We start from the raw sequence: 516,323 nt of genomic DNA, 5'->3' as shown, positions 1-516,323 counted from the left end.
TAGCCAATCCTGCCGGCCTCAGGTAGGAGAAAACCCACAAGAGGAAGAGGAAGCCCGGCACACTAGCAATTTACTTGACTGTACGGGCTGCCGCCATCTTAGGCATTCGGGCCTGCTTCTCCTTAAATTAGTTCCTCCAGGGCCTTAGTGTGTCCGTAATCGAGCCTCCAGAGTGCCCCTGCAGCTTTGGTGGGTTCAGGGAAGTAAAGAGTCCCTTTCGAGCATTAGATGGTGATCGAAGGCCAGGATGATTAACAGGATTTAATGTCGGACTGTTGGAGCCACCAAGAAACGCAGCTACACGGCCATGTTGTTGGCCACGCCCCCTCTTCGCTTTATTATTAACCTGCAGAAACCTGTCAATGGTGGGTAGTTCATCGCACAGCCAAATTCCAAACAAATAAACTCACATGATGTTGTAATTTCATTAAACACTTCTAAACATAACATTTTGTTAAACCATAGATATTCCATGATTGTATCCATAGGCTGTGAGACTGCTTTTCTTCCAAATCTATATCGCTTAACCAGCTGGATTCCTTATTTACTGCTGATGACAAAGTTGCATAACTGTTCCCTTGTCCATTTACCTTCCCGTATTCTTCCATGCAATCATTCTTAGTGCTCCTTTTTTTTTGCTGTTCTCCACGTGTCTATTATTCATATTCCCTTGTTTTTTTAAATTTTACTTCGTTTTACCCCAAACCAGAAATGTAGTTTTGAAGACGGAATTACAGCCAAGTCCTGTAATGGCTGCCAGCAACCTTTTTCTCATGTTCCTGGCAGCCAATGATAGTGCTCGCTCCTGCGGAAGTCCCCTCCTCGAGCCTCATTAGGCCCTGGGGACACCAGATGATGTGGGCCACAGGGCCTAATAATGCTCAGAGAGGGTTGCTGTACTCCATCCTTCCTTGTTTAATTGTATTTGGGGTTTTAGGAATAAATGTGTAAACTATGAATGGCACGTAGGATCCAATAAAATAGAGAAAGTAAATAAATATAAATATTTAGGTGTATGGTTAGAGAAGAGATTATCGTGGAAAGAACATATTGAATCACTTAAAGTTAGAGCTTTGCCCTCAGTAAGTGAGCTTAAAAAATTAGGAAGACCTGTGCTAACTGCCTATGTGGCTATGATTCACACACAATTTCACTATAGTGCAGAACTGTTAAGTCTAAGTGGTAAACAGGATTGGGAGCGTTGAATGGCGATTTAGATTCTGATTGAATTTCCCAAATTATGCCCTTATATAGGTACAATTCGCATTGCTCGTATATAAGCATAGAAATCTAGTCCATATTTAGCCATAGCCCATGCTACCCAAATATAGGCATGGCTACTTCCATCCGTTCACCAAAATGTCACAACAATTTCTTGGAAAGCCAGACTGTCTTTTTTTGATAATCGAGTTTATTGGTATTTTGAAACAGATCACAAAAACAATGGCAGCACAATCCTTCATGATAACGAGGTGATTTACATTGGAAGGAAGGACGACCGAGATTCTTATAGCACACTAGAAATGAGTAGAGCACCAGCAGGCAAACAGTTTTACAGGACACGTTCGTGTCCCTCAGGGCACCAAGTTGAACCATTTGCCCCATAACTTACCGAAAAGTTCGGGACGGCCCCGGGCCTCAAAGAGGGGCTCCTCCTGAGTTCCGCACCAGTCCACACCCCATCTCCATTTCCGCACAGAGGGTGGCATGGCCTGAGCCTTTAGTGCCACGATGTCGCACTTTGCACCGCAACAGCCGTTCCGTGGAAGCGCTTTTCAGCCCTGAAGCCATTGAGGCCGTCAAACACCCCCAGGATAAGACGTAACGGGTCATGGGGAACCTCCCAACCTAGGGTCTGTGTGAGATCTTGCTCCACCCCCGCCCAGAATGGTGCAAGCTCGGGAACTGCCATATCATGAGATAGAAGTCTGCAGGAGCGTGGTTGCATCGCGCGCAGGATGGGGATGGTCGCATGCGGGCACTGTAGAGGCGCTCAGGGGTGAGGTATGCCATGTGGAGGTAGTAGAGTTGGACTAGACGCAGCTTGGAGGAGGTTGTCAGGGTCTTGGGAGCCATAAGGGCATCTCTCCAATCTGCATTCTCCAGGGGGCCCAACCACCCCTCCCAGTGGGTACGCAGCAGGTCTAGGGAAGCAGGGCCATTATTTACCAGGGAGCAGTAAATCCGCGACAACCCCCCTCTACCTAAGTTCCCCATCATCACTTGAGCTGCCAGAGGACTGAATTCCGGAAGGGATGTGGGAGACAGAATGTGTGTTTGGAGGGCATGCCGTAGCTGTAGGTACTTGTAAAATTGGAAGGAGTGGAGGGAATGACGATGTAGGTCTGCAAAAGAACTAATGTGGTCCCCTACCCAGACGTCCCCCAGCAGCGAAATTCCAAAAAGGTCCTATCGGCGGAAGTTCTCAAGGGACGAGACCTCCTCCAGCCAAGCACCACTCCACAGAGGCGTCTGTCTGGTAAGCTTCCTATTCCACTTCGTGTGGAGTAGGGCTGAGTGTCAGGCCATAAGTACCGCCTGTGTGATGGGTGGAAGGGCTTGCGGCACAGGGGTCCCATAAAGGAAGGCTTGGAGCTGCGGGAAATCCATGGCCTGTAGTTCCACCCGGTACGCTGGATCGGACCAGCCACCCGGGAACCAGTCATGGATCACAATGAGTTTAGTGGCCAAGTAATATAGGTGGAGATTACTTACCCCCATTCCCCCTTCATAAGGAGGTATGCGGCAGTGCGCCAGAGACAATCTCGACCTTCCACCTCCCCACAGGAACCGGGTAAGGGCACTGTCCATATCTCGGAACCAACCCCCAGGGAGATGAAGGGAGACATTTTGTAAAATGTATAGAAAACGTGGTAGGACCATCATTTTAAAAAGAGCGCTCCTGCCAAGGGGATTGAGGGGGAGGGACTGCCATTTCTTGTGGTCTGCCTTGGCCTTAGAGACCAGGGGCATGATGTTCAGGGCCCATTCGAGTTCTGAAAGAAGGGCGACCCACACCCCCAAGTACTTAAACGATTGCCTGCGCAGGGGGATGGTCGTCTGCCAATCGAAACACACCCAGGAGGGATGCAAGGGAACCAAAGTGGACTTAGCCGGATTGAGCCGGAGACCGGAGACCCGTTCAAAGGCTAGAAGTGTGTCCAAGCATCTTGGGCCTGAGCTCTCTGGGTCTGCAAGGAAGAGGAGGATGTCAGCGGCATAAAAGGCGATCTTATCGGTCTGGTATGGGTCCCACACCCATCCTCATGTAAGAGAGTCCTGACGGACGAGGGAGGCCAGGGGTTCCATTGCTAAGGCAAATAAAAGTGGCGAGAGAGGACAGCCCACCCGAGTGCCTCTCCGAATGGGAAACTTCTCCGAGAGCACGCCGGTAATAAGGACCCTTGCCGTGGGATTGGAGTATAGGACTTGGATAAGGCGCCGAAACGGGGAGCCGAAACCCATCCATTCCAACACATCCCCAAAGTAGTTCCAGTCCATTGTATTGAATGCCTTTTCGAAATCCACTAAAAGCAGAGCGAGATACGGGGTGAGGTGGTGGCAGTGCGCCAGGGCAAGGTGGAGCTGACGGATGCAGTGCCGGGTGCCCCGGGCCGGCATAAAGCCACACTGATCCGGGTGAACCAGATCTTGTACATGCGGGCGGATTCGTTGGGCCACGATGGTGGCGAACATTTTTATCTCTGTGTTTATAAGGGAGATGGGGCGGTAGTCTACACAGGCAAGGGAGGACAGCTGCGTTTTTGGCAGGACCACTATCGTGGCCGTGTCAGTCTCGGGTGGGAAGGACCCCGTGTCTACTACCTGTTTAAACAGCTCCAGCAAATGCAGGACCAGAGTGTCACTGTAGGTTGCATAATATTCCTGGGGGTACCCGTCGGGCCCGGACGTTTTGCCGGAGCGCGACAGTGTAATGGCCCCGTGTATTTCCTCTTGAGTGAGGGGAAGATCAAGCGTCTCCGAGACCACTTGTGGAAGGCATGGCCGGCGGGTCCCAGTTTCAGATAGCAAGTCAGCCAAAGTGGACGCAGGAGGGCGGGCCGCATAGAGGGCAGCGCATTTGTCCGCCAAAGTTTGGGCAATGGCATGGGAGGTGGCGTGATGAGTCCCAGTCACATCACGAATCTCAGGGATAATGCGGTTGGCTTTGGGGTAGGACACTAAGTTGTGAAGTAGTTTACCGTTTTTATCGGCCTAGCCATACACGCATGCCACAGAGGAACGCCAGAGCATTTTAGCGGCCTCCAGTGAGAACTGGCAGATCTCTTCCCGGATCAGTTTAAGCCGGCATTCAGAGTCATCGCCGTCCACGCCCACCAGTGCCCCCTCCAACTGCGCCGCCTGGGCCTCTAACTGTGTGAGCCAAGTGGTCCGCTCCGCGCGTTTCGCGTGAACCAAACCTCTAGCCACCCCTCACATGGTGGCCTTGCCGGCCTCCCATAATGTCCCGGATGTAGAGACCGAGCCTGCATTTGTTTAAAAATAATGCCTTAGCTCCTGCCCGAGGGACTCAACAAACTCCGTGTCTTGCAGGAACCAGGCGTTCATCCGCCACGCCGTACGGGTACCAGTTTGGGGGTTCCCAATACGGAGGGAGATGGGGGAATGATCCGAGATGCGTCTGGCAAAACGGAGGCCCCAGACATCAGCTGACAATCTGGGACAGGTAGTAGAAATAGGTCTATGCGAGAGTGAGAATGATGGCCCGCCGATGTATGGGTACATTATTTTATGCGGGGATTCCAGTCCTTGCACGCGTCGCACAGACCCATGGCAGAGGACCAGTCGGTCAAGCGCTTGGCCAAGGCAATGCGGGCTGCTGAGGGAGCACCTGATGCATCGTGTGAGGGTTGCAGAACAGCGTTGAAGTCCCCACCAACAACAGTCAGACCGTGTGTAAAGGAGGAGACCACTAGTGTAAGACAGCAAAGGGTCGCGGCCATGTTAGCGGGGGGTATGTAAGTGCACAGGAGGTTAACTGGATGTCACTCGATCTTACCCACTAGGGCCACGTACCGGCCCTGCGAGTCCGTCTTGATCTGTACCAGGGTAAAGGGGAGGCCCATCCGAAGCAATATGGCTACCCCCCCTGGGAACTCCGTGTAAAACCTGAATGCCATACCTTGTCAAACCCTTACCGGGCGAGGAAGTTGCCTTGGGTGCCCATAAGGTGTGTCTCTTGTAGAAACAAGATATCTGGCGAGTGTCGCTGAGCGCTCCAAAGACAGCAGTGTGTTTTATGCGGTCTAGGAGGCCATTGCGTTCCACCAGAGGATGTGGAGAGGTCTATGCAAGGTGGACGTCATTGGGATGGGAAGAGCGTGGGGGAGGCAGTGTAGGCCGAGATCGGCCCGGGTCCCAAGAGAAGCATTGTTTCCTGTCCGGTGTCTTTGGGCAAAAATCATGCAGTATGGTGAATCTCCTATCATCGTAAGTGGCATATATGCCTGAGGTGCTACCAAGAAAAACAATAAACAGCTTCCCGTAGGCGGCTAAAAACAACAAACAATCGGGAGACAATGGTCTACCCACCCTCCCTCGCCCCCAACTCCCCCCGCCCTACACTTCTGAAAACGAAGCATCTGTCGCCCTGAAAAGGAAAACATTCAAAACAACAACCCCTTAGTGAGTTGGAGTGCTAAGCTAAAACGGTTAGCTAAACCTGAACGTGGCAGAGAAGGACCCCCATCCATAGAGCCAGATAAAGATGTGTCAACAGCTGTTAATTACGTTTGAGCTAATCTGAGGCCAGAAAAACATGTAAGTACATGAGTTGGAAGAGGAAACAGAGCACCGAGCCCCGGTCGCAGTGAAGCTGAGTTGCACCTGCTATATTGGTTGGTCGGCATTCGTGCGTACAGGTGCCTTATAGGGAACAAGGTGAAGAGTACGTGTTTGTACCCCAGTTCAAACCCCCCCATCATCTCCGGATCTATGAAGCACAGGGCTCCTAGACAGGTCTGAGTCAGAGAGGGAGGGGCGCAAAGCCCTGGAGGTATCTGGGACACGGCTCAAATTGATCAGAGAGTTAATAGGGCTGGAAGTGGCGGACCTCTGAGTTGAAGCATGTGAAGAAGGGCGCGGAGGCGGCACACCCGGAGAACGGGACGCCTCCCCCCAACGGTCCTTTTTCTTCCAGGACCTGGACCGCCGTCGTTGAAATTTAGGTAGGGCCGGGAGGGGCTGTGGGGGGGCCTGCTGGGTCGGGGAGTGGGGGTCGGCTGCTTCAGGAGGGAACGGTCTTCCGTGAGCCAGGTCCATGCCGCCTGAAGGTTATCGAAGAAGAATGTTTTGTCTTGAAAGACCACCCCGAGCTGAGCCGGGAAGAGAAGTCCGTATCTAAGATCCAGGTTGCGGAGCTTCTGCTTGACCTCGTCGTAAGTTTGATGCTGTGCCTGAACCTCCCTGGTGTCGTTCGGAAAGACCAAAATGTTACTGTTCTGGAACATCAGAGGGCCCTGGGCCCTGGCCTCCCGGAGGATGGCATCTCTGTCCCGGAAATTGAGAACCCTCAGGATGATGGGTCTGGCAGGAGCCCCGGGGGGAGGCCTGGATGCCAGGGAGCGATGCGCCCGCTCAACGGCAAACCAGGGCAAAAGGGACTCCTTGGGCATCCATGAGCGCACCCATTCCTCCACGAACGTGTCCGTGTGACCCCTCTCTGCGCCTTCGGGAAAGTCTATTAGGCGCAGGTTATTCCTTTGTGATCTGTTTCCGGCATCCTCTGCCCGCCGGTGGAGTTCCGAGGTCTGGGTCTGGAGTCGGGCCACCTGCGTTTTGAACTGGCCAATGTCGTCCTCCGCCGTGGAGATGCAGGATTCCGCCTCCATGATTCGTGCCATAGCGTTGCGCAGGTCTTGGCGGATCAGAGCTACATCCACCCTCATCTCGCCGATCTTGGTCTCAATGGAAGCCTGCGAGGTGCCCATCGCCTGGAGAATGGTGGAGAGATCATCCCCTGCAGCGGCTGGGGCCTTGGAAGCCCCACCTCCAGAATCCCGGTCTGTCGTGGTGAATCGGTCCATTGTGGTTTGGGCTGGAGTGGCAGGGTTCTGATGGGTGTGGTTCCGCCCCATCGCCCCAAGGAAGGATTCGGCCTCTGCTCAAGCAGGGGGGGAACACAGCGGTCCCGCAGAGGGGATGGGGCCCCCGGACAACCAGGCCGCCACTACTCAGGTCCGGGCACCCAGGTCCACCCCCGAGCCCTCCAGGAAGAGGGACGCTGCGCCTCAGGGTCGGCGGTGGGTCCACCCAGGGCACTCCAAGGAAAGGCAGTATGCACAGCCACAAGCGGCAGACCGGCGATAGGGGGCCCCCACCCGTCCCGGGCCCGGCCGCCCTGCCAGCAACAGGAAGCAGCTGCGTCTTTGGAGGGCAGGCGGAGGGGTGGGCCGCGTCCAACGCCACCTGCCACCGGAAGGTCCGTGGCGCGCAAGGGGGGCGGTTCAGAGGGTCAGGCCAGAACTGTGGGTGCGAGGCAGGAACACAGCAAGGGCTGGGGGGGGCGGGGGCAACCAGGCCGGTTCATACAATGAGGGTGGTCCGAGGGAACAAGCCCAGAGCCCTGGCGAGACTTATGAAGGCTGAGCGGGGCGGAGGCACCAGGCCGCCTTCAACCTGCCACCCGACAAGATGGCCGAACCCCCAACCCGGTTCCACCCACCGACACAGCACCGCCCCCATGTCCACAGCGGACAGAAAGGACGACCCGAGGGGACAGGCCCAGAGCCTGGCGAGGAAGGAGTCAGAAGAGAGATGAAGGCTGCGGGGGTCGGGGCCACCAGGCCGCCTCCCGCCCGCCACCCGACAAGATGGCCGGTCCCCGGCCAGCTGCAAGGCCCCACCAAAGGACCCCGAGTCGCAGACCCACCACACCTCAGTCAGTTCCAATGGCCCAGGTACAGCGCCCCCGTCAGGTCTAGGGGGCGCCCGTCACCACCTCAATAAGCACAGTCACAGGGGGAGGAGGTGTGCACAAGGGGGCCCGATGACAGCCCCGGCCTCCGCACCGCCGCCCAACCACGGCGGCCGAGATCCAGCCACATCACGGCCCCCGTGGAGCCGGCAGACTAAGTGCGCGGCGCCTCCTCTCCGCCTCCCACGGCGACAGCTGCACCCGCGCCGAGGTCTCACCTTATTTGTATGTTGGGGGCAAGCGAAGGGCCCCAGGTGCCGCCCCCGCCCCGCCACAGGCTTGGCCGGGCCGCTCGATATTGTCAGCCGGTCCGGGGTCAAGGCCGCCGCAGGTCTGCCATTTCGTGGCGCCGAGGCCGCCGGTGGAAGAGGCGCCTCCTTGCGCCGCCAGAGCACCGATCCGGATACAGAGGGGACCCGAGCTGAGTCGGCCACCTCAGGAGGCCCTGCGGACAGCCAGGAGAGGTGAGTTGCGGCTGTTGACGGTGGATGAGAGGCGGATGATGGATGGGGGTCCCAGAGCACTCTTAGAGTGCGTCCACTATCTTGACGCCTCAAGCCACGTCCCCTGAAAACCAGGCTCTTAAGCAGAAGGGACTTCCCCTAGCCTGGATATTGATTTCTCCAAGAACCAATTAATTATGCATGGACATCTATTCCTTCAAGGTATAAATATACCTTCACTTGCTATGGCAAAGCACAGTGTGGTTCTGTACAGTTCGACTACTTACTTGCCCAACGCAGCTCGCTACAGCAAGTGCCGAAGGAAGCAGACTCTCCAGCTGACGCACTGATCGGAAGCTGTCCTCCTCTGTCGAGATTCCAGCTCCAGTGTTTCTGACTCCCCTTGCGGGGTGTTGGGAAATCGAGTCCGAGACAGAGATACCAAACCTCCTTCATTCTAAGGTATGGAGCTGATTAGAACCTAGAGAAACCTTTGGCAATTCTTGGCAAAACTAAACCTATGCTAAAGACCACACTTACTTCTTCCCTCGTACTAGACCTAGGTTAGGTACTTTGGGGTAGGCGTATTTTAGAAGCACCGTTGAGTATTTTAGCCTGTGTTATTTATGTATGTATTTTATATGTCATAGCACTAGACAATGCTATTACAGTATTATTTTATATTACTGTTTACGCTGTACGCATTATACTTTGCATTCTGTCTAACGATTGTAGCAGTTCACCTCTCTTGCATGAGAAAGAAGACTGTTCAATATACCCCTTTTATTGAAACGCCCCTCTCTCTATTTTCTCTGCAACTCTGTAGAAACGAATCATGCACGATTAACTGAATAAAATAGTTATCTGTTGTTTCCATGACTCTTAAGATCTTGTTCCAGTCCTAGGGAAACAAAGTTGTCATGTTTTTGCTGTTGTCAGAAACTAATCCCTTCTTGTATATTCGAGAAAGTTTCTAGTGACCTCTGAGCTAGCTGGCACTCACAATTAAGTTTAGTATACTCGATAGCGACATACTGACCTCAGTCCTATGTCATATCCATTGGGTATATTATTCCAATGCGCAGAGCCTATTGGGACTATAGGAACTACACTACATGGCACCCAACGTTTTGTAAGGCACTAATTTAACGCTAGATACTGGAGTAACTCAGTTGTGCTATTCTCAGAGACCCCTTTTCCCATAATACTCCAATAGACGTCTGGAGTCGGTAAAAGGATAATATCCGCCGTAGCTGAGTAGGACGAAAAATCCTATGTATTAGCTTTTTGGTTTGTTCAATGTTGAAGGATACAGTGTTCCAAAATATTGTGCACCTTATCTTTGTTTCCTTGAAACTTGCTTTGCAAACTTTCAGTCAACAAAATGTCGAATAACGGCAACAACACCAAGAACGGTGGAGCTGCGGCTGATCCAGCCGATCCAGCTCTTAACTTTTCAGGTTTCCAAGAAACCGACGAGGATGCTATATGCATACCTCTAAATTTAAGGAAAGCCATCACTATAAAACTTATAAAACATGGCCTATCATCGAGAGGTGGTAGGGTAGTTTTTGTGATAGAGGTACATGAATATCACCAGACAGAGGTATTCTATTCATGGATACTCTTCCCTGAAGCAAATCCAGTAACACATGTGTTTCACTTCTACAAAGAAGATGAACCACCAGAGGAATACATTCCTTTTGAGGATTTTTAAATTCCACTCACATACCAAGAACATGAGCTCTGGTTTAAAGGCGCCCTAAAACATTTAAATCACATTACCAGGCTCGGTCCACTAGGTAGACCAGGAGCAACATGGCCGGTCTTAGCCAGCTGTACACCACATCCTGGCATTAATAAAATGTCAGATGTAGAATTACGAGCTCAACTCAAAGAGTTGATAAAAATCTATAGACAATTGGTTCAATATGTCATGCGGACTCTTACAGTCCAATCTGCAATAATGATTCCACAACATACCCCTCACCAGGGGAATACACTAAAAATTACACCACAGACTTTACACTCAGTCATTGGTAAATTACCTGCAAAACGGGAACAAATTCCATTCTGGATAGCTCACTTGGGGTACAGTCTTTGCTGCAATCTACACTAAAACACATGGTGTTCCCTCTATGGCGGTAATACCTAACGTCCTAAAACAGATTCAAAATGAATACAGGGCAGAGCCTGCTTTAAATTTGGGTATGAAACTACTGATAGATTTCAAACAGGTCTTGACAATAATATTAGCTACTATTAAAGGTGAAGCAGCATCTGTGGGGTTCCGCCAAAAATTAAGGGAATTTGATGTAACTGAGCAACCACAAGAACTGACCAGAATAATTGAAACATCCTATGAAGAATTAGGTAGAGACAGCTTGGGTGGTAAACCAGTAAAACCCCAACTGTCTGTAAGTCCTGAAAAGGTCTTTACCAAAAACACTCCCACCGCTTCTAAAAAGAAGTGGGAAAATAGCAAACGAACTTCTAAAGAGAAGCGTTCTCATTCCAGGGGTAGGTCTCCTCAAAAGGAGAGCCCTCTGAAAGGAGGTATAACCTCAGGAATAGGGATAATTTGAGAAAACCTGATAGATATCAAGATACTAATACACGTTCCTCTCGTATCTTTCAGACTTCGTCACAGAAATCGGAAAGAAGAGGACGGTCAGAAAACAAGGAAGAACACATGAAGTCCAAAGAGGATCAACACGTTCAGAAAAACAAGAAACCTCAATTCACCAAAAAGAAGGTAGCAGGTCTAAAAATCAAAAATGCCGAGAATCTTGAGGACACAACTCAAGAACGGGGAATGGGCTCAGACAATGTTGGACAGCGCAGCAGAAGTCACCATAGCTCGCAAGAATTTGAAGGATCCTCTGGAGACAGTGGACTTGAATGAATTCATCCAAGTTGAAACTGCAGATACCAGGGTTAGTTCTCCACATAAGTTATATGAAGTAACACTCCGGATGGAGGGAGACATACCAAGAAAAGTGAGAGCACTCTTTTGGGAGCGGCTTTCTAAGGGTTATGACATTCTTCTAGCTGAACAAGACTGGCCACCACAATTTGTTTGGGAGTGCCCACATGGCGAAGACATCATTATGCCAGCCTTCTCTAACCACATTCCAATTCATTTAAAATATACTTATGCCAGGAAATGGGCAGTTGCCGAGGCTCCTACATTATACAAAAATCATGTAGGATGGATGAGGATTCTTCTCACCATAAAATCTAGTTGAAAAATCAACCAACTGCACAAAGGCAGTACCCAGTTAAGCAAAAAGCTAAAAAACAGGTCAGGGAGATCTTAGATCACCTTGAATACCAAGGGGTGATTGAAACATGCACATCGTCAATGAACAATCCTTTGTTTCCTGTCTCCAAATCAGAAAATATATATCGTCCAGTATTGGATTACAGACATCTAAACTATTGTTGCAAAACTTTTGCAGTACAAAATGCACACAGTGCAGCATTAATGAATAACATTGTGCGTAAAAAATATAAAACCACATTAGATATTTCTAACGGTTTCTTCTGTCAAAACATTGCACCAGAAAGTGGGTATTTGACCGCTTTCTCAATCATGGGGACACAGCGTCACTTCTGTTGTCTCCCTCAGGGATTCAAGAATAGTCCTGGTTTATTCTCAGCAAGGGTAACAGAGTTACTACAAACTTATGATGATGAGGCATTGTCATATGTCGATGACATCTATCTGACAGACGATGACTTAGGTAGGCACTTGAACAGGGTGAATACCATTATATTGAGCTTCGCCTCTGAAGGGTACAAATTCAATTTTAAGAAATCATGAATTGCCCACCTCAACGTCCGTTTTCTAGGATATGAATTATCAAGTGAAGGCAAAAGCCTGGCAGCCAACTTTTTTGAAAAGTGTGCGCTGTTCCAACCTCCAAAAACGCTGAAAAACTTACAGTCAAATCTAAGGTTTCCTGAACTTCGGAAGAACATATATTCTAAATTACGCAGAAATGGTTAAACCTCTCTACGAATTAATCAAACCTGATTTTAAAACAGTTAATTGGACACAAAAACACACATAAATTTTGCGTTCACTGCAAACAGACATGTTAGAAACAAAACATTTTTAAACACGCGTAAACGTATGCAATTTAGTGATCCGGAATAATTCCAGGACAATGCGGATTCACGTACTTAACTTTTAATGAAGGTGAAAAAGTACCAATAGCTTACAAATCACATTTGTACACACAAGCAGAAATGAAATTCACTTCTACAGAAAAAATTCTGACAGCTGTTCATACTGCTGTAGCAAAAGAGAGGGCCCTCGCACTGGGAAAGAGCATTATGGTTGTCACACCTGTACCTGCCTTAGAGGCAGTAACGAAAGTGAGCTTTCGAATGCTAAAGTTTTACATCCGAGATGGATACAATGGGTTAATTCTCTTGCTGCGACAGATGTTGAATACGTTTTTGATCCTTGTGGGAGCGCAGGCTTGATAAACAGGCGTGGAGGCTGCAATAAGGGTTTAGAAATGGGTTTATTGATAGAAAGGGGAAGTGGAAAGGGTTGAGAAGTTTGGGTTTCTTCTTCTTCTGATGTTTCCTGGGATGAGCCGGAGGAACTTGAGGCTTGCAAAGTTGTTTTCTTGCCCTCTGGTTCTTCTGGTCCGGGATGGTTTTTCCGGAGGCTCATAGAAGGATAGAAACAAACAATATAGGGGAACCGTCAGAATGGAGTTCTTTTATACATATATTGATTCTTATTCCTTCACCACACCGTTGTGACTTTTCAGGGATAATCAAGGTACAGGATGGTACTGAGTTTTCCTATCTTGACACAGGAACGTGGGGACGGTGAACTTAAGTGCCTAGGGAAGAGAGAATCGTGTGTATTTGCTAGTACATTCTATCTCAAGTATTCTGGGCGACTTAGTACATTACACAGACTCCACTTGTCCCGTTGTGCTCTGCCCTCCCGCTATGTCTCCTTCCGCCCCCCTCCCTCTGTATCCCCGAGCCGGTTACACTCACCGACCCCGCCGTAACTCTCCTCCGAGTTACGGCCGCCTTCCAGCCTCCTCCGGACACCAACAGTCCTCCGACCAGCTTTTCTCTCCGTCTTCCGGATTTTCGGAGTCCTCCAAGTCGGGTCCCGCGTCTTCACCACCGGGTCCCGCGTCTTCTCTCTTCTGCTCCGTCATGTGACCTCCTCCTCCTTCCGCGTCTACTCTCGCCTCTGTTTCCTGACCCCGCGCTCTTCTCATTGGCTCGCGTTTCTCCCTTCCGGGGTATGGGGTTTGGATTTCCGGGTCACACTGGTGACCGGCATCCTCCTGTGGAAACACGGGAGACGAACATGGGTGTTGTAGTCCCCTTAAGCTTTGCTGACACCATGGGCGTACCTGCATATTCCGGGTGAGTGCGGAATCTTCCTCACAATCCTTATTTGAAAACAAGCATTTTTACAATACGAACAAGAATGTCCTCTGCCTACTGGAATTCTGCCTCTAGAGCAATATGAATGTATAATTTATACTGACGGATCAACTCAACCCGCTACGGGGGGGAAACAAGCCTATAGTGCGGCATGCGCGATCGTTAAAGGTCATTGGCGTGATGGCAAATTCAGACCTATGGTCGCTAAAACTCGATCTCTAGGAGATTGTACAGCTCAGCGAGCTGAATTATAAGCCTTCAAGATGGCGCTTGAGAATACGGACCGCAAATTCCCCACACTCATAGTGTGCGATTCGTATTATTGCGTTCAATCTTACAATGAATTCTTGCAAAACTGGAATCAAAACGGTTACAAAGAAGCAAAAGATGACACAATCAAGCATAAAATGCTTTGGGAACAAGTAGTCCAGTTAAGACAAGGACTACAAAACACTCGCTGAGACATCAACGTGATGGCGTTCGTGTTGAAGGGAATTCATTGGCTGATGAAGCCGTGAAGGCAGCGGTGCAAACGTCTTCCCTAGCTGGAATCACTCATACAAAAATTAAAATAGACTGTGAAATAATGCTAGCTGTCAATGCGATAAGCAAAGGCAGCGGTGCAGCGTTACCTAATAAGTTTCCACTCAAATACTCATCCATAATTGATGCAAACTCTGTTCCTTTTGCTCGAATCCCTGGAGTGGGGGATAGAGTAATTCCAAACAGGAAACGTAGAGTAGCTTTGATATACGAAGCACATTTGGGAGAGGGTCTGATACAGCAAGGGATCTCTAAAAGTATATTAACTGTAAAAGAGATGTACTGGTGGCCAGGAATGAATGCTCACATTCATATGTTTGTCGTTGACTGCATAGACTGCAATATAGATCGCAGCACAGAATGCCGCCAGATACCTGACTATAGAATAGCCAGCCCAGTACAGATACCATTGTTAGATAGCATTAGACTAACTGCACGCAGACGTCCCTATGGACAAATACAATCCCACAAATATTGTGACAAGATTCATTTGGATGTGGCCTCAGCGCTCGGCTGACGCTCGAACTGTTATAAAAAATTTGCGAGTCTTTATCGGCACATATGCTGTTGGCAGGCTACATTCTGATCAGGGTCCTGCGTTTAGCTCTCGAGCATATAAGGAGGCCATGGCCAAATTCGGCGTTGCATTGCGGTACTCTAGTCCATTCCATCCTGAGGGAAATTCGGTAGTGGAGAGAAAAAAACGGGACATAAAGCAATCTATAACAGCTAGGGTATTAGGCTCGGGTGACGGATGGGTCAAACATCTAATAGGTGTCCAACGTAGTCTTAACAATCTGCCAAGAAGTTCTCTAGGCAGTATCACTCCATATGAAGTCCTTTTTGGGACCAGAATGTTAGTAGCGGCCCTCGATTGTCAGACTTCAGTGGTAGACCAAAAACCTTTTGATATCAAAGAACGTTTGGCTGTTTTACAGGACTTAAATGAAATAAGAACGAAACGAAGTAACGTGCACTGAAGAGAACCCGACCGTCCCAGCAAGGCCTGTCTGGATCCCAAAACTTGGTGATCTGGTCAGAGAAAAGATCGCGGAAAACAAGGAATTTGGGCCTTCTTACAGACAACCAGTACCTGTCCTAGCAATCCACGGATCAAGAACAGTATTACTGCTGCCCTTTGCTGGTAAAAAGGGTAAAAGGTTTGTGTCAATCGACCTGGTCAAAACACATCATGTGGCTGATCATAAGCAGTAGGCCAAGTGGACTCTGCCAATGTAGCAGACACCCTAATCTGGCTACTATCCAAGAGGTTCAAACTGAGAGACTCATCACCTTTGAAGAATCTGCAGTTCGAAATGAAGGACTAAGCAACAAAGCTATGGAACTTGTACCTCTTGAAACCCAAATAATAGTTTGTCAAGAAACGCCTGTCTACAATGAAGTAGTAGCTGACTACACAAATGTAACAAGTGATCCTGTGGTTCCAGCGATTTCAACGAATCCTGATGCAATCCCAACAATTGACAGAAGTGCCTCTGGCTACTTCATTAACTTTGATACGTTTTCCGAGGATCCCAACGAGCCTGAAACGACGCCAGCGAAAATAACTTTGAAAGAACAAGCAATGGACCTTTTTCATCATGTGGAAAAGACTTATCTGGTTTCACCATGGACTGAACTTTGGATTGTGTTGGGTGTGCTTTTTCTTCTAATTTAGTTGACTCTAGTAATAACTTTGGGGATGCTGATAAACGGAAGATATGTCAAAATGGACACAGCAATTAAGAACATCAACTTACTCCTAAAGCCACACAAATCATCTTATTGTGAACAAAGAGACTTGTCATCAGTGAACATCACAGCCGTTCTTATACAAGGGGATATAGCTTAGGACAGAACTGATTATGACATTTTTGGCCCGTCGGAGCTGTTGAAGATTCCACACTTGTTCAAGATTTCATTAAGTGACTTTGTTTCATCAAGTACCTTTTCTGATGATTGGGACTTTGATATTGCTAATAATACGATGTCAGACTTAGAAATGTCTGCAGTATTTACTAATCATTAATATTTAGAAGGTTAATTGTACCATGAACAAATGTATTGTTATAATCATTATGGTCATAATTTCTGTGTAACCAATGGGAACATTGTCCTACGCCACCAAAGGGTAGCTCAAAAACATTTGCAAGAAAATTTCCGTACTTATCAGGGTTCAATGTATCCAATCCGGAATCATTTTACTTTAGAAATGTAAAGAAAACAGGCATGAAAAGTATGTTGGCAAATATCAAACAAATTTATTCTGCAGCCTTTTCTGCTCAACTGTCTCAACTAGGTTTCGACTTTTGGAAAAGGGTAGCTCAAAAACATTTCCAAGAAAATTTCCGTACTTTCGAATTACTTTTGTGAAGATGTGATGATGATCAACTGGTTTTAATGTGCCGTGGCAGTTACCCCTGAAGAAGGGCTCTGGTAGCCTGAAATGCATTAGGTTTCAAATAAATTCTGCCTGGTCGAATTATGCATTTGTTCGTGTTTTAGTATGAGGTCCGGATGGGCACAACTTTAACATGGCAAGCTTTTGGAAATACAAAAAACAGAAAGGGAGGTAGAGTAAATACAGGAGGATTCTTACTCCACAGACTAATTTACATAAACAAAAAGAATCCTACTGGGGTCAGGGTGAAGTGTCCACTTTTATTTTAGCGTGAATTCAAACTCCGTCATCTGTTGGTTAAGTTCATCTAACCTGATTTTAAGGTCAGCAGGGGATATGTAGGTGCTCAATTGTACCTCAATTTTTTGGATCTCTATCTTGAGTTCTCCTGGCAGCTGTCTTAACTATCAGGACCAGCCAGTCTCTTGTGCAGTGCCAGGAGATGAGTGACATTTCCTTTTTAAACTGCAGGTCGGTTTGAAATATGAATGGTTCGTTTTTAACAATTAGGCCTGGTGGGCCCATCTTGTTCCTTAGGTACTCCGTCATGAGCAGTCCATGTAGGGCTGCTTTCACCTGGTTACGTCTCAAATTGACTATTTCGTTCCAGTCTGTGATGTTTGGACCGGTCTCTGGATTACTCAGGCCTTCAAAGGGATTGATGGCCGTTAGAATTTCATCAATTTCATCTTGCCCAAACGTGAGGCCATGTTCGTCCTCCATGTTAGCTAAACCGCTGGCTTCTTAAAACCTAGGATGTTAGAAATAAAAAAAATTCCATTACACTCACGAGCCAGGTACTTTTTAACCTTTTCACCACGTCCCACCACTCACATAATTGTACCCCCACACACATGCACCACACATAGCCAAACTATTAAGTGCTCCCACGTAGTCGTAGGTCGTAGCACGCCGCATCCCGATAGAGGGGTGCGAAGACCCCGATGATGAAGCATGACACCAAGGGGCCTTTTGGTGTGTGAGGGGTATTTTACAAAACATTAAGTGCTCCCACACCACTGTGGTGGACACTTCACCCTGACCCCAGTAGGATTCTTTTTGTTTATGTAAGCTTTTGGAAATTACATATATTCCTGCGTGTGGATAGTAAAGGTGGCTCTACAAAGTGTTGACTTAAAAAATGGATTTAAACAAAGGATTACATGGATTAGAAGAAGAAAGATGATGATAAAAATGAATCTCTAGATTAGCGTAACTAAGCAGTGCGACCGGCAATGGGGTGAGATGATGCCCCACATTAAGACTTTTTTTTATTAATACCATGCAGCTTTTTTTATTGCAGGAAAGGGGGGCTTTGTGTCTCCCCTCCCGAACCTAATTAGGCTCTGGCGACCCAACCCCAAGGGCTGTTATTTTTTAATTAAAAGGGAGAAGTGGCCACATGGACCCCTCCCCGAGCCTTGTTAGGCCTTGGGGACCACACTCCCAGGGCTGTTTTTTTTCCCAAGGGCGTGTAGCACCCCATCTCTTAGCCTTTAAAAGGCCCGGTGGACCCCATCCTCCAGGGCCATATCTTTTAAATGGGAGGGAGCCACATGCCTCCCTACCTGAGCCTCATTAGGCCCTGGGGAACCTATGCCCAGGCCAGTGTTTTTATTTAAGGAGAGGGGGCTCGTATCCCCCTCCCTGAGCCTCATTGGGCACTGGGAACCCCAGGGCCCAATGTATTTTCAAGGGGAGGGGGCCAAGTTGCCCCCCACCGAGCCGTATTAGGTTCTGGGTAACCCATTCCCCAGGGAATTTTTTTAAGAGGGGAGTGGGGCCTCAGGGTCTCCCCTCCCAAGCCATTAAATGCCCTGGTAAACCCACTCCCGGGGCCAAAACAAACAAAAAAGGGGAGGGGCAGCGCAGCCCCCGTCTCTGAGGACCCTATCCTTCAGGGCCATCTATCTTTTGAAGGGGAGGGGGCCACTTGGCCCTCCCCCTGAGCCTCATTAGGCCCTGGGGACCCCATTCTCCAGGGCCATTTTTCTTTGTTACCAAAGAGGAGTGGAACCAAGTAGCTGCCCTCCCTGAGCCCTATTAGGCTATGGGGACCCTATCCCCCAGCGCAATTATTTTTAAAGGGGTGTCACTCGGCCCCACTCCCTGAGCCTTTAAAAGACCCTGGGGACCCAATCCTCCAGGGCAGTGTTTTTTTAAGGGTAGTGAGTCCACTTGGCCTACCTCTGAGAGCCTCATTTGGGAACCCCATCCCCCAGGGCCCTATGTATTTTCAAGGGGAGGAGGCCAAATGCCCCTCCTGAACCTTATTAGTCCTTGAGACCCCATTCCCAGGGCTTTTTTTTAAGCGGAGAGGGCCATGGGATCCCACTCCTCAAGCCATGGTAGGCCTTATTAGGCCTTGGGGACCCCCATCCCTAAGGCCTTTTTTTAAATAGGGGAGGTGGCCACGGGCCCCCCTCCCCAAGGCGTGGTAGGCACCAGGGAGTAAAAAGGGGAGGGAGCAGGGCGACCCCCTTGCTGAGTCTCTTTTGGCTCTGGGGACTGTACCACTAGGGCCTTTTTTTTAAATTAAAGCCACATGACCCCCCTTCATGAGCTTTACTAGGCCCTGGGGACCCAATAGCCTTTTTCTATTAAAGGGAAGATGGGGGCCGCTGGCCCCCCTCTCCGCTCTTTGTCTTTCTCTCTTCTTCTCTCTCACACTGTTTCACTGTTTCTCTCTCACAGTTTCTCTCTCACAGTTTCTCCCTTTCTCTCTCACAGTTTCTCTCTTTCTCGCTCTCTCACTCTTTCTCTCTCTCTCAGTCTTTCTCTCTGTCTTCCTCTCACTCTATTTCTTTCTCTCTCTCACTCTTTCTCTCTCTCTCTCCTTTGATGGGCGCATGACGCACAATCTTATCTTGCTTTTTGTCTTGCAGGCTGTGATTCACAGATTGTCGACCCCCCGACGCTGGCCTCCAGCCACGTGGCGATGACTTAAGTTCCACTGAGTTAGTGCCACCAGAGCTGAGCGGGTGTGCAGCCTGGATGATGAGTGACCTCGACACACCATCCTGGCAATCAAGACCCGATATGAATTGTGAGCTCGGCTGGACCACGTGTACGCCACGGCTGAGGAGGTTGCTTCCGCACGTGGTGGGCCCTCTTAGACACAAGCTGGTGGCGGAAGGTGAGCAGAGAGGGTTGTTTGCGTAGCCGTGTGCAGTCACCTCTGGGTGGTGGGAGTGGATGGTTTGCAGCAGCCTGGTTGCGCAGGAGCGTTCAGACACCTCTGGGCAGTGGGAGTCGATGGGGTGCAGCAGCCTGGGTGTGCAAGGGCGGGCAGACACCTCTGGGCGGCAGGAATGGATGAGGTGCAGCAGCCTGGGTGCGCAGGGGCGGGACAGGTGTTTAGGCGTGTTCAGTTGTATGTACTCTGCAATTACTGATTCTATACTATGTTTCAGATGAGTGAGCTTGAGGGCTGCACTATATCCGGGCACGTGGTTGGAGACACACCAGTAGCGGAAAGGTGAGCTGTGAGGGTTTTGTCCACAATGTCGGCACTCACTCTCCCTCCCCAACTCTTCTTTTCTCTCTCTCTCTCACACTCTTTCTCTCTCTCTTCCTCTCTCTCACCCTCTTTCTCTTCCTCTCTCTCATGTAAATCCATAGATGACTTTGATTCTCATTTGTTCAACCTCACATGCATTTTTTTTATTATAATTGTGCAACATCAGCCGATTTGTTACGTTCCAGATTTTGGAAGGTTGCTGTCACATGTTTGTCGGGGGGGGTCAGTGGTGGATGGCGGACAAGGGACTGGTGGCGAGGGGTGTCGGGGCACTGTTGGGTGTCTGAGCTGCATGATCGTTGGCTCCATTGCATCTGTTGTCCTTCAGGTGTGGCTGTGGGCTGGGCTCCCTTTCATATTGCAGGTTGTACTCTGACTTTACACCAGGTCAGAGCATGTGTAAACTTCCTGGTGCTAACGCACCTTATCGCCTGTTTTGTATTCTCTTCGCCGCTCTTGCTGGTGGTTGAGAAAGTTGTGTAGTGGTGTGTTCGCTGCTTTTTGCACGGAAACACCTACTCTGCATCTCATTAGCGATATTTGCCGGGGTCATTCATGACGAGGCTGCTATTGCTCGTAAACTGGTGATATGGGCTGTTTGCACCAGCTTGTGAATGGTGCGTTAAATTTATCACCATTTTAGCTGCGATAAAGTGCTGTTAACTCGGCGATGTGTCCTTGAGAATATGCTCCTCGGTGTTTGAAAGACCTGAGAAGTACTCGAATGCTGCACACCCAGCGCGTTCACACTAGGGGGGCGTGCTGAGAGCCGCGCACCCTTCGTATTCACATTCAGCACATAATGGTCCAGCACACTAATTGTAATTATACCTCAATTTTTAAACAGTAATAGCAGTTATATACAGTGCTTATTCCAAACAGATGATAACAATACAGTGGAGATGTTTGTAGGACATTCTTTATTTCTTCATTTTTTCCTCCAATAAAAAGACCGTAGCCAACGCGTTTCTTCTTTCACGGACTTCTTCAGGGCAGAAGATGTAACTGTTTTTAATCTTTAACGAATATTTTCAATATCTCCCCAATGGGATCCAGGTTGATTCCAGATTGCCTTTTGAGTATTTCTTTCTTTTATATTCAGGATAGCTGCGGTATAAAGACTCTTGCACTGGAAGATCAGTTCTGATTAATGGTCATCTTTCCCCAATGCATTCAGAAACAGATTTGGGCCGGCTCCATGGCGCGGCGTCCTTCGTGGTCGAGAGCAGCTATCCTGAATATAAAAGATAGAAATACTCAAAAGGCAATCTGGAATCGACCTGGATCCCATTGGGGAGATATTTAAAATATTCGTTAAAGATTAAAAACAGTTACATCTTCTGCCCTGAAGAAGTCCGTGAAAGACGAAACGCGTTGGCTACGACTACGGTCTTTTTATTGGAAGAAAAAATGAAGGAATAAAGAATGTACTACAAACAACTCCACTGTATTTTTATCATCTGTTTGGAAAAAGCACTGTATATAACTGCTATCACTGTTTAAAAATTGAGGTATAATTACAATTAGTGTGCTGGACCATTGTGTGCTGTATTTGGAAAGGAGCAATGTTCTGTCTTAGGAGATTTAGGGGCTTTTGAATCTCCGGTCCGCTGCACCTAAAATTTATACAAAGGAAGTACTAACGATAGGTGCAATTGTGCTTGACCCCATTCCCCGCACTTCTTTGTAACCCTTCGTCTTCACACCAGGCTGCCGCGCTGAGAGCCGCGCACCCTTCGTGTTCACACTAGAGGGCCGCTCTAGGGTTGCCACTTCAAACTTTTTTGAAAAATAAAAAGCGTTCACTTTATTTAATTTTCATTCGCTCCGGGGACCCCATCCCCCGAGGCATGCCCACATCTACATATATATTTTTTTTTTTCAAAGGGGAGGGGGGCCGCGTGGCCCCCCTCCCAGGCCACTTCTAGCCCCGGGGACCCCATCCCCCGGGACCTGGCCTCTCTGCTGGGGACCGTGGGGGGAGACCCAATACCCCCACAGTCCCACCGGCTCCCCGCCTCCTGCGGGAGCCGGCATTCCTTTTGGGCAACAGGAGCTGCTAACATGCAGCTTCCCTTGCCCAAAAGCAATTCTTCTTTCCTTTATTGAAGCAAGAGGAGGTTTTCCTCCTCTTGCTTCAACAAAGCAAACCAGGGTTTGCTATCACAAGGTGGAAGCAATGCTCCCACCCTGTCATAGCAAACGGCAATGTCCCGGGGTGGACACCCCGGCACATTGCAGGACCCGGCCCTGGATGGTGATGGTCCCCAGGGCCATCAAGCGTTCCAGGAGGAGGCCGCGTGGCCCCCTCCCTTTATTTTCAAAGCCCCGGGGTGGCTGCGGGAGGGCCGCGTCGATATTTTTCTTTTTTTATTTTCTCAGCCACTACTGAACAGATTTGAACCATTTTCTGAACCAAGAGCTACCTTTTTGCCAATGTTGGTGTAATTCCGTTCAGCAGTTTGGGCTCTAGCCTTGGCTAAAGTTCCTATGGGAATTTTTTTTTTTTACTTGTATTTCTCAAATTTCTCAGCAGCTACTGAACGGATTTACACCATCTAAAACAAGCATTTACAATGCAATGGTTTCGCCTTTGAAAAAGTTAGAGCTATTGGCATTGTAAATGACAAAATTTGTATTTATGTGTTGGTTTTGAAAACAGATAAATAAATGGCATTGTCATTTACATTGCCATTAGCTTAATCTCTGCAGTCACTCTGCAGTCACTCTGTACTCCCTAGTCACTCTGCACTCCCTAGCACTCCCTAGTCACTCTGCACTCCCTAGCATTCTGCAGTCACTCTGCACTCCCTAGTCACTCTGCATTCCCTAGCACTCTGCAGTCACTCTGCACTCTCTAGCATTCTGCAGTCTCTGCCTCTCCTTCCGCCCGAGTCCCGGCGCCCAAGCAGGTTTGTGCACTCTTATGCAAGTCAATCAAAGGCAGGGTTCCCAAGTGACGTCACCGATCATAGCAACTGCAAACACTGAGTTTGGAGGCACAAATTTACACAACGATGCAATCTCACGAGTGGCTCTGTGCTTCAGCGGGCCTCCCATGTTACAATAAGACACATTCTGGGAGTTGTAGTCCTCGTTTAACATCAAATGATCTACAGTAATTAAAACACTCCAAAACAATAATTTCTAAAAGAAAACTCCAGGACTGGAAAATAAAGGGCTTGTGATATGGGGTCATATGGTAACGTTAGCCAGGGATCAATAGCTCAAACTCATGTAAATGCGAGACATATTGCATTGCAAATGCTTGTTGTTTTTGCATCTCAATACCTGGCATTAGTTTGTGGGAGGCCTAATGGTTGGAGATTCATGGCCAGCCTGTGGTGGGGTGGGCCTGTGGTTAGCAGCGATACTACAGGTTAAACCACTTGGATGCTATGGCATGTCCCTGGAGTCCATGTAAATTCCATTGAAATGAATGGGAACTCCATGACGAGTTACCCTTGTCATTAGCATCCAAGTGGTTAACCTTGGCATCTTACTATTGACTATATATTGGAACATTGTGGGGATGTTTGAGATTTGATTCATGGCAGGGGCCAGAGGATAGGCGCATAGCGGCTGTTTCTGACCCTCTAAGTAGCTGGTAGCACCATCTTGTGGCCCCTGGGGGTGAGAGTAGTGCGGTCTGCACCAGGGAACCAAGCTATAGCCCTGCTGCCAAGGCTCATCTCTCTGAAGGGTGCAAGGGGTCCTTCAGGAGATACCTCTGGCATGCTTATTTCGATTTACATCTGAGCGGCCTTGCTCCTCCCTCGAGGGAGTTGGTTAGGCAAGATTTTGGGAGGCCTTCACAATCACGTGCAGGCCCTGAAATGGATGAGAGGTGCAAGGAGCATCTGAAGAGGAGCCAGACAATGAGATTTCAAACGTATTAGGCATTGACGCTAGTCAGGAACTGCACACGCCTAGCTGTCTCTGTAAGGAACATTCCAAAATGGTGTCATTAATAAATACGTTGTGAAGTTATTTATGAGTGCGTTTTATTCCACTGTATAATGTGCAAAATAATATGGCATCAGATATTTAACCTCAAAGTTGTGGTCTCAGCTCCTTCTGTTGATTGTCCTTGCTCAGGGTCCCCTCTTGTGCGTAATGGTTCACCCCACATGGAGACACATCTGGTAGGAGCGGGCCACGTGGCAACGGCGGGGCAGAATAGTAATGGCGGGCGGGCGTAGGGGTAAAAGCTCCTCCTTTTATTCAAGAGGGTAGAGCCCAACTAAAAGGTGGCTTTCTGGGGAATGTGGGGCAAGAGTTAGGCAACCTCCCTTCATTTTGACCCACTGCCTCCTTCCTGCCTGCACTCGCCTCAGGAGCTCTTCAGCCGGGAGCAACAGGGACCTGTGTGATATTCGGAAAGAGGAAAGCGCAGCATTTATCTATTTTGCACTTTCCCAATATCATGTCTTCTTTTCCAAGCAGTTTCTGATGGATTGAACGAGAACTGCAGAGAATGAAAAAATCTATCTTTTACCTGCCCTGGACTGGATCAGAAGAGAAATGGGCAGAGACAGCTGCGGCTAAAGCTCGCACCAGCCTCCCAGTCCATATCAGTTTAGACTCTCATACCTCGTGACCCCCACCCACCCCCGGCAGAGCTTGTTTCCTCGGGATTAGCTAGGGCTAATTGCCCCTCAGGCATTTAGCACCTCGTCTGTGGGAAGTGAGACGCGGCTGCTACAAGAGGGGTTGGGCCGATGGTGGAGGGGGTAGAGAGTGCAGCAGAGGCAACCACGCAGGTGTGCCGCCCCCCCCCCCATCACTCCAGCCATTCTCACTTTTAGGTCCCCCCCGGACCTCAGCGATCTTTATTTTTCTCAGCTATCTGTGTCGCTATGTATTCATCTATATGCACCCACTCACCCACCTATTTCTCAATCTGGCTTGATTTTTTCCTAAGTATCGCATCTGCAATAATACCGAAATAAAATGCAGAAAAAAAGAAAATGCACATAATTGTATTTAAAAAATCATGCAACCCCCACTCATGTGGTTTGTGCGGTTGGAGACAGACCCTGTTAACACGCTCATATGCAAATGTGGCCATTCAAACACGCTCTCTCAGGCGGGGGTCGCCGTGTTCCTTGACTCATGCATTAGTGCTACTGATGGCGACGTTAATGAAGAGATGATCGCTAATTACAGGCTGAGAAACCAGCACCTCCTCGGATCTCCATCCAAACCCAACAGAGAAGCGTGCCCATCCTTCACTGGTGCCTTTAGCTCCTTGAGGGGCCTGTGGAGGTGGCGAGGCGCTGGGGCCTCTACTTGGCCAGGGTTGAGTCCCTGCCGCTGCTGGACTAGAGGGACGAAGGAGGGAAGCAGATTTTAGTCCCTATTAAAAAGGACACTAGAAGGCTTGCAGAACAGCGAAACCTCCATGTTGGACAGCTGTAAAATCGTGTTGACAAGTTGTCATAGAACTTCTGGGAGAGGAGGGGGAGGGGTTGAGGCGTCCGTATTAAATACACAGAACAGCAAAGGCGACCACTCAGAGGCGGGAGTGGTGCATGGAGGGGACAGGGCTACACTCACACAGGGTTGGGGGTGAGGTAAACAGACAGAACATAGGGAAGATTTGGACGTCTACACAGGACATGGTCGTGTTAGGTAGATTATTCATGTGTAGAATGAGCACTTACTAGGCAACTCGCTCTCCGTCTCTTTCCACAGACAATCCACAGCTGTCTCTCACCCACTCTCATTACCTCTCTTCACCACACACTTCCATTCTGGCATATAGACACTATCACAAGCAGACACCCTCTCTGTTTAACACACACGCTCTCCCAACCCCAAGCCACCATTTCTCTCTCAAAGAAACTATCGGTTTCACACACACTTCGCATTTTACAAACTATTCCACACAGTAAATCCCTCCCTTACACACACAGTTATAACTTTGTTTTTCTGTCAGACAGACACATTGCTTCTTCCACTCTCTCTATCAAGAATAGACTGCTGGTCACTCTCACATTCTTGCTGTCTCTTTTTCTGTCTCTCTCAAAATCTATCTCTCACGCACATGGCCAGCCTCTGTTCCTTCAGACACACACGCTCCAGTAGTGTCAGTTGCGCACCTTGTGCTCTGCGCACCCCTCCCACAGATCACGCTCTCGGGCTAGAGGACTTAGGAGGAGAGGGGTGCAGCCTGCCTGCCGCCCCACCAGGGAATGAGGGCAGCATATCCTTCCCGCAGTTGGGCTACCCGCAGTACCTGAGCGCCTGCCCAGGAGCAGTCTACGCGACAGGGGAGTGCCAGGGACTCCTGGCTGCAGCCGCCACCGCAGCATCGGGAGCCCGGGCGGGTGGAGGCAGCGAGCTGGGAGCCAGCAGCCCGGCTGCCCTCACCGCCTCGGTGCTGGGCATGTACAACGCTCACGTGCCCTACAGGGCCGCCCCCAACTACAGCGCCTTCCTGCCTTACACCACCAAGCTGGCGCTCTTCTCGCAGATGGTAAGTGTGGGCACGGGGGCAAAGGAACGGCAGAGAGTGCCGGGAAGGCAGAGGGAAGGGAGAGGAATCCCGACTACAAAGGGAACGGGCTGAGAAGGAACGAAAAGAGCCGGGGAGTAGGAAACACACCTGGGAGTGCCTTCACCTCAATTTCATGCTCTGCTCTGACTTATTCAAAAGGCGGCGGGTGTGGCATAGAGGTGCGGGCCGGCCGGCTTTCAAGCTGCGCTGCCAAAAACGTGCCTTTTGTCTCCCAGTGCAGCGTCTGGCGCAGGACGAGCGGCAGTCGAAGGAAGGTGTACGGGCTGCATTTTGGGGAGCACAGCTGTCGTCAGAGGCTGTGGTATGTGCATGCGTGTGGAATACAATGAGCCTGTACAGCCATCGCAAAACCGAAAGAGATCTCTTTTTAAAACAGTGCTAGACTGCTCTCCGTGAACGAATATCGAGTTGGGGAGGGGGCGGGAACGGGCACACAGGGAGGGGGGCAGAACGGACACACGGACAGCGGGAGGGGGGGCGGGAAGAAAAGAATAAAAAAAACACTCACCTGGACTTCTTCCGCGGGCCGTGGTCGGCATGAAATGACAAATACAAACAAATTTTTTTTAAAAACGAAACTCCGCCCACCGCCGCGATGACGACATCGCAGAGGCGGAGAGCGAAAAAATCGCGGGAACACCCCCAAATCTGGTCCGGCCTTGACGGACAGATCCGGCTCCCGATGGCTAGCCTCCATTTATGGAGCTAGCCAATGGGAGCCGGGGGACGTTCCTGAAGCCCATATTGTAAACAATAGATTTCGCCTGCACCGAAAAGCTGCCCAGAGCGCAGCCTTCGGCAGGCGAAACCTAAAAAGGTCGCTTTCTGAACCAAGCGCTACCTTTTTGCCAAATTTGGTGTAATTCCGTTCAGCAGTTTGGGCTCTAGCCTTGGCTAAAGTTTCCTATGGGAATTTTTTTTTTTTTACTTGTATTTCTCCAATTTCTCAGCAGCTACTGAACGGATTTACACCATTTAAAAAAAGGTCGCTTTCTGAACCAAGCGCTACCTTTTTGCCAAATTTGGTGTAATTCCGTTCAGCAGTTCAGGCTGTAGCCTTGGCTAAAGTTTCATATGGAAATTAACATGTTGACCGTCAGTAGGATATATATATATATATATATATATATATATATATATATATATAGGGATGGGATGGGGTGGGGGGTTCAATGAGGAACCCTTAGCAAAGTTTTCACTTTGTTTTCAAAAATCATATCAGTGGTTTTGACAGCCAATTTTAAGCACCTTTATGCCAAACAGAATAGTTTAGGGACACTGCACACATAACACATAAACACAAATGGATTTAAGGAGCACTGACAAGACCCAATAAGCCTCTCTGACAGAAAAGTCTGCAGCTAGCACTGTGTTTTTTTGGCTGGACTGCTGCAGGGGTCACAAGTCGTTCTGCTACATTCTTCTGCCTAAAGCCATTTCACTCGCGAATAATTCCCCCAATGGAAGTATTTAGCCATGTGGCACTTTATCCTGGGTGCTGCAATATCAAATGTTTGCAGATTTAGGTGTCTGAAAAATATCTACAAACAGTAGATATTGCAGCGCCCAGGATAAAGTGCTGCACGGCTAAATACTTATAAGGTCCCAAAGGCGAGACCAATTGCATTGCAAATGCTTGTTTGTTAAGAGTGGGCGCTGGCACATGGAACCACTGCCTGCCCACACCAAAAAGCTTAATGTTTTGCGACCGCATTTCGGTCGCAAAACATTCTTACATACCACTGCGAGTCGCTATTAGGAAGAGATGCTCTAAACATGCCTCTTCCTAAAACCCAATTGCAAACCTATGTAGCAATTCGGTAATAGGTCACTGAATCATAAAATAGGGTTTGTAAAGACTTTTTTGCAGTCGCAAACGACCTGATTCATTTGCGAGCTCAACAGAGCTACTTACATGTGTATTATGTCCAGTCCAGCTAGCACGCTTTCAAAATGAGCCATCGCCTTATTTGATGACATGTAGCGAAGAGAAACAGTGTAGCAGAGAAAGAAACTGACACGCTCTAGAAGCAGTGACTGAAAATCAAATGGGCGTTTTTAACCGCTGGCAAGTTCTGGATTGGTATTTATTTTATCGTCTAAATTGAAATTTTAGCGCGGGTATAAAGTTACACGATTAGGAACACTTTTACTAGATATAAACGCGGTGACTTATTTCGTTCATTATATGAGAATGCTTCTACGAATTTAAGAGTTGTGAATCAGCCCAGGTTAAGTAAAACATTATGAACTCTGGGGTTGCTGCTACAGTCACGAGCATCGCTCCCAGCCCCAAGCGAGCACGAATTCGTCTCTTTGGATTACTCTTTTAAAGATGGCCACCCGCGCTGACAAGGTACTTCCGAGGAGCGCTCGGTTCCGACGTTGAAAACAGCCCGGGTGGGAACGTGGTGCGCAGACTTAACAGTTCCGGTTGGAAAAGCTTCGGTTGAGACGGTTCTGTGATGAGATGCGACCGCTCGCTGCGCTCAGGAACCTCAGCCGAACCCTACGAGTCGTGCTCGGCTGCGGAAGAGCAGAACCGCGCCACCTCCATCTTCCGTGTGGTCAGCGAGGACCCGGTAGGGCAAGAATCCGGAGCGCCTTGTTTGTAGCACACAGCTTGGAAATAACAATGCATTAATGGCCCATGTTGCGACTGCAGCTTCACGCCTGCATAGTTATTCATGGTCGGCACAGCCAAGAATGTTCTCCTTCCTGAAATGACACTTTCCGCTTGTTGGTTGTGTTTTTCAAGCCAACTGCATGTTGCATTATGGGAGTCGTAGTTTTACTTGAACATTGTAATTATGGGTTTAAAAATCCCAACAGGCAAAGTGGTGTTGGCTAAAAAGACATGATCGGTAGCATTTCTCGTACGTGGTTTGGATATTGTCACCAGTTTGTCTCCATCCGGAAAAGATGCTGCACTCGCTTAGATCTTGACCTTTCGAGATCTTTAGGGCTCATTGACGTCAACAGCCTCTTCTGACATAAGTTATACTCTTAGTGCTGTGGATGGAAGGAATCATTTAGGCGGCCATGACATACACACTGTATTTATTTGTACTAAATATAGTGTATGGTTGGCTGTATCGTGCGATGATCACTTGACACATCTGAATGTACTTGTTACATTAATTATCTCGATTGGATAAATGTTTTGAGGGTTACGTTAGGACGTGCAGTTAGGTGGCCAGTCCATCAAAAAGGTGTCTGCTGTCAACTCCAAGTTGTAGACACATCGAATTAGCACATGTGGGTTTAATGGCAGGATGAACGGGTGTCATTTACAAGTTGAGTGGGTGACGTTCTGATTCCTTGTACAGGTGTGGCTTTGGGGATGGAGTATCTCGATGTGGCAGGGTGATGTGCTGTGCTGGAGTCTGGCACAGGTGTATTATGTTAATGGACACCGACAGAGTAAACAATCCACTGTGATACATCCGGGCACATCCCATACCTAAACACTCTCCTTACTAGTGGGAAGAGAAGCAAATGCCCTCAACATTGCAGAAGAATGCTGGAAATGTAGACGTGTAAAACTAAAGAAATGTACAGAGTGTAAGAATAAGGGTGGGAGTGAGTGAGATGCATGTGCCAGGAGTAGAGGGAAGTTATGGAAAACTGTGGTTCTCTGTGGACTCAGTCTGGAAAACAGTAGTAAATATGGTGGCTATCTGATTCATCCACTAACGTTCAGATTGTCACTCATGCAAACAACCATAGCCAACAGTGGCATAAACAATGCTTTCCCTAAAACGACTTTGTGTAAGATACTTATTTATTCATTGACAATCATAGAGTGCTCATGAAAGGTGATCACACAGTGCAGCAAATGTGATATAGTGACAGGTGTGCATGTTAACAAAACAAAAAACTCTAAACTGGGGGTATACCACATTTGCATAATTAGCTTTTTCGTAATTGCGTATAAATAGGGAATCATTTCAAGTAATTACTCAAAATGCAGATTTTCCCTTATGCACAATATTTTAGCGCAAAATGTATGTTTTTGCTGCAAGGATGGACTTGAATGAGTTTGCTGTAAAGTTTTACTGCAAATGGCGCGTTTCATGGTAAGTGTTACCCCAACTTGCACCATTTGGTGTAAAGTTTTAATGTGAAGGGTACACGAGTACGCAAAGTGGCATAATGGTTTAATTTCAGGAATGCTCCATAACAAGATAATACAAAATTATGCGAATTTCACAATGTAATCTAAATTTTGGCAAGCCTACTTTAAACTCAAGAAAGTTAATAGACAGATTTGGGCATTTGAATCTGTGTTTCGGTCAGTGGTGTTTCTACCATTTTACAAGTTCAGAAGTAATCATTAGTACAGTGAACAATTTGAGAGTACTCTTAAGAGAGAACCAGAAGGCCCCAAGTGAGGGTTACCTATGATCGCCAGTACTCATTGAATTGGAGTGATCCTATATAGAGCAATTATCCAACAGGGTGGCTTTAGAGTTGTGTTTTAAAGGCAGGTTGTGTGGGTGGAGAATTCCAGAGTCGAACACCTGCATAAGACTTGTTCTGTGGTGAATAAAGGATGAAGCCTTAATCAAAAGAATCCAGGAAAATCTCATGCAATTAGGAAAAATACATTCAAGTCAATTAATTGGAGATGGAGTTGGGAGAAGCCATATATTCCCATGTAGATTCAATCTGCTGGTACCAGACTTTTTCCAGAGCATTATGAATCAACCACATTAGAGTGCATAAGAGTCTAGTAGAGAGTCTGGAAAACAAGGATACACCATATCACATGGAAAACAGGAAAAACATGTCTTAGTAGTTAAACGCCAGGCATCCTCAAGATTCGTAGTTGTGGGGGTTGCATCTAAGCAGGGATCCTGTAAGGACAAGAAAAGGCAGGCCTCCCGTACAAGAGATTAGGGTAGGAAGGGTAGTTTGATATGCAAAGAAGACACAGCCAACTCGGGAAAGGTAAATGGAACTAATAGGAGAGTCAGATGAAAACAGAAGCGAAAAGTGCTAATCATACCACAAGGTACCTAACAAAGAACTTTTCACTTTGGGGCCTGGCTACCGCCAGTTGAGAATAGTTGAGTCATGTGAAGGACCTTATTCAGTGAGTAAGGAAGATCGTAATCTGGACTTCTAACTTTAGCCAGAGGCAGTGTAGACCCCCCCCCCCAATTAGCAACAAAGTACATTTGTTGGTTCAAATACTCCTAGACAATAGTTGTATACAGTGCTTGAAATGGAAACATAGAAGTGCAGGTAGTCTGTACCAGAGTACCTGCTTGTTTCTGAGAAGTGTTGGTACTCTCTAATTAAAAGTATTACATTTCTCTTGAGAAGTGCTGGTACTCTTTCTCTCAAAATTAAAAAGTGCTGGTACTCCGTACTGGACAGTACCGGCCCATTTAAAGCACTGCATGTATACATCTTACGGTGTAAAATGCATTGCTTCTGTTTTATAACGCCTTCATGCCTGGGTTTTTTCTAATACATTGTCTTTTTTCTTGGATTCTACTGTCAGCCAATTCATAGACCTTGTCCTTATGCCAGGCTTGCAGCAACCTCTTTTCCTTGCCATGCCTTAAGTCCCATGCTTGCCAAGCTCCTCTGCACCGGGGATTGTGAGGGTCTGGCTGAGTCTATGGTTGGGGAAAGGCACTGAAAATATGCATGTTCAAGTTGTGGCCCTTTACTACTAAAATATAGCCGTGGCCACGGGGATTCTATGTTTCTGCAACCTCTGTGTTTTCCGCACCCTCTGTGTTTTCCGCACAGTCATGGATGTGCAGAATTTGCTATATGCTCTGTTATCTGCTACATAATTTACATATTTCTACAAAAAAACAAAGTTTCTAGCTCAAGCAATCAAAAGTTACTAAATAAAAAGGCCAACCTGTGTAGTTCTTGGCAGTGGATGGTCCTTAGGTCAAAGGGAAATCCCTGGGTATGCACTATAGCTACTACTTGCTATATTGCTATATAGGTTCTAACCATTCATACGGCCATTCATTCTAGCATTCTAACACGGGCAGAATACTCCAGCGAAAGGGAACACTAGGTAAAGAGTTCCACACTAAAAAGTGAACGTTCACAATCTGTTTATTTTCAATAAGTTAAAAGCCTCTGGTTACACAAAATTACACAAAATTTTCGGTTAAGAATTCAAAGATAATTCTTTGAACAGGTACAGTAAAATAAATCACAGTTCATTACACAAGGAAAACAATATCACAGTCAATAAAATTATACAGCACAGGAAAAAAATAATCATTACTAGTCCAATACATATACAAATAAATTCTATTCGCAAACCCCCTAACACTGTGGCCTTAAGATACTCCTGCCACTTTTCTAGATCCACTGGCCCTTTCTTGGATATTGGTGGTGAAGTATACAGTATTAAAGATACAGTAACATCTGCTACTCCCTTGGCCTTGTTTGGATTTTAGTAACAATTGCGTCGACGCGTTTCGGTGTTATACTTCTCGATGTTGTAACACCTTCATCAGAACTTGCCGTCTCTTTGGGGTCACCGGCTTGTAGATATATATTTAAAAGTCTCTGTGGGGATATACAGAGAAAGAAACAATATCAATCTTCTGGGGGCATATTGCAACATACCTCTTATTCGGCATCTTGGTTCTTGTCCCCCCTTCCCAGCAATCAAACGTAATGCACACTCTCGTGGTAAGTGCATCAAGTATATGGCTGATCAGACAGTAGCATTCTCATTCTCTTTAAGGACCAGTTCTTTTTATTTAGAGTTCATATTACAACCATCCTGTCGGCCCTCTAATATTCAGGTAACTTTTGTAGTTTTAAGCTTTGCCCTCCGTTTCTTTTTAGTGTGGAAGCAGAGAAGCAGCTGCAAGGGGCATGCAATCACCCTCGTATTCATTATATCACTCACACATCAGCCATTTTTAGCTGCCACTAGTCATGGTGTCACTCTTACCCCATTATTCCTGTGGCCAAACCCCTGGGGAGAAAACAGCCGTCCGTGAACCTTCTCTGGACTGATACTGTAGGTTTTTTTTGGTTTACCTGTGGGGTGAAAATTAAGTTTCATTGATATCTCATGATCACTATATTGGGATTCATGGAGGCATCCCTCCTTGTCTCTATTTACCTCGGGGGTGATGCCACTTCTCCTAGTAAGTAAGTCTATCTTCTGTATAATGGTCGGGTTGGTCTCCTCTTTACATCGGATCCCTTTTAAAATTTGGCGGATATCTGTACCAGCAAAAATTTTTTTTTCCATAGTTAGCTATTGTCCCTGTGCAGTTCTCTGCCTGTTTTTTATGGACAGAACCCTTTGCTTCTTACCTTTGTGTAAGTTAAAAAGTTCTCATGAACGGGCATATAAGGATTCTTCTCTTTCACTCGGGACTGGATATGTCCTGTAAGCAAGGAAGGATACTCTCAATTTGAGGTCTTCCAAAGTTCTAATTCAAATCTATTTCTATTTAATGCCACTGATTGGTTCTATTCTTGGTATCTCTTTCTTTGATGTGAACCTCCAGTCCTATTTGCTTGTTGTAAGTCCCTCTTAGGTGTTACAGGTCTTATGGCTGAGCTAGTTCGCACTATGTGGAGACCAACCCGACCATTATACAGAAGAAAGACTTACTTACTAGGAGAAGTGGCATCACCCCCGAGGTAAATAGAGACAAGGAGGGATGACTCCATGAATCCCAATATAGTGATCATGAGATATCAATGAAACTTAATTTTCACCCCACAGGTAAACCAAAAAAAACCTACAGTATCAGTCCAGAGAAGGTTCACGGACGGCTGTTTTCTCCCCAGGGGTTTGGCCACAGGAATAATGGGGTAAGAGTGACACCATGACTAGTGGCAGCTAAAAATGGCTGATGTGTGAGTGATATAATGAATACGAGGGTGATTGCATGCCCCTTGCAGCCGCTTCTCTGCTTCCACACTAAAAAGAAACGGAGGGCAAAGCTTAAAACTACAAAAGTTACCTGAATATTAGAGGGCCGACAGGATGGTTGTAATATGAACTCTAAATAAAAAGAACTGGTCCTTAAAGAGAATGAGAATGCTACTGTCTGATCAGCCATATACTTGATGCACTTACCACGAGAGTGTGCTTTACGTTTGATTGCTGGGAAGGGGGGACAAGAACCAAGATGCCGAATAAGAGGTATGTTGCAATATGCCCCCAGAAGATTGATATTGTTTCTTTCTCTGTATATCCCCACAGAGACTTTTAAATATATATCTACAAGCCGGTGACCCCAAAGAGACGGCAAGTTCTGATGAAGGTGTTACAACATCGAGAAGTATAACACCGAAACGCGTCGACGCAATTGTTACTAAAATCCAAACAAGGCCAAGGGAGTAGCAGATGTTACTGTATCTTTAATACTGTATACTTCACCACCAATATCCAAGAAAGGGCCAGTGGATCTAGAAAAGTGGCAGGAGTATCTTAAGGCCACAGTGTTAGGGGGTTTGTGAATAGAATTTATTTGTATATGTATTGGACTAGTAATGATTATTTTTTTCCTGTGCTGTATTATTTTATTGACTGTGATATTGTTTTCCTTGTGTAATGAACTGTGATTTATTTTACTGTACCTGTTCAAAGAATTATCTTTGAATTTTTAACCGAAAATTTTGTGTAATTTTGTGTAACCAGAGGCTTTTAACTTATTGAAAATAAACAGATTGTGAACGTTCACTTTTTAGTGTGGAACTCTTTACCTAGTGTTCCCTTTCGCTGGAGTATTCTGCCCGTGTTAGAATGCTAGAATGAATGGCCGTATGAATGGTTAGAACCTATATAGCAAGTAGTAGCTATAGTGCATACCCAGGGATTTCCCTTTGACCTAGTTGTCTTTGTACCCTGTTCCCTGGTGACAGTGGGGTACTCTCTCTCTTATTTACTTGAAAGAACAGCCTTGTGCTGGAGAGTTAGGTTTTTGTGTAGACCCACAAGAGTGGATGGTCCTTTGCAACGGTTAACAAATCACCTTTTAGTTGTTGATTGTTCTATTCATCTGTCAAGTGCCTCAAATGCATAGATTTAGATCTCTAAACATCTCTTACATCAAAACGAGCTCTGTCATCCGAATGTCTTCGTACTAGAATACTTGTAATTTTAGGTAAAAACTCCAAATACCTAGGCCCTGATAATGATGGTCAAGGCAGTCTTCATTCAGGGGCAAATCTAGTTTGAATATATGTTCATAGACCTTTTGTTAGGATAACATGGCAAAAGATCACACATGCTCACCACAATTTTGCCACTTGATGTGATCCATTTACAGGCATGCATATAATGTCGTACCAGATTACTAGGTGACTTGGCCCCGGAGGTCTCTGAGCGCTTCTCAATAAAGCTAGAACTTATCAATAACACATAGAAAATATACATGTGCATTAACAGCGGAGTGATTTCCGGGTTAGCCTCTCCTTGGAGGTAGAGCGCTTCATGTGTATTCATAGCCAAACCAAGCAATGAAAAGCAGGTGGTACATTACCACATGAGGATCATAAATTGTTCATGTAGGTTGAGGTTGGTAAGCGATTTGGAGGGAGCATGAGGAGGTAGGAGCGGTTTAGGCGAGCTTTAGTTCAAATAGAAGAGCTTTGAGGTCTTTTTTAAAGTGACATGACCTGTGGTCAGGTACAGACTATGCAGGTGGAAGTTCCAGATTCTTGTGTAACTTCCAAAGAAGGATGCTTATCCGGTCTTGAATCGAAGAGTTACATTTCTTTGGAGAGTCGAGAAGAAATTCAGTTTTTGCTAGGTTTAGTTTGAGGTGGTTGATTGCCATCCAAGCTTGAATTCTATTCAGAGAGTTGGATAGGAGCATGAAGTCTTCCGGGCATGAGACCATCTGATAGATTTGGTGCCGTCGGCGTGTAGGTGGAAGAGGGCCGCTGAGTTCCTGAGGATCGTGCAGAGGGGTTTGAGGTAGAGGTTGAAAATGGTTTGGGAGAGAAACAAACTTTAGGGGACCCTTTGTTGCAGGCTGACTGGATCTGAGAAAGCATTTCAAATGTTTCTATTTGTAAGTGGTCTGCTAATTATGGGGTAAACCACTTAAGGACGACACCATCAATGCCCATTCAATGCTTCATGGTGTCTAACAATGCTGGGTAGTTGACTGCGTCAAATGCAGTGGAGAGGGCGAGGAGCACCAGTAGACTGGAGTTACTCACTCCGAGGATACAGAGGGCCTCACCACACTCTTCAGTCTTGGCTCTGACGGAATTCGGATTGAAGGGAGTCAAGGAGGTTGTTGTCCTGGATTTGGTAAGACAGTTGGGAGGCTTTGCAACTTCCACCTTGCTTAGGAGAGACCGGGTAGAAAGTGGGCAGAAGTTGTTAAAATAGTCAGAGTTCTGTGATTTATTTATTTATTTATTTACTTATTTTTTTGTCCTCATACGCCACTTCCCACCTCTTCGTATCTTGTGGCGCCCTTGGGTGGTTTTCAAACTCAACTATGAGGGGTTGTTTCCTACTGCTTACACTGCAAACCTGTAGGCTTAAGAGGGGTGGGAGGTGTCACAGCCGTACCTGATGCAGGAAAGCATATAGGCTACATTAACCTCCAAGAGCATCCGAAGTGACTTAATCATCGGACCTTGTTGTTCTCACAACATTAGACTCAAAAGTAATTTGACTCCCGTTTCCCTCACCCATAGTGATTTAAGAATAGATTCCAAAACTGGTGCTTCCTGTTGTTTTGCCCAGCCATATCCAACTTAGCTATAGCTCTCATGGCTCTAATCCACATTAAATCTGTCGGAGGCTCTAATGATATCCATAGTTTACATATTTCTCTTCGAGCGATGAAAATGGCGTAGAAAAACAGCTTAGAATTATCATCAAGGCCCTTACCTTGTATGTCCAGTCTGCCCGAGATGATCTGTTCAGGGCTTACCGTGATATTTAGTTCCAACATTTTTGATAGCATTATACTTACAGCTGCCCAAAAATCTTGAATCTCTGGGCATGTCACAAACATATGAATGTCATCTTCATTTGGACTTTTGCACTTTGGGCATAACACCATGCCCCCTTCTTGGAATTTAGCAAGCCTCTTTGGGGTCCAGTATGCCCTGTGGAGAGTGAACAAGTGATTCCTCCTTAAGTTTGCAGGTTTTACCACTTTGTAAAGAATCAACATATCTACTTGCCATTGTTCTTCTGTTGCGATCCTCGGCAAGCGCTCTCCCCACAGGAACTCTGGAAGTAGGAAAGGGCCATCCTCCATTTCGACTATTTCCCAGTACCACGTTGCCACTTCTTTTTTCATCCGAGAGTTTAAAACCAACTTCTCTTCGAACTCGTTGTGTCATCCAATTAACTTTCCCTTACCTACTACCCAGCTTTGTATCTGCAGGTACTTAAATTTTGCAAAGTTACGACCCCAAAGTTGCTCGCAAACCGCCCACGGTATCAGGACTCCTTCACAAAACAACTCACCCCAGACCTGTGGGCCTTCTGTTTTCAAAGCCCTAGCTAAAGCATCTTCCGTCCAACTTGGAGCCCCGGGGCCACCCAGATTGGTGCAGCCACGCTAAAATAAGGAATTTTTGTCACTCGCCTGATACGATACCACACTGTGGCTTGGTCTCTTAAAACCTTCAGTCTAACTTTTTTGAAGTATTTTGGATCTGCGAATTTATATAAGAAACCCCGCGTGTGGCATTTTTCTACTCTCAACATGGCAGCAAAGAGGTCCCCTATTGATGATTTATTGGGAGTTCCAAGAAGCATTCTACAATTCTTAAGCAAAAAAGCCCAAGAATAGAATTGAAAGTCTGGGGCTGCTAAACCTCCCTTGGCATATTTTCTCCGAATTTTTTTCCAGGATAACCGTGACCCCTTGGAGCCCCATATGAATCAACCAATTTCGCTCTGTAGCTTAGCTAGGCCTTCTTTCTCAAAGATAAGGGGAACAGAATCAAATAAAAAGGTCAACTTAGGAAGCACCATCATTTTAACTAGATTTACCCGGCCAATCATAGTTAGTGGTATTGAACTCCAATTTCTCAGTAGTACTGTAATACCTTTTCTTGCTTTGGCCAAATTTACTAATGTTAACTGTTTTATATCTTCAGTGATTTGTAACCCCAAGTATCTGATCTGTTTTTTTGAGATTCCAGGCTCCACCGCCATATTCCAAGCCATAATTTCAGTTTTGTCCGAGTTTAATCGATATCCTGAAACTTCTCCAAACTTCTTTGTAATGCTTTCAATTTCAACCAGTGATTTTGTCAGATTCGATGTTAAAACTACAATATCGTCCGCATATAGCCCTATCTTCCTTGACCACCCTTGAAACCTGAAAGCAGGAATATTCTCTGACCCTCTTATTTTGCAGGCCAGTGGTTCAATATAAAGGTCAAAAAGAAGCGAGGACAGGGGGCATCCCTGCCTGGTTCCTCGCGTAATCCTGATAGATTTTGTGAGAACTCCATTAACCAAGACCTTAGAGTTTGGCGTATGATATAATTGTGAGATCGCTTGAAGAAAATTTTCCCCTAGCTGAAGATGTTTTAGTAAGATTTTCAGAAACTCCCAGTTTACACGGTCGAAAGCTTTGGCAGCATCCAGAGCCACCACCGCCAGGGGAAGCTTTTGCTCAACAGCAACATCTATACTGCCTATCAGGGAAAACGTTAGTTCATTTAGGTGTCTACCTTTCACAAATCCTTTTTGATCTTCGTGGATAAAATACGGAATCACTTTGCCCAGCCTATCTGCCAGAATCTTGGCAAACAATTTGTAATCGCAATTTAAGAGTGAAATGGGTCTATATGAATCCATGTATTTCGGAGATTTACCAGGTTTAGGTATGATGATTATGTTTGCCTGGTCCCATGATGTCGGAATCTTCGTATTTCCAAAAAACACCTCATTTAACAGCCTTGTTAGTAATGGTGCCAGCCCTTGCATCAAACTCTTATAGACTTCTACAGGAAGGCCATCAGGGCCAGGTGCTTTGCCTTTTTTTGCCTTCCTAATACCTTCCTCTACCTCTTCCTGCCTGATCTCTCTATTCAGAACTCTTCGGTGTTCTTCTGTAGAGGGCTTTAGAACTCTGACCCACTCCTCCATCTCCTGCTTGTCTGGATGTAACTCTTCACTATACACGTCCACAAAATAGTTATAAAATGCTTCCACAATCTCATTTGTGTTTGAGGCTAATTTTTCTTCTGCGCCAACCGTAATCTCTTTTATCCTATTTCTAACCTGATCTTTCCTAACCTTCCATGCTAGCAGTTTGCCTGAGTTTTCCCCGTATTCGAAGTGTTCCTGCCTAGAAGCCTCCCATCTCTCTTTCACCCTTTTGTTAATCACGACAGTCAGTTGTTCCTTTAACGCTTCCAGCTCTTGAAGAGTCTCCTCCACAGGAGCTCCCCCAGAATTAATAATCATGTTTTCATATTTTCGAATATCCTGTTCCAAACTCCGTACCTCCTGATAGTATGCCCTCCTTCTCTTAGCCCCCAGGGTTCCCAGTCGGCCTCGAAGGAAGGCCTTAGTGGCCTCCCAAACAATATCTAATCTGGTTGATCCTATGTTGTGTTCGATAAACACCTCAAGCTCCTGTTGAAGGGACTGCATCGCTTCTAGATCATACAAAACTGTACGGTCTAGCCTCCAGACTGAATCCACAACACAGGACCCAATTTCCAGTTCTAGGGAGACCGCTGAGTGGTCAGACAAATGAACCCCTACGTGTATAACCTCTTTCACATTGTCGATTAATCTTGCATCTAATAAAAAGAAGTCTATTCTAGATCTATGACTATATTTTTTGTTATAGTATGTGTATCCAAGCCCAGACCCTGCCAGCCTCCTCCAAATATCGCAAAGCCCAAACTGCTCTATTATATTTTTAACACTGACCGCCATTTTACAATTTCCCAGAGCTCTGCTGCTCGCGGATCTATCAAGCTTGGCATCAAGTACGGTATTAAAGTCCCCTGCAAGAACTATGTAGCCTGAAAGCCCAGTCATCTCTTGTGTTAATTCTAGCAGCGGGGTGGCATCGTCCTGATTAGGGCCATAATATCCAATGATATTGTATAATGATCCCACTATCTTTAAAGTCACAATCAACCACCGGCCTTTCTCATCTGCTATACTACTCTCTACCTGGCAATCTAACCCGCTTCTAATTATCACCAGTATTCCTCTAGTAACCCTTGTTTGTGGTGAACTATAAAAATACCTTATCCACCGAAGTCGACCCAGGAATTGTTTACACTCCTCCTCAGTTAAATGAGACTCTTGAAGGATCATTATATTAGCTGGGGTATCTCTTAAGTACTTCAGAATCTTATCTCTTCTTGCTTTTACCCTTAAACCATTGACATTCCATGACAGCCATCTCACTATTTGTGTTTTCCCCCTCATACTCTTACCCTCCACCATCATATACTGGTCTCCAAGTTCTTACCATCAAGGTGGTCCCTAGCACATGAGAACATTTTAGTTTTTCACCCCCCCTTCTACCTATCCCACCCCCCCCACATCTATGCCCTAGCCGTCTCCCCTCTCCCCTTCCCCCCCCCCCTCCCTGGGAAAACCCTTCCATCTTCCTAAGGCCCAAACCTAGGCCCTTTGAGTGCCGGTCACCAACAGACGTGCTACCTTAACTTGTATACATAACCCATTTTTTTTTGTTTTATTCTATTTACAGATTTACCAGTTACTCAGGTTGTAGGTTCGAACTGCATCAATTAACTATGCACCACCGCCTTGGCAGTAATCCAGAAAGTTATCCACATCATCAACAAATCTAAAGGAGTACATTTTGTTATTCCACATAACTTTTAAGAAAGCTGGGAATTTTAGCTGTACTGTCGCCCCCAATTTCCTTAGGGGTTCAATTCGCTTCCCCAGCTCCCACTGCCTATTTGCAGTGACTACCGAGAAGTCGGATCTGATCTCAATTTTTACTTCCCCCACCATAAGAGAGCCCTTCTTCAATGCCATGGCAAGGATCTTTTCTTTTAGACTATATGTGAGAAAGTTAATCAAGACCCTTCTGGGCTTGGTCCGATTTGGCTTCAGTCTGAAGGGATCGCGATGAATCCTCTGTATGTCAGCAGCAATCTCCTCTTCAGACTTCTATCTGCAGCTCAGATTTTAATAAATGGACTACAAAACCTTTTAAATCCTCTCCCTCTTTTCCCTCTGGAAGCTTCAAAACTTTCAGGTTGTTTCTTCGCTGCATGTTTTCCAACCTCTCTAACCGCTCCTCGTAGGCTCTTTCTCTGCTTTTAACCTCCTCAAGCTCCTTACAATTATCCTCCACTGCCACCTGCATCTCCTTGACCTCCTGTTCAAGTTTTCCTGTCCGTGTATTTAACTCATCAAACTTAACCTCCAGTAAGCCCACTGCCTCCCTGATTCCATCCTGCTTGCTCTTAGATTCCTCAAACCCTCGATGCACATCTAAATCTAATTTTCTCAAAAGGGCAATTACCATACTATCAGAGTGTAACACTCCATCTCCTACAGCGGCACCCTCCTCTTCAACCCCATCAATCTCTCTCCCATTCTGATTGACTCTTCCTTCCTTATAATTTCCTGATTCTATCGGGCTTTTAAGTGGACCCCCTTCTGTTAGAGATTCTGACAAACTGCCAACCTCGGGCTCCATCTCTCCTGCTTCTGCATCCGCAGCCTCCTCCACCTCCAAAATATTGTAGCGATTTGGGCTCAAATGCTCTGCCCAGTCCTCAGTTGTTGACTCTCCTTGCTTGCATCCTCTAGCAAGAACCAATGTCTTAGGAACAGGTTTAAAATAAGAATTTAGGGATGGATTAATAGAGATTTTTTTCCCCAGGGACTCCTGACCTGTTTGTTTGCGATTTTAAATTCAGCTTGAAGGACGTTTTACTCTTCTGCTGTGTATTATGAGGGGCCCAACCCCCCCTACAGGCTTCCCTGTGCTCCTCAAAGCGTAACCTGAACTACATTTTTGTGGGCTCTTTCCTTTCTCCTTCGGCCGAGTGTCCTGCACCTTAGAATTTTTTTTTAACCCCCCAGCTGAATCCTGTGGTAGATTTACAATTGTTTGTAAACGGCTCCCCTCCTGTGCTGTCCCTCTCCCCACAGCCCCAGCAGAGAGCTGAAGCCTTGCAGCTGCCCGTCTACCTCTACCTCTCTCTAGAGCTGCACAACTCTAGCGTTCAAAACCCTTCGGCGAGGGAACCTTCGACAATCGAGCAGCACCTTTCTCAGCCCCCTTCTCATCTGTTTCCACTGCCACTAGTGCAGTGCAGGTTGTACTGCCGGCTTCCGCGTTCTCCATAGACCGCCGCCGTGAACACCACTCGCCAGCCGTTACTCCTCCTCCTCTTGCTCCTCTCACAGCCCCGCAGCGTCGCTATACTGCTATTACTGCCCACAACCTTCGCACCTTCGCACCTTCACACGCATTAACTTACGCGAGTTAGCGTTTTTAATAACCGCTGCAGTCCATCGTCTTTACTTGGTAATCCGCCGCTACTCTCGTCTTTCACCCGCTGTAGCACGCCGCCTAAGACCGGCACTCCCGACCAGTCTCTCTAGCTAGCCGCCATGTTCTCCCTCGTGATTTATTTATTTTAAAGAGAGGAGAAATTTGACCCCTTTACTAGACAGTCTGAGAACTGGCCCTGAACCAGAATGAGTTAACCAGGTTTGTCCAATTGTGGAGAAGCAGTGTAGCAAGGGATTTCCTGATGAAGCCTGGAATGGCGTCACAAAGACGGTTAGAGGGTTTCACCTTGGATAGAGTTGGTAGTAGATCTGCCCCTGAGATGGGGGAGAAAGAGGACCATGGCTACAGTGCCTTGCAAGGCAGCTGCTTCAAGGGAGATGTCAATGTATTTTACATTTGTTTAAGAACTCTGCAAACTTATTGCATAGGATCTTAGATGACTTAAATGGGGGATTAGAGTTGGGTTTCTGGCTTGATTAATTACCTCAAATAGATGTTTCTGTCTGTTCTTGGCAGTATCCAGGAAGAAATGACATGTGATGCCTTAGCTTTAAAGATGTGGCTTTTCTGGTTTTGGGTGGCAGTGTAAAGCTTTGTTAGACTTAATGGTGTAGGTGCTTGTCGCCAATCTTTCTCCAACTTTGATACTTTTCCTTTCTTCGTAGTGGGCTTTGGGTAACCAGGGGCAAGAAGGTTTGGGTCTACTGTGTTTGCTCTTGATGGTAGCAAATTCCCGGGTTAATGCAGGAGTTGAAATTGTCTGCGCCTCACTGATGCTGAGTTGAGGGACTGTCTAGGAGAGATTTGATAGGGCTAGGTTAGCCATGGTTTCAGTATTGATGTTACTGGTGTCTCTGAACCACATTTTGTCTTTCCTCAGTTGTACAAGTGTTTTCTTGTTTGAGAAAGACACTGTGAAGGGAGTCTACAGATGATCAGACAAATCAACAGGGATGGTGTCACTGGTAGGTAGGTGAAGGGTTCTGGAGACAGTCTGGTCAAGAGTGGCTCTTTTGCAGTCATGGGTTACTGGCATTGTTGGGGGAGGTCATTGTCTTCTAAAAAAGCAGCACAGTTGTCCAGTAGCTTATTTCCTTCGGAACTGTGGTGGAGGTTGAAGTCACAGTGAAAGATTATATTGTCAGAGCTGTTTAATTGTGCTGTATAGAATTCTATGCGCTCTTCGATGAAGGTGTTGGTTAGCAGGGGGAGAGCGGAGAGTAGGTAGTCAATCACGTTCAACCTGAGGTTAGATGTAGCATGTGTGATAATTTCCAGTGATGAACACTTGAAGGACTGAAAGCTGACATTGGGGAGTGGCCTGCAGCTCAGAGTGTTTCTGTGTATGACCGCTAGGCCTCCATTTGGTTTGCCTGCATGGTCACTTTTCAGATTGGAGTGGGATGGGCACCAGAAGCAGAAGGACACTGTAGTATCACTTAACCAGGTTTTGCTGAGGACCAGGATGTAAATGTTGTGGTCGATGATAGTTTCGGAGATCTCAAGGCAGTGTTTGAGTGCAGAGCGGCAGTTGTACGCCATGGAAGTTAGGGAAGAACCTGGGAGTTTATGCTCCGTTTGATTGGGAGGACAGATGGTAATATGGATCAGGTTAGGGGTTAAGTTGCTATTTAGGGTATGTGAGGAATGGATCTCTCGTACAGTCCGAGATAATGTTAGGGCTAGGAAAGTCTTTGTGTTTCTCTGGGAGTCTGAGTGTCGGAGGCAATGCACTTTTCATAGCTTTTTTTTTACAAGATTGAGTATTCCATTCTCTTTGAGTGGGGAGTATGTCCATTTGAGTCGATGGGTAAAGATTATTGTGTTTTGAGAAGGTCTCTTTAACTTTGCTAGATGTGGTGGGTAGTATTTGTGAGTTGCTGAAATGAGAGAAGGCATGGGTAAGGAAGTATATTTTCTTTGTGAGATAAGATACAGTACAGTTCTGCAGAGAAATGGTCCCAGCAATATACAGGGGAGGGCTGAGGCTTATGTTCTAGGCACTGGGATGGGGTTGTTGTTCCGAAGATTCAGTTGCGAGTGGGGTGGAGTGGGCAGAAGTAAAGAGTTAAGGTGAGAAGGTTTTGGAAAGTGGTTGCTCCTATTAGATGTGATGCTGAGGGGGGAAGAGTTAATGGCCTGCGTAGTTGTCAGCAAGCAAATTATTGGAGGAGATGTTTTTGGTTGTAAGCATAAAGTGTGCCTCTGGCTCTTAAGGGAATGCACAACATCCATAGTGATGCCAGTTTTCCTCGTAGTGTGCTCGGTATAGGTGCCAACCTCACATATCACATTCTGCAGAAAAACCTTGAGCACACAGCGGGTCTCTTCATAAATTAGGTTGGAGATGTGCTTGACTCCTCCATGGCATGCTAAGCAGCGAATGGAACGTTTGGCGATGCCCTGGATGTTGTCCCGAAGCACCTCCCTGTTCCTTTTGGCGCCGTTTTCCGAAACCCTTTCCTCCTTTGCCACGTCCAGACATGGTCTTGTCTTGTTCAGAGCAGAACTAAGAAGTTGTGGAGAGGGAGTTGAGGGAAAGAGGGTGTTTTTTGCATGACAGGTGGGAGGGTGTGCATAGTCTTGTTGAAGGTCATGGGTGTAGGGGTAGGTGTCTGGGTCCTGTTGGGGTGTTTGGCGGGTGGTTGAATGAGGGCCGGAGTAGGAGGGTGTATGAGGGCAGAGGAACTATGGGAGGAGTTGGAAGAAGGTTTGTTGGATGGAGGAGAAATCAGAGGTGCGAAGCATTGAATGTTGGGTGGAGTTTGGGTAGGGTAAGAGAACAGATGGATTGGATTGTGTGTTAACTAGGAGGGGTTTGAGAGTGGGAAAGATATTGTCAACCAAGGCCAGGATCTAATTGTTTGCTTGGAATATGATTTTCTCATTATCAAAGATTGAAGTTACGAGGTTACTGGGTAGGCCAAGGGGGAGGTAATTTAAAATCTTTCATCCAAAGGGTATGGTGAAGAGTGAGGGGGCTTGAAACCTATTTTCCTATTTTGTAAGGAGATGTACCATAGGTCTGTGTTTTGTGCGAAGAGGAGGAAGTCTTCATTACACATGCAGTGGTATTGGGCTGCCAAAAGGGATTCATGGAAGTCTCTCAAGAGTTTGTATTTCAAAATTTTCTTCGAGTATTTAGAGAGGTTAGGAGGGTATGTAATCTTGATAGCATTGACACTTGATTTTAGAAAAGCGGTTCGCTAGTGATGCCGCATCGGACATTTTCATTGCCATGATTATAGGGAGTGTTGATTCGGATGGATCAAAAAAACACTTTAAAAAGTGATCCACGGCTGCCTGAATGACCCGAGTGATAGTTAAAGTAAACACAAATGGAAAGGTAATTTAAACAAGCATTTGCAATGCAATAGGTCTCGCATTATTAAAGTTCGAGCGAATGTTTGAGCTATTGGTGTGACATTATTATTAGCAATGCCAATAGCTCAAACTTTAATAATGCGAGACCTATTGCATTGCAAATGCTTGTTAGAGAGAGTAGGCTGAAAACGGTGGGAGGTATCTTTTTATGTTTTGCAAAGCAGGGATAGTTAGCAGCTGTTTTAAGAAAGCAATTTAATTAACAGGCATGTAATTGGTTTTAAAATTTTCATTTTATGTATGTTCTTACTACCTCTTCTGTAATTCTCTGCTAAGGATCACTGTGATTCTGTGCGCTGGGTTGAAGGAAAATTGTAGTCCTTCTTCTATTTTTGGGAAATGCACCGGTTTTTGGCTTTAAAATTCTGGTCACCCTAAACATGTACCATGTTACACAGGATGTATGACGTTACAACGCATACTTTTACAACGCCTACCTTTACATCGCAAGTTTTACAACGCATACCTTTACAACGCATAGTGTTTTTAGGCGCTGGATAGTGAATAGTTCAATTTACTATTCCAACTCCAGTTCCCGTGGATAGTAGGGAAGGTGTTGGATAGTACATTAAACCTATTCCCTATCCTAGAGCGCCCCCCAGCGCTATGCGGTGTAATAGTTTGCGTTGTAAAAGTTGCGTCGTAATGGTAGTGCGTTGTAAAAGTTGCGTTGTAAAGGATGTTCCCCTGTTACACATCATGTTTAAAAACTATTAATTCCCACAATAACGCTTCTTCACTGTATCACAAATCCTTGCCTGTGTGTCTTATGTAGCCCAGTATTCCAAGTGCCAGTGCTTTCATGAGCTACCTAAGGCCACATCCACGCATGGCGAGTGCGCAAATAAGGGCATCAGCGACTTTGCTGCATGTCCTAGGGAGAACACAAAAACATGCAATGGATTATGACATTGCAAAGCTTCCACACCTGAGCTGAAAACCTTCTTAGTCCATGGGTTTCCAGCTCAGCAGCTTTACCAGGGTGTGAACTCTACACCAGGTGCCCATTGGAGCATGCTTATACAGTGGGAAGCTAAGGTGACTCTGTCTGGCCGTCTTCCATGGGTGTGTAAACCAGATCTTCCTGATTCAAAGATAACCCTCATATCGGCAGCTCAAGACAGTCGCGTAACTAGATCTTTTGCCACCTGTGGCGGTCCCTGCATTCGCCGCCCTAGGCGGCCGCATGTAAGAGTGCGGGTGCTGGCGATTCCTGCTTTTGCCACGCCGCGCCGGCAGCAGGTAAGATCAGAGGAGAGGCCACCACCCCCAAAACTTGTGCTGCTCTGCCTCCCCCTTGCTGCACCACTGCAGCAATGACCTCCTTTCTGGGAATGTTACTACTAAGGGGTGGCGTAACTCTCATAATTTGCTGTAGTGTAATTATGCAAAATGACATGAGATTACATGGAATTACGCGAGGAGTAACCCTGGATTTAGCTCTATTTTCTTTGCTCAAAAGTGCACCCCTGCATCCAAAATGGAACCGAGGCTGTATTTATGCTAAGAAAATAGCGCTAAATGCAGTAGAACACGAAAAGTAGCAGCCAGCAGCCCCCCACACTCTCTTCCTGTGCTCTTGCAGTGGGCATGTGTGCCCCAATTACTCTAAATTAGGCCAGCGGGCATAATTGTGAACTTTTCTGCGATTGCGAGTCACAAAAGTAATGCGAAATTACCGAAATGACTCGGCTTTATTAAATTGTTGCTCAGGTCTAGTTATTACTCAAAATGAACCAATTTATTAGCATATCCGTATTATAGAGGCTTCATTGCTTTTTTATTTCGTGTGATAGCGTCACTCAAAGAGCTGCAGACGAAGCACTAAAAAGTCGTCACTTTTAAGTGCACTAAAAATGCTGAAATGTCACACATAAGCAAACTGAAAACATGGATATATGATGGGGTGACAGTGCCGGTGCTGCGCTGTTGTGTGCCCCAAATGCCAAGCACCAAAGGGTGGGGGATCCTTGCTATCTGTGAAAAAAGCAGGTCTGGTGTGCAACATCTCGGCCTCCGTGAGAGCAGGTTGGGTGTTTGCTTTGAAGTAGAAATGAGCAGCGATCCTGGGGCTAAAACAAAGCCCCTTAGTTAGTTATGCATGATGGTCCTGAGTGTAGAAATTACGGCCCATCCACTATTTTAAACAGGGGCGGTGGCGGGGATTTCGGTGGCGGCGCTCTTTGTAATACAGAATAAATGTGGCGCCTACAAGTAGGCGCGAAAATGGCGGGTTTGAACGTATTTAGACATTAGCAGTTTTGAATAACTTTCGTAAGCAGGCGTTTTGGCGCCCACTTTAACCTTCTGCATATCTTCCCTCTCCCACTGACGGCCATTATCCCGCTGTCCCACAAGGTTCATGTTCCTGCAGATATGGGTGGGGCGGGGCGCGGGGAACTTGTACATACTCAGTTAGGATTTGCGCGCTCAAAACTGGGCAGACAATCGGAAATAGTACATGGCTCCTAAAAAGTGAACAAGAAAAAAGAAGCTTTTTAGTGTGTTTTTCCTGTATTCTTGGCTCTAAACTCCGACTCAGTACAGCCAGGGCGTGGTGGCGTGGCCCCTGGCAACTCTACACCTTACATCTCATGCAAATAAGAACCAATGCGTGTTTACATATGCTGTCACCACTGCCTCTGGTGCCGAAAGAGGATTGGAGAAGGGAAAGTGAGTTAATCCATGGGAAATTCATCCTATTGTACTCACAGCTGCAACCCTGGAAATGCTGGCACTCGGGCATCGAGGTTCCGGCGTGATGGCTCGGAGTAATGTGGCTTCTCGATGGCGCAGCACTTTGAAATTTATGGCCGTGTTGATAAACTCCGCCATAACAAGCAACAAAAACAGCAATAACGTGTGGAATTTGGAAAGGATCTCAAATGGGGATGTTTGTCCCTCAGAGCCAGAGCTACTTCATTTCAGATATCTGACAGACACAATATACCCCTAACTTCCATTATTGGCCCAAACTCAAAAGAGGCAGCTCTGGCAGACCTGCTCACCCAAATCTTATCTGAAGGAAAGTACCAGGTTATGCAATCTTTCTTTTCCTTTGTGTATGTAAAGCGCTCTGATACCTATGGGTCTAGCTAGCGCGATATAAAACTTCATAAATAAAACATAAATAAATGCATATAAATAAATACCAGGCTGGTTTCTGCATGGCTGGCCCTCATCTATGCACACACTTCCCACCTGGACGCACACAAAGTGAGGGGTGGAATGCCTACTGTGATCCAGACGTTGGAAGACGTGATTTTTTCAAGTGGACTGACCATTTATTTCATTTGCAGTGTTTCATTCAGTGGTGCTACGAATTCGATACATTTTGCTTCTGGGCAGCGTTTCCGGGACCGGCAAAGAGGCGCATTATCGGTTACATTCAAGGACCTTCACCCGGGCCGCTTCCTCGCTCGCACTGACAGACACGTGCTCTTGGTCAGGAAGTTAAACAAAACCGACATCTCCTCCATGAATTTAGTTACTTTGGGCAACCTGTATCATAAAAGTGAATCTGCCTGACCCCAGGCGACAGCGTCTTCTGCAATCCAGCATAATGCAGTGCTTTAATGCCGATTGCGGATGCCAGGGAGTTCAGCCTAGAATAGCTAATTAATATAACACCTTCCTTAGCGCATTAGTGATGCAGAAGTCCCTCCTCTCTTTCAGAAATTCTAGTTGGACCAGGAGGCGGTTCTAACAGAGAGGCAGGCTAAGGGAGAAACTACCGAGAAAGACAAGCACGAATAGAAACCTGTGGTGCGCGCGCGCCACAGAGGAGCCGACGCTGTAATCGAAACCAGTGGTGCGCCGGGGGTTCTGTGTGTATGTGTGTGTGTGTGTGCGCGCGGGGGCGGGGGGGAGGTTCTCTGTGTGTGTGTGTGTGTGTGTGTGTGCGTGTGTGTATGCGCGGCGGCGGTGGGGGGTCTATGTGTGTGCGTGTGTGTATGCTCGGCGGGGGGGGTTCTGTATGTGTGTGTGTGTGAGTGTGTGTATGCGCGGCGGGGGGGTCTGTATGTGTGTTGTGCATGTGTTGTGAAGAGCCTGCCAGAATCGGAGCGCGTGTTCACGAGCGCGACCTGATCCGATTCCGGCAGGCTGCGTGCGCGTGCAAGTCTCTTGTCTCCAAGTCTCGCTACTCCTTGAAAGCTGAAACAATCGCAATAGTCTCGCTTTGCGACAGCAGGGGCTTCGCCCCTGCAATCGCAGGCGCGAGACCTAAAAATGAAACAAGGTACTATTTAAGTATTATGTCTGGCTCTTTGCAGAATGTTAAAACAAGAACATAAGTCTGGAATTAGTGTCGGAGAAAAGTGGCAGCCCTATGTGAAAGGGATGCAGAGGGGTTAAGGGTGTTGTGAAAGCTATTGTAGTAATTTGTGGCAAGATAGCATTAGGTCTTTTTCAGGTTGCTAACTGTTTAGCTCGACCTAAAAAGTGGTACACTGGGACATGTCAAGGGCGGGGCGTACAAGGTTTATTTTAGAAAGTAACTCTGGCTTCCAGTCCTTTTTGAAAGTTCCATATCGAGTCATTCTTCTGTGTTTACATTGCACACTGTTTACAGTCTTTTTTGTTTCCAGCTCCCTCTGTGTTTGCAGTCCTTCTTCTGTGTTTACAATCCTTCTTCTGTGTTTACAATACACACTGTTTATCTACGTCAAAAAAGCCAGACATTAAGTGACAAAGTGTTAACTGCCTCCCAAACATAAATGGCAGAAAGGGTTGGGTGATTGCCAGGTCAACGCCAGAGTCTATATGTTGTAAATAGACTGTGCAAGGTAGTAAAGGTTGAGCCACAATAGGCGTAGTGGTTTGATATGTTATTGCCTTGCTTGCAAGTATTTGTAGTTCAAACAGCTGTCTCGTTTGCTTTAGGTGATTAAAAAATTTCATGTAAAGTGAACCACAGTATTCATACCAAGAAAAGATGCCAATATTTACAACTTCTCTTCGCTTATCCTTTGCTGTTGTTTCCTTTCTTAGGTAAAATCATGCAAAATGGAAGCAGGAAAAAAACTGTGGTAAATATTTGTCTTTATTTCTTATGACATATTCATTATCTTCTGCTTTCATGCTAAGGGCCCCTTTTCATACCAGCTAGATTTAGGTATTGAGATGCCAGGCCACCAGAATTAATGTTTGTGTCAGGTTTTCTCAACCATAAATATAGGTATTCTAAGATATTCATCCTAGAACGGGAAACAACACGTGAACCTGGTTGCTGGCCAAAAACTGCTCGTGGACCCTTGATTTCGACTGAATAATGCTTCCTTTTCTGGCCCCATTTACCACCTGCATGGAGCAGGGAAAGGCTGCAACTGTGCTGAACTGGTTCTGACAGCCACTGCCCGAACCCACATTTAGTTTGACCAGATGTTTTTCTGCCCAGTAAATTTTGAGCAGGGTTTCTGCATCCGTAAACTCAGATGTTTGAACATTAGGCTACTAGTGGACAGAGCACCCCCCATAGGGCGGCACGACGCTTAGGACCTAGGACCACCGTGGCCCGGGCCCTGCCTCGATCCGGCGACATGCCTGCCAATTACTACTTCCTGGGCGTCAGAAAATGCAGTCGGGCTGGATGCACGTCACTTCCGCCCGTAGTGGCCAGGGGGGGGGGGGTTATATAGGTGCCCCTTCCCCTGACCTCTGCCTTTTCCGGGAGTAGAGCATCGCGGCAGCAGCGGCTGGAACAAGTCAATTTTCCCACACACCCAATCCTATGTTTAGGTGGCCGGATCTCGAATCCTAAATTCACCCCTGGTCAGCAGAGGGTTCCTCCAAAGCAGACTCCCCAGAACATCACCAAGGGTAGGGTCCAGCAGTCCTGAGCCAACCAGAGGATGTAGCTTGGGGGCTACAGATCACTGGGGTGGGCAGGGGGCTGCAGGGGGCTGCAGCTCCCTCCCACCTCATCGCAGCCTCTCAGTGTTTGGGCCTGTGCCCTGGTATGAGTACATGGGTTCAGTGAGGTAGAACCGCCCCCCACTGGTGCAGGTGGTTACACCTGTGTGGTCCAATGGTGTTTGGGATTGCAAAAGGTCTCTGGTGTTGGTGTTCGTGAGGCCATATACTGCACCGTTTATTGTGTAGGGTTTTTCCTTCCCATGAGGGCTTAATTCTTCATGATATGTTGGTGTTATTTGACCTTAAGTATGTTCCTTACATGAATGTGTATTTAAACAAGAGTATGTTTTGAAATGGCCATAATAAAAATGTTCCACCAAATTAATGATCCACATGAGTTCTGTTGGTGCCTCATTCTGGGGCACGGGCCAGACTGGGGGTATTCAGGTCTTATGGCTGCATGGGAGTCATAAACCGTGAGGTAATACCTTTCCTGTCGGCTTGCAGTCAGAGTGTATGTGTGTAAAAACAAATTATGCATTGTGCTGCAGTAAATGTGGTATACAAAAGTGCCTTTTTTGCATGATCACCCCCATTTTTAGGTCTCGCCTAGCGATGTAGCGCATGCACAGCTCGCGTAAGCAAGCTGTATTGTTGCCGACTCGCTTAGCGAAGTGGGACAGTAGAGGTGCACGAGCTTTGAGAAGATATTGAAGACATGAGTTGTGAACGCGCGCTTTTGGAGACATGAGCTGTGAACATGTACGGCGACGTTAGCAGTGTCTCTTTTCGCAGCTCCCCCGCGCTTTCACTTTCGCGGGCGAGGGCGCCTGTACAGCCCATGTGCACGCTCACGGCTTGTTGTTACCGCCCTTGCACCTTTTTCAGCTGGCCCATCGGGACAAGTGCACACCACCTTGGTTTCATCATGTTTGGTGGGTGTGCTTGTATTGTGTTTACGGTCTCTGCATTCTGGTAGAGGCAACTCCTTCCTTCAATTCCCCCCCACCTAAAAGCAAACTTCTCAAAGTAGCGCTCGCCATTCTGCTTCTCGTAGCATCCAGACAAAGCGTTCTGCACACTCCTCTAGCTCTCTGCCCCTCCCCACTCTCCCGCTGCCCTCATTCGCGGACCTCATTCTGGCCTCCACGTCCGAACTGTTGACTATTTAAATCCCAACAGATGTAATGTTATAAACCCCCACGAGCCACTCCGCGAACTGCTAATCAGCTCTGCGCGCACAGTCTTGGTGCGCGACGGCTGATTAGCGTTTTGGGCACCCGGCTCGGGCCTCCCTAGACAATGCGGCTGTAAAGGCAACCAATGCAGCAGAGCGGGACCTCCATAATGGTATTTTCCCCGCTTGGCTTACTGACCTGGGAGTTGGGCAGGGCACACGTCAACACAGTGAGACGGCAGCAGGCCGCTCGCCTCACTCTTTCTCCTACGGTGCTGCCTGCAAGCCGACCCCCCGCTGGCAACAGTGCCACTCGATCTGCTTGGGGATGCAGGAGAACTGACTAGCCCCAACGGACTCCTTGACCTCGGGTGGTCCTCACGGGCAACGGTGAACTACTTAGCTGCTGGAGGCAGAGCACTCTCCCTCTGGGTTTCCGTGGAGGCCAGGCCCTTGCAGGGCCCTCGTTGCTACGGCAACCCTCAGGCCGCTCTGAGGCTTCATCAAAGACAGGCCCCCACAACGGAGGCTTCAACAGTGCAGCCGGCATTTTCTCCTTCCGGACAGCGCTCCTTGCTAGCCTGGGGCCACTTAGGCAGAAAATGGTGCGTCCTTGGCAGCCTCCTGGGGCGTTCAGCAAACGCTACCTTTAGCCCACAGTGTGAAAAGCTTTATTCCTGCTGTGATGTCACCGACCGCACTCTGCTTTGTGTGCATACATAGCTATCCTTGCTACTGCCCAACTGCTCCTGCGACCGCGCTTGTTTTAAATGGCTTTGCTCACCGACGTTGCTTCTGTCCTTTAACACAAATGCAGCATTTCCTTTAAACAAAGGGTGCATCCGTCGCTGCTTCTGCTATCCCCCACACACAAATAACAGCGAGTGATAACACCAAGTGTCTCCATGTGTGTAGCCAGAAATCTCCAAACAAAAAAGCCTAAAAAATGGGCAAAAAGGAATGCTTATTTATTTATTTATTTATTTATTTAGTATTTTATAAAGCGCGTAGCTACCTCCGACGGAGGTGTCCCGGCGCTGAAAACATTAATCTCAGAAGGGTCGGGGGGGAAGAGGAGGAGGGTTTAGATCTGGGAGAAAAGCCAGGTCTTTAGTTTTTTTCTGAAGGAGGGTTCTGAAGTCATGAATCTCAACTCTGTGGGTAGCTGGTTCCAGAGTTTAGAAGTGACCACTGCGAGAGCCCTTCCTCCTGTACGTGCAAGACAAAACCGAGGAGATATCATTAGGCGTAGGTGATTGAATCTGAGGTTACGTTGTGACTGTGAGAACCTCATTCTGCGACGGAGATATGTCGGGCCTCGGTCATTAAGGGCTCTGAAAGGCAAGGTCAAGGCTTTAAATTGGATCCGTAGTTTAATTGGGAGCCAATGGAGTTTGATAAGGTGGGGAGAGATGGAGTGACGGAAAGGGATATTGTTGATTAACCTGGCCGCAGCGGTCTGAACTCTCTGTAGCTGGTGAATGAGATAAGATGGGGCACCTACATATAGGCTATTCGCATAGTCTAGGTGGGAAGTTATTAGGGCATGGACAACTGTTTTCCGGGAGTCTGGCGGTAGGTAGGGAGTGATTTTTTTTAACATGCGTAACTTCCCGAAGCAAGCGGAGGTGACCTTGCTGATTTTGGCTTTACAGGAGAGGGAGGTGTCAAATTGAAATCCTAGGTTTCGGGCAGTTAGGACAGGCACTGGGGGAGGGTATAGTTCGGTGGGCCACCAGATATTAGGAGGTGGGGGAGATTTCTGATTAAAAAATAAGACTTCTGTCTTATCAGTGTTGAGTTTTAAATTGTTCTCAGACATCCATGAGGCGATCTTTAGCATGCAATGGCGAAAGTTGTCAAAGGTTTTTTCAGCGTGGTCTTTGAAGGAGAACACCAGCTGGGTGTCGTCGGCATAGAAAGTCACTTTGATGCCACATGATTCGACAATCTTTGCCAATGGTTTGAGATACACGTTGAAGAGAAGCGGGCTTAGGGCAGAGCCCTGTGGGACACCCCAAGTCAGTGGCTTTTTAGCAGAGAGAAAGGATCCTAGCATCACTTGTTGAGTTCTGTTTTTTTAGAAATGATTTTATCCACAGAAGGGGAGGTCCGCTGATCCCTATCTCTTGTAAGCGAGTTATTAGTTTGTCGTGCGAGATGGTATCGAATGCAGCGGACAGGTCGAGGAGGACCAACATGGCCTCCTCTCCCCTATCCGTGCATTCTCTAATTGATTCGGAAACTTCTAGTAGTGCTGACTCAGTACTAAAGTCCGGTCTGAAGCCAGACTGGGTGTCATGAAACAAGCAGTTAGATTCCAGGTAGCTTGATAATTGTAATTGGACAGCTTTCTCTAGTACTTTAGCGGGTTTGGGCAGAAGTGAAATCGGACGGTAATTATCAAGACAGAGAGGGTCTATGCCTACTTTTTTTGGGATTGGGATAAGTAATGCATGTTTCCAGGCAGCAGGGACAACACTGGTAGATAAAGAGGAGTTCCAGATTTCAAGTAGGGAGTTATTGATTAGGGGGGCAATATCATTCAGGATTAAGGCTGGGGCAGGGTCTAGAGGTGAGCCTGATTTACAATCCAGAAATAATTTCGTAGCTTGTTCCTTGGTAAGAGTTTGAAAGGCTGTAAAGGCAGGGTTATGGTTAGTGTCGGGGACTTCATTACTGACGATGCCGCTTTGACGGATAGTTGCTGCGATCTTAATGATTTTCTCTTCAAAGAAATTTGATAGATTCTCGCACAGTGTTTGAGACATGGGAACTGGGGCAGCAAGTGCTTTGGGCTGAGTGAAGTCTTTCACTATATTGAAGAGGGTCTTGGAGGAGTTCTTTGCTTTGGCAATGGTGTCAGAGAAATAGGTGCTCATGTAATGGTGTTTAAGTTTACGAAACTCTTTAAGGCCTTGTCTGTAGAGGGCCTTGGCTGCAGGGTCATAGTTCAGTCTCCAAAGTCGCTCTAACTTTTTACACTTACTTCTATGAGCCCTGAGTTCTTGTGTGAACCATGGAGCAGAAGGTTTTTGTCTGTGGGAGGTGAGCAGACGCATAGGGGCGATTTTTTTCTATTGCAGAAGTAAGGTCATTGTTCAGTGTGCATACTGCTGCGTCCAGGTCGTCGGGAAGTGGGTTGAGCCTGTTGAGATAAGTTTGCTCTAAGGCAGTTAGAGAGAGTTTATGCCAGTTTCTGCCTTGAGTTCTTATGGTGGGTTCTTGTTTTTTGATTTGAGATAAGGAAATCTCAAAAGGTATGAAATAATGATCAGACCATGTGAGGGGTAAAAGGGGGAGGATTTTAAGATTCTCATGGTTTGAGAATATGAGGTCGAGAGTGTGCCCAGCGGTATGAGTGGGGCCTGTTACCTTTTGTGATAGATTTAGGTTTTGCATAGATTCCAGGAGTTGGGCAGCGCGGTTGCAGCTGCTAACATCCACATGGTGATTAAAATCTCCCAATACCATAAAGTCGGGGTGTTTAAGGGATAGATCTGCTGTCACTGCCAGTAGCTCTTGAGTGGCAGCTTGGGGGGAGTTAGGGGGAACGTAGGTCAAGATCCCGGAGGAGACGGCAGTGTTGGAATCTAGGATAGAGAAATATAAAGCTTCAATAGCTTTGATATTAGTAATTTTTCTGGTGATAATTTTTAGGTGATTCCTTAGGATTACCCCTATTCCTCCTCCTGATTTGGAGCCTTCGCGGCTAAGACCGGTAAATGTATAACCCGTAGGAATAGCTAGGGCAATGTCAGGGTTGGAGGAGACTTTGATCCAGGTCTCCGTTAGGAATACTATGTCCCAGGGTGAAGAGGACAGTAGAAGCCAGATGTCATTGGCGTGGCCGGGTAGTGAGCGGCAGTTCACTAGCCCCAGGGAGTAGGTTTTCTTGGGGGGGGATTGATGTTGACGGGTTTGTGAGGGCGAGCCCAGACGGGGAGAAGCGAGAAAGAGCAGTTAGGGCATTTGTGTGAGAAGGGGATGGGTAAGGGTAGGCAGCCAGGCAAAGGTGACGGGCGGGATGCCTTACCTATGTCCAGGAGTTGTGATCTGGTCCAAGTTAGTCTCTGGGCAGTAGGAGAACTAACAGCATGACGGGCCCTAGGCACGGAGCTGGCGCGGACGGGCGCAGACGGGCTTGCCTTAGGCGCGCCTTTGGCGCGCAAACTGCGCTCGTCCGCTGCGCGGCCGGGAAAGGCACATATTTGAGGTGTTAGGGGGTGTGGCCTCGAGAAGCCGAGCAAATGGCGGCAAGCCTGAATGGCGATCCACGTCAGCGCTAGAGTCCGCTGGGCGTGAGAGTGCAAAGGAGCAGCAGGTAGGCTTTAAAAACACAAAATACAGTCAATGTTTAAAATAGTTAAGGAAACACACAAGCACTTCTCCCGGCTTCCGCCTCAGGAGATTCACAGTCTTCTGGTCGCGCTCGCTGTCAGCGCGCCTAAAGTAGTCTGTGGGGGGGGCGTGGCTAGGGAGGTGGGCGTGGCCTCGAGAAGCCGAGCAAATGGCGGCAAGCCTGAATGGCGACCCACGTCAGCGCTAGAGTCCGCTGGGCGTGAGAGTGCAAAGGAGCAGCAGGTAGGCTTTAAAAACACAAAATACAGTCAATGTTTAAAATAGTTAAGGAAACACACAAGCACTTCTCCCGGCTTCCGCCTCAGGAGATTCACAGTCTTCTGGTCGCGCTCGCTGTCAGCGCGCCTAAAGTAGTCTGTGGGGGGGGGCGTGGCCTAGGGAGGTGGGCGTGGCCTCGAGAAGCCGAGCAAATGGCGGCAAGCCTGAATGGCGATCCACGTCAGCGCTAGAGTCCGCTGGGCGTGAGAGTGCAAAGGAGCAGCAGGTATGCTTTAAAAACACAAAATACAGTCAATGTTTAAAATAGTTAAGGAAACACACAAGCACTTCTCCCGGCTTCCGCCTCAGGAGATTCGCAGTCTTCTGGTCGCGCTCGCTGTCAGCGCGCCTAAAGTAGTCTGTGGGGGGGCGTGGCCTAGGGAGGTGGGCGTGGCCTCGAGAAGCCGAGCAAATGGCGGCAAGCCTGAATGGCGATCCACGTCAGCGCTAGAGTCCGCTGGGCGTGAGAGTGCAAAGGAGCAGCAGGTAGGCTTTAAAAACACAAAATACAGTCAATGTTTAAAATAGTTAAGGAAACACACAAGCAGTTCTCCCGGCTTCCGCCTCAGGAGATTCACAGTCTTCAGTGCTTGCTTTATAAGCCTTTATCTCGGTTTCCCTTCTTCTGCCTTTGGAAACCGATAACGTTTCCGTAAAGTGTACAGGTTTCAAGTTTAGATCACATGCTGCAGTGTAAACAAACTCAGTGCATGAAACATCAACCAATAGTAACAGGGTTACAGCTCGTTTCCCTATGCCTCTGTCTGTTTTCTTCGTGTCAACAGTTGTCCAGAAGCGAGTTTTTGTTGTGTAACAGGCACTATAAGTACGTTTCATTACAATCAGGTTCTTGTGTGTTAATGTGAAGAGGGTGTGGGTTGGTTTTGAGTGGGACCCTCATGTTGCTGTTTTGATTGTGGCTCAAGGATACAAACATTGGTCTTCCTGTTAACAAGAGCCCTCCTTTTTGCGTGATGTTGAATTGCCTATGCCAGGAAATCTTGCCACTGTCGTAACGAGCGCACGCACCGCTGCTGTCATCAGTAAGTGTGTATCAGTTGTGAGTCAGCACTCGAAGATCGCAAGTTGCCAGGCATCATTAGCACATGCAAACGCTTTTATCTCTATTCTAGTTGTTGCGGGAATGTAAACTATCTTTTTTTTGCTGGGAAAAGCCATAACATCTGGTTGTAAACGTCCATTTCGTAATGGTAATAAATGCACAACAACATGGTCCAGAATGCTCAGGGAAACAGTCCTGGTGAAACGAACACACACCTGACGTGACGACTTGAGATCTGTGATCAGGCGTTGCCTGCATTTTTCACTGTTATTCAGGAAGTGCTCCACTTTATCACCGTGTTTATTAATACATTCATCTAAACGTTCAAATGGGTAGCAGCACACTTTCAACATGCCCCCTCACCACACACACACTCACAGAAAATGACTTCACTGAATGGGAGATTTTATTGTAAGCAGAATAGGGAATAATTGCCCCTAAGGCTTTGTAGTCGCACCAGAAATGGAGCTTTTTGGGCATGCACACAGATAAATATAAACAAATCCGGCTCAAACTGTAATGCTGTTGTTGGCAGCTTTTTATGGTTTAAATCTTTTATTCGTTTCATAGAATTTCCCAGAGAGTAACAAACAAGACCCTCAGCTCCCTTGGCAACATACGAATGAGACATATGAGTCGCAATAACTGACATCACCTGCAGGTAATAAGCATGGAGCGGGTCAACAAATGTAGCAATAGCAAAGACAAAAAGAAAGGACCCCCAACCAACCCTCAACCCTGAGTCCCACCCATCCCACCCACCCCTCGTCCACTGAAAAAGAATAATAAGGAAAGGAAGGGAAGTGGGGGGAAGACAATCCACTGATCAGCAGCGTCGTTTACGACTCTTTGCAGAGCTGTCCTCTGGTATCTGCGATCTGAAAGAGACACGTTAGTATTAGATTCCTTAACTTAGAATATCCCCAGGCGTCAGACTGGATCCGGAAACTTTTGCGTAGCAGTACCCTTGCGCGTCGGTAGGCGTCGTCTGCGGCTCCGCGTCGGCGTCGTGGGCGCCGTGATGACGTCGTCGGAGTACTTAGACGCCGCCTCCGCGTGCTGACGTCAGTTCTTCTTTTTTCCGCGCCAGCAAGCGCAGATCTGGAAAAAGCAGTAACCCGTAGTCAATTTTTGACTAACTTTTTTGATCATTTTTGATCATTTCTCGAAGTCTTACGACTCCGATCGGTGCTGTAGGGATGCCTGGCTTTAAACACTGCGAGGATTGCGACCGCACGATGTCGGTCACGGATCCTCACCACCTGTGTCTAACTTGTCTAGGCGTCGACCACGACGACAAGACCTGCTCCGACTGCCGGGCCCTCTCTTCGAAAGCCAGGTGGGAGCGGTCCCACAGGCGACTCGGACTCCGGCAGTCGGTCCCGCGCCGCGAGAGGTCTCGGTCCCATGGGAGGTCGAGGGACAGGTCGCGGGCTCGGAGCCACCACAGTTCCAAGATTAGGCTGCACTCCTCCGGGTCGAAGTCGTCGTCAGGTAAGAAGCACAAGAAGTCCAAGAGGCGTCATCGCTCTTCGGACTCCCCCCGACGCTCGCGCGATGCGGCCGGGGGTTCGGGTGACACCACCCACGCGGCTCCGTCAGAGTCGCGGGCGCCGCGTCCAGCTCCACACCCTCTGGTCCCTGGGCAAGATGCGACGCCGGAGGAGATCGAGCGCTTCCACATGGCCATGAGGAAACTCTCTCCTCCGACGGGCTCCACGGCGCCTCCGGGCCCACCGGACCCGTCTGGGGCTTCTAGCGGGTCGGGGGCTTTGGCCCCGACGCCGTCGGGTGCTTCGGCCCCAACGCCGCCGACGCCATCGGGCCCGGCGCCGCAGGGACCCACAATCCCAACACCGCCGGCGCCTTCGGGCCCGGCGCCGCGGGACCCCGCTAGCCCTTCCTCGGGATCTGGGTCGTCGCCGGTGGACCTTACGACCTCCCCGGCGTCGGACCATCAGGTGTCGCCTCCGGCGGCGCCGTCCCCGATACCCCCTTCGTTCCTGTTCCGACGTCGGGACGGCCCCGATGGGCGTCGCTCCCGACGCCGCTTGGGGAGTTTAACTTCTATGAACAGGCCCCATTGATTGCGAACCCTGAGTATCAGGAGATGGGTGATGAAGGGGATTGGGAGGGGTCTGAGGACCCTCTGACCCGAGAGTGTCAGTCTTATGAGGACTGGGCAGGAGACCTTGGGGAGGCCAGTGGCCTGGACACCTCTCCAGACACTGGTTTTGTCTCCCCTCCTACCGTGGCTTCGGAGGAGGGGGCAACATACAGTGTGGTGTTGATGAGGGCTGCCAAAGCCTTGAGTCTTGAGCTCCCCGTCGCGGCCGTGAGGACTAATCTCCTCACTGAGGTCCTTAAACCGCAGTCAAGCTCTGCCGAGCCTCTGCTGCCCTTTAATGAGGCCTTGACCGACGTTCTTCTGGGCACTTGGTCCAAGCCCGCTACGGGTTCGCCCGTAGATAGGAACGTGGCGAGACGCCACCGCCCAGCCCCGGGCGACCCATGTTTCCTGTCCACCCACCCCACCCCCGAGAGCCTGGTCATCCAGGCCTCCAATTCCCAGACCGCATTCCCGTCGGCGCCGCCGGACAGGGAATCCAAGAGGTACGAGCAGTACGGTAAAAAGATCTTCTCGTCCCTTAGTCTGGGACTGCGGTCTTCCAACACCGCATGCCTCTTGGGCCGCTACACCCACTCTCTGTGGGATACGGTTGCTGAACTGCTGCCAGAGTGTCCGTTGGAGGTACGGGCCAAACTCGACCAAGCCCTTGTGGAGGGCCGAGATGCAGCCAAATATTCTATCCGGTGTGGGCTGGATACCACCGACTCACTAGGTAGAGCGATGGCAACGACGGTGGCGGTCAGACGCCACGCCTGGTTGAGGTCCGCCAACTTTTTCGGCCGATGTCCAAAACACACTGATGGACATGCCGTTTGATGGCCGTCGCCTCTTTGGCGACAAGGCAGACCATGCGCTTGAGCGCTTTAAGGACTCCAGGGCTACGGCCAAGTCCTTGGGCCTCTCGGCCCCGCGCCAGCAATCGACTGCCTTTCACTCTTTCGTGGCCACGGAAGGGGTGTACCCACACGTGCTGCCAGCCACGCTCCGCAAGGTAATACCCAACGCGGTGGCGGCCGTGGGAAGCGCTGTCCCGGCGGTCGGGGTCAACGGCGAGGTCAGTCCACACCTTCCCCCGCAGCATCCGCCTCTAAATCCTCCTAGTCCATACTTTCAGGCCCATGTGACGCCAGTGGGGGGCAGGGTTCGCCATCACCACCTCCACTGGCGCACTGTCACTTCGGACAGGTGGGTGCTGCAAATCGTCCGAATGGTCTACTTCCTCCCCTTCGAGGCGACTCCTCCAGCCATGCCACCGTTGACCACCGTGTATTGGTGGATCATTTGCGACTTTTGCAGGAGAAAGTTACGGCCCTCTTGGCCAAGGGGGCCATCGAGCGCGTTCCTGGGCCAGAAGTAGGGTGTGGTTGCTACTCCCACTACTTTCTGGTACCCAAGAAGGGCAAAGGGGGCCTACGCCCTATCATGGACCTAAGGAACGTCAACAGCTTCCTCCGGAAGGAGAAGTTCAAAATGCTGACACTGGCTCAGGTCCTAGCTGCCCTGGACCCAGGCGACTGGATGGTAGCTTTGGACTTGCAGGACGCTTATTTCCACATCCCCGTCCTGCCGGCCCACCGGCGCTACCTGCGGTTCACGGTTGGCCACGAGCACTTTCAGTATACCGTGCTCCCCTTCGGCCTTACCAGCGCCCCACGGGTGTTCACAAAGGTGATGGCGGTGGTCGCAGCTCATCTGCGCAGGTTAGGGGTTTCAGTCTTCCCCTACCTCGACGACTGGTTGTTGAAGGCGGGCTCGCCTCAGACAGTCGTCAGCCACCTCCAGACTACGGCAGATCTCCTGCACCGGCTGGGGTTCTCCATCAATGTGCCGAAGTCACACCTGTGTCCCTCTCAGAAGCTCCTTTTCATCGGAGCGGTTTCGGGTTTATCCACCCGAACAGTGGGTCCGGGATATTCAGGCTCTGATTCCCATCTTTCAGCCATTATCCCGGGTCTCGGTCAGGTTGACGCTGCGGCTTCTGGGGCTGATGGCCTCCTGCATCCTACTGGTGCATCACGCCAGGTGGCGGATGCGGGCTCTGCAGTGGGACCTGAAGTTTCAGTGGGCCCAGCATCAGGGTAACCTGTCCGACCACGTCCTGATCTCGGAGGGCACTGCGAGACAGCTGCAGTGGTGGCTCACGGACCGCGATTGGGTCAGCGGCAGATCCCTCTCCCTTCCCCAACCGGTGCACGTAGTTGTGACGGACGCGTCCCTCCAGGGCTGGGGAGGCCACATTATTTTTTCTCCCTAATTGGTCCCATCGAGAAAGTTCTTTGCTTCTGAATTAGATGGGACCTCTTCATGTAGATTTACTTAGTTTATGTAGTGTTGCCATGCAAGCATGATTGCTCCAACAGTTAAGCACATGCTGCTGACACCTATTGTATCTTAAAGGTCACAGGTTCGAAATTCAGCTCTTAACTCTGCCTTTTATCCTTCAGTAGTTGATACAATAACTAGCAGTACAGTCTAGAATCTTCTGTAATTCCAATGCTGTTCAGTAAAAATGATGCTGTTGGGCATTGTTAGTATACTTGGTTTAATTAATTTCTATGCTGAAAACCAAGACAGAAATGTCTTGGGGGGGGGGAGGGGGGGTGTGCTTGAGAGCCCACAGGAAGATGGCCGCGCTGTAGTGCAGCTCCGCCAGCCCTGAGCTCAATATCCGCAAGGAATCCTGTAATCTGGCGACCTTACTAGATAAATTGTATAGAAAACAGCTGCTGAGAGGTAGTACGACCGCTGGTAAGAGAAAGTTCCTAAGCAAAAAGGAAACTACAGCTATAAAACTGCTGTGACTGAGATAACAAGCTGAAGGCCACGCGAGACAAAACGCGGAGGCCGGGGCGAATGACTGAGGCCCTGCAAGTGGAGGTGGGGGGCGAGTGCTTGCACCCGGTGCCCGGCGGCTGGAATATAGCCTCTGGAGGTGGGTCTGGTGATCGGCCGATCTCGTGGGGCTCTAGATGGCACGCCCTGGAAGGCTGTCTTCCCTGATGGCTGGTGTTGGTAAACAGCGGGACAGAGATGGCGTGGCCTGAAGGGGCCTGAGGCACGCACACTCTACACTATAGGAGCGAGTTGGTGGCACGTGCTGCCATGGAGAAACTGCCACTGAAGCTTTACGAAAGCGGCGGTGGTGTGTTTGCGGGCCTCGGATGGGCGCCGGAGCAAGGGTGACCAGGCGTCCCGGATTTACCAGGACGGTCCCCGTTTTTCACCAGCTGCCTGGGCAGATTTCGAGAAATGTAGCTCATGTATCGGTTTTTGGAGAGGGTCGACTAAAAACGGGGGAGGTTTTTTTATGTTTTACAAAGCAGGGATAGTTAGCAGTTGTTCCAAGAAAGCAATTTATTTCACAGGCAAGATACTGGGTTTAAAAATTGCATCTTATATATTTTCTTACTGCCTGTTTTGTATTTCTCTGCAGAGGAGTGCTGTCATTCTGTGCGCTCGCTTGACGTAAAATTATAGTCCTTCTACTTTTGTGAAATGTCCAGTTTTCTTGCATAACATTCTGGTTGCCCTAACCGGAGCTGCCCTTAACTGAACCGGAGAGCGGAGTCCAGCACATAAGAGCACTTGTGGGCAGTAGGAGCTACGAAGAAACGCGGCGAGTGCGGGCGCAGTAAGGGAGTAGGTCTGGGAGAATGACTCCGCGCCCACACAGAGCCATGCAAAATAAAGCATGTGTCACTGTGGGCCAGTCCGGACTGCCCCCGTAGGGAGACCCTGGGTGCCTAATATGTGGCACGCAATCCCAGTCTCGAAGCCCTTTGACTGATGTAGTCAATGCATCTCGAGAGGGCCGAGGGGGCAAAGAGAAGCGCAGACGATTGGAATATTGAAGCGGCAGGACTGCGCTGAGGGTTTCCTCATACAAAGGGACTGTAATATATCAGTATTCAGGACGGACATGCTAAACAACCTACTAGCTGTGGTACATAATATGTTGGAGCACAAATAAAGCAGTAACAACAAGAATAATGCAATAATTACAAAAAAGAGACGGATGTACCACACTCCACAGAGGGTGAATACTCTGCTTGTGATGCAACAGAGTTTGCAGTCAATTGATGGCCAAATTGATCGCCTCAAACTGCGAATGGATAATTTAACAGCAAAACTTGAGCAGTATGCAACCAAATTGACATGGCAGAACAAAAGATCTCCACTTCCTAGGATACCACACAAGCTCTGAATAAGAAATGTCTCAACATGGAAAAAGTACTTGCCTTAATCCAAGCAAAGAATGAAGATATAGAAGGCCTCTCTAGAAGAAACTATCTTTGTATCATGGGGATTCCTGAAACAACAAATACTGGGAAACTGGAGCTATACATTCAGCACACGTGCAGCTTAAAACCTGGCTGTTCACCCAGGCTCGTGCATAACTCTGCCACCTCCATAGCATCTGTTAGTCAGCGCCATGAAACCTCTGGGTGTACGAGTGCTATATAAAACCTCGTTAACATAACATAACATGTGGGCAAATATCTTCGGCGCTGAGGCCCTGTCACAGATGCTGGTTGTAGAATGCGCTCACTGATCTTTAGGTATCATGATGCAATGAGAGGAGAGATGAATATAAGGATAGTAGTCGACTGGTTGTGGTGAGAAGCCTAAGAGGCCGATATGGGTATAAAAATTGATGTGCACTCCATGTAAGGTAAAGCATGTTAAAATGTATCTATCATTGATTAATAATTCATAACAGGAACAAAGAACTAATTGAGGTTTCTCAGTACTCATCCAAAAAGGTTTAATAGATTAGGCACAACTAAATCTCACAGCCACGCCTGTCCATCTGGTGGCTACTGTGACTGCAGCTGCCCCCCTGAGGAAATACCCCAGGCTAATTCATGGATTTTCAGACCACTGAGTAGCAGTGCTATGTTATTGGGTTCGTATAGTTAGCAGTGGCTATGTTGCATATAGGGGGTCTTTTGGCATGATTGGCGTGCTGAAGTGGGTGATGTGTGTGGTGTTAGAATTGTTAGATAATTGCTATAACGTAACATACTGCAGAATAAGATGCTACACACCCTATGGGTAGCAATAGAGACATGGGCCTATGCACTTCACTGGTACACTAATGAATATAAGATGCTGCACACCCTTTGGGAACAATAGCGACATGGGCATATGAACTTCACTGGAACATTAATGAATAGCTCCCAGCGGCTGGAGCCAATCTCAATGATCACCTGGAACGCCTGGGTTTGAATGACCCCAGCAAAACACGACAAGTACCAGCCTATCTAGATAGACACAATATAAAGGCAGCTCTCCTGCAAGAAACCCATTTGACCAAGGTAACAGAGAACACCATGGGAGCGAGATGGGCTGGGGTGAGGCTGTCCTCCTCATATTCACGTATTCCAGAGGAGTAGTCCACAGCCAGGGGTCTTCAACCTTTTCTGTATTGAGAGCTACTCATGTTCAATGAAACGCATTGACAGCTACTAATATTATTAGTGCTATATAATTTCAATTATTTTTATGTATCATATTTCAACCTAGCAAAAACTTTCTAATTTAATAAGCTGGGCTGCACACAGGTAAGCTACTCTGAGGTAGCTGGAGAGCTACAGTAGCTCACAAGCTACTGGTTGAGATGATCAAGGCAGATATACAATCCTACAAGGTGCAACCTATGACTCCCTGATTACGCTGGTGAATACCTATGACCCCAACATGGATGACCCACACTTATATACAACTGTATGGAATAGATTGCGATCCCTTCCTCAGACGGAGATCGTTTGGTGTGGGGTCTGAACGTGACGCTGGATGCAGCATACGGCAGGTCATCGCAATCACCCAGTCACAGCAGGCAGGCGGCAAAGGTGCTGTTGGATGGTATCGAAGAGTTTGGTATGGAAGAGATCCAAATGGTGGACGTGTGGTGGCTACGTAACCCAAGTACAGGAGAGGGCACTTTAATGTCGTCGATGCATGCCACTTGGTCCTGACTAGATTACTGTCTGGTGACCGGCGGGGCTAGAAATTGGACGATAAAGGTCAAATACCTTGCAATGACTTGCTCACACCATAAACCAGTTAAGCTGGTCATAGACGTCCCCACACACGTGCCCATACAGTATATATAGAAATTCAAAGCCACAACCTTGTTGTATCAAATATATAAAGAAACTATTCGGAAAGCTATAGAGGAATACTTTAAGATAAATAAAGTCTCGGTGGAAGGAGAAGATGCCCTGTGGGAAGCTTTAGGGCGACAATCGGGGTAATATGCATTAGCACGAATGCGGGTATTTTAAAAGATATTCGCATGAAACTGCAGAAACTAGAAATGGCACTAAAACAGCTAGAAACCGAGTATGAACGTCAGACTGGGCAGAAACCATGGCCAACATTAGGGACCACCTCTCACAGTAAATGCACATGACAGTGCGAGGGCTGTGTTACATAGCTCGTTGTTACGTGGCAAGGGCATACAGGGAGGATAGCAAGTTGCACCTGGACAGGAGACCATGTACCGTAGTAAAAGTTACTAATAGAAGAGGAGATGATTACTATGATGTACAGGGACTATTGAGAGCATTCTCTGACGATTATTGCTCCCTTAATGATTCCCGCGAAACGGCTACAGCAACAGAAATTGCAGAATATCTGGACGAAATTGCCATTGTGTGGCTTTCAAAGGGGCAAAAAGAATACCTGGTGCAACCCATAGCTATAGAAGTACGGGAAGCCATATGATCATTACCTAACTGGAAGGCACCAGGGCCAAATGGGCTAACCAGTGAATTTTATATGAAGTCCTGGTGACACCTTAACTCTTGGCCATGTATGAAGAGGCATATACTAAACAGACTCTATCGCTGAAGCTACGGGAAGCCATGATAGTAGCGCACCTGAAGCCGGAAAAACAGCCCGAGAGATGTGACTCGTACCGCCCACTCTCGCTTAGAAACACTGACTCTAAGATCTTAGTGAAAATTTTAGCCACTAGACTGCAGCCCTTACTGCCAAATATAATATTACCAGTCTGGCTTTATTCCAACACATTCCACCATGCATAATTTGCATACAATATTTGCACTCCAACACATGTTGATCCCTGACTTGGATACTGCATCGGTATTACTTGATGCTGCCAAAGCCTTTAAATCTAGAGAGTGGGAGTATCCGTTCACTATAGGAGGGCGTATGGGAATGTCGTCTACCTTTATAAAATGGGTGAGACTCTTATACACAGAGCCAGTGGTGAGAGTCATAATAAACAGGCACACAACGGAGCAGTTACCTATACACTGGTACGAGTCAGGGGTACCCTCTTTCCCCAATTCTGTTCACGGTAGCCCTAGAACCGCTTTTATGTGTGATAAGATAAAAACTTGAACCAGCTGCGCTAAAATTCCAGCAACTCCCCATAGGCATTTCATTAATTGCAGACAATATGGTCCTATATGTACGTCGCCCCACGGTACATCTATTGCCCGTTTTCAGAGAATATATTTGGTTTGAGAGAGATTCCGGCCTCCGTATCAACTGGGGAAAATCCATAATACTTCCGCTGACCACTTCTACTAGCCCCAACAACTTGGATTATCCCCTGGAATGGAGCACTGAACCAGTGAAGTACCTAAGAATGGATACGTAGAGACCCTGAGGTCGTAGTAAGGGAAAACTATGGTACGGCAATAACAAAACTATAAGATCAAATAGAAAGGTGGATCAATATACTGTTATCACCGGTGGATAGAGTAGCCATCATGAAAATGATAGTATTACCTAGGTTTCTCTCCCTATTTAGTAACATCCCCATAGTGCAACCTAACTGCTTCTTTAAAACATTGAGGACTCGCATGATTAGATTAGCATGGGTGGGTAAAGAACACAGAATAGAATGGGACACTATGCCGCTACCATATACCAGGGAGGCTTCAATGCACCAGACTTTAATTTATACTATTTATGCGCCCAAGATCGGTATGCACATTATTGGTTTCACCCTCTTGCTTATACACCACATTTGGCAGTGGAAATGGAAGATGCATACCCAATGCCACTGATAAATATTCTCCTGCACCAGCACAAAGACATACCACCCACAGAGAGAAACAAGATACATTGTACAACGGCGGCATGGAATGCCGTGGGTGCTAGAGGATGTAACCTCCCCTTGTGTGCCCAGGCAATGCCACTGTGACATCACCCAGCTAAATCAGTGACTCAGGAAGAAGGGGGCCTTACTCTACTTAAATGGGTGGGCATTGTGAAGATGGGCAATGCATACCCATAGGGACATTTCATGGATGCGGCAGACATGACCCATATTCGCAAGGAAATACCTTGATTTAAATTTACATATTACCGTCTTCGTGCTACAATTAAAACATTAGACCCATCATTTCCAGAGGCGCCCCCCACGTTGACCGCCCTGCAGACACTGATCACTGACCTCACGAGAAGACATATAGTCACAACACTATACAATGCAATGCAGGCAGAAGACGCACCGCGCAAGAAAAAGGCGCTTGAGAGATGGAACCATGTATTAGAGATGCCATTGGCACAAGAGGAATGGGAATTCTGATGTACCCGGACAGGGATGCTGACCCCCAATGGTAGCTTGTGCATTATACATTTCAAATATTTACAACACATGTACTACACACCTGCTAGGTGGCACAGATATGGGCTGCGGGAGGACACGTGGTGTACAAGATGTGGAGGGTCTGATGCAGATTTTCTGCATCTAGCATGTACCTGCTTTCCGATTCAGGAATTCTGGGGATAAAGTGACTTATGACCCTTCGATCTATAACGATGTGCCCTGTTGAATGTACTCTACGAGTGTGTTTGCAGGGATTAATTACAATGGTAAGTACCCAACAGCGGAAATGTACGGCAGTGGCACTGCTGTTGGCCAAGAGGAGAGTAGCCATTCACTGGGGGAAACACTCAAAACCCTTGCATAGACAATGGATGCTCAACATGATATATTGCAGGGATACCTCTTCCCTATGAAAGTAAAATTCTGTATTTTTTAAAATACATGCACATATTCTCTTCATATTTCTTTACTTGCCAAAGATTAGCAGCAAAGAAAAACGAGCATAGCTGAAAGTAAAGCAAATCAGAGTTTCTTTGAGGCACAGCAGGGCATGCTGCTGTGCAACATTTCCCCAAAAATGTACAAAGCCAACAGATCTCGCATAGGTGAAACTTAGTGGCTTTGTCAATGCTTGTTTTTGGGTTGATGCTGCTGTTTTTGTGACTCTATGCGTGGACTTAGCTAACCAGACTCCAACACATGTCCTCATTTGCATACAAACTTCTGGGATCTTGTTGAAGGTTATTTTTTATTTGCTTGCTTCAGTTACTGTTCATGTTGAAATGTTTCCTAGTGTGAGCGCCTAGAATGGGCCCCCAGTGCCTGTGTAGGTACTTACACTGTCCATACAATGGTATAAGTGTTCTGAGGCAGCAGGTACCATAGCAAAAACTTAGTATGTAAATGTACTACATGTCAAAATTAAATATTCATGCCAGACCATCGAACAAATGCATAAAACTCCTTGGCTGTCTCTGAAGAGTTTATCGAGGCTGTTATTCTTGCATAACACTCCAGACGCGCAAAGTATGGCTTCTGCCAAAGAGCCTGGGGCTACTTTGACCTCTCTTATGCGAGACAAGGAGGCAACTTGTATGGAGAAATCGTCAGATTTTACAGAACAGGAAGTTCTGAAAATTCAGTTATCCTGCTAGTGTGAAGATAGAATGCCTTGGTTTCAAAAGTATTACTATACCTGCATTAATGAGGGTTTTTGTTCCATATTGGCCCAGTGAAAAAGTACTGGCTGCATTACAGCTCTTTTTTTCTCTCTACGTTAAGCCATCCTGCACATCAGCCCATGCTGCTGTGCAACATGTCTAAAAAACATTGGCAAAACCTGTAGATTACGCATAAGCGAAACCTATTGGCTTTGTCATTGCTTGTTTTTGGGCTGAAGCTGCTGTTTTTTCGTTTTTGTTTTTCTCTGTGCGTGGGCTCTGTTAACCAGCCTCCAGGACATGTGCTGTGGCCCTCTAAAACATGTTGAAATGAGCTATACTCCCATATTTAATTTACCTATACGTCACTAATATATGGTACAAAGTGTTTTGAGGGCCTGTAAGTTAAATGTCGCTAGTGGACTCCAGTACCCATTGTGCCCACCCACTACAGTGATAGTTCAAACATAACTGCATGCATCACACTTTAGCCTGTCTGTGCGCTTTCGAAATTGCTAATGGGACCAGTCAAAATAACCTCTTTTGACAGACATAATCCCTCCTTTTAAATATTACTAATTCCCTCTAAGTAAGCCTTAAGGTCCATAAGGGAGGCTGCATGGTATTTAAAGCAATGGTATGTAAAGGTTTTTTTGTGTTGTAATTTTTTATTAAACTTTTGCATAACTTTCATCAAGAGAACAATAACTTAAACTATAGTTTACAATAGATAGATACATTTGTTGGAAAGAATAAATACAATTTACGTTTCTTGACAACTAACAATAGTATATAAATATATAAATTATTAATTCAGTAATGAACCTAGAAGGAAAGGAAAAGAGGAGGAGAAAAGAAAGAAGGAAAGGGAGGTAATATAAGAAAATCCAAGCGCAAATGGATATATAAATATCAATAGTAATAACAAGATCCAGACTGACATATAAAAGGATTTAAAAGCAGTAGTTTAAGATTGATAAAAAGTGTAATGTAAAATACTTGTAAAGAATCATTTTAGAAGATTAAGAAATGGAAAGCCATAACATGAATGTGAATAGATGTGTCTGATGGATGTTGATATAGTAAGTGATAATCTAAGTATAATTTAGGTGCATAATTACCATTCTACAAAATGCATGGATTAACCTAAAGGGGAGGAGGGGAAGAAAAGGTTAAATAAAGTTGAATATTGCAGCCCCAATGGTATAATGTTACGGATCCAGGGGGGGAAGGGTAGAAGTAAAGATTAATATGAAGAGAATGGTGATATAAAAATAAATAATAATATATTTAGAGAAGGTATCGGCTAAAAACATATATACTAAACACTTCAAAAGTAGTGGAGAATAATAGATATGATATCTGTAAGGAATTATTTACTAGTTGTCAATAAAATCACTGATTAATTTGAGTTGTACCCTGTAAATATTAATTAGTATTATTGCCTGGACCTAAAAAGGGTGACCATACTTGAAGAAACAAATCAGTCTGGTCCTGTATATTGTATATAATACGTTCATAAGAAGGTGTTTGAATCATGGTAACTAACCAGTTTTCCTGTGACGATGGGTTAGGTGATTTCCATTGCCGCAATATACATATTTTTGCTGTAGCTAAAGCTCTGTGTAAAAGTCGGCGCTGAGATTTAGAGCGTGTTTGTGATTGACGTTTATCATGCAAAAGAATGGTAGCTTGTGAGAGCGGAGGTTTCAAAGGCATTGTGGAATGTAAAGTTCTACTCACATAATTCCAGAAAAATTGTATCATTGGGCATTCACAAAGGATGTGAGATATGTCACAAGCATTACTATCACATCTCCAGCAATTAGCGTGGGAAGCCAAGCCAGCTCTATGTATTTTCGTTGGTGACCAATGGCAATCATGAAGGATTTTGAACAGACAAAATTTCAATCGTGCTTCACGTGCACCCTTATTTAGATCCTCAAGAATCCCTGTCCATTCATCATTCGTATATGAAATTGATATTTTGGTTTGCCATCTAATACGCAACTCCTGCAAGAGAGGATGTGAGAAAAGGTGGGATGTGAGTGTTTGGTATAGACCAGGCGTAACTCCTTTACTCTTCCTCTAGGTATGAAGATATGTTACTACTGGTGATGCCTGTGGCAACCAGGGTTGTGGCCCTGAGTTGATTCTCCACAAGGACTGTCAAAGCTGCGTATATTTTGCAGAATGTATGTTGGACTAATCAAATTCCTCTTGTAATTGTACAAATGTCTTAAGTTCCCCATCAGAGAGGACTTGATCTAGGGTATGAATACCTGCTGCTTTCCAGAGAGTCCTAGATATTGGTTGTCTATTAATATGTATGCTCGCATTGTCCCATAATGGAGCCTTTCTATGGAGACGGGGATGTGAACCCAATAATCTATGTGCTCGTTGCCAGGACCCACGCATGGCTGATAAGATTGGATTTATGATGTCATTATGATGAGTCCCTGTCCCATATAAGACGGAAAGGCCTGTTTCTGTTGATGAGAGATATATTTCTAGATGCACCCAATGTGGTACGTCAGAGTTTTTTAAAATCATGTAAGTCATTTGAGATAGCTGTAAAGCTAGGGCATAATGTTCCACTGAAGGTAAACTCATTCCTCCATAAGAAAGGTGGGCTTTTAATTTAAGGGCTGAAAGACGAGGTTTAGCTGAGTTCCATACAAAGGATTTTATTTTCGAATCTATAGAGCGTAATGTGATTAGAGGGATCTGAACGGGGAGCATACCAAGAACGTATAGAAAACGTGGGAGAGTAACTATTTTTATGGCTTGTACACTGCCCCACATTGATAGTCCCAATACTTTCCATTTTTCAAAGTTACGCTGCATTTGGATAATGAGGGGATTTAGGTTGTCCATAGTCATCCCTTCCAGACCTTTATTCACTAATATGCCTAAATATTTGAGGCACGAGGATTGCCAATGGAAGGGAAATCCATGTATTGCCGCTTTTGTAGTCCCATCTGAAATGGTTAGGGCTTCACTTTGGTCACAGTTAATTTTGTACCCAGAAAAAGAGGAGAAATTATAATATGAAGTATTGACAGTAAAGAATTAGGCAAATCCGGAATTGTAAGTAGGATGTCCGCCGCGTACAAATAGATTTTTGATTCTCGTATCGGAAGAGTGATACCTGTGATATTGGTAGGTTGGCGTATTGTGGCCGCCAAAGGTTCCATAGCTAGAAGGAAAAGAAGTGGGGAAAGGGGACATCCTTGACGAGTGCCTCTGCGGATTGGAAATGGTTCTGACATAAAGCCCCGCAATTTACCTGAGCAGTAGGATTATCGTATAGCAAGCGTATCTTGGTTATGAATTGGTCACCTAGCCCGTATTTTTGCAACACTTAAAAAAGATATTCCCATTCAATACTGTCAAATGCCTTTTCCGCATCAAGTGACAAGGCTAATGCATCGTTCTGAAGACTTTTGGCATACCAAGTGTGTGGGCTAATGTGCGAAGATGGTTCCTAGAAAAACGTCCTGGAAGAAATCCGACTTCTTATGATGGATCAAAGAGGATAGAACTCTACGTAAGCGAGATGCTAGAATGCTAGCTAAAATTTAGATATCACAATTCAATAGTGATATGGGTCGATAACTGCCACAAAGTAAAGGGTCTCTCCCAGGTTTGGGTAATACAGCAATGATAGCTTTATTAGATATGGGACTTAAAGAAGCCTCATGTTCTGCTTCCTGGAACGCAGAGTAAAGGGAATCAATCACTTCTGTACTTGCCCATCAATAAAATTCTGCAGGGAAGCCATCTTCGCCCGGTGCCTTAGGATAGGGTAAATTAGTTATTGTGTGTGAGATCTCTTCCTTGGTAATTTCTCCCTGTAGTATATCTCTATCTTCATCGGATAGGCAGGGTAAGTTTGCTTGTGTAAGGAAAGTATCTAATTTATCACCTTCAGCTTGATTTTCAGCAGTGTAGAGAGATTTATAGAACAATGCAAATTTGTTAACAATGTCTTGAGGTCTAGTTAAAGTAGTGCCTGCTGCTGATTTTATAGCTGGAATACCCATGGCAGCTTCTCTTTGTCGTAACTGTGCTGGTATTTAAAGGTTTAATGTTAAGCATGTCCTTACAGTGACAAGATACCCCCCCCCCCCCCCCCCCAAAAAAAGTTTTTTCTCACAGTTGTAGGGTTAGCTTTTTCATAAGAAATCATTGGGAAATAATATTACATTCAATAATTTTATCTCCACCGAGTGTGATGTTTATTCGTGGACTTTAAAATATATTTTTAGAAGCCCAATTTACTGGTAAAGTCAGATTTGTATTGCATAATTTGAAAGCCACCTAGATATATGTGAACCTGTTTTCTAGGGGTGAGTACATGTGTGTATGTATGTGTGTGTGTATATATATATGTCATCATTTAAAAAAAAATCACTAATATTTTATATCGCATGCATATTTAATTAATTCACACGATGCATTTTTTATTTTTTTTGAAAATTTTTTATTAATAGGAAGGAATAGTGGTTAATCAGTTTCACACAATTTGATGGTATTCGTTACAGTTTGTACATTTCACTTTTTCGTATGTGACAAGAAACCGCATTGAAGCAAGGACTGTGTTACAGTTAACCTTAGGAGACTTGTAGATACAGTAATCAATGGTCCTTTTGCTTGTAGTGTATTCCTCCATTTCCCCTCGGATACGATTCAATGAAAACATTACTTTTTTATAGTACAGAATAACAAACTTCCCATTCCCCCCCCCCCCCAACCATGTGTCATCATAGCCAGTGTGTCTCCACCCTCATCCCGTATCAGCATATGTCTTAGATTGCACGTCGTAACATAGCCAGGTCAGAGCCAATAATGTCGCCTTGTGTTGTCACTGAGGCAACTACTCCTTAGCCGGTCAGCTACTCCTCCTCCCCCTCCGAGTCAAGGTCATCTCCCTCTGGTAGGGGGTCACAGATTTCACCTCTGTATACATTCCACGCCGCCCATACTTTGTTCCATTTGCGGGGCGCTGCACGTAGCACGTATACTGACCCTTTCTGTCACCATTAGGATGTCCATGTTCTTAGCCCATCTATTGGCGGTGGGCAGGTCTGGTGCGCCCCACTTCTGCGCTATATCCCGCTTAGCCACTGTCATAGCCAGAGTCGCCCATATCAGTTCGTATCTATTCAGGTCATTGGGGTCCCAGATGTTCAAAAGGCACCTACGCGGTTCAGGCAGTATAGAGAGTTTAAGGGCTTGGGAGATCGAGCGCAGTATTTGACTCCAGAATTCACGTATTTGTGGGCATTCCCATAGTGTGTGCAGCAGTGTCCCCTCCTCCCCGCAGCCTCTCAAACAAAAGGGATGTGGTGCTCTCTGTATTTTATGTAATAGCGTCCTTGTATAGTAGATGCGGTGCAGGATTTTAAGTTGCACCAGTCTGAGTTTACTTGAGATTCCAACCTCCTTCGGGGAGGCCAACGCCTCATTCCATTCAAATTCATCTGTCCCACCTAGTTCCCCCTCCCATTTCTCTTTTAGTTTCAGCGTTGGGTCTTTGAGATTATTGATCAGTTTTTTATACGTAAGGGAGGTAGCGCTTTGGACCATGAATTCTGTTAGCAGTCTATCTTCTAACGGGGAGGAGTCTGGTAGAGTGGTGCCTGCAGGAATCGCCTGTAGTAATGCGTGTCTGATTTGAACATATCGGAATGTTTCTGTGGGTGCAAGGTTATACTGCTGTTGCAGGTGTGTAAATGGTACTACCGTGCCATTGTCCCAGAGGTCCCCTACCGTAGAAATGCCTATGGAGTCCCACCGCTCAAATCCCTTACAGCCTCTGAGGTTCCCCAATGTCTTTGTGTCCCATAACGGTGTCATATTGGTGATTCGACCCACCCATCCCAGTCGGGCCTGTGCCATGTGCCACAGGGCCGCCGTATGTTTGGTCGGGCCAAGTAGGGTTTTAAGTTGTGACTTGTTATAGAGCACAGACAGCATGCAGTCCGTTCCTAGTTGTGACCAATCTGCCCGGTAGGCAGGGTCCTCTTTCGGGGCGTGGATCCAGTAGTTTTTAACTTTCAGTTGGGCCGCCCAGTAATATAGTTGAATGTTGGGGAGCGCTATTCCTCCCTCGTACCAGCTTTTAACCAACTTATCGTAAGCTATACGTGCCGGACCAGTATTCCAGAGCAAGGTATTGACCAGTGCCACGATCTGCTTGAAGTACCGTGGCGGCACCAGGTGTGGAGTGTTCTCTAGAACATAGAGGAGTCTCGGGAGGGCCATCATCTTATATAATGCTGCCCTACCCAGTAGGGTCAGGGGCAGGGCCGCCCAATGCCTAACGTCCGCCCGCAGGCGATCTATGGGTGGCTTCAAATTGCTGGCAAAAAAGTCTGCTTCTTTACTTGTGAGGACAATACCTAAGTATTTGAAGGAGGCCGTCGTCGTAAGTAGAGGACAGCTCTCCTGCAATTTCGGCGCCGGGCCATGTAATGTATATATGGTAGATTTCGACCAATTTAGGGTGTAACCCGATGTGTGCCCGTGAGTGTTACAGAGGTCTAGTAGGGCCGGGATGCCTGCCTCAGGTGCGGTCATATAGATGAGCATGTCGTCCGCGTATAATGAGACTTTGTCCTCCCACCCCTCCTCCCACCTAATGCCTGCGAATAAGGGCGTAGACCTGATCTGAATTGCCAGGGGCTCAAGCACCAGTGCGAAGAGCAAGGGGGACAAGGGGCAACCCTGTCTAGTTCCCCTGCCTAGTAGGAACCTCGGTGATATGTGGCCATTGGCTACTACCTGCGCGACGGGCTTCGCGTAAAGCAGCCGTATCCACGCCATATATTTCGGCCCAAATCCCATACGTTCTAGTACCATGAAGAGGTATTCCCACTCCACAAGGTCGAATGCCATTTTAGCGTCGAGAGAGAGAATCACAGCCTGCTCTGTGAGGAGGTGCGCACGGGCCATCACACCATGGACTCTTCGGAGATTCATTGCAGTGCTCCGGTGGGGCATAAAGCCCGACTGGTCAGGGTGGATCAAGGTGCTGAGGTGGGGCATCAAGCGGGGGGCTAGAAGTTTAGCCAATATCTTGGCCTCAGCATTCAGTAACGATATTGGGCGATATGAGGTACACTCAGTCGGGGGTTTCCCCGGTTTGGGTATCGCTACAATCGTGGCCGTGCGTTGATCCAGCGGCAGTTCTGCTCTATCCCTGCTTTCTAAATACATGGCCAGTAATGGGGCACTGAGGTCTGGAGCCATGGACTTGTACCACTCTATCGGTATCCCATTCGGCCCTAGTGCTTTACCAGACTGTAACGCCTGGATCGCCAGCTGGATTTCTTCCTCCGTCGGGCCTACTTCTAGGGTATCCCTATCTTCTGGTGTAATACTGGGGACGGCAATATCTGCTAATGTTGCCGCTGCCATCTGCTGTGTGACCCTTCGTTCTGGTGTGTATATTGTTTGAAAATGTCGTGCCAATGCGCAAACAATGTCTTCTGGGTGCGTCAGTGTCCGCCCGTCCTCCGTGTGCATTCTCAGAATACCCTTCGCTCCATGCCCCCTCTTATCAAGCCATGCCAGCATGCGACCCGCTTTGTCTCCCACGTCGTATATTCTATATTTAGTGTTCGCGATGTATCCCTTTTCTGTCGTTTTAAGGTGAGCTAGGTATTGTTGCTGCCGAACCATGAGGGTGTGTGCCGTGGACGGGGAGGGGTCTGCCATGTGTGCAGTGTTGGCCGTGTTGAGTGCAAGTTCCAATTCTGTGAGTTCTTTTCGGGAATCCCGTTTGTGGCCCGTGATAGTTGCAATGGCCGCCCCCCTGAGGACTGTCTTGTACGCCTCCCACAGGGTGGATGGTGACACCACCGTGCCTGTATTTTCAGCAAAATACTGCGTTGTCACAAGTTTAAGTTTTTTCCGAATCTTGGGGATTTTCAAAAAGTTGGGGTAAATCGGGTAGATCCGTGCGCAACTTTTCCCCCCGGTGGTAAGCGACAGGACAATAGGAGAATGATCGGATATACCCCTGGGCAGTATGTCTACTTTGTCCACCATGTCTAGTCCCAACCCCAGTGCCATGAAATAGTCTATACGGGATAAGCTATTATGTACAGCTGAGTAATGGGTGTATTGAGTGGCCTCGGTATGCAGTTGGCGCCAGATGTCTACAAGACCCAGGGCTTCTACAAAATCCGATAGAGGTGCAGTACCTCGTGGTCGGGTCCTAGAGGGAAAGGTGTCCTTAAGTGGATCCATGATTGCATTAAAGTCCCCCCCAACAATCGTGTCGCCGTCTGGGAGGTCGAGGAGGAACTTGCCTAGTGCAGGCAGGGCCACAGAGTGTAGTGCTGGGGGGATATAAACCGATATCACATTCAGAGATCTGCCCTCCCATTGCCCATGGACTGCAGCAAATCGACCCTGGTCGTCCGCCACACGGCGTGTTATAATAAAGGGGGATGACTTTTTCACCAGTATACCCGTACCCCTGGAGCCCGCAGTGAATTCTGCGTGTACCGCCATTGTGTAGCCACGCCTATCAAGTGCCTTGCAGGTGGTCCCTGTGAGGTGGGTTTCTTGTAGGAGCACCAAATCTGGACCGTGCCGTTTTATGGCCTGTAGGACCAAGCCTCTTTTAATTTTGTCACCTAGGCCTCTGACATTCCACGTTAGCATGCGCAGTGGGGGTACCCCTCTAGTTACCGGGGAGCCCTCAGCGGGCGTGTGATTAAGGGGCCTGGCCATGAAGTCGGTGAGAGAGCATTGCACACAACGTGCCCCTTGGACTAGCGCATGTGTCGGTTCGTGTTATGCTGTGTAGGAGACATACAAATGTCAGGGTGGCAAGACAATGCAAGCGCTGAATGATGACTATAAACAAAAACATGAGTTCTAACAAGAAAACTTCAGTCCCATCCCCCCTCCCTGCTACCCTGCTCCACGGACCAACCCCCGCCCGTTTCCCCAACTGTGCAGAGTGCTTTAGTCCTTCCCTAAACATCTTACTTGCTTGTGGGGTTGGTGAGTCCCCCTCGGACACTGCCTGTGCCCACCTTACTCAGCCGCGTCAGATCCACGGCGTCAGCGGCACACTCAGTCTCATATCAATACATTTCGGCTTTAACCCGGAGCCAAATGTCCAGAGTCCAGCGGGTCCCTCTCCAGATCTGATTCCGTTTCATCCGCGCCTTCCTGACGGGGCGATTGGGAGGTCGGACTGTGCGTCGCCTTTGTAGTACGATGTTGCGGCCGGTCTCGATGCGGGCGGCGGTGCTGTCCCGCCGGTCTCCAGCCCTCCAGCCACTCCTGTGCCACCTCCGGCGTGTCAAAAAACCAGGTTTTCCCCTCGGCCACAATTCTCAGTTTAGCGGGGAATAGCATAGAGTATGGTAGTTCCCTGTCCCGTAGTGCTTTCTTGACCTCCGTGAAGGATTTACGGCGCCTGGCCACCTCGGCCGTGTAGTCAGGGAAGAAGGCCAAAGTTGCATTTTGGATCCGCACCGGCGGTGTGTTCCTCGCTGCCTGTAGGATCGCATCCCTGTCCCTAAAATTGAAGAGCCGGGCTAGCACAGGTCTTGGTGCTGCTCCCGTCTTGGGCGGGCCCCCCGGGACTCTGTGTGCCCTCTCCACCGAGAAGAAGTGGGACAGGCCTTTGGGCTGCAGCTTGTTTTTAATGAGATCTTCCACATAGAGGTCCATGGCCCCCTTCCCCTCCGTCTCCGGAAGCCCAAGGATGCGCACGTTGTTGCGTCGCGAACGCCCTTCCTGGTCGTCCAGCTTGTCGTGCAGGAGCTTGGTTACTTTCTGCATTTTCTCCATGGCCACTTGGAGTTCCGAGGTGTCTTCCACAAGTGACTTCGTGACCACCTCTACTTGCGACACCCTCTCCGCCATTTTGTGAAAGTCCGCTCGCAGCAAGGAGACTTCAGAGGAGATGGCGCCCACTGTAGTTTTTACCTCTGAGAGTGTTTTCATGATGTCTTCCAGCGTTACTTTTGTCGTTCCTTCTGTGTCATGGGTATGGGTATGGCCAGTGGAGGATCGCCCTGTATGTTGCTGTTGCCCTTGTTGTCCGTAGGCAAATTTGTCCAATTTGGCCTGCGTGGATCCACTCCGAAGGCCTTTACCCGCCATGGTGCTGGGGCTCGCGAAAGTCGGAGTCTTGCCCAGCTTATTCGCAGTCTGCGCCACGTCTGATTCCGCCGACTATAGGTACCAGCCAGGGAGTAGTAGGTCGATGGGCGTCGTACAGAGTTTCGCCCTTCGTTGTCTGTGCAGGTCTCACTGGTCGTTGCGGGGATGTAGGATAGGCGCGGCGGTGGCTGTGCTGGTTCCTGGTGATTCGCTGTACACCGCGTCCTGAGGCCCGCGCTCTCGCCCCGCGATATTTTCACCTTGTGTTGGAACGGCCCCCGCAGCCTCCAAGTATGTTCTGCCGTGCTGGTCCACCACCCTCGGGCACACCGGATGGCGCAGGTTCCGAACCCGGGCAGCCGCCTCCCTACAGGCCAGGCAAGCCTCAGTGTACCGGGTCAATGTCTTCACCAGGTCAGGGCTGCTGCCGTCTTCAGGTAGTATGCGGGCCCTGAGGCTCCCCCTCGAGCTCCGCATGTAACTACAGTATGGCGCCGTCCCCCGGGGGCACCGATGTCCCTCACCCCAGTTCGGAGCCGGCAGGACCGTCCACTGCGGCCCCACTGTCAAGCGGGGCCCAAAGCCCGCCTCAGTCGTCGTCCGCAGCCTGCCAGGCCCCCGGGGGGGGGGGGAGGGTCGAGATTCCAGCGCTGTTCAGCGCGGCCAAGGCTGGATTCGCTCTTTCTAGTGTGCTGCGCTGGCCCCACGGGATGAATTAGCAGAGTGTGTGTCACCAGACGACGCCACCAGGCGTTTCAGACCGGTTGTGCGCTGGTAGGCGGGTACCGGGATGTGTCCCCCCCTCTCGGCCGGCTCGGCTGCACTTCCGCCGGGGCCTGGGTGTTACGCAAGGCCGGTGCTGCTCCTCCGGCGGTAGGCCCAGACTCGCCACTTGGTGTACGTCAGGCTCCGGACCTCTGATTGTCCCGAAAGTCAGACCGGTGACACCGCTTCAGCCCCGGATCCGAACGCCGCCGCTTCAGGCGGGCGGGGTAGCGGATAATTGCGTCGGATTTGCTGTGAGGCTACAGTGCCCTCAGGAGCCCACACGCTAAGCGGCCGCCATGCTCGGCTGCTAGCCACGCCCCCTGCCACGATGCATTTTTTAATAATTATAAAAATGTTCAATAAAGTTTTAATGAAAACATGTCTATGACTTTCTTTTTACTAAGTTTTTATTATTACATTTTGTGGTTGAAAAACTTTTTAAATTAAACAAGCATGCCTCTGAGTCTTTCTTTTAATACTTTTTGGTCCAGAAAATGAAATCATAAAAAGAACCACAAGAGGACCTTGAACTCCAGCTGAAGAGCATAGAGCTTCAGCTAGGAGTGCTTTTATGAGTTTGCTATGTTCAACTGCAGTCATTGATTTAATGACCCAGGAAACTTACAGTTTTTTTTTATGGTGTTGGAGACTACTGGACTCCCTATAGCCCTTAACAACATAAAAAATAAAGTTTTGTTGCTGATCCCCCCCCCATTCTAGGGGCACTACTAAGCTTAATAAAATATAAAATGTAAGGCCCTTGCAGGACATTATGGGGCGCTCCTTCTAAGGTGTAGGGAATAATAAACGAGCGGCTACCGATGCTCATTTATTATTCACTTTAAACATTTTTTTTACTATGGTTGTCCCGATGCCCACCCGGGAAACACTCTACTTTCTTTTAATCAGGGGAGGTGGCTGCGCTGTCCCCCTTTCCAATTCACAAGTGGCCCCAGGGACCCCATCACCCAGGGCCTTTAAAAAACATAAAGGTAATTGGGAGCTGAGAGGCCCACCTTTGCAAACCTTAAGGGCCCCGGGAACCCCATTCAACAGGGCTAATTGAGCCATGGTGGGTGTCCACCCGTGGCACCCAAAATAATTACGCAGGTGCTGGTGGGAGGCGGCAGTTTGTTTTTGCTCCTGCCCACTGGGAGCAGCTGTTTTTAATTGCTCTAGCCGGTTGGGAACAAAGTGGGGCTCCCTGCCCAGGCGAGTGTGTGCTGCGCCCTCACTCTCCCGGGCAGCGAACTACTGTGTCTGGGGGTGGGCTCCCCCGCACACTGTGTATCTTGCCCTGAGGTTTGGGGTCTCTGGGGCATATAACAGTCCGCGGTCTGGGATTGCGCGGCCCTCTTCCCTTTTTACAATATTTGGTCCCAGAGTATGGGGTCCTTCCCTTTATAATAACTTTTGGCTCTGGCATGGGGATACATGGTCCTGCCTAGCTTGGGGAAGGGGTCCTACTCACGCCCCTTCCCCATATTTAATAAATTGCTATAAGGAACACGCCAAAGGGTGTGTTTAAAAAAAAAAAAAATATATATATATATATATCACAATCCAGCAGTATTGAGACTTAAACATTTCTGGGACCACCCCCAAAAAGACTAGAGGGGCATGGTATCCTAACTTGCCCCCTTATATCAATTTTAAAAACTATTCAGGACCGGGGACTAAGTCCCCGGAGTCCTGTAATGTCTTCTGCAACATTTTCCAAGTTGTTGCGCCCTGCTAATCAGAGCACTACTCCTACAGGAGCTAGATGGCCCAAGGGGGGGGGGGCGGAAGCCCCATTGGGCCAATCGGAACAATCTATTTTTAAAAATTTGGTTTGATGAACTCTCGAGAGAGTCCCTCTAACCCAACAATCCAGATATACAAATATTTTTTAGACTTATTGTCTCCAAAACTACTGAACGGACTATCCCCAAATCATTAAAAAAGGATGCTTTCTGGACCAAGATCTAACTTCCTGTCAAGTTTGGTGCAAAACTGTTCAGCGGTTTTGCGGTAATGCTTCTTAAAAAAGTATGTGGAAAATGAATGGTAGTTTGCGTTTTGGGACCCCCCTTTTTCTCAACCTCCCTTTTGATCGATAACTCTAAAACGTTCTTTGGACAAACTAGGAAAAAAGAGAACGTTTTTGGAGTGTTTTGTCGAGATTCGTCATATACACACGCACATATACACTTTGATGGTCTTGTGTCCAACCATGCATGAAGTATTGTAACACCACAGGACCGGAGTAGGGACTACTGTGTTTCATACTGTTATTTTTTTCATTTGTCATACTTTCTTGGTTTCACACCATATTAAATTAGACGTTTGTTAAAATCCAAGGCTCTTTTTAATGATTGAAGATGTATTTAAACTCCAAACATTCTCCCAGCATATTGCTACAGAATGAATAATGACTTGGCACTGACAAAGTTCTCTACATCTTCCTTTTTTCTTGAGGTTCAGTCATCTCTCATCTCAATGGTTTCTGCACATCTTCGCAACCAGATAATTTATATCCATATTCACACTACAGACTCTTGGGGGTCGATTCCGATTCGGGAAAAAACGCTCCGAATAGCGGTTCGGAGTGTTTTTCCCATACAATTCGTACCCTGCAACGTCACGCGTACGTACGTCGAAGTAAGATTCGTGCCAGGAGCCGGACTCAGTACGAATTGTACAGAGACCGTGGACTCTAATCCCCGTACGAGTCTCCGTCGGAATCCGCTGTACCCAACATCTGTACGGCTCGCGGCTGGTTTATACGACCCAGCAAGTACGATACGTGTCGGGTACGCACCGTTCGACCCTTTTTTTACGGGAGATGAAAACAGCCGTAAAAGCAGAGTTCGCGCCGAAACAGGTACGGAATGGCTGCCCACCCCGGGTATGGTGCATACCCCCATGATCGTAGGGGTACTCCCCGTACACCCAGCGTACATGGGGTACGGTGCGTACCCCCCCATGATCGCAGGGGTACGCACCGTACCCCATGTATGCTGGGTGTACGGGGCGTACCCCTGCGATCATGGGGGTACGCACCGTACCCCATGTATGCTGGGTGTACGGGGCGTACTCCTGCGATCATGGGGGGTACGCACCGTACGGTGTGTATGTGATTGTGCGCTTTTCCATACGAATCGCCCTTACCTGACGTGGACCGTACGGATCGCGTCCTGATGTCCCGGTCCGGATCGTACTCGTCGGGTCGTACGGCATGTGTACGAGTCGTACGGAGAGGGCTCCGGATACGATTCGTACAGACGTTTTTTTTACCGGATCGGAATCGACCCTTTGGTAGCTTCTTTCCAGGCTTAGTGCAGTTCAGTCTCTATTTGGTATGTAGGTCCTTCATGAGTACTGCAGCTTGAGGGTTTCATATGATCTGAAAATGTCTGGCTTCTTGGTTCAATTAGTACTTTTGCCAAACTCCTGTGATGGAAGCTCACAATGCAGCCGTCTGTTCAGATTTACGAAACATTAGCCTGTCTTAGTAAAAATAAAACTGTGGCAGCCTCACAGCTGAAGGTATCTGTTAGCTTGAAGAGCTCCAGACCTCAATCTTCTGAAGGGTAGTCATGAAAAGCTATGCACCTTATTAACTTTGATACTTTTAGTCCCGATAGCCCTTTGTATTTCAAGTTGTCTTTGCCATTCTCTGGGTCTGTATCCATAAATCTATGTTGCCTGTATAAGGGAGCTTGTGTTTGCTGAATTATATGAATTATTGCAGGGTGGAGACTGCACAGAATAGCTGCATACACAGTATTTATGCCCTCTTGTTTCCTATTTGAAAGCTGAGCATATATAGCATGGTCACTAGTCTATTTTTGCCAACTCCGTATCTACATAAGTTGATATTGTGAAGAAGTCTGTTTTCTATTCCATATATGATAAACGTTTTCTTTTCTGTCAACAGATTTGCATCGAGGGAAATATTGCAAGTGGAAAGACAACCTGCCTTGAATATTTTTCTAAAACTCCAAATATTGAGGTAATAAATGCAAAGTGTTTTTGTTTTGTGCATTCACAAATGCATGTCGACAAATGTGTTGTATTTCTGACATTCCTAAAAACCCACTTCTAATAGTAGTTAAGTCACCTATGTGTAGTGTTGAAGCCCAAACGAGCTATATATGTATAATGTGTAGACTTGAGGAATGCCATTCATGAAGTTAGCATGTATCTGCAGTAACAAGATTTGGGGCCAGATGCACGACCCTTGTAAATTGCTCCTCGCAATTTGCGCTCAATTGCGAGTCGCAAATTGTGATGCGCAATTTACAATGTACTACAGTGTCGGAGACACTGATTGCGATTCCCAATGGGGTAGCAAAATGGGAGACTCATGAATATTAATGAGCCACTCGCAATTTGTGACTCTATTGGGAATGGCTGGCCCTCCCTGGGATGGCGGCGTGCTGGGCTCAGCAAACCACCATGTCTGGACCTGATTTTCAATGAAGCAGTTTTTTTTTTTAAATGCAGCCCGTTTTCCTTAAAGGAAAATGGAATGCATTAAAAAAAAAACAAAAAAACGAAACGTTTTAGTTTCGTTTTTTAAGGGCAGGCATTGTTCCCTGTGACCTCTGCCTGCCCCTAAAAATATTATCCCCATGCACTTGCAAAGGGGAAGGGTCCCCTGGGGACCCGTTCCCTTTTGCGAGTGCATTACCACCCTCTTGAAGAGGGTGGTAATTTGCGAGTGTTTAACATTCATACATGGCGTTGGGGTCGCTATTAGGAATGGAACGCCCCTTCCTAATAGCGACACGCAATTCCTAAATAGTGAGTTGCAAATAAATTGCGAATCGCTATTTAGGAATTGTACATGGCCCTGTGACATTTTGCATGCGCAAACTTGTCACAAACCCATTTGCGCATGCAAAATAAGGTTGTACATTTGGCCCCTAAAGTGCTAATTAACTGTATATATTGGAGAAGACTTTATTATTTGAAAAATCAAACTTTAAAAAGAAATACCCATACTTTTATTTACTGTTTAAGGAAAGGAAGGGACAATCTGGATATTTGTTGCAGTACCGCTGAAGTAGTAGTATAGCGTAGAGGAAAAGGACGTCTTTTGTCCAGCACCTTTTCAGTTGTTGCAGTTCTTAAATGGTGATCCATTTGTTTGTGTAGCACATTTAAAAATTTAGCACAACATAGAGGAAGACTAAGGGCAACCATTTTTGTGTTCCTCCTTCACATATGGCTCTTTGGTTAGAGCTAGACATGGTTTTTACCCCCTGGCAAGGTTGGAGCTCTGCCTCGAGGGCTCTTAAACCCATGTGAGATATCTGGACTCAATTTAATTGATTTGTCACTCTGTGATATTTAGTTTTGTCATATGCAGAACGCAATATTTCTGTCTTTTTTGTCAGGAAATACTTCTTCTCTTTATCTTCTGGGAGTTAATATTTACTAACGTCCATTAAATGTTATATTTATATATATATATTAGATCAGCTACACCAAGGTGGCATTCGTGCACTTTCCTTGAAGCCAAAGTAAAGTTGTATTAGATTGAAGCTTGGAACAATGAAGTAGATGACATTAGGGAGGGTGAAACCTTGTAAATTAAAGAGCATTCATAATGCATTTGTTTCTGTTTGGTTTATTCCTAAAATAATTTGGTTCTCATCCAAACAGAAGAGTCTTCAAATCCTTTGTTGAAGACTAGAAGAGAGGTTTGGGTTCTGAAGTCAGAATGAGGGTGCTCTTGAGTGATGTTGCTGATCCATAGAGTATCTGAATATGGGTTTTGGTGAGTCAAATATCAGGATTTCTAGGAGAATCGAGCCCTTGTTGTAAGTCCTCTTTGGCCTCCTAAAATAGTGGGGAGACAGGCCCTAAGAAATCTATTTGCCCACTCGCTATGCTGAGTCAGATTTGACCATGGCAAGCTATTCTTCGGGTCTACTGGCCTGGCCTGGTCTGGCAAGCTCGAGCTAGCAAAGAACAGGCGTTGTGTTCATTCAGAAAGTGAATGAGCAACAAAATGCCTTTAAATCTTGTTTTTATCTTCTCACGTTTTCTATGGATGCAAACGCAGAGGCCAATTGCCTGTTTATGTGTTCTAACAAATTGCTGCTTATTTTATCCTGGAGATTTGTGTTTACTTTTCTTTCTCTGACTGCAATGTTAGAAGACTTTGTAAAGTGAACTGACTGACAATTGTGCGGGGCACACGACATTTAAATGGCTTGTAAATAAACTGTATACATATTTCAGACTATATTTCAGTTACAGATAGGGAACCACTTTTTGTAGTTTGGACAATGCTAATAGACAACTAAGTGGCAAGTCAGCGGTCATGTGTACCCTTTATGTGAGCTAGATGTTTATTATACATAGAGCAAAGTATAGTTTATCAAATGAAACCAAAGGTTTTTATACAGCAGACAAGCTAAGCTCACATATTTGGAAGGTGTTCTCACTGGTGATAATGTAGAAAACGGTGACTCTGTAAAATAAAATATTTGCTTAGGATCACACAATGTGAGACATGTTTTTGGGTCCAATAATTAATGTTATGTTGAGCTGATTATTCAGGTCACTAGATCTGCAGGTTTTCTAACATTTTTCTGATTTTTCGAGGCGTGAAGGTTAGTTGTACAGGGAGGATTACTAAGATGACTTGCTTTGTAAGCCACACATGCATCCAACCTTGAATGTAGGATTCTCTCTAAGCGTAACCAATGCTGGTCTCGTGGAATAAGTAAGATATTACTGTGGATGTTAGAAGTCTAGATGTGGAGATCTGAGCTGCTTTCAGAAATGCTAGCTAGGACTCTCGGTTTCCAGGTGAGTGAGCGGAGAGTAGGTGTTCATACTTTTTTTTTGTGAGTGTAGGTTATAATTAGCAGTCTTAGCAATGTTTTGTACACATTGCCATGGCTGCCTGTTGTTTTAGATAATATAATTCAGTGACTGAGCAGACATATTAGGACAATTTTCTGTATTGTTCAGTGACAGTAAATTATATTTGAAGATCAAAGGGAAATAAAAGACCCTCTTTTGTTGTTGGTTGTTACATGTCAAATATTTGCATTATTCTTGGAGACACCTGCAACCAGGCGTAAGGATCAGGTTGGCTCTCTGTCAGGAGTCCAGATCTCCCTTGTTATTGAGCATAGTACATATCTTTTCACACGAGTCACTCAAATCCTCCCTCAACTCCTCATCTGTACCTACCTCTCACAATGGACCTATTCCACAATCAGACGCTCTCTTGCATTTCATTACTAAACCTTAGTAGATGGCGTAGCAGGTTGTAGCTAGTGAATCCTTATGTGTCTCTTTTGTGGAAGTAATGAGAGAGACACAAATTTGTAACTGTTTTTTGTTGTTTTCAGTTTAAGGTGTTGACCTATAGTATAATGTTGTAGGGAGATGTCAACTGTTGCTTGTACTGTTCTCTGCCGGTTACTCAACACATGCTGCCAGTAACGGATTACAGGTGAGCGAGGCATTATCATATGTAGGAGGATGGCCCTGCCTCCCTGACATCTTAGGCGAGCCATCAATCTAAGTGGGTAATTTTTGGGTAATACCAGTACACTAAATATATTGTCTTAATATCTGTCAGTATTTGCCACTGATTTGTTAAAGGGAAACATGTTTTTCTAGTTGGTGTTTGTCAGTAGTATTCTCACACACTGTTCTCATTTTGTCTTTGTAGGTCATGGTAGAATGCTCAGTTGTCACTTAGTGCTCAGTGTGAAAGAAAATCCCTCCCAAGTAGTTTTGCAGTTTTCGTTAATCTAAAGTGTGCAAACGACTGCCTATCTTGTATTCTAACTCTTATTTAACCTTCTAAGAGGCCCAAAACCCATTGCCATTATATATGTTTCCCATTTCCTTGCAACCACCTTCACCCACCAGGCGACAAACACAGGTGGTGATATTGCAGGAGGTCATAGAAGCCAAACTCCGCCTTAAAGGAAGCTTGCCTCAGAGTTCTCTTTACTACTCTCACATCAACAACATCAATGAGCTCATTTGTGGGGTACGCTGTCTGTGTTTTCTAGGATTCATAAATATTATTTACTTAACAACAGACAGCCACTGCTGTTCTTGTTCAGGAAGTCTTCTAGCTCCAAGTGCTGAAGCTTGTTACACTAACTAGGTTGAGGTGGGTGAAACTGTACTAAAGCCACAACCACAGTCCTCGCCGGGGTGAAATCACTAAATTAACCTGTGGTAGCTTGGCACAAAAGCAGTCAGGCTTAACTTTGAGTCAATGCCTAAAGTACTTCTGCGTGTTGCGGCAACAAATGATGGACGGAATGCAGAATGAATCAAAACATCCACCCCCAGTCAAGAGATCTGAGTTAAATCCATCGTTCTTTTGCTCACCACGCCACCCTAGTTTGAATCCAACCATATGCAAATCAGTCTTGACTCACTCCTTATGGGAACAGTCCAGCACGAACTGCCAAGCCTGGTCCTCCCTAGACCGGAAACCAGCATCCTGGGACCTGTTTCAGGGTAACTCCCCATATCAGCCAGGCTAGCTTGAATCTTTTGGCACTGTGAGCAAGAGACCCATGTCTGTTTGACATTGTTTAGCATTCTGACCATCTTTTGTTCTTTTTTGCATTAAAGTATTTATGCAGCACACAAATAGCAATAAAGTGAAAGCACAACACTAGAATAATCTCACACCAATTTAGATGAATAGATTACATCTTAATAAATAAAAGGAGACCACAAATACAAAAATCCAATCAGTAGAACCGTAGATGCAATTTCAAAAGTTTAGGTAGGTATAGCACTTAAAAAGCACACAGCGCCACTCGCTGCCATCTGGTCGTGCTAGATCGGGGGGGAAGTCACAAGTTCAGGTCGACCGCGATGGAGTGCTGGTCGAGTACAGTGACCAGGGGAGTCCCGCTGAAAAAGTTGCCTTAACAAAGTCTGGCGCGAAGAGTCCAATTCGTGGTGGAGGAGGCCATGAGGAGCAGGGAGAGCGTCGCAGATGATCATCGCTGTAGCTCGAAGACCAGGGCGGGCATTGCGGATGTTCGTTGCTGTAGCACCTAAGATCCTGTCCCCCGTCGTGGACGGTCCTTGCTGGTGCTTCATGTTGGCGGCCATCGTGGTCTGTTGATGCTCTTCTGGGAAGTGAAGGTCTCTCGTTGCTGGTGGTCGCTCTAGCGCAAAGAGACGTGTTCAGCAGAGCTTTGCGTTGTGAAGATAGGAGTGCACTCTAATGCCAACCAAATGACCATGACTTGGGGAGCCACCTCTTTGGGATCAGGGACTCAATCGCTGGAATAGGCTAACAGGGTCCAGGCAGGCCAGTTGCAGGTCCAGGTGTAACAGCTGGGCAGTTACAGGGAAGCTGCTGAAGCTTGTTGTGTCCCTGTAGCTGAGAGCAGGAAGTAAACCAACTGACCCTTGGAGTCATTTTGCCTGGGATGAGAAAGTATGGCAGGCCTTAGCAGCAGGGCAGTCCTCTGGCAGCGAGGCAGTCCTTCTTCTGTAGTGTCCACAGATCCAGGAGTGTACTGAACAGTGAATCTGATGTTCCAACATTTTATACCTGGTATCAGCTTTGAAGTGGCGAAACGTCTTGACTTCTCCCCACATCTGTTTCTTGATATTTTCTATGTTCCCCTCTCTGGGGTGACAAAAGGCTATTGTGAACTTCTTACTGAGTGCAGGAGGCAGTCCTTCTTGAAATGCCAGTGTGGTAGATGATACCTCCTTCCCCACCCATCCTGTCAGGAGTACTCTTCCTGCTAATACCCAAGTCCCCTTTGTGACACTGGGAGTAATACACAGAGGCCAGCTGCCAACTACACCTAGTCATGTGATCCAGGACACTTGCTGCAGACACCAAATGGTTAGAACAAGAAAATGCCAACTTGAAACAAGTAGCATTTTCTGAATTGTGACTTGAAATTTGACTTTAGCATCAAAGATGATTTTTAATGACAATTCTTTAGGGAGACCAAACATGATAGTTCAACCTGTTTCCAAGCAAAAAATGATAATGTATTAAATGTAATAGCGTAACCCAATGTTATCCTGGACGAGAGGTAGTCCTATTTGTAGTGAAAAACTCATTTTAAGTGTTACATGTCCTGGTAGTGGAAAACTCTCAAAGTACATTCCCAACTTTTTTAATGTAATGCACATTGCCTATGGGCTGTTTTGGGTGACTAGTATGTATTAAAAAGAAAGTTTTTTTGCCAGCTCAAATTGGTAGTTCAAAACTGCATGCAGGCTGCAATGGCAGGCCCAAGGCAACATTTGAGGGGCTACTTAAGTGGGTAGCACAATAAGTGCTGCAGGCTCCATAGTAGCATTTAATTTTACAGGGTACATGTAGTAATACTTTTCTAGGGACGCACAATTAAATTAAATATGGCAATTGAATGTAAGCCACATTGACCATGTTTAAAGGAGTGATCAAAAGCACTTTAGCACCGGTTAGCTGTGGTAACCTGCACAGAGACCAACAGAAACAAATTTCAGCAAAATGGTAGGGCTGAAGGCAAAATGTTCGGGAGAAGGCCACCCTAAGGCTGTCGGGTCTAACAGGAAGGGCAAGGCCTTCTGAGCAGGAACCAGTGTAGAGAAGGGAGGTCAACATAGGATCTAGGTCCTGAAATAATAATGTGTGCCTCAAACGCATCACTCCCTGAAAATCATAAAGCCATCTCAATTGCAACAGTCTTTACCAGTGTCACTCATCCTATCAACTATACCTGGAGTCATGCTAAAAACGTGATCGAGTGACATGCCCTCCAGGACTTTATCAACCTTAAGATCTATAGCCTTTCTATGAGTATGGTTAAAGATGATTCTCAAATAAGTACCTTAAATTGCTAAGTCATAAGCAGTTGAGGTAGTGAGCACTAAATTATATGAGGCAATGCCCCGAAGGGGAATTATCAAAATTTTGACCAGTTGGTACGGAGCCCATATATATTCCTGAATTAATCTAAAAGTCTAATCCTATGTGGTACAGCCACTACTAGATCTCCCAAATGAACTAAAGGGTCATCTATGTACAGTGAAACTATTTGCACCATGACTCCTCTTCATATTCCGTAATCCGTTAATTCAGATCTTATCATGCCCTCCCACCATAGCAGTTAGCAGTGGGGAGAGTGGACAGCCCAGTTTCATTTCTTGGCTAGATTCCTAACTCTCAGAAATCTGTCCGCCCTTCCTGACCCTTGCACTTAGACAGAACTGTGATAGTGTAATCCGGCTCATAATATATGGTCCAAAACCAAGAGCCTCAAGCATCTGGAATAGGTACTCTCATCCTACTCTCACAAAGGCTTTCATATCAAGCAAGGTCACTGCATAGTCCATATCTTGCATTAAAAAAAATCTTACATGTACAAGTTTGTGTATGTTGCTAACCATATTTCAGCTGGGAACGAACCCTGTCTGGTTTTGTGGAATCATCGTCAGTCGGTATCTCTTTAAATAGTCTTTTTGTAGTGGCTTTGCTGAGAATGTTTATGTCTATGTTGATCATGGATATTTGTCTATATGATTTAACCTTTGTGGTTCTTCTCCGGTTTAGGCAATAATACAAAAAACTATCATTGCTTCTCTGTGAAGTCCAGTAGAGTGACAATCTCTGAGGCCTCCATGCGAACTTCGAGTAGCTTACCTAGAAATAAAACTAAAATCACTTTATAACATTCAGTCAATACCCCATCTGTATGTGGCTGTTTCCCATTTTGCATATCTGTGAGGGCTGCCAGTAACTCAGCCCTTGTGTGGTGCTCCTCCAGAGCTTCCATAGGTCCAAGGGTGGTCGCAACACTCCATGCGCCCAACGATTGAGGCAATATCTGGGGCCTCTGTATTGTAATTCAGTAGTTTTAGATGAGACCTAAACACCTTGTTGTTATTTACCTGGGTAGTTTCCATTTGAACATTTTCGTCAGTTATTTCCTTCCTTTTGTGAGTCTCTTTTCCCTAGCATTTTCCATGATCAATCTCGTTCCCTGTTATGTTTCTGTCAGCAGGAAATTTGAGTTCTTATCCATTCTAGAGTAAAGGTCCCTCAGTTTGCGCTTATGTTTACTTCTCCATGTGGCTCTCAAAGCTTCAAACTTAGGGGCTGATTACGATGGCGGGCGGAGTTACATCCTGCCACCACCGTATCAGAAACAGGACTGCCTGACATGGTGTTGGAGGTCAAGTAAAGAGGCATTACAATGAGTCTACCACCACGCTGGTCACAATGCCTATGTTTTGCATTTCGGCGGGCACTGCTGGTTGCAGCACCTGCCGCAATGTAAAATAGGGACCCCTGATATATCCCTGCACTACGTGGCAGGCTCCATGCGGTGCCTGCCACATTGTGCATGGATATATAGGGGAGCACTATAGGTGCCTCCCAGTGCCCATGTACCAGCCCATGGGGTAAGGGGGGGGCCTGCCATGGGCCCCCAAGTCCGGTTCCATCAGCCGTTTCACGGCGGGTTGACCCCACAGAACGACCAGCAGAAAGAGATATTGTAATCCCACAGCGAAGCCTGACAGGCACCGCTGCCGTTCTGGGGATGAAGAGCAGTCTGCCAGGCAATTAGAATCATTCTCACTGTCGGGCCCGTGACAGTCGATCATTCCAACCGCTACACCTCTGCCTGCCAATGTAATATGGTAGGCGGTAAACTTGGTTACGATGGCGGGGAGACCGCCACTGACAGCCTGTCAATGATGGTCTTCCCACCATCGTAATCAGGTCCTTAGTTTCAAGCCTCATGATGTCCAGACTCAATTGGTCACCTTCTCCATACATTTTACCAGTGCAGGCCGTCTACTGATAATTGAGACCCTGCTTGACAATGAAAGTGGCACTAAAAGAACATTATGGTGTGTCTGACCATGGTCCAAAACACATAATTTCGTCCCTTAGTCACCAGGTGGGGGCTTCAACGTCTATGTTTAATATAGATAATAACAAGCAGCAAATGATCAGAAAATATTTGCCCCAAATAGCGCACATCCTTGTATCCATTAACAACTCGCAACTGATTAAAAAAAATAAAATTAATTCAAACTGCTGTATGATCCATAGGGTAGGACTAAAACTAATATGCCAGGCTATTTGGAGATCAATGTGAACATTCAGAATCTGAATTAAGCCTGTCTTCAGATCCTGCCATGGGAAAAAAAATATCTTTCACTCCCAAAAGATGACATTAAAATCCCCTGCCCAAGATCACTCTGGTGTCTAGAAAAGGTGTCATCATATCTGTAAACTTATGGAACTTTAAATTGACTACATTTGATACATATACATTTAAGAACGCAATTCCTGACCGTCTAATGCACTGCTAACATTTATACATCTGCCTTCTGGGTCCTGCTGTACTGATGTGGCTCTAAATTGAATCACATTACAACTCCCTTAACGCACACTGTATCCCGTGATCTAAGGCATTAAGATGTGTCTCCTGTAAGAAGGCAATACCTATCATATGGTGCCTGTGAAATGACAAGACTCTCTCTCTTAGGGGGGGGGGCGTGGCTAAACCGGCCAAGATGACGGACGGGCTTCCCTAGAGCTCCGGTCGGGGGCCCGCCACACCATAGATGATAACTGCCACCACACACCTGAGACACCCCACGCTCGCGTGACAGACCCCCTGAGATCACCCTGGGAGCCTCGGGACGAGGCGGGGGGCCGTGGAGTACTCACGCGGACCGGAGCCGATCGCCGCCGGATCTCGCCTAACATGGCGGCGCCTAGGGGCTAACATCGGAGGTTCCGAGCAACTGATGCGGACCTCCCGTTCATGGGATCCAACACACTTTGCGCACCCCAGAGGACATCCTGTACGCCCGGAGGGCGCTGCCACCCAGGCGCCAGGCACAGCGGTGACATCAGAAGAGGTCCCTAGACAAGGACGCGATTCCCCGGCCCGCCGAGAACCCCCGGCGGCCCTGTGAGCCACGCACAATTGCCGCTCCTGAGCGACCAGGATTCGTATAAGTGCGACCCCTGACAGGGTGAGTGCGTGCGGGTGCCTTCACGGCCCCCTAGAACTGGTATTGGCAACTGGTGCAGTGACGGGCAGAGGTCCCCGCAGATTCCCCGATCCAAGATGGCGCCACCCGAGCGGCCCTGCGAGGGGGCCGAGCAGTGAGGCCCCTGCGACCCGCCGCGGCCTGCCTGGGCCCCCGCGACTAGCATCCTGAACCTACACCGACACACTGTCACAAAGGGACCCCACGGCTGCGGCAGGTACCTAAACGCGACAGCCCATGCGCTCCACAATCGATGAACCTCACGATCCATTGCATGGACTGGACTGGGCCTCACGACGATCCGCAGAGAGCAACTGACTCGACGTCGCCGCCCCCTGAGAGGCGGAACAGCGAACGGAGGTGAGCGACAGTGAGAGAGAACATACCGGAGGCCTCCCCAACCCCCGGTCACCCCGGCAACGCGGCAGAAAGGCGGAGAGCCTCCCTGACCCCCAGTGAGTGGACGCCACAGACTCCCCACTGCCCGGCAACGACCGGCCCACCCGGTCAGGAAGGAATACACGGTGTGAACCTTGGGGGCCTAGTCCGGCCGACGTTGTCGCTTCTCTAGCGGGCCGCGGCTGCGACAGGGGCCTAGGAGCGGCGGCCCATGCACCCCGTGGTCGGTGAGCCCCACACTCCACTGCCTGGACCGGGCCCTGCGGCGCCCTGATGCGACCTGCTGGGTGCTACTGACCTGACGCAATCACCCCCCTGAGCAGCGAAGCGGTGGGAAGAGGCGAACGACGGTGGAGGACCGCACCAGAGACCCCCCCGGCCCCCGGCCAGCCCGACAACGCTGCAGAAAGGTAGGGAATACGAGGTGAAGTGAGAATGCACCGAGTGCCTCCCTGACCCCCAACGAGTGGATGCCATAGTATCCTCGCAGCCCGACGACGACCGACCCACCCGGTCGGACAGGACTACACGAGGAGAGCCTTGGGAGCTTCGACCGACCGACATTTCTGGCAGACCACGTCGGACCGACAGGTCATCCAAGCCACCCATGGGACGTTCACAGAGAACGGTGACCACGACTCCGGCGCCAGCCCAAAGACGATCACCCTCCCCGGGCCCCTCACGCGGCTCGAAGTCCGGAGGGCCGCTACAAGAGTCAGACATGTCCACAAAGCTTGACAAAGTTCTAGCGGCCATCGAACACTCCCGGGTGTCCATGGAAACCAAATTCGGGGAATTGGCTTCTGACATTACCCTGTTACGGGATGACCATAAAAAATTGGCGGACAAGGTGAGACAAGAGAGTCACACGCTACATGAACTGAAACCTCAGGTCCAGATCAACCAAAAAGCCATCAAAGAATTGCAAGAGAAGGTCAACTTCCTGGAACGCAAAGCAGACGATTTGGAAGGACGCTCCCGCCGGAGTAACGTACGCCTGATCAACTTACCGGAAGGAGTGGAGGGGGGAGACCCAATTCGCTACATTGAGACATGGATGAAAACATTCACCCGGGCCCAAGACCTCACGCCTTTTTTCTCTGTAGAAAGAGCGCACAGGGTTCCGACCGGACGACTTCAGGCTGGCTGCCCACCCAGACCATTCCTGCTAAAGCTTCTGCACTATCAAGACAGGGACACGATTTACAATTTACGAGCGGCCAGGCAAGCGAAAGTCCTCGGAGTTGAAGACAAAAATGTGATGGTGTTCCCGGACTATTCCCAAGCAGTGCAACGCCAACGCGCCACGTTCCAGGCGGTGAAGCAAACCCTATGTCAACACAAGATACAATATGCCCTCCTTTTCCCAGCCCGCCTCAAAATTATCCATGAGGACTCAACACATTTCTTCACGGACCCAGCGGAGGCGAGACACTGGTTAGATCATCGTAATCAGCCCCGGTCCGACCTTGAGGATACACCGTCGGATTCCGCATCTAACAAACGGCGGCGATTACGATCCAAGAAAGTCACTCTCAAACAGATGAATCGACCGCCGAAGCCCAGCACCAAACGTGTCCCGGACCTGGAACAAATGATTGCGGACCGACGGAGGGCCATACAGGCGGCAGCGGAGATCCGGCAACCAGACACCGAAAGAGAGGAGGATCGAGGCCCTCATATCTTCACATCCGAAGACGAAGGCCAGAGCGATGCCCGCACCTCCAGGGACGGCTCGGCTTCTCCCCCACTGGTGACTCCGCAGACGGCGGACACGCTCATCTGAAGACTGCTGACACGGGCGGCGGTAAGACCGCAATGCCAGACCATGATCGCCGGCGAGGGACGGCGGGAAACCACACTTAAGGTACTGGTGGCAACAGGTGCACAGGTAGAGACACGGTGCGGTGGGCAGCCCAGACCTGGGCCCACGGCACCACCGTCACGCCACCCCCTTACACCAAACGAACTAGAGACAGTACGAGATGTACAGTTTGGACTTATTGTGCCTCGCAATAGGCCCCTTTAGTTGGGACTGTTTCCCAAATGTTGTTTTCATGTTACATCCCTTCCCATTTTACCCTGACACCCACATGAGAGAGGACATTATGTCGCTATGGAAGCATGTCTGGAGGGAGGTTATACGGGCGGAGGAGGCTCGGGTTACGGACGATTGGTGGTGGGAAGACCGACCAACACAACTGACAACCCCTCATGACGAAATCCCCTAATACAGATGTTACCTTTATCACACTTAACGTCAGAGGGATGCACACGGCAAGCAAGCGTTATGCAGTTTACGCTTATCTAAAGAGACAACAGGCCCACATAGCTCTTTTACAAGAGACACACTTGACGACGACGGAAGCTGGTAGATTACAGAAAAAGTGGAGGGGCATTGTCTGTGCCACGGGGTACTCAGCATTCGCAAGGGGCACACTGATTTGGGTCAGACCGGGAGTCCCCTTTCGCGAACAGGCCAGGGTGGTGGATAGGGAGGGACGCTATGTGCTGCTAGAAGGACTACTAGATAGACAGCCTATCCTGATAGGTAGTATCTATGCCCCCAACGTGGAGCAGGACGTCTTTTGGTCTCACCTCACGAACACGCTGGCTCACCACACACACACCCCTTGGCTGCTGGGAGGAGATTACAACTGTGTGTTGGACACGACCCTCGACCGATCCCGCCCCCCACCGCCGCACTCACCACTTCACATACAGATGGAGCTATTCAGTACATGGGTACAACACTGGACACTGACTGACACGTGGAGAGCACTGAACCCCACAACAAAACTGTACTCATTCCACTCCATCCCGCACGACCTTCGTGTGCGTCTTGATAGGTTCCTGTGCTCACCTACCATACATGCCAAAGCTCGACACACAGACTACCTTGGCAGAGTACTTTCAGACCACGACGCTCATATCCTGGCCCTCAGGTGGAAACCGCCCCACCCTCCAGTACCGACATGGAAGCTCCCTCGGGAGTGCCTAACGGACCAGGTATTCACACATGACCACGGGGAACACCTGCAGGAACACTTCCGGCTCAACACAGGGTCAGCGTCCTCCGGCCTCATAGAGTGGGATGCACACAAAGTGACGGCAAGGGGCCACTGTATACAGCAAGTGCTAGGAGTACGAATGGTCCTTGAACGCGCATTACATACTGCAGAGCGCGCGCTGGCGACCCTGTTGCAAGCGGACGACCGCGGCGAGGTGACCCAACTGCGAATAGCAGAAGCCAAGACGACATACGCTGAAACACTGAGGGACCTGCGTAAATATAACTTCAGAAAATACGCCAACAGGGTACACCGGGAGGGCAATAGGGGAGGCACACTCTTAGCCTGGTTAGCCAGACAGGATCCCGACCTGAAACCTATCACGGAAATTACAGACCAATCCGGTCGGCTCCAGACCTCCCAGATCGCGATCATGCAAGTTTTCCACACATATTACTCGCACATATATCAGACTCCATGTCAGGGGGGTCCTCGTACGATGACTGACTTCTTCCTCCCGTTATCCATCCCCCAGATCCCACCAACAGTCCGAAAAGACCTAGACCGGAAGATAACACAAACCGAGATTAAAGCAGCGATAGGAGCGCTTGCCAGGAACAAGGCCCCAGGCATCGACGGCTTCCCCCTCGAATATTACCACACATTCTCAGCCCACCTCGCCCCACGCTTGACAGCCATGTTTGAAGACGCGCTCAAGGTGGGAGTCCTCCCACGTTCCCTTAGAGAATCGCTAATAGTCTCGTTCCTGAAACCACACAGGGACCCCAGGCTCCCGTCGTCTTACAGACCGATCACACTGCTCAACTCAGACTGCAAAATCCTTGGTAAAATGTTAGCGATGAGATATGCCCAGGTCGTACCCCAACTGGTCCATCCCGACCAAAATGGGTTTGTGCCAAACCGCAACACTTCTCACAACCTCCGTAGGCTATTCCACGTCCAGGACATAACACGTGAACAGTTCCCGAACGCAGCTTGCCTCATTTTAGACCTCGAGAAGGCATTTGATACTCTCCTGTGGCCGTATCTGTTTGAGGTCCTCGCGAGAAACGATTTTGGCCCACGGCTGACCGCGTGCACCAGGCTCCTCTACTCGCAACTCAAGTCCAGGGTCCGGATAGGTACCTACATTTCCCCGGATTTCACTGTGGACAGAGGGACTAGACAAGGATGCCCGCTGTCACCCCTCTTGTTCGCCCTGGCGGTTGAACCCCTGGCGATACGCCTACGACGAGAGGGCGAGGGCTGGGGCATTCCTCTGGCGCACACGTGGCACTGTGTGTCTCTGTACGCAGATGACCTCTTAATCTATGTTAGGGACGCCACGAGTGACCTGACATGCATCTGGAAAACGCTGGAGGAGTTCGCGGACGTGTCGGGCCTCAAGGTCAACTGGGAGAAATCCTCCATATACCCACTGAGCCCCCATGTGGCCCCCTTCGAAGCCCGAGTGGGCGTCCAATCACTAGCATGGAATGCTGATGTCCCCCGGTACCTGGGAGTCCGGTTATATCACACCCCGGAGGACTTGTATGCAGGAAATCACCGCAAAACTCTAGCTGGCCTACGATCAGCGTTCAGCTTCTGGAAGACGCTCCCATTGGCGCCAATAGGCCGAGTGGCCCTGGCAAAAATGGTTATGGTCCCCCGACTGCTGTGTAACTTTGCGAACCTCCCAGTAGTCCCACCACGGTCGTTCTTCGGAGAACTAAACACTCTCCTGCTAGAACTGATATGGGGAGGAGGCCGTCGACGAGTGGCGCTATCCACGCTCTACCTGCCCACCACAGAGGGGGGACTGGGTGCGCCGGCCTTTGAAGCATACTTCCTAGCAGCCCAACTCCAGTGGCTATCCTACTGGATGGCGGGGCGTCACACGGGGGAAACCATTACAGCTAATGGTCCCATGTCGCAGGCCGCGATCGTCCGACTTCTACTGCCGGGCACTAAACCCTTACGGACTCGGCCCATGAAAGTGTCCATTGCCCGCGCCTGCATGATGCGCATCCACCGCATGTCCAAAACGCAGCCACCATATTCGCCCCTGCTGCCGCTGGTGGGCTTTCCTCGTAAGGAGTCATATTACTCCCCGGGCACACTTCGAGTCTGGACAGAATTGTCAGTCACGGAGATCGAATCCTTTTTCGAAGACGGACAGTTAAAAACGTTTGCGCAGATGATGGACCAATATGACCTCCCCCCCGGACAGTTCTTGCTCCATAGGCAATTACTGGACAGCAGCCGCACACACTGGAACCCAGATACCGGTGAACCCACGACTCATCCGGTGATTCACACGATCATGCACATGGGTGTAGGGAGACACCTGGTAACATGGCTCTACAGAGCGGTGCGCTCGCTACTCCTCCCATCTCTTCAATCTCTCCGCCAGAAATGGGAGACGGACTTCGGCAGAGTGGTCCACGATGGAGAGTGGAGCTCAGCCCTGGAATTTCCGAAAAAAGTCTCCAGGAACGCTAGGTTCCGCAATATACAATTCAACATCCTCCACAGAGCCTATCTCACACCGGGCCGCCTCCAGCGGTTCTTTCCGGACACCCACTTCGAATGTCCTCGCTGTCGAACCCCGGGAGCGGATTTCAGACATATGTTCTGGGATTGCCCCACCCTCCGCCGTTTCTGGGACACAGTCCACCGAACCCTAGAGGAGGTTACGGCCATTGCAACCATGTACACGTGGGAGGCGTGCGCACTCGGAATTTTCCGTAGACGGAAAACCGAGAAAACACAACACCGGTTCTTATCACTAGCCATCCTCCTGGCGAAACGAGGAATCGCCATGCACTGGAGAGCCCCCACGGGACCACCAGTGGCAGCGTGGATTGGCGCGGTAAATAAATGGGGCAAGGCAGAGGAGGAGATACTCCGGGAGGAGGAGGTACGTGGGCATCGCAAACATCCCATATCCATGGAGTGGACTCAGCTACTATATAACTTCACACAGGCGACACGCCCTCAGGAGTCGCCCACCGCCTCACAATCCCAAGCACGACCGGCCACACCAACCCCCACACCTCCATGAATATATCACACATACTACACGAACATCATGAGTGGCCACACCCCGCAGCCCCCCAACACCCGAACACATACCAACCAGGCCCGTCACATACGTACGCCAGACGACCAAGAAGCACTGCCACCGTGATCCGATAAGGAGACCCAGACCCCTCCCTCCCTCCTTTCCCGAACTTTCTCCCACATCCCATGTTATTCAGTTCACCCCTCAGTTCCTGGGTAGGTTGGGAAGCTCAACATAGACAGGGTGCTTCCCTTGCATATGACTCACTGGCCAGACCCACAGATAACGACGCCACGATACCACATGTCATCGCGGATCAAACCCACACAATCGACGCCTCCAGCGCCACCCCCATAGTGACAGTCGTATCACGAGGTCACCCCCTCACTGATACCGAATGACAGAAGTACATGAACGGAGGGATACACACACTCTGGTGCAAGGACATGTGGTTCGCGCTACTGAGCGCACGGTTACTGGCGGTCGACGGACGACAGACCCCGAACTGAGAAGGACCGCAGAGCGACTATTTCTAAAACTACTTTTTTATGATCCCTTTTTGCAATGCTCTTCTACCTTTTTGATTATCGTCATATTGTATATGTAATGCAACCTAAAACCCAATAAACAAATTTAAACAAAAAAAAAGACTCTCTCTCTTAGCCTAATCATTAAGGACATTCCAAGTAATTGTCTCCACTGTGTTATCCATTTCTCAGTTTTACGTTTGAGGAGTGGCCCATTTGTTTTCCAGATAACCTCGACTGTCTTCCACCTAACATTTACCACCATGCACTACTTTACCATGCTGATTGCCTGAGCGGCTGTGTACTAAGCATTACTAAATTGATTACACTGTCCCTCCTATGTTTATAGAGCTTAATAGATATATAGGAATATCTAAAAAAAGATAGCATCCTGTGCATCAACACCTTATATAACCTTATTTTAGGAGTGAACAGTCCACAACTGCAAGTCACGTTCTACCTTTTGAACCCTCTCACTGTCTCCGTTCAAGACTGAAAGTAAAACCCAACAATAATAGAACAATCTATAAGAACCACAAGACATTGGTAAGTATTTACACCACTGTTGCCGCATCACAGTATGCGAGAGTCTCAACTGCATCTATGCCCATTATAGCAAGGTCCAATAGTCTGGACCAAAAGGCATTACTTCATTCGACTTCAGTCATCTATGCCCACATTGGGATACCAATAGACAGATTGTAATTGATTAACATTGCAGGATTATTCCTTGTGGTATGATTCTTTATGGTAATCCTGCGCACCTCGGGTGTTTCTGCTGAGATCACTTGCTGGCATATTTCACTTCTCGCTCCCAGGATTCATGCTCTTAACCGCTGCTGGGGACAGTATCATCTTGCCTAGTCGAGCCGCAGAAGAGTAGGCGAATCAGCTTCCCTATTTCTCCCCACCTCAACAGCCAGTGGAAGACTCCAGCTGCGCTCCGTTGCACACCTCTGCCATGAGCATCCCTCGCATCTCACTGGTCGGAACTGGCTGCCATGAAATTACTGTGTCTTGTCTACATCCTTTAACCAACATTCTGGTCCTTTAGCCCGCATCCCAGGTTGTAATTGAGGCAGATCTGAGTGGAATCCCATGCTTCACGTAATCCCAAGTGTTAAAAATATGGATGGTCCACTAGTTATAAAAAAAAATTAGTATTACTTTTTTTACAATGCAAACCTGTCCAGAGGGCATTAGAGCACTTTACAAGAGAACCAGTTTACATTACACATTATATCCTTTTTTGGCACAAGGAAATTAAGTGACTCAGAATCGCAGGATTTTGAGCAAAGGCCAGGATTTGAAGCTAGTTCCCCATATTCTTAAAGTCAGGATGCTGTGGCCACTAGGTCACATCTCTTCCCCCTCATTCTCTCTCCCATTTTACCTGGGCAGTGGGAGGGCAGAGGAAACTGGTTTTATGTGCGCATTGCCTTCTTGTTGGCTGCGCCACTAGTAATAGGATGGATTAAAATTCATGCCTAGTAACTTTGCTCTAGGCAAGAAGCCTTCTACATTGATTTTGTTGCTAAGTAATGGGTCAAATTTATTTTTGTATCTAGCCATAATGTGTAGGAACTCAGCATGACTGTATGTTCTGCTATTACATTATGATCATTTTATTTCAATGTTGTAGGTTATTACAGAACCGGTGACTCGGTGGAGAAATGTTCACGGACACAATCTTCTGGTAAGTGCTACAAGCTTCAATATTAATTGCACTGGGGGGTGTGGCCTGGGATGCATGGCATTAACAACCACAGGAACTGTCCAAAACCCCGAACCCGGGACAGTCAACTAATACATCTAACAATAGGTTCAGGGGAACAACACATCGAAAAATGAGAACTGAAAGAATATTCTTGAAAAGTGAATGAAGAAGCCCTATAAACAATACTGCAAATTTCAAAAACAATATTTAATATTTATTGTACATAAACTATTTGTTTAAAAAGACAGTTAGGCTCAAGACAGAAAAAAGTTGGTAAACATAAAAAAAATGTAAGACAAAAAACCAGACATGTGGCAACAAAACCATTACATATTGGGGTGAAGGAACAACATAAACATAAATATAGTGTCCTTAATGCAATTTAGGCCACAGAGAAGCGTCAACGGCGTTTCGACCACTAGTTAATTATGCGGTCATCTTCAGGACTGATACTTTGCTTGAGTGTCTTATATCTGTGTAATAAAAAACGTTTTTTGAGAACTTATTTCTTGTTGTTTACATATATTCCAATAATTGCAGGCTTCTTCAAAAGAGAAAGGCTTTTGGAGTCATAAAAGTAGATGTAATAAAATTAAAAAGAGGAAACACCGGTGAGAGATCAGATAGAAAAATGAAAACCTACACCAGAAAGACCAAAAAATGACTTAGACCAACCACCAAGATTGCTAAAAAACAGGGCGGCATCACCTGTTAAAAAACGATGAGACCAATTATAAATTTATGGTCATCCGTAGAAACTTTAGGCAACTAAAAAGTAGAACACACAATTAGTCCTACTGTCATGGGCAAAATAGAAATTTACATTTAAGCCCAAAATTCTTGTAGCGAGTGTAGCGAGTGGAAACACACCACGTTTATGAAAGTTTTTGGAAATTGGAACAGTGGCATCATATTAGCAGCCAACTGGGCGCTCAATGATTTGTCTGAAAAGAAAACGTAAATCACCATTTTATCCCAAAAACTAATTACAATTTAAATGCAAAGAACATCGATAGCTCACTGAAGAGCATCACGATGTGTTCGCTGTTGTTAGATCAAGCAAATTAAATCCTTTATTAAATAGGTAATTACAGCGACCACGAGCCAATTACCAACTAGACAGGGACATTTCATAATTCCTGCCACACAGACATAAAAAGTGTTCTTGCAATAGTGCATATTATGGGGGAGACTCCTAAATCAAACTTTCCTGAATTCAAGTTTCCAGGGCACACTGTATCCAAATTGCGTGCTGATTTTATACTAGGGACGACGTAATAGGTTATATCGCCCTTATCTTATATTTAATGAGGGTAGCAGGAGCTTTTCCAAGTTCAAAGAGGCACATTGTTTCTAAGTCGCGTTCTAATTTTGTTGCACTAGGAGCTCGCTCTCACCTCACGTGAGCAAGGGAAAAAACTACTGTCCGAAATGGAACGATAAATAACAGAACCATGTCAAAAAAGGGGAGAGGGTATGTTACGAGTTAACCCAACATTTGGACCTTCACATAATAGTTACCAAAAAGAGGCCATGCTCAAGCAAAGATTACTCATTGTGAGGTAGATGCCTGTGGTGTCATAGAACTAATCATGCAACGCATATGCTTACCGGCAATGTGAGATATCAGAAAGTCAAAACGTCCTGCGTCTGTGCGAAGACTGCGATAAACGCGCCAACACAGGAAGCCGTAACTAAATGCCTCTAGTTCCGGACAACAAAAACGGACTAGCCGGTCAGTCCAAAAAGCAAAAAGACCGGCCGCCATCTTGTGTTAAACAAAGGGTTCAGGCAGATCAGGTCGATTATCCCTTTCAAGGTTTGCCCGGCGTTAGCCGCTTCTCACCCAACTCACAATTTATCAAATAAAGAGGCAGGCGCTGGAGACTGGAAGGCAGGAAACAGGAGTTTATTCCGACGGAGCAGAACACGTCAAATCAGACAACAGGGTATCTTCTCGAGGTGCTCTAACCGCATCTCTGAGGCCTGGCCTCTTATACACAGTTTTATGGCTTTATTACATTTGTGACATCCGTGGTATTGCTTTGAAGTACGGAAAAGGCATCTTTGGAATCCCCGGTTCAGGCCCGTTCCCACACATATCTACAGTAGGTGTCCCCACCCCTAATCTCAGCATAATGGCTATCGCGCAGCTGGACATTCCGCTGGGAACAGGAATGCGGGTGATCGGTCGGATCTAAGGGTGTGAGGGCCTTGATTAATCCCCGCTCCTTTGAAGTGAGGCGAGGTCCTACTGTTGGGGCAATAAACTGCATCTGTTGGGCTAAGTGATGGCCTGGGATCAGGCCGGACAATTGGGCAAGGAGGAAGGGGTTATCAAAGGGTCTGTTCTAAGGGTGGGATGAAAGAGCGAGGGGGCAGGGGTTTCAGCACGGGATGTGGCTCTGAGACAGGGTCGTGTTTAGGGGTGCGTTTATGGCCCAAGCAGGAGAGACCGGGGGCTGTCAGGGCGCGGGGGGGGGGATACTTGCGAGGCTGGGGAGTGAGGGGGAGAGAGACGCGCAGGCTATTGGCAGTGGGCAGAGAGGTCATGACACACAAAATAGCTGCTGTCTATGTTCGCGATGGGGCCTAAAAAGGGGGCAAGATGGCGTGGCCACTGTTTCGTGAATTTCGCTTACTTTCAACAGTGGCGAGGGTGAACATAAATGAACGCCGCTTATGTATATATACATTGTCATTTTCCACAGTCGCCGCTTTTTAACATAAGTCACTTCATTTCTGCGTTTATCATAACTAACAGGGTGTACATATAGTCGTGTGTGGTCAGTGAGATAGCGTTTGTCAGTACTGGCGGATTGCATATAACTATGTGTAGCCGATGCGACATACGAGGTGGAATACATATGAATTTACATTTGTCGTGTTTAAAAGTGACCGATGAAATATTTTGAAGGCAACAAAAGGGGTTGAGGGAGGGATTTAGTCCAATACAAGCAATTAGTCAGAAAGGGGGGGGGGGGGTGTAGAAAGTTCAGAAAAAAAGGGGGGTCTTCGCCACAGTGTCTTTTTAGTAGTGAGCCATCACTGGTAGGCTCTGGTAGTTCGTTTTCTTCCGTTGGCGCTGTTGAGCACCGGCGGTGGAGCTATAGGTCCAGCTCGGATCCTTCTTTACACGTCGCAGGGTGTGATCTGTCCTCTGCTGTTAGACCACAGTCCTGTTTCTTAACTAATCTTTTTAAGGGTGCCTCATGCTGGGCACCTGCATTTCTTTCTCCTTCCGCGGCAAACCCTACTCTACCTAAATGCTGTTCTTCTTCTCTGAGTCAAAATCCACGTGAAAAGAAACAGGGGGGGGTTGGTCGGAGAATTGAGGGAAGAGAGGGCGGAGTAGGACCAGATCTTCGAGACAAACCAAGGGAGCAAAGGGTGATGAGCAGGCAGGTCCATCAATCGGGCTCAAAGGGGCGGGGACTTCTGGCACGCGTGGATCAACAAGCAGAGGGCTTCAGGGCAGCCCTCCATCCTTTCATTTTCCGCGTTTGAGAGTGGTGCCTCGTCCCGCGACCCGTTGCTCTGCGGCTCCACCTTAGGTCGAGGTCACACGTGCCTCATGATCTGCGGCCAGGTTGTGCGTCACGTCCGGTCCCTCTCCTCCGGAAACTGTGTATCTTTGAATGAGTACAAAACATGTTTTAGAGAATTGGCAGGAGAGGACATTTATACATTTCAATTCTGCCCCAAATCTAAGCAGTTGGGGGTACGTTCATCGGTCACGGTCAGAAGTTATCACTGTGGAGCATGTATACAGGCATGTCTACTGAGTTTGTACTAATTCTATTTGGCGTTCATTCATGACGTATAGGGAGAGAGGTCAGACTCCTATCAACTGTGTATTCCTTCAAACTCGAAATCGGATCCTACGATAGAGACTTGTCTCTCTAACCCAAGCCCTGGCAGTCTTCCATCATCATGAGAGAGAGGTAGGGGCTAAACATTCTTTTCTCGGGGAGCAACAGTTAGTCAGGGTCATCAGTTATACTTCGGGATATGGAGCTGGGGTCAATCGGGAGGAACGGGGACGTTTTGGACATCCGTACTTGGGTGCAGGGAGGTGGGGCAATCTGGGCATTGGAGATTGTGTTTCTAACGAGCTGAGAACAGAAGGCCATTGACATATAGTCCTCCTATAAAAGGCCAGATTAGGGGACATCAGTCGTCTTACCTGTCCTTTCCTTCATAGCCAATTCAAGTTCCATCATTTTACAGAAAGGAGAGGTAGTAATATGGCAAATTACAATTGTTTTAGTTTCTGTCAATTTGCCAAACACTTTTGTGTTTGAATACCAATTAGGCTCGTGCCGGCGGGGCACGACGTTACCACACAAAGGAAGAGGGAATAGGGGGACCCTCGGAGGGAGAGTCGTCCACATTTTAAATGACCTATTCGGTACACGTACGACATGGAGAGAGAGAGAAAGAGAGAGAGAGAGAGAGAGAGAGAGAGAGAGAGAGAGAGACGTGTACAATAATAGGCCATTTAGTGCGCACACAACACAAAACAGTAGGGGTCAGGTTATATAGGAACACAGACTGAGGGACGACGTAAATCCATACACTACGTACACATGAATTCGGGCGGGTAGTACATGTATTATATACAAAAACCCAAGACAAAACATAGAACGGTACTTGGCCAAAAAGAGATTTCCTCCTGCATGCTGCGCATCCTTAGTATCCTATTTAATTCACCTGGCTGCCTTTTGCTGTTGGCCTTGGTTGCAAATACTTACACCTTTGTCAATTGTTCGGGAACTAACCTGGTCGGGCTAATACTCACGGTGGGATCTTCGAATCGTTTTTAGCGAATGGGTATTCAGGCTGAGGCAACGGAGGGTGTCAGTCGGGAGAGCAATGGGCAGCTTTGAGTTTCACGTCTATGAGGGTGCAAGAAGGAGGTGGTAAATCTTAAACATCGACAATATTCCTAGTTTTCCAGGAGGAGGGTACTTGGGTAAACCTCACCCCGGAATATTCCTGAACCTTCCCCTATTTAGTTACCGTATGAATCTACTCTTAGGTGCACGTCATTCTTGGTTGCATTATCTGGGGTGCCGGTTTGAGTCATATTTTTGTCATACTGCAATAACCCACCAAGTTTCTGCTTCAGGCCACCCTTCCAGTCGCTGGGTTCAGAGAGAGAGACAGCCGTTTCTAAGTAAGGGAGTGTTATATTTTTGTTTGTTCGTCGTGTATAGGCATCATGTTCAGACCCCTTTTTCCCCATTCCATCGGCCGTTCGATCATCACTCAAGTCATACATAAAACATCTTTCTTATCAAGACAAACGTGTGCGACGTGTATCCAGTCGAGTTATACACATCCGGGCATACACGCGTGCATTCATATCACACAAATTCGTCACGTTCTCAGGGGCAGTCTCCATAGATATTATATAATTTTTCCCCCGCGGAACCATGGCGTGTTGCTTAGGTCTTCTCCATTCTTTAATCGATGTCCCGATGTGACCTGTAGAAAGAAGGGGAAAAGAAGGGGTGGGGGCAGCGTTTTAAAACACATCCGCGCGCATAAACCCGAAAAGGCTTTTACTTACCACATATTCGACCTATCTCCGCGGGATGCAGTCCCTTTCATCTCGGCGTTTTAAGCCCAGAGGGGCTGGTAGTGCGGGAGAGATAATCATTGATGGACTGTATATTGTATAGATCGCCCACGTGTGGTATTGCGGATCATGTGTAGGGGAAGGTCAAAACAAAAGGGTAGTCAGTGTAAAGTGGGGGTGAACTCGTGCTCTCCTTCGAGGAGGAGGGATGGTCTACAGTGGTACAGGGTCTTTTTTGTTCATCAGGCACGGAAACTAGAGGGGCTAGGTGGCATTCCTTCGGAGTGGCTTAGGGGCATCTGAAACAACTTCCCTGATATATGTGGCATATAAAGTAAAGGCTAAATACCGGGACCTTTATCGATTGCTTTACGTTGCACAAAAGTAAAAACACCCGCAACAGACCTGGACCATTCACATTTGCAATATTTCTGTGTACTCTGCTTTTTAACCTTTAAGTAATCGAATTGCTTTATTTCACCTGTATTTTTACGTATATCGGAAACAATGGCCATTTATTTCGAAACTTACCAATCCAAGTGCTACAACTATGTTTGCTTTTCACAAAGACTTTTATTAAAAGAAATGTTGCCGTACACATGCGGGCCTACAACCACGTGGGCCGGCCACGGTGCAGACTGGAACTGTACATGAGGGCATATTTATTTGAGGAAAACGTAACGGAGTCGGTGGTCGTTGATTACATAAAGGTACGATAAGTGCAATAAAATCATATCGAAAATTCATTGTGGGCAAGTACCATAAGTGTCGAAATTCGAACTTTCATCAATACTGTAATCAATGACGCGTCAGAACTTAACATAAATTCATTGTCCGAATGTTCAATCAATACCCATCCCCTCCCGCCATGCGCTTCAAAAAAACTGCATACATATCTCATGATATCAAGGCTGAACATCCGGAACACAACAGGGAGTTGCGAGTTTCGTTTGTACCGGCGCCATTTTGGGTGGGGTCAGGCAGGTCCATGTATAGTCAAAATGTCTTCACCAACTCATGGTTGGACCAGAGCCTCTTTCGGCAGTCCAAAAGTTTCGTTAAAGGGCAACAGAAGGGACCGGTGACATGAACCATCAATCAAAAAAAAAAAGGGGGGGGCAACAATCTTTCCTACCGGGTCATACTGGTGTTCCACCGGAACTGATCAAATCGGTAGTCTGCACTATTTTTGGTCATTCAAACTGAGGCTGGCGTCAGCATGAGGGCGCCAACGTCTCGTGGCTACGTCTTGGTCGTTCTGTGGACAATCATGGCAGTCATTCCCCATCGGGGGCCTGGGGCCCCTGCAGTTCTCATAGAATCTTCAAGGCTGAGGAGAACGCTTCTGGACGGGGGCCCATTTTCTGGTTGGTAGGCGACCAGGCCATCTTTTCACACCAGGCCCATTCCTGCAGAGTCGACCACCATTTTTAGGAGTTCTGCAGCTACCGGCAGTCACTGGGTCGCAAGAGCAGACGGACTCCAGCCTGTCGGGCGGAACGTTGTTGCACCGCCACAGTGGACGAGACCCTGCTGGGTGAGTGGAGCGTCGCTGCACTGCAAGAGTGGACGAACCCTTGTCGGGTGAGTGGAGCGTTGGCGGTGCAGCTGAGGGGCCTCCACCTGGGGAGGCGGGAGAGGCTCGTCCGCGCCGCCTCTTCCTCCCAGTGCACCCCACGCCGTCTCGCTGACATTCGTTATGGCTGGACCAGGCGATGAAAAAGAGGGGGGGGGTCGGAGGCATAAGCAAGACATCCTCCCCCCCGTGGCCTGCAAGGTGCCGGGAGAAGAAGGGAATGGGAGGACCAGTACATTCCGGGCCGGGCCATTCACCCCACGACTTCTCCGGCCGATGGCGGCCAGCTGCTCTTTGCCACGGCCACAGGAGCGGGTCCCCCGGTCAGCCAACCGCGGGGCTCGTCGAGCGGAACGCTGATACATCCTGGGGGCAGGCCTCGGCGCGTGGTGTCGCCTCCGGGCTATTTGCGCAATGGTCCTCCACCCCAGGCCGCCACCGACGCTACCTCGCCAGCTGATGGCTTTTGTAGACTTTCTAACGCCCAAAAACCTACTAAAAAGTAGCCCAAAGTAGCCCAACATTGCTACTTTGAGGAAGGAGGGACAGGAACGGCGTCAAGCAGACGGCGAAATGCATTGTGGGTATGTTGTTGCAGCCGTTTGCCATGTAAATAGTTGCTTAATATATATAGTTGTACAATAAAACGTTTTAACATGTCACTTTGCTGGAGTGTTGTATATTTATAATATTTGCGTAGGGTTTGTCGTTATTTGGGCGGGGTGGGCAGTGGAGCTGGGCTGTCTTGCAGTCATCATGGCGTTGAGTTCCGCTCTTCTCACTAGTTTCATATTTCTCCTGAGGGGTTGTTCCTAATGTTTTTATTTTATTAGGGGTGTCCTCCGGTGGAGCCAGATGATCTACCTCTAATAAATGGTCTGGGCTGAACCAACTACTGAACAATGGGGGGGAAGATAGGCATGACGGGTTACAACGGGGACAAAAGTCTGCACTACCTATCCTTCACTACTTTGCGGAGACTAGATAGAATATTTCTATTCTACAGTATTCGCAAATAGGGAATACCCAAAGAGAGAACCAATTCCAAACAGTCAGTGTTCGGACAAGCAATCAATCAATCAAATGAGGAATAAAATAGGCGCAACGGGTTACAACGGGGGCAAAAGCCTGCGCTACCTACCCTTCACTATCTGCAAAGAGAGAGATCTTCCTGTTCCTCCCTGTTTGTAGGCAGAGAAGATCCTTTCAGAGAACCAATTCCGAACGATTAATGTCCGGTCAAACAATCAATCAATGAGGGATAAAAATAGGCACGACGGATTACAACGGCGGCAAAAGCCTGCGTTACCTATCCTTCACTATCTGCAAAGACTAAACAGAGTATTGCGACTCTGTGCTTGTTTGCAAATAGAGAATGATCCAAAGAGAACCAATTCCAAAACAATAAATGCTTGGATAACAATCAATCAAAGGGAGAGGGAAGTAGGCGCGACGGGTTACAACGGGGGCAAAAGCCTGCGCTACCCACCCTTCACTATCTGCAAAGGGAGAATACTCCTATCCTTCCCCGTTTGTAGACAGAGAATCTCTCAGGACAAAACAATCAAATGCGTAATACTAGTATTTTCCAATGACAATCAAACAATCAATTCGCAATTTGTCGTGTTACACGACCTTACCCGGACCGTATGGACAGTTTCTCGTCTTCCGCTTCCAGCGCCCGATTGTCCTCGTAATTGTTGTGGCACTCCTGATGGTTCCCAGTCAGGACCGTAGATCACTCGAGAGAGGTCTGTTCGGAACCAGTGAAGTTCGGATGATCGGCTGCCAGACAAGGGTCTATCGGGGAGGAGCTCTTCCCGATCGTTGCAGTCGTTCACTCTGTCGTTGGGACCTCTCCCACTGGATCCACGTGTCGCTGATGGGCCCCACGTTTGGGACGCCAATTGTTAAACAAAGGGTTCAGGCAGATCAGGTCGATTATCCCTTTCAAGGTTTGCCCGGCGTTAGCCGCTTCTCACCCAACTCACAATTTATCAAATAAAGAGGCAGGCGCTGGAGACTGGAAGGCAGGAAACAGGAGTTTATTCCGACGGAGCAGAACACGTCAAATCAGACAACAGGGTATCTTCTCGAGGTGCTCTGGCCTCTTATACACAGTTTTATGGCTTTATTACATTTGTGACATCCGTGGTATTGCTTTGAAGTACGGAAAAGGCATCTTTGGAATCCCCGGTTCAGGCCCGTTCCCACACATATCTACAGTAGGAGTCCCCACCCCTAATCTCAGCATGATGGCTATCGCGCAGCTGGACATTCCGCTGGGAACAGGAATGCGGGTGATCGGTCGGATCTAAGGGTGTGAGGGCATTGATTAATCCCCGCTCCTTTGAAGTGAGGCGAGGTCCTACTGTTGGGGCAATAAACTGCATCTGTTGGGCTAAGTGATGGCCTGGGACCAGGCCGGACAATTGGGCAAGGAGGAAGGGGTTATCAAAGGGTCTGTTCTAAGGGTGGGATGAAAGAGCGAGGGGGCAGGGGTTTCAGCACGGGATGTGGCTCTGAGACAGGGTCGTGTTTAGGGGTGCGTTTATGGCCCAAGCAGGAGAGACCGGGGCCTGTCAGGGCGCGGGGGGGATACTTGCGAGGCTGGGGAGTGAGGGGGAGAGAGACGCGCAGGCTATTGGCAGTGGGCAGAGAGGTCATGACACACAAAATGGCTGCTGTCTATGTTCGCGATGGGGCCTAAAAAGGGGGCAAGATGGCGTGGCCACTGTTTCGTGAATTTCGCTTACTTTCAACAGTGGCGAGGGTGAACATAAATGAACACCGCTTATGTATATATACATTGTCATTTTCCACACTTGGAGGGGTAAGTTTAAGGAGAAATCGTAGGTGACCAACATTCGAACATTCACATGTTATGTTCGTAAGTTTCCACACTAAGGCCGTGCTCAAACAAAAATGACTTATTATAGCCTGTGGTGCCAAATGAATAATCATTCAACATATACGCTTACCGGCAGTGAGAAATCTTAAAAAATCAAAAAGTCCCGCGTCTGTATGAAGACCGCGATAGACGCGCCAACATGGGAACTGGAACACAATGCCTCTAGTTACAGGCATCAAAAAGGCCAGCCGCCATCATGGAAGGGTAAGTTTGAGAGGGAATCGTAGATAAAGAAAGACTTAGATCGAATTTAAAGGCAAGAATGATTAAAAAGACAAGGAAAGTAAAAAAAATAAGAATGTCCATTCTCCCTTTGAAAAAACAAATTCCAAATCACAAAGTTCTAGACAATGCTGTAGTACTTAATGTAAGAAGGATAGTTAACAATCATGATTTCAAAATGGACAGTTTTGTACTCAAAAAAATGCTGACTAGATGTGACAATTAGGTTATAATTGTTAGTATTCTGACACAGTAATTTCAAAATTGAATGATAAAAAACCCAACAGTTTCATATCATGAGTTCGCCATTACAGAATCATCACAAAATGCCAACAAGTTCGAAATCAGACGTTTACATATGTTATCGGTGTACCAATGGTTTCAGATCATAAGTCAACAATTATATAACAGATGTTAAACTTTTAAAACCTATATCAGCAGTAATAAATATTACAGGTAATCTAAATATGTAACAGAATGACATTCCTCAATGGAATTCAGTCCCTTATTGACACTGTCACAACGTAATATCCAGCGGCATTCGTTTTTATTCAGAACATTAGCAATACTGCCTCCTCTTGGAGATACATGTACAACTTCAATCACTTTTTTTATTGTTTTTTCCTACAGTTTTAGTTGGGCTCGTTGTACAGTATCCAATATACAGAAGAATGCGTTCATGCACAATACAGTACTATTGGTGCCTGTTACGCATGTAGCAGTACATTTGTCAACCATTAGAAGCATCCTGTCTACCCTGCAGCCCACTTTTCATTCTTACAGGAGCTATTTGACTTTTCTCAGGTCTCCAAAACATTGCTGACCTTCACAGAGCTGTGGCTTAGTCTGATGACTGCTTGTTTTCATCATGTGACTTTCTCTCTTTCCTATGGTTCCATTGCAGTCCAACCGTTCCAAATGCCCTTCTTGACCTTTAGTGAGTTACCCTACGTGTTGCCACAGTTTAAGTGCTAACTGCAATTGTAATATTTTTCCTCATTGTGCAACTTAATTTATCCTAGGTAGTGTAATCTTGATTAATTCCTCTGACCAATCCTTCACACAGATCTTCAATGTTTGGTAGGCCATCCATGCCATTAGTTGTGAGCACACTAACTCCCTATAGCCGTCACAGATGATAGGCGCCAATTGAATGTGAACCTGAAGACCACAGTATCTTTGAGATAATATAAAGAAAATCAGAGAAAGATTCACAATGTGATAGATTACTACCTGGAGGTCTATGAAAATCTAAATTATTTTAAAATAACACTAGTGCATGTTTTGATTGTATACAGAAAATGGAAAGTATATGCATATTTACACAGTAACGCAAAGGGCATTATTGTGTATAGATACTGTGTATAATAACCATTCAGCAACATTTAACACAAAAAGAAATCTAGAATAAATGTGTGTTTTCCAAATAAACATTTAGTTGAATATGTTTTGTTTGTGATGGCTCTATTGTGATTTTTGAAGTATAAAAATATTTATGAGTTATGGCATTGTTAAAGAACAGAGTAGGCAGGTTGTTTTGTTGTTACTTGTTCATTTTCCCTGCTTCTGCCACTCTACATTCTAGTAGTCAGGGGCCTTTTATCTTTCCTAGACCGTCACGGATGGAGACATTGCTCATCCTTAGCACAGGTCACCAGTTCTTCAGACGGTAAGCAAAATCACAGTGAAGCTTCAATGGACTCAGGAGTGAAGAAGTAAACTTTGTCCTCTTCAAGTGAACCCTGAAGGTTTATCATCATCAATATTCTTTATTCGATTTTAGTCAAACAAATCATAAAAGCACACAGATACTATCTTCAGAAAAATAAAACCACATATCATATCATACATATAAATGAAACTCCCCAGATAAAAATCAAGAAACATAAAAGCAGATAGTTGGACAATCTAAAAATTGAAGGTACAATATTGCTGGTCGGACTTGAATAAAATCTGATCTAAAAACAAAGGACGAATATACTAAACAAGTAGTCTGGAAAATGTTGAACATATAAAAACAATATGCAAAGTGTCAAACGTAGCAGCATGATCACAGAAACAACTCAGATTGCGTGTGCCAGCCCGCTAATAACGGAGGGAACAAGTTAAGGCAAAAATAGGTCAAAAGGCGCCTACGGTGAACTGGCATATCAAGCAATAAGTACGGTTCAATAGGATTTGTTGATTTAATCATTACATAATGCATAAAAGATTTCTTAGACCATGCATTTTGCACCCACTTTTCCTGAGCTTTGTCTAAAAAGGCGTTCTTAGCCTCTGCCTTATTGATTGATTCTGGGTTGTTGAATAACTCGGTGTTATACTGCTGCTGCTCAGCCTGAGTGTATGTGTGAATGGAATGTCTGTTAGTGTCAGTTGGAGATGGGCTGAGCAGCAGCGAGGCTACTCCTGGTGGGGCTCTCTCCTATGTAACTCCTTACCTTAATAAACCTACATGGAAAACTACCTGAATTGGACCTTCCTCATTTTACTACACTCCGGTGTGCCAAGGTTATTGAAGGTACACTTAACATAGTATATCATGGGTAAATGAAGCCCATGATCCAGCGCAAGGCAATCTCTTAGGATCCTTCTATTGAGTTCTAATTCCTCCCTGATCCAAATTGAAAGTCATAATATTACCGGGCAGACTTGGATAAAAAAATAACGGAAATATAGCCAACCCCCAATTCCTTATGTACAATCTCTAACATGACAGTTTGTGGAAACCTCAGGACCTTTCTTAGCAATTTATTTTCCGCCACCTGAATAAGCTCGCAATCCTTGTATCCCCAGATTTCATAGCCAAAACTTGTTGTTGAAATGCACTTTGTTTTTATAAAGATCAATAATTGATCTAATGTGGGGTTGGCCAAGCTGCTTTGAGAACTCCTTTAAACTATTAAATACTCTGTTAACAGACTGAGCCTGGACATTGAGTAAGAATTGCCAATTCAACTTAGTCTCTTCTAATAAGCCTAGATATCAAAATGTGTCTACCCTGCCGAATTCATTAGCTTTGTGTATGTAAGTTTTGGAGTTAGTATGAATGAATGAATTAATGATATTTTATTGTTTGGTTACTAAACACCATTACATAAAACCAAAATACAAAAATAGCCGCATTACAAAAGTTAAAATCAAGAAAATTTCAAAGATCAGTTTATCTAGTTGCTCCATGGGCCCTGATGATGCATCGGAAAAGGTTCAAAGGCCGGCAGGAGACTCTGTAATCAGACCAGTAGAAGTCATCAACATTGCCCGTGCTTGAAAGATGATCTTTCCAAAGACCGCCATATGCTTTACCGTGGACAGGGTATAAAGATAGATGATACCCTCCTTTGCAGTACGTAACCCCGATTGTCTTAGTAATGGCCTAAGATAAAGATTGCGGGCTAAACGCAGGGCCGGGCAACAAAAGAAGAGGTGGGCCAAGGACTTACGTTTGTACATGCAAAGCCTACATCACCGAGTACCTGAGCTGACCTGACCGCAAGGATATAGTTCTTTGAGGGGCAATGGATGTAGTCTGTAAGCCAAGATCTTATGGAGGGCAACACGGCCCACGGCCTGCGTGAGATGGTGTTTAGAGGTATGCAGGATCTGCGGGAAACACAGGGTCTCATGCAAGTCTTTTCTTCCAAGCGACTCCAAATCCAGTTCCCGTGACCTCGCACGCACTTGTTTTTTAATCGCATTTTTAATGGCAGGATATTTGACGTATTCGGGATTCCATGAATCCATGGCGAGATTGAGTTGAACCTTAGCCACTTCAAGGTTGGCCGACCAGGGATTCCCTGGCTCTCTGAAGGTACCTTTCAAGACTGCCTTCAGTGTGTTCTCCTGTGCCGCCGTTGTTAAAAAATAGTATTTGCTTAAGGCGGCCAGCTCTTCCAGGTTTTGCTGGTTGAGTGAGAATTCCAGGCGAATGAGTGTGTTTCTAGTGCACCTTGGCAGCTGAAAAAGTTTCTTATATGCACTACAATGGATTTTTTCTAATTCATTGCTCAGTTTGCCCGGAAATGCCTGTAGAGCATAGATGAGTGCCGGCATAAGCTTGGCTTTGAGTACTCTGTTGATGGCTGTGGTGGAAGGGCTGTATAAGGAGGCTTGCAGCTTGCAAATGGCATAAGTGATGGATTTGCCTTTAGCCTGAATTGTCTTAAGGTGGGCACTTGCGCGCCCTGATTCCTGAAAGCAAATGCCCAAATAGGTTTACCGCTGCGTGCTTTCCAGCAGGAGATTGCCTAGCCTCCATTTTAAAGATTTTTTCCTTGGGTAATGACCAAAAATAATTACTTTAGACTTATTAGGGTTTGCTACAAGCCTGTTTTTATCGTTGTATGCGGCAAGTGCCGTCAATGCCTTTTGTAGCCCCATTCTCGTGTGGTCCTGAAGGACCAGGTCATCCGTATATTGCATAAAATGAATTTTGGACCCACCAATCTTAGGAGTAGCCAAGGCAGCCCCGGTCAAGGCTTTCTCCATATCCGCTGTATGTAAATTGAATAATAATGGGGCAAACACACACCCTTGTTTTAGGCCTTTGTCTGTATTGATCTTAGCAGATGCGTGGTCCCTCGAGAGTTTAATTCGCACCCATGTTTTTTGGTAAAGGGACTGTATCGCTCTTAACAGAACCGGATTGATGTTCCATTGGACCAGCTTGTGCCACAGAATTGCGCGGTCTACCCCATCAAACGCCGCCGAATAGTCGATAAAGCAGGCGAAGAGGGGAAGACTTTTGCGTGTCCGTGCGCGGTGCGCCAGGAAAGAAAGTGCGATGATATTATCGACTGTGGCAGACCCAGGTCTAAATCCAGTTTGGCAGAATGGTAAGATTCCTTCAGCACTCGACCAGTCTGCGAGGTCCCTCAAGATGGCACTAGCGTAAGCTTTTTCCCTCAATATCCAGCAAGGCAATCATGCGGTAGTTGGAAGGTTCAGTTTTTGGGCCTTTTTTGTGGATGGGCTGTAGGAGCGAGCCTCTCCATGAATCTGGCACGTCCCCCTGGAGCCAGCATTCAGAGTACAAGTGGGTCAGATTTTTAGACCAAAACTCGATGTTTGCCTTGAATAGGTGTCCAGGGAGACCATTAAAGCCTGGAGCGGCGTTTTGTCTGATATTTTTTATAATGTTGGTAACAAGCAATTTTTCCGGTGGTGCCATCTTTTTGATCAACGGGTCTAGGTTGTCTCCAGCAATTGGTGTTTCATTTTGCATGTGAGCAGGGCCGTCATTAGTATAGAGTGCTTTTACATGGGCGACCCAAGTGGAGGCTTCAAGGGAGTTTTCTCTGTGGTTTGGGCCTCGACCCAGGTTGCATATATACTTCCAAAACTCCTGAGATTTTCCCGGGCTCAGCAAGTCGAAAATTCTTAACCATTGTGAATCGCAATGGGCACGTTTTGCTGCCCAAACCTTCTTTGCGTGGCTTTTTTTGGCTTCTTGTAATTGAGTCTTGTGTAAACTTGTCCCGGTTTTGCGGAAGAGTTTGCGTTGCTTATTTAGTTTTTTGGCGCTTGTTTTAATTTCAATATTGTGGCCATATGTAGGTACAGGACGCCCGTGCGATATGCTGTTCAAGCTCCCGCGGAGGATCGCCGCCAAGGTCTCTGTTGTAGCATTCCAAGTTTCTATGGCGCCCTTTTTCTGTGCGCTCGGTGGCCAACCTGCCCAGCTGTTGAATCCGGTGATTGCGGTCTGTTCCCATTTGATCCTTCTGGGCAGCTTTATTAGTTCTTCTCCATTGGCTACTCCGATGAGGTCGAGCTTATTGCGATGGTCCACTGTGATGTTCAGAGTGACGGTTAGAGCAGCGTGGTCACTATCACCACGTGGATGGACTAAGAAGTTTGACATTAAAAGTTGGAGTTTGCCACTTAGGATTATGTAGTCTACCGTAGTTTGGTTATTAAACGTGGGACCGACAGTCAGCCCAGGGCTGTTCTTTAGTAGGACTGAATGCGCCGTCGCCAGGTTATAGGATTTAAATAGGTCATTCAGAGCGTTAGAGGCCCCGGCCTGGGGCCTACGTGTGGTTGAAACCCCAATGTTATGGGTGTTAAAATCACCAAGAATAATGCATTCAAGGCCCGCGAATTGAAGCAGTAAACGCTCGATGTGGCGTATCAGCGTGGCCGTGTTAGATGTTGACCCGTGGGGGTTATGATAAAGATTAATTAGTAAAAGTGAGAAGTTACTGTTTGTCAAGCGACAGCCTTTCAGGATGCCTGCCTGGAAAGTGTCCGGCAGGTTAGGTATTTCTGCAAATTCCAAACTAAGTGAGTGTTTTATGTAGACGCATATCCCACCCGAGGGTCTACCGAAAATGTTGAACTTTTTTGCGGGTTTTCCATACTCCGCGTATCCTTTCAACGAGAGAGGATGGGTTTGCCAAGTTTCTTGTGTACAAATTATGTCTGCCTCCTCCATAAATGACACCGCAGTTTGCATGAGAAGCAGCCTCCTGAGCCCAGCAACATTCCAAGATATGATTTTCAAACTCATCGAAGACCATTCCTTTTCTGGGGGCTTTAAGTGCGTGTTGGTCGTGCCTCGATAGGAGTGGCCCCTGGCATTGAGGCGAGGACCATTAGGTCTTGGAATTTAAGGCCAGCGGCAGCCAGGACCAGTCCTTATTCACGGGTCCCAGTGTTGCGCATGTGCGTGTGCAATGGATTGGATTCGTAGTAATCTTTATAGGAGTTCTGATGGGTTGACCAGTGTTTGTGCCGCCTTTGGACCCCTGGAGAGTAGGTCCCATTTTTGACGCATAGGTGCGGAGCGCATGTAAACATGGAAGCTCTCCAGCTGGTTGTGCCGTGTTTCCCATCTTGGTATTTGCCGACTGTGTTTTTAATATGAGAGGATATTTTTGTGAGCGCTTGGGTTTTATCTTTATACCCCAGCTTTCCAGTAGCTTATGCTGGCTTTTCAAGACCTCTGCCAATACCGGGCTCGTGAAGGTTAGCTCCTTGGTTTCGTTTTTCTCTTCCGCGTCTGGCGGTAGGAAAGAGATGGTTTCAATGTCAGTGGATTTTATTCCCTCCAGCCCTGGGATATTTGCACAGAGTTTCAGGAGATTACTACGATTGAGAATATCCCACCTCCCCTGCGAGGCGTATTCTGGATACAGCATAATTTCCCGGTCCTGGGGTTGGGCATGATTTGAATAACCAGCGGAGTCCACGGCCTGACCGCCTGTTTGTGATGACCGTGAATAGCCAGATGAGAGGGCACTTACCTGCCCTTTTGACCCCGTGGCTCGTTGGGAGGCAATCATTTGTGGAAAGCTAGGGGGGTGATTATTAAATTAAATGTTTTCAATACCCTTGGTATCTAAGACGGCCCGTTGCACCTGATGCGCGCCATGCGTCATCAAAGTTAATGGGACAGTGACCAAAGAATGATTTAAGCGAGCGTCATACTCAATGGTGCAAGTTTGAGTCGCTTCCGCAGCGTTTTGGCCTTGAGGATCACTTACAAGGCATGTAGTTGGTGCTGTTGGAACTGGCCGGGGCACTACCGGGGAGGCAACCAGCCCTGGTTTTATTACTGTGTCAGGCAGATAAAGGACTTCATGTTTTGGTTCTAAGATTTCTGATGTTATGGGGGTTGCAACTGGTTCAGTCATTTCCGGTGTCTCTGTGTGGCCTTGCTTCTGATGGCCGGGACGTAGCCATTTCCTTATAGATTTATTTTTGTTCGCCTTGTTCAATTTTTTAAATTTTTTCTTATTTTTTCTCTATAGATTCTTTTGGAAGTCTAGGCTGGCCGATGTGTGAATCTGCTCCCGAGCATGAGTTTTTGTTATGATCGGTGAGGCCTCTACGGAGTTTGCGTTGTTCGTCGATGGGGGCTCCACCCTGACAAATTTATTTTCATTTTTTTCCTTACAGATTTCTGTGCTGTCTAGTGAAGAGATGTTTATGCCTTCTTTTTTTGACGAATCAGGCACGGGTGCCTTTACTTTTAATTCCTTATTCTTGCCAGCTTCTATTTTGAGGTCCTCAATTAGTGTAGACATAATGTGCGGAAGTTGTTCTAGATTTTTCAAAATAGGACCGCAACTACATGGTTCAGGCTTAAAATTTGTGCTATCCTGTGCTCTGCGGATCAAGGAGTTCAAGTGATCCAATTTAGCATCGACCCCAGAAATTAAATTTGCCACTGTTTGTAATATGTTTATCTGGCCATCAAGCTTATCGGCGTGCATGATTGCAGCTCCAGTCATGGAAATAAGAGTCTCGTTGATCAATGTTAGATGGTCTACAAACACTGGGGGGCTATCCCCCCTTTTGCATGTTGTGGGTGGTGACTGAGACATTTTGTCTTGATCCAGGGAGCTGCAGCTCAGCAGGATCGGAGACTGGGTGTGCCGGGCCGATGATACTATGGTTGCTCCACCTTCGTCAGGGCCTTTGCTGCTACCAGACGCGTCAAGTATATGCTCTCCGTTTGCTGATGCACTGCGGCGTGGGTATGGGCTGTTATGATCATCATTCATTAAGGCCCCGTTTGGGGGCAAATCTAGTTGAAGATTTTCTAAAGCTTGGGGGGGCGGAGTTGTTGTTCTATTGTGCACGAGCCTAAATACTTCCCTGTCAGCTGGCTCGAACTTGAGCAGGTCATCCCCCTGAAACGTGGTTATTGTTGGTGATAGGGGTATCCCTGGGGCCTGCGCCGCGATAAAGCTCGAGCTCTGGCCCTGGCCGTCCTCAGAAGATTTAGTAGACGAGGTACAGCTCTGGGGCCTCAAAGATGCAGCGAAACTTATTACCAGAGGGTACAAGAAAGTTCTTATGTCTCTATTTCCTGGAGGCCCAGTGCTGGCTACAATAGCGCCTGGGCGTGGGGTTTGGTAGGCTCGATTATGACACTTCCCCACTTCCCCTGCTTGCGGCAATGCATTGTTCAATGGCTCTGTCGGTGCCGGGCACACCGTCAGTAAGCCTGGGAGCGTTGGAGTGGCTCCTGTGGCTCCAGATGAATCCAAGAGGGCCCCCTCCAAAAGAACTGGCCCATGGTAGAGCACCCCCACTCCAGGGGGGTAGAAGAGTTTTGCCTTCCGTCTTCTGGCAGATCTATGGGGGCGAGGCTTTGCCTGTGTCTGGGCCTGCAGTAAGGTCGAATTTCTAGTCCTCATTATTTCGCCTTTCTCCTTCCTCCTTTCTCCTGTGATTTCCCATTAAAATCCAGCTGCGTTTGCGTTCTGGGATGGTCGGGACCGTGGAGCTGAGGGCAATAATCCCGCACTCCCCTTGAAGTGAACCCAAAGGTAGACCGGCTCTCTATACACCTTCAATTCGTAGTCCTCCTACACTCTGATTCACTTAAGGTTAGAGTCTTTTTTCTCAATAGGTGTGTGGTCCAGGTGGTCAAACTCAACAGTGTCGGTGGCGGCGTTGTTATCACAGCGCTCAATGCTCAATGCTCCACACAGCGCTCACGCCTGCCTACCTCACATTTGTACTTTGGCACCAAAGGCAGTGGGCGATGGGCGATTACACAAGGGTCCAAGGTGTGACAGCACCCCCCCCCCTGCTAGCAGGCGTTGTTATCACAGCGCTTAGAACAGCGCTCACACCTGCCAGCAGCACCTGCGCCGTGGTCCTCGGAGCTTAGTCCTTTATCCTGAGCCTGTTTGTATTTTCGTGGGGGGTATTCAGAAAGTGTTTTGTTTTTTACGAAGAGGCAGCTAATCCTAACTCAGTGCCTTGCTCGGAGCTTGGAACGCACAGATACACGAACGGGTGCTCTCACCTTCCGCCTGCCAGCAATCCGCAGCAGCCCGCACTCCCACCTGCTCACCTGCTTACCGTGTCGTCATGTCGCTTTGTCGATGGAAGGCCAGGCCAGGCCAGACTACACATCCAGCCGCACTCAGGCCAGCTGTCAGCCAGCCAGCCAGCCAGCGGACGGAAGAGCAGGCGAATGAAGTAGCGGGAGTGGCGGTAATAGTGGCGGAAATAGCGGCTGTTTTCGGGCAATTTTCAGGCTCTCTCAGACGCAGATGCCGCGTGGTTCTTAGGCTCCTTAAGCTTATTAACGGGTTTGTGGTCGCGATCGCAGATGCTGTTGAAAAGCCGAGACAGCAATCACCGTGACCTCCTTGCTGCAGTGAAAATGGCTGTCTGGCGTTCTGGCGTCCTCGAACAGGACACGAGCTCCCTCTCTTTTGGAGTTAGTACTACCAGGGCCAAGTACCATAGTGTGAGGTTTAGTGAAATTGACTGTCAAACCCAAGTCATCCATAAATAAAATAAATAGAGCTCTTCTTCACTGTGATATACTTATTAATTAACAAGTTGATGGTTACGGTTTTGTTTGATCGATCCCCGACGAGGTCTGAATCCATATTGGATATCTGACAGTTATTTATTATCTTCTGCTCACTCTGACAGCCTCTTCAGCAGGATGCGCCCTAAGAATTTTAACTTCCACATCGATTGAATATATTGGCCTGTAACAGGCTGGGTCGGCTCTGTTCCTTTTTTTGAATACCGGTATAATTACTGACTTTTACCATGAGGGGGGAATATGACTACGAACGTCAAGTGTTGTGTAATAATAGGGACCAAAGATCAACATGAGATTTTTATAGGTTTCCTGGTTTGTCATACAGGCCCGGGGCTTTTCCGGAGGGCAATGCCAGTATATCGTCCTCAACGTCCTCCCAACTACAGAGGATTACCTTCCTCCTACGATGATGAACGTAGGAGGAAGTTACCATTTCCTCTTTATAGATAATCTCAAAATTATCTGGGGGGGGGGGGAGAATAGTGAGAGCCAATTTGGGCTGAGCATCTGAATGGAAAAGGGGCGTTTCACCACCTCCCAGAATGTTCTGCTACCTCTAAGTCAGAGGTCTTCAAACTTTTGTAGGTTGAGCCCCCCCAGCTGAATTTGTTTAGATGTTGGGCCCCCCCTCACCTGACAGAAATTTCTAGAATGTGGTACACTACATAATCGACCACCACGCGCATGTCGCGGGCCTAATCCGGCAAATAATGTTGAACACAATAAGAGTGTTTAGTAAACTGCAGGTTTGTGAGTGGGTGTGGTGAAATGACAGAGGTTTATTTCACTGCACAAAACACCATTTTTCAAGATAAAATGTGTGCAAATTATTTTTACTAGGATGCTTTGTTTTACACATGACATAGATTAGTAATAACACAACCAACGTAAATGTGAAGGGTGTGCTGGTTTTTAGCCACAGAGACTGTCAATCTGTCGATGGATTTTAGCTACTGCCATCCTCCGGTTGTGCTCCACATCCAGTCTTGAACGGTACTTAGTCTTTAATACCGCAAGTGCTGAGAACCCAATCTCACATAAATAGGACAAGCTGAAACGTAAGGGAGTTCTGATAGCAGTTTCTCTCAAAGCTGAATATTCTGCAGACCTTTTCAACCAAAACAGTGATTGTAAAGGAGACCGTGTTATCAGATTTTTCGAGCACTCCCTAGCTCAGAGTTGGTACACGAGAAACAATTCTTCTCTAGAAACCATTAACAAACGTTTTGCGCAGCATTATAATGGGATAATTGCCCACCAACCAGTTACGAATCCGAAGACAAAGGTAAAAGTCCACAGAGAGGGTGTTGAGCGAACACCTAATTGAGAATTCCTTAGTGGTACGATAGGTTGCTTGCCTGAAGCAGGGGGGGTTTAGGACAAGTCAGGTTTATGTTAAAATAGAACTGATAATAAATTAATGATGTTGTCTATTTTACTTCAGAGCAATGTTATCTGACAGAATTTTTGGTGGCTGGAACATGTTAGGTATTTTAGTTGCCCTGGGCCAATACTATTTTGGGGGCCCCTGTTCAGAACAGCTTTGAGATTGAATGATTCATTTTCAGCTCTGCCATACCCTCTTTAGCCAGGCTACTAACAGTGCACAGGCGCTAAGGTTGAAATTCTAAGTGTTTACATCTAATATTCAGAGACAGCGATGTCTGTTTTTACTGTTGTAACAAAGCAGCAGCCCACTAATTTTACAGCGAATAATATCTGTGATATCGTCCATTTTTTCATATATGAGGACCCTTTTTGATCTAAAATAAACTTTTTTATGGTTGTTGCATGAAACAAAAACATTTCTCAGCAAATAATAATCGGCTCTCTCACATCAATCTCATTGAAAAGAAATGAAACAAAATGGTATTTTCAAGAATTTTGTTTAGGAATTATTCCAGGCCATCAGGGCAAAAACAGAGCTGCCTCTATCAGGGGGCCCCCTGAAAGGCTGGATTGGAGTGCATGTAAATGTGTCCGTTTGTAATTTAGGACGGAAACCTTGATGGGGCACGACATGCACATACTTGTGTACAGGGGCGCAACTAAACCCGAACTTCGGGTGGGGGCTAACGCTCCCAGCCAGGTCTGGCCCTAGCACTGGTCGCACAAAGTGCAAAGGTTTGTTTTGGCGCCCCCTCCCCCATTTCCTCCTCCTCTATGAATTTCCTCACTACCCCTCACCAACAATGCACCTCATCTCTCTATGGCACCTTTCGGGCAAACATTTTGTTTTTTTATAGCACTACTCATGGTTTACTCACACTCAGTTCTTTGATCTGCATGGTACATTAAGCCTCTGCACTGTGTGGGTGGCAGAAGTGCCCATGTGAGTGCCCGCTGAGCCATGCGAATGTTTGAGAGTAGGGGAACAGGAGTGACTGCAGGGTGCGTGAGGTGACCATATGAATTTGGGTGCGGATGTAAGTGCAGAGTGGGACGAATGAATTTATGGTTAGTGATGCTCTTATTTGAGGGACATTGCAGATTGAGCAGTAAGGGGGACAGGTGAGTGAAGTGTCACATGAGTGCAGGGTGAGTAGTGTGCTTGTGTGACTGCAGGGTGAGGAACAGGGTGAACAGTGCAAGTGCATTGTGAGTGCAGAGTGATCACTGTGAGTACAGGGTAAGCGGGTGAATGGTGTGAGTGCATCCGGATCAGTGTGAGGGCATTGTGATAGCTTTGAGTGCAGGATGAGCATGAAACTGAAGGGCGAGAATGAGGAGCGAGTTGTCTGACTGCAAGGTGCATTCCCAGACAGTTGAAGTAATTCAGCAGGGTATTGACGGCAGTGTAGGATTTCAGATATAAGTTAAACTATTGCTGTTATGGCTCAGGGTGGATGAAATAGATGTGCTGATCTTGCAACAAACTTACAGTCTTGTGATTAGGGTTGCCAGCTCATTATTTTGATGTCCTAGGCAGTAAAAAAATACAAAATAAACAGTCACCTAAAGCTGTATGGTCAGCACTTGTCTCTGCATACTTTGAACAGCAAATATAAATAGAAGCACTTTTAATTGTGTTCTAGGGCTGCCTGAATGATCCATGACTGATAATAAAATGTAACAAAGACAGAAAAGTCACATTACAAATGTATACATACTTCTTTATTTATAAGCATATTTAGTGTCAAGACAAGCAATTTCCAGGCTGTTTAAACAACACATGGCTGGCTGGCATTTTTCGTTTGGCAACTTGAAGCCCTGTGGACATTGCGTGCCTGCCTGTGTAAATTTAAAAGAAACTTTGTCTCCTTTCTGCTAAAACCTAACCCTCCCAGGATGGGGTTAAACTCATAGAGCTGAAATGCTTCAGTTGCTGTGGGAGGCAGGATGTCTCTGCTAAAACTGAAAGCAAGTAACAGACAGTCATTTCATCTGCAGTGGGAGGCAAAGAGTCTCTTCTTCTATGAAATCGAAGTATGTTCCTTTTGCTTTCGGTTTTAGCAGGAGACTCCCTGCCTCCCACTGCAGCTAAAATGTTTCAATTAACCCCCTCCTGTGACAGTTAACTCAGCTCTTTGCGAGACAAAAGCATGGGCACATCGTGCCTTATCTATTTCCCCTTCCACCCTCTGTTACCGGAGCTTGCCAATAAAAAAAAGACTTGCGACATGGGGCAGTTCAAGACTAACAAAGAAAGGTAAGATCCTCGTGTGGAGTGCGCGCCCTCCTGAGTTGGTGTCGCACCCCCCTGGGGGGGGGCGCCCCACAGATTGAAGAACTCTGCTCTAAGTGAACAAGCTGCCAGTAGGTCCTCCCAGGCCTCCCTTTTAAGCACATCTTTACGTGCCCTACAGGTGGCTGTGTACATGCACCTGGCCTCCGTCACTGCTGTTGTACATATCGGTTTCTGATGAAAGGCCACCAACATGGCCGTATGTGACTTAATGCACATTTTATCAAACCACTTAGGTCCTGAAAAGGCTGACTGGATGTTTGTAGCAATATGCTCAAAATAGATTACAATCATTGCTCTCAGACTGTAAACTGATTTCAAAATGTGTGTGGAAAGATATTACCAAATTTTTTAGGAAGTCATCAGAGATTATTTGAGCACATCTTAATCTGCGGCCCTGAACCATTGGGGCAAGTAGCCCCTTATGCAATTGTGACTGTTTAATAACTTATGCGTCTATTCTGAACTCAGCACATATTGGGTTATGAACGCTATAGGTACTTCGCATGGTTTTAAACTCAATAAGGGAACCAAATAGACAAGCAGATACAATAATATAATTAATTGTGGTGCTGCGGCCTTTGCCCTTTAAAGTAGGTACTTGGCTGTCCGTAAAAATCTCCTCTCTGGATAACAAATTAATAAGATTAAATTTGGCGAGTGCATCATTTATATACTCCACCTGCTGGGAATGACTAAAATACACCTGTTTAGAAGCAGGACATGGATCTTTCGTCCCTGCAATCGTGCCACATGACTTACAAGGGTGCAAGTTAAAATATCCTGAAAATTTGGATAGACATAGGTTTAAATTAAGACAATGTATATGTTTCTAAAAGTTTCCTATCTCTGTCACAGGGGTATCATGATGAAACTGAATTGTAAACAATTACTAACAGCTTAAGAGTTATCAAAAATTAACACACTTAAAATATCCTGTGAATCCAAAGAAACAATCTCCATGTCACAACCTAGACACAGTGTGACGAAGGTCACAAGACCCCCCTTCCGTCTTTCTTGAGGTGAGGGCTTGGCATTCACAGAGAAAGTGGCAAATTCGTCCATACTCCAATCACCACTAGAATTCCAGGTCTCTTGTAGGCAGATTACTTCATTTGAGTGCAATATTGACATTTCTTGCTCATCATTTAGAAAACGCCTCACTCCAGCAACATTCCAACCCTGGATAGCGAGTAGATAGATACCTGGGCGGTGGACAACCCTTTGTCCCCCCTGAGGGCACGTCCAGGCGGGCTATGTGTCAATCTTGCTCCTCTAGATGTGCTAATGGTGCAAATCTGTTACTTAGCTGCAAGTCCTTGCAGGGCCCTTTACCTGACACAGTGGGGCACCCATTCAATAAAGGTTGACTAGCTGGGACCTCCACCAGGTGCCTCACGCTCTGCGGAGGGTAAAAAAAGCCCAGAGGATAAAGTAGAATGTCAGCCCTCTGATTTGGAATGGAACAGTCACCTCTCCGGTTAACTCTCCCAATAAAGAGAATTAGCCATCATTCATTTTATACACCAGTGTTAGATTTGGGGGTCTCTGGTTGGCACAGGTAAGTACTTGTAACAAGCAGGGACCCTCTCCACTAGTCAGGGCAAGGGACTTACTCTTTAAAATAACCCCTGCTCACCCTCTAGGTTGCGTGGCACAAGCAGACAAGGCTAATCCTCAGAGCCTTATTGGTTCAGCATTTATGACCATATACAGTAACTCCAGAATACACCACAAATGGACACCAGTCCAGTTTGTATTTAAAAAAAATAGGTACTTTATATATAGATTTAATCAGATTTACTACAAGACCAAAATAACGTTTCAAATCAAGCCACCATATTATTCAGAAAAGCGTTATCGTTAAAAAGTGTACTTCTTGAGTCCTGTTCGACTCGGTCTCTTGGTTCAGTGCGTTTGGCAATGAGAAATGCACAAAAAGAGTCAACCGTGCGCAGCGGACGCATCTGTCCGGTGCGTACAGGGATGGGGTTCGAGTCGATCACAGTACCTTAGCTGCAGGGTTCGTCGTGCACAGTGCGGAAAAAGCGAAGGCGATGCACGCTGCTTTGTTGGCCTGGAACGGTGCGAGCTCCGGCTCGTGGGCGTCGGTAGTCCGAGGTGTAGATCGAGGAGCTGGCTTTGATGCAGGCAGACGGTGCGGAGTGCGGGGTGTTCGCTTGTTATGCGGCATACGAGCCGTACCTTTCGTTGGGGCTGCGGACGAGATGCAGGCCGGGCGACACGGAGCAGCCTGTTCGAGGCGTACGGGCAGGCTCCTTGGTGCGGCGCGGTCCCAGAAATCAGGAGCGTGGTGCGGGACGACTGGTACGCTTCGTGCGTACGGGCCTTACATGCCTCGCGCTGTGCCTCCGATCTCACTTCTAGCGGTGGGGGCGGCGAAGCGTTCAGTGCGGCTCGACAGGGAGGAGGAGGCAGGGTGCGGGCGGCCCAAGCAGGACGAGATGGACACGGCTCAGGCAGAGCGGAGTCACCCGTGGCGGGGCGGCCAGGCACAGGCTGCACGATAGATGGGGGTGAGGCGCCCTTGGGATCGCGGCTTCCAGCGGCACAGAAGATCGAGCAAACGTCCAGGAGCTCTTCAGGAAAGGCAGGAGAGAGTCCAATGATCCTGGGACTCTGGTCAGAGGGCAAGCTCAGTTCCAAGCCCTTGGAGATAGTTTGAATGCACAAATAGCCAAAGTCTCTTTCAGTCCTTCTCTCCTTTCTCAGCAAGGCACCCACTGCAGGCCAGTCCCCCAGGTCAGGGACAGTACTCCTCCTCACAGCTTCTTCCAGGACCTTCTAGTCGGGCAGAGGTTCTTCCTGGTCAAACAGGATCTGATTTCTTAGGAGCAGGGCTCCCACATTTATACAGCAAATCTTTTGTTCTTGTAGGCCAGGGGGGCCTTTGCCTAATCCAGTCCAGTTCCTGAGCACTTTGTTTTGACAACCCTATTCAGAGTCAAGCGGCACTCCTCCCACCCATCCTGGTGTAATCTCTCTATTCACCACCTGGCAGCCCCGACTGTCTCCTGGAATTCCCCAGCCCTGTCACTCACACAAACCAGACAGCAGATACACATAAGAGCAGAGGCGGGCTGAAATGGTTAGGCAAGCAAACACCAGCTTTCTAACAGTGGTGTTTGCAAACACAGGATATTAAAATAAACTTTACTAAAATATGTATTTTATTATGCTGAGTTCAGGCATACCAAACTTGACTTTCTATCATGTTCCCTGAGCCTGCTGGGATTATAGAGTGTAATAATTCCAGCAGCCCCTTCTGGCCTATGAGAACAGGTAGCTTTCCAATAGTGAAAAAACAAAAATGGCTGTAATTCACTATTAGGACATGCCACACACATCAGGGCTTGTCCTACCTTATGCTTACAATGCACCCTGCCCTTGGGCCTAACATAGGGGTGACTCACATGAAGTAAAGGGGAGTTTTAGGGGCTGGCAAGTGTGTGCACTTGCCCAGCCAGCATGACAGTACCAGAATGCACACAGGTTCTGCAATGGCAGACCCTAGACACATTTTACCAGGCTGCTTCTGTGGGTGGGACAACCAGTGCTGCAAGCCCACTAGCAGCATTTGGAGTTACAAGCCCTGGCACTCCTGGTGCACTTTACTGGGGTCTGACAGTAAACCAAATAAGCCAATCATGGAAACCAATCAACATATACACTTTGTATAGGGAGCACTTGCACTGTGGCACTGGATGGCAGTGGCACAGTGCCCTGAGCAGCTAACACCAGCAAAACACATGAGGCACATCAGCAAAGAGTGGAAGGGAGACTCACGCCAAAGTGCCAGGTCTAACAACCAGTTGTTGAAATATAGAGTTAAATGATAAGCAAATGTGAGAATAATGGAAACCGCAAGATCCCATCCCTTTTCTCCACCCTTAATGAGTTCATGGTTTTGCCTCAGTTATAGTCCTGTTTTCTCTATATTATTTTGATGGCATATCACACAGTATTATTTATTATTCGGGGGTGTTAAAGAATTGGGATTACCGTCTTGTTAAATATTCTCATAAAATGCAGCTTAATTCATTTTTATTTCATGTCGTCTAGGGGTTAATGTATCAAGATTCTTCACGATGGGGCATAACCTTACAGACCTATGTCCAGCTTACAATGTTAGATATGCATACAAGGCCCATGGTAAGTACCGTCCTTTAATACTTAAATGACATTGTTTTGCTTTTGCGTAGTTCTTCATTAACTTGACTTCAATGTTATGAGTCTATAGAAGAAAGGGTTAGGCCTGAGCAAAGGATAATTTCCAAAAACATGACCGAGTCAAGCTTTCAATCCTGTACCACCAGGAAATTCTGAATAAACAAAATTAGTTCTTGGTGTTCCTGGCCTGGGCCAATATATGTTTCTTTTGGATCATCTCTGAAGACCATTCTCAGGAAACGGTGCCAGATTTAACTATGTGGAGGCCCCTAGGCAGTCACAATTTCAGCCCCCCCTTCTCAAATTATCTACAATACGTTTTTCATTTTACCAACCAACAATTTTAATAAACCAATTTTATTACAAAGAACTAAGCATTTTTTTAAAATTTTAGTAAACCAAAAAAAATTTAATTATTCACTTTCCTCAATTTATTTGTGATTAAATCTTTCAGGATATCTTTGAAGTCTACCTTTTACAAGACGTCTTATTCGGTGGCCATAATGGCAAAGGAGTTCAAACCAAGATAGTCATTCTGTTGCGGTAGAAATTAGACGGTAAAGTTAATCAAACATCATTATAATTCAGAAAAGCTAACTTAGTAACGCAGACTTCGGGTATTTATACTCTTCCGCGTTCTCGAAGCCTCTACTCACAAATATTCTTCTAGGGTCTTGAGTCTGACTCGGCTCGAACTCTAAACTCACTAAATCACAGAAAGCTTTGTTTCTGGAGGTTTCTCGTGCACGCGCTCTAGTGGGATAACCTTGAACTAAGTAGTGTGCACGTCGGCCGCTAAATGGAGATGACCATCACTACTGTACATTAAACATACGTAGTTTACATCTGATTTTTTTACAAAAAGACCGCTCCCAGAGGATGAGCTTTTGAGAGATAAACTGTTATGTGAATCTGACGTCTCTGGTTTATGTACTTTAAGTTGTTAATGGGTACATTACATTAATACAGTATTTTCTCTATAGAGTCTTTTAATGTTAAGTTTTCGTTTCTTTGAGTTGATTATTTTCTATCTTTTGGAAACAATTTAAGAAAGCTTGATTGTAATTTTCTTTCAAGATCAGATCAATATTATTTTGATCCATTGTCGCAGAGCCTCTAAAATGAGCGGGCCCATAGGTCGGTGCCTACTTTGCCTATTTGGTAATGCGGAACTGTCAGGAAAAGATAATTCTGAAATTGCACCACATTAAAGTTTATAGTGTTATGTTAATAACTTTTATATAGTGCGCAAATACCACTGGTCTCTTGGGGCTTATCTGAGCATTACAATACCAGTTACTGCCATGCTTGTTTACATAAGTGAGTTTGCAGTTGTTTCTGAAAGGGAAGAAGCTTGCCTTCTTTCCTCAGACTGTCCAGTAACCCATTACAGAACTGAGGTATCCGGACTGAGAATGCCCGGTCACCCACGGTTGCCTTGTTGAAAGGTCAGTAAAAATGCTCCGAAGGAACGTAAACATTGGCCGGGCACATAGTAATCTAGACGTTCCTTAATATAAGCTGGCACTGTACCAAACAATGTCTTATGTGCAATACATGGCCCCTAAACATGGCCCTCTGTTTGACTGGCAACCAATGCAATTTTTGCAGCAGTGGTGTGGCATGCGCCCATCTTGGTTGTTTCAGCAGCAGCCTCGCTGCATCATTCTGTGGAAAAGTAATTGTCTGCGCTGGAACAGTGACCATAAACCACTGCCATAAGAGAGTAGGGAAACATGGGGGGTCAGTGGGATTGCTGCAGATTTGATATGACCCTTTTGTATAATGTTAGGTATAATCTGGAACATTTCGTTTATCACAGCAGGATATCACTGAGAAATGTTGAAAATATGAAGAACAAGTTGTGTTTTGCTCAGACCAACCTGCGATCAAGGTGTCAAGCTTCAGACTTAATTTAACTTTTGCAAGACTGTCAAACAACATGTTACAGTCTTTGAATTTACCACTGATATTTTGTATTAAATACACATGAGCTTTGAAGTTGGTAACCTGTCGCTGAAAGATAGTGCCTGAATTCTACATTAGGCCAGCATTTTTAAGTTTGGAGTGTTTGCTGGAAGACTTTCCATGTTGCGCCCCCATAATCTGCAGCAGACCTCCTTCAAAGCTGAACTCAGTTATATGTTCCTGGTATGATATCAATGGTGTAATACTGTGTCTGATGATTTTGAACTCTACGGATTGTCTTTGCACCAAGTCCAGTTGTTTACTTCCCGCAAACATTCGGATAGAAAAATAGTGATTTTCCTGCGTCTGACTTAAACATTGATGGTAGCTCTCGTTTTTGTCCAAATAATATTCCATTGCAAACAAGTTGTAGCACAACCTACAGAGAGGTTACTATCAGAACTGTAGAGGATCCTGTTTTTGAAAAGCAACTTTATTTTGGTGAAGGGAGCAGCACCCAATACCAATATATTAAGAGTAGACATATTGGTTATGAGATTAGACTGTGGTATCGCTAGAATTGAAATATCCCCCTCCACCATGGATTGCCACTTCCACAATGACTTTCACTTTAGATATCAAAAGGCCATGAAAAAAAATTAAAAGCTTTATAGTTTTGTCCTGTTTTTGCTGTGCACTTCAAGTGCATTTGTTTTCTCAGTGGCTCTACTGATGAGTCTAATCACCCTTCCACCGTACTTATGGGTATATTTAGCCCCTTGGGTGCTCATGACGGAACAATGCTGTCATGAGTCACGGATGGCGTGTGCTCATGATGGCGTGGTTCCGTCATGGCGCTGCCGCTCCGCCTACTCGGCACTAATTCCCCGCCTGCACGGGCGAACTAATGAGCGAGCGGGGTCATGACGGAACCACGCTGCCATGAGCACACGCCGTCCGTGATTCATGACGGTGTGGTTCCGTCATGAGCACCGCAGCGCTGCGCTCACCCCTAGCCCCCCCACCCCGTGGCGGAATTCGCGGCGCAGGGAAGGGGTTACTTACTGTCTAGACCAACACATTTGCACAGCTTACAAGGGTATATCTCTCCCTGACTACCAGCACTTTCTGCCTTCACGTTTGCACAGCACTGACATTTTCATCAATTTTTCCTCTTTTGGAGGAATATTGGTGGTGGGCCATTCTGTGTTTTTGCTGTCAGGACTCACAGTACGCTGCCCGTGAGTGTCTTTAAAAATGTGATGCCTATTGATTATTTTTTCTAATTTATTTTTTTGTATGCTTCATCCACAAGTACCATCTCCAATGCCTAATAGCCTCTGCTATATGTCTTTTTACATTTTCTAGAGAGTGGCCTGAAGTACAGAACACTTTATTCCAACGATCTCTCTATGATAGTGTATGGGCAGACTTATAGTGGACCTGTGATGTATTACTAACTGCGGCTATCCACTGATGCTGTCAAAGCAGAAAGCCCAGATTCCTCTGATGCCGTGTACTCCAGTTTTTGAGATGGTTTTCAAGGAGAAGAAACCATCTGGTCCTGTCTAAAGAGGTATCAAGACTCCTGGTCAGAGAGCATTACTGGCTGTAAGCAGAGAGACATGCCTCTTGTGCTGCTCTGCTTGCAATGTGTGTAGAGGAATCTGTTGGAAATCAGAGATCAAATTCCCATCTTTGCTTCTTCTGACGGTCTGTATGACAATCCCATTGTTCCTGCTTGAAAGTCAAACCAGCCTCAATGCCCTGATCTTCACCTGCTTTGAGTCATATGGATCAAGACTAATCTCCTAGGAAATGTAAGACTTTGCCTTCCCACCTTTAGGAGAAAGCTTTTCTGTGAAACATTACCCAATACAAAAAACAAATGAGAGAGCTAGGACTGGTTGTGGGCCGTCCTTGTCCCTGAATAAATGTTAACAAAAACAACTAGGATGGACCTGTCTAGCAGATTGTCCGTCACTGCAGTGTCCAGCCCCGCAGGGGTTTGTTAGAAGAACCCTCACACACCAACCTAGTTGGTGTCATGCTTCATCATCGGGTTCCCAGCTGAGTAGCCGAATGCCACTCAGCTGTGCTGCGACACCTGATTACAGTGGAGCTGATTTTTTTTGTGAAAGTGTGATGAAGTGGTGTATTAAAAATATCTCTGGGACTCTAACTGATGATGTACTTTATCCCCAGCGGCCCAGGAAATAATAAAAACAAGTGGATAACTAAATGAGACTACTTAAATGAGTCTCAGTTATCTGTTAGGTCGACATGTTTCAGCCCATGTAAAACAGTGCCGGGCTTTCTTCAGGACCTTACTCACAGTGAATTAAAAATGTGGTATAGGTGAAAAAGTGAAAGTGAGTGGCAAAAGGTAATGACGCCACGGGTATGTGCTTTTCAAGCAACACACACGCTAAGCTGTGCTAACTTATGCTGTGTGGACTGACCGTATTTCGCGTCCACCTTTTGGTAATTTACCTGTAAAGGAATTTAACAAAACAATACAACATTTAACATATAAATTCCAATAGAGTCACTCAATGGCGGTATGGTGGTGATTTAAAAGAACACACAGTGTCTTTCATACGTGTAAACCATTCATTCACAAGACATGCATGCGAAAAAATGATTTTTTGTGAAGGAAATACATGCTTGTGACAGGGCTAGACATAGCGCATCCATCGTGGTTCCTATGGCGTTGGAAAAACGCATCACGGCTACATCATAACAGGCCAGGAGTTATCGAATTTGCACTCGGAGGTGTAATAATGATGGAGCGTTATACGTGAAATAACTTTATTGATACATTTAGTGAAGAGCGTGGCCCAAAAGTAATCTAGTGGCCTGTGAAATGTATCCTATTCAGGAAAGAAATGTATAAAAATATATTTACATTGGTTACGAAAATACAACGTAAATCAGGTCCCGGGGCCGGGAGACCCTTAGCCTCACTATCCGCTTGTGGGAGATAAGGGTTAGCCATGTTGGGCTATTGTCTTCGTAAAAGGAAGAAGGATCACGAAATCTGACGGAGCGTGTCCTGCGCGCACAACTAGTTTTGCACTTACTTGTGTCGAAGGGCTCACCCTTCTGAAAACCTATTCTGGACTCCGCAGGACCTGGTTGGTGCTTGGGCGGGCTACTGCTATTTTGTTAAATAGTAGGATAGCGCGCGTAAATTGCCAGTCATTTGGGTGTCACCCGCGTGGTGAAGGTGGTGCCCGGGCACTAGACTGCTAAATTGTCAAGCGTGACAGGCTGCGCACGCGTTGTGCTTGGAAAGGATTGTGGATACTGCTAGCGCATCGCCTACTTAGTGACGTTGGCGTCCTAACCCTAGAATGCTAGCTTTTTACGCGTGAGGGAGCCGTGGGACAAGCGCGCGTGCGCTGTATGTGTCAGAAGGAAGAGAAGCTAATGACAACTGTATAGCCATTGTATAGCAAGTCTGTCAATAGTGATATTTCGGAGCGTGATGTCAATGCGTGATGTCAATGCATGAGGGCCTCCTATGTGTTATAATTAGTGGCTGCTCCAAAATTAGTATTGTGACACACAGTTTTGCTGATAAAACTGTGGCATTTGTTTAGAGCAAGGTAGACAACAAGTGTGTCATGGCTGCGGGTTTTCCACTAGTAAAGATAACCGCAGACTTGTTGATTTGGGATTAGCAAATGTTTGAAGTAAGCTAGACACTATCGGCTACTCGCTGTTATTTCAAATATATTTGTGTAGGCGCTGTTTAAAGTTAAGGGTATTATGTCAAACAGTTGGTTTTTAGATGACAAGCTGCAATGGCTTTAGGTTATTTCTTGTTCAGCAGTACCTCACATCTTAGTGTTTGGTGTTAAGCCACACCCCTACTTAAATGGCCTTAAGCTATATCCTGCTCTGTATCATTTATTCAGACTGTTCCACGGAATGTTATCGTTTAACCCATGCAGATGGGTGGATAACCGGTATATCCATCCTTGTTCTTTCTCCAACAATTGTTGTTGAGTAGGTGTGTTGTCCAAGTGCTCAATGATGGTCCATTCCATGTCATTCGCGGTGTGACCCATTTCTAGGAAATGGTTTGTCATTCAAGTGGTATTTCTTTTGCACCGAATATTGCGTCTGTGTTTGCATACACTTGTTTTCTACCTTTCGACTGGTCATACCGACATAACTTAATTTGCATGGGCACGTGATTAGATATTTTGCATTGGCAGTTTTGCAATTTGTATCTCTCTGTATTTCCCACACTTTGCCTGGTTCTAAATTTAGGTTTAAAGTATTTTATTGGTGCAACACAAAAGAACAAACATACAAGCGTATGAGGTATTAGGTCACTGCAGCTAGGGCCACGTTCTCGGCGTTGCGTCTTCAAAAGGATATTCCAACCGCTGACTAGTCCGCAGCGACATCTAAGAGCAATTAACGTTGCTATAATAGAACAACTTTCTCCTCCCGAACTCCCCCCCCAACCCCAACACCCAGATCCCCCTCCCCCCCCCTCCCCTTCGTCCAGTGCACAGGTCCGTCCCCTGCCGTCCACCCAGTCCACTTTTAGCAAAAGAGACCAATCTTTTGTCTATTCAAGTGGTCGATTCGGCAGGTGCCGTGAGCCTCAAGAGGCGGAGGTATTTGGGGCAGGTGAGTTCCCTGAATTCAGTGACCAGCAAGGACTGAAACGGCTGCCAGAGATCGTCGAATTACTCTATATCCCCCGCCACTGTGAGCGACAGTTTCTCCATGCCCAGTATATGCCACAGTCTATGGAGCCAGCCCGTGATAGAGGGGAGTGTGGTAGTGCGCCAATGTAGCAAAATGTTTTGAACAGCTGAGCCTAATGCTATAGCTATCTGTCTGCCTCTGCGAGATTTGAGTGGATACATCAATCTGTTTGGGAGTCCCAACAGGATGTATGCTGGGAAGCGCGGCAGTTCAGTGTCGAAATGGGAGTCTACCTCATCTAGCACTTCCTTCCAATAAGATTCCAGCAGTGGGCAGTCCCATAGTATGTGTGTCAGTGTGCCCACTTGCTTGCATCCCCTCCAGCAGCCGCCGTCCTTACTCCGATCCATTTCATGTACCCGTTCTGGCGTATAGTACCAATAGGTAGAGACCTTTGTCAGTGTTTCAGTGAGTCCCATGTGGTATGCCGAGTGCCTTGCCCTGTAAGATATCTGCTCCCATTCTTTATGGCTTAACGTCCTGCCCAACTCCCGTTCCCAACGTTCCCTCCCAGGATTGTAAAGGTGAGAAGAAGGTGGTTGCAATAGTTTTATAGTCGTCTGTAATCAATTTCGTATCTGTCTTGCGCGTCATGAGCCTCCTCTCATACGGGAGGAGCTGCCTGTCGGCAGCTTCCCGTACCTGCGGGTGTAATGCCCAGTGGCGAACCTGAATGTAGCGGAGTCTTTCATGCTCTGGAAATGAGTGTACCTGTCGGAAATGTGGAAAGGGGATGACCCCTTCTGGGCCATACAAATGGCACAGGGCCCGACACCCGGCCGCTCGCCAGTGGGTAAAGGCCCCCCTCTCCATCCCCGGAGTAAAGTCCGGGTTGTCCACCAGCGGCGTAAGTGGGAACGTGGTAAGATTGTGAACGATGTTGGTGGCATCCCAGACCCGCAGGGGCACCCTGGTGACGAAGGAGGCGTATAAATTCGCTGGGCGGTGAGGGCGCGCAGAAACGGCACCTCCTGCAGTGGACGGCCCGCCACCGCCTGGTCCTGGAAAAGCCAGTGCTTATCCGATTCCCACCGACTCCATTCTACGAGATAACGCAACTGTGCCGCTTGGAAATATTTGTGGAGATCCGGGATCCCAAGTCCTCCAGCTTCAGGGGCCAACATAGAAAGCGCCCTTCGCATTCTGGGTTTCCTGCCCTGCCAAATAAAACGCGAGAGGTCTGCCTGTGTCTGTTGGATCCACCCAGTGGGCGGTTGAAGCGGTAAAGCCTGAACAGGTACAGAACTTGGGGCAAGATCGTCATTTTTACCGCCGCTATTCTGCCCAACCTGGTTCTAAATTTAGAGATCTAGCTGGTTGTGTCAAATGGCACACGCTGCAGTCACCGCAGGGGGAATGGCCTGTAATCTTTGGTAAGCCCCATGCATTTTGTATTGTGTTAGTTTGTTTTACAAGTTGTGGTGGTCTGGTCGATACTAGTTTATCTTTTAGGCTCCTCCCCTTTCGGTAAGAGAATAGGGGCTTCTCGTATTGTTGGTTGCCTGAGTTAAGTATTTTCCAATGTTTTAGACAATGCTTGACACTTTATTGGACACGACTTGAATGTGGTTACACAGGTCAATGGAATGGATTGTTCCTTGGGTACTTTTTGTTCGAGAAGGGAATCTCTGTTTTGATTGCGTGCCCTTTTCTTTGCTTTTTCGATGATTCTTTTTGGATATCCTCTATCCTCTAGTTTATGTGACCATGTATCTGCCTGTTTTTTGAAATCCTGGAGATTACTACAGTTCCTCCGTAGTCGCAGGTATTGCCCCTATGGCAGGTTCTCTCTCAGAGGGCGAATGTGAAAGCTGGTATAGTGCAGGAAAGAGTTCTTCGCAGTTGTCTTAAAGTGTGTCCTTGTGTCCAGTTTTTTGTGTGTTTCCACTTGCACTCAATGTTCAGTAACTCGAAGTGTAGCAGCAGAGAAGAAGGACAAAACCAAGAAGACAGTGAATTAAATAACTTGGTGATTAACATTTCTGATGTACATCTTGACAAAGTAATGATGGGATACCTTACAGAAGGGGATGACATTTGTTCCTACTACGGAGACAGACAAATTAGAAATGGAAATAGGTCTCTATAAACCAATGAGAAAATTGCGCTTACGACACTTTTTTGATAACATCATAACAGTGAAAGGAACAACCAAAGAGGATCGGTTATTGGGTTTATCACCTCAGAGTACCTATGTGGCACCAGTATCCCACAAATCTTTGGATACATTTGAAAATCTCATAAAAATGGAGATATCGAAATTAAATTTTGATAAAAAATCAAGACAACCAAATCTTACACGGAAACAGATGGCTGCTCTTCGAAATATTGCTTTGAACCCTAAAATAATATGTCAGAAAGCTGACAAAGGAGGAGCGATCGTGATTATGAATACTTCACATTATGAACATGAAGTAGAACTTCACCAAGCTGATGATTCAGTGTATCTTCTCTTGGAGACTAATCCCCCTGTGCAATTTTCAGAATATCTCGAACGAATAGTCAATAAAGCACATCTTAATGGAACGATAAACGATAGGACGAAGAAATTTCTAACTACATGTCATCCAAAAAGTCTAGTGATTCACATGCTGCCGAAAATTCATCAAGACTTAAAGAAACCACCGTTTCGACCAATTGTTTCAACTGTGGGCAGCATTCACCAACCAATTGGACAACTTCTTGATAAACACCTACAACCTCATGTAATGAGAATGAAGACGTATGTTAAGGATAGGACCCATTTTTTTGAAAAATTAGTTCAGGTGCAAATATCACCGGAAGAGCATATAATTCTATGCAGTATGGATGTAAAATCCTTATATACATCCGTTCCTCATCAGGATGGAATTGGGGCAATTGAACAAGCAATACTCTATACAAACATAGAAGAAGACTTCAAAGTCTTTCTCATGCAGCTATTGTATTTCACCCTCTACCACAGCTATTTCAAGTGGAAAGACAGATATTATTTACAACAAACGGGCACTGCCATGGGAAATTCGGCAGCGCTGGTATATGCTAACATCTTCATGGAGCACTTTGAGGAAAAATATATTTTGAATTGCGAACCATGGAAAACGCAGACAAAACTCATATTAAGATACATAGATGATATGTTTATCATATGGACTGGTACAGAATTAGGATTAATGGCAGCCATCATGGAACTAAACACGAGAGATGAACGTATACAGTTCACATATGAGATGAATGATAAAAAAATCACGTTCTTGGACGTGGAAATTCAAAGAATAGGCTCTGATTTTCACACTGATATTTATCGTAAATCAACTGATCGTAACAATTTGTTACACCATAGCAGCTTTCACCAAGAGTCTCTGAAGAAACATCTCCCTTATTCTCAGATGATCAGAGTAAAGAGAATAGTATCAGTACCTGAACGAGCTAATATGAGGATAAACGAAATGGAAATCAGATTCAGAGAAAGAGGCTACCCACAACACATTCTAGAAGACGCAAAAACACGTTGTTCCCAAAAGGAGAGGAAAGACCTCCTAAAGAAAACAACAAAAGACAAAACATCAAGAGTGGTAGTAGTGTCCAAATTCTCTACTAAAAGTAAAGTATTCAAAAATATCATAAGGAGACATTGGATGATACTAGCACAGGAACCTGATTTAAACAATGCATTTCATGAGATGCCCTTATTTGCTTACTAGAGAGCTAGGAACCTTGGAAGTTTACTGAAACCAGCAGAATCAGTGACAAAAGAAATATATCAAGGGACATTACCCTGTTATAACTGTAGCCATTGTAATAACATTATCAGGGGGAACTTTGTGACACATCCTAGCAAGGGTTATAAAATCAAATTGCGACTAACAGCCAGCCACGTGTGATTCCTCGAACGTCATCTACTTACTAAAATGCCCCTGCGGTCAGGGGTACGTTGGTAAGACAGAAAGGAAAATAAAAATCAGACTCAATGAACATAAATCTAACATCCGCACTCAGTCTTTGAAATCCATGGTTGCTACACACTTTCGGGAAGCCAGACATAACATCAGCCAAATAAGATTTATCATATTGGAAATAGTGCAGAAAAAGGAGGGTGTTTACAACAATAAAAAACTCTTACAACGAGAAAACTATGGATTTTCAGATTGGAAACTCTGAAACCAACAGGAATGAATGACCGGGTGGAATACAATTGCTATCTATAAAGATTTAATTGACATTTTAGTTTCATATCATTGCAAATGTTTGAAAACGGCATTAGTTCATTTTTATAATTTACATTCACTAATGGCAACCCAGTCCTAAAGACTGGAATCTATCTACATATTTATCTGAATCAAAAATTTACAATTATTAACTGAGTTTTTTTACCATGATGAATAACTTTATTGTTCTCTCGAATTGTCTTGTTGAAACGTACTCGCTTCATATTCTCTGATTTGATGTCGATCCTCAAATACGTAACATAACTGCATCCATCATCTAACTATTTCCAATTATTTTTACTTACATCTCCCGCATGACTAATTCTAACACTGTTTTTCTATACTTTTGCACCTCACTTTTTCTTTATCCACATATTTTAAGATGGCCGCCGCCTGTCTTTAGATTCATCAGTCCTACCTCTTTGTTTAGTCATATCCATAATACTACGGCATTTAGTGGCACACAAGTTTCAGGAGCACAGAGCACGATCTTTGGAATAGATGCGGGCCCTTTTGAAGTTCGTTTACGTAAGTGAAACCACTAAATGATCTTTCTTGGGAAAATTAAAAGTGAGATCTCGCGCTCATGATCTCTTTACGCTTTTTTAATACCCTTGTTTAATACGTTCTTTTAATACTCTGTAGATTAAGCCATAGACCGCTTGTAACATCTTCATTAACGTGGTCCTTTAAACCATTTGGCTTTCACTTTTTTCTAACTCACAGTCACGAGTTTTTTCTGATACGAGTATTAGTTAACTTCGTTACTCTTTCTTATAATTGAACGTTCACCTTTGAGATATCATTGTAGATCATTAGAAACACATTTTGGTGACTTATTCCATTCTTATTGGGGAATATAAGGTATTCTTTTGAAAACAACACTGGATTAGTACAATGCTTGGATCGCTATTTACGTTTTGTTGGCTTATGAAATGTATAACTTGGGAGTTATTTCCATATCCTCATGTACAACATATTTGATTTACAGAATCCAGTCCCTGATGAAGGCTTTTTTTGAGCCGAAATGCATTGGACGACGCTTTAGGATTAAATAATGGATTTGTAATTGTGATGAATTTGCAACTCACCATGAATTAAGGTTGATACCTAATGGTTGAATAAAAACTTTGAAAAAGTTTATCTTTGAGAATCTGAACAAGAGATTATTTGGAATCTTATCTATACTACTATTATAAAGAGAGAACTGCGTCCTTTGAGCCAGGTAAACTCGAAAAGTACACCACCAATCGCAACACCCAATACAGCGTTGGAAAGGGGAGGTCCAGTAGATGGACATAGGCTACATAAAAAAAATATATATATACGTTATTCAAAAAATGTACAAAAAAAACGTAGTCCCTTCGAAGTAGCGCCGGCTGTGTGCGCTAACCACATACGTGCTGACATCATCATCGGAGGACGGGAGCGCGAGGAGGAGCGGCGGACAACAGCGCGGGGAGGAGCGGAGAACTTAGCCACACTGGAGCGGCCTGAGGTACGTGAACCGCGGGGAGGAGCGGTGAAGTAAGGAGGACTGCACTGCAGCGGCGGCGGACAACAGCACAGGGAGGAGCGGAGAACTTAGCCACACTGGAGCGGCCTGAGGTACGTGAACCGCGGGGAGGAGCGGTGAAGTAAGGCGGACTGGAGCGGGATGACAGGTAAACTTTAGCGCTGCAGCGGGGCGTGTATACTGGCTTTGTTCGTTTGCAGCGTCGGATGCGTGGCCACAGTGTTAGGGAGCAGGGCGTGTGCGGATGATTGGGGCACTGAAGGTGGCGGTAACCTTGGGCTGAGGAGGTGGTTGGGGGCCTGGGTTTCGGCGACTGGGAGCAAGCCTGATTGCCCCCGGACAAAGTGGGAATGGAAGTGAGCCTGGGGTTAAGCAGAGTTAAGAATAAGTACCAGCGCCCAAAACTCTGCTTAGAAGTACGGGACCAGTGCAATTACATGTCGGCGGGTGGAATACCAGCAAGCCTGATTGCCCCCGGACAACGTGGGAATGGAAGTGAGCCTGGGGTTAAACAGATTTAAGAATAAGTACCAGCGCCCAAAACTCTGCTTAAAAGTACGGGACCAGTGCTTACATGTCAGCGGGTGGAATACCAGCAAGCCTGATTGCCCCCGGACAACGTCGGGGCGGGCTGCTAGTAACCCAATAAAGGGACATTTTGCTGTGACTAGGGGACGTCACCCAATTTAGGGGCAAGCTGCTTACTTGTGTCTAGTTTGCCATTCGTATGGGAGATGTCTAAATCTAGGAATGTGATTGTTTGCCGGCTTTTTGTGTAGGTGAATTTAAGGTTGGGATCTTGACCATTTATCCACATAACAAAAGAGTCCAGAGATTCTTCGGTGCCATGCCAGATTAGGAGAACATCATCAATGTATCTCTTATAGAATAGTATGTTGGTAATGGGTGGGTTTTCAGGGTTAAATAAATGTGTCATTTCAAAGTTGTGGACATACAATCCTGCCACACTTGGGGTAAAAGTGCTGCCCATAGATGCACCATAGGTTTGCAGGTATAGTTGGCCCTCAAATTCAAAGTAATTTTCTTTTAATGCTAGACTTGCACATGCCAAGATAAAAGATTTTGGTGTTTTATGTTCCCAAATGATGGTAGTTAGGGAGGCTTCTAGTATATTGAGCGAGTCATCTTGCAGTAGGCTAGTGTACAAACTTTCTATGTCCAGGCTTACTAGAAAATACGTATTTGGATCGAAAGTGAGATCCTTGATTTGCCACAGAAGATCTTTGGTGTCTTTTAGGTAGGTGGTAGTAGCCTGTACAATAGATTTGTAGGTAGAAGTCACAAAATGTGGATAGGGGTTCTAGAACAGATGGTGTTTTGTTTTTGTGTATTTTTGGTATGGTTTAGAAATAGGGGATTTTCCCTGATGAACTGGTAAGAAACTGGGCCTCCTTCTTGCTGATGTGCCCGTTGTCTTCTGCTTCCTTCACCATCTCTTGAATTTCTGTCTTCAATCTTTCGGTCGGATTGTTTTTTGCAAGGGTAGGTAATTACGTCTGTACGCTTGACAATTTAGCAGTCTAGTGCCCGGGCGCCACCTTCACCACACGGGAGACGCCCAAACGATAGGTAATTTACCCGCGCTATCCTGCTATTTAACAACATACCAGTACCCCGTTCAAGCACCAGCCAGGATCTGCAGAGTCCAGAATAGGTTTTCAGACGGGTGAGCCCTTCAACGCAAGTAAATGCAAAACTAGTTGTGCGTGCAGGACGCGCTCCGTCAGATTTCATGATCCTTCTTCTTTTTACGAAGACGCTAGCCCAACATGGCTAACCCTTATCTCCCACAAACAGATAGTGAGGCTAACGGTCTCCCGCCCCCCCGGGACCTGATTTACGTTGTATTTTTGTAACCAATCCATACTAATATTATAAAGAGAGAGCCCAAACCTTTGAGGCGGGTAATCTCCGTAACCACAGCACCTATCACAACACCCAATACAGCGTTGGAAAGGGCAGTTGCAGCAGAAGGACATAGGCTATGCAGACGGCCACCATATATATATATATATATATATATATATATATATATGTATTTTTTTTTTGCAGAGTTTTATATAGCGCAAACTTGACCCGAACTGAATCAGGTATCAGAGCGCTTTACATAGCACCAGTTACGTTACATGAGGACACACATTCATTTTTGTTAGGCACGGGGAGATTAAGTTATTTGCTCAGAATCACAGTATGTTTGGCGTCGTTACCAGGACTCGAACCCAGATCCGAGGTCGAGCGCCTTAGCCCAACTCCTCTATACATTTTAAAAGGTAAAAGAACCGTGCCAGCAAAGTAGTCCCTTGTGGGCGTGTCTGCGTTGTGCTGTGGGCGTGGGCTGGGAGCGTGACTAACGCTGGGGCCGTGAGGTACGGCCATCACATCGTGGGCTGTGGACGTGTGCTGGGGGCTTGACAACCGCTGGGGGCGTGACAAATGCTGGGTCGAGTGTCCGCCCTTCATGCCATATGAGTCGTACATACAAGCGCCAATTACGTTGCTGCGCAGCATCAAGGGGCACGCTGGGGGCATGAGAAACGCTGGGGGCGTGTGTCCGGCCTTCATGCCATGTGAACGCAATTGCGCCGCATCAAGGGGCATGCTGGGGGCGTGAGAAACGCTGGGGCGTGTGCTACGTTCCGTCCTTCATGCCATGTGGGTCGTACATTAATCAGAAGATCGTTTGCTCTGGCCAAGTGCTGGGGGCGTGACAAACGCGTTCACCTGGAGGCCTGGTAAGTAACGTTACTGCAGCCTCTCCTGCCGCTGTTACTGAACTCTCTCATTCAACAAAATTACACGCGCCTGCTACCATCAACCAGGGCTCTAGCCGGGCTCAGGCGGCAGATCAGTACACTAATTACACGCGCCTGATAACATCAACCAGGGCTGCAGCTGGGCCTCAAGCGGGGGAACACGCTCCTGCTAACTTCAAACAGGCCTGCATCTGGGGGAACACGCAAATGAGCGTGTCTGCGGGGACAACTACTGCAGCCTCTCCTACTCGCTGTCACTCAACTCTCTCATTAAACGGATTTACCCGCGGCTGATAACTCTCTCATTCAACGACATTACACGCGCCTGCTAACATCAACCAGGGCTTCTCCGTCCCTATTCTAATGAAACAAAAAATGTTGTCTACCGCAAGATTTTAAAATAAATTGCCCTTGCCAAATACACACATTACACACATTCTATTTCATACCCGGACAACGTCGGGATGGGCTACTATGTAAATATATTTGTATACATTTCTTTCCTGAATAGGATAAATTTCAAGGGCCACTAGATTACTTTTGGGCCACGCTCTTCAATAAATATATCAATAAAGTTATTTCACGTATAACGCTCCATCATCACTACACCTCGGAGTGCAAATTCGTTAACTCTTGGCCAGTTATGATGTGGCCGTTATGCGTTTTTCCAACGCCACAGGAACCACGATGGATGCGCTATATCTAGCCCTGTCACAAGCATGTATTTCCTTCACAAAAAATCATTTTTTGGCATGCATGTCTTGTGAATTAATGGTTTACACGTATGAAAGACACTGCGTGTTCTTTTAAATCACCACCATACCGCCATTGAGTGACTATATTGGAATTAATATGTTAAATGTTGTATTGTTACTGGAGATCGCTCCCCCTTTCTCTACCTGGCAGAGCTGCCCTATTTAAAATGCTTGCACTCCCCCGGTTCCTCTATGCCCTACAAAACTGTCCGTTCCCCATATCAGACTCCTACTTTAACTTAATCGAAGGAGACCTCCGCCTCCTTCTATGGGACGGCGGCTCCCCCCGCATTGCCCTCATCTCTCTCACGCAGGGATGGTATGACGGGGGCATCGCCCTCCCGAATATCCGTCTCTATTATTGGGCAACCCAACTGGTCGCCACCAATTCGTGGATCTACGGCACGCCCACAAACCCTGCCTTCCATTTGGAGAAATACCAGACGAGCTGTGGCGGATACCTCGAAGCTCTCTACGGCAAACACTCCCGTACTCGTTATATTGGCCCAATGTTCCACACACTGTCAATATGGCGCCGCGCAAACAAGAGACTCGGATGGGCCAACACCCTCACATTATCTACCCCACTTTGGACCTCGTACAGGCTGGGCACCCTCTGTCATTGTAGTGGCTTCGATAAATGGGACACAATAGGCATATCCACTATTGGCGACATACTCCACAAAGGCAGGCTACTAACATTCAAAGAACTTCAAAACACGTACAATCTGGCAAACTCTGAGACCTTCCGATACCTTCAAATTAAACACGCCATCCTCACCAACATCCCAGATCTCGCCTCCCTCCCACAGTCCTCGCCCCTTGAGGACACACTCCTGTCCGAGCCCCTTCAAGCTAAAGCGATCTCTTACACATACCGCAAATTGTGCAACAACATGCCAAATTCTTTCCATCTCCTGCGGGATAAATGGCAGACTGACGTTGGCAATCTGGAAGATGCAGAGTTGCAGTCGGCACTGATGTCCCCACGCGAATCAGCCATCAATCATAGATATCGCTTGATACAGTTAAAAATACTACACAGGACTTACATGTCAGGCCCCCTCTTAGCTAAAATCGGCCGTCGCCCATCTGACCTTTGCCTCCGTCACTGTGGCTCAACGGGCACTTTCTATCATATCCTGTGGGAATGCCCTGTAGTCCACGACCTCTGGCACCGAGCTGTCCTGAAAATGACTGATGCCCTGGGGAAACCGGTCCCTCTGACTCCCAAATGCGCGCTTCTTAATATATGGGACCCCACAGACCTCACAGTGATAGAACAGCGCTGGGCGGACCTGAGCTTCCTCCTCATAAAGTGTGAGATAGCTATGCATTGGGGTTCGCCACATAAACCGCTCCTGATTAGGTGGGTAGCTGCAATGGATGTGTGCATGCTGTCGGAAAAATCAGTTTACAAAACCAGGGGTTGCCCAGGGGTCTGGGATAAGAAGTGGGGTCGATGGAATGCATATAGGGGCGATTTATGTACTTCCCCGATGGCGGATATGGCTATGACCAGGCAGGTCATCACTCGGTGAGTGTGGATACGATTACTGTCATGCCATGAGTGCTCTGTGGCAAAGAATGCTGACTGCAATTGTTCACATAGATGTTTCCTCTGCTTTACTTAGTTAGGTTTGTTTACAATGAAAATTCCATTGACCTATAGATTGTCCGATACGCAGCTCTGGCTGTTTTATGCACACCTTGCTAACGCGCCGCCGAGCCCCCGGGATGTCGGCTGAATGGCTGTGTTGTTCTGAGACTCTCGCTATGTGCCCTTATGTACCGCAGCCGGCCCACGGGGTTGTAGGCTCTATGCTGTGTCAATTTGAAATATGCATTAAAGGTCTTGGGGGAAAAAAAAAAAAAAAAAAAAAAAGTATTGTTTTTTCTCGTTAAATTCCTTTACAGGTAAATTACCAAAGGTGGGCGCAAAATACGGTCAGTCCACACAGCATAAGTTAGCACACCTTAGCGTATGTGCTGCTTGAAATGCACATACACGTGGCGTCATTACCTTTTGCCACTCACTTTCACTTTTTCACCTACACCACATTTTTAATTCACTGAGAATAAGGTCCTGAAGAAAACCCGGCACTGTTTAACATGGGCTGAAACATGTTGACCTAACAGATAACTGAGACTCAATTAAATAATCTCATGTAGTTATCCACTTGTTTTTATTATATCCTGGGTCGCTGGGAATAAAGTACATCATCAGTCGGAGTCCCAGAGATATATATATATTTTTATTTTTTTTTGGGTTAAAAACTTTTATTGAGCAATCAGAGAAGAGTTACAAAGATGGGCCTACAACCACACGGGCTGGCCGCTAACAGCAAAGCACAACGTAAGAAGCATACGATCTCTCCCGTGGTCAGACATAAGTCAAACTCCAACTGGTACTCAAATTATCGGATAGGACACAACAAGTTTCCCTTTTATACATATAAAAACAACGAACTACAAAAAGGCGAATGCATACTAATCAAAGTCAGCCCAGAAGGCGGAGGGGAAGCTAACAATCAGGAACACAAAAGCACAATCAATGGGACTTGGCAAGGTGGGGGGGGGGGACCGCGGGGAGGATAGGAAAATCACAGAACAGCATGAGAGATTTCGGGAACATCAGCCTAGGGAGACAGGGTAACATCGGGTGCGTCAACAAAGGGAGGAGTACAAATATTCCCACGATAGTCGTTCCACTGACCCCAAATCTTCGTCCACGCCCTGGGCCTGCCCCTAGCTACATAGACGGTCTTCTCGCGGAACATGGACCAATCCATGTTATCCTCCCACACCGAAGCATCGGGAGGTTTAGAGGCGCCCCAGAGTTGCGCAATGTCCCGCTTTGCGACCATGTATCCCAAGGTCGCCCATCTAGTTTGGGCCACAGAATAGTCGGTGGGTTCCCACACGTTCAACAGACACCGTCGGGCCTCAGGCCGCAGGGCAATTCCAGTTTCAGCAGTCATCACCGCAAGCACATCAGTCCAGTAGGCCGCCACCGCAGGGCACTCCCAAATAATATGCAGAAATGTAGCACTCATCCCACAACCACGTTTGCATAACCCATCCGGGGAAAAACCCATCACTACCAGACGCGGACCAGTTACATACACCCGGTGGAGGATCTTAAGCTGCACCAAGCGGAGACGGGCCGGGATGGCGACCTCTTTCGGAGAAGAGAGTGCCGATTGCCAATCTTCGTCATCCAAGTCCAGCCCGTCACCGACCCAAACCTCGCTAAGTCGGACCAGTAAGTCAGCGCGATTATTAATCAGTTTCTTGTAAATCAGGGAGATAGTGCTATCGGGAAGGTGGCCATCCAGTATGCGATCCTCGAGGGGGGAGGACTCGGGCAGGGTCACACCAGGAGTCAGAACAGAGGCCAGAGCATGTCGGACCTGCAGATATCGAAAGAATTCTCTATCACTCAAGTCATATTCGGCCTGAAGGGCCTCGAAGGACTTCACTTCACCTTTTACACTGACATCACCCACTTTACATATTCCAATCATATCCCAGCGGTCAAAGCCCTTAGTAGACCAGAGACATCCCAAACGTTCGGAAGCATAAAGCGGAGTAGCCATTGTCAGTCGATTCTCCCATCCCAGACTCACATTCGCGGTGCGCCACACACTGACTGCGATCCTGGACGGGCCCGTAAGATGGCGCCCGGCCGATCTGGAATAAAGCGCTCTATTAAAATCCCCTCCCGGCAGCTGGAGTCTATCCATCTCGAAGGCCGGATCCCGACCCGGGGAATACATTGCATGATTAATGGCAGACAGCTGGGTAGCCCAATAATATCTTTTGATATCAGGGAGCGCCATGCCCCCGTCATACCAAGGGATGGTAAGTTTCGCAAGGGCAATACGCGGGCGCCCGTCCCAAATCAGTTGCCTTTGGAGACTCTCAATCTCTCGAAAATAGGTTGCGGGAATGTCGTCATAGGAATTCTGAAGGGCGTATAAGAATCGTGGCAAAGACATCATTTTAAAAAGGGCCGCCCTGCCCAGAGGAGACAGGGGTAGCTTACGCCAGCGGGCCACATCCAGTCGCAGTCTATGAAGTGGGGGGAGGAGATTACGCTCGAACCGCAGTGAAGAATCCAGTGTAATAAAAATCCCCAAATATTTGAAGCCAGACTGGACAACCTGAATAGGAAATCTATCCGGCAATGGGGGCAGAACACCCGAGAGAACATACACACAGGACTTAGCCCAATTAATAACTAGACCAGAGTTAACGCCAAACGAAGTGAGAACGTCAAATAAGACGTTTAAAGATTTGCGTGGGGAAGTAAGGTAGAGAAGAATGTCATCCGCGTAAAGCGAGACGCGGTCCTCAAAATCTGGTGACCAACGGATCCCTTTGAGAGAAGGTTCCCATCGAAGCCACGCAGCTAACGGCTCCAAGGCAAGCGCAAAAAGCAACGGAGACAAGGGGCACCCCTGTCGGGTCCCCCTACCAAGACAAAAGGGGACAGAAACTCGACCATTAACCACAACCTGTGCCAAGGGCTCGGCATATAACAATTTCACCCAACCAATAAACCCAGGGCCGAAACCAAATTTCTCAAGAGCCGCCCAAAGATAGGGCCATTCTACCTTATCAAAGGCCATCGAGGCATCCAGCGAAGCCAAAATGGCTGGCTCCGTCAGAAGCCCCGCCCTCGCAATGGCTCCGTGGAGACGACGTAGGTTAAGAGCCGTGTTGCGATGCGGGATAAATCCGGATTGATCCGGATGAATCAAGCTGTTGATAACCGTCAGGAGGCGGGTAGCCAGGAGCTTAGCCAGAACCTTGGGTTCGACATTCAACAGGGAAATGGGCCTATAAGACGAACAGAGGTCCCGGGGCTTACCTTCTTTGGGAATAACAACGATCGTAGCCAGACGCTGATCATATGGGAGAATACCCCGATCCCGGGACTCCAAAAACATGGTACGAAGATAGGGCGCCATCTTATCAGGACGTAGCTTGTACAACTCAATTGGCAATCCATTCGGGCCCAAAGCCTTGCCCGAACGGAGTGAGCGAATGGCAGTCGCTATCTCGTCCGTAGAGAAAGGGGACTCCAAAGAGACTCGGTCTAAATCGGAGACACAGGGCAGAGCAATATCGCGCAACAAGAGGCGAGAGTCATCAACATCACGTTCAGACACAGGGGAATAAACCACACGAAAATAGTCCGCAAAACATTCCACAATCCCAACCGGGTCAGTCACTCTCACACCATTCAAAGTCTGAATCACTGGTACCACACGATTCGCCCCCTCCTTCTTGTCCAACCACGCCAGCAATTTACCCGCTTTGTCCCCCACATCATACAAACGACCCTGTTGTTCCCGAAACATCATTTTAGCCGCGTCCGTAACCAGAGACCTATAAGCAAATTGTTTCAGACCCAGGGCGTGGAGTTTACCAGGAGTAACATTCGACTCCAGGTCAGCCTCTATCTCAACAATTTCCCTCTCAAGGTCCACCACCTCCCGATTCCTCGCCTTCTTGGATTCAGAAATAAGGGAAAGGGCCTGCCCACGGATCACTGTCTTAAATGCCTCCCATAGGGACACCGCAGAGGAGACAGACCCCTCGTTGTCTAGAAAGTAATTGTCCAACGACTTGATCAAGAGACCACGGGTCTCGGGGGAGGTGAGGTACCATGGATGATAGGGGCCACCCGGCCCGCCGCCTCCACCCCCATCTCAAAACATAGCCAGAGCGGAGAATGGTCCGAGATGCCCCGGGGGAGGTGTCTAATCTCCCGAACAGCCGGCGACTGCGCCGCAGGCATCAGGAAATAATCCAGTCTAGACAGACTCCCATGGGCCCCGGAATGGAAAGTGTATTGAAGCTGAGTAGGGTGCATGAGTCTCCAACAATCCACCAAACCAAAAGTATCCAGAAACCCACCCAGCCATTGTTGGGCCGAAGGAGTGTCCCTAGGGGGGTGACGATCATGTAGACCGGAGAACACAGAATTAAAGTCCCCTGCTATGAAGAGAGTACTATCAGGGAGGCTCAACAACACTCGACCCAAATCGGAAAAGGTAGAGGTCTGTAGACCGGGGGGCACATAAACGGCAAACAGGGAAAGGGTCCGACCCTCATAGCGTCCCACGAGGACGACGTAACGCCCTCGATCATCAAGGATCACATCATCAATTGCGAGGGGGAGGGAAGCCCGAACAAGGATACCCACCCCCCTGGAACCGGTGGTAAACCCCGAATGTGCGACGAGGCGATAGCCCCACCTATTCAGTGCACGACATGTATTGCCCACCAGATGGGTCTCCTGTAGAAAAACAATATCAGGAGACAAACGTCGTAGACATCGCAACACCACACCCCGCTTTATACGATCCCCCAGACCATTGACAGTCCACGAAATAAACCTCAACCCGCTACCCCCCATCCCACACGGTAATGCCGAAACCCCCCCCAATGAGCATGACACAGAAAACATCATTAGCAAAATAAAATCGCCTTGTGAAAACAAAACATAAACTTCAAACTTCCCAGCAACCCACCCCCCAACGAACAAGAAAACACCCCCCACCCTGCACCCCTGCAAAAAGCTAAAGAGCCACCCCAACATGCAGTGTGCCTGTCGCCCAAGAACCCCCATTCTACAAAAAGACCCCGGAGGAGGAAAGGCCCTGTCCCACCCGCCACCCCGATCAAGACAAATAACGAGGAGAACACACAGAAAATAGAGGCACTTAGGCATAAAATCCCAGAAGAAGTTACGCTGCAAGGAAACCCGGGCATAGACAAGTAGTTCAGCTCTCTATACCACCCTCAGCACCACCCGGGTGTTCAGCAGGCTCAGTCCCAGGAGGTCGGTCCGGCAGAGAGTCTAGCCAGTCATTCACTGACTCAGGCCGATCAAAGAAAAAGGTCCGGTCATTGTTCTCAACTCGCAGCCTGGTCGGAAAAAGCAGAGCGTTGCGAAGTCCCATGTCCCGGAGACGCTTCTTGACTCCACGGAAGCCCATACGCTGTTTCTGCACCAATTGAGAAAAGTCCGGGTAGAAGTTCACCGTGGCATTCTCAAAGGCCACCGGGCCCTTCACACGCGATGCCTGCAGGATAGCGTCCCGGTCCCTATAGTGAAAGAGTTTCGCAACAATAGGCCTCGGCAGGGCGCCCGGCTTGCCCTGGCCTCCCGGAACACGATGGGCATGTTCCACTGCGAAGAATTTACTCAACCCAGACGGAGAGAGGTAGTTCTGTATCAGGTCCTCGACCAGGAGATCAACAGAATGCGTGTCCGGATTTTCCGGAACGCCAACCACACGCACGTTACAACGACGTGCCCTGTTTTCAAAGTCCTCCAAGCGCTGGGTCACGAAATCGTTCACCCTTCGGAGATTGCCAATCTCCGTCTGTATCTCCGAGACGTCGTCCGTGAGGCTGGATGACTTGATATCCAATGACTTCACCTTCTCATTGGTTTTAGATAGGTCGGCCCGAATCAAGTTCACATCAATGGCCACGGTGTCGATTTTGTGGGCCAAAGCTTCATACTGTTGGCCTATTGTGTCCTTCATGCCAGAAATGGCGCCCATGATGTCCTGCAAGGACGGCTCCGTCGACGAGTCCACAGGGTGGTCAACTGCACTCGGGCCAGGCAAGGCGGCTCCAGGGGACCCCTTCGAATGGGTGTACTGGTCCATAACGTTAGACTGGACCGGGCCCCCACGCAGGGGCGTTTTGGTCTTTCGTGTCTCTCGGTCCCCTCTGCCCGCCATGCTGGAGACAGCGTCACCAGGGACACACTCAACCCGATGGGATCGGCCGCAGGAGAGTAGGGCGCCGAGACCAAAAGGGCAGCGACGAGGGTACCACTAGGTGTGAACCAGCCCGGAAGGACAATAAGCTAGCCAAAGGCACAACAGCAGTCTCGTGCGCTGGACCCAGCAAGGGCCAGACTCCACTGCCAGATGTCTCAGTCTGAGGCAGAAACGAAACCGAAACTTAAGAGGGGGACCCACGAGTCGAATCCCCCTGCCGCTGTTGTTCAACTCAGAGTCCGCCACAGTGCCTCACCCAGACCCGGGCGCACCTCGAGGGCGGACCCCGAAAGTTTGAGTCGTCGTATCTTCGGCGCCCCATGTCCAAATCAAATTCCAAAAACCACAGGGAGATCAGCCCGGTGTCCTCTATACAAATCCTCGTGAAGAATCAGGATATGTTCAGGATATCATGCCGGGAGTGGCGGGGGTCCGGAGAGCGCTGTGCTCACGCGGCCATCACGGATGCCCGCCAAGCTCCTCCTCCCCCAGAGATATTTTTGATACACCACTTCATCACACTTTCACAAAAAACCAGCTCCACTGTAATCAGGTGTCGCAGCACAGCTGAGTGGCATTCGGCTACTCAGCTGGGAACCCAATGATAAAGCATGACACCAACTAGGTTGGTGTGTGAGGGTTTTTGTAACAAACCCCTGCGGTGCTGGACACTACAGGGTCAGACAATCTGCTAGACAGGTCCGTCCTAGTTGTTTTTGTAAACATTACCCAATGCCAAGTCTTTGGAAGAGGTTCCACGTACCTTTCTTTACCCTCTAATCCACTTGACATCTGGCTTACGGATGTGTTGGGTACCTCTGGGGCTCATCCCCATGCCTTCATTAGGGAGTAGGGGTCCCAGATCTGAGATCTGCGGTCTGTCTGCCAAAGGACTACTTGAACAGGTCACAGGAAATCTAAAATTAGACCAGTTTTACTGTACAGGTGTCTCTAAAAGTACTTAGTAGCAAGTTTAAGACTCTGCTGTCAAAGCGCCTTTGCTTAGCCTGTACCTCATTCAGTGAAATCTTGTGTTGTTGCCGCAGTGAGCTGAGGCATATGAATTGCTTCAGCTGCCTGTACAACTCCTGACAGAGATTACAAGTTCCCAGGCACAGTGTGCAGTAACATCTACATAAAGGACCATGCACAGTCAGATAAACTCTGACACCTTCTTGATTACCTGCACCCCCAGATGTGGAAAAAATGACAATGTTTAAGGACATACATTCCTCTCTATCTCAAAGGAGGAGATTGAAGCAACATACTACCTATATGCCTGATCATGCACATACTGCAACAGATGATATGGCTTTGTGGGCCTCTGTTGTTATATATGCTTGGCTTCACCAATTATTGCTGACTGGGCTGTTTGTGGCCTTTGGGAATTAAAGTGCCGCCAAAGAACGTATCTGCAGTCCATCTAGTAATTTCTTAAGCCCCACCAATGCTTCTTCTGCAAGTGAGGCTGTTGCAAACAATTTTCCAACATATCATTTAAGGCACTTCTAAATACACGAAGGGCTTCTTCTCCGAAGGCTTCAGTTCGGATCAAATGAAGACAAATGCTACCTCCCCCAAGTTAATAAGGGAACATGCCTCCCTGATTAATGAGTCTAGGGGTCTGATTCACAATGGTAAACCTAAACTTTTGTGTACGTTTACTATTTTTTTGCTATTTACAAACTACCAGCTAATAGTAAGTTTACAGCAGCGGAGACTCCGCAGTTGGGTCGGAGAACTCCGCACATAAAAAGATGGGCATGTCCTATTTTTTTATGTGCAGAGTTTTCCACCTGACTGCAGAGGCTCCACAATCATACACTTAAATTAACTTGTAGTTTGTAAATAGCAAAGAAAATAGCAAAATTACACAAAAGTGTAAGTTTACTGTTGTGAATTAGGCCTTAAGTATTCTTGCTGACCTATAATGGCATTTCCTTAGGCGGATTCGGAAGGTACTTGACTTTCTTCTAAGCAAGCCATTCTCCCATTTGTGCCTACCGCCACCTGGTGCTACTTAAAATTCAGAAACTGCTGAATGTTCTGAAACTCATTCCACTGGAGTAGACTGAGCCCAAACGCTTGCTACTGAATGAGATTGGGCACAGTTGCTAATCTTCTTCTTTGTGGTGGAAAGTGAGCTATCAAACACTCCATGCCATCCTGGACCCTTGTGTCTTTACCCTCTTCTTGGCCAGTGAGATGCTCATGGTGGTCTCTCTGTTGTCCCAACTCTCCAGCCGGAGGACTGCCTATGGATCCTAACTCTCAAAATAGCCTATTTTTAAATCCCAACCTGACCTTGTCACTTGAGTTTTTTCTAGTTTATCACAAAATCATCCACTAGAAGATTCTGCATTTGGACTGAGTTCAGTTCAATGTTTATTTTGTTGATCATAGGATGGTTGCTTTCCTGTGTTTTCAGGATGCACATATATGCCTTTATTACCATGGCTAGCAGGCTCTTCTACTCACAGTCCTGGTTACTGCACCTTTGGGTGACAGTGTTTTTCTCTAATATTATAAGTCTGTCTGTTGATCTAGATAGCTCTTCTTTAGCATCTGATCCAAGGATTTATTTCAGTGAGCTTCTACTGGATACAGGTTGTGAAAGTGTTCCTGGGCTAGGAGCTACTCCTGGCCATTTGCAATCATTGACTTTTGTCAGCCGAGCTCTGTCTGCCATGATCAGAGTATACCAGGGGCCACAGCAGACAATAAGCGCATTTTCATTGATTGCGCCGGGCACACCTTTAAAAAGCTGTGCCCGGCGCAAACAATGAAAATGTGCCCGGCGCAAACAATGAAAATGTGCCCTATTGCGATGAATGCACACTCGGGTGAAAAGCGGAGCAGCTGCTTTACAGCCGCTCCGTGTGTTCACAATGCAGGTAGCAACCCACCTGCAATTTGATGGGGGATTAACAAGATGGATTTTTCAAACAACCTTGAAGCTAAACAGCTGCAGCTTACTGAGGACCCTAATGTGGCTGCAGCAAACTTCACAGAATTAATCAATAAGGCAGTTACTAAGCTGGCACTATTAAAATGCATACAAACCTATAGAAATAGACCCACTACACCATGGTTGTTCCCCATTTTTAAGAGAATTGAAACAAAAATGCCGTAGGCCAGAGAACGTTTGGAGAACAAATTATTGTGAAGTGGAAAGGGGTTGATGTAAAGAATGTATGCAGAGGTATAAAAACATATTACTGTGGAGAAAACTAGTTATTATATGGAGAAAAAAAAAATAATTTGGCCAAATTCTTCGAGGGAGATTTCTAAAAACATTTAGGCACTTTCTTGCGCTAATCCTCCTAATGCTCTTCTTCTCAGCCAGACGTAATGTGATCAGCTGGCGGACTTTTTCTAGAAGAAAGTGGAGGCAGTATATGGTGAATTTGATTCCACTCGATCAGCTAGGTTGCCCTCTTGAGTCACAATGACAGTGAGCTCCGAAATTTTCCCCCTTTGTCAACTGTCTAAGTGCTTGACTTAATCGGTCACCCTAAATCAGGAGCCCCCACACACCCCTCACAGCCCAAAGTACTACATGATATAGCTGATAAGATAACCTTGGTTCTCACTACTTCGATAAACACCATTATCAATGTAGGTACTTTCCCCACAGAATGGAAAAAAGCCTCAATTGTTCCTTTGTTGGAAAACCCCCAATCCTAAAGGAGAGAAAAATGATCTGCCCATTTTGCATCTACCATTCCCAGTTAAGGTCCTTGTTGGACTTGGCCCTTTTTTCAGGGTCATTCCTGAACTTTTTGCCTTCCTCCTAGTCTTTTTTCTGACATGGTGTTGGTGGTTTTAGGACTCTTGGTACTTTATCACTGCTGTCCAGTGTAAAGTGCTTGTGCTCTCTATGGTAAAACCTGGTAAGATTGGTCTACACCTGTTTGACGTATTTAATTTACCTATCAGTCCCCAATATTGTGGTATCTCATTTACCCGGGGCCAGTAAATTAAATGCTACTGGTGGGCTTGTAGTGCTGATTGCGTCACCCACCAAAGTAGCCTTTCAAACCTGTCTCAGGCTCTCTGCCATTGCAGGGCCTGCGCGCGCAGTTTAATGCCGCTGTGACGTGGCGCATAAAGTGGTTGCCACGTCTGCGACTCCCCATTTACTACAATCAATCACCCCTAAGGTAGGCCCTGGCTAGCCCTATGGGCAGGGTGCAATGTAGGTAAAAGCTAGGACATGTGCCATAACTGTGTGGCATCTCCTGGTAGTGACAAACAGCCATTTTGGTTTCTCACTACTGCGAGACTGCCCTCTCATAGGAATGCATTGGGGATTCCCTGATATGTGTGCTAGTGGTAATTCCTGTTCTGAGAGGAGTAGTGTGATCAAATTTGGTATGTTTGGAATAGTGGTAATAAATGCTGCTTAATGGTGTGCGCAGATTTATTGTCACTATTTTAGAAATGCCACTTTTAGAAGTTGGCATTTCTGTGTGCTATGTGTCTTTGTGCCTGCCTGATGTGTATTGCATGTCTGGCTCTGTAGTGACAGGGGCTGGAGAAGTGCTGTGGCTCCAGAGGGGCTGGGTGAGTCAGCACTAGGCTGAATAGGCAGATCTGCATTTGGAGTAGTGGGAGGAGTCGCCCCCGACCCTGAATAGGTCTGTGCCTGCCATGTACAATGTTGGCTGTGCCCCCCTGTGGTGTGTCTGGGGCCAGAGCCTAACCTAACAGTAAGGGTGTTTGAGCACTGTATAGAAATGTTGGAGTGCCCCCCGGAACTGGTTTGGACCGGGCGCAGACCCTGGAACAAAGACAAATGTGGTATAAGTATTGGGGCTGTGACCCCATGTTGGTTGGACCTGCTTGGAGCTGAAGGACTGCTGGGTGTGAGGAGGAACCGCCGTGGGATCCAGCTGCTGTCTCCTGGGGTTCCCTACGTGCTCGGCCAGTTCTGCCCCTTGGGACTTTGGGCCTGGTAGTTTGCCCTGGCTGAGAAGAAGTACCAGAGCAGGGTTGGCACTGTGTTGTTGCCATCCTATCTTTGCAAAGCAGCGCGGGGTGAGTGCTGGAGGTTCTAGCACCATGCCCTGGAGTACGGAGGGCGCTGAGGGTTGCATTTCCCCGGTGTGACAGTTAATTCAGGAGAGAGGAGTGCTACCACCGCAGATGCGCTCTCCCTCTCTGGTCCCGCTACCACCATTAGAAGAGTGGCCTTTAAGGCTCTCTGCTTGGGGCATAAAGCACTGCATGGGTTTGCACCAGAGTACCTGCAAAGAAAATTTGTGTGGTACACCCCTAACAGACTGTTGCGATCCGCAGCCTCCAAATCAGTCATTGTTCCATAAATCAAGAAAGCTTTGTGGGGTGGCAGAAGCTTTGTTCTCTCTACCTGCCAATTGTGGAATAGACTGCCTAGAGACCTTTAATGTTAGTCTAATAAGACAAGCTTTCGGAAACAACTGAAATCCTGGCTGTTTTCTTTCTTTTTAGTCTTTTCCTCCTATGTTTTTTTTAGCTTTCAGTTTAGGAAAATGATAAATGCTAGCGCCAAGATGTCCAAGGGCATTCGTGCGCTCTAAAAATTTTAAATCAAATTAAAAGATTGGTGAAAGAAACCCTTCTTCAGATTCTGACACTTCTTGGATTATGATATTGATTGTCTACAAAGTCTATTTTGTGATTTGAGAGATCAAGTATATACCTTTATGTGAATATATAAATCCAACAACAGAAAATAATTCCAAGACTTTAGAGTCTGTTCTTATTGTTGTGCATTAAGGGTCGGGTACTGCATAATCTACAACCGTACAAACAGCAGTAAAGAATGTGAACTTGAGACTTACGCAGATACATGGACATCATTATGTGATTGGAGCACACAAAATTTGATTTATGCAATCTGATGAAGCTCCGCCCTTCCTTTACCTTATTCTCCGAGACTACAGAACACAGACTGTGCTAGTTGTTGAGGAGTGTATTGTTTCGATAAGGCATATACACAGTTTAGTTGCATGTCTTTAATACAGTTAATGACAAAACAGCAACTGTTTTGTAACTTTCCATGGTTCCAGTGTTTCAAAATAATTTGCCAATCACTATAACATTCTGACACTGCAATATTTTTACAATTATTGAACTGCCCCTATGTCGTTATCCTCTTTTATGTCACTATTGCTTTGCCGCTTTAAAAAAAACTGATTCACCTGTGAATTTTCACAATTCCATTTACTAACTCTGTGACAGGCAATGACACTGGTATGGATAAATCTCAGTTTTATATCAAAGAGGTTTACTTTTAGCAATTGTCCTTCAGTAAGTAGGCATGCATTCCTGTAAATTGTTTTACAGGTACATTAGAGCATAAGGAAATTACACCTGCCCTCTGCATAGTGAAACAGAGGGACTTGGCTTTTGCTCTTTTATTGGAATTTAGTGACAAAACCGCCACATTTCTTTATTTTACTCTGTCTCCGATAAATGTATGTTGACTGTACTATATGACTGGGTTATTCGCTGATTGGCCTTGTTATATTGTCTTAAATTCAATCCGTTGATTCTTCTGCACCCTTAACAAGGTAATATAATTTTTTTTTTTACAATCAGATTCTCCTTTGGTGCACAGTTTTCCATTCTAAATTAATTGTTCACTTTGTTTGATGGTCACTTCTTGATTAATCTCTGACATAGATTTCTTCGAAAGGGCTGTTTGGCCCCTCTCCTGATAAACACTCCGCTTACTAAATCAGGTTGCCAAAATGTATATGACAACTCCGGTAAGGTTCAGGTCAGCGTGAAATAGTTTTGTCGAAACGTCTTCAGAACTTAAATTTGTATTCTCCTGTTTCTCTTGGTTGTACCAGTGCGAATGCCCAATAGCACTCTTAGTTGTGCCAATGCAAATAACCAAATCCACCTTTATGTGTAAAGTTGTACAAAATATACTATCCAGGTGGCTTTTTTAAGTCCAGTCTTAAAACATTGTTTTTGCTTTCCAGATGTTGCCAGTTAGAATGATGGAGAGATCGATTCTGAGTGCTAAATATATCTTTGTAGAAAATCTATATCGAAGGTAAATATGCTATGTGTATCACATTATATAAGTGTGTTGAAATAGGATCTTTCCATCAATAATGTGCTGAAAGACCTTTATCCTGTGAAATATAAATCCCTAGGCAATTATAGAGTATAAGTATATAATACATATACTCAATTATATAAAAACAAACAGTTCTCTTCAACTGATCACATAAAATACACAGACTTAAAACGTGGCAGAAAAAGGTTTTTGTCTTTGACGCACGTTTTGACGTAATCTGTGCCTTCGTCAGGAAATGTCACACATTGTGATCGGTTGAAGAGAACGGTTTGTTTTTATATAATTGAGTATATGTATTTATATGCTTACTACTTTCAAAAAATAGTATGAAGAGTTTTTTTATTAATTGATCTCAAGATTGTAATAAACTATATATGTAACTACCACAAATTAAAATTTAACATTTTTCTCTGTTGATTGTTACACTGAATTCACAAATAATGTGTATCTAATGGATGTATATATTTAGAGATTTATAACATTAGTAACTCTATAATTGCCTAGGGATTTATATTTCACTGTATTAGTGCCCTGCCCTAGGAATTGCTGTATTAATTCGACAGGGGGTCCTTGTTATTTTCACCTGAAATACCTTTATCACATGAGTTCTAATATCTCGGAGAGGATTTAGTATTGTTGCCGATTATTCCAATGAGAATTCTTGTAATAGGCAGAGCACAGTTTACTTGCATTTTATGTTCTATGGAAGTCCATTACAGTAAGATAGTAGTTTGGATCATTATTTCTATTCTCGAGCTGCTCTTTTCATACAAGGGCTAAAATGAATGAATGGATGAATATAGAACTTATAAAGCGCAAACTTAGCCCATGGGCATCAAAGCTCTGCGGATAGAGATCATGATCAGGGGTGTACATAGATAGAGGGGTTACAGATGCGTATTGGTAAAGAGCTAGGTCTTCAAGGCCTTCTGAAATGAGGAATGCGTTTCCAGACTCGAAATTAAGAGAGGAAGGGAGTTCCACAAATTAGCCGCAACCAGCGAGAAGGACCTTCCCCCCCCTCCGCCATCTAGATTTCATGAATCTAGGCACAATCACCAGATTCTTGCTGGAAGATCTTAACTACTTGCCAGGGACTATCTCCGAACCAGTTTTTTAATTCCTTACGGATCCCATGTTGTAGAAGGCCCTGTGCATTAAACACAGGGCTTTAAACACAATTCTCCGACCCAAAGGAAGCCAGTGAAGGCTCCTGATGGTTGCTGCAACAGAGTGGAATTTAGGAAAAGGTCCATCACCAGCCTTGCAGCAGCATTCTGCACAAGTGGAGTCCGTGTAGGAGACCCTAATTTATCCCTACATAAAGGACATTGCAGGAGTCCAATCTGGACAACACAACGGCCACCACTGCCTGTTTCCGCGTGGAGAGAGAGAGAGAAATTAACAAATCTTTCTGAGGGTTCTTATCATTCCGAAGTTAGTGGAGACTGTTCTATTTATTTGGGGGCCCAAGGAGAGGGAGGTATCCACTATGATGCCTAGATTTTTGGCACTGAGGCCAGGACGCAGGCAAGATCCAAGCGTATCTGGCCACCAGTCCCTGAACCACATCTCCTGATTGTTCCGAAAATTACAATCTCAGTTTTATCCCCATTGAGTCTTAAATAATTCTCTGCCATCCATGCATCTACCGCCTGCATGCAGCTTTTAAAATTTGCTGCCGAAGCTTCAACACTCTCAATTATGGTAGTCATGATTTGAGTGTCATCAGCATAGGATAACACTTCTAGGCCAAAATATCTTACAACCTTAGCAAGCGGTGCTACATAGAGGTTAAAAAGGGTGGGACTCAATGAGGATCCCTGGGGAACTCCGCAGAACAACCGTTTCGGAGCAGAAAGGAATTGACCCATCTTAACTCTTTGAGCCCGTTCCATAAGGAAAGATGTAAGCAAGTTGAGGGCAGAGCCCTCAATCCCAATTTCCTGGAGCCTCTCAGCCAATCTAAGGGGAGAGATGGTATTGAAGGCTGCCGTTAGGTCCAGAAAGATCAGTAAGGTGGTGTGACCTGCATCGACCTGTTGTCGACTGTTGTTAAAAAAAAAAAAAAAAAGGTTAAAGCCATCTCAGTACTGTGCTCACTTCTGAACCCATAATGCGAGCCATCTAGCAACTGATGATCCTCCAAATAGGTGCTAAGATGGAGGTTCAGGTGTTTCTCCAAGATTTTAGCTGGGAAATGCAACAGGGAGATAGGCCAATAGTTCTTTAGTTCCGCCGGATCCAGAGAGGGCTTCTTTAAGATAGGTTTAACCACTGCCGTTTTCCAGGCGGTGGGATACTGGCCAGAAGTATCCCAACATTACATTACCAGCCAGTTTATCCCTGTCTAGTGAAATTCTTTCTACTTATTAATATCCAAAAAGAGAAATAAATATTTCTAAAAACAAAATTGAGGATATGGTGGAAATTAGACCATAATAAAAGAGATGGGGAATGGAATCGAACTAGAGCTGCAGTAGGGCATATATGCTACGAAATAAGTAACAGTAGTGCTACTAATATGTAGTAGAGGTTCTAGTGAATAGGTTGGGATAAATGTATTGGGAGCAGGCTTGGGATAGAAATAGTAGGGTATATGTAGGAGTAGAGGGATTTGGGAAGGTATAGAGGTTCTTAAATATAAGTAGCGGTAGGGGTACTAGATTTGTTTGTGGGGTGGAGAACATCATCCAGATGATCCCAATGAAATTCTATTGGGTTGAATGCACAAAATCAGAAAAACAATCTACTTTTCTAGCAATTTGAGAAATGTAACAAAAAACGCAACAATGGAGAATTAAAAAAGAAAGAAGACTTGCACAGTGTAAACGGGGCAGTTGTTATGGTATGGAGGAACAGGTGCTAGGTGAAAGTGGGGGCCAGTAGACCTTTGGTAGGGGTGAATCCTCTAAGGTATGGGTAGAAGTAGAGGTTCTTGTCAGTAAGTAGGGTTAAATGTATTAGGGAAAAGGGGTGGTTAGAGATTTTAGGGCATATGCTTATAGGTTCCATTGTGTGTATATATAGGCCTGTGGAAAATTGTGGTATTGGTAGTAGTTATTAGGGTACATGCATGTGAAGAGGTTGGTACATAAGTACATGGTGTTGGACCTGGGGTCTCCAAGTCACATAGGGTAGCCTGGCACCGAGTGGTCAGTCCTAAACTAGAGGTCAAAAGTGTTAAGCTTGCGTCACACCCTCACAGTAATGTAGCGCACATCCATTAAAAAATAACGACACTACACCAATTTAGAAAAATACGGCTGTTTTATAAAATTCTCTTTGTGATCTCTCTCTTAGTGTCTCAGCAGTATTTCTGTTTCAGCGCAAAATTAGCTCCACCTGTAATTATTGTCAATAGGATAATTCTTAGCAATATCTTTGTTTCAGCGCAAATTAGCTCCACATATAATTATTGACAATAGGATAATTCTTAGCAATATCTTTGTTTCAGCGCAAATTAGCTCCACATATAATTATTGACAATAGGATAATTCTTAGCAATATCTTTGTTTCACAGACCTAGCAGTCTGACAACTTAGATCTCACTTACAGTTCGACTTAGGCTTATTCATTAACCATCTTCTTTCATTACCAAATTGAACCTAAGGTTACAGGTACCAGTCCCTTGAATAGTGCTGCAAAACCAGGCCTAGAGGAAATGGTGCTCTGATAATCCCTCAACCAGGATATCCCCTCTGTCCCCCACCAGCCCTCTTAGTTCACACTGACCAGAATGACATTACAAGCTTTCACAGTTCCATTCATTGGTTTAAAAGGTTTAGCGTTATAACAGTAACCCTGTTCTCCTTAGGCTGCAAGTTGGCCTTCACCCTGGGTTATGCTTTCCTGCAGGCAGCCTTTCCATGTGTGACTGACCAGTTATGTTGTCGCACACGGCATGAGATTAGTTCCTTCAATTACACGATGGTGGAAAAAGAGATTGTTCCAAGCCCGTCAGCTGTAAGCAAGGGAAGCCGGCTCTTCAGTCAAACTTGAGAGATTCACCCCTCCCTCCACTATGCCGAAGTCGGGTATGAGGCCCTCTCTGACTTGGGCCCCGCTCTCCACTCCCCGATCTTACCGCGTAGGTGAGGGCTTGTCCCGGTCCCACACTTTCTCTTGCCACCTCGTTCCACTCGTAACTCCGCTCCGTGTCGTCTCCGGCTTTAGCGCTGCGGGACGCATAGCAGCTGATGGGGGTCGGAGCTTCGCCGAGTCCTCTTCACCGCTTCCTGCTCCGTGTCCCGCCCTCCGCGCATTCGTCAGAGGGGAGGGTGGGGATCGACGCCGGCCGGCCTCCTTCAGGTTCACGCCTCTTTCTCTTCCGGGAACCCGCTCGCCTGCCTCACTGTTCCCTGCAATACGGTCTGCCGCACTCGCTACTCCACGAAGCTCAGGCAGACCCTCTCGACTGACTTTTCTCCTCAGGGGCCCAGGGAAACTGCGTCAGTGGAAAGATGACGAAGTTGCCATGCACCGGCGCCACCGGGTAGGTCTTTTTCCTATGACCAGGAAGTCGATTAGGAAGGGAGTGAGGGGGTTCTTAACACCGCAGTTTCTCAGCGAGACTTCCCGGCGGGTCACTCAAAAGGAGGAGGGAGAAACAATGACAGGATAATCTTCCCTAATCAGTTAACTCCGTTTTTAAAGACGATGGCTCTACAGCTGTTAGGAACCTAGAATGTCAAAGTGCTGTCAGGGCTCAGTCAGAAGTTAGGGGGCTATGTCAGTAGGGCAGCTGAACCTAGGGACAGTCTACCTCTTAACTTTGCGCTGGCCTCCCTACACTAATGCCTCACTCCTTACAAGGTTCTCTCAGGCTCTCTGGTCGCTCTACAAAATGGCTGTCCTGTCCCTGGCCTTTTTATAGGCTAGCCTCAGGACACTAGAATCAGCTGGAAGGTTCTAGAGTCTCCCTATGTTGTCCTATGGCCCCTTCCCTGTGGTGAACAGTTATGGCAGTTACTGGCCACCATTTTGTGTAGCCAAACTTGCCCTAGAAAAAGGAGGGATTTCTAGGCCTATGAGGAACCATAGGGTCAAGGAGTACCTAACCCCCAGGTCAACACCTTAAAAATTCCAGTGGACATCAAAAATGAAGGGAATTGAGGGGCAAAAAGGGGACAAAAATAAATAAATCAAAGGAGGGACCACCCAAAGGGCTGACAGGTCTAACACGCGTCCCCCCCCAGCTGAAAGTGGGGAGAGCTACCCAACCCCTTGGGAGTTCTCATCACTAAGGCGGAAATACCTAGAGAGACCGTCTGCATTGGCGTGGTCCACTCCAGGCCGATGTTCCACCCTGAAGTCCATTCCCTGTAGGGAGATGGACCATCTCAACAGCTTGGAATTCTCACCCTTCATTTGCATCAGCCAACAAAGGGGTCGATGGTCGGTCTGAACCAGGAAGTGCGAGCCGAACAGGTATGGCCGCAACTTCTTCACAGCCCATACCACTGCAAAAGCTTCCCGCTCTCTTGCACTCCACTTCTGTTCCCGGGGAAGCAGTCTCCTAGACAAGAAGACAACAGGTTGATCCAGACCCTCTTCATTGAGTTGCGATAACACTGCCCCAATGCCATGCTCTGATGCGTCTGTCTGGACAATGAATTCCTTGGAGAAATCCGGGGCCCTCAGGACCGGTGCTGCACACATTGCTTGTTTCAGCTTCTCAAAGGCTTGCTGACAAGCCTCCGTCCAGACTACCCGTCGAGGTTGCTTCTTGGATGTGAGCTCAGTGAGGGGCGCCACAATAGTGCCATACCCCTTCACAAAGCGACGGTAGTAACCTGTGAGGCCCAGGAAAGCTCAGACCTCAGTTTGGGTCTTGGGGGGCTCCCAGGCCATGATTGCCTCAATCTTTGCCTGAAGGGGCTGCACCGCTCCCGTGCCCACCAAGTGGCCCAGGTACACAACCGACCCCTGCCCGATCTGACATTTACTGGCCTTGATTGTCAAGCCAGCCTGTTTCAGGGCCTGGAGAACAGCTTGTAAGTGACACAAATGATCCTCCCAACTGCTACTGAAGACAGCAATGTCATCCAGATAAGCAGCGGAGAAAGCCTCCATTCCGGAGAGGACCTAGTTCACCAGCCGCTGAAAAGTGGCAGGGGCGTTCTTGGGCCCAAAGGGCATCACACAGAACTGGTAGTGGCCCTCAGGTGTGGAGAAGGCTGACCTTTCCTTTGCTCCATCTGTAAGGGAGATCTGCCAGTACCCTGTAGTAAGGTCAAAGGTACTCAAGTATTGGGCAGCTCCCAGCCGGTCAATAAGTTCATCCGCCCTAGGGATCGGATGTGCATCAGTCTTGGTCACTTGAGTTTAGTCCCCGGTAATCCACACAGAACCTCAGCTCTGGAGTGGTGCCCGGTGGGGCAGCTTTTGGTACCAGAACCACCGGACTGGACCAGGGGCTACTGGAAGGTTCAATGACTCCTAGCTCCAGCATCTTTGTAACTTCACTGTGGATGCTGGCCTTCACCTTGTCTGACAGCCGGTAGGTCTTTGACTTCACTGGTGGGCTGTCTCCTGTGTCCACATCATGGGTACACAGGTGGGTCCTTCCCGGGACAAGGGAGAACAACGAGGAGTACTGCTCCAAGACCTGGCGGCAGTCCTCTCGCTGCTCAGGAGTTAGGGATGGGGAGAGAATCACTCCCTCCACCGACCCATCCTTTTCCTGAGACGAAAAGAGATCAGGGAGAGGCTCGCTTTCCGCTTCCTCTGCTCCATCAGTCACCATCATCAAGATGACCTCGGGCCTCTCATGGTGGGGTTTGAGGCGATTGGCATGCAGCACCCGTAGGGGCTGTCGAGGGGTCTTAAGATCCACCAGGTTGGTGGCCTTACCCTTCTTCTCCATCACCTCAAAGGGGCCTGTCCAGCGATCCTGGAGGGCACTTAGCTCTCCAGGTTCCATCACCCACACTTTCTGGCCAGGCTCCAACTCCACGGAGTGAGCGTTGTGGTCATACCACTCTTTCATCACTGCTTGGCTGGCTTCCAAGTTGTCTGAAGCTTGCTTCCACAACTTAGCCATTTGGCTCCGGAAGGCCAGCATGTAGCTCACCACATCCTGGGGAAGCTTCCTGGGAGACTTTTCCCATCCATCTTTCACCAGGCTGGGAGGTCCACGCACAGGGTGCCCATACAGAAGCTCGAAGGGGCTGAAGCCCACTACCTTCTGTGGCACTTCCCTGTAGGAAAACAACAAACAGGGTAGGAGGACGTCCCATTTCCTCCGCAGGCTCTCAGGCAGACTTCTTATCATGATTTTCAAGGTCTTGTTGAACCTTTCCACCAGACCATTGGTCTGGGGGTGATAAGGAGTGGTAAACCGGTAGGTAACTCCACACTCCTTCCACATAGCCCGCATGTAAGCTGACATGAAGTTGGTCCCCCTGTCGGACACAACTTCCTTGGGGAAACCCACTCTGGTAAAGATCCCCATCAGGGCCCTAGCCACTGTAGGTGCAGTAATGGTCCTCAGAGGAATTGCCTCAGGGTACCGTGTGGCGTGATCCACCAAAACCAGGATAAACCTGTGAACAGCTGTAGTTGGTGGATCCAATGGCCCCACAATGTCGATGCCCACCATTTCAAAGGGGGTGCTAACGACAGGAAGTGGTTCCAGGGGAGCTTTCAGCTTCACCCCTGTCTTCCCACTGGCTTGGCAGGATACACATGTCCGACAGTTTGTGTCGGATGCCACTTTCATCTGAGGCCAGTAGAAGTGGGGGACAAGCCGGGCAAAGGTCTTGTCCTGTCCCAAGTGTCCTGCCAAGGGTATCTCATGAGCCAATTCTAAAAGAAAGGCTCGGTAACGTTGAGGGAAACCAAGGCCCGTGATGAACCGTGCACGGGTGCCTTAGGTTCACTGTAGAGGAGTCCATCCTCCCAGTAAATATGGTAACTCCCAGTAACGTTCCCTGCTGCCTGGGCTTCGGCCTGTCGCCTCAGTCCCTCAAGGGTAGGGCACTCCTTCTGGCCCTTGCAAAACTCCTCCCTGGTAGGACCTCCTTCCACATGCCACTCAGCAGGGATAGGTAAGTTCTCCAGGGAGACAACTTCCCCCTCCACGGACTCCTGGTCCACCACCGCAGGTGGCCTATCTGTCTCATGGGGCGTGGAAGCCGAGGCAGGCTTCTCCTGTCCTCGGTTCTTTCCCTTTTTGGCAGCTGGCTGTGCCTTTGTCCCAGGCTCCAGCCCAAGCAAACTCCCCCTCCGGGTAGTTGCAGACCTTGTGCTAGCACAGGCCCAGTCAGGTGTACCCAGCATCTCAGAATGAGTCCGGTATTCCACCTCCTTCCAAGCATTGTGCTCCATGTCATTCCCCAACAGACAATCGACTGGCACGGCGGGGCTTACGGCAACTCGAAGTGAACCTGCAACCCCTTCCCACTCAAATGGAACCTCGGCCACAGGGTAGTGGCCCAATCTGCCGTCAGCCATCGCAGCGGGGTGGAGTACATGTGGAATCACCTGCTCTGGAGACACCAGTTGACTCCTTACCATAGTCATACTGGCTCCTGTGTCTCTCAGAGCCTCCCCTCTTTGGCCATTGATGGTGACCCACTGCCCATACTTTACAGTATTTGAGGGCACCTGGATCTTAGGAACCATCTCCCGATCTCCCAGGGACACTAAGGTGACACCCGCCCACTCACCCCTTTATCTAAGGGTAACTCCTCCCCGAGCACTACACTAGCTACTCCCGGGGCTTTTCCTCCAATGGGAGGGGGTGGTCTCTTTGGGTACTTGACATCTCCCTTATAATGTCCAACACCACCACACTCAAAGCAGTGGACAACCTTTGGCTGCTGACTTTGGCCAGGATGAGGGTTTCTGGGCGGGTTAGCCTTAGGGGTGAATCCTGTTCCCTTTCCCTGGAAACTGTTTTGGGGGCCTTTTGAGGACTCCTTCTTTTTATCTCCCCCCTCTTTCTTCTGGGGGCGCCCTGTCCGGTCCTTTGGGAATCCCCTCCAGTCCCCTTTGAGGACACCCGGGTACTTGCCCAGATGTCCGCCTCCTCAGCAAGCTTCCGGGGGTTGGTCAGCTTGCTGTCCACCAGGTGTTGACGCAGCTCGGGAAAACATTTCTCGAGTAGGTGCTCCTTGAGAATAAGGTCATACAACCCCTCATAGTCCCTCACCTCGCTGCCTTGTACCCAACCCTCTAATGCCTTCTTTGCGTAGTCCAAGAAATCCACCCAATTCTGTGTGCCTAGTTTGTGACTACCCCTAAACTTCTGTCGGTATTTCTCTGGAGTCAGTCCAAACTTTCTTATTAGCGCCACTTTCACGGTGGGGTAGTGGGTCTGCTCTCCCTGCTCTAGGGCCAAAAGTGTATCCCTTCCTGCAGGAGGCATGTATTTATACAAGCCACCCCCCCAGTGTTTCTCTAGTATCCCATGGGCTCTTAAGGAGACCTCATAGGCGGCCAGCCACTTAGCCATGTCATCCCCTGCGCTGTAGCTGGCGACTACGTCCTTGGGTAGATATGGTCTGGGTTCCCTGGTCACATCCTTAGATTCGCTGCCACCATTTGGAGAACTGTGAGTCCCTGCCTGTAGGGCCTTGAGATCTAACTCTCTGAGTTTCAACTCGTGAGCCATCCTCTGCTCCTCCCTTTCCTTTTCCAACATGGCTAACTCCCACTTTAGTTGTCTTTTCTCCCTCCTGTCCGCTAGTTCGGCTTCAGTCAAGCTTCTCGCGGAGACACTGCTGCCCTCTCTTGAGAGTGTTCTGGGACCTGTCAGTAAGTTCTCCCTCTCAGATTGGTACAACACATCTACCCCGATGACAGTGTCCCTGTCTGCCTCCTCCTCCTCCTTCCCATCTGGGTGAGCTGCCACCCATGCCCTCAAGCTGGTTTGAAGTTCCCCCTTCTTAGCACCACGCTTGAAGAACACTCCAATATTTTGACTAAATTCTCGGAGTTGAGCCACAGTATAGGTCTCTAACTCCTCCAGAGCGAATTCCATTTTTGCCAAAGAAAGTCAGGGACAGCCACTTGGAAGGAATTAATTAAGAGGATAATTAGAAGCTACCTCCACCCACCACCAGGAGTAAATTTGGAAAAACAAAAATATAATTAGGGAGTCCGCCAGGAGAAAACTCCAGGTGTAGGTCTATGGAGTACACTAGGTTACTATAGAGTGGACGCAAGCACAGTTCTCATCCCACCGCTGGACACCAATTACGTTGGACCTGGGGTCTCCAAGTCACATAGGGTAGCCTGGCACCGAGTGGTCAGACCTAAACTAGAGATCAAAAGTGTTAAGCTTGCGTCACACCCTCACAGTAATGTAGCGCCCATCCATTCAAAAATAACGACACTACACCAATTTAGAAAAATACGTCTGTTTTATAAAATTCTCTTTGTGATCTCTCTCTTAGTTTCTCAGCAGTATTTCTGTTTCAGCGCAAAATTAGCTCCACATGTAATTATTGACAATAGGATCATTCTTAGCAATATCTTTGTTTCAGCGCAAATTAGCTCCACATATAATTATTGACAATAGGATCATTCTTAGCAATATCTTTGTTTCAGCGCAAATTAGCTCCACATATAATTATTGACAATAGGATAATTCTTAGCAATATCTTTGTTTCACAGACCTAGCAGTCTGACAACTTAGATCTCACTTACAGTTCGACTTAGGCTTATTCATTAACCATCTTCTTTCATTACCAAATTGAGCCTAAGGTTACAGGTACCAGTCCCTTGAATAGTGCTGCAAAACCAGGCCTAGAGAAAATGGTGCTCTGACAATCCCTCAACCAGGATATCCCCTCTGTCCCCGACCAGCCCTCTTAGTTCACACTGACCAGAATGACATTACAAGCTTTCACAGTTCCATTCATTGGTTTAAAAGGTTTAGCGTTATAACAGTAACCCTGTTCTCCTTAGGCTGCAAGTTGGCCTTCACCCTGGGTTATGCTTTCCTGCAGGCAGCCTTTCCATGTGTGACTGACCAGTTATGTTGTCGCACACGGCATGAGATTAGTTCCTTCAATTACACGATGGTGGAAAAAGAGATTGTTCCAAGCCTGTCAGCTGTAAGCAAGGGAAGGCGGCTCTTCAGTCAAACTTGAGAGTTTCACCCCTCCCTCCACTATGCCGTAGTCGGGTATGAGGCCCTCTCTGACTTGGGCCCCGCTCTCCTCTCCCCGATCTTACCGCGTAGGTGGGGGCTTGTCCCGGTCCCACTCTTTCTCTTGCCACCTCGTTCCACTCGTAACTCCGCTCCGTGTTGTCTCCGGCTTTAGCACTGCGGGACGCACAGCAGCTGATGGGGGTCGGAGCTTCACTGAGTCCTCCTCACCGCTTCCTGCTCCGTGTCTCGCCCTCCTCGCGTTCGTCAGAGGGGAGGGTGGGGATCGACGCTGGCCGGCCTCCTTCAGGTTCACGCCTCTTTCTCTTCCGGGAACCCGCTCGCCTGCCTCACTGTTCCCTGCAATACGGTCTGCCGCACTCGCTACTCCACGAAGCTCAGGCAGACCCTCTCGACTGACCTTTCTCCTCAGGGGCCCAGGGAAACAGCGTCAGTGGAAAGATGACAAAGTTGCCATGCACCGGCGCCACCGGGTAGGTCTTTTTCCTATGACCAGGAAGTCGATTAGGAAGGGAGTGAGGGGGTTCTTAACACCGCAGTTTCTCAGCGAGTCTTCCCAGCGGGGTCACTCAAAAGGAGGAGGGAGAAACAATGACAGGATAATCTTCCCTAATCAGTTAACTCCGTTTTTAAAGCCGATGGCTCTACAGCTGTTAGGAACCTAGAATGTCAAAGTGCTGTCAGGGCTCAGTCAGAAGTTAGGGGGCTACGTCAGTAGGGCAGCTGAACCTAGGGACAGTCTACCTCTTAACTTTGCGCTGGCCTCCCTACACTAATGCCTCACTCCTTACAAGGTTCTCTCAGGCTCTCTGGTCGCTCTACAAAATGGCTGTCCTGTCCCTGGCCTTTTTATAGGCTAGCCTCAGGACACTAGAACCAGCTGGAAGGTTCTAGAGTCTCCCTATGTTGTCCTATGGCCCCTTCCCTGTGGTGAACAGTTATGGCAGTTACTGGCCACCATTTTGTGTAGCCAAACTTGCCCTAGAAAAAGGAGGGATTTCTAGACCTATGAGGAACCATAGGGTCAAGGAGTACCTAACCCCCAGGTCAACACCTTAAAAATTCCAGTGGACATCAAAAATGAAGGGAATTGAGGGGCAAAAAGGGGACAAAAATAAATAAATCAAAGGAGGGACCACCCAAAGGGCTGACAGGTCTAACACATGGGTTTAGCTGGTTGTGAAGAAAAATAAAGGCTAGTTGAGGTAGAAGAAAGTCATGGGTATGAGATGAATGAGCAAGAGAATTAAAAAGGAGTAGGGGAAATGCATGTCACAAACCAGACAAACCTTGCAGATGGAGAGAAGAGATAAGGGAAACCAAGGTCTTCCTTCTCTTAATAGGGAAATTGGGGATCTATGTGATCCTTGGGAAAAGTGCTGCAGGAATTTCTTTCAACGTGAAAGACTTTCACCAAGGCAGATTTGACATTTTGGGAATGCCATTCATGTTTGAAAAATAAGACGAAGCATTTTTGTGGTAATGATTCACATCATGGTAAATGGCATCTAGAAATTTGCTTGAATGTCATAATTATTATTTTAATTCAGTTGAAAGTTAAGTACAGAACAGGATCAGAATATAAGTTCCGGAACAAACTTACTGATAGGAATACCCTACTACACTTCAGCAGTTGGCTTTCAGGTAGTATGTTATGCTTGCTTTGGTTAAGTCCTTAAAATACAGGAAATTATTTCAAGCACTTAGACTACGAACGAAATGCAGGAGAAACCGCAGAATTCAGAATAAACCCAAAAAGATGCCTTTGTATCTGTATAAGGAGGCCCTTCTGATCCAGACAAAGGAACAAACTAAGTGTCCGGCTTAGGTACTTCTATATAGTGCTGATGTAAATTAATTACTTACATAAATATATTAATACCAACTGGCATGTGTCCAATACTGCTGCCATCATTATTCAGAAACTTTGCTATAATGAAAATAGATATATACACCATTGATTGGTAAAATCCTTCCTAGGACATGAAGCATTTGATTTAGTATCATTAACAGTTGGTGGCTCCCACACACAAATTTTCATCATAAATGTAAACAATATGTAGCTGTTTCTTTTGGCCATTAGAATGTAAAGATTCAACCCAGCAAAGGTGTAGTAGCAGATGCGGAATATAACTAGTTCTATATGTGACAGCTTCATGTATGCTTTCAGTGTTCTTATACCAGGTTTTGTGTTGGAATGATAAGTCATAAGGTTTGCATCAGAATCTTGCCAACCATTGTCAAATTTGTTGACAAAAGTGCATTTATTTTTGATTAACGAATTCACAGAAGGCCTTTAAAACTCAGATTGATTGGCACACCTTGTTTGGTTTCCTAACATTGTGCCATTTATTTAGCTGCTTCTGCAATCTCCGCTTCTTTATGAAAGAAGGGCTACTTCTTTTTTGCTCGAACATTAGGGGACGTGCACCATTATGTGTATTTTTAATAACATTATTGTGACCATTACGGACATCCTTTCATAGGTAAGCCAACATTGTATCTAACACGAGTAATGAGATATAGAATAAGAGAAGTGTTCCTTTTATGTATTGTGGAAATATAACCCCAGGTGGGCACACCGGTGCAGGGTCACCCTCTTGTCCACGGGGCAAAGACTACCAAAAAAGAGATCAGCACTGGAGTGAAGTAAAACAATACAATGTTTATTAAACACGCATGAGTGGGACCACGTCAGAGCAACACTCTAGAGCGTTGTGGGAGGAGGTACACATAATACAAAAACCATCACCCTTATATATTGTTTGTTGCAGTGGAATAGCATTAGCAGGAAAACTGGAAGAAACTAGTTTAAGCGCAGCAATAGCTGCAGGCAGGTAGGAGCAGATTAGTGACCAGGTGGTCAGGAAATAAGGTGGGGGAGTAGGGAATGTTTATGGTGGCAATAAGCATTCTTTCCATAACATCTGGGATAGGTGCACCAATAGTTGCAGCTCCCAGCACGTACATCAGATAGGCTAGGTCAGATAAGTCAGTTTGATAGTTATGAACCCAGGCAGGGTGAAAAGGTGAACAGCAGAGAACAAAATGGAAACAACAGAAACAAAATGGATGCAACAGACCGAGTGGCTGCCGCTTATGCTAACATAGAAAATACACTTTTTCGAGGCATATGAGCTGCAGATTGCACACTATGCATCGATTGCCACATAGTGTTGGGCCCGGATGTTTGCAGTTTGTTTTGTTGTAAAAAAGTCTTTGGAAGTCACGGGATAGGTGACTCCTCCTTTGGATGATACTGCGCATGGTCATCGGCTCCATCCCCAGATTGTTTTTTTCCGCCAGCGGGCTCGGATGTGTTTCCAGCGCTCCGTGTTGAAACCGAATTCCTTCGGCGCGCAATCCTCACCAACTTTCAGAAAATAAGTTTAGAACGCTTTTCCACTCAATGCTATTCTTCAAGGTCGAATACTTCGATTCCGGTCGTCGTCGACGGCCTTCGGGCCTAACTAGGCCTCAACTCCAGCTCATGGAAAGGACGCCATTCAAGAAGTGTCCTCAATGTGGGTCGAAGTTTCCCCACACCGACCTTCACGAGGTGTGTAACCTCTGCCTTTCTCCGGAGCACGAGGCAAAGGACTTGTTCAGCTTGTGCCTCTTTCCGCTTCAAAAAGACTATTTCGGGACCGAAGAGCAACGAGAACAATGGCTCGATCTTCAACTTCCATTCCGGACTACATCTTTGAGGAAGGCGTCAATGTCCCAGAACAACAAGACGTCGACAGCGGTTCAGAACAGGAAGATGATTTGGATGTCGAGGACATCACTCCAGCGCAGCGGGTCGTAAGTAAGACCGTCGACCCCGACCCTTCCTGGACACCCCCAAAGAAGGCCCCGGTTACACCCTCGGGCTCGGGTGCACACCGACACTTCGCTTCTACTGCCCCACCTTCGGGCCCGGCTAAGAAGCCAATTAAGCCTTCAGGCGACTCAGGCTCGAGTCAGCCTTCGCATGGTGCCGGCGCCAACTTACCGGCACCGAAAAAGACCGACACCGGCTACGCCGACGTCCAAACCATCGGCGCCAAAACCCACAACTCCTTCGGCACTGAAACCCAGGTCGGAACCAAGCAAAGCTACGGATTCCAAAAAACCACTGGAACCGAAAAAAAACATTGGATCCAAAGAAACAATCGGATCCAAAAACAACACCCGACCCGAAAAAACCTTCGGAACCGAAAAAACCTTCTGGACCGAAAAAACCTTCGGAGACGAGAGACTCCTGCTTCCCCGTCAAAGGACATTGTCAAAAACCCAAAGCAAGCCACTTCGGTGCCGAAACCTTCTCCAGCACCTAAAGATCGGCCTCCGGCAGAAGACTTACCTTATCCAGACCCTGCTCAAAAGACTCTGGCTAGAGACCCAATCACTGGACAGTTGATTTTGGCCTCAAAGAAGCGACCACTGGACAAACCAGCTCCAACTCCGCATGCAAAGAAGAAGGACATGGCTACCTCGCCTTTAAGACTGCCTTCCCCTTCTCCTCCACCTATGCCATCACCACATGCTCCCATACCACATCATTCCCCAGCATCCTCTATAGACTAGGGATGATAGCTCTGAGGATATGGGGGGTAACATGCCTGATCCAGCCACACCTACAAGATCACCTGACCCATGGGATGATTATACCACTCCAGATGTCCCAAATGTCCCTCAGGATGACTTATACCCCTCAAGGCCTTCCCCACCAGAAGACACTATAGGGTTTAACAAATTGATACACAGGGCTGCTAAATATCACGGGGTAGACATACATACAGACCCTGTAGACAAAGACTTCCTGATGGATACATTTGATAACGCACAAAGGTCTACATCCATTTTACCAATGCTTAAGGGAGTAATTAAACACGCTTCTGAAGTCTTCAAAGACCCAGTCAGAACTCGAATCATTAACCCTCGTATAGAGAAGAAATATAAAGCCGCCCCTTCAGACCCAGCATATATTAAAGGGCCAGTACCACTAGACTTACTTGTAGTTTCCAACGCACGCAAGAGAGCAAACTCGCAAACATCAGGTGATGCTGCCCCACCAGATAAAGAGTCTAAGTTACTGGATGCATCAGGGAAGAGAACTGCGTCTCAAGCAGCAAACATGTGGCATATCGCCAACACACAGGCATTGCTAGCCAGATATGATAGAGCACATTATGACGAGTTAGAGTCACTAATAAGACACCTCCCTGACAAGTACAAGGATAGAGCACACAAACTCATCCAAGAGGGTAAAAACATTACAAGCACCTCCATCAGGTGTGCCCTTGACGCAGTGGATACTGCGTCTAGAGTAGTTAACACCAGCGTCTTACTACGCAGACACGCATGGCTACGTATATCAGGATTCAAACCTGAGGTACAAAGTGCCATTCTTAATCAACCTTTTGATGAGCAACACCTATTTGGACCCAATGTGGATGTATCTCTGAAAAAATGAAGAAAGATAGAGACACCGCCAAATCTATGGGAGCCCTGCAGTCGCAGGCTCCCAGGCGTTCTTTTCATCGCTCATCCTACAGAGGTGCCACCAGAGGATATTCCTCAGACACAGCTTCTGCCTCATACACAGCCCCCACACAATCCACTTACGGCAAGGGCTACCAAAGGGGTGGGCACAGGGGTAACTATAACAAGGGCAGAGGTAAAAATAACAACTCCCACTCTGCCTCTGCCCAATGACTCCCTTCCCCTTCCCCCGTCCCATTCCACTCCTGTCGGGGGAAGACTCCAACAATACCTGCCAGCCTGGGAAAACATCACATCAGACAGGTGGGTGTTACAAATTATTCAATCAGGTTACTGTCTGGAACTAAAATCTACCCCCCAAAACATACCACCCAAGCAGCGTCCAATGTCACAGGAACATTTAACATTGCTCAGACAAGAGGTAATATCCCTCCTGCAGAAAAATGCAATAGAAATAGTTCCAGAGCACCAGAAAAACAAAGGAGTATACTCACTATATTTCCTAATACCAAAAAAGGACGGATCTCTAAGACCCATCCTAGACCTCAGACCTCTAAACGTTTACATTCAGTCGGACCATTTCCATATGGTCACACTTCTACAGGTCCTTCCACTACTGGTACTAAACGACTTCCTCGCCACTCTAGAACTCAAGGACGCCTACTTCCATATTCCCATCCACGCAGCGCACAGAAAATATCTCAGATTTGTGCTAGACGGGCAGCACTACCAGTTCAAAGTGCTCCCATTCGGAGTCACAACAGCACCAAGGGTGTTTACCAAATGCCTAGCAGTAGTAGCAGCACACTTAAGAAGACAGCATATTCATGTCTTCCCATATCTGGACGACTGGCTCATAAAAGCCAGCTCATACAGCCAGTGTGTACAACACACTCACGCTACCATTCAACTGCTTCACGACTTGAGATTCACAGTAAATCACACCAAGTCGCATCTACAACCCTCACACATGCAACAGTATCTCGGCGCTACAATAAACACCCAACTAACACTAGCGTATCCCTCTCCAGCAAGGATAACAAGCGTACAAACTCTCCTAACAAAATTCAAGCCGCAAAACTCGCTACCAGCTCGAGTGTTCATGCAGCTTATAGGAATGATGGCATCTTGCATATTTGTAGTACCTCACGCAAGATTGCAAATGCGTCCACTTCAAGAGTGCCTAGCACGCCAATGGAACCAGGCTCATGGTCAACTGACAGACCTAGTGTTGGTAGACGGTCGGACTCATCGTTCTCTGCAATGGTGGAACACCAAAAACCTTTCCAAAGGGCGACCGTTTCTAAAGCCATTTCCTCAAATAGTCATGACAGCGGACGCATCGCTCTCCGGCTGGGGAGCCCACCTCCTGCATCACACCATGCAAGGCAGGTGGACGCCGCAACAAAAGCTACTCCACATCAACCACCTAGAGTTACTAGCTGTGTTTCTAGCCCTAAAAGCTTTTCAAACTCAAGTGTCAGGCAAAGCTGTCTTAGTCCGCACAGACAATATGACAGCTATATACTACATAAACAAACAAGGAGGGACACACTCTTCAGCTCTCTCAGTTAGCACAGCAGATATGGAGATGGGCTATACCACTAAAGATCTTCCTATTAGCCCAACACGTCCCAGGAGTACAAAACACTATGGCAGATCTGCTAAGTCGACAAACTCAGCAAATCCACGAATGGGAACTTCATCCACAAGTTCTTCATCCGTTCTTTCAAAGGTGGGGACAACCTCAAATAGACCTCTTTGCCACCCACGAAAACGCAAAATGCCCAAACTTTGCCGCCAGATACCCACACCCATTGTCCAAAGGCAATGCGACATGAATGAACTGGTCAAAACTATTTGCGTACACTTTTCCTCCTCTCCCAGTACTTCCATTAGTGGTACGCAAACTACAACAACATTCCCTAACGCTCATCCTAATCGCTCCAACTTGGGCCAGACAACCTTGGTACACCACGCTGTTACAAATGTCTGTAGTACCACACCAAAAACTAAACCTATCTCCACGCCTATTAACGCAGAACCATGGAGAGATCAGACACCCGGACCCAGCTCAGCTCAACCTAGCGATCTGGCTCCTGAGGTCATAGAGTTTGGTTACCTCAACCTTCCCCCAAAATGTATGAACGTTATCAAAGAAGCTAGATGCCGCACCACTAGAGCATGTTACGCTGCTAAGTGGAAAAGGTTTGTCATATACTACCAGAAGAACCAAATTAATCCTTTAGACGTGTCTATTCAACACATCATATTTATTGCACCTTCAAAAGTGTAACTTAGCCTACACGTCTATCAGGTTACATCTTCCGGCCATTGCGGCATACTTGCAAAATAGGCAACATCTATCTCTTTTTAAAGTGCCAGCTATTAAAGCTTTCATGGAAGGACTCAAAAGAATAATTCCTCCCAAAACACCACCTGAACCAGTGTGGAATCTAAATGTGGTTCTCACAAGGTTAATGGGATCTCCCTTTGAACCATTACATAAATGCGAATTGCAATTTCTAACCTGGAAAGTAGCTTTCCTAGTAGCCAATTAAGTCTCTCAGAAGGGTTAGTGAACTACAAGCTTTTACCATTCAGGAACCCTTTCTGCAAATGCATCATACCAAAGTGGTTCTTCGTACTAATCCAAAAGTAATTTCCTCTTTTCATCTAAGTCAATCTATTGAGCTGGCCGTATTTTTCTCGAAGCCTCAAACAGTCGCAGAAAAAGCTCTACACACTTTATATGTCAAGAGAGCATTACTGTACTACATTGAAAGGACACAAACTTTTCGTAAGACAAAACAACTTTTTGTGTCTTTCTCACCGCCACATAAAGGCAATCCCATTTCAAAGTCAGGGATCGCTAGGTGGATTGTTAAATGTATACAAATATGTTATCAAAAAGCCAAACGCACATTAACAATCTCACCAAACGCCCATTCTACCAGGAAGATAGGGGCTTCAATGGCATTCTTAGGGAACAGTCACCTAGATGCCATATGCAAAGCAGATACATGGTCTACACCGCACACATTCACAAAGCATTACTGTGTAGATGTGCAAACTAAACAACAAGCCACTGTGGGCCAGGCTGTACTAAAAACTTTGTTTCAAGAAACTGCAACGGATACTGGTGGTCGCCGCTAGGTGTGGGAACTGCTATGTAATCTATGCATAGTGTGCAATCTGCAGCTCATATGCCTCGAACGGAAAATGCTACTTACCAGTTTGCATCTGTTATTGGCATGTAGAGCTGCAGAGTTGCACACGCCCACCCGCCTCCCCGGTTACCTTTATCTGTTCCAGTATTATCTTAATTAGATACATATCACATGGACATCACTATCTCTTATACAGCTCCATCACTTCCCTAATGGCCAAAAACAATCTGGGGATGGAGCCGATGACCATGCGCAGTATCATCCAAAGGAGGAGTCACCTATCCCGTGACTTCCAAAGACTTTTCTACAACAAAACAAACTGCAAACATCCGGGCCCAACACTAGGTGGCAATCTATGCATAGTGTGCAACTCTGCAGCTCTACATGCCAAGAACAGATGCATACTGGTAAGTAGCATTTTCCTTCCATAGCATGTGCTTGAGTCTTTGGGCTGGATCAGGATTCACATGATCAATCCCATGATGTACATATTTACATAAAAATCAAAGCCAGCTGCAAATTATATCTGCTGAGATTAATGGTCAATTGGATTACCACCGAATGGGTAGGTAAAGCAATTGTGCAATACTGTGAAAATTGCCTCCAAATGTTAGGAAAAAAAATACTACAGGCAGAACACATTTCTAAAAAATATCGTTGGTGATGAAAATATATTTCTAGGTGATACAAATATTGATTATTAAACAAAAATAATTCAGGAGCAAAGAGAGTCCTTGTACCTTAAATCTCTTCCTTGTCATTGCCAGGTTGTTTAGTGACCATAAATTACTAAAACGTGTGTGTTCCAGAGTAAACCCGGTTCCTGGGCTCAGATTGTGAAAATGAGAGCCTTTTATCACTTATGTACTGGGTCTTTACATTATTGTTGGACCCAAAGCTTGGCCCCAGTTACACCCCTTAAGCATTTGACACTTAGGGAAGTGAAGTTGAGCTTTGCAATGCTTACAGTGGGAGGTAGAGAATCAAAACTCAATACGAACTGGGGAGAGTAGTATTGACATGTACTATTTACTGATGCTGCCATATATGTTGGGTATCTTGGGACCAATGTATAGTTATCTAATATACGGTGTCACGACCCTGTTGTGTTCGATTATTTTTTTCTTTCTGTTTATGACACTCAAAAACAAAAAAAGGATTTCTTTAAAAAAAAGAGACTCCGAACTCAGTGAGGCTTATAGCTGTGGTGAATAAATCATTGTCCAGCCAGTGCTATTACCCGAGAAGAAAAGGTTCAAGACGCATAGATAAATACTCCACGTGCAGTACAACAGCTAAGATAACGTACCTGGTAATTCATTGGGACCTTAAAGCTGTCTGATTTTTACTCCCTGGTCCCTTGCAAGTATATGGGTGTAAAAGTCACATTCCGGAGGATCCACTGGTATATTTCCCTTTTACATTCCCCAGGCAGAGGTTCTATGCTTGGCAGTGTTTACAAACAAATTACGCCTTATAGCAACTCCTGTGTCAGAGAGACTTGTGTTCTATACAATAGTCTTGGTTGTTCACAGTGCCTCAGTGAAATTGATGGGGGGCGCTCCCTGAGATGCAGCATCGGCTGCAGGCTTTAGGCACTGCTCGTGTTCGGGAAACATCCTTTACAACGAAACTTTTACCACGCAGTGCTGTTACAACGCAAGTATTACAACGAAAACCTTTACAACGCATTACACTGGGGGGCGCTCTAGGATAGGGAATAGTTTTAATTTACTATCCAACACCTTCCCTAGTGTCCATGGGGACTGGAGTTGGAATAGTAAATTAAACTTTTCACTATCCAGCACCCCTGAGTGTAATGCGTTGTAAAGGTTTGCGTTGTAAGACTTGCGTTGTAACAGCATGCGTGGTAAAAGCATGCGTTGTAACGTCATACATCCCTCGTGTTCATGTGCATGCGCGCACTTTGCCTGACTAATAGGGCAGGGTCCTCCTTGGCCACGGATGACTGTACAATGTGGATAACAGCTAACTTAGAATGAGAGGGCACACAGCCAAGCACAAAATAACTAATAATCACTGCTAAAAGGATAGGGGTAACTTAACTCTTGATAGGTAAGAAGTTTAAAGTCGCAACCATCATTTCGAGACCCAGAGAAATCTGTAAATATAAGAGGATCAAGTATATATATAAAAACAGATCACAAAGGGACCACATCCTTTATAGCTCGGGGGGGGGGAGGGGGGGAGGTCATACTTTGAAGTATTTCTGTAGGATTATTTTCAGCATTACTCATATCTGACTAGTACTGTTTTTTGTTGCTCAGATCAGATGGGTTTCTCATCTGCCTCAAGTATTTAATTTTACAGTGATCAGAGTAGTCTTTTCTTTTCATTTATTTAAAGTGCTCCTTAAGTTACTGACTGGAGTCAACCATTTTCACTGAGGAATTTTATTTTAATAGAGGAGGAGCTCACAAGGACGTGTTCATTTAAACCTATGGATAGTGTAGGATTATAGTGATGTAAATTTTCCTTCTCAAAAGCAGGCTTTGGCTGCGGTGATATAGTAGAGCATGCGTCAGCCGCAGCTCCTGAGAACTTCTCTCCTTACTAAAGAAAGTAATGTTAAAAACTAACTTGTGTTACTCATACCAGCTTTACCTGTAGGTCGGATTAAGCTGAGGCAAAGGAAACAGTTTTTTAAGGTTACCTAACTTAATGAAGGGGGCGTGGCCACGATGGCGGCCGAGATGGACGCACTGTAGCGAGCTCTGCACAGCCCCAACAACATCCTGCAGATAGTTCACCCTCCCACAGCTCTTCACACCCCAGAAGACGGACACCTGATGCTCCGACCCTCCTGGTGGGCTCTGGGCCTGATCCAGTGAAGCGTGGACGCGATGCACGCTGCTGCACAGAGACTGTGCACACCGTATCATGTAGGCCGCTGCAGACTGGGCCCAAGCGGCGAACTATACCCTGCGATGGAGAGCCACCAGGACAGAGTGAGACAGTAAGTCTATAAGCACAGAGGTTAGGCGAGATCGGTCAAGCTGACCCCTCTAGCCTCCCTCCCTCTGACCCCCGCAAGAACTGGTTTCATGCCAGATCAGAGCTGCTCAGTGGGCGTATCAACACCGCTGCCTCCTGGTCCTGGTACATGGATTACCAGCTTGCGAGAGTCAAGGTAGAAGTCAATGGCAAGACAACTATTGTCAGTTTAGTGGTAAGAGAAAACCGGTCTTTAGATGTCTTGATTGCACCTGGTTTAGTGCCAGGATCTGAAGCCTACATGTCTTGGACCACATCAGCTGTGTTAGCCAGAGCACGAGTTGGATGCCATTCCCAGGAAGAGACTGTGGCTATACCAGATTTTAGGGGACCAGGGATTGGTGGTAAGAGGATCAGAGCAGATTCTGAGACGGTACCGACTGTGGCATGCGGGCCCAGCTCCAGAGAGAAGTATGAGGTACTTGAAGAAGACTATATATTGGAATCTGGGTTACTGACAAAACTCCAAAATGTGGTAACTGCCGGATGGTCTACTTAATAAAAACTCCATCAAGCGCAAGATGATTGCTGCTCACTTGTGGGGCTTCAGGAGGAAGCCCAGAAACAGGCCTGTAAGGAAGTGGTTTGAAGGTGTTATGTTTGGTGGGAGGATTGATTACTCTGCAGAGACCATGAGAATCATGAGCCAGGAGCTAGCAGGCGAGGAACTCCCTTGTAACACTGGCCCATGGAGTTCTCCTAAAAGGACACTTTGGCATTAGAAAGACCCAGGGCAAGTTGGACTCTTTGTTTTACTGGGCACGGATGTACCAGGACACAGTTTATGGTTAGAATGGGTAAGCTAAAGGGGTGACAGAGTCCTGGCGAATTACCACGTCCTAGAGAGCAGGGCACAATCAAAAAAACATGTTAACTACTGAACGTGCAGGATCCTAACAGCCCAAGTCTATCTTTTCTTTTTACTTTGTGCTTGAAAGGCAAAAATAAAGAATCTTGGCCACCCAACACACAGTTGTAACCTCAGTGGCGTCCCTATTCATGGTGAAAATACACACCTTAACAGAGGAAACTGTAAAACTCGAAATATGACTTGGTGGAGTGGGAAATCTCACGCACAAATAATACCAGCCCAAAAGAGCTTGTGATGGGCCCACTCGCAGGCCTGGTTGCAGGCGAGGAGGGACCCTTACGTGAAGGATTCCTCCTGGTGTCCGTGGTTGCTCACTTTACGTTTTTATTAGAAATACAAACAAGTAATCGAGTACAACTACACCATAATAGGTGCCATCGCACTGAGAGGATAAATACATTCTGTGTCTCCAGGAGAGAACCACAGTACCAACTATACTTACTGCCTATTATCAATCAATGCACCTAGATATTTCTAGCAAGACACCTGCTGCAGGATCTTCCAGTGTTGGCATTACACACACTTTATGGAAGAGTGTTTAGATGTGGTTCTAAACCAGTTGTCTATTAAGGGGGGATTTATCGAAAGCTTGTTTAGGTCTTCTTTTGCTCATTGTGCTCTGGCTCAGGGTGATCTTGATAGTTCTTTTGGTGTGGAACTCAGAATGAAGTCTATTGACTTTATTTCGGTAGGCACTGCTAGTACTCTTATCACGTGTTCTCTCTTCTTAGCATACTTTGTAGTAATGTAGGTCACTCCAACATTCCATGCAGTACACAGCACATTCACACTGGCTGAGCAGGTGGTGAGAATGGCAGAATATTAACATGAACAGGATACTACATACTTGTCTCATGGTTTGGAATGCTGGTGCCTGTGCTTTCTGATGTGCTACTGAGAAGTGTCTTTCCCTGCTTTTTTACGGATGAACCGATGACTCCTCATAAGTTTTTTTTAAAGACCGAACTTTCTGTTTTTTTTGTTGTTTTGGGATTAGGTTCTAGTTTGACTGCATCTCCATGAAGTGGAACTGTTCCATCAATCAACCAAATGCTCTGTCCTGTCGGCAGCTTCGGTTTTGTAGGTTTTTGTATATCCGTCCCAAGTTGTTCAGGCTGATGCTCTCAGACACTCTACGCGCCCTGTAGTGATCGCCTCCATCCTATCTAATTTATCATTTGAACCTCTCTGGGAAGTTTTAAATGCTGTGGACCTTTCCTAATATCAATACCAAAAACATGTCCTAGATTTCTCTGAGAATTAACCAGGGCACCTTCATTACTCACTTCAAGGCTGTCCTCGCCCATCTACCAAACGATGGCCCTGATCTACATCACAGCAGATGACCCACTGTTCCGCCATGGGGACGGAGTAAATTACTCCGTCCCTATGAGAGAGGAGTTGCCGCCTAATTTACACAAAGCTGACGGTCATTTATAAAAGCATTGCCAAGAACCGCCTTTACCGCCTTCCTGTCACTGCACTTTACTCTGATCTATGGGGCTTTGTCAGCAGGATGCAGCCTTTTAGCACAGATGCTGTACAAATAGAAAATCCCATAACCTGATTTTCTTTTTAAAAAGCAATGCTCTCGTCACCATGATATTCCTCACCATGGGAAGCATTATTGTAATATTACTATCCCTGAAAGACAGTTTATTTATTTTTATTTATTTTAAGAGTTTTATATAGCGCTGGCTAGACCCGGAGGTATCGGAGTGCTTTACATGAGGTTCCACAAAATTACAAGATTACATCAGTTCCAATTTACATCAGTTGCTAGACAAACAATTACAAGAGCCTAGAAGACGAGATAAGTGAAGTGTAGAGGAAAAGGGGGTAAGGGTAAAGGGGTGGGAGGGAGATACGGCAGAAAGACGGAGGAAAGTCTGCCCAAAGTCCGGCTGGGTAGGTGACGGTCGAGGGGGAAATCCCAAAACCCATCTCCTCTATAGCTATCAAGTAGCTCCACCGGGCATTGGCCAAATAGCTAGGTCTCAATGGGAAAACATTTAAAGAACCTGGAGGGCAAAATAAATGGAGCGTATGGGGAGGGGCAGGGAAGGTGAGAAAGGGAGGATAGGGGAAGAGACAACAAGGAAAGACGAAATGAAGTCTGTCTAAAGGCCGACTGGGTAGGTGACGACCAAGGGAGGGAGTCCACGGCCCATCTTCCCTATAGCTAAACCAGGTAGCTCCATCGGGCATCAGACAAAATAGTTCAGTCTCAATACATTGAGAGAGGAGAGAAGGAGAGACATAATAGAGGGAGGATGCGGGAAGAGACGACCGGAGAGACGAAAGGAAGTCTGGCTAAAGACCGACTGGGTAGGTGACGTCCAAGGAGGGAATCCCCGACCTGTCTCCCCTATAGCTAAACCAGGTAGCTCCATCGGGCATCAGACAAAATAGCTAGGTCTCAAATGACGAGGGAAAATTCACAGATAAGCAGGGTGGGGACTACGGGCCAGGACAGAAGAGGGCAGAGGACAGTAGCAGGAAAGTAGAGAGGAGTAGAGCGGGGAAGAGGGAGATACGGCGAAGAGATGAAGGAAAGTCTGTCCAAAGTCCGGCTGGGTAGGTGACGGCCGAGGGGGAAGTCCACAGCCCATCTCCTCCATAGCTATCAAGGTAGCTGCACCGGGCATCGGCCAAACTGCTAGGTCTCAGCGGTCGGCGGCAAGTTTGCAGATTCAATGTCTTGATGGGTGAGCCGGATAGGGGATATGCTTGAGGACTGGTTGATGACCAATAGTAGTAGCACAACGTGGTAGAAGACCACTATGGGTCCGAGGGGGTCGCTGGTGTCTTGAGGAGGCGCGGGTATTTGGTAGGTTTTCCGGTGTGGTTTCTAGTCCCGTTGCGTTCTGTGAAAACTTTGGTTTCCCCATTATGCTGCGTGGAGCTGGTGTCACCTGATGGTCCAGTGTAGTGCACTGCCTGTTGTCTGTGCGGTTCCCCAGCTCAGAAAATCATGTGTGGCCTCCCCCTCAGTAGTCACTTCCGGTCAAGCGTAGTCCACACCCCACTTCCCCGTGGGTACTCAATGCGTGGGTGATGGATTGCGCCTCAGGAACTCAGTCCATCTGGCAGGCGCTGGGAGGCCTCACTCCAAAGATATCAGTGGGGAGGGAGGTTGCATCAAGCTGCGTGCAGACCGGCGCTATTTCAAATAGGTGCCGCAGCAGTGCGGGTGTTCAGTGCATGCGGTTGCACGTCATCCTGCGTATTTTTACAATATTGTGCCCCACTCTCAGTCTGTATGGTGTCCCTAGCGTGTCGCGGGATATGGAAGTTATTGCCAATTTGCGTTGGCATACTCGCTGCACTGCAGGGGTTCAACAGCTCTCAGTGCGGCTGTGATGGCCAGCGTTATAATGAAGAATAGAAGGGAGAGTGGGGGTGAGGGGGAGTGCATGTCCTGCATTGCAACAAGCGTCTCAATAAAGTTTTACTTATCTCCGCACAGCCCTTTGCTTTTCCTTTTACCCGGGCGCGCGGGGTCGCACCACAGGGCACACAAACGACTATCGGCGATGAGGCACAAAGGTGAAGCCCCGCAGTTATCATCCGTGAAAGTTCTACTTTCCCTTGCGCACACTCACTTCTCGCACAAATAGCATTCAGGATCTTGCCTGCGTGTGATTTCTCCGATGTTCGGTCAGGGAACACTGGCGGAGTCCATCTTCGTTCGCATTGCAGCTTCCGTGTCCCCAATCATCAAAGTTGTTTTTTTGGCTAATAATAGCGCAATAACTTAGTCCATCGCAGCACTCTTCGTTGGCCCCAGGCTCCTCCAGCAGCACCTCACGGCAATTAGCAATCTGATCCCCAGTACGGTAAAGCAATGTCGCCGGGGCAGATCGGAAAATCAGGCTGGCACACGATTGAGCGTCTCGGCAGCAGTGGGGCGGGGTGTTCTCCCTGCGATGCCCAAACGTCACCAAAGCAGGCTAGAGACTCACCCCGCGGAACATGTGACTTCGGGGCACGGATCCCGCTCGGAGAACTCAGGTCCATTCCTCAGACCAAGGCGTTACACGGGGGGGATGGTGTGCTATGTCTCGCGACCGCAGGCGAAGCTCTCACCTTTGCTCCCGCTGGTCTACAGTGACTCACTATCGCTGATTCTTTCAACCCAGACCCCAGACGCCGGGTCGGAAATATCACCGGCTATACGGACTGTTACCCCATTAGCGCTTAAAGCCCTGAAGAGTCACAGGCTCCTTGCCCGCTTGATGAAACACGTGTCGGCTGGTCATTTGCTTTTGAAGTTACCTTTCAACAAAGGAAGGTCAAATACAATCCTTTGAAGAACAAAAAGACTTTCTATCGTGTCCACTTTGTTTCATTTACTACCTATTGTGTTCTCTTGATTAAGCATGATACATGTATACACCTCGCTTAACGTGTGCACAGGATTCTTGTCATAATTACCGAGTGGGCCCTGGCCACTCTCTGCAGAGGTTTCGGGGTCTCCTCTGACCTTGCTGCACCGCCTTCATTATTGTTGTTTTTTAACTAACACACACCGCTACCAGTTAAGGCGCCACACTTCCAGTACACGTCAAAACCCTCCACAGAACCCGCATAGTCATTAAAGGTCTGATTTATAAGTGACAACTAAATTAAATCTGAACAAAACTGAATCCTCTCATACTATGCTCTGACCTAAAACGTTACATAGCAACGCTGTGGCAGACCATTTTCGTGAGGTTTTTTGTGCATTGAGACAATACACATTTGACAAAAAGCTGAACCTGCATATTCACATTACAATTGTGGTAAAATACTCCCTGCACCAGACAAGACCATTCAAATCCACTGCATGACCTTGTTGAGATCTTGTGACAGTCAGAAGTAACAGGGCCACTATTGTTACTAGAAGGTCATTTAACACTAGGCGACCCTGGACCACAGTATTGATGGAGTCTAATTGATTGTCAACACATTCAGTTTGGCACTCGACCCTCAAAACAGTGAGGATGAGCAATTGAAGGCTTACTTAAGGAGGTAGAACATCTGTAGACGTCAATAAATTCGTCAGTTCTTTACTTTTGAAAAGGGAAGGACTTTTGTGCTCACAAACCATATAAAACACACAACGGTGGAATATGCAACGAAAACAGACGTTTCTAGCGCTTATCCAAAGCTACAGTGTCTTTTCAGAATGTTGTCCGACAAATATTGTGTCCTAAATAAATGTCATCTACAAAACTATCGCGCCTTTGGAGTTCATTATTTTAATTTTTTTTATTTATTAAGTTTTCTATAGCGCGAAATTGATCCCGAAGGATATCAGAGCGCTTTACAATTTGAGGCAAAGGTAACAAATCAGAACATTAGATCTGTACTTATTTATTTCATCATAAATCTGCATCCAATTGATCTTATTTACACGGAGAAGGATACTTAGGGCAGGATATTAATGTCGGATGATTTTTCTGTGTACAATATTCTGACATAGACCATTGAGTGAGACGCAGTATTTGTATGGCTCTCGTATGCACTCTCTCAAATGCCTAAACACTGTTAAATGTCTGCAAATCTGGGGTTAAGTCTGCTCTCACCAAATTTGCAGTGTTGACATATGTGTATGTTTAACACTAAGGCTACCTCCAATGCGGACACTTGAGAGAAACTCATTTTTAAATCTTTTCGTAACACACCGTATTAGCTGCTGACTCATTTGCGCTACCAGACACCAGCAGTCCTAGTCATCTTTTGCTAGAAACGGCATCAAAAAAGAACTGTAAAACCCCTATTTTTGGTTCGCGTTTGCATTTGGCGAATCGATGGATGTGCTGGATTCCGAGGCTCACCACTAGATGGCAGTAAAGTACCGCGTAAGTAGCATTGATGAGGCGTAGTTTTTATTGCCGTTCTCGTCCATTTGTCTGTGCCAGCTACTGAACGTTAGCATGAGTTAGCCGCAGATGCAAGGCATAATAAAAAGCATTCGGAGATGCTGGGAATCATAAAGTACTTGAGGATGGCTTCCTTTATCACAGGCTTCAAGACCTGCCTTCTGCAGGGGAGCTGATTTGCGCTTGTGTTTCTCTTACGTTTGCTTCAGTTTGTGACTGCCTTCTTTCGCCACTGTGCTTCAGGTACCAAGACAAAGAGAGCATTCGCCACACTTCTAGGGATATTAATGTTTGTTTTATTAATTATTTTGTGCTTTAAGCAGGTCTTCTTCCAGGTAAATAGTCTCATTCTGTAATTAAACCGGAAGTGTTTATTTGTAAGCCAATTAGATCTGTGCTGCAAGTGGGCTCATGCCTGGTATCCTGATAAGAAAGACACCAGTTACCAGAAATGAAAGAGAATCACACTGGGTTATTCTCTGTAAATGAGAGACCGAAAAAGCAAATCACATGGATTGAATTAAAATTGTAAATTTTAAACATAATGTACTTTGTGGAGACATCCGTGGACACAGCAAAAGAGGTGTTAGCAGTCACCATAAGGGTCTGATGATGACATCTCTAGGCATCAAGCGAATAGCCTGAAATATAATGAATTATGCCCTGTACTACATCACTGCATCCTTTGACCTTGAGCACATACATGATCTACTTTGTATTTCATCTTCTCATGCTTGGCCTTGAACCTTTTCTTGATAATGTACTTTTGATATCCTTATACATGAGTCTACAATCTAAGATGGCTGCCACTTTTTCCATAATGGGGGATGTATATCCGCTCACCTGATCATATAATATCCTTTCAATAACATGAATGTGTGTCAGGTATATCTTTAACCACTAGACTGCTGTGCAATAACAGTCCGCCGTGTTTGTAAATAGGATCCAAATCATGTCGTGTGTGCACACATTTTGTGTCTTGATTTTAAGGACCCCGTGCCCTCAGAAATATGTCCAAACTGTACATTTTGTCACAACAAAGTGAATAACCCTATGCTTCTAAATTTTTCACGCATATAATATTTTTCATTGTACTTGTTACTGATGTTCCGCTTGTTTCTAACGCTCAGGTAGGGGAACGGAACCCAGGAAGATGGTGATTTGTTAAGATCACACAGTGTGTTAAAAATGTGGCAGCCAGGATTAGAATACTCTGTTCTGATTTCAAAATGGCAAAAGTGGACACCTGGAAATAGCTGTAGGGAAAAAATAAACATTTTATGAAACACTGAGAAAAAGAGAGAAGAAAGGAAGATGCTGGAGAGATGATGTGGAAGATTGAATGATGCCGGGGAAGGATACTCTCTTTTTATAGTGCACTAAATAACAGTTTTCACAGCTGCTACTTTTCGTCAAATCTCCTATCAGTCCACTAAGATGGCGGTGCTTCTGTGCTATGTTCAGTTTGTTTTTATGAGGTCTTCTTTGGTGTGATTTGCCATCCTTGTTTCCCGTCAGTTCGAATGCAAATTGTCAATGTTCAACATGCTTTACAATGTGTCTTGTAGCTGACGGGCGCCTTCCTTTTCATTCAGTTGAGTGATAAAGGTTAGGTTTGGTATGGGATGACTATTACACAGCTCGGAGAGGTGAAAGGACAATTAGTAGACTGCCAACCCCACGGTTAATGTCATGTGACCTACCTACAGGGCATCAATAGTTTTTCCAGATCAGCCCTGCTCTCTTTGCCTGAAACCATGGCCAATCTCCCTTCGACAACATGCCAGACTCAAGCCAGTAGAACTCACCTGTCGCTTCCCTCTCTGTGCAGCCCGTCACCATCCACCTCATCTGCAGACTTCAGAGAGTCCGCTCATCAAGATCTCCAACCTCAGTCAACTAATCCAACAAAATCTTCCTAGAGCAGTGCTTCCCAAACTTTTTAGATCGTTGACCTACTTTTTGGAACGACAAACGTTTGCGACTCACCTGCTAGTGGGTCGCGACCTACAGTTTGATAAACACTGCCCGAGAGTCAACATTGCAACCAGCACAATAAAGGAATCCTTCCGCTGACCTCAGGAAATCTATCTCGTTTCCAAATTGCATCAGCGGCAAAAACCTCAACCTTCATTCATCACTTCTTCCGTACTGGGCAGACCGCACTGTCAGACCCATCAGAGTCCTTCAAACCAGAACCTTTTTGTCATGGCCAGCTAAAGCCTTCCAAGTAGCAACTGCTTCTTTAAGATCTACTCTGTCAGCACTTTGTAGCAAGAATGGATTATGATGGCTGCTACACTAAACCCACTGCTGATGTGAGCTATTCTCCTGACTCTCTCAATTGCATATTCCAAACCAATATAGGCCCACATGTCCCCTTTAAGACCTGCTTATAGAAAACAAGGTCTTATGGCCTCAGAAGCTCTCTCATACGCAACCATACCATACCGCAACATGAAAAAAATGGTAACAATCACAGCTCCAGGAGTGTTTCAAAGTGCTGAATTCTCTTAGCACAGCATTCAGAACTCTTCTCAGAAGACAATACAGCTAACTAAACCAGCATTATCAACACAGTGATCAGTAGCAGGAGAACAAACTTAAAAGCCATTGCGCATTGTGTCGCCCCATACCTGAATTTCCTCTAGAATTTTCCTTAAAAAAACTGAAACACAGTCAACAGGTTGTTTAAAGAAAAAGTATGCAAGATCAAGAAGCATGTTGGTCACATGGGAGCAACAACTCTGGTCCACCTTATACCACCTTGAATGACACCCACTTCTAGGCGCTTTACCACTCTCACCATTCGCAACTCCTGTAAGGCTGAATCTTGTGAAGACCACATCATCCCACCTTCAATTATGAAATAAAGCGGTAGTGAAGCCCTTAAGCCCTTGGTCAATATCACCAAAGTCTCCCTCACTCAAAGCAGATTCCCCCGACTAAATCAACAAATCGGGGGTTTATAGAGTCCGCTACTCACGCGTGAGGGTCTCAAGGCGCTGGGGGGAGGGGAGGGGGTCGCTCTGGATCAGTGGAAAAGCCAGGTCTTGAGGTCTTTCCTGAACGTGTGCGGGGTCGGGGAGCATCTGATGTTCACAGGGAGCTTGTTCCAGGTCTTGGCTGCGATGTAGGAGAAAGCTCTCCCACCTGTTCTGCATCTGCGGATGCAGGGGACCTCTGCCAAGGCGAGGTCGTTCCTCTTGGGTACGTGCAAGGAGACTCTCTCGTTGAGGTATTTGGGTCCGATGTTGTTGAGGGATTTGTAGGTGTAGATGAGGAGCTTGAAAGTGACCTTCTTCTCGACGGGGAGCCAGTGGAGGTCTCGTAGGTGTTGGGTCATGTGCTTGTGGCGTGGTGTTCCAAAGACTAGTCTGGCTGCGGCGTTCTGGATGGTTTGGAGTTTTTGTAGAAGAGTTCTGTTGATTCCGGCGTATCGGGCGTTGCCGTAGTCCAGTCTACTGGTTATGAACACGTTGGTGACGGTCCTTCTGTAATCGGGGGGTCCATTTGAAGGTCTTACGGACAATGTGCAGGCAGTGGAAACTGGTGGAAGCGAAGGCGTTGATCTGGTGATTCATGGAGAGGGAGGAGTCAAGGATAATGCCGAGGTTTTGTGCGTGGTCTGTAGTGGTGGGTGGCTTCCCGAGGGCGGAGAGCCACCAGGTGTGGCCCAGGTGGAGGTGCAAGGGCCGAGGATGAGGACCTCGGTTTTCTCTAAGTTGAGATTCAAGCAGGTTGGTGAATTGCTGTATGACGTTGAACAGTTCCTTGGCGTTGGCCGGGATTTTGTCTCTTATGAAGGTCTGTTTGGTGTTTCTCATGCGCAGGTGGTATTCCTTCAGGGCGCTCCTGTGGGTCTTCCGTGCTTCCGTGGTTTCGCCAGGTTTTCTCTAGGCGTCTAGAGGAACGCCTTCTTGGAGTTCTGTGGTGAACCAGGTGGCCTTCAGAGGGCGTTGTTTGGCGGGGTGGCGCGAGCTTGTCGGCACAGCAGGAAATCCAGTGGTGAAGTTCTTTGGCTGCGGAGTTGGCGTCGGTCGTGGCGCTGGGGGGGTCATGGAGGAGGGTGCTGTTGAGGTGTTCCTCTGTGACCCCGCTCCAGTTCCTTTGTGGCAGGTGCTGGGTGGGCTTGGGTGCTGTGGTGGGGTTGAAGGTTAAATGGACGCAGTGGTGGTCCGTGCAGTGGGGCTGGGTGGTGTGGCTGAAGCGGATGTTTGTTCCTCCTGCAACGATGGGGTCGAGGGTGTGTCCAGCTTTGTGCGTGGGCGCATTGACCAGCTGCTTCAGTCCGAGGTTGGTGGTCCTTCTGTAATCGGGGGGTCCATTTGAAGGTCTTACGGACAATGTGCAGGCAGTGGAAACTGGTGGAAGCGAAGGCGTTGATCTGGTGATTCATGGATAGGAAGGAGTCAAGGATAATGCCGAGGTTTCGTGCGTGGTCTGTAGTGATGGGTGGCTTCCCGAGGGCGGAGAGCCACCAGGTGTGGCCCAGGTGGAGGTGCAAGGGCCGAGGATGAGGACCTCGGTTTTCTCCAAGTTGAGATTCAAGCAACTGTCTTTCATCCCAGCTGCGACGTCCTTCATTCCTTTGTGGAAGCAGAGTCTGGTGTCTTCGGGGTTCTTTGTGAGCGAGAGGATGAGCTGGGTGTCATCGGTGTAGGATACTATGCTGAGCCCATGCTGTCTGACGATGGCGGCAAGGGAGGTCATGTAGATGTTGAAAAGCGTCGGGCTGAGTGATGATCCTTTGGATACCCGCTGTTGATGTCCGTGGGTTCAGAGAGGAAGGAAGGGAGTCTGACCCTCTGGGTTCTGCCGGAGAGGAAGGATTGAATTCAGTCAAGGCTAGCTCCTTGTATCCCCGTGTCGTGGAGTCTGGCTGCGAGCGTGCAATGAGAGACGGTGTCGAAGGCTGCGGAGAGGTCTAGGAGGATGAGGGCTGCCGTTTGTCCCTGGTCGAGTAGTATGCAGATGTCGTCCGTGGCGGCGAGGAGTGCGGTCTCTGTGCTGTGGTTTCTTTGGAATCAAGATTGTGAGGCTTTAAGGATGGAGTTCTCTTCGATGAAGGTGGTCAGCTGGGCGTTGATGAGTCTCTCAGTGACTTTGGCCGCGAAGGGGAGGAGAGAGATGGGTCAGTAGTTTTTCAGGTCTGTTGAGTCTACTGTTGGCTTTTTGTGGAGGGGCTTAACCTCCTCCCGCTTCCAGTCGTCAGGGAAGATGCCGGATCTGAAGGAGGCGTTGATGGTCCGTCCTAGTTCGGCCGCGATGGCGGCAGCGGCCCTGTGGAACATGTGCATTGGGCAGGGGTCCGTTGGGGCCCCTGAGTGGGTTTTCTTCATGGTCGCGGTGAGGTGTTCGATGGTGGCGGGATTCCAGGTTGTGATGGTCGGCTTGTCTGCGGTAGCGGAGAGGGGGGTCGTGTCCAGCGTCTGTTCGCTGAAGTTGTTGTAAAGGACCTGGATCTTCAGATGGAAGTAGGAGCTGAGCTTGTCGCAGAGTTCCTGGGAAGGTGTGATGTCTGTGGCTTCTCGGGGGGGGGGGGGTTGGTGAATTGCTGTATGATGTTGAACAGTTCCTTGGCGTTGGCCGGGATTTTGTCTCTGATGAAGGTCTGTTTGGTGTTTCTCATGCGCAGGTGGTATTCCTTCAGGGCGCTCCTGTGGGTCTTCCGTGCTTCCGTGGTTTCGCCAGGTTTTCTCTAGGCGTCTACAGGAACGCCTTCTTGGAGTTCTGTGGTGAACCAGGTGGCCTTCAGAGGGCGTTGTTTGGCGGGGTGGCACGAGCTTGTCGGCACAGCAGGAGATCCAGCGGTGAAGTTATTTGGCTGCGGAGTTGGCGTCGGTCGTGGCGCTGGGGGGGGTCATGGAGGAGGGTGCTGTTGAGGTGTTCCTCTGTGACCCTGCTCCAGTTACTTTGTGGCAGGTGCTGGGTGGGCTTGGGTGCTGTGGTGTGGTTGAAGGTTAAATGGACGCAGTGGTGGTCCGTGCAGTGGGGCTGGGTGGTGTGGCTGAAGCGGATGTTTGTTCCTCCTGCAACGATGGGGTCGAGGGTGTGTCCAGCTTTGTGCGTGGGCGCATTGACCAGCTGCTTCAGTCCGAGGTTGGTGAGGAGAGTGGTGGAGTCGGGGTTGTTGCGGTTGTTGAGGTGGAAGTTAAGGTCTCCGAGTAGAATGTAGTCCGTGGAGATGAAGGCATGGGGGGTGGCGAGCTCGGCAATGGTGGTTGTGGCCTGGGTGTGATGTCCCGGTGGTCTGTAGATGAGGGTGTCGCGTACCATGGTCCTGAGTTGGTCTGGATCTGGAAGTGGAGGTGTTCTGTGTTGGAATGGGTGTCACTTGTGCTGGAGGTGGAGAGTCGGAGGGCGGTCTTGTGTGTGATGGCGAGTCCTCCTCCTGGGCAGTGGGGGCGGTCCTTTCTCTGGATCGTGTAGCTGTCAGGGAGGGCAGTGGCCATGTCGAGGCCGGAGGTGTTGTTGGTCCAGGTTTCCGTGAAGAAGGTAACGTCTGGCAAGAGGGTGTCGAGCAGGTCCCAGATCTCTACGGCGTGTCTGTGCAGGGAGCGTACGTTGATGATGCACTTTAGGTTTCGGCGGTGCGTGCATCTGGGGGGCTTTCGGCGGTAGTGGGGGCTATGTCGATGGTGAAGGATCTACGGCATGGTCTGCACGAGAATTGTCCGTGGGTGGTGTTGGCGAGGATCTTTCGCAGTCGGTTCATCATCTGGGATTGGTGGGGCTCTGGGGAGCCAGGGTTCCTGGTTTTGGCCACGGTCGGGAAGTCGACGGGCGCAGACAGGCGCGGACAGGCTTGCCTTAGGTGGGCCTGCGGCGCGCCCAGGGCATTTTGTAGGGGAGGGACGCTCAGCTGGGAGACGGGAAACAGGCGAGGGCAGGGGGAGGGTCAGCGGGTCAGCAACGGCAGGGCACCGGGAGAAGGGAAATGGCATGAACGGGGCAACGAATGCACAATGATGAGCAAGAGAAAAACAACGTGAAAAGGGGCAACAGTGCACAAGGTGAGCAAGAGAAAAACACAGTGAAGGAGCCACAGAAGCACAAAAATGAGCAGAGAGAACAACACCGTGTAAGGACCAACACATGCACAAAATGAGCAGGAGAAAACAAAACAAGATCTAACTCTTTCCTCAACCTTCTTGACCTCCCTGCAACGGTTGACCATTGCGATTCAGTCAACATCTTCTCTTCTTAAAAGTTGATAACACCTTACAGTAATTCACATCCTACCTTTCCAAAAGATACAGGCTTTTCCAGATGAATACCTAAAGATGCAAGTGCACCCCAGTGACCTCTGGTGTACCTCATGGCTCATTCTTAACAATGGTCATCTTCTTCCTGTATATGGAAACTCTTGGCATAATATATTGGGCGAGGACATCAAGAGGCACAAGTTTGCAGATCATAGAATGCTCTAGTTAAAGATCTGCTATAGGAATTGACTCCCTGAAGGATGACCTACCCCTGCACTCTTGGTTGTCATCAACGTAGTTGAAAATGATCCAGCGATGATAATCGCAAGTACAAAATTGTCTTCTAGTAATACACCTTGGAGGCTTCACCTCTTATCACTAGCACAGCACCCGAGCTCTTGGATCCCACTTTGACAAAAGATTCGGCTTCAAGACTCGTATCGCCAAGAAGGGCCAAGCCGCATGCCACCGATTTTCTGGTACCCGCAAGAGTCTGTTCCCGCCAGGATCAATGTTTATCTCCTAAATTCTGATTCAGAATGTGTTTGTCATTGGTTCTCTATGACATGCTTTACTACACTTCTTCGACTGTAAAAAGCACATTGTGAAAGGATAGAAACCACTTGCAGCAGCCACCTTCTTTCCCAACTACCACTGAAGATTTGAGTGCAAGCATTTATATAATGTCAGATACCTTCAATATTTGTCGAGGTGGTCTTTTGGGAGAAGCCTGCCTTTGGTGCACAATACTATAAGTGTTTCGGTGCCAGATGTGAAATTGTCCATCTCTCAAGAATGTCAATATGTTTTTTGTTTTTTATCGGGGTCTCCCTGCGCTTTCTGTATCAACGCTCCTTAGCCCTTCAGCAGTAAAGTGTGTGTTCCTTGGATATTGTTAAATCTCTTTTATATGTAGTTGTTGGTCTGTAAGGTAACCGAGCACTTCATGTTTTTGTTGCAGTGGGAAAATGCCAGAACCGGATTACGTCGTGTTAACGGAGTGGTTTGACTGGATCATGAAGAACATGCCTATTTCCGTCGATTTGATAGGTAACATAGAATACCCGTCAATATCTGCTAATGCATCCAAGCTGTCATGTTTAATATTGTGCCACATTTGTTTCCGGGTCTAGCACAGAATTTATCAAGTGCAATGCAGAATTTATAGCTTCAGTGCTCAGTAGGCTTGCAATGTGTATTTTATTATTTCAATAGAATTGATGGATTCCTAGGTAAGTTATAGTATGGATTATCAAAGAGCAGCTCGACAAAATATCAGTGCAGGTTGTCCTCCTCTGCCCCAGTACATCATCTCTGAAAATAACTGAAGTGACCAGTGTGGTCAGCCTCCTGCTGCAAGCAGCTGGATGTGTGATCCATCACAGCCTCCTCATGTGTATGCAGCTTTTTGTATCTCTCACACTCTCCATGAATGCAGGTAATTAGGCACTAGAAACTGAGCCCCTCTATTTTATCCCACTACGGCCACATCAAACATGAACAAATCAAGAAAGGGGACACCGAGGTCTCAGCCTCCTGTGTTTTACTTGATCAAACAAAATAGAGTCCATATGCGCTCTTTGGACTATCTTTCCACTCTACTTTAGAAAACAGAAAGTTTTCTTAAAATAACCCTCACTCGCCAAGATTTCCCTTGGTGGCATGCTTCATCATCGGGTTCTTCCCATTCCGCTGCGGAATAGGGCATGCTAAGAGAAGCCCGCTCCGCAAAGCTGCAGCAGCAGGAAAACATAAAATTATAATAACTAGAGGGTATTAATATTTTATATTTCCTTTATTTCACTGCGGCAAAGCAGTGGGGCGACGGCCCTCCGCCTAAGTGGAGGAGCCACCACTGAAGCCCACCCCAAGCTGAAAAGTCTAACAACTGCCAATCAACTTCGAGATCCGCCCGTGGCTTTTCACGGATCTACCAGTGCTTCTGAGCAGTGCAGATCTCATTATCCCCCTTCACTCCTATGGGCCCATAGGAATGAATGGGAAAGCCGTTCCTTATTTGCGATTAGCAATTAGCGATTCGCAAACAAGGAATCAGTAGAAATCGCAAAAAATATTGCGATTCCTACATGCATCCCGTTTTGCGAGTTTTTAATAGCGAATCCTTAAAATTCGCTATTAAGGACTCGCAAAACATAACTTTGAAGAATCTGGGGGATAGTCAATTGCCCTTTTTTTTCTTAGACAGCCCAATCACCAACATTGAGCGACACATCTCTGCACAAACATGGATTGACCACTTCTCCATCCTTTTAAATTCAGACAACTGGAGGTGATAACAGGGCTAATCCCCACCCTAGTATCGATAGTTGGCAACCTGATCTTGTAGACCATGCATCTGTCACCAAGGCCATGGTGAGTGCTGTTAATGGGTAGGTGCCTTGTCCTGACGGGGTCCCAATTTATTTGTTTAAACACAATTCAGAGTTCTGGGCTCCCTTGGTTACAAATGTATTGAGGGCAGGAGTTAGGGGGTAGCCATTTACAAAAAAGGGTGCCTGGAACTCACCTGCATGTTATCGCCCAATCTTACTGATGGATTCCACAACAAAGATTTTAGGGCGGGTCAGCTTGGGTAAATTGGTGGACTGGTCAGAGGCTCACTCCTTTTTTTGACCAGTACGATATGGTTTCGAACCTGATAGAGGAACTGTGGCGCAAGCTCTCAAACTCACACTTATCCTAGGCAAATACGTAAAATCCAGGGTATGTGCCTTGCACATGGCTTTTATGGACCTCCTGTGCTTTTGACCTAGTAGACGGGGGTGTGCTGCGGGAGCTGATGGAGCAGGCGGGTGTGGACGCCCCTCTACTAGACCTTGTAAAGCGTTTACACTGGGATTCTACTACAACAGTGTGTTGCATGCAGAATAGGGATTGTACAGATCCAATAAAAGTTGCCAGAGGGATTAGGCACGGTTACATATTGGCCCCCTTCCTCTTTTTATTTTACATGAATTCTTTAGACACTGCTTTAAAATCATGCAGCAAAGATGTTCTTAGAATCGGCTCCCAAGCCATGCTTTACCAGGATGATACGGTTCTCTAAGAATTAATAGCCACTGTCTTTTAAATGGTTTTAATGATTTTATGACCAAACATATTCTTAACCCCTTCGACGCTCATGACGGAATGGTTCCGTCATCAGCGTCGGTTGGGCTGTGCTGATGACGGAACCGTTCCGTCACGACCACGCCCGCTTTTCGAATCTTCAGCACAGCGCGAAAATTCGTGCCGCGCTGAAGGTGTTAAGATGAATAAGCAAAAATCATTATGACCTGCGGCCCAGACATATTAACTTTCAAAGTTATTTTTATATAGGGGGACACCTATTGAAAAGGTACCTTCTTTTAATTATTTTGGGATCGTGCTGGATGCAAATAGGACATGGGACAGGTTAATGAATCAGAGAGTGCAAAATGTATTGGCAGCCTGTGATACATTTTTAGATTTCCCAAAAAGTTAGGCCATAAGCCAATCAAGGAGATTATCCAGCTCTACAGATGTAGGTGCCTACTAGTTGGCACATATGGAGCCGGGTGATATGCTGCCCCTCGGAAATTGCAGGTTGCTGAAAACAGATTTTTGTGTAGGCTTTTAGCCATTCCTAATCCTACTTCAAATTTTATTTCACATTTGGAACCTGGCATGGGCTTTGTGGAAGATCAAGTTAGTATGGCCCCTTCATTATTGTGGTTAAAGCGAATGTGTACTTCAAGGCAGAGGTTTCAAGGCAGGTGCTGGGTGATTGCCTAAGTTTAGGCAATACTTCTGCTATCCCATAGTTCGCTTATGTAAAAAACACTGTTTTCAGCCTGGGATGCAGCCACCTTTTTGACTCTCCTGAAAGTGTTGCCCCTAAATCCAATTAAATAGTCAAACGAAGTGTTGAATCATACAGAGAGGCAATTAGACGTGAAAGGTCTCTTGATATGTGTTCAGTTATTGGGTCCGTGCACATTTTTACCACCACAGGCATGGAGCCTTATCTAACCTGGATTACTAACCTAGGCTATAGATTTTATCTGACCAGGCTGAGATGGAATATGGTCCACTGTTTAGTGGCCTTTTCTGTAGAAGGCACTTGGTATGCTTCCCTTCCATGACGAACATGTGACGCTGCCTCTGCCCAATCCACTGTGCACTTTATGCTCTTTTGTTCTCTGCACTATACCCTCAGAATGCATTTTTACGTCTTCTTCTGCACAAGCACTTTACTTCCTATGAAGAAGGGCTGATTCACCTGCAGACTCTAGCTGCACCCGAAATGTGCACTGATGAATAAGTCATGTTGTTGCTGATATTAAATTGAGGAAATATTATGCACTTTAGATACCACATGTGGTGGCTTAAAGTACCGCCCGCCGCAATGCTAAAAATGCATGTTGTGCGTTTCAAAGCACAACATGACAGGCACCGCGCGGTGCCTGCCATGTTGTACTTTGAAATGCAGGGGGGTACCATAGGTACCCCCCATGTACACCTCCCCTCTTCACCCTGTGTACTTCAAGGCAGAGTTTTCAAGGCCGGTGTTGGTGGACTGCCTAAATTTAGACAATACGTCTGCTATCCGATAGTTTGCTTATGTAACAAAACACTGTTTTCAGCCTGGGATGCAGCCACCTTTTTGACTCTCCTGAAAGTGTTGCCCCTAAATCCAATTAAATAGTCAAACGAAGTTTTGAATCATACAGAGAGGCAATTAGACATGAAAGGTCTCTTGATATGTGTTCATGTATTGGGTCCATGCACATTTTTACCACCACGGGCATGGAGCCTTATCATACGGCATACGGTCTTTGCTTTGGGGGCCCGTTGCGGGCCCCCAAAGCAAAGACCGTATACCTTGGAAAGGCATTCCCCAAAGCCCATCCTAATATGGCTGGCGGTGTATGATAGACCCTGCCACCATGTTAGATCTTTTCCGTCACGGTCGCAAGGCGACCGCGGCGGAAAAGCGGTGGGCGGTCTTCCCTTCCGCCGCGGACCCCCCTGCCATCCAAATGTGGCGGGGGGTCATTTGAGTGAGGATGGCGGATGGATTGCCCCCACCGAAGCTGGCGGGGGAAATCCGTCCGCCATCCTAATCGACCCCTAGATTAGGAATCTTGACACTCACTAGATGAGTAGGAATTGTCAAAGGGTAAGCGTCTCCTGATGAGACCATCAAAACTCACCGCACTGATCTCCATTAAAAAGAAGATGAGGTTACTACAGTGACTAAGAACAGGGTTGTACTGACAAGGAAGGCTCCGGGAGTGGAGCTTCATGTCCATTAGGTTTGGGGGCATATGGAACCTCTGGAGCGCCTCATTAAAAAAGTTGAGCCCTGAATTCTGAGGGGTAGGAGGCACGTCCAACCTTTGGGAATGCAGTGCACAGTGCAAACCCCTAGGAATAAGGAGCCCAAATGGGAGCCGCTAATAAACGTCCACAGAGGAGCCCAGGTTTTCATAGTTCGTCTACCTCCAGGAGAGACACGGGCCGAGATACAGGTTGTGGTTGATCGTCTGCTAAACTACTTGCTGAAGGATCAAGAGGATTCTTGGGTGGCCATGATTGACAGGACCTGCAGGCTGCACATTAAGGTTCAATCTGAGAGGAACAAGGCTGGTGGCGCTGTCATGTTGGTTTGGAAATCTGCCAGAGGTAGAGACCGATTGCTTAGGTTAGCAGGTCGGAGGAGGAAACTGTCATTTGCGGAGTGCTAGCTCTGTTTCTTTTCCTGATACAAATGTCGTGCATGTAATTGCACGCTTGCTGATTGTGCTCCTTTAGTTCTGTTGCAGTCCAGCGAGCATGGCCCGCCTGAGTTCCCTTGATTGCTATGCAGCCTAGGGAATGGAAGCTTGTGGATGCTTTGTTTTGGCGGCACACCCAAACAGCATTTCATGAGCATGTGGGATTGATACTTTTGACCCTAAGGGTATGTCGCTAGTCACTATCACGGATCCTCAGTTCTCCTCCGGTCCTCCCTCCCTCATAACCAGTACGTAATTTGAGCTGGCTGTTATAAATGGGGCGCATCTTCACACAACTTTGGGGCCAGAACTATTTTTACTCAACAAGCTTTGATCCAGAGCAAGGTATAAAACGTAAAAAGGTGGAAGTAGGAGTATAAAGATGTGACGGGAGAAAACAGAAATGAAAAAATCTGCAAGAGGGATCTGTAGGGTCCGGTAGTTGAGGTGGAATCAAGATTACGCACCCTTGATATTTGGGCACCCTAAAATTCGATAGTGCTGACCACATGGTACTGAGCAAAACTTTGGGCTCTGGTACTTATTTTTTATTTGTATTATTTACAAATGAAGCCTTGTTCATACTTCACGGTAGTGCCCATTGTATTTAGTTTTAGTCAAATATTAATTATCCACATTCTATAGGCATAGAACAAGAAACAATTAGCAGGCACAATGAGTAACTGATTGGATTCCCGCAATAGAGTGCAGTAGTAGCACTTGAAATCATTGACTATTATTCAAGAAAAAGAATAAAACAAAAGGGTAACCCATTGATCATAAAGAGCAATTTCCAGATGCGGAGGTGCTGATGTATAACAATTACTGTTACGCAGACTTCAAAAGGAAGATCTAGGGGTACTACTAGAGGTAATGAAAGAATAGGGTGTAGAAGGGGGGAGGAAGGAGTTGGAGGGAAGTGTGGTTTGATGCAAAGGAGAACGTTTAATAACCAGTGACCCCTTCGACCAAGTGCAGGACAGCCAGAAAGACAAGGCGAAACAGCAAGTAGATGGACAACTTGAAGATGACCTACCAAATGACCACAACAAGTGCCCTGGTGCTCATCTGAGCGTACTGGTCCTATTCCTGTCGATGAGGTCCGCCCAGCCATTTCTTCCTGCCAGTAGCACAGTGGATCATGTATGATGGGGCTCACACCCCACTGCCTCTTGTTGGTAAATTCAGGAGGCTTGTCACCAGGGGATTGATGTTCAAAGCACTCTATTGTGGATACCATGCGGAGCCACGAATGCAGATCTCTTCTCCGAACCGACTGCATAATTGGAAAACCAACCAGGACACTTAGTTGTCTGGTCAGTCATTCTGCATATACCCCATCCCCCCACCCGCCAGACTCCAGACCTTCCTGTGCATTTGATTATATCTGGTATTTCTTGTCTTCCAATAATATAAGGCTGACTGTGCAAGTGCAATGTCTTCACATGCGGTGAAAGGGATCTAGGCACCAAATAGATCAAATGTAAGCGTCTTGAAGAATCCTGGGTAGGACGGTAGGTCAAGCAGTCTAAGAGGATGTAGCAGCTCCCAAATGGACCAAAAGGAGTAAGAACCTGTTCCGCCCATGAAAAGGACCCCACAGCTGGTGCTGAAGTTCTGGGATCTCAAATGAATAGACCTCAAATAGTTTTGTTTGTAAGTGTAGACGAAGGAGAGTATCAACGGAAAGCTTGTGTATTGCATTTCTTGCCTTATATCTTCTGCTTTAAAATCCATAATGGCAGTCTATGAAGCCCAGTGTTTTACTTTTCCCTTTTTTCTGACAGTTTACCTGCAGTTGTCTCCCAAAACGTGTTATGAGAGGTTAAAGATGAGATGCAGAGAAGAGGAAAAGGTCGTTCCTATGGTGAGCAATCCATGAACACTTAATTCAGCATGACAGTGTGTTTTTTGGTGTAGGTTTCTTTGAAGAAACTCTCGGCACCCACATGGGTTCTCCGTCGAGCTATTTAACGTGTTATGATCCCAATGCAAGGAAGAATTCAAAGAAATGTACTTTGTGTTTAGCTTTTTAAAATGTAATTTCTATTGACTGGTACTGGTAGATTTCAAGGTGATCAGTCTTTCCATCTGAAAAACATACTTTTAAATGTTGTATTTGATTGACAACCATCACCATCTCTAGTAGATTGAATGGGATTAATGTGTAAATGTGTTCGGAAAGCAATGTTCTCCTATCTTATTGTGTTTATTTTTCACTTTGATAGTAAACACAAAAGAGTTAATAAAAAACAATTACAATCAATCCGCAGTGATTATTATTATTATTATTATTCAGCATTTGTTAAGCGCATAGCTACCCTGAGGCGCCCGGCGCTAGCGGCCAAACAGGAGTAGAACTGAGAGAGTTAAAGGGTGGGATGTTGAAATAACCATGTTTTAAGAGGTTTTCAAAAGGAGAGAAGGCGAGGTTCATAAGTCTGGTGCACCTTGTAGTTCTGTACAATGAGAATAGCAATACTTAAAAAAAAATACATACATTATTTATTAATATCTACATTTGAGTATAACACACAGGTATGTTTACATCATGTTTATTCGATCGAAACCAGTATATGAATTATTATCCTAAAGGGAAACCCAAAGTATGCACACTATCCAGTTACTACAAAATGAAACATTAACATGCACATCACTAAGTAACTACTTAACAAAGTATGTGCCCCGTCCACTTCGAATATGGAGCGGGTACCTAAGATGAGGGATAGGGGGAGTGAAAGGAGGGAAAACACACCATTTATGATATTGTTCCCCAACGCCTGTATATACATCTGTATCGCATAGTGTGCATTTTTTAAGTCTAGATTAATGCAATGTATTGTTTTTTTTGGTTTTGTTGGTGTTGTTTTATATGTTTTATCTTCGAATAAAAAGATTTAACAAAAAAATGCACTCGCAGGGATCCGCAGAATGACCTGCTTAATGAGTATTATTTAGGCAGATCACTCTGTTACCCCGCCCCTGTGATTGACTAAAATAGAGGGATGGTAGTCTACAAGGAACGGCAGATCACCATCCATCTGTATTAGCATTCCAAAATATGATTCTTTTTAAAGAAGCCCGAATTGATTCATTGAGCCGAAGCTGCGGGAAAAAAATCCCATTTTGGAGCCCTTTGGGGGAGCAGGCATTGGTCCACTGCCTGCTTCCTCTGAGGTCGCCTGATACTGTTCCCAGAGGGGAAGCTTTCCAGTGGGGTCAGCTTCCACTTTGCTAATCAGTTACCACTTACTTTGAGGAGTCGAGTCAGTAACTGTCAGAAGTATGAAACTGCCATAGCAGTTGTAAACCGCTGATACATGCCATGAATTAATTGATGAAAATATTTTAAAAGGGTGACAGCTGGCAGACAGATTATCCTTAGGTACTATGGACCAAATCTAGAGAAATTTGAATTATGAATTTACAATTTGAATTATGTTGAGTTGCAGAGTTTGAAATGAAAGCAGAGTGATGGCAAATGCATCGCGTAATGGTCAGACCAGCCTAAGGGAATAGGTGTGCCAACTGAAAAAGAGCAGGCTGTAATGAAAATGGGGTCAAGGAGGTGACCTGCCCTATGGTTGCATGGTTGATGCATGCTATAACCTCATGGCGGGTGGTATTCTCTGTCACCAGGTTTCTGTCCCCATGTACCATAAAGTTGGAGTATTTCAACGCATAGGGAGCCCCAAAGTCTGCTTGCAAATGCCCTAAATTAAGAGAGTGACCAGGAGGACGATAAAGGAGGACACCAGAGCAGGGGAAAGTGGAGTGATGTGAAATTGTGAACATTTGTGATTCAAGTGCTTGGAAGGAGTTATGGGAACAGGTAGAAAACCATAAGACTTTTAACAAATGATGGCACGACCACCCCATTTTTTATTGGGGAGATTCTGCTTAGTTATATTGTATTCTGAAAGGATGGCGGTGTCAAGATTTGAGGTGTCATAAAGCCACATACCGTTACAAATAAAATATCCTCTGAGTTAGTTGAGAGATATAATACTAGTTCACCGTCTGGGTAGCAATAGAGCGAGCATTAAGAATAGGACCGGAGGTAGTAGATGTCTTAGTCCTAGAGTGGATGTTATTCATTGTCCTTTCATTAGCACTATGAGGTAGATGGACTTAGGCCGGAAAACCGAGTCCACTGTATTTTCAGAATCTAAAGTTACTCAAGAGTAACATCCAGGAGACAATAAGCTTACTTTACAACAGTTTCCAATTGTGAGGCGCTAACCTCTGAAGAGGGCTATACATCTAGAAAAAACAAGAGTTTCTGGCACTTGGTGGGCAGGACGCAGACAGGCTTGCGTTTAGCTCACCAGCAGCACACCTTGTGTGCTGTCACACAGCATGAGTACATTTGTAGTCGACCTGATACATGCACTGCCAGGAAATGTGAACATTGACTGGCTAAAATGGCTTCAGATCTTGGAGGGTGTAGCCATTCAACCTCCTTTCCGCAGATTTTTTAATTTTATTTTTATTTTTATATAGCACAAATTCAACACGAAGGTATTAGAGCGCTGTACATGAGCACCAGTTGTGTTACAGACGGACACATTCATTTTTTTAGGCACATGGAGATTAAGGGATTTGTACAGAATCACAGGATGTTGAGTGTCCCTGCTGAGACTTGAACCCGGTTCCACAGCTACAAGGTCGACCGCTCTAGCCGCTTGGCTACAGCAAATGTAGACCTCGGTAAGCAGAATGTAATGTATGGAGAATGACCATGCTCAAGAAAACTGGTAAGCTGAGTAATGTTGGCAGAAAAGCTCAGAGAAAAGGTCATGCTAACATCAACATTAGTGGCTGCAATTTCCTCAACAGAAAAAAGGTAAAACCGTATTTTAAAAATGCAAGCATTTGTAAAATAACAGTATTTAAAAAACATATTTTTTTTAGAAACCTGACCTTAAAAGCAACAAACCTTGATAGCCAATAATTGCGATATAACCACAAAGTCAGCTGTAACACAAACTTTCTGAATCTCCGTCGGCAGGGCTTGCCCCTTTTTAATGGAGATCCAGCATAGGTTGGTAAACCAATGTTGTGAGTCTGAAAAGTGTATCCAACTCGCAAAATGAGTTTAATACATACCAAAAAAGCCATTTAGTGGTCGCAGATCTTATAATTTGGTGAATTTGCAAGGTGTGTGACCACAGGGTATCTTGGTGCGTGAGGCCCTGTATCCATCCATGCGATTATTTTACATTGCTGCGGCCTACCCTTAGTGATCAGACCTTTTCCAGTACCAGAATTCCTCGTTCAAGGACTTTTATGGCTTTCCTATGTAAGTGAGCAGTCACTCCCCAGCATCTATATTTGGAAATAATGAATCACCACTGCCCCAACGGCATCAGGCTTGTGGATCAGTTGGACCCCAGGAGTCTAACCCTAGAGGCCTTCACTTTATTTTCTAGAAGCTCAACTTAGTGTACAAGGCATAACTTAGAGGCTGTAAAGCATACATTAGATACACAGGACAATATTGAATATAACATGACGCTATACTTATGCTCTTGGACCTGTGCCTCTATCTCCGCCACTCTCTTGTCCAACCACGCAACCTTCCTCTCCATCTGGCGACCATCATCTTTTGCTTCCCCCGGCGGCTATCCGTGGATGTGACTTTGCACTCTGTATTGTGCATGGTCACCTCCCATCCCCCCCCCCCAGGTAATTCAGAAGGTCTAAGAGAAGAAATTCCTCCTAAGTAAAATTAGTTACGTCAGACTCCTCCGTGCCGCAGTGTTTCTGTTGCTTTGTAGGAGGATTCTAGCAGAGCTGAAAGAAGTCCTTTTTTTTCACGGGTGCCTCTCTGTTTATTTTCTTTCGGAGGCATGGTGGTGACTAGATGCCCAGCTCTCCACTATGGGCAGATTGTGTTGGTCTTGGGTTCATCCTAAAGGCCCTAATGGGCTCTCTGTTGACAGGATGAGACACTTGTATAACAGCACTAGAACTGTTTGTTCTGAAGCCACTCCTTTCCTGATTCCCCTGGTGGCTCCCCGAGTTCACTTGCTAGCCGACTGGGCTGTGATGTTGGGCAGACCCCTAAAACGTCTGCTTCACTCTGGAGTGTCCCTGGCTTCAGAGGAGGTGCTTGGTACCGTGCTCTTATGTGGTAGTGGCCTCATTGCAGAACACTCACTGATCAAGCACTGAGGTAGCCAAAACGTCAGACCTCCTCCTTGCACACAGCAATGCTATTGTGAAACTGTACATTCTGCAAGGGGGGGAGGCACTGCCACCTTTGGATTCACAGGAGCAAACGTCTCCAGTCTTTCAACAAGCATTGGCAAATCAATAAGTCTCGCCTGTGTGAGATCTTTTGGCTGTCTCGCATGTACGCTAGTTTGAGCTATTGACATTGCAAATAACAATGCCTTTTATTTTTGTTTTCGTTTTAAAAACATAAATAAGGCATTGTCGTTTACAATGCCAATAGCTTAAACTCGCGTAACTGCAAGACCTAATGCATTGCAAATGCTTGTTATAGCTCTTTCTGTCTCTACTCATGCAGCAGTATCCCGCTGCAATACTAGACAATTAACAGAATATTTATAGCCAGAACAGAGTTTGGCATCCAGTTGAATCGTGCATCCCCCATAAATCAGCCAGAGAGAGCTTCTCTGAACCTGCCCGGGCAGAGTTTCATTTCCAAAAAGTGCTAAGACCAGGGGACACACAGTGTGATGAGGATACCAGAAATGACACAACACCGGGCTCATGTTATAGTGCTGTGCAATCTGTCTACGGAGCCAGGCTTCACATTTTCCATTGCACCTGATCCAAAAGTGTTCTACAGAGCAAAGACCCCCGAACGCAATCTGGCTCACAAGTGACTGGCCCATAACTTCCGGGAAAATGGAACTACTGTTCCGGTGCAATGGTAGAGAGAGGAGCCTGGTTTCTTTGAGAAGGGGTGGGCTGTATTAAATTTGGCTAGCCGGTTAGGTCCAACCAGTCGGAAGCGTTCCTAGGCGGTATAGCGCCTAATACAGACTCCGAGGATGTCAATTAATTTAAAGAAGAGCTTTTTGCTTACGTCTCCTCGCCTTCATTATCCAGTTGCAAAAAAAACAGAACCAAAGTAGAGGGAACCGGATGTGTATGATCTGCAGTTGGAAGACGGGAGGTAAGGCCCTGTAACGAAGTGAGGCGGAGTGATACCGAGGAGTGGTGGGCTCCCGGAAATGACCCTGTTGTGCCTCCTTCCTTACAGACGGACCCCTGGGATACAGGACTCGACGAACTGGATGAGGAACAAGGTGCCTTTAAGTGGGCGTTCTCGGAGGAGAAGGAGTCCACTCCCCCTGCATACGTCGGCGAGCCCGGACTGGATAAACCCCCGGAAGCAAGGTACGAGGTGTGTGACATCACCCCGGAGGAGGAGAAGGCGAGGAGCGGCGTCGGAGAGCGTTTTGGACGGAGCGGAGAAGGAGATTACGAAGGGCAACGAGGGAACCCCGAAGAACATCCCGGAGGAGGAGGAGGCGAGACCTACGGAGTGCCAGGAGGCCAACGACCCCGTGAGCCGCCGTGCCACTCTCCCAGGGGAGGAGCGTGGCTGACCCAGGTATGGCAGCGTATGGCGGTGTGGGCGGGAAGAAAGAGCGTGTAAATAGTGTAAATAGACCCGTGTTTGTATCCCGCGTCTTTCCCTTCCCTCTGTTTCCTTTACCCCGCGCTTAACCCTCACCGTCTGTAGCCTCCCCCCCCCCCCCCCCCCACGTCACCGACAGTGGTTTACATGCACGTTGTACACTGGTGAACTCCTCCCAGCCTCACCTCACACGGCCCCAAAGGTGCACTCCCCGGAAGACTGTAGAACTAACGGTTCCCTCTCTGTTGGTCTTCCTTTACATGGGCTCCGGAGCGACGAGCTACCTCCTTGACCAGACCTTGAGGACAAGCCCTGAAACCCAAAGACCTAGAAGAGGACACCCGCGCTGCCAAAACGGATCCCAGTCAGTTTGCCAGGGAAAGACTCACGTTTAGAACCAGGAGAACTTTGATGCTCAATACAAAACGTGTAATCCCAATAAAACCCTCTTTACCTGCAAGACCTGGTGTTCTTCTACTCCCTACTGTGCAACCTGGTACAGCCATTAGACCTGATCCAGACCCAAACCCCCCTATTCCAGTCAGCCCTGATCCGCAAGCCCGGTCTACAGTGGTGTCAGAAGTGGGATCTACTCCCTCAGAACACGAAACAATGGTGGATCAAGTCATACAAACACTAATTGAAGGGCAACAGAAGCTGGAACGGGCCATCAGCCAACAAATCAGCACAGCGGACGCGGATCGTGCCTTGTTCCGCAGCACAATGACTCAACAAATGGATAACCTGCAGAAAGTGGTACAGACCCCAGGGTCCGCGGTCTCGGGGGACCGAAGACCGGCCGGTCCTCATCCAGCCGGAGTAGCCTTACAGAAGTACGTCACAGGAGAAGACCCGGACGCCTTCCTGGTCAATTTCGAGAGGGCAGCCCGTGCGTGTGGGTGGCCGGAAGAAAAGTGGCCCTTCTTTCTCGCACCCTTGTTGACGGGTGAAGCACAGACGGCCTACCAGGTTGCAAACCATGCGGGTACCTCCTCATATTCCGCCATCAAGGAGGTGATACTGGATCACCTTGGGATGGACGCCGAAGCATACCGCATCAGGTTTCGGAAGGAAAAAGGGGTCACAGGGGAAAACCCCAAAACCCTGTATCTACGCCTGAAAATGGCAGCGGAAAAATGCTTGCGCCCCGACGACCGGAGCAAAGAGGAAGTCATGACCAGTATAGTACTTGAGCAGTTCATGGAGGCCCTGCCCTACGGGACACAAAGATGGTTAAGACAGCATCCAGGACTGACTGCAGCTCAGGCCATTGAGATGGCGGCCAACTACACAAGAGCTGCACCTAGAACATTTCCCTGGGAGACTGATAAAACCACAAAGACACCGGTGCCACCCCCTAAGACAGAGAAAAAAAAACCCGTCTACGAACCCCTAAAGCCACGGCCGTTCAGACCGGAGGTCGCTCCAATGAGGGGTCCCCAGTGCTTTGAATGCGGGGAGTGGGGCCACATAGCACGGATGTGCCCCCGGAAAAAACCTGTTGAGGAACCCATGGAAGTCGGGTATATCCCCAAAGCTGTACTGTACACCGCCGAAATGGGACCATCATACTACGTAAGGGTACTGGTGAACCACGCCCCTGTAAAAGCACTCTTGGATTCCGGGTGCAGGCAATCAGTCATACGGGAGACTCTACTGGTTCCTTCCCAGACAGGGTGGGAGGGAAATGTACACATCCGGTGCGTCCACGGGGACGTAAAGACATATCCCATCGCACGCATCACCATCAAACCAATAGGAGGGGATCCTTGCACAGTGAGAGTGGGGGTGGTGGCGTCCCTGCCCGAGGAACTGATACTAGGGGTGGATAATCCTCATTTCCTGGCCCTGTTCAAACGGGAGTTAGCCAATCGTCCGGTGGAAGCCTTCTTGTCTGCCGAGCCCTGGGTCTTAGACAAGGGGTTCAAATTTGCCCAAGCCAACGACCCTACCCTCTTAAATGCGTGGGAGGCGGCTCACGTAGCGCAAACAACGGCCACAGGGCAACGATACCCCCGCTTTAGTATCAGAAGCGATCTTCTCTATCGAGAAGGTGAAGAGGGAGACCAGGGGCAACTAGTGGTGCCAAAAGAATTCCGCGAACAGATTTTGTTCTATGCCCATACTCATCTAACCGCAGGACACAGTGGGGCCGAAAAGACCACCCAAAACATACTGCGTCTGTTCTATTGGCCCGGTATATATAAAGAGACAGAAGCCTACTGTCAGCGCTGCGAGGTGTGTCAGAGGAAAAACCTGACCAAACCCCCTGCAGTACCCCTACAACCCCTGCCCATCATTGGTAATCCCTGGGAACGAGTGGGGATGGACCTCATAGGGCCCTTACCACGCACCACTAGGGGCCACACTTACGCCCTAGTAATAGTGGACTATTCCACCCGATTCCCCGAGGCATTCCCACTAACCACCCCGACCACCAAGAATGTAGCAGAGAAGCTGGTGGAACTGTTTACGAGAGTAGGATTCCCCCGTGAAATACTAACTGATCAGGGGACACCCTTTGTGTCACGAATGATGGGAGAGGTCTGCAAGACCTTGGACCTCAAACACATCCGCACTTCCGCTTACCACCCCCAAACGGATGGTTTAGTGGAAAGATATAACAGGACGTTGAAAACCACGCTGAAGAAGCTGTTGAGTTCAGAAAATAAGGATTGGGACAAAATGCTCCTGTTAGCGTTGTATGTAGTAAGATCCCAGGTCCAGAGCAGCTTAGGATATTCCCCATTTGAACTATTGTATGGCCGACAACCGAGGTCCCTACTAGAAATAACCAGAGAAGCATGGGAAAGGGAAGAGGCGCAGGAGCAGCGCTCCCTGCTTGACTACACCCAGCAGTTAAGGTCCAGATTGGGCAAGTTGAGAGATCTGGCTTATTCAAACCTAAAGTCGGCCCAGAGTCACCAAAAGCAATACTATGACAAAGGGAAAAGGAGGAGGGAACTAAGCATAGGGGATTGGGCTTTGGTGTTGCTACCTTAGTCCACGCAGAAATTCCGGAGTGAATGGAAGGGACCGTACCAAGTCCTAGAGAGATACGGCAGCACGACTTATAAAATACGAATGTCGCCCAAACGCACTCAAACCTACCACATAAATCTCCTAAAGAAGTGGTTAGGACCAGTTCCCCAACCGTCTAATCTAGTGCTACCTGAAGATAGACCGGAGTCCACCCTAGACAGCCTACCCATCAATCCAGAACTCACAGAAGCGGAGAAACAGGCCTTACGTGAAGGACTCCGCCCTTTTTCACACTTGTTCTCAGACACTCCTGGGTGCACCCACCTAGCTGAACATGAGATACATACGGCCCCAGGGAGCATAGTGAAACAAAGAGCTTATCGCATCCCTGCAGCAAAAAGGGCAGACGTAAGAAAGGAAGTCGCTAGCATGTTGGAGTTGGAGGTCATCAGACCGTCAAAAAGCAGCTGGTCATCCCCCATAGTCATGGTGCCCAAGCCCGACGGGTCTACCCGTTTTTGCATGGACTTCAGGGCTTTAAACGCAGTGTCCACATTCGATGCGTTCCCCATACCTAGGGTCGACGAACTCATAGAACGAATAGGAGACGCAAAATACATAACAACACTGGACCTGACAAAAGGGTATTGGCAGGTACCCCTAAGGGAGGGGGACCGACACAAAACTGCCTTTGCCACCGAGGACGGGTTATATGAATTCAACGTCCTCCCTTTCGGACTCCACGGGGCACCTGCCACGTTCCAGAGGCTAATGAATAAAGTGTTGGCTCCACATACCAGGTACAGTTCTGTGTATCTTGATGACATTGTCATCTTCAGTCAGTCATGGAAAGAGCACTTAGAACACCTGGCTGCAGTGCTGTCCTCTCTGGGAGAGGCCCGTCTACACATCAATGCCAAGAAATCCCGAGCTGCCTTCCCAAAGGTGAAATATCTCGGTTTCATGCTAGGGGATGGGGTCATAGCTCCCCAAGAGGAGAAAATAAAGGCTATCACAGAAACCCCTTTCCCCTCCACAAAAAGGGAGCTAAGAGCATTCCTGGGCCTGGTGGGGTACTATCGACGGTTCATACAGAACTTCGCAGACATAGCCACCCCCCTGACTAGCAGGCGCGGTGCGTCCATTGGGGCGTAGGGGCGAAGCCCCACTAAGCCCCATGGACCCACCACGTCCTCACTAGAAGCCAAACACAATTATTTTTAAAAATCGCGCTATCTGCAGGCCGGGAAACCGGGAGACACCCGACCTTCCCGGAGTGCGCAAGGGGGGGTAGGGGGGGGGGGAGGATCGGGCTGCTGCAGCTGCGCAAGTGTGTTTTTGGGCACACACATGCCCGCGCATGCGCAGATCGTTTTCTTGTGAATTCCCCCTTAGAGAGAGGACCAGGGGGCGGGCCGCAGCCCCCGGGGTTACACAGGGCGACTGGGCGAGGAGTCATGGTGCCCCCCCAGCCAATCCTGGCGCAGGATTGGCTGGTCACTACATAGCCCGGTTACATAACCCCTGACGGATAGCACGGCTGACTTTGGTGCTGGGAAACCAGGTTCGAGCCTCTTATCGAACCATAAAAATGTATACATGACTTACTTTGGTGTTAAATAAATAGATATTTAAAAAAAAACAAATAAAAATGATGTTCCGACTAAGGTGTGAAATTGGTGTCGAATAAATACATGTTTTTAAAAACAATTAATATTAATCATGTATCATTGGTGCTGGAGTACAAGGTTCGAGACTGGTATTAAACACTGACAAGCTGTGTGCAAGTTATATGGTCATACAAATACATGAATGATGGATGCAGGATGGGTGGATGCATGAATGGATGCAGGATGAATGATGGGTGGATGAATGGATGGGTGGATGCATGGATGCAGGATGGATGCAGGATGGGTGGATGGGTAGATGAATGAATGATGGATGCAGGATGGATGCAGGGTGGATGGATGGGTGCATGAATGAATGATGGATGCAGCATGGGTGGATGGATGGATGATGGATGAATGATGGATGGATGCATGAATGAATGATGGATGCAGGATGGATGCAGGATGGGTGGATGAATGATGGATGCAGGATGGATGCAGGGTGGATGGATGGGTGCATGAATGAATGATGGATGGATGGGTGGATGCAGGAATGGATGCAGGATGGATGATGGATGGGTGGGTGGATGGATGGATGATGCATGAATGAATGAATGATGGATGCTGGATGGGTGGATGGATGGGTGGATGAATGAATGATGGATGCAGGATGGATGGGTGCATGAATGAATGATGGATGCAGGATGGATGGGTGCATGAATGAATGATGGGTGCATGAATGAATGATGGATGCAGGATGGGTGGATGGATGGGTGGATGCAGGAATGGATGCAGGATGGATGATGGATGGGTGGGTGGATGGATGGATGGATGCATGAATGAATGATGGATGCTGGATGGGTGGATGGATGGGTGGATGAATGAATGATGGATGCAGGATGGATGGGTGCATGAATGAATGATGGATGCAGGATGGATGGGTGCATGAATGAATGATGGGTGCATGAATGAATGATGGATGCAGGATGGGTGGATGGATGGGTGGATGGGTGGACACATGAATGGATGCAGGATGAATGATGGGTGGATGAATGGATGGGTGGATGCATGAATGAATGATGGATGCAGGATGGATGCAGGGTGGATGGATGGGTGCATGAATGAATGATGGATGCAGGATGGATGGATGGGTGGATGCATGAATGGATGCAGGAATGGATGCAGGAATGGATGATGGATGGGTGGATGGATGGATGGATGCATGCATGCATGAATGAATGATGGATGGATGGGTGGATGAATGAATGATGGATGCAGGATGGATGGGTGGATGGATGAATGAATGATGGATGCAGGATGGATGGGTGCATGAATGAATGATGAATGCAGGATGGGTGGATGGATGGGTGGACACATGAATGGATGCAGGAATGGATGCAGGATGGATGATGGATGGGTGGGTGGATGGATGGGTGGATGGATGGATGCATGAATGAATGATGGATGGATGCAGGATGGATGGATGGGTGGATGGATGGATGGGTGGATGGATGCATGAATTAATGATGGATGGATGCAGGATGGATGGGTGGATGCATGAATGAATGATGGATGCAGGATGGATGGATGGGTGAATGCATGAATGAATGATGGATGCTGGATGGATGGGTGGATGCATGAATGAATGATGGATGCAGAATTGGTGGATGGATGGGTGGGTGGGTGGATGGATGGATGGGTGGATGCATGAATGATGTATGAATGGATGCAAGGTGGTTCGGGCTCGTTCGCTCGCTGCGGTGCAATATGCAAATTAGTTTACGCCCCACCACTTTCAAATGTCACCAGCCGCCCCTGCTGACTAGTTTGCTGCAAAAGAACGTCAGAAACGCACTGCCGCATCCCCCTACACAAGAAGCCAGGGACGCCTTCCTTCACTTGAAGAGAGCCATCACCACCAGTCCTGTGCTTATACCCCCTGATTTCGGACGCCCCTTTTCCCTTGCTACTGATGCTTCGGAGAATGGTATTGGGGCGGTTCTATCACAGATAGGGGTGGACAAGTCGGAACATCCCGTACTGTACATCAGCCGTAAACTCCACCCCCGGGAACGGAAGTATCCCACCGTTGAGAAGGAGTGTTTGGCCATACGGTGGGCTATTGATAAACTACGTTATTACCTGGAGGGCAGGGCGTTCACACTGTACTCCGATCATGCCCCGCTGCAGTGGATGCAGAGGAACAGGACTCAGAATGCTCGGATACTTCGGTGGTTCCTCTTTCTCCAGCCCTTTGCATTTACGGTAGTCCACCGGAAGGGGAGGGACAATGGGAACGCTGATTTCCTCTCCCGCATGCCGGTTCTCCCCGATCGGGAGAAACCAGGGGGGGTGGAATGTAACGAAGTGAGGCGGAGTGATACCGAGGAGTGGTGGGCTCCCGGAAATGACCCTGTTGTGCCTCCTTCCTTACAGACGGACCCCTGGGATACAGGACTCGACGAACTGGATGAGGAACAAGGTGCCTTTAAGTGGGCGTTTTCGGAGGAGGAGGAGTCCACTCCCCCTGCATACGTCGGCGAGCCCGGACTGGATAAACCCCCGGAAGCAAGGTACGAGGTGTGTGACATCACCCCGGAGGAGGAGAAGGCGAGGAGCGGCGTCGGAGAGCGTTTTGGACGGAGCGGAGAAGGAGATTACGAAGGACAACAAGGGAACCCCGAAGAACATCCCGGAGGAGGAGGAGGCGAGACCTACGGAGTGCCAGGAGGCCAACGACCCCGTGAGCCGCCGTGCCACTCTCCCAGGGGAGGAGCGTGGCTGACCCAGGTACGGCAGCGTATGGCGGTGTGGGCGGGAAGAAAGAGCGTGTAAATAGTGTAAATAGACCCGTGTTTGTATCCCGCGTCTTTCCCTTCCCTCTGTTTCCTTTACCCCGCGCTTAACCCTCACCGTCTGTAGCCTCCCCCCCCCACGTCACCGACAGTGGTTTACATGCACGTTGTACACTGGTGAACTCCTCCCAGCCTCACCTTACACGGCCCCAAAGGTGCACTCCCCAGAAGACAGTAGAACTAACGGTTCCCTCTCTGTTGGTCTTCCTTTACATGGGCTCCGGAGCGACGAGCTACCTCCTTGACCAGACCTTGAGGACAAGCCCTGAAACTCAAAGACCTAGAAGAGGACACCCGCGCTGCCAAAACGGATCCCAGTCAGTTTGCCAGGGAAAGACTCACGTTTAGAACCAGGAGAACTTTGATGCTCAATACAAAACGTGTAATCCCAATAAAACCCTCTTTACCTGCAAGACCTGGTGTTCTTCTACTCCCTACTGTGCAACCTGGTACAGCCATTAGACCTGATCCAGACCCAAACCCCCCTATTCCAGTCAGCCCTGATCCGCAAGCCCGGTCTACAGGCCCCCATTTGGGAACCTCCCGCCTCATTAGGGAGGGCTGCTATGTAATCAAAACCCTTTTGTGTTTGAAGATATTTCCCCCATGCAGTGTATCATTAAAGGGGGCGTCTGGTGCACTCTGCAGGACCATGCGCCTCACACTTTAATTAACAAGTAATGCTGGAGGAAGCCACGCGCCGTGGCGGATTCCTCAGCACTGCCGCCGGGCCCTTCAGCCTGTGTGCGAAAGCACGCACATGTAGGGACAAAAAAATGCGCGCATGTGCACAAAGAAGGTGTCGGGCTGTCCACATGCACGTGCATTTTTTTGTCCCTACGTGTGCATGTTTAGCTTTGCGATGGCGAGAGCAGCCATCTTTGTCCATTTAGACGCGCGTGAATTCAGCTTTGACTGAATTGATTCCAAAAGGTTCTCGCCATGGCGAGAGCAGCGCAGCGCTGCTTTCGCCAGGCAATACCTAAAAAAAGCTGTACGACACAGCTAGCGTTGACAGCATCATAGTGGTTTTTGTTGTTGTTTTTTTTTTTATTTCAACCATGCTGCACTACAGCCACTGCTGCTATACAATAAGGCTAAAAAAAGATGGACAGAGCCAATAGATCTCACATAGGCGAGACCTATTGGCTTTGCCAATGTTTGCTTCTCTTCCATGCACTAGCGTGCGATATGCTTCCATGCTGGAGTAGCGGACAACCCCCTACAGATCTTTTCGTTGCTACATCACATTGCCAGGTAGAGTGCACACTGGTAACACTCCCATGGCTGCCTGACCCAGCGCACACATTAAAGCGTCTGATGACATCAGGCTTTGTACGCCACAATGATCGACCAATACAAATCGATTAACATGCTAAGGTCTTTCAGAAGGGCAATTCGTTTGAATATGTGGAAATAAACTCTAGCTTTGGGATGGAACTAGCAGAAATGTTTTTAATGACAGGCAGGAGATGGACAGAGTGTGCGATAATGTCTGAGTTCTGGACACAATAACAGGAATTCATGGCCTGCGTTGCCACATAGTCAGTTTCGCTTTGATTTTGCTCTGTTGCTGGGCCCCTTTTATTGCTGCTATCTGTAATGGAAATCGGATGCTGGGAGACAGCTGCAATTGCTGCATTAATAGGGGAAAGGTTATCCCAGATTCCACTTACCGTTGTGCAGAGGAGAAGCGCCCCTAGCATCCCTTCTTTCACACCACCGGCTTTCCAGCTCCTGTACTAAAGGTGGTACATTTAGTATTTATTATATATGCCTTTGCCTACCTGCATACCATACATACCAGCTGCTGTGATTTCACACCAGTGTAAAAACAAATGAAACCATATACTATTCAGGTTTTTGTTTAGCATGCACTGGAAACTGGCTGAGTGCCAGGTGCTCTGTAATTGGTAGGCAAGTCTGGTGGCGTTGAGTTGCGAAGGAAAGTGTCCCCACCTTTAAAAAGGAACATCCGTTTTATCAGGGGTTGCTGTTTTTTGTAATCTAAGCAGCACATCCTGAACATCTGCACCAATTTAGCAGACCGTGCCTTGGTGTAACATTGCAACATCGCAACATTTGCTCACTGTGGCAGGTGAGGTTTTAACTCACCTTTGCTGGCTTTAGATTTGCTGGCTTTATTTGCATTAGTCTGCCCAGCTTAAGTTTGTCCATCCCATTGCCCAAACCTTGTTTACTGTATTCTTCCATGTACTCGCTTTCTGTAAACAGGCCTTTAAATCTTGTCACATTTGCTGTGCATTCAACGACAGAGGCCAGATGTCAAGCTCTCTCTTCCAAAGGAGCCCGATGTTTACTTTTCTTTCCCTGACTTCAAAGAGAGAGAATTTATGTTACAATCCCGGTGAGTATCAATGTAAGAGAAGAGGGTGTAGGATGTTATATTTTTTCTAGCACACAACGAAATAAAAAAACAACTGTGCTAATGTTTCAGAATATATCAGAATTAGTAAAAATGTTATGTTAATTTGTAGAGTGCAGCTAATCACCTGAGAAGGTATCCAGGCGCTGAAAATGAAGCACATATTTTTTATAATTCTGATGTGTGGTAGAAACAAATATTTGAATATGATCAAAACACATCAATGCACTAGGTGAAGACATTTGCACATATTATCGTTTGTGTGCAGTAAAACCATATTTTGGTGCAAATGTTCATTTCAATTAAAACTGTGTTGTCTGTAATGGTAGGTCACTACCACACCATGCGTATTCCACACTGTGCCACTCCACTCCATTCTATGCCCTTCCCTTCTGCCATGCCACTCCATTTTACAACACTTCACTGTACTCCCCTTCACTCTAAGACACTCTACACCATGCCACTCAACTCCACACTACTCCAAACTACGCCAGTCACTCCACAACACACCATACCACTCCACTATACGCCCTCCACTCCACACCACTAAATCCAAGCTACACCTATCTACCTCGCTTCACTATAATTTACCCTACCATAATCCTCAATCTACCACTGTCCAAATTACCCCACTCCACTCTACCCCACTCCTTTCCAATAAACTTCTCTCTACTCCAATCCACCCCAGTTCACTGCACTGCACTCTTCCACAATCTACCCTACTCCACTCTAGCCCGATCTACCCCACTCTAGTCTACCCCACCCCAATCTACCCCACTCCACCCCAATCTACATACCTTCAATCTACCCACTCCCCCAACTCAATCTACCCGACTCAATCTACTCCAGTCCAATCCACCCACACCACTGCAATCTACCCCACTTCAAACTACCCCAATCTACCCCTACTCCATTCCATTTTACCCTATTATAATTCACTGAGTCTACCCCCACTCCATTCCATTTTACCCTATTATAATTCACTGAGTCTACCCCACTCCACTATACTCCAGTCTACCCAACTACACTCCAGTCTACACTACTCAACTCCAGTCTTCCCGAATCCACCCCACTCTTCCTCAGTCTACCCCACTCAAATCTACCCCAAAATATCCCATTTCCCTCTACACCAATATACCCCGATCTACCATACTACAATCTACCACACTCCAATCTAGCCTAATCTACTCCTCTCTACTCCACCCCAATTCAATCTACCCGACTCCAATCTACCACACTAATCTACCCAACTCCCCCACTCCAATCTACCGCAGTCCAATCTATCTCACTCCAATCTACGCCAATTTACCCCACTACACTCTACACCAGTCTACCGCTTCCCACTCTACCCCACCCCACTAACTTATAGCCAGGCAGAACAGCAGCCACACTGGTGTCCATAATGGCTAAAGCACATTTCCAAAGCCAATTAGTTGCTCTGGCATAGGTGAGATCTGTTGGCTTTGCTAGTGCTTGTTATATCTATATTTATTTAGCTGGTGCTAGCTGTTAATGACCAGTATAGTCTGTTATGACAGGTTAGATAAAACAACAGGAGATGGCCATGTTTCAATTACGCTTGTGCACAGGCACATGACTGAGGTCACACTGCCCGGATACCACAAGCATTACCAGGTAATGTTTTTATTACAGAAACATAATTTTGCATAAAACTTGTATATTGGATTTTTCATTTTTTGCTTAGTTTTTGTTTTTTCTTATGTTGGCTCATTTTAAAAGATACTTGTTCAATCAATCAATCAATCATGACATTTGTAGAGCGCACTACTCACCCGTAGGGTCTCAAGGCGCTGGGTGGGGGGGGGGGGTGCCGTTACTGCTCGAACAGCCAGGTCTTGAGCTTCTTCCTGAAGGAGAGGTGGTCTTGGGTCAGGCGTAGGTCGGTCGGGAGTGAGTTCCAGGTCTTGGCGGCCAGGTAGGAGAAGGATCTTCCTCCTGTTGTCGTTCTTCGGATGCGGGGGACGGCGGCGAGGGCGTGGCTGGTTGATCTGAGGAGGCGCTTAGGAGTGTAGAAGTTGATCCGGTTGTTGAGGTAGCTCGGGCCTTGGTCGTGTAGGGCTTTGTGTGCGTGGGTGAGGAGACGGAAGGTGATTCTCTTGTTGACCGGGAGCCAATGCAGATCTCTCAGGTGTCCGGAGATGTGGCTGCGTCGGGGGATGTCGAGGATGAGCCTGGCCGAGGCGTTCTGAATCCGCTGAAGTCTCTTCTGGAGCTTGGCAGTGGTTCCGGCGTAGAGGGCGTTGCCGTAGTCCAGTCGGCTGGTGACGAGGGCCTGGGTGACCGTCTTCCTTGTGTCGGTGGGGATCCACCGGAAGATCTTGCGTAGCATGCGCAGGATGTTGAAGCAAGACGAGGAGACGGCGTTTACTTGTCTTGTCATGGAGAGGGAGGAGTCCATGATGAAGCCCAGGTTACGTGCGTGGTCCGTTGGTTTGGGTGCGGTGCCCAGGGTGGAGGGCCACCAGGAGTCGTCCCAGGCGGAGGGCGAGGCGCCCAGGATGAGGACCTCCGTCTTGTCCGAGTTCAGTTTCAGGCGGCTGGTCGTCATCCATTCGGCTACCTCTCTCATCCCTTCGTGCAGGTTGGCTCTGGCGGTGGCGGGGTTGTTGGTCAGGGAGAGGATCAGCTGGGTGTCGTCGGCGTAGGAGATTATGTTGAGGTTGTGATGGCGTACGATGGCCGCAAGGGGGCTCATGTAGACGTTGAAGAGGGTGGGGCTCAGTGAGGATCCTTGAGGGACGCCGCAGATGACTTCGGTGGCCTCTGACTTGTACGGTGGTAGGCGGACTCTCTGTGTTCTTCCGTCGAGGAAGGAGATGATCCATTCTAGTGCCTTGTCCTGGATTCCGATGTTGCCAAGGCGCTGTGCTAGTGTGCGGTGGCAGACCGTGTCGAACGCCGCGGAGAGGTCTAGGAGGATGAGGGCCGCTGTTTCTCCGTTGTCCATCAGAGTTCGTATGTCATCGGTGGCAGCGATGAGGGCGGTCTCGGTGCTGTGGTTGGCCCGGAAGCCTGACTGTGAGGGGTCGAGGGATCCGTTCGTCTCGAGGAAGGTTGCCAGCTGTTTGTTGACGGTCTTCTCGATGACTTTGGCCGGGAACGGGAGGAGCGAGATGGGGCGGTAGTTCTTGAGGTCGGTGGGGTCTGCTGTGGGTTTCTTGAGAAGAGCGCTGAGTTCGGCGTGCTTCCAGCTCTCAGGGAAGGTGGCGGTGTCGAAGGATGTGTTGATGATGTCCCGCAGGTGGGGTGCGATGACAGCGTCGGCCTTGTTGAAGACGTGGTGAGGGCAGGGGTCAGTTGGAGATCCGGAGTGGATGGAGTTCATTGTGCGGATGGTGTCTTCTGTGTTGATTGGAGTCCAGGTGCGGAGGGTGGTGGTGGGTGGCGTTGTTGCGGTTGTGGCTTGCGTTGGTTGGTTGCTGAAGCTGTTGTGTATGTCCGCGATCTTGTTGTGGAAGTAGGAGGCGAGGGAGTTGCAGAGGTCTTGCGACGGGGTGATGTCATTGCTTCCGGCGCTGGGGTTGGAGAGCTCTTTTACGATGGTGAAGAGTTCCTTGCAGTTGTGTGCGTTGTTGTCCAGACGATCCTTGTATGTATTTTTCTTGGTGGCGCGGATCAGTTGGTGGTGTTTCCGGGTAGCGAGCTTGAGGGTGGTCATGTTGTCCGTGGTAGGCTCCCTTCTCCAGGCTTTCTCGAGGGCTCGGCAGTTCTTCTTGGAGTTCTTTAGTTCGTCTGTGAACCATGGTGTTTTCCTGCTGCAGGGCCTGCTGGGTGGGGTTCTCAGTGGGGCGAGTTCGTCCGCGCAGTTGCTGATCCACTTCGTGAGGTTGTCGGCGGCCAGGCTGGGGCTCGCTGAGCTGGCGGGAGGGTGCTGGCTCAGGGAAGCGGCGAGCTGGTCGGCTGTGATCTTGCTCCAGCTTCTGCGGGGCAACCTGTTGTTGGTGGTGGTGGCTCGCCGATCTGTTGAAGGTGAAGTGGACGCAGCTGTGGTCCGTCCAGTGGAGTCCTGTTGTGTGGCTGAAGGTGACGTCGTTGCTGGATGAGAAGACGGCGTCGAGCGTGTGTCCGGCGAGGTGGGTGGGGGTGGACACCAGTTGCTTGAGTCCGAGGTTGGCGAGGTTGTCGATCAGGCCGGTGGTGTTGCGGTCGTTGTTGTTCTCCAGGTGGAAGTTGAGGTCCCCCAGGAGGATGTAGTCGGCGGAGGGGAGGGCATGCGGGCTGACGAAGTCGGCGATGTCCTCGCTGAATCGTGTGCGTGGCCCCGGGGGTCGGTAGATCAGGGTGCCTCTGAGGGTGGTCTTCGGGTTGGTGTGGATCTGGAAGTGCAGGTGTTCGGCGGTGGTTAGGGTGTCGTCGGTGTTGGTCGTGATGCGGATGGTGTCTCTGTGGATGATCGCGATGCCTCCTCCCGTCTGGTTGGCGGTGCGGTCCCTCCGGATGATCTTGTAGCCCTCCGGGATGGCGATGGCGATGTCTGGGGCTGAGGAGGCGTTCATCCAGGTCTCGGTGAGGAAGGCAACGTCCGGGGCGGTGGTGTCGAGGAGGTTCCAGAGTTCTACGGCGTGTCTGTGGACGGAGCGGGTGTTGAGCAGGATGCACTTGAGGTGGTTGCTGCTGGTGTTCGGTTTGGCGGGTGCAGGGAAGGTCCGGATGCAGGTGAACTTGCAGGCGCGGCAGCTGAAGGGTCCGTGGGTGTGCTTCGGGGCGGCTCGGTGACATCCTGGGATGCGGCCGGTGTTGAGTGCGATGAGGTCGGCGGCGGTGTAGGTTCGTTGGGTTGGCTTCCGTCGGTGGGGGCCAGGGGTCCTGGCGCTGGTCGCGATCCGGTCGCGGACGGGCGCAGACGGGCTTACCTTTGGCGCGCCTTCGGCGCACAATCGGCGCTCCCGCTGCGCGTCAACGCTGCGCGTTCGCACGGTCGCCATATAAGGCGAAGTGCGCGGGTGGGCGGAGCAGCTGGGAGGCGGGAGCGGGGAGGGAACAGAAGGGAAAAGGGGCGGGGTCGGCGGTAGTGGCGGGAAGCGGGGGCGGCGAGGGAGGCGGGAAACAGAGCGCTAACACGGGTAGAAGATTAGAGAATATGGACAAGCACACAGGAATGTCAAAACAAGCTAAACACGGGGAAAAAGCCTAAATACAAGCACAGGTGATCGACAGAACAAGCTAAACACGGGGAAAAAGCCTAAATACAAGCACAAGAGATCGACAAAACAAGCTAAACGCGGGGAAAAAAGCCTAAATACAAGCACAAGAGATCGACAAAACAAGCTAAACGCGGGGAAAAAGCCTAAATACAAGCACAAGAGATCGACAAAACAAGCTAAACGCGGGGAAAAAAGCCTAAATACAAGCACAAGTGATCGACAAAACAAGCTAAACACGGGAGAGGGATTCGAAAATAAAAACAGGCACAAGCGATTGGCAAAGGAAGGCAAACTGACGGCAGCAGGGTCAGTCGGCAGCGAGGCAGCTAGGCACAGCGAGGGGGCACACGCAGCAGCTGGTGGCCGTGCGGCGCGGGGGTGTCCCACAAGTGTTAAAGTTAAAGAAAATTCTACAGACTAACCAACATATTGCGCAAGGTATCTTGCTGACCTTTGTACGCGAGGGCATACCTCACATACAGTTTTCACGCAGACGACTTCCTAAAAATAATATGTTCAACATGCTTATTATGAAAATCCTGCTTCAAACCAAGAGGTTCTGGCTGCTCCAAAGAATGAAAGAACAAAATGTACCAGCAATCTCTCCACTGATTTCAGATCGTGGAGAAGTGTGGCTCAATGTGGAGAAGTGTGGCTCAATGGTTAGAGCGGCAGACCCTGATGCAGAGGTCTGGCCCGGGACCAGGGTTCAATTCCCGCCTCGGCGAGTCTTGGGCTCAACTTCCTTGGACCTGATAATTCTTGGCTCGGTGCCTATTCTAATCATGGGTCCCACTCTGCAACTCTGGGCAATAGCTTGCTTAATCTCCAGAACTGCCCCAACAGCGCTGGGATGCCTGACTTCACCTTGGGGGTGCCCAGGAGTGGACATTTCACAGGGAAAAGCCAGGAAGGGTTCCACAGCGGTATGCGTTACAGCGCCAGGAAACCCCGGTTGGGGTATCGGTGCGCTTTACAAGTACAAATTCATTTAATTTCATTTCATTTCATTGAAGCAGATTTTTTTTCTGAAACCTAGAGAGGGATAAAATGTTGAAGGAGCCCACAGTGGTCCAGCTACCTTGGAAATTCCCTTCACAGTGATGTAAGCATTATTGTATATACTTCAAACATAAACGCACAGATGAAAAGCAAAATCATGATTTCCAATGAATGTTGCAAGTGCGAACACAGTATTCAAAGGATAACATTCGTGCGAGAAAATGTATTTTCACATGACTGGCACCAGTGCACCTGGGTAGTTAGTCAAATAGGAAAGAGAAGAGCAGCAAACATATGTCCTGTGGCAACAGAGCCCGAGATGCAGAGCCGTGAAAGAATGACTACAGAATACCAGAAAAATACACAATAATGGTATGGAATAGAGATTGAAAAAACTGCTTGACGAAAACGAGCAAGGAAAGATGGACAGAAATATAGAGAAAACGAAAAGCAGAACTAGAAAATAGAAAACAAAATTGTTAAGCGAAGATGGTGAGATATGTCCAAAACTAATGGAGAATAGCTAGACAACATGATAGGAAATCGAAATGGTTAAGCAAAGGTGTAAGGAGATGGAAACTGCTGAACAAAGGGCGAAGAGCTAAACAACGATAACAGGAAAGCAGATCAAAAGTATGAAAAGAGGAGGAAAATCGGCAGAACGATAACAATGCTTACAAGGAGTGAATGTTGACATAAATGTGCCAGGAAAATGTGCCTGAAATGAGGGGAAAAAAGGAGAGAAAATAGAAAAGAATGGAAAGAGAAGGAGAAGCGCTGAAAATAAACCGGTTGGTATATGGATGAAATCGCTCAGTGGGTTAATGCACCTACTGCGGAGGTCATTGCCTAATCTGCAAAATCAACAGTTCTAATCCTAGAGATATACCTTTTATTTCTAGGTCACTGAATCCAGTGTTAGTGAGAAAGATCACTGGGTCAATATACTAACAGCGCGTTTCTGAGGCGCAGGTCTCCGCCAGAAAGCTCAGGGGATAAATACACTTTCCTCTGGCACGTGCATGCGTAACCTGAACAATATACGTTCTAATAGCAGTGACAACGCGTTATGGGTTAATGTACTTTCCACAAAAAATAGTATGTATAATAGACCCCAGATTACAATTCTAATAACGTATTTTGTTACAGTTTTATATAGCGCAAACTTGACCCAAGAGCATTAGGGCGCTTTCCACGAGCACTAGATTACATTACAAATTATCTTTAGAGCACGGGGAGATTACGTGATTTGCCCAAGATCACAGGATAAGGGAAGGCCAGAACTCGAACCTGGCTCTCCAGTTCCCAAGTCGTCCCAACAGTGCTAGTCTTATATCAATTCTACCGTTTAAAGAGGGTATAAAAACAAAAAACAAAAACATTTTTTTTTACTTCTGTTGCACAACTGTCTCACCCTTGCCCCCTCCCTGCCTTTCTTGCCTATGGGGCCAGTGCTTAATATGAGCTGGTGGTTTCCGGTGCCGAGAGCACCGGCACTTAATTGTCACCCCCGCCACTTATGACAGCTGCCATGTGTGGTGCTGTTTGTATGATATTGAGATGAGCAGAAAAACTGTTTTAATAATTCCGTATACATTAAAAACAACTAACACCTGCCACCCACGCCATTCTAATGGCTTTGAGGCCTGGAACAGTCTGAATGTTCACACTTGTAACAGTGTGATGGTTAGTAGTTGTGCAGGTACGGCCATTGGCAGAGGCAATGGGTGATGCACGCTGTGCTGGCCGCCTGACAGGGCCCCGGCACTTACTGTTTTACAAATTAAGCCCTTTTGCTTTAAACCCGCCTGGACGCGGTGTGTTGGGAACAGCAGCTGTGTGCAGGGGATGTGTACTAACGACGGCCGGGCTTACAGCTCATCATGGCGGGAAGGCACACCCACCCCCGAGTCCCGCAGAGTGTCCTTGGAGGATTCCTCTCAGCTGTTCCGGCAGCCTTGAGAGATGGCACAGCGCCCCAGCCGCCTAGCGCCTACGCCTCTCACCGATCATGGACGAGCACGAATGAAAAGGTTAAGTACTCTGAAAGAAAATCTAATGGAAGCCGCGCACTTCACGGGAAGTAAATTCAAGTTGACAAGTAAGAAGGAAGGTAAGTGGCAAACGGAGAAGAAAAGGTTTCGGCGCACGGAGGGATGTTACAGAGCATAAAAAGCGTCGAATCCTCAGTCTGCGTTTTATTTAATATTTGTATCGGAAGGAGAAGCACAAACGGCTGCTGAAAAGCTTGGCACAGCCTTTGATTGCTCTGCAGAACCTCTGTTTTTGTCAGATTGTGGCCTTTACAGGTGGCCTGTGACGCACACGACAATGGCCATTGAATGGATGTGTCCTCTCGAGTCACACAAAAACTGTACGTGCTCAGATGCTTCATTGGAGAAATGTATGTCTTTCTATGTAATCCACCATGGTGTGTGTGTGTTTTTAAAAGGTCGGGAGGTTCTGCTGAGGAAAAGGATCTTTCTTGCCTGATGTACAGTTTCGGCGACACTTATTAAGGCGGGCCTTGGGGCGGACTTTTGGGTGAGGGAAGGGCGTTACAAATGCTTGTGAATGGCCACAAATTCCACCTTTGTGTGTGTTAATTTAATTGGTATTGCACGTTATGTTGTACGTGCAGGTGCAGCACGAGACCGTTCTTAAAACACTGACTCGTGTTGCCATCTGTGTTTGGAGCGCGACGTTTTTAATCCATGGGGAAAAAGAGTGCAATTGCACAGCCCCCCTGCCCCCCTCCCCTCACCTTCTAAGGGTCCCACTGGTAAAGTAAATGGGGCAGCAAAACATCCTACCCTAAGAACGTTGCTCCTAAAAAACAACTTCTTTTTCTAAGTCGACTACCCAATATGTTTAACAGAAAGTTAGGGGCATACTTGCAAACAGTTTGCACTTGGGTAAAGCCACACGTACTGACACAAAGCAGCGCAAACTCTTGCAATGTTGTTTACTTTCCGGCACAAAAAGTATTTTGTGATGAAAAGGTGCCCTTTTAGCAGTGGTAATAGCGACTTATGCTGCTTTTTACCGTTTTGAGTCAAGGGTGTGTTACTTAGATGTAACTTTGATGGTTTCCAGGGCACAAGTCCTAAAAAAAGAAGTGGGGTGACGCTGACGTCACAACAGGAAGTGACGTCACGAAAGGTGGCTTGCACCATCAGACTCAAAGGTGGCTTGCACCATCAGACTCATTGCCTCCCCTCGCTCACCCCTTAGATGCGATTGCATCAGAGAAGCCAGCGCGTGAATGGGCTCCAATCTCGCCCCAGAGAGGCCAGAGAGGCCAAAGAGTGAATGTGTGGCTCCATTTGCTCCAGTTATCGAGCTCCCAGGAAAATAAGTGGGGGGGACGCCGTCCACCCGCGTGGTACCCTGACTCGAGCCCTGGTGGTTTCGCTCAAAAACCCGTAGTGTTTGATGCAAAGGCCGATCTACTAAGATAGCCAGATAGGGCTATGGATAAAAAAAGTAATACCCCTTAAAGGAGGCACTAACATGTAGATAGTTTTTGATTTCTCCAAACATTACACAGATTGTTTGCGTGGTGCACTGTACACAAATGCAAAGGGTGGAATGCTTACATATTGATATTGTCTAGCAAAAGACACACAGACAATGGATGGAATGCAGAGCAAATCAAACTTTCTCCCCCAGTCAATAGATCTGGGTTAAATTCATTGTTATTTTGCTCACTATGCCACCCCAGTTTAGACACAGCCATATGCAAATCAGTCTTGACCCTGTGCCCAATGGGAACGGTCCATCCCAAACTACCAAGCCAGGTCCTCCCTGGACTGGAAACAAGCTTCCTGGGACCTGTTTCGGGGAATCACCCCTCATCAGCCAGGCTAGCTTGAATCCAGTGGCACAGGGAGCCCAGGACTCACGTCTGGGCGTACCCCTGCGCACTTGGCTCTGTACTGCTTTCTTAACCTCGTACAATGAGCACAGCAACATTGGTTGCTGCGTTGCGCTAAAGGCTAATAAATCTGGCTCTTATTGCACATACCTGGCATGTCCAGCCTTAACCCTTGCAGGCAGATAGCGGCAATGAATTGAAAAATAATCTTTCTATGTCATTTCTTTCTTCTTACTTCACCTCAGCTCTTCTACCGTAACCCTGTCCTGAACCTCTCTCTAGCCTTATTTCTCTGTGTACCTTAATCCTCCCTCTGTATCTCAGTTCTCGCTACCTCACCTTTGTCTCCCTTTCGTCTCTCTCAATATTCCCTTTAAACCTCACTCAGCTTCATCTCCTGCAACCGCTCTAATGATCTTGCCCCTCTCTTTGTCATTCTCTCTCTGTCAGAGCATCAGTATCACTCCCAATTTCCCTCTATCTACCCCCAACTTTACCTACCTCATCCTTCTCCCTGTATCTCATTTCTTTTTTTCACCATGAGACCTGCTTGTATCTCTCTTCCACTCTTCAGACAACCTCATTTCTATCTTTGCTTCACATCTCTATCTCTCTCCATGTTTCTACTGTCTTACATCTCTCTGCCACTTTTTCAACCCTTTCTATACCTCGCCCCTCTCTCACCACTGACTTATTTCTTTCCCTACCTCACATCTCTCAAGTCACCTTTTCTACTCCAAAACTCCTTATCACTCGACTCTCTATCACTACCTATTGTCTCAATTTACCTTACCATTAGTTCACTATCTCACAACTCCACCTTCCCCTTTTCTCCTTGTACCTCAGTTCCCTTTCTTTCACCTCTCTAAATATCTTATTCCATTCTGGCAACCTCTGTTTCTCTACGTTTACTGCTTTATCTCTATCTTAAACTCCTCTCTCTTTCAGTCTTTCTCTCTCACACAAACACATATCTCTCGCTGGACCTCTTTCTTCATTTCAACTCACCCCCTCCACCTCATCGATCTCTCTCAACCTCTTTCTTTATAGATCTCTCTCTCTCTCTCTCATCAACTCTTCCTCCCGCAACTCTTTACTCATATGTAAAGATCATCCCTCTTCCTGTATTTCATGTGTCTTACCGTTGTTGAACGCCATGTCTCTTTCTACCATTAAACCATCTCTCTTCCCCATTATTCTTTACCTGACCCGTTTTTCTATACTACTACTTGTGTTTCCATCTCTTTTGTGCATTTCTTTGCTTTTCATTCTGTGTGTCTACCTCTACTTCTTGCTGCCTTTATCTCTCTCTAATTCAATTCTTTTTCTAAATTACCTCTCTACCTAACCCATGGAGAACTATACTTCTCTGTTTCTCTCTGCATGTCCTTTCCCTATCTCTGTCTCTCTCTACCTCACTCTGAAACCATACCTATTTGTCTACCTCTCTTTCTGTTTCTATATCTTCCTCTTTCTACATCTCTATTTTTTGCTTTGGCTACCTCACCTTTCTATGTTTATTTTACTTTTCTCTCAAACTCACATATATTTCTACAACATCTGTCTTTTGCCCCTTCTCTCTCTACTTCACATCTCTCGCTATACTCTCTTCTTTATGTGTCGGTCCATCTCCTGTATCTCGCCCATCCCATATCTCTTACTTCGCAGGGTAGCAGGTAACCAGTAGCATCTACCGGGTTGGAACGTGCTTGCAAAATTAAATTAAAAAGACTTACCTTACAAAGTCCTCTGCTCCAGAGCTCCTCTTTCTCAACTCCCACAGGAACTGTATGCTGGAACTCCCTTAACCAATCCTGGAGCTGCTCTCATGCTGTTAGAGCAGCACTAGGATTGGTGAGAGTGGCCTCACTCAGCGCTCCACAGCACCCTGGAGACCTGCACTTAACCTAACCTGTTATGTACCCTAATGTACACCGATATAGGCCTAGGTAGCTACATAACCTTTTAACCACATCTGTCTTACCTTGCTCTGCATAACGGTTCTAGCTCTGACCTTTTACCCAGTTATGTGCTGAATATATGTCGATCAGTTTCCGGGAAACTAGCCTCATTTATTATGCATGAGGATTCTTCGAAAAGTCCCTGGGCATGACGTACTTAACAGCATGAACATATTCTGTGTAAAATGTCATGGTCATCTTCATCCTAGGGTGAAAGAACTGCTTTGCATAATCGCAGGTATTGTTCTAGGCTCATTTGCATAATTGTACTCACAACATATCGATTGTGTAAGGAACCCCAAGGCTATATTTATGGTATAAAAGAACAATACCAAGACTAGATGAGTAGAGGCGAAGCTACATGCTGACACAAGTCGCGGAGGTCCCGGCACGCAGAATTTCCAGCACGCATTGGTCTGACATTCCTTGCAGGGTGTCCAACTCGAGATCAAGACGGGGTCCTTCGTTCTCTCCCATCAGTTAATGGGGTTGGCTCTTTCCTAGGGGCTTCTTGGCTCTAAACCTACATACTTGCTAGGTACACATAGGTAGGGTTTGCAACATAGGAGTACGCTTGATTACTGTCATGTATCTATATGCCTGCATATAGTCACCGTTTTAGCACCATGGTAGAATTCTACCTTTTATTTACTCTGTTGGTGCTTGTAATCGTATACATCTGTTTCTGTCTAATGATTGTTGCAGCAAACATGTTTTATACTAGAATGACTGGTTCAATTCATGCTTATTGAAAATGTCCCCATTGTTTATTCTGTGTATCTCTCTGAGACTAAGTGAGCATGATTGACTGAGCGAAAAGTACTGCACTTTTTCCACGATCCCTGAATGATCAAGGGATGTCATGTTCGATAGTTGCCAGAAACTATTTGTTCCTTGGTAAGGTTGGGGGGCTTATGGTGGCACTGTGAGCTAGCTGGTAAAAAGGCTGACATATCCTTTGGGGGTGTCTGGAATCAGTCTGGACACCAGTCCCTTAGTTTATGTTGTCTAAACGCGCAAATCCTATGTATTCTTAGGAACTACACAACAATAATAAATTATAATAGTGTTACTTGGTATAGCGCAAACCGCTACCTCAAACAGAGGTGTCCTGGCGCTTAACGGCAGTCAGGAACAGTTTAGGGCATTAGCTTATCTAGACAAAGAGCCATGTCTCCAGCTGCTTTCGGAACTCGACTTCAGTACCCAACTTGTGGAGATGCAGAGGCAAAGCATTCCATAGCATAACTGTCTTTACCAAGAAAGCCTTGCCTCCATTCCTGGCCTTGACAAACCGGGGAACGCACAGTTGGAGCTTAGAGTTAGATCTCAGAGTGCGGGTCGATTGGCATGGGAGCAGTCTCTTTCTGAGGTAACTCGGTCCTATGTTGTGGATTGCCTGAAAAGCTAAGGTCAGGGCCTTAAATTTGATGCGTTTTGCAACCGGGAGCCATTGGAGGCGCCTGATGTGAGGGGAGATGTGCTGGCGGAAAGGCATTCTGTGAATAAGCCTTGCAGCTGCATTCTGTATCTTCTGAAGTCTGTGGATCAGATAACTGGGCAGTCCTAGGAATAAGCCATAGCATAGTCCAGATGGGAGGTGCCAAAGCAGTTAGACGATACATGACGTATGTGGGTTTCTTAGGACAGATCTGAATCTTGATGCCAAGATCTCCAGCTGACTTTACCGGACATGGCGGGGTGCCCATCTCAGCAGGCCACCAGAGTCCTGCGGATGGGAAGGAGAGCTGGCCAAAGAACATGATCTTTGTCTTGTTCGTATTCAGTTTCAATTTGTTATTGTTCATCCAGCTAGTGATGCCTTTCAGACAGCTCCTTAATCTGGCAAATGGGTCCTTTGACTGATCCTTAAAGGAGAATATCAGCTGGGTGTTATCAGCAAACGACACAGCCTTTAACACCCAGGTGTCAATGAGATTGAAGAGTAGTACCAGGTAGATGTTAAAAAGCAAGGGACTTCATGCCTAACCCTGCCGGACCCCACAGCTCAAAGGCTTAGATCATGATTGGTGTGGAGGGAGAAATACCCTTTAAGTGCTGTTGTAAAGATAAGACTGGATCCACACCAGGGCTGTGCCCTGGACACCAAACTGTTCAAGTCTGTTTAGTATTATGGGGAGAGCGACCGTGTCGAAGGCCGCGGATAAATCCAGCAGGATCAGCATAGTCGATACTCCCGTGTCTATTGACATTCTTATGGATTCATTCACCTCCACCAAGGCGGTTTCAGTGCTGTATCCAGTTCGAAAGCCTGATTGAGTATCGTGCAAGAAGTCATGAGAGTTGAGATATGTGGAGAGTTGGCATTGTGCTAATTTTTCAAACATTTTTGCTGGCGCTGGTAACAAAGAAATAGGACAATAGTTTCCAAGCTTCTTGGGGTCAGCATTGGATTTTTTCAAGAGCGGTAATAAGAGAGCCTGCTTCCAGATATCAGGGAAGATGCCTGTCGCCAAAGTCACATTCCAGATGCAATTCAATACTGGATTAATCCAAGTAATCTGAAAATCTTAGGAAGACCAGGGTCAGCTGGAGAGCCCGACTTGCACCTCAAGATTTCAGCCAGAGATTCTTGCAAAGTTATATGGGCAAACTCTGTAAAGGTCCCTCAGTCTTGCATGTTATTGAAGCCTGAGGAGCCACTATTGGCTCTTGAGATGTAAAAGAAGAGTATACGATCTGAATATTCTTCTCAAAGAAGTTGGATAGGTTGGAATATAGAGCTAATGAGGGCCGGATTTTTCCTTCGGCCACAGAAGGACTAGTGAAGGCTCTAACAATTCTAAAGATTTCTTTGCTTGAGTGCTCTGCACCCTCCATCTGTTTAACAAAATGTTCTTTCCTGGCCATTCCCATCATTTTATGTAGTTTTTTTAAAGCTCCCTTATACTTCTGCTTCGCTTCTGGGTCGTAATCTTTCCTCCATTGCCTTTCCATTATCTTGCATCCACTTTTTTCCCTCCTGAAATCCTCCGAGAACCAGGGGGCTGAAGGGGATTCTCTTTGAGATTTGGGTATTGTTAGTGGTGCTACCTCATCGAGTGAGGCAGAGATCCTAGCATTAAACAGTGTAGTATCCGCATTAGGATCCCCGAGCATGGTTGGTCCCCATGAAAAATCAATGGGCCCACACTGTCGGTATTCAATTTCTTCCAATTCCTCCCTACCGTTGATTGCTTATGGCTCGACCACTGTGGTTTGCCGATACTGAGTGGAAAAGGGACTAATTGGTGGTCTGACCACGTCATTCGTTGAGGGTTCTCCACACTAATAGAGTAAATATTAGAGAAAATAAGGTTGTGCGTATGACCAGCTCTGTGGGTGGACGCCGACACGTGTTACGTGAGATTTGCTTCCTTGAGGGCTTGCACTACTTGTGAGGCAAGGGGGCAAGAGGGGTCATCCACTGTTGTAGTTCTATCTAGGAACCTAAATTCGATAGTCCTGATTTATGCCCTTATGTGGTTATAATGAATAATATCCTTATAAAGGCATAAGAATCATATCCATATTTAGTCATAGCCCATGCTGTCCAAATTAAGCAAGGCTACTTCCCCAGGCTCCTAGCAAGTACAACGAGTTCTGTAAACAAACCAAACCTCCAGCAACCTGGGAATTCCCCATTGCTTTTGTTTTGATTTCGTCCTAGAACTCCTGTGAGCACTCTAAGAACGGCCAGTTCTTGGTGACATCTTCATTGACGTCTTATGTCCAACCTTACGTCAAACCCGGCACCTTTCAGGTATAAATATACCAACGTTGCCTTAAGCAAACACACGGTGGTGGTTTTGGAGCAGAGCAGCTATCTACTTGCCCGAGAGCCCAGCTGATGCGAGAGCCCACGGACGCTGCCCCTCCCTTTTTACGCACTGAGAGAGACGCTGTCTTTTCTCCTGCCGAGAAATCCAGCTCTGGTGTTTCCAGATACCTTCGCGGGTTACTGGGATATCGAGTCCTGAGAGAGAGAGATACAAGACCTCCTGCTTTCTATTAACCCAGGTACGGAGCTGACTAAAACCTTGGAGAGAATTCTTGAGTCAGATTCTTGGCAAAACCAACTTAACTTAAACTGCTACTTACTTACTCCTTCCACGTATTAGGCTTAGGTCAGGTACAACGGGGTAGGCGTATTTAGAAGCACCAGTTGAGTACGTTAGTCAATGTATATAAGTATGTATATATTTTATCTATTTTAAAGTATCTTATAGCTAAGAAACCATATCAATGCTTTTACAGTATTATTTCTTAATCCTCCTTTTACTGTACGCGCTTTACTTTACTATGAGTATTGCAATTGTGGCAATTCATTTCTCTTGCACGAGAAAGAAGACTGCTCAATAAATAACCTTTTATTGAAAACGTCCGTCTCTTTTTTCTCTGCACTCTGGTGAAACTAAGTATGCACACTTGACTGAGTGAAATAGCTGTCTATTGTTTTCACACGACTCTAGAGATACACTCTTATTCTGAGGGAGCAAAGTTGTCATGTTATATGGTTGTCAGAAGCTAATCCCTTCTTGTCTATCCAGGGAGGTTAAACTCCTCCTCGTTTATTTGAGAAAGTTTCTAGTGACCTCTGAGCTAGCTGGCAAACCTTAAGTCTAATATAGTCAGTAGAGACCTAGTCGACCTCAGTCCTACGTCTACACTGCTGAATATATTATTCCAATGCGCAGAGCCTATTGGGAATATAGGAACTAAACTACACTACGTGGAGATTGAAATCCCCTAGGGCCAAGAAATTGGTATATTGCCAAGAGTTCTGCGCAATCAGATTTCTCAAATCCAAAAGATGAAGATTCAAACACTCTGGAGGTCTATATATTAATAGGCCTGAAACGGAAATGATAGGGGAGAGGTTAATGCAGAAATTCATGCCCTCAATGGTACCAAAGCCACTCAATTCGGAGAAAGTAATGTCCCATGACACCTTAAAAATAATTGTCCTCCTCGCTTTTCACCAGCTCTATTGATGCATACTATCCTGAGGCCAGGGGGGATTGCCAACGTACGTGTCGGGAGGGTGTCCGCTTTTCAACCAAGTTTCCATAAGGAACACGATGTCCCATCCTTTATCTGTTAGTAAGCGCCATATGTCGTCAGTGTGCCTAGGCAGCGATCTACAGTTCATCAGACTTGCTCTTACCCTTCCTCCCAATGCTCTCAGTAACTTGGGAGGCTTACCCCTGCTGCTAGATGTCCCACCTGGGATCCCCTGCTTAAAATTGCAGATCTTGCAGTGGGAGGAGGAATCAAAATTCTCCCATAGATCGCCATGGGATCCAGTGCATGAGTTACTACCTAGGGCAAGGAACGAATCACGCAACTAGGAACGCCCCGCCCCGCCCTTCTGTAAAGAAACAGGCAGCATGGCTGGCGCTGGTCACGATCCGGGTGTGGACGGGCTTGCCTTCGGTGCGCCCGCTGTGCGATGGCATAGCGGCGTGCATTATATAGGTACCCAGCAGTGAGCACTTCAAAGCTGGACTGCTGACCGTCCCAAGATGTCTGCCAGAAAATGGCCCAACCGAGCAGAGTAAAGATGGCGCTCGGTGTTCAGGAATAAAAGTTCAATTGCAGAGTTAGCTGCAACGAGCAGCGCTTGGTGAGGTAAGAGGGTATATATATTTAAAATAAAACAGAGTTTAAAAGCACAGAACAATATAAAATAACAAGCCCCCCACTTTCTAAAAAGGAGACTTGGCTCACCCTGCAACACTCAGCAGTTAGCCCCTCCGATAGCAGCACAACTGTAAACAATTAAACCAGGCTCCGTAATGACACGATCTGTGCATGATACTGACAGCTTGGATAGAGGTTTCAAATTGCGCATGTCTGGCTGGCCGACGCAAGATGGCCGGCCAAAGGGATATGCACACTTTAAAAAGTGCATAGCTAGCGCACCCTCCTGCCTGCCGCTGTCACTCAGGCTTTTGGGGGGGGGGAGGATTTAAGTAGTACGACTCTCCTCCGCTCCATCGGAAGAGCCGTCCTTGCAGGTAACTATCTGGCCAGCGAAGTGAAAACACATAAAGAGAGGAAGAGTGAAAACACAGGGGGAGAGAAATGAAGAGAAAGATTTTAATCAAATGAGTGGTGGACATCTTGAGAACAGTTCTTTGATTTTCACTGGTGCAGCATGAATGCTAGTAGAGAAGCAGGTTATATTTTTGAATACAAATGTTATTCAACTACAGCTACAATTTCCAGCACTAGGCACATATGCCTTTTTTAATACTATGCATTAGTCCACTAAACATCTAAGAAGTTACCCGTAGCATGTTTTTCCTACAGAGGGAGTAAAATTCAGGTATGACACTGAATTTCACATAAAATGCTATTGTTACAAGGAAACAAATCTTGATCCAAACTCAAAAAGATCAAGGCCTGTTCAGACTTTCTTTTGGTACTATTTGGCTAGTGGACACCAGGCAGCTTGAGGATTCAGCTGTTATGCTTGCCTGGTTAGGGAAAGCTGGGTCTCTCATCAACAGTATTGATCTTAGAAACTAACATATAAGGAGTTGTGATTTCAATGTTTTTTGCACAGTATTGTGAGGGATAGGTTGTATAAATGTTGCACCATGTTTCATTGACTGGTAACTGTGTAGGTTGTTTTCACAGGTGGTTTACTGCTTGTGCTTCAGCAAAGAGTACCAAGCTAGCAGGCATACCATCTGTTTGGGGGTGGTTGGTATCCTCTCCCGCCTCTAAAAAGTGTCCCATATTCTCCCACCCGTATAGTTGTAGGTGGGCCCAAGCGGAGAACGACAGCTGGGGGTATGAACACCCTTTTTACAGACTTGTGTCTGTATAATTAATGAATGTGTGACTGGGTGGGCATGTGTGGTTGGTATGCACCTGTTTGTTAGGACCGTTGTTTTCTGTGTTACTTTGTGTCTGTGTGATAGGGATTCCCTAGAACATAGTGGCAGTGACTGGTATCTGTTTTCGCAGGTTTTTGAACATTACGTATACATCCTCTCCGCCCCATAGAATGTGCAGGGCAGTGCGTGTATGTATTTGTATAGCACAAACCTAAGCACCAGGCAGCCGCACGCTGTACTGGGTATAAGGCAGTACTTAATTTTCAAAGAATGAGTACTGGGGCCCAAAGTTTTGCTTAGAAGCACGTGGCAGCGCTATTGTTTGTGCTGCATACCACCGTTGTGTAGTCTTGATTCCACCTCAGGCTTCTAATCCAGCACCAGACCTATTTATCTCACTCTTGCAGGTTGCTGCTTTCTCCATTTGTCACATGTTTTTCGTCTGTTTCTTCTTCCTTCTCCCCCTTTGTATGTTTTACACTGTCTTGGGTCAAAGTCTAATGGGCCCCATCTGCAACCACCGGTTCAAATTAAGCACTGGTCAAACGCCAAGATACAGTCAGCAAGTGACTGGAGAGGGTTCTTAGAGAGGATGTGGACGATACTGCGGCATGATGCAGTCTTTAAAGAAGTGTTTTCCTAAATTAGAGCAGGGATGGGCAGCCCTGAAGAATACGGGGATGTTGTCAGATCCTCGGTGCACAGATGGAGAAGGCATTTGGTCTTGTTTTCTTTTTTCTTTTTTTTTGCACTTACTTGCCTCCAGTGTGTTGGTGCGCGAGCTCCAGGTACGCCAAGAACTATATTTTCATTCGGTGTCAATTAAGGTTCCATTTCAAGCCCTGCGGAGAGGTAACCCTAATTGAGAGTGAATGAAAATATAGTTCAGGAAGTAGAAGAGCAAGGTGGAAAATCAATTCTTCCTCTATAAAAAGAGCTCTAAGAAGAATGAGATCTGTTTATAAAATAATACTTACTTTCTCAAATGCATATCACAATAGTCGTATTGTAGAAAAGCATTAAAGTGTTTTGAAACGTGAAGATTTCGAATGGAGATTGAACTTATACCATCTGATGATATAAAGGTCCATAAGCCTTCAGTAAAAAGTCTGCTAAAGTATTATAAGACCCCCTACCCCCACAAACCGGATCTCTTTTTTTTAGCCCTAAACGAAGACAGGTTTTTATATACACACAAAACATACAGTTTGCATATTTGAGCTAAATAGGAAGAAAAGGTCGGTCATGATGTGACCATAAAAGAAATATAATACAGATAATATAAAAACATTACAAAATTAACTTTAAAATATATGATAAAGAGGGGTTCTTATATCACAATATGATTGATGCCCTCCATCTTATAGCACGCTGTATAACAGATGCAGTTAAAAAACATAACTCCACCCTTGGAAGAGACTGCATGGACGCCAAAGCAGCCCTGCATTGTCGACAATTTGCCTTCCTTAAAAAAGGTAAAATGGGCAGATTCTTTAATGAGGAATACAACTTACAAAAGAGCATGAAGTGCAACGTGCTTTGTGCAGAGTTGCCGTCAAATGGGCATGCAGGTAAGTTATCAATATAGGTACCCTGCATAGGATAAGCCACTAGGAAATTAACATTTGTCAGCCTTAGTCTTGTTAACAAAAACGTGTTATGCAGATTGCTGACCCAGGTTCAATATGGCTCAAAGACTATTATATGGGTTTTTGCTTGATTAATCCTGAGATCCAAACTGGCCATAAAAGCTCAAAATTGATCAAGCAACCGCTGCAAACCAATCGTGGTCCTAGCAATTAAAAGGGTTTCATCGGCATAGATCAACACCAGAACACTGCGGTTACCTACTCGCGGGCAATCAACATTAAAATCCTATAATTGCTCTACTAAGCCGTTACCATACAGAGAAGAGAAAGGGTGGCAGAACACAGCCATCATGTACGCCTCTAGCAAGTTTAAATAGTTGTTGTCCTCCCCCTGTCGTTCCTCACACTAGTAGTCACCTCTAGGTGGAGTTCTCTCAAGTAGTTAACAATGCTTGCCTCAACCCCAAGTTTTAACATGATACTCCACAGTTTAGATCTGTTGACTGAGTCAAAAGTGGAGCTCAGATCCATAAATGCTATGTACACTCCTGTGTACGCTGTGCCCCTCCTTGGACACAGTGTACGTATTTATTATGTGGTATACATTAAGGCACTGCTCAACTGCCCAAGATCAGGTCAGAAGCCAAATGGGGGCTCCAAGAGCACATTATGGTCACTCGCCCCCGTTTGTAAGTGCTCCAACAGAATCCTTCCCAATATTTTAGCAGTTGAACTGATCAGTGTTATCGGGCGATAGCACTGTGGGTTCTCCTCTGAGGCTTTTTTAAAGATGGGAACAATGGTTTTATGGGACCAGGCCTTCGTGGGCCCATTATTAAGACAGACTTAGGGACATTAGTCAGAAGGGGAGCCCAGAGAGGCATGTTTGCCTTGAAAAGGTCGGCAGGTGTCCCATCCGGCCCAGGAGCTTTCCCCGCAGGGCATCTGCTGATTTCATCTACCACATCACTCAATTTAATCTCTACTCCAGGGAAAAACATGGAAAAGGAGGATGGAAAAGAAGAAGTTAGAGAGGCTCTTGATGAAATTGCCACTGTCTCAGCGGGAGTGGATTCTTCCATTGTTGGAGGGCCAGAGTATAATTGAGTAAAATGTGAGACCCAGTCTTACGGTATATCACTGTGGCAAGGTGGAGTTCCTGGGCTTTCTCAAAGTAATTGTGATTCACTGTCTGCCAAAAGGTTTTACTATCATTAAGGCCACATGCCATTACTAAGGAATGATAACCTTCCTCGCTGATTATCTTTTTCCAGATCCTTAACACCTTCTTATATGCCTTCCTTCAATTACTTACTCGCTTTCGATCCCTAGGAGCTTCTCTGAGTGTTGCCTGCAGCGGATTGTGAGTCTTTGTGCAGTTGGTGTCAAACCATTTGACTTGCTTCCTGTTATCAGCCTAACTTAGACTGTGAGCATATCAGGTGTCATGCCACAAATTCTATAAAGACCATTGAGTCAGCCCACCCCCTCAATTTTGATATTTTCTTCGAAGCACAGCAGGAAATCAGGAAGTGTTGAGCCCAGTAGAGCAGAGAAAAAAAAATATTAATATCAATCTTTGCCCAACTCATAATCACCCCTTTATTGTTCGTGTCGGTCAGTGGTAAAGGGTTAACCTCCAACTGTCTTTTCGCAAAGAAAGTGCTGTGAACTGATAAGGCTAAAAGCCTATATTCACTGAGGGGAGACACTGATTAGGTGTAATCAACTAGCCATTTTTTAGGTTTACTGACAACCCCCCCCCCCAATTAAACTAGAACTACCCCGCCCGAAAAAAGAATGGCGTAGCAGCTGGATCAATGTTCAGGGAGTCAAAGGTGAATATTAAATTATATTTCAAAAGTATCAAGTTAAGTTCATCACCAAACGGGCTATCAACAAAGTGGGTGATGGGTCCCATCATCAGCCTGCAAGACGCAGCTAATGGCAATTGGCAGTGCTTCGTGTTACAATCCCCATCTACACGATCACGTAGCTAGCCCTTTCACTTATCACACTATGCTCAATGTCCTAGTTTTGCCATAAAAGCATTGCTTGAATCAAAGCAATTGTTGTCGCTTGTGCTATGTTAGATACTTTATCAAAATAAGTTGCTCATGTGGAGAAGTCAAGCTTGTCCATACCACCTGACCCGGGAAAGTAAGGGAGATAGGAGTAATAAGTCCTCCCTTAGCACTGCCTATAGATCCTGGTGTGGCAGATGTAAAGTATGTAGCAAACCCATCAGTGGACACCATCTCAGTCGGCCAGGTTTCCTCTAAGACAGGTACTGCATAATGTTCAACAAAATTTAGCCAGTCTAGATTTGCCAGCTTGTTTGCCAGACCTGTCACATTCCATGTGGCTAAGATTATGGTTTTGCCTTTACCATTGTCAAGGCTAATCCCAGGAGTGCCTCTATCAGTAGAAGTAGATATGTTTGGTGTGATGGACCCGAGGCTATCTGTCCTACACTCAACGTTTGAGCAACTTGGCTGACTTGGAGAATGGCCGGGTCTGACAGTCAAATCAGCTGGTCTAGCTGCAAATAGGCATACATCTGTTCGAGACAGCCACAGGGTGAGGGGGTTGGTGGACACCGAGATCATTCTTCTGAATGGTCCAAAAAAAAAGGCGAGAGCGAGTGCCTTAATTGCAGAAGTACCCAACAATGTAAAGTTACGTGTCAGAATGTCTTTAGTCTCCACTCTATTCTTAAAATTGACAACAATACAGTCCTTGCTATAAGGTTTAGGGATAGTTCTTATGCACGAGACTCTCCAAACAAAATGAATTGGGGTATTAAGTTGCCCTGGAACCCCAACCTGCCAGTTATCCAGTGCACCACCTTGTTTAATAGTTGATCATAGTTCTCACGTATACCTCGGCTAAGAGGAGGAACACCTTTCAAAACCAGAAAAAAAGAGGTGGCCTGTGGTGCATTTGCAATGTCCGATGAACATTATTTAGTCGCCTCCATCTATGCGTGCCTCTCACAGAAGGCATCTGTAAAATGTTGGCTTCTGGCACGTTGTGTGGCTAAAAGACAACAGACTCCTGTACTAGCATGTTTTCGATGGAGGGGATAAGCCTAATGGCAGTAAATGAAAATATTTCACAAGAGCAGCAAGCTGGAGGGTCATTTCCTATATGTACGTTAGTATTGAACTTTTGCTATATTGGTCATCACGTGGAGAATGTATAAAAAGAGCAGAAAAGTATATTGCGTAATCAAGAGAGAGAGGTAGGACCAGAAAGCTAGTCCATGTCCCCGGTTAATATATGATTAAATCAAAAAGAGACTAGCTCAAGTTACTTTTAGGGGAGGGGGAAGACTCTGATATGTTTTGTCACGGAGTGTGAACACCCAGCAGGTGTGTTCAAAAAGCCCTCACCCACCAACCTGGTTGGTGGCATGCTTCATCATCGGGCCCACCTAGTGGCACCTAGCGTGCCCCGGGTGTGCTTCAACGCCTGACTACAGCGGAGCTGGTATTTTACTGAGTGTGCGGTGAAGATAGTTAAGGAAGTGATGTTAAAACGGCTGAACGGTGGTCCCAGTACCCGAAGGTAAAATTAGACTTTAATACCTGGGCCTCCGTCAGCGGTTAAAAATAAGGCAAGGGGATGTAAGAGGCGAGTTACGACCTCTCACATCCAATGGGTCAACATGTTTCAGCCAGTGCCTTATGACTAGACTGGCTTTCTTCAGGACCTAAAATAAGTGAGTGCAAATTACCTAGTGGGGGTGTAGGGGAGACTATGTGTCTACACGCCCTAAAGTGTATCTACGTGTGAGAGGGGGATTCCCTTCTCAAGACCACGCAAGTTATTTGCTCAGTCTGACCTCAAGGTTGGGAGGTGGCAAAAGGCTTGACCAGTACTTCTGGGTTGAGCCTGCTCTGGACCTGTAGTGCCTCCTTGAGGTCAGACTGAGCAAATAACTTGCGTGGTCTTGAGAAGGGAATCCCCCTCTCACACGTAGATACACTTTAGGGCGTGTAGACACATAGTCTCCCCTACACCCCCACTAGGTAATTTGCACTCACTTATTTTAGGTCCTGAAGAAAGCCAGTCTAGTCATAAGGCACTGGCTGAAACATGTTGACCCATTGGATGTGAGAGGTCGTAACTCGCCTCTTACATCCCCTTGCCTTATTTTTAACCGCTGACGGAGGCCCAGGTATTAAAGTCTAATTTTACCTTCGGGTACTGGGACCACCGTTCAGCCGTTTTAACATCACTTCCTTAACTATCTTCACCGCACACTCAGTAAAATACCAGCTCCGCTGTAGTCAGGCGTTGAAGCACACCCGGGGCACGCTAGGTGCCACTAGGTGGGCCCGATGATGAAGCATGCCACCAACCAGGTTGGTGGGTGAGGGCTTTTTGAACACACCTGCTGGGTGTTCACACTCCGTGACAAAACATATCAGAGTCTTCCCCCTCCCCTAAAAGTAACTTGAGCTAGTCTCTTTTTGATTTAATCAGAAAAGTATATTACCATTGGGAACAGTGACCACGTGAATGCTATCAAATTGTTTTTTTTAAAGTGAGAGTATGCCACAGCTTTACGTTTTTTACATTGCAAGTGTAAATTAGAGATGGGAGGTACTTTTTAAACAAAAATTCTTTATTGGATTTTAACGAGATCGGAGGGTCTTCTTTCGTCTTCTTAGCAATTTTTGATGTCGCTCTACTTCAGTGCTGCGACAGAACCTCCACTGGAGAAGATAACGAGCTGGATTCTCAACTACTCTACTAACACAGCACTTGTTGCCTGGTATAGAGCGATAGATAGTGAGGTAGTATGATGCAGGCTGAGAGGTAGGAGCAGCGGCTCATTAAGCTACAGCAGCCGAACATGACTGTTCACAGAGGCCATTTATGTCAATGGAAAAGGTTGGAGCCAATGACGCATAAGTGAAGCTGGGCAAGATGGCCGGCCACCATGAATCCGGGACCCATCCGAAGCGAAGGGGATGCTGGCGCAAGGACTGCAGTACCCAAAGTTCTCCTCAGAAGTTTGGGGATTTGTTAGGTGGGTTTAGTGGAATGGATTCACAGATGGAGGGTAAACATTAAAAAGTAGGGCACGCCAAGCTGGAAAGCCTATATTAGATGCACAGTAGTTTATGCCACCATGAAGTGTAACAAAATCGGATGATCCAATGAATACTCCATGAATCCGATCTGGTAATCGGAACCTGCTACTTTTTTATTTTATATTAACGTGTGTTTATCAGAACCTAGTACTTTTTTTTTATTTTAAACAAGTGTTTCTTGTTTGGACTGGAAGGGTGACCTTATCATCCTGTATTCCTGCTATTGACTTTTTAACCATTTTTAACTTTTTAAACTGTGTATGATTTATACCGATGTGAACCTTTATACGTATGTACAGTGGATACCTTGACAGATTTGAACCCTCGATTGTTTTTTAACTTCATGAACTTTGTTAAAATTGTAATCAATTTTTTACTATATGTCGTTTGTTGCTTTTATGATTTTAAATGCAATCGAATAAAGCTTGTTCTGACTGACTGACTGAAACAAGTGTTTCAATTTTTTTTTTAAATATAGCTTAAAATTATTAATACCTTTCATGCACCTTAATACATTTAACAGTATTCCCTTTAGTTTACATCATAGGCAAAACTTCAGCAGGTCAAAGCCAGAATGGCAGATGAAAGATGTTATTGTGTGATCAGGAGGTCCAAATATTTGCTTTGGATTTAGCTATGTTGTTTCAAGGTTTAGCAAATGTTGTTCAGCATGCTTACTCTATTTTCTTTAACCATATACATCAGTCTTCACTTTTTTATTTCCTTTGTCTGGTGTTTTTTTCTAAATAGGAATATTTAGAAGCTATCCATAACCTTCATGAGGAGTGGCTCATTAATCGAACCCGGTTTACAGTGCCTGCGCCAGTTCTAGTAAGTAAAGTTTTTCAGTTATTTTATTCTCGTTCAGTTGTGCTGGTAAGTACAGGGAAGTGTCTATTTCTTAAAGAGCAATCCATTACATTTTGTTCCATACCATAAGTAAGATAACCTATTTGAATAGAAACGGTGTGCCTAGTTTACAGAAGCCTAGAGATAAAATAATTTTCAGGTGCTATATGCAGCCTAAATATGAATTTAGCGAATATATATCTTTACATTGTTTTTCCTTATTGAGATGTGATGTCTCCTTAAGGGTATCATTTAGCTAGATTTCAGAATGGTTGCTTTCAATGCCATTTAAAAAGTCTTCTGGCGTTGATATCTATATTCGCTTGTTTTCGACCTCCCTCTATTGTCAATCTATGCACATACATAGGCCTTGTATAAGAGCGCAGGGCTAAAATCTGATCCCTATATAAACATAAGTTTGCTCGAGGATCTTAAGTATGAGTTATGCAGTTATTAATTCACCTCCAGCAATTTTTCCACGTTGAAGTCCAGCAGTTCTAAAATGTTGTGTTTACATGGTGGGGTGTTCAGGTAATTGCAGGTGTGGAAATACCTCAGTTCATATGTAAATACCCATTTTCGGTGTGTCTACTAAGTGCAAAAGATGTTTACTGTACACGGTAAATGCCTCACCCCTTGGTGTCAGTATTTACCTGGTGTAGTAAATACTTAACCAGTTTCTGAGCCACCCATAATTATTGGGTGTGATAATTGTTCTATAGCAATAGTGCAGATGACACTTGCATGGGCTTCCCTTGGCCCCATCTCCCTGTCATTCCTGTTGCCCTTTTTCTTTTAGTTTTATGTTCTCCCCTCAACCCAAGTTGTCTTGAACGGTTCTTTATTAGTTTTTCTTTTGAACCCCAGAACTTCATGGTGTGGGGCCCTAAAGAGTATTTTTCCATCTTGATTGTACAAATCCACAGCTGGTTCATGCAACAGAGACCTGGATTCAAGAACTGCCAGCCTGCAGGAGTCTGTTTCTTATAACATCTGGGATTGTCGTCAATTGCTTAGAGCTTGTTACCTCCAAACACTCTTTTTATGATTTAAAGCCTACTCTGCAAGGGTCTTCCACCTTCTATCTCAAGAATGTCTTTCATGGGGGGAGGAGCTTGGCGGGCATCCGTGATGGCCGCGTGAGCACAGCGCTCTCCGGACCCCCGCCACTCCCGGCATGATATCCTGAACATATCCTGATTCTCCGCGAGGATTTATGTAGAGGATGCTGGGCTGATCTTCCTGTGATTTTTGGAATTTGATTTGGACCCGGGGCGCCGAAGATATGGCGATTTGAACTTTCGGGGTCCGCCCTTGGGGTGTGCCCGGGACTGGGTGAGGTTCTCTGGCCGACTCGGAGTTGAACAACAACGGCAGGGGGATTGGACTTGTGGGTCCCCCTCTTAAGTTTCGGTTTCGATTCTGCCTCAGACTGAGACATCTGGCAGGGGAGTCTGGCCTGGGCTGGGTCCGGCACGCGGTACGGCTGTCGGGCCTTTGGCTGGCTTATTCTCCTTTCAAGCTGGTCCTCTCCTAGTGGTACCCTTGCAGCGGCCTTCTGATCCCGACGCCCTACTTTCCTGTGGCCATTTACATCGGGTCGAGTGAGTCTCCTGGTGGCGCGGTTTCCGACATGGCGGGCAGAGGGGACCGAGAGACGCGAAAGACCAAGACGCCCCTGCGTGGGGGCCCGGTCCAGTCTAACGTTATGGACCGTTACACCCATGCGAAGGGGTCCCCCGGAGCCGCCCTGCCTGGGCCAAGTGCGGTTGATCACATCGTGGACGCAACGGAACCGTCCTTGCAGGACATCATGGGCGCCATTTCTGGCATAAAGGAAACGATAGGTCAACAATATGAAGCTTTGGCCCACAAAATCGACACCGTGGCCATTGATGTGAACTTGATTCGGGCCGACCTATCTAAAACCAATGAGAAGGTGAAGTCATTGGATCTCAAGTCATCCAGCCTCACGGCAGACGTCTCGGAGATACAGACAGAGATTGGCAATCTCCGTAGGGTGAACGATTTCATGACCCGGCGCTTGGAGGACTTTGAGAACAGGGCACGTCGCTGTAATGTGCGTGTGGTCGGCGTTCCGGAGAATCCAGAACCGCACTCTGTTGATCTCCTGGTGGAGGACCTGATCCAGAACTACCTCTCTCCGTCTGGGCTGAGTAAGTTCTTCGTGGTGGAGCGTGCCCATCGTGTCCCGGGAGGCCAGGGTAAGCCTGGCGCCCCGCCGAGGCCTATTGTTGCGAAACTCTTCCACTATAGGGATCGGGACGCTATCCTGCAGGCTTCACGTGTGAAGGGCCCGGTGGCCTTTGAGAATGCCACGGTGAACTTTTATCCGGACTTTTCTCAACAGGTGCAGAAACAGCGTATGGGATTTCGTGGAGTCAAGAAGCGTCTCCGGGACATGGGACTGCGCTACGCTATGCTTTTTCCGACCAGGCTGCGAGTTGAGTACAATGAACGAACCTTTTTCTTTGATCGGCCTGATTCTGTGAATGACTGGCTGGACTCCCTGCCGGACCGACCTCCTGCGGCTGAGTCCGCCGCCCACCCGGGTGGTGCTGAGGGTGGTGTAGAGAGCTGAACTGTTTGTTTCTGCCCGGGTCCTCGTGTCAAGTAACTTCTTCTGGGGTTCTAAGCCCAAGTGCCTCTGCTGTCTGAGTGATCTCTTTGTTATTTTTCTTGTTGGGGTGGCGGGTGGGTCAGAGCCTTTCCTCCTCCGGGGTCTTTTTGTAGAATGGGGGTTCTTGGGCGACAGGCACACTGCATGTTGGGGTGGCTTTTTAGCTTCTTGCAGGGGTGCAGGGTGGGGGGTGTTTTCTTGATTGTTGGGGGGTGGGTGGATGGGAAGTTTGATGTTTGTGTGTTATGTTCTCAAGGCGATTCTATCTTGCTAATGGTGTTTTTGATGTCATGCTCATTGGAGGGGGGTTGCGGCATTGCTTTATGGGATGGGGGGTAGCGGGTTGAGGTTTATTTCGTGGAATGTCAATGGTCTGGGGGATCGTGTTAAGCGGGGTGTGGTGTTGCGATGTATACGACGTTTGTCTCCGGATATTGTTTTTCTGCAGGAGACTCACTTGGTAGGCAATACATGTCGTGCAATGAATAGGTGGGGCTATCGCCTCGCCGCACATTCGGGGTTTACCACGGGTTCCAGGGGGGTGGGTATCCTTGTTCGGGCTTCCCTCCCCCTAGCTATTGATGATGTGATCCTCGATGATCGGGGGCGATACGCCGTCCTCGTGGGTCGCTATGAGGGTCGAACCCTTTCCTTGTTTGCCGTTTATGTGCCCCCCGGTCTACAGACCTCTACCTTTTCCGATTTGGGCCGTGTGTTGTTGAACCTCCCTGATAGTACTCTCTTCATAGCAGGTGACTTTAATTCTGTGCTCTCCGGTCTTCATGATCGTCACCCCCCTAGGGACACCCCTTTGTCCCAACAGTGGCTGGGTGGGTTTCTGGATACGTTCGGCCTGGTGGATTGCTGGAGACTTATGCATCCTACTCAGCTTCAATACACTTTCCACTCTGGGGCCCATGGGAGTCTGTCTAGACTGGATTATTTCCTGATGCCTGCGGCGCAGTCGCCAGCGGTGCGTGAGATTAGGCACCTTCCCCGGGGCATCTCTGATCATTCCCCGCTCTGGCTTTGTTTTGAGGTGGGGGTGGAGGCGGCGGGCCGGGTGGCTCCTATCAACCCATGGTACCTCACCTCCCCCGAGACTCGCAATCTCTTGATTAAGTCCTTGGACAATTATTTTTTGGACAACGAGGGTTCGGTCTCCTCTGCTGTATCCCTGTGGGAGGCCTTTAAGACAGTGATTCGCGGACAGGCCCTCGCCCTTATTGCCGAATCCAAGAAGGCGAGGAATCGGGAGGTGGTAGACCTTGAGAGGGAGATTGCTGATATAGAGGCTGACCTAGAATCGAACGTTACATCTGATAAACTCCACGCCCTGGGTTTGAAGCAATTTGCTTATAAGTCTTTGGTCACAGATGCGGCTAAACTGATGTTTCGGGAGCAACAGGGTCGTTTGTATGATGTGGGGGACAAAGCGGGTAAATTACTGGCATGGTTGGATAAGACGGAGAGGGCGAATCGTGTAGTGCCTGTGATTCAGACTTCGAGTGGCGTGGGAGTGACAGACCCGGTTGAAATAGTTGAATGTTTTGCGGATTATTTTCGTGCGGTTTATACCCCTGTGTCGTGAACGGGATGTTGATGACTCTCGCCTTTTGTTGCGTGATATAGCTCTGCCCAGTGTCTCCGATTTAGACTGAGTTTCTTTGGAGTCCCCTTTTACTACGGACGAGATAGCGACGGCCATTCGCTCACTCCGTTCGGGCAAGGCTTTGGGCCCGAATGGATTGCCAATTGAATTGTACAAGCTACGTCCTGACAAGGTGGCACCCTATCTTCGTGCCATGTTTTTGGAATCCCGCGAACGGGGTATTCTCCCATATGATCAGCGTTTGGCTACGATAGTTGTTATTCCCAAAGAAGGTAAACCTCGGGACCTTTGTTCGTCTTACAGGCCCATTTCCCTTTTGAATGTTGAACCCAAGGTCCTGGCTAAGCTCCTGGCAACCCGCCTCTTGACGGTCATTAGTGGCTTGGTTCATCCGGATCAGTCCGGATTTATCCCGCATCGCAACACGGCTCTCAATCTACGCCGTCTCCACGGAGCTGTTGCGAGGGCGGGGCTACTGACGGAGCCGGCCATTTTGGCTTCGCTGGACGCCTCGATGGCCTTTGACACGGTAGAGTGGCCCTATCTTTGGGCAGCTCTTGAGAAATTCGGTTTTGGGCCTGAGTTTATTGGTTGGGTGAAGTTGTTATACGCCGAACCCTTGGCACAGGTAGTAGTAAACGGTCGAGTTTCTGTCCCCTTCTGTCTTGGTAGGGGGACCCGTCAGGGGTGCCCCCTGTCTCCGTTGCTTTTCGCGCTTGCTCTGGAACCGTTGGCTGCGTGGCTTCGATGGGAACCTTCACTCAAAGGGATCCGTTGGGCACCGGATTTTGAAGACCGCGTCTCGCTCTACGCGGATGACATTCTTCTGTATCTTACTTCCCCGCGTAAATCTTTAAATGTCCTATTCGACGTTCTTACTTCGTTTGGTGCTAACTCGGGTCTGGTTATTAATTGGGCTAAGTCCTGTGTATATGTTCTCTCTGGTGTTTTGCCCCCATTGCCGGACAGGTTTCCCATCCGGGTTGTCCACTCTGGCTTCAAATATTTGGGGATTTTTATCACGCTGGACTCCTCACTCCGATTCGAGCGTAACCTCCTTCCCCCGCTTCTTAGACTGCGACTGGATGTGGCCCGTTGGCGTAAGCTACCCCTGTCTCCTCTGGGCAGGGCTGCCCTTTTTAAAATGATGTCTTTGCCGCGATTCCTATACGCGCTTCAAAATTCTTATGACGACATTCCCGCTACCTATTTCCGGGAGATCGAGAGTCTTCAAAGGCAACTGATCTGGGACGGGCGTCCACGTATCGCCCTTGCAAAACTTACTATTCCTTGGTATGACGGGGGCATGGCGCTCCCCGATATCAAGAGATATTATTGGGCTGCCCAGCTGTCTGCCATTAACCACGTAATGTATTCCCCGGGTCGGGATCCGGCCTTTGAGATGGATAGACTCCAGCTGCCGGGAGGGGATTTTAATAGAGCGCTTTATTCCAGATCGGCCGGGCGCCATCTTGTGGGCCCGTCCAGGATCGCAGTCAATGTGTGGCGCGCCGCGAATGTGAGTTTGGGATGGGAGAACCGACTGACAATGGCGACCCCGCTTTATGCTTCTGAACGTTTGGGGTGTCTCTGGTCTACTAAGGGCTTTGACCGCTGGGATATGATTGGGATATGTAAAGTGGGTGACGTCTGTGTGCAGGGTAGAGTGAAGTCTTTCCAGGCCCTTAAGGTAGAATATGACTTGAGTGATAGAGAGTTTTTTCGGTATTTGCAGGTTCGGCACGCCCTGGCCTCAGTTCTGACTCCTGATGTGACCCTGCCCGAGTCCTCTCCCCTTGAGGATCGTATACTGGATGGACACCTGCCCGATAGCACTATCTCCCTTATCTACAAGAAACTTATTAATAATCGCGCTGACTTATTGGTCCGACTTCGGGAGGTTTGGGTCGATGACGGATTGGACTTGGATGACGAGGATTGGCAGTCGGCACTCTCTTCTCTGAAAGAGGTCGCCATCCCCGCCCGTCTCCGTTTGGTTCAACTTAAGATCCTCCACCGGGTGTATGTAACTGGTCCGCGTCTGGTTGTGATGGGTTTTCCCCCGGATGGTTTATGTAAGCGTGGTTGTGGGATGAGTGCCACATTTCTGCATATTCTTTGGGAGTGCCCGATGGTAGCAGCCTACTGGATTGATGTGCTTGCGGTGATGACTGTTGTGACTGGTATTACCCTGCGGCCTGAGGCCCGACGATGCCTGTTGAACGTCTGGGAACCCACCGACTATTCTGTGGCCCAGACCAGATGGGCGACCTTGGGATACATGGTCGCGAAGCGGGATATTGCGCAACTTTGGGGCGCATCCAGACCTCCCGAAGTTTCGGTGTGGGAGGATAACATGGACTGGTCCATGTTCCGAGAGAAGACCGTCTATGTGGCTAGGGGCAGACCCAGGGCGTGGACGAAGATTTGGGGTCAGTGGAATGCATATCGTGGAGATATTTGTGCCCCTCCCCTGGTTGACGCTCCAGATGTGACCCTATCTCCCTAGGCTGACGTTCCCGAAAATTTTTCATATGGTTTTAGGATTTTCCTGCCCTCCCCGCTGGCCCCCCCCCCCCCTTCGGCCATGCCGAGTCTCATTGCTTTGCTTTTGTCTTCCTGATTAGTTGCTTTCCCCTCTGCCTCCAGGGCTGACTTGATTACTGTGCATTCGCCTTGTTTTAGAGTTTGTTGTTTTCATGTTTATTATAAAAATTGTCATGTCCTGTCCTATGCTTGGAGCAATAATTGGTACCTTCCTTGTGCCCGGCCACGGGAATGATCGTTCGCTACTTATGTTGTGCGTTGCTACTAGCGGCCAGCCCGTGTGGTTGTAGGCCCATCTCTAACTCTTATTTTATTGCTCAATAAAAGTTTTTGATAAAAAAAAAAAAAAAAAAAAAAAGAATGTCTTTCATGAATTCAGCTGCACATTTTGGTTTTGTAAGAGCTTTAGGTTAGTAGTACTGGTTAAAAGGTTGTAGATTTTACCCCTTTGCCTGCGGGGCTAATTCCCCCACTGTGCTGGAGGGCGGGGGGGACACGCACAGCGCCCCGGTGCTCATGACGAGCTGAGCTCGTCATGAGCCACGGTGGCCGTGTGCTCATGACGAGCTGAGCTCGTCACGGCCACACCCGTTTCTTTAGAACGCTCAGCACAGCGGGGGAATTAGCCTCGCGTGCGAGCGTTGCGGCTGTTATGACGAGCTCAGCTTGTCATGAGCACACGGCCACCGTGGCTCATGATGAGCTGAGATGACCTGCAAGTTCCCAAGTTGTCAGCTGCTTGTTATACTTTTGGAAAGACAGATAGGAGAAACAACTTCTGCTGTTCTAGGGAGGATATCACAGCCCTGAATTCGAAAGTGCAATCCATCGCAGGTTGTGATAAAGTTATCAAGGATATATGGCAGCTCCTGAATCTTATAGTTAATAAGAACGCTAATATAGGTGTTGATACTCTCATTAGAGTGCTAAGCGAACTCATACGTACTGATGATGCATCCTTACTGCTGGAGGAATTCATACTTCATGTTAACGGGAACACTGAAGCCTCATAAATTCTTACACCTACTTTTGAAGGAACATTACATTGAGTGAGGGCACTGTACAGTGGTCCAGGATGAATGAGGTTGCTTAAGAACACATGGATTGTGTTGAGCCTAAAGCAATGCAAGCCACCATCAGTTTAACATATTTTGCATTCGGGTCTTTTCCCATCAAATTAATGGAACATGGAGCACAATATGGCAACATAAAGTAACATTGGCAATTTTTGCAAAACCAAATGTACACTTTTGTGGGGTAGGGGAGCTAAGTAGTTCATTCCATCCCATTTAAGGAAAGCCTTGCAATCCCCCTTATTTCTTCATAACCCTCGTTGATACAGTTGTGTCCTCAAACAAGCTTTCTAAACAAAACATGGTATGCTTTACCAGGAAAGTAGTTAAGCAGCCCAAAACGTCATTAAAGCAAGAGCCGCTGCCTACTAGGCTTACAACAGCATAGATCTAAACACAAGGTACAGTTTCTCTTCATTGACCTGGCATTACTACTGGCTTGTAGAAATATCACAATGCGCTGGAAATCTAACAGGCCCCCTGAGATACATAAATGGCACACGGAAATGATAAAATGGAGTAGTGCAGAAGGCGTAGCGCTGCGAAGAGAGGAGGCGAGAGGGCTACGAAAAACACTGATAGCCATAGAGTGGGAGGCAATGCTGGAGGCGCTCAAATCAGAGGAACATAATGTGTTAGTCTAATGTTCGTAATGTGTGTATAAATGTTTGTAAGTTGCCCACACCTGACGACCCAACGGAAAATATGGATGTGGTACGCAGTTGTATGTAAATTCATATACTTAGAATGCAAATGCACAGACACGGATATTGCTCTTGGAATGTGACCACAGTTACAGAGGGTGGGGGGAGGGATATGTTGGGTAGTTCTGTATAATCTTTGTATTTACCAAATACGAACCACTGACGTGTATTACATCATGGTGAACATAACATTGATCATATATAAGTTGTATGCTGGATTTGTATGTCCATTCTACATAATTATGCACGGAAATTGAAAATTCAATAAAATGTGTTTAAAAAAAAAAAAAGCAAGAGCCGCGAGCGAACTCCAAAAACGCTCACCTCTTCCAGATCAATACACACCCAGACTAACAAATTCTGACAGGTATTTAAATTATATAGTTAAATCTTACTTTACTGAATTAAATGCCTCACAGAATAGTTAGGAGGAAAAAAACCAATGTATCTAGGAAAGGTCTCACATCTTCAATTCATGACTCTTAAACAGCATTTGTCATGGAGATCTCAAGACTAAATCAAACATCTAGAGAATACATTAAGATGCTGTTTAATATCTTTATTCCTTGCATCTGGCATTTTATAGGGTGCCCTGATGTCATTAGTGACAACCTATTGGAGACTGTGAGGCTTCTCTTCAGAGAGATCACGATGAGATTAAAATCTCATTCAAAGTGCCTTGGTTGAGGGGCTATACCAGGCTTCTCCAACCAGTAGAGTCTGCTTTCTTGAAGCCAGCCAGTTCATTCCAATATTACCTTCACCCTGCATAGCTCCCATTTCTCATGGTACACTTGAAAACTATGGGGGCAATTTGTGCTGTACACACTCCATCATGTTTGGATACAGTAGACTGATAGTTGGCCATTCCCCACCATGCCCAGTTCAGTAATAGGAAGCTTGAGGATCCCCATACGTCAGCTAGCTTAAATTTAACTTGCCTGTTTTGAGAACTTAGTGACCTTAAATTGGCACTTTTTTAATAAGCAACTATTATGTTTGCTTCACTGAGAATCTTGGCAGCACTGTAGAGGAATACCTTATTTGCCAGGATGCAATATTTAGACTTGGAGGGATGATACAACTGAATCTCTTCCTGATTGGCTGGAGGAACAAGCACATAATTTATTATTTAACACTCCTCTATCCGTTTGAACCCCTGACCCCCCCCCCCCCCCACGCATTTCTCCCGTACCTGCTGTGCTGCACCAAATCTGAGGGAGGCGATTTCCTAGCTGACGTTTGGAGACCTTGTTAAAGGCTGGGTAGAGACCTGCTGCACACAGCAAAGGATTGGGGGGGGGGGCGCTATCTTTGTCCCCCTGCAAAGATCACTTACATTTATACCAGCAAAAGTTGTCTAAATGTGAGGAGAGTTAGACTTCTTTATGCAGCACATGATAACAAGTTGTTGCAGTTTTGCGAGGCGATGGCAGTTGCATAGTGAACAAAAAACTCGTGCCAGCTGTGGAGTGGGTGTCATTCAAGGAGTGCTTTTAATCGAGTTTGCCAATAGTTAAAATTGTTCCTTAGGTAATTGTAGCTGTTTGCAAAAATCACTGTACGTGCAGTGGAAACCTAAAATTGCATCGTTTGTCTTATCAGACTGGAAACCACCAGAGCAATTAGGCTTGCACCTTAGAGGCAGAAATTAGTTCTATAACACCAGACCTTCCATATCTGGGGAAATACTAACCCTGGGGCTTTGCTGCCCTGCACCTAGCTAACCCCTCACAATTAGAGTCAGTGGGGGTTGACATTTTACAGGACTTGAACAAGAATTTCATAGACCTGTCAGTGACGGCCACTGCAGATGATTAGGTGCTGCAGAGATAAACACTAGAGTTTAAGACGTAGAGTGAGAATTGAAGTGGTTGGTGATAGATTTGCGATCCCATGAGGCAGTGTTGTGGCAACATGAAACCCAGACCCAGCAACAGAAATCCTTAAAACACTGCACAATAGTCTCCACCCTTCCTCTGTAACCCAGGATTTTGAACAAAGAGGTTTTGTAGGTCATTTCCCTGGTGCAATTTGACATTCACAAAGTGATGAAAGCCGTAGAAACCCCCAGATAAGCGGATAAAGCCATTGTTGAACTGCCTGCTCGATACCAGAGAGTACCAGGGTGGTAGAGAAATAGTTCTTACCCTCCAAGGCAAAATAATTAATCTTTTCCCAGACCTAGTCCATACCACACAAAGTCTGAAAATATAGTTGTAGGTCTGTGCAAAACGGTTTATATTGAGAGATTTTAATCAGAATATCTTTTGTATGCCTATAGGCATGCTAATGCCCTCTAGCTGTGCATTTGTTAATAGAAGGGTTAGTTCTGTATTCCTGACAGGTCATGGCCTTTCGGTGGCACTTTCCACGTTTAACAGAGGAGTATGCATTTTGATTTTCCTTTGCCACGCAACTTTCCCCCATTTTCTCCATATGTATTACATTGTAGGGATTGCAAAGCCGACTTAGACATTGTGTCTACTTAAACTCAGCTGATTTACAATAAATGGTAATACTTGGATGTCGTTGTATAATGTACCTTGAACCAAGTTTTAGCGCAGTATTTTCATTTTGTATTATTGAACATTTTTACTTCTGCAAATTGAGCAGGTAAAAAGACTGTTCAAATAAAAAGTTTCAGTCAGAAGTTTTTGCACACCAGTAGTACCACTCACTCTTTAAAGTGACCAAGTTTAGGTCTAACTTCTGTCAACGACCACTTGCCCTGTATACATATACAGAGCTTAAAATTTGGGTCAGCCCCCTTTAGTCTTTGACCTGATGGGTCAGGCCCCTTTGCTCATTGCTTTCTGGTCTCCATCTTTTTTACATGGCGACTCCTAGCATTTGGTGGGTAGTTACATTTTGCAGTGTCCACACTTTGTATTGGTTGTGGACAACAAAGTAGTCCCTCTCCAAGATCGCAGCTGCTCTGTTCCAACCAGACATGCTAAGTCCATCCTCGTTGCCAAAATGTGGTGTCTGGAATTGATACAAAACTCATCCTTGGGTTATCCAGCAGTAAATGTGCTTAATGAACATTGGAGACTCCAGTGTTGTATGGAATGTGATTAATTAATGATTAAGTAGTCGCGTGATGGTAGTGATGATTCTAGAATCAGGTCTTCAGCTTGGCAGTTGAAGATCCGGTTCTGGTATTGGAGAACGTGCATTGATGGGCTTCATTGTAGATATGCAATAAAGAAGATTTTGGATTACCTTTCCTTTTAGCTCTGCCTCAGTGCCTTTGAATTTGGTATTACAAATTGATGAGGAGGAAAGCTTCAAGAATAATCACAAGGAGCCCAATGAGATGTAAGGAAGTGTGATTCGCAATGTGTCTGAAGAGCACTGGATTACTCTGACATCCCTGTTGTGGTCAAAAGGGCACTGGTTATGAGTGATAGTGACCTGGCATCTGGCTGCTGGAAATTGCACATTCATGGTTTGGAGTCTGAGGTGCACAACAGCAATAAAGATTAGCCGTGCCAGGAGGTAAGCTACGGTGCACAGTGATTGAAGAGCCTGCGGTTGTGCAGTGGGTATCTTGTGATGCAAAGGGTGTCAGATGGCCATTGTAGTATCATATATTATCGGAGCTGTGGTCCAGGCATCCAGCGACGTCATCGCTCATCATGTCTCCCGGCAGCCATCTTTAATTCTCTTTTGGAAGAATTTTCCAGCATATACCGCGCGAGATCTAGTTATCCAACTCAACGTATACTGGTGGCCATCTTCATTTTGGTTTTGAAGTGTTTCCCAACCTCTACAAGGCATTTTATAGGTGTTTCAGTGGTGGTTAAACAGAAAAACAAAATTGCAACCATTAGGCTTTGGGCGATCACCAGGTACTGCAAAGTCCTTTGGAGTCAGAGTCCTTATTTAAAGGATTTAGAGGAGTCTAACTTTTTGGTCTAAGATGAAACTTGTATATTCTTGATACCCATTCAATTCCATGTTGAATAACTATTTTTTCGAGGTAGACTCATAAAAGGAGGGGGTTGTTTCTTACTTGTCATTATTTGCCATAATTTCATTGTGAGTGTTATATTGGTATCTGTTGGTCTCAGCTACTCGCTACATTCATGCTCTGTTTGGAGCATTGAAATATTTGAGGTTACTATTTGGATTGTCCTCAGCGGCTTGCATATGTTAGAAACAAATGTATTATTTATTTAAGGATGTAACTGGAGTTGTGGCCTTTAAGGACAACTTGCTCATCTTTGCTAAAACTGTAAGAGAGCATAAGATGATTCTGGATAAAGTATTTTCCATTCTCAAGCAACGAGGCATGACGGTCTCATTGGACAAGTGTAAATTCCCTACTGAGACTGTAGATTTGGGCCACAGGATTTCCTTTGAGGATATTGATCATCTTCAGGATCCAGTCCGAGGGCGATGCAGGTAGACTGAGGGTGCCGAGCGTCGAGGGCGGTGTGCCGAATACGCTCCCACCCCCCTCCTGAGATCCATGATGATTTAATTTAACGCCAGAAAAGTGCAGTAATCGTTAAATCGAAGCCTCCTAAACCAGGAGTTATTAGGAAGCCATTATTTCTTCCTAATTTTTGCACTTTTCACTTTTTGTTTAATTTTCACTTTCACGCCCCTAGGTAAGGGTGGGCCTTAGCGCGTCCATACCACCAGGGTATAGAACACTTTTTAGTCCTGAAGAATTGCCGGGTAAAATTACACCGTTTCAATGGCAAGAAACATGTCGACTGATGCATAGGAATCCTCCACTCAACTTATTGTGGACTGCTTCCATACACATTATTTTAACCATTGTCTTTAGTGATCATAGAATAAAATTTTCCTTGTGATACACTACTGACCCTTTTTAATACCCTCATCACTCACTAATTTAGTTTTCACTCAACACGTCCTTTACTCACTATCCCGCTCCGCAGTAATTCTGGCGTTGCAGCACACCCAAGAGACATTCGGTCTTTTGGGTGAAGCCCGATGATGAAGCATGTCATCACTAGGTGGTGAGTGAGGGCTTTCTTTAAACTTCCCAGTGAGGTCGTCTCATAAACTTGAGTTCGTTGCTCCCCGCTGTGGCAAAACCTACTTTCCCTAGACACTCTTTTTTTGTTTATTAAAGATATTGAACCTAAGACAGACCTTCTTGAAGCTATGCTTCCAAAGGATAAGGAAGGGTTAAGATCATTTATGGGTCTTAGCGAATATTATTCAAGATGTGTCTAAGGCTACGCCTCCATCATGGAACCACTAAAAAAATTGAAAATTTGAATGCTAGTGTGGTAGGGTTAGGCATAGTGTTGTGTCAAAAGATTAATGGGTTTAAAACCACTATTGCCTTTGGGGCCAGAACTTTGAAGGATGCTGAAAGGAGATTCAGCACAATTGGAAGAGAAGCATTAGCCTGAGCTTGGGCAGTTAAGAAATTGAAGACGTATTTGTAATGGACACAGTTTGTATTCCGTACAGATCATAAGCCCTTAACTTATTTGTTGGGGGGAAAAGAGTGCAGCTTCAGCTTCATCCCATTTATTAACGATTTTGGCAAAACTATAGGAGTACAATTTTGAGGTGCAGTAATTTCCGAGTGTCGCTAATTGTAAGGCAGTTGGTCTAGGTTACCGGTAAAGGGTGAAACAGAGGAGGTTATTGTGTTCGATAATGAATGTGTTGTAGTTGCAGTTGATGTGGTTAAGCAGTGTCAGAGTATCATTGAGGAAAACGTGCGATCTTTAGTTTGTGAGCAAGAAATGATTAAGACAAAGTGTTGGATTACATACAGAATGGTTGGCTGCATATTAAGCAATTGAAAGGAGAGCTTCTGAACTTTGCACACGTCACAGATGAGTTATCTATGGATTCTGGGGTGTTGTTAAGGTCAAACAAGTTTGTTCCGCTAGTGAGTTTGAGACCCAGAATATTGACACTGGCACATGGAGGTTATGTGGGATCATCATCGACAAAACAAATGCTCATATTCTCATTTTGGTTGTCAGCCATGGATAGGGATGTTAATGTTATGAGGGAGACATAAAGGGGCCGATTCCGATTCGGGAAAAACCACCTTACGGAGCGTTTTTCCCGTACGAATCGTACCCTGCAGCCTCCCCCGTACGTACGATGAAGTACGATTCGTACCAGGAGCAGGACTCCGTACGAATCGTACAAAGACCGTTCGACTCTAATCTCTGTACGATTCTCCCTCGGAACCCGCTGTACGCGACATCCGTACGGTTCGAAGCAGGTTTACCGGACCCAGCAAGTACGATTCGTGTCGGGTACGCAACGTACGGCGCTTTTTTTACGGGTGCCCAAAACGTCCGGAGAAGCAGGGTTCGCCTCGAAACAGGTACAGAACGCCCGCCCCCCCCCCACCCCCCGGGTACGGTATGTACAGCCCATGTCTGCAGGGGTACGGTCCGTACCCCTGCGATCATGGGGTGTACGCACTGTACCCCACGATCATGGGGTGTACCCACCATACCGCATGATCGCAGGGTGAACGGTGCGTACATCCTGCGATCATAGGGTACAGTGCGTACACCCCATGATCGCAGGGGTACGCACCGTACCCCTGCGATCATGGGGTGTATGCACCGTACGGTGTGTATGTGATTGTGTGGTTGTCCGTACGAATCGCCCTTACCTGACGTGGACCGTACAAATCGCGTCCTCATACCCCGGTCCGGATCGTACTCGTCGGATCGTACGGCATGGTGTTGATGCATCACTTGGTGACTTGTTGCCGGCCGCGCCCCATCAGAGTGATTGCCGCGGCTTGTCAGGGAGGCGTGTCGACGTAGGCGGGCGGAAGCTGTGGCGGTGGGAGCGGTGTGTGTGTGAGACGCGGAGTTCGAGAGCCGGGAGGACCGGGAGCCGGGTGCTGTGGGGACTGCAGGGGGGCCTTGGGCAGTTGTACGTCTGCACGACTGTGGCCCCAGGAGACTCGGGAAACCCGGGGAGTTGAAGAAGCTGCACCGCGGTAAGGTGGCCGAGCGTAATTAGCGCACGTAAGGGGTGAGAGGCGCGGGGGCGTAGGGGCTGTCCGGGAGGCGGATATCACATCCCGTCGTTGACGGGTCCTGGTGTGCAGGCGCCCGGCGGCTCTTTCTCCCACGCCCTCCCCCTAACCACACGGAGTTGCTTTGAGCAAAGAGCCCCTCGCGTCCAGACCTCCCCCCGAGTTCCCCCAGTTTTTCTTCTTTTTTTGTGTACCCCTAGTGGCTCAGCGCTCCCACAGGGCTCTCGGCCGTGACTTTACCACCCGCACCCCTAGTCCTCAGCCATCCCCTACCTCTTCGCCCGTCATCCAGGCCATCTGCAGGGGATCACTAGTTTTGGGGCTGCTCCCCTTGCTCCCAACCCCGGAGCCCGCCCGGGTCCCCGACCACCTCGGCCAGGCTCTGCCAGCTTCTCCGCAATTACCCCCACTAAGAGTGCTCAAGCGCTCAGTGATTAAACTGCGCCACATAGCACGAAATTCCAGCTTTCCTCAGGCTTTTAGCTTGAATTGGAGGGGTGAGGGCAACAGCTGGTGGGGTCAAGGTTGGAAGGGTCGGGGGGCTCAGGGCGGGCTGGATTAGGTGAGCAGGGTGGTGCCATCAGCTACTTATAACATAGCTATAACCGCACAGACATAACGCACAGTGGTTAGACTTTAATAAGAAAAACCACGCTGAAAAAGAAAAACCCACTGTGAGTATCTGTAAGCTCGGCCCGGATCAGTTGAGCCCTGGGCTGGCCACATCTGACCACATCTAATCACATTGTGGAATATGAGGTCCGGAAAAGTCAGGAAATATACGGTGCCAATTAAGCGAAAGAAATCCAATCACCCCGAACCCACCGAGACGTCAAACGAGGCCAACCAAAGACAAAAACCCCTAAGTCTGCGGGACTACTTTAGAAGAAAGCCAGTAAAAACCGTGGCATTTGTCACAACCAGACTCTCAAACTCTGGAGGTGACTATATCAACACCCATAACACCGGTGCAATCTGGGTTGACCCAATTGGCTTCCCCGCAACATTGGGCATTTGAAATCAAAAAGGCGACGGAACCACCTGAAGTCTACGTCTTTGGATCTACCCATAACAATCTCTCGAGGAAGCAGAAAAAAGACGAAACCTCTATTATAAACAGAAAAAACTCTCAACATACTTATTCCACTCTGGGCAACTCTTCTTTGCCCCCAGCAGAGGACAAAGGATCATCTCACTCATTGCAAACTCAGCTGGAGGGTACCCTGTGTACAGCAACGGCCTGCTTAGTTCCAACACAGCCTCCCGATATCCGCTTGGTGACCCCAATGGAGTCCCCACCAGTTCTGCACCAACAAACAACGACGGCGCAAATACACGGGGAAGACAACTTTGTGCAGCCCAATAGCTACGAACCTCCTTCAGCACTACCAACATCAATCACTCCAACCGCGTCACCAGTATCAAGCCCCCTGCACATGATATTTTCGCCACCCGGTTAAACAAAGGTCCCACTGCAAAATCAGCAAGAACTGTCCGAATCGAACGATCGGCTCATCTCAGATTTATCTTTCTTCTTCAAGACCAATCAAAACTCTCGCAAGCATGTCCCAAATGACAAGTCTAACCCCGAAGAACACATAGCAACCAGCGCTTGGCCGCAACTCCTCCAGACCCTCCAACAAACTGTTAACGCACTAAATTACCACTCGGTAAAACTGGAGGTGCAGGTGGACCTATTAAACACCCTGGCTTTATTTACGTCCGGGATCGACAGCAAACTGGATAAACTAAACAATTTAATCTTAAGGGCCCAAGCTTCTGCGAAGCTCTCCCAACCAGTCTGCTGCTGCTCCCCAATCATAGACTCGCTTTCCCTGCTCCCAGAATGCCTGTCTACTGTCATAAGGGAAGTGAAGCTGATGAGGGGAGGAAACGTTAGTACTTCACCTCCCTCCCCTCCACAGCAAGAACAACAACACCTTACCCGGGACGGGCAGAGCCACCAAGGTCAACTACAACCAAAACTGACAGATGACAATGGTCCATCATGCACCTCAATCGGGCCCACAACTGGCCCAGACCAAGCCGTGACTGGGTCAAAAGCTAGTCCAGCGCCCCAGATCGCCTCAACAGTGGAAGTTCCCCCACCGTTCCCCCCAGTATGCAGTAAGAGAGAGCGCAAACGCCAACGTAAAAAGAGAAACAAACTCAGGGAAAGCACCAACGTGGTCCACCAGAAACCTTTTCCTCTTTTTCTAAAAACAGAAAATAAAAAATCTCTTACCACCACTAGTGCATTATCGCCCACGACAAACAATAACGGAGATTCCCCAGTGACAGCTATTCAACAACAAGCAAGGAGTCACCAGGTTCAAAGTACTGCAAATCTGGACCCAGAAACGGTCAACCCTTGCGTACCCACAGAAAGCATAACGACGACCCCAGACAAGACACGTGCAATTGGGCCCACAATGACAACAGGGAATCCCAAAGCTCCAACGGCTTTAATCTCATTCGTTTCAGACAATGTAAACTCAAGACCAAACTTCTCTAAAACCATTTGCAATAATCTAATAACCCCGACCAGTTATAGCCCATCGTTGAAGATGGCTACTCAAAGACCGACACAACAGACATGCGAAACCAAATCAGTCACACTACCCGAAAAACTGGACAACATGCCTCCAAATGCATCGGACGGGAGCAAAAACGATCCATCGCGCCATCAGATCCTACTGGCTCCCGAATATGAATCCAAGGGTCGGCATGACATTCTTAATAGATCCAACCTGATAAAACTTGTGGAAGGCATCCCAGGGCTTGCAGGGCTGTCAACGGACAACATAGATTACATCGAATTCCTCCCTCCCAGAGGTAACCAACCGTCTGAAGTCACTATGGTAACCTTTAACTCGGCCAGTTGGGTAGGAGCCTTTTTGGAACATAAGTCCATCCTGCGAAACTGGGGAATTAGAGTGTACCCATATTCCACACCAGGGTATCCAAGATCCCTGCTTACCAGACTAACGCCACCCAGACAACCGACCGCCTCCAAACCATTAGTACCAGCGAGGCCCTACTCCATCCTAAAAAACGCGTCAGGATCAGAATCTCACCCTAAACCATTTGAAAAAGAAGGTGCCCAGGTTGACTCAAGCGAAGGCTGGGGGTGGCTGCCAGCGCTCCTGTCCTCAAAAAATGCAAAGTGACCGTCCGTGGCCTGGAAGCAGGTGGATAAATATAAGCTCCCCGGAAAACCACACTCGGTAGCAGAACCACAGGCAAAAGAAGACAACAGACAGGGGCCGTCGTTGTTTTTATTGTGCTCATGGAACATCAGTGGGCTCCACCAAAAAACCTCTAATAATGACACTCTGGCCTTCATACGCAAACACGAAGCAATCGCACTACAGGAAACCTGGGCCACGGATGGCCGCCCCATTGCAGGCTTCATTGAATTCTGGAAGCCAGCACTAAGGGACAGCCATTACGGTCACCCTAAAGGCGGCCTGTCTACATATATCTCCAACAACCTAAAAGGCACATTCAATCAACTTCCATTTAAAGAAGACTGGCTATTAGGGGTCAAAATCAACCCGTGGAGGAAGCAGTGCCCACTCTATCTCATAAATGTTTATATCAACCCCAGTACTCGAACCAAAAAAGACCACCTGGTCCGCCTCAGTGAAATCATGAACGATCTTGCCATGGAACATCCTAACTCGGATTGTATCGTCACGGGGGACTTCAATACCAACCTATTTTAGGGGGTAGCCGCAGACATGGAAGGGCCCGGTCTGACCAACATCATCGAGGCCATGACCCAAACTAAACCTTTGAATCAAGCTCCCAATAAATTGGGTGAGCTTTCCGTGACGAGATTTTATAACGCAGGTTACCTGGTTATGAACGGAAGGTCAGCTGGCGACACTCCCCCAAATTGGACTTGGTCCAATGGAAGCAAAAAATCATATCTAGACTTCACTATTAGCAATTCCGCACTATTATTCAATCTGGACAGTTTCAGCATCCACCCTCGGTCAGAAAGTGACCACAGGCCGCAGGTCATCATTTTTAACACAAAGATAGAATTCCACAAAACGGCGCCTACAACCTACAAGGGAATATATACTGAAAATCTAAAGCGCCTTAAATGGAGCGAGAACAACAGCAAGAATATCTTAATAATAAGCAAGGACTTTATCAAAGGCAGATTTGATCAAGACGCCACCCCGACAGTGAAATGGTCGCAGCTTTGCTCTCATCTGATTAATAGCTTTCCGGCGACAGTGCAGGGCTCAAGCCGCACTCCACCAGTTGAGCTCACAGTTTCCATCGACACAAAGACTCTAAAGAGAACGAGAAACAACGCCCTAAGGTTATACTTAAAATTTCCAGGGAATAGCGCCTACTACATAACCTACCAACAAGCCCAAAAAGCATTTAGGAGGGCAATTACCCAAGAAAAAAGGGCGCAGGAATCTCAATACTGGGTCGAATTGGTGTGGGAGAGCAAGAAAAAAAACTCGAGGAAATTTTGGGGCCTCGTGAACCGCACCAATCTAAACCAGACAAACTCAGGCTCAGCAAATATCCAGGAATCGGAATGGGCAACATACCTAATGGCGCACTTTCAGGTTCAAGTTCACTCGGCCAACACTGGTCCACTTAGTGCATTTGGCACCTACCCTAATGTAACATCGAGCACTCCTTCAGTTCCAGCATAAGAGTCCACCTTGGAATATGTATTACCGGAAGAAAGAGTCATCAAAGTAGTGATAAAAGGGAGACAAGACGGAGCACCAGGCCCAAACGGCCTCCCACAGAGGCTGTTTAACTCAGACATTCCCTTCTGGTCCATGGAACTAACAGCCCTATTCAATTACACCCTGAGGACAGCCACAATCCCGGATTCATGGCGTGGCGCAATTATCCACCCTATTTACAAATCTGGATCACGCGCTGCCCCTAAAAACTACAGACTAATCGCCCTGCTGGACATAGAGGCGAAACACTATGCGGGGCTCATTCTGGAGGACCTTGGGCAATGGGTAAAGGACCACAACCTGATTCCACTGAACCAAACAGGGTTTGTTGCCAACTCAGGAACCATGACAAATCTACTTGCCGTTTCTACCATCATCGACAAAGCTATTTTAACATCTAGGACATTATTTTGCTGCTTTGTTGACTTTAAAGCTGCATTTGACAGGGTTCCCAGGGAGCTACTCTGGGAAAAACTGAGGCAGTGGGGAATTCCAGACAAAATCCTGAATCCCATTATCCAACTGCACACTAACACCTGGGTTCGAGTGAAGTTAGGGTCCGGCACGCATCTCTCGCGAAAAATCATGACCTCAAGAGGAGTTAAGCAGGGATGCGTGCTGGCCCCCCTTCTTTTCAATCTTTTCATAGCAGACCTGTCAAGCACCCTAGATAAAGTTAACAGCCACCCGCCCAAAGTAGGAGGCACGGCATTATGTAACCTTTTATACGCCGATGACCTGGCCCTGTTCAGCCTCACAAGGGTAGGGTTACAAAGGCTCCTTGACACATTGATGCAATACACGACGATTAATCATCTAGAAGTCAACATGAAAAAGACTCTGATTGTTCCTTTTGGTAAGAAACGTTATGGAGGTGGTGGCTGGTCTCTAAATAAAACAAGCCTTAGCACCGGCCAATCATATAAATACCTAGGCGTCCATTTGGACTCCAGGGGTAATCTTGCAAAGCAGAGTAACGTGATTGCAGCCAAAGCCACGGCACTAATGGTTTCATTGTCTAAGCTGTCGGCTAAACTCTCGGGCCCAACCCTTTCCCCTTTATTAGAAGTTTTAAGAGCAAAAATCGGCCCCACATTATCATATGGCATAGAGACCTTCAAAGGTAAAATGAACACTGTCTTAAATAAACATACAACAAAAATATATAAAAAAATACTCCACCTGCCAAGCTCTGCATCCCCAGCTCAGATTAGATTAGAGTTGGGGCTAATAAACTACGATGCCCAGAATCTTGGCACATATCTCAAACTCTGCCATAAATTAAGACAGGCTGAATCTGGCACACTAGAATTTCTAGTTTGGAAAGAAATTTATGAGTGTAACCCAGGAGGATCATTTGGCCGTCTCCTGAAGGATTATATACATCAGATGTCAGCCGCTGACCTCTGGGCCCTGAATCCTAGCCAGTGTGCCTTTAAAAATGCAATTAAAAAATGTGTGAGATCGATATCTCTCGCTACTGATAAAGCCTTCCTTACGAAACGCAGCCATTCTTGGGCAGTAGTTACCTCCTACAAACAAGTATCCGCAGCTACGTATTTATCCACCACCTTTTCACTCCATTTAAAACGCTGCTTCATCGCCCTAAGAATGGGGGACTGGCGCTTCCTCCAAAATCTACCCATCTGGCGCCGTATAGATGAGGACACAACCTGTAGGGGATGTGGGTTAGCGACAGAATCAATTATGCACGTGGTCTGCATCTGCCCTACCTTTAATTCCCAACGCAGGTGCATGCTTAGATCAGAATGGAACAGGTTGGGGGTTCGGACCTGCAGGCATGCCATCATTGCCGCTCTGTGCACGAACAATACTGTTTTAAACATTAAATTTGCTAAATTTGTTCAACAAGCGTATTGCTGCCTTAACATCAAGAAAACCGCCAAATCCGTAACATAATCTCCATCGACCAGGGGGGTAATAAGACCAATCGAAACCCAGTTGCACGGTTTGATTTTACAATTGAATACGATGGGAGATGCTTGTGACATGTCAGGTCATCTTTTTACAACAGTTTAAAGTCTTATTTCTTTTTATGCTATTTATGACTGTATGGGTTTCTCTTTTAAATCTTTTTTTTTTCTCATAAAACTGTACATAATGTGATTTGGGAAAAACTTTTAAAGATATTGTTTTTATATCTAAATAAAGATACTTGAACAGAATCGTACGGTTCACTATGAGGGTCCGTGTCGTACGGTTTCAGCCTTGCAATTCGTAAGGTTCGCGACGATTCAGACGGATTGACGAGATACGGATCGTACTACGCGATTCGGTCGGACGTGTACGATTCGTACGGAGAGGGCTCTGGATACGATTCGGGCGGACGCTTTTTTTCCCGAATTGTTATCGGCCCCAAAGAGTGCATTTTATCCAATAAATATTGGAAGTTAAAGGACATCCCTATGATACCAGGACTGTTTCCACAGAAGGCTTGGGAAAAGATAGCCTTGGATTTTGTGGGAATCATAAATGCATTGAACAAGGAATTGTGATATATGATTGTCTTGGTAGATTATTTTTCTAAGTGGATATACTATGATAAGTGGAGGAAACGTGCACTAGAACGGCTATTTATTTCTTGTCTAAAATGTTTCTATTGAAGGTCCACCCGCAAAATGAGTTACTGATAATGGTGTACAATGGATTTCTGCTAAAATGGAAAGTTTTAAAAAAAGATTAAGGAGTGAAGGACTATACTGTTGCTCTGTATAGTGCACAAGCTAATGGTGCTGTACAGGTCCTGTGCCAGCTCCCCACGCCAGGCAGGCAGGTCTCCTGACTGCCAGCTGAGCTTTCACCTTCCCTTCCTCTTTTCTCCCCGCCGCTTTGTGTCTGTGTGACACTTCCACTCCATTCCCCAGCATGTGTGCAGTCAGCCTCATTTTGATAGCCTGCCCAGCATTTATTGTGTGCTTTGACTGCCTCCATTTGTGTTACTGTTCCACTGTAACTGCTTATTTTATTTGGTGTCTTTTGTCTCTCCCATGCGGTTTCCCACCTCCCGCAATTTCCTCTGCCTGCTCCTGCCACCCAGCGCCCCACTCCCCCTCCCAGGACCTACTTAATAGAGGCTGCAACGCCACCCATTGAGCAGGTCATGTGCCAGCTTCCCATGCCAGCCAAGCAGGTCTGCTGAGCGTTCGACTTACTTCTCTCTGTTTGCTGCCTCCTGTCTGCCAGTAAGTGTCTGTGTGAATCTTCTACTCACCTCCGTTCCCCAGCGCCTGGTTACAGTTTGCCTCATTTCGATGGCCTACCAGCATTTGTTGTGCCCTTTGCCTGTCTGCATCCGTGTAACTGTGCCCCTGTAACTACTTAATTTTGGCGGTGTCTTTTGTCTCTCACATGGCATTTCCCATCTCCTGCCGTTTCTCCTGCCCGCTACCCCCACCCAGTGCCCTACCTTGCCCCCCTCCCAGGAACTACTTAATGGAGGCCACAGTGCAGCTGCGCCGGCGGTGCGCCAAATTCAAGCCCATCTTTTCCTGTCCGCACCTGGTCCTCCCACCTTCTACCGCTACACCCCCCAAGGAACTCCTGGACCCAGGGCACCACAACAGCTGCTTCATGTCATCCCCACGATCAACTAAAGGGCCCTTTACCAGACGCCACTGCCAATTTGCCTGCCACACAGGGCTACTGGCCTGCCATGGACCCCGCACCGTTTCCGTTCAGAAGCCGAAAAACAAACCGGAATGGCTCCAATGCATCCTGCTTAACACCCGCTCATTCTGCAAAGACGCCCCGGGAATGTGGGACACCATCACCACTCTCTCCCCAGATGTTGCTGTCATCACAAAACTTGGCTCAACCCTCCTTGAACCCCAACATGACCACAGCCACTCTCGACGGCTATAAGATGATACACCGAAACTGCACCAGCAAACTCAGCTGGGGCATCGCCATCATCTTCAGGGAAACCATCCGATGCATCATCACCAACGACGACCCAATGACCCTCATGGAATACCACAACTTCCGTTTACAGGCCAACGCTGAGACCAGGATAAGAGTCACCCTCGCCTACAGGCCCCCAGGACCCTGACCAACCTTCTATGATACCTTCTCCAACCTCATCCCTCCCCCACTATTACATCCTACTCGGCGACATCAATTTCCACGTCAGCGACTCAAACAATGCCATCTCCATAACCCTCCTGGAGAACCTAAACAACCTTGTCCTCACCCAACGGGCCACCAAACCCTTGCAGAAAGCTGAACACACACTTTTAAAAAAAAGAACTTTATTTGTCATTTTCAGAAGCATCGCACATAAACCATCAGCAATGGAAAAAATACACACCATCTTACAGTACAAGTCACCCAAATTGACAGCCCTCGGCTCAAAAACAAATGTGGAGTCCAAAAGGGATGGGTTCGTCCTCAGCAATTGATCATATCTATCAAATAGCCCCAGATTCAATAACATTCCCACCCGGCATATGCAAGCAGTGTTCAGTAGCAGCGCATAAGGTCTAACATCAACACATGCTAGCCCACTCCTTCTGGGTACAGTTGATTGTCCAATTGCTCCTGTCGTTCTGCTGTGAGCTTAGCAATGTATGTGCGGTACGGCCCCCATATGTCCAAGGGTCTAGATGATGTATGGATGGTGGAGGAGTATTCGACACAGTTAACATTGCAGGAGGCCAAGCTCTTTAACCAGGATTGCACCGTCGGGCTTCTTGGGGAGCACCAAAGCAAGGCCACCTCTCGTTTAGCTAACAAGAAGCCCAGTGTTGCAAGTCTCCGAACTGCTAGTGGGAAGTTTGTCACGAAGCCTAGCAAAGCAATTTCGGGTGTCGGAGTCAGGGGGACGCCTAGTATTTTACCAAATGTGGTGTGTACCTGTAGCCAGTAGTCTCGCAGTCGGGGGCAGGTCCATGATAGATGAGCAAAATCAGCATCTGCAGTTTTACACTTTGGGCAGTTAGGGGAGCGGGCGGGGTCTATCTTGTGGGCCAAAGCAGGGGTGTGGTACAAACGCCTCAGGAACTTAAAATGAATGAGCTTGTGCCGGGTGTTTATTAACACTTTTCTGGTTACAGCGCAGCACTGAGCTCATTCTACATCTGAGATCTGTTTCCCCAGATCCTTTTCCCATGCCAGGCGGACCTTCGCATCTGCTGCGGAAGTGGCTGCGACGCTGAGTCTGTAAAGTTTAGTAACCATGTGTGCCCCTGATGGATGTTGAATGACAGTAGTTAGAGGTTGCGCCTCCTCTGGAGCTAGCGGGAAGGTGGGAAATGTAGCTCGCAATAAGGAATGCAATCGGGACAGTACAAAGGAGTCCATAAAGGTGCGGTCCTGGAGGCGGGGGTCCTCCGTCAAACTAAAGGCATGCCCGTCCGGGAATAGGTCACCTACTGTGTTCAAGCCGAATTTGGAGAGTGTAGTGCCAGTGATCGGAAGCCAGTGCGCATTAGGGAGGGGGAGGTGTGGGAAGTATAGTATATCAAGTTTAAGTAGCCTCCGGAGTTTCTCCCATGCCCAGCATGTGGAAGATACCGTTTGGATATCTTGGGGGTCACGCGGGATTCCCTTCGGGAGCAGTGTAGCCAAGGGGTGGGGTAGCACCAGGTCTGCCTCAGGCTTCAAGAATAGTATGCGCGCATCTGGGTGGAACCATGGGTATGCGAAGGAACATTGTGCTGCCAAAAAATACAGGTAAAAATCGGGTACTCCCAGGCCACCCCTCTCGTAGGGCAGGGTCAGAACGTGCCACGCAGCTCGAGGGGTTTTGTTACCCCATATCAACCGCAGTAGCAGTGTTCGCAGCTGCCTAAAGAAGATTTTAGTCAGAGGTATTGGAATGTTATTAAATAAATACAAAAACCGGGGCAGTACCACCATTTTCACTATGGCAATGCGTCCCACCATAGAGAGCGGCAGCCGGAGCCACTTGTCAATGTTATCTTCTAAAAAATCTAGTGCTCTGCCATAGTTGAGGCGAATAATGTCCACAGTGTTAAGATGGACGTGTATACCCAAATATTTCACCGAATCATCACACCACTCCAACGGGTATTCGCAGTCCCAGGGCGTAGTGGCGGGGGTCAGCGGGAATATGAGGGATTTGCGCCAATTCATGCGCAGCCCGGAGTAGGTGCCAAACCGCGTAATTTCCGCTAAAAGCGGTGCCAAGTTGTCGGCTGGTGCGCGGACATAGAGGATTAGATCATCCGCATACAACGACACAAGCAGAGGACCGGTGCGAAATTGTAGGCCCCGGAAGCTATGGTTTTCTTGGAAGTGACGAACCAAGGGGTCCATCGCCAATATGAATAGTAAGGGGGACAATGGACACCCTTGTCTCGTGCCTCTGGACAGGGAGAACGCCTTTGTGATGGTGCCATTCAGGCGTATACGAGCCGTGGGATTAGTATACAGCAACGCCACTGTGGAGACAAAAACCTCCGGCATGCCCATTCGTCTCATAATTGATAGGAAAAAGGGCCATTCTAGGGAGTCGAACGCTTTTTCAGTGTCTAAAAGCACTGCGGCTGCCGGTGTGTTGGGGTCTATACGGTGAGTCACTGCGAATAAGGTACGCAGATTCAACGAGGTGGATTGATGTGGCACGAACCCCGATTGGGCGGGGGATATGATGAATTCCATTAAAAGAGCCAACCGTGTGGCCACTATTTTTGCCAAAATTTTATAGTCTGTGTTCAATAGCGAAAGGGGCCTATAGGAGCCACAGAGGGTCGGGTCTTTACCGGGTTTCGGGAGCAATATGATTACCGCTTCCCTAAACGTGGGGGGCAAGATTCCCGTCTCCAGAGCCTCAGCATAGACCTCTATTAGCTCCGGCACCAGTTCCTCCTTGTAGGCCTTGTAAAAATCGGCCGAGAAGCCGTCGTGGCCTGGAGCAGCTGAGCCTCGTAGGGCGTCTATGGCCTCCACTACCGAGCCGGTTGTTATCGGGTGTGCAAGGAACTCTTGCATGTGTCTTTCCAGAGAGACCAGTGCAATTTCGTCAAGGTAAGAACCCTGGGCACGTAGGTCGGTGGCAATGGATGAGGAGTAGAGGGCAGTGTAATAGGTTAAGAAGGTGTGGGATATTTCGGGGGTGGTGTGTAGTAGCGTTCCGTCTGGGGTCGTTATTCCCGTTATGTATTGTGCCTGTCTCGGTGGGCGGAGTAGGTGCACCAGCAGCCTCCCGGGTCTGTCTCCCTCCCCATATTGCCGTGCCGAGTGTTGTGTGGCTAGGAAGTGTAGCTCTCTATCGGCCGCCTCCCGAAACTCCAGCAGCAGGGAAAGGCGGCGCGTTTCGAGTGTCTCAGAGGGGTTTCGGAGCTGGTCATCCTCCACCATTCGGATGTCATTCTCAATGCGTGTAAGTGTGGATCTGATCGAGCGCAGAACTCCCACATGGGTAGCAATGCATACCCCCCTGATAGTGGCCTTAAACCCCTCCTACAAGGTTGCATGCGTCTCTACCGACCCCGTGTTTAGTTCAAAATAATCAACAATGGCAGTGCGGATTGTTTTGGTGAACACCGTGTCAGTGAGGGCCTTACCGGGGAATCTCCATTGCCGTTCAGAGCCGCCAGGTCTTGGGATGCCTAGTTGTAACGCCACTGGGGAGTGGTCCGACAGTGTACGCGGCAGCGTAGCGTGTGATGTCATCCATGTAGCCACCCCGGGGGAGAGCAGCCAGTAATCTAGTCTCGTCCAAGTGTTATGAAAGCTGGAATTGTGTGTATATTCCGGGGACTCCCCGTGCAGTCTGGCTTCAATGTCTATGAGGGAGTAGTCCTCACATATGTCCACCAGGACTGGTCTGGAGTGCTTCCTGGTGTCTGCAGCAGCCAAAGTCCCATCACGTGTGGGGTTAAGGAGTAAATTAAAATCCCCCCCGACAAGTATGTGGCCAGCGGCTATTGTGGTTAGTTTCGTCTGTAGGTCTTGAAAGAAGGCAGGGGGTGTCAGTGTTGGGGCCATATACATTTACCAGGGTAACCGTCTGATGAAACAATGAGCCCGTCACCATCAAGTAACGGCCCTCCGGGTCTCCTACCGTGGAGTGCAGTATGAAGGGTATTCTTTTATGTACCAAGATGGCCACCCCCCTGGAGTATCTGCTAAAGTATGAGAAAAAGCGGTGCGAACCCCAGCTTCTAGCTAGGAGCCGGGACCCCGTAGGATTCAAGTGTGTTTCTTGAAGAAACGCAATGTCGACTGTATGCCTGCCTAGATAGTTGAGAACCTGCCTGCATTTCCTCGTGTCATTTAGACCCCTGACATTCCATGACATCAGGGTAATCAGGGACGAGTCATCCCGCCTGGGCTGTCTAGCCATGAGTGTTGGTGTCTATATGTCCAATCCAGGGTGTGTCAGGGTCTACTGCGACGTGCGATGGACTGTGGTGTGTGTTTGCGATCTGAGTGCAGAATGATTTCAAACTAACCAATAAACTTTCCCCACCCCCTCCCCCCACCCAGCCTCCAAACAACCCAGGGAGGCATATCCCCATGAACCACGCAGCGAGCCAAACAAAACACAGGGTTGCAAAGTACATTGACAAAGTATAGCTCAGCTGCAATAAGTAAAAGAGTAGTAAGACAACCGTGGCATCCGCCATGGGGTGTGGCAACGCCACGCCGGTCGGGGAGTGAACAATATTTGAGAATCTAAGCTTGTGTAACCAAACCAGTTTGGGCACCTGAAAGGCAATAAGAGTAGATTTTCAGCCTGAAATGTCTAGGTGTAATGTTCAGCCATTGCCCGTCTCGGCAAATAAATCGTCGCTGGCCTGGGAGGCATTCCTGATCGGGGAGGCCGGCGGGTGTGTCTCAGACCGGGACGGGCCCTCATCTCGTCGCTTGTAATGTTGGCAAAATTTCTGAGCCTCCGTCGGTGTTTCAAAAATGCGGGGCCTGCCCTCAACGTCCACCTTAAGTCTAGCTGGGTAGAGCATTCCGTAGCGTAGGCCAAGATTCCGTAGTGTGGCTTTTACTCCATTGAACTTTTTGCGCGCCTCCTGGACCGTGAAGGTGAAATCAGGAAAGAAGGAGAGCGTGTTGCCCTGCCATGTCACCACTCCACGATCCCGCGCCGCCGGGAGGACCGTGTCACGGTCTCTAAAGTTCATGAAGCGAGCTATGATTGGGCGAGGCGGGAGACCCGTTCTGGGCCGGGGCCCTAGTGATCTGTGGGCACGTTCCACCACAAATCCCTGAGTGAAGGAGTCACGGCCAAAGAGCTCAATAAGCAACTTTTCAACAAACGTGTCCATCCGGCCAGTTTGCGTCGTCTTCGCCATGCCAGTGATACGTACGTTATTTCTTCGTCCCCGGGCCTCGAGATCTTCGTTTTTGATGGCCACTTCCTTGAGGATCCTCTCCACCCTCTCCAGTCTTTTCAGGGATTTCGCCGCGCCATCCTCCACATCAGAAATCCTGGATTCTACTAGGTCCAGTCGTCGGTCGTGTGCCTGGATCTTGGAGCCCATGTCCGCCATGCGGCGCTCCAGACTGTCAAATCGCCCATCAAGTGCCTTGAAACCAGCCCTCATCTCCGTCATCATGGCTGTCATGAGGGAAGTGGCATCCTCTTGGTCTTCACCCCCCTTCGCCTCCGTTCGGGCCTCCAGTGGGGGGTCAGCGATGGGAAGGGAGGCTCCAGCAAAGTTCAGTTTACGCTGATTTAGGTCGCGTTTTCCCATTGCGGCCGTGCTGCAGGGCCACCCGGCCCAGGCCTTCGTGCGTTTGCTTGTTCCCTCGTACCAGCGTTTTTCAAAACGGCCGTGCTGTTGTGTCGGGCGATGGACCGTGCACCCTCGATGGAGGCTGAGTAGAGCGCAGCTCGGTCCGAGTCCCAGGTAGCAATGAGTGGCGGATGGTGTGCTGTGGGCCAGGCGAACAGGAAGCCGTTTTTCTCAGGCACCCACGCGGTCTGTCAGGCCAGGCGGCGTGTCGTTTGTCCCCTCACAAGCGCCCCGGGGAGCAGGGGGGGGCCAGTAGCGCCGCAGACATGAGGCCGGGCAGCGAAGGCGTCAGCAGCACCCAGAGCGGCCCGTAGACCGACCGCTAAGCAACCCGCCCCCAGCGCCGGGTCTATGTCCCCGCCGCAGTCCTAATGGAGCTCCCGGCTTAAGCCCGCCTCCAAGGCCGAGAGGCCCGAAAGCAAGTCCGGTGCAGAGCACCGCCCAGAGGGAGCCGGGTAGCAACAGGCCCGCCGCGGAGATCAGCCCCCAGCCCTCAGGATGCGGATATTACCGCGGTCAGACCCCGCCGGTCACCCGGGCGCCCCACGCGCAGCTCGCCCTACCTCCGCTCCGCACTGCCGTGGCCTCCCGCGTCTTGCCCGGCCGTTGGTCGGGTCGCCGTATCTTCGGATCCGCTGCCGCCACCTTCACCAAATTTGCATCTGTCGTGCTGTAGAGGATGTTGTACAGGATCGTAGGTTTGGATGCACTGCAGGATCGGGCGTTACTGCATTATTCGGGCGTTAAGTCCCCCGGACCGGCGGAGCTTCAGCCAGAGGCGGCCATCTTGGTCTCCTCCTCGGCCACGCCAGCTGAACACACACTTGATGCCATTTTTACCTCCAGCAACAGTTTCGAATTCACTCACAACACTGAACTCACCTGGGCTGACCACATCATTATCCACTTCACCATCTCCAACCCCCAGCACACCATCGCCAAACACCACCTCCCCCCCAACCCGCACCGCAGCTGGGGTAAAGTAACCAAGACCCCGTGGACACATGCCCTTATGATCAAATAACCCAAGATGTCAGCAGACCTTGACCAGGCCGTCCAGAACTTCTCTGCCTGGATCACCAAAGGCGCCAACAAAGTTGCACTGTGTAAACCAGCAAAAGCCATCAAATCCTCAAAACAAGCCAGTTGGTACATCCCAGAGCTCAGACCCACCAAGCACAAATGCTACCTACTCGAGAAGCTGTGAGGTGCCACTAAGAACCCCTCCGACCGAGCCACCCACAAAGCATCACTCCGCAGCTATCACCTGCACTTCAAGGAAGCCAAGAGAGCAGCCATCACTAACTGTATCGTCGACACAACGGCCAACCACATGACGGAGCTCTTCAAAATAGTGAACTAATTCTCAACCCAACAGCCACAGACAACACCATCCAGCCCTCAAACTACTTCCACAGCAAAATCGCCACCATCTACAACAACTTCGACCCCCAACCCACCTCTTGGAGCCTCGACAACCCCAACCTCTCAGCGAACACCAACATTATGATCACCACCTGGTCTCCACTCACCAGTCAGACCACCAAAGCCATCCTGTCGTCCATCCACTCAGGGGCTCCCACCGACCCCTGCCCCGACCATTTTTTCTACCTCTGGACCAACCCAATCAGCACAGAGATCACCAACATCATCAACACCTCCATCTCCACAGCAACCTTCCCAGAAAGATGGAAACCCACAGACTTCAGACCCCTCCTAAAGAAACCCTCAGCCTACCCCAGCGACCTCAGAAACTACCGGCTGATCTCCCTGCTCCCCTTCCCAGCTAAAGTACTCAGGAAAGTCATCAACAAACAACTCTCAGAATACCTGGAACACAATAACCTCTTTGACACCTCACAGGATTTCGTACCGACCACAGCACTGAAACTGCACTGATCGCCACCATAGATAACATCACAACTCTCCTCAACGGTGGTGAAACTGTAGCCGGGATCCTCCTTGACCTCTGCTGTGTTCGACACCGTCTCCCACCACACCCTCATCCACAGACTCTACACCATTGGTATACAGCAAAATGCCATCAAGTGGATTGCCTCCTTCCTCATAGGATGCACACAGAGCATCTGACTACCTCTCTTCACCTCTGCACCCAAGGAATTATATGCGGAGTACCCCAAGGGTCATCCCTCAGTCCCACACTGTTCAACATCTACATGACCTCCCTCACAGACGTCATCACGTCCCATGGACTCAACATAATCACCCATTAAGACGGCACTCAACTAATCCTCTCGCTCACCGAGGGACCCTCCAGCACCATGACCAATGCATCCAAATGGCATGAGAGACAACTGCCTCAAAGTCCACTCCGACAAAACTGATCTTCGGGAAGAACACCTCTGCATGGGACCACAGTTGGTGGCCTGCAGAACTCAGACCTACTTCCACACTGACCAACCATGCACGCAACCTCAGCATCATCCTCAACAGCCAACAGACCATGAAACAAGTCAACGCAGTCACCTCTTCCTGCTTCCACACAGGTGCATGCTCCGCAGAATCTACAGATGTATCCAATCAACACCAAAAAGATAATCACACAGACACTCATCACCAGCTGCCTCGACTTCGGCAACGCTCTCTAAGCTGTAGTCTCCACCCGGCTCCTCAAAAGACTCTAGACCATACAGAACGCTGCAGCAAGACTCATCCTGGACGTCCCCAAATGGATTTGCAGCACTCCTCCCCTCAGAAACCTCCAGTGGCTACCCATCTAGAAAAGATGCCAGTTCAAGACTCTCACACCCGCCTACAAAGCTCTTCCAACCAAGGACCATCTTACATCGACCATGGACTGAACTTCAATCTGCCCTCATTACCCCTACGCTCCGCCTCACTTGCCCTAGCATAAAACCCTCTCCATCTGTCGCTGCCTCAGTGGAGGCCACTCTTTCTCATACATCGCTGCCTAGAGCTTGAATGACCTTCGCCTCCACCTCTGAACAGCACCCTCACTGGCACTCTTAACTGCATCGATGCGGCGCATTTTCCCGCTGTGCGCTAAGAAATGCGGAATCCCGCGGTTCATGACGAGCTCAGCTCGTCATGAATGTACAAGAGGTGTACTTCATGACGAGCTGAGCTCGTCATGAGCGTCGATGGGGTTAAGGAAGAAACTCAAGACCTGACCCCCCTCAGCGCCCACATACCCTTAGGGGTGAAAGTGCTGCGCTGTATAAATGCTGATTGATTGATCGAGAGGGTCGATACAATAATCAGAGAAGGGTGTTCAAACTTCTCTTACATGTGGTCTGGATGTGGTGGAGTTTTTGAAAAGAAAAATATGAGCGCATCATAATAACTTGCATTTGGTTTTCATAGTTACAGATGAGGGAACAAAAAGGAGTAACATGTAAGTTACTTGATATGCATTATAGGATACGTTGCAAGAAACTACCATGTACAAGTTGCAAATAACCGCGCCGCCGGTCCCATGGATGTCGGCTAAATGGCCGTGTTCATCTCACAACACCCAGAAAGTGCTATTTATGTATGCAGCCGGCCTGTTGAGGTTGTAGGCGTGATTTTGTATATCTAATTGCAAACTGTGGAATAAAAGACTTACGCTATTAAAAAAAAAAAAAAAACTTGCATTTGGTTACAGGAAAAACACTTGTCAAGCACCACTGTGGGATACCGGCCTGCTTTTATTTTCTTCAAAAGATACACATGGTTGGAGTGTATGATTTAGATATCAAACCCGTCCCACCAAAAAGAACAAATCGTGTTGCATCCCTTATAATTCTGATGTTCATGTGTAATTTGTAACTAGGGCTCTGTGTTTTTTGTTTGCCACTGATCTAGACAGTTTTAATAGAGAAAGTGGAATCACTCTTGGGCGATAAAACATCATTCACTTCAAAGTAGTCACGTGGGGAACAGAAGTTAGCACATTCCTTAGAACGAAAGAGCAAACCGCAGGTAGCACAACTGGGAAAAACTCCTTCTACCTCTGGCAACTCCAATTCCAACTCCACTAACTTTATTGATCCGGCGTTGCCAGAAGTCCTGCCCTTTTCCATTTAGTAACAGATGTGCACCACTTGGACTAATAGATGGCCCAATTTGCACCACAGAGAAATGCAAACACAAACCAACCCTGCAGTGTTTTCTGTTTTTGCTGCTACTTCTGGTTTCAGTGACATCCCAATCGAGCATTTACAATCTGAGATAACTGACCTCACGTCAATGGTTCCTAAACTCTTAAACACAATGAAATTTTCAAGCAACGGCAACTTGACCCACTTCCCAGAGGCGAGACAAGGGTAGGGGTGTGTCCTATCTCTGTGCCTTCTGCAATCCAAGAAGCACTCATCGTAGGCCGAGCGCTCTCCCTGAAGTTATCGCCTGAGCTTCCACTAGCTCTGTTATCTTCCTCCCGCCTCTTTCTCATCTTGCCAACACTCCTGTTCTCTAGTCCAACATGTCTAGAAGAATTTTCCAAGAGCCAGGCTCTAGTGATAGCACCATGGTTTTGAACCCTCAAAATATTACGAGTGCCATCCAACCATCTTGTCCTCCTAGGAACTTCCATTGCAAACCACAAAGGTTTCTTCCTTCTCAAGATTTGCCCTCCTTCCAAAAAATATCCCGCCCTGTCGGTTTGGTTAAAAGTGAAATTCTTATGGTAAATGTTCCTAAGTTAACCGAGGCTCGACAACTTTTCAAAGACATGGAATCACTTATTAATAAAGTAATCTACTGGATTAGAAGGGTGAGGCTTCTATTCGATAATTCCAGATGATGTAGTGTGCGCAAAACTACCCCCTTTCCTATGTACTAATTGGAACTACATTCAAATCAATTTGACTTGTGCCACCATAGCAAACGCGCTTTTCTCTCTTGGTCTTAGATCCGCCCCGCCCCCGTGGCTCTACAAGGACTGGGAAGGGAGGGTTCTCCACCGCAAACATCACATCTTAAAGCAGTGGACAACTGAGCACAAATCAGTTACTTACCCCATCACCTCCCCAAATGCTTTTAGCCATTGTTCTTACGCTCCTGGTATGAAAGAGTGTAGTCTGGAGCCTCACTATCTTCCGAGTGAGTCCATCGCCAGCAAAACTCGCTTCCCAATGTGCCAAGATGACCTTGCAGCTCTTGCCAATAATTCTCCCAGCATCCATTCTGCGCACCTGGAGAGTCTTGCTTCTCCCCAAATTGCCAAGGAATGTGTAGGTTATTCCCATGGCCAATACAGCGAGCCTGGCCAACACAATGTCTCCGAACTCTCAAATCCAGATAATCTAAAGTTTGTTTCTTGGAACGTGGCTGGACTTAAAAACACACTATCTGAGAAGGACTGGAGTTTTTTCATTGATGGTTATGATATATATTTTTCCCAGCAAACTTGATGACAACCCATGCATTTAGGCCGGGATATAGATGTTTCTAGGTTATGGCAAAGAGCGCCTCAGTGGGCTGGGTATCGGGAGACCTGTGCACATGGGTTTAAAACTTCTATTCAAGGCTCAGTTAAGCTGATCTCTTACTCTTGCCATGATATTTTGATTTTTAATGTAGCTTGTGTAACGGTGATGATTTATTGATGGTAAATGTATACAATAGACCTGTTAGCAGTAATAGAGAATATACCAGATGGTGCTTCTTGGACCAATTTTTAAAATCAGCCAAGAAAAAGAAATGTATCCTAATGGGAGGTGAGTTCAATGTCTGTTTCAAACCTTCCCCACTTATTGATGACATCGGCAGGGAGGAGGATGCTTACTGGTGCATCCCGGCAATCGATATTCCCCCAGTTAGGCACTAGACAAAGGTAGTCTTCCAAGTGATTAATGAAAGACTCTCTGAAATCAGAGGGTCTTTCATTAAAAATTGGTGTGGGAAGGCCACTACACCAAAAACGGATGTATGACGTTACAACGCTGGCTATTACAACGCCTGCCTTTACAACGTGGTTTTTACATCGCAAACCTTTACAACGCATAGCGCTTAGAGGTGCTGGATAGTGGTAAGTATAATTTTCTATTCCAACTCCAGTCCCCGTAGACACTAGGGAAGGTGTTGGATAGAAAATTAAACGTATTCCCTATCCTAGAGCGCCCCCCAGTGCAATGCGTTGTAATGGTTTGCGTTGTAATGACCGCGTTGTAATGGTAGTGCGTTGTAATAGTTTCGTTGTAAAGGTTGTTCACCACCAAAAACGAATGAGCGGTTTGACGCCTTGCAGGTTTGACAGAGCACAAGCTATTAGTGCAGTGCTGCATGGCGCTGAACTATGGGGCCACAACCAAGTTGAAGATTTACTTACCCCTTTTAGAAGATCTTTGTTAAAGCTACTGCCAAGCTCCCCTCTATTACCCTTGTGCTTGGATCTAAATCTGTATAAGATGAGCGACAAACCCAGACTGAAACCCATCTTGTGTTGGCTCAAGCTTTGGTCTACCCAAGAACTGGCTCACTCTACGCAGCTTTAAATGGCGTTGCATATTCCTTGGCTAAAATATATACAGAGTTCACTAACTAAGTTGGGTCTGGAGAAGTTCTGGTCTGAACCTAGCGCAATCACCTCAATCGCAGTTTTGCTACTGAAAAAGCCCTTCTGGCAAACTGTGCAAGCAGTGGTGTATCTTCCCCTGGGTCATCCACTAATTCCTTTCTGAATATTCAAAGGGATTATTATTTTAAGAAATTTCTTGATTTTTTGCAAGCTCTGCTTACAAGAAAGTTTTATTTTCAGTTAACAATGGACCCCCTTCCTTAAGTCTCTCACAAGAACACTTGGGCTAATTCTTTGGCTAGCAAAGACTTCTGTCCTGTGTGCACTGCTCGCTGTGAAAACACCGAGCACCTTCTTTTCTTCTTTCCTTCGTATAAAATCCTGTGCTAAATGGATTAAACCTCTCTGCTTGAAAATGGGGCCAGACACTATCAGGAGGCTTTACACATCTGTAAAACTAACTCCAATCCAACAATAGTGCTCCCTGTGGCTAGCTTCCTGCAAGCAGCTTGGTTTATAAAAAGTATATGCATGACCATATAAAGTCCGAGCCATGGACTAGATGCAATTTATTGTTTAGACCTAGGGAATGCTTAAGCAGGATCATTTATTGTCTTAAATTATTAGAGATTCTCAATTGCCTTTTAATAAATGTGTAGCTTTTCTCGTAGTTTGCATTGGTTAGTACATTCTATATTATAACTTTTGACATATTAAGCTTTTGGCAAAAATACGCTAGAATCAGAGTGAGACACTTGCTGCCTATTTTGCCTATGATTCTGCATTGTTTTTAATACTTTTAAGTCTTTTTGGTATTTTACATTTTGTCATGTTTTTTAAGTCTTGTACCTTTGCATTGTTTTGTCGATGAATTCATGTAAATTCGAAAAAACATAAATATTTTTTTTAAAAAGGCAGCAAAGGGGGGGCGTGGCCAAGATGTCGGCCTGATCGGACGTGCCTTGTGTGGCTCCCCGGCCCTGATCCCCTTAGCACGGCGCTATACTCTAGGATACCCCCAAATACCCTGCATTTATCCTGCTTTGCTGGGGGGTGCGACTCCCGACACCCCCGAAGTTGAATTTCGGAGCCGCCGAGGCCCCCGCTGTCCCGCAGCTGCGCCCACGGACGAGACCGGGAGCCTGGCCTCATGGCGGCGCACGGAGGAGCTTCTCCGATGAGCTTGGCGGAGATGGGGGGCGCTGCGGGCTCCCGACGTGCCTGAGACGGCGGGAGGAGACGTCGCCCGGGCCCAGGAGGCGGCCCTTTCGCGGATGCCGGGAGATCCCTGCAGCTACCACTGTCCGGTGAGGCGAATCCCCGCAACTCTGACCCCCGGCTTTCAGGCCTACGCAGCATTCCACCGGGATCTCCCCCGGCAAGCGGGCACCCGACGGAGTCTGCCGCGCTCCCCCCTGCCAGCTACCCGCGAGGCGTGCCCTGGCCCGGCTCTCCCTCCGGGGGCCGGGTGCTGCCCAGAACCTTACCCAGAACCCTCACCCGAGGACGGCGGCGGTGCCTGACGGGGCTGCCTGCTGACGCCGGCTCCAGCTCCACGCTGCACTCGAGCCCCCGGGCCTGGGCCTGGCCTCGCGGCGCCGGCTCTATCGGCGCTTGAGGGGATACCCCGCACCACGCAGCAGCTCTGCGCCCTCACCTCTGCCTGGAACCTCACTCCGCCTGGGATCACCGCCCTGGGGCTGGGCCATCGACGGCTGCTACTGGGATCCTTGCGCTGGTGCGGAGCCTGTGCCTAGGGGCAGGCCACGAAGTGCCTGAGGGGCCCATCCGGCGGCGCTGATACCCGAGCCCTGCCGCGCCGAGGCTGGTACCTGCCGCCTCCCGCCTCCACCTCCCGGCCGGCCCCCCTGAGATCGGCTGGGGGCCCTGCGGGTGACGCTCGAGGTTCGGCGGGCCTGATGCTGGAACCCGGGCTTGGGGCTGCTCTCGTACGCCTGGGGAAGATCGCCGACTCCGGGGCTTGCGGAGCCTGCAGCACGGATGCCGCCCCACTGACGGACCCCCCTTCACCACACTGAGGGGTCAGACCTGCCCTCACTACCCGTGACGGCCCACGCGCCTCTTCAGCCATCTCTGCCCTGGGATTGCCGCGAGCCCCCGGCACGGACGTTCCCCCCGGCCTGGACACGCTGCCTGCAACGCACCCTGGCCCTGCTGCTGCGGAGCTTCACCCAGCCCGGACATCTTCTCTGCAGACACACCGGCAACTTCGCCCGACCACGCGGCTCTCTGCTGCTTGCACCCCGCAGTTTCCCGGACCACGTTTGCGGCCTCTGGGCTTACCTACCATGGCTCACTCTAACCGTAAAGGGAATCGGAATATTGTGGACTTAATGCAAAAATCTGCATCGAAAGCGGAGAAGACCCAAACGGCTGCCTCCCCGAAACCTCGGGCGAGCCCCGAGAATCAAGAGGATGACACTACCCCCATCACCAAGGCCTTTCTGGCCTCCCTCTTCAACACCTTGAGGGAGGACTTCCAAACCCTAAAACAAGAACTCGCGGGGGAGCAACGTGAGCTGCGCCGGGACCTGGACGGTCTGGGTGAGCGGGTGGCTTCGATGGAGGAAGCGGATAGCGCACACAGCATGGAGGTGGAGAGGCTGCAGCAGGAGATCCTTCGGCTTCAGGACCAACAGGTGGACCTGCAATCACACTCAGAGGATCTCGAGAACCGCTCCAGGCGGAACAACATTAGGATCCGCGGAGTCCCTCTGAAGGCCGAACAGCCTACTCTGGTTGAATACTTACAGGAACTGTTTAGGGACATATTGGGTGAACCCCATGACTTCATGATACGAATTGATAGGGCACACAGAGTGGGCGTGGCGCGCCGTGCCCCGGCCCCCCCGCCGGACATCTTGGCTTTCCTCCCGGATTTCCCCATCAAAGAACGCATCCTACGAGAGGCCCGGGGTAAACAACCTATCCAATTCCGTGGAGTGCCCGTAGCCCTCTTTCAAGATCTTTCCTCCATCACGCTACAGAAGCGCAAATCCTTCCGGATAGCCACCAATTTCTTAAGAGACAATGGTGTACCCTACTCCTGGGGTCACCCGTTCCGCCTGATCTTTAAGTGGAAGGGTTCGCTTCATCAACTCCGATCGCTCCAAGACACCTGCGCCCTCCTGAACATTGAACTGCCTGAGAGTCCCGGATCCGGGAACACATCCCCACACAGATCGCAAGATGACCCGCCCCGGCGACCACGGGACGGCTGGCAGATGGTGCGCCGGCGGCGCTCCCCGAGGAGTGTCTCGAGGCCGGATCCTGCCACGGTCGCCCAGGAGCGGGAGGCAGCAGTGCAGGAGGTAGCAGACAACACCGCGACGGATCAGTAAGACACTGTGACTTTGGGGGTTTTCTTTCAAGCTGCACTATCCTGGGGTGTCGGGTCGGGGAGCTGCCTACTCGGCCGCTGCCATGGTACTCCTACCTATGACTTTCTACGGACCTGTGTCACACACGTTTAGGCCCGAGACTTTAACTAGTTCTAAGTTTGGGGACTGTTATTTGGTTAATTCTGGGGAGAGGGAGGTGGGCGGAATGGGGACTGGGGACGCCCAACCTGTTGGGGTTAGGGAGGCTTCTGGGGGAAGGGGGGGTAGGGGGGACGAGGGGGAAGGAAGAGGTTGTGGGAGGGGCGCGGGGGTGGGGACCAGTATGCCGGGGACTCTACAAAATGCTCGCACGCTAACCATGTCTTTTCAAATGCTGCTGCACCAGGTGTTGTCTTACTTGCCCGTTCTCACCCCTTACCAGGATGACGGACACACTTAAGGTACTGTCCCTCAATGTCAAGGGCCTCAATAACCCGATTAAGCGGAGGGCGATTATCTCCTATTTAGAAGGCTCGGAAGCTGATATCTGCTTGCTGCAGGAAACTCACCTTCTGCCCAAAGACTGGCATAGGATGCGCTCCCGAGCCTTTCCCCAGCAATTCTTTTCGTCTCTCCCGTCCAAGAAAGCAGGGGTTGCCATTCTAGTGTCCCGACGCTTCCGGGGTAGGGTGGGTGCTAGGTCTGGGGAGGTGAGGGGACGCCTCCTGACACACGCATTCCATGTGGGGGACACCATGTTCACGATAGGTTCCATCTATGCTCCCAACACGGGCCAGGAGGCATTCCTCAAAGCTGCACTTTCCGAAGCTCTGCAACCACCTCATTCACAGCTGCTCATAGGGGGGGACCTCAATCTCGTTATGGACACGCACATGGACAGATCAGGACACCGCTATGGTGATACCGGCGCGCTTTCAGATACAGGCAAACTATGGTTGCAAGAAAGGGACATAGTGGATCTCTGGAGAACGGCACACCCCAACACGACACGCTACACCTACTACTCCCACGTTCACCACACATACTCGCGCCTGGATCATATCTTGGGCCCCTCGGAAATGGTTCCCCACATTGCCGACATTTCCGTTGTCCCAGCTGCCCTCTCTGACCATGATGCGGTGGAGCTTACGCTCAGGGTACCTAGGTCCCCGCGCGCTCCTGGCACATGGAGACTCAACGAGCCCCTTTTACAACGGCCAGCTGTGCTTGAGCAACTCCGTAACTGCATCTCGGATTACCTTGTCACCAACGACTCCCCAGCGGTTTCCATTTCCTCTCTCTGGGGTGCCCTGAAAGCTGTGGTTAGGGGGGAACTGATAGCGATTGCTGCCGCCGACGCTAAGATCCGCAAAGAAAAGAGGACTGACCTCACCGCGCAGGTAGCTGCATTGGAGAGGGCTCACGGCCGTACGTGCGCTCCGAGAATCTGGCGTCAGCTGAAAGCCGCTAGGGCGCAACTGGCCAGTCTCGACACTGACAGAGCGGAATTCGCTGCTCTTCGTCTCCGTCACACTTACTACGTGGGGGGCAATCGCACCGGACGCCTCCTGGCAAGCGCCTTAAAAGCTAAGACTCAACGCTCGAAGATAACCGAGCTGCGGGATGATTCCGGTAATACTATTGCGGATGATTCGCAGGTAGCGTCTGCCTTTCGTTCCTTCTACGCCTCCCTGTATAGCGCGGATAGAGTATCCCCTGATGCTGTTAATGAGTATTTGCTGTCGGCTAATATCACGCCTCTTTGTCCGTCGAGCTCGGAGGCCCTGGATGCCCCCATTCGCCCGGACGAAGTCCTCGCCGCCATTTCGCGTCTCCGCCCGCTTAAGTCACCGGGCCCTGATGGGTTTTCATCCGGCTTTTATAAAGCTTTTGGCCACACTCTGGCTCCCATACTTGCGAGATTGTTTAATTCCTTTGAGGGCCCAAGCTCCATACCACCGGACATGCTGGCGGCTGACATGGTGGTCCTACCCAAGCCGGGTAAACCCCCGACTCACTGTTCGGCGTTCCGCCCCATTTCCTTACTCAACCTGGATCTGAAACTGTTCACGGGGGTGCTGGCGGCCCGCTTGGGCCCCTGCCTTCCGGGAATCCTGGAACCTGACCAATCGGGCTTTGTCCCGAATCGCCAGTGTAGTGATAACACCAAGCGTCTGCTGCACCTCGTGGACAAAGCCCACTTCCAGGACTCGGAGTCGGTGTTGCTGGCCATTGACGCGGAGAAGGCGTTTGACCGCGTCGACTGGACCTACCTGCAGGCAGTCCTGCAGCGCTATCGTCTGGGCGACCGATTCCGAGCTTGGATCGCCAGCTGCTACCACCGCCCTGTGGCTCGAGTCAGACTGGGTTGTCTCAAGTCGGATCCCTTCGAGATACAAAGAGGCACCCGCCAGGGGTGCCCTCGCTCGCCCCTTTTATTCGCGCTTTATGTGGAACCCCTGGCGCAGACAATCCGAGACAACCCCCGCATCAGTGGCGTCTCCTTCGGCCATGAACCCCATGTGGTGGGACTTTATGCTGACGACATTATAGCCGCACTGGACCGACCGTCCACCTCCGTGCCGGCTTTCCTGGAGGAACTGGATAACTTTGGAGCGGTCTCCGGCTTCAAAATCAATCGGGGGAAATCCCTGATACTGCCCTTAGGCAGCTATGCCCATTCTAACACCCCGCTGCCTGATTTCGGCTGCGATCTGCAGGTCTCCCCACGACTCCCGTACTTGGGCATCACTCTTACCTCGTCCACGGAGTCGACGGCCACTCTTAATTACACCACGCTATCCTCCCAGATTCGAGCCGACCTCGCACGCTGGTCGAAACAACCTCTCTCTCTACTAGGCCGCGTAGCGGCAGTGAAAATGTCCGTTCTACCTAAAATATTGTATATTTTTCAGACCCTCCCGGTCATGCCGCCACCGGGGATGATAGCCGCCCTCCAAGGTGCTCTTCACCAGTTTATCTGGAAACAGCAACGCGCACGGCTGAACAAACAAGTGGCGCATAGACCTGTGGACGAGGGGGGTCTCGGAATCCCTAACCTCCTACGATACCTATGGGCCTCACAGCTTCGATACTTAGTGGAATGGTACAGACCCGAATCCGAAAAGAGATGGTTGTTCCAGGACAGGGCAATGGCCCAGACATCACTGTGGAAAATCCCATTCCTTCCTCGCCAACATAGGCCGCGCTATCTCCTCCGCTCCCCTATCACGCGCACTGTCATGAAAGTCTGGGACTCGGTAGCTGTCCGGAGGGGACTAACAACCTTCCCTTCCCCACTTACTCCACTTTTTGATAACCCTGAGTTCCCACCGGGAAATGACCCCCATGCCTTTCCGCAATGGCGCTCCACAGACTGTCGCTCAGCCGGCCACCTTTTTGACGTGAAGGGGTTTCTCCCTCTCGCTGACATTACACAGGGCTATGGCATAACCAAACCTCACATGTACCAATATTTCCAACTCCGCCATTGGCTTTTGGCCCCGGAGCGCGTCCTCCTGGTCGGCCGGCAGATGACACAGTTCGAACGCTGGCTCATTTCAAAGGAATCGGACAAACACCTCATATCAGAGCTATACAAGATGCTATCCCCCGAAGCAAATTCAGCTACAACGGCAGGGCAGAGGCGCTGCGAGTCGGAATTCGGTAGGGCACTCTCACCCAAAGAATGGGAACTGATATACTACAGAGCAGCACACACTACTCGCAACACTAGTGCCAGGGAATCTGCGGTAAAGTTAGCCATCTACTGGCATCTTACTCCGGCGCGACTCCATCAGGGCAACCCTCTTCGAAGCGCGCTGTGTTGGAGGGGCTGTGGTGAGAAGGGGACTCTGACCCATCTTCTGTGGGAATGTAGCATGCTGCAGGGCTACTGGAAAGCAGTTTTAGACGACATAGACTCTGCATTCGCAACCGAAATCCCGCGCTTCCCAGCGTACACTCTCCTAGGTCTGCCCAACGCGCTCACGTTTCCCTTGCGCTCACCTCGTGGCAAACAGATGGGCATCGCCATGCAAGCAGCGTCACAACACATCCTGTCGCTGTGGGGCTCCACCACGCTACCTACCCACACTGGCTGGTTACACAAACTGTGGTTCACACTAGGCATGGAACGCATCCAGGCCACGCTTACTCACACTGCTGACACATTCCAGAAAACCTGGCAGCCGCTTCTGTCACTCTTGTCCAGGGAATTTCACGAAATTACTTGCCCGAAATATCTTCGCATCCTGCGCCTTACGCACCAATCTCGAGACCCAACGTGCTCTGGCACGTCTTGAGGCGTGCACTTCTGTGAGTGCCACCACAGTAGCTCTAGACAAAAGGCATACTGGTCGGGGAGGAGGGAGGGAAGGGGTAGTGGGATTTGGGAGGGAGGCGGGGTGTTTTTCACTGTTCTGTTTGTTCTTTACTCTTGAAAGCCTACCTTCGTGGGCTACGGGCACTGCACCTCCGCTTGGGCATGATCTATATGCTTATCTGCTGACACGTAGAGAAGACATGTCTGTCTGTCTCGATCGCCAAATATGCCTGATGTGCGTATACTGCATTGTGTTGCCCATTCCTTGTGTTCTTAAAAACTCAATAAAAACATTTGAAATTAAAAAGGCAGCAAAGGTCGATTAAAATGTATTACCCTTTTGCTTGCTTCATGCCAGCATTTCCACTGATGAACCACTCAATTATGTTTGGTGATTTTCCCTCCACCATTGGTCAAGTTGTTGTTGTAATATTGAATCTCTTCTTTCGATAGGTGATCAATGCTGATGATGACCTCCAGAACATGATCCGGCAATATGAAGAGCACCGGGATTCCATATTGACCCCAGACAGTATCCAGCGGTGTTTGTAAAATGGGGCCAGGAGAAATGGTGTGGATGACAGACTTTAGTTTCTAATACCCAAACCGATCATGTACTCCATGGATTGACTGCATCAGTTGAAGGGATACTAAACGAAAATTTGCTTCAGGAAGGAATCCATTCAGAAGGCTAATGGGATGTACGACTGGACATCAAATATCAAGTTAATAGGAATATTCTGTTACAGCAGGCACTGCTGCAATATTGGATCATGTAAGGGAAAATACTTGCATAGCAGAGATCAGTTGCAATTCCTGGTTCAATTGCTGTACTACCGCGGGATTCCAGCTATACGGGGTCTGTATATTTAAGCAGCCAATCTTTCCCAAAATGCATGTAAAAAGAAATATTTGCATTTTTTGGGAAAATCACATCAAATACTGTTCAGCTTCCAACATAGTCGCCATTAGTGATGATTTTTCTTGTCAAATACGTTTTTAGGTTCTTTGAGCCCACTCACAAAAACCATAATTTAATTTATTTAGATGAGGCATACTTCTGCTGCCCTTGTGAAGAGACACTGGTACCATTGGTGCTCCATACAGGAAGGGACTTCAGCCTGGCTTACATTACACTTTAGTGCATGTTTCTGTCTGTAGGAAAAGTAGGTTTGTTGTGATTGAGATTACTTCACATGATATTGATCCTGCTCCAGTGTGCCTGGTGTCTGCAATGAAGGCAGAACCAGTCATGCGTATATCAATCTTGGATTTGAAGCACGTTTCAGACAGGTATTTGTTTAGATTCAATTTAATTTAGATAGGAATGCAATTAAGCCATTGGCGTTCATTCCAGATTGAAGTCAGATTTTAATTTTGCTGCTTTTTGCTTCATCACAGAAGGAAATATTTGAAAATAAATGAAAATGTTTAAGTTAAAGACCTTTTAATTTATAGAGATAAATCATACAGGTTTGATTTGTTCTGTCAGACATAATTATGAGTGGAGTATATTGCCTGCAGGAGTTAATGTTAGCTTGGTTTCCTTGTTCCTAGATTCATGTAAGTGGTTGGTTGATTGGGCAATGGACTCAAGGCTTTAAATGAGCCAGGGATTGAAAACACATAGGAAATGTGTTAGAGAATGGAGCAGTCCGTTAGCTTGCTTTCGACTGAAGTGGATGTGTATTAATGCAGGCAGCCTTCGGGGAATTCTCAAGTTCCAGCTCTGGTTCCAGAATCATTGTTACATTCCGTTGAGAATGGTACCGCTCAAAAGGCTTGTCAATCAGATTTCAGCATTTTTAGTTTTTGACCAAAGTGAGAAGGTTGTATAGTGCCCAATACAAGAGCTTGTTTGAGAACCTAGCCTTGACACGTTCCTAACGCTTGGGAATCCAAGGGCGCTTGCCTTGATCTTTATTAGATCCATAGTTCCTATTCTCAGACATTCACTGTCAGTCTTTGGGCCAATTTTGGAGGTCAACGTAAATTGTAATAAATTTACTGTGGTGAATTCCGCATCTGCAGCTACTACACAATCCAGGCTTTGAATATTTGTATTTTTGTTTCTGGTATCTTATGTGAGAGTTGGTTTTATTTAGGTTAAATATTTCAGATGCATTTGTATTTTGCGAGTTCATGTAGATAATCAATATCACATGCAGTAAGTATGAAGAGTGGGGACAACCTTTTTCATTATTTAGCATTTGTTCATGGGTCCACTTAGTTCCTCTGGCTTCGTAAATATGAACTGTTGTGATGTTTGTTATGTTTATACGACTTGCATGGCAAAATCTGTATTTTTGACAGTATACCTTATGCACATTTTTCAAAGGTGGAAATCACGTGTTTATTTTTAGCAGCGAACTCGATTTGAAAATCATGAGGATAGAGTTGATTAACATGGCTTATTTTGGAGAGCCCAATTGTTAAAGGAAGGGAAACTTCCATCATTTGCTGTTATGTTCCATTGACTGATTATTGGTTTAGTCTTTTTTTTATTTAAATGATTTTTACAGTTATGCTCCAATTTCAATCCTCACCAGAAATAGCACTGTTGAAACAGTAGCTATTCAAGGGTGAAATACCTAGTAGTAAAATGTAAAATCATGTTTGTGTTTCTGACATAATGCTGTGGGTATTTTTGTGTTTGGCCACTGTTACAATTAATTATATCTTTGGGCCTCTGCATTTTAGTAAAGATGTTAATTTAATAACTAATTTAATTTTTTATAGTTATCCTCTTGTTGAACTGTATATCGCACAATGACCTTATCTGAAATTAGAGGTTCTTTGTACATGCTACGTTTACCTTTAATCCAGATACAGACGGAACTCATAAGCACTTACCGAGTCCATTCCGGAAGTTTGAAAGGACGAGGAACCTCCTTGAATTTGAATCTTCAGCGTTAATGTTGGGATGTAGTTATGTTTTTTTTTAAATATACTATCACGTTTCACATTTAAGGCAGCTTCAGTGAAATATGGTAAATAAATTGTATTTATAAATTCAGAGCCCTTCTTTATTTTGTATCCTCAGGAAAATTGATGTGTGCATTATTATGCACAGGAATATTGTTTAGTTATCTAATTAAATTTCCCTTTCTTTGTACCATTTGTGTCATTAATTCTCTAGCATGTGGGGCTAGGGCCCACTACTTTACTGTAACTTTTTTACATTATTTTTCCTTGAGTGCAATGAGACGAATGTTATGTTTGTAAATTATGTAGCATTACAGAATACAAACCTAGAAACGTGTAACTATGTTGGTTTCATTTTGTAAGCCTGACATCTAAACCTATCAGTTCATATAGTTTTTTGGTGCACCCATGCGTCTTTTAGCCAAAGCCTATTTTCTGTTAAAGCATCTATTTATTGACATCTTGAATAACAAGTCCAGTTAGTTTTATATCCCCAAATTCATGTTCATACTTTAGAGAATCTAAAGGTGTTTTTTTTGTTTTATCTGTATGTCAGAAAGGATAAACTATGTATTAACTTGTAGCAGCCTGTAGATTACATATGGTCATACTCATTTAGTCGTAGTTATTTTTGCCACAGTCCCTGCAAATGAGGTGGAGGTTACCACTGTGACAGGAAACCACAAGTATTTCTTTCATTTTTTTCCCAATGGCTACATTTGCACCAGCTTCTAGGAGCATCCACAGAAGTCTCAGCTGTCTAACATTCCACTTGAATATGCACAAACTGGAGACAGCACAATATTTCCATGTCTGGAATTGGTGCAAGGACTGAGAAAACAAAAAGTAGTAGTAATGAATGTTACTGTTATCTCGTGTATACGTCACTTCTCAGCCATTACAGATGAGATATACCGTAGCACGCAAGTCAAAAAATTCAAAAATTTACTAAGACGAAGAAATCCTACAAACCACTCTATGAATTTATTAAAGAAAAAAACTGAATTTACTTTTCAAAATGGAGAAGTAGGTAACCCACAAACACGGAGGCTCCTGAGGAAGGTGATATTGCAGTAGAAACATGTAGGACACTGCCCACATTGCTACCTTGCCAATGTCAATCAATGGAGCTCTTTTGACTTGCTTTCAGGAAAACCACATTTCTCTTGTTGACCTCTTCTTACTCAACCATGGAATGAGAACAAGAGTCTACTCATGGTAACTGAATGTGGCTTTCCTTTCTGACCAGGAGGGTACAATTGAGAGACAGGCTCTCGTAAAATGGAGTATGGACTTTGTAGAGCCCATCAACTGCCAAAGCTTCTTGTCGCTGACAAGTTGGACATGCACAAAGCTAGGCAATGTCAAGATGTTGAATAGATGAAATTTAATAATTTCCTAAACCACCATAAATCAGTTTCAGCTCGAAGATACAGAGGCTGCCCATTCCAGAGTTTAGCTGCTACTCCTGTAAAAGCTCTGGGACCCGAACTGACTGTTCTAGGAAGTGTTACTAGAAACTGTGAAACAGAACAAAGTGAACAGCAAGGGTGACTCAGTCATTTTTGCCGCCCATCATTCAGGACACTCCTAGTGACAACAGGACCCTGACAGGTATGATGAAAGACAGGAACCAGAGGTATTAGAGCCTTAAAATAGATTGTGTTCAATCGTCAATCAGTCCAAATGGTGCAGAACGGGAGGAATGCAACCATATCGTAGAGTCTTAATTAGTATATTTCAATTGCATTTATATACCGCTTACTACCCCAAACATGGCGTCAAAGTGCTTTTCGGCGAGTAGCACGGTACTCCGGCACCCAAAAAGGATTAGGGGTGAATTAGTAGAGGGAAATTTTGAATTTATTTGAGCGGTGGACATTTGAGTCTGTTAGATGGATTGAAAAGGAGAATGAAGGTATAGAAGAGGGAAGGGTCTAGAAAGTGTTTATTTGAAGATCAAAGCAGTAGGAGGAAGTTGGGATGAAGTAAAGGAGAGATGAAAGGGGGGAAGAGTCTCTAGAAGTGGATTTGGGAAAAAGATGAGGTATCGGGTAAGTCTAGGAGGGTTACAAGAGGTAAGGGTTTAGACAGGCTAATTTGGGAGATCTGAATAGTAAAAGAGGTTTTAGATGATGCAAAGAGCCATGCTCTCATAGAGACGTAAAACCACAAATTCCTCACTTCTTGAATATTCCCCAAGCGCCAGATTGGAACCAGAAACGTTCGTAGCAATTCATTCATGCGTTGACAGGTGGCATCATGTGGCTCCATGTTGGGTCTTTCCTAACCCCAGACATGACATCAAGGTCACCTCCGTGCGCTGATGTTAATTCCTTTCATTCCGACAGAGCTCCAGAACACTATTCCTGTCATACATGACAGAGATTTTCCTTGTACATTTCTCAAGTGGGCAGACAATGTCACTACCTAAGACTGTAGGTTTTAAGCCGTGTTGTGAAGGCAACCAAAGGATGTCAATGACAGACACCCACAACGTCTGCTTATGGTGCTTCTGCTTCAAACACAATTCAATATTGTGTCCATTTTGCATAAAGAACAGTAATGCCATCCATGACCCCAAGGCAAAGCTAGCTCTCATCCTGGACTGTTGATCCATGAATCAGTCTTGGTCAAAGTTGAAGGACCGGTGGTCCAGGCCAAAGCTACTCCCATGACTGGTCCTCATTGGAGTCACAGAGTCACTGTAAGTCTAAAAGTCCCACAAGTGTTGTGAATCTGCTTTTCACAAAAAGGACAGATCCTAACCACAACCCTCCCCTGGACCACGGCAAAACACAACACTTCCCCAAGGCAAGGTAATAATACCAATCCAAACGTATGGAATATAACACATATACATTTATTAATACACTACCGGGCAGAATGCATTAGTCATGGCCGACTCCCAAGTAACAAATGGATAATTGGAATAAATGATCAAAAATAGGATGCAATATATATATATATGTAGCAATGAAATGGAAAAGGAATTAGAAAAGAGTGGCAAGAATAGAAAGAAATAAGAAATGGTTTGGCTTAGGAACGAACACCTCACCGACTGTTTCAGCACCATCCTGCAAGCCCAAGCTGAGGGGAGTCCGTTCTGCAGCCTCGACAGGGGTTCAGTCAGGACAAAAATTCCTTCGCAATCCACAGCAATATGTCTATTCTGTTGTGAACTTCCGCCTAGCCCGCGGAGACCCCTCGCTTTAATACCATTTCTAATGTGAAACGAAGCTTCTAGAACGCCTCGCCCCCTTCTCATTGGAAAACCGGGCTGGCTCGTACCAGGTCAAGACAGTGGCTGGCCAAGCCTCTGTATTTTGGCTTTGAGGCGGAGTCTGGACATTCCATAGGTAATATAATATCCAGCTCGCTCTGGTCAGTGAGGTGCTGTTAGACCTGTCAGCCCTAGGGTGGTCTTTCCCTGTTTTTTTTCGCCCTTGCCTCATTTTTCCCACCTTCTTTTGTTGGCCCTTAGGTCTTCAGGCACCTTTTCATGGCTAATCCATGTTAGGGTACTCTACTACAAACATGGCTGCCACTGGCACCTGCTACTGCAGCGTGGTCTTTTAGTGTAGCACCCTAGTTGCCAGGAGCTGGCTGGATCCCCATACATTGTTGCAATGCCAGCCTGCCATTCCCTGTCCATAGGTAGAGTGGGGAAGCTCCTGGAACCTTCCAGAAGAAAGGCGCAGCTGATTTTTGCCGACTTAGAGAGTGGTCACCTGACCTGGGCATACTTAAGCAAGGGAGGGAACTTTTTCTAGTCAGTTGGGGCATCACTGACCTGGGGAACCCACGCAGGAGATTTAGGTAGGAAGGCCTAGTCAGGAACTTATGCCACTGGGAGTGACAGGATTTAGGTGCTGCCTCTTAAGCTGAGTGAGGTATCCTAGACAAGCCCCCTGATCTGGCCCAGCGGTAGGGAACCCCAGGGTCCATCTTCAGTGACCTGAGGAAACTTATCCAGTCTCCAACTCAAGCCCCCCCTTTTTTATCTTCAAGAAACCAACACCTAAGGGCGCAGAACCATCCAAGCGCCGAGAAGACTTATTGCCTTTCGCCAGAGACTGCTGGGGGATGGACCAGGTACTGGACTGTGCTGCCCTGCGCACTCACTGCCTTCATCTGGGCCCATCTTACCCTACCTGTCTCCCCCCTGACTGACTTGCTCTGCATCCCAACCTACCTGCAGTCCCTGCGGAATTGTTTGGAAAGCGCTATAACCTGCTCCCCTGTCCAGCGCTGTATCTGAGACTGCCTGCCCTGTCACGAACTGCTGAGGGGGCCTCCCTTGCCCTGCCTGCCCCGTAGCGCTGTGAAATCCCCTCGGCGCTGGGCCCCCCGAGGAGCGCCGTAGCGCCCCCTTTAAGCGCTCACCTGGCTCGGCGTCAAGCGCTGTAGTTGGCCCCCTGAGGAGATCCCTTCACGAGCGCGGCTCCGACGCCGCACTCTCGACACCCCCGAGGCATTTCCGGCCACCAACGCTGCTGCCTGCCCTCGCGCTATGCCCTGCGGCCCCAGCGGAGCCAGCGCCGTCATTAAGCCCCCCTCGGCGGCCCCCGTATGCCAGGAGAGGGCCGCCGCATCGAGTCCACCAGGCCGCACTAGGCCTGAAGCCTTCCTGGGCCCGCTTCATGTGACGGGGAGCGCCGCCGCGCCCCCGCCAAAGACGCGCAGCCATTGGTCGACCGCACCGTGCCTTCCGCCTCGATGCCCGGCACCCGGGGAAGCCCGAGCTCACCGCGGAGGGGGGGTGGAGGACCACAAGAGCCCCCTCCGCTTTGCCCACACGCCGCGCCTGACCCTCTGCGGGCGCCAGAGTGCCACAACTGCCCCCACTGCCGCCGCGGGTCGAGTGAGGCCCACGGGAGGGTCGGATACCCTCCCCCCTGCCCCAAGACCAACGCAAGGGCCCCGAAGGGCCGAAGCCAACTGGTAATCCCAGGGGAGGAGGGCGGAAGGCCGGGAAAGGCCCCGAGTTCGCCCCTCCCCCGGGGAAACTAACGCTGGGCCCCGTTGGCCCCATTGAGCCCCGAGAGACCGTGTGACCTGGATTAAGCATCGGGGGTACTTGGGCTGAATGACTGTGCATGCCTGGGGGAACAGGCTTAAGAGGAATCAACTGTCTATGCCCAGTAACCCGCTTGGGTTTGATTAGCTCCTCGGGCCAATTGACTGTGCATGCCTTAAAACAATCTTATGCTGCATTAACTGTGCATGCCTGATTACCTGTTTTCAGGCCCCTGCTGATGTAGTGGTAATATTTCCCTGTACTGAATTTCTTGCAGGGGCGGGCTTCTACGAATCCTGATGGAGTTGTGTTATGATACTGATTGATTTACTCCATTGATATGTCGATGACATGGTTACTGGTATTGAACTGTTGATATTTACAGGAGGAAATGTTCATAGCTGCTTCTTGAAATGTTAGCCCATGGTTTATGAAAGCACCCCCGTAGCCTGCGGAAGAGTAGAATGCGACAGTCTGTGTTATTTGATGTTTTACTGCTTTAATGAAAATGCATAATGAAATGCTTCCATGAAATGCTTTAAGAAATGCTGATGAATTAATTGCCATGACTTTAATCCTATATAAAAGCTTTTGATTTTCAATCACAAATACTGGTGTGGTCTCCATTATTGCGCCCACTTATTGTCTCAGTGGATGAGTGTGTTGAGTAGCTACTTTACACGTAAGCCCCCTGGCTGCCGTCCTGCTCGAGCCAAGCTACCCCCCGGAGAACTGGTGGTCCCACTTCGCACATTGGTGGCGAGCGGTGGGATCCAGGACCTGTAGCTACCCAGCACCCTCCAGTGGGACAGAGTGCGCTGCAATTAATTGGACACCTGTGGTGCCTACAAGCTAACTCAATTGCCCACCACTGTCTAGCCTGCAAAGTGTGTAGGGACCTGTGTTGACCCAGCATTGTTGCCTACGTCCTAGTATCTGTCTTCCAAGTTACCTGGGTCCCCACCTGACAAAATGGAGTTCCAGCTGGCTGACCTTGATAGGTACACGGTAGTGCAGTTAAGGGAGTTTTGTCAGGGGATGGGGTGCCGGTGGGGCAGAGAGCTGTAAAAAAAGAGCTCCGCACCACCTTGAGGGCATGGGTAAGGGCCCACCCAGGGGAGAGAGAGGATGAGGAACAGGAGGAACCGGTCACACAAGGGGAGGCGGACACTCAAGAAGACCCACGCCTGCTCAACATTGATATGTGCGACAATGTATTGCCAGGAAGACGTTCCAGGGCAGGGAGTAGTGTGTCTAGGGGGAGTGTGTCGCCGCAGGAGTACGAGGACAGGAGGGAGGAGAGGCGATTGAATTGGGAGCTGGCCAAGTTAGAGCACCAGAGGGAGAGAGAAAGGGAAGATAAGCAGTTTGCTATGGAGGAAAGGAAGTTGGCGCACGAGCTCCAGCTCAAAGAAATGGAGCTGAGAGCATTATAGTTGGGTGTGCCAGGAAGTCCGAATGGTGGCAGCGTACCAGAGGCTCAGCAGGAGCCCAGATTCTGGTTACCTAAGGAGGTGATAGCGAGCTACACCAAGGGGGATGACATTGCAAGGTGGTTGGAGGCGTATGAAGTGGCCTTGACTGCCCATGGGGTGCCCGAGAAACATTGGGGAGGTGGTTTGTACCGGTATATACCTCCTGACATCAGGGACACCCTCCTGTATTTAGATAAGGCAGACCTGTTTAGGTATTCCCCCATGAAGGAGGCGCTCATTAAACATTTTGGCCTCAACCCCGAAAGGTATCGCCAGAGGTTCCATGGCAGCCATAAGCTGTCCACGCAGAATTGGGTGGATTTTTTTGAGTATGCCCGTAAGGCTCTGGATGGTTGGGTGCGTGGCAGCGAGGTGCGTGATTATGAGGGCCTGTACAATCTTTTTTTGAGAGAGCACCTCTTGGATAAGTGTTTTCCGGAGCTGCGCCAACATCTGGTGGACCGCAAGCTTACTGATCCCCGTGAGCTTGCGGAGGAGGCGGATACTTGGGTTAGTACCCAGGTGTCACACAAGGGCCCCGGGGGAGATGGCCCAAAAGGCGGACAGAGCGCCCCCCCCCAGAAGAAAGAGGGTGGAGATAAAAGAACGGAGTTCTCACGAGGCCCACAAACTAGACAGTTTGGGAAAGGAGTAGGAACCCCACCTCAGACCCGTTCCCCAAAGCCTACTTACCATGACAAGAGTCAGCAGCCAAAAGTGGTCCGGTGCTATGAGTGCGGAGAGGTCGGACACTACAAGGGAGATGCCCAGTGTCGCAAACGACCCCCAGCCCCCACTGGTGGCAAGAGTCCCGGGTGGCTAGTATAGCACTTGGGATGGAGCTGCCCCTAGATAGGGAAGGGGAGTGGACAGGCCTGACCCTGGTTTCACTTGGGGATAGAGAGCCAGCATGACCACCGTAGTGAGGCGGCTGGTGTCCCCTGAGCAGGTAGTACCTGATGTGTTCCATCCGGCCGTGTTGGCTGACGGCAGCATGAGCTACTATCCCGTGGCTCAAGTTCCCTTTGAGTGGGGAGGAGTGTCAGGCCCATTGAGAGTCGCGATTAGCCCTGCCTTGCCTGTGGACTGTCTGCTCCGTAAAGACCTAGAACATACCGCCTGGAAGGAAGTGGAGTTTAAGGCCCACACTGAGATGCTGGGGTTACCAGGGTGGACTTGCGTAGTCACGCGGTCCATGGCTGCCCGGCAAGAAGCTCAACCCGGGTTGGAGCCTGAGACAACGGCCCAACCCAGTGCCGGTCCAGAGGAGAGTGTTGTGGAGGACACCCCCCGTGTGATGGATGGGGAGCCCGCGGAGGTAACCCCGGAGTCCGTGGAGGTGGTTGTCGTTCCCGTGGGGGACTTGCTGACCCTTGCCGAGTGGCATGTGGAAGGAGGGCCTACCCGGGAGGAATTCTGTCGGGCGCAGAAGGAGTGCCCCACGCTTGAAGGCATGCGGCGACAGGCCGAAGCCCAAGCGGTCAACCAAGAGACCGGCAGTTATCACGTGTATTGGGAGGATGGCCTCCTGTACAGTGAGCCAAAGGTTCCGGTGCATGGATCCTCGAGGGCCTTAGTGGTCCCCCAGTGCTACCGGGCCTTTTTGTTGGAATTGGCGCATGAGATTCCCTTGGCTGGACACCTGGGCCAGGACAAGACCTTTGCGAGGCTAGTCCCACATTTTTATTGGCCCAGGATGAAGGTTGCCTCTGACACCTACTGCAAGACCTGCAAGACTTGCCAGGCCAGTGGCAAGACGGGGACTAAAGTGAAGGCCCCATTGGAACCACTCCCGGTGGTCGGGACCCCTTTTGAGCGGGTCGTTATTGACATCGTTGGGCCGTTGGACCCTCCAACCTCTGCGGGACACCGGTTCATCTTGGTGTTAGTGGACCACGCCACTCGGTACCCGGAGGCCATCCCTCTGAGGACCGTTACTGCACCTGTGGTGGCGCGGGCCCTGATGGGGATATTTACCTGAGTGGGATTCCCCAAGGTCGTGGTGTCGGACAGGGGCACAAATTTCATGTCGGCCTACATGCAGGCCATGTGGAAGGAGTGCGGAGTGACCTATCGGTTCTCCACTCCTTACCACCCCCAGACTAACGGGCTCGTAGAGCGCTTCAACAAGACCTTGAAGGGGATGATCCGGAGCCTGCCAGAGGACTTGAGGCGGAAATGGGACATCCCCCTCCCTTGCCTGCTGTTTTCGTACCGCGAGGTACCACAGAAGGGAGTCGGGTTCAGCCCCTTCGAACTGCTCTATGGCCATCCCGTTAGGGGGCCCCTCGTCTTGTCAAAGAGGGGTGGGAGAAGACTTCGAAGAAGCTTCCCCGTGATGTTGTGAGATACATGCTGGCATTCCGCAGCCAGATGGCCAAGCTGTGGAAGGAAGCCTCAGACAACTTAGAGGCTAGCCAAGCCGTCATGAAGGAGTGGTATGACCGCAACGCTCGGACGGTGGAGTTGGACGCTGGACAGAAGGTGTGGGTCATGGAGCCTGGGGAGCTTAGTGCCCTCCAGGACCGGTGGACTGGTCCGTACGAGATTGTGGTGCATCGAGGCCAGACCACCTACGTCGTTGACTTGAAGACCCCCCGTCAGCCCCATCGGGTGCTTCATGTCAACCGCCTGAAGCCTCACCATGAGCGATCGGAGCTTGTTCTCCTTATGGTGACGGATGGGAGCGAGGAGGAGGAGAGTGAGCCTCTTCCGGACCTTCCAGCGGCTCAGGAAAAGGATGGTTCAGTGGAGGGAGTTGTCCTCTCCCCATCCTTGACCCCAGAGCAACAGAGGGACTGCCGCCAGGTATTGGCGCAGCACGCCTCGTTGTTTTCCCTCACGCCTGGAATTACACATCTGTGTAACCATGATGTGGACACAGGGGACAGTCCGCCAGTGAAAACCCAGTCTTACCGACTGTCCGAGAAGGTGAAGAACAGCATCCAGGGTGAGGTGACCAAAATGCTGGAGCTGGGGTTGATCGAACCCTCCAGCAGCCCGTGGGCTAGTCCGGTCGTGCTTGTGCCGAAAGCGGCCCCACCGGGCACCACACCAGAACTTCGGTTCTGTGTGGACTATCGGGGATTGAACTCTGTCACCAAGACAGATGCTCACCCGATCCCACGGGCAGACGAGCTGATTGACCGGCTGGGAGCAGCCAAGTACCTCAGCACCATCGACTTGACATCAGGGTACTGGCAAATTGCCATGGCCGATGGAGCGAAGGAGAAGACCGCGTTCTCCACCCCCGAGGGCCCCTTCCAATTTCGAGTGATGCCCTTCGGGCTCAAGAAAGCTCTGGCCACCTTCCAGCGGTTGGTGAACCAGGTGCTATCTGGCCTGGAGTCCTTCTCAGCGGCGTACCTGGATGACATAGCTGTCTTCAGTAGCACCTGGGAGGACCATTTGCAGCATCTCCAAGAGGTGCTGCGGGCGTTGCAACGTGCTGGCCTCACCATCAAGGCTAGCAAGTGCCAGATTGGACAGGGATCTGTTGTGTACCTGGGACACCTGGTGGGTGGGGGTAAGGTGCAGCCCCTCCAGGCCAAAATTGAGACCATCATGGCCTGGGAGCCCCCCTAGACTCAGACTGAGGTCCGAGCTTTCCTCGGCCTCACTGGCTACTACCGCAGGTTCGTCAAGGGATATGGCCCCATCGTGGCCCCCTTGACCGAGTTGACGTCCAAAAAGCAGCCACGCAAGGTCATCTGGACGGCTGCTTGCCAGGAGGCATTTGAAACACTGAAGAGCGCGATGTGCACCGCTCCGGTGCTGGCCACTCCGGACTTCCAAAAAGAATTCATCGTGCAGACAGATGCCTCAGAGCATGGCGTAGGCGCCGTGCTGTCGCAACTCAACGATGATGGCCAAGACCAACCTGTGGCCTTCATCTCCCGGAGACTCCTTCCTCGGGAACAGCGATGGAGTACCATCGAGCGAGAAGCCATCGCTGTGGTCTGGGCCTTGAAGAAGTTGAGGCCATACCTTTTTGGCTCTCACTTCCTAGTTCAAACCGACCACCGTCCCCTTCGCTGGCTCATGCAGATGAGAGGCGAAAATCCTAAGTTGCTAAGGTGGTCCATTTCCCTACAGGGGATGGACTTTAGGGTGGAACATCGGCCCGGAGCTGACCACGCCAATGCTGACGGTCTCTCCCGGTTTTTCCACCTTAGCGACGAGAACTCCCTAGAGGTTGGGTAGTTCTCCCCTCTTTCAGCTGGGGGAGACGCATGTTAGACCTGTCAGCCCTAGGGTGGTCTTTCCCTGGTTTTTTTCGCCCTTGCCTCATTTTTCCCACCTTCTTTTTGTTGGCCCTTAGGTCTTCTGGCACCTTTTCATGGCTAATCCATGTTAGGGTGCAGGTGCTCTCTACTACAAACATGGCTGCCACTGGCCCCTGCTACTGCAGCGTGGTCTTTTAGTGTAGCACCCTAGTTGCCAGGAGCTGGCTGGATCACCATACATTGTTGCAATGTATGGAAAAACCGCATCCCCAAAGTTGATTGCTCTTTACCTCTGGAGGAAGCTTGTGAATGTAAGAAATCCTCACACCAGGAACAGAGACACACGGACATGTGGAGGACGTAAGTCCTTTGCACAAGTACCCAGCACTCTACCCTTTGTCTATTTCTCGGCAGTTGTTTGGTACCTAAAAAATGCTCTCTGCTCTTCAGCAGTGAGTTGGCGCCCGGCATTATTTGTAGCCTCCAATTGCCTTCTAAGAGACTCCTTCCCGCTACGTGCAGTAGTAACCTTTTCATATTTTCGAATGGTGCTATACCTGAATCATCTAACAAAGTTTCTCCACCTGTCTGATACACTTTCTCCAAAGTGCACTCAGTCTCAGCATTTATGTTATCAAGGTCTGAATTGTCTCTCCTCTGTTTCTACTTTCATTGATCTGGCTTCCCCAGTACCAGTGCATCTTTGCACACCAAGAATAGGAGAAACCTAGGCCAAGACTTACAAAGGTGTCGCGGAACGCAGCGCAGCACCCAAAGCTGCCGGGCTGCCTGACAAGGAGAGAGTAGGAAAGCGCCACATAATCATAGATGTGGCACTATACTGCTCTCCCCCTAGCGTTGTCGCGTAATTATGCTGCAGAGCCCACGCAAACACCTTTGCACCATAGTGAAAGAGTATGTCCGTGAATCTCGTATAGGTTTTGTACTGAAGAGTACCATTCCAGTATAAAATACTGTGCCTAGACAAACGTGAAACGTTTCCCACTTCGATTGTGTGCAGCACACAAAGTCGGAAAAGTTAGTAGAAATAAAATAATTTCTCATTTTAACGCTGCTTTCAAGTGGTGTTATTTTTGGATGCAAATCTCTGTCTACTATTGTTAGTAGAAAGAGTTTTGCATCACAAACCATGGGTGGTTGCATTGGAAAGCCCATGTACCACCTATGAAACACACCCTTAACGCAGAGTACCGCAAAACAGAGCTTAGCACTACTTTTCCAGCACAAAATATGTTTTGCGTTAAAAAGTAAATTTATAAAACAGGTTTGCGTCACATTTGTGACACAAACCTGAGCTTAGCGCTGCTTTGCATTACTTTGAGACAATTTTCCAGCACAAAATAAGTTTTGCGTTAAAAAGTGTATTAAAAAAAAAAACAGGTGTCACGTTTGTGATATAAACCTGCGCAAAATGAAAGTAAGCTTCATATTGTCGTGGTAGGTGTAAAGCAATCAGGGTTGACCCCGTATGGATGCACAAAATGCGTATGCCATCTTGAAGGTGGTGGCATCAGTTGGAGTGAGGGATAGGGCTGACCGAATGTGTCCTATGGCAAAAAATCTACATTACAGGAAGATACACAAGTATGTTAGCTGGATCCTGAACTAAAAGCAGGGTGATAGTGGTCGCCTAGTGAAGGCCCTTAAATCTAAATAAATGGCTGACTAAATAGAAAGGGCATGGTAAGTGGGTATTTATCTATATAGTCCTGCCAAACTCCTCTCCCAAAGGCAAATAATCAGTCAGTACATTCAGAAACTTGCCTGTCTTATAGCTGGAGCACCTTAAAGGTGAACAGCAATCTTGGCAAGTGTATCCTATTTTGCATCTCGCACACCCCGGTTAGCTACCTTGAATGAATTACACATGCAAACTATTACAAGCGCACACATCCATCCACCCACACACATTTTAGGGAAAGTTTCAAACACTATATGAAAGCCGGTTAGCAATTTTTGGCCCCTTTGTAGAGGCTATTGTTACTTTTATTACACAACTCTCATTGTAAGGACACCTTTCTTAAACTGATCGCATCAATCCCAACAAGCAGTGGCAAAGCCAATACATCTTGCATTTGAGCCCTCTTTGCTTTGCCAATGTTTTAACAGTGCTATATAGCATCCCAATGATGTGCAGCATGGCTAAAGAAAACAAAGAAATAAAGACAATATGATGCAGCGGTCATGTAATTTTGTAGGTGAGAGCAGCACACATTTTTTATTTACTGAGTTGCATACGTGTTGTTTTCTTTTTTTTTTAAGTGAAGATGGGGAGGAGCAACGCATAGGGCATGTGTGAGGATAGAATTACAAAGGACAGGGGTGTAGAGAAGCATCACAAAGGGCACAGGTTTAGGGAAGCAACATGGAGGCGGGCAAGGGGAGACAACATGGCGGGCGCAAGTGGACAGGAAGGCAATAGGTTAGAGAAAACAGAGTGTATCTGATGAGGAGAAGGAAATGGTTAAAAAAGAAATGCAGGGGGAAACTACACAAAGATGAGTTCAACGCTTGGGAGTGAAGCATGTGAGCAACAGAAAGTGACACAGAGTGAAGTGAGAGAGAGGTACACGAAAGAGATAGCTGGAAAACACATACATTCTTATGGAGTTCTTAGCTCTAAAGAAAAAAGTAGTATTTTAAAAGCAGTCATGCTCCAGGAGTGAGACAGACACAAAAAGAGGAAGCTAGCTAATGAATAAAAATCAAGCAAAGAAGAGTGACAGTAAAATCAACCAATGGTGAACAGTGGGCAGGCTCTAATCCCACTGCAAGCTGATAGTAAACCTTTTTTGCCAACAAACAGCCTGCGCTGTCTGGTAGGTGAGAGATAACCATCAGCTGATTATAAAAAATATCCTCACCCTTTGAGTGAGTGGTAATGGTGAGAAAGAAGCACTTGGTATCTCAACACCCCATGATTCTGCATTGGATCTTTTCTGCTGTTTTATTTATTACAGGTGAGCTGTTGCCAGGTAGAGGTGAGGTGTTTTATCCTACCCTTGAGGATATTCCCAGTAATACCTGACATCGCTAGGCAGGATTATTGGTGTTGTATCTTTTCTATAATTTTTTTTTTCATTATCACTAATATAAGTAATAGCAGCAGCTTTAACAACATCTCTTTGGTCCTGAAGAAAGCCAAGGATACAAAGTATTGATCACTAGGCTGAAACATGTCGACCTGATTTTCGAGTAGTTTTAAATCTATACTGCTCTCTGCTCTGCTTTTTAACCCTGCCAGTGAGAGTAATCCAAAAAAATGATTTATTTTTTTTGCATCTTCCTAGGCAGTTTTAAATCACTATTAGTCTTCGTATTGTTTGCTCTGCACCCTCACTACACCATAATCTTCACATATGGGATTCTAGCATTCTAGTTACACTAGTGAACATCTACTGAAAACATCCCTGAGCTCCTTACTCACAGTGAGGGAGTTGTAGCCCCCAGTAGGACCACGATTTTCTGCTGGGATAGTTTGCCTGCATGGTTCCTGAGGCGTGAGCCGGGAACAGTTGTTCATTTTAATACAAAAACGAAACAAAACGAAACTTTTTTTAAAAATCTGCAAAATTGTATTTTTGGTATAATTTTACTGGAACCCCCCCCCCTGAGCACCCCCTACCCCTGGATCTGACCTGCGCTTGCAGCGGGGGCCACAGCAGCCGATTTGACGCTGCCCAGTGCAACATCGCCGCCATTTTGGGTGAGTGAGCTCGGCCCTCCCACCCCGATCACCATAAAATGGCACCTCCCCCCCGGAAGCGCAGCGGACGGGCGCAGCGGGCGCTTCGGCGGCGCGCCAAAGGCGAGCCCGTCTGCGCCCGTCCGCGACCGACCGGGACCAGGGGCCACTAGGTTTCAGGTTTTAAGTCTTTATTTCTATTTTTAACAAATCATAAAAGACACATTAAAATACAATAATGAATCGAACAGTAACATTTTTAAAAGAGAAACAATTTAGGAAAAAAAAGATACAAAACAAAAACTAAATATATTTCAAACAACCCAGCCAAAAATAGTTAAAAAAAGCATTAAATGTCGATAAGAGGAAAACCTGCGAGATAGCTAAAAGACACATGATATTTTGGTAAAACATTACAAATCATATCAATCTATGGGAAACCATTTCTTGCCTGGTATGCAAAGGAAGCAGATGTAAAAATCCAAAAACAAATGATTTAAGCAATATACATTCTTTGTCACTTTTGTGAGACACAACATGTGGGCTCTGGAAGCTATGACATATGTTTTAACCTTAAAAGCCAGGCCCAACCCAGGTATTTGGCCAAACTTACAACAAAGAGCTCAGAAGTGTTGGTCTTTAATGCCCAAATAGCTTCAGCAGATGTTTTAAATGGTAATCTCTGAAACAGCGGTTTTAACCATTTCTTTCGCGGTACAGCATATTTTGGGCAAGCAAAAAGAAAATGTCCCTCTGATTCTTTCTGTCCCGGGCAACCTTTACAGTGTATCGATGTCCCTGTGGGCCATTTATTTACAAAAGAGTTCAAAGGCAAAGACCCCACTCTGAACTGGTGGTACAGTTTCTTGTCTAGCGGTTTGGTTATTACATCCCAATATGACTCTCGGGATAGGTCTAGCTTGAATGTCAGAAACCTGCCTGTAAGGCTATTATTGCTAGAGAATGAAACTCTTTTTAGGCGAATCGAGGCCCAATACATGATTTTGAACTCTTGTTTAGAGGGAAAAGCGTTAGATAAGGGGGATGACCAGAGTTGTTCTAAGCCCATGTCAATGAGTATGTTTTTCACAGCCAAGAACCATGGGATTTTTCCAGATCCGCTAATTGACCTAACTTCAGCTAATTCTTTTGCAAAATGAGACAGGTCAGGGGAAGTCCATATTCGTCTCCACAGGGCCACCAACCTGAATCTAGCCATCTCGTTGATCGGAGGACACCCCAGGTCTAGACAAAGGGGAGTTGAGGGGGTCGACTGCGGAAGGCCTACTAAGTTCCGAAGGAACTTACATTGAGTTTTAAAAAGGTTGAGCAGGTCCATATGGCCCCAGAGATCTGCGCCATAAAGGATGGCAGTAGTGATTTTGGCGTCATAGATCCTGAGGGCTGGGAGAACCCGTTTGGTAGTAGATCCTTTTTGCTCTTTTATAAGACAGCCAGTCAAACGTGCTAGCTTGAGATGTTGGATGTTAATTTGATCTTTCCATCTCAAGCGGCTGTCAAGGGTAACCCCCAGGTAAGTCATAGTCTCGACTTGTTCGAGATTGACTCCATTCAACCTCACGGAACTCCGGACTGAGTGGTTTCTAGTAAAGACCATAAACTTTGTTTTCCCCACATTTATCGCCAGGTTGTTGATGGCACAAAACTCCTCAAAGCGGTCCAAGGCCCGCTGCAGCCCACTGCGTGTTCTTGAGAGGAGTAAGGTGTCATCGGCGAAGATGAGTAGCGGGAATCTCGTCCCAGCCAACGTTGGGGCATCAGTGGGGGTATCCATAAAGAATTTCACCACTTGGTTGATGAATAGGAGGAAGAGTGTTGGTGCCAGGACACACCCCTGACGGACACCTCTAGTTACGGGAAATGTTTCAGTCACTTGTCCCTGGTCTCCCCACCTTACCCTCGCGAAGTTATCCTCATGGAATTTAATAATAAGGTCTAGTAGTTCTGTTGGACACCCTAAGCTTTCCAGCACCCCCCACAATTTGTCCCTTGGCACCAGATCGAATGCGGACTTTAGATCAATGAATGCAGCAAAGATGGTGCCGCCGCCAAGCCAGACCACCTTCCAATAGATCAGGCAGAGTCTAAAAACCTGATCTATGGTGCTTATTCCCGATCTAAAGCCCGCCTGCATGGGAGATATGTCCTCTGTTTCGATCCAGCCCTGGACCCGTCCCAGGACCATACGAGCGATGATCTTTTGTATGGAATCGATTAAGCTGATAGGGCGGTAATTCCCTGGCTTGGACTTGTCGCCCTTTTTATATATGGGAATTATCTCAGCTCCCTTCCATGATTTTGGGATCGTGGCTCCATTTGCTAAGGAGTTAGCAATCATAGTTATGTATGGGAGCCACAAGGCTGGATTAGATTTAAATAGGTCCGCCGGTATCAAATCCATTCCTGGAGCTTTAACTCGCTGGGTCAGGCGCAGGGCCAGCTCGGCCTCTGGACGCAGGGCCAGCTCGGTGCCTCTCCTCATGTACACTTCCGCGCAGCTTCTTGCCCTTCATGGTAATTGGTCTACCAGCCGTTCCACGCTGGAAACCATAGCAGCCCTTGGAATTCTGTCTTCTTCCCCTGCCCCTGCCACTATCTTACCATTTAAGTCTAAACCTGTTCCACACTTGGTATGTCCTTCCACTTCCCCCTCTCCCTTAGCCACCTTGGCCCCTGCCTACCTTCTTAACACTCGTTCAGCTGGCAAACACCAACTGGAACTGTTTAATCTCCTCGATACTGAGTCCCCTGATTTTCTCTTTTTGACGGAAACGTGGTTCTCTACTGCTTCCGCGCCCGATGTGCTATCCGCACTTCCTGCGACCTACTACGCCCTCCGGGCTGATCGCCCTGATGGGAAAACTGGCGGAGGTGTGGCCATGATTATCCGCTCTCACCTCCAATTTCAACCCTTGGTTTACCCCCCTATACCTAATGTGGACTTCTTAGTTGCCCGCTCTACGAACCGGTCAGTTCCCCTTACTCTTGTCCTTTTATACCGACCCCCACAAACCATGCCTCACTTTGTGCCCGCTTTACAAGATTTACTGGCCACTCTTGCCATTAACAATTCATCTGTCCTCCTACTGGGTGACTTTAACTATTGGCCTGGTGACCCTAGGGAAGATCAGACCTCTAAAGACTTTTCCAATACTCTCCGATGTTTTAACTTTACTCCCCACATCCATGACCCAACTCATGTACATGGCCATATTCTCGACCAAATATGGTTGGCTGGTCGGACGATATCCCCCACTGTCATTCTCCCCTGCCCTTGGTCGGATCACTCCATTATCTCCTTTTCCATAGATCTCTCAGTCGTCAATAGGCCCCCCCTGTCCAAGAACATCTCAGCACGAAATTGGAACCGAGTGGACCTTAACACCCTCCACTCCTCCCTAGCAACCTCTCTTCCCAAGCTATCCGACCTTCCCCTCGACTCTCAATTTGATGCGCTTAATTCTTGGCTGTCCTCGTCCTGCGACCTGGTCACTCCCCTTAGGGTGGTCAAGGCTTGTCGCCTCCACGAAGCCAATAAATGGTTTTCTAGTGACCTTAAAGCACTCAAACTGGCCCTACGCCAGTCAGAGCGCCAGTGGAGGCACAATTATTGCCCCCTCCTGAGTGACCGATACAGGTCCCTTTTCAAAAACTATAAGAGAGCTATTCTCTCAGCCAAACTGGAATACTTCTCGGGTAAAATTCTGTCGGCAGCTGACAAATCTAAGGAGATTTTCTCCATTGTCCACTATTTGGCCGCATCCGACAGAATCAATCCCAATCCCATCCCTTCCCAATCTCTCTGTCTTTCCCTGAACGACTTCTTTCTCAAGAAGATTACTAATATTAAACGGAACATCCTTCCGCCATCTTCTCCTCTTCCCGCTGCCCCCCTTCCTCCCTTGCTCTCCTCCCTTTACCATTTCCCTCTTATTTCGCAGGAATCCTTCCTTGCCCTTCTTGGGAAGGTCAAGTCAGGCTCCCCTGCTGACTGTGGTCCGGCTCGTATCTTACGACAGCTGTTTTCTGGCTGCCCTGCCCTCCTTTATCTCTCCTCAACGCATCTATTTCCCAAGGTAAAGTTCCCTCACTGTTTAAATCAGCTGCAGTGATTCCCATTCTGAAGAAACCAGGCTCTGACCCCACCCTTCCCGCTAACTTCAGACCCATTTCCTTGCTTCCCTACCTAAGCAAGATTCTGGAGAGCCGCATCACTTCGTGCCTGTCGACCTACATAGAGGAAAAACCATCTCTTAGCCTCTCATCAAGCTGGCTTTCGACCAGCCCACTCGACCGAATCTGTGGTCATTTCCGTCCTTGATGAGTTGAAGAGCAAGGCGGATTCCAATTCTTCCCAGGCGCTGGTGCTACTCGATCTCTCCGCTGTCTTAGACACGGTCGACCATTCTATCCTTCTCGACCGTGTCAGGGCAGCGGGCATCCAGGGCACTGCCCTCTCCTGGCTCTCCTCATTCCTCCAGGGCAGAACGCAGGCCGTCCGTCTTTCCGGTTTCTCTGCTCCCTCCCGGTCTGTGCCCTGTGGGGTCTCCCAAGGCTCGTCCCTGTCCCCTCTTCTTTTTAATCTTTATATCTATCCCCTCATTATTTCTTTACTCAATATGGAGGTCTCTGTGTATAATTACGCAGACGACCTCCAGCTTGTTTTTGATCTTGCCCTAGCTCCTGATTCTCTTCTTAAATTCCAATCTGTCCTCATTTTTATTTCTGATTGGATGAATCAAAATTCCCTTAAGCTCAAACCGGAGTTGGTCCTGACTGGTGGGCCAACAGTCCCTGGACGTCTGCCTTCTGGCCTTCCACCTTCGGCCCCCCTCCAGCTCCTTCAGGGACAGTTAGAACTCTGGGTATCAAAATCAGTCAGGACCTCTCCATGCGTCCTCAGGTTAGCTCTGTTGTTTCATCCTGCTTTCTTTCCCTTAGGATCATCTGCAAAATCACCCGTTTCTTCTCTACTGACGCCCTTAAAATAATTGTCATGGCCATGATTCTCTCACGGTTGGACTATGGGAATTGCCTTTACGTGGGCATCCCTGCCTACGAGCTCCGGCGCCTTCAGACCATCCAAAACCAGGCTGCCCGCCTCATCCATCGGCTCCCCAAGTCCCACTATACCACCCCTCTCCTTAAATCCTTTCACTGGCTTCCCATCCTACAGAGATCTCTCTTTAAGATGGGATGCCTAGTCTTCAAGGCCCGGGACCGCACTGCCCCCGCTTTCATCAACTCCTTGATCACCCACTATCATCCTCGCCGTAACCTTCGTTCCTCCACTCAGGCCCTCCTCTGCATTTCCCGCCTCCACAAATCCAGAATCGGCGGCACCAGATTTTCCACTCTCGCCCCCCGCTTCTGGAACAGTCTTCCCCTCACTATTAGGTCCATTACTGACTATCTGCAATTCCGTAAGGTGCTCAAAACTCATCTATACGCCCAAGCTTTTACTAACCTCTAATTCCTGGCTGCTTCTACCATCAGACACTATCTTCCCTCCAGTGCCAGGAAACCGCTTGGTCACAGAGCGCTTTACAAATACTTTCAGCTTCAGGAGGAACCCATATGATGAAGCATGTCACCTTGGGTGAGTGAGGGTTCTAGTCCTTAAGGGATAATTCCCCCTTATTGGTTGTATTTATTCCCAAATTTTCTGAAAGTACTTGTACATTCACCACACATAATTCATATGCTAACATGCAGACCTGAGGTAGTATTGTGTTATAGATATCGGAATGGCCTACTGGTTGCTAAGTATATCTCAAGCACATGACTGTCCTTATGACAGTAAACTATATAGGATAAAATGGACATATTTATGTTGGGTGAAAAAAACTGTGCATACGTACCAGGTGTGGGCCTCATACTTGCATCATACTACATGGCACATGTGCAATACAACCCTCCAAGTCACACACTTTAAGACCTATTAAGCCACTGCGGGTCTCATGTACTAGAGGCCTGTGCTGCTGGAGCATCAATTTCCATGATGCTCTGGTGGAGCAGTTCTCTTAATCATATCTATAATGCAATTCATAGTCACACTGTGTGCCCTTGCATGGCCTCATAGATATGGGCTAAGGCAAGGCAGTGCAAAGCGCTGAGTTGCCTTACTGTACATCAAGGATGTGTTCCATGGTCTTAAGGTGGCTTTCTGCATGCAAGACCAATGTGATTTGAAACATTCCCAGAATTATAAGGACCTGGGAAACTAGAAATATGTAAAAAATGTGTGCCTCCCCAGAGGATTTGTAACAAGGAGAAATAACCTCATTTCTCCTCGTTATTTACTCCTTCTACATGTGCTGCATTATGCAGCACACTTACAAAGAAGGAAAATGCCTCCATTGTTTATTTTTGTGCAGGAAGGTGTCCCTTACTGCTTAAAAACAATTGAGCCCGCAATGCAGACACACCTTCACCATGGTGCAAGGGCGCATGTGTTGGGGCTAGTCCCCGATCTGTGATCTTGTGCATGCAGAATGAACACCAATGCGCTATATGTCCTTAATATGGCACATTCCTGTCCTTTTCTTTTGATGCACGGCAGCGCAACTAAGTGACTCCCTGTGCTGGGCTGTGGCAGCAGCCCGTAAATGAGGCCCTGTGTTTGTTTCGAAATAGTGGAAAGATTCTGAGCAATGCAACACTATGTAAAATGTTGTGTCGCAATACCGAGTTGAAGGACGGGCCTCCATTTTTTGTTGTCTATGTGTCCACAGGCAACTCCCATAGTCATTAGGCATGTCATGTATCCAATACCTGTGAACATGAAAACTATTTAAAACATTTGACCTTCCCCAGGGCATGAGTTTCATGGAAAATTACAATAGTCATCATATGTGTGCTTCCATTTTGTGCCACACAAACCTACTCTATCACTCTCCAAGGGTTCTGACTGTGCAGTAAGGTAGACCCTCATGCACAAAGTACAGCTCATTGGACACACAGCCACACATTCACCATTCATATAATGTGCCTGTCTTGGTGCAATGCTGCTCATTGCGTGCCAGTGTAGGCTGCAAACTCCAGACACTCCATGTTGAAAAACATGTCTTTCACTGTCCTCAATCATTGAGGCAGTGATGTTCTGAGAGTTTACCAATTACACTGTACAGCGCAAGACTCGCACATATCTCTCTCCTTGTGTACTGTCAACACAGTGCACTTCTAGGTGTAGAATATCATGGCCCACAATGAAATGTCCTCACTAATCTCGCCATGGTGTGTTGCACCCAGATAACAAACAATGGGTTCACTCATATGAGTACATTTTTGTATGATTGTAAAAACGCAACACAAAAAGTCAGAATATGAAATATTTTCCCAGAAGTAATGACTAAATGCAAGGTGAATCCAGCCAAGGTATAATGCACTGATGCATTCCAAGTCATAGTGGCAGATTGAATCAGTACACACCCAGGTAACCTTCTTGTGTGAATGCATACCCACATCCTACGTTGAAGTAATCCCTCAATATTGAAACATACTGTGATGAATGTCTCTAGCAAACATATCCCTCTTTGGAATAAACCAGACTTGTTTTGGCTATACAAGCTGGCCTTGTGTTTACTAAAATATAGACAAAGATTTGAGGCACGTATAACGTGCATTGGCACTATGCACATGCCACATATTTTCACCCAGGCACAAGCCCATACAGCAGATGTTTGTGTACCACAACATGATATGGTGACTGTTGGAAATGACTCCCTGGTAACTGTTGGTAAGCACATATCAACATGTGTCATACATGCCTTGATACGTCCATTGAAAATGTAGTCAGTCGCTATGTCCCCCGCATGCCACATACACTGTAGACTAGCTGAACCAGCCAGTGTATGTCACTCCCTGAGTGGGTAATGCATCCACAAGACATCTTAGGATAGCAATGTCTACAGATATGGGCCTAGGTACCATAGGCTGGTGCCACTGGTGTCCCACTACTCTTGGACCTCTCAACCATTGCTATGTCACCCTGTGTGGCTCATCCTGGCTTCATAGCTATGGAGTAAATAAAGGCACCCCAATAGTACCATGAGTGCATTGCAGGGGTCTTGCGTGGGGTTTTGCCAGGAAACACACATGGATTTTCAGGATAACTCATGAACTTGTTGTTTATGGTCAATGTGTGCTGCAGAATGCAGGACACATGGAAACGGAAAAGCCATGGTATAGCAATGCAGTGGTTCACGTTGTCTTGCCGTACTCAATAATTATGAGATTCCTGCTCCCCAACTTTGAAAAGGATGACTCTCCTGTGGGGCAGGACCCATGTATATGAGCCGGCTATTGTCCCCCAGTCCAGAAGACACATGGCTATATTTCAAACTATTTCGCGTCATGTTTACATCACTGTTGTTGCCCATCCAAGACACAAAATGCCAGTAGAGAAGTTAAAAGCCAGGCAGGGGGCAACCTACACGCCTTCTGTGGGCTAGAAAAGAAGGTAATTAAAGTCAGTGGCTTGTGTTGCATTTTATAACATTTTATCCTAGAAGCCATTTCATGGGGGGAACATGGAGTTCTCATACATCCACCCATGGATTTCATGCAATCCCCAATTTCCCAAGGTACGTACCCTAGGGATAGTGTGATTTCTCCACGCATCACAGAGGATGGCATAATGATGACAGACATATGTTTGTACCTTGTCATTTCCTTTAGGTATGTATGCTGCAGATTGCCCCCTGATGGCAGCCCTTTGGAGCGGGAAATGGGTCCTAGGGCCTCACCCAGACACCCCCTTGCAGGTGGGTGCAGCCGCTCACTGCACTTGCCTGCAAGGGAATCTGTATTCTGTAATCCTACCTAAATTTGCAGACAGCTTGCCGCCTGCACTGTGCAACACGGTGCTGATTTTCAAAAGCCACTCCATTTTACACTTGAATGCACTGCCCCGAGGGCAGTGCAAGTTTCCGGTAGCCCAGGAGAAAGCGCAATCAATGAGATAGGGTGCACTTCTTCAGTTTGTGCATGGCCCACCTCTCAAAGGTCAATACAGTGATTCCTGTAAATGTTTACATGCATTGCACAATACACTACACTGTAAAACACACATTTGGCCCATTGCGACATTTAAAAAAGATGCATTAGCGTAATGTGTGAGTTTTCGCACCCATCGAGCCAGCAAGATGTCACGCATCCAAGCGGAGCTGTCCAAAATTTAGTACTGTTCATTGTCAATTGTTATTTACAAATCCCGCTTAGCCTATTTTTCCATGGAATCTTAAAAAAAAAAACGCATGTTAGATCTGGCATCCTTGGCGTGCTTTCCCCAGTCTTTTTGCTTCTACCGCCTGTATTTTTGACTGCTATGCTGGACTTCCTTTTTGCTGATTTATATACTCTGGGCACTTTACCATTGCTGATCAGTGCTAGAGTGTAACTACTCCCTGTGTAAATTACAATTCTGATTGGTTCTCCATGATTGCCATATTTCATTTACTGGTACGTCCCTAGTAAAGTGCACTAAATGTGTCCAGGGCCTGTAAATCAAACGCTACTAGTGGGCCTGCAGCACTGGTTGTTCCACCCACATGAGTAGCCCTGTAAACTTGTCTCACGGCTGCCATTGTAGTGTCTGCGAGGGCAGCTTTATGCTGCCATGTTGACCTGGCAAGCACACCCACTTGTCAGGCCCTAACATTCCCTTTCTCTACATGTAAATCACCACTAAAGGAGGCCCAAAGTAACCCCATAGGCAGGATGCAGTGTATATGGAGGATAGAAGAAATACAGGTGGGTTTTACATCTCCTGAAAGTGAAATTCTGCCAATGTTGTTTTTCAGTATTGCAAGGACTAGCATGCCCATAGGCTATCATTTAGGCTGCTTTGTAACATTTTACAAGTTTAACTTTTAATTAGGAACAGCTAGAGATTTAAAGTTTGGGCTCCCTGAGCTCAGAATTTAAAAACACATCTTTTAGTAGAGGTGGTTTTTAAAATGTGTGTTGAAAATGACACTTTTAGAAAGATGGTATGTTCTTGTTTAACCATCCTTGTGCCTCTGCCTGCCTGTGTTTAGACTGACAGGGGCCTGGTTTAGACTGACAGGGGCCTGTTTGCGCATTCACTCTAGAGAGTCACTGAAAGTAAGTTGAGGTGTACCCTGCATATGCTGATGGCCCATCACCAGGCTAATGGGTTTTCCTGAGCTAGAGTGGTGGGTGGAGCTGTCACCTGCACCTGAATAGGGATGTGCCTGTCCTCTCACAATGCAGTCTCCACCCCGCTGGAGTGTGTCTGGAGCCGTGGACAGGAAAGGCAGGAACTTGTAAATTACAAAGACTTCAAAGGCCAAAAGGGGTATAAGTATTGGACCTAAAACCACAGACTTTTAGAACACTTCTGGATCAAGAGGATGCTGCCCAGAAGAAGAACTGAAAAGCTGTCAGGAGGAGTGCTGCCCCTTTCCTGTGTGATGCTTTGCTGGGTTGGCCTGCAGTTGCTGCTTCTGTCTGTGGGCAGTGGAAATGACATGACTTTTACTTTGCTGTATCCTGCTTGAGAAGATTCTCTAAGGTCTTGATGTAGAGCTTGCCTCCTGTTAAAAAGTCTCAGGGATGCAAAGACTTCGCCTGCAGCATCCTGAACTCCACTGCTGGGAATTCTGACCTACATTGTGGTGCCAAATCCAGTACTGGGCCCTTGGGGGTTGTTCCAGCTACAAAGAACTGCGTGAAGACCAAAAAATCAATGCTTTGCCCTTCCAGCACCTGTTTTCCAAACGCAGCACCACAGCGTAGTAGAAATTTCTACACACCGCTGCTGAAGCAAATGATGCAGTGCATGCCTGTGGTAAAAAAAAATCTGCTGAACGCTGACTTCAGGGCACAGTGTCTCCAAGGTCTGAGACTCCAGCACTGATTTTGATGCATGCCTGCTGTGAAGCTGTTAAGATCAACGCATTTGTGGGACTAGGGCTCAAGAAATCAAATCGGGGTGTGTTTGCCGCTGCTGCATGAACCCCCCACGCATCCCAGATTTCCATGCATGGCACCTGTGCATCTCGCATTTCTGACGCAACACCTGCAGACCAGAACTCTCTTGGAATCAACAAATCACTTCCCCCTACAGTGCGAGTTCAACACATCACTTCTGCATGCAGCAGAACTGTTGTATCGCCTCCCCAAGGACTCAGGAACTGACGCATCGCTGTGTTTTCTGACGCTTCTCTGCTCTGCCGCTCTTTTGCATTGTAGATTCTGATGCATCTGAGGTACTTTGTGTAAAAATCACGCATCCATAGTTCTCTACAGACAGAATTGCTTAAACGTTCAAAAAGTCACATTTTGAGTTATGTATGTTGGATTTTTGTCTTGTTTGGTTTAGATAAAGATGCTTTATTTTTCTAAATTGGTGTGGTGTCCATTTGTAGTGTTTTCACTGTCACTGTATGTGTTACGTACAAATGCTTTACACATTGCCTCTAAGATAATCCTGACTGCTCGTGCCAAGCTACTAAGGGGATGAGCAGGGGTTATCTTGGGTGTGTAACTCCCTTATCCTGACTAGAAGGAAAGGTCCCTATTTAGACAGGTAGCATACCACTGCCAAATAGACCCCTATTTCTAACAACGCATTTGCTGAAAACGTGGGGTATTCACCCAGGAAATGATGCAATGGCTCTGCCATGCTGCAAACCAGGAAGTGTGACTTTACTTTCACTTTCCATTGCATTCGTTTTGCTTTTGCTTGCTGGAGGTTGTGTATTGGGTTGCTGGAGAGTGTGTAGCTGTATTTGTGTCTTGTTGGAGTTTGTGCTGTCCCGGTTGTGTCCCTAAGGTTGCTTTTATATCTTGTAATTGTTATTTGTATCGTTTAGTCCAGTGTATTGTCACATGTCTGTCTTTTTGGGGTTCTGTATTGTTAGGGGTAGTTTGGTGTTCTTAGGTAGTTAATTGTGATTTGGGGTAATTTTCGTTTTGTGAAGTGACATGTCGGAAAAGGCAGTGCCTGCAAAATGTCTAAGCAGGTGTTGGGGGGTAGGGTCCTGTGGCTAATATCTCACTACCTCCTAAACATGATTGTCGGCGGTTCTCACGTCATCAAGGGCTACCCAACCCAGGACAGGAAGATGCGGTGGGAGTAGGTGCAGCAGTACATGCAACATATCTTCAAGGTTGATCGTACAGTGCATCAACTCAAGCATTGCTGGGCTCATGTAGTCAGCTGGGAGGCAGACCTCCTTGATCACCTTGGAGTTCAAGTGGGTGGAGATGTTGGTAAGTACACATATGCTTTTGGGTTCATAACTGCGCCTCCTTTGCAAATATATGACTTTTATTAAATGACTCTGCATGTCACATATGTTTATGTTGATTAGAAGAAGTATGCCACAGAGGCTTTTTAACACTGGGCTGGCTGTAGCCCACACAGATGAGGTAGTGCGTGCCAGCCCCAGAGGTGCTTCTTGCTCCCACCAGCACTGTGCAGGTTGTGTTGTCACCTGGTATTCCAGGTAATTACTGACACACAAATGTGTGTGTCGAAATCTATGGGCCTTATTTCTTAATTTTTGGCGCAGGGCACTACGTAAGGCTTCTTGCTGTGCTGCCCTGCGTGTAAAAGAAAGGTCAGGACTGGCCTGTATTAATGATATACAGGGCATTTTTATCCTTTCCGCCTGTGCAGGTGCACAAATTGGTGCCTTTCGCCAATGCATGCACCATTGCACCATGGTGCAAGGGTATCTGCATTGTTGGCACAATTGCTTTTATGCAGGAAGGGATACCTTCCTGCACTAAAACAATCATCAGAGACTTTTCATACGCAACAGAAAAACACAATGAGAAATAAAGATGTTTCTCTTTGTTACGCCTCACCTGGACAGGCACACAGGTATGACGTCTTCCCAGGTTTACATATTCTTTCAATCTGGGAATGTGTCAAGACCCATGGGTGTTGCTTTGGAAAAGCCACTGCAACACACATGGAATGCCTCCTTGGCATAGATAAAGGCTACGCAGTGCTTTGCGCTGCCTTGCCTTACTCCAAATCTATGAAGCCATGCCGAGCAACGAAGGGTGGCTTTGTGTTGCCTCATAGATATGATTGAGAGGGCTGAGCCACTGGAGCGTTTTCACCCCTTCGATGCTTGTGACGGAACGGTTCCGTCACGAGCGCCGGTTGGGCTGTGCTTATGACGGAACTGTTCCGTCACGGCCATGCCCGTTCCTTAGAACCTTCAGCACAGCGCGAGAATTCGCGCCGCGCGGAAGGTGTTAATGAAAATGATGCTCCAGCGGTGGAGGCCTCTTGTAAATATGGACCAATATATGTTACAGGTGAACCCACTCATGTAATTATCTCAAAATGTCTGACAGGCTGGGGCACATCTAAACATTACTCATACATATCAGTGTGCAGACGTTACCAATTCCTCATTGTGCCTGTACAGGGCATGGATGGACAATGTCAATTTACTGTGCAGCATTGACAAGTACTGAGCTCAGTGAAGGCAAGGACCAAGCATGGCTAATGTTTCATGTGTACAGTATTGTCATGTACATGTAAAGATATGAGAACGTCACGCTAATGTAATACCTTGCAGAGTTTGGTATGTCAAATTATTAGGTTGACAGACCCATGAAAGACAGGCACCCGTGTGCCATTTCATAAGTACCGATATGTGTGTACTTAGGCACATCATATCTGTGTACACTTCAACCTGAATTACCTATGTTTATCATTAAGCCATGTCAACTGTGCTATATGCTTCTTGTTCAACGTGCAGACTTACATAGAGAATTGCCAATTCAATGGGGAGAGGATGTGGCCTAACGGCTAGGGCCGACCTCGAAGCTGGGGAACCGCGTTCGAGTATTGGCAAGGACTCTCGACATCCTGTGATTCTGAGCAAATCACTTAATCTCCCCGTGCCTAAGAAAAATAAATGTGTGTGTCTGTAACGCAACTGGTGCCATGTAAAGTTCTATGATACCTTTGGGTCAAGTCAGTGCTATATAAAACTCCACACAAAAAATGTACTGTACTTCTCATGTCCACAGTGTATGTGATCTACATTCACAGTGCAATGTACCATGTTTTGTCGTTTTGTCATGTAGGTGAACCAGGACCCTACGCAATGGGTGAGGTGGAAAGCTTAAGGGAACTGGATGCTACAAGTGAGTGTCACATGAATGGTTACTGTGTTGTTCAAGGATTGTGTGATGTTGGGCAATGTTTGTAATGACTTGTTCAATGGGCATTCCAATTCCAATGGAATCATTTGTTCCAGGCATGCTACATCATAAAATAAAAATGACATAGTGGCATGTGCATTAGCTTCTGACCAATGTCAAGGTGAATGTATTGCCAGTCTATGCAGGCACACATGATGTGGTGACAGCACAGCCATGACCAAAATGCCGTAGTCTGTTAAAGTATATGGGCGCGGGTTTATATGTGAACATGGATAGGGACGGTTAGCCTTCCTTATGCCTGTCAGGCTCACCTTGCTACTGTAGTCGTCAACATTGCATTCTATGTACATTTGTATGGCTACTGCACACAGGATGTGAGGATTCACGCCTCAGTGTAGACAGAATGAGTAAGTGTAGCTGGCCCAGATGTCAGCATTCTACACATGTTAATGTAGTTCAAGGCATCACTCATGCCATCTAGTGCCCCATTTTCACTCTTGGATGCATAGACATAACTTTGCCCTGTCTTCTTTCCAGAAATGCTAAGTTGCTTTTGACCAGAGGCACATTTGCACAGCGTTGTCATCCGAAAGTCCATTACACAATCAACCTTCTGGTGGTCTTACCCTTAAAGGCTTGCCCCAAAAAATTCACACAGGCTTACACTTTGGCTAACACTTCCTAGTTACATCACAAGATACCTGTGCATATGAGATGTACAACATGCATGCACCCACACATCACATGGATATACTGAGTGATGATGTGTAGCAAGGTGACAATAATAACTGACATGTAGAGACAGGTAGAGGAGAACATGCTATTACTTTGCCTGCATGTGACGGGCCATGGAATGGTCTGCAAGGTATTTACATTGGTCAATTTAGATGTCTACAACATCTCTGTTTGATGCGAGTTGGCTAGCCAGCCTCCATTCAAATATCTAAAACCAGGGACATAGTAAGCCTATGTAGCAATGTGTTGAAAGTTGTGTACTTGCCATATCAGGGTCACAATGTTGAGACACAATACATGTACTTGCCAGATATTGCTCGCCACCCTCGGTTTATGTCCATGGAATCAAGCCCGTTGTAGGCTGCAGAAAAGACACGTATAATCGTTACGTGGGAACATGTGTACCATACCATGTGTACACAATAGCATTGCTCCTAAGCATACTCTTTATTGACATGGCTTTACCTAGATTTGGCCAGACAATGCAATTGCAATAACTAGCGTTTGCAACACCTGTGTACTTTGGCCTTGATAAAATTTTAAGAAGGAAATGTATTTGTAGATGGATGGTCACTTTATTATTCCAGATAATTATTGGGTTTTAGTGATGTCACATGTGATGTTCGATAATAAATGAAGCATTGTGATGATTGGCACAGTTTCTAGTTATACTTTGCCTGATAGATTTTCATTTTGCTCCAACAGACATGACCCCAGAGCAGAAAAAAGGCCACCTTATCCAGATAGACCGTTGCAGGCACATGCGTCTCATGGCTAAGGTGCATCATAGGATGGGCAGACAGTTTGCAGATGAGAGGGCAGCCGGCACTTAGCACATTACACCCCAGGGTCCAGTCACACATGCCCAGCCAGGACAAAGCCATTATGTTGTAGGGGACCAGGGAGGTGCCTCAGACCCCATGCCAAGCACATCCACCAGCCGACCCACAAGACCAGAAGTGCCCCAATCCAAACCCACTGTACACAGTTCAAATTTTGAAGACCTCACAATGAAGGACATGTCAGACCTGAAGCTCAGGATGGCCAGCCTGGAACACAAGGTGGACAAAGCAATATGGTTATTGCAAACTCTGCAGGAGGCTGTGGACAGAATTGGATAGCAATTGTAGGCTACAGGGATCCTTTCTGCCCTTCCCCATGTTTTAAGTTTTGGTTTTATTCTACTATTTTTAGTGCATAGTTTAGACATAGAGTGTAGGTATAGGTTAGGTTTGGTATTGTAGTTGCAATAGTTTAATTGGGGTAGGTTAATTATTTAGGTTCAGGGATGTAGGTTATTTAATGAGTGGGGGCGTTTATGTTTAGGATATGTGTTTAATAAAAAAAGAAAAAGAAAAAACTGAAAAAATAACTGTTTAGGTTTATATGTTTAGGTAGTTTGTGTATAGGTTATGTTGTTTTTGTATGGGGATGTGTATTAAGAAGGTGGGGGTTGATGTTTAACATGTCGTTTTATATGTGCGGAATAAGATAAGGTCAGATAAGCTTGTTTTTGTATTTTTGTTAGGATGAGGTAGTGTAGTTAAGGACGCATAGTTTAGTTTAGATATGCAAGTTAGTATAGTTTAGGTAGATTAAGTTTTATCATTACATTAAATATAATTATTTTCTACATACAAGCCTCCCATATTATTTACTGTGTAGGAGTTGGTATATCTGCTTAGGTTATGCTAAGTTACTGCAGTTGGCTTTTCTAGCAGTGTTTGTAGACACGAGTGACTAGGTGAAAGCGCTATGGAGAGGAATCTGTCAGGTTGCCCATAGAATTACATAAGGGATCTGCAAACATAGTAGTGCACTGTAAGTGGCAATCTTGATGTGAATGGATAGACAATCCTAAACAGGTATTCACATGCTGTTACTCTGTGTGTGTAAGTCATGCAACATGCATTTGAGGGATGGTGACAAGGGATTGTGATGTAAAACCATTGTCACTAATCAAGGAAATTCAGGCTCGCACACTGATGCCAGCCCCTTGCATCATTTGCTTGTAATAGAAGTATTGTTTGATGACTAGTATCCATGGATAGACTGGTCACCAGTGCTGCAACTTCCTTCACCCTTTACCTTGACGGTATGATATTTGTTGCACTTCATGGTTGTGACCTTGATTAAATACTTCCTAGTCATACACATAGGGTTCACCAAATACAGTTCCCTTGGCCTGTGTAGCTTTGTCCATGGTAACATTGCACACGTCCCTTTGGGGAGTAGTTGGTGTCTTCGGCTCACAATATCCACCATGTTCTACTTAGCCCAGACTCCAACAGACGTACAACACACAGGTTGAACTAAGTGTATTTATTTACATGTGCAAAAATTAGTACGATCACAGGCACAGCTCTTAAGGCTACAACACCAAATGTTTTTTGAGCCATTGGATTTCCAGAGTCCATGGGGGATACACTGTGTGGAACATGTGGCGGAGAGGAGTTTTTCAATGAGGGGGAGGATACACAAATTGCCAATAGGGAATATAAGCCACATTGACAGTCCACAAATGGGTGCGATCAACAGGTGGGACAGCATATTGAGGACAGTACCAGGTGGGAAACACACTGGCAAGGTCATCAGCACTGGGCAAAGTAGAAACTGGCACTTTGTCATAGAGAAATGCTACGGGCAGATTTAAGTTGAAAAGAACTAGTTTACATCTTCCTGTTCTGATGTGTGTGGTGCTTCTCATGAGGGGGATGTTGTAGGTCCCAGAGGCAACGGAGGCACAGACGCATCAGGGGCTAAAGATGTGGAGCCCCTGTCCACAGCAGCATTTCTCTGTGCCAACAAGTGAGGCAGAAATGCACTAAGAAGGCCCTTCTGATTTTGCTGCACAGCAGTAACGTGGCAGTGGTTGGGAACCCATAGTTGTGATTGTGTGTCCTGCTTCCGCTCCATGGACTCTAGGATGTTGCGGATGGCCCCCAGCTGGTTGTCAACCTCACTGGTGCCACTTAGACAGGGCAGTTGTTCATGCCTCTGCCTCTGCCTCATGACACCAGCGATGTCAGCTAGGGACTCTTTGGGTCCACAGAGCTGAGGGTAGGTGCCTCATACCAGACGAGGTGTACTTCTTGGGACTGAGACACCTACAGACTGCTTTTAGGTGCCCGCCATGGCCTCCATCCCCACCTGCACCACACTTACCATCTCCCACTGGACTCCTACTGCATAACATTGGAATTCAACTTGGGGGTCCTCAGAGTCCAGGCCTGGGGGTGGGCTGGCAAGTGGTGATTGTTGGCTGAACGGTCTTCTGGAGACCCCTCAATGCATGTTGGCCCTTCCCGCAACCGGAGATGGTGTTCCAAAGGCGTCCAGGGTTTGCTGGAAGGTCTCTTGGTCAAGGTTTGTCAGGCTGTCATTTTCAGCCAGATCATCATCCTGGACAGGCAGCTGGTCATGAAGTGTAGGCGCATCCTCTGCAATGAGATAGAGAAATGTTAATGGTGTTGTATATTAGATGTTTATATGAGTGATCTGAATGAAAATATGAATTGCTAATATTTGACTTTCTATACAACATTGATGCATTGGATGTCTGTTACACAGAGATATAGAGTCCATGTTGCACTGTAGTTGCCCTTCAGATAGCAGTATCTCTGCATTCTTCAAACAACCACTGTGTGAGAAGGCTGACTTTTTGTCTCATGACACATATTGCAACACAGGTCACTGGACCTACTATTCCTGGACATATAGGAAGAGGTCATGTTACATCTGCCAAGGTGATTTGCAGTCTTTGTCACGATACCTATGCTTATTGTGTTTTGACATATTGAGACCACTGCTAGTCACATTCCACCTAATCCCCAATGTTCCTGCATTCCCTTTGGCAAATATTCAGGCCACTGCTCCTCGGCACGTGATCCTGCCATCTGGCTTTCAAACTGTACACAATGGCACTCTGCTTTACTGTGCTGTGTTGCATGCACATAGTGCATTCATGTGGCAGAGATGATTTTGCAACACATATCCTGCACAGCTCAAAACACCGACCAACCTTGCTCCACTGCAAGAATATGTGAGGGTACGTAATTACCATGTATTTCTTATTCGTGGCTACTTATTTAATTTGATTGGATACACATTTGGATGAATCTTTGTGGTCAGTGGGCACTGTGTGCCAAATCTGAGGGGATGGGTCACATTAGGTACGTTGCTAGCACCAACACTAACCACAGTTGATAATTCCTGGGGCTGGGTATCTGCATATTATAACACATCCTTTGACTCCGGTACGCTCACTTGCACATCTACATGTCTCCTCTGTGACTCCTCATTTGTGCTTGCCAATGACTCAACTTAATGCCACAAAGTGATGTAACCCAGATCATACATTGACTCTAATGTGCCTACAGCACCATCAATATGTATTACCATATCCAATGGACTGACATTACTGGCTGTTATTTAGGTCTATGGGTCAAGCTGTACCCCACATAGTAGTAGTACTGGAATTGGTGACATGTATCTACTCAGGTTTGCAACATAACTGGGCACATCTACCGCTGTCTCAAACCATCGCTGACACGTGGTGGCAGACTAGTTTTTCATGGCCATTGACCGATCTCTATTTCACATCCTCCTACTGAGACATATGTGACATGGTAAGGCAATTTTCTTTCAGAATCCCCTCTGGCACATGCTACATCTTCACCACGGACCACATCACGTGTAGGATGTTGGACCCCAATCAGCTCTTCTCTGTCATCCCTTCTCAGCTGCAATACAAGTGTGACACTCTCAGACACAGCAGTGTATGTGTATTAGTTAGGCTACCTTACACAACACATATACATTCTGACCTCCTTGCAATGCATTGTCTCCCCATTCAGACACAGTGGCAGTTCAACCTACTCAGCCCGCACATTACAATGCACTGACAAACCAGGGGCCCACCAGGGTCACATATCATCTTTGGTTTCAACACAAATGGTCCTCTGGTGTGCATCACTTGCATTAACACTGATCCGGTCAGATTTAGTACAAGGCGGGGGTTCTGCTGATCCCTACCATGGCAACTGACACCTGTGTGGCCTGACTCCGCACGTCTGTACAGCTGGGTACTATGTATTATCAGGCCAGATAATGTACAAGTGACTCTTGGCATGTTCCTATGAGTTGATACTTCACATACCCCACGCCTGACCCCCCCAGGTGTGCTGTTTCTCCTCTGGCAAGCTTATGCCATTTGTATGCTTTACAGTGTTGAATTGTGTGCAGTGGCCTCATGGAGCAAGGTCACCTGCATCGTCACCAACAGGTTGTATATGGTTCAAGGGGCTTATTTGTGTGTCACTTTTTTTGGCGCATCAGTGACGCAGACCCATATCTTTGGGACCATGCAAAGCCACTTTGTGTTGCTTTTAATAACCTTGTAGATGTGGAGTAAGGCAAGACAGCACAACAGTGGCATAGCTAGACCTTTTGCCACCTGTGGTGATCCCTGTGTGCTGCCCCGCGACGGCCGCAGGTAAGAGCAAGGAGAGGGGGGCGGGAATGGGAGGTTGGCGGCGGGTAAAAGTGCAGCTGTTCCCAAAACTCGAGCCGCCTGGGGCGGAATGCCCTCCCTTGCTACGTCAGTGCAGCACAAGGGGCTGCACTGCCTTACTCTGCGTCAGGGGGGCGTACCATGGACGTTGCAGTTGGTTTTCCCATGCAACACCCATGGGTTTTGATGCATTTTCAGATTTACAAGGATATGTATACCTGGGAATGTGTCAAAAGCCTAGGCCTTCCCGGTGGTGGGATAACTTTTGTGACAGAAAGTGCCCCTTCCTGCGCAATTACAAACTGATTTCATCATGGGTACCCTTGCACCAAGTGCACGGGTGCCTGCGTTGGCACTAGGCAGCCATGTGTGTGCCAGAACAGTGTAAGAGGACAGAAATGCACCGTATCTCATAGATACGCGCATTCCTGCCCTTTTCTTTTGACAAAGGCCAGCGCAGCAAATTGATGTGCAGCAGTGCCCTGCGTCAAATCGTAGTACATAAGCCCCTCATTTGTGCAATTAATTAGACATGCCACTATACAAAGGTGGACCTGGACTGGTGCTGCACTTTACACACACAATGGAGAAACATGACGGAGCTGTGCAACATGTAACTGGACAGTGTGAGTGACATTTCAGAGCCTTTTAATGGTACATGATCTAGATTCCTGCCCTTTGCATTGCACACAAAAGACACACTATTGTGTCTGTTGCTTTGCAATGCACACAGCACAGTTGAGCGCTGGGACATAGCTGACTGCACTGAACAACATGACATTTGTGCCCACATTGTACCTTGTTAATATTTACCTTGCAGCTGTGGTTCTTCCTTGTGTGCTGCACTGTCGTATCCTGGTACACCAGCCACCAACTCGTCTGGGATGAAAGCTGCCACCCGCTCCTCAACAGCATTCCAGCTCCTACTGGGGCGCTGAGCTCCCTCATCTGGTCTGCATTGCTGCCTTCAGGATATTGGCCAGTTTCTCCTTTTTCCATCGCTTATAATCATGCCAGCGCTTCTTGCAGTCGGTGACAGTCCTTTCGCTTGCCCACATTGTGGTCTCCATGATGGACTGCCAAATGGCCTCTTTCCTCCCTAGTGGTAATTTGGAGGTGACAAAGAGCTGATGTTGGTGCTCTGTCACCTCTGTGATCAGGATGTCATTCTCCTCCTCACTGAAGTTGGACTTCCTCTTATCCTAGGAGTCTGCCTGGACATCCGGGCTGGTGCCAGGGGTGTTTTCCTTGCTTCTGCTGCCTGCTGTCTGTTCCATGGCTGCCTTCTGTAAACTGTGCCATTCCCCCCGATGCGTCCGTTTTTGTACTTTTTTGGCACATTCTGCACTCAAAAGTGACTGGGGGTGATTTGCATCAGTTGACGTACTGTAAGTCAACCCTACATCACTTTTGCAGCAGAAGCGTCAGATTTCCTTATACATGGCACACACAGCTATGTAATTTGTTTTTTACCAGTACAGATCCTTACACCATGGTGTGCAGTGTTTTAAATATGACACATCTAGGGTGTAGGATTCTGTCGTACCGTATCGCAAGTTGCTTTGACGCATCGCTGACTCAATGCAGCAATGCATAATTTCTTGTAAATATGCCCCTGCGTATCTTCGCAAGGATCTCAAGTATCACTAAACTTTACCATGAGAGCAGGAAGGGAGCTGGAAATGATCTCTTTTTGTAACTGCCTGACTTGAGTCTGGAATTGAATGACAATCACCAAGACTGGTGAGCCATTTGTCAAATGGCAAAAACTAATGCAAAACAGTTCAATCTGGACATTATTGTCCAGACTCACTTGTGCTCCAGGAAAGAATGTATCCGACGTTGCATTCTTCTCAAAATTGGCAATCTGTCAGCATATGTAGCATTTAGGGAAAAGTTAAAGCCTCTTGCACAGTTAGCCAAATGCTTTTCGCATAATTTTCTAGGCCCTCACATTTTGGTTTTGCTGGTTATACAATATTGAAGTGAATTTAAATTCAAGGTTCTCAAAAAAAACCTCCTGAAAATGGATACTGCATATCAAGCATCTTAAGTGGAGGTAGTGTAATTCTCACTTGACGTTTCAACAGGGGCGAGATGCAAGTTCTGAAGAAAGGTCTCACATTCCTTCTCCCACCAAGAATGCCCAACAATGTCAAAGCATAAATGGTGAGATGGGGAAGAGGGGAAACAAGGGAAGAGAAAAGACAAATATTCCACGGCACACTCAAGAATGAAGCAATAAGGTTAGGAACCTTTCTATGTGTATCCTGCATATAAGGAAAAGAATAGGAGTGTTATGGTATACATATAGTCTTGACTAAATAACATGTACTCTTATTTTAAATGTATGCACAGCTATCGCAGTAACTACCTGTGTAATTTCCCTCTTCCACTTATGATATAGTAATGGTGGATGCAGGATCAGATTCCATTCAAAATACGTACAAGAAGGAAAATTAGGTGTGGATAGTAATCCAAGTAGAGGACATATAAGAGAAGTGACAAGTATATATGGACTAACCTAAAATAGTGGTCATTCATGAATTCATTGAAAGCCCAAAAAACATTTATATCAAGAAATAAGAGGAACGTATTTCCCACTGCAATTATTCTTCTAACCCAAAAATATAAAGAATACACTCAAAAAATGAGTAGCACTAGAATAAGGATTAGTTCCTTAATTTCAGAAATAAACTAAACATCACACCCCACCTGAGATGCCTGCATTGGCTCCCCGTCGACAAGAGTATCACCTGTAAACACCTCATCCACACACACAAAGCCCTACACAATGCCGGACCAGCATACCTCAACGACCGACTCAGCCTCTACACCCCCACCCACAGCCTCCGCTCTGCCAACCTCGCCCTCGCCACAGTTCCACGCATCCGGAAATCCACCGCCGGCGGAAGATCCTTCTCCTACCTCGCCGCCAAGAGACCCTCATGGGTATGTAGCGCGCTCTACAAATGTAATGATTTATTGATTGATTCCCTTGTTTTTTATACAATTGTAACAGGAATGCACACATACAATGGGATCTCCAAACGCCATGAAATAATCTCTCAGATAAGTAAATAATAGTGCTGCGCTAGCGCAGATCGCATTACTGCAAATGCCTGTGGTACAAAAGGGGGTGGTGATGGACGGAGCATCTGAACCAATCAAACACTCGCACCCAGTCAACAGATCTGGGTTTAATCCATCACCGTTCTTTAGCCCACTCTGCCACCCCAGCTCAGACATGGCCATATGCAAATCAGTCTGACCCTGTGCCTCATGTGAACAGTCCAGCCCGAACTGCCAAGCCATGCCATCCCTGGACCGGAAACAAGCTTCCGAGGACCGGTTTCTGGCATTTCAGCCATCTTCAGCCCGGCTTGCTTAAATCCAGTGGCAAAGTGAGCAAGGGACTCACGTCTGAGCATACCCTGCCAACTTATGGCAAGCAAAGTGGTACAAAAGGGGGTGGTGATGGACGGAGCTACTGAACCAATCAAACACTCACACCCAGTCAACAGATCTGGGTTTAATCCATCACCGTTCTTTAGCCCACTCTGCCACCCCAGTTCAGACATGGCCATATGCAAATCAGTCTGACCCTGTGCCTCATGGGAACAGTCCAGCCCCAACTGCCAAGCCATGCCTTCCCTGGACCGGAAACAAGCTTCCAAAGACCGATTTCTGGCATTTCAGCCGTCTTCAGCCCGGCTTGCTTGAACCCAGTTGCAAAGTGAGTAAGGGACTCACGTCTGAGCATACCCTGCCAACTTATGGCGAACAAAGTGGTAAACAAGGGTGTGGTGATGGATGGAGCATCTGAACCAATCAAACACTCACACCCAGTCAACAGATCTGGGTTTAATCCATCACCGTTCTTTAGCCCACTCTGCCACCCCAGTTCAGACATGGCCATATGCAAATCAGTTTGACCCTGTGCCTCATGGGAACAGTCCAGCCCGAACTGCCAAGCCATGCCTTCCCTGGACCGGAAACAAGCTTCCGAGGACCGGTTTCTGGCATTTCAGCCGTCTTCAGCCCGGCTTGCTTGAATCCAGTTGCAAAGTGAGCAAGGGACTCACGTCTGAGCATACCCTGCCAACTTATGGCGAACAAAGTGGTAAACAAGGGTGTGGTGATGGATGGAGCATCTGAACCAATCAAACACTCACACCCAGTCAACAGATCTGGGTTTAATCCATCACCGTTCTTTAGCCCACTCTGCCACCCCAGTTCAGACATGGCCATATGCAAATCAGTTTGACCCTGTGCCTCATGGGAACAGTCCAGCCCGAACTGCCAAGCCATGCCTTCCCTGGACCGGAAACAAGCTTCCGAGGACCGGTTTCTGGCATTTCAGCCGTCTTCAGACCGACTTGCTTGAATCCAGTGGCAAAGTGAGCAAGGGACTCACGTCTGAGCATACCCTGCCAACTTAAGGCGAACAAAGTGGTACAAAAGGGGGTGGTGATGGACGGAGCATCTGAACCAATCAAACACTCACACCCAGTCAACAGATCTGGGTTTAATCCATCACCGTTCTTTAGCCCACTCTGCCACCCCAGTTCAGACATGGCCATATGCAAATCAGTCTGACCCTGTGCCTCATGTGAACAGTCCAGCCCAAACTGCCAAGCCATGCCATCCCTGGACCGGAAACAAGCTTCCGAGGACCGGTTTCTGGCATTTCAGCCATCTTCAGCCCGGCTTGCTTGAATCCAGTGGCAAAGTGAGCAAGGGACTCACGTCTGAGCATACCCTGCCAACTTATGGCAAACAAAGTGGTACAAAAGGGGGTGGTGATGGACGGAGCATCTGAACCAATCAAACACTCACACCCAGTCAACAGATCTGGGTTTAATCCATCACCGTTCTTTAGCCCACTCTGCCACCCCAGTTCAGACATGGCCATATGCAAATCAGTCTGACCCTGTGCCTCATGAGAACAGTCCAGCACGAACTGCCAAGCCATGCCTTCCCTGGACCGGAAACAAGCTTCCGAGGACCGGTTTCTGGCATTTCAGCCGTCTTCAGCCCAGCTTGCTTGAATCCAGTGGCAAAGTGAGCAAGGGACTCACGTCCGAGCATACCCTGCCAACTTATGGCGAACAAAGTGGTAAACAAGGGTGTGGTGATGGACGGAGCATCTGAACCAATCAAACACTCACACCCAGTCAACCGATCTGGGTTTAATCCATCACCGTTCTTTAGCCCACTCTGCCACCCCAGTTCAGACATGGCCATATGCAAATCAGTCTGACCCTGTGCCTCATGGGAACAGTCCAGCCCGAACTGCCAAGCCATGCCTTCCCTGGACCGGAAACAAGCTTCCGAGGACCGGTTTCTGGCATTTCAGCCGTCTTCAGCCCGGCTTGCTTGAATCCAGTGGCAAAGTGAGCAAGGGACTCACGTCTGAGCATACCCTGCCAACTTAAGGCGAACAAAGTGGTACAAAAGGGGGTGGTGATGGACGGAGCATCTGAACCAATCAAACACTCACACCCAGTCAACAGATCTGGGTTTAATCCATCACCATTCTTTAGCCCACTCTGCCACCCCAGTTCAGACATGGCCATATGCAAATCAGTCTGACCCTGTGCCTCGTGGGAACAGTCCAGCCCGAACTGCCAAGCCGGCACTTTCAAATGTCCTTTAATGTGCTTTATTTCAAGTTTCTGAAGATGCAGGTTCCAGATACATGTAGAAAGGAGAGTCGCCGAAATACAGCCCGCCGGAGACGATGACTGCGACATGGTGCACCCGGAAGCAGAAGGTGAGTAAAGGGCAGAAGACACATGCACGTCAACTAAAACGTGAAGCACTCTTCCAACAGTGCAGGCAGCATTTATGCTAGGTTTTTTCCGCCCAGTATGCATAAGCAATCGGTTGCAGAGCAGTCGTGACAGATAGCAAATGTAATTTCTTGTTTAGCGTAAGAAAGTCACAGATTAGCTTTATCAGCAACTCATCTTCCTGTAAATGGAGCTCATCTGCTGACTCATAAAAGGCATTCTTTTGGTGGGATCTCCTCAACTGGGGTATTCAGTATTATGGGACGTGAAAGACATTTTGATACTTTTTTCAAGGTGGACCTCATATTGGGACGTTGCCCCTGAAAGAAGTGTCAATTAAGCATACCAAGCATGTACTCAGTCTCTTTATGAAGGGATTCTGGTGTCAGTGCACTAAATACACCTCATTATGTTTTCCCCCACTAGGCAACTTCAGGAAGAACAAATACTTTTTTAATACTATCAAGCTCCCAAATGTTTCCCATGCAGCAGAAGATTTGTAGGGTTCCCTGACTGTGTTAGTATTAAGCACATACTATTGCATTTTGTGTTATGTATGTGACTCAGTTGCTAATTTGAACAGGCATTAGCAAAACCCATAGGTATAGACTTTAATAGCGGAGCTGTTGGTTATGAGAATGCTGGTTTGGCATAGCATGTGTACCCAGGTCCACTTTTCTTGGAATTCATTTCCTATTTTAGGAAACGTTTCCAGGATGCCCACTTTTAAACAGAATGTATGTACACGTACATACGGCATCATGATGCATGCATGCACTAGCTTCCGTCAACAAGCATGGATGTGCATGCTTCATGATGAAGGCGTGGGCGTTCTTCATGTCACAGCCACCATTTTTTAAATTTAATGTTCCAATCTTGGAGCAGTAATAATAAAATAAAATAATGAATTACATTTGTGCAAAAGCAAATTTCAATAAATGAATGGCCTTCTGTATACTGCAACTGCAGGACCCCCTCCAAAGATAAATAAAAAATAATACTAGTTAAAAAACTAATTATGTGAAGGGGAGGGGAGGGGCATGGCAATGGTCGTATGGATAGGGGCAAGTAAACCTCGAGATGTCAGAGCAAGGATAAGGGACAACAAAGGTGTTGGGGTGTCTAATTAAAAAAATTAAAATAAAGAGGGAAAAAAAGCAGGGTGGGAAAGCTATAGATAAGTAGGGTGGGAGAGTGGACCAAGAAAAATCGTGAGCAAGGGCAAGGAAAACATTGGGGGAAAGCAAGAAAACACAAGCACTCCCATTCAGTGCTTAATGGATAAAAAAGTGCCCAGAATGCAGCTAGCATCAGTAGTGAAAGGATACAAGTCACCCAATCAAAACATTGAGACAGAAATGCTACTCGATAGGACACACAAATAAAGGGAGGGAAGTCCTCGTCAAATCAGGAAACATCTGAGATGGGCAAGCTGACCCAAAGCCTACTCTAGGTATACTGGAAACATTAAATGTTGGTGCGGGAATGTCCCCTGCATAGTGTGCAGTTGTGTTTTATGCATTGAACTTCTGACTGTTGTTATCTGGAATCCTGATTTTTGGACCTAGCCTCACTTTAATTCAGTGTGTGTGCAGAGGCATAGGTCTGTCCCTTGACATAGGTGAGGTCCTGGAATGCTCTGTGGGGTACCTGAAGGAGCACCCCAAGAATGCCTTCATTACACAAGCAGTAGAGTACTGTCCCTGCTCATAGAGTGGTGGTACCTCGTTTTACGAATCCATAATTGTGGCCAGACCTTTTTATCGGTTTCACTGGAATGGAGACCTACTGGTCCAATCATGTCAAGTTCTGCTTCTATGTACTTACCTACATCCTGGCACTAAGATAATAAAGGGCCTTGGATACCATAATGGGTGCCCCTCGTCTGCCCTTTGCACAAGAGGGAGGCAAGGGTGTTTTCTCAGACAGTGGAAGTGCATTTCTGACATTCCTGAAGCTGAATGGTGGAGACAAGGCCTCTTTAGAAATTCAATTAGGCCTATTGCTGAGCCTTTTGGCCTTTTGGTTCAGCCTTTCTGTAGCACTGCCATTTGAAATACTGCTGGAGTGAAGGGTGGAACTGCTGCCTCTATTGTTCACGGCGAGACCATTCTTTTGTCTTAATCACTCATCAGTGCAGCTGATGAAAGGTGCAGAAAGCTCACACCTCTTTGTTCCCTTGTTGTGGGTGCTCCAGGCAGGAAACTTCCTTCTTATGAGGAGCATCAGTGTGCATAAAAGTTGTGCCTGGCTAGCAGTCTGAAGAAGACACTTAAAAGGAAAAGCACCAGAAACCAGTTCTGAAAGTGCAGGTAGTCGATCCACATCTCCTGCTGCTTTGATAGTATAAAGGTAGGTCACTTACTGTTTCATTGCCAAGTTCCTGTTGACCAAGGAAAGAACTGCTCCGTGGAGTACTCAGAGGACTGCTGTGCTGCCTGAATTGGTACCCGCCTGACTGACAGCTTCTCGGAGGTGAGGGTGCATCACCTGAGCTGCTGTGCCAAGTAGCCAATCCATTGTGTTACATAAAGACACAACACAACATAACTTTGGATGGAATCAATTGCTGTGCTTTTAAAACACAACTGGACGTTGTGTGCTTTTAGAACTCTGATGGATATTTTTTCTGAACAGGACCAAGTGTAGGAAAGTGGCAAGAAGTCAACATTTTGCAGGGTCTAGTTGAACAGCAACCTTGGTATTGGTGTGATTTGATTGGAAAATAACCCGGAGGTTAGCTATTGAAGGACTTGTGGGCCTGTTTACCAAAGTAATGCATTACTGTTTTCTTGTATGTATGGAAACTGTCTAGCAAGACAATTTATGTGAACTCCTGTCAAGACTAAACATACTTTGGGTAGCCCCAATCCAGATCCTCGCCCGTGGCATTTGACCGAGTCTGTTTTCTTATTTTTCTCACATACTGTTTGGGTTATTTTCTCTACTTATCTAAATTTTTCCTTTTACTATTGAAACAGTTATGCAGTAAAGTGATTACATAATGCAAGTTATTATTACATGTTTAAGTGTTATACACAAATAGCACTCCATGCAATATTTTTCACTTATTCACACAGTAGCAATTTCAGGTTCTGAGCCGTAAGTTTTGAATTTCACCAAGCTACTTTTAAATCTTGGGAGAACAAGAATGTGAAAGAATGGTGGGAAGGTGTGTTGTCAGAAGGTTAACTTTAGGGACAAATCCATTGTGACTGGATGTGATTTTTATTTTCTGTCTCACACTGAAAACATTAAAAATGCTGCATGTAAGAAGGCAAGCACAGAGGTTTGTCTTTTAACTAATCAACATAAATCATTTTATTTCTTTAATTTAACATAATTTGTAATAATATGTATAATAGGTTCCATGAAACTCTTTATACCCATATTTATTTTTTCTAACACACAGCCTTGTAATACAAATTAACCAATCACATAACCAAAAATACTTCTGCTAGATCAAATCCCACCCAAAAATATAATGTACTAAAGGTTATAGCACTTCCTTGATATTCTCACTTGTTGCGTCTACAGTTGTTTGAAGGATGGGTTTGGAAATAAAAATAACAAAACCGAGTGGGCATGTGCCCTAAGAATGGTCAGCTACGTTTGACTGCATCTACGGCCCTTGAAAAGAGAGAAACCTTTATTGACTTTAATGCATGTGACCTTAATCGAGAATGCATTAACACCCACTGCGGCAGCTACATGGGATTTTTTTTTAACTATTCGACAAAGGCTGCAGTGTTTGACCTTCAATCATAAATGTGAGTTGCTGGTGAATCAAACACACTGCCGGAACATTTGCGGTTGATCTCCTAGTTGTGCCTGCATGGCGATTACGATGGCCACTGGAACGTGACCAATGCTGAAAATCTAGGTTTTATAAAGCCAGTGTGGGCAAAACATGAAGCGAATGGCACAAAAAAAATATTCCACTTTGTTTTTAAATCCACATAGCATTAACTTTGCAAATATGAATTTTGCACATATAAATTCCCTTGTGATTATTGGAGATTTCTGCTCCTCCCCATTTTTATTGATCGTCACTACGCGCCATCTGTGTATGCTTCTCTTTCGTGCCCCTTCTGCTACTCCTCCTGACACCCAACTCATGGCCAGTTCAGCCCGGCCACTATTCTCTGCTCCTTGCGTCCTTCAGTCTCAGTCACAGTGAAAGTGACCTCTTACTATGTTCATCTGTAGATTCACTGGCGCCTTTCCTTCAGATCTATGCCCTGTCCACAGTCACTCTCCTTCCATCTTTATTTGCTTCTCCCTTCTGGTTCACCCGGAGACACATGCTCTTCACACAAGTTTCTGTTCTTCATCCAATCCCTTTTGTACCAGTTTGCTACTCTTCAATCAGACTTTTTTTCCTGCAAGCTCAAAAGTCTTTTTTAAGGCAACTCTTTTTTAAATATGCTATCATAATCTATTCAAACAGAAAAGTGTTAGAATATGATGTTTTGTAGGAGATATTTGTATCCATTACAACGTGAATAGGCATAGAAAGGGCTGGTCCACCGCTGTAAAAATATCAGCGGCACTGAAAATGCCTAGTAAAAAACTTTCTTAACAATCGTCTTTGTCCAAAAACTGTACTTCTACTTAAGCAGCAAACTGTAAACGCTTTGAACTTTTCTGAGGTAGGGGCAGACTCTCTGTAAATATCACTGCAGACTGGGAACTGGAAAGTGGCAAAGACAGCTAATCCAAGAAGTGGCAAGGTGCATGGTGGACTGCCGTGGTGATTGAAATATGACTAGTTATTTGTGCACACATCAACAAGTCTTAGAATGTCTTGGCATACGCAGGCACACCTCACCTCTCAGTGGGGTCAAAATGTTGTCTGTGTTGCAATTTATAGCGAACTTGTCACAGATCCAGTGCTTCAGCCACTTAACACAGTTGTAGTCAAACAACAGAAGAAGGTAATACAATACAGGACAAATGACAAAAGGTTGATAGATGAATGTCAAGTAAGCCGATCATGCACTTCCCCAATTAGTCATTGGAGGCACTGCAATGGCTAATTACCACAAAGTCCTCCTTTGTGTATTCTGCCATTTGGAGAATATAATCACCAACAGGCATTGTCATGGTTGATGGATCTTGTTCACTTTTTGTTTCTGGGGAAAAATGTGCACTCTCATAACTATCATTAAATGGCGGATTTATATAACCTTCAGGTGGAATGTAGGTCATCCTGGGTGGTTCTCTGACTTCTCCAAGGTTCTCTGAAGGCTTTTCAGTAGCTGTCCTGTCAATGCCTGGTATTTCTGTCGATCCGCAGTGGACCTCTTTGGGGTGCACAGCCATTTTTAAAATATGATCACATTTAGAAACATTGCTCTGACCGGGATAGTCAAAAATTGGATCTGAATTATTTATCATGGCTTGTTTTGTCTTTTTGGTATTTCTCCGAGGACTGTTTTTGAGAATTTCAGACTCATTACTTGTCGATTCCTCCACAGGATATTGCAAATTTCCCTCCACATGTTCATTAATGTTTAACTTGCTAATTAATGAGGCCAGTTCATTATCGTCTTTATTGGATACATTTGGTTGAGCAACATGGATAAAGGTGGGCGACAAAGTATTTTCTTTTTTTACAACATCGGTTTCGGTAGCAAGTGGTTTAAACAATGGGCTTCCTGTAAGGAAGGTCGAGCCACCTTCAACATCACATTTTTCTGAAACAGCTTTAGGTTCATCTGATCTGGCATCAACTTTAGCGTCAGTACAAAAGTCAAACGTCTGATACCCATTTTCACACAATGTTAGCGGATTAGGTTCAGCAGTGGACGTCTCCTCTAGCACGGTTGCACCAAGGCCTGGTCCACTTTTACTTTCTTTGAGTTTTTTGTACTTTTGATGGCAATTGTCTTTAAAAAGAGGTTTTCGGCCGATGTTAATATCACTGTATTGCGTTAGGAACTCCTCACTCTCTGAACGGGTAGAATGGAAACATTCAGCGGCAAGGCTTTTGGAGGCCGGCGATTCGTCTGTATTATGGCCAGTGGAGCCTACGCCAAAGTTCTTGGAAGCTGAGTTGGAAATGTGTGTTACTTCCTTGTTTCTCATATCTGCTGATGAATCTGACTGGACTGTTTCTATACTGTCCCTGATGTACTGAGCGGATTCTGAATCTGACATTATTCTGCTGTTCGTCTTTGTTATATCAACAGATTCAGAAAGGTCCTTTACGTTGATGTCCATATTTCTATCTTTCTTTGATTTGAAGTCAGTATGTCCTTCAATCCCTATCTTTATGCTCTCAGATTTAGACGTGTCATGTACTTTGCGGTCTACTTCCATGTTTTCATTTGATCTAGAAGTGTTCAATCCTTTGTTGTCCGCCCATTTGTTTTCTGTTGACTCAGAAGGGCTCATTTCTTTGCAGCCCATCTTATTGGTGGGTTTAGTAGCATCAATTCCACTGTTGTCCATTGTTGTTTTTTCTGCTGTTTTAGGCGACTTCAACTGTTTACTGCTAATCTTTATATCTTCTGTCAACGTAGAAGAGCTTAGATCTTGGCTGTTCTTCGTATGACACTGTAATTCTGAACAGTGTGTCAATTTATTGCTCCTCCTTTCATCTGAGTGTGAAATGAGCAACCCTTTTCCTCTAGCATTACGGTCTGGGGATTGTTTGGTGTTGTATGTTTCCTTGCTATCTACCACTAAACCTCCAGTTGTTTCTGACTGATACATTTGTGTGGTGCTTGTCACAGTAACCTTGACAGCTTCAAAATGGCCTCCCACTTTGCTGCCTCTTGCTTCAGGTGGCAGGCCGTCTTTGTTTAATAATCTCTGCTTGGATATTGGACACGTATTTGTCTTTTTTATGTTTGCATTACCCAAACTTGGAGGCTCATTTTTAAAGGCTGTTTGGTTCTCCTGCTCTTCAACCCCGTTCTTTCCAGTAACTGCTGCCCTTGTTCTCAGGAACTTTAAAAGGTTGCACGTTTTTCCTCCATTTGACAATTCCACGATTAGTTCACATTCAATTCTTGCCAGAAATAGTTCAAAAGCAATTTTTTGGCTCTTCTGTTCATCTATCTTTTGTGTGAGTATGAACTCAGTTGCTTTTAGTGTACTGTAGCCTAGTTTCTGTAAAATTCCTTTCACTACAGTTTCTGGAAGCACAGATCGAACATTGTAGACAAAACTGCCAGTAAATGTCTGAAAAATACAATAATAGAAACACATGTTAATGAATGCACAAAAGTGAATCAGTTAAGTTTTCCTTTTTTTTTCATAACAATATCTTGTTCGTTTTTGGAACGTCAGACTTTTTTACGCAATTGACCATACAAAACAGCAGATGCCCAACTGCCTGAGCCTTCAACTTAACATTACAAACATAACAGAAGCAGATTCCCCCAAACTGCAGCAAGAATTAACAATGTTTTCAGCCCCTTCAACCCCGGGTCCCCAGCTCATGCTTTGTTACTATAAATCTGGATTACGTCTTCTAGAGCCGGGTTCTCCAATGTCGGTCCTGGAGGGCCTGATCCATGCCAGATTTTTTAGATACCTACATTAATCTAAATGGGGATACGCTAAAAATCTGGCATGGATCCGGCCCTCCAGGACCGACTCTGGAGATAAGAACTCTGCTCTAGAGAGTGATGAGGGTTTCCAACCCTTTGAAAAGTGATACCCCGGTAAAGACACCATTCAGCCCATATTTTGTAATTTTTAAGTGGGCAGCCCTTGGCATTCTATAGAGGGATTTCCAGGCTCATGCAGCTGGTCTAGCTCAGATTTTCACCGTTCCAAAGACTGTGGTTTGTTGTCTTTCCGGCCTTGGCTATGTCCCGCTTCCCTATCACGAGACCCAGTCATAACAGTACGGTGTGGTTTCTGTCAGCTAGGTTTCGAGAAAGTGCATCATGAAAATGATCACACAATTTTGGCTTAAGCTGATGCCTAGTGTGCACAGCATACATTATATAACACAGCTTTTCAAACCCACTTTTTAATGTAGCAAACACTACTGATGTTGTTGGTAACGTAGTAGCTGATATAATAAATTATGTCACTCATGCTGTAACATGAGGGAATGCCTAGTGGCTGGGGGAGTCAGGTTATACAATTATGCATAGTCACAAATGTCATTGCTTTCTGGAAAATTATATGTACAATGTTCTTTCAAGTAATAGTTTTTCATGGCATCAGTAAGGCTTTTTATATTGTAGGCTGAAATGTAATCTTACAGTCCCTCAAAGATTTCAGGGAATATCTTGCATTTTGCAATGATATACCCTGGCGAAACCAAGGATTGCAAGTATTCATAGTCAATTGTGCAGTTAATTAAAACCTCAACAAACAACATCTAATTGGTAATCAAGCAAAGCAGCAATTAAAACCAAGATACCCATTACAACAATAGGCAATATAAGATAAAATGCCATGCGCAAAGCAGCTTTTTTGATAAATGACAAGCGTTTATGACAGTTGTTTTAGGGACGGAAAAAGTGCACTGTGCAAGAGACAATAAATGAGAATCCCAGGGTTGCTTCAGATGTCATCTCCCAGCATTCTGCATAGTGCAGCAGTACAATGAAAACAAAACAAGGGATAGATTGTTTTAAAATCTGTCCCAGAGTGCTCTGCAATAGTTTGTTTTTAGAGTCTGCAAGCAAGCATGGAGAGTCCTAATGTGAGCAACACATATCAAGTATGCCAAGAGTGAGGTGACATTAATTTATGACATGCGAGAAAGAGAGGTGCAGTACGTAAAGACCAGTGGAGAAAGGTCCCACGGTTGCACACTTAACAGGAATGATAGGAGCATTACAACGTTCGTTTTTGACACAAAAAGAAGAAAAGTGCAATGTTCAATGAGCTGAAAAAGGAATTGCCCATGGTTGCCTCGACCTAGTCCCTGAGCATTCCATAAAGTTATATGTGCAGAAAAAAAATAATGAATCTGTGGTTGCTTCACGTGCACTCAGAGATGAAGGGTGCTGCCCCGAAACTGGTCCCAGGATGCTTGTTTCCGGTCTAGGGAGGACCTGGCCCGGCAGTTCGGTTTGGACTGTTCCCATGAGGCACAGGGTCAAGACCGATTTGCATATGGCTAGGTCCAAACTTGGGTGGCGTGGCGAGCAAATAAATGATGGATTAAACCCAGATCTTCGTGACTGGGGGGTGAAAGTTTGCATTGTTCAGCATTCTGTCCATCATTTGTTCCTTTCTCATTTTCTACTGGAATTTTAAAAAAAATCTCAGCAGAGAATTTTCAGATAAATTGAAATGTGAATAAAATGTTATACTATGCTATTAACGCCTTAACCGCAGCGTTTTTTCTGCTGCGGTGCGGTCGTTCTATTGAGTGGGCGGGGCTCCGTCGGCCGACGGCAGCACCCGCGAGGTGGTGCTCCCGTCGGCCAACGGCCGACAGGAGCACGGAACGGGTTAAGGCAAACAAAAACTCTCTGTTTTTTCACAGAATTCTAGCGGTCTCATTCTTCTTCCCATTGCCAGAATGGAAGTCTCCATGGGTACCTAGGTGTGTGAGTTTCGTGTGGAAGCAATGTCTATTCCAGCAATCCACAGGTTCTCTAAGATTCATTAATAAACAGATAATTCACATTCCAGCTGCTAATAGTATTACCACCACTACATGCTGGTTAAGTTATGCCTCATAACTACACATCAAATTCATCTAGATCAGCTGTTCAACTTCAGCTTTTCCATTTGTTTTCCTTTTTGCACCATCCACTGCTATTTCCCATCGACTGCCCTGCTCCCCATAACAAACAGGGGATATCCCCTTGGACATCTTGTGCAAACCTTACCAAGAAGTCCAATTGTTGAAGGTGAACTGGTCAACATTGGTATCTTCCTCCCACTAGAGAACTACTTGAGGTCTTAAATCCTCAAAACATTGTTTTGAGGGTTTAAGACCAGGTAAAAGATTAGGAGAATTTTAGGGCGGGAGAATTAGTGATTTACTGAAGGATTTGTAGTGAATGTAAGGGTTAACATCTTAATATGAAGGGCAGGAGGTTAAAATGATGGTTCTTTTGAAGCGAGATAGCGGTAGCACAGCGCACTGCTTTTAGAGGGAAAGTGCGGAACAAGGATGATTCTGAGAAGATAGTATTGCAGTCTGTGTAAAATAATATGTAATGTCGAATATAGCGGTTTGAGGCCACTTTTTAATGGCGATGTTTTTTCATTTGTAGTGAACCCCTGAGGAAGGGCTAATGACTAAAGCCCGAAATGCATTGGGTAACAGCAATTTCGCAACTGAGGATGTTTTATGTTTTATAGCGTGTCGAGACAAAGGCTCGGATGGGCATATCTGTGCATGAGAAACTGTTAAAATATACATGTCGCACGAGTGATTTGAACAACAAAAATAAATAAGATTACAATAAATCTCTGGATTACAAGGAACAATTATTGTTGAATCTCGACAACTGTTGATAACATTTGATGATTATCGCTAATAATGCTGTGCACCTGGATATGGAAGGAAACTCCCCCCCCCCCCATCCCAATAGAAGCACTCTGCGTGATACCAGGGCAATCGCGCTATCCAGGCAGCACGCAAAAGGAAGACAATTGAATTCAAATGGCAAAACGAAGGAAGATGTTTAAAAACGGTGTGCACTGCAACTCTTGAAATCAGGATGAAGGACATTAAGAAATCTTTTTTTTTTTTTACTGTCTGTCACCGCCTGGAAAATCTTGGTGGTGAGGGAGAGAAAAAACAAATCATGTTCCGCCAGTTATTAGAGAGGACTACCATGGCGAAGGCATTGCTTTTTTTATTTTTGAAAAGAACATACCGTTTTGGGATTTTCCTTTAGTAAATAAAAAAAGCATACTGTTTGCTGAAGGGTTGTATCATGGTGACACAGCCCTGCACCAAAAATCAGATTGAACCGACAGGAACCGCTGTGACGGCGGTTCCTGCCAATGCTTTCTAATTGAGCACTGGATTAGCAGTCATTTATATATTCAGTGGTCTGGATCTACGCCATGGCGACTGAGGTATTTACTCTGTCGTCCCGTTAAATAATGGCCCAACAGCCAAAAAAGAAATCTGTCCCTTTGGCCCAAAGCAAGAAGAGCACGAAAGGCAGAAAACTGCTAGAGGAGGCATAAAAAACAGAAAAGAAACAGTTACAAAAGAATAAAGTAGGGATAAAAAGGAACTTGCAAGAGTGAGATAAAGAGACAGAAGAGTTGGGTGGTGGAAGAAAGAGGCACGCAGTGGAATTAAGACTAAGCAGCCTGAGTATTCTGCGCCCTACTAGGAAAAGTTTGATGCCTTATACTACAATTTTTCATTTTTTTCTATGTATTACAACTGAACCAGGGTTCCTCAGGCTACACATCATGATATCCATGCTGTCAAGTACAACCGAACATTTACACGGCACTGAGAAAGAGGGTCAATCAAATATGTGGGAAAAAACCCTCCTAAAATACATACTGAAAGCACAAGTCTGACCTGGAAGAGACCAACAAATGCAGGGCACGAGTCGGGGGTCCATGCGGGTGGACGGCGTCCCCCCACTTCTTTCTCAGGGTGGATGCCGTCCACTCTGCCAAGAAGTTTGTCCCCACTAAAAAAGATGCTGAATTTGTCCCAGCGTGATTTCCAAACACCGGGACACATTCAGCAGAGCCTGCACGTTGTTGTCTGGTTTCGATCACAACTACGTGCAGGCGGGGACGGGCCTCTCTTATTTCTGACTCCTGCTGAGCCCTTAACAAAGGCTGAGTCTCAGGGGTCATCAGGCCTCCCTCCTTTCGTTGGAGTTTCTTGGCTGCAGCAGTCAGAAGCCTTACACCTGATGCAAATGCAGCAGAGAGGAAACAAAGGCCTGCACCTTGTTGCACTTCACACATACTTAAGAAAGGCAGCTTCTTTTCACTTGGTTCAGGCTCTGTTTAGGAGATATGCATGCACTGTTAGAACGTCAGATGTGTAGATCTTTCCCAGTATTTCCACTAAATAAATAGCATGTATATACGCTTACTGCCCTTGAGGAGGCTTTGTAATAATTTAAATATCACTATTTCTGTTAAAGCACTATGGCTATAGTAAGCTTCACGCTGACAAAAAGGTAACATAGTTTTATGTTTAGCTTACACAAGTGTGAATCTTCTGCCTAAATCAGGAGGTTTGCAAGTATACTCGAAATGTGCTCCAATGTACTCATGATACACCTGCTAAACATATATGTGAGGGCTTAAGATCTGATATCACTTCTTGTGATGCCAGTTCCAGTGATGTCACGTGCTGTGATGTCACGTGCTGTGATGTTACGCGCCGTGATGCCACGCGTTGCAATGCCACTTGCATACTGATTAACTATTTATTTTATTTTTATTTTATTTAATGCGATTTTATATAGCATGAACTTTACCCGAAGGTGTCAGAGCGCTTTACATAAGAACCAGTTGCAAAACATAAGGACTTAGGATTACATGCGTTACATAAAAGATGCAAACAGAAAAAATTGCAAATGTACAAGATGTAAAGTCACTCAAGGAAGAGATACAAATGGATATACTCTTATGCATATACTAGTGATTAGAGTTCTCTATATACATATAAACACATAGTAGATTTTACTTTTTTGTGCCCTGAACAAATGTTACCGTTTACACAATCACTGCACTTATAAGGAAATGGATTGAAAATAGTTAAATTTACAATTTAAAAAAAAAAACACCACACACTGCAACATATGGCATGTCCTACCTTCAGCGACCTTATTTCTTTTCTCCAGGGAGAAAGGAACAAGTTGACAGACACAAGCTCCATAAATTCAAAAGCCCGTATCACATTTTTCAAACTGTCCCCTTCTTGGTCGTTACGCTTCTGTAAATGGGTCGCAATAATACTATACAGGCTGTCCCCGCCAAACTCCTCAGAGAGGCAGGAAGCAGGCAGTAAGATGTGTTTAGCTCTCTCCTTCGTGGCTTCCTCGTTGCACGGGGTCAGTTTTCCTTGAAGCCACCTTTCTTCATAGTACGCGATGTAGTCCAGGAAAAGGTTTTCGGCTGCTTCAGTGTTCAGCTCTTTCATTTTTACGGATCGGTGCTTTATGAAACGTAAGCTGTTTTTCTTTACTCGCAGCAAAACTCTAAACAAGGAAGTTGCATGTTTATAGCCCACTTCTTCCAAGTTTGCAAATGCGACACGGCCATTGGCTAGCTGACAGCAGTGCAGACGAGCCGATAGCAACGTTCTGCTGTCAATCCATTTTAAGGCGTGTCCTCTCCAGATAAGGAAGCCGCAAAGCAAAAGTGAAACTTTAAAGGAAGTGTTCTCGACCACAAAGTAATACTGCGTGTTTAGTTAGTATTTTGTCTGTTAAAATAAACGGGGGTAAACTCAACTAAATTCAATGTAATGTGCAGGTGTGCAACAGAAGTAGGGTTCTTTCCGGACTGTGTGTTTTTTTTTTTTGTTTTGTTCCAGTCTGGCCTGTAATTTTAACTCCAGGCCGGTAAAACGTTAGGAAAAGCACTGAAATTCGGTATGTTTACCCACATGAAGCATAAGCCTACAACAGTTACCATGTGAAAAAAATATAACAATCTGAGAACTCTCTAAATCGCTTCAGAGTTGACTAGTTATGTTACAAAAGAATCCAGGCAATTGTACACAAATTCGTTTTCAGCTACCAGCGCATGGATGTTGCAGAATAGCAAAACTTTGTTAAATTGCTGGTATGTTTTTTGGAAGTAAGTTGGCAGCCCTAAGAGGAAGACAAAGTATTGGCTTTTGTATTATATTAAGAAACAGCTGTAGCACCCACCTCAGCTCAGGAGCACACAAATTAATACGCCATACATGGAGCTCTAACATATGGAGCCCTGTAATACACATCTTTATTCTTCAGCATGGTCCTTCTGCGATGGTCCTTCGATCAGGTCGTGCATAGTAGCAGGTCCCTGCTACTATGCACGACCGGATCGTAGCACCATCGCGCCAACGACGCCATTGAAGCTACGCTAGGCATCGCATTGCGGGCCTAAACATTGATTCACTGAATATACTGCTCCATTCCCCTTCAGGACAAGCATCATCTTCCCAACCAGACCCTGTTTGTACTTTCACCAGCAGGGTCGCGTTTCAACGTAATTTACATTGAGCGACTTGAGACACTTGAACCCGTGGCGTTCGAGCTCTCGCCACTGTAGCATAGCGCTACAAATAATCACAGACACTGATTGTAATTACACTGGAGCTTTATTCACTACATCCAGCTTCTACCCTGTCCCTACTCTATCTGCCCTGGTTCCTGTCCCCAGCTCCTCCCTTTCCTGCTCCACCCTTTAACTCCACCCCCCAACCACTAGACTACATCACACAATCCTACATCTCCCCCTTTCTTAACAAAATGAGCTTAATTTCCACAGTGTTCGCAATTCTTCAATCCACCACACGGGTCGGCGGACAGTCTGTTCTTCAAGCCTCAGTAGTGTCGAATCAGTGGTGGGCTTGGCTTTGGTCAATCTTTCCGTTGTCTTAGTCAGGGCATACTTGACTACGTTGCGTGTGAACTGTTTACTCTCACATTCCGCAGTCATCATGTTTCCTTCTTGTGGTGTAACTGCTGTTGGCTCAGATGCTCGATCTCTTTCATGAGTGGATAATGTTCTGGTTCTCTTCCGAGCACCCGCATCTACTTTTACTTCCTTTTGTCTTGTCCGGTCGAGGGCAACACTGCCCTCCAGTTCAGGGTCATGTATACCAGACAGTACGGTACTATCTGAAGAGATTGTCTTGGTTTGGTTCGGTAACTCATTCGCGGCCTCGGGTTGTCTGGCGAACTCTTGGGCCATCTGTGCACAGGCATGTTTCTCTCTCATCCGATGATGATCTCTCTCTGCTGACACGTCCGGCTTTCCTTGCGGAGTGACTGGCTGATCCCTTCCCAACCGGTGACTAAGGTCCACTATCTCTGTTTTCCTTTTGTAGGCCCTTTGAGTCAGCCTCGCGGACCCCTTCAGGGGTGATGGTGTATGAACTATGCCTGGATGTACTTGTGACTGACATGACAGGTTGTCTTGTGGAGTGACTGAGTATTCAGAGACCTTAGTGTAGGACATGTTGCTTTTAACTGGAAGGATGTCCTTTGGCTCCATGGTGCGTTCGGGTGGTTGACGCCATGGCTGTTGTCGGGACCATGACTCAGTCGACTCAAGGGATTGGACAGACATGCTTTCTGAGTCAGAGAAGTCTTTTGTCGACTTCCAGGATTGGACAGACGCGCTCTCTGAATCAGAGGAGTTCCTAGCCCTATTCTTTTTAAAGCGTTCTTTTGAGAGTGTATCGAGTAATGGATTTCTGAAATGAGTAGGCCGTGACACGTTGTTCTTTAACTCAGGGTTGTCTTTAAGGCGCTCCGGGCACCTTTGTTGACTTGTCTTTGGTGTTGTTTCATTTGAGAAGTTGTTCAACAACCACGTGCTTGTTCTTTGTGTTTGATCTCGAGGTTTTTTATCTTTGCCCGTCTCACACGATGTCAACGACTTCTTCTCAGTTTCTTCGTTGTCACGGGTGCCATTGATGCGTTGGTCTTTTCCTGTTCGTTGTTGGGGAGGATCAGTTCGTCTTATGCGACCTGTTTCTTCTTCCCCTTTGTTTGGTGCTCGGACACCTATGATACGGGTGTGGTGTGTTCTCCTGCTGGATGTTCCCTCGGACTCATCTTCACAACTTGACGAAGAGTGTTCCTGCGCCGATTTCCAGTGTTGACCATTTTGATCTCTTCTTCTATAGTTTGTCTTCCTTACCCTCCTGTTGTGCAGGTTGCCATCTTGTCCAGGAGTGCGATCTGTCCCACTTGACGCTCCCTCCTCATCAGACTTTGAATGACACCTTGAGGGTGAAGAACTCCTTGGGGTTGTCCTTTGACTGGTTGACTCGGAGTACTCCTTGTCACTTCCCTTGTCACTTTGTCTCTCCCGTTGTCTTTTCACTGGTCTGCCTTCCCTCTCTCTCCTTTTCGTTTTGTTTGTTTTCCGAGTTTTATCTGTCCAGGCATCTTGACATTCTGCCTTCAGAGCTAGGTCTTTTGATCTGTCTCTTGCCTTGACGTGCATTTCGATTTCAGCCTTCCTAATGATTTCTTCTAACGACCAATGCTCTCGCAGGATCTTGCGCTTTGTGTCGGGGTTTGCGCAGCCTTCAATTATCCGGAGTCGAACTGCGTCCTCATTCGTAAAGGTGTTGAAGTGGCAGCCTTGTACCAGGTTTTGCAACCGAATGATGAAGGTTGGCAATGGTTTGCCTGGTTCCTGCCGAGCTGTGTTGAAGACGATGCGATCATGATCCACATCTGCTTGTGCGGAGAGATGGGCACATAGCTTCTCTTGGAGTCTTTCATAGATTTCTGTGTCTTCTTTGGAAAATGTTCTGATTGGGCAGCGGCCCTCAGGACCCACCAGATGGAGGAGTAGAATTAGACATTTTCTCTCTCTTTGTTCACCATTGGCGTCCAGGAAGTCACCCAATGTTGCCAGCCATTGGTTCCGTTTGAGACACAGACTCCAAGTATCACGCTGCACCCCTGGGGGTGGTACTTTAAGGCAGGGGTTGAATCGTTGTGCTACTTCTTCCCCCGCCATGAGAGGAGGATTCTGATCAATTATATTCGCAGGGCACGGGCTGTTCACTCGGCTCCTCGTCTTCTTAGCTGATCTTCTTTAGTCGAGGTCTTCGGTCTGGTCATTTGCTGGGACGTTGATAATCTTTACAACCATCACAGAATGCGCCAGAGAATAAAGCTTAGGTTTCTTGCATTCCAAGATGTCCACCACTCAGCTGCACGGTGCTAGACACAGGGCTCCTACTCTTTCGAGTCGCATGCTAGTGGCAGGTGGTTACCGACTCTTCCGCGGTGATGCTGGGCGCGTTTGACATCTTTGTTCGTTCGGGCGTTCCCTTTACCCTAGTGCAAGTCCTCCAGTCACTTCAGTGTGTATTGTGCTTGATTCTGGGACTGTCTTCGCAGTCTTGCCCTCTTCTAAATCTCATGCGAGTCTGTCCAGCAGCTCCTCTCCCTTTTACGCTCTTCGGTGTGTGTTCACCACCACCTTTACCGGTTGCTTGCGTTTGCTTATGATTGTTTGCTTCTTCTCTTCCGTTCTTGTTTATGTTTCCTTATTACGCCTCTTGCGTTTGCTTGGGCTTGTTATCTTATTATACTCGTTGCATCTGCTCGTGATTATTTGGGTCCACTTGTCGCTTCTACCTAGCTCTTGCATGTGTCTGTGCTCGTTTCTTTTCCTCACTTGCGTTGGCCAATGTTTGTTGCATCGCTTTTGTAGGTGCTCGTGCTTGTTTGCTGTTTCTTCCTTGCACTGACTCGGGCTTGTTCGTTAGTCGGTGTTCGCGCATTTGCTTTTGCCATTGCTTGGTCCTGTACATTTGCCGCTGATTGTTCCTCTAGACTTGCCAATGCCTGTCCTTGTAGTTCACTTACATTTGTCACTGCTTGTTGTACTATTTTTCTCCTTGTCTTTGTCAATGCTTGTCTTCTTAGACTGCTTCTTGCATCTGCTTGTTTGTATGTGTTAATGTTTGTTTTGTTACAGTCACCAATGCTTGTTTATTTGCTCTAGTCAATGCTTGTTTTTCTTCTCGCCAATGCTTGTTTATTTGCTCGTCAATGCTTGTTCGTCTCTTCTCGCCAATGCTTGTTTGTTTGCTCTAGTCAATGCTTGTTTGTTACTTTCTGCCAATGCTTGTTTATTTGCTCCGGTCAGTGCTTGTTTCTGTTGCTGTGTGCCTGACTTCAAAATGGCCGCTCTACAACAATCAAGGGATCTGTCCTGAGAGGCACCTGACTCTAAGATGGCCGCCGTCACTGCAGGCACACGAGGCTTTCTCTCCTGGTTCACTCGGTCCCCTTTCACTCTGGACTCACCGGCTGGCAGCTCCAGAGGGCAGCACACGTCAGGATCGACTTCTCTCCAACTGCGGCTACTATCAGGTGAGGTTGGGGTGGGCTCCCGCCTTATCTTGCAGACTCACTTTCTTTTGCGACGGCGTGCTAAGGCTCACGCATCAGGCGTGAGATTTCCACCGTCGGCAGGCACTCAAACCCGGACTTCCAGGCGCTCGGTCGCGCTCGTTGGCAAATCCTTGGGGACGATGTCCTCGACGCTGGGGTCACTTCTCCCTCGCTCTGGGGTGCACGGCAGGGTCGGAGTGGGCTCCCGATCTCTGCACTGCCAGGACTCACTCACAGCACACGCTTCTGGCGTGAGTCGCGCTTCGGCGCGATCGGTTTCTTTCTTCTCGGGCGGTTCAGCGCCTGATTCCACGGTCCCTCTCAGCTCCCTCACGGTCTTTGGAGGGGCAGGGTCACCTGCTGCTGGCTTCTTCTCCCTAGACAGCAGCTCACAATACTCGGCAGCGTTTTCTTCCACGTTGCCTGGGACAGGGTGTCTTCGTCGGGTTCTGCAGGCAATGGGTTTGATCACCCCACCCTCGTCGCCAGTTGTAGCATAGCGCTACAAATAATCACAGACACTGATTGTAATTACACTGGAGCTTTATTCACTACATCCAGCTTCTACCCTGTCCCTACTCTATCTGCCCTGGTTCCTGTCCCCAGCTCCTCCCGTTCCTGCTCCTCCCTTTAACTCCACCCCCAACCACTAGACTACATCACACAATCCTACAGCCACCACAAGGCTTTTTTCATTAATACAGGTGATTATTATTGGTCCTGATGATGATCCCGCTTTCATAGGTCTAACATACCACAACAAACAACAAAAACAATATGCTTTTTAAATGAGTACTGGAATAAAATTATTCACAGTGAAGCCATCTACAGTTAGTATTCTCAAAGGGGATCTATTTTTACAATTCTTGAAACCCTTTCTCTATTTTTTGGCTTATTGAAAGGTCTACGCGTTTCAAACTCGTATTATTTTGGAGTTCTCATCAGGACCGTTGTCTGTGAAGAAAGAAAGAAAACTTTCTTTAGGTCAAGCAAAATTGCTGGGGGGTGCTGCCTATTCCATCATTCTAAACCCTCCTTATCTTACCTCTTGAATTTCGAAATGTGGACGGAATCAAAAAGCCCCCGACGTGTACAGAATATCTGGGAAAAGAATCATACAATGACATAACCTGCCACACTTCATGTGAAAAGCCACTTTCAGAAATCACATGTGCTCACCACTTACTTTATTTTATGTGTCCGTTTTGTGTTGATTTACACCGTACCCTGCCTCTCCGCTCACTAAAAAAAGGGGGGGGGGGGAGAGAATTCCATGAACACCAATATTGTGGGATTATGTTTAAAAGGAAGGCTCTCAAGGCACGAAAGCGTCTTACCTGGCGGGAGAGCACAGGCGTCTATGTCCGGGTTTCGTGTGCCTCCGCATAAAACGAATCAATAAAAAGACGGGATTTAAAAAGATTTTATGGTTCCTGTAGATTGAAAACCTGTCTGCCTGTTTGACTATCAAGTTACAGATGTCGAACATTGCGTACCTTAGAGGGACGGGGCGTGTCTATCAGAATAATCCCTTTTCACAATGGTTTAAACACTGGTATCGTTATATTGACGATATTTTCTTCGTTTGGACAGGCACAGAGGAAGATCTGAATAAATTTCATGATTGGATTAACAACAGAGTGCCTTCAATCAAATTCAGTCGGACCATTCAAAAGAAAAAATTCCATTTTTGGATGTTGAGGTTTACCCCTCGGAAGGGGGGTTAGTAACAACACTCTATAAGAAACCGACGGACAGAAATAAGTCGCTTCACTTTAAAAGCAACCACCCTCTGAGCCTTTTTTTAGTGAGCGGAGAGGCAGGGTACGGTGTAAATCAACACAAGACGGACATGATGGAATAGGCAGCACCCCGCAGCAATTTTGCTTGACCTAAAGAAAGTTTTCTTTCTTTCTTCACAGACAACGGTCCTGATGAGAACTCCAAAATAATACGAGTTTGAAATGCGTAGACCTTTCAATAAGCCAAAAAATAGAGAAAGGGTTTCAAGAATTGTAAAAATAGATCCCCTTTGAGAATACTAACTGTAGATGGCTTAACTGTGAATAATTTTATTCCAGTACTCATTTAAAAAGCATATTGTTTTTGTTGTTTGTTGTGGTATGTTAGACGAATGAATGGTGGCTTGAATGTTCAACTTTTTTGAATTGTATATTTAAACTGTTTTTTGCTAATGTAAATATGAATGTTGTTTTTCTCTGTGTACATAAGGTCTTTAAAAAAATGTGAATTTGGCAAATTGATATACCAAATTGGTGAAAATAAAAATAAAATATAAAACAAATAAAAGAAGTGATAATACACACGAAACATGGTGTTTTAGTTCAGATGTTTTGAGAAAATAGTTCAGGCAAAGTAAATAGCGGCACGTGCATCTCTTTTGTTCATTATAGCTTGTGGCAAGCTGTGCCGTTGGGAGCCCAGACCCAGTGGTAGTTTTTCTCTCCCGCTTTCATAGGGGCAAGGGATCGAAACGTCCTCGAGTTTCAGAAACAGTGTCGCAATTGTACCATTGTGTGAATATATTGCTGTCACTGATATGTAGAGCTTGCAGTACGATGTATTAAGATGCAGGCCATATTTGTGCTCCAAAAAGTTATTGCCTGAAAACTTTTCCTCCTACCTCTTCTAACTCCTTTCCTTTCCTCAAACTGGGTACAGGACTGTGTCCTTTTTATCTTTTGTGTGTTCAAAATCTCTAAAAATCTTTGAGAATTATAAAATAAATATTCCATGTCCGGCTGGGCATTGGAATTGAACTTATAGTACACATTGTGGTCTATAATTGCCTTTTCTTCAATCAAAGTCAATGGGTAAAAAATAATTTCTCCCAGTTTTTTTTCAAGTTCTCTCATTTACTTTTTCTGAAATGTTGGTATCAATACAGCAGAACTCTGGGCGTCCAAGCACACATACAGACACCTTTGCACACAGATTAACAGACAAACAGGCACACAAAGCAATGGATATGTGGGCACATGTACACAAACCAAAACATACAGGTTCTAAGCACATATGCCAACTGGCTTCCATAGGTATGATGGGACCTATACTAACAAAAGCTAGTGGAGGCTGGGCAACTTTGAAAGTTGTGGGGCATAAATCCATGACCCAAGTTACACTGTGGAATCATCTGAAGGCAAGCCCTTGAAAGGAGTTGTGAAGAGTTATGCATTGTTTTTCCTTAAGGAAGGGAGAATTATACAACCAGTGCCCGCTTTCGCTTTTTTGCTGGTCCTATGCCCAGTGCAGCAACTCAGTAGAGGTGGGCGTAACTCGCAGAGTTTCACTCCTCTGAATTCCGCTGAGTTACCTAAAAACCCAGCATGATTTTGTGGCGTTAGGCAGACTACACTTCTCGCTCTGGTTTTCAGTGCCGGAGGCTTGTTCCACACTGTAAAATCAACACAAAATGCACCACGTGGTGTACCAGTGGGCGCTGTTTCTTTATGCTGCTTGAGTAGATTTTCTACTCAAGCTGCAACTTTCTCAACGTGAATGGTACTGACCTGCCGTGGCCTCCCGCATTGTGAAATGTTGCCGTGAGGTTTCTAGCGCATGAAAATCACGCTAAGGTACGCAAATTCTCACTCATGCTCGCAAACTTAATATTGTTTAGCCGCGCACGAGAAAAAACTCGGCAATGCAACTGTTAGCGGAGTTTTGGTAGAACTCCGCGATCCAATCAGAGCGCGGAGTGGGCAAAATTCTGCAAATTCCACCGACAAAGCATCATTTTTTCACACATCCCTAGACTGTTTAACACCTTCCACGCTGATGACGAGCTGGGCTCGTCATGGCGTAGCCTCCTCGCACGCTGATGACGAGCCCAGCTCGTCACGTAAAGTGCGCTTTAAAAAATCTCACCGTACGAGCGGAATTCCGCCCGCACGCATGCGGTTAAGACACCTCAGGGAATGCAATGTTTAATTATAAAGTACACCTCCTACCTTCCCAAACACAGTCCTTTTTTTCTGAAACTATACATAGCAATCAGCCAAACAAACATCACAGTTTGAAATAAATACTATGATGTCAAATAGAATAGAGCCTAGTTCCTAAACCTTTCGATCAACCTTAACTCCCTTCAACGTTGCGTTTGAGAGGTATTATGATGTTTTTAGTGCTTTGAACACCGACAATCTTACCTGTCCTTCTGCCATCGGGCAGTGCCGTGAGGGAAACGGCCGGAGGTGCAACTCGCCGGGAGGCAGCAGGAGGAGGTCGCCATCAACAGACCACACTCCCCAGCAACCTCTTGGGCGGCGGCGCGCCCGTGACGCGTGTGGAGCGCCCGGAGGCGCCAGTAAAAGCCTGACCCCCCGGGAGCCCAGAGGGGAACACCGACAATCTTACCTGTCCTTCTGCCATCGGGCAGTGCCGTGAGGGAAACGGCCGGAGGTGCAACTCGCCGGGAGGCAGCAGGAGGAGGTCGCCATCAACAGACCACACTCCCCAGCAACCTCTTGGGCGGCGGCGCGCCCGTGACGCGTGTGGAGCGCCCGGAGGCGCCAGTAAAAGCCTGACCCCCCAGGAGCCCAGAGGGGAACACCGACAATCTTACCTGTCCTTCTGCCATCGGGCAGTGCCGTGAGGGAAACGGCCGGAGGTGCAACTCGCCGGGAGGCAGCAGGAGGAGGTCGCCATCAACAGACCACACTCCCCAGCAACCTCTTGGGCGGCGGCGCGCCCGTGACGCGTGTGGAGCGCCCGGAGGCGCCAGTAAAAGCCTGACCCCCCGGGAGCCCAGAGGGGAACACCGACAATCTTACCTGTCCTTCTGCCATCGGGCAGTGCCGTGAGGGAAACGGCCGGAGGTGCAACTCGCCGGGAGGCAGCAGGAGGAGGTCGCCATCAACAGACCACACTCCCCAGCAACCTCTTGGGCGGCGGCGCGCCCGTGACGCGTGTGGAGCGCCCGGAGGCGCCAGTAAAAGCCTGACACCCCCTCTCGCCCCGCGAGTCGCGCGCGGGAGCGCCCGGGGCGGAGCCAGGGCAGAGGGCGGGCCGTCTAAGGCCGTCCAAGGACAACCAGGGACGGGACGGGCTACCCCCCTAACAATATGGGTAAGCGCAAAATTGTCACTCCGGGTCTGGGCGAGGTTAAGGCCAAGGTACCCAAATATACTACTAGCATAATTACTTATCTTACTACCAAAGTGGATGAGCTTTCTACACAGATTGCTGTTTCTGAACGTGCGCTAAGCCTGGAAATGTCTCCTGTGGGCTCAGTTAATACTAGCACAACTCCTATCAGCTGTGTGCCTCTGGAGCCGAGGGTCATTATTGAATCGTGTAGACCCAACAGGGCCCAGTCTCCTACAGTTCTCCCCTCACCTGAGCTGCCAACTATAGTTATACCCCCTGCATCTGTGGGTTTGGACAATATAGAAAACAGGACATTACTGTCAAGTCCTCAGCCTGGGGAACAGCGTGCTACCTATATCACTGAGGAGGGGCTGTCATCCTTACTGGAAAAACTTTTTTCTGAGAGACTTGAATCAGCCCTGGTCCAGATTGCGACAGACATAACGGAGACTTTGAAGGATTGTGTTAAAGACCTGTTAAAAAAATGCGAGCGCATTAATGATTTACTAAATAGTCAGGTTCTTTTACCACCCCCACCTACACCAATTTACCCTCTAGTTCCTCAGGCTTCCGTACCTGTTGTATATGACCCCCCGTCCAATATAGTAACTAGTTTGCCGGCCGGAAACCCTGTGTATAACAAAGGGAAAGTTGTAAATGGTAAATACATGCCCACTTTGCAACCAGTGACTAATCCAGTTTCTTCGGAGGGGCAACTAGGGTTGCAGGGAATACGGGTACGTGAAGTGCCCCCGGTACACTTACCTCCAGATGCAACGCCCTTTGTTGCAATTCTGGTAAATGTGCCTAAACTTACTGATGGGGTAGAGGAACAGCATGAAACCCTCCTTAACAACATTAAAAAATGGTGCAACGCAAACTGTACGGGGGAGGGCGATATTGCAGCCAATATATTGACGGGTAGAAGGGTAAACTGGGTGGGAAAAACTAAGAAATGTATCGCAGGGGACTGTGTTATAGTAAATTTTAAATCACGCAATGTCACTAGTCGTCTATTTTGGGATGCCTCCCCCTTGGATCCAGCTGGTAAGGGTGTGCGGGCCATGCCTTTGGGGTTTTTCTACCCACCTGCATATATGACAAATGGCAGTGGACATGGGAGGGCGCACCTCAACAATATGAATGCCAGTGTAGAGGGCAGAAATACTACCCCGCCGCAAGGGAATGACTGGGTAACAAAGAAATCCAGGGGGGGCGGTTCGGCTACTTCTGTTAGAAATATGATCACAGGAGATAGACGACAGCAAGAAAGACATGTTACTGAAAGTCCGCATCCCAACCTGATACTGGCAAATAGTTTTACCCCCCTGGTGGGCTTAGAAGATAATGACTGACAACTAACACCCACTCAGCCAGCGTCATTAGCCCCAATAGGGGAGGGGGAACCTATTCCTTGCCAGATCCTTAGTTGGAATGTGGCGGGCACAAGAGCCAAAAGACTAGATCCCACATGGATAGACTTTTTAACCAGTAATCATGTAATTGCACTCCAAGAAACATGGGATACCTCGCCATCTTTCTGGATGGATGGCTTTTCAAGTTTTACTAAACCAGCATTACAGAGCAGTTCAGGAAGAGCTAAAGGTGGGCTAGTTCTGCTTTTTTCTCTTAAACTGGCAGGGACATTTAAGCAAGTAGAGTCTGATTCCCCAAATATTTTAATTATAGAGTGGACTATTTCACCAGGTCGCGTCCTAGTGGTTACAAATTTTTATAACTCATGGGTCAGACAAACAGATACAGCCCATGTGGATCACCTGGAAAATGTCCTTAATGATTACAGTCATAAAACACGCACTAATTTCGAACTTATAATTTTAGGTGATTTTAACACACATTTGGAGGGCCAGCCTGACAATGGTAATCTACATTTTGTCCACACCAAAGTGGGGGAGGCGCTCGAATTCTTTCTTGCTAGCCTCAACATGTTCGAACCCCACAGTACAGGTAGTGGTGATCCATTGCCTACTTACAAAGGCTCAGCAAGTGGGTCCGTGATAGATTTTATTTTTATTTCTCATGGTTTAACCTCTAAGGTGTCAAAATACGAGGTAATTGCCTCCCCACATAGTGACCACAACCCAGTCATGGCTCAGATTCACTGGAGTGACTTATGGAGCAAACACCTGGGTTCTCCCAGGGCTTGCACATCGACGGTGCCCAGTGATCAGGGCAGACGGCTCAAGTGGGGTAAGGTGGTCCAGGAAACCTTTATGGCTTCCCTGCTCCCAAAGATAGAGGAACCCATGTGTATCTGTCTAGACCAAAATGCCACCAATAGTGAAATTATTTTAGCTTTTAATTCTATCTGCTCACAAACAGCTAAAGAACTCACAGCTCCCCAATCCCGTTTGCCATCTAAGCCCCACAAATGGTTTGACAGAAATTGTTCTAGAGCCCATAGAGACCTGAAAAATGCACTGAAAACCAAGCCGAGGGATAAAACTCTAATTTCTAAATTAAGATGGGAGTACAAGCTGGTTATCAAAAATAGGAAAAACACAATTAAAAATAATGCCTGGAATGATCTACTTGATGTGGATGTTCTACGCAATAGTAGGAGATTCTGGGACATTATAAATAACCAATTCTTCTCGGGTGAGATCAACACAATCTCCGATTGCATTATCAGTGATGAGAAATGGGTTGACCATTTTAAAAATATATATGGCAGTAATGACACTCTGGATGAAAATGGCATGGGGTTAGGCATGGGGCTTTCGGTAGTAGAATTCACCGAGGAGGAGGTGTACAAGGCAATAATGGACTCCACCAAAAATAAAGCTCCTGGCCCAGATGGAGTCCCGGTAGACTTTTTTAGATATGCCCCAACCACTTGGTCCAAAGTCCTCACCAACGTGTTTAGGGCAACAAACGATGGATGCTTCCCAGAAACTTGGACAACATCAGTCATAGTGCCCATTTTTAAAAAAGGAGATAGGGAGGATCCGGGATGCTACCGACCAATTTCTTTAATAGACTCTGCCTTTAAGATCTTGGGCAGAGTACTATTGACTAAATTGAGAGCAAACCTGGAGCTCTCTGGGGGCCTTGCAGAGATACAATACGGTTTCAGGGAGAAACGGGGTACACTAGAGCAATGCTCGAACTTACATCTACTAATATCCAAGTATACAGTGGCCGGGGAGGGTTCACTATATTTAGCCTTTATGGACCTCTCCTCGGCCTTTGACTTGGTCAATAGGAGCAAGCTCTGGGTTATACTCCGTGAGCTCGGCATTGAGGACTCATTGGTGGCCCTTATAGCTAGTTTACACCAGGGGCTTTTTGCGAAGGTCCGGGTTACCAGGGAAGGGCGTTGCTCAGATAGCTTCAGGTCAAAGAAAGGGGTTCGCCAAGGTTGCATCCTGGCCCCTCTTTTATTTACTATTTATATAAATGACCTAGGGAAGTTTTTGTCAACAGGCAATGCAGATGTACCGCGGGCAGGTGGGAAACAGATTCCGGCTCTCCTTTATGCGGACGATGCCGTTCTCATCGCCCGCACGGGCATTGGTCTACAGACCCTTTTAGAGCTTTTTGGCTCATTTATGGTTAACTTAGACCTAAAAATTAATGCAACTAAATCACACACAATGATTGTGGGCCCACAGAAAAATAAATCATATACTAAAATCTTTACATGTAAGGGTAAGGTTCTCTCCAGGGTCCCTGTTTTCCCATATTTAGGGGTCCTGTTTAATGAGAAAGGTTCTTGGGCTCCGCAGATTAAGGCCAAGAACATTTCCTTAGCTCGGTCCACAGCAGCCCTGATGGCCTTTACGAAAAGATTAGGGGCTAAACCAATGGAGGCTGTGTTAAAAGTTTATAAAAGTAAATGCGTTTCCATTGCTTCATATGGTGCAGCTCTGTGGGGATATGCTAACTTGGATAGCATACAGAGGGTTGAAAACAAGCTTATTAGAAGAATTTTATCGGTCCCAAATTCTACCCCCACCTATTCCATACATGAAGAAGTTGGCCTACCCTATATTACAGATGGACTGAAATTGGCCCCTTTACTTTTCTGGGCCAATACCTGGTTAAACACAGAGTTGTCTTTAAACCATATAATTCTTAAAGACGTGATTGCAAGGGAGGGGGCAATGAAAATATTATGGTTGAAATATATAAAGTCATCTTTCACTGCCCTCGGGAGACCAGACCTATATACAACACCTTCAAACATCAGGAAAAGGGACATTGCTTGGATTAAGAAAGAATTCCAGGGGAGGATACGTTTAGATAGAGAGGAGTTGGAAGTCAAGAAACCATTAGTAAGAGCACATTTGGTCTTGTCCTCTTCCCCCGTAAGAGCACATTTGGTCTTGTCCTCTTCCCCCGCTATGGAACCATATCTGCAATTTGTTACTAAACCCCTGCATAGATTTTTATTAACCAGATTTAGAATGAACTTGATCCACTACTCACTAGGCTGTTTCCCCGTATGGGGAAAACCTGAGCATGCACCACCTTGTGAGTGTGATCAGTTCTCTAATCAGGATACTCTCCATTTTATGTTTTTTTGTGGGCTTTACAATTTGGAGAGGGGAAAATATCTACTACCTCTCTTGAAAACCATGGGCTTTATACAAGTGAGACCAGCCTTGCTTTTTCTTCAACGGTTACCAGACGCACATGTCACTTTCTGTGTTGCTAGTTTTTTAACAGCCGCTTATAGAGGAAAAAACAAAAGAAGCCCGAGAACTGTATTGTTCTAAAATAAAAGTGAACCTCTATATATTAATTTTAACTTTAACTAAGTGACCTTTTTAAGGATGCTGTGTGAAATAAATGTTTTGTGGGTATTTTTAAAATGTTTTAAAATGTTTTAAATGTATGTATTATTCTTGCCTTTTATGATTTTAACAAAAATCGAATAAAGTGTATTTTGACTGACTGACTAGTGCTTTGAAATTATTTGTTTTACTGCTTGCACTTTTCACTGCCACTCTTTATTGTATTACAATCATTTTAAAAAAACATATGTAAGTGATGTATACTTATTCCTTTTAGGAGGCGTGGAACTTATTATTTGGGTATTATTATTGAATGATTTCCAGGGATCCATTGCTTAATTCTATAAAAAATTCTTGAAGCTACAATGGTGATAGTAAATGTAATAAAATATACATTGCTGGTAGTATTTTGAATGTCATTTTGTGTGTTGTTCATACTTAAGGGTTAAAGTGTTCAGTGTTCTAAGATATAGTAGATAGTAATCAGTGTATCACTCCTGTGGTAAAAGGGAAATAAGCATATGGTTATTTACTCTCAAAAACCCAGAGGTATTGATTGCTCCTTAAAATTGAAAGTAATATTCCTTTTTAAGAACAAGGCCAGTCCTTTCAGTTTATCTGCATATTTTTGTTTTATACTGAGAGCATGAGAAAACTGTGTGGTAATGTTGCCCAATTAGCTTGACTGTGTTGTTTTAAAATTGGGTTCTAGTGCATAGTTTTGTGTTTATAGTAGGATGCGTATTAGAGATTAATTTGGTTGTAATATAGTCCTTGTTTCTAATTGTGTACATTATTGATTACTCATGCCTAATTCTTCAACTTACTTTAATGTTTAACAACGGTTAACTGGGTCTCAATTTGGACCGAGTAGCCATCTTGCTTAAAATAGATGTCTCTCCTGTCCTTCCTCCTGCACATTTCACTGTTTATTATTTTTGAAGAACACAATCAAGGAGGATTGCGTTTCCTTATTTCCAAATTTATTGTTCACACTCTTCTTGATGAATCTTCTATAGGCCAGTTAAAAGATTGGACCTTCACTTCAAGGTCTTTCCACTAGCTCACTGTATTCTATTCATTTATGATGGCTTGCTGTTGTTCATGTATATAGTTTGTTCCATCTCCGGATGCCATAATCACAGAGTGGTCCAACTCAATATTCATGTAGTGGGATAGTGCTTAGGTGCTAAAGCAATATGAAGCTTTAATAAAAAACGTGCTCTGATTTGCTGCAAATGTAACACATTTGATCATACCATGATTAATCTGCGGTTCTAGTAATTTCAGAATTCGAAAATTATGTATAAAAACTCTTGATTTTTTTAGGGTGCGCCAGAAGACTTGCTCAAGACCTAGATGCTGCTAGGGAAGCTGTCCATTTCTCACTTGATGGTACTGCCCACTTGGGACTTGAAATATTTTTTTATTTTGCACTTTTCTATGATGTTATATTTGCTGAGAGGCTCAGTTATTGAGCGGGCCTTTTTATTTATTTGACTGTATATCTGGTATTTTTGATATGTTGGGCGGTGCCTTATCTCAGGGACACATTGCCTGATGAAATTGAGGTTTAACACGGTCTCTGATTCATTGAATTGTGGCCTTTCTGGCAGGTAAAGTTTTGGGGTGTCAAAATTGTAGGGGTCCTCTGCTTCCACAAATTTGTGGTAGCAGAGTATGGTTGCAAGTTAAGGCCACCTCTTTTTTGCTTTAAATAAAATTGATCTTTTTGCCCTGGTTTTAGAGTTAGTTGATTTTCCAGTGGGGATTTTTCTGGTGGATTCTTCTGAGTTCTTGACTTGTAGTGCTGTTTCTGAACAGAACGGATTGTAGGTATGAATAGGCTGAATGATTCTGATGATTGAGAGTGTTTGGTGTGTTAATTGAAGTATCATGTCTTGTGTTGCATGATTAATTGTTTTGCCATGTGTGAGGCTTTGGATATACTTTGTTGATTCTGGGTTTGATCAATGTAATATTCATGTGTTTTTCTTATTTGTGACTTGCATTGAAGACGTTTTCGTTTTATTATTGTTTGGTTTGGTTATTGGATTTGTCAAATCCAACATCTCAAGATATTATTGTTAAACTTGTCGTCCTAAAGTTAGTGTATTTTGCGAGTGGTCGCATAAACACAGTTAGGGATTTTTCTTGAGCTAACATCTTTTTTTCTAAGAGTTTGTGTGTCTAACCTAGATTGGTACATTCTCCTCTTCAGTGCACTGGAGTAAATACACTAGCCAGAGGTAGACTGACTCAGGACAGGAATCTGCCTGGGTGTGAACTGAGATTGACAAGTATCTTGAAGGTGCTAGTCTTGTTTTTGTCATTTATGGGAGTTGTCTTATTCTGGCCTGCTGATTTGCTCCTATTTATGTTAAGCAGACAAGATTTATTTTGGTTTATGTAGTATTTATTAATTGGGAAAGGTTGTGTTATAGTAAGAAACTTGGCCATTACACACGGCTAGACAATTGTTTGGTGGACCGCAGAGAAGCAGAAAGGGTACAACAATTAGAACGCCTACCAATTCACCTATTAGACCCTGTCGCCCTCCTGCTTAAAATTAAGGTGTTAGATCAGAAAGGGAGTTGGTGGTGGGCAGTGGACAGGAGTCTTTTTCTGCAGTCATAAATAGTGAAAGAGTTGGAGAAAGCCACATAGGATTTGTTTTATTGAAATCTGACATCAGCCTTAATTCATTTAACCTGGGATGGATTTAAAGCTTGGCTTAGGGGGATTTTACACAGCTTACCGGCAGCTTGGAGTAAGAAAGAAAGACAACAGAAAAAGCGGATTGAAAGGGAAATTGCCAGTTAGAAGCTGCTTTGAAAACAACCTCCCCAGAGGATGGTTCAAGACTTATCATTGAGCAAGTACTGGAGGCCCGCTAGGTGGAGTTAAAGGTAATAATGGAAGAAAAAGTGAGACAATAGTGGGAGGCTAGTAAGGTCAGGAACAACGAGTATGGGGAAAAGTGCAGGAAACCTCTAGCGTAGAGAACAAGAATGAAAAGAATTAGAAATTATACCAGGGAGGTGCAGAGTCAGGAAACAAAATCTAATATAGTGGACAGTGATGGGGTAGAATGGGAGTTCCGCACGTTGTTCAGGATCTCTGTACAAAAGATATGCTTTTAGATTGCGAGAAGCTAAAAAAGTGATTCTCAGGTGTAGGAGAGTAGGGTCTGCTATCCTATGGTCACCCCAAATTTTTGCTTTTTGCTTCACTGGTTTTCGACTACTGAGGCTGTGGGCCTGCTGATCAGACCCCCAGCCTGCTGTTCTCTCACTAAATTACTGATACATGTGCTATAGGCACATACCACAATTGGAAATGGACTCCTTGTCAGCCCCTGTATAATGCACTATAGGTGCCCAGGGCATAGGGGCCACCAAGGCCTACCAGGGGCTGCAGCATATCTTTTGCCACCCCTGGCTGGTTCTTAAATTGACACAACTGGCTGATCACTCAGCTGGGGTAAGGTGGTGTAATCACCCCTTACTTAGATATAGTATACCTATATCTAAACCTATATCTGGACACATATTAGCCTGTGAGTCACTCCTATGGAAGGCCTCATCAATCCTGGAGGCAGAGTGCGTGGTTTAATGTGAGATGGAGCTCTAGCATGAGCTGAGCCTGTCTGCAGCTGTCGGGAACAACTCCCTAAGCTGTTTCAGGATAATGCCATACCATATACTCTTAAGTGCCTTATAATCCTCGCGGTTATATAGCAACTTTGGTTTGGCTTTATCAAAACATGTCGTGTAAGGTGTCATACGATTTGGAATACTATCCCCTCGCCAGTTCTGGCGACGGGGATAGCATTCCACCCCTCTAGAGGGGTAAGACATGTTACTTTACTTAAATGCGGTTAATTTCTAAAAGGACCTTAGATCCACAAAATGGATGCCTCTGCCACAGACAAGAGTCTGACCCCCTGAAGCTGACCGAAACTCAGCCAAATGGGGCCTGGACAAAGGGTTTCCTGTCGCAGGGGGGTGTTACCACCCCTCAGACAGGAGATAGTGGATTGTAGCAGGGAGGTTTGAAAGAAACCAAACACTGCATGGGGAGCACAAGGCTGCCCCTTGCATAATCCGGCCAAACCGGTTCTGGGGCACTCCAGCCCTCGTGCCAGGGCGGCCTGGATCAAAGGAAGGGGGTGTATCCACCCACTTCCTGGGTCCCACCCATAGGAGGGGACCTAGCAGGTAATCCAGCCCCCAAAATTAGTATAAGACTGGGAGCAGTGCCAATGCACTTCAGATTTCCTGATGAAACATAAGAAACGAAACTCTGGACCCTTCGACATCCTACTCAACGTAGAAGACTGAAGAATCTCCCTTGTGGTCAAGGAGTGACCACCCTGTGCAAACAGGCACCATCCAGCCATCGACGTCTGCTTTGTCGCAGTTCCCGCCGGAACTCGAGCAACAGAGATCGACGAGATCAAGCTTGCCTGCCTTCCTACAGCCCGATCCACAGTCCCTGCAGAGCTGAGACCCGTGGAGGCGACCGGAAGCGTGGGGCACGCCATCTTGAATTGACCACGAGACGCTGACCGTGCAGCCCACGAGTGACCCTCGAAGCTGTACACCGGGGTTTGAGAAGCCCCCACCCTGAGCCACACTTGCACCGAAGTTCAGCCCTCCACACTCGACGAGTGCTGCGTGGGGCCCTTCTGCTTCTTTTGGCTCAACGCGTTGGCCCGGTCACTTGCCAGCCGGCTAGTGGCCCCTGTGCCGACGAACTTTGAAATTCGACCTGCGAATCTGGTTGCTCCAGATCTGCACCAGCTCCCCTGAAAAGGAGCCCCCACTCTGACCCTCCTGGTTCGAGTGAGAAGCAATCTCCCGGTTCCGCGTGGATTGCTCTTGCCAAGTGTTGTTTGCTCCAAACTTGAAGCCGACTGCGCCGTCGGTGAGAGCCCTCGTGAGACAGATCGTGACCCGCTCCTGGACGTCGCAGATGCCCCAGAGCCCACGTGACAGCGGAGAGAAGCCCCTCGACGACCACCTGATTGCGCCCGACATTGCCTGGTTCCGTCCTGGTTCCACCCTGGTCACTGCTGAGTGACCCAGACTCTGTCCCCTCTGCTTTCAGGTACTTTTCGACTCGAGTCCACCCTTGGACTCCACCGGACACTTCTCTTTCACCCCGCCTGCAGCCCTTTCAGCTTCAAGCACCAAGAGCCTGCGTGACGAAACCCGACTCAACTTCGACCCTGTGCACCCGCTTCCTGTGGGTGAGGTAACTTTGCTCCGCCGGTGTTCCCACACTGGTACACATCTCTAGGGTCTGTGTCTTAAGTTTTGTTCCTCTAGGTTCAGCGGAAGTGTCCTTAAACTTTAACTTTACAACTTTTACGCACCATTGGTTAACATTGGTGCATGCGTGCGCTTTCCGCACTGCTCCCGAATCCCGTGGGCCTCTCCCGACTTCAGCATTGCTTGTCCCGACTGCTCCCAGCGATTCCCTAGGCCCTAGGCCTAACCACTGTTCGAGTGGTATCTCTTATACTACTTGTTTAGTATATGGTTTGAGTGGCCCCCCGCCCTCATCCATAATTGTGCAACTTTGTATGTTTAAACTGTGCTTTTGATTTAATGCTTGTGCCCCTTTATTCATAAAGAATACTGGGGATTGTTTTTAGTAATAAATACATATATTTTTATAATATATACTTGTGTGGTGTCCTTTCATTTGATATTACAGGATTGTATGTGGTAAAACAGCTCGCTTAACACGACCTCTTAAGTTAAGCCTTTAGGCTGCTTAGTCCATGCTACCCCTAGGATAGCTTGTCTAACAAGGTTGACTTACAACCAGACACCATAAGGGATTGTTTGGTCTGATAACCGGTGGTTCCAGAATTGGAAACATCACCTATCAGGCCAACTTCTCACATCGGGTTAGGAATTGCCTGGATTTACCTTAAAACAGCAGCAATTATTAAACAATAAAATAACAGGGAATGAGATCTTGAAGGCAGTTAACACACTTAGATGTGGCAAAATTGTGGGTCCAGATGGGATTCCCAATGAATTATATATCCTAATGGCAAAGAAGGTCGTCTTGGTCTGGTTAACTCTGTTCAACTCCATCCTACTAGAGGGTTCACCTACCCCTGAGTCATAGAATGAGGCAACAATCTCCATGATTTTGAAGACTGGAAAAAATCAGGTGAAATGCCAATCTTACTGTCTCATTTCCTTGCTGAATTGTGACTATAAGATCTATGCAGGCATATTCAATGCATGCTTAAGTAAGGTCATAGGGAGTGTGATACATCTAGACCAAAAGGGCTTTCTACCTTGAAGACATCAGAGGAAGATGTCTACATACTCTCTAATAGGCTCGATAGACTTAGCAATGGTTTCTAAGACCGCACTGGAAATCATAAAATTTGACTCAGCTAAAGCGTTTGACCGAGTCAGCTGGGTATACTTATTGAGCACCCTAAAGCATTTTGAAGAAGAGAGCTGTTCTCTAAGATATTGCAGCAGATTTATAGCTCTCCGAGGGCTTGGGTGCTGGTGAATGACAACTTTACTGCACCAGTTAGGATAAAAAGAGGGACCAGGCAAGGGTATCCCTTTCTCCTGGTTGTATGATATAACCACACATGCCTTAAACACCCCTGCCTAAGCAAGGTGGACTGAACCACAACTGCATTTTTACCACACATGCCCCCAGCCATAAACACTACAAGCCCTAAAACACGACCCCTGCCCAAAAAATGACCCTGACCCCAGCCCCCCCACACTGAGCCCTAAAATTGACTCCAAGCCCTGAAAATTGCCCCTTCCCTCCCGGCCTGAGATCCCAAATCCATCCCCCAGCCCTAAAAACTACACCAACCCCCCACCACCCTGAGCCCTAAAACTGGCCCCAAGCCCTAGAAACTACCCCCGAAAACCCGGCCAGCCCTACTTACAAGACTGCATCCCGGTCCTTCCTCTCCTGATCCTTCCTGTTCCTCTCCCCACCCATCTGCACTTCTACATTGATGACTGCCTTAACCACGCATATGCGTGGGTAAGGCATATGTGTGGTTTAGGCCTGTGTGGTTCCGCTTGCATTGAAATGGCACACATGGCTCAGCCCGCGTGGCAAATGCGGTTTCCCCTTTCTCTCCTTCTCTTTGATTATGTATCGAACCATTTGCCCAAAGTCTAAGAGTGAATAAGGAAATCAGGCCAATTGTGGTTGGTGAGTTCTTAAGGAAAATAAAATTATACGCTGGCGACTTAATGGTCTATACCTCAGACGCAGTGAGTTCCGTGACACAACTGTAAATAGAAGTGAGGCAAATCGGGGAATTCCCAGGGTATAATGTAAATTAATCAAAGTCAGAAGTAATAACCTGGAACCAATGCTGGGAGGGTGTTGAGCATAAGGAAGAAATAAGACACCTAGGAATAAGAGTTGTGCAAAACTTCGACAACATCACAAAAAACAATCTAAAGAGAGTCAGCGATGAGTTATTGAAAAGATGGCGAAATCTTCTTCTCACTATCTGTGGTAGAGTAAACCTGGTGAAAATGTCTCTCCTGCCCCAATTCACTTACCTGTTCCACAACTTCACGCTAAGTTTTGACAGGAAAGGACTTGGGAGAATTCAAGGCAGAATAACCTCTTTTATTTGGGCTGGCAGGGGGCATATGGTTATCCTGGAAGAAACTGAGGAGGAGGTGGGGAAAGGGTGGTTTATCACTCCCTGAAGTTCAGCTGTACTGTTGGGAATTTCAGCTGAAGAATTGTAGGATGCTTCTTCTCCACTCGGATGAGTAATTAATGGGGGGTCATGTATAGGGCTATGTTAAAAGACTTACCAGGAGAGGGTTTCTCCTAGATATTTGATGAGCCCAAATTCTTCAAAATGGTGCGGTAAAAGTGCCTTCAATCGGCTGCAGGTCTATGGTATGAGATTAGAACTTTACTAGAAATACTATACTAAAGCAAGTTGTCACCAGTATGGGACTCCCCGGGGGCCCCTGAATGCATAGCAGGCCAGTAAGTGATCCCTTTGAGAGAAAGTGGCATAAATAAGTGGAGGAAGGTAGTTGAAGGTGGTAAAGGGCCTTCATGGGACACTTGGGAGGAGATCACCAACAGAACACTATCAGGATTCAAGTATTATCTAATTGTGCCAGATGTCCCATTTTGAGGGGATTCTGGCTAAAAGTGCTTTTAGCAATTATGGGCACGACTGTTGAGGTAAGGCCTACCATGATTCATTTTGGTATCCTGCGCCAAGATGGGGAGAAGTCAATATAATGTCGTACCATTCTAAAGTAATCTTTTTTTTATCCTCCTGGCGAGGAGGGAGATGTGTAAGAAATGGTGTCAGCCAGAACCCCCCAACCTGGCATAAATGGTGGAGATCTGTCATCCTGAGAAGTCGATCTGTGATTGGTTTGGCAGCCTAGAAGTCTCGCTGGGATTGGTGAGATTTCACCCCAGAATCGTGCTGTCAGTGGTTGGTTGTTGTCAAAGCTGCGTTGTGATTGGTTGACATTTAGCACAGCTGGAATTGGTTGTTGTTCGCTAGCTTGTTTTGTGTAGTTTTTGGATAATGTTGTGTTAAAATAATGGGTGCTGTGTTGAAAAAGCCTAATGCTCCTACCAACCTCCTACAGAGGGACAGGAAATACATACAGAGGGTTCGCCCTGCATATGAAATGATGGTGAACATTAGGTTTTATGCTTGTATCTGGATTCAAGACTGGCATGAATGCACCTCTTGTGAGAAGGAGTTGTAGTTTCCATTAGAGGGTACAATGTGCATTAGAAAAGTAGATTTTATGAGACAGACCATGAATGATAGGACGCTGTTATCTAGACCCACACAGTTTGAGGTACTGAATAAATGGGAATGGGTGGCTGCAGATGAGAAGAGAAAAAAATGAAGAGTATGTGAAGGGTTCTATGATTAGACAGTGGTTTGAAGGCAAGTAAGTCAACAAAAAAGATACTGGTGAGAGAAAATGATAGAGGGGGTGAGAGTTGTTCCTATAATAGTCAAAGAAACAACAGACAAAAAGAATACAGATGAGGGATACAGAGAGAAGCAAAGGCGAAAACAAGATCCAGATGAGGACGATGATGTTTTAGATGATCTTTTGAAGTCCAGACTTCCTCCATACACTGATGGGCTCTAGAGAGAGAGGTAAAGTTCTGAGGTACTTTATATGCATGCAGCTGGAATATCCAAGTGTACAAGCACAGGGAATGACTATGCTTGCAGTTGCTGGTGCCTCAGTGAGTTTCCTGGCTAAGAATACTTTGACAATTTTGCAAAGTACTAGCAGAGATACTTCTGTTGTCTCTCTGATTTCAAATGATAAGCCCATTACTACTGTTACTGTTGAGATTCCCAAAGAGAAAGATATTAACACTGGGCTATTAAAAATGTAGTTTGGAGAATTTTTAAAGGGGACAGTTGACACAGATTGATATCATACAATGTGGGGGAAATTAGATATTTGGTTAGAGAAGCAGTAATATGTGAAGCACGACAGTCTTGAGGAATCAGATGATGAGTGTGAGGTTAATATCAGTGGAATGAGAAATATATAGAGAAATTACAAAATGGGTTTGAAGCAATGACAAAATGAAAGAGCTGGACTTGGTAACTTTACAAGCTCATATTAAAGATTGAGTTGAGAAGATAAACGACTGGAGGGATTTGAGGAAGTACAGAGAAAGGTGGAAGAAGAAGGTTACTACTAAAACAAAAGCTCCAGAGACAGTAAAACAATTGAATGGGTCTGAGTTAGAGGCAGTTTCAGAACTTCCCCTGAGAGAAATACATGGAGGAATTATGTTCATGTGCCTTGTAGAATAGATGATCCGTATGCTTTTACAACAAATGTTCAGTATTTGCAAGAGGAACCTGAGAAATGACCCAAAAAGGCTCATAGATTAACAATTTCGAAAATGATGTGGTAAGATTTGGATGCACTGTTTGAGATAGTTTTTTCTAGCAATTTATGGCCTGAGTGTAAGGTTGCCGTTATTTGGCCGACTGATGAACCAGCTAAAGAGTGCCTAATAATGTTCCGTCTGAAGTGGTTTCTGACAAGTACAGAGCAGTGATAGCCTGTTAGACCTAGTCCCCTCTGCAGAATGGCCCCCAACATTTTGCCTTCCCCCCGTTTTCCTGAATTCATTACTAGTGGGCCTGCAGCACTCATTGTGCCACCCACTGAAGTAGCCTTTTAAAACGTGTCTCAGGCCTGCAACTGCAGCCTTTAGTGCAGTTTTAAACTTCCATTTCGACCTGGCAAAATAGCCCTTTTTCAATAACAACAAAACACGAAGGAACCACATCCTGGAACTATTCCGGCTGCACAGCCAAAACCTGGACTGTATGAATCCAATAAATCAAATGTTCCCATGCTTCTTTATGTACTCCTTATTTTTATCATTTTTAATCCTTTTTTCACATTTTGCTTAATCAATTTATTTTACTCATGCGTCTCTCATGCTGTGACTAATGACTCAAACACAAATGGAGCGTGCGTTTCCACAAATCACGATTTTATTGGCGTCACCCAATGCATTTCGGGATTGAAAATTCCCTTCGTCAGGGGTATCTACAAGGCAAAAAGAGTATTCAAACACTACCATCCGTGTACTGTATTTTTGCTCACTACATTCAAAAGTTACATTTAAAAAGTACATTGTAATCCATGCTTTCTACAAATTTACAAACTTCTAGCAGTTGTTAGTAGACATTACTCATTTATACGTGCCTTAACCCCACATCTACAACCCCATTGCTGTTTTACTCACTCTGTTCACCCCTCTCCTGATCTTAGGTTCAACCAACTGACCTGAAACCCTTCATAACGTAACCTATTCTCACGTTGTTATCCCACCATTGTACTAATCAGCCTTATTCTCTCTGCATATTTCCCTCCACTCACCGTGATGTGCGTATGGAATTTATTTTAAAAGAACGGCATCCCAAGCTGACACTTCACTTCCATTCATCTCTCAACTGCTGCCATACCGCTCCTTGTTGACAGTGTGCCGAGGCACATTACTCTAATTAAACAAAAGCCTCATTATGTGCTACGAAGTTATCCAAGCTTCATGTATGCTTAATAATTGCCAACAGATGGATAGTCACGTGTGCTCCAGTGATACCTAAACTCTGGTGCAGAACTCCATGGCTTCAATTCCCGTAGTTAAATTGCTTAGAACTACATATTCCAGCATGCCATTCATCATACGCTTGCCCATTCAAAACAACTCCTACTCAAAACCAGTCATGCAAAAAGGTGAAATCACCTCACTAAACTCACACGATAAATAACCAGCTGCACATACACGCACATGATTACAGATGCAATGCTTAAACTAAAATAAACTAAGCCTGGGCGTAGTGTGCGGAGTGGGGCTCCGCGGAGCTACGCGAAGTGGGAGAGAAGCTACGCCCACTCCCGCACTCCGCGTAGCCCCACTACGCACCTCCCTCCCGCTCTCCCCTAGATACATTATTTAAGCAACTACCCTGAAAAATACAATTATAAAGCACTTACCTTGTCCGGGGCTCGTCCGGGGCTCCCTCTTTGAATAGCGTCCTTTCCTGGGAATGCGCATGCGCAGGCGGCCGCGCATGCGCATTTCTCCCGAGAAATGCGCATGCGCGGCCGCCCGCGCATGCGCATTTGTTTCCAGGAAAGGACGCTATTCAAAGAGGGAGCCCCGGACGAGCCCCGGACAAGGTAAGTGCTTTATAATTGTATTTTTCAGGGTAGTTGCTTAAATAATGTTTCTAGGGGAGGGCGGGAGGGAGGCGGGTGGCGGCCGACTCGGCTACGCACACGGAGTGGGCGTAGTGTTGCCGGCTACGCTGTCTACGCAAAATGCGTAGAAGGCAACACTACGCCTACTCCGTGGGCGTAGCCGAATCGGACGCCCAGGGTTAAAATAAACACACTTTACCCTGCATCTAAAATGCAACTTTAAGGTCTCTTTTTTTCTTTTTAAATCAACGTTAATTGTCCCCTGTTCTGCCGATATCATTTCCATGTGAATCTTTTCATCATCAAGTTATCGAATATTATTGGGTGCAATCTCTCCGTGGGACAAAAACTATTGTGCAAAACATTGAAAGATGGTGAGATGCACACCTTTTTTCTTCTTTAATCATCCTAATGTTCATCGGATTTCTCTGTTAGAGCTTTTAAAGGCGTGCAAGCACGGTACGCGCCCTGTCCCATTGCGCTTCTGTTAGAAAGTTGCCATTTTCTTGTCCTAACCATTTGGTGCCTGCAGCCTATGTCCTAGGTCACAAGCCTGGGTGTAGTTGGCGGGTGACCTTTGTACATTCCTCCAACACAGTGAGACAAAGACTGTTCCCTGCCCAGATTGCAATTTCAAATGGGCTACCTCCACACACACACACAAAGGAACTTGACACCAGCCTATTGTCATTCCAGACCACTTGGAGCCCGGGCAGGGGAAGGAAGGACCTTCCCAGGACCAGATGTGGGGTGGTCTAGAAGTTTCTCCCACTTGAAAGTGTGGCACTAGGTGTAAGTACTGGACCTGTTAAACCACTCATCAGATCACATCTGGATCTGTGAAAGACTGAGGAGAAGGAATGCCCTGCTGCTGGGAGGGCTGCCCGAGGAAAGCCTGGATCTGCTATTTGAATCCAGGATCACCAGAGTGACTCCAAGGGTTACCTTCTGGACTCCTGCTCTGACCTACAAGGGCACAGCTGGCTCCAGAGGCCTTCCTGCAGCTGCCCAGCTACACTGCTGCACTGTCCAGTCAGGACCTGCAAATGGACCTCCCTGAGCTATGCTGGCCTCTGCTTGAGTAAGTCCCTGATCCCATAGAAGTGTCTTGGTCCAGGAACCTTGGCTGGCATCAGAGAGAACTGCTCCTGGCCCAACTGAAGTTTCCACCAATTCTAGTGTGAAACAACACAAAGAAGCACGAAGCCTCGCCACACAGCTGCGAGCTCATCGGAACCAATCGCAAGTGGCACAACGCCTCGCGGCATAGCTGAAAGCTTCATCAGAAACAACACTGAGTGACGCAAATCCTCGCCCCACATCTACAAGCTTCACTGGAACGGACACTGAGTGATGCAAAACCCCACAAAGCCTCGTCGTACAGCTGAAAGCTTCATGGGAACTGACGCTGAGTGATGTAAAACTCCTCACCGCCTCATTGAAACCTAAGCTGGACAACGTAAAGCCTCGTAAAGCAACACCATACAGACTTTGCACCAAGGACATAAGGTATTTTACCCAGTGGGCCAAACTTAGTCCTGTGCCCGGCCTGAGCTCTATTGTGGTAGGCCTGAACTTGTGACTTTGGCCCAATCCAGCGCAACCAGGTACCCAAGGTTAGCGGTTTCTGCTTCTTAGCGCTCTTTTCACTTAAGCCTTTAAAATTTAAAATCTCCAGTTTGACTGCTTGGATTTTTGTTGTCTAGTATCATTTTATTTATTACATTTGACTTTGTTTTCCTAACTTGGTGTGTGATTTTTCTCATGTTGTATTTTCACTTTATTACTGTTTGGGTGCTACATACATACTTTACACATTGCCTCTAACTGTTTGGGTGCTACATACATACTTTACACATTGCCTCTAAGTTAAGCCTAACTACTTTTGTGCAGTTACCAGAAGGTTAAGCACTGGTTGATTTAGTAACTTTTGTCTTTTACCCTGACATGGATTGTGGTTGTTGCTTGAGAAGGGTCTCCCCACCCCAATCAAAAAACCTAAATTCCTACATAGGGCATTTGAAAAAGAAGGTGCAGGAGAAGGAAAATAACTGGTCAAAGATTTTGAGATTCATTCAAGAGCTGAAAGAGGCAGTGCATGAGTATTATGAGTGGCTAAGAAGATATTTTAAGAAGCATAGCAGAGTTGAAGATCCCGAAAAAGAGGGTGCTAGTGGTTTTGTACCTGCTTTTGGTATGGGTTTGCGTCCTGAGCTTAGTTCTCATATTCAACAGAGTTTGACATGCTGGCAGATTAAGGGTATTGAAATATGCCAAGTATTGTAGTGATTGGTTTGATGCAAAGCAGAAAAATACCAAGGTGAAGCTGATGATTGTAAAGACAAAGCAGTTTCAGAGAAATGGCAAGAACCAGATGATGGGTTCTGATGTGGGTTTTTTGTTGGCTGACAATTCTGGAATGAATGGGATGCAACCAATGCAAATTGTCAGAATGAGAAATGACAAGGTTGTGGAAGAGAAGTTGTGAATAACTCTGGATTGAATGCCAACATTGATTTTGCTAAGCAAGAGCACTGCTTGTAATTTCTGTAGTAAAATTGCCCATTGAAAGTGGGAATGTAGGCATAATCCAGATCAAATCCAGAATTATTTTGTTTTTAGATGCAGCGTAGTATGATTCAGGTTCAAACACAATGTAGCCCCACCCAATCGGGGTCTCTGCAGAGTGTGCAAAATCAAGGGCTTTTCCATATGAATATGCCTGCAGCTCAGGTTTTGCATCAAATCATTAGAAACAAAATGGGTACCAACAGAATCCATTGATTCTGAATAATTATTTCCCTCTGTATTCCCCAAAAGCTAACTCCCAATGACGTTGCCTGAGGAGGATTGCCTACTTGGAGCAGTCCCGGAGGTAGACCAAAGTGTAGATGGTGAGGTAAATGGTCTTTTTTGATAGATACAGGAGCCACCCACTGTAAAGTTCATTCTGTAGAGGTCCCAAACCTACCCCTCTTGGGACGAGAAGTCTAAGTTGTAGGCATTAGCAATAAAAAGATTGTTAACCAGGTTACAGAAGATGTCCCTGTTAAAATAGGATCATTGGAAAATAATCACCAGTTCATATTTTGTGATTTGAGTCCTGTCAGTTTGTTGGGCGGAGACTTGCTTTGCAAAATGAACTGTCTGATTTATTATACACTGGATGGTATTTCAATTGGAGCCCAAGATGAAGATTTGTTGTTCAAAATTAAATCACAAGATTTAAGAGTACAGTGTTTCCCCGTTTTTACTAAAGATGATTTGCCTCTGGATTGAAGACATGCTGTCAAGAAAAAGGTGTAGAATTTCACTGGACAAAAAATAGGACTGATAAAAATTGCCAAACCTATCAAGATAAATGGAAAACCAAATGCAGTTTTCCCTTGAATTAGACAATCCAAACTTTTAAAGAGGCAGAAGAAGGAAATAAAGTTGTCATTGAAAAGTTGACTGAACAAGGAATTCGGAGGGAAGTGCCTGGTACTCCTTGCAATTCTCCTGTGATTGGCATTAAAAAAACAAGTGGTAACTAAAGAATTGTGTAGGACTTTAAAAGTGTGTATTAATTAGTGGTTCCATATTGTCCGGTGGTACTGAATCCTGCAGTAATTTTGTTCCAGATTCCAACAGATGCAGCCTGGTACACAGCCAATGACTTAAGCCAAGCGTTATTCTCCATTTCTCTAAGTGAGGATAGTAAATTCCTTTTTGCGTTCCAATTCCATAATAAAGTTCTCATTTGGTGTTGACTTTAACAGGGATATAATGAAAATCCTTTCTTTTTTAGTCAGATTTTAAAGAAGATTGGGAAAGTTTGCAGTTGCCCTGTAACTCAGTTGTGGTTCAACATATAGATGACCTATTGGTGGTATCTAAGACAAAAGAAGATTGTAAACTTGATATGATTGCACTCTTGAATCATTTAGCTGACAATTGTAACAAGATTTACCCCACAAAGATGCATTACTGTAAAAAAGAAGTGATTTATCCTGGACATCACACTGAGAAAGAGGCAAGAAAAGTCTCAAAAGAACCTGCAATTCCGAAGATGGTTCGCCTTATAACCAGATGGTGGGGAGGATGTTTCTTGGAATTGTTGGCTCCTGTTCTCAGTGGATTTCAAAATGTTTCTTTGATTGCAAAGTGAAGCTGACCAGAGTGACATGAGAGACCCTGTACCACTCGATAAGAAATGTTTAGAGGCCTTTTGAGTTTTGAGAAAAAAATAGTGTAATGTACTCACCCTTGGATTTTCTGGCTACAATATGGAATTTTATCCTTATTTCCATGAGAGAGGCGGTGTACAGTTTCAGTCCTTACTCAAAAACATGGTGGAATCATGAGGCCTGAGGCCTACCTGTCAACTATGTTAGATCCAGTAGCTGTAAGTCTTCCAAGTTGTCTGAAAGCGGTTGCAGCTCTTTGTATTGCAATTGAGCATAGTGAATGAATTGTGACGGGACTGACATTAATTGCATTTGCTCGACATTATGTTGAGATTGTGCTGACCCGTATTCAGACTCAATACATGGCGACGAGTTATGAACAAGTCATATTGACAGTTGTAAATATCTCTAGCAAAAAAATTAATTTGTTAATCCTACAACGCTGCTTCTTGTTCCAGACATTAATGAAGACAAAGACAAGAGTTCTGATAATGACTATGAACTGGAACATGACTGGATCTATGTTACAGAGTTATGTACCAAGCAGAGACCAGACATTAAAGAAATTCACCATGAAATGATCTATACCAGGATTCTCCAAAGCCGGTCCAGGAGGGCCGGATCCATGTCAGAATTTAAGCATATTCCCATTCAGAAATAATGTACTTATCTTAAAAATCTGACATGGATACGTCCCTTCAGGACCGACTTTGGAGAACTTTGATCTATACAGACAGACAGTATGGTTTTAGAATGACCGTGACTTTGGACAGTTGTCGTCACAAAGGGGTTTTATGGACTTCTTCAGTGTATTATCTGCAGATTATTTTTTTCTCCAATTTCCAATATTGCAAATTCCCATCCTTATGTTTATTCATGAGACGGTCCTTCAGGATCTATCATTTTATGGATTTTCTTTTTTCCCGCAGTTTTATATAGCGCAAACTCGACCCGAAGGTATCACAGCACTTTACCTGAGCTCCAGTTGCATTACAAACAGACACATTCGTTTTTTTAGGCACGGGGAGATTAAGTGATTTGCCAAGAATCACAGGATGTTTGAGCCTCCCACTAGACATGAACCTGGTTCCCCAGCTCCAAAGTCAGCCGCTCTAGCTGTTAAGCAACATCCTATCCCATAGAATGTGAAGATTAAGTTGGAACAACTATTGTTTCTTTGAATGTAGGTTTTTGGGATGGAATCTCTTGCACCACCTTGCTGCTGTAATAAGGTGCAATGAGACAACATCCATCTTCCTGCAGGTATGTGCCCACTATACAGAACTTTGAAATAGATGGTGCAATCAGTATAGGTTGAGGCAGAAGTTAAAGAAATAAAAGACTATATTTATGTATGGGTGGTGTTGCTTGTGCACCATGCAAAGGGGTGTATGCGCGACGCAACCCTAAAATGCAATTTATCAAGCCACGCAAGGTCACCTTCCATTGCCCTGAGTGGCTTGATAAATCCAGAGTAATGCAATGCAGCGCAAATCAAATCGCTGTGTTGCGTTACTCTTCCCCAGGGAGTCAAGCGTTCCAAAGGTGGTGCGCAAGTGTTTCCACGCAACTCCCATATATACTAATGCAATTCCCAGATTTCCCATTACTGGTAGACCTGGGAATGTGCCAAAATGCTACGACTTCCCAGGGCAGGAGTAATCAGAAGAAATATCTTTATTTCTTCTCATTTTTTTCTCTTTCTATGTGTGTTGCATTCTGCAGCACACATAGAAAGAGGAAAATGCCTGGGAGGATTGCTTTTGTGTGCAGAAAAGTGTCTCTTCATGCACAAAAACAATCCTGCTTACAACACAGGCCCTCTTGCGCCATGGTGCAAGGGTGCCTGTCTCAGCGCTAGCCAGCACATTGTGCACAGGCAGAACTGTGTTGTGTTGTACATTTTTTATTAGTTTATGCATAGCAAACCATTGAGAACCACATTACAAAGGCCGCCATTTCACAGATGGCTCATGCTGCCGCTGGATAATGAGCAAATATGAAATAGTCCTCCGTCCCCCCTAAACCCCAAACCCCCCCCCCTCCCCTACTGTTGTGTTGTGTTAAATACGGCACGTTCCTGCCCTTACCCTGTCATGCAGCGCAGCAAGGTGACTTGCTGCGCTGTGTGACTTCTACATGAATATGCCCCTAAATGTTTGGAGTAAATGTCTGTAATCAATATCTCAGCCTAAGATTGAGGGAATTTAGATATTAAATACTGGAAATACTGAAAACCATTTCATCAGCTTGATACCGATGCTCCCACCTTTTGAGGAAGAAATGTAAAGGGCAGGAATTACAACAAACCATAAGAGATGTATTGACCCAAATGAAAACGCACATGAAAACGCAAATATGATATTTGACCCCAAAATTATAATATTCGAAGGAATAAAATCATTATTCCCTATCTATGTTGAACATTTCAAATCCTTAGAATTAAACAGACACATTACCATTGAAACACTAGGTGAAGCACACTAAATGAATGGGTTGTGGAATATTAATAAAACAAATGAGTATTGTTTATTTATTCAAGTTGAAGATCTACATCAGGCAATAGAATGAATTTAGTTCCATTGGATTCTTCACAAGTTTTTGTTCAGTTTATAAATGTAAATCAGATGTTTATTTTCTGCTTCAAGCCGCCTTTCTTGTCTATTTCCTAACATGGTGTGTAGAGGTGGCAGGACTGCACGTGATTGGATGGTAGGTCCTATCCATGAGCTGTGTGTGTTATAAGGAGAAAAAAAGTCAATAGGTGCGGTGCATAGCTGATTATGGTTATGCTTTTGAGTGTTTTTGAAAGTTAATCATATATGGGCGCTCCTGCAGGTAGCGTAACCGTCCATTTACGCTGACAATCGTCAAATAAGTGTGTTCATGTAATATGTGCACATCCCTGCGTTGGGCTCTCCACTGGGGTTCGTCATGAAAGACAGACTCCGCTATGCTTTAAAGGGTATTTGTTTATTGTTCATTCAATGTTAACGTCGTTTGTTCAATTCATTTATTGATATCTCATTTTCAACAATGTAGCGATTTCCAAAAAATGTAGCTCCGATGCATTTCGGGCAAGAGATGCCCTTTCTCAAGGAGCCCTAGAATTCAAAACAATAATAGTTTGCTATATAGCCCATCATCATAACGAATTACATGCAAAATAAATGAATATATCCAACATTTCACAAATTCCGTGAAATTTAAACCAAAGTGACTAATGTTGACAAGTCATTCTCATTTATGGTGTGCAATTTTGCCATTGTTTAAATAATGTCAGTACAAAAAAGTGCTCGCCCAAAGAGTGAAGTGCCTTTTCATCTAACGCTGGTGCAAGCATACGGTGGAGGGATGGGGAATGCCTAACGCTTAACTAAAAATATAATAAAAAACGAGGCTCACATGGTCTTGGAGTTCAGGTAGGTTCGATAAAGCTGCAAATAAAACCAAAGTCAGAATCAGCTTGAATCCCAACAGTTGCCGTGCTGTTGAAATAGGTTCATAACCTTAACGTGTGGGAGAACCCGACTTACTGAGATAATTGAAGGTTCGGGACGAGTTCGGTTTTCATCCATCCGATCGAGGTCGGGATACAGAAGTTTAACTCAGCGTTCAAATGCTGAGAAACTATTTAACGCGGTGACGCTTTGATGACATCGAAAGCGGACTTATGGAAGTTGTTCGGCCATCTTGGGTGAATGGTCAATGTACGGCGTGTCTGCGCGCCGATAACAGTGAAAAAGGACTTACAGCCAAATGTGTTGGCCATCTTAGGAGAATGGCTAGGGGTGATGTTGCAGAAAAAAAGGAACGCTAACCAAGGCATGAAACAAATGAGCATAATGCAGCATTGAAACACACTGTATGAGAATATCATTATTAATATCACATTTAAAAGTTGGTTGCATATACACACAGATGAATGTTAGCAGTTGCACAAAAGAAATGCGTGTCCATTTGTACCCCAGGTACTTATAAGAAACAACTAAGTTCAATACGGTCGTTCAGACCAAAAGGTTTCAAAGATTGCAAACGATATATCCACGCAGTTTCTTTCTGTAAAAGGACTTTGTTGTTGTCCTTGCCTTCTTTCTTTTCAATCAGCTCTAATATCATGAATTTTAATTGCGCCACACTATGGTTGTGTTCCACAAAATGCATGGCTACACTGGATCTCTCTTGCTTAGTCCGTATGTTCGACTTGTGTTCGTTTAGGCGAACTTTTATTTTTCTTTCCGTTTTTCCAATGTAGATTTTCCCGCAAGGACATTTGAGCAGGTAAATTAAATTGGAGGAGTCACATGTCGCATTTACATTAACTTTGATCTCAGTACCCTTCATAGGATGGTTTATTTTGTTGCCCTTAATGATGTTATTACAACTGTTGCAGTTGAGACAGGGTCTCATTCCTTTGTATTCAATTCGTTGAGCAGTGTCTTTAGTTAGGATCTCTCTCATGTTATTTGCTCTGGTATATGCGAATATCGGTGGATGTTTGAACAACTCTTTGAAATCGGGTTCAGATGATAAGATTCGCCAATGGTTCAATATGATCTTTTTGTATCTTCCACTCAATGTGGAATACTTAGACACTAACACCATCGTAGTGTCTTCACTTTTGGTTACTCGCGTGAGTGCTTTCTCTCGGGTGGTGTTTGATGCTTTGTTCATGGCTTCATTGACTATTTCTTGTGGGTATCCTCGCTCTATGAATCTTATGTACATCTCATTCATGCGTTTTGCGCAGATTTCTGGGTTAGAAACGATGTGTTTGACTCGCAGCATTTGACTGTAAGGCAAGTGGCGTTTTAGCGAGTTCTGATGAAAGCTGGAATGATGCAACGTATTGTTGCGGTCTGTCTCTTTCCTAAATAGGTCAGTTTCCAATCCTTTGTTGGTCCTTGTGATGGATACATCCAAAAAAGTTATGGTATGCTCACTCATGTTCCAAGTAAGTTGGACTCTGCTGTCTTTGGTGTTGAGTTCAATTAGAGCCTTCTCTAAGTTCTCCTTTGTGTCATTCCACATGAAGAATAGGTCGTCTATGTAACGGACATACATCCGCAAATTCTTCATCCAGTTTGGGTTGCCATATATGTTTGTGGATTCAAACTCTGCCATGTATATATTGGCGTATGTTGGTGCAGCGCAGTTGCCCATAGACATTCCAGACAATTGTTGGTACCATTGTTTTTCATGGGTGAAATAGCTGTGATATAACGTATATATCAACCTTCCTCATGGAACTATAGCGGAGTCTGTCTTTCATGACGAACCCCAGTGGAGAGCCCAACGCAGGGATGTGTGTTATAAGGAGAGCAGGTCATTTGTCAGAATGTGTGACACGGTGATTGCAGAGTTAATAACCAAAAATGCTCAGGTAATTAAAATCATGAAGCTCACAACTGGGAGTTGGGATTAGAAAGAGAGAAGATGTGGCAAAAAAAAACTAAGAAAGCTTGGTAGTCTGACCCAAACTTTAGGGGATGTAGTCAGGGCCTCTCTCTCATGGAGAGGGTGTTAACACCATTTGCATTGCCTATTTACTAGGGCACAACCAGTCCCCCACAAATAGATGGCACATATGACACAAGAGTGATCTGCATTTTATAGTTTCCACAGTCTTCAAATGTGCACAAAAATGTTCTTGCCCAGAATTTCTGAATTGGGACACATGGGGAGAGTTGCTCCTTATTTGGCAATTTTTCTGCACTTGAGTCACACCTACAGGTGTTTTACATTTCTTAATTGGGTCCATGTAATCTTCACTACATTGTTTCCTTTTATTATGAAGTGCAATATAACGTAAACCTTTATACATTGCATACAATAAACTGGAACCACCATTTTATATAAAGATGCATGACGATTGGGGTTTGTTTGCCTATTTAGAAGTTTGTTGATGCATATTATTTACTCTCATGAGCAAACAAATGGATGCTTTGCTGAAAAGAAAATAGTTACAGTTGGTGTTGGCCAGTAGTGACAGCGCAATTCTTGTTTTGAGCTGAAAAGTAATCCTAAAATAACACTAAGTAGTACTATGCACTACTTTGCGTCAAGTGGCCATTCCATGGGTGGTATATGGGTTTTTTCCATACAAGGACCTGTTGTTGCAATGCCACAGCTACTAAACATTGAAGACAGGGGTTTGTGAAAACACCTCTTGAAGGCCGGCATAACGTGTAAGAAAATGTTTCTTTTCTTTAACATTTTCTAAGTATGCATGTGTGTTGTAATATACAGCACCCACCTTAAGTAGAACACTTATGAACTATTTCTTATGCATAGTATTTTGTAATGGCAGGAAACCCTTCTACAAAACCTATTTTTTACATCATACATGCTCCCTTGCATTGTGGTGCACAGCTTTATGGGTTGGCATAAAGCAGCCTAAAGTACACAACTGCAGTGGGAAAAGCAGGACTCAATCTCAGTAGATATGGCACTGTTCTACTCTCTCCATTTCACCTAACACAGTACAGCAACTAAATTGATTGGCCCTTAGACTCATGCATGAAAATCTATGTAGACTACATGAATTCCCATGCAATAGGGAAACTATCTTCTAGAATGTCTTTTGATCAGAAGAAGCTAGGTTCTTCAGTCAAAGACAATTATATTTGTGGAAATATTGAGGATCACCAATATTTCATGTGTATATCTACCTTATGGGAAAATGTGAAACTAATCACTCAAATGAATGAGAATGTTCAAGGGCATGAGGTTGCTTTGGGAGTGGAGGGGTTTAGGCTAGAGAGGGACATTAGTGGGATCCATTTTATTAACACATATATTAAGCATGTATTAGTGTTAGCTTATCAAAACAAAGTAACACTAGGGGTGGGGTTCCATGTTGAGCAGAATACAACCCAATAGTCGCGCTCATGAAAATACTATGGCATTTACAATAGGGAATCAGTGCTTCTGTTCTGATTCCTGCATGTTTTACCCTGTATTTAACTGAGCAAGTTCTGCTGCTTTTAGCAGCCTGGTTCTCTGTGTAAAACAACTCAATTTGTTTTGCAAGCGGTTTCGTTAACTACAGTTACCAGCTCCATTGGAATTTATTGGACCACTCATAATGATGGCCTTAAGAGTGATGGATAGCTGAGCAGAATTTATTGATAATTGACTGGACTGGATAACCAGCTGTTAGACCTGGCATCCTTGGTGTGGTTTTCTACCTAACTTTTTGCCTTCAACCCTCCTGTTTGCTGACTTTGCTTTTGCTGACCATATGACTCTTCATACGTTACCACTATTAACCGGTGTTCGGTTATTCTTTCACTTATCCATCCTCCCTTTCACCCATCCATACTCCCTTTTACTAATCTATCCTTTCTTTCACTCATCCACCCTTACATCCATCCTTTCACTCATACATCTATCCATCCATATACCCTTTCACTCATCCATCTGTCCTTTCATTCAGTCAACCCTTTCACGTTATGTATGAGCCTTTGTCTCCTGAGTTGCAGACAGAAGAGGCTCATCAAGAACTTCACCCCTGCTGTAGCTGCTAAAGCGGGTGGTTGATGATGCCTCTACCCTGAACAACCCAAGGAGTGGGGTAAAGTGTATTAAAAAAGTTGGACATGTACCTTTAAGTTCACTTGTCCTTGTAGTGGAAAACTCCTAAATTAATTTTTCACTGCTGAAAGGCCTACCTCTCTCATAGGATAACATTTGAGTTATCTTATTACATTTAATACGCTGTAACTTCCAGTTGGTCCCAGGTACACAGGCTGAGTTTGGTGTCTAAAAAATTGTCTTTACAAGCCCTCTTTAATGGTAAGGTCAGATTGTAAAATACAATTCTGGAAATACCACTTTTAAAAAGTTGGCATATTCCTCCCTTAGCCATTTAGTGCCTCTATCCTGTCTCTAGGTCACATGACTGGGTATAGCTGACAGTTGGGCTCTGTGTATTACTCTAAGACAGTAAAAAAAAATAGAGGGTTGATGTGGCCTGGATGGGCCAACACTGGTACAATGGGAAGGCAGAGCTAGGCACAACCCTACTTACACTTAAACAAGCTGTGTCCTGCCTCCACACAAAGGACTGCATAACCTCTTGTAGTTAGTCTTGAGCCAGAGCAGGGAAGGCAGGAAGCCTGTGTACTTCAATGGGAAACCTCAAGAAGCTGCACTCACTTCAAGGGAAGTCCCAGGTATAAACATTGGACCTTAGACACCAACTCTTCAGTACACTTCTGGACCTGGGGACTCTGCCAGGAAGAAAGACTGCTGTATTGCTGAAAGGACTCCCACTCTGCTGGCCTTCTGCTCGTAAGGACTGTTGCCTTGCTGTGCTGACCTGCTGCATGCTGCCCTCGTGCCTGAGTGAGAAGTACTGGACCTTGATCTGTTGAACACAGGACCCCAGAGTGACTCCAAGGACTAGTGGGCTGTCCTCCGAACTAGAGCATCAGGGACAGAAGGCTCCAACAACCTTGAACCCACCACCTGGACTCTGCCATCTATGAGTTCTACCCTACCAAGTGCTGCCACTCCAGTCCTGAACCCTTAGAAGTGTTCTGCTAGCCCATCTGTGTATCCAGCTGAACCGACACATCTCCTCTGCTGTGTGGCACAACACCGAGCTGAACCAATGTTTCTCCTCTGCTGGGAAGATTCTCCCTGCGCAAGTACTTTGCGTCGACCTCGTAGTTTTCATCCGCACCGCCGATGTACGACACCTTCCTGCAGTAGGGTCGTCGTATTGCAAATCTCTCATTGGCCGCAGTCTTGATGACGATGCAGGTTCTTGCATCGCAGCCTCACACCTCCGCAGAATCGACACATCACCTTGGCTGCCCGACGCATCCTCAATGACAGAGTTCGCAACACAAGCTCTTATTGATGGGACCCTCCACAATGACGCAGGACTCGCATTGCAGCCTCGTAGCTCCTCAGAACAATGCATTTCCTCCGCTGCATGATGTGGGACCTCACCAAACTCCGCAACCAGGATTTAAGGTACTCTTGTTCAACGGACCTAACTGGGTCCCTTTAGCCAGCTCACACTCTTTCACGGTCAGCATAAAATTGTGGCTTTGTCCCAATCCAGCGTAACCAGATATCCACAGTTGGCACTTTGTTCTTTTTGGCGCTATTGCCACGGAAATCTTTAAACTTGCATATCTCTGGGTCTACTGATTTGAATTTTGTCTTTTTGGTCTTGTTTTACTTATTGATCATTGTTCTACTTTTCTTAAATGGTGTGGGATTTTCCTTGTGTTGTGTTTCCATGCTATTACTGTTTGAAGTACTGCATAAATACTTTACACTGTGCATCTAAGTTAAGCCTGACTGTGCAAGGCTACCAGAAGAGTTGAGCACAGGTTAATTTGGGGGTTTGCTTGTGCATCACCCTGACAAGGATTGTGATTGCTGTTTGAGTAAGGTGTGCCAGGCCCCCATACACCGCATGAGGGTGAGTCACCCCTTCTACAGGCCTTACAGTCCTAAGGCAGGGTGCACTATATCCCTTGTGTGGCCATATCTGCATAAGCAGATATGACCCTGCAATATATGAGCCATTCTCGGATAATGTAAGTGCACAGGTAGGCCATAGAGAGTACATGGGTTGGACACTTGGAATCATAACTTTCCTAGCTCCATAATGGCCTCACTGTCCCCTAAGATTTTTGGTACCAAACATCTTGTCTTAATAAATCCTCACTGATGCCAGTGTTAGAATTATTAATAAATGCACACATGAAACCCTTTAGGAGGTCCCCTACACACCTTCCAAGCACTGATGTGGTCTCTGACTAGTATTAGCAAGCCTTCCACCACCAGACATCTTTCTAACCTCATGTGGTGAGAGCCCGAACTCTTGGAGGCCAGGGACAAAGTCTGCTCTGAGCAGAGGTGCTACACACCTCCCCAGGACAGGATGGCCTTCCAAGGTGGGAAGCTTCAAATGCAATTCCAACTTTGAAATGTGATTGAAGTAGCTACAGCTAGTGAAGGATGCCAACCCCCCTTTCCTGCTCCACATTTGATGGGAGAACCTGCGGGAAAATTAGGTAAAGTAGGCGGTGGGTCCCCATTCAGCCAGCACCATCCCTAAGAGGGGGCAGATGATGTGAAGCCCACTTTTCATTTCCCTCCCTCTTGGTTTGAGAGGGAATTAGCCAGTTAGGGTCAGTGTAGTGCCCATTCCCACAGGAAGTGGTCACTTAGAGGGTGCAGACATCCTAAAGGTAGGTAGCCTACGACCCTAAATTGTGTATTTAGGTGGTATCCCTGAACTTAGATTTGATGGACACAAAGAAGAAAAGGACAAAGAAGAGTAGCTGACCAGAGGACTGAAGCCCTGCTGCAGACAATTGGTGCCAAAGCCGCCCTGCTGCAGACAATTGGTGCCAAAGCCTTCCTGCTGCCTTAAGGACTCAACAATTGTGGTGTGCTGTTTCGTCCTTAAATTGTGAGGCCTCCAAGAACCCTGGAGCTCCTCCATTCTTCTACAAATTGCCAAATAACTCCCTTGGAGTGGAGGTTCTATACCCCTGCAGACCGCAGGCACAGAACAGCAGAATCCAGTTTTCCCGACTCGGTACTCACCAGTGACTTCAACAGAGCACCCAAACCAAAAGTAGCACACCATCTCTGGAGGGTCAGGTCTGTCTCCCCAACAAGTTTGAAGACACCAGGACCTACCAGAGCCGTGCTGCACCAATACCCGGGGTAATGGAACCTCTGCAACATTCACTGAGACAAAGAGTCCAATCCGGACTCCAATTGCCCAGGAAGCAAGCACCCATTAAGGGACATTGAGACCCCTGCGACCCACTTTGTGAGTGGCCCAGTTTTCCCTAAATCGCCTCTCTCAGCTGCCTGTTCCTGACCACGAGGAAATCTTGATGCGCTCCGCCCGGCTGACCTATCTACTCTGCACCCAGCTGACCCATCCTAGGTACAGACAAATGAGCTGTGGGCCTGAGGCCCTTGCGACCTGCTCTCTCGAATGGGACCCTTCAGACTTACCTGTAAGTCCCCTTGTGAGGTAATGGTATGTGTCCAATTCAAATCCTATGCTAGACAGTGCACACTCACCTCTGCACCATCGTGTGCGACTGTGCATTGTGCAACACACATGAATAGAGTTCAGGGCAGAGGGTGACAACAGCAGCAGTGCGATCTTGGCTCTGAGCTGTGTTCTCCCTTGTACAATGCAGCAAAGCAAATGTTGTTCCTGTGCTGTGTGGTATGAATAATTAGTAAACCTAAACCTTGGTGTGGCTGACCTTGATTATGCTGCAGCCTATACACCATTTACCTCATAGATAGTACCCTTAGTATTAGTCAGTATTTGTTGTTTTATTTGAGCCCTCAATACAGTTGTATGTTGCTTTAGATGTTGTTGATTCTTCCTGTTTTACCTGACCAAGCTAAATGGTTGGACCTAACTACAAGTAATGTCAAGGGGGATTTCAAAGTGAGGGTCAATTTTACTTTATTTCATGTGTTTCTTTTGTACTCTAGGTTCTTGCACTCTGTTAAAACATATTTTGCCCCATGTGTAATGGTAATTTATTGGGAACTTGTCAATACTGCATTGAATCTTATCCTTCTGTTTAGTGCAACAACAACTGCATTGGTAGCAGGACGCAATTTAAATTTTTTTTAGAAATCTTAGAATTGTTAAATTTGTTAGGATTTTTACCTGGATTAATATAGACTGTAATTAGGCTTTCCTGTTTTCAGTTTCTATTTTTTGTAAGTTCTGGTGGGGTTTTTCAGTGTTTTCAATACCTTTAAAAAACAGTGGTTACACATGTTTGCGCCATTAAAAACAACAGAAACAGTGTTTTTCCGGGGTATATGGAAGGTTGTGCTTTTATTGTTGCTTTCTTTCTGCACTGATAGTGCATGGCATATAGACAGTGTACGTACATGTATATGAGGTCCAAATACATTTTTACAAATCACACTTATTGTAGTACACCATCCAGTATTTCTTCTGTGAGTCTTTGGTCATGGATCGGCGCTCAGCCAGGGACACAAGCTGTAATGCAGCCTGCCTGGAAAACATGCAAAGTGCACATTACTGTTTTGGACGGCCCCAGAGAGCTGGTCAAAAAGTTATTGCACACTTGGAGTGGGCAAACAACTTCTCCTCTGCTCTTAAAACAGAGCAGCCTGCCCACCCCGCAAAGCTGCGCAGCAGCATGAACAAACACAATGATAATACCCTTGAGTTATTATCATTGCATTTGTTCTTTCTTTCTCTGCTTTGCAGTAGTGGGGAGACGCTCCTCCGCCTTAGCAGAGGAGCCGCCACTGTTAATTAAGTGATACAAAAGGGGGTGGTGATGGACGGAGCATCTGAACCAATCAAATACTCACACCCAGTCAACAGATCTGCGTTTAATCCATCACCGTTCTTTAGCCCACTCTGCCACCCCAGTTCAGACATGGTCATATGCAAATCAGTCTGACCCTGTGCCGCATGGGAACAGTCCAGCCCGAACTGCCAAGCCATGCCTTCCCTGGACCGGAAACAAGCTTCAGAGGACCGGTTTCTGGCATTTCAGCCGTCTTCAGCCCGGCTTGCTTAAATCCAGTGGCAAAGTGAGCAAGGGACTCACGTCTGAGCATACCCTGCCAACTTATGGCGAACAAAGTGATACAAAAGGGGGTGGTGATGGACGGAGCATTTGAACCAATCAAATACTCACACCCAGTCAACAGATCTGGGTTTAATCCATCACCGTTCTGTAAGCATGCGTTTCTGTAGGATGAACAGCTGCCATCAGTTTTATTTATGTTTTCTCATTTTTACAACTGCTTTGCTGGTATCTGAAAGGCAACGTGGCTTTTAAGTTCATTTGATGCCACATAGCAATAATACACATAAATACTCTCCACATCATACCACATAATTCTAACCAGTATGATTTCACTCAACACCACACAGTTCCACGCAGCACAGTTCCACTCCACACATTATCATTACACACATTATCATTCCACACAATTCAGCAAACACCACTTAATTTAACTCAACAACACATTTACACAACAAACCACATACATCCAATCCACACCACACAATACCACATGATGCCACAACATTCAACAACACACCACATAATTAAACTACATAACATACCACTACACAACACAAAATATCATTCCATATAATTACACTGCTTGACACACAATCCCACTCTACATAATTCCAGTATTACTATCCACATAATTCCACTGCACACCAGGCCACATAATTCTACGCCACACCATTCCACAACTAACAAGTCCAATCCAAACCACATAATTCCACTACACACTACATACTGCTACTCTACTCTACTCCATAGCACACACGTAAAACACATTGTCATTTACAGCCCCAATAGCTCAAATTCTTGGAAATGCAAGACCTATTTGCATTGTCAATGCTTGTTTTTTATTGTTGTTCTTCCTTTTGACAGTTTTATATAGTGTGAACTCAGCCCAAGGCTATTTGAGCACTATTCATGAGCACCAATTACAGTCCCCAAGATCAGATTTTGTATTTAAGGGCCTGGGAGATGAAGTGATTTGCCTAGAATCACAGGATGTTGAGAGCAGGCGCTGGGACTCAAACCTGATCCCCCATCCCTGCAACTCTGACCTTCAAGCCTCATATGCCTATGAGCATGCAAGGCATGAAAGTGGGAGGATACTGTTCTTGTGAAGGACACTGGGACCAAGGTAACAGTGGCCCACACCCTGAGCATAGAACAACAGAGAGGCCTCTTAGTTTACTTAATTGGTCAACCCCTCCCCAGCCCGCCATTACCTGAGCAACAGAACAACTGCCAGTCCCTCTTGTATTACTAAATTACTCAAGCCCTCCCCAATCCTCCACTACCTTATGACAATGGCCTGACAGGCGAGGGGATTAGGCAACATAAAACACAGCTGCTGGGCCGACCATAAGGGCAGGAGGGGGCTGAGGTTGAGGTGAAGATGACCCAAGTCCATAACATCACCTGGCCCCCACAGTGAGGCCCCAGCATAAACCCACCCTTCCCCACCCACTGTGCCCTGAATGAGAAGGGCTGTGGGCAAGGTGTAAAATACAACTCTGAACACAGTTTCTGAGCTGCATGGGCCTGGGGATGCGAAGTGAGAATGGCTTAATGGCCTGGCCCACAGGTAGGCAGATTCCCCCACTCACCTGATCCGCACCGCACCATCAGGGCAATAGACTGGCAAGTCAAGGAGAGGCCACAGATGATCGTGGCCCTCCAGCGGGGCTGCTTTATAATCCTAGTCCAGTATCATTTCATTTCATGAAGCTTTATTCGGTTCATATTATACAATGACCATAAAAGCACATAAGCAAAATGCATAATATAATACAATACAGTTAAAAGGATGCATGCTAAAAACAATACAGGTTAAAAAGAATAAATATTTAAAATAACATGCTATTTCTCATCTGAATTGATTTAGAAATAAAAATGGCGATATAAAAACATCTGTCCGGAGAATTCATATTATAAATTAACTTCATCGCATCCTCCACATTTCCGACACCATATTTTACAAAAATCGGTTTCAGGTAGGCCACCCTAACATTCAAAAAGAGAGTACAAATTAACATAAAGTGCAAGGTACTTTGCTTGGAATGCCCATCGCATGGGCACGTCCCAACAGATTGCTTCTTCGGTTGGGGAAAGGCAACCAAAACGTGAGCCGTACCAAATCTTAGTCTGGTTAGGACAAACCTATGAGCAGGTCTAGTTACCATGCTCAAATATAGCTGTGATAGATCACCTTCAATGTATTTATTGTAAAGACGGACTGTGGTAAGGCGACAGTTAACTTCCAGACGTTAAAAACTACTTTAGGGATATTCCCTGCAGAACATGGTTCTGCCAGTACATTGAGCCCAAAAATATCCCTGAAGCTGTCTAGAACATACTTAAGCCAGGGTATCTTGGTATAGTTGTCTAGATCAAGGCAATCCTTAATGACGCTTTGATTAAAGGCCGTTTCGTCCTTCCCCCAAATCGCACGCCATATCATCAGGGGTCTCAATGAAATGAGGTCGCCTTAATAGGCGACACCCAGTTCTCTATGAATCAATTCGTTTGGGGCTGAGGTAGGTAGGCAAAGAAGTTTTTTGAGGAAGTTGTTTTCTTCTCTTTGCACAACATCTACATTAGTATAACCCCATATCCCAGCACCGTATAATGCAATTGAGACACTCCTGGCCTTGTAAATTGACATCATATCTCTAATCCGTCTATCGCCGATCTTAGATGCGAACTTAAAGATACCGTGGGCACTCTTTACCATTTTTGTCCTAACATTTGAAAGTTCTTGTGACCAGCTATTATTGTGCGTAAAGGTGACACCCACGTAACAAAACGTTTCCACCTGCTGCACTTTTACCCCTTCATTAAAAATGGCGTTCCTTTGGTTACATTTAGCCCCACAAGTCATAACAAGAGTTTTACTCTTATTAATCAACAACTTTCTTTCACTAATAAAATCAGAGAACCTATCCATCAGGCGTTGTAGACCTATAGGGGTCCTTGAGAGAAGCACAGCGTCATCTGCATAAAGCAGTACTGGCACGCCTAATCCGTTGACCCGTGGGACATCTGCTTGGACTTTTTTCAGAACAGCATCCATGGCATTAACAAAAAGGGTAAACAACAGGGGAGCAAGGACGCAACCCTGCCGAATACCACGTTTTACGTTAAAATTAGGGGTGCACTCTCTGTTTACCCAGTAGCTCACGCACGTTTGCATCTTTTCATAAAGTCTAGCTAAGAAAAAGATAATGGGTTACGGTGCACCCATTACTAATAAGACTGGCCACAGGATTGAATGGTCAACTAGGTCAAATGCACTACTCAAGTCGGCAAAGCAGAGGTACAAAGTACCCTGCTTTGCCGAAGTGTACTTGCCAATTAGGAGTTCTAAATTCAGGCACTGATCTAGTGTCCCTCGGCCCTTTCTAAAGCCATACTGTGAGCTTGCAAGAATCCCTTCATCCTCAGCCCAGGCTTCCAACCTGGACAGTAAAACTCTACTCATAACCTTCACCGATGAGTCTAACAGACTGATCGGGCGATAGTTACTTGCTGCAGACCTGTCTCCCTTTTTATAGGGACAATAATAGAGTCTGCCCAGGTGGGCGGAATCATAGTTACCACAGCCGCGTTAAGAACCAGAGTGAGGATAGGTCCCCACATTTGCGGAACGGCCCTAAACACATCGATGGGCACTCCATCAGGCCCTTGTGCCTTGCCCCCCTTGCTGGCCCCGATACTACCTTTAACTTCTCCCAATGAGATATCTAATGGGAGTATAGGCCAATGGCTTTGTTCTTCCACAATAGAGCCTTTAGCATTAAATATAGCCGAAAAGTGAGACACCCAGGCCTCACTACTGACATTAGATGCAAGCTGTGGGGCTTTGTCGTCCTTTAGAAAGGGTGAATTAACCGTTGACCAAAACAGGCAGCTATCAGAGGTTTCTGCAGCACGGGATATATTATCCCATGCTTCCTGTTGCAGCTCCCTCTTCCTATTGGAAAGTACCATTTTATAATCCTTTCTCAGGAGTGAAACTTCATTTTGATCCCTCGGTCTTAATGATAAGGCACGTTTGAGTTGTACATGGAGTGCTGCAGTGGCGGATCCTCCATGGGGGCGTTTGAGCGCCGCCCCACTGCTTTCTCGCTGTGCGAGAAGGCAGAAACAAATAGTAGAGAACTACCATTTGTTTCTGCCTTCTTGCCCGGCGAGAAAGCAGAAGTTCCTGCTTGAGAGAGTGGGAGGGGTTACTCGAGGGCAGGGGGGAGTGGCTTTCCCCACTGTTGTTAATACTGTCTGTTTGGGCACCCTGAGAGGCTGTCCAAACAGACAGTATTAACTGTATTAATAACAGCAGGCAAGCCGCTCCCCCCTGCCCTCGGGTAACCCCTCCCACTCTTCCTGTTCTCTGTATGCTGCAGCATACAGAGAAATGACGTGGTGTTGGGGCAGCCGGCCGCACCAATCACAGCGCTGTGCTGTGGTGGAGGGGAGGGAGGCTGCCTGGCTTCCTGCGTGACGACGAATTCAACAGGACATCTGGAGTCGGAGCTAACTTGAAGGCGGGAAGCGGAAGGTAAGGTAAGTTAAGTTTATTGACTTTGCAGGTGACTGACATCTTTTATTCTTACGTTACCCGGCTTGTACAGTTGAGTGGGAGCAGTTGCACGTCTGTGCTATGAAGGGGGGTGGTGGCAGGTGTACTCTAGGCTTGTGCGCCGATATGTACAATTAGGTGGTGCGGCCGGCCCTTGCTGCAGACTGGCAGCGGTTGCACTTTTTGGGCCTGTAATTCACACGGGAGTCGGGCTGTGAGAGGTGTCTCATGTACTGCGTGAGGCTGAGGCCCAGGGGCGGCTCTTGTCATTCAGGGCAGCACAGGGCCCCGAAGACCAGCTCTGCTGAGAGAGTCGAGCACTGAATACTGGCAAACCCACCCACCACTGGAGGAGTTCTTCTGCGTCGCACCTGAGGGCTGAAAGCGGAGAGATGGTAAGCTTTCAAACGGCAGGAATGATCCACAGCCATTAAAACAAAGTGTTACTCTTGCCTTCCTTTCCAAAGGGGCTACTTCCAAGCCAGGAAGTTCATTGCTCTGTTTTATAATGCGTGCAGGTCTTAGGCCCTGGAGTGCTAGGCAAAGGAAATAATAATAGAACTTGCCGCGTTTATCTGCTGCCACAGCAGTGCCAGATATCCACGGAAGCGGAGACAGCGGAATGAGTTAGGGTCGCATTTGCAACATAATCTAGAGCGTGTTTTTTGCCAGTCTTGGAAATCTGTCATTTTTTGACTGAACTCTTGGAGCCCTGGTTAACTGGGCTCCAACATTTAGATGTAGGGGAAAGACGGGCAGGAAAGCGCCTTATAAATTTGCGTGCTGAATTTATTCTAGTACATGAACTTCTACATTTACAGAAAGAACAGATGATGCCTGTGAGTCTAAAAGGTTAGAAGATGGGTATTAGGCTAACACTAGAACTGTCACGAAGTACGGGAGTACTTTAATGTAGTGCTCTATCTGCAGTGATTGCACTCTCCTAAACTCCGTCCCTCCGTGCGTCTAGGCAGATTCTGCTGTTCTGAGGGCAGGAGGAGGCTGTGTTTATCTTTACATGTCATATGCTACGACACAAATAATTTCTGACAATGTGATTGTTTGTGTGCTGGCAAACCGTATCGTAGTCCATTAAATTCCGTTTCAGGCCTTTGCCTGCACGAGTTTATTCCAGCAGGAGCTGAGCTCTGCAGTCTGCACTCAACTCAAGAAGGGAGGAAGTTTCATCAGCTGCTCACCTTTGCACAGAAAGAAAGATGTGAGCCTTAAGGCAGTTCAGGTAGACTGGCTTCCCTCCCCTCAACTGGGTAGTAAAGGACAGCCATAACTGGGAAAATAATGCCCCCCCACCCTTTTCGACCCTGGGCCCTGATCCTATTGTATGTGCTACACTATTGCTTGCCAATGCACTGCTCCCACCCTAATCCCATGGGTGGGTTACACGGTTTGGTGCTGTAGTGAATTCCATGTTACATTCCTTCTTATTTTATGGTTTATTATCAATTCATGTCATTCTATTCTCTTTTCAAGTATTTCTATTTTATTTTATGAGTTCTCATACTATAGCAATATTGTTACATTCCTGGACCCCATATTTGTTCATTAAGTTTGCTCACTTCGCTTGCTACATAAGTCATGCCCAAATTTTACGCCCTACCACTTTCAATTGTCACCAGCCGCCACTGGAGTGCTGTACATACATGATCAAACCAGCCCTTATTGCGTGTGGTGTTATTTGTTCTACGTCCTGTAAATATAGTATTAATAATTTTACTGATATTAACAAAATTATTTATAATGGCAACAGGCGCACTACCTGCTGCCAAAATATCCTCAATATCTGTCAAAGATTTAGAAATAATTACAGGTAAGACTACACTGGATTTTTCGCCTCTCCATCTCAACCTTCTCCCGTTGAATCTATGCGGCTCAATGCTAACTAGAGTTCTTAGCACATCCTGACTTCTGCACTGAAAGGATTCAATTCTCAATACAATGCAATTATGGTCGCTTAAACTAGAATTCTCAGTTACCAGGGATCTACAATGTGGTATGATGTTTGAAGAGGCCATAACATGGTCTATGTTGGAATTAGAGTTCCTTCCGGTAAAAGTAGGTATATTGTGGCCACTATTATTCAATACTGACTCTAGTAGCTCTATGTCAGGATTCGGCAATGGATAAGCTGAGCGGGTCCGTAGTACGGAGCGAGCAGCCAGAGAACTACAAGTCCCGGCATGCCTTGGGGCGCGTTCCGTTTCCGATGTCGGAAACGCGACGCGGAAATAAATGCACTGCGGGACTTATCGCGATGCCGATTTATTATGGACCAACATCCTGGATTTACATGCTGGTTGCTGTGAAGCAGTACTCGTGATAAGGATATTCTGGAGGGAGAGACGTGTCTTTGGGAAACAGCAAAGAACACGCCAGCACGGTAAAAACGGTCCGTTTCTTACGCATGGGCATGAGCATTCTGGAAACCGGACTGAAGCTTTCTCGGCTGAGAAAGCATTTATACTCGCGGGATTCCAAGTCCGTGAGAGAGATTCTGGAGAAGTGAATCCAGGGGTATTGTGAGTAATGTAACTCTGGGATTTGGAGTTCTATTTCTAAGTGCTTGGCCCGGAGGTGGATCTATGAAACAATAGACACTCACAAAAAGGTCTAGGTGTTCTAGACGTCAGGGAGAGAACATTACTCTCTATCAGACTCAAGTTAAGCACTAATTAACATTGTCTGTATCGTTTTGGTTATGATTTAAACACGAGTTGTTTCTTCTTTTCTTCACATAGGAGATAAGACAGAGGGGTACCGTAACTATTGGGGATATCAATACAAATACATGCTAGAACGTGAAATGGTATGTTTAAGTACTGATATGATCTTGTTTATGGTATAATGTGGTCATGTGATTATTCCAACTGCTTCTTGTTCTTTTTCTTGCAGTCATAGAAATATCCCAGGTACAACATTAAGGTCTATCTTCTATTTACAAAACTACATTACTTTCTTCACAGGTAAAGAGGTGGAGGGTTAGATGCTAGGTGTATAGATAACATCTGAGTTTATAGGGAAAGGAGTGTGATAATCTGTATTGTGTTTTGTCATTGCAGCTCTCCCTCCCCGCCGTCCCTATCCTTTCCTTCCTTTTCTTCCCGAGTCGAATCTTTTCTCATTGTCTGTAGTAGTATTTCAGACGTGGGGAGGATTCTATCAGGGAGGTTATAGGACCTTCAGCACAGCCCCGAGGAGACGGACCGTGGAAGCCTGACAGAATAATCGGCCCACGAATTGTACTCTCGTCTTGGCTGTGCTGAGGGTACTATGGCTACACTCGATGATGTGCTGGCGGCATTGGCTTTAGTTCAAACCGAGCTTGCCGCTTCCAACAGGGAGGTAGCGGCCTCTAGGGCAGAAAATGCGCAGTTGAAGGCCAGGATGGATAGGTTCACCATTCCTCCGATAACGTCAGGGGGGAGAAGTCAGGTTCCCACTACCTCTGTTACAGTAGAAATGCCCGCACAAATACCTTTAGCTCCTCCTGAAAGATTCTATGGGGACAATAGGAAAGTGCAGGTGTTTATGACCCAGATCCTGCTACACTTCATGTGCAAGCCGAAAATGTTTGCCACCAATCAAGCCAGGGTGGCCTTTTTGATTTCATACTTGGGGGGTGAGGCAGCTCAATGGGCCGTCCCTGTGGTTCGGAGGGATGACCCGTTACTCTATGCATGGGATGACTTTCGGCTTGAATTTGAAAAAACATTTGACAGAAGGGCTGAAACATTCACAGCGGACAGAGAACTTCTGAAATTGAAGCAAGGCAACTCTGATTTAGTTTCTTATTTGAACAACTTTCGCCGTCTGGTGGCTGAAACGGATTGGCCGGAGGCTAAACAAACAGCTCTCTTTTACCAGGGATTGAGCGAAGATCTCAAGGATGTTTTGTCTCACATCGATCCACAGCCCCGTACTTGTTCTGCTCTCATAGATCTTACCTTGCGATTGGATCATTGTATAAGGGAAAGGGAGAACACCGGATGAAAGATCGTGCTGTTCTACCGTATGATAATACTGGGCATGGAGATAGGTCGTCATCAGGGCCTGAACCGATGGATATTGGAGCAGTGCGGGCTTCCCTAACAATGAGCGAAAAGGAACATCGGCGCAAACAAGGGTTGTGCCTTTATTATGGCAAGAAAGGCCACTTTCTGCGGGAGTGTCCTGTGAAACCAAAATCTAACAAATTTAGGCAGGGGCAAACCGCGGCCGGACTTTCTGATACGGATCAGGAAAACTCCAAATCTTGAAGGTGGGCGAAGGGGAGCCATCAAGCAGAGTTATTATCCCTTCTATTACCCCTGGCCGGAGCGTAGATATGAGCCATTTGTTCCTGGAAATGTGTTTGGAGGTGGCAACGTAAGTGAAGGATGTTCGTGCAATGGTGGACTCTGGTGCCACTGGTTGTTTTATGGATGCCAAGGAAGCCAGAAGACTGGGAGTGGACCTGGTTAGGAAATCTCACCCGGAAACGGTCTATGCGGTGGATGGTAAGGAGCTTCAAGCGGGGCCTATTCGATATCAGACCCAAGATTATGTCATCTGAGGGATTACATCGGGAGACGTTATCATTCAATATCATTGAAGCTCCTCAGTATGGGATCATACTGGGGCTTCCCTGGTTGCAACTGCACGAACCCAATATACATTGGACCACTGGGAAGGTGTTGTTCGATTCTGTTTATTGTACCGAACATTGTGGCATGGAGTGGTCCAGTCCGGCCAAGTCGCTAGCCTCTGTGCTGCACATTGCTACGGCAGCAGAGAAAGAGGTGTCCCTACCCTTGTGTTACGCAGCGTTTGAAAATGTGTTCAGCGATTTGGAGGCGGAAACGCTTCCACCACACAGGGCATTTGATTGTCGGATCGACCTTCTTCCTGGAGCGGTGATTCCTAACAGCAGAATATACGCTCTCACACTACCAGAGAATGAAACCTTGCGGGCTTATTTGGACAAATATCTCGCCCTTGGATACATAAGGCTCTCCAGATCACCGGCTGCGTCCCCATTATTCTTCATTCCGAAGGCCAATGGTGAGAAGAGGTGTTGTATAGACTATCGTGCCCTTAATGCTATTACAATCAAGAACCAGTATCCACTGCCCCTTATTCCGGTGTTGCTGGAGCAAGTACGATCGGCTCGAGTATATACCAAATTGGACCTGAGCAGGGCCGGACTGGCAATGCCGGGCACCGGGCAATCCCCCGGTAGGCTGCCAGGGGTGGGGGCCGGTTTTATTGGCAGGGGGCCGGTTTTGTTGCTGGGGCGATTCTTGGTCTGGCGTTAGTCAGATAAAATGATTCTGAGAAGTTCACTCGCTCCGCGCTCTGTGCATAGCCAAAAAAAACCACAATCTCTGGATTCTCTTTCTCAACCATTATCATCTGTAAAATAATGTATTGAGAGCATGTCTGTGCACCATTTAATAGGGGATGGGTCACGCGCAGAGCGCACATGTCTCTGCCGCCGAGTCTGTCTGCAAGGTCTTAGTTCACCCACCTTAGGGAGGGGCGGCTGGTGAGGGTGACATGCGCATTGGAGTTCACACACTAAAAAGTGCGTGTGACGTGGGCCAGGTCGAGAGGAGCATTCAGGGCCGGACTGGCAATTCCGGGCACCGGGCAATCCCCCGGTAGGCTGCCAGGGGTGGGGGCCGGTTTTATTGGCAGGGGGCCGGTTTTGTTGCTGGGGCGATTCTTGGTCTGGCGTTAGTCAGATAAAATAAATCTGAGAAGTTCACTCGCTCCGCGCTCTGTGCATAGCCAAAAAAAACCACAATCTCTGGATTCTCTTTCTCAACCATTATCATCTGTAAAATAATGTATTGAGAGCATGTCGGTGCACCATTTAATAGGGGGTGGGTCACGCGCAGAGCGCACATGTCTCTGCCGCCGAGTCTGTCTGCAAGGTCTCAGTTCACCCACCTTAGGGAGGGGCGGCTGGTGAGGGTGACATGCGCATTGGAGTTCACACACTGAAAAGTGCGTGTGACGTGGGCCAGGTCGAGAGGAGCATTCCAGAACAACTGAACCAGAGACTAAGTGAGGCACAGGCACCCCATAGTCTAATTATTTCTAGCACCTGCCTGCCTGTCCCTCCCTGCTGTTGACTGTCTCCTGCCCGCCGCCCGCCGCCGAGTCACTAATGTCGTTTGTATTTTTTAAAATTGCATTTGCAATCACCAGATTCATCGGCATTGGCACTCTGGGCTGGGCCGGGCTGGGATTAAACAAACGGAATAGGCGGCAGCGACCTCCTGACATGTCTGGGGCACTTCAAAATATTCACACTGAAACGTTTCTAATGTAAGACGAAAACATTTCAATAAAACAAATAAAAGACAGTTGCAGGCGGCAGCACTATACCCCGCCTGCTTAGGTGTTTGCGTCCTGGGGAATTTGTATTTTTCTAAACTTTTTTCTTTATTGGATTTTCGGTACCAACAAAACATTATCTGCCTCACAGTATTTTACTGATCCATATGACAAAAAAAATCAGCCAGAAATCACACATTCGAGAAGGTGCATTAGAGCATCGCTGTTGGAGTTCTGCACGTGCTCTCTACCTACATCCTGGTCACTCCCAGGTCTCACACACAGTGTGAGGTCTGAGGTGGTGGGTGGCAGGGCAGCCTTGTTTTAGCAGCAACAGACCGATCCCTGTAGGCTCTAAAGTAAGGCAGCCTGGACTCACTCTCTGTGCAATATTCAGCACAGAATCTGGGTTGGAAGTACCTAGTCTGGAAGCCCTTTTGTTGAGCTTGGGTGTTGTTACCCTAGTTAAAGGCACTTTTGTTTTTAGGTACGGGGTGTTGTAGTTTGGGTCTGGGCTGCCAGTCATGATAATGCTGAGAGAACTAGTAAGTATCGGGGTCATCCTGCATTCTTTGCTTCATTCTTTCTCCTTGGCAGCGATATCAGAGGAGAAGGACAAAGAACAGCAGGTGGTGGGGTATGAGATACAGTATACAACACCAGCGCAATGCCTTAAAAGGACAACTCACCCATAAAATACAAAAACATCAAAACCGGGTTCAAACCCAATCAACCATCAAAAGTGATGGACCCATATGTATGAAGACATCAGGCCATATGCATCCTGAATGGGAGCAATTTTACTCTAAGGACTGTCGTCAAAAGCACTTCTTTCAGCAACTGTAGCTGCTGTATATGTTTTACAATCAATGCCTCTCGTTCCATCCAAGTCAGTGAAATACGGTTTTTAATCTCAAAGCTGGCAAGGGGGTGGTAAATGGGTTATTTACTTTATAGCGCTTAATGGCCCCAACTCCTGTTGGACGAATTTGAAAGTCCACAGTACAGCATAGATCTCATGGTGAGGCGCTGTTGCTTTCAGGTGCATCTTCAACAGATTACTAGTGTGAGGTCAAGCACAGTGATCTCAACGTGCTGGAAGAGGCTAACTAGTGCTTGGGCATTCATGTGCATCATGGCAACGCACTGGATTTTCCAAAATCAGGAGGACAGGTCAATTGACTAGTTTTCAGCAGCACAAACCCAAAGTCCCACATCCTGACGGAGGCTCGAGGGGCAGGGTTCTTCTTGAGGACAGTGGTTATCAGGATGAGAGATGGTAAGTGCTATGCTCTGAGGCATCTATTCAAGCAGCTGAAGGCAGGCAAGGCTGGGTCTCAAAGCAATAACTTCAAAAATAAAAATGCATTTAGCCCGTTCTCTGATCACTGCATTCACAAACTCCCGTGCACTGAGCAAAAACACACAGTAGGTGGAGGGTGGGTCAGGGTGGTGAGAATCAGACAGTGGGAGCAAAATACAAACACAACAATAACTTCAAAATAAAAATGCATTAAGCCTGAAAAAAAATATTTCAGCACAGAAGAGCACCGTCCGGTGGCCCCCAGCCCGGCCCAATGAGGACACGCTGACGCTCATCCTGGCAGTTAGGCAATGAGGGGCACTTGTCACCGGTGAGGTGTGCAGTGAATGGGATAAGGTGGTGAGGGATAGACCAGTACGGCTGCCACCTTACCCAGGGAATAATACCGGCACTTTCTAATGTTGGAAGATTCTCCAAAAGCCTAGACATGATAAACAGGACTCTATACAAATAGTTCGTATTCTTTTTTAACACTGACTTTCTGCCTTTTATTACTTTATTAGTCACGGACCATCAAAGCAGCTCCTCCTCACATTTTAAAGTGCTTTTACTCGTATGTTTGCTGTTTTAAATGTGCACTCAAAAAATGCAAACTTTTGGTGATTTGTGTGCTGAGACATTAAAATTGTAATCAGCCAGATCTAAAAACAGCTAGGTACCAACTCTGGTTCTGGTTGCTGGTTCTGGGGCCAGATTTGCTTAAACTGACTGGGTTGCATAGATATGGTGTTTGCATGCACCGGGCAGGGCTGACTAAATCATACTGGGAAAAGGCTACTAGATGAGACTGGGCAGGACCAGGATGGTTTTGTTGAGGGTTAAACGGTTTAGAATGCACTGGGCAGGGTCACACTAGTTCTGGTGGATACGAATGAGCTAGAATGAAATTCAGCTGGCTGGGGTGGCTCTGATGGAGGTAAGGGGGTTAGTGTGCATTGAGCAGGGGTCGATCTGCTGGAAGTGTGCAGGGTTCCAACACACTGGGCTGTTCCTGGCTGTTTCTGATCCGGGCAATGAAGTTAGGATGCACTGAGTGGGTCAGGCTACTTCTGATTGGCTGTTAAAGGTGTTAAAAGGGACAATATTGTCTGGTAAGTGCTCCTCATTGCCCAAAAGGTGAGTCATATGTGATATTTAACTCTCAATATGGACTTCATTGCTTATTTCTACTGTGGAGAAAGTGCCACTGATTTTGCCACTTATTAGGCGGTAGAATGTCTCTCACAGGTACACTACAACCATGGAAATCTCACATATAAGCAATCTGAAAATGTGACTGCTATGCTATGAAATTCAGCTTTTAGGCTAGTGTGTGGCTATGAATGATCAGATCAATGAGATCATCTTCTGAGCTGCTGCAGTGCCTTCCTGCCCTCTGTTACTGTGAACTGCAGGCATGCAGTCTGTCTCTGGTTAGTGCTCTTCCATTTCTGGTGCTTTGCAGCAGTTTTAACATCTTCTTAGAGTTTCTTGTTGCTCAAATGGGTGTAATATCTGATATTTATGTTTCCCTCGTCTACATTGCTTAATTTAGCTTGCGATAAAGTGTCACTCATAGTTGTTGAAATGTCACTCATAATTACACTGATTTTAAGAAAATGTCACTCATAAGAAATATAAAACCTTGGCAGCTATGCGAAAGAGGTCTGGCGTAAGCACGTAAACACAAACCACAGTGCCACCAGTTGCTGTTAGCTTTTTGCCTGAACTTCTTGTACTGCCCTGCCTCACATTGATGTTTTATTTAGAATTAATATTTCACATAACGATTATGATACACTTTTATTGACTGTAAATATTTGTGAACTTTTTATAGCGCTGTACTGGAAGCTAAAATGCATCTGGGCACTATTCAGCCCACTTCAGAAGTGAAATCCTGGAAATTTGACAAACCATTGGTCTGCATAGCTTTACAGAGCTCCACTAACTATAACCGCTATCATACAAGCTCTAATTGTCTGTATTTTCAGACCACTGCCATTTTTTTTATATTCTGTCCTTTTGAGACCACTAGAGCAGTGGGTCGGTTGCTTGGTGCAATCGCAGTCTCACGCAGAGCCAGTTACAGATGGAATTTCCCAGAAGCACTAGTGCAACAGTTTTAGATCTTAGAGTTTCTGGTTGCTCAAGTAGGTGCAATTTCAGATATTTATATGTTTCCCTCATTTTCATTGCTCGATTTTTGCTCACGAGAACGTGTCACTCATAGTCATTGAATATCACACATAATTACACTCAATTTATGAAAATGTCACACATAGCAATCTGAAACCTTGGCAGCTATGCACAGTGCAGTGTGCACTCCTGCCTCTGCTCTGCAGAGAAAAAGCACAACTGCCATTGGTGAGGTGACCTCTCACTCATAAATGGCAGTGGTGCTTTTTACCCGCACAGACAGACAGAGATGCTGCGGTGCGGTAGTTGGGTTGAATGTAGTAGTGCATGTGCCTCACACACGCACTACTAAATTCAACCCAAGTTACCATACCAATCCACCCAGCTACTGCACTGTGCGTGTAGGCTGTGGCCCGCATACACTTACTTTCAGCGCCACACCACTGTCTACCACCACCCCCCCCTCATGACCGGGCAGGCACTGAGGACCTTGACCTACCTTAATTGTAGTCATAATGACTGGATAACCAGGTGCTCTTTAAGGCCATCATGTACTATTTACTGTGCTTTAAAAGTGAGTACACTTAAAGTTGGAATGGAAAAATGTGCTGTAAAATGCACTATTTTGATCTGTCTTTTTCCAAAGTTTTCCCCCCAAACCCTCATAGTAGTGGCCAGGCTTGTCTGCCAGATGGGGGCTGCTCTGGAAAAATTTGCCAGGGCTGCTTTCAGTTCCCAGTCCGGCCCTGGACCTGAGGGGGGCTTATCACCTTGTACGCATTCGTCAAGGTGACGAGTGGAAAACAGCCTTCAAGACGCGGTATGAGCTCTATGAGTACCTAGTGATGCCCTTCGGCTTATGTAATGCCCCAGCAGCATTTCAGTTCTTTCTTAATGAAATTCTCAGAGACCTTCTTGACCATCATGCTGTCGTATACATAGACGATATATTGATCTATTCGGACACAAATGAAGATCATGTGGAACACGTGAAACAGGTGTTGCAAGTCTTGTTACATCACAACTTTTATTGTAAAATCACGAAATGTGAATTTCACGTGGAGACTGTGGAATTTCTGGGTGTAATGCTGACACCATCTGGGCAAGTGATGGCGGAGAGAAAAGTAAAAGCAGTGATGGAGTGGCCCCGCCCAAGCAATGTTAAAGACATTCAGTGCCTACTGGGATTTTCCAATTTCTATAGACGCTTCATTCGTGGATTTTCGGAACTGGTGGCTCCACTGACACGACTTACTAGGAAAAGCGTCCCTTTTTTGTGGGGTGTTTTGGAGCAGGAGGCGTTCGATCGATTGAAGACTTCTTTTGCCACAGCTCCGGTGCTTGTACATGCCGACCCGAGTGAGCCATTTATAGTGGAGGCTGACACATCCGAGGTTGCTTTAGGGGCAGTATTGCCCAGAGGAATGCAGATACTGGAGTGTTACATCCCATCGCTTTTATGTCCCGAAAATTAAGCCCGGCGGAAACCAACTATACAATCGCGGAAAAAGAACTGTTGGCGATACGTGATGCATTCTTGGAGTGGCGTCATAGGCTGTTGGGAGCAGAACATCTGGTTACAGTTTATACCGACCATCGGAACCTCCAGTTCATGTGGGCGGCTAGACATCTTAGGCCCCGCCAACTGCGTTGGATGTTGTTCTTCGAAGAATATCAGTTTCTGGTTACCTTTCGATCTGGTGCGGATAATAAGAAGGCAGATGCTTTAACCAGACAAACCCATCCTTCGTTGCATGCTGAGGAGCCTGTCAGGGCCATCATTCCGCCCTCTCAAGTGGTCGGTGTTACGAGATCTGATGACCTTCTGATGGGTGTGAGGAGGGGTGTGCTGACTTGTGTGTGGCGTACTTGGCTCCGTCATCATCCAGAATGGTGTTTGAAACAAGGAATTCCGATGAAAGGAACTCAGGTTCTGCTCCCTACTGTTTCCTTGCGAAAGATGGCGTTTTCTTGGTGTCATGAGGCCCCTAGTGCGGGGCATATGGGATATGTCAAGACGCTTGAGAAGGTGCTGAGGCAGTTTTGGTGGCCGTCTATAAGACCCGACATCCAACGATGGGTGATGGCTTGTGTAAGGTGTGCGCAAACTAAGTCTGACCGACAAAGACCTCAAGGGCTCCTTCAACCAATGCCTACACCTGAAAATCCGTGGGAAAGGTTCTCAGTGGACTTTATTGTGGGCCTCCCTAAAGATCAAGGGAACACCGCTATTATAGTGGTGGTGGACTATCTAACAAAGATGGGGCACTTCCTAGCATGTAAACAAGTCCCTACGGCGGGTCAGTTGGCGCATCTCCTGTTGGTAAACATTGTTAGACTACATGGACTTCCTAGAGTTATAGTGTCTCATCGTGGGGCGCAGTTTACTGCGCGTTTTTGGAAGACCTGGTGCTCGGAACTACATATATCATCTTCTTTGTCTACCAGCTTCCATCCTCAGTCCGATGGTCAGACGGAAAGACTGAATCAGTCCTTGAAACAGTATCTACGCTGTTATGTACAAGAGAACACCGATGCTTGGGTAGATTGGTTGTGGGTTGCTGAAATAGCATACAATAATTCACAACACTCATCAACTATGCATTCTCCCTTTTTCTGCTCATAGGGTCACCACCCCAGGTGTACCCCTATGTTACTTCCTAGCGCTACGGTTAAAATACCAGAGGTTAGGGAGAGATTGTTGCGGGTTCGTAGGGTGCTCACTGATGCGTGTAAATATCTCATACAGGCTAAGCGCAGGTATAAGATACAAGCTGCAAATGGGGGTGGGGTCGCACACTTCTCACACACCGGCGGTGTCACCCCTAAGGACTCTGGTCAATTTAGTAAAGTGTTCGCGAGGCATCATCTTTCGATCTTCTGCTATCTTCGCTGTCTTCGCCATCATAAGATACAAGCTGACAAACATCGTAGACGAAATCTTGTGTATAAGAAGGGTGATTTGGTGTGGCTGTCCACAAAACACATCAAATTTAAGAGGTATCGTTTTTTCCATCCCAGGTTTATTGGACCGTATAACGTGTTGAAACACGTCAATCCTGTTGCTGTGCGATTGCATTTACCTGCTCATTTCAGAATACACCCTGTATTTCATGTTTCCTTGTTGAAGCCCTCTCGTTGCCCTGTGCGCAGGTTGCCGCAGCCCCTTTGGGTTCAGGGGAATAGAGAGTATGAGGTTAGGGCAGTTCTGGATTCAAAGTTTGTGAGGGGGAGGGTGCATTACCTGATCTCATGCAAGGGATTTGGGCCGGAGGAAAACTCATGGGAACCAGCTGGGGCTGTGCATGCACCCCGCTTAGTGGCTCAGTTTCATCGTTTACATCCATCCAGTCCTGCTGGTGGCCAAGGCCCCTTGTGAGGGGGGGTGTACTGTCAGGATTCGGCAATGGATAAGCTGAGCGGGTCCGTAGTACGGAGCGAGCAGCCAGAGAACTACAAGTCCCGGCATGCCTTGGGGCGCGTTCCGTTTCCGACGTCGGAAACGCGACGCGGAAATAAATGCATTGCCGGACTTATCGGCGATGCCGATTATTATGGACCAACATCCTGGATTTACATGCTGGTTGCTGTGAAGCAGTACTCGTGATAAGGATATTCTGGAGGGAGAGACATGTCTTTGGGAAACAGCAAAGAACACGCTTGCACGGTAAAAACGGTCCGTTTCTTTGGCATGGGCGTGAGCATTCTGGAAACCGGACCGAAGCTTTCTCGGCTGAGAAAGCATTTATACTCGCAGGATTCCAAGTCCGTGAGAGAGATTCTGGAGAAGTGAATCCAGGGGTATTGTTAGTAACGTAACTCTGGGATTTGGAGTTCTATTTCTAAGTGCTTGGCCCGGAGGTGGATCTATGAAACAATAGACACTCACAAAAAGGTCTAGGTGTTCTAGACGTCAGGGAGAGAACATTACTCTCTATCAGACTCAAGTTAAGCACTAATGATCATTGTCTGTATCGTTTTGGTTATGATTTAAACACGAGTTGTTTCTTCTTTTCTTCACATAGGAGATAAGACAGAGGGGTACCGTAACTATTGGGGATATCAATACAAATACATGCTAGAACGTGAAATGGTATGTTTAAGTACTGATATGATCTTGTCTATGGTATAATGTGGTCATGTGATTATTCCAACTGCTTCTTGTTCTTTTTCTTGTAGTCATAGAAATATCCCAGGTACCTCATTAAGGTCTATCTTCTATTTACAAAACTACATTACTTTCTTCACAGGTAAAGAGGTGGGAGGTTAGATGCTAGGTGTATAGATAACATCTGAGTTTATAGGGATCGGAGTGTGATAATCTGTATTGTGTTTTGTCATTGCAGCTCTCCCGCCCCGCCGTCCCTATCCTTTCCTTCCTTTTCTTCCCGAGTCGAATCGTTTCTCATTTTCTGTAGTAGTATTTCAGACGTGGGGAGGATTCTATCAGGGAGGTTATAGGACCTTCAGCACAGCCCCGAGGAGACGGACCGTGGAAGCCTGACACTCTAAATCAAAGGTCGCCATAATATTGTTAATGGCCGCCCATAGGTATTGTGTGGGAAGTGATATGTATTTTCGCCATTATTATTTAACATCCCACATGCCCTGGTGGACGATAGTGGACAGGTAGGGGAATTAAAATCACCTAACCAGATGTAGGTAAAAATGCATTTGGCTTCGTTTACAAGCTTCATGAGAGTATTGCCCAGGTCCTCGATAACCTTGTGCCGTGAGTTATCAAAAATGTTATTATAAAAATTAATCAAAAGCAGATATAGGCCTTCTTTTTGATGTACCTATAAAATTTGGGAATGACTTCCTACGGTTATGTGTTTAACAACAGTCAACAATATGTCCACAGATAGTAGTAGGAGCAAGCCACCCTTTGCCCGACCATGCCGTGACTCCAAAGCCTCTAAGCTATAACACACATAGCCATCTAGGCTAGGTTTAGTAGTACACCAGGTTTCTTGGAAGCATAATATATCGTATGACCTGATCAAGTCCAACCAACCCAACCTTTCATCTTTAGAGGCCCAACCGGCTATGTTCCAACTAATAATAGATGTACCCTCAATAGAACAGCTAATAGGTTGATCCAAAACATTACCAAGATTGTCAGCAACTGGACGGGGTACAGCCTCTTAGGTACAGTTTCAGGTCTTTTCTTATGAAAAGTCCCCCCCTCGCTTGGACTGTGCCTTTCTGCAGGTCCTTACAGCTCTCTTAGCTGGAGAACTTTGTGTTGAAGTATCAGAGGGGACATCAAGCAAATCCATAGTTGGTACGTCCTGGAGTGGGGCCAATACAACCGGTAAATCCTCTGCTAAAACGTCAGTTAAGCAAGGGGTGTCCAGAGACGATACAGTACAATCAACAGGGTGCGTAAGGAGTGGTAGCGGAGGGCTATCCAGGCCCAATGACTTCCTTCGATCATTGTTAATTTTACTTACAAATTTGACAAGGTAATTGTCCATAGTGGATTTCTTTTTGGACATTGTTAAAGTTCTTCGGGTAATAACAGAGGGAAAAGGTACAAGCAACTAGCTCAAGGCTCGTTGATTAATCTGAGCACAAGGCATACGTCACCCTGGTAACTTAAACGTTAAAAACATATATAGTCAAAATAGCTCACTCAGGGGGTAGTATGGCGGCAATCAAGGGGGGTTGCCCATCCCGTCCCTTGTCGTCCCCGGACGGCCACAGACAATCCGCCCTCTGCCCGGGCTCAGCCCGGCGCTGCCCGCGCGCGTCCCGCGGGGCGGGAGGCGTTCGATGTTCTTATGGCGCCTCCGGGCGCGTGGTGAGGTGTCACGCCCTCCCCGGGGCTGCTGGGAGCGGTAGTCCGCTGGCCAGGACTGCTACAGGCGGTGGGCTGTAGAGGGTGAGTAGAAGCTTTCGCCTGGTGCCGTTTCCCTCGCGGCGGCGTCAGGCTCAGAGAGTGTCCTTTGTGGACTGGGGAGAAAAAGAAAAAGGGCGCAGTGCCAATCCATCTCCGGGCAGGACCAAGCTGTTTGAGAAAATAGTGCTCGGAGGCTGTAATTAAAGCCTACTAAGCAACAACACACGTAACAGGGGATGTCACCATGGGAGGTTACAAAATGAGACAAGGTGGTACTAAGGCAGGACGACTAAGCTTTTGACCAATGAACAGCCACAGTTTACAGTGGACAGTGACCAAGCCAATGAAAAATGTGGGTGGAGAGTGGACGGAGCTTCAAGTCCCTACCTCGATGCAGCATGCCTCGAGAGCAGTGCATGCGCTGCCCAGGCTCGACCTAAAAACATAGGATTTCAATGAAATCGAGGCTTTTTTAGACAGTTCATTACCATGCCTGCATTTCGTTTCTTACAATCCACCATTAAAAGTGCATCAAGGGGCTTCTACCAATAAACTGCAATAGATACAAAATAAAATCTGTAAATGTGTGGAACAACTTGGAGAAAGTCTTGTGTAGGTAGTAAAAGTTGGCAACAATTTACTTCCTACACAAGCCTTACATATACTTCCTCCTTGCGGTTTAGCCACTACTGCCGGCTCCTTTCTCAAGTACTCCATTCTCCGGTGTTCCTGGCAGACCGTACCTCTGCCTGTACCTGGAACCGGGACAGAAGTATAACCGGTTTAGAGGTGAGATGCCTCGACACCCATCGCTTCCCACAGTCTCAATCTACTCCTCATTACTTCTAAAATGCACAATTTCTGTCTTACAATGAAGCCCCTATACTCAATCCTCCGTGGTTCTTACTCCGGATCACACCGATACGTTAAGAAATACTCACCCTTAAGCCAGCCGGGACGGAAATGCAACCGGCAGAGAGGTGCGATTCCTTCCTCATCTTGCAATAATACTTCATGCACTGAACCTTTCTATTAAATCCTGACACTATGGGGCCCATTAGGATGTCGGCCGGCCTGGCGGGGGCAATCCGCCCGACATCCGCAAGTGAATTCCCCCCGCCATATTAGTATGGCGGGGGGACCGCGGCGGACGGAAAGACCGTCCGCCGCATTTCCGCCCCGGTCGCCTTGCGGCCGGGGCGGAAAAGGATTAATATGGTTGCGGTGTCTAATAGACACAGCCAGCCATATTATGATGGGCCAATTCAGATGCCTTTCCGTGGCGGCGATGCCGCCACGGATAGGCATGCGGTCTTCATTCTGGGGGCCCCCTGCGGGCCCCCAGAGAAAAGGAGGGGTGGGGGGTGCACACAGGGGGTACCTGTGGTACCCCCCCAACATTTGCATACACGAAGCAGCAGGCACCGCGCGGTGTCTGCCACTTTGTGTATGCAAATGCATGCATGCATTTCTGACATTGTGGCGGGCAGTGCAGTGAGCACCGCCCGCCACAATGTTAGAAATGAGGGATGCGCCCGCCTCTGTGGCGGGCGCATCCTAATGCTAACCTCGGGACCCCCGCCCTTAAGGCGGGCGGTCCCTTTTTCAGCAAGGGTGGCGGGCGGGCAAAGTCCGCCCGCCATCCTAATGGGGGCCTATGTCTCCTTATTTGTCATCACGCTTAGATCCATGATCTTCTTCTCATTGCCATAAGGTAGGATCTCGCCGTATGGCTAGGTGCTTGTCACCCAATGACCTCACCATAGACTTAAGCATCAAGTCACTTTTGGTCGGAATAGCAAAGCATGTGCTCACCGACCCTCGCTATAGTCTCACCCTGCGTTAATTGAGACTTTCCACCGCATCCACCTCGATTATTAATATTAATTTTAAATCTAATTTAAATTTTATTTTAAATCTTCCTCTCACCATGCATCCCATACTTCACCTTCCTCCTAAGACCTCTGGCCTGTAACTCAGGGGGTTCAGGGTTAACCCCTTCCTGTTGGCACCGTCCCACAAAACCATCAGACGCATATACGTACACTTGCTGCAGGCGCCACATCCTACCACATACTTCAAAACCCTTTCCTTTCAATCAAGAACTTTATTTTGGTTCACAGAACCATAAAAGTACATTATAGATACATACAAAAATATTATAAAACATACAGCTCTAAAATACGAAATTCATTACAGAACTAGTCAAATCAGAGCAGTTTACAACTCTAGTACATTCATTCGGAAAAACACAATATACTGAACTTCAGTGCTGAGCCGATTGCCGGATAAACAAAGACCTAAAGAAAAGTCCTCAGAAAGGGTCCACGCTGCCAGGGCTCAATAGTATTAGGTAATAACTTACGAAAGACACTTGTCCGGTTCATAATGACTAAAGTGCATCAGTACTCTTGGAAGGATTACTTTTTCCAGGTCTGGCACAAAAGCCAAATGGAGATACCACTCCGCCTGACTCATGGCAGGGCCCAAGATGTGACACAACTACACGCTGCTACAGTATTTCTTTACACTGCACACACAGTCAATGTCTGTTGTCGCTAATTTCACTTATGATATCTTTTTTCTAAAATTGTGATTTTTTTATTCTATTTTAATCTTTAACATTTAATTTATTTTTTACCTAAACCTTAATGCAGGAATGGGTTGTACTTTATTGTTGTTTATCTTATTATAATGAACAATATTTGATAGCTTGATTCAGTTAAGGATTGTATTCTGCATGGCCTTATTATGAAAAAGAAGGGAGCTTAGTTCAGCCTGTCGGCAATGTGAAGCAGACCAGAAGGACAAGGCGGCTGATGAACACTTCAAGGGATGTGCATCAGGGTACTCAGACAAAATATTGAGTTTTAAATATCGATATACAATAATGTCGATGTTTACATATCGAAGGGACATTATATAGAAGGTAAGTTATATCGATATGTTTAATATCGATGTTAGTAATATCTATGTTACTAATATCAATGTTAGTAATATCGATGTTACTAATATCGATTTTTGTATGATTTTTATGTATATTATTATGCATTTATTATGTATTTAATTTTTATTTATGTAATTTAAGTTACATTTTGTATTTTAGTACTGTAGCGGGTTCTGGGTTTATAAGGGAATAGGGTGGGAAGTAATTTAATTATAGTAAATTAATTATTATTAGGAATTATAAATTAATTTTAAATAATTGGTAATTAATTTGTATTCATTGGTAATTCATTTGAATTAATTGATTAATTGATAATTATGTTCTGTAGCGGGTTATGGGTTTATAGGGGAATAGGGTGGAAAGTAATTTAATTATACTAAATTGATTATTAATTTTTAGGAAATATAAATTAATGTTAATTAATTGGTATTTAATTTTTATTAATTGGTAATTAATTGATTAATTGATAATTATGTTCTTTAGCGGGTTATGGGTTTATAGGGGAATAGGGTGGGAAGTAATTTAAATGTAATTAAGTCATAATTTATTTTAATTCATTGTTTTGTTAAATATATTATTGTTAATAATTAATTTGTAATTTATTATTATTAATTGGTATTTATTATTATTCTACTTAATTTATTGCTAAGCATGTTTTTAATAATTATGTATTGGTATTTGTAAATAGTTTATATTTATTTAATAATTAATTTTTTTATTATTTTAAATTATTAATTTTTTTATAAGTATGTTATTTTTACCTTCTACGCTATCCAATACTTTCCCTACTGTTGCACTCTCTGGAGTGGGAATAGTAATTTTTACCCTTACGCTATCCAACACTTTACCTACTGTTGCACTCTCTGGAGTGGGAATAGTAATTTTTACTCCTACGCTATCCAACACTTTCCCTACTGTTGCACTCTCTGGAGTGGGAATAGTAATTTTTACCCCTACGCTATCCAACACTTTCCCCACTGTTGCACTCTCTGGAGTGTGAATAGTCATTTTTACCCCTACGCTATCCAACACTTTCTCTACTGTTGCACTCTCTGGAGTGGGAATAGTAATGTTTACCCCTATGCTATCCAACACTTTCCCTACTGTTGCACTCTCTGGAGTGGGAATAGTAATTTTTACTCTTTTTTTTTTAATTTTACAACAATTATCGTACACAGCCATTGCCTACAACCCGAAGGCCGGTGGCGTTCAGTTCCCTTCCAGGAGCTCCCACTTTCTCCAGTTACACAGCCTTGAAGCCGACAGCCCGGGGGCCCGGCGGCGAGTCGTTTACAGACATTCCAGTAGTTGGTAGCATATATTGCAAGGCTAAGTGTATCCAAACATTCTCGTAGGCTGGACTGCTGGACCTCATCGATACTTCTGGAGCGATGCCCCACATGATATCTATACAGCTGTATACTCCCTGTACTATGTGGATCAAATTGAGTAAACAAACTCCCAACTCCCCCCCACCCTCACTCCTATGCACACAACTGTTTCTGTTCCTAGACTCTCGAGACTGTATATGCCTGCCATGTTGTTGACTCTTCCTCTTCCCTGAGTCCTATTAGCTGCACCAATAGCCATTCCAAGTGTGACCGACTGTATGTCCCATAACCCCGCTATCCTGCTCAGAGAGGACCCCGAAGGGGTGTATCATATGCCTATATAATGTCTTCACGTGCCCTCCCCATCCTACTCTGTCTGCGCCCGGCGCTAGCTCCTGTTCCACTTGTCAATCTATTATGTTCCTCTGTTTATTCCTCCTCTGTGGGTTCACAAATTTCTGGCACTGCGTCTACCTCACCAGTCGCCTCAACAGCGTCCCCCCCGATATCTCTAGTTCGAAGGTGCGTTTGGTATAGACCCCAGAAGTTCTTCGGGCGACTCGTGGGGGGCAGCAATTCGCTGTAGTGTTCTGACTGCGTACAGCAGTATAGCATGTCATGAGCCCTTCGCTTTGCCGTCGGCAGTGGACCTTTCATCCAGCAAAGAGCCACCACTCGTCGTGCTATTAGCAATCCCATGTCTGCCAGTCGTCGCATCGCCTTTGGCAGTCCTCGTGAGTGACCAAGCAGAGCCAGTGCCGGGTCCGGTGTCAGTTCAATCTCCAGTATTTCGCTCAGTTTCAAGAATATGTTGACCCAGAATCTCTGTATGCCCGGGCACAGCCACGCAAGGTGTATGAAGTCCGCTGTTGGCTCGTGGCAGCGATCACATGCAGATGACTGTCGTAGACCGTATCGTTGGAGCTTCTCCGGGGTGTAGTACACTCTCTGCAAATACTTAAAATGTATCAGCCTGTGTCTGCTATTCAATGACAAAGTCTTAGTGTTTGTGCAGCAATAACGCCACATACCATCATCTATTGTTATCTGCAGATCCCTCTGCCAGGCTATTCTAGCAGCCGAGAGTTGCTAGAGCTGCTGTCTGTGCGACATAGCAATCTTGTACAATATCGTAATCAATTTCCGTGGGGAGCTCGTTTTGATCACGTATGTGAGTTCCCTAATCTCTGGCGGCTCCGCCATGTCCGGGCCAAGTAGCTCCAGGAAAGCACTGCGCACCCTATGGAATTGGAATCGGGCAAGTAGCGGAGTAGCGTCTGGGTCGGCAGCCTCTTTGTCCCAGGATTTCACTTTGCCCTCCTCAAACAGGTCACCAGCACAAGCGATGCCCACCTTATGTAATGCCTGCGTGACACCCCGTTCTGCGCGCGGCGACAGCCATAGCATCCATTCAATAGGCATGTTGGGGGAGTATAATAAATTACAATCCTGAACGCGTAATAGGTGATGCCATGCATGATTTGTTGCGGTGAGGGAGTCCAGTAATTTTTACTCCTACGCTGCCCAACACTTTCCCTACTGTTGCACTCTCTGGAGTGGGAATAGTAATTTGTACCCCTACGCTGTCCAACACTTTTCCTACTGTTGCACTCTCTGGAGTGGGAATAGTAATTTTTACCCCTACGCTGTCCAACACTTTCCCTACTGTTGCACTCTCTGGAGTGGGAATAGTATTTTTTACCCCTATGCTATCCAACACTTTCCCTACTGTTGCACTCTCTGGAGTGGGAATAGTAATTTTTACCCCTACGCTATCCAACATTTACTTACTTTTTTCAATTTTTTTTCAATTTTTAATAATTTTTATTTGTATTATTATCTTATGTGTATGCATTTATTTGTAATTTATAATATTTTTATTTATTTATAAGTTATTAAAATTATTTTTAAAAGTTAGTATCAAGGAGGTATATACTATGTATTATATTTATATTATTAATTATTTTTTGATTAAATCATGTATTATTTATTAATTTTAAATATTATAATAGTTTTAACTGTTTATTACATTTATACGTTTTATTTTATTTATATTACATATTTTTTTATTTAAAAAAACGATAATTTTTTATAATGATATTTTTGACATCGATTTTTTTAAAATATATTTTTGTACTTATCTTGTTAGAGATAGCATGTCGATATTTTTGTAATCAATATTTTTGTTGCGATATTTTTGTAGGTAGATATTTTTGTAAACAATATTTTGTCAGAGATTCGTGAATCAGATTTCGACCCACTTGGTCATGACAATGCCCATGAAAACAAAAGGTCCGACTAAGAAGGTAATTTTTAAACCGAGAATTGACAAAGACAGTGGTAGTTTTCTTATAAAAATGACGGTATTGATCATTTGAGAAAAGATAAGTTATAGTTATATTAAAGTTCTTGCGCTCTGGAATAGCAGCAACTTTTTTTAGTTACCCAATAGAGATGATGCACGTTTTACACTTTATCCTGGACTTTACCAAGATGTGGTAACCAGAAGGTACCTGTATCAGCCTAAATAGGTTTGACTGCTTCTGTAGGATTTCGGCGACTGTGTATGGAAACATTTTGGGCCAGATGCACAATACACGATTGCAGTTTCAAACCACTCGATGTGCAAAATCAAAGGCTTCGTGACTGCAAAATGTTTTTTTTACTACTTACCAAACCCCTTTTACGAGCCGGTAAATCATTCTGACTTGTAAAAAAAAATGTTTTGTTACTTGTTCCGATTGGAAAACAGGCGAGGGTATGAAAGGGGTGTCATCCTCTTATTTCAGAGTAGCAGTGGGATTTATCAATGGTATATGACTGTAATTGCGGGTGCAAACCATTGATCAGATACTGCCACCTGAGGTGTCACCTTGGGAGGGGGAGGAGGAACATGGGCGGAAAAGTGAAGGGAGGAGCTTGCTCCTTCTGATTGGTTCCCAGACACCTTGGAGTCTCTTTGGGGTGATGGACACAGGATGCTTAGTGGAAACAAGTTAGGGGCAGATAAGGGTTTACCTGGATTTGGAAAAATGGCCTATCCTCTGTTCTACTTGAGCTACCTTCTTGTGAACGTTTGTTTCAAATGCCGTTCTGATGAGCCCTCTTTTTGGATGTTTTCTGAACTGTGGTTGGATTCTGACCTCAATATGGATTTAACTTGTTCTAGAGTGTCAGAGTCTTTGCTCCCACCGACCAGCTGCTTGTTTTGAATTCTATTAGCTAATTCTGGTTAGAGGTGGCTGTAGAAGATTTCTGGCTTGGGTATGTTGAGGTGGAAGTTTTTGTAGGCATCTTGGGTCTTTGCCCAGTAGGTCTTGGTTGTGATTGACAGAACTTTGCTTTTAACTATTGACTCCACTGGAATCCAGTGGGTGATCCCAAGGCTGCTTTCCAATGGGTTTGATCCTGAGATGGAGTCACAGTCTAAGAGCATGAGTCTGCACTTCCTGCAACCTACTCATGCTTTTCTCAGGAAGTCAATGATGGCGTAGTCAAGGCAACGCCTTGTCAAGGCTCGAGCTAGCTTCACTCTGTGCCAGGTTGCCAGAAAGGGAGAATTTATTATCTGTAAAGCTTAAATATTAAGCTTTTAGTCACTGCATTAATCTGGAGGACGAAGGTGGAATCTTCATCAGCATGACTCATGGAGGCTTTATACTTACTGAGCAGCCTTGGGTGTGATCCAAACTTTCAAGCCATTCAGGCAACATGCTTTGGGAGTATCCCACACACTGTTTAGATGTTAGCTGTTGCTCCATGCAGAGGAAGCTCCCTTCATCTATCAGAGTATGTGCTTGAGGCTTATTGCTGTGCTCATTAAGTACCTAAATCACCGGTCAGACTAACTGTGATGTAGTTTGATGTAATCTGTAAATATTTGAGAAGGTACTTGGTAATGTGATAATTCCACTGCCCTTGCGTGAATGGAACCTCATCGACTTTGACTCAGGATTTTGGGAGACAGGAGCCACAAACTCAGGCTCCTGACAAGCTCGTCGACTTTGACTCAGGATTTTGGGAGACAAGAGCCACAAACTCAACCTCCTGACAGAAGCTTGTTGACTTTGACCCATGATTTCAGGAGACAGGCGCCCCAAAATCAGGCTCCTGACAGAAGCTCGCCGACTTTGACTCATGAATTTGGGAGACAGGAGCCCAATGGGGTGCCGCGTGCCACATGTCACCTTGTGTGTGAATAAAACTCGAGACACTATCTTACCTTGTGGACTACAATAGATGAGAAATTGATTCAATTCACAGCAGTATTAGTTACCTCTACCCTCTCGTCAAGTGGTTTGAGAATATTGCGATCTGCCACTAACAGATCGCTGAGTATGAGGGCAGTTCACTTTCCTTCACTGAGGGAAGTAAGGAATTCTGTGGTGTCCCCTAGAGTGCTTTTGGGGCCTTTCTTCAACACGGAGCCCTGAAATCTGATCATATATAACCTCACTCTTTTATAAGTGTTCTTGTAACTGCCTTGTTATAAATTGTGCTAGGCTAAGGTACATTGGAAAATGGCTGGGATTTTTTTTAGGATGTTTGGGTCTTCGACAAGTGTCTGCAATTCATCGTCTTTTAAAATACCTTACTGTGCACCTTTATTATATTTGAGATAAAGAGTCGCTGATTAAATATATGCTTTGCAATAAAAGAGTAAAACACAGGAGTAAATGTGTTAAGCAAAACATACTTCATCGTCTTATACATTGTCAGACAGATTGTTTGCAATAATTAAGATAGATATGAGTACACTGAATAGAACAATACAAAACGTCCTCATAAAAGTCATTTTCTTTACCTTTGGCTGCCTTTAGAGAAAGTATAAATAGGTGAATGAGCAGCTCTAGATACCAAGTTGTTATACATTTATGGCTTCTGTTGATATAAAAATGCAGAGAAAGTGAAGGTTTCTCATAGTGTGCTGTCAACAGAGCCTATGAGATCATCTCAACCATATACACATTATTTCCAGTTGTCTTCATAAACGATGCACAGCATAGTTTTTGAATTGCCCATGAAGCATCCCTTGTTCCTTGTCTTCTCAGATAGTCAATCTCCCAGCTGACCTGCAGTACTACTGTTATGTCCTTAAAATGTCACCTATGCTGCATATGTTTCCTACCTTCTCACCTATGTGTCCGACTTTTATTCAGTGTTGGTATTTCCTTTGTGCTCAGTAAGGGTGGTCTGAATTCCCTTTTTTCCTTTGAAAAAGGCTACGGATGATGCATTCCTTTGATGCCCCTGGCTTGTTGCTGATCCACCGAAAACAGCAGTTCTGTAAACTAGAAAACATTTGTGCAGAAGCTCACAATGAGGCTGTATGTAAGAATTCGAGGCTACAAACATCTGCCTAAAAAATGATTAACTCCCTTATATCGACTACCACTATATTGTCAAGGTAAGTACACATGTACTATTCTTGGCTTCATGTTTCATGAATTCGGCGCCGCTGTGAGGCACGGGGCTACCTGAGCCAGGAGCAATGATATCGGTGGGAGTGGACCAATAAGGTAGCCGGCGTCCGCTGGAGGAGAGACTGCGACGCGGTGAACAGGTGGCGAAATCTCGACGGGACAAGGAGAGCAGCCCGGACTTCGCCGTTGCGGTGGGCGGCAGCCCCTACTCCTGAACGCCGGCGCCGCCAGAGGCCGAGGAGTGCTGGGAGGCCAGCGCCCTACTGCCGGGGCCTGGCGGTGAAGATCGTGGGGACCCTCCCGATGCTAGCGGGAAGTCTGAGATAGATGGGCCTTTGCGGACTGGCCGTGAGGCAGGGAGACCTGGCTGGGCGGCGGCGGAGACACCCTGGCACCGTGGGCATTGCGGGTGCCCTTCTCGCGCCGGGGAACCCCCCCCTTGCGCCCTCGCTCACTGGGTGACTGCTCTGTGAGGGGCCTTGGCCACGGCGGTGCGACGCCGAATGAGGCGGCCTTTACTGTTTCTGCAATCTGGACATTGGAGGCCCGGGCCGCCGATAGTTGGTAGTGTTGGAGACACCCCGGAGTGCCAGCAGCAGCAGTACGGTGGAAGGGTGAGCGCTGTGGAGACGGCGCTTCCTCCTCCATACCCCGCGACATAGGGCACCTTCTCTGGTACCGACCTCATTCAGCAGAGTGGGGACTGGCTGATCCGCCTAGAGGTGGGTGCGAACCCCCAGCAGGGATGGACTTGGCGCGTCTGGCGCAGAAGTTGGAGAAGGAGTGGGCGCAGTGGTGGTAGCTGTAATGTTTAAAGACTGCCGGTGGCAGTCTAGTTGTTACGCACGCAGCCGTGCGTTAGTGCGGTCGTGATACGTCACGACCGCGTGATGTATAAATAAAGAAATTGCAAAAAACACAGTTGATGGACAGAATGTAGAACAATGTCATACATTAACCCCAGTACAAGGATCTGGGCCTAAATCCATCGTTTTTTTGCACTCCACACCACCCTGGGTTAGACACTGGCTATATGCAAATCAGCTCTGACCCTGTGCCTCATGGGAACAGTCCAGTCCGAACTACCAAGCCATGTCTTTCCCAGACCGGAATCAAGCATCCAAGGACCGGTTTCTGGCTATCAGCCTTCATCAGCCTGGATAGCTTGACTCCAGTGGTGTGGAGAGCCTAGGACTCACGTCTGAGCATCCCCAGCCCACTAGGGTGAAATTGCAAAAAACACAGTTGATGGACAGAATGTAGAACAAAGTCATACATTAACCCCAGTACAAGGATCTGGGCCTAAATCCATCGTTTTTTTGCACTCCACACCACCCTGGGTTAGACACTGGCTATATGCAAATCAGCTCTGACCCTGTGCCTCATGGGAACAGTCCAGTCCGAACTACCAAGCCATGTCTTTCCCAGACCGGAATCAAGCATCCAAGGACCGGTTTCTGGCTATCAGCCTTCATCAGCCTGGATAGCTTGACTCCAGTGGTGTGGAGACTGGACTGTTCCCATGAGGCACAGGGTCAGAGCTGATTTGCATATAGCCAGTGTCTAACCCAGGGTGGTGTGGAGTGCAAAAAAACGATGGATTTAGGCCCAGATCCTTGTACTGGGGTGAATGTATGACATTGTTCTACATTCTGTCCATCAACTGTGTTTTTTGCAATTTCACCCCAAGTGTGCTGGGATGCTCAGACGTGAGTCCCAGGCTCTCCACACCACTGGAGTCAAGCTATCCAGGCTGATGAAGGCTGATAGCCAGAAACCGGTCCTTGGATGCTTGATTCCGGTCTGGGAAAGACATGGCTTGGTAGTTCGGACTGGACTGTTCCCATGAGGCACAGGGTCAGAGCTGATTTGCATATAGCCAGTGTCTAACCCAGGGTGGTGTGGAGTGCAAAAAAACGATGGATTTAGGCCCAGATCCTTGTACTGGGGTGAATGTATGACATTGTTCTACATTCTGTCCATCAACTGTGTTTTTTGCAATTTCACCCCAAGTGTGCTGGGGATGCTCAGACGTGAGTCCCAGGCTCTCCACACCACTGGAGTCAAGCTATCCAGGCTGATGAAGGCTGATAGCCAGAAACCGGTCCTTGGATGCTTGATTCCGGTCTGGGAAAGACATGGCTTGGTAGTTCGGACTGGACTGTTCCCATGAGGCACAGGGTCAGAGCTGATTTGCATATAGCCATGGTCTAACCCAGGGTGGTGTGGAGTGCAAAAAAACGATGGATTTAGGCCCAGATCCTTGTACTGGGGTGAATGTATGACATTGTTCTACATTCTGTCCATCAACTGTGTTTTTTGCAATTTCACCCCAAGTGTGCTGGGGATGCTCAGACGTGAGTCCCAGGCTCTCCACACCACTGGAGTCAAGCTATCCAGGCTGATGAAGGCTGATAGCCAGAAACCGGTCCTTGGATGCTTGATTCCGGTCTGGGAAAGACATGGCTTGGTAGTTCGGACTGGACTGTTCCCATGAGGCACAGGGTCAGAGCTGATTTGCATATAGCCAGTGTCTAACCCAGGGTGGTGTGGAGTGCAAAAAAACGATGGATTTAGGCCCAGATCCTTGTACTGGGGTGAATGTATGACATTGTTCTACATTCTGTCCATCAACTGTGTTTTTGCAATTTCACCCCAAGTGTGCTGGGGATGCTCAAACGTGAGTCCCAGGCTCTCCACACCACTGGAGTCAAGCTATCCAGGCTGATGAAGGCTGATAGCCAGAAACCGGTCCTTGGATGCTTGATTCCGGTCTGGGAAAGACATGGCTTGGTAGTTCGGACTGGACTGTTCCCATGAGGCACAGGGTCAGAGCTGATTTGCATATAGCCAGTGTCTAACCCAGGGTGGTGTGGAGTGCAAAAAAACGATGGATTTAGGCCCAGATCCTTGTACTGGGGTGAATGTATGACATTGTTCTACATTCTGTCCATCAACTGTGTTTTTTGCAATTTCACCCCAAGTGTGCTGGGGATGCTCAGACGTGAGTCCCAGGCTCTCCACACCACTGGAGTCAAGCTATCCAGGCTGATGAAGGCTGATAGCCAGAAACCGGTCCTTGGATGCTTGATTCCGGTCTGGGAAAGACATGGCTTGGTAGTTCGGACTGGACTGTTCCCATGAGGCACAGGGTCAGAGCTGATTTGCATATAGCCAGTGTCTAACCCAGGGTGGTGTGGAGTGCAAAAAAACGATGGATTTAGGCCCAGATCCTTGTACTGGGGTGAATGTATGACATTGTTCTACATTCTGTCCATCAACTGTGTTTTTTGCAATTTCACCCCAAGTGTGCTGGGGATGCTCAGACGTGAGTCCCAGGCTCTCCACACCACTGGAGTCAAGCTATCCAGGCTGATGAAGGCTGATAGCCAGAAACCGGTCCTTGGATGCTTGATTCCGGTCTGGGAAAGACATGGCTTGGTAGTTCGGACTGGACTGTTCCCATGAGGCACAGGGTCAGAGCTGATTTGCATATAGCCAGTGTCTAACCCAGGGTGGTGTGGAGTGCAAAAAAACGATGGATCTAGGCCCAGATCCTTGTACTGGGGTGAATGTATGACATTGTTCTACATTCTGTCCATCAACTGTGTTTTTTGCAATTTCACCCCAAGTGTGCTGGGGATGCTCAGACGTGAGTCCCAGGCTCTCCACACCACTGGAGTCAAGCTATCCAGGCTGATAAAGGCTGATAGCCAGAAACCGGTCCTTGGATGCTTGATTCCGGTCTGGGAAAGACATGGCTTGGTAGTTCGGACTGGACTGTTCCCATGAGGCACAGGGTCAGAGCTGATTTGCATATAGTCAGTGTCTAACTCAGGGTGGTGTGGAGTGCAAAAAAACGATGGATTTAGGCCCAGATCCTTGTACTGGGGTGAATGTATGACATTGTTCTACATTCTGTCCATCAACTGTGTTTTTTGCAATTTCACCCCAAGTGTGCTGGGGATGCTCAGACGTGAGTCCCAGGCTCTCCACACCACTGGAGTCAAGCTATCCAGGCTGATGAAGGCTGATAGCCAGAAACCGGTCCTTGGATGCTTGATTCCGGTCTGGGAAAGACATGGCTTGGTAGTTCGGACTGGACTGTTCCCATGAGGCACAGGGTCAGAGCTGATTTGCATATAGCCAGTGTCTAACCCAGGGTGGTGTGGAGTGCAAAAAAACGATGGATTTAGGCCCAGATCCTTGTACTGGGGTGAATGTATGACATTGTTCTACATTCTGTCCATCAACTGTGTTTTTTGCAATTTCACCCCAAGTGTGCTGGGGATGCTCAGACGTGAGTCCCAGGCTCTCCACACCACTGGAGTCAAGCTATCCAGGCTGATGAAGGCTGATAGCCAGAAACCGGTCCTTGGATGCTTGATTCCGGTCTGGGAAAGACATGGCTTGGTAGTTCGGACTGGACTGTTCCCATGAGGCACAGGGTCAGAGCTGATTTGCATATAGCCAGTGTCTAACCCAGGGTGGTGTGGAGTGCAAAAAAACGATGGATCTAGGCCCAGATCCTTGCACTGGGGTGAATGTATGACATTGTTCTACATTCTGTCCATCAACTGTGTTTTTTGCAATTTCACCCCAAGTGTGCTGGGGATGCTCAGACGTGAGTCCCGGGCTCTCCACACCACTGGAGTCAAGCTATCCAGGCTGATGAAGGCTGATAGCCAGAAACCGGTCCTTGGATGCTTGATTCCGGTCTGGGAAAGACATGGCTTGGTAGTTCGGACTGGACTGTTCCCATGAGGCACAGGGTCAGAGCTGATTTGCATATAGCCAGTGTCTAACCCAGGGTGGTGTGGAGTGCAAAAAAACGATGGATTTAGGCCCAGATCCTTGTACTGGGGTGAATGTATGACATTGTTCTACATTCTGTCCATCAACTGTGTTTTTTGCAATTTCACCCCAAGTGTGCTGGGGATGCTCAGACGTGAGTCCCAGGCTCTCCACACCACTGGAGTCAAGCTATCCAGGCTGATGAAGGCTGATAGCCAGAAACCGGTCCTTGGATGCTTGAATCCGGTCTGGGAAAGACATGGCTTGGTAGTTCGGACTGGACTGTTCCCATGAGGCACAGGGTCAGAGCTGATTTGCATATAGCCAGTGTCTAACCCAGGGTGGTGTGGAGTGCAAAAAAACGATGGATTTAGGCCCAGATCCTTGTACTGGGGTGAATGTATGACATTGTTCTACATTCTGTCCATCAACTGTGTTTTTTGCAATTTCACCCCAAGTGTGCTGGGGATGCTCAGACGTGAGTCCCAGGCTCTCCACACCACTGGAGTCAAGCTATCCAGGCTGATGAAGGCTGATAGCCAGAAACCGGTCCTTGGATGCTTGATTCCGGTCTGGGAAAGACATGGCTTGGTAGTTCGGACTGGACTGTTCCCATGAGGCACAGGGTCAGAGCTGATTTGCATATAGCCAGTGTCTAACCCAGGGTGGTGTGGAGTGCAAAAAAACGATGGATCTAGGCCCAGATCCTTGTACTGGGGTGAATGTATGACATTGTTCTACATTCTGTCCATCAACTGTGTTTTTTGCAATTTCACCCCAAGTGTGCTGGGGATGCTCAGACGTGAGTCCCAGGCTCTCCACACCACTGGAGTCAAGCTATCCAGGCTGATGAAGGCTGATAGCCAGAAACCGGTCCTTGGATGCTTGATTCCGGTCTGGGAAAGACATGGCTTGGTAGTTCGGACTGGACTGTTCCCATGAGGCACAGGGTCAGAGCTGATTTGCATATAGCCAGTGTCTAACCCAGGGTGGTGTGGAGTGCAAAAAAACGATGGATTTAGGCCCAGATCCTTGTACTGGGGTGAATGTATGACATTGTTCTACATTCTGTCCATCAACTGTGTTTTTTGCAATTTCACCCCAAGTGTGCTGGGGATGCTCAGACGTGAGTCCCAGGCTCTCCACACCACTGGAGTCAAGCTATCCAGGCTGATGAAGGCTGATAGCCAGAAACCGGTCCTTGGATGCTTGATTCCGGTCTGGGAAAGACATGGCTTGGTAGTTCAGACTGGACTGTTCCCATGAGGCACCACAGGGTCAGAGCTGATTTGCATATAGCCAGTGTCTAACCCAGGGTGGTGTGGAGTGCAAAAAAACGATGGATCTAGGCCCAGATCCTTGTACTGGGGTGAATGTATGACATTGTTCTACATTCTGTCCATCAACTGTGTTTTTTGCAATTTCACCCCAAGTGTGCTGGGGATGCTCAGACGTGAGTCCCAGGCTCTCCACACCACTGGAGTCAAGCTATCCAGGCTGATGAAGGCTGATAGCCAGAAACCGGTCCTTGGATGCTTGATTCCGGTCTGGGAAAGACATGGCTTGGTAGTTCGGACTGGACTGTTCCCATGAGGCACAGGGTCAGAGCTGATTTGCATATAGCCAGTGTCTAACCCAGGGTGGTGTGGAGTGCAAAAAAATGATGGATCTAGGCCCAGATCCTTGTACTGGGGTGAATGTATGACATTGTTCTACATCCTGTCCATCAACTGTGTTTTTTGCAATTTCACCCCAAGTGTGCTGGGGATGCTCAGACGTGAGTCCCAGGCTCTCCACACCACTGGAGTCAAGCTATCCAGGCTGATGAAGGCTGATAGCCAGAAACCGGTCCTTGGATGCTTGATTCCGGTCTGGGAAAGACATGTCTTGGTAGTTCGGACTGGACTGTTCCCATGAGGCACAGGGTCAGAGCTGATTTGCATATAGCCAGTGTCTAACCCAGGGTGGTGTGGAGTGCAAAAAAACGATGGATTTAGGCCCAGATCCTTGTACTGGGGTGAATGTATGACATTGTTCTACATTCTGTCCATCAACTGTGTTTTTTGCAATTTCACCCCAAGTGTGCTGGGGATGCTCAGACGTGAGTCCCAGGCTCTCCACACCACTGGAGTCAAGCTATCCAGGCTGATGAAGGCTGATAGCCAGAAACCGGTCCTTGGATGCTTGATTCCGGTCTGGGAAAGACATGGCTTGGTAGTTCGGACTGGACTGTTCCCATGAGGCACAGGGTCAGAGCTGATTTACATATAGCCAGTGTCTAACCCAGGGTGGTGTGGAGTGCAAAAAAACGATGGATTTAGGCCCAGATCCGTGTACTGGGGTGAATGTATGACATTGTTCTACATTCTGTCCATCAACTGTGTTTTTTGCAATTTCACCCCAAGTGTGCTGGGGATGCTCAGACGTGAGTCCCAGGCTCTCCACACCACTGGAGTCAAGCTATCCAGGCTGATGAAGGCTGATAGCCAGAAACCGGTCCTTGGATGCTTGATTCCGGTCTGGGAAAGACATGGCTTGGTAGTTCGGACTGGACTGTTCCCATGAGGCACAGGGTCAGAGCTGATTTGCATATAGCCAGTGTCTAACCCAGGGTGGTGTGGAGTGCAAAAAAACGATGGATTTAGGCCCAGATCCTTGTACTGGGGTGAATGTATGACATTGTTCTACATTCTGTCCATCAACTGTGTTTTTTGCAATTTCACCCCAAGTGTGCTGGGGATGCTCAGACGTGAGTCCCAGGCTCTCCACACCACTGGAGTCAAGCTATCCAGGCTGATGAAGGCTGATAGCCAGAAACCGGTCCTTGGATGCTTGAATCCGGTCTGGGAAAGACATGGCTTGGTAGTTCGGACTGGACTGTTCCCATGAGGCACAGGGTCAGAGCTGATTTGCATATAGCCAGTGTCTAACCCAGGGTGGTGTGGAGTGCAAAAAAACGATGGATTTAGGCCCAGATCCTTGTACTGGGGTGAATGTATGACATTGTTCTACATTCTGTCCATCAACTGTGTTTTTTGCAATTTCACCCCAAGTGTGCTGGGGATGCTCAGACGTGAGTCCCAGGCTCTCCACACCACTGGAGTCAAGCTATCCAGGCTGATGAAGGCTGATAGCCAGAAACCGGTCCTTGGATGCTTGATTCCGGTCTGGGAAAGACATGGCTTGGTAGTTCGGACTGGACTGTTCCCATGAGGCACAGGGTCAGAGCTGATTTGCATATAGCCAGTGTCTAACCCAGGGTGGTGTGGAGTGCAAAAAAACGATGGATCTAGGCCCAGATCCTTGTACTGGGGTGAATGTATGACATTGTTCTACATTCTGTCCATCAACTGTGTTTTTTGCAATTTCACCCCAAGTGTGCTGGGGATGCTCAGACGTGAGTCCCAGGCTCTCCACACCACTGGAGTCAAGCTATCCAGGCTGATGAAGGCTGATAGCCAGAAACCGGTCCTTGGATGCTTGATTCCGGTCTGGGAAAGACATGGCTTGGTAGTTCGGACTGGACTGTTCCCATGAGGCACAGGGTCAGAGCTGATTTGCATATAGCCAGTGTCTAACCCAGGGTGGTGTGGAGTGCAAAAAAACGATGGATTTAGGCCCAGATCCTTGTACTGGGGTGAATGTATGACATTGTTCTACATTCTGTCCATCAACTGTGTTTTTTGCAATTTCACCCCAAGTGTGCTGGGGATGCTCAGACGTGAGTCCCAGGCTCTCCACACCACTGGAGTCAAGCTATCCAGGCTGATGAAGGCTGATAGCCAGAAACCGGTCCTTGGATGCTTGATTCCGGTCTGGGAAAGACATGGCTTGGTAGTTCGGACTGGACTGTTCCCATGAGGCACCACAGGGTCAGAGCTGATTTGCATATAGCCAGTGTCTAACCCAGGGTGGTGTGGAGTGCAAAAAAACGATGGATCTAGGCCCAGATCCTTGTACTGGGGTGAATGTATGACATTGTTCTACATTCTGTCCATCAACTGTGTTTTTTGCAATTTCACCCCAAGTGTGCTGGGGATGCTCAGACGTGAGTCCCAGGCTCTCCACACCACTGGAGTCAAGCTATCCAGGCTGATGAAGGCTGATAGCCAGAAACCGGTCCTTGGATGCTTGATTCCGGTCTGGGAAAGACATGGCTTGGTAGTTCGGACTGGACTGTTCCCATGAGGCACAGGGTCAGAGCTGATTTGCATATAGCCAGTGTCTAACCCAGGGTGGTGTGGAGTGCAAAAAAATGATGGATCTAGGCCCAGATCCTTGTACTGGGGTGAATGTATGACATTGTTCTACATCCTGTCCATCAACTGTGTTTTTTGCAATTTCACCCCAAGTGTGCTGGGGATGCTCAGACGTGAGTCCCAGGCTCTCCACACCACTGGAGTCAAGCTATCCAGGCTGATGAAGGCTGATAGCCAGAAACCGGTCCTTGGATGCTTGATTCCGGTCTGGGAAAGACATGTCTTGGTAGTTCGGACTGGACTGTTCCCATGAGGCACAGGGTCAGAGCTGATTTGCATATAGCCAGTGTCTAACCCAGGGTGGTGTGGAGTGCAAAAAAACGATGGATTTAGGCCCAGATCCTTGTACTGGGGTGAATGTATGACATTGTTCTACATTCTGTCCATCAACTGTGTTTTTTGCAATTTCACCCCAAGTGTGCTGGGGATGCTCAGACGTGAGTCCCAGGCTCTCCACACCACTGGAGTCAAGCTATCCAGGCTGATGAAGGCTGATAGCCAGAAACCGGTCCTTGGATGCTTGATTCCGGTCTGGGAAAGACATGGCTTGGTAGTTCGGACTGGACTGTTCCCATGAGGCACAGGGTCAGAGCTGATTTGCATATAGCCAGTGTCTAACCCAGGGTGGTGTGGAGTGCAAAAAAACGATGGATTTAGGCCCAGATCCTTGTACTGGGGTGAATGTATGACATTGTTCTACATTCTGTCCATCAACTGTGTTTTTTGCAATTTCACCCCAAGTGTGCTGGGGATGCTCAGACGTGAGTCCCAGGCTCTCCACACCACTGGAGTCAAGCTATCCAGGCTGATGAAGGCTGATAGCCAGAAACCGGTCCTTGGATGCTTGATTCCGGTCTGGGAAAGACATGGCTTGGTAGTTCGGACTGGACTGTTCCCATGAGGCACAGGGTCAGAGCTGATTTGCATATAGCCAGTGTCTAACCCAGGGTGGTGTGGAGTGCAAAAAAATGATGGATCTAGGCCCAGATCCTTGTACTGGGGTGAATGTATGACATTGTTCTACATCCTGTCCATCAACTGTGTTTTTTGCAATTTCACCCCAAGTGTGCTGGGGATGCTCAGACGTGAGTCCCAGGCTCTCCACACCACTGGAGTCAAGCTATCCAGGCTGATGAAGGCTGATAGCCAGAAACCGGTCCTTGGATGCTTGATTCCGGTCTGGGAAAGACATGTCTTGGTAGTTCGGACTGGACTGTTCCCATGAGGCACAGGGTCAGAGCTGATTTGCATATAGCCAGTGTCTAACCCAGGGTGGTGTGGAGTGCAAAAAAACGATGGATTTAGGCCCAGATCCTTGTACTGGGGTGAATGTATGACATTGTTCTACATTCTGTCCATCAACTGTGTTTTTTGCAATTTCACCCCAAGTGTGCTGGGGATGCTCAGACGTGAGTCCCAGGCTCTCCACACCACTGGAGTCAAGCTATCCAGGCTGATGAAGGCTGATAGCCAGAAACCGGTCCTTGGATGCTTGATTCCGGTCTGGGAAAGACATGGCTTGGTAGTTCGGACTGGACTGTTCCCATGAGGCACAGGGTCAGAGCTGATTTACATATAGCCAGTGTCTAACCCAGGGTGGTGTGGAGTGCAAAAAAACGATGGATTTAGGCCCAGATCCTTGTACTGGGGTGAATGTATGACATTGTTCTACATTCTGTCCATCAACTGTGTTTTTTGCAATTTCACCCCAAGTGTGCTGGGGATGCTCAGACGTGAGTCCCAGGCTCTCCACACCACTGGAGTCAAGCTATCCAGGCTGATGAAGGCTGATAGCCAGAAACCGGTCCTTGGATGCTTGATTCCGGTCTGGGAAAGACATGGCTTGGTAGTTCGGACTGGACTGTTCCCATGAGGCACAGGGTCAGAGCTGATTTGCATATAGCCAGTGTCTAACCCAGGGTGGTGTGGAGTGCAAAAAAACGATGGATTTAGGCCCAGATCCTTGTACTGGGGTGAATGTATGACATTGTTCTACATTCTGTCCATCAACTGTGTTTTTTGCAATTTCACCCCAAGTGTGCTGGGGATGCTCAGACGTGAGTCCCAGGCTCTCCACACCACTGGAGTCAAGCTATCCAGGCTGATGAAGGCTGATAGCCAGAAACCGGTCCTTGGATGCTTGAATCCGGTCTGGGAAAGACATGGCTTGGTAGTTCGGACTGGACTGTTCCCATGAGGCACAGGGTCAGAGCTGATTTGCATATAGCCAGTGTCTAACCCAGGGTGGTGTGGAGTGCAAAAAAACGATGGATTTAGGCCCAGATCCTTGTACTGGGGTGAATGTATGACATTGTTCTACATTCTGTCCATCAACTGTGTTTTTTGCAATTTCACCCCAAGTGTGCTGGGGATGCTCAGACGTGAGTCCCAGGCTCTCCACACCACTGGAGTCAAGCTATCCAGGCTGATGAAGGCTGATAGCCAGAAACCGGTCCTTGGATGCTTGATTCCGGTCTGGGAAAGACATGGCTTGGTAGTTCGGACTGGACTGTTCCCATGAGGCACAGGGTCAGAGCTGATTTGCATATAGCCAGTGTCTAACCCAGGGTGGTGTGGAGTGCAAAAAAACGATGGATCTAGGCCCAGATCCTTGTACTGGGGTGAATGTATGACATTGTTCTACATTCTGTCCATCAACTGTGTTTTTTGCAATTTCACCCCAAGTGTGCTGGGGATGCTCAGACGTGAGTCCCAGGCTCTCCACACCACTGGAGTCAAGCTATCCAGGCTGATGAAGGCTGATAGCCAGAAACCGGTCCTTGGATGCTTGATTCCGGTCTGGGAAAGACATGGCTTGGTAGTTCGGACTGGACTGTTCCCATGAGGCACAGGGTCAGAGCTGATTTGCATATAGCCAGTGTCTAACCCAGGGTGGTGTGGAGTGCAAAAAAACGATGGATTTAGGCCCAGATCCTTGTACTGGGGTGAATGTATGACATTGTTCTACATTCTGTCCATCAACTGTGTTTTTTGCAATTTCACCCCAAGTGTGCTGGGGATGCTCAGACGTGAGTCCCAGGCTCTCCACACCACTGGAGTCAAGCTATCCAGGCTGATGAAGGCTGATAGCCAGAAACCGGTCCTTGGATGCTTGATTCCGGTCTGGGAAAGACATGGCTTGGTAGTTCGGACTGGACTGTTCCCATGAGGCACCACAGGGTCAGAGCTGATTTGCATATAGCCAGTGTCTAACCCAGGGTGGTGTGGAGTGCAAAAAAACGATGGATCTAGGCCCAGATCCTTGTACTGGGGTGAATGTATGACATTGTTCTACATTCTGTCCATCAACTGTGTTTTTTGCAATTTCACCCCAAGTGTGCTGGGGATGCTCAGACGTGAGTCCCAGGCTCTCCACACCACTGGAGTCAAGCTATCCAGGCTGATGAAGGCTGATAGCCAGAAACCGGTCCTTGGATGCTTGATTCCGGTCTGGGAAAGACATGGCTTGGTAGTTCGGACTGGACTGTTCCCATGAGGCACAGGGTTAGAGCTGATTTGCATATAGCCAGTGTCTAACCCAGGGTGGTGTGGAGTGCAAAAAAATGATGGATCTAGGCCCAGATCCTTGTACTGGGGTGAATGTATGACATTGTTCTACATCCTGTCCATCAACTGTGTTTTTTGCAATTTCACCCCAAGTGTGCTGGGGATGCTCAGACGTGAGTCCCAGGCTCTCCACACCACTGGAGTCAAGCTATCCAGGCTGATGAAGGCTGATAGCCAGAAACCGGTCCTTGGATGCTTGATTCCGGTCTGGGAAAGACATGTCTTGGTAGTTCGGACTGGACTGTTCCCATGAGGCACAGGGTCAGAGCTGATTTGCATATAGCCAGTGTCTAACCCAGGGTGGTGTGGAGTGCAAAAAAACGATGGATTTAGGCCCAGATCCTTGTACTGGGGTGAATGTATGACATTGTTCTACATTCTGTCCATCAACTGTGTTTTTTGCAATTTCACCCCAAGTGTGCTGGGGATGCTCAGACGTGAGTCCCAGGCTCTCCACACCACTGGAGTCAAGCTATCCAGGCTGATGAAGGCTGATAGCCAGAAACCGGTCCTTGGATGCTTGATTCCGGTCTGGGAAAGACATGGCTTGGTAGTTCGGACTGGACTGTTCCCATGAGGCACAGGGTCAGAGCTGATTTGCATATAGCCAGTGTCTAACCCAGGGTGGTGTGGAGTGCAAAAAAACGATGGATTTAGGCCCAGATCCTTGTACTGGGGTGAATGTATGACATTGTTCTACATTCTGTCCATCAACTGTGTTTTTTGCAATTTCACCCCAAGTGTGCTGGGGATGCTCAGACGTGAGTCCCAGGCTCTCCACACCACTGGAGTCAAGCTATCCAGGCTGATGAAGGCTGATAGCCAGAAACCGGTCCTTGGATGCTTGATTCCGGTCTGGGAAAGACATGGCTTGGTAGTTCGGACTGGACTGTTCCCATGAGGCACAGGGTCAGAGCTGATTTGCATATAGCCAGTGTCTAACCCAGGGTGGTGTGGAGTGCAAAAAAACGATGGATTTAGGCCCAGATCCTTGTACTGGGGTGAATGTATGACATTGTTCTACATTCTGTCCATCAACTGTGTTTTTTGCAATTTCACCCCAAGTGTGCTGGGGATGCTCAGACGTGAGTCCCAGGCTCTCCACACCACTGGAGTCAAGCTATCCAGGCTGATGAAGGCTGATAGCCAGAAACCGGTCCTTGGATGCTTGATTCCGGTCTGGGAAAGACATGGCTTGGTAGTTCGGACTGGACTGTTCCCATGAGGCACAGGGTCAGAGCTGATTTGCATATAGCCAGTGTCTAACCCAGGGTGGTGTGGAGTGCAAAAAAACGATGGATTTAGGCCCAGATCCTTGTACTGGGGTGAATGTATGACATTGTTCTACATTCTGTCCATCAACTGTGTTTTTTGTATAAATAAAGAAGGCGTGGTCACGGAGCGAGTCCGGACCACGCGGAGACCACGCAGTGTGTCCTTGGGTCCCGTTATTTATGCGCGGCGACGGAGGCGCTGCGCAACCAGTAACGAGGCCTGACAATGGCGACGAGGGCCTGACGAGCACAGGCAGTGCCTCGGAGCACTCTCTGCCACGCTCCGCCACCCTCCCTTCGGCGATCCCGTCCCAGGCAGATCACGCGGCCCGCGCCTCATGGTGCACCTGTCCTCGCCACTTTTAAGCGGCAACACGCGCCAGGCAGCCTGGCAGTCCGACCTCACAGGGGACGATTTTGAGCCTGCTCAACAAGGGCTAATCAGTGCGTGATCCCAGTCCTAGAGGAGCCCAGACTCGGGATTCAGGTACTGGCGCTGCCCTGCGCCCTGTGGACTTACTCCTCCTATACCGCCACGTCAGCTCGGCGGGTTGAGAGGGTGCATTCCCATGAGGCCAGACACGTCTGCCCTTCTGACAGCGGCCGTCCAAAGCACAGCCAGCACGGGGGGACAGCCGTTCCTGGGAAGAGCAGCAAGCCTACCTTTGATCCTCCCTGTGGGTCCACAGCGTCACTGAGCCACCCCTCTTTTCACTATGGCGACCATTCCGCCAATAGAGCCCTTCACTGTCGATGGAGCACCTGCGTCCCTAGCCCCGAGATGATGGACTGGGTTGAAAGGCTGCAATTTTTAATTTGGAGGGGCAGGTACGGCGAGAGAAAGGCGCAGGGCGCTTCTCCTGCATCTTGGTGGGAAGGATATTTACCGGATCTACAAAACCCTGGTGGAAGCCACCCCCCACACCTATGTCACGCTTCTCAACGTGCTCAATGCCCATTTTGAGCCAATGCAAAGTAAAGACTACGAGCGTTTCATTTTCAGACAGGCGCGACAGGAAGCGGAGGAATCCCTCGACGCCTTCCATGGTCGCCTGAAGGAGCTAGCGAGCACGTGCGGGTTCCGCGATGAACAAGAAGAAATTCGCGGCCAGATCATTCAAGGCTGCTACTCCTCCGACCTGAGGGTGAAGATCCTCCAAGAGGATGGCAAACCATTGGCAGACATTCTTAAGCTAGGCCGCTCGAAAGAATTATCCCAGGCGAGGGCGTCTCATATGGAAGCAGCACTCCACAGACCGGTCAAGATGGAGCAGGTCCACGTAGCGGAGCACGTCGATGTGGTGCGGCCGAAGCAACGCCCTGCTGGGAGAGGAAGGCCGCCAGACCGCCGGAAAGAATGCGGATACTGTGGGGGCACGCCGCATAGGGCACAAGACTGCCCAGCGCGCGGGAGAAAATGCGGGTCCTGCGGCCGCATGAACCATTTCGCATCAGTGTGCAGGTCGTCCAAGCCCAGGCCTGAAGCCGCTCATGCCATAAGGGAAGACCCAGAGAGTGAGGATATGGACGACGACGCTCACAGCTATCCGGTACACTACGTGTTTGCCCTAGACCAGCCGCTGGGGAAGAAACGTCGACTCCCGAAGTGCAGGATAAAGATACTGAACCAAGAGGTGAGAGCAACCATCGACACAGGGGCCTCGATCGAACTTATGGCGGCAAACGTCTACAATCAACTGCGAGACAAGCCGACTCTGAAAACAGCCAAGATCAGAGGTTTTGCTTACGGACAAAAGACGCCAATACCATTAATAGGGTGTTTCCAGACAGAGATACAACACCAGGAACAGAAGACACCGTCAACCATCTACGTCACCAAAGAAGGTAGCGGAATGCTACTCAGCGGCCAAACGGCTGAAGAACTTCACCTGATATCCTTCGCTATGGCGGTATTGGAGGAAGAACTGGACACAATCCTTGAAGAATTTGAAGACGCCTTCAAGGGTATAGGATGTCTCCGGGGAAAGGAAGTGTCTTTACACATCGACAGGTCTATCCAGCCGGTGGCCCTTCGTCATCGACGAATAGCATTTCACCTAAGAAAGAAAGTGGAACAAGAGTTGGAGACCCTTGAAAGACAGGGGATAATCGAGAAGGTCAGTGGGCCCACCCCATGGGTGTCGCTGATCGTGGTGGCGCGGAAACCCAAACAGCCAGGGCAGGTTCGCATCTGCGTCGACATGCGCCTGCCCAACGCAGCCGTGAAGAGGGAATGGCACCTGACACCCACAATAGACGACATCCTGGGAGAGCTAAATGGACCGAAGTGGTTCTCCAAAATGGACTTGAGGTCAGGATATCATCAACTGCCCCTGCACCCGGACTCCAGGTACATCACCACTTTCTCCACTCACATAGGACTCCGGCGCTATCGAAGACTCAACTTTGGGATCTCAAGCGCCGCCGAAGTCTTCCAAAATACGATCCGAGAAGTACTGAGCGGGATCACAGGGGTCCTAAATGTCAGCGACGATCTGCTGATATACGCTGACACAGTGGAAGAACATCACCGGAGGCTCAGAAGCGTACTACAAAGGATTAAAGACTCGGGCCTTACACTACATCGAGAAAAGTGTCAATTTCTACAGAACACAATCTGCTTCTTTGGATACACTTTCTCCGACAAGGGAGTGGCCCCTGACCCTGAAAAAGTAAGAGATGTGCAAGCAGCCCAACGCCGAACAACACGTCAGAGGTTCGGAGTTTCCTCGGGATGGTGAATTTCTGCGGGCGATTCATCCCAGACCTCTCCAATCTCACCAGGCCACTGAGAGAGCTCACAAAGTCTACCACCCCATGGCAGTGGGGAGAAGAGCAGGAGCAGGCATTTCAGAACACCAAGGCGGCCCTGTCAGCTAACACGACCTTATCATACTTCGACCCTACCAAGGCAACTAACATAGCGGTAGACGCCAGCCCGTATGGACTCGGAGCGGTACTGACACAGAGCCAAGGTGGTGACGACTGGGCACCCATAGCCTATGCAAGCCGGTCACTCACGGAAACAGAACAACGCTACTCACAAATTGAGAGGGAGGCCATCGCAATCCACTGGGCCTGCAGGCACTTCCATGTGTACGTCTACGGACATCCGTTCACTGTCTCCACCGATCATAAGCCTCTGCTCCCTTTATTCCGAGGATCAGTCTCTAAGCCGCCCCCCAGAATTGAAAAGTGGATTCTACAACTCCAAGAATATGATTACAAGCTGGAGTTCAAGCCCGGTGCAACTAACCCGGCCGACTACCTCTCCAGGCATCCCCGAGCGGCAACCACCCAGGAAAAGGAAGATGCAGAAGAAACGGAGGAGTACGTGAAGATCATCCTGGAGCGATCACGACCGCTGCCCATGAGCATCAATATGATTGTGGATGCGACCCGAAATGATGAAGTTCTACAGCTGGTGATAACCGCCCTGAGACAAAATGACTGGAGAACACTCCAGGCATCACTAAGTCAGAGAACCCCCGAAGCTAAGTGGGCGCTGGACACCATCCTCAAGGTAAAGGACGAACTGTCAGTGGACAGCCAAGGATGCGTCCTCCGTGGACCAAGAATTGTGATGCCAGCGAGCCTGACACAACAGGCAATCGAATTAGCGCACCGTGGCCACCAGGGAATGGTGAAAACGAAGAGCAGACTCAGGGCAAAAGTGTGGTTCCCGGAAATGGACACGAGAGTCGAGCAATTGGTCAAGGAGTGCCGCTGGTGCCAAGCGGCAGGTCCACCCAAACCACCTCCTCCAGTAGTCACCGACGAGAACCCGGAAAGGCCCTGGGAGCGAGTGAGTGCCGACTTCGGGCATCTCCCGGATGGACGCTACATGCTCGTTGTCATTGACGACCTGACCATGTACCCAGAGGTAGAAATACTAACATCGCTTACTGCCAAAGAAGTAACTGCAAAGTTCGAGAAAATCATCGCCACCCACGGCATTTTCGAACTGGTCAAGACCGACAACGGACCGCCGTTCCAAAGTCAGGAGTTTGCCGACTATCTCCAGGAGTGGGGGATCCAGCACAAGAAAGTCACCCCCAAATGGCCTCAAGCCAACGGCGAGGCAGAGAGATTCATGAGGACCCTCAATAAGGTAATTCGGATTGCCCATGCGGAAGAAGTACCCCTGGAAAAAGCCATCTATACGTTCCTGAGGGAATACCGGCTCACGCCTCATCGCACTACCGCAGCCGCCCCGGGGCCGTCAGCCATGGGTAGAATAGTCCGAGACACCATTCCTCACCATCACACCTGGACCCCAACTGAAGCGGACTCCCGGCAAACTCTGCTCAACAGGAAACGCTCAAACGAATACGCCAGCTTCAGACGTCGAGCCAAGGAATCATCCATCTGGGAAAGAGATCGTGTCTATGTAAGAGACCGATACCCAGGAAGTAAGTTCAGGCTCCCGTTCGAACCCCGACCCTGGACAGTCACACGCCGATCAGGTACAATGGTAACGGCGCAACGAGACGGAGAAACTGTCACACGAAATGTGTCCTTCTTCAAGCGGGCCTCTGGCCCACCCGGAGATCAGCCCAGTCAGGAACCGAGCATAGCAACACCAAGTACTGCAGCACCCGGTACCATCTCCCCGGCGAGTGGGCATGGAAACACTGAGGAACAATCCATGGGAAGCCCGCCGAATCCTGAGAGGCCCAGTGAGGAGCACTCTCTCCCCTCTGAAGGCAGGCCGTCACCCACTCGAGCCAGACAAGACACCCCACGAAGAATCCTGTTCCGAGGAGAGGCTGCCGGTTACGGACTGAGGAGGAACCCAGCCCCCTCCTCGCAGCTGGCAGACTTTGCTGTAGGGTGAACCTGCGGAACCTGATCATCAGACTGGTAACAGGCCTGCCGGCAAATTTTGTTTTTGTTCACATGTCCAGGTGAAGCAAGTGTTTTTTTTTTAATAGACTGTGGACTCAAGTTTTCTTTTGCTTTAATAAAGGTTGAAAGGAGTGTAATGTTTAAAGACTGCCGGTGGCAGTCTAGTTGTTATGCATGCAGCCGTGCGTTAGTGCGGTCGTGATACGTCACGACCGCGTGATGTATAAATAAAGAAGGTGTGGTCACGGAGTGAGTCCGGACCACGCGGAGACCACGCAGTGTGTCTTTGGGTCCCGTTATTTATGCGCGGCGACGGAGGCGCTGCGCAACCAGTAACGAGGCCTGACAGTAGAAGCCGGGTGAGGTTTGCCCTGGTTGGGAAGCAGACGGCCACCGTGACCGGGACGCCGGTGCAACAGGGGGACATCACACCTTGAGGTACCCCGGACGATGACTAGTGGGGTCACGACCCTGGCCAATGGTGACGGGCAGCTCTAGCTCGCATTTTGCACCCAGCGGGCTGGGGGATCATCCTGTGGGGACGTCGATCGTCCACGACTGCGGAGCCAGCTGAGGGCACTCGGCGCAACTATCCTTGTACCTGTAGAACGGGACTGGAGGTGCCTAAATCTTGCTCTTAGTGCTGGAGGCCTGCCTTGGGTCTGGACTATGGGGAAACCACGCCAGAAACCGGGGGTGACACCACCTGACCCGGCTGAGGACTCGCTCGAGAAACTGGAGCAGGGCACGACTGAGGGTGCGCCCTCCGGGCTGCAACAACAACAGCTGGACCTGATCCTACAAGCCATCTCAGACACAAAAGAGGCACTGCGCAACGATATCGCACAAGTGTCGACGAGTCTAGGATTACTGCGGGCGTATCATGGCAAGCTCGCCGACCGTGTCAAAAGCGCGGAGCTGGCACTTGAGGAGCTAGGACCGGCCCAAAAGGCGACGGATGCCACGGTGGGCGACCTATTGCGCAGAATGCAGCAGCTGGAAAAGAGGGCCGAAGATGCGGAAGGACGCAATAGGCGCAACAACATACGGGTAGTGGGCCTATCCGAAAAAATCGAGGGGGACAATATGGTCTCTTATTTGGAAACATGGCTGCGCGATGTGGTTGCCCCCGAAGGACTGACATCATAGTGCCCACACCGTCACCCGCTCCCCCCCCTGCAACAAAAAACCATTTACCCATGAATGACACCACAGTCACAGTTCTGGGCATCCCTACAACCTAAGGTGCCTCTGTAGGGTTTCTTGAACCCGTCTATAAAGCCATCCGCCAGAAGCACCCTATCTTTGTCTGGGGGGGGTACCGTCTGATCAATGGCAGTATGTTCTGTAGAACGATGGGCGAAGGGACCCTACTGATCACCATAGTCTGCTCACACCTAGCCTGCGCAGTGGGGGGGAAGGACTGTCTGAAGGGGCGCCTTGAGTACTGTCCATTACTAATGTTCCCCAGCTCGCCCTGAGCCTTTTGCGCCGTCTCCTTCCATTCGCTAGTAGTCCTGCACATGTGCTGGATCCAGGGTTGTATCTCCTTTTGGACCCACCTCAGCTCTGGGCATATGGCCATCCTCTTACGGAAGTCTTGGTCATAGTAAAACCAATATATAATTAACAAAACGATAATGGAGGGCTAGAGGGACATTTAAAGACCAGTCTAAGTTATATCCCCTGAAAGAACAACATGTCCAACAAACAAACTTAGAGGTCTAAGCTAGAAACCCATTTTGGATCTCTTTCGAGCTACCTTTATGTCTAGTTAAGTACATTAAGATAAAGCAATGGCTACCATTTATAGCTAACAGCCCAGATCACCAAGAGATGGGCCACCTGTGATTGCTGATCAACCTCATTGAGGATTCCCATCAATGACTTGAATAGATCAATATTTTCATCTGGTAATCCTGCCTTGGGGTAATGACCTACAATCACTGGATAGAACCAAATGATGCTGATCTGATGAGAAAGTGCAGTGCAAAAAATATAAAGATGAGTGTGATGATTAAAATAGGATAGGGAGCTCATCAAAAAACTATTTATTTATTATTATTATTATAATACTCTTTATATTTTTTGCACTGCACTTTCTCATCAGATCAGCATCATTTGGTTCTATCCAGTGATTGTAGGTCATTACCCCAAGCCAATCATGGGGGTATGCCAGATGTCTCAATGATCAAGAGACACAATACCCTGGCAGGATTACCAGATGAAAATATTGATCTATACAAGTCATTGATGGGAATCCTCAATGAGGTTGATCAGCAATCACAGGTGGCCCATCTCTTGGTGATCTGGTCTGTTAGCTATAAATGGTAGCCATTGCTTTATCTTAATGTACTTAACTAGACATCAAGGTAGCTCGAAAGAGATCCCAAATGGGTTTCTAGCTTAGACCTCTAAGTTTGTTTGTTGGACACATAGTAAAACCAACCCATGCCTTTGCCATGTCTAGCCTCATGCGTATTGTGCTAGCATACTCTATCATCGCCTCGCCTTGCTCGGGATATTTCTGCGCTACTACTGCAACTCAGATGTTAAAGGCATTGGTCCAATTTTCTATGGTTTTTTCTGGCCAGCGCTGGTACCTGGTCTTCTTCTCGTCCTCTTTGCCCCCCATTTTCCTAGTGTCTGCGCCTGCCGTACCCTGCATCAACAAGGTTAAAATATCTATATATTTCCTCCTCCATATGCCTTCTTTCGCTGCCTGGGGAACCTGCCATGCAAGAGAGCAGCTGCCCTTAGACCCCTTTTAAGACAAACCTTTCTTTCCATTGTCCATCCCACTAGCATTTGTCCCGTCCAGGGCAGCTCTATCAACCATGGCGGTCCTGGACAGGTAAAATCTTAACTGCCTCACACTCTGAGAGAAAACTTATAGCATGTGGAGGGGATTAAACTCCACATTGAGGGTGCATGCCTGGTGACAAATAAAATGTGGCTAGGCAGTCGTGACTTGGGTGATGGAGAGGGAACCTTCATCACTTGAGCCGTACTGCAACGACGTGTAGAATGTTAAATGAAATTATATTCCAGCAAGACTTGGGTATGTCTCGAAACCTAAAACTGGCTGAGACAAAAGCAGACTGACACCCAGTGAGATTTTTGATCTATTCAGAGTGTGTCTCAGGCAAAGAAGCAGACTGAGCCTAAAACATATTTTTGAAAATGTTTGTGTGTGGGTCTGGAGCAGACCGACCCGCGGAAAGGCGAGCGAAACTTTAGTGCCCGCGTCAGGAGCTCCGAGCTTACTCATGATGGACATGTGAAGCACTGACCGAGTGCGGCAGGCACACAGCCTGATAGCCAAACAATCTTCTTAGCCTCATAATCTTCGAGACAGAGGCACTGACAGTCCTAAGCAAATGATGTTTCAACCCCTCCTGATAAGACAGAGGAACAGGCTGACCTAAGACAGACAGTACCTTTTGCTACTTCTAAAAGAGCAACAGGCTAAGTAAGAGTTAATACATACTGACGTCTGTATCTGAGAAAGAGACAAAGTGACCTAGCAGACGTGCAGGCCATCACGTCAACGATAAGAAAAATCTGAGCTCCTAGAAGGGGAATCCACTCATACCTGAGGCAGCGAGATGGGCTGTACTCTCAGAAAGACGCAGATGTCTTGCTGCACATGATCACGACTCGGGCGTGTCAATGGTGTGCTCCTAAAGGAGACAGAACAACATGACTACAGGCCCCATTTGGGTCATATTCGTCAAGCCTGCGGCAGCGTCCCGCTCTATCGCCGGTGAACCAGTCATCTCGGGGGACTGAGCTCTGGGGGGTGCCATCGCCGGCGGCGCCCTATCCGAAACGTTTTTCACCTTTGCTTTCACTTTCGCCGGCGGTGCCCTGGCCGCAACGTCTTTCCGAGTCGTCTTCGCTTTTGCCGGCGGGCTGAGATGGCAAATCCTTGCATGTCTTTTTACGGTTGCGTACCGGCCTCCCTTACGCGGAGGGGCCAGCCGTCTCCTCCGGTGTTGTGTCCGATACGACTCCAGAGTCCACCTGCCTACGCGCTTCAATAAATCCTCTAGCCCACTCAGGGCCCTTAGATTTGGCTAAGGACATGAATTCTGTCACAAATTGTCTTGCGGTTCGCCCGGGTGTGAGTCCACTACGCCCGAGCCCTGGGTGAACAAGAAAAAAAAAGGGCGGGGGTCCCGGGATCGGTCATCGTATGAATTGGCCTCTGCCCTTGCGGGTCCCTATGGGGGAAAGAGCAATCAATATGTGCGTTGCTCCCGACCTAAGCCCCCACCGGGCCGGCAAACTCACGCAACGTGCCCCCACCCGCAGCTCCCCTCCCGCGCCTACGTCACACACAGCATTCTATATCTCACTCTACTCCTATCTCTGTGGTGAAGACCGAGCGCTCGTTGATCCCGACATTGTGTCCTGGCAACCTGAAATGACACAAAACGGGGGGGGGGGGGTCGTCTTATTATCAATGTACATGGTGACCCGCACCGGCTGTACCCTCCTTCCCTACCTACTAGGTGGGTACCGCCTCTATCATAATGCTTAATTGCATTCTCTGTTGAAACGTGACTGTTTCTATGTTAACTTCGCCTTTGGTTTTGTGATCTGTTCTCGGGTAATGCGCATCGCTTGACACATTACAACCTATTGTGAAGCGCTCTGTCGCCTGTGGGTAAAGTCCCCGCTATATAAACATGCGAGCGCACTGGCGCCTCCAATTAACGTCCGCGCTATGTAACCTCGCCTCACTGATTGAGTAGATGTTATGCTAGTCGCATTACTGTTTATATTGTGAAGCGCTCAGACGGCAACGTCCCCCTTATGCAAACTTGTCTGCGCTCGCCCGCCCCAGGTCCACACTATCTAAGGTCGCATTCTGATCATATTGTGAAGCGCTCTGCGCATTCCGGGTAAAAGTCCCCGCTATGTGAAATTGTTCGCGCTCCGACGCCTCCAGATAAAATCCGCGCTATATAACAGGTCACTTTTGCTGTTCATATTGTGCCGCTCAGCCTATTGTGAGGCGCTCTGACGCCTTAGGGATAAAGCCTCGCTAACCATCATTGTTCGCGCTCTGACGCCTTCGGATAACGTCCGCGCTATAAAAAAAGTCACATTGCTGATCATATTGTGACGTGTTCCATATTGTGAGGCGCTCTGACGCCTGACGGGTAAAGTCCCCGCTATAATTCTTTGCACTCTGCCGCCTTTAAATAAAGTCTGCGCCTGCCCGAGGCCACGCAGTGGCCATAAGGAGGGCGGGCTCCTAGTCACGGAGGGCTGTCCCGCCCCCGTATGACTCAGCAGTTTCCTCACACGAGGCAGTCTCCCCTGGTTGGTGGAGGCTGGTAAGTGATGCACGTCCGGGGCGGCTGGGAGGTGCCTTCTGGAGTACTTCAGAACTCTGCCCCTTTGGGGAGGCCTCTTTGCCGCTCCGGACGTCGCGGTACAATGTTGGGACACTCTTTTCCCGCCCTTCCTCGAACCCAGAGTGTCTGCGTGAGGGGGCTCCAGGGGGGAGTTTTAATGTGTTCCTTTTTCGTTGCAGCGGAGTTACTGGGCGATCCGGAAGAAGAGAGGTGCAAACGCTGGACGTCAGCGGGCACACAGGGGTGCCAGAGCATAACCTCAGAGCCTAACCTGTAACCTCATGGGAGGTGCAGGAATTCGTGTCGGCGCCCCAGTAGTCCTTCGGGCGGTTGTGGGCCTGTGCAACCGGGGGTTTGCCTAGTCACGCCCAGCAATGGGCGTGTCAGTATAATTATGGTAATTGTGCAACAGTTGGGTGGTTCGCCACTGTGTTGTTTGGCTCAACAGGCGGGCAGGTGGCGAGAATGCGGCCTGCCCTAGGATCGCCCGTAAGTTAACCCACCGTCATTACATATGTTGTATGTAATAAACCTGCAGCAATTTTTCCCAAACCTAACACTTGTGTCTTTGTGTTATTTGCGGGTTTGGGCATTGAGGGGCGGGGGTTCATGTGGCCCTGATGTGACTATGCGCTACTAACAGTGTTTTACAGGAAAACAACAAAGACCACGCTACTGTTCATATTGTCAAGCGCTCCATATTGTGAAGTGCTCTGACGCCTTCAAGTAAAGTCCGCGCTAAAAGGTGCTTGACTCAATAACTAATAGCGAGCCACTCCACTGCTCTTCTTGTGAAGCGCTCCATCTTGCGAAGCCCTCTGACGCCATACGGGTAAAATCCCCACTGTATACATTGTTTGCGCTCTGACGCCTTCGAGTAAAGTCTGCGCTGCTAAAAGTGCTTAACTGACTAATAATAAAGACCGCGCTACTGTTCATATTGTAAAGCGCTCCATATTGTGAAGCGCTCTGACGCCTTACGGGTAAAGTCCCCGCTGCATAAATTGTTTGCGCTCCGACCCCTTCGAGCAAAGTCCGCGCTACCTAACAGTGCTTAACTGGATAAACCTTAAAGATCCTTGGGCTGTTATCTTCGCTACACACCGGGCGGTCACCCTATGACCATGCAGCTGTGGCCGCCGACACCTTATCTGGCCATTCTGCCCCCATCGCCTCACTTTTTCTAACGCCTACTATCTTTGGGGCGCTTACTTGAGCTGCCATTTTTCCACCACCGGCCATTTTATCCCTACTCGCCTCGCCTGGGCTAGCGCCCAAGAAGGCGTCGAGGCGCTTTTCCACACCGCCATTTTGCCAGCCGGACCTTCCGCATTTAACGTTCATCATAGCCCTCGGATAGGCCTCCGGGCGCTATGAGAGCGAAGGATCCTCATGCATTCTACTCGCCTCGCCTGGGCTAGCGCCCAGGAAGGCGTTGAGGCGCTTTTCCTGACCGCCATCTCCCCATGTTATTCCTAGGCTCGATGTCCTGTCCCTCCCTCCAAACGCGACCTGCAGTTCCGCGCAACTTACGTCCGCCATGGCCGCAACCGTGAGCTCGGTGCTTGCCCTCGTCGATCTACCTAAGGGACAATGTTGTACCCGCGGCTGACTGCGGAGCGGCAAGACACTTCAAATTGCTCGTGTACAACCCTAATTCCCGACCTCTTGGGCCACTACATGCTGCACCCTATGCAAAAAACGGTACACGACCGCTGGCCACCTCTTCCTCCCCCGTGGTCGCCTGCCACGGGGCCCCGTGCGACCTGGATCATGACCAGGGACGGGGCCGGGGGGAGGTTAGAGAAAGGCACGTACCTGCTAACGCCGAGACGAGACGACGAGCGACACTGAGGGATGCAGCACACGCGGGGAGACGACGCGACCCAGGAAGGTGGCCGAGCACCAAGGAGCACAGGAAGCAGAGGACGCAGCAATGGCGGGCCAGGCCTATTATACCTGGCCTGCCCCCCAGTAAGACCCTCCCCACGCAAGCTGGCATGCAGGTAAGGGGCGTGGCGAGGGGAAGGAGGTTCCCTGAGTCCTAGCTGCATATGCGCACTAGTGACCGACAAAAAGGGGGGAGGGGCTGGACAAATGGCCACTAAGGGAGCTGCCCTGCTAATGTCCCCCTGCGCGGGACGCGGGCAGCGACATTCTACACGTTGGAGAGGGCCCACCGGGTGCCTGCCGACCTCCAGTGTTGGGTCGTCCCCCCCGCCCAGTGGTTGCACGTCTGCTGCACTTCAGGGACCGTGACCTTATCCTACGGAATGCCCGGGCGTCTGGCCCGAATCGAGTGGACAATGCCTCAGTCTCCCTTTACCCTGACTACTCGCAGTAGGTCCAGAGGAGCCGCTTTTCATTTCTGGCCGTCAAGAAGGCCCTTCGAGAGGAGGGAGTGCAGTACTCTCTTCTATTTCCGGCACGCTTGAAGGTGATGGTGGATGGGACCACGACCTTTTTCGACACACCGGAGGATGCATGGCACTGGCTTGAAACATATCGTACTGGCACGGACGGTGCTGGGAAGTGGGAAAAGACGGTCGAAACTCAACCGAGACCTCGCAGGAACCGTCGCACCCGGAAACGCACACTGAACAACAGATCACCATCGACGGGACAGATGGAGCTGGAGAGACAGGCAGCTTTGCAGGCGGTCTCCGCCATATCGGGGGCTGTGAGCACGGCCTCGCCGGCGGACTCTGGAACTCCACAGGGATCGGAAGAAGGGGTGTCAGAGGGTTCTGAAGAGGACTCCGGACACTTACATCAGGTTACCCCACGAACTGCCGATGGCCTAATGGACGAGTGAACGTGGTGGACTCCGGGCTGTACACAGTAAGGGGGCATATAAGTAGCACTGTGTTGGACTGGCGAGGGTTATGGCGATGGTTTTGTTGATGATGTTGGGTGGCTTCATTTCTGACCGAGGTGGGGGGGTGATGGACTGGTAGGGTGGGGCCCCTGTGGTGCGGGACGCTGCTAGGGAGGGGGGAAAGCTGTGTGCGAGGCTTAACCGACACGCAGAGATGCTGAGATTGTTGTTCGGCTTGGTTGGTGTAGAGCCACCTCCTCTACCTCACAATAACTGTGAGACTCTGGTTGCTACCAGGGTGTTCCCCGTTAGTGGGGATTGGGATTTGGATGGGTAACAATGGTTTGGCGCCTGTTCTGGGGGAAGGGTGGGTTGAGGGTCTGTTGGGGATGTTTTGAATGTTTTGCTTGGGGACGTATCGGATCTGGGAGCACTGCCAGCGTGCCTACTTGGAGGAGGGGACGATTGTGTCTTTGTGGATTCACATATGGGGACCCGCCTTGAACTGAAATGCATCACCTGGAACGTGCGGGGGCTGAACTCCATGAAGAAGCGATACAAGGTCCATGCGTATTTGGTGAGCAGAGGGGTTCAGGTGGCCTTTTTGCAAGAGACCCATATTGTTCAGGCTGAGGGGCGGGCGTTGCAGCATAGATGGAGGGGTCAATTGTTTTATACTACTTATTCTGCATACGCGGGAGGTGTTTTAATCTGGGTACGGGCGGGTGTTCCTTTCCAGCATTTGACTACAATGATTGATCCAGAGGGACGATTTGTGGCGGTGCAGGGGAGATTGGATGGAAGAGATGTGTCCCTGTGCCGTGTGTATACCCCGAATGTGGAACAACCGGCCTTTTTCTCGCGTTTGTCTGGAAAGCTGGCGTCCCTCCTGACTGGCACAGTGTTCTTGGGGGGTGATTTCAACTCTGTCACCGATGTGGATTTAGACCGTTCGCACCCTCCGTTGGCCCAATCGGCGGTATGTCATCTTGCGCAGTTGAGGAAAGATTGGCAGACCTCCTGGGGCCTGGTTGATACTTGGCGGTCGCACCATCCGACTGATAGGGACTACTCGTTTTATTCCGTACCACATGATCTGCATGTGCGTATTGATAGTATCCTCTGTTCCCCGGAAGCCCAGGGGATGTCCTACCATAGTGAATATCTAGCAAGATCTCGGACCACAACCCTTGTCTGATTGCGGTGCGGTGGACGGCGCAGCGTCAGGTGATCCCCACATAGCGTTTGAACCCTCTGACTCTGGAGGACCCCGTCTTTGGCACCGAGGTCCAAGATAGTATAGAACACTACTTCACTGAAAATGCGGGCACGGCGTCCAGTAGGGCCCATGAGTGGGACGCATTCAAAGCCGTGGTGAGAGGCGTGTGTATCTCCTCTAAGACGGGCGTCCGCAAGACTTTACTGCGGGATATTGTCCGGGAGGAGGATCGGTTACGTCAGGCGGAGAAGGCGTGCCATGCCGATGCAGCGGACCACAGAGCGGTCGCGGAAGCGCGTGAGGCTGTGGCTACTCAGGTTGAGCGGTTACCCTGTCTTGATTATAAGGAGTATTTGGTGCGGGCTCACGCGGAGAGGGACAAGGTGGGGTCTTTTCTAGCGTGGCTGGCGAACCCGGCGGCCTGGGGCACCCCGATCTTATCTCTGAACACAGCGACCGGGGGCCTAGTGTATTCCCAGAAGGAGATTAATAAGCAATTCCTTCATTATTATACGTCACTGTACCAGAGCACGATGCCGGACCTGCCGGAGGGGCTTCATGATTTCCTTTCGGCACCCCAGCTTCACCACTTCGACCGGCACAGAGAGACAAGTTATGCGAGGATGTCTCACTGAATGAAATTATGGCCGCGATTAAAACCATGGCGCGACTTAAGACGCCGGGAGCCGATGGTTTCCCGGTAGAGTTTTATGCGAAGTACGTCGATCTCCTAGCGCCGCGGCCGCAATTGATATACCAGGAGGCATGGGAATTGTGCAGGCTGCCTACAACTACCAGAGAAGCGATTATTATACCGCTGTTGAAGAGGGGTGGGGATGCCTGCTTACGATCCGCGTACCAGCCGCTCTCGATGCTTACGGTAGACTACAAGGTTCTCAGTAAGATCCTTGCAACCCGGCTCTTAGAACATATGACGACCCTGGTGCATCCGGACCAGGCGGGCTTCATTCCCACTAGGAACACGGCGATGTGCATACGACGGCTGCTCAGGGTTATAGAGGGAGGCTGCGATACTGCCCCGAACGCGGCTGTGCTCTCGGTTAACATAGAAAAGGCCTTTGATAGCGTGGATTGGCCCTATCTGTTCCGGGTCCTGAAGGAGTTCGGCCTGGGAGACCGGTTTATACAATGGACCACGCTGTTGTATAGCTCTGTTACCGCCAGGGTCAGGACGGGACCGACCATATCAACGGCATATCCGGTGGGGAGGGGTACCCGGCAGGGCTGTTCTCTATCCCCATTGTTGTTTGCTCTGGCGATTGAGCCGCTGGCCGCACATGCTCGACTGGGGAGGTCGTACAAGGGGCTGTCTCTGTGGGGAGAGATCCATTATATTTCTCTGTATGCTGATGATCTACTGATGTTCTTATCGGGAGTGGGCGAGTCACTGCGAGGTGCCAGAGCGCTGCTTCAGAGGTTTGGGGACTTGTCGGGCTTGCGCGTCAATTGGAGTAAAACTTGCCTATTCCCATTGGCCCCAGACAACCGGGAACCTCCAGAGGAAGACGGTTTCCGATGGGAACCCCATTGTCTACCTTATTTGGGCATGCGCATTTACCACACACAGTCTCATCTTTTGGAGGGTAACGTGGGCAAGGCGATAAGAGGCCTCCGGGGGAACATGGATTTTTGGAGTGCCCTCCCCTTGTCGGTTGCTGGACGGGTAGCTCTTCTGAAAATGGTGGCGCTGCCGCGCTTGCTTTACTACTTCCGTACTTTACCGGTGTAGATTCCAACCTCGGTCTTCCGGACGCTCAGGACCTTGATCACAGGTTTTATCTGGAGCTCGGGCAGGTGGCGAGTGGCACTGAACACCCTGACGCGATCGCGGGCGGATGGGGGGGTTGGCGGTACCTGACTTCGAGCGGTATTATTTGGCAGAGCAGCTGCAATGGCTCACACAGGCAATAGCTCGGTAGTTCCGAGGTCCCGAAGGTCCATGTGGCAGGGCGATTCCTCGACATGTCTTGTCATTTATAGTCCTTCAGCAGACACTCGATCTTAATTAACTCACCCTTTAAGAGCGCACTCTTCGCTTGTGCTGGAATCGGAGTCAGAAGCGGGTGGGTTGCTCTCACCCGTACACCCCGGGGATACCTCTAGGCATGTGCACGGCAGAGATTGGTCCCCGCTAATGGTTTGGGAGGATCTCGGACTCCATATGGTGGGAGATTTGTACAGAGATGGTTCCTTGTTGTCCTTTCGAGAATTGCAGGATCTATTTGAGCTCCCGCGGGGAGATTATTTATTGCACGCCGCGTTGGTGGGGGGGCTGCAGCGCCACTGGAGGATGGGACTGCAGGAGCCGCCAACTTCGCCGGGTTGTCAATATATCACTATGGCGGCGGGCACCTTTAAGGCTGTTACGTGCCTCTATCGACGCCTGTCGAGTGTACAGCTTCCGCCCCTGGATACCCTGAAAAGCAAATGGGAGGCGGACATTGGCAGACCCATACCGGAGACGACATGCCCTCAACTGTTGTGGTGCGCCTGGAAAGGTACGCGTAATGCCCGGTTCCAGTCGGTACAGTTTTTTACGCTACATAGGGCGTACTTGACCCCGGCCTAGGTCTCGCAGTATTTTGGTGTTTCCCACTCAACGTGCCCGCGGTGTGCCAAAGACGGCGCTGATTTTATGCACATGTTCTGGTCGTGTACTGGGTTGGGATCCTACTGGGAGGAGGTGGTGACGTGCCTGAATCAAGCGGCAGGGCGGACATTAGAGGTGGAGATGGCGACTTGCCTGTTGCTCTGGTTCCCGCACACTCCAGCAACTTAGTTCACTAGTAAGTTCTACGACCTGGGGCTAATCATGGCAAAAAGGGAACTTGCCATGCATTGGAAATCCAAATCGGGGCCTAGCTATCGGAGGTGGCGGACGAGTTTTTTGACCTGGGCGAGCAGCGAAGGGACGCTCCGCCTGCAACTTGCTAGGCGCGCCGCTAATGAACAAGCACTGGAAACAGCTAGGGCATAGAAAGCTCTGGTGGTCGAGCGCTCCACGCTCCTTCTGCAGAGTCTGAGGAGGAGGAGGGGGGAGAGCACACGGAGCCTAGTCAGGGGGACCAAGCGCCAGCACCAAACGGATAGGGAATGTATGATGCAAGGCTGTGACGTACAGATGAGTGGATAGGACATTCTGCCACGAACCAGGGCTGGTGCTGTTTGTGGATTGCACTGTGAATTTGTGGACCCATCTGTCTTCACGGAGACACGCCGATTTGTTTCTGCACCTGCATCTTCTTTGAGTAGCGGGATAGTCGGCTGCCCTTATTGAGATCGACCGAAGGGGGGCACGTTGGCAGGGGGTGGGGTGGGGGAAGGGATTATTGGCTAAGGGGAGGGAGGGCCAATCCTTTGATATTAGTTTATTATCCTATGACAGCATGAGCCATCTGCGAAATGGCGGTCCTGGGACACCTACTTCAATTGGTTTAACTGTGAAGAAAACTAATAAAAACGTTTAAAAAAAAAAAAAGATCATCGATATTGCTTCCCGTCCCGGGAGTCCCATTAGAATCTTGGTCTCAAGGGACCTATATTCAGGGAGTTGAATATCCCAGGAAAGGTGTGACCTCAAGGCGTGTCGCAGCTGAAGGAAGTTGAAAAACTGTGCGTTGACCAGAGCGTATTGACCTTTCAAGTCGTGGAAGGTCATCAAGTTGCCTCCTTTGTAAAGATCCCCTAGGTATGCAATTCCAATGTGGTTCTATTGGGTGAAGCCCTCAAGGGTGGAGAGTTGTTGAAGCCACGTGCCCTGCTACAGAGGGGTCAAACCTGTCAAGCGTCTGTCTTACTGGATAAGACGCAAGGCCACTCTCCAGAAAAGCATCGCCCCCAGAGTACATGATGGTGTCGCCTGGTGTAGCCGAGCCCAATAATGTGAGCTAAGGAGTCCTTTCAAAGCCCATTAGGTGGAGTTCCAAGTGGAAGGCGGGATCATTTCAGCCCCCAGTAAACCGATCATTAATAGAGACCAGCTGTGCCGCCAGGTATTACAAGTAGATGTTGGACACCCCAAAGGGTGATTTGCATGCTAATTTGAATGCCACTCTGTGGCGCTTGCTGGTCCATATAAAGGCTGTAAGTCTGGAGGTCAGGGACTGAAACCACTTTCGGGGAATGGGATGTGGGAAGTTTGCCCATAGCAACGGGTGCCAGGAGCGCCATGCGTCCCATAGGCCCATGGAGTCAGCCCAGGTCAGTAGGTATGCTGAGCGGGTGCGCTGGCCCATATGAGGGGTAGCCGAGGTGTCCTGCTCAGGATCGGAAGCTGCAATAACGTCTTCCCTACATGGGTGGTCCCCAGGAGAAGAGCAACTATCAGGGATCAGAGTGCCTGGAGGCTGGGCTGCAGCAGATGTAGGGGATAGAGCAGGATATGAAGTAGTAATGCCTGGCAGCCATACATCCTTCAGTCTCCACATACCTCCCCTGGGGATCCTCGTGGACATTGGTTACTGTCAGTGGAAGAGATATGTGCAGTAGTAGGGTCACTCTGTTAGAGCCTCTAATGAAGCCCGAGAGGAAGACTCTATGGCGGCCAGATTTATGTTACTCTAGCAGTTTGCTTAGAGCCTTCCTACGTTCTACTTGTCCTTGTATTTTGACCATAGAGGACCTTTCGTATCTGGCACATTGCCCTATGTGTTTTCATGTCACTCCTCCTAATTGTCCTCCCATTAGCCTCCTCACATGCATCACTCTGATCCTGCAGTCATCTCATTAGTAGGTGGCAGTCAAAAGAAGGAGCTGTCTGATCTTCTCATCATTGTCTGTTCTCTACATAAACATGCCCTCCACGCAGAGCTTAATTTGAGCCGGTGCTTTCCGTTGCTGAGCACCGGCACTTAATTGGTTTCACGTTTTTGATCTTTTGAGTGCTGGGGGCCTGGATGTGCTTTTTTATGACAAAGACATGGATGAATAAGTCTTCTGCGCTGGATATTGCTATGGCTATTCTGGAGGGGTATTCCCTGGTCCAGTATGATAGATGCCACAAGCGAGGCGGAGGGGTGGCAATAGCTTTTAAACAGCCTCTTACATGCTCTACTTTTAAGCTCAGTGACTTTACGCAAGAGGAGAGTCTTGGTTATCACCTCACACACTCTGCCCAAACCTCTTTCTCAGGGACACTTATCTATCATTCCCCAGAAACCGCAGGGATATTATCGATTCTGTTGAAGAAACGCTGGCCCCCACCTCCTTAAATGGGCCAATTTTACTGTATTAGAGGATTTTAATGTACATACTGATGACCCTCAGGCCCAGTCAGCCTACTCGTGGTCTGAACGCATGCATGCATTAAATGTGCCCTAGTTGGTTATGGGACATACGCATTTGGCAGGTCGCACTATCGATCTAATTTTCTCAAACTGCTTGTTATATATGTGTCCTCCAAAACCTTCCCTCTGGTCTGATCACCACCTGATTTTTTTTAACTGGACCTCTACTGTCTCTGGTCAGCAGAATAGGCTATCAGACCACACTACATGTAGGGCATGGAAGGGAGAGAAGCCTTTGGAATGGGTAGACTTCCTTGCCAATACATGCCCCCATCTTGCCTATGATGTCAACCTTAATGTTGAGGCCATCAATGGATGGCTTCTCGGGGCAGCCGACGTGCTAGACCCTTTACTGTCCCCCGTTAATCGGATACGGAAGAAGACGGCGTGAAAGAATGAAGGATCTCATCGACTGAGAAACGCGGGAATTCAACTTCCCTTGCCTTCCAACTTCGCTCGGTGGACATTACACACGCCAACCCCAAAATTTCGCACTCTCCATTCTTTCACGAATCTAATTGCGGTTTGAAAGCGGCGAATAGCCAACACCGAAGGGATCTGAGCATCCTGGTGGAGCTACGTGGTCCTGATGAGATCTCCCTTCAACAAAGGGATTTCAAAACGTGTAGACCCTGTTTCTTACAGCGTTAGGAGTATTTTTGTGAAAACACAAACGGCTTACAATAGAAACGCTTCCCAATGCGGTTATTTTGAAATGATGTTTGTATATAATATGTAATAATTGATGAAAATTCATTGTATGTTTTGTATGGTATGTATGCTCGAATGAATGATTAAGTGTTTGTTAGATTTGTGCTTATCACTTATGGTAGAGTGAAGAGCAATGTTCTTAATTATGTGAATCTTTTTAAAATGTCTTGTTGAATTTAAAATTAAAATAATTGATTTATTCAGGCAAAATTCTGTCCGGTGACTTACTGTTTAGTTCAGTTAGTCGTGAGGCAAAAACAGCCCCAGGTTTAAACGAGTTGGCAATATTGGTGTTCTTTTTGGTTTTTCCAGTAAGTGAGGCTTGGCCTTATTGCCCGTGAGCCCAGACCTAGTTTTGGTTACCAGACCCTTTACTGGAGCAGAAGAAGGGCAAAGTCAGATCCTCGGCCTTATGGTTCACTTCACACTTGGCTGAGGAACGTAAAGCCTGTTAAAAGCTTGAAGTATTTGGCGTAAAGACTACTTTTCCGATAGCAAGGCCGTATACAAAGTAGCGCTTAGAGCTGATCATGTTTCTCTTAAACAGGTTCAAAACAGTAGCGTTACAAAACAAATTAAATGCATGTGAGAGAGGGCCTATGGAGAGAGGGGGCACTGTTGGAGAGTGGTAGTGAGGCAATCCATGCTGCTGGAGGTCACAGTAGAGGGGGGGAGGGCACCAAAAAAGTCTGTCGCATCAGGCAGCACCAGTGCTAAAGCTGACACTGGTGAACATGGTATTATGAGCAGAAGTTCCTTTCACCAAACACCCTTGCCGTCAGCAGTTTGTTTTGTTGCTCAGCTGGAACAGGTAGAAGTGGTTGATATTCCCGCCCACCTTTTCCTCCCTGATGCAGTTCAGGGGTGTGCACAATACACCATCCCCTGACTGTGTACCAGACTGCGGAGATAGTGGGAGCTGCAGGGCTGCAGCTCTATTGCCCCACTGAGGTGCACAATGATGTGACACTGAAGTGAGGGTTGTGGAGGAGAGAGGAAGAATGTGTGTAAGGAAAAAGGTGCTGCAGTCCCAGCCAAGAGCAGGACCTTACATTTTGATGGTACTGCACGTTGTACATTCTCCTCAATTATTTCTGCAAGCAGCCATAAGGACATGGCCGAATGCAGAACTCAAGTTCCATGCCTGAGCAGCTCATCCAGTTCAGGTTGTTTTTTTTACTTGCATTCTTAAATTTTATAGTTCAATAAGGTAGCCCATTATAAAATTGGGACTTCAACTCCCAGAATCCTAAGTAAATATCTGGTCTCAATAAGCTATTCATGCATAGGCTGTGATTTCTCGTGGAGGCAAATTTAGTAACTGGTTTTACGTCCCACTCACTTTGAAGTTCACCATTTGCCCCTGAGTGGACACAAGAAGAGTCAATGTGGCCGTGCACAGTTTCAGGTAAGGATCCACTTCACGGGTGCCTGACGAGGCCCATACAACATATCCCCCTGTATATGGGAGTGTTCTGAGCTGCTTGGTGGGGCCTTGAATCAGTAGGTGGTTTCAGTGTTTGGAAAGCCAGTTTATTCATCTGCCCCGCAGCTCTTCAGGCCTTCAGGGTCTCGCAGCGGACCCCCATGAGCCAACCAACAGGCCTGGTAGTATTGTGCAGGTGGTCAGGGCTGCCACCAATGCCTTGGGTGGCAGGGCGGAGGGAGCAAGGCCCTCAGAAGGACTCAGCATATAGAGTGTGCCCTACCTGCACCCGAGGGGGGAGGGCACTCCGCCATGTCAGTCGCGGCCCGCCTCAGGGCCAGGTGAGCTTCAAGGCAGTTGCCGATTCAGGCACAGCACAGAGTCTCCAGATGGGACTGCCAGGCAGGCCCCCAGTTACGGGACTCCTCGGCTGGGCAAGGCCGCCCATAAGCTGCTGTTCAGGCCTCTGATGATTGGAGTGTGCAGGTCCTGGACTCCGGTGGGGGCTGCGTCCGCCAGCACCTCGGACTCCGGAAGTCCATGCAACACAGTCACCATCTTGCCCTCAGCCTGGCCGTCGGTCGGTTCCAAAGCATGGGTCAGGGTATCCCTCCCCCACTCTAAAGGTGTTAAGGAGAATTTTAGGGGGCCCCTCCGTGCTCGGAGCTTGACAGGGGGAGTTTATTCTGTCACTGTCAGGCAGGATGGAGGTGAATAGAATTTGGGCAATGGGAGCCTCGTTAGAGCTCGACCGCCACCTTGGCCGCCTCGGCCACGCCCCCTCTTGACTTCATTGTATTGTATTGTATTGTAATTGCATTTATATAGCGCTTACTACCCCTGACGAGGCGTCAAAGCGCTTTTTCGGCGGGTAGCACGCTACTCTGGGACCCACAGAGGATTAGTGTTGAATTAGTATAGTGAAACATGTAAGTACATTTTAAGTGGTGGATAGGATAGTCAGTTATTTGGATTTGGAATGATAGCAGAAGGATAGAGTAGGACAAAGGTTTGTATTTATTTATCGCTCGCTTGTTGACGCATGCTATTAAGGGAGCATATAAAGGATTAGTGGTGAATTAATATGGTGAAATATGAGGTAATTTTAGTGGTGGATATTAGTCTGTTACTTGTAGTGAGAAGGATAGCGGATGGATAAAAGGGGAAGAAAGATTTGCATTCATATAGCACTTGTTACCCCTGATGGGTGTTGAAGCGCTTTTCTGGCGAGTAGCACGCCACTCCGGAACCCATAAAGGATTAGTGTTGAAAATTAGTATAGTATAAATATGAAGTAATTTGACTAGTAGATATGTTATTCAGTTATTTGGGCAGTATATTAGTATAGTTGAATATGGAATATGGAATTTGAGAAGTGAAACATGTTAGTCTTAATTTTGATTGAAAAAGGATAGTGGAGGGATAAAAGAGTGAAGGATTTTTTTTTTAAGTCTTAGCAGTAGGAAGAGGCTTTTGGAGGAGTAAAAAGGAGTTTTGGAGGGAAGGAGTCAGAGGGGAGAGTTTAGAAATGTTTGTTTTAGGGGATCTGTGTAGTAAAAGAGGTGTCAGATGATGCAAGGAGGGGTAGAGCAGGAGAGAGTCTAGAAAAGGTTATTTTGGCGATCATAGTAGTGGTATGGGGTTTGGGATAAATGAGAGAGTGGATGTAGAGGATATATTGATAGATCTATAGGATGAGAGATAGGGTAGTGCATTAGAAGGAGTAGTAGTAAGAAGTTTGAGATGAGTCAGAAGGTTGGGCTAGAAGATATATTGAGCGAAGTATAGGCTGAGAAATGGGCTAGTGCATTGGCAATGCTAAATTAGAAGAAAGTGATAAATATATAGATCCATAAGTACATTGAAAGTATATAGATATATAAAAGAAGTAAGTATATTTAGATTAAATATATTGATAGAGGCACAGGATGAGAAATAGGGTAGTGCATTGGATATGCTTTTTCAGGAGAAAAGTAACAGACACACAGATCCAAGTACATGGAAGGTACATAGATGTACAATGGAAGTATGTACATGTAGACCAAAAATGATTTTTATTTATTGATGAATATTATTATTTATTTATTTATTTATTTTATTTTTTCTCTTAACAACATAATTGTTTTACATGTTTTATAAAGTAATACACAAAGATAGGTACATATCTATAGTGAAAACAAATGCTTATATACAGAGGGATATGCTGTAAATTTCTATTTCCGTATGGTGCTTATGTGGGGAAGAGCCAGCTCTTGAGTAGTTTTCTGAAGATAAGGTGGTTGTCGGTGGATCTTATGCTGGGGTAAAGAGTTCCATAGTTTGGCTGCTTGAAAAGAGAAGGATGTGCCACCCATTGTTTTTTTCTTGTATGGTGGGATTTTGAGGCAAGATACTCATTTGGAGCGTAGGTTCCTTTGTTGAATGTGTTTGGTGATTTTATTCCTGATGAAGAGTGGTCCTATTCCATGTATTGCTTTGTGGGTAATACAAAGCAGCTTGAACGTGGATCTTCTGGCAACCGGTATCCAATGCAGGGCTTTCAAGGCAGGGGAGATGTGGTCTCGTGGTTTGATATGCAAGAGTACTCTAGCAGGCGAGTTCTGAATCCGTTGTAGTCTTTTCATGGTGATTAAAGGTGATCCGTGGTAGAGGCTATTGGCGTAATCGAGTTTGGATAGAACAAGGGAGATGGTAGCTTGGACCTTGTGTGGCAATCCCAAATGAGGGAAAATTCGTTGCAGCGTTTTTATAGTAGCAAAGCTTGATCTTGCTAGTTTATTCACTTGAACATTCATCGACAGCTTGGAGTCCATGGTCATTCCGAGGTTTCTTACTTCCTTCGATACTTTAGGCAGTGATCCCAGTTCATCAGGCCATGCGGCAAGCGGGTTGTAATTTTTCCAATCGCCACACGTGAGTATTTCAGTTTTTGAAACATTCAATTTGAGATGGCTCCAAGTCATCCACTGATCCATGGCTCTGAGATAGCTGAAAATTGGCGATTTTCCAATTTCTTTGGGGCATTCCAGTTGAAGGAGTATTTGCGTGTCATCTGCATAGTTGTGGCACGTGAGGTGAAATTTATTGATCAGTACTAGTAAAGACTTCATGTAGATGTTGAAAAGCATGGGCGAGATGATAGAACCTTGAGGGACCCCTGCTTTTGTGGAGTATGGTTTGGACGAGAAAGGTGGGGTGTGGATGACATTAGTTCTGTTTCGAAGGTAGGACGCGATCCAGTCTAGAGCAGTTCCCTCTATGCCTCCTTCATAAAGTCTTTGTTTCAGAGTGTCATGGTCAACCGTGTCAAAAGCAGCTGAGAGGTCCAAGATAAGTAGCGCAGCAACCCCATTGCGGTCAACTGTATTCTTTAGGTCATCCCAGATGACAAGGAGGGCAGATTCAGTGCCTCTTCCCGGACGGAATCCTGTTTGGAAATCTGAAAGTATGTCATTCTCTTCAATGAATTGTGACATCTGGGCGAACTTTGCTCTTTCTATCAGTTTGCCCAGGAAAGGTCCATTTGTAATGGGTCTGTAGTTGTCGGGGTTCAGCGGGTCCAAGTTTGTTTTCTTCAGTAAAGGGCGTATGTATGACTTTTTGAGTTCTTCTGGAAATATTCCAGTAGTTAAGGAATCGTTGATGATTCTTCTTACTGGAATGGCAGCAGAGGTTGTTAAAAGAATTGTCTTGAAAGTTTGTGGCGGACAGGGGTCAGAAGGGCTGCCGGCAGGCCTGCTTGCTTTGACCAGGTCCATAAATTTATCGTGTGAGATGTGTTGGAAGGAACGGAGAGGCTTGATTAGAGCATTCTTGGATAGTTGTTTTGTACAAGGGTTACTGCTGGTGCTTTGTTTCTGTTGTAAGTACGAGTCCAACGTGTCCTCTTTGTCCGTGTAATGATTTGCCAGTTTGTCTGTGAAATCTTGAGTAACAGGATGAGTTCCTTCTAGGCAATTTGGTTTTCAAAATTCATTGAGTATTTTATAGAATTCTTTATTTGCACATTTAGCGTTTTGAATTCTGTCTGAATAGTACCTTTTCTTAGCTTTTTTGATAGGCGACTTATATAATCTGTTAATTTTTTGTAGGTGAAGTTTGTCTTGTTTGGCGTTTGTTTTGAGCTAGGTACGTTGCAGCTTTCTAATTTGTTGTTTTATGTCTTTTATTTCTATGTTTCTCCAAGGCGCTTTTTTCCTTTTGTTCTGTTGTGTGTTTTTGAGTGGTATCAGGTTGTCAAAAGCTTCATGTAGCCACTCATATAGATTCTGAACAAAATTTATGGTTTCCAGATTTATAGTGGATGTTAGTTGTGTTTCCAAGTGTTCCAAATTGAGTTTGTTCCACGGCCGATAGGTGGATGGATGTAAGGTAGTTTTAGGTGAGTCGCTTAGTGTTGTTTTATGTTGGAAAGCAAGCAAGTGGTGGTCTGACCATGTGATTGTAGTTATAGTTTGAAAGGTAACTAGTACAGTATTAGCAAAAATGACAACTAGGATATGTCCAGCGATGTGTGTTGGATTGGGGACAATCTGATGCAGGTTCAATGCGTCTAGGCCAGTGATTATTGTTTTTGGATGGGTCATATTGGTTTTATCAAACCAAATTTTAAGGACACCCAGAATGCACAGGTTGGAGTGTATTGTTATCAGGTTTGAAACTGTGTCTAGAAGTGCGTCTGGGAACATTGCCTTGCTAGGTGGAGGTCTGTAAAGGAGCAGGAAGTTACAGGTGGAAGACGGTGTAGGAGTGCATCTTGTTAGAAGAGCCTCACAATTCTTTAAGGAGATGTTGTCAACTTTAGTGATATGTATTGTTTGCCTGAATACAACAGCTAGACCACCTCCTTTTTTGGCTGTACGATTTTGGGTGATTATTTGATAGCCTAGAGGAATGGCTTCATGCAGGACTGGAGCCATATCCTCTCCCAACCATGATTCGGTTATGAATAGTATGTCTGGTTTTGCATCGGTGAGAAGGTCGTAGATGTGATGCTTGTTTTTAGAGAGGGATCAAGCATTTATTAGTTGACAGTGTAGATAGTGGTGATAGTGGGACTTTGTTTTGTAGAAGAGTGATCAGTATTGTGCAGGTGTGTTTTTAGTGCTGGTATTAGCTGTATTAGGATAGCAATTGTGTAGCTGTTCTTTATCGTGTTCCTCATCCAGCATGCTAAGAAGACATTTTAATGGGTCTGCATGTGTATGTGTTGGAGATGGTGTTTGAGAATGAGTTGGAGTGCTGTGTTGCTTTTATGGTGTAACATTGTTGTGCGGTAGACTTGGGGAAGCAAAGTTGTGAGGTGTGGCATGTTGCTTACATTTTTTGCGTGTGTTAAAGGCGGAAGGTGTATGAGTCAGGGGAGGTGGTGCAGCATGTGGGTCATGTCGTAATGTTCTAAATTGTCCAATGGATGAGAGGCGGTTAGAAGAGAGGTGCTGTATTGCTGTATCTGTGTTAGGTGTGGTGGAAGAGTGAAAGCTTGGCATTGGAGTTTGTTCCTTTGTGTGCTTTGAAAGGTGGGTATATGTATGTATTTTGTGATGGTAAGTATTATGAGGTGTTGCGCTCTGAAGATCTTGTTGTGCTGGTGTGTGTGATATGTTTTGCTTTTGAGGTGTGGTGAAAAGGGGTGCTGATGTATATGTTTCATGCACCTGATTTGGTTGTGTAGTATTGTTTGTGAGAGGAGGTTGTGACGTAGAGGGGGTGGTGATGTGTTTATGTGTAAAGTGTATGTTGTGTGTAGGAGGGAATGAAGTAGTGGTGAGAGTGTTTATCTTAGACTGGTTTGTTTCAAGAGGTAGAAAGTGTGGTGGTGTGCAGTGTGTGTGTTGTGTGTTAGTGTTATTATGGTAGAAGGGAGAGGAGGGTGTTTGTTGGACAACTGATGGAAGGATCATTATATATTTGTTACTGATAAAAGGTGGACTGTTAGGTGTAATTACAGTAGGGAGAGTGTGTCTGAGTGGGATGTAGTTATTTATGTTGTTGATTGACGTTGTGTTAGTAATGAGTGTATTGGTTAGTGGTATAGGATAGAGTTGTGTACTGTTTGTGGGTGATGGTGGATATGTGTGGTAGTTGGGATAGTAGGGTGTGTAGATGTGGTTTGGTTGGGTTTGTAGTGCAGGCTGGTACATTAATATGTTCATAGTGTTGCGCGTGATGTATATTTGGTGTGAGTGTGTTGCTCTGTTTGTGGTTGTGGATGGTGTGGGCTGGGTATTGTTAAATGAGAAAAAGGGCAGCATTTCTGGCCCTAATCCCGACCAGTCTCTAACAGGCCCAAACAGGCAACTACCCTTGTCCTCTCCACCCTTAGCCTCGATGCCCGGGCTGAGACGCCCTAAGCCTGGCCTTTTATGTAGCCCTAGTAATCAGGTGACCCCTTCAGCCAATGGGAACCCTAGCCCTAACACTATCCAATCACAACACTAACCCTAACATCTAGTTTAGATACACCACTGGGTATAACATCCCTTTATTTGGCATTAGCGTGTCTCACAGCCTTTTGTGTCTCATCCCCTATCCTACTTTCTTACAACAAGACCCTACTGTGATGCAGCAACAAATACAACCATTAATTGCATGTGAACATAAACATAATGACAAGCACAAACAAAGTTAAGAAAAAGGCCTCCAATGCCACAAAGGATGTGTGTACATTTTACTCATCCTTCGATACAAGAAAAAAGGGTAAACATCACTTACAACGAAACTTTTACAACGCACTACCATTACAACGCGGTCATTACAACGCAAACTATTACAACGCATTGCGCTGGGGGGCGCTCTAGGATAGGGAATAGGTTAATTTACTATCCAATAACCTTCCCTAGTGTCCACGGGGACTGGAGTTGGAATAGTAAATTAAACTATTCACTATCCAACACCCAAAAGCGCTATGCGTTGTAATGGTATGCGATGTAAAAACCGCGTTGTAAAGACAGGCGTTGTAATAGCCTGCGTGGTAACGTCATATATCCAGAAAAAAGCTATAAACATTCTCCAGGATCCATCACTTTCAGATTATAAAGGATGCATGGCCCATCACAGCGCTGAGAAGTGTCAGATTAGTTCATGTTTTTGTAAATACCCAATCATGTGCAAAAACAGTAATACAACTTTGCAAGGAATAAAAATATTGTGCTAGCTATGAAAACGAACTTTAACACCAAATTTGTAGTTTTGCATTAAAGCAAGATAATTTTGTCCTGAATGAGGGTGGGGCATGGAGTGAAGAGAAGGCATGGGTAATATTATTCCTCCATTACAAGAGCCTTTACTGAATGTTAATGTTCACTTACATACTAGAGCTGTAGCTCGGCAAACATTCCCATGTTCTTCAGAATGCTTGTGCAGTGTGCCTTTTTGTGCACATAACCTTTGAGATACCACAGACCTTTCTAGCTGCTGCAGCTGACCGCATTTTTCGCTCTGCAGAGCCCTCCCTACACAAGGAGCCTGAGAGGCAAAGCATCAATAAGCCAGGCCCAATCATGCGGATTTAACAGATTCCTTTTCTAGATGTGGGGGAGGCGGTGGTCCTTGTGGGAGCCAACGGTGCGCATCACCTCTGGCTATCGAGGGAAAGGATACAGAAGAGAGGGTCGTTCTGCGGGAAGCCTCGAATGAATATTTGATCCCATTGCCAAGGGCCTGATGGAATGGCTGCCCCTCGATTGCCAGTGGAAGCAGGACATTAGTGCCAGGGTTTGGAAGGAGGGGTCCAGATTGATGCAGTTGCACTTGGGTCATGTAGCTGTGGGCCACTTAAAAGAGCCTTTAATCCTGCCCCTCGCTGATTAAACAAGTTTAATCGAGCTTGACAGCAACAGCCGTACATAAATTATCAATAACAATGATAATAACAGTAATACCACTGATGATGAAAGTGGAAAAATAGTATTAGTATTATTCTTATTATTATTCTTATTATTGTTATTAATAATAACAATAACAATAATATTAATAACAACAATAATATTAATAGCCCATAATTATTAATATTCCTATTATTAATAAATAAAGCTTGTTTTTAAGTGACTTGAGACTACAGGTATTGCAGCTTCATAGCACAGAATGTTGCCGGGGGTTACTATTACTGACGCCATTTTGTTCCAATTTTATTGAAGGATGAAAGGCAGGGTTAGACCCACTGGCATTCAAGGTTGTAACATGCAGGCTGCCCATCGTTGGTTCTTTATGAAGTATTTTTTCCTATATGTCTTATCGTCACTTTGTGCTGTACTAGTTTATGAATCTTCAGATATTATTATATGTATTTCTACTAATAGCACTATATTTAATAATTTTGGGGCAGATTTACGAGTTCTGGCGCATCTCTGCAAATCAGCAGGGATGCGCCAGAACAGTTGCGACTCACAATTCCCTCCCTACGCCACCACAAATGCGCCGCATTTACAATGCAGTGTATCGTGGCGCAAGGATAGGGCGATGCGTGTCGCATCCTGTGGTGTAAGGCCGGCGCATTGCTGGAGTCGTGTCGCAACCGCGATGCGGCTCCAGCAATGCTCAGGGGCGCCCTATGCTTAACATGCTACGTCACTCCTTACGCCTGCTTGAAGCAGACGCAGGGTATTGACGCATCTTGGAAGTAAAAGTGACGCAGTGAAATCTACAAGATGCGACGGAACGCCCACCCTGTGCCGGAACGCCCACATGAAACCTACCGCAGGTTTAATTGGCGTGGGGCTTTACAAGATGATGCATCTCCTGAGATGCTTCATGTTGTAAATAAGGCGCAACATGTCGCATGGTTTATGCCCCCGCTGCGTCACAGAAGTGACGCAACAGCAGCGTAAATGTGGCGCAACAGGAGCGTAAATGTGGCGCAAGGGGCTTGTAAATCTGCCCCTTTGTGTGTAGAGGCAAGAATGGCATCACTGCACAGGAATGAAGCGAAGGACTTGCAAAAATGTAGACTATGTAAAAAGTTGAATTGTGCAGCAGGTGGCACTGAAGAGGTCTGTCCAAACAAAACCTCATTAAGCCAACCTGTCTGTTGTAAATATTGTAAAAGGATACCTCCTGACAGGTCATGAAGCACTGTCACAGGCCGTGTGACAATCTTTGCTGGAGTCTACAGATGTGTTAAGGCATGGGGACCCAGCCTTTCAGGGGCCCCCTGAAAGAGCCTGCTCCGTTCTGCAGTGAGGCTTGGCCAGATGACCTTGAATAATGTTTAAACAGATTGTTTTAAATACTGTTTTCCTTTAAATTATGTTTACTGTGGGTGATGCGTGAGAGTCTGATATAGACATTTTGGGGAGAAATGTTTTTATGTTTCATGCAACATTCGTTTCTTTTAGATCAAAACAGAACCTCACATATGAGAAATGGCAAGGTGTCACAGATATTGTTTACAGTGACATTAGTAAGCTGCTGCTGTGTTACAATATTTAAAACACGTCACTATCCCTGAATATTCGATGTAAACACATATCAAATTTGAACGGGTATGCCTGTGCTCTGTCAGTGACCTGGCCAAAGAGGGCATGAAAGAGCTCAATTTGGATCTTTGGATCAAATCATTTTCGAACAGGGGCCCCCAAAATCCTTAAGATGCCCCTGTTCCCCCCACAATGACCCCTTCTTGATAGACTCCCTCACTACCACCCTCCGAGGGTGCCCCTCATCTCTCCATAGCCCCTCTCTCACATGCATTTCATTTGTTTTATAGGGCTACTCATATCAGTGTAGGGTGTCAGAGCACTTTACATCACACATTATAAAGAGACAATGAACCATAAGGGTGTAAATGTTACATAAAACATAGAGGATTACAAGGTGTAGGAATCACGTCTTCCACACTGATAGGATGTATATATTTTAAAAGTGCTTGGTCTGGAGAAGCACAAACTCAGGATTTAAAACATAACACTGTTGTTTGGGTTGGCTTTATTAATAAAAATTTCTTTCTACCCAAATGAGCCCTTTTTAGCAACATTAGGAAAATTAAAGACTGAGGAAAAAAATGTACTGACCTTTACCTTGCAGTTTGCCTGCAGCTCTTTGATGCCAGTCCATAGCTCAGTGTGCTAGCTATGTACAATTGCATCAATTTATGCCCCAATACTAACCAGGCGGCGTTCATAAACCCTACGTTGACTCTGTTGGGGGATTTGCAGCGGGAGACATAATCATGATGGGGGACCTCACCTGGCATTAAGGGACCGACAGCACACACCCACACAGATCCCCCACAGGTAGCTTCCCGAAAAATCTGAAGAAAGCGAATTGAGAAATAGGTCTCATCGCTGCCTGGAGGGAGGCCCACCATCTTCTCCCACATCCATCTTACTTACTCCAGACTAGATTATGTATTCTTGAGTCAGGCCCTGAGTAAATACACCAGAGTAGCTATAATACACCACATCCTCATCTCGGACCACACCCCAGTATCTGTCTCCCTGGAATGGAACAACCTCACGTCCCAATTTATGCGAAAGTTCTTCCCTAACGCGTTGGCCCATGACAAAGAGCTTCGGGACACACTAAGAACGACCATCAGGGAATACTTCCAACTAAACCCCCAAGACACCTCACTTGCCAACAATTGGGATGCATTGAAGGCGGTTGTAAGGGGTCAATGCTTGAACTTGCGGGCTGCCCTCAACAAACAGAAAACCACAGAATGGCTGACACTAGAAGGGGAACTGAGAACCCTAGAACAAGCCTATAAAACTAACCCCACTCTAACCCTCCAAAGAAAAGTCACGGCCATTAAAGGGAAATTAAACGCAATTTACACTAATAGTCAGAACTGACTTTACTACGCCTCAAGCAGAAATCTTATAAGCAAGGCAACCAGGTGGGATTGCATCTACCGCGACAATTAAGAATCAGAAGAGAGAAGGACTATATTGGGAACATACAAGAGCTCTCAGTGGCTCTGATGTGGGAAGACCTAAGGAAAGCGTACATTTTATGGAATTCTACAGTACACTCTACTCAGCAGACCAACCCAACGCACAGACACAACTAGATTATCTTAGCTCAGTGGATCTCCCACAGGTCAATCCATCCCAGAATGAACAAATGGGAGAACCTATAACCGAATAGGAAGTACGTCAGGCAATAGGGACCCTGAAACTACACAAATCCCCTGGCCCAGATGGCCTGACACCACAATTCTACAAAACCGTCAGCGCAGAATGAATCCCCCACTTGACCAGCCTCTTTAACCACATCGTGGACACGAAACAGGTGACTCATACCATGCATGAAGCCTTTATCACAGTGATCCCTAAACAAGGGAAAGATCCACATCACTGCAGTTCCCAATACCCAATAGCACTACTCAATTAAGATGCAAAGTTAAACTTCAAAATACTGGGCACCTGATTAGAGAACATGATGCCGGGTTTTGATCCATCTGGATCAATCCAGCTTCATCAAGGGCAGACAAACCCACAATAATGTATGAAGAGTAATCCTCTTAATAGAGAAGGCTACCACAAAGAAGATTCCCACAGTACCACTTGGCTTAGACGTCGAGAAGGCGTTTGATCGAGTGGATTGATCCTTTTTATTCCAGACCCTCCAGAGATTCGGCTTCTATGAAAAATGTATAGCTATGATCAGTGGCGGCTGGTGACATTTGAAAGTGGTAGGGCGTAAAGGTTTGGGATGTTACCAAACTACCCTAAACTGTCACGAATTAACACGCAATCAAAGTGTGAACAAGCACACCTGCAGGCATGCTGATACAGTCAGTTTACCGCATGCCATTACTCCTCTCAATGGTACCCATTTTATCGACCTCAGAAGAATGAAAGGTTGAGTGGACCCGCCAGGATTTGAACGTGTGACCATGAGGTCAAACAGAGGCCGCATTAGGTCTCTAAGCCAGCAGACCCAGCATAAACATAATGGGGGCTTAGGGGGGCGATTTACAAGTTCGCAATACCGCTCTCAGATGCTACCAGGAAACCCACAATCAAGAAGTAGCAGATTACCCGCATCAGCTACCGCCTCACAATCACTCCACAAGACCGGCAACTCCTGTTCTCCTGATGCACTGGGGGTGCAGCCCTCAGCCTGCAATGCAACCCAAACTCCTGCTGGGTACAAGATGGCATGGCCTCCACCCGCACCTCCCTCTACCCGCAGACAATGCAGCAGCACACCCTGATGCACAGCACACACGTGTGCAGGCCAAGGAGAGAGAAAAGCTTTAAAACCCCACATACGCCACACAGGTGATTTAAAATATGTAAAGCCGGAAACTACATCTCACCCAAGTACCTCATGGGCCCTGCGCCTGAACGCGAGTGCAGCGCCTAGTGGCAAAGCCAATCCATTTTACCCGCTATTTGTCCGAGTATTGGCTTCATTTCAGACAGTAGAGCAGAGGTGTTTTAAGGCATGGGCAAAGAGGGCTCTGCCCCAGGGCCCCAGCATTTCAGAGGGCCCTTCGGTTGCCTCATTAACTGTCTGCTCGAGCAAGCTCTGTTCTGCAAACAGCCCTGCCAACATTGAATGATCCTGAAACATAGAATATTGTAAATACCGTTTTTTCAATGCATTTTTGAAGTCGTTACAGGCATTTTACAGAGAACTGCCGTGTTTATGTTGTTCAACACCATGCAATATCCATGAAAAATTATTTTTAATCGAAACAGGACGTAACACATGAGAAATGTTAGGGGGCAACAAAGATTACATTCATATTAGTGCGCTGCTGCTGCATTACAAGGTCAGAACATAAAGCAGGCCGGGGTACAAGCTTAGACTCAGAATAATAAAATAAATATAAAAAACTTACCTTGGCTTCCCGCGCTGACTCCCGACTCGAGTCCCGAGACTGCTCCCGCCGTCATGGATTTTGAATGACGCCGCTGCGTCTGACGTGGTGTGGGCTCTCGTCACTGAAGGCTGCAGGCAGCCTCCCTCCCCTCCATGGCAGCCGGCGCTGATTGGTTCGGCCGGCTGCCCTAACCGCGTCATTTCTGCTAGTCTGCATCCTGCAGAACGGAGAGTGGGAGGTGGCTTGGGGGAGCGGCTTGCCCACTGTTGCTAATACTGTCTGTTTGGACGCCTCTCAGGCCGTAAAAAAACAGTCAGTATTAACAACAGTGGGCATGCCACTCCCCCAAGCCACTCCCCCCTGCCCTGAGGCTCGAGTAACCAGGAAGCTGACTGCTTTCTCGCCGTGCGAGAAGAGCAGGCAGAAACAAATGGTAGTTATAAATAAATAACTACCATTTGTTTCTGCCTTCTTCTCGCGTGGCGAGAAAGCAGGGGGGGCGGTGCCCAAACGCCCCCATGGAAGAACCGCCACTGGCTATGATTCAGGCTAACTTTGCTGCTCCCAACGCTAGAATATTAATCAATGGGGTGAGCGTGGATTCCTTCTTGCTGGGTAGGGGGACAAGACAGGGGTGCCCGCTCTCCCCACTCATCTTTGTGCTTAGTATTGAACCCTTAGCCGCAAAGAGAAGAGAGAACCTGACGATCAGTGGTATTGACTTTGGTCTTGATGAGCATAAGATCTCACTGTTCGCTGATGACATCTTACTGACACATACCGACCCGCAGCAATCTCTGCCAACTCTTCAGGAGAAGCTGAGATGATTCAAAGAGGTGGCCAGCCTATGCATCAACCTACCCAAGTCCTTTCTCCTTAACCTAACACTATCAGATGCAGAGATGGGAGCCCTAGTGGCTACAATTCCATTCCAGTGGGCAAAGAAAGAACTAATGTACCTAAAATTGACCCCCAGGATCTCAGGACTGTTTGCAGCCAATCACCACCTCTCCTACGTCAATCAAAGGTTAACCTTAAGAGATGCGCGCCTATGTACCTGTCCTGGATTGGTAGAATTAACATTAAAATGGTAGTACTACCAACATTTCTACATCTTTTCCAGAGCTTACCCATCGACCTGGAGCAAGACTTTATACAGGGTGTCCACACACTCCTAAAAGAAATGTATTTGGCAAATTAAAAGACGATGCCTACCCTTTAATCTCCTCCAGAAATCGAAGGATGAGGGGGTACTGGCGCTTCCTGACCTGGCTCTTTATTATAAGGCAGCCCAGCTCCGAGTTATCACCGAGTGGTCCCAACGTGACTCAGACAAACACTGGCTACACATGGACAGGGCAATAACGGGAAGGTTCACATGGAATGTCCTTTGGAAACCGAAGTCGGACCGCCCCGCTAACACCTACATAAGCACCCCCACAAGAACGACCCTTAAAACCTGGGATAACATAGTAAGACAGACTGCATGGATGACATTTCCCTCGCCGTTTACTCCCTTATACTACAACCCGGCCTCTCCACTAGCATTACAGCCAGGGTCCTTTGATGCATGGAGGGAGGGGGGTATGCCTAACTCTATCAGACATTTTTCATTACTGGAATATTCTAAGTTTTGAACATTGTTAATGAGACTTCCACCTTCCTTCCGAACAAAGAATATTTCCAATACCTTCAGCGACACCATTGGGTATTACAACTCGAGATTTGGGAAGCGGCGACCAGGGAACTGACGCCACTAGAATGCTTCGTGAAGGGGGCTGGGACTATCAAGGTGGCTATATCCTTTATATATTCTCTCCTGTTACACACACTACCCTCACGACGACCATGCCACCTTAAATTCTGGGACCGCATACTAGGACATGACATCAAGGATGCACAACTGAAGGCACTATAGAAAGATATAAGGCAGCAGAATCACTCTGTAGGGCAACATGACGCTCACTATAAGATACTCTACAGCTAGTACTTATACCCCACCAAATTAAAAAAGATATTTCCCAACACATCATATCTCTGTTGGAGAGGGTGTGGGCTACTAGGCGATTTTTGTCATATAGTGTGGGATTGCCTGACAATTTTTCCCTTCTGTATCGAAATCCTTGCCCAAATTAAAGAGATTCTGGGTTACCCTATACCAGACACCCCTGACTCTGAACTTCTGGGTCTGCGAGATACATGCCTGAAATAACAAACAGCAGCAGACCGGACCATATTGTGGCTTTGCCTGGGGGTGGCAAAGATGGCAATTGCCACATCCTGGAAAAAGAAAGATGCCCCGGCCCACGCCACAATGGCATGCACGACTGTGGCAAGCAATAACTATGGAACAAATGAGTGACATTTTTAGAGACAACTTTAAAAACTTTTAATATGCTTGGGGGCCCCTGATCAGTTATCTATCTTGAGGACCCCCACTGATTGCCTACCACTCGAGGGTGATAGCACTGCACTTCTTCTAGTCTAACCAGTGAAACTATCCCCACTAGAGTACAAATCATGAGACACATCTCACCACCACATCACCCGAGTCTCCTGTCAGGCCCAGTATTTTCTATCTCTTGTGTCTATCTTGCCTCTTTTTATTTTTATTTTTTCTCCCACTAGCTGTATTACAATGTTAAAGTGTTTTTTCGATTGGATTTCGTTTTACAGGAGGGAGAGGGATAGAGGATGAGGGGAGGGTTCAGTTTGGGGGGAATGTTTCATTAGCATCCCGGTAATACTTGAATACGTACCCAAGGGAGAGAATACCCTGACTATCCGACAAACGCTGTACAAGTATATAGATAACCAGAAGCTATAAAGGGAGATTTTTATTGAATGTATTGCCATGCTTAATGCTTTAAAAATCAATAAAAACAGGTTTGATAAAAAATATATATATATATGTATACATGTATTAAAAAACATATATATATATAGATATCAAACATTGAGCATCTTTAAACAAAGTCATTGTTTGTGGTTTTTCACCTCCTACAGTCACAGTTCTTAATTGAAATCAATGGGCTCCATTAAAGGTTTAATTGAACCTGAAGAAAAGTGTCCAGCACACTGTGGTCATAGAGCGCCATGTTATTCTGAAAATTGTAGGGGTGCATCATAATCATGGGTAGTCAGCACCCGCATATTTAAAGGATTACATTAACGAGTGGCTATTAGAAATGTAGTATTAAAATAGTATATATTAGAGTAATTAGAAATGTATTCATATCATGTTATAGACCAATGTAGTCTTTAATCAGAGTTTGTGCTTTAGGTAATGCATAATGAATTAGTTTACGTATAAGGTGATGCACTAGGATTAAAACGTGCATCATATTAAAGTTGCACGTGTAGGTTTGCTTATTTATGTAACAAATGTAATGCGTTAGATGACTATGAATGTAATACTTATAATACGATTTTAGAAAGGTATGTTTAAATGTGTATAGGCCTGGTCGCGTATAAGTACCAGAAAAGGCCTATTTGTGATCTCTTATGTTAGCTGAATATTGTAGGTCTGAAATGTATTTTTCTTGGGAAGGCTCTTTTTCTTAGTCAAAATGTAGACTGTAGAATTGTGTGCGTGCAAGGTCGATTTCCTCATAGGCTTTCTGTTGCAGGTGCAAGGACACATGTCTCGTTAGGCAGAATAACTCTTTGTTTTAGGAATTAGGATGGTAGGAGAAGGCACCATGGGAGTGAACTGGAATGCAGATATGATACTTTAAGCGGAGAAGGTGCCTGGGACCCGAGGACACTTCAATGGTTTTTGGATGGAGTCAGAGTTTCGATGGAAAATCACTGGAAGGGACAGTACCCCCAAGGGTGGGACAGATGAGGACTAGAGGGGAAGTGAGAAGGAGCATCTGAGAACGAGCTCTTTAGCAATGGCTACTTACCTATGCAAAGTGAGGGTACTTCTGAGGAAGTCTTCACTGCTGACGCCTCTATTCTCTTGCCTGAGAATGATGCTAAGTAGAGACGCCACTTTAGGGTTAGAGTAGGGATAGATTAATAATCTTTTCTTTCTTTTAGGCCAATGCAATCAAAGATTCAAATAGGTACTGTTATTGTTTGCCTAATGCTTTTAGAAATAACTCTGATCATTATTCTGAGTCGTATGAGACTCCTGCGTAGGATTATGTTTGTATTAGTGCCCGTTTATTTTCTTAACCTCTTGCTGAGGTGCTTGTGCGTTCATTTGTTTTTGGCTTTGTAATAAATCTTTAAACCTTACTTCAGTAGTCAGTGCTTCCTTTAAGTCGACTTGATTTGGTCATTGATAAAAATTGGTAATGGAAAGAGTTTCTCCCCTTTACACTTCCTAGCAGATAAAAATGATCCAGTCGTACCGAGGATTCTTAAAGTTGGTAAGCAGGGGTAGAAGATGTATCTAAGAATCCGGCGTTAACTATTGGTAGCAGAGGATGGTTATCTCTAGAGTAAGGGTAGATCTAGATTAGGATAAGAGTTTCCCGAGCCCCATAGAATTCAGGTGATAATTGTCCAGTGGATTGTCGGTGGAGGACGGCTGCATTTCATGGAAACTGACGGAGAGTGACGGTGCGGTGAAAGCAGCAGTTTGTGGGGAAGTGAGTATGAACAGGGTTATGTGTTGTTAGATTGCGGTGTTGTTTAATGTTGTGATGTCTTGCGGAGTTGTAGTACGTGTTGAGTGATTGTGAGATCAGGCTGTGAGCGTGCGCAGCCTTCGAATCTTAGGCTCGACGAGTAGTCTAAGAGACTGTGGTGGAGAAGACACCCAGAGAGTAATTGTCGAACATTGAGAATGGAGTCATGAGGTACCGTTGACTACCTGGACCGAGATAGGGGGAGCGAATGTGTGAGTGCGTGAGTAACTGACGGTGGTCGTAGGTTGCAGTATGTGGAATACTGAGCATTTGTAACCTATCAGCTGAGGTGATTGTACAGTCGCTTCGCGAACAGACAGTTTGTAGATTGAGGTAGACAATTACATGAGACTGTGGATGTACAGTCAGAGAAGTAACTGCTTGAACGTTTGTGGACAAAAAGTTATTTCAGCATATGAATGGGATGCGTGAGTGAGTAAGAGACCAATTGTAAAAGAGGGGAACTGCTGCAAGTGGAGGAAAAGTGACGTTAGAAGGTGCCGCGCTGCGATAGGGCGGTTGGTGTGAAGCCGTGCTGTATTGGTGGATTGTCATCAGAAAGTAAGGGAACGCAGCGAAAGGAAGAAAGTCAACTTCATCATGAAATGTTTTTAAGTTTTACGAGATTTGTGTAGATGAGAAAAAAGGGTGTTTACTCAAGGAGGAGAAGAGGCTCCTCCCGAGGATACCCCAGCTCATTATATGGCTACGAATGTGGGTTTGCATACTATACTTTGGCTCGAAAATTGGTGCAAAATGACAGCAGGAAATGAGGAACTGACCTTTCCCCGGTATGGGACTGTAAGGCTGTCAGAGTGTCTAGTGAAATAAGGGATGGGGTCGTTGTAGCTTTTGTCATAAAGTACCTCTTTATTTCAGGACTTCTTTTGTGTCTGCCTTGTAAGAGGCGTATATACAGGTAAATTAGGGAACAAGAAAAACAACAAAAAATAATGAGAGGTAGGTGCTGTTCGTCAGAGCAGAGCGTCTACTTCTCTTCCTGGGTGTTCTGGATCTGTGGTTCCTGTGACTTCTCCCCCTCGTCAAGCTCCATGGAAGGGCAGAGGTGAAAAGAAGAATGGGACCAGGTTAATCAAACCTGTGCTATTGAAGGACTATAGTGCTACCGTCACCATACGCAGCGTGCGGGGAAAAAAGGGGAGGGTGTGCGGGAAGAGAGGCCGGCAACATCAGTGTTTACCCCTTTTCACCCCACCCACCCCACCAGAATTCTCCCCGTAGTGGCACTTGCCTTGGGCCACGACCTGTCAACAGGGCTGCGGCTTCTGGACCCGGGGCGTCCTCTCCCTTCCTTGGGCCACCGGGTTTGTGCGTCTCGTAGGCTCTTGGGTGGTTCTCCTCCGGGTTTCGCTCCCTCCGCGGCTCCCCTCCTCCTGGAGGCGCCTCCAGTAGCTGGTCCCCTCCTCCGCTCAGCACCTCCAGCAGCTGAACTCCTCCTCCGGTCGGCTCCTCCCACAGATGGTCTTCTCCTCCGCTCGGCTCCTCTGTCAACTGGTCTCCTCCTCCGTTCGTCTCCTCGTCTCCCGCTGATCTCCTGGGCATGTCCTTACAACTCCGCCGCCGTTCTGCCCTCGGTGTTCCGTTTTTATTGCTCGTTTGCCGATCCTGCGCGTCGACGTCAGCACGGAGAGCTAGACCGCTGGCAACTTCCGGTCTGGTTTGGACATCCCGGTTTTCCCCACTTCCGGTTGTCGGCTTCCCGGTCCTTCTCACAGGGACCTTAAGATTGGAAGTGTTGTATCAGTTGAAAATAATCATGGCTTCTTGGCGACCTTTGCCTAGACCAATACAGTTTGAAGCGCTACATGCATGGATTAGGGCGGCACACAAAAGAAAAAGGAACAGGAGTCAGGAAAGAGTGAGAAGGTTGGTCAGAGCATTCCAAGATGCGAAATGGGATGCATTGGAGAAAAGGTAGAGAGTACAAACCATCGAAGAAGACAAGTTGTTCCCACTGATAGTTAAGGAAGGGAACACCCAGAAGAAGAGTAGCGACGAAGATGATAGTGACACAGATGATAGTCTGATAGAAAGGTTATTATCAGAGAGACAACCTCCATACAACCCAGATTCAGTAGGGGAGAAATCAGCACCGACAGAAGGAGCTAGAGTATGGCAAGTCCCACCTAGTGCAGGAATTGTTGGGAGAATTACAACCGGAGGGATGGGAACGCAGGCTCCAGTGAATGTGGAAGCTAGAAGGTTGCCGGATGCCCTTACGGTACCGGTTACCATTGGTCCTATAGTGTCAATGTAAGATCCAAATCAGGTGAGGAATGGAAGTTCATCGCAGTCAGTAGTGGCAGAGGGAACTAGTTCTGGAGGGAATGGTACAGTGAGCGGAATGGTTCACGTACCGAGACCTATAGGATCGAGTACATCATTGCCAGTTACAGCAGACTCGTCAAGGGGACCGATGGATGTGAGGGGGCCGAGGCCAAAATCTTTTGCAGAGTTAAGATCAGATTTGAGAACGTGAGACCAGCCTGCGGAGAATCAGAGTGACAGGATGAAAGGAAGTTGGGACAATGGAAGTACAGAGAGCAGACCAGTCTTTAGGGATACCGTTGAACGGAATAGATGCAGAGAACAGGACAGTGATTGCAGAGAGTCAAGTGGTGCGTCTAGTCGAGGTACTCTGAAAGTGGCCATAAGGGCAAAGATGTTAGATGTAATGAGGTTAAAGGCAGAAGTGGATCGGATAGTTCTGGGAAACTTGCCTTTGGAAAGAGTGGCACTTTATGAACCAGACGAGTTGCTGTTTGTAGCGAAGGATGTGACTCGGAAGGCAAGGTCGGCAAATGAGAAACTAACTGAATTGGCAAACAGATATGAGGTGGATTTGTCAAAAACAAAAATGTTACAGGGGAACCAGAGATCACAGTATAGTGACCAGGATCTGGAAGAGAAGAGGGTTATTGGACGGAAGACTCACAGTTGAGAATTGATCATAGCGATACAAGCATGGAACAGGCTCGACAAGTGGGAAGAAAGATGGTCCAAGAAGAAGAGTACCAGAAGGAGTGTAGCTGAGACACCACCTCCAGGAGGGGGAACGTTAGGAGTAGGGAATTACCCTTTGCGAGAGGTATCTAGTGGAGGGTATGTGCATGTGTCTTGGAGTAGGAGTGATCTAGCAACATTCACAAACACTTTCCCTAATCTGAGGGAGAGGCTAGTTGAGTGGTACAAACAGGTTGATCGTTTTGTTAAGATCTCGAAGGTGTTGTAGATTGACCTGAACACATTGTTTGATATTGTGGTTCAGAGTGATTTGTGGACAGCTTGTAAAGTTGCAATCGAGTGGCCTACTTCTGAGCCAGATAGGGATGCTGTCACGCATGGTCCTTCAGCAATTATCATGAAACAGTATGAATAGGTGATCACATGGCTGAAGTCCAAGATATCGCCACAGGATATTGATTGGGTCAAGATAGATCGAACGGTTTAGGAACCAAAGAAGACGGTGCATGAATACTATGAGAGGCTTTTGCACGTTTTTAAACAGTACAGTCGGCTGGATACTCTAGACCCCAAAGATATGGGACAGTTTCTTTCCAAGTTCATTTTGGGTCTGAGACCTGAGATTTGCCTCATGATCCAACAGCATTTGATCTGCTGGCAAAACAAGCCGGTAGATGAAATATTGCAGTATGCTAGGTATTGCAGCGATGAGGTAGACTCGAAACATAGAAAGCTTAAAGATAAACTGATGTTAGTCCAGATGCAAGTGGCTGAGAAGGGAATCCAGATGCAGATGAATGGAGGAACACTAGGGAGAAAACAGAATGGTCAATACCAAGGAAAGGGAAATTGAGGGGACCCCAAGGTGAGAGTGGATGTGGCGACATTGAAAAAGACCACTGCGTGTCACCTTTGTCACCAGGTCGGATATTGGAGGGGTGAGTGTCCCTTGAACCCAGTATACTGCATTTGCCATTTTACACGTGCTAAATTACATGTTGACCTCGATTCCATGCAATGCTCTGATCTTCGGATCACTGAAAGAATATCGACTGAAAGAATATCGACCATCAAAAATATCGTTGAGAAAATATCGACAGTCAAAATATCGAGTTTCTATCTACAAACAGGTAAGTACAAAAATATCGAGTTAAAAATATCGTTTACAAAAATATAGTTGTAAAAAATATCGTATTTACTAAAAACAGTGTTAAATTAAATTAATATTAATAATTAATTACTAAAATATACTTAAAATTACTTAAATTACCTTATAATAATTAAATAATTAATGAAAGTTAAATAAATATTTTTTTATTTCATATTTATTAAACATATATATATAGTAATAAAATATAATAAAATAATACCCAAAAACTGAAAACTGACCCTGAACCCTAAAAATACCCCTTTATCCAAAAACTGAAAACTGACCCTGAACCCTAAAAATACCCCTTTACCCAAAAACTGAAAACTGACCCTGAACCCTAAAAATACCCCTTTACCCAAAAACTGAAAACTGGCCCTGAACCCTAAAAATACCCCTTTACCCAAAAACTGAAAACTGACCCTGAACCCTAAAAATACCCCTTTACCCAAAAACCCAAAACTGACCCTGAACCCTAAAAATACCCCTTTACCCAAAAACCCAAAACTAACCCTGAACCCTAAAAATACCCCTTTACCCAAAAACCCAAAACTGACCCTGAACCCTAAAAATAAAAACGATATTACTTCACTTACCTTAAAAACGATATTACTTCACTTACCTTAAAAACGATATTTTGGCTCTCGATATTCTGTCCTGTCGATATTTTCTCCAAACGATATTTTGGAGTCGATATTATGTCCAAACGATATTTTGGAGTCGATATTATGTCTGTGTACCCTGATCTTCCATTATGTTGCATCGCACTTCCATTTTGTGCTGCCTTGCCCTGTAGTTACACTTTAGCAGTAACATAAACATGTTTTTCACGAAAACCAGTACAAGTGGGTGCGAGGCATCTTGTGAGGATGCCTCGTGAGGTTATGTTGTACCTTCAGAGTGTTTTTCATGCATTCCATACTTATCTCTAGGACAGAGGGAGGATGGCCGTGCAAATCTCCGAGGCCGGAGATAGGGAAAGGAATGTCTCGTGCCTCAGCACAGCCCAAAGAGAATCTGGCCAGGTGATTCTGGGTGGGGTTGATGCAGAGATGGGGCCGATGCAGAGATGGGGCCAGCACCTGTGAATAGATGGCCTGCTAGAGGCTTCTCGAACAGGTTGATTTAAACTATAAAAAGCGGTGTCTGTGGGGTGGAGCTCAGGAACTCAGTCTTGGAGTGGATGCACTCGCGGGACTACTTTGGTGCCCGAAGAGATTACTCCCTGAGCCCCGATGTACGGGTTCCCGACTTGGTGTTCAGTGCTTGGCCAGGGATGTTGAAGTCTCCGGTGCTGCAAATGAATCTGGTGAGGTGCTTTGTACATTAACTGTTTATATACCTGTATTCACAGTTTCATATTTATGTATATAGTGTGGTGTATTCATTGTTTATTGCCTTTCACTCGGTGCCTAAGAATTTATTAGCTTCAGTGACTTATTGCCTTTGCCTACAATATTAATAAAGCTCATTTTTCACCTCCACAGGAGTGTTGGAGTTTCTGTGTGAGTAAGTGGTGTGCGTAAGTTCAGATTACGCAAGTGGGCAAAGCAATACACCCAGCGAACAAGCTGCAGCTGGAGGGAGAGACAGTGCAGGTGCCTGAAGTGGCAAGCACTGTATTGAGACCAAGATCGATGAAAGGGGTGATGCAGAAACCACAGGTACAAGTTCCCTAGCCACCGAATATCCCGCAAGGGACTCGGACTGACCAGCAGATGCCTCTGTATGATGGGAGCGATGAGTACTATTCAGACCCATTGGCATGTCGGTGCCTGAGGGGGGAGGAAGACTGTAGTCTTGGGGCAGTCTGGGAGGTAGACCAGAGGGGACCATTTGTAGAAGCTGATGTTAATGGTCACCCTACCACCTTTTTGGTTGACACTGATGCTACCCGTTCTACTGTGAGATCTGGAGTAGTCCCCAACCTACCCTTCTCGGGACAATCAATCCAAGTTGTAGGTGTCGCAAACAAGAGAATGACAAACCCATTGACAGAGCCGATTCCTGTGAGAATAGGAACATTCAGAGATAGACATCAGTTTGTGTTGTGCGATTCAAGCCTAGTCTGCCTGCTAGGAAGGGATCATTTGTGCAAGCTCAACTGCACTATCTATTGCACCCCCCAAGGGAGTGGAATTGCAGACTAATGATGATGATGCCACCTTTAAGGGTGCAAATCAGCATTTGTACGTGGAAATGTATCCCGTTGTGACCGTGGAACAACTTCCACTTGATTTGAGAGACTCGGTTACGCAGAAGGTGTGGGACTTCACAGGAGAGGACATTGGACTGATCAAAGGAGTTGAGCCAGTAAAAATTCAGGTTAAGCAAAATGTTGAGTTTCCAAGAACACCCCAGTATAATCTGTCACCATAAACGATTGCAGGGATAAAACCTGTAATTGACTCTATGATTAAGCAGGGAATACTGAAAGAGATAATGGACAGTCCATGCAACTCGCCCATAATGGAATTGCAGAAACCGAGTGGAAAATTTAGGATCATGCAAGACCTGCGCAAGGCCAACAACATAGTTGTTCTATGTTGTCCAGTGGTACCAAATCCATCAGTGATATTGTTTCAGATTCCATGCAAAGCAGAGTGGTTCACTGTGAGTGACCTGTGTCAAGCATTCTTTTCGATACCACTCCATGAAGACAGTCAATTTCTTTTTGCGTTTAAGCCGGAAAACCGTGTGTTAACATGGTGTCGTATTCCTCAAGGGTATACGGAGAGTCCATAGATCTTTATTCAGATTTTGAAGAAGAATCTTGAGAGTCTTGTAATGCCACAGAACTCCGTTCTTGTGTGGTACATAGACGATCTCCGTATTGCGTCTGAAACTGAGGATGCATGCAGGATTGACACCATCGCCCTAATGAATCATTTGGCAGAGAACGGACACAAGGTGTCCCCAAACAAGCTACAGTACTCTCTGAATGAGGTGCAATATTTGGGTCACCGAATAGAGAAATGCAAAAGAAAGGTGTCACCCAATCAGATTGAGGCAATTATGAGTATGGCTGTGCCTACCACACAGAGGGAAGTTAGAATGTTCATAGGGTTGGTTGGCTACTGACGTCAGTGGGTTCCCAACTTCTCTCTGAAAGGAAAGCCTTTACAGAGGCTAACGCACAAGGATGTGAGTGATCCGGTACCATGGGACAACAACTGTATGAAGCTGTTTTTAGAGGTGCGAGATTACCTTTGTTGTGCTCCGCCACTGGGAATGCCTGACTACAACAAGCCTTTCTCATTATTGGGTTGGGAATGAGAAGGTTGTGCATTATCAGTTCTGACTCAAGATCATGGAGGTGTCCGTAGGCCAGTTTCCTATTTCTCAGCTACTTTAGATCCAGTAGCTTCAGTTATGCCCGGATGTCTCAAATCTGTTGCTGCAACAGGTGTCAGCATTGAAAGATGTGAAAGCATTGTTATGGGACATTCTTTAACTGTGTATGTTCCGCATTTTGTTGAACTTTTGATGACAAGGACCAAGACACTACATAAAGGGGGGTTGAACCCATGCAGTCGCGGGGACCTGGGCGTACTATGGTATGTGTATAAAGTGGTCCCCGCAAGGAGAAGGTGTTGAGTACACACACAACCAACCGTAGTTGGTTAACACTTTTCACAAATTCAAAAATTCAAATAGATATGCGTATTGTCATTTATTTTACAATACCACTTTGGAAATATATCCACACAATTTCAAAAAGCCCCAAGGAAGGGAAGTGAAGGACAGGGTGTGCTCAAAGCCGTGTGCAGTCAAGGAAAAATAGACATAATCATAAGAAATGAAAACAATCATATACAATAATGGCATATAACTCAGGCCAAATCTAACAAAAAGAAGCCTCTGTCTTCAAGAACGATTGCAGGGAGGGAGACAGAGGCTTCTTTTTGTTAGATTTGGCCTGAGTTATATGCCATTATTGTATATGATTGTTTTCATTTCTTATGATTATGTCTATTTTTCCTTGACTGCACACGGCTTTGAGCACACCCTGTCCTTCACTTCCCTTCCTTGGGGCTTTTTGAAATTGTGTGGATATATTTCCAAAGTGGTATTGTAAAATAAATGACAATACGCATATCTATTTGAATTTTTGAATTTGTGAAAAGTGTTAACCAACTACGGTTGGTTGTGTGTGTACTCAACACCTTCTCCTTGCGGGGACCCCTTTATACACATACCAAAGGACCAAGACACAGCACCTGACCAATAATAGACTCCCACGCAATGAGCAAGTCATTCTTGCTGCGGAAAATGTGACTCTGAGGAGGTGTTCTGTTTTGAATCCTGCAACGTTGATGCCGTTGCCAAACACATTTGATGAAGATTGTGCGGACCATGACTGTCTCAATGTGACTGAACTTTGCACCAAGCTTAGACCTGACATTGTTGATGAACCCTTGTTTGACCCTGATGAGATTTTCTTTGTTGATGGTTCATGCTTAAGAGACTGTGTCGGTCAGTTGAGAGCAGCGTTTGCTGTATGTACCATTACGGGAGTGGTTGAAGCTGCCTGCCTAGAAGGAGAATACTCGGCTCAGGTAGCTGCAATCATTGCCTTGACTCATGCCTGTTTAGCCGCTGATCAAATTCAAATCACCATTTACACCAACAGCCAGCACGGTTTTGGTGTGGTTTACGACTTTGGACAGCTATGATCACAGAGGGGCTCCATGACATCGTCTGGATCTCCTATTAGAAACGGAGTGTTTGTGAGACTACTATTGGAGGCCTTACAGCGCCCGAGGGAGATTGCTGTTGTGAAATGTACAGCTCATGCGAGGGGAATGGATTTTGTTTCTCTTGGAAATAAATATACTGATGAAGTTACAAGTTTCTGTTCTGAACAAGGTTGCATTTTCACTGGAATGAACTCAAGTGCCTGCAGGAACAGGTTTCAGAACAGGAAAAAAGTGTGTGGATCAAGTCAGGATGTGTGAAAGGGGATGTGGATATTTGGGTTTCGAGTGACGGAAGAGTAGTGTTGCCAGATGACTTGCTGAATTCATGGTGCAGTATATCTAGGAAGAGATGCGAGTGTTCAGACAGATGTGGTACAATCCACGATTTTGCGCAGTGGCTGAAGCTGTATGTCAGAGTTGTGTCACTTGTCAACAAATTAATTGTCGTGCCTGCGTACGAGGACGTGGTTGGCAATCCTCACCTCCAGTTGGTTGGCAGAATCAATGCGCATGCGCGAAGGGCCGAGCATGCGCAGATACATCATTCCCGACATTTAACCACCCCCTTCCCGGCATTGAATGTTTCGCGTTCCGTTCCGGTTCAGAGGTCGTTTGTAGTTCGTGTCCGGGTCACGGTGGTGGCGAGCAGCGGGATCCGTCGGGACTTCGGCGGGCGTCGGGTCGTCTCCTGGCAAGTAAGGTCTATTGAATCGATATCGATGTTGTACGCACCTTTTCATAGAGTGTGAGGTGCGTTTGTCTATTGTCACTCGCGAGTACTTTCACATTGTTTATTAAGCCTCGGCAGCAGTTCCCTGAGCTTCTAAGGGATTGGTTAAGATTGTTTTTTGCAGTTTAGTTGGAGTAGTTTATTTCCACGCAGAGCGTGTTAGATTTAAGGTGATTTTGGAAGACTGTGTTCTTCCCTGTATACTGACCGGGACTAGTGGAGCATTGATACTAGTCCCTGCGTTTAGTTATAGTCCACCTGGAACTAGAGGAGTATTGATTCTAGTTCCAGTCTTTGAGGCTTTCTTTAATCGCATACACAGGTAGGCAGAAAGTTGTATTCTCCTCAATTACATGTGTAGCACAGAGATAGGACATTCACGGTACAATATATTACAGGATACAGAGACTACCATTCCTGGCTACCAGATCTTACAACCCTAAGTACATGTTGCCAGCTCTATTATCTCACCCCCGTAGGTAACTTTCTCGCAATCCTTAACTTTCCTACTACTACACTTAGTAAGCACTACACTAACCATTGTTCTTTGTATTCACATAGGATTCCAGTATTCAGAGAGTTGGTGGCTCCCCAGGAATAACAGCTACTCCTCCGGTGTATGAAGAAACCTGTGTTTTCTTTTTTCCCCCCACTTTCCTTGTTTTGTCTCCCTGTGTTCCCTTGACGGGCATCACTATCCTTGCTCAGTGATATTATTCTGGCAGGTGGTGAATCAATCAGGGGAGGCAGTGGAAAGAGCATCACCTTCCTGGTACTTCTGAGGCAACATTCGTGTCAAGCATTACATTAATGCTGGAAAGAAGACTGTGGTTGCACTTAGTCACATTGGGAGGTCGGGGGAACCTTTCAACAGAATGCAGATGGATTTCATTGAGATGCCTAGGTGCAACAGGTTAAGGTACATTTTGGTGGTGGTATGTGTGCTCTCAAGGTGGGTGGAGGCTTACCCAACACGGAGGTGTAACACACTCACTGTAGCTAAGTTACTATTGAGGGAACTCATATCTAGGTTTGGTTTTCCGAACTCTTTGGAATCGGACAGAGGAACACACTTCCATAGTGAGATCATGAAGATGCTTTGTACTGCATTGAATGTTGACCAGAGACTCTACTGTAGCTACAGACCAGAGGCTTCTGGAATAGTGGAGCAGGTTAATGGGACTTTGAAAGCCTGAATGGCGAAAGTGTGTTCATCCACGTCTTTGAAGTGGTCTTATGCCCTGCCTTATGCCCTGCCTCTGGTGCTTATGAGCATCCACAGTACACCAGATAGGAGAACAGGTCTTTCACCTCATGAGGTTTTGATGGGGGCTGCTATGAGGTTACCAGCAGTGCCATTGACAGCTTTAATAAGATTCACAGATGATCTAATCCTTGACTATTGCAAGGGACTCGCTGATGTGGTCCGTTCTGTGTCTCATCAGGTGCAGGCTCCTGCTGTTCCAGCTTCAAGTGATCTCTGCCACGACCTGAGTCCAGGTGATTGGGTGCTTGTCCGAAAGCATGTGAGAAAGAGCTGCTTGGATGCTCGCTGGAGAGGCCCTACCAGATTATATCGGTAACTAACACTGCAGTGAATTGCGGAGGATTGCCAAATTAGGTGCATGCTTCTCACACCCGCAGAGTTTCAGCACCTTTGGAAGAAACAGCTCCTCTCCCGAATAAAAATCCAGCTGTGGTGGCCGTGCCACAGGAGGGGACACGTCAAGCTGTGAGGGTGGCTGACGAAGCTGGTGGCTCACCAGATCAAGCTGAGGAGGGTCACAACAATAGCGGCACTAAGACTGCATCAGAAGGAGGAAGTTGCTGTGAAGGTGGTCCGGAATCAGACTCAGCAGAAGGAAGTTGTGAGCAGGGTGAGTGAGAAGAGAGCAGAAGAACAAGAAGCACAGAGGAAGCGTGGCCTGAGAGGCAGAGGGGATTGAATCTGCGACTGGTTTCATAGAGAGATCTTGCTCCTGTGTCTGAAGACTCTGAATCAGAAGAAGGTGAAGAAGGGCAAGCTCGTGGAGGTCTGAGAAGATCAAGACGGACTAGAGTGCCTTGTCAGAGATACGCAACTCCAGAGTGGTCATACGTTGTGACTGATGCCATGAGTGCTGAGTTCCGGGAGGCTGAGGGCAGTGACAGTGATCAGTAATAGTCCTAACGTGAAAATAGACGTGGTGTTGTTGGTGCCAGGACTTGAAATCGAAGGAATACTGACCATCACGGTTCCGAATCCCCCGGTGCTCAGCAGAATTCGTAATCTGATTTTGAATAGACTGGTATTTCCTACGTTTGGCTTTGAAGCTCCGTCTCACGAAATAATTGTTCTTCGTCTTGAACTTTTGCAGCATGTTCTAGAGGCAATTGGAGCAAATCTTATTTTGGATTAAAGAGACTTTGTTGTAAAAAAAACTAAAGTAGATAACCTAGGTCCGAATGGAAGAAGAAGAAACTTAGGGACTTCTCGTAGAGAAAGGAGAAGGGTTAAGGATGTCTTTTGTACTGTGTAAATAAGGAACTGAAATAGAAAAAAAGGTGACTTCCAGCTTTCCAAAGTGTTGTTCGAACTGGTTCACAAGCAACCGAAGGAAGAGAAAAGAGACTTTTGAGTGTACGTTGCTGAACTGAGAACGTTGAGAACTTTCCTGAGACCATGTAGGCTGGAAATCCAAATCGTAAATCTAAATGTATAGTAGGTACACTTGTAGGTGGAGTGATAGTTTTCATAATCCTAGTAGTTGTAGTTTCGTATTTAGTACCACATGAGCAGGCAGTGGAGGTACAGGGAACACCTACACCTACCACTCCTAGCCAGAAAGAGGTCAAAATAGGAGATGAAAGAGCTTTGCTGTTAGAGGAGAGTCCTAGGTTTCACATAGATCTTTCTAGAAGTGACTTCAAACTTAATGCGTATGCTAAGTTGTTATATGAATATATTGATGCAATGAATGCGAAACACTGTTATGTGTGTATGCAGTTGCCTGCTGCAGTGGACGAGGGTATTCGATATCATCATCTTCCACTGACATATGGTATTTCATGTAGTTTGTTGCTTAGCATCTTTTATGGACGAGGCCAGTTTGAGTATTTCTTTTCCAATTATGATGCAGTGCTTCCTGAGATACCAGCTTATAAGCATTTGAATAAGTATGATTATTATAAAACGGAAGCTAGGCTTGGAAAGTATTTTATACCGTCTTTAGAGTTAAATACAGCGTATGCCCACCGACATAACTTGATGTATTTATTATCAGATGTAGAGAAAAAGTTTGTAGATCAGGTAGAAGATAGATACAGAAAACAAACACACTTATGAGATTCAGGAGAAGGTAGGGTGGATTGGACAGATGAAGAGAAGTTACACAAAATGAAAGGGAACTATGGTCTAATAGCATTTGACAAGGAGCAGAGAGGGAAGTTGTGTATAAGGCGTCACCAAACTTATTATAAGAATGTTCCCGTGGGTCAGACCACATGTGATCATGTCTTCACTTTAGAAGATTCCACAAAGGACTTTTTGCCTTTTTGAGGTTCTGTGCAAGTGATACCGACTGTGTATTAAGTGTGTGGAAAGAATGCTTATATGAGATTGCCTGCAAAGTGGTATGGAACGTGTTATTTAGCAATCATTTTTCCTAAAATTTATCATGCCGAAGATTTGGAGCTTCTAGAAGGAGGAAAGCATTCAAGAGTAAAAAGAAGTGAGAGTGCAGGAGCAGTAGTTGGAGATATTTTTGGAGCAGTAATACCAGGTTTATGAGTGATTCTGAATGATATGAAAATTAGAAGGCTGGCGACTGTGGTTGATGAGTTGTCAATGAATACAGCTAAGTCCCTGGTACTGGTCGAAGGTGAGATGTTGTCGATAAGGACTATGGTTTTGCAGAATCGTCATGCATTAGATGTCCTTTTAGCAAAAGAGGGCGTAGTCTGTAAACTTTTGAAAGTTCAAGAGTGTTGTACTTATATACCAGATAACAGCAAGGTTCTTGGGAAATATATAGGGATCTGACTGAAGAAGCCGTTTGGGAAAAAGTGGGCAAAGGATTTAGTCAGGTGGGAGGTTGGTTTCCCAATTTGGGAAAGGGTTTCCTTGGCTATGTGACAAAACCTCTCAATATAGTTGTGGTTTGTGTGAATCTTCATTGAGAGAGCAAGAGAGGAGGACAGTTAATATGAGAATCTTAAAAACATGGAGAGGCTCAGACGAGGTAGAATGGCAACAAGTTCTGTTTAGGTCGGTTCTTTCTCCAAGGAAGGTGTGATTTTGGTGATGACACTAGTCATCAAAGGGGGGGAACTGATAGAGCGCCATGTTATTCTGAAATTTGTAGGGGTGCATCATAATCATGGGTAGTCAGCACCCGCATATTTATAGGATTACATTAACCTGTGGCTATTAGAAATGTTGTATTAAAATAGTATATATCAGAGTAATTAGAAATGTATTCATATCATGTTAAAGACTAATGTAGTGTTTAATCAGAGTATGTGCTTTAGGTAATGCATAATGGATTAGTTCACGTATAAGGTGATGCACTAGGATTAAAACATGCGCCATATTAAAGTTGCACGTGTTGGTTTGCTTATTTATGTAACAAATGTAATGCGTTAGATGACTATGAATGTAATACTTATAATACGATTTTAGAAATGTATGCTTAAACGTGTAAAGGCCTGGTCGTGTATAAGTACCAGAAAAGGCCTATTTGTGATTTCTTATGTTAGCTAAATATTGTAGGTCTGAAATGTATTTTCCTTGGGAAGGCTCTTTTTCTTAGTCGAAATGTAGACTGTAGAATTGTGTGCGTGCAAGGTCGATTTGCTCATAGGCTTTCTGTTGCAGGTGCAAGGACACATGTCTCGTTAGGCAGAATAACTCTTTGTTTTAGGAGTTAGGATGGTTGGAGAAGGCGCCATGGGAGTGAACTGGAATGCAGATATAAGTGGAGAAGGTGCCTGGGCCCCAAGGACACTTCAACGGTTTTTGGATGGAGTCAGAGTTCCGATGAAAAATCAGTGGAAGAAGACCTGCCCGAAGGAGGTGTGTGAAGGGCGTGTTTTACTGTGTTAGGATTTTGTATTAGGGACTGTACTCTCGAGGGTGGGGCAGATGAGGACTAGAGGGGACGCGAGAAGGAGCATCTTAGAACGAGCTCTGTAGCATTGGCTACTTACCTATGCAAAGTGAGTGTACTTCTGTGGAAGTCTTCACTGCTGACACCTCTATTCTCTTGCCTGAGAACGATGCTAAGTAGGGATGCCATTTTAGGGTTAGAGTAGGGATAGATTAATCATCTTTTCTTTCTTTCTTTTAGGCCAATGCAATCAAAGATTCAAATAGGTACTGTTATCGTTTGCCTAATGCTTTTAGAAATAACTCCGATCATTATTCTGAGTCTTATGAGACTCCTGCGTAGGATTATGTTTGTATTAGTGCCCGTTTATTTTCTTATCCTCTTGCTGAGGTGCTTGTACTCTCAGTTGTTTTTGGCTTTGTAATAAATCTTTAAATCTTACTTTAGTAGTCAGTAATTCCTTTAAGTCCACTGGATTTGGTAATTGATAAAAATTGTTAATAGAAAGAGTTTCTCCCCTTTACACTTCTTAGCAAATAAAAATGATCCAGTCGGCCAAGGATTCTTAAAGTTGGTAAGCAAGGGTTAGAAAATGTAGGTAAGAATCGGGCGTTAATAGTGGTGATGGGTGTAATGATGAGTCATAAGTAACTGGTTACAAGGGTTGGAAAGCAAGAGCATGAGCTAGAGATTCCCCCTAACTACCACAGTAAATCTCCCTTTTGAAGTGTCCTATAAGGAACTGGTATTTGGGACGCCCTTAACACCCCCCTTTCAAATACCAATTCTTAATAGTTTCCTAAACCAATTCAGCGATTCCCAAAACCTTATCCATAGCGTTGAGTGGGCATTGTACATTTTAAAAAGAGTTTTCGCGATTGCAAACCTGCTGATTTACCAAATAAGAGGGTTTGTAAATGAGGTTAGTAAACGAGGCTCATTGTCTCAGAGAGGTTTTGCCAAATATTTGACCTATGAGTGGGATAAAGATATTCTTGCAAGAGGTGTGGAAAAGCAAGAAGATAAACATTGTCTATTAAAGACTATGGCCATGATCAGGAACTCGGCTAGTAAGGGCAGAGCTGGTAAACCATCCCCAGCAGGCATTAGGCTCACACTTTCTTTAACCTGTCTCTAGCAGCAAAAAGTTGCTGAAGGTATCTTCAATTAATACCAGGAAGTGTGTGGTATCATTTGCTCATATCTCTTCTTCATTGATGGAGTTCCTGGTAATAACCAAAGAAACAGATTAACTGATATTTTTTCTGATCCTATCAGTTCCCCAAAAGATACAATTAGGCTTAAATGCAAACCTTGATTTATTTTTTTGTGTCTTGTCTGTGCAAATGACAGAGTGTGTGGTATTCTGTGCATGTGTCTTGGAAGGAGTGACCCTTAAGACTGTTGAATGTATGATGCAGATGGGGTGTGCTGTAGAGATGTTCTGAAACAACTGAAGTTTAAACTTGTAGAATAAATTCAGAGAAAGCATAGAGTGGACGTGTTGTGATGAATTATCATACTGTATTTATTTATACCGAAACATACTCTTGTTCCATTTCATCTTACGTTCTTGGACGTCGTTTCTGACAACTTCCTGTAGGTCACACCCAGGCACACTAGGTTTTCATGCGGGCAGATAAAATGACAGTCAATTTTGTTAAACATACTATTTTTCAACTAGAGCTGAAACAAACTAGGTCAAACAAGCATTGACAAAGCCAATAGTGTTCGTTTTAGTGTGGTAATCCTTGCAAACACAGGCATCCACGAATGTGTTGGTGGTGGTGATGGCAATGCGATGCTGGCTGTAATTGTGATCATCGTGCGGGTGAGAATGGTGATGTTGGTAAGTGTGGTTCTGGGTGTAATGCTGGTAATGTGGAATGTGGTAATGATGGCAGTGCTAATAATGGTAATGGTTTTAATGTCAATTCAATGGTGCTGGTGATATTCGTAGTTGTGGTAGTAATGGCGGTGGTGGTAATTGTGGTGGTTATGATAATGGTGGTTATGGTGGCGGCGGCAATGGTGTAGTAGTAGAGAGACAGAGAGAAGAGAGCCATCCCTTCTGAGACTGCTTGAGGGGACAAAGTCAGAGAACACATAGGAATGCCTGCAAAAGCAAGCATCTGGGTGTGAGTCCACGAAGAGGACCCAGGCTGGGTGCTGATTTGTACCCAAGGGCCCGGAAAGAGTGGAATGCGCCACCATCATGGGACCTGCCAGACATGCTAAAGGTGTAAGCTGTGGCCCAGCATTAGAAGAGCTGTCCTCACATTAACGAAGAGGGTGGGATGGCCACCTTGGTGTCAGGCTGGCCCCATGAGGAAACACAGAAAAAATTAGGTGGCTGTCCCAAGGGCGCCGGGGTAACAGGGCCTTCGGTAACGGTAGGGGGACCAACGGGGAGCTTTGGAGTGAACAGAAACACCGGCTCCTTGAGTAAGGGTTTAAGAGAGGGTTTTATTGGAATGTAAGTCTTTCTTTGTAGGGCCGCCGCTCGTTCCCTTGAATGAGCTGCAGGATCTGACTGGACGGTGACCAGCTCCAGCGTGCTGTCTGTGCTTTCCAGTACAGGGCTGTGGCTGTTGCACTCCGGCCTGAGGACATCTTTCTCCCAGCTGTCCTTGCTCCGGGGCAGAAAGAAAAGGAAAACCGGATCAGTGGAGGGTAGGACCGACAGACAGGTAGAGAGGGCCAGGGGTGAGGGAAACCAGTGACAGTGCCGTTCCAACAGTGCTCTGCACAACTCGTGAGGGTAGAGTGCACGTGAAGGAAAGTACGGGGTAGCTATACAAGGGGGCTTTACACTTTATACACGGGGCTCGTTCTTCCTCCCCACCCAGCCCGCCATAAGGCCCCGTACCTCTTGTAGCCACGCTCCTCCCGTGGGAACGTGGCGGGGCGAAACGCGGACACGTTGGCCTCCTGGCTTCTGGACGTTCGGCTCTCCGTCCTCCTCGGTCTCCTCGCGGTCTCGTCCTCCTCGCACTCCGTCTCCTTCTCCCACCTTCTCCTGGGAAACGCCGTCCGACGCCTCTCTCCAGCTTCCTCCTTTTTGCGTCCCGCCGCTGTTGAGGGGCGTGGTCTCTTCCTCACTGTCCGGATCCTTAAAGGGACCGTGTGTGGGGATGGTCGCCGGCCATCCGGACTCCGGGTCTTCCACCCACAGGCACTCTGGTAGCTGTAGGGACAAGGGGCAAGGTGAGAGGGGGTGGCGGACCACCAGTCTGTTGTCCCATTTGTGTCCAGTCCGCACACCCTGTCACAGTGGCCATAAGACGACTAAGCTTGCACACAAGTCCTAACAAAACATTAAAAAAAAGTTTTTGCAAAACCAATAGGTCTGTGGTCTGGTTTCAATGTGACAATGTAGTTAAAGAGCCATTGACACATGCTGTTCATTGAATTACACTCTAAAATGCTCATTATCGACGCAGTGGGCAGCCATGAAGGCGGTGATCCGAGGGGAATTTATAGCCCTCTCTTCGGCAGAGAATAGAGACAGACAACGTAAACGGAACGAGCTTACGCAGAGGGTGCAGGAGCTAGAGCAAATGCATCAGCGAACAGGGGCACCTAGAATATGGAAACAACTTAAAGTAGCCAGACACCTCCTGACAGCACTAGATGTGGATCGGGCGGAATACGCAGCCCTTCGGCTGCAACATGCCTATTACACGGGAGGGGACAGATGTGGCCGGTTATTGGCAAGCAGGCTCCGAGTCATGCACCAACAACAGATAGTGAAAGAACTCTCCTGCCCCGACGTGTCTACGGTCACGGATGACGCAGAGATCGCGGAAACGTTTCGAGAATTTTATGCGACTCTTTATACCAGTGACCCTCTGGAAAGCCAGGCAGCGGCCGAATATCTGCACTCTGTCACACTTCCCTCTCTAGCACCCTCGCAAACAGAATACCTCGACAGGGATATCCGCATTGAGGAAGTGATCTCTGCCATAGCCAAACTTAAGCCGGGGAAAGCCCCGGGACCGGATGGCTTTACGGCCCTTTTTTACAAAACATTCTGCACCACATTAGCGCCGATTCTCACCCATCTTTTTAACACCTTCTCGGAACCCGGTGCCATCCCCCATGACCTTCTGCGTGCGTCCCTCTCAGTCATCCCAAAACCTGGGAAAGACAGAACCAAATGCAGATCATACAGGCCCATCTCATTACTTAACGTAGACCTCAAATTGTACACGAGCATCCTAGCGGCTCGACTGGGCCCCCACCTACCAGGACTAATAGACCCAGATCAAGCGGGATTCATCCCAGACCGCCAAACGGTGGATCACACCAAGAGGGTTACCCACCTCATAGAAAAGACTTCCCGAATCCCCAGAGAATGTATGATGCTGGCGGTAGACGCCGAGAAGGCGTTCGATCGGGTTCACTGGCCATACCTAGAGATGGTCCTGAAGAAAATCGGCATCGGGGAGAAATTCTGCACCTTCATTTTTAATTGCTATAAATTCCCTACGGAAGTGGTCCGAGTAAACGGCTATAGCTCACGGAGCTTTGACATCGAGAGAGGCACGAGGCAGGGATGCCCGCTGTCGCCCCTGCTCTTTGCTTTATATATGGAGCCGTTCGCTCAGAGGATTCGACAAAACAAAACAGCGACGGGGATAAAGTTTGGTGGCTACACGCACACCATTAGCCTCTACGCAGACGACGTCTTGCTTACGCTTGACAATCCACAGACGGCCCTGCCTGCATGCATGGCGGAAATAGATGCCTTTGCGGCGGTGGCCGGATTCAAAATGAATACGGACAAATCGATGGCCCTCGATCTCTCCCTGAGACCCCCTACAAAGACATACCTGCAGACCCTCTTTCCCCTCCAGTGGTCGGCGGATGCGGTGCCTTATCTGGGGATCCAGTTGACCCCCGCACTCCCCACTATGACAGCAATCAACTATAATACACTTCAAAAGAAAATACGCAAGGAGCTGGGCCGATGGAAAAGCCTCCCCCTCTCTTGGCTGGGCAGAATAGCGGCGGTCAAAATGACCGTTTTGCCCCAAATCCTGTACCTCTTTAGGGCACTACCGCTCCAGCCTCCAGCAGGTTGGATTCGGCAAACACAGACTGACCTCGCCCGCTTCATTTGGCAAGGTCGGAAGCCGAGAATGAAGGGGGCACTGACCACTTTGGCTCCTGAAGCAGGGGGACTGGGAATACCGGACCTGCACAAATACTTCCAGGCAGCGCAACTACGCTATCTGGTGGAATGGAGCAAGTGGGAGTCAGAAAAACACTGGCTATTCCAGGATCAAGCAGTGGCAGGGTGCCCGCTTCAGGAAATCCCCTTCCTCAGTAAAGCCTCCCGACCGGCTAATCTTTACGCTTCATTCGTCACGCGGGTCCCACTAAAAGTGTGGGATGCCACTAACATTGTACATGAACTCACCACCTTTCCCTCCCCGCTTACGCCCCTGGTCGATAACCCGGACTTCACCCCGGGCATGGCCAAGGGAGCCTACGCCCATTGGCGACAGGCGGGATGTCGCTGCCTCTGTCACATCTATGGCCCAGATGGTGTGCTCCCCTTTCCACTCTTCAGACAGGAATATAACTTCCCCGAGACGGAGCGGATGCGCTACCTCCAAGTCCGCCACTGGGCGCTCCAGCCACAGGTGAGGGAGACAGCAGACAGGAACTTTCAGCCATACGAGAGATGGCTCCTATCCCGCACCTCAGACACCAAATTAATATCTGATCTTTACAAATTCCTACAACCACAAACAGCTCATCTTTATCATCCGGGCAGGGAACGTTGGGAGCGAGAGCTGGGCAGGACACTGAGCCACAAAGAATGGGACCAGATCTCCTATAGGGCGCGCCACTCGGCATACCACACCGGACTTACAGAGACATTAACTAAGGTATCCACATACTGGTACTACACCCTGGAGCGGATACATGAGATGGACCACAGTAAAGATAAAAATTGCTGGAGGGGCTGCGGACACACAGGCACGCTACTGCACATCTTGTGGGACTGTCCTCTGATACAACCGTACTGGACACAGGTGATAGACGACATTGACACGCACTTCCACACAGAATTGCCTCGCTTTCCTGCCCACACCATCCTAGGGCTCCCTAACCCCCTGACGTACCCTCTGCGCTCACGCAGGGGACGCCAAATGGCCATCGTCCTAGGCTCTGCGATACAGAATATCCTAGTGCACTGGCGCACCACAACGGTCCCTTCCACTATGGGATGGCTTCATAGGCTGTGGTGTGTGTTGGGGATGGAGAAGATGTCACTTATTTTAGCCGGGGACATAGATCGATACGATGGGCTTTGGCAGCCCTTCCGCTCACTATTGGTTACTGAATTCAGAGAACTTACCTGCCCAAGGTATCTCCGCTTGTTGAGACTCACCGGACCCGAGGGGGAGGCCTCCTGAGGGGGGGACGGAGGATGTATACATCAAGATCTGGCGAGAGGAAACTGGGAGGGACAGATTCGAGCACTGGACGGGGGGGCGAGGGGAGGGAAGGGCAAGGGGGGTTTGGGGAGTGGGAGGGGGGTTTCCATTTGGTTGGCACTATGTAGCACCCCTTGTATGTCAATGTCGCCATGAGTTGGAAGGGGATTGGACTGATATGCTTACCCTATTAAGGGTTCTCTTTGCCTTTCAAACGTTAATGATTGCTGTTGGCTGTACAACATTCGCGCTGACTAACTTGTTTTCCAGGTGCAGAATTCAAATAAAAAGATTTAAACCTAAAATGCTCATTATAACATTAAAGAATTCTTTTTAGATTTGCAAATGCTGGTAATAATTATCAAAAAATGACTGCTTTCTCTATAGCATGAATATAGAAGACTAAGGGCCTGATTACGATGGCGGACAGACCGCAACTGACTACTCGTCGGTTGCGGTCTGACCGCCATCTGCTGCTGCAGTCTGACCGACACATTACAATGCGTGCGGTCGGAGGCAGCTGGCGTAGGGACCATCCTACGCTTACCCTTTTCCCTTTCTTTTTTTCGGAAACTATTCATAATCCCTTACTGCCGCCGGGATTATGATGTTGGTTTCCGAGAGTCATTCCATGTCGGTCTTTCCAACATGGAAAGGCTGTCAGAAAGCGACATTGGGGGCACCTAGCAGGGTCTCCTTCCCTCCTGGCCCCCCACATTTGGGCCTGGAGGTCACTTAAGGTGCCCCCTAAACATCTGAGCACCGTGAGGCAGGCTCCGTAAGGGACCTGCCACACGGTGCAGTCATGTTTGAAAAAATCTATTTTTCAATGGAACTTGGGCTGCGGGCCTTTTCCGCCCGACACACAAGCTTCAATTGAAAAATGGATGTTTCCGACCGCCCTATGGGCGGTTACATTCCAATTGGTATGTCGGAACCGCCAACCTCGTAATAAGCCCCTAAAAATTAAATGAGGCTAACAGGGTGATTTTTGAGTGACTATTTCAAATATAACATAGTCCTCCAACAATGCCAACAGAAGAACCTCATACAAGACAGAATGATACACCACACAGCCAACACCCTGAGATGAGAGAGAATAGCCCTCTGGGCACAGCCAAGGCCCACTGTATTTATATTTGAAAGAAATGGTAACAGATAGCTGCACTGTCAAGCCAGACCTAAAACTACTAATACCATACAATAAAATACAAAAATGTATTGTTTTCTGTAAATAATGTTAGCATTACATGAAGAAATGAATGGGTGATAATTGAGTCCCATCGGGGGTAAATATCCAACATATATGAGAGAGAACTTGGACGTTGTAATACATTGACTTTGTATGTTTCAAAGAATTAGCAGCAAAACGTCTGTCTGCCAGACAGCTAAACTGTCTGTGGGCAGACTTAAGAAAAAATGGCAGCCAGATGGAGAGTGAATAATGCTTATTTGCTTTCTGCACTAACCCAAGACATACTCAGCGACAATCAGATCATCCAAGGAGGTGAAAGAAAAATCAAACGTGTAGCCTGTTTTGACAGGGAGTTAATTTTGATAACATGCTTGCGTTTGCCCAGCGGTGGATGGATGGTTTGCTCACAGCGGGAAGCAAGCGCCTGGGGAAATGATTTATCTTGGCTAGATTTGCATCCGATGGCCTGGCACTCGGCTGGCAATCATGACGCAGGAAGAATAGATGGCAGCAGCCAGGTAATTGCTTTCTGCACTATGGTTTTGACCTGCCCTGTAAAAAACACGGGGTGGACACGTCCGTGGAGAATCGAAGGAGCCGGTAATTATTATTTTTTGGGGGGGGGGGGGGGGGGGGGGGGGGGTCTGGGAAGATGTAAACTCTGGGCTGGTATGAGTAAAGTATCTTTGCCACCTGAATATAGTTCTGCCCGCGGGCCTACAGAATGTCAACATCGAATAATCCATAAAGTGGTAAGCCTGAGGAGTTGATGCAGATAAATAAAGACATCTCGTTCTGGAAGCCCGAGTATTGTATTGTATGGATGAATGGAATTAATTTGAGGGAACGGAAACATCTGAGCAACTCCACTAAATATCACTTTAAGGGGGTACTACATAGAAATATTAAGGAAAGATTCATCTCCCATTATGATCCACACTTGCACACCGCCCCCCGATGCCTTTTATAAAAGACATGTGTTCGCTCTCTCAAAGATGCCCAATAAAATAAACACAGACTATGTTGCCCTTTCTGAAGTTTATTAGTGTTACGACTTTCACAATTTTTTTAAATTAATCAACTAAATGGCTGATATCAAACATCCCCAAAATAAGGCAACGAAGAAAGAGGTGGTATTATGCTGTAGAAAAGATCAGACATTTCGTATATATATATATATATATATATATATATATATATATATAACTGCACACAGCAAAGCCTCCTGTAACCCTTTATCATGATGTTTTACACCGGATCCAAGGCAAATGCAAGGACTGAATCTATATGCTGTTGGGGGGAAAAAACCTACTCCCTTTGCATTTCCCAATATCACCGTTACTGGGCTGCTGTTTGCCAGCGGGGACTACAGGTCCCAGACACCTTTGCTGCCCCAGAGGCGGGGCCAGGATACAGTGCAGCGCTACAGGGCGCCTTCAGTTTTCCTGTGGCGCCGGACGCGGCTGGATGAAGCGTGGCCAACCCCCTAATAAGTAACCTCCAGCTGGGGTGAGTGCACCTCCGTTAAAATCCATATTCTAATGTCCGGTACCCAATCATTTGGTATTGTTTCCGGTTTGGCCAGTATGCACGTTTGGTAAGGCTGTATTACTAGATGAGTTGTACTGTGGGAATGCCTGGAAAGTTTTTTCTGTCGTTTCGTCGTAATTTAACCAGCACGCCATTAAGTTGTTGGACGTAAGGCCTTGGCCTTTTCTAGCAGTTTTTTTTACTAAGGTTATGGGGTCATTGACTCATTTTATCATTTTCTGCGAAAAAGCCATAGGCAAAAGGAAAGGGGCTGGGTATTCTTTAGCTGTTTCCCCTCAACCACCTCAAACGATCGGATGTTGCAGAGAGCTATATTATATATTCTCTACTTAAATCCAACTCTCAGAGAGGCGACTGTCCCTGGGAACCAGATCTGGTTTGCCTTTGCCCCTATTGTCCAACACTCATGACGTAAACCCTTTTACCACCATAGTTAAGGCAGGCTCTCCTGACCTGGGAAGTGGTAATTTAGGAGCACAAAGTCCATTCAATTCCATGCGTCCCCCTGTGGGGAGCCAGGAGGTGTATTGTAAGACCCCGGTTAACACCAAGAGGTCTAAATGACTGGTCGGAGCAAAGTCTTTGAGTATGGCACACAAGTTTGGTTCATCCCTGATTGCTACATTTCGCGAGCAGCCCATTGGACCAGGATTGACACTGAGTGCTGACTTACACCCTCCCTGGACGGCTCAGATTCTAGCAGAGCTGTTGGTTAATGTCAAGGACCTTTTGACTCAGGACTTGGCCCTATCGTGTTGCGTCTTACAGCGATAGAGAAAAGTCTTGATACTAGATAGGTTAAAACCGGTTCTCTGTGCTTGAAGCGGTTGATTGATTTATGAATCCCGGGGGCACGACAGTCATATCGGGCCTGATGTAACTACGCTTGGATGTTGTTTGGAAGAATCACTGCGTGAGGGAGAGGGGTGCATGGTACTTTCAGTATCAGAGATTGATGATGCTAGGAGTCAAGTTGGTAGCATCCTTGATCTCCTGAACTATGATGGGGGTGCAATAAAGTCAACACAGGGTTTCTCCACTGGATTTCTCCTGCCCTTTTGATGGGGCAAGACCACCACATAGCCTAGCTGGTAGATGTAGTGGGGGACCAAAGCAATCTCATAATTATATGTTCATGTGTCTATATGAACCCCACCATAGTAACAGTGACGGAGGGGGAGGGACTTTAGAGAGGGTATCACCTACTGATTACTCTCCTTACAATTCTGGAACAAGTATAAGGGAAGGGTCTACTGAGGGGGTAGGCACTATTGAACCTACTGTGCCGATTAGGATACTCTAATGGAACATAGCAAGGTTGGGTTCCAAGCTTTACTGTACAGACTGGGCCCTTTTTATAGATAAGCAAGACCTTTGTCTCTTCCAGGAGACATGGCTCCTCAAATCCGCTCACTGACTGATTATGCTAATTTTACCAAGGCTGCAATTAATAAGGGCAAAGGTAGGCCATCCAGGGGTCTTATGACGTGAGTGAGTTCCACACTTGGGTGTATAGCCAATGATGTCACAATCAACTCTAGTGATATTTGTTAAACTTACATTCTCACTGTCATTGGTTGTGTCCATCTATAATGTTTAGTCCAGGTTTGTGGGAAATAAAAGGGGATCCCCAACCATTGACGTATTGTCCACACATTTAGCTTCCTTATCATAAGAAGTGTATACAATTGTGGGTGGCGATTTGAATTGTCAATTTGAGCCCCTTGACAAAAGCATTATTAATCTTGCTGAAAAGGAGGATGGAGTTCTATTCCAGAATTATATATTCCCCAATAAAAAAAATGGTCCCCCCCGCCCTAAAATTAAACGCCCTAGTCTTAAAACACAGTATTTGTGCTTGTAATGGTAGAACCCCCTCTGATAAAGATGCAAACCACATATATAATCACACTCATCGTACCAGTCTAATTGATTATTTGTTGTGAGATGTAGGACTGTGAAATACCTTATGGGCCTGGTAGTTAGATCTAGGCATGATAGTGACCACAATGCCCTAAATCTCACTATGGATCTCCCGAAGTGTAGGGGTTAAATGCGGTACTTTGGCGCAGTCCCAAGAGCTGGTTGGTTCAATCTACAAACTGGTGGAGGCAGCTCTGAGGCATTTGCTTAGTCTGGATTTGACCTTTGTATCTGGTGTGTACCCTCTGGTGTTGATAGGGGAATCCCACAGAATTTTGTTTGAGGGCTTCAGGAATTTATTTACTAAGGAAGTGAAGCCTGTGGTTGGTAGAAGTAATCAACCCACCTATTTTAATTGATCAGGTAGAGTTGCAAAATCAGATCTTATTATTTCGATAAAACAACAGGACAGAAGTCTGATTTCATTAAGGAGGGTGACGTTTAAGAATAACATCGCAGAAGCTAAAAGGGAATGGAACAAAAGGAAGTGGGAAGACTTATTCTGCAAAAGAGGGTGACCAACTTACTTTTTGGAAGATAGTAGGTTCTGGGAATAAGGCGGGCTATTGTCCCATCCAGCTGCTGACTGGATAGAGCATTTCTCTGGTTTGTACCTGGGGGCGGTGCGGTGAGCGATGATTTTCATACACTTGTTGAGCTGGGCTTTAAAACTCACGGCTTCCAAAAGACCAAAGCCTGTCTAGAGTCTCTGATCATTATGATCCAGGAATTAAGTGCTGTGATTAGGAAAGTAGCGCCCACCAAAGCGCCAAGGATTGATAAAATCCCAGGCAATTTGTTTCTATTTGAGATTGAAGTCTGGGGCTCAAATGTTACTCTATAATTTAACGCCATTATGGCTGGCATCCCATGATAGAGCTCATTTATGCCCTTTCATTTGTAGGGGTGCATTATAATCACAAGTTGGTTGCACCTGCATTTATTCTTGGTCATGTTAACATTTGACTATTGGGACGTGAAATGTAATAACGTGTAAGGTGAAGTGATAGTTTCTTCACATTATATGAAATATTTCAAACATGCAAATTGTACTTTAGATGATGAAAATTCTAACGTTTGTTTATAAATGATTAATGAGATTCCATTAATCGTTATGTAAAGTATTGATTTAGATGTGCATCATACTAGTGTTATATGCATAATGGTGTTTAATGAAGTTCATGATGATTCTTATGTTCGCTCTGGCAACATGCAATGTGACGCGCACAAAATGTGGTGGGAGGCTGCTTGAAATAAGTCTAACTATTGGCAGTAGCTCTGGGTAGGAATCCAAACCAACGTTCTTATGGTCACCATGCCACCTCAGACGTTCTCCTTGCTCACCATGCCACCTCAGGTTGGACCCAGACATCTGCAAATCAGTCTTGGCCCTGCTCCTCATGGGAGCAGTCCAGCCCGAACTGCCAAGTCAAGTCCTAGCTGAACACAAGCAACCAGGGCTTATGGGCTCATCAGTCAGGTACAGCTTGGTTCCAGTGACACAGGGAGCATGGGACCCATGTCTGGGTATACCCATGCCACTTAGGGACGTACATAAAACACCCATAAGGTGATGGGAAGCTGCTTGCAATAAGTCTAACCACTGGCAAAAGCTCAGGTTAGAACGCCAACCCATCGTTCTTTTGCTCACTATGCCACCTCAGTTTGGACCCAGCCATATGCAAATTAGTCTTGACCCTGTTGTTAATGGGGGCAGTCCGACCCGAACTGCCAAGCTAGGTCCTCTCTGAACCAGGACAGGGTTCTTGCAGAGATCCAGTTGTATAATATAGAACCTTATATTGAGTAAAATGACCTTACTACGACTCTAGCTAATAGGTAAGGCTTGCCCACGCTATTCAGAGCACCTTGGGTTAGATCTGTTAAAGATTCTAGATATGAAGTATATCTGCCTCGTGGACATGGAGTTCAACTCACCTCTGAAATTGTTAGATATACAGAGAGAGCACTCGTGTAATTCAACAGTAGCTGACTATGTACATTAAATATTAACACAGCTGTTTTGTACAATGCTAATCATAGCAACTTCCCTGGGGATTATGTAGCAACTCTTACCATTCCCTTGGAAGTTATTGGAGTGCACAAAGGCATGGCCCATTTCATGAGTAGGATGGCTATGCCTGGGTTGTAAGGAATGATTGGAATTGTGCACAGACGTTGCAATGTTCTGTCCTGCTGTTGGAGGACTCTAAAAAGTATAATATATCCTGTGCAAGAACAGATTTAAGTGGTACAAAAATGAAATTGGTGTTAGGCCAGGATTTATAAGGCTTTTTAGGGAGTCAAAGAAATTTGAATGAAGGACAGGCTACATTGATCTGCACAGATCTATACCATCTTTGTGGGGAACTGATGCAAAAGAGTTGTGTTCTTCACAATCGGTTCTATGTCACAATATTGTACACAGAAATACTGTCTGACAGTATCAAACATTCATTAAAAAATAGTGTCCCAGTAGGTGCAGATTTTAGTACATTATATTTATTTTCAGGTGACATGGTGACAATCATATTCAGGTACCACTTCCCACTAACTCTGAGCTGTGCAGGTGACTCGGTGCAAATGACTGCACGTTTTATAGAAATTTATGACAGCAGCAATAACCTTGATGAAATCCGAATATATCTCTTAATTTCAATGCTGCCTGCACACCAATTCCGGGCACTTTTCTAAAATATTGAGATTTTCACTTATGTTTGTTGTGATGAGTAGGACTACAAAGTGTTTGTAAGGCAAAATCAGTTTTTTATTTATATAGTGTTTTTTTAAATGCAATCAATTGCAATGATTTTAAGTAATTGTACAATAATGTCTGTCTATCCATCTATCTATCTATCCTGCGCACAAAACCCTGCTGTGCTGAACTAAACTTCACCTTGAGGATGCACAATGCACATGGTCACTTTTCTCTTTTTAACCACATGCGCGCTAGCGGGTTTTTCTGCTGCGCGCTGAGATTTTGAAAATCGCGCGTTACGTGACAAAGTCAGCTCGTCATGCGCGTAGCGCAGGTAACGCCCATGACGAGCTGGCTTTGTCATGCGCGTCGAAGGGGTTAAAAGACACAAAAATGGCATAAGAGGTTTTGCTTATAAATACGCTAAGTGATGGAGATCAAAACCTATGTGAAGGAGTAGAGGGGTTGAGGATATATTGCTGTGCATTACTTTGCCCTATAGAACATCTTGCATAAGAAAGGCATATTAGATACCGCTGCAAGGGCGGGGTTAAATGCATCAGTGGTAACTAATCTTCATGCTTATATATATATATATATATATATAATAATTGCTGAGTTATTTATAATATTTTCAGTCAGTCTAAGGCACATGACGAACAGTGTAAAATAAGTACTGGTATAATGTAAAATACCTACTACATGTATGTTGGTGTTTATGCACCACCTGCGGATGAGAGATTCTTTAACAGATTGTTTCTGCCTCTTAGCACTCTCACCTATCTGAGAATAACTCACACATGTTAGTTTTCCTTTTCTCCAAAAAGTTCATACTTCCTTTTGGGGATTTGGAAATCTATTGTACGTGACCCCCAATAATTTGAGGGTAACAGCACTAGGAATAAGAAAAAGATATTGACTTTAGTTCTCAGAAAGGCAGTCAGGTGTCCTATTGACCAGCCATTATGACTCAACGTGCAACATTTCAGAACGTTAGATTGTGCCACCATTAATCTTGCCAAGTCTCAGTATATGGAATTTTGGTAGGCTGTGAAGTGAGAAGCAAATAAACGCAGGGATTGGTGGAAAATCTGGTCCCTTGTAACTTGTGGCTCTTCAGTTTGGACTTCCTGAGAACTTATAACAACACCATTAAAACGATAGGGTAGGAGCATATTACATCATTGTACGGATCAAAGTTTGAAACTAGGAGATGGATTTTATTGCAGATTTAAGTTGTAAAGCCCAGAACACCAGGTCTTATTGGTATTTCAATTTAATTCGATCATGCATTCTAGTCTCAATAACTTTCCTGGGTTATCAAAGTTGCATGTCAGTCGCGGAAGGTAAATTTAGCAGGGAAGGGGGCGGGCAGGCCGCACGCCGACACACGCAGTCACTCAAACCCATTCATTCATGCACCACCACACCCATTCACAACACTCGCTCACAAACACACATACACGCAAGCGCCAAACAGAAATCGTAAACCTTTCCTTCACTGCAGAACTCTAGTTGGGAAACCTCGCAGGTCCCTGGAGGGTTTGGACAGCTGCCTTCTCTCATTGGCAGACCTCAGGTCAGCCAGTGAGGGAAGATAGCAGTTCCTCACTTTTCACAGAGTGAGATGAGGTCAGTGAGACTGCTGACCTCACCCCAATCTATGAGAGGTGCGTGTCACTGATTGGCAGTTAGCCCTGGGTTCTTCAGGGCTGAAAACTGAAGCGCCCAGGTCTGAGGCAATCAGTGATTCTCCCCCTGATCACAAGGGGGCGGGGCTCGAGGCACTTTTGCCAGGCTGAGGAGGTCACAACCAGAGGGCTGTGAAATCCTCAGCTTGGCAAAGTTCAGTTCAGGCAGCCAAACGCTCCTGGCTGCCTGACCTGAAAATCTACAATTTTATGGCTACGAGTTTTGTATTGGAATCTACGATCTTATGGCTACGAGTTTTGTATTGGCTACGAGTTTTGTATTGGCTACGATCTCATGGCTACGAGTTTTGTATTGGCTACGATCATATGGCTACGAGTTTTGTATTGGAATCTACGATCTTATGGCTATGAGTTTTGTATTGGAATCTACGATCTTATGGCTACGAGTTAGTATTGGAATCTACGATCTTATGGCTATGAGTTTTGTATTGGAATCTACGATCTTATGGCTACGAGTTTTGTATTGGAATCAACGATCTTATGGCTACGAGTTTTGTATTGGCTACGATCTTATGGCTACGAGTTTTGTATTGGAATCTACGATCTTATGGCTACGAGTTTTGTATTGGAATCTACGATCTTATGGCTATGAGTTTTGCATTGGAATCTACGATCTTATGGCTATGAGTTTTGTATTGGCTACGATCTTATGGCTACGAGTTTTGTTTTACAATTTTGCTGAATCCACATGAAGATTGAATTGAAAATAAAGAGAAACCAATGATTACAACGTTACAGGGACTATTAACTCTCTGGATATTTCCTTGGTGCTCAGGACCTTTTATTTTTAATTACATTTTGAGGGCATCTTTGACCTTATACTTGGAAGGGGTCAGTTGCTTGTTCTGGTTCTTGGAGCACCACTGTGAGCACGCTATTTTGGTTATGCGCAGGCTTTATCCTCCCACAACTTGTCTCTGTATACTGAACAATAAGAGTGTCTGTCAGACTGACTTTTGCGCATTCTGACAGTGACTCTTTTTGTTGTGGAAAAAGATGGGGGGGTGACCCCTCTGCCCGTATGGACGGGCCTCGTTGTTGCATTTACAACATTAGTTATTCCTGAGGCATGCAGAGGTACCATAATGATATGCATTCATAACCAGCTTTAGAAAAGTCAATAGGTCTGGGCTCTTACATGCTATTGCCTTTAGCAACACTTTTTTCACTGGCATTAACATGCCAAGTTTGCCACTAGAGTGTCACAATGCATGCATCATTACGCATGCGCATGCATGCAGGTACATGGCCGTCCATTTAGGAATGGGTTTTAATTGGAGAAAAGACACTTCAAGATTGCTGCTGATGCTTTCACATGCATTGACACACTGAGGCTTTCACATCCATGAGGATGGCATTTTCCCATGTTTTAATGTATTGTTCTAACATGTCGGAAGGCCATTCAAAAATGCTAAATGAAAAAGGATAAAAGTATGCAACAGTGCAAAAAAGTAGGCAAGCAGGCTCGTAGCACTTTATGGAGGCCAGCTCTCCTTAAATAAATGGAACTGAGGAGTGTGGGAGTAGCTAGGCAGCACCATTGGGGAACAAGAACAGAAATCTCCAGGAGAGAGACAAGAGACATAGTAAACACGTGTACACCCATGTAGTTTAGAAAGCTTTAAAAACAGATGTAGGAGAGTAGGATCTGCTTCTTATAGTTACCCCCACTTTTTGCTGATGTTTCACTGTTTTTTGACTTTAGTCTGGCTGGGGCCCTGCTATCCATGACCCCGCCTAGCTGCTTCCTCTCTAAAACGTGTGCATGTACTTTAGGTACATCACAGATTGGATTCTGGGGTACCCTTATAAGTCCCTAGTATGTGGTATCCTATAAACCCAGGGCATAGGTACCCCACAGGCCTCTCAGGGGTTGCAGCATGTAGTATGCCACCCCTGGGACACCATGCAAAATGATACAACAGGTCTGCTACAGCAGCCTTTGTAAGGTGGTATATGCACCCCTTACTCAGATATAGGTTTCCTATATCTACCTTATCACTACACATATGAACCTATCAGTCACCCCTATGGCAGGCCTTATCAATCCTGAAGGCAGGGTGCTGTGTTTTGTGTGAGAAGGTGCCCATGCATGAGCAGAGCCCCTCTGCAGCCTTCGGAATCTCTCCTCCGGGGTTGTTAGTGATGCAGCCTAGACCATGTACAATTAAGTGCATTATCACCTCGCAGTTAATAATAACTTTAAAACGGCTGCACAGAACTGTGTTGTGTTTGGTGTCAAACACCTTGGAATTATACCTCCACACCAGCAACTGATATGGGAGGTATGATTCCTCCATGGTAGAACCACTAGTGTGGGGCACCGGGCTACCCAGTACCAGCTTTCCTTAATACTGGCACCCCAAAATGGATGCTGCAGCCACAGACACGAGTCTGGTCTCCTGCTGCTGGACGAAACTTTGGCAGGAGAGGCCTGGACAATAGGTTTCCTGTCACAGAGAGGTGTAACCACCTCCCGGACAGGCTTTAGAGTATTGGGGCTGGGTGGGTGCACTCCAAGAGTGCTTTGAATTCTGCACTGGGGGCACATTTGATGTCCCTGTGCATATCCCAGTTCAAACTGGTTGCAGGGGCTACCAGCCCCTGCTCTGATGTGAAACTGGACAAAGGAAATGGGTGTAGCCACCCCTCATTCCAATCCCTCCCATTGGTGGGTCCCCAGAGTTTGTCCCACCCCGTCCTTGGGTATAAAGTAGGAACCCCTGACTACAGGACTTTAGATTTACCTGGATGAAACTCTGATACAGAATCCTGGAATTTCGGCGATCTACACAATGCTAGATGACTGAAGAATTTCCCTTGGGGTAAAGGAGTTACTCGCCTGCGTGGCAGGCACCAAAGATGCATCTGACCGGTTTGCATCTCCGAAGCTCCTGCCGGACTCCGAAGAAATTACAACACAGGAGGTGGGTTCCCAGACTTCCCAGAGGCTGACCCGAGCTCCCAGGAAAGCTGAGACCCGTAGCCCTCGTGGGGCCCATGGAACCGGAACCCCTGGACACCGTGCACATTTGCAAGTGCACATGCTTCTTGGCAATCCTTGAGGCTGTGCTTTGGGTTACTTATAGCCCAGATCCCGAGCAGCATTTCCACCAAAGATTGTTGGCCTACACTCCACGAGTGTTCCGTGAGCCGACCCTTTGTGTTTTCTCTCAAGGTACCTTTGCGATCCCTGGTCCATTGACCTGTGGGTCCCTGAGAAGTCAACTTTAACTTTCCTTGAGCTTCCCTGGTTGCTACAGACGTGCCCGAGACCCTCCATTGCTTGGTGAGTCCCATGGACCTTGCTAGTCCTCTCCGAAGCATCTTTTCTCCTTCTGCATGGTTGCTGTTGCCAAGGCTTGTTGTGTTTAATCAGAGCACCGACGCTGCAGCACTCAACATCCTTCATGGGACAGCTTGAATCCAGCTCCTGGTTGTCGTCGACGCCTTTTGGTCCTCGTGGCTGCAGAGTTCAGCTTCACCTCTTCGCACCTGAAGCACCCAACATCGGTGGGCATTCGTCAATCATGCCCCTGGTCACTGGCAAGTGACCCACACTCTGCCCCCTCTGCTTTCAGGTTATTCACATCTTTGTTCCAGGCTTGGATCACACCGGACACTTTTCTTCTCCATGGCAGCAGCACTTTGCAGCAGGTTGCCATTGAAAACTATGACGATTCCCGACACCATTTGGCACCTATGCATCCGGCTTCCCTGGGTGAGGTAACTCGAGTACTCTGGTGCTCTTGTAGATGTTGGCACTAAAACCCCCTAAGTCTAAAGGGCTTTGCTTAAAGTCCTCTCCAAAGTGTCCTTAAACTTTAAAATTCCAACCGCGACTTTCCCCATAGACGCTAACGGCCCAGCGATTCTACAGGCTGTAGGCCTTGTCTAGTCCAGTCGTGGTTCCTATATCACTTTCTTAATATATGGTTTGGTCTCCCCATGGGGTCCATTGTATATTGTGCCATTTACTTAAGTTATATTGTGTTTATATTGTGTACCTGGCTCTGTAATCTCATAGAGAGATTACTAGAGAGTGTTTAGTAATAAATACATATATTTTATATATATACCTTGTGTTGTTCTTCTTTCATAGGCATTCAAGAGGTTATGATCTGGTAAACCAAGCTGCTTTACACTCCTTTCAGACTTACCCTGAAGGCTGCTCTCCATAGCTACCACAAGGATAGCTTTCAATAAAGGTTGTCTTAGCCTATCATCAATAAGGGTTGTTTGGACTTGTGCAAGGTGCCCACTTTAACTACTGGACAGCATATGCCAGGCCAACCTCTCACAGCAGGCATTAGTCAAGCCAATTGGTTTCGGTATAACACTGGCGTGGAGACCTAATGATTTTGCCAATGCTTTTACCCTCACTCCCTAGAATGCCGTCTTGCATACCTATGTGTGGATACCTATCTTCGAATATCTTTTCATAAAGTTTAAGACAAAGGTATTCCGTGTTTTTGACGTACCTGCTCCTAGGACAATGTGGGGCGAGGGTCTTCAGGGAGAATTGGTGTGAAGCTGGGTACCATGTTAATGTTTATGTACAACGTGGGGTGAGCATCCTCCAGCGATATTCATATGAAGTAGGATGAGCACCTGCTGTCTTTCAGAGTCCTGGATGACACTGAGTATTCTCAAAATTACTTGGGTTTCAGATCCATTACCCACAGCGTCTGAGCTTTTGCATGTTTGAAATCTTATATGCTGAATATCGATTGATAGTCATCAATTCCATATGCATTAGGATCTTATAGGATAAACCAATCTTCTGTGCGAGCTCTATTGATCACTTTCTGTGCTTCCTCCACTCTCCTGGATATTTTACAAGAGAAGGCAGGAGTAAACCAGGTGTGGATTGTCCAATATTAGTGTCCAGATGAGGGTGAGCAGTCAGGGGACCACTGTGCACCGTAATACACTGTGCAGGGTAAGTAACATTTTCCAATTGTGGCATAGGCAGTTGTAGATACACATGCTGTGCATAGATTGTAAAGCAGTTCTCCCCTAAGTGGTGGCTAGCTTGAGGGTGTTGCAGAGGATTGGAAAAGTGTACAGAGTACAGCCTGGCTAAAATTCTCTTGCTGGCATGCAAAGACGCTTGGTGAAAGTGTGTGGAGTTGACCAGGTAGATGCCTTGCAGATGTCAGCTATAAGGATAATAGCTAAGAAAGCAATAGTGGCCTGCGTTTTGTGGGCAGACTGGGGTCTAAGAGTGACAGTCAAAGCTTTTTTGGCTTTGGCATAACGGGTCTGGATACATTTGACCAACTATTGTGCTGTTTCCACATCAGAGAGTTCACGGCCCTTGTATGGTTTGGCAAAAAAAAAGAGGTGCTGTGTCTTACAGAATGGTTTTGTCCTGTCAATGTAATACACGAGGGCCCTTTTGATATCTAGTTTATGAAGAGCTCCCTCTGCCACTGACTCTGGATGTGGGAAGAACACCTGGAGTTTGATAGTCTGATTGAGGTGGCGAGGAGGGACCACCTTGGGGGAGAAATTTGAGGTTCGTCCTAATGACTACTCTATCTTTGTGAATTTGGACAAAAGGTTCTTTCAGGGTAAGAGCCTGAAGTTCACTCTCGCACCAGAGGGAGGTGATGACCACTAGGAAGGCTACCTTTCAGGAAAGGAACCGCAAAGGGCATGAGTGAAGTGATTCAAACGGAGGGTCTATAAGTCTGGTGAGAACTATGTTGAGATTTCACTCCGGGGCAGGTGATATCCTGCGTGGAACAACTCTTTTAATTCCTTCCATAAAGGCCTGAATGACTGAAACCCTGAAGAGTGAAGTTTGTTTTCTGTTCTGAAGGTAAGCAGCAACTGCAGCTAAATTAAGTCTAACGGAAGTATAAGCAAGGCCTGACTTTTGAAAGTGAAGCAGATAACAGACAATGTCTTGGGCTGCTGCTTTGAGAGAGTGGATGTGCTTAGCAATACAGTAGCGCACAAACCTCTTCCATTTGACTGAAGAGCAGACTCTTGTTGTAGGCCTGTGGGCTTCCTTATGGATGGTCATGCACTTTGGAGGTAATTTGAGGTAGCCAAATTTTTAGATCCCAGGTGCTAAATCACAAGATCACAAGAACGTCTGGCTAGTTGGGTAGCTTCTCGTGAGGCATTCGGGATATTTCAAGGAGGGTCTTGAACCAGGATTGTCTGGCCCAGGTGGAAGCCACTAACCTCCCACCTGGGAGATTGAGAAATGTTTGTCAAGTCAAGTTAATTTATTGGATTTAGTTCTCCACTGAGAACCACAAATATTCAGTACATGATATAACATTTTAAACAGTTTTGTTAAAAAAGAAAGGTTTTCATTCTAATACAAAGTTAAAATAGGTTTTAAAAATTTGTATAAATTGTAGCAGACAAACTCATTTGGCGGAGCCTTACATAGTATGATCAATTCCTGTACCGAGTTAATTCTACATTTTGTATAAATTAGTTGTAAAAACCTTTTGCTTGTGTCTACCACAGTCGCATTTGGGCAAGTGAACAACAAATGTTCCAAGTCCTGCTCTCCACCATTACACAAATTACAGATAATACTTGATTTTTCTTTTGGCAGCACAATCGTTATCCTGATCCCATGCTTTAAATTAAAATTAATATACTGGCATGTTTTCTTAAAGACTATAGTTTCTGCAAAATTTTTACATAAAGACAATTTAGTGCAGTGTTGAGAGTCAAGATCAAAGCTGAGTCTTGGAGTAAAATGTTTTAAAAAGAGCTTCAGCTGGGCAGGTGTCCATGACTGTAACAAATTAATATTAACATTAAATAACTTAAAAGCAGTTAAAACATTCCTTGAGTATACATGTTTCGAAGATTCTTTTTCAAATGTTTCTATTTTAAGTAGAGATCGAAGCGTTCCTTCTTCCACATGGAGGAGGATGTATATCCAACTAATGATATTAGTAATTCCTCTGGCATAGGAGCTGGTTAATGAGAACTCGAGGTGGAGAGCTTGTACCGGTACAGCTTGAGACACATTTGTTAGCTTCCGTAAGATATTCCCTTCTTTTAGGTCTAGAAAGTTCCATTGGCTTATTGGGATGTATTCAAGAGACAGCACTGGTGGAATCTTGGCGCTGTATACCTGAAGCAGAGAAGAAAAGTGCCTTTGTCCTGTTGACGCACATAAACGTGAAAGTGCCCCCACATGAACGTAAGATTTACAAGTCAAATTCTGAGTACAGAGCATATTTTGTAGAGACTTGGTGAAGATTCGACCTAAATAGGTATATTCATTTGCCATTTCCAGCATTTTCCCCCTAGAGTCCAGTTGAATTTGGCACTCTGTTTCCTTCCTGAAAAGTTTTGTTTTCGCGATGTTCGGTATTAAATAGTTTTCCTCCGTAAAGTGTTGGAGTGCTTGGAGGATTGGAGGAATGTTTGCCAAATCCTCAGACCCACAAATGGAAGTAGTGGGAGAGGTGGGAATGGGTACTATGTGTGTGGGTATCTGGAAGCAAAGCTTGGCAGTTTCCATTTTCGGTGGTGGCAAAGAGGTCTACATGGGGGAATGTCGAACGACGGAAGTACCAGAGTTGGACTTGCAGGTGGAGTTCCCACTCATGGACTTGTTACTGCATCCTGCTGAGCGGGTCTGCATACTCCACTCCTGGTAATTACTCTGCTAGTAGATGGAATTTGTGATGGAGTGCCCACCACCAAATGCCTTGAGCTAACGAAGACAACTGTGGAAAGTGAGTACCACCCTGCTGCTTTAGGTAGTACATGTCTGTCATGTTATCTGTGTGAATGAGGACCACTTTCTACTGAATGTGACAGAGGAATGACTAGAGTGCTAGCTGGATGGCCAGCAGCTCTAGGAAGTTGACATGAAGTCCCTGTTGACGGGGTGCCCACAGAACCTGAATGGTCAAGCCCTGAAAGTCCCCCCCCCCCCCCCTCCCACCCCTTCAGTGAGGGAAGCGCCTGTTGTATTGGTCACTTGCAGAACTGGGTGGAGAAAAGGCTGGCCCTTCCATGAGGTTGTTGCTGTTCCACCACTGCAAAGAGTGATACGTGCGGCCCCCAGATCACACTTCTTCCCAGTGACCCTCCTCTTGTGACTACTGTGTATCTAGGCACTCCTGCAATGGATGCATGTGTAATCTGCCATGGGGAACTATGGCAATAAAAGAGGCCATTATGCTGAGGTGACGCATGACTGTTCTGACATTAGTTCGTTTTGCAGCTGAGAAAGGTGGGAGCAACGACTGGAAAAACTAAACCCGCACAGGTTGGGATAGATATTTCTGGTGACAGAATTCAGTAGCGTTCCTAAGAAGGACTGGAGCTGAAGAGGTTAGAGGTGGGACTTTGTGATATTGATAGTAAATCTTAGAACATATAGTAGGTCTATGGTAGCCTGTGTGTGTGCCAGGCACTGCTGTTTTGTTGCGCTCTTGATCAGCCATTCACCCAAGAGAAGACATGGATGCCATTTTTCTTTAAATTAGTGGCTACCACAGCAAGAAGCTTTGTGAAGACCTTAGTGACAGTGACAACCCCAAAGGTCAGCACTTTGAATTGGAAATGGTGGCAACTTACCCCGAACCAGAGGTCC

General features: G+C 46.9%; 2 protein-coding genes across 2 annotated transcripts; one reads left to right on the top strand and one right to left on the bottom strand.

Annotated features, from left to right (window-relative positions):
- Positions 1-29,184: 29,184 nt before the first annotated feature.
- Positions 29,185-297,792, top strand: TK2 (thymidine kinase 2). The gene is made up of 10 exons (XM_078671285.1): positions 29,185-29,381; positions 51,654-51,691; positions 86,086-86,160; positions 104,826-104,879; positions 133,265-133,354; positions 164,032-164,105; positions 201,834-201,922; positions 208,419-208,498; positions 250,377-250,457; positions 295,131-297,792. Exons 1-10 carry the CDS (start codon positions 29,270-29,272, stop codon positions 295,227-295,229), a joined length of 792 nt encoding a protein of 263 aa, XP_078527411.1. The 5' UTR covers positions 29,185-29,269; the 3' UTR covers positions 295,230-297,792.
- A 43,750-nt stretch (positions 297,793-341,542) lies between these two features.
- LOC144799570 (uncharacterized) lies at positions 341,543-351,472 on the bottom strand. The gene is made up of 2 exons (XM_078670940.1): positions 350,995-351,472; positions 341,543-345,443 (listed from the first exon to the last, which is right to left on the bottom strand). Exons 1-2 carry the CDS (start codon positions 351,319-351,321, stop codon positions 343,263-343,265), a joined length of 2,508 nt encoding a protein of 835 aa, XP_078527066.1. The 5' UTR covers positions 351,322-351,472; the 3' UTR covers positions 341,543-343,262.
- Positions 351,473-516,323: the final 164,851 nt, after the last annotated feature.

Source organism: Lissotriton helveticus, chromosome 12 (assembly GCF_964261635.1).
Source record: "Lissotriton helveticus chromosome 12, aLisHel1.1, whole genome shotgun sequence".
Classification (NCBI taxonomy): Eukaryota; Metazoa; Chordata; class Amphibia; order Caudata; family Salamandridae; genus Lissotriton; species Lissotriton helveticus.
Note: the sequence above shows the minus strand (reverse complement) of the source record. Positions and strands in the feature narration are given on the sequence as shown.

Coding starts and splice junctions, on each gene's coding strand:
- LOC144799570 (XM_078670940.1), bottom strand. CDS start 351,321: ATGAAAGAGCTGAACACTGAAGCAGCCGAAAACCTTTTCCTGGACTAC. Junction 345,444..350,994: donor AAGAAATAAGGTCGCTGAAG/GTAGGACATGCC, acceptor TGTATTTTTCAG/ACATTTACTGGCAGTTTTGT.
- TK2 (XM_078671285.1), top strand. CDS start 29,270: ATGCGACCGCTCGCTGCGCTCAGGAACCTCAGCCGAACCCTACGAGTC. Junction 164,106..201,833: donor GTAGAAAATCTATATCGAAG/GTAAATATGCTA, acceptor TTTTTGTTGCAG/TGGGAAAATGCCAGAACCGG. Junction 208,499..250,376: donor AGGAAAAGGTCGTTCCTATG/GTGAGCAATCCA, acceptor TTTTCTAAATAG/GAATATTTAGAAGCTATCCA.